At 38.7% G+C, this 563,312-nt stretch overlaps 2 protein-coding genes and 2 long non-coding RNA genes across 8 annotated transcripts; 2 read left to right on the plus strand and 2 right to left on the minus strand.

The window, feature by feature from the left end:
- Positions 1 to 11,066: 11,066 nt before the first annotated feature.
- Positions 11,067 to 430,454, minus strand: LOC311249114. Of its 2 annotated transcripts, none has more exons than XR_014621117.1 (3): positions 430,366 to 430,454; positions 429,320 to 429,372; positions 11,067 to 11,204 (listed from the first exon to the last, which is right to left on the minus strand). It is a non-coding gene; the product is annotated as an uncharacterized lncRNA (long non-coding RNA). The 2 variants fall into 2 exon arrangements; XR_014621118.1 differs by lacking the exon at positions 11,067 to 11,204 and adding an exon at positions 253,774 to 254,219.
- On the plus strand, positions 230,506 to 262,155 carry LOC311249112 (cadherin-10-like). Its single transcript, XM_084339864.1, has 12 exons — positions 230,506 to 230,787; positions 237,673 to 238,014; positions 245,625 to 245,919; positions 248,487 to 248,606; positions 252,105 to 252,272; positions 252,426 to 252,607; positions 253,514 to 253,767; positions 255,109 to 255,245; positions 255,360 to 255,481; positions 256,580 to 256,688; positions 257,651 to 257,902; positions 260,910 to 262,155. The coding sequence occupies exons 2-12, from the start codon at positions 237,805 to 237,807 to the stop codon at positions 261,398 to 261,400; spliced, it is 2,340 nt and encodes a 779-aa protein (XP_084195990.1). The 5' UTR covers positions 230,506 to 230,787; positions 237,673 to 237,804; the 3' UTR covers positions 261,401 to 262,155.
- On the minus strand, positions 237,288 to 237,848 carry LOC311249116. Its single transcript, XR_014621119.1, has 2 exons — positions 237,759 to 237,848; positions 237,288 to 237,676 (listed from the first exon to the last, which is right to left on the minus strand). It is a non-coding gene; the product is annotated as an uncharacterized lncRNA (long non-coding RNA).
- On the plus strand, positions 372,565 to 485,638 carry LOC311249110 (cadherin-12-like). Of its 4 annotated transcripts, XM_084339858.1 has the most exons (12): positions 372,565 to 372,933; positions 412,030 to 412,465; positions 433,654 to 433,948; positions 437,671 to 437,790; positions 440,394 to 440,561; positions 443,902 to 444,089; positions 463,345 to 463,598; positions 468,589 to 468,725; positions 472,149 to 472,270; positions 477,839 to 477,956; positions 480,393 to 480,644; positions 484,299 to 485,638. In XM_084339858.1, exons 2-12 carry the CDS (start codon positions 412,220 to 412,222, stop codon positions 484,808 to 484,810), a joined length of 2,412 nt encoding a protein of 803 aa, XP_084195984.1. In that variant the 5' UTR covers positions 372,565 to 372,933; positions 412,030 to 412,219; the 3' UTR covers positions 484,811 to 485,638. The 4 variants fall into 4 exon arrangements, with proteins under 4 accessions (XP_084195984.1, XP_084195985.1, XP_084195987.1 ...); XM_084339859.1 differs by lacking the exons at positions 372,565 to 372,933; positions 412,030 to 412,465 and adding an exon at positions 430,393 to 430,506; XM_084339861.1 differs by lacking the exons at positions 372,565 to 372,933; positions 412,030 to 412,465 and adding an exon at positions 430,396 to 430,458.
- Positions 485,639 to 563,312: the final 77,674 nt, after the last annotated feature.

Consider the following 563,312-nt stretch of genomic DNA (forward strand, 5'->3'; position numbering starts at 1 on the left):
AAAACAAAGCAAAACAGGTCTTTAAATGAGAAAATAGCTTCAGTGACACAAGAGTCGTAAACAAACCAAACTTCCGAACTGATTTGATCCAACTACAGTTTATTACTGTTTTAACAGGTTTTAACCACTCTTTCAAATCACACGACAACTGTTTTTTAAAAATAATTGTCTATTTTTATCCAAAGAACAAAACAAATAGTGCTTAGACTGTAGCAAATTCGGTCCTTAAACAGCTTTAAAAAAAAAGTTTTATGTTACAAACTATCCGTAAGCGCCATACACATGTGCTTTATTCTGATGGATGGTGTGAACACGTTTCCCCAACCTAGACGTGTTTATATAACTGATGAGAACAAATGCTCCTCGGAAGAAAATCTCAACCTCGCTCTAAGTCCACAATCGACTTTGCACTGAGCGGTGACAAGATCTCCTCCACAATGCACCGGGGCAGGAAGTGAAGTAGGTGTACTGTGACCCCATCAATGTGTTTGTCGTCGCCCTCTGGGAATCTGACTGCGGTTGATTGCGTACACCTGGGAACAATTTAAGTCACAGAGGTTAACTGTGGCTGACCTATTCAACTCGGGGTCAGTGATGGATGTCTTGTTGGTCATTTGTAGAGTCACTTTGTTTTTGTGTCTTGCTTTAATGTCAGAGCTCTGGTGCATCTAAATCTACATTTTAGGCATTTTGTTCACAGCATTAGTGTAGAGGTGCAGTAGAATAAAACAGGAAAAAAATCAGTAACAGACCAAAAAAATGAGAGACATTTTGACAGAAGACACAATCAAGATGCACTGTACGAAACTGAAGATTTAGTGTTTGCAAAGATTGACCCACACTAGAGACTAAATGTCAGGATATGTAACCATTCTGCTTTTATTGTGTGTGTCTCTTACAAGTTCTCCACTTTTAACAAAGTGAAAATGAATAGTCCATGGAGTGTGAAAACAAGGAGACATCAGCTAAAGAGTGTAATTATAACTGACAACACCATTCCTTTTAACAACTATCAAGGAAAAGTCAAGTATGTTCACATTCAACAGTCCGAAAAACATCAAAACAGGTGCCTACAGAATACACTGCTGTTAAAAAGTTTGGAACCACCTGTTATATTGATGTTTTGCTACTTCCTTCGATAAAAGCTGTTTTTATGTCAGTAAGAACAGGATCATTCAGACAACAAATGTTTTATTTGTATCTGAAACATGAATAATTAAATGTCTCCACAGTGCTGGATGACATGAGAGAAAATATTGCTGTAACCATTTTTCCCCCCAAATGCCCCTTCGATCTTGAATTTGCGATCCGGTCCAGAAGAAAGTCAGTGACCCACGATCATATTGAACCACAATTAAATAGTTTTGAGGCTTGCTTTTCTTTGGCCCTCCGCATGGGTTAGATTAAATAGATTTAAACTGTGTTGTTCAGCAGATATTCTTCAAACTAACCTTCAATTCTATTTAAAAGTTTTAAGAATAGTTTTGGTAAAGAATCTGCCTGTTAATTCCAGCTTGTCGTTGACACTGTTGTGCACTGGCACTGAAACAGTCCTGCACAGATTTTGATGTTGAGCTTCCAATTTCTTTTCCCAGTGACTCGTGATTTCTTATATTCTCATTCGACTTTCTTTCTGCCCTTTTGATTGTCTGTCAGTTGAACCCGCTGCACAGCGTTTTGTTCCCCGTGTACAAAACATTACATTTACTTTCTATACCCTTTATACAAAAAAACATCTGTTTGTAAAGAAGACTTCCTACAAGAAAAAAGCGTGAAAGAATCTGAAAATATTGAGTAGTCCTCTCAGCCATCTGACTGTACTGAATCAAGCTTTTGTGGCAAAATTTTGAAGACTCGTGTAGGTGCACCATTATATGTACACAAAGACGACTAACAACCAGGCCCACACAAAATCTGCGCCCACAGAATTCTGACGAAGCCGCTGCAGACCTTGGTGGTGGAGTAACAGGACAGTGACCACTGTTCAAGACTGTGTTTCAACATTTATAAGTGTGAAACCGCTAGATATTTTTTTTTAATGAGGGCCCACAGCCTTTCAACATTTGTAAGACTGAGACCACTGGATATTTATTAGGAGACCCCGGGAAGATTTCCAGCCATGTTTGTGTGGGAAGAAAAAGTTTTTTTTTTACCAAGACCTTTGACAAGACAGTATTTTTAAGCAAAAACTTGATGTTTTCCTAACCCTTACCAAGTAGTTTTTATGCCTGAACATAACCAGATTCTGAGCATAGAGTTGTAACAACATAAAATAGAAAATTGAACCTGAAGAAATGTGAAGTTTCAACATATCCGCGTTTTGGAGAACATACATTGTCCACACTGGGTTGCCGACTGGGTTGGTGTGAATTCTCAGTCGGCTTTGACGCGGATTGAGCATCTAAAGTCCTTCATGTTGATGATGAAATAAAATCTCAAGTTCAGAGGTTTGACTGAAATCTACTAAATATTTATTTCAGCCTGCTTTAAGGTTGTTTTAATGTATTGTGTTTGCTTATTTTTGCTCAAAACCAATCATGTTATCTTGAAGGTACTGGATCCTAAGTACACGCACAGAAAAAAAAAAAGTAATTGTGGATCACCACTGAAAACTGTAAAAAAAAAAAAAAAAAAAAGATAGCAGATTTTGTTATTTATATATATATATATACATATACATATATATTTTTAAGTTTTTTTTTTCCTTTTCTGAACAAGTGTAGCACCACGACAGTACAGATTATAACAAAGCAATTTCCTTTTTTTTTCTTTATCTCCCATTCAACCCTCTCCGTCTCTCTTTCACATCATCTCTCAATATCTGCCTCTTCGTACAGTCTACCAAGGTTACCAAGAAACAGTCATCAAAGCAGTAATTTCATAGAAATCATGGTCATGACTACCTTTAATCAAACACCCAAAACGGAAAATAATCCTGTACAGATCACTACTTTTCACTTGATTAATAAATATACTGTATAGTTTTCTAAGCCTGCCTGTTCTTTAACTGTGGAATAATAATCATTTTTCTAATTATGGATACACTGTATTCTGTACTGTATTTGTTACCTCGCTTTATTTTCCTGTTTGTTCTCTCTTGCGTTGAACAGAGGGGTCATCAGAGACTTTGCTGTCAGTCTCTTAGCATCAGATCTCTGTCATAACATGTCTCTGGCATTCGACGCAGCAGCAGAATTCACAGATGAAACGCTCCTTTGATCAGTGAGTCCTTTGAGTGCGCTCTTTAAACCTCCGCTGCCACTGTGGGCATTCAGGGGGCATCAGCAGCAATGCCACAACACTACCATTGTGTAGGAGTCTCTCGCCTGATAAAACTCACCGAGAGCGTTACAAAAACATGAAGCCAAGCGATCAAATTGCATTGCTCTAATGCCTCGCTGTGCTTAAATCATCCTAAATAATGTTGGACATGTGCAGAATACCGCCTTGTCCGACATCCCCAACATCTTGTTTTGAAGTGCTGCAGTTTGGTACTTGTAATGCATTTCCAGCCTGCTCCTAGCACTTGCATTTTTCATAGACAGCTCCCCCAAAGGAAATACTGTGGCTTTCAATACACATCAACATTTTCACTATGATGCTGATCTGACTGCCTACATCATCGCTGAAAACCCCTTGTACCTGTAAAGACAGCAGCACCACAGTGAAATTGGGACACAGATTGTAGTCAGCCTCGGTAACCTGGACAGAGAAATGCTTCTTACATACAGGAAGCTTCACATTTTCCATTTTAGATCTTTTAAAGTATTATTTTTTTATTGCATGATGTCACACTGTGAAAATGTTATGCTTTTTCGGTTTGACTTTGAACTCCTGCATGTTTCTGTCAAGTGCTTGCTGTATACGCAGTACTGTGTGTGGGTATAATGAATGGAACATTTAAAATTTTGTGCTTCGAATGCTGTCTTTCAAAGAGGTCACTTGCCTCTTAAATTGTAAAGGAATACTGTTTTCATGTTTATATTTAATGAAATGTACTGATACATTATGATTTTCCATGGCTGCTTGGGGAAGCACAATCAGTTCTAAACACCTTTGCTAGCACTTTATAAAGTAGATATGATTATAGTGTTGCTTATTTGTTCATATGTGTTAACTTGGTGAATGCAATCCAGTATTCGTTCTCCCTTTTAGCTTTCTTTTCACTCTAACAGCTCCTGATTTGTCTCTTCAGCTGCAAAATGTTCCACTATGTTGCTTCCCTTTGTCTGTGAACCGCTTGGTGCTCGGCAGGTAATGTACGGTGGACTTTCAAGAGCTTTTTCACAGCCAACAGCCGACTGCTGCGGCTGGAAAAGAGGTTGATGGGATTGGTGTTTAAAGTAGCCAATGGTGCTAAACATGCATTATGCCCTCGCCATGTAGCTAGCGGTCTCTGAGAAGATGGGGGCCAGTTAGATGACAGAGATTACAGTACTGAGGTGGTTTTCTTGCCAGGTTCGGCTCATGGCACCCTGGAGTTGAGCATGAATGTATTATTGACCTGGATACGAGCGCAAGTCAGCCTTGCTTCCAATTTTGCCCAGTATTGCGGGTATTGCAGCAAAACTACAGTCAAGGTCAATCATGACTATTTCTGTTATGTTAAGTGTCTATCCAAAGAGGTTTTATATGCGTACAACATTCCTTGAGCAGAGATAAGAGATTTTAAAAATCTGTGATGTACGCGATCAATTTCTATTGGACCTAACGGCGCCATCTTTGGTTTCACTATCTAGTTCTATTTACAATTTACAGGGCTGAGTCGGTAAATAGGACTGCTAACTAGCTAATAGAAGCTACATTTAGCCTCAGTTAGCAAAGCTAGCAGTATAAGACCATCAGGAAACTCCATAAATCACCTCGGTAGTTACTGGTCTTCATCCATCTCAGAGGCTGGCCCAGGTCCGGAGCAAGAACCAGGACTAAAGCCATCTGTCCAGAGTTGAGGCAGAGCAGCAGGAGAACATCAATAAAGTACTTTTCCCTAAAATATGATATGGTTTGATCCAAATCAGTGAATACAGTTCTATAGTTGTGTTTTGGTACAGTAATCCATGACCCGGTCCACACAAACACTCGCAGCAGTGTCCTTCGAGTGCAGGATGACTCGTCAACATTTTCTATGGTTTTCCCGTAAGTTACAAACTCTAAATTAAACTCAAAAACCAATATAAAAACAACTGGCAAAACATAGAGCAAGACGTTGTGAAGCAAACACTTGACCATTGATTTAGCCTTCATGGGATCTTGCTGCAGTGAGAATTTTATGTGCTTTCATCACTACGGGTGACTCACATAGTCCTTTGAACCAATTTTAATATGAAACTATTGATTAGAGCAGCAAAAAGTCACGGTTTATACTTTCCTATTCTCGTTTTTTATCATTGGATGAGAAAAGTGAGTAAAAAAAGCGCTCAAGTCATTACCAGTTTGAATGGGATGTGTCTGAAATGGTCTATATGCAGTATCACTCACAGGGTAGGACACAGGTTATAAGAGATTCATTATACCCATTCGAACCAATAGGGAAACACAAATCTCTGTGAACTCATGGCAAACATCACCTGCATAGCAAAGATTATTAAAAGTCTAATTATGCATATCAAACACCACAGACGGGACAATTAGAACAGGGAGGCTTCAGGCTGCCTGGAACAGATGGTTTGCCCGTTTAAGGAAACTACAGACATATGTATTATTAACACTTAGCTCAGCATTTTTTGTGCTTTTGTATTCCATTTTTGTAGAAGCTCCCAACAGAAAGAGAAGATTTTATCATAGGACTATTTTTGAACAAATGTTCTTTTAATGGAAATGTTTTCACACATTAAAGCAGCGTATGGGTAAATGATACAGTTTGCAAATATGTGCAGCTTCAGCGATGTTTAGGGGTTTTCTGAGGCATTAAACATTTGCTGTGGACAAAAAAAAAAAAAAAAACCTCACTAAAACACAGGGTATATCAAACATAATTTAACTTTTTTAAAGGATTGGTACTTCTAAAAGAACAAGACAACAAAAACAATGATGGTTGATGGAATTTCCACTCTCGAGGTCCTTTCAAAAAATAAATTACAGACGTGTTTCCAGCCTTTCTACAAACTGTAGATTTGAAATTGGAGGGGAAAAGGCTAGCTAGTGTTTCTTTTTGGAGGGTAGTACAGCTAGATAATCCCAATTATATAATGAGTGGTATTTTTTGTGATTTGATGGCCCTACAGTTTCACATTGCAATTGCCAATTCACTCCAATGTGGTAAACATGGACAGCTTCACACAGAAATGTGTTATGATCGTATCACTAATAATTAAAAACCAGCATTTTGCTAACACAGCCAAGTAGTAAACTGAGTAAATTAGTACATTGAAATTGAAAATTCAAATAAATCACATTAGTTGGGCTGTCTAATTATTTCCTTCCTTGTCTTGTCATGTATACATTGTACTGTGAAAGTATGAAGCTATAAGGCATCCTTACTGACCGATGGTAGGAGACGCAGACACAGATATATAGCGATAAATATACAGGAGCAGACCAAGAGGAGCCCACAGGTGAGCAGTCGCATGGCTAACACTCTCTGACTTGTCTAGGGCTACTGACTCACCTTGCTGCCAGGGTACAACATGTAAATTGTGCAGACATCATTTCACATTCCAGACCCGTAGCCTGGTCCGGCCTGGCACCGGCACAAGGACCACTTTCACATTCAGTAGTTTGCTTCTCCTGTGACTACTTAGCACTACATATTCTCAACACACCGAGAGTAATGACAGCACAGTGGAATGACAACACACACAAGCATGCACACATTCTGTCTCATTCCCTCTTTTTTTCTCCATCACCTTCTCTTTCTACACACATATGCATATATGTATACAAGACACAGACACACACAGACATATATACACACACATGCATGCACACACACACACACACACACACACACACACACACACACACACACACACACACACACACACACACACACACACACACACACACACACACACACACACATACACACACACACACACACAGTGAGACACTGAAGATGCACAGAAAAGAGGTGGGGAGTTTTTTTACCACAGAGACTTGGACTCATTGATCTCCTCAGGAGGGGGTTAGTTCAGATCAATCTCCCTTCACAACAGTGACCCCTGGTGGAAGATCAAAGTTCCCTAACAACAAAGGCTTCTTCCCTCCATTTCCATTTTGATTAAAGACGACTAATGACTATAATAGATCCCAAAAGTTACTTTTTACGTGTTATATAATGTCTACACTGACAGCAGACAGCAGATTTTGAGCGCAGAACAAAAGGCTTTATTAATGGAGCCTGTTCAAAAGGACTGTGGCTATGACAAGACTTTGCTGTGGTATAAAAGCAAATCTAAAAATTGAGTGTCTGATTTTTCTAAACCCCTCAAACACAGCTTCTCATAAAAAGTAGAGAGGTCTGAACTGAGGCAAAAACTGTTTTCATCCCATGCAGTATTGAGTGAGAAAATCATGTTTCTCTCTTCATGCACCTCCCACACCATTTCACCATACTGCAGTTAAGACAAAGCACACTGCTCGTAGTGCACCAGGTACAGTGGGAACAGCTGCAGGAGCATTTCTGACAAGAATAAGTAATGAACAATTTACTGTTGAGAATCCTGAGATAAAAACACATGCTATACATATATATATATATATATATATATATATATATATATATATATATATATATATATATATATATCCTACAAGAGATGCACAGAAAGAGGTTCATTTATGCAACAGAGATACAGAAAATAAAAAGAACTTACAGGATCTCAGTGGATAATATCTATCTGTTTGGTCTACAGTAATTAACAAACTTGTTCTGTACACAAAAACAGAAAGTGACACATCAGCAGTTCATTGTGTAATGCATTGCCAAGAAGTAAGAAATCTCTAAGCTGCATATTTAGTCTGGTTGTATTTGACTGAGCAATAAACACAATCTAAACATCACACTCAGATGAATATGCTAAATATTTTGCTACTTGATTTGTCACTCCTATAAATAGGAGCCCACTAATGATGGCATACCTATTCTTGGGCCTTTCTTTCATCACGTTGCTCTCCCTGTTGTGCAGAGATTTATACAGACCTTATGACCACATGTTTAATGCATGAGCTTGGACTTATAAATATATCAAACAATATCAATAAATAAAATGTAACCCCCCATCCTCTGTAATGTGTGAATTTAACTGCTGACTGGGACTTCTTGGTCAGCCCGAGCATGGCAAATATATATTATATTAGAACGCACACAAGGCAGGAAACAAAGCTTGACTGAAATATGGTCGTACAAAACAGAGCTGTATATGAGCATATAATTCTAAAACAAGGCTTGCCCGTCCTTTACTTTCTTTAATGCAGCCTTTATACATTTTTCATGTTTCCTATCACATTATAAAACATATACAATCACCCATTCCATGCAATTCTATGCAGCATCACCAAAGGATTGCTTCTCCTTCAGAAGGACAATTATGGTTTATTTCAATTTGGATCTTATTATTATAGTTTTGGCCATTGCAACTGTCAGAAATGACAACATTGTACTCACCAAGTTAATTGCTGACATCTAGGAACATGGTTTAACACAACTGTGAAATAGCAAATAGACCATGGTCGTTTGAACTTTGACACCAGATACTGGGGTTCACATGCTGAGTCCCTTGTGCGGTTAGGTTTACACAACAGAGGCACTTTGGTTAAGGTTGGGGAAAGGTCTTGGTTTTCCTAAAATGTTAAAAGGGAACATCAGTGATCTCACACATCAAAGTCTGTTTTAAGGTCTTGAGGAGTGCTACTGGATTGGGGAAAGAAAAAAAAAAAGCATAAAGCTATTTGTGTCTTCAAGTTTCCAAGGAGTAACATGAAGTGATGTTACTTCAGTGTTGGTTGAAGTCTACGAGTTTGAATAACAACAAAAAAATCTGGGGGTGTGAAGCCGAGTGAGTTTACCACGCCTCTGCAGCACTGTGGGTAATGTAGGCACTGGGTATTGACGAAGATGAAGAATGTATCTATGACTCTGCTGCATTCATTTCCATCCTTTTTTGTTTGAAACTGTCCTTTATGAGTCCAACAGCTTTGTAGGAAGGCAATGCCAAATCTGTACATTACTCTTCAATTACAGTGAAAATGTTGTGTCTCGTGCTTCAAGTCACTTTTGAAATTTTCAATATGTACTCAAGACTATATTCTTTCCTTAACATAGAGTTGCTATAAGAGATATTTTTATAACATGGAATGAAATGACAATGTGAAAACACAATGGCGCTATAAAAGGTGTTGTTTGTAGTGATGAACCTACACAGAATTGTTGTTTAAATCTGCAGCTCCCCTCATCTTCATGGAGCTTCAGCTCATTATTCAGCAGTCTCACTGTTCTTATAGTCTTGTTTCCAGCAAAAAAGCCCTAAAACCCCACTGTACAATGGAGAAAGTATAAGTTTAGAAAAACAAAGCAAAACAATAAATAGAAGGGTTTTCTTGTGTGTGTAAAAAAGAGGGAAACTGTCTTTAAAAAAAGGTTCTTGATATTACTGAAATGTACAGAATACTTTTTATGTGATTATGAAGAAGTGATTATGACTGTGTGATCTTGAGTCATTGTAGTGATCATCTGCTCAGCACCAAACGGCAGAACGTTTGGCAACTGAAGAGAGATATTTCCCAGGAGTTGGTGGAGACCGAAATAAAGATGAATGAAGAGTGCATATTGGACTTAATACTCACCAGGTGGCTGGAAGCACGACTCTTAATGAATGATCAAGTTGCTCCAAAAAACGCTAGATGTGTACAAAGGGAACCGTTTGCCAACAAATTCGTCACATCAACAAGATGGTGATGTGTCAGTGTTGTGTCACGACTTGTTCCCCTTGCCCCAAAGTGGCAAAAAACAAACAAACCTGAAACTATTATTGCATGTTTGAATGTCTAAACCTAAGCTTGTAAGATGTTGAACATGCATTAGTTGCAACTCTGATATCCATCACAGTGTACAGATTGACGTCCTGGATCAACTTGCAGTAGCAATATTGCCATTGTCCTTGTTCACAGCAACAAATAGCATCACTGACTGATAGGAACAATGGCCAGAGCTTCACAAATTTGACTCACATTGTCATAAACTGTTTTGTTGCCATGCACTATCAATATTGTGAGAACCATACTGTCTGAGTACTCCCCAGTATCAGCAATACTGGTATCTCTCACATCACAGCACTCCCATACTTGCCTCCCGCTTTACATTTTCAATGCTCGCAGCGTTTTCACACTTTGAGATGCTTGATATCTACTGGCCCATGTATCTCTTCCATTTTAGCCTGCCAGCGGTACAGTATCCATCTCCATTACATGGTCACAGATGGATAACAAGGCCAGGCCTGGCACAGCTCACAGAGTGGTGCTGTTCCTCTGAGAATACACCCCTGCCATCATATTCAAATGGACTTTCTGCTGGCTGTCCCCTCGCTCGCCGTGCTACACAATAGAAGATAGGGAGAGATGTGGGAGGAAGGAGGAGGGGGGGAGGTGCTGAGGTGAGACTGAGGTGGGCTGATGAGAAGAAAAGAGTTGCCATTGTCTCTAGGGGAAACAGGGATGCCAACAGTGAGACGCTCTGCAGACACAGGAATTAGATCATTTAGAAATTCAACCCAGCCCCTTGCACACCAATTGCTCTTCTCCTTCTGCCCCCCCCCCCCTTTCCCCGCTCCCCTCCTCGTTTTATGCCCTTATCGAGGCAGGTTGGAGGAAGCTCTGAGACAGGCTGACACGGACACAGACTACCTCTAAAGTCCTTAAAAGGTAATTGAGCCTTCCAGCCCACACCACTAATTTGTGTGACTCTGCCCACTAGCTAGCAGTGTGACAAAAACAGAGGGAGGGAAACTGGGGAGTGTTGGGAAGAATGACTCCCTCGGACACAATATGTTAATTGGCTCTCTACAACTGACAGCCATAAGAAAGGTTGAGGCTATATGGAGGAGACTTACCAGAAAGGGCATGGTCAGGAAAATGATAATGGTTAGTCCCTGCAGTAAAATATTGCTCTGCGAGAACCACTCTTTCATCCCCCATCTGCAAAACGATAATCTTCTAGTGATTTTGTGCGACAATAGCAGCCGTAACGATGAAATGGACTGCAGTGATTGCTGAAAAAAAGAAGAAATAAAGAAAATGCATTTAATAGTTATGCGGCAGAAACAGTAGGCACTGTTAGAAGCCACCGCTTACAGTGGATTATAGGCGGTGGGTGTTTGTGTGTGGAGGGGAGGTATATTGTGGTGGTAATTGAAAGATAACTGCAGGACCTCACAGGAGTCTGCCAGGTATGCACAAGGTACAGATCCGCCTCCGGCCCTGCTTTAAATTCACCTCAAGGATTTGATTTCTTCAAATGCCAACACTGTTGGAAATGAACTATTTGTCCAGGGTCTGAATTATGTGGAAGACCCTCCCATGAATCACCTTCAGTGCCTCTGTGGCCTTCAGCCTAGTAATATCCATATCTCTTCACTTTCCTCCAATCAATAATGAGATGACGCCCTTGGAAATGCAGGATAGATGACTCAAATGGGATATTATATTTGTTGAGACCACACAGAACAGAGGCTGTCTGAACCGGATTAACATGCCGTGGGATTTAATCAGGTTAATTTTTTTCAGGTGTAAGCAAGTCTCTCTGAATTGTAGGACAGTGCACAGAAGTTTTGTTTGTATTAATAAGTTTTAATTGGAAAGTATAAAAGTAAAACATTTGAGCCAACGAGCAACAAGATAAAATGAACCCATGAGTGTTTCTTGATCACATTTCATTTTCCGACATTGTTTTTCAGAGCCCTTAAAAAATGCTATGGTTATTAGAAAATATATTGACATAGGCATTTTTAATATATGTGTAATAGGGGTGTCACAAATTCAATTCCAAATCAAACATTGCTTTAAATAAGCATTCAGTTTTAATTACTGAAATCAAAAGCTGGATTGGGCATTCTCACAATATTTCTTTTTTTCTCCTCTGGCATGTGTCGAAAGAAAAACAAAAATACTTGCAACCTGTGCTGGAAAGTAATCCTGGTGGGTTTTGTAGTTTAGGAAACTAACTACAAAAGTAGTAAAAGTAAAGTAACTTTCTGCCATCTATGGACTCATGACAGTTGAGATATTGTTGTTATTATGGGTTATATCAGACTAAATATCATGTAGCCTATATTTGTAAAGACTTTACGAAAATACATTGCAGAAAATGTAATTGTCAGGGCACCTAACTCATGATCTGTTGATCATTGCAAGTCAAGATTTGATAGTCTAACAAGTCTAACGGCTTTCAGTGCTGAAAAAAAAGAAATGCTGCAATCGAAAATTGATTTGAATCGTGACTTGAGAACTGAAAGTCAAATGGAGTCCCATTAGGGGCGCCCCTAATGGGTCAGATAAAAATGATAGATATTGCAGAACTTCCTTGCTCATTGGCTATATTGCTCATCGTGGCTACAGGTGAAGTACTATACTGCTGAGCATTGCTTCAGTAGTCAAGCAGTCCCATCTTTTATTTTACAAGGATTCCCTGAACTTCAATGGAGGAGACTTCTCTCAATCTGAAATAATAATAATAAAATAAAAAAATGTTCTCATTACTTTACAGCCTTTTTCCTAAGTTTAAAGGTTTGCTGGATCCACTACCCCTTCCCCGGAGAGTTCATATTTTTAATATTCCTCCCATAACACATTTTCTGAGCTGATCTGTGACTGAGATATCCAAGTTAGGGATGCAATTTTTAAGCAACTTCTTGAACTGATCATCAGCTCCAGTACTTGACGAGACTCAACAATTCACTCACTTTCTCCAAAATCACCTTCCCAACCTTTAACAATCAATTAACAGTTAATTGTATTAATATGTGAAATACGTTGAATATATTTGGTTTAAAAAAGTATTTGTAGCAGGATTTGAGTCCTTCTCTGATTGTCGGTTAATACATTTATAATTGGGTTGAATTCCTGGCGGTGATTAACCAATAAATGATTAATCAATAACATCCCTAATCCAAGTTCTGGGGGATATCTGTGCAGGACCATTGCAAAGTCTAGAATCAGGGCTTATTTTGAAGAGAACACCTTTGATAGGTAGCAGAGGACGTAATTTAAACAGTGGTCTCAAAGGTCAAAATCGGATGCTTTATATGTTTAACCGATTCTATTATTTTGCTGCCGATGACCCCAATTTGAAAAAGAAGAAAGTAATTTGATGATCTCAGGCAGTTTTTCTCTGTTTTCCCTTGCAGCACAACATACAATTATCTCCCTCTCACTCAGGCTTAATCATCAAGTTTTACCGTGGCGCCGACTGCTTCACCTGCTCCACTACATGCGCCAACATTGCTCCAGCCCTGCCTGCTGCAATGATAACAACAATAATGGTGTCTGAAGAAGCTTGTGTAGATGTGGGTCAGACTCTTTCTCTATAAGCCAGAGCCCAGGGCCTAAACTGAACATAATAATGTCGCATTGCTCGAACCGGGTGCTAGTAAGAAGAGCCTCCTCCAGGCCCGTAGTTAATAGAGAGGACTGGGACTCCCCACCCCCCCTCACCCTCTACCCCCACACCATGCTCCCACTCTCTCTCGACCTTCTCTGTCTATCCTCTCCTCAGCATCAATTCATCTCCCTCCGTGCAATCTACAAGCAGGACTCTGTTAAATCAGCCAATAGGTGTCAAAGATTCCCACCCTGTGTTTATTTATTTTTAATTCACTGTGTAATATGTCCGCCTCTTTTGCTAGCTGGCAAGCTTGTATGGATTGGAGTTTCACGAAAATTAGGAGCTTTACAGCAGTGATCATAATCGATTATATAGGCCTACCCTGGATAAATGAAAACCACACAGTATATCTAATTAAACTGATGCATGAATACACACACACATATATGATGTAAAACCAGGATTTATGAATGTCCTTGGAGAATTTTGCCACGTATGTAAATTTTGATGAGATGGAACATCGCTTCCAGCTAAATACCGTCTCAATCATGGCTTCTTAAATCATGTTTGCAGATTCCCATTTTTGCTAATTATTTTCACCGCGTTAAACAAAATAAAGATATAAAGGCTAGTTTTGCTTCTTTATATTTGTGATTGAAACCTCTGTTAATCAATTTACCTGTCTCTCTATGTATGGCTCTATCTAACCGAGGCCGTTTGTCAACATAGACAGCAGCAGCTCAGACAATAATATCTACTATGCCATAAATATTGTACTCAGCTCCATCACTGAATTACTGATTAAAATATATGGCAGCACTACCATCTGAAATCCAAGTGTTTTGTACACACTTTACCCCCTCACTGTCATTCATTATACACTTTTGTCACCCAGTGTGACAAAAGATACAACAGGCATCCGGGGCTGCGCTTCCTGCGTCTCCGCCTGCCATCGATGATTCACACCCAACCAGGGGGAAAACAGAGGGTTACTAACTAGGTCCTCCAAGGCACCAGATGTCAGTGATTAATCTTGATGAAGTTGGGACTCTATGTCTCCCTAGCTGTCTCTCTCTGTCTCCCAACCTGGTGCTTAATGACCCTTTCCCTCTGTTTTCTCAGCCCATTTTTTACCCTTTAGATCATATTCAATATGGCTGTTTCTTTATGCAGATGAGTGGTAGATGGAGCAGTGGCAACTGGGAACAATTTGACACCGACTGTCTGCTGCCACATACAGTAGAAAACCTGCTAATGTAACAAAGAATTGAGGAACGAACAGCCAAGTTGCCTAGATAAAATGTTGGCAGTTTTTGTTTGCTTTTGTATTTCCAAACCACTGATACATTCACATTTGTAGTTACCACATTGGCATTTTTACAATATGTGCCATATCATGTTCATGTACATGTTTATGACATGACTTTCGTATCGGGAGGTGGGCAACAGTCCGTTAAGCCAGTGACCACAGTTCAAGACTTCAACATTTGTAAGTATGAAACCACTGGATGTTTCACAGAGACCTTGGTACAAGTTGCAGCTGTGTCTGTGGCATCAGAAACTAGATATTTTTAAGGGAACATAGGAACGTATTCAGCTGTGTTTGTGTTGACCGAACCAGGTGGCTTTTAGTGCATAAACCTAACCAGAGTGTAAGCAAAGCGTCAGCAGCGATTCAACTTATCTGTGGTTCGCAGAAACGTTGCCAACATTCATCCTGGAGTTTGAATTTGAACAAAACAGAGCAAATTTCTTGGGATATGTTGCCAGTTTTTTTACCCTCACAGATAGAACAGACTTAATTTTTGTGTCTGGAACCTTTCTGTTAATTTTCTCCCAAGGGGCCTTATTAACAGACCCAGACCAAAAGGCCTCTGGACAAAGTTGGACAGACCTACACCCAATCAGAGCAATGAAAGGCAACTCATTCGGAAAATAAACGCAGCAAGAGGTAATCCGAAGCTAAATAGTTATTTAGATATTCTACACTCATAAATACAATCATACATTCATCATTTGATTTTGTTTCTGAATCCATCGAGGGCTAAAGATGACGTTGACTGCCTAACAATAATGGGCAGGAAGGAAGGAAGGAAGATAAACCTCACAAGCTGTGGTGACAGGCTGATACTTCAGGTAAAATGAGATCTTACATAACTGTCAATTTAGGGTCATTAAAAGATGATAATCAGATCCACTGATCTGGGTAAAGCACATAACACAACAACTTCTGAGTTGTATTTTTTTCTGGAAACCTTCCACATATGAACACACAACCAAGCTGAAATCATCATCATTTGTATGCCAAGTCGGTGCGTTGCCCCAGGCAGAAGTTGACCTGGCCAATTAAGTTCTGCAAAATTATACCTGTTGGGTATTGAAAGAGCAGACTTTTACTGTTGAGTATTATGGACTGGTGAATAATTGGTCAACTTATCCTCGAAGGACCGACTCAGAGGATGACCCATCATGCAGTCAGTCTGCACATGTATCAAACAACCTCCAACAGGATGACAGATAGCTTCCTCGCTGCCTTGAAGAAAGACTTCTCATGCTTACAACCTCATCAGCACTAACCCTGCAATGCTGCTTTGGAAGCAGCAGAAGCAGTGATGTGTAATCAGCCGTGTGTATGATTCATATGTACACCTGACACTATTCTTGGCTGGTTAAACTGACATTGATAATTCATGAAAACATTGCTTTTCTGACACTCAGCAAAAACAGAGGTTTATACTGTATGTCAGAGGTTGAATCTTGAAACAAAGTGTGAACCTCATGGCTGTGGACACTGGTTACAATGGAGAGAATCAGGTCAGGGCATTTGCAACTGATCTGAATGTTCACTTTATGTATGTGCTCTCTTATTTAACCCAGCAAGCCATAGAAGAAAGAGGATCTTTTTTTGGACAAGAGGCGAAAACCCCTTGAGTAAGAAGTTGGGAAAAAGATCAGCGAGGCGAGATCAGAACGTTAGAGGGTTGCAGAGGGCAACAGAGAACACAATGAAAACACTTACAAAGTAAGCAAACACCAAGCTGAGCAACTGCTCATATTCTGACTGTGTATGAGGAATGAAAACAGAAAGCAGAAATCATTAAAAATTAATCTGTTTTTTATCAGTTTATCATGACACGAGACAGAACTTATGTGAAGCAGAGTGAGAAGTTATTGTGTTTATTGTGAAAAAGTTGAAATTTCCTTCACGTACAAATATTGCCAGTGGAAGTGCAACACAATGTGGATGTGTGGTTTTTGTTGTGGATTATTTGCCCCCGTCTTTGTCTGTATTACATTCCTATAATTATATCTGAAAACCGGGGCAGCAAAAAGTCATAGCCTGGATCTTAATAACATCCTTCAGAAATCAATTTCAATTTCTCATTCAGCATGACTGCAACACATGGATCGATCATGTTAAACTTATATGACTCTCTGAAATACCAACACAGAGCAAAGCACGTTTCATCACTGTATCAGTGAGTCAGTGGGCTCTTACATCAACTCCACTTTTGATATAATAGCTTGATTTTTTTGTTGTTTCTTTTGCAACCATAGCTCAAGAAAGGACTGGCTGGTCTGAGGTGATATGCTGCCATTTAGTGTGGTAGATGATGATGGATTCAAAGAGGTAGTTCTGTAGCTCAAGGCCGAGTCCATGTGCCACTGTTACTACTGTACATGGAAAAGCACTTTAAGAAGTTGAAGGATGAGCTTTAAGTCAAGCTAGCCAGAGCAGACAAGCTTATCTTAGCTCTGACAAGCCACCGTCAGACAGCTCTTACAAATGCAAACTACCTACACCTGTTACCTCACCCATGCTGACTGGGAGATGCAGTCCAATGTGCTCCAAGTGTGGAAATACAGCGATCAGCCACAACATTTAAACATTTAGACAGTTTAAGTGAAAAACAATGGGTTAGGGTTAATGGGCTTGGGTCAACGCCCCCTCATGGCAACAGCGCTCCAAAATGGCAGTACAAAGACCTCAAGACCTCGACCTGGCCTCCAATCCACCAGATCCCAATTTGATCGAGCATCCATGAGGCACCCTGGAACGCATGGTCCAATGCATGGCAGCCCCATGGGATGAGGCGGTGTACACGATCTGCAGCGGTGCTTAAGTGGGTGCTGCATGTGAAGTGGTTTCCAAATGAATGCCCAGAACCCGTTTCCGAGCAGAATGTTGGCATTGTAACAAGGTTATCAAAGTTATTCACTTCACCTGTCGGTGGTTTTAATGTTGAGTCAATGATGCTCTTGTATTTCATGTCATTTTGCGCTTTTTTTTTCTCCCTGCAATAATTAACGAGCAAGTTACCAGTTAATGGGTGATGGGCTATTAAAAGCTAACTTGACTGAAACTGACATCCCTATGTGGTACAGTTCTACCACAGTTACAGCAGGCAATTGTAGGTCTAAGTGTAAATACATAAAATGGTACAAGCAAGATAAAAATAACACACCATACATAGAAACAATAAAACTGATTGTTTAATGAGACCACTTAGATAACATTATATACAGAATAAACAGCTGAATATAAATTCAATATTTTGTCCCACTGGAGTGAAAATAAAGTAATATTCTGACAGAGACATTCTTTTTGTCAAACGAATATTTGGCTCTTCAGACAGATCTGAGGAAAGCAGCGCTGGTATATACGGCAATCTGCTTTCTATAGCTTCTGACTTGGGGAGCAAATGGAGTGCAATTAGGAGACTAATTGAGATCCATCATTGACTGAAGGTAACCACAGCATGTTGATTTGCCCGTAATCACGGACAGTAGTGACATAAGTGATCCAGTGACTTGATCAACTCAATTACACTCACACGCAGGTGCAGATTGCACTATATGAGAAAACGACATGCTGACATTATCTCATCTGCAAACAATGCACAGAAATGAATACACACATCTGGTGATACTTGGTCTTAATTGTTATTATAACATTATTACATCTTATTTTCTTGTATAAATGGTGACATCTCGATATTTTGAATGCTATGAATGGATTCAAGATGCTTACGGAGTATTATGACTTCATGAGAAAGATATATAAAATCTGTAATATTATTGACAAATCATGTACACATTAGGATTGACTCATTAAAAAAAAGAATATCTATCCAAAAAATACATTTTGGATAGGGTTTGACAATGACGACTGAACTTTTATTACAGGAAAATCATGTCCAGTAAATTCCTTATCCATCCATGCTGTATGGGTGGGATTCAGTTCATAAGAGTCAGACTAGGAGCTGCTGTAAGCATGGGGAGCATTTAAAAAATCCCTGACATTGCAAATTTGGAATTTGGTAATAATTACCCCACCGTCATCTCCCTCTGAAACTAATTCTAACTGAAACAAGCTCCTCTCCCATACTAATAACTTGCAGCAGCAAATGATTTTGAAGGAAACCTAATGGTGCCCAGATTGTGTATTTTACAGTATAATGAAGAAATGTAATAATGAATGTATCTGCCAAGTTTCAAAATGATGATAATGAACAAGTGTGCTTAATGTCTGCTGATGATGTATTTCATTTATTTTAATACTATATACTGCAATGAAATATCTGCTCAAAGCAACCACAACATGATTAGATTCTTTTCATGGATGTGTTTAGACACACACAGCACTTGATTAAGATTAGTAAAAGATAATGGTATTGGACGAAACTTAAACCCTAAACCCATGACTAAACCCTGGACCCAACCTTAACCTGATCCCTCCAACTATACCAACAATGTCCCATTGTATTGGATCACTGGCTCACAATCAAGAGTACAAGACCTGTGAAAAGAGCAAAGCAAGGTTGAGCCAGTCACAACCTGGAAGGGAGACTATATGAAGAAACATACTGAAGAGGAGAGGCTGGGATCATTGTTTCTATTTGTAAGCGTGACAAACCCTGGATATTTTTAAGAAGACCGTGGGACAATTTCCAGTTGTGTTTGTGGAGACAAAAAAAATGATATTTTTGACAAGAAGTCAGGATATCTCCAGCTGTGTTTGTGGTGACTGAAACACATATTTTAAGCCAAAGCATGATCTTTTCCTAACCCTTACCAACAATTGGTTTTTGTGCCTAAACCTAAGCAGACAGTACAGCACTGTCACAACATAAAATAGAAATTAAAGCTAAAGAACGTAAAGTTGCGACATAAAGTAAAGTTATGCTTGCCAATATTCATTTTGGCAATTGGACTGTCTGTTGCCTAAATGTAACCAACAGTCTCTGGTCTCACAGACTTCCATTTTGCTCGCTATCAGCCTAGAGCATTTGTTTTCAACCTGTGAGTCGGGGCCCCAAAGGGGATCACAAGTTTATTTCCGGGTGTTGCCAGATGGTTGATGGATGAAAAAGACAATATAGCATATTTTAGATGGAAGAATGGTTTTTACATCATATTGCCTGTACCAATGAAACATTTTGTCTTCAAATAGTTTCCGAGTGTGTTTGTCTGAGTCAGAGTCTGCGTGCACAAATGCACAAAAAAAAAATCCCTCTTTTTCATGTTGGCACTTTCAGCACTTTCTTTACAGAGAAAAATAATCACATTTTCACAAATGTGTAATATATAATTTCTGGGAGGCAGGGTTGGAATTAGATTTAGCAATATCTTCTTAACAGTGCAACTTCAAGTTTGTCCGCAGGTCAACTGTTTATTACAGAAACATTTACAGATTCAAAATTATATATATGCTTCATTAATGACTATATTACCCTCGTCCACTGAACGGGAGACATTATTCTTTAAAAGAAAATGATACGTTTGTGTTGACTTGCCAAACATGGACTCCTTTCTACTGGCATCTGTTCCAATTTCCTACACCTCACACAAACTTCAAATAATCATTTACCTATTTCCGCCAACACAAATCCAGTCAAATTATGACTCCAGGCAGAGACGCTCAGATGGAGGTGCCAGTGTTTCAGGTTGTTGGAACCGTAGCTGCGATGGGGACTGAAGTATTCAGGCAGTGCATGTGCCCTTAATTTATGGTTTCTCGCTTATGATTGAGGTTTTGTACGACTTGAAAAAATGTTAAAAACCCTCACAGTCCTGTAAACCTTTGTCATCGACTTTATTAAAGTAACTGAAAAGACTGTTTCAATTCAGGCTACCACACAGCCTCAAACACACTGTGGAGAAACATGGTGATTTAAGAAGCTTCCTTTCCATGATGCAATTTACAGCAGAATCTAATAACCCTCGCTATTTCCTCCTCTCTGTTTATTCGTCTCTTTCTCTTTCTGTCTGAGAAGCAGGACACCAGTTACCTTGAAATGCACTCAGTATAGCAGAGTCTGTTCCCGAATTCTGCCGTCTGATCACCACAGAGTCACCGTACTGTCACTGCACTGTCCCCGGCTCTGAGACAGTATCCCAGGGATCATTTTAATAGCGGCTATAATGAATCTCTCTGATCACTGGATATGAAATCCTCTCTCCGTCGTACGAGTCTTCAATCTTTATTCCGTATTTTATCTCTCTGTAAAACATGACATTTTATTGGAATATGTATGTAATGTGGGATGAGACACGGTGCCACAGGAGTCTGTAGAGCCGAGACAGCTGCTCTCTTCTCTCAGCTGTAATTGGTAGACCACTGCAGCACCATTTGACAGATTGTAGCAGATACTTTCTGGAGACATTCTGTTGAGATGTACAACTCGGTCCTGGCTGAATGTGACGTGAACACATTTTACATCACCAAATATAACATCTCCAAAAAGTCTGCAGGTGGCAGCTCCTTCTTCCGAGCCCTTGAATTCTTTATGGCAGAGTCGAGCGAAGGAACAGTCACATTTCTTTAGTGGGAAAAGGCAGAAAGCTTACTTCTTCCGTGTAGACTTTACAATTCTTGGCCCAGCAGCACCGGCAGACACTGAACCCGACCACGTAACCACCTTCTGAGGCCATAAGAGTTTTTTATTCAGCTCCCATTTAAAGCTTGTTGCAGAAGCTCTTATCTAGGCTTTTACAAAGAATACCACCTCTGAATAAAAGAGGGACCTGCCATCTGCAGGCTTTCTGAGGTGTTATATTTGGAAATATAAAATCTGCCATCACACTTTACTCTTAAGAACTATTTCTGTTCTTACTACTCAGTTTAAATGAGTCACATAGTTCATAATGTACCAAATATTGGCTAAAATTGACAAAACGGTTTTATTAGTCATGCGTATATACAGTATCATTATTGACTTATTCATCATCTAATTTATGTGTTGTGCTCTCTGTAACATTGCCTTTTCTGAGTCGGCCTGAGCATTTTATCTGACAGAGATCAATTATGGTCAGCAATCACTCCAATTGTTGACTTTATGAGGTAAGTAGTCCCAAAAACTTAGTGTGAACTTTTTATCTTTTCTTTGGCAAAAGAAAAATAACATGTAGGTAGTGGTTCCCAAACCTTTTCTGCAGGGCCCTCCTTTTGTTAATAACAACATTTTCAGGACCACCACCTCCATCACAAACTGTATATGCCTTTTGCTTGTAAGGTGAGCCTTGCTTAGGTGAGCCACCAACGCACTCCTTTAAAAACTGATTTTAAGCATTGTCTGTAATTTAACTACAATTTCAGAGTGATATCTTGTTGTAAAAATGAAATGAGGAACAACAATTCATGTGTCACTAAATGCCATCTGAATTTCTATGAGTTTTGATGTGCGGGAGAGGATGAAGTCAGGTGACCTTCGCCATCATGGTAACAATAATTAACATTTGTGAAACAGTCGCTGTTTAGGCAACAGAACTAGTTGGTTCGGTTTAGGAGAAGATCATAGCTTGGGTACAAATAAGTTAATTTACAGATCTAAGATCAAATAAGACAATGTTACATGGGACATGAACAGCAGCCTCCTGAGTGAAAGTCTTGGATTTGTGTGACCCATACGTCAACCCCTGACCTCCTCCATATGTGGACTGTCTTGCTTCTTATACTGCATTATATATTGACATTTGACACTTGAAAAGCTTTGCATGGATGGCATTAAATGACAGTCGAAAATGTGCTATGATAACAAGATAAATTACTTAAGACCTCTTCATGTAACATTTGGTGAATCTATGCTGGCAAAAAACGTAAATGTTTACGTTCACCTGCCACCCCGATGAATCTATAGGGACTACAGACATTTCACTCTATACTGTAAATATGATGACACTATAAGAATAGTAATTAATGTTAGTTGGCCATATTTCAAAGGCAGCTGGGAGAAGATCATTAATTTATTATGCTGATAATAGAAACAACAGCCCTAGGTTTCCTCTTGATTACTTAGTCACAGAAAACAGCTGTCATAGTCTGTATCATACACTGAAGTACTGCAATCTTAAAAATGTTATTTCAACTCAGATCAAATTGACAAATATTCACAACAGCAATGTGCCATACTGTTAAGGCTTAAAGAATAGCAGCTTCTCTTTGTTTTGTTTTTTATCTCTTTTTATCAAAATGGACAAAAATCTGTGGTAAATTTACTCAACATACAAATTCACTGGCTCAAGCTGTTGATTGACATGAATAAACATCCCAGATGTTTACTTGCCAACAAAATATGCATCACATTGTGCCATAGCCATCAAATGGGGTGACCCGCTCAATGCATAAACAATGATTCATGTCCACATAGCAGCATTACCAGCCAGTAATAAACAGCTGGCTGGAGAAACACCTGCGCACTATATGTAAAATCCACAGCTTATCACAGAATGTAAATATGTTTTATGCTTTTACATCAGAAAAAAAAGTTCATTTTCCAAGACAGCAACACTCCTGAAAAGGACACAATGACTGACTGACTGACTGACTTATCGCTCATTGGATTTGGCAGCCACTGAGGGTTTGATGTTGAGTAAAAGAATAACCCGCCAGCATTTCTCTGCTTGTTTGTCCAAGCTGGACCAGAAAACACACCGAGGTCATAATTATGATCAACCAGCTGGCATCCTTCTTGATACTGGATGGGCTGCAGCATGAGGGCCACAACTCCTCACATGTTACAAGAATACAAGTGCTGGAAATCCAGTTTGTGCCAGAAATGAGCTGTTGAGCTAATAAATACATCCCAATACACAAATAGATAGTAAAATATTACATATTAGGTGACAAGTTTAATAATGAGCTGTTGATGTTTACACTGCATATGTTTACTCTAATACTGAAGCAATTATGAGAATAATGCGAGAAAAATATGGATCAAGCAAGCATCTTGGTGTATTTTTAATGGAGGTCATGAACAGGGTATTAAAACAATAAAGCACTGTGTTATTTGCCTCATTATTTTAGGGTTGTTTGGTCATGTAAACACCAGACTTGAAGTCAGTCCGAACAACAGGGTTTTCTTTTCTTTCTTTAATTTTTTTTTTTTTTTTTTACAGCCACTATCTCTTTTTATGCACCCTTCAATCCTTTCAGGTCTGTGGAAATCTTATTGGTTACACGGGAGCAACTGAGAAAGCAAAAGGAGCAATGCAAACACAGCGGACACAGGGAGGGAAATGTTAGACGCCAGCTGTAAAATGAAATGGAGCAACAACACAGCACTCTTGAAATTATTCTCATAAGGACAATGATTATTATTACCTGTTATGTACTGTAGTTATAGTTTTATAGCCCTGTACAGTATTAACTTGAGGAGAAATCCCCACCTGTGCATTAATTATGCATCTATTTCATTACAGCGAATTAGTTACAAGACCAAAATTAAAAGATGATGATATGTTAATATGTTCATCTTGATCATGGGCCTAAGCTCTTACTGTGTAGGGCTGGATGATATTGTCTTAACATTATATCAATATATTTCTAGGCTATATCTCGATGCACAATATATCTCGATATTTTTGAATTTCCTAAAAAAGCACTTCATTAATGTTTTGAATGAGAGACACAATCAGACATTACAGTATTGTTGACTAAATAGATCTGATGCCACAAATTGTAGGGATGACTATTGGTCCTTTCACAAAAAATACACAATGACATTTCATCAATAATGTGAATATAATGAATAAAGTGTGTAAAAGCAAGACTTAAAACATGTAGAAGAGTCTGGTAAGTTCAGAAAATGACATCATGTTAATGTAATGCAGCCTTTAAAACCAGGAAAAAACACCATTTATGCCATATCACAATATAATGATATCCAAAATTGTGTACAATTTATGGGCTCATATCTCGTTAACCATATCTTTACACGGCCCAGCTCTACCATGAACAGACACATTTTTAGTGAGATTATGCTTTGGCATATTACACTGTAAATAACAATGCTGGAAATGGAAATTCTCTCGACGCAGAAAAGTCAAGATTTAGGAAACATTGGGGTTCAGGCCAAAGGAACGATGTGACTTATGCATCTTAAAGGGGACATACGTATTATGAAAAGCTCACTTTTTCAGTGTTTGCACACATACATTTGCATATCTTGTACCAACCAACCCTCAAACTGTGACATAAGACATCCCAGTCATTATTTATTTATTTATTTATTATTTTATGTTTTTTGTGGGCTGCCTAGATCAGACAAAATGAATGTTAGCTTTGTTGTTATATGCAGCCTGTTTTGCTCCAGGATCTTAATCCGGTATGTGTGTGTTGCTGCTGTGTGACATTTACTTGATAGACATGCACTGAAGATAGCTTCATAGCTACATGTGAAAAAGAAATGGTCAATATACAGGAGTATATTTGCTTGGCAACTGGGGCTAATACTGAACATATTCTTTCTTGTGCAGTGGTGAAGTTTTTAGTCTAGAAGCGGATCTTGTGCTGATATTCACTGTGGAAATGCAGCTAACTGGAAGCTAAAGACATTGACAGAGCCGACCAGAGAAACAGTGAGCGGCACTTGTTCAGCCGTGTGTGAGCTGACCAATAAGAGCCAACTGGGCTTTTCAGGAGGCAGGCCTCAAAGAGACATAAAAAAGATCATCTCAGAAAGGAGGGGGAACCACAGTGCCAATACACTGGACAGTATGAGACAGATAATGTGATTTTTGAGCATTAGAGCATGCAAACCTATTCTAGTAGTAACCTGAAAATAAGCAAAATATGTCTCCTTTAAATTATGTACATGACCCTGTGTTAACTATGAAGAAATTGCAGAAGCCTACAGTATGTATTAATAACAATGTTTTTTTTGTTCTATTGTTAATGAAACATTTAAAAAATTTAGATTAAAATCAAAAATGACGTTTTTGTTTCACTGCCTAAAAATTCAAAATAAAAGTGCATATTTATCCCCAGAGTTTTGTTCCCTCTCTGATTTTGTTCATACTCTCTAAACTTTCACAGTTAAGAAATAAAAGTAAAATATTGCATCCGCAATTTAACTTGCCCTCCACCTCATCTTGGCTTTTCATAGTCACTGATTTTCTCCGGATCAACAGTCTTTTCTAAGTAACTTGACTTCTAAAACCCACCCCTGAACAGAGTGTAGGATGTGGAGAGAGTTACCCGTTCAGACCAGCAGACAATAAGATTATCCAAAGGCAATTAAACTTGGGGCCTTGTCTTGAGAAGTCTCCATCCAACCCCATCCCTTTTCATCCTTACCTTTCCTTCCCCTTCTCGGCACCCCATTGTTGTGTGATTAACTCCCAAGCACCAGCGGGGGAGTCTGCATTCCCATTACCCAGATCTGTGGCGGGGACAAAACATGTACTAATCACCAATCACAACTAGGAGCAGGGCACTCAAGTCGTTGCCAGCTCTATAATGTGAGTGATGTGCCGCCAGCTTCTTCAGAGACTGTGTTCTCTTTCTGTTAAAGCTGCACTCAACACTTCATAAGGAGGTGCTCAACTGAATTTTTTGCTTCTGTTGCCATGGTGCTCTACCCTACAAACCACAGGTTTATGCCGTGGACATGGATTGTTCATTTTATCTGCACAATATGATTTATTCTGAGAGCTAGGGCGAGAGAACTTCACAACAGACGCAAACTATGTCCACGTCATCACCACGTAAACATTTTACAGTTCTACAGTGTAGGTTGTATTTTATTCCTGCATATGTACTTGTCTTATGAAGCATTTCTTTGTCCTGAACTTTTTCTCCAACAAGGGTCCGGCACAGTTTTGATATCAGACTATTACATATTTCCTATTGACATAATAGGAAATATAATATGGCACCTTATCAGTCTTCACAGCAACAGATATCATCATATAGCCAGCCAATCGCAATGTTATTTTGCACTTCTGGCTAAGAAACAATTTCACTGTCTTTTTATCATGATGTTTTTTCAAAGTGTACACATCCAATTCATCTAAAACATGCATGTTTAATATCTCATTAATAACAACACTTTCATGAACAATAGATTGGAGACCTAATCTCTCTGTTGTGCTACAGACTAAATAAAATGACAGCTTGAGGCTACCAAAAACTAGAAGTTAGTCCTTCGCTGTTGGGTAAGTTTGGTTTACCAAAGCTATACACTCCAAAAATAAACATAGCAGATATGTCAGACAGGTCAGACCACCGTGTTTGACTAAAAAGCTTTAAACGTTAGCGTTATGGCTTAAAATGACAACAGAAATGAAGAAATTTGCTGATTTCACATATCTCTGCAAGGCAAATTAACCACCAGTTGTGGCTGTTGTTTGGAGCACGATACCACAGTGATTTGGTCTTTACAGTTGCATATTTTGCTTATACTATGATATATAAACCCCTTCCTCGTCTCTTTGACATTTGACATTGGATCTTTCTGCTAGAAAGCCTTTGTAACACGTCACTAACGTTGTGAAACAGTCACAGTTTGGGTAGTTTAGGCTCCAAAAATACTTGGTTAGTTGAAAGATAGTTGGCTATTGTCAAAAGTAAAAGTTTTATCACCGACTGTTGAAGAAGTTGATGAAATATTAGCTTTTAGACCATATTTCACCAGAATTTGCCACAATAGGATAATATTTGCACATTGCAGAGGATGAAAAATATCTCTATAGCAAATCCTGCAATAAACTATTAGGAGCTAACTTGAAACACAACCTCCACACATACTTCTATGGTCGGTGTGAATCATCCTACTAATTGGACCTGTTGATGAAGATTCTCAGTCATCCAGGTCATGGTAAATCTAAGTGCTGTAGCTTAGGCAACTGTACTTGTTTCAGTTTCTTGAAACTGTTACAGTTTCTTGAAACTGAAACAAGTCCAGTTGCCTACGATACAGCACATAGATCCTACTAATTCTTCAGCTTGTCCAAAAGTCCCATTTCAGAGCAGTCAGAGCTGTAACTCATGCACTTTGCAGCGGTAAGCGCAATGTCTTATTTTACATTAATGTATAAAACCTCTCCCATCATGATGTCCTGGAAGTTTCTTGTTGGCAGCTCACTGCCTATTTAGCCCGATAACACTGACATTTTATATGAAAAATTAAATGCATTCAAATCATGTATTTTTCATTTCACCTGCCAGTCCGATATGACTTTGGAGAAACACTTTCACACAAATCAATATCGTCCCTTAAAACCTACAACTGCACATCAGTTTTATTTTAGCAAAAGTGACTTACAATAATATTAAGTCCTTCTCCTTGTAAGTTATTTTTGCATGTACAGTACATTTCAGACAATACATCAAAACATGATGGGGAAAAAAAGTCCACTTTTGAGCTAGTCTATAAAGCTTTAACAATAAAATGGTTGGGCACTATATGGGGCAATACTGGCTCATTGTAGGAAATACTGTACTGGCATATGTCAACGAATAAATTGCAAGAAATGTCAGTACAGAAATGCTAAAGATATGTTGGTGATTCTTTCTAGTGCTGCACATGCATAGTCTGTCAATCAGAGAGCACTGACGATACAAACTGTCTGGTTTAGGACACAGCTTGGTCACAATGTATGTACTGAGCGGGACATTGTGTGTCTCTGTTAAGAAAATATCAGTCCGTGTACTCACATCAGATTTTCTGTACGTCTGTGTCAAATCCATTACCAGCCTCCTACTACAGCAGAGTGAAAACGTGAATGTCATGTTGTTTAGTTAATGAAAGTCCTCCCCCCCTTCCTTTTCACCCGACACTGCAGCCCCTGTGCATTTGGCATGTGATAAATCTCAGCTTCTATGATCACTACATGAGTAAATTCCAGTAAGTGACGAGCTCAAGCTGCCGTGACTTGCATTACTCTCTGTTTCAGGGTATTTCAAAACGTGTATTTGTTAATCCAAATAACTGGGTAATGAGAGTTTTAAACTACATCAATTCAGCTCGAGCATTCTTAATTATGATATGTAATGAAAATCATAATTGATGAATTGACTAGTAGCTCAGTAATGAATCACTTTCCATGCACATTTTATGCCAATTTCATTTTGACTTTGAATAAACCCTAATTATCTACATTAGTGGAAGTCAATGCCTTAATATTTAATAAATCCTGGATAATCCCACAGCAATCAATTTAGATCAAAATCGCTTACCACCAAAGGTAGAAATGCTCAGCAAACTCATCCACTGTACCCTATAATGATGCCTATTTATATGCAGGAGCTTTGTCAAACTGCAGGATGGGTAATTACTTTATTTACTTCTAATCATGTCAATGAACCATTGTGCAAGGGTTAGATTGGCTGGGCTCATTATTATTATTATTTTTTTCCTCTTCAGTATCACATTAGGAACCTTAGTCTGACAAAAGCTCAGTTTGAGGGGATTGACCACTGCACAATGTGACAGCTCTGCATTAGATGCACATTGTCAGGGGATCCAGTAACTGACTGTGACATAATTATTTAAATCGCATTTATCTGTGCGTCCCCGCAGACAATTCTAACTAGTTTTGAATGGATTGGTGAAGTCACATCAGCATTTTGGTGGTGCTGTCCAGAGGAAAATATAAAAGGGACAAATGAATTGTTTGCGAGTTTTGCCTACAACAGCAATCCTTGATTAAAATACAAGGAAAATGTCTCTTGTTCCCTGCCACTCAGTGCTTCTCTCTTCGTCCATATCTATGCAGTTAATGTTCGGTTCAATAAGTATTGATCTCAGTTTAAGAAAAATCCCTTGCATTCTCCATTGATTGGTTATTGGCTGGAAGGTCTTGCCAAAATTTTAAAACCAGACAAAAAATACCCCACTGAAATTGTCAAACATCTTACATTTTTTGGGTGATTATTGTACTGAATAATATGAGAATAATGTGTCCAGTGATTTTTTTCCCATCCTCTTCAGAAAAAGGAGTGTCGTTAACCTTTTGCAGGCCTGCTTTGCCGAGTATTATCAAGTTTCTGAGGGGGGGGGGGTCACTGGGGAAACGATTATGGGTTATACTTCTGGTGCTCGTCGGCGCTAATGTAATGCTTGAACATCGTTCAGTCGGCATTGAGTTTGAAAAAGAGACTGAAGAAACGTCAAAGATATTTAAAGCGTAACCACCGTTGTGCTGTCACTGGCTTCCGTTTCATTGTCAGTTGCCTTATCATTACTGCACGTGTCACTCTTTATTGCTTCCATCACCAGGTACGGAAAACAACAATGCGTCTAATCCGTAATGTTACTGATGAAGACTTTTTTAAGTTTAATTTCTTCTGGATGTTGTCTAATGAGGTATATAATCTGCTGCAATCTACTGTTCTCAGTGCATTAGTGATGACGAACGTGATAAAAACAGAAAGGCAAACTTGTCGAAACAAACTTGGTAGTGGAGAAGGAGTCAATAGACTATTTTCAGTGGGTTTACCTATGTTTTTAAAAAAAAACACATAAAGAGGCTAATTCTGATGTAAAAGTGCTATAAGAGGGTGTGTTAGTAGTATTCACATGATACTACTTGACTCCATGAACAAATCATATACTGTACCAACTGCTCTGAGAAAGAGGATTAGCATCCTGTCACTTTAGAAAATGCCAGTTCCTGTCAAGTGCTGGATGTGCTGTAAGTCGTGCAAGGTATCACGGGGGCTTGGAAAAAAGGTGGATGACATGAATTAATCCTATTGTTAAACATCAACATCCATCTTACTCGTGCATCGAACTCTATCCATGAGAAGATCGAATTCTGTGTTGTTTCCCTAAACATGATGTTTTTCCATCAGCGCTGAATCCTGCAGCCATCTGAGTCTCCGACGGGGGTTAAAAGCAGATGTCTTGAAGATCCTCAGCTTCTAACAGCTGACTGTGATTGTGAACAACTTCACATATTTCCCACTTTCATACCATTCTGTGACTGTCTTGCTGTCATTGAAGAATGAGCAGAATGAAAGAGCATTGCTTGAGGTAGCATCTCCATTCAAATGGTAATGCGAAATGTCAAATCCTGCTTTAAAAAAGTCTAAATGCCAGCGACACATAAGAGGGATTTCAGGTGACATACGCTTTGTAACGTCGCCATGTTGGAGGTCCTCATGTGTGAGCCTGCCGGAGCTGTCATGTCAGTGATGGATGACAGTTCTGTACAGAATGACTAACTGCACTGAATAGACACAGTTAAATCATGGGCTTCTGATTATCTTATTTGTGTGTTTTGATAATTAGATGAGGTGAAAGCTGCTGTATGTGCTGTTGCCATTAACATACCTGCCTAAGTGCTAGTTATCTAGCTAGCTAGCTTGCAAGCTAACAAAGCCCAAAGACAGAGGAGGACCAAGTTTTTTTTGATAAACACAATATTGTTAAGTGCTGTTAATGAGGAGGGGAAATGATAACCCAAAACACACAATTTCAGAGAGGTGCTTTATATTTAGAAATCATTTACACACACCCATCTCTCCATGGGGCATGCTGGCACTACCCACTGCTGCTGAGAGATCTGAGATGCAGATGCAAGGTTCCACTTAACGCTATTGAAATGCATCTGGCCAATCAAATTGCTCGGAGGAAACCTGGCCTCTACACTCATTATATTTATTTTATTAAACAGGACACACTCATGAGCCTGGCCTGCCACAGAGCAAGCAGAAAAGAGTGTTAGAAAGCGGGGGGAATATGTTAAATATATGCAGGTAATGAAAATGTATGATTCCTCAGAAAGCGTCAGACAGCTGATTAAGATTACGCTTAAGGAGAGGCGGTAGATTGGCACATATCTGGTACATTGGTACTCTAACGAATGGAATAGCAACCTGAAACCAATTAAGCTTCTCACTAGTATGACTATCTTCCCTCTGGGGGTCTTTGTGCAGCAATAAGTTCCTAATTGCCAGGGCCCCAGTCTTTTTATCTCTCTTTTTATCTCTATATTGCAATGTTAATGTTAATTTGCAAGGAAGTGCAGTTGATTAATGAGTGACTTTAATCAGGGTTGGAAATCATGGGATGCTCTCCCAGACCTTGGTGATCACTGAACTTGTTATTTGGATTTAAATAACTAAAAAAAAACAAACAAAACATATCACAATTAGACAAGCCTTTGCTTTTCCCGAGTGATTTTTCTGGGGGGAAAAAAGGACAACTGAGCCTTCCTTTTAAGGCTAAATCAATGAAAATGTTTCCTTTGTGAAATCAGGGTTTAAAAGACACAGAAATGATGTATAGCAACAGATATTAAATCCCAGTGGTGTCATTATTTGAGGGTACCTAGATAACCAGTGTCTGTGATTCCTGAGCAAGTGGAAATCCTTGGCTATCAGATAGAATAAAAAAGACAGTAGGAAGAGGCAGTTAAGCTCCAGTCTTTGCTTCATGTCATAATCCTTTCCGATCTGAAATCCAAACGGTGATTTCTCCTCACACTCCCAGAATTTCCTCTCAGAAATTACCATTTACCAATTACACGGTGTCAGGAATGATTCATATCTCTTTAATGAGAAATGACAGTAGATAGAGGAGAGCCACCTCGGGTTTGATTTCATTCTCAGTGGGGTGGGATGATCTGTTGACAGAACTACCCAGCAGACAGAAACGACGGCGAAGGAAGCCATCAGCAGTCTTTAAGTCATTTCAGCACCAATACAATGGGGAGCACGAGGACATCCAAAGAAGGAGCAGAGAAGCTTTCAATCAATTACGCCTGAAGGAGCCTGTGTGGAGCTACTGGTAAGGGTAGGTATCGCAGCATACCTTAATTCGATTATCAACATTTTATCTGCGCCTAGTTTTAGCACAGCAGTCATTGTGTACCCAATCACGCTGGCAGGATCAATCTCTTTGTCAAGCCCTTGAAAGGTTCTGTGCTTTTATCCCAAGTTTTTCCATTAAAAGTTTCAGTTTAAGGGTTTTTTGTTTGCTTATTGTTTCTCATGGGGGTTGTTACTGATACTCCTTCACATGGCTGCAACTGAGCAAGAGGACTCTCTAATTTGCTTCTGAATAGAGTGCAGTTCACGCAGAAAAAGCAGCTGCTACGCATGTGGCATTGATCAAATATGTTTTAATGTACAACCCCGGATTCTGAAGATGTTAGGATGAGGTGTAAGACAGAAATAAAAACAGAATGCAGTCATTTGCAAAATTAACTGTGTTTGCCAGCGACGGATCCAAAAAAGGGTAACAGCAACAGAGAAAAACATTGAATATTAATTAAAGATATATACAAAATATACATCATGGAACAAGTAAGCAAAAATGGCAGTGAATACTATCAACAATATGTGTAATAAAAACAGTATGTACTGTATGGATGCTTTATTTTAGAGTATTCAATAAGCCAACGTGAGAGCTATACTGTAGCTTCCCATTAATTACAAACTTTTAAGTGTCGACCGATGCCGTGGCATGTGGCGACCAATGCTCTCCTACAGTGTGACTGAATGCTGTGACTTGTTTCAATCACAAGGCTTATGTTTGATATTCAATACAGCAAACTTTGCTCCCACAGTTCCCAGGGTCAGCAGAAAGTAATACTCGAGGAGCAGGGACTTTTTTGGGGGGGCCATCAGGGAGCAAATACTGGAAATAAGTTCCTGCGATCAAAATTCAGGTGAAGCACATGACCTCCTAAAAAGATTTCTGGATTCCTGGAAAGGTCGCTGTGGTCAGAAAGGGCCATCTGACACCTAATCAGCAAGGTAGCAATCAAAAGGCAAGTGGAGTGTATGTGTAGCGGGGATGGTATTGAGCGTGCAGGTCGATAGAAGGCAATAGAAGAAGTTTAACCCTGATTTAGCCGGGTAAATTGACCAACAACACATTCTTATGTTCAGCATCAGCCAGGGGTGAGAGCTGCAGGGGAGCGGGTTTATGAACACAGGCATTCAACATCATAAAAGTGCTTGATACAACAGCAGTCCACGCTGTTGCCCCCAGTGCAACTCCACGTGAACAGCTCAAAGGCACGTTGTGTGTGTATGTGTGTGTGTGTGTGTGTGTGTACGTGTATAAATTTAAACCAATTCTCCAGAACCTGACTCCTGCCGTGTGGTCTAGCCTTGACTCTTGATTGCTACAATCAGTTTTTTCTGGGGCTAGACGGACGCACAGCTTGCACACTCACATAAACTAGACCTCCCTCCAGTTGGTCCGTGTAAGGAACACACAGTGAAAAAAAGCAAGATATGTTTGAAGGCTGGAGGCGATTATAATTCCCCCAAATGTTTATGTAACGGGTAAAGATAAACAGAACAGTATGGTGACATGTTTGAGCCTTACTGTAAATCATTCTCTTCAGGTCATGTGGTGCTTAACATACTTTGGTTGATCTTGTTTAACAATACAGTGCATGATTACTTATCCTAAATGGCCTTTAAACTACAGGAGGAAAAGCGGTTAATGAGTTTTGCTCCAAGATGAGGTGAAAGAGCTCCAATTAAACCAAAATTAAAGCTATATTTTTGCACAAAAATGGGTTTTAGTATGAACATATCAGTATTCATTTTATGTTCTGACAGTTATTTTTAATTAATCACGAAACCAGCCGATTGTAAAATTTAAATTTAATTTTTAGTCCAAGCTGACGCCCTCAAATGTCTTGTGTTTCCACAACGTATCCTTCATGACAAAATGACTGAATAAGTGGATTGCAAGTCACTCGCAAAACAATATATATCACTCATTCCCAAAACAACATGACTGCTGCAGTGTACCAGCGACAGGAGTACCGGACTTTGGCTTAGACTTTTTTCTTTGGTCAGGTTTAGGCTAGAAAACTACTTAGACTAAGGAAACATTCAGGTTTAGGTTAAAATAACTACATTACTTTTGTAACCTCAGGTCAAACATACGTATGTTACTACTCACAACGTTAGTTATGGACGTTCTGCACTTGTTCAACCCCAAATGTTGACAATGTAAGTGTCTGCAAACTCCGGATATGTTGTAACTTTACATTTCTTGATGTTGCAACTATACATTTCTTTAGGATCAATTTTCAATTCTATGTTGTGACAATGCTGTGCTTGTGGTCTGGTTAGGTTTATGCACAAAAAACACTGGGTTAGGATAAGGGAAAGATCATGTTTTGGATTAAAATACATACTTTGGTCACCACAAACACTTGAACTGTGGTCAATGGTATAGCAGCCTTCTCACCAGTAACTCCACCACCATCCCCTCCACCTCCCGAATTCAAAGGTCGTAAATATGTAATGTGAACGTAATAACACACCTTTTGTAGAAATGTTAATATGGTACGTGGCCCATGACATGTACAAATGTGAACATATTTGAAACATCAACAGCCATTTGCATTGTATCATGGCGACTGGGCTGGAATGATTGGAGATTTTTTCTTGCAAAAATGGCTGAAACAATTATCAAAATGTCATTAAGTTTCCGTTGATCCATTAATCAACAACTAAAGGATTCAATTAAAATATGTTTTGAAATATTTTTACAGACAGGATCATGGAAGAGACGTTAGCACTGTTTTAATAAGTGTGTCAGTTACTGGCTTCTTACTGGATTAGCTGTATTCAAGCTTTGAAATATTTTCATCATAAAATATCAATTGCTCTGTCTATTGTCAGGAAAACACTGTGGAGTATATACTGTGGCGTACTGTGTGTCACTCCAATGCAAAGCTGTACAGGACATATACTTATTGAAAAAAATGGGGCAAGGGATGGAAAAAGGGGGACTGTGACAGCTTCCAGAATGACAGATTTTCTGGGGATCAGGGTGTATTTACTGGCTGAAAACAGTTTGTGCTGCTAGCCAACAGTGTATATCAGCATGGCATCGCTGATTTGTGTCTTGGTGCTGTGAATTCTCGCTGTGGCAGACAGCTATCTAGGCATGTTCTCAAATACTGACTACATCAGTTGCATTCGTCACCATGACAACCATGACCATTTCTTTTTTTTTTTCACCCCCATGCAATGAGATTGAACACTATGCATTAGGCAGTGTCTGATTTGTTCATGAATATTTGAAAATACCTGGAAAAAAGATGTTTCTTTGGGGTGTTTTTGTAGAAAATTGGCCTAATGAGGGTGTTATGAACCTTAATTAGGGGCCAAAATCTTGACAGACGATGTTTTTATTGGAATACATATTTACATGCTTTTACAAAGAAAACTGACAAATTTTATTAATAATTATAAGGTCTCAATGACTGGCCTGCAATTAGCCAGTTAATGACTTACAAATACATTGAGTATGTTAGAAAAACACATCAACACGTTTTTTTTTCTGTTTCCACAAAATTTCATGTCAAGACGTGTGGCAAACATTTAAAATGTTCACTGTGATAAACCATCATCAATAAAAAGTTAATTCATAGTTAGTAAAACTGTAGTTAATGGTTATTTCACTGTTAACGAACCCTAAACCTTACCAAACCATGACAGTTTCACACTCAGTACGTTTCCATGCACACTGAAGTCGAGCTACGGTCATAGCTCGATTAGCCCATTTAATTCTATACTGCCATTAATGTCACACACCAAACAAGTTAAAAGGCGGCAAATGGGCTGCACAGTGAACAGTGGTAACTTGGGCGTCTTCCGGGGCAATGCCCAGCGCGAGGACTGCGGTGCATGCGCAGAACGTCAAGGCCAGTTCTGGTCCGACTAAGGTGTATACACGAAAGAGTAAATCGACTTCCAACCACATTATCAGGGTGTGTTAGTCCAACTTTGAGAAATTCGATTTAGTACGAGTTCAGTCGTACTTACATGTTTACATGGACTTTAAAAGTCTGGTGTGTCGGACTAACACAATAGTCTGACTTTTTCTAACATCATGTAAACGTAGTGAATGTTAATAACAGTCCAAAATGTATTATATGTCGCAACATGTGAACTGTTTGTCAGCAACCTTTATTTTGAAAGTCTAACTGGACATTATTGCTAACTGGACTACAGAGCCCTTCACGTTGTAGGTAGAGCGTCATAATTTGAAGCTTGAGGCCATTGACCAAAGCTGCCGTATTTGATGAGTTGGAGTGAGGACGTGTTTTTTTGGATTAATGGGTTGATAGTCAAACTTTTAAACTTTGACCATTAATTTTATAAATGTATTTCTTTGTGATAATAAAGAAAATGGTTTGAAAAATAAGAATAATTGCAAAAAAATGTCAATCATTGTTTCTCTAGTTTGCAGCATCCCTCCCCTGGCATAATTTAATTTCTGAAACTGAGAATGGACTCAACGAAAAAAACAACAAAGCACAACACTCTTAGAAAGACCTCATTCATTTTTATTTTGCCTCAGGCAACCTTTTGACGGGTCAGAATTTGATTACTTGGGCTGTGTTTGCCGTCTTCTGTGAAATATTGAATAGCTGACTTGAATCTATCTTTCTGTAGGATTTCAGCTGTTTTGTCTCAAAAGGCCTTGCACTATTCATGAAATTATTGAGCATGGAGTGCTGCTTCTAAGTTCAGTACCTATTGACCCAAGTTGACCTTAGTTGACCAGGCAATTTAGCAATCGATGGATGACAGCTGGCCTCCATTTGACAGAAACAACATGTCACAAGTGCCTCACAGAGGATGTCAGAACACAACGGATCTGGTTTATGCTGGTCTATTCAAAGTGTAATGAATCCAGTAGGCTCTTGTCATGTTTTATTTAACCTATTTTTGCTAATATGCTAATCATTATAGATGATGACAGCAAGAAACACAATAAAGTATTTAAACGGGTACACTCAGCTAATTACAAGGATTTCGGTTGTCATTGCCCCACTGGAAATTGTACTGCCTGCTCAAGCATTCACAATGTGTCTGTCTGCTTTTGGACACACAAAGGCAAAGAATATAAATGCTAATTCTAATGTACATTATGTTCTCAAGGATTAAGATGTGGCCCACTGACTGATTTTGGTGCCCTGAGGATTTGTATGACAATATAAACTTCAGAAAACTCCAAGGAGGAGAAATAATCCTTGTCAGCTCGACACACTGAAGAGTAGTGTGCCAATTTTTTAGCTGCAACCAGCAGCCTGCGTGTCACTCTGTGAGCTGGCTGCTTTCCCAAATCATGTAAGAAAAAACAAAAAAGTTAAGTGTAACATTTTGGGATCAGTCGATAAAGCAGAGGTTCGCTGTGTCAGACCCACCGTTTTAATCCTGATTGAGTTGCAGCAAAGAATCACGAAATGACAGAGTCGTTATTTAAGCTCTCACTGAGTCGTAGAGCTGCTCATATTCATGTTCAAAGACATATCAAATTATGAAATGTGGTCTGAGCATTAATCCTAGAGTACCGTTTCATATTGATCCTGACACTTGTCATTAGAAGTTGTCAGAGAAATCGTGATTTTTTTTTTGTGTGTTATATTCAGATTCATTCTTCCAGTGTGTGCCTTCGTCAAGGCCACTCTCAGAAGAGTTGGGACTCTAGTTCCAAGTGATGACAGAGCAAGCTGCACATTATTTATCCAGTGGGTTTCGTTATTTCCAAGGCCACTGTCAAACAAATGGCACCTTTGCTCAACATTTTTTTCCATGTTTGAAGCCTCTGTGTGTGCTGCTGTAGCTAGAAGACCGCATTTTTTTTATTCTGGAAAAGAAAAGCCCTGCGTTTAAAATTTGTGTTGTTTTAACCTTTATGGGCCAGCCAATGTTCTTTAATATACTGCTCTTGCTGATCCCAGTTAATTTTGGAAGATTACATTTCATTTCACATTTCTCTATGATTCAAATTGCTGCCAGGCATGTGTTGCTACCTGGCAGAAGATTAATTAACTCCAAGTTCCTGGATTCCTGAGTGTTTGATTTAGGTTTACCCGTGGTTTTCTTTGCCTTCTCTGGCGACAAAGTGGGCTTAAGGAAAAATCCACCTTTGGATACTCCTAAAGTGTTCGATATCATCATCTAGTGCTGCTGCAGCTTCCTTCTTTGCTGCAGCCACCTGCCTTGTCTACTTAAATTAGCGACTTCCTTCATTTCCCAGGAGGACTTTCTTTTCAGCCCCCATCGAAGGGGTGTGAACTTGTTGCTTTCAATAAACAAGGGATGAATGGGCACATAAATAGCTTGAAAGTGTAATCATTCAACTGAGAGTTATGTATTTATTTGGAGAGAGCAGTAGCGATAGTGATAGAGGAATGTAATGACAAGGTATCTTCCCGCAGCCTTTGAGAGCGAGCCAGCACCAATTATGACTGGGTGTCTCTCCAGCATGATTCTAGCGTGCTGGCCTCAAACCAATCTATGCACAAAAATAATGGAAATTTATATTATACACACATGCTCTCTCAGGCAGAGACTTGTTTAATTTACTTTGCGAATAAACTAGTAAAGCACATTTTAATAGCCAAGAAAAGTGTCTTTACCAGAACACCTGCACTACGTCTTATCAGGCCCCAGTTTTTCATAACTTCCAAAGAATAATATCACATAAATATATCTCTAGAAAACTAAAATCTCATGAATAGCACATAAAACCAACAGTATTTAATTTTTAATCTAATCGTGGGGGTGGAATCTCTGAGCCAGCACATTATTTTAGTATAATAAGACCGAGCAAAATGTGTTGGAAGTTGCATTTTTGCTCAAATCAGTTCCACTTTGTAGAGACAGTAGAGAAACAGGCACATTAAACCAGCCAGGCTTTCTTTCTGTCCCCATTATACCTCTCCGAGTCAAAGAAACATGTCATACTGTATATACCTTGTTTATTTTTGACTTGACACATACTGTCTTTATGTCTGATTCAGGACTCCATGTGTTGCCAAACAATATGCTGGGAACAGCTGTGCATAACAGCTGTAGGAAAATGCAACAGCTTAAGATGTGGTTAAACAGCCCCTAGCACACGTCTGCCCATGTAAATATTTCAGTTGTATTCATTTGTAGTTTTTTGTTGGTAATATTATGATAGTTATTTTTTTTTTATTTTAAGCTTAAATTGTCTTAATGTTTCAAATAATCTTGGTACTTGTTAAAAATACTGAAATTCATAGTTTATCCAAAATAAAGCTATTTCTTCTGTATTTCAACTCGTCTTACCCAAATAAAACCGGGAATTTAGTTCAGATGTAACTTTTGGGTCTATCCTGGTTAAAAGAGCCAGGGTTTGTGTTCCTTTTGTAACCAGCAGCCAATATTGATTTGTTTTAAAGTTATATTAAGTTAATCAAGGAACACAAATGACAAAACCTACGTTACGTGAGTAACATATTTACATCTCTTACATGCCGTGAGCAAGACTGAATGTTACAAGACTGAATGTAGGTTTTTTTAATCCACAGTATGATGTTTTCCTAAACCTAACCAAGTAGTTTTGGAGATTAAACTGAACCAAGTATTTTTGGAGCCTAAACCTGACCAAACCACGACCATTTCACAATGTTAGTAACAATCCAAAAGTCATTACATGTCAAAATATCTGAATTGTTGGACATTGCACATTTGATACTATTGTTGACTAGACCGTGGAGATCTTTATGTGCAAAACTGAGGCTAGTGAGGCAGGTAGACCATCATAACTTGAAGCTTGAGGCCACTGATCAAGCTGCCATATTTGACAGGTTGGGAGTGAGAACATGTTGGACAGTCATGCGTTGCTTTGATTTAATGCCCTGACGTCACAAGTCAGGGTAACATTAGTCATGGCAGGTAGAAGCACGTATAAAACTTTGATGTAAACCTGTGGTTGCTCTACACTGTGGTTCCAAATTATTTACGGGCCATCTGGCTGGTGACCCACATCTATCTTCCCACCAAACCAAAAATGTATCTGCATTTGGCACTCGGCAGGTATTTATTTTGGTGATTTCAGCGAACAAGTGAATGAATGACAACATTGCATATGAACCCCATTCCTCTGCTTCTTCAGTTTTCTTGCTGTTGATCTTCCATCTTGCTCTGGTAAAGCATGGGAGGCATGGACGCATGTTTGGCTTGGCTGTAAATAATGCCACAACACATGCCAAAAAGAAACTCTGACATTTGTCATTTCATTATTACATCCAATCTGTTCTTTTCATATGAGGAGAAAGGCCAGTGTTTGAGCAGAAAAAGATTTTTGCAGCAATAGCAGCCTCATCCCAATCAGCTTCGCTCTTATTAATCATCCACCACGATGAAATGAATTGAAATGCACCATGTTGTATTGATCCCAGCACTGGGGACATCTTATTCTACAAACAGCGATGTTCTGCTAGATGAGTAATTGTAATGTCGGACAATGTGTCAGCAGTGTCACTGTGGAATGACAGGGAGTGAAGTGAAAAAAGTGCCCGGAGGCTTGATATCAGCCATCAGGGAAATGTAAAAAAGTGTGCTCATGCTACATAACAACCAATGTGCCCTTAAAGTCCTTTGCTGTCAGCAAGTACACACAACTTGTCACAAACGCATAGCCAGGTTGTTTTTCTTTCTATGAACATCTCAGGTACTGTAATACAAGAGACCAACCAGGATGTATTGAAGCTGACAGGTTGTCTGGAAGCTATTTTCAAATTTATTTCCATGACAAGCATTTATTTCAAATACATCATGTGCTGTGGCTGCTGTCGGCGTCACATGTTGCACCTTGGAAAACAATCTCAGCGACAGCATGGATTGATACAAACAAGGTGTCCTGGCAGTGGACATTAATCACAATCTGGATAATCAGCCACCATTTTAAGTCGGAGTAAGAAATAGAAGCTTACATCTCGACATGTAATCTGCCACCAGACTTCAGTCATCACGCGCTTGGAGACGACGCAAGAAAAGGCAAAATCTAGTGAATGTGGAATCATCATAGCTATGATTAAACATTGTTCCAATATGACATAACACAACTTTAATCTACCTTGCATCATTTGCGTGTTACTTTAAAGCACAGCCACTGATGATATCTTTTAGAGTGATGCAGAAGTGAAGATCAAAGCAATTTGGATTGATCAAGTATTGTTTGAGCATCCGGAGCGCTTAAATTTTGCATTTTGATGCTGAGCTTGTCTTGCGCAAGTCATATACAATATCAGAATAAATCAAATAGATCAATGCGTGTCATTTGCATTGCTTTGATACTGGGATGATACCAAAAGTATCATTACACTTCCGAGACATAAAAGCCATTGGAGAAGGCTCATTTTGGAAGGAGTCCAATGCTCAATTCTTACATCTGCTGAGATAGTTCAGTCACAAACAATCCCCTCCATACACTATATGAGCTTATGCCTTATTCGCATTTGCATTAATTTACTTTCTGGTATAAATTTGTCAAATGCAATAATCTCTAAATGACTTGGATGGATTAAACCAAATTAAAGACTTGAATAATTGGTTTACATTGCTGAGACATAAGCAAGCTACTGCTCTCTGGAGGTACATAGACTGACGTTATGAGCAAAACAAATTGGTATCATGTTTTCCACCTGGCACAACATCTTCACACCTGGACTTAGGTGGCCTTTTTGACACTAATAAGAGTCCAGGAGGGAAGGACAAAGTGAAATCCAGCTGAAAACTAGCCAGTGGCAGACAGCTGAGGCCTATTTGGCACTGATCTCCTGACTGACTCACTGAGAAGTTCACAGATGGCTCACTTATACAAGGCTTGGGGTGCAAAGTAAACAAAGTGCTGTGGATGTTGCTAATCTGACCCCAGCGGTATACAGTAGGTGCTGATGCAGAATGAGCTTGTGTGATTGCAGGCCACAACGGCATATTCAGATGTGTAGTTGTGGCGGGGAATGGGCCGCGTCCTGCTGTATTTTACACTTTAATGAACTCCTGTGATTCCTGTCATTATTTCAACTAATTGAATTCGTTGTTGCTTTGTGTTGGTTCGGGAATGCCATTTTTATCTACCACCCAGTGCAAATGGCAAGAATGTGGAGCTTATTAAAATGCAACATTTCCTCCAAACCATTTGCATCTAATTTTGTACAATTTTCGCAAAAAATATTCATACAGCACAGCATCCTATGGCTTCCTGTCTCATTTATATTCAACTGCTGTACGGTACTAAATAGCCATGGCTTGATAGACTGATTCACAATATAATGTCAATCAAACATTCTGGACACTACCACCAACAGGCACCAAAGGTATTGGCCATGTTTTATTCATACAACTTTAAATTTTTCATTTTTCTTCCGACTTCCTGCAATGTAGTAGTACAGACATCATTTGAAGAAAAAAAGATGTATAAATGCTGGCCACAACAAACCAGTGGTAAGCTGGATGTGTTTATTCAGTTCTTATCTGTATAATTAGATTCATTAGAATAATTAAACAATCCGTCTACTGAGCATGACGCTTTGAATAGCAAAAGGATGAACCTCGTCCAAGTGTTTAACGGCTTGACTGCTGTCGCTGGGTGGTTTCTGAGGTAAATGCCGTGTGTTGTTCAATGTCATGCTGATGTCTTTGTGATTTAATCCTAGGAAGATGCAAAAATAAAACAGCTAATGAAGAAATTAAAAAAAACCTTCCTTATACTTGGAACACAGCATCGGTTTAAACTTTGGTCTTAAAAATGCCAAGGATATGCGCACCGTTTAGCTCAGTTGGTAGAGCAGGCATCCCATGTACAGAGGTTTTGTCCTCACTGCAGCAGCCCCGGGTTCGAGTCCTGGCCTGGGGCTATTTACTGCATGTCACTCCCCCTCTCTCTCATCCTCCTTCCTGTCTACCTTGAGCTGTACAATCAATAAAGGCAAAAAAAAATGCCAAGGATACATCATGCTTATAACTATATTATCTTTATGCAACCGACACAACAAAATCCTGCTGTTGTGTGGAAACCCAAGGCTTAACAAATACCATTTGAGGTCTGGCATTGCAAGCATGTCAAAACTTTGTACCCTACAAACAAACACACATACAGTAGTTTTATTTTCCCCTTCATTAACAAGCTTACACAGTATTTAGTATGTCCTGTTTTTAAAAAGTTTAGGAGTAACCATTGCACTTTGTAAAAGTTGTCTACCACTGAAAATGTGGAAGCTAGTTAGCCATTTAGTAGCATTTACAATTTTAGCTAGGTGAAAGGAAGCAAGTAAGCCTAGCTTGCTAATGTTAGAACTAATTCACACCAGACTGTACTGTTCAGTCTTGCTCCATCGACACCTGCTGAGTCACTAGCAGCTCCTGCACACACCGTGCTGTGTTCATTTCACTTCATATAATGGAGGCATGTTAGCTAGCTAGCTTGCTTTCATGGGTCATGTTGGGGCAAATGACCAGACTGCCAAAACTTACAGCAATGGATAGTCCTGTGACCTCATCACTCAGTATGTTACCTGCCGATTTAAATCACATACAATGGGTAAAGTCGGAAGTGCTGAAATCACAGAAGGGAGTAGCTTAAACCTTGGCTAATAACCTTGTTTCCCAGCATGTTTTTTGGAACTGAAGTGATGTTATGAACAACCTTTAAGCGAGCAGGCGCGAGCCTGTCCGCCACTTTGGACAGCTAGGTACAGCAACACCACTTCATCTACAACTGCAGTAAAACGGGCAATTTGTTAAGTTGGTTTATGATTACATTCACCAATGATTATTTCAAATGAAAGAGCATTGTTGTATAATTGTTGTGGTATAGCGTTTTTTCATTCCAGTTCAAAGAGGCTTTATTGGCATCGAAGTTTGAAGACAATATTGCCAAAGCATAAAAGTACAATTTGTCCAGATGTTTGGACTGTACACAATAACAACAACATAGAAATTACATCACCAAAGTAATCATTATTAAATGTAGGCCTTATCATATTCTTAACTAAAACAAAAAAAATGTTGCCCATTTTACTGCAGCTCTGCATGTTTGCCATAGCTCGCTGTCCAAGATGGCAGACGCGCTTGGGCATGCACTACTCAGATAAGGTAATGATAAGGACCTTGTTCACGATCACGGTCACGGTTTAAAAAATGAGTGTGTATTCTTGATTGTTGAATTGAGACACGTACAGACAGTCTGTCAGTGGAGACACTGTCTATCCAACCTGTCTCCATAAGACCTTTGATGGTGAAATGTCATGCTACTGCCCGCTTTGCTACTCATGGGCTGTTTGAAGCCATTTCAAAAAGCAACCACTGCTTGTGAAGTGTCAGGGAGACATGGATTTTAAGTGTGTTTTCTATTAATGTCTAAGTATATCCTGATCTTTTGACAATATGGTGAAAAAACAGGTCATAACATTCTCTTTCACCCCTTCGCGCACCTTTCAAGGCAGAGTTCAGAGCCAGCTGCATTGTCTTGTAAACAGACAGCATGGCAGGTGCTTGCAAACACAAGAATTTGAACCGACTTTTGGTCTTTTGGTTTCAGGGCAATCTCTCTACTCCCAACACACCCTGCTGCCTCCAACACTGTTCACTCACATCAGCCAGAAAGCCAATAAGACATATCTTATTTATGGTGGAGGATACAAACGTAAGTATTTCATTCTCACTTAATTTCCCAAAAGAAAAATATTGCAGAAAGACAGTAGCACCTGACAAGTGAACATAGTTTTAAAATGATATGGCTGCGGGCCATAATACTACTTTGACAGATTACATTCATCATATTTTCTAAACTTAAATGAGATGCTGAGAAGTGTTTTTTTTTTTTTTTTTGCCATCATCTACTTTCGGAGACATTAAGTAGAATTCTTCTCCGCAAATATGAATATTCATGTAAAAAGTTTGAAAAGTAATTTCATTTGCAATGGTCTTTCCAGTGTTGACACTTAATTAGCTAAAAGTAGATGATGCCTCGTAATCACATCAGGGAAAGATAAATATTCTTCCTTACATGCAGCGCCGCATGGCACCGAGGTGTACACAACTAAATGAGCTCGACGTAATGAGCGTCACAGATGTTGACATGGACATTCTGGGTGAACCTGTCTTAACATCAAAATGTCAGAGAAACAGACACATTTGACTGGCAACTGGCGCATTTTCTGTAAGAGAACTATAAGGAGAAACTGTAAGGTTTCACATCATTCTGAGTTTGACAGCTCACTTCACCCTATGTCCCTGAATGTTCTAATAATTCTTGTTACAACTTACAAAGGATAATTTTCCATCACACAATTAGCATAATTATATGATGGGATGAAATGAGCTTCAAGAAGCAAATTAACAGATTTGAGGGTAACACAGATAATTACATGTTTGGGGAAAACGTGCTTCAATACTAATGTGGTATTTAAATACATTTTTCTTTTAATTACACTGGCTCCTTTGCTCACAGTAACACCTGGGAAAAATACATCTTTAGAGATAATGAGAAAATAAGGTAGATATACCAAACTGATGCTGATTTTTCATTAATTGTGTGTGGAAAGAATGACTATCATATATCAAAAGTTATGCTTTTAATGAACAGCTGATATTTCAATGCCGTAATGAGCGGCAGACGAAAAACTTCTGTGGTAAACTTTGCTTGTAAAATCTATTCAGAGAAAATGTCATTTTTATGTATTTTTTTTCCCAAACATCAGCCTCGCCCTCCCCAGCAGTGAGCCATTTTCCCACAGAGGCCACAGAGTATGTCATACTGGGTGGGAAATGTACAGGCCACCTAAACCAAGATGCATAATGTATATGTGTCAAAATCATAAATACAGTTATTATTTTACAGATTTTCTCTTGACAACACATCAGATATGATCAGCATTTAATAATGGACTGACATTTTTGATTTGCTTAGCAGCCAGTTAAAAAAAGTATATGAAGAAATGTACTTTATTAAACTAAAATTGATTTAATTTAAAAAACATACCAAAATTCAGATAGGTCTATTTAATAACTGTATCAATTGGAAAAACAAATCAAAGCAACATTAAGTCAGTAGATTACCAATGCCTTCAAAATAATTTTGTCTTGTAATAGGGAAAATGGTGTTTTTTTCATTCCAACATTTCATGCCCAAAATGCCTGTTCTTGCCCTCTGTAACTTCAGTGGGTATGATCTCCTGTGCTAAGTATGTAACACAAGACAGGACATCAACCACCACCATCTATGGGTCATCATGCCAGAGTTGAAGAGACTGAAGAGCACATTGGCCAAGGAAACTAAGAGAAAGAGAGAAATAAAGGGTGACCAAGCCAGCTTGTGGTCACTGTCGCTAAATAAGGGACTGTCAGACAGTCAGACAGCAGTGTGTAGGTGACATCGCAGTGTCTGTGTTTTTCCTAAAACATCATGATTAATGTTGTTCCAGGACTATCAACTTTGGAAACAGCGACAAAGATCACATCTAGAGATAGTCTACATGGCTGAGTGGGTTAAGTAGGATAGGATAATAGGGCTCTCACTCAGGAAATTGAGGTTTGTATCCCACTTAGAAGATTATTATACTGTTCACTTATTATTTTCCATTTCTTCTCAGTTTTCCCTTGCTGATTGGTAAGGTTGAGGAACTTAGTTTTAGGCAACAAAAATACATGGTTTGGGTTAAAATAGACCTTTTTGCAATGTCAAAAAGAAAGGATGAAAGGATGTCTGAAAGGATAACTTCTCACATGATGGTGTGTCTCTGGTCTTTTCACCCAAGTTGCTAAGCTGTGACATTACAAAAATGTGATTGATCAGTTTTAATTATGGTCGTGGTGCAATGTTAATTATGTCCTAGGACCAACAACAATATGTTTATATTAGATCGTCTGCAGGGTGTACATCCCTGCAAATCTTATATAAGAAAGAATGTGCTGTGGACTTGTCCATGTCATCCCTGTCTCACGGTGTCTTGTAGTTTTTCTGGATTCCATTCAACCTCACTTCTGACTTCGGCTAGCACGAAAATAATTTCATAAATTCATCTCATGCCAAAACAATTGGTCAATCTTTGTCAATGTCAAGTCTTAAAGGTTTGCAACCTTGAAAACCAGCTTGTTTGTAATAAATTACACTTTTTAATGTATATTTTCTGCAATTTATTCCATACCATGTTAGAACATTTGGATCACACACATGTACTCCATATTTAAACACATTGCAAACAATGTACACAGAGTCGTATTTGTGTAAAATCTACTCTCTACTACCTTGTCAGTGGCTCTGTGGCTTCTGACGTCATCTTTGCTGGTCTCAAATCCCTCAGCCTGTCAATAAACGAACGTGCAGCTGAACATGGGGGCTATGGGGGTCTAGATGCGGTTTCTATTTACGATGGTCGTGTAAAAATGAATTGCCCTACGAAACTGTATGGGCGCAAAGTCGCAAAAAATACCAATTCTTGCATGACCAGGCTTTAATAGGTAATAAGGTTTTTAAAAAGAGCTATTTTTTTTCCTTTTATTGTGACTTTAATTTGAAGGTCACTGGTTGCTCCTTCCTTTTCCATTAAAAGCAGACATGGGCTACCTGCAGATTATGGACACTTTATTGGGCGGCACACAGTACTCTGAATGACAAGCAGCAAATTCCCCTGACATCTGTCTTAAGTCAAGTGTCCTACATATTTAAAAGACTATTAAAGCCTTAATGAAGTGTTCAGTGATGGGTGATTGAACGCACATAGTCAAATGGAGTGATTATTATTCAGTTTGCCTGGCTAAATTTACACAATACCCTTCATAAACACCTGATGCTGCAGCGTTATTTATTTATTTGTTTAAATTAAATGCCTCCCAAAAGGAATTAAACCAGAATAGATGCAGGCCTCTCATTTCCATAATCTAATGCTATGTTTATGAGCTACCATGGTGCAATTTGAATAAGAATGAATCCTGATAGAGATTCAGAGTCTGACAGTGTGGAAGAGTGCCTCCCCAAGGTTCCTGAGTGCCAATTCAGACACACAGTCAAAGCTCCTGCTGGATCCAAATACTGTACACCTCTTGTTGAAATGTGACTGTTATGCAAATAAAACAAATAAATAAACAATCAAGGATACTGAGTTTACCCAAGACTATTAATCTCTCTCGGGTGGAAAATATTGCTGAGATAGCATTCTACAACTAATGCTAATGTGTCGGAGAAGCCATCCTTAAAATATAGCTCACTGTGAACAGTCACTCCCCTGCAATGGATACAGACAAGTGCCCAATTTTAGTTAGGCCTACAGCAACACGTCCAGTCGCAGCTGTAAAGATTTCCATTGTTCTGTGTTTTCAGTTTTGTGTGGATACCATACATATGGGATGTAAAATATGATTCAAACCAATCGAGGACAGCGCCTTTGAAGGGTCTATTTACCCTGACCATAATTCATTATAATTGCCTTATATATATATATATATATATATATATATATATACACATATATACAGTATGCAGCCATGTAGATGGTGGTTTCAGGCTTTTTTTGTTCTCAGTTTTAGGGTAAAACTTTTCAATTTCATGCAATAAGTATTGAAAGAAAGACAACAACAGGGAACATGTCTCGAGTAACAATGTCTCATTCACCGTGAACAGTTTTGACTGAGAACCTCTGCTGAAGGTTAAGAGATGCTCAAAATAGTGAGCGCTACGGACTGCAGGTGTTAAGAAGCCCTTAACCGCCATGCACGTGTAATCGCTCTCTTTCTCTAGGGCTGTTTTGAGAAACATGTGTGAAGATTTAAGAGCATTCATTGTAACGACTGCCTCCATCAAAACACAAGTGGGGAGCTCTGCCTGATTATTACCTTTTTTATGAAACTCCTCCTGCATACTGGGTCGGTGAAACAGTCTAATTTTAACTAATATGAAGAAATATACTTTTGGACTGACTGGTCAGGATTTGGAAGCAACTGGATGTACTGCTCAGCATTTTTGGACATTGTGTCAGATAGATAGAGGGTAAAAAAGGAGAACAGGTAGACAAAAAAAAAGCCTCAAGAGAGACAGAGGACTTTTTGTGCCCGAGTCTCACTGGTGTGGGCTGCTGTTTGGACACTAAGCCATGTGCATACAATGAAATATTCATCTCAGGGTTTGAGCCTATTATTCTATTGGGTTTTTTCCACTGTCCTTTATTGGGACTGTGAGGCTCTGTGTCCCACATACAGTACTTTAGACAGTGCTGTATGGGTCTCTGGGGCCACACTGAAAAGGGAACCGAGGGCCTTCGGAGACGGGGGGGGGGGCATGCACAGTGTACGAGATAACACAGAGGAACAATGGAAACCAAACCCCAACAGGACTCCCAGTACTGAGCCTACCTCCTACAAACAAGACAGTGCATCAACGAAAGATGTTTGTCCAAATTCTCAAAATGTATTACAGCCCAGAGACTATTTTTATCTGTTCTGTTGCAATACACCAAGGTATGCATTGTCTGCCACTGTTGTAATATTTCCCTTTTCATCTCTGTGTATACATAGTTATAAAACACAGGAGACTCTTTCATTTTGATGTCTATTGCCATGACCACCTGAAATGCTCTGCCTAATTACTGTTGCCATGTCTGGGTGATTGAACTCAACAATTCGTGTGGAGAGAATCATTTCAAGGAAATACTTTCTGACAGGGAGTTTGGCATCCGTGCCAAGGCAAGTCCCGTCTCAGAATACAGAGGAATTCTCACTCAAGGTTAGACATCGGAAGCCATTTCAATATCATCACTTACCTCTCTCCATTTTTAAACATCCTTGTTCAACGTGTCTGCAGTAGTGTACTTAGACATGTTAACTCTTAAGGCCAACATTTCCCCGTGTCAGGGTGATGACTAACCCTTGTCAAAAGCATTAAAAATAGATCCAAATGAGACCTGGAAGTCAAACAGCCTTTGATGATTAATTTAATTTTTATTAACTTTTCAGCCCTTATTCCCTGTTATTGAGAATGTTGTTAGTAGTTGATGCGACCTCACTGCGAAATGGGACTTCTTTTATGAAATATGATTCATATACAAGCACTAGAGAGGGAGAGAAGAGACAGAACCTCCCACCCATCACAAGAAAAAACACAGGCGCGTTACTCTTCAGGCATCCATATTTTCCAAAATATTTAAAAATCAGGGCTGCAGCTATAATATGCAAATTTTCTTATTTTTTGAGAAAATTAATAGGATATTAATTCATGATTGTTTTGTTTAAGGAGAAATTAATGGGCTTAGTAAAATGTCAGAAAATGGTGAAAAATGTTTGTCACAGTTTCCTGGAGCCTGGGTGAAGTCTTTGACTGTAAGGTACTTTTTCACCACATTGTTAAATGGAATATATTAACTTTTAGACATTTATACTGAGTAAACACATCGTGTTAAAATGTGACTTTGGTAAACGTCAAAGTCACACATACAAATAGTACTATAGTTTGTGGCTCCAGAGGAAGCTTCATGTAATCTGATAAATTGCCGCCAGTGATGTCACTCAGTTGCTAAATTTCATCGTGGGTAATGTAGGCAACCAGGTTTTGAAAATGAAGATGAGTGGCATAAAAAAAGGTGATATCTCTGGTTCTGCTGTATCAATGTCCATAATGAGTCGAACAGTGTTATACAGTAGGAGTGCAATTCGGGACAATTGTACTGCTTTTCAAAGCCAAAGCCAGTGCCTTCATCACCCACAATGCAACTTTGCCACTGACTAACATCACAGGGTAATTCCTCTGATAATATGCAGCTTTCGTTGGAGCCACAGAAGACTTTACACTACTTTTTTTACATACTGTATGTAGTAGTACTCCCAAAACAAAATTTAATGTATAAGATTGGCAGAGTTACCCTTTAAAAAGGCTGTTGCAGCATGCAACCTGCAAAGTAACTAGCAGTGGAGAGTGAAGTATAAAGTAGGAGAAAAAGGAAATGCAAAGTAAAGTACAAGTATCTCAATATTTACTTAAGTAGTGAGTACAGTACTTGAGTAAATGTATTTAGTTAGATTCCATTACTACCATTTAGTCACACAAGAGACAACAAGCAAAGTAGTAGAACCATAGTAGGTAATGTTACTTGAAAAATTAGATAATCTGTTACTAAAATATTTAGCACTATTTTTTTTATCAACTACACAAATTATTGACTAGTTTTTCTGTGCCAGATGAAAATAATTTTTATCAGTTATAAAATTAAATTCACAGTACATTATATGGCTTGCAAATGCATACAAGGAATTTCAAAGAAACACATGCCATTATGAAAACACTCAAGAGAGCGCCGCACTATCGAGCGGTCTAAAAACTGATGCTCTTTCAATTGGCAAGCGGTTAGAGGTCAAGTGAGAAATTATGAGCATTTGCATTGCAGGTGTTGGAAAAGCAGACAGCAGCAGGTGGTCTCATCAGGTTGTTGTGCTCTACTGTTGCTTGTAGCAAGTCATGTGGAAAAGTGGAGAGGAGCACTTAGGGTTGTCTGTGCTTGATTAATAAGGACACAGAGAGGCAAATATGTGCACACAGTCACTGGGTAATGAGCCGCAAATGTGATTAGGTCTTTACGCTGCACCTGCTTCCAATTGAGCATACAGCTTAGCAACCCCATGCAAAAACCTGTACATACACACTCCCGGCGATAAACAACATCCAAGTGTTTGTTAGCTGTGAGTGTGTGCATGTGTGTGTGTGCATTCTGATACCTTTGAAACTGTTGACAAGCGAATACTTGATTGCATTGCTGTATTCTCTTTAGACTTAAGATACAGATGTTTCCTCCCTTCGAATAGACGCTTCAAATGTATGATGTCGCACTGCAAAAGTGTTATGACGCTGCATTCAAACACGTTAACATCACACTCTTCAGAATATCTATCTTCATAAAGCCAGAAGGAAAAGGTGCTGCATCCTTTGTGACAATTTCAAATAAGACTTAACATTTGGACATGATAGCAAAAGTAGACTCGCTCAGGGATTACTTCTGCAGCTTTCTTTTCTGAGGGGCACACAGATGTAACTGACACCTGCTGTTGCATGCTAGAAGGTGAAGAAGATGGGGGTCTGGGATTGGAAGGTAAGCATTGAAATAATCAATGCCACAACATGATCTACCTGAATGTGTCAATTAAAGCTCCAGCACCTGATTTAATACATGATGAGACAAACCTCACAGAGTTCCTTGATCCGTGTACTTTCCATCTGGTTTCTAAATATTGCACCAGCAAAAACATGGATGAAGTTCTTCACGTGTCCTTCTGCCTCCAAACTTTGTTGGGTGTTTTTGTAAACCCCAGGTAACAATCATGTTCACTCATTATTTCTCTAATCAATACTCTCATATTAACAATGGATGAATTGACTAAGTGCAAAGTAAAATGGGTCACTCCAGGGCTCCAGGCTAACTTTAAAGGCCAAAAAACAATTTGAACCTCCCAAAGTTAATGTAAAACACTCAAACCAAAATAAAGTTTACTTTACTTTGTTAACTTCTAACCTGGTTGTTTAAAGTTTAAAGTATTTCAACCTCCAAATTGTACTCAGCTTAAGGTCTACAGCACATTGATTCATTGTAAACTTGTCGTGTCGTCACATTAAACTGCCCTTCACTGTTTAATGCTTCACATTCCACTGAACAGAAACTCACAGTCCTGCTGTGTGTTTAGCTCTGTTAGCTATAATAGCTCTGTTAGGTGCAAGCTATTATCACTGTTAGCTGTTGGCTCCATTAGCCAAACACACTGCGGGAATCAGCTGCCCACTGACTGCTAACAGCTAACAGCTTACTAGCTCTCCTCTTGCTGATTTTGACACGGGTTTGTTGTTAATAACATTGAAGCATTATCAGAGGAAAATATAGAGCGTGTCCCCCATTTACTGAGTGTTTACTGTGTCCTTTCGGATTTTAACGCATCAGATTTTTCAGCGATCTCATGCCAAGTAGCTAGCCGGTGATAGTAACTATAGTAACAGCATTAGAAGACACACTGATGTATTTAGCACTTGGTAGGACATATTTATACATACTGTACATACAAAAATCCCTTTGTCTTGGACATGTCCCAGGGATGATACCTGTTCATCCCAAATATACTTTCTATTCATTAATGTTGTCTTTAAACTCATGGTTTTAGTTTTACAGGCCATAACTTTATGTGTTAGTTCAGTGTCAGTTCTCTCATCAATGCATGCTACCTGTCCAACACCAAACTGCAGAAAGACTAAGTAAAGAACAATCTAGTGAACATAGTTAAGCATTTGGTAACTTACCCCAGATATTTAACTCAGGAGTTGGTGGAGACCAAACCAAGCAAGAAGGAGGACTTAGATTCATAAACTGGTCAGAAACACAACCCCACATGAATGCTAACGTTGCTCTGTGCCTGCTCGATCTATTAATAGGGCCCTGCATTTGCTAACACATGCTATATCAACTTCATAAGGTGATAATAATCCAGTAACACATGACAAAAATGCATTGTTAAGATTAGGACAAGTGTCCTTGTTTTGTGTTTTGACAGCACATAGTCATATCCTTCTATGAGTATTAACCCCACTATTTTGACTGGTTGGAAAGTTGGCAGTGTTGTGTTTCTCATGCTATTGTTTGTATTTATCTATTACTATTTAGGTTTTAGAAAAAAGGAAAATGCTCAGTAAGGACTTTCTTTGTAATTAGTGATATTTCTCTTGTTGAGATTCTAAAGCGGATGTCGTGTTCACTAAATAGAGTAGACGCTTCACAGTGAACTGAGAAAAAAAGTCCCTGAACATCTTCCATCTCTGCTCTACTCACACACACAATACAATTTAAAGGGTAGAGAGAGAAAGATGAAATGAGGTTTTGAACAAAAAAGAGTTATTAAATAGGTCCCCTAAATAAGTGGGAACGTTTTTCTTTCTTTCTTTCTTGCATTTGCATATTGTGGTATTAATAAAAAATAATGTAACATCAGAAGCTCCCCATCTGATGACTGGTCTATATCTTTGTCTGCTCTGCCCTTTTGCAAATGTCTTGAAGCCACATTTAGCGAAGACCCCTGTGTGGGAGCACAGAGGACACACACTTTGAGGACAGAAAGTATTCATCCTTTTACAGCAGAGATACACATTTGAGTTAGTGAAAAGGCTTTCACTGAATTCCACTTTTTATTTATTTTCATTGAATTCATCTCAGATGTATGAGTAATAACAGTCATTGAAAGATTGTGTGAGTGTTGACAACACATAGAAGCAAAGTTGTTTTGGTTTTTAGAACCATTCTTCTTTAATCAGCTGCATCAGATTCTGTTTAATTGTACCTCTTATCTTCATGATAACAAATGCGAAGGCTTATTTGTAAGACAAGTTAGCTTGCAGTTATATATAATCAACTTTTCTTGGTTGTTTATTTTAGTCAGCCTATACAGTTTTTTTAAATTGATACTAAAATACCGTTTCATATGATTCAAGAAGAAGAGAAGAAAATATACTGCACCAACACGGTCTGATATTGTAGCTGAATGAAATTTCTACATTTGTAATTTTAAAAGTTTTAACAAAAAGAAAACGTACATACTTACATGAAGGCCGGCTCCGTCAACGACCCACAAGTGGCCCTAACGACTCTGAAACTCAGAGCTCACATGTGCCCTCAACAACTCTGTAAGAACACTACTACACAGAGTTTAAAAGCCTGTAACTCCCCTCCAGTTAGTTAGAACTGAAGAAGCCTCTTGGATGAGAGGTGGAATGTCTTCAGCACTTAGAAATACCATGACCTGGATGACTGAGAACCTTCATCAACATCTTACATACATAAATATACTATATTAAACATAAATAATAAATGATGTTATCATTAATAAATGATTTATAAAGCATGTTACCATTTGTGAAAATGGAATAGCTATCTACTTAAATTTAATTAACTTTAAATGTACCATTTATTAAGGAGATCCTTAGTGAACTTGTATGTTTATTTCACAAAGAATAATTAATCTTTAAAGTAATACATGATCATTTTTGTCATTTTTTAATACATTCGTGCAAATATTCGTTGGTAGTGACATTTCTAAAAGCCACATTCTTGATGTAACCATAACTGATACAGTTCGACTTGAAATCATTGAGATTTGAATTGAGCTTTGAATTGGTAACTTACTGTGTGAACATCTTATGTCCCATTGGAACCAAACTGAAAACGAATCCATAATTAAGTGAAATCCTGAACCTAGAGCTTACCAGTGGATTCTAGTACTCTGAAATGTTTTTTTTTTTTTACACCATCTACTTTCATACTTAAGTGCCAAAACAGCTCTGTAACAGCCAACAATCATAAAAAAATCCAACATCCAAAAGTCCAACTTCCACCTGCAAATGAGCTTCTTGGCTGTCCACAACAAAGTTAGCCTGGTTGACTGTTGCTCATATTGTGTGCGAAAAGTTAAAGCAAAGTCCTAATGTCATTCCCACTGTCAGGGGATTAAGGTTTTTCATTAACACACAGCTCCTTCTCCGTTCAAAGAGCAGCAACTCAGTAGGTTGCAGTGTGAGTGATCTGCTTCCATGATTAACCTGTGACATTCACAAATTGACACTTGCACCACTTTGGTTGTATCCACAAGATGAATGGCACTTTGCTTAAAAAGCTCAGGGCAACTGGAGTTCATAGACACTCTATCTTGAGTCCATACATGTACCATATCATCTTACAGATGCTCTTTTAATGCAATGAGCCAAAAACAACAGATAAATGCTTGTTAAGGTAACTTACAGGACACATCTGGTGATGTTTTCTAGCATTTGTCTGTGTCTGTATTACACTTCCACAATACATTTTAATGTATTGTTAATTGACCTTCCTAAACCTTGATAATTACCTTTAGTCCAGAATATGTTTAATGGATTTTGGTCCTCCTGCTTGTTGCACTATGGCCAGATTACATAGTCTAGAAAAGAGCATAACAAAGATGCAGGGCTTTAAATGGATTTATCAAGCTGTGACGTCTTTCCTTCAGTAGAGGCTAGGTCATAGAAGCCCAATAAACCTGTCTTTATCGAGTTATGGCTGTGTTCACACCCACGCTGAATAAACCAGGCCAGCTGAACCCAGCAGTTGTAATCTCGTGACATCTGACTACTCCTGCTGTAAAACTCTTGCAAAGGAAAATTTAATTTCCACTCAGACATTGATCAGTTCAAAGCTACAAGGATGGTCCATGCTGTAGTTGGGCAGAAAATATGATCAGGTGACTCAGCTGACAATCAAAGAATCTATATTTTTACCAAGGCTATTTTATCACCAGCTTTCTATGTGCACTAAAACGATGGCCTTACTCTGGCTTAAAATGAAAATGACATTTGGTCAAACAAATTTTCATTGCTGTCTTCTATTTGGAGATATCGAGGGCATATACAACTCCCAAATAGATGTGATACAGGCATAGGATTTCACAAACTCATTAACATCTCCCAACTCTCACAGTACACGTTGTGCTAATGGTTAATATATTGAATATGCTACTGTTAGTATGTTATTTTGCACATTTTCCAAAGGAACCCTGAACATGGACTGGGTTTTATAACTGAATTTAATGACTTCACGAGTTAGGGATATTTTTGTAGGAATTCTTCCTGATTCAAGTCCAACATCTAAGGATGATTTTCAATTTTGGGCTACACAAATAAAATCGACTTGACTTGAAAAAGCACAGATCTTGAAGTTTGCCGTATGAACTTCTATCCAATTTTGAGGCCTGTCAGATGAAAGCACAGACAAACTGCTCTGAATCCCTGAATTAACTGGCAAGAAGTGGCATATCTGCTCGATGACTTTGTTTAATCAACTTCTGCTGCTTTGTCTCACACCGGCCACATTTCCACACAAATCAGCAGCTTCGCCCAGCAGGACAGTCTGAGTCAGTGGGCACCATCACATGTCATGCAAGCTAGCGATATCCATGGAGGTTCTTCCTCACCTGGATATCACAAGTGCCTGCCAGTGTGACAGATGGCCATGGTACTAATCAAGGTGATCTAAAACCATACTCGCAGAATATTTTCCAGTCCAAGTGAGGATTTTTTCAGTGACACTTATTCAGGGTTGACAGGTGTTGATTGCAGTGTTGTTTGTCTTCTCAAATAGCTGATATGTCTGTGGGGCTGTTGTTCAAACCTGTCAAAAGTATTAAGTGTGAAGGCTGTGGACTTTTGTAAACACTGGCTGAGGTTTGAGTTTCATATCCTGAGTCAGATTAACACGTACGATTTGGGTGTGAGGAGGTTATTTAAAAGTGTTGTTTCAAAATGAGCTATTCCGCATTTGAATGTCACGACAAAACCAGTACCTTAAAAAATCCCTGACAAAAAATAAACAGAGTTTTAAAGGTTGATCCTTAGAAATACATGTCTTGCATGTTGAATATGTTTGCTTTGCACAATTTGAATTTCAAACTTGGGATATTATCATCTCATAAAATGAAAACTGACCCATTTAACCTTTGATTTAATTGCGCAATGGGTGCACACCACATAAACTCTGGTGTTGTTCCTTCTTATATCATGTCTGAATACAAATATTTTTTTTTTTTTATTTGAACACAATGTAGCACAGATTGTGTACACTCAGTTCTGGCCAATAAAATGGGTATCTTTCACAGTTTGTTTCCTTTTATGTTTTTCTCATATCCAGTAAATAAAGGTTTTATAACAGCTTACTATTAAATTTGAATGCGGAAGCATTAAATTTTAACCAATGTCAGTTCTACAGTGTAGTGCAAGTGGCAGCTTTTAATATAAAACTTAGCACTGTATTCTATTTTTGTAGGCTCACGGCCATAGTCCCTGTGCATAAATCATATTTCTTACTTTCACAGAGTTTAGTTGGAATACAAAATGTGCTACTATGTTAACAAAGCAGCTATTTGGCATTTGAGCATCTGACAGTCAATAGGGAGGCAACAAAAGTTTTGTTAGATTTACAGCAATAATAGCAGTGTGGATCTTTATGAAACCCACATTTCATACTGTAGAATGTGAAAATAGAAATTTCAAAGTCTGCCTGTGTGTGCCTGAGAATGTTTCATTGATCGCAATGAACTGCTTTGAAATTTAGAGAACCATGTGTTAATTCATTTATATGTAATATAATAAAACATTCAAGGCATGATAGAGCACACTAATGAAGGCCTTCAAACTATTGTGCGAATGGCCGTGTAAAGTAAGTAAATTTTATATTTTTCATGTGAGGTTGGGTCGTACATGAGCACCACTTGGAAAATAATTCTTAAGATTCTTACTGCATATTTGCTTAGACTGTGTAGTACACAAACCAATCACCAGAATACATGTTGGCAATGTACTGTAGGTTTCTGCAGACCACAGATATCTTAAAAACTTCACCTTTCTTTATATAGCCACTTCCCATTTCTTTGGGTTCAATTTTCAATTTTATCTTTTGACAATGCTGTGATTATGCTTTTGTTAGGTTTAGGCACAAAAAAACACAGGATTAGGAAAAGAGCATATTTCAGCTGAAAATACCTGTTTTGGTTGCAACAAACACGGCTGGTAATTGTCCCAAGGTGCCATGACACGTATGTTGAAACACAGTCTCTTAACTGCAGCGACGTCCTCTCCACCTCCTGATATGAATCTAAGGTCATAAACATGCAATGTGAATGTTTTGTAGAGATGTTAATAAGGTACATATCCTTCTGTATGACACATACAAATGTGAACTTACAAACGTTAACTGGCAACATTTGATCCTGGCAACTGGGTTGGTGGGAATGTTTTTAGTTATTGACAAAATTCAGATTACTTTTGTTATTTTTTTTTCTACTTTTCTTAAGATAATACCATACTAAATGCACATTTCTAACATGCGCACACTAATGACATGCTAACGTTTCTTAAGGATAATGTTTTCAACATTACCCATCTTAATTTAGAACATTATACTGCTTGCAGTTGCTAATAGGCACTAAACTTAGTACAGTTGAGAAGAATGTTATTAGCTTTGGATTATTGGATGCATTTGGGAAAGAATTGGGAAAGTTAAGGGATCACAATATTTATTCTATTTTTTTTAAAGGAGGACATGAACCACAAGTTGAGACGACTTCATAAATTGGCAAAAAAAAAAGTCTAAATTTCAAGTCAACTGAGATGGTTTATTTCTTTGGAAAAACTTGAAACTTTGATTTCTGAGTTTAAAGTTTCAAGTGAATCATTATTAATAATATCAATCTTCAGTTGCACACAATTTTCAAGCACCCACATAATGAAACACCAGGTTTACAGCTCACTGTGAACTATTGGTGAAGTAGAGATTTTTTTGTTTCCAATACTTGGATTTTTTCTAAGGAAGAAAAGACAATTATAGGTTGGCAGAAGTTTGTTATTATTATAAGTTTGAGCTTGACTTACTAAAGAAAACTTTTGACTGTGTAAGCTATTCAATCAACATGATCCAGAATTGTGTATCATTTTAAGAATTGTTGAAATGATACACAATTATTCTGATGTTAGGCTGTTTTTGGAAAACCATGGATTACTGTTGCTCTGGAGTGTGCTATACACATAGGCATTAATTTTTACCTTTAATTAATAGAGACAATATCTATCAAAAAAAAAAAAAAAAAAAAAACAGATCAGAAAATAACATTGCATATTTGTTTAATCATCACCAAGCATTGGTACACAGTTACAAGAAATGCAGGTTGTGATAAATCCAAAGCACTGTTACTCCATACTAGCCACATTCGAGCAATGCATGCCCCAGAGCTGGTGACTGGCTCACAGGTATGTTCTGCATGGAAAGCACACTTCAGTTTAATCACCAGCGCTGTTCATAATTGATTGACTGAACTTGATTGACTTCTCCTGAAAATGCTGATGTTTCAGACAAATTCCAACAAGGTACCATATGTTTAAATTCAGCACTCGCATAAAAGACGAGGTGCCACAATTCATATTCTCCTCACAGACGCCACATCTCATAATGTCAGTTTTTATGGGCCTCAGTGAAAGAGACACTAATATCCCTCGCATGATGAGTGTAAGCATTACGTGAACATAAAAAAATCACAAATCAGAATGTAAATCTGAATGTTTTGCGGTGTCAGTTGTGCATTAGCGACAGAAGACGGTTGAGTCAGTAATTCTTCTAGTTTAATGACGAGGCCTTGTACAACTGGGGCTGTATGTTTTAAATACTGCATGTGTGGAAGCGAGTAGATGGGATGTTTAAAGATGACGGGAAATTAAAATGTATTAAATGAGACGTGAGCACTGTATAGCTTTGGACAGGAGATTTGTAGCAGTGTTTCATGTGATTAATTGGGCAAAGCTGTTGGAGTGCTGAGAATCTCCGGTCACAAAAGTGGATTTTATTTTTAAATATTAATTCTTGGAGAGTAGCGGTAAGACATTTTCTACATCATGTCAGACTCATTATGTCTCCACACCAAGATCAGTCAGGAGTAAAAACTACTACTTACAGTTACTCTCTACTGTTTCCCCTGTCATTTTGTACTACAATTAAAATCACAGTTATTACCACTGTTGGGATAACACATGTCACTTTTAATGTGTTACTATGAACAGCAAAAAAGTACCATTATGCATTGACTTTTGCTTTTCAGCAAATCTATCACAGCTGCAGCAAGTTTAAAATTGCTCTGCCAAAAAATAAATTATAAAAATTTGTGAAGACCATGTTATTCAAAAGTGTCAGGCCCTGTGCAGAAGGACAGAAGGTAGCAAACCATAAAAATAACAACTCTGAAAGTCTACAGCCATTCTAGCAGTAAGGCATTCATGACTACTGGACTTTAGTAGTCATTGACTTCCTCCCAAAATGTAGTTGATTATTTGCAGGTGATACAACTTATTTTTTTCACCCAATACCAATGATCAATTCTGATCAAAAACATCTCAAATACAACCAGTGAAGGCTCAACGAATCTAGGCGGGACCGAGTTTCAACAACAACTAAAGTTATGTCAATCTTTAGTCATTACTGCTCACTGCAAATAAATCTAAGCTGATGGATGGATAATCTGAAGTATTTTGAATTTTTTTTTACTTAATGATGGTACTTCTTCTCTGCTTGGCCTACTTTAAAGCAAAACCATTGCAGAATGGCTAATTCACCCAATGGTCAAAGTGACATATCATTAATATGACAAAAAATGTCAAACATAAAGTAAGCCTGCTGCTGGCGCAAAAGGAAAAAATCAGGGGAACACCAACTCATTAGTACTCACAATTTAAGCACCGTGCATATACTGTATGCACCAAATTTAATGTCAATCGATCCAATAGCTCTCAAAAACTTCAATCTCAAATGATGATCAAAATCATCCACTGAACACTCATAAAGTCGGTTAAAAATTTAAGCCAATCCAACTGGCAGATCTAGAGATATTTTTCTAAATAAGTCAAAACTTTGACCGGTCTGTGGCACGACATGACAAGTCAGGAATCATCGAAGTCAGCAGGATCAAACCTCAGGGCACCTTGAATGTCTGTACAAAATGTAATAGCAATGAGATATTTAAATCTGGACTATCTACTGTATAAAATATAGACCAAGCTTCTGGGTGTGAAAATAAGTGCCTTAAACCTGAATACTTTCTAATGGCCACCTGCGGGAAACTCCTGTTGATTCAGAAATAAGTCTGATTGTATGTAAGCTTATGAAAAAACAACCCTACTTCTCACTTCAACTATTACCTCAGTAAACAGTTTCCTAATGATTGTATGGCCTCAATCCCCAGTTTCAAGTCTTCCTCAATACAGCATGATGTTCATTTTGTAAATAATAGTCCCATTTAGAGTAAAATGGATGATGAAGCAGGGTGTGCTTTACGGCAAGGCTACCTTCTGATTGAAATGTCGCTACCACGGCGTGTTCCTTGGGTCCTCAGTCACATCCGATCAGCATATCCTTCCCACTTACATTCGGTAGTTGTAGACCAACCGACAAACAACCAACCCCTTGCCACCCCAAGAAACACAATGTAAGTGGTGCTACTAAACAATATCACACTTAAATGAAGAGAATATTGAATTGTAAGAGCAGATCTTGAGGGAAGTCAATTGAAATGAGCAGTCACTGAATGCTTAGCAGATACATTTAGCATGAACGTTTTGCATTGGGCTCATTACCATGTAATTCAGCTGGAATTTATCTTTAAACATGTTCAATGTTGCACATTGTGAGAATTTCTTGGAAACTCAACACTATCCAGCACTTTTAAAAGAAGTTCCTTGTGGACATATTTAATAGCGTCTAGTCTAAACAGGAAGAACTCCGCAGGGAGAATAGACAGTGACCTCCTTCTGCATCAGTTTACCCTTCTGCTATAGCCTACAGTCACTCCCAGGAGGTTTGAGAGTTTCTCAGGCAAACAGGCTCAATCCTGAGTTATCATACCTTTGGATCATGGATAAAGGCAACAATTGATTCATTATCTTTGTGCATCAGCTCCCTGAGGCTGAGATGGATACTTGTCAGAGTGTTGGTAGTTTAATGGGCAAACATTCAAGGTCACAGCCAACAAAGAAGACAAGGAGGGAGATAAAGGGGCAGCCATTTAATTTGTTGCTGATCAAACTAGCAACACGATGAAGGAAAACATTTTTTTATGAGGGATAGAGATGCTTTCAGAGCTAATCCTTGTTAACTGACTGAAGCCATTTAGCTGACTTTGCTTATTGAGCTCTCCCTTTTGATGAAGGGATTCAACATCTTCCTTGAACTTTTATTGCTGCTTGTTTCGCCTCCGTAGTCTATTGAATTGATTGCACTTTTGATGTTATCATTATCCTTATCTTCATTCAGCGCAAGTCAAACACACAAGAGCAAACACCCAGTTTTATTAACAAAGAATGACAACTGTCTCACTCCCCTTCTGATTCCAGCTGCACTGGGAAATGTCCTTAGCCCGGTAATTTTCAGTGGAACTGAATATTCTTTTATGTTGTTAATCAGAATCCCTTTCCGAAAGCGCTTCTTGGATCCCGTTTCACTTCCTCAATAGACAGGGGGAAGATCCATTTTCTAGTTCAAGGGAATTCAAATAAGGGGAGGAAACGAGAGGCTTATCTGATCAGAAGTGAGGCCTTTGAACAGAAATGCTGACATGATCATTAAATTGTAGCGCACTGAGACAGTAATATAGTACAGTACTGATACTTTTGTTCACCTATTGGTAGCATAATAGATTAGAAGACCCCTTTGACTCGACATGCTCGGCTTGCAATTTTTGTTATTTAAAAGCTTGTGATCAGTGTGTTCTCGGGACAGGTTTGATAGAATATTCATGCCGTGAATACTTAACACGCTTCTTACCCCTCTTAACCCCTTATGCAGCAAATGTCTTTGACCGTGCTAAGAGGGTTTCATGCAATCTTGTCTCTTGGCACATCTCCACCTATAACAGTCGCTTTTCTAATCCTTTGTCTGCAGACTGAATGTGCTTACTAAGGGACGAGTAAATGTAGATTTAAGGTAAAACAGCACAGAGACACGTTTTGCATGGCAGCAAAATCGATGCATTACAGACCTCAATCTCGAGGCGGGCAGCAGAAATTTGTTTAGACTTGTGCACTTAATCAGATGTTATTTGCTAATCCCTCCGCGTCTCTCACTAACAACTTCCTGCACTGCCCTGCAATGTTGGCGTGCACACATCACGCGTCACATCTCCTCCTCCTCCATTTCTAGCCAAGTGTCACATCCAGTTAAATGAGTGAAGCTGCCACTGTGCTACGCTGGCCACTGGCATTGTTTATTTCAATCAGCGCCAATAGAAAATCAGTGGCTTGCAAAAAGAGCCCAAGTTAATTAGAGTTACAGTCCAAAGCCCGAAGGTATAAAAACTGCAAGTAATTTGAATGTAGATGCAAAATATGCAATATCCAGGTAAGCCCAACGGACACACACAAACACTCACTCAGCCCAGCCATCACCTCTGTCAACTCATTATGAAATGAAAAGAAGTTTATCAGGTGAAGTAAAACACAAATTACTCTCATAAAAACCAGTAAGACCATGTGCTGGGTGGCAGCAGTATTTCTCTCCACGGTCTGGCCGTCTCACGGAGCAGATCTGAAATACAATGTGGGAGATGATCGAGTCTTAGTGTCAATACATCACCCCAGAAAATTACCTCTTCTCTGCTTGGCCTACTTTAATCTCTAACCCTCTATTGAAAGAATGAACACTCTCTCCTCTGTCCTATTGACAACGTAAAATAGGTTTGCCAGCTTGATTGACAACTTTGTCCACCTGACAAAATGTAATGCAGTAGAGGACAAAAAACAGATCAGGAATTCTTTGGACCCAATCTGGTGCTGCCGATTACATTTTCTCTGCCGTCTTCTTCTTTATTGTATCAGATGGGTCTTTTGAAGTCTTGAAGTAGAGTGGTTTATTGTGTGCTTCTGTATGTGCGCTTCTGTATGTGTGTGCGCATGGTTGCATAAATATTTGGGCCCATGTTAGAGCGGTAAAAGATTCCACAAAGTATGAAAGTCATTAGCATTACATTACACTGACATTTTTGGTGTTTGGCTCTGACTTTCATCGAGAGTGACTCAGAATGACAAACGGGGAAAAATGTATTCACCAAAAATAACATTTCCTACGAGTGTGCTAGAGGTAGAACGGCTCTGATAATATTTCTGTGACTTGGATTTATTTTTGTTGCAGCAATTGAATAATTCAGCGAGCTAAACAACAGACTGCAATTGTACACATCAAAACACATATCCTGCTAAATGCAAATGTTGTGAAAACCAATCAAGAACTAACCAGAGGATATGAACGCAACTATTTATCACTTAAAGCTATTTCACGAGCTGATTGGAGTTTTAGTTATAAAAATGTTTTCTGAAAGGCAGAGTTGCTGTGGAAACATTGTTCTTTGACTTCACTGTATGAGATCTAAACAAAAAAATGTCTGTGTGATGAGAATGAAAATCAGAGTCTCATTTCAACACATAGAAGACGTGTCAAAACCTTCACGTTAACTAACACGATCATCAGCAGCTGGGCTGAATGAAGACGGGTGACAGCACAAATGTCAAAACATTAACACTAATCTTAAATTATTGGAGGAACTGGGTTGATGATGGAGAAAATAAACATGATTAATGAACATGTTTTCTCAGTAGATGAGTGTATCATACTTGTTAAAGGCTTACACGCAGCACTCAAGCCATTTTAGGCACCAAAGCCAAACTAATGTAAAATCAATGTGGAGAGCATTGTACCTAGTGGACTTCTTCAGCAAGATCATCAGGTTTTTTGAGTGTTGATTATATATTCTCTGCTCTAGCTTCTCCAACTTTTTGTACAGATATGGTTATAATAATGGTCCAAAAATATGTTGTGTGCATATTTTTCATTGAAAAAGATACACATTTTTTATGGAGATAATTTCCATACCCCTCAGCTAAATACATGCATCCAAGCCTTCCACCAACCTACGGAACCAATGGTAGTCAATACAAAATGCTCAATGCTGGATGATGAGCGCACATGATGTACTACTCAGACGATCTCGCACCACTGCCAAGGCCCAACAGTCAAAGTAAGTCTAATCCAACATAAAAACTTGATAGTCTTGTATCACTGTACATTTTGAACCACCCATTACTGCTTAACCATACTTTAAGATCATCAGATTTAGGTTCTGTAGCTTCACAGAGAAAGGAGAAAATATTCCTAGATCCGTCCCTTCATCTGGATCCTCGAAAAAGTTAATGGGGTCTATTCTGAGCCAAAATCCATCCTCCATCCAAGTTTTATGGACCACTGATTCACATTTTTCTTGTAATCCTGCTGACCAACCAACAAACCAGCTAACAAACGAATGAACACAGATGAAAACATAACCTCCTTGGCAGAGGTACTTATGAGAAATAAAAGGCATATTGTTTCATTTTACTGCCTTAGGTGAAAAATGTACAGCATGTGTATTTGTTTCCACCAAAGAACAGTTAAACAATTAATTACTGTAAAGCTGATGATGCTATTAATACAGTTGGTGAGAATATACAGTGTGTGTTTATCTTCTTAATAACCTCCATGCAGCACAATCAAAAGCAATACTGTTAATGCTCATTCGGTCAGCTTATATGTTACATCAAATGTATATATTTGCTTCGAACTGTAATAGTCAAATATTTGATCTCAATTCTGAATGACCTTTTTTTGTGTGATATGTCAGTGCAATTACAGCTCCCAACAAGTGTCTCCTTCAAAAGTCTCCCAGACATGCAACATTGTCATCCAAATGTGTCAACATAATTGAATTAGCAGAAGATAATGGTGGCCAGGCTTGGTTGTTGCCAGTAATTACAAGATATCCAGATGTAGATAATGCTGACATACTCCAGCTGTAGAAACTGACCTTGTGTTTTGCATAAGAAGACTAGGATATAGAAAAAAGATGGATGAAAACAAAAGTTCAGTTCGGTGTAGTTCACTGTGCTTGAAAATGTCACTGTAAATTATTAATTTAAAAGACATGAATGCCGGTGAATGGCTCAGTTCTTGAGGCTGGTGGTAACCTCCCATTTTTTTCCAAACATTCAAAGGCAGTAACCTGTGTGAAAATATCTTTTCACTTTCCCCAGGTACCATCATGCTGCAGGCAGCAACAAATCGTTATCTGGACATCAATACCGCCATGTGTCTTACCTTACTGATGGTACAAAACACATCTGCAGAGAAAATGCACTTCATGTAATATTCCTTGATATTATACATTGAAATGAAAAGAAATCAACTAACAACATGATTAAAAAGGCAAGGGGGAAGCAACACCTCTGCCAAGTGCTAAGAATACTGCAAGATAGGGAGCATAAGACAGAGGCAGGGGTTAATGACGCCATTCTTGCACCTTGCCAACATGATCCTTATAGCCATCCCCATTAAGTCATGGTTGAACCTCTTTCATTATTTTATCTGACCTTTACAAAAGGTTAGTTGTAGTGCAGCTCTGCGGTTATCACTGTTCTTCCAACCGAAACATCGGCCGTATCAGTCATAGTTAAACTAATGTATCATAAGAGAAGAACAAAAAGTCAAGTCATGAGTCAAGAGCAAAACGAAGCCCAATGTTTGTGAAACTTCAAATCACATTAATAACACTATACAGTCACTATTCCTTCCTATCTTTAAGTATCCAGCACACCTCTTCTTATACCTCACACCTTCCAGTTGGCTGGCAGCCTGCTTTGTATTTCTAAAATGTTCTGTTCAAATGTAAAGGGGGAAGTGTGTCTCCTAATTTAGTCTGTGCTTGGGATGGAATTTGGGGATCCAATCCTCAGGGGATCAAACTTCTGGAACAGAAACCTTTTGCTATTCCAACAGGGGATTAAGGTAAGGGGATACTCATCTTAAAGGATAGAATTAGGTTAGGGTAGTGAGTTCTCTCAAGGAAAAACTTCTTGTGGAGGTTAGCCAGGCTCTGCCAGCTGGGCTTATGCCTGCAAAAAGGAACAAGAAGCAGAAACAGATGAGGGGCTGCGTTAAGTCTGTTTGCTGTGAATGCCAGTTGTGCTGTGATATTTTATATTGCTGAGGGTATATTTCTGTGTCCACAGGGGGGTCAGTATTTTGATGTAGAGGCTCACGCTTTACTCAAAAGGTGCAGTGTCGAGGTTTTAGGCAGAATCAAATATATTATTTATAATTCTGCTTTCATTAGTGTATAATTACCTGAAACTAAGAATTGCTGTGTTCCTGTAACTTTAGAATGAGCTTTTGTATTGTAAAGAGAGAAGTTGTTTTGGCTTTTTAGCTGCCACCTGCACATTTGGAAGGGGAGTGAGAGATGAGGGGTATTCTGTTGGTTGCAATCTGCAACCTCACCACTAGATGCCACTAAATGCTACACACTGGTCCTTTAAGAAACAGTAGAAATCAACCTGTCCTCGTCCATGAAAAATATATATATTTTTACCGTGAAAGCAGCTTCTTATGTCCCAACTGTTCGTAACATTGGATTAATCTTATTGATGCAACAACACTTAAGCAGCATTGTGATGTCCCAGCTGTTTGAGGTTGATCCAATTCAAACTATTTAGTGGAGTAGTAGAGTAGAAGTATAAAATATAAACTTGAAATATACTAGTACCATTGCATCAAAAATGTACTCTAGTACCTGAGTGCTCCACCGTGACATCGTGGTTACATAAACATATTTTTATGAACAGAAATCTATTCCTATCGGCCCAATCATTCATTAGTATTGAAAGAGCAGCTTGCACAGTAAAGGCAGTAATGGAGACCATCAGGCCTCGCTCTGTCCTTCACCCACTCTACTTAAATCTATTCATATCACACCAAAGAGATCAAGCAATTTTCCTTCAGAAATGACAATTTCAAGTTTGGGGACAATAAGCTGGTCAAGGTTGCTGTCTAATAAATGACTTCTTGTCATGTTTGCAGATGCTCAAGGTCCCCTGACGTCCACCAGCTGGGATGAGGACCGGTCCCCGAAGCTGGTGTCACTATGATCAAGAGCACATAACAGGCAGATGCCTCTGAACTGGCTAACAAAGGCTATTTAGATGTGAGACTGCTCCATTGTTCCCTCCCTTCATCTCTCTCTATCCCCCTGCCATGTTCTTCTTCTTCTCCTACTGTTAAAAACCGGAAGGCATATTCATGAGGGAAGCATAATTAACCAGTCAGAGTTTGGATGACTTCCAGATGGATGAGTTATTATTGCCATTATTGATACTGGCTGGTATGAGCCCTGCTATCTGGGATTAATGCTGTTAGAATTTAGAAGCCCGACACCATCTTACCACTTAGTCCCATGATGAATAGTGTTAGGCAAAGTCGTTTGCACTGACACTCACTTACTTCCCCTCATTTTATGTACTTTGCTTGCCTTATTAAGGCTCTTACCACTGGCTTAATTGCCTATTTAGAATTCTCCTCTTTGTGACCTAGATGTGTTTTATTTGGTGAATGTAATTAAGTTACCTGTAAATATCTCTGCTAGAGCCCCATCCATCTCTGTTACGTGGGAACTCTATTTTTGTTTTAATTAATTTAATGGCTGCTGTGTCTGGACACTATTAACCTCAATGAAACCAGGAGGAGAAATTGGTTTCAGTTGAGCTCAAGTCAAAGCATCTAGGTTGAACTTGCTGCTCAGTAGATTTGTATTGGTGTATTGAACCTATGGGCCAATGGGGCGAGGTGTTCTGACTTTCTAGATTTACATCCCGCTGTTGTCACAAAGTGTATAAATAGCGTAGCGTGAGAAAAACTGTCTCATTAAAAAAAAAAAAAGGTCCATTTTGGTTCGAGCAAATGCCAGTTTCACTATGGGTTTGAATTTTTAAGCTTACAATTTTGTTGGATTGTCCTGCCTGCTACAGACAGGGTTTACTATTTTGCAAATATCTGTGTAAACCATTGTCAAGAAAAAACGAAAAAGAAAATTGGCTAGATAGCTAAGATAGCGAGAAAACTTCTGATGGCTGCAAAGATATAAAAAGACAAAGAAATGTTAACCCCTTTCTGACTAATTTTCTTGGAACAAAATTATATCAACTTGGCTTAAACGCACAGTATGCAATTTCTGCATCATGGGGTTGCTCAATCAAAACAATGAAAAAAAAAAAGGACGTAGTTTGATGAGTTGTGAAGAAACGTGGAAAAATGTGAGTTGGTGTCTATTGTAAAACAACGACTATTGCTGATGAAAATCTATCTGACATGACTCAGGTAGAGACGTAGATGCCGTACGATTTTTTTATGTTTAGTCACCAACTTCTTCCCTCACTCTCTGACTTTCTCCCTGACGTTACAGTTACAAGCAACCAAATGAAACACACTATTAGTTTGCATAACATGTTGTTTATCATGTATATTTTTATGCAGAAATGTTACATATTACAACTTTAAATGTTACTTTTTGTAGCCACAGTAAGGAATGTTGGTTGCACAATCTGGTAACACCATATTGGTGTTGTTCCTGGAACATCATAATTAATGTTGCTCCAGAGCCATCATTGAAACTGACCAGTCACATGTTTGTAATGTCATAGCTTTGCGACTCAGGGAAAATAATGGAAAAATACACAAATGGGAAAACGTTGTCCTTCCAATACATTGCAAAAACGTTGCAAAAGAGTCCAAACCAATCTTTTCCTAAACCTAAGTATCTTAGTTCCCTTAACCTAACCGAACAGTGACAGAAAACTGTAAAGAAATGGGAAATAATAAGTAGATGATATAAAATACATCTGGGTTGGTCCGCAGTGGGTCTAATATTGTGGTCCAGACTGGAATATCTCAACAACTGTTGATGGATTGTCATTTAATTTTGTTCAGATAGCTATGAACCCCAGAGGATTAATACAACTGAATTTGGTAATGCCCTGATATGCCCTATAGTGCCCCCACATTTGTGTTTTTCATCTAAATTTAATCAACCGTTGGATGGACTGTCATGTCAGTTGACCAAATACCTCCTAATTAAAAGCATTCCATGCTTAACTGTTAAGCACGGTAAATATTATACCTGCTAAATACTATCAAGTTAACATTTTCATAGCACAGTCATTCTGAGCAAGTAAGCATCTTGATGTTAGCTTTTAGCTCAAAGCACCACTTTGCTTAATTACAGCCTCACAGAGCTGCTAACATTGATGGAGACTATTAATCTTGTTTTGCCCGTCAATGAGACTTTTATCTCAGTCCTCAGTTTTCTTGCCAGCAATAGATGAACACCACTTATGGTGACAGAACTGACAGCATGAAAGCATCTTCAATATCCACAATGGTTTCTGCCACCATCAGAGCAAAGATCTTTTTAACTGTACCCTGTTCTATTAATGTAAAATCAATTTATCTTTAAATTAGGAAGATACAAAATATTGCCTTTAAAACGTTATGTACTTTTTCCAAGTAAGAACGGTGTACAACACCATCAGCCAAGATTGAAAAAACACATACAAGCCTTCCAGGGAATCCTGATGTGTGGAGTATCCATTAAGATATGGGACATATCCCATCACTATCCCTACCTCCAACCCAAAGAGCATGGCGGACATGGCGGATGCCCTCCAGAAACACTTAAACGACATGAAGGAACAAGCTCTTCCCTTATTAATGTGCTCTTTTACAAAGCGGCACACCACGCACAGTTCCCCCGGGACAAGGGAGTGCAATGAGTGTAGCAAGTTCGCCTGTTCATTTTTTAAAGTTGGGTAACCTGTCCTTAAAGGTACTGTAGTAAATCAGGTTGCTACTTAACTGTTCTGGTTGGCCTTACTCACTAAGTACGTAATGTTTATAATGAATCATGAACAGTCAACCTCTGACAGAAGCCGCTAAAGGAACACAAACCATTTAGTTTCGGCAATTTACACTACGGTGACTGGTTGTAAAGGAACAGACACTTTATACCTGCGGATAAAAACAATTAAGAGCTGCATGGTGACCGTTTACGTGTTTGGATGTAAGGCATATGTTTAAAAAATAAAGGAATGAAGAAAGCCACATCTTTTTCTGCTTTTAATACTACATCAGTGCAGACCGAGCAGGTTGAATAAAGAAAATTTTACAAAATACCTTTTGGAGCCGATTGGCAGGTTTGGCCATGATATGTGTTCACAGTCCAAAGGACAGAGCTGAATGCTTGGGTGGCGTTGTACCTATTAAAGGTGGTGCTTTAGAATGGGGGAAATGCTTACTTTGATTTCCCTCAGGCTTTTTGCTCTCTGAGCAGAATGAAAATGCTCCTTCTCTGGCAGCATAAAAGGTACAACCGAGCACACAAAAACACATGCACACACACACACATATACTTACGAGCAAACTTTATAGGTCCGTGCTCGTGCAGTCCACAAAAATTCGGCAGTTAAAAGATTCCTTCATTACTGAATGACCTTGTGTGCATTATAGAATATGATGGATGCAGAGATGTTGTGCGGCATGACAAGAGGATGAATTGTGTTTCACAAGCAGGCAAGTTTATGCTTGACACACTAATACTCACATTTCAGTGCAGAGCTGAAACATTATACAAGAGGGGCTTCACAGTGACTACATATTTATTGCAAGGTGTGTTTTCAACAGCAAAAAAGCATGTGTGTTGCTTTTACACGCACCCACCCGCTGCCGCTCACTATTTCTTTCTGTGCTGATCAAAACATGGGGGTATATTCATGTGGCATTCTGATCTGAGATCTCTGATCCCTAATTGCACATGAGCAATAGGTGATTCTCAGGGGTAGGGTGAGCAGATGTGCTCTGTGGCCAGAAGCGCTTTGAGTTTGCAATGCAGAGGGGGGGTGCTGGATTAGCCATTGGCAACTAATACGAGCTCACGCACTGCAGGTGGTGCAAGTTGTGGGAGTCCAAAGGTCTTTGTTTTTTTGTGTGTGTATGCCTGTGTGTGTACGTGTGTGTGGAAGAGAAACAGACAGCAGAGAAATTGCCAATAACCATTCCCTCTAGTCTCATCACACATAAAGCTACAGGCTATTATTAATCATTTAGTAGGTTTCATAGTTTGGTTCACTGCTCATGCACAGCACCTGTCAAAGCACGCTGTGGCAGGGAGGGTTCCATTTGATTAAGTCTCTTTAGCCTTCACATCAGCCCATCAAAAGGTCACCGTGCATCCTTGTCTGATGGCTGCTCTTATGCTTGTTTTTCATTTACATTTTGTCGCGCGAGCCTCAAAATCGAGCCCCGTCTCACATCTACACAATGTAATCAATTTTCTTTACCGCTTGTGTGGGAGATTTATATTCAGTGGCAACCTTTGTCAGCAACACTTCATAATAACCAGTATGAGTAAGCGGTAAATTCATATTTAATTTAACTTTAGTTATTGTTTATTCCACTGTTCACAAAAACAATGAAATGCTTTATGAACACTTTACTAAGCATTTGTTTATTGCAAAGTTACAGCTGATGTTTATAATAATTTGTAAATGGTTAATTTACTGTGTAGTTCATCTACAAACATCAATCATTTGGATGGCCATTATAAAGTTGAAACTGATGCGTATAAACCTTTACAATTGCCTAATACATCGTTTATAAAGCATTTTTATTGTTTGTTTACAGAAAAGTCACTTTTAACAAAGTTTAATTAACTACATATTTAACATATATTAATGATGGTTATTATAAAGTGCTACCAAAGAAATAGAAATGGTAAGGTGGTAAATTTGCAGTCAGAGGGTATACAATGTTACCTGGAAGCCCGTAACTAAATAACACCCCTTAAATTTGTCTTCTACTTAGGAATCCATAAGTGCACCATTGAGATTGAGACTGAGAATAACTAATATTTAATTAACTTTGAATTTACCATTTATGAATGATAGACATGTTACCAGAACCATCCTTAGGAATTGCTTAATTTTATCTTCAGTGATATCTTTGGTGCCACTGGTGTTTCAGTACTTGCTGGTGCTATGATGTCTATTTTTTTTTTACAACCACCCACAATCACTTACCGTCCATCAGCTGCTGTTTAGAACATTAAACGTGAAGATCTTTATGAGCTCCCTTTACATTGAACAACCATCATTCTGATTACATTTTCTCAATTGCAATGTGGTTTATTACTTTTGTTTTTTCCTTGTTATTTCATGTCAAAGAGGCGGAGAGACAAAGGAGGGAAATTACAAACTTGAGTGCAATTTACGCAGGATGAGAATTATCTAATCACCTTCCGCAACTAACAGTTTACCACAAAAGCTCTACAGTTGCTGAGATGCATTTGAGACGCATATGCTGCTGATTGATAGACGTCTTGAAAACAGCTGTGTAAAAAAAAAACAACATACTGTTAAATCTTGGCCAATAATGTGTGTGGCGCCTCCTTCCAATTATACCCTGACACTTTACATGACAAGAGGAACATAGAATTGATGTGTCTACAAGATGGAAAATGTGGTGGAAACAAATGACGTCTGAAATTACAGTACAGATAATTGCATTTGTATGGTAATAGTTTTCTCAGGGCACCTCTGTATTTTATTTTTTTTTCTCTTTTAAATCTCACCCTTGAAAATTTACTTCACAAATTACACACTGCCGTTTTTCACAGGATGAAAATCACTAAGTCTGCAATTATTACAAATCATGGCACAGCTGAGATACTACCACTTTAAAACAGGTTTAATAGACCCAGCAGAGATACTCATGCAGGCCCACAGACAGATAGACATATTAAAAAGGTCGTAGAGTATGACTAAGGCACCTGAGTTTCGACAGTGACTTAGATCCACGTGCACAAAAAGGACAGGCCCTTTGTATTCTCTTTGAAATGGGATCAGAGGAACTACTCCATAAATTAATGAATAAACACCACACACAGAGAGAGAGCGATACAGAGCAACCCCTGCATCATACTGATGCAACAACAAAGCAATCTAACACTTGCGTGGCTTCTGGTTATTGTGTTGTGTGAAATTTCATGCACTAATTAACATGTAAGGAAGTGACTATGGTGTCACTTCTTACCTCTGAGGGCTTGAGCTGCCTCAGTGACATTTTGATCCCCGAGCTGCACGAGTTTCCCCTCCCTGTATGAGGCATTGATTGTTTGTTTATTTATTTATTTGTTTGTTTGGAAGGCGGGGTTGTACTCAATCTGACAAATGAGACTCAAGGTGTTTGCTTATGCCAAATTTGTTTTCTATGGCGTTGGGATTGCACATTATCAGGATCACATATTAACATTACTTGCAAAGAAAAACTCCCACTTATAAGTCAATGACTTTAAATGCTTCAATGATTTTTTTTTAGAGCACATTCTCGGAAAATCTTTTGGGAGCAATTTTTTTAATCAAACTGTGGGATTTACTTGCTTACTTCAGCATATTTGAAGAGTTGAAAAAATAGCTCTGTATTCTTGCCATAAAAATAACCACACCAATAAAAACAAAACTGCAAGTCTTTTGCAGAGTATTAGAGGTCATAACAAAATCCAAATTTACAACAGTAGCAGTTTAAGAGTAAAACTGTCAATAACATTAATGACTATCAAGCAAAAATGTGTTTAAAATATGTATTATTTCTTCATGTGGTTTTAACTGATAAGACATCAGAGGTCAGGTGAACCCTTTCACACTGGGTGAAAACCCACTAACAACTTGCTTTTGTCTTTAATGCAAATAGGTGCAATCGGAATTCACTCCCAGGTCAAATGACTCTGCAGTAGTCAAGGGTGTTTGTCGGCCCCGGGTCTGATTGGGTGTGATGGAAACAACACCCGCCCGCTTCTTTTTGTCAGATTTTCAGGCACAATGTGATGATGTGTCATCGTTCAGTCAGCACTGAGTTTGAGGAGATTCTACCGTAAAAAATATCTATAAAGTAACCACCGTTACATTGTCAGTGGCTTCTCTGTCACTACCGGAGCATTGCCAGCTGCCTGATCAGTTCTGCACATGCGCAACTCTTAAAAGGAAGATAAAGAAGCAAGATGTCTCACTCTTTCCTTCATAAGCTCAAGAAAAAAAACAACTACTTTTCAGACTGTTATTAATTAAGACTTTTTAAAACAGGTTTAATATCTTCTGGATGTAGTCTGATGAGGTATATGATCAGCTGCTTTCTACTGTTCCCTGTTTTTTGTGTTTTTTATGTCTCTTAGCAATAGGGAAAGGAGTCAATCGGCTATTTTAACAGGATTTACTTGCATTGAAAAACCTGTATGTACACACTAATTTTGGTGGGAAAATGGTATTGCAGAGAGGAGTGTAGAGAAGGTCATTGAATGGCGTCTCTGGGGAGCTCAGAAAAAAAACGCTGCAAAATGAGAAAACTCAACCAAATACAGAAAAGCTGCAAGTAGCACAGACGACAACGGCAAACTGTTTCCAGGGAACTCCAAAAAGTCATGAACACAGCTTGGACAAGCTTGTTGTTGGATTGTGACTCATGAAGTTATTGAAGTCAGCTCTGCTGAAGTGGTGTTAGAAAATGAGCTGAAATGTTTTTTGGTGGGAGAACAAGTGTTCCTGTGTCCATTAAACTCTCAGGGACACCGTACATCATGCTCAAAGCTTAGGGCACTGCGCATTGTGTGAGCTGTCCCACACAAAAGTGGACAATAGTGAGATAAACTGCAGAGAAAGTGTTCAACGTGACTGTTTTAAGAAAGCAATTGTTCTAAGCAGAGCCAAAGTGTTTTCCTAAACCTAACCAAGTAGTTTTGGTGCCTTTATTTTGAAAGTGTTTGTTACTGCTAACTTGAACACAGAATCAGACCATGTTGTTGTTTTTTTTTAGCGAGGCTAAACGTGACAGTGACACAGTGGACCTGCAAGACTAAACAGTGTAATACCGCGGTGGTCTCAAGGGTCTGAACAAATTTGGGTCCAATTCTTTGATGGGTAAAGTGACACTCACTCTGGGCAGATTAGATTTCACTGCAGCATGGCACTCTTTCTGGAATCATTATGGAAACAACAATTAAGTTTAGTGCAGCCTGCATCAAAGCTTGAATAAATAACATTGGCTGTCATGTTCAAAACGTTCCCACTCCCTCGATAAGTATGGCAGCTTGGTCATTGGCCTTAAGCTTGGAATTATGACACTTCACTAACCCCTCTATTGTACGTTTTGCATGTGAAGGGCTCCATGGTCAAGTTAGTGATAATACATAACATGTAATGTCTGGTAAGACTTTTAAAATAAAATTAGCCAACAGTATTCCACATATTGGGACAAATTATGACTCTTGCACCGTTAAAACCATTAAGTTGTGGTTTGGTCAGGTTTAGGCATGAAGAGTACTTGATAAGGTTTAGGGTAAAGATCATACTTGGGGTTAAAATGACTAAATTTGGTCACTTACAAAACTAATGTTAAGTTTTGTAACATAACTTAAAAACACAGACATTTTCACACTTGGTCACACATGGGAATTGAATCCCAGTCTACTGGAGGAAAGTCCTGTTTATAACCCCTCTAACCCCCAGTTTGGACTTTCCTTGTTCTTCATACACTGCACGGGAGGGGCGCTTCAAGAAGTGACGCTAGAGGGGTGCTGGGTCAACATTTCTAGGGAATTTAAGCTGGCAGGACCTTGCGACACTGCTGTAGAGAGAGGTTTAGTGGGCCTTTTGAGCCCAGGAGGATCCAGCAGAAAAAGAGAACAAAGAGGCAGCTGGAGTTTTGTTAACCTGATCAGGGGTGTCAGACATCCTTACCTATAATAGCTCACAGCTGGTTCTCTGGGCAGGGTTCACACCAAGGTGGGAAACCTGGAGGATTGTGGGGGACGGAGTTCAGTTCAGAGTTCAGTTAAAATCCCACAAACAATGATTTTACCTGTGGATCACAACAGGGGTAACCATGTCGTCAAACTTAGAAGAAACTGACCAGGCAGCTGTATTTGACGCATTGGGAGTGAGAATGGGCTGTCATGTTCTGTGTGTGTTTTTGAGACTGGTGTGTACCAATGGTTTTTAACACAGAACAATTAAACTGCCAGTGAGTCCTTCAATTCATTCAATCTGTTCAAGCTGACATTATGCTAAGCCAACAATAAAATGTTCTTCTGCTGAAACAAACATATCAAAGTGGTCACACACTGGTCTGTCCCTCTACACAGGTGTGGAGAGCAGCTTTACAGTATTTTTTGACATTTTGTGATTTCAGGGCCAATCTGTTCTGACAATAAAAAATGCAACTGTTATTCTGCTGTATTTTCAGACACTTCCCCTGCCATCATCATTCAGCCAAAGCAGTCAAAACGGATGCGTGCTTTTAGTCTGTTTCAGTCCCAAATGAAATGTCACTCCCAAGAGTTCCAGATGCTGGAAATTAGTTCCTTTGTGTTCATCCCTTATCTTCATAAATCACAAAATAGAATTCCACTCAAGGGAATAAGCCCCACAGTGTGTTTTAAATGTAAAACCAATAAATTCCCGACACGGGTATTAAGATTCAGATTTCAGTGAAAATGCAGGGTAAATCAGATGTGGAAATACCACAGAGCAATGAATATTTCATTGTAAAGCGCAGATCAAGCCACATTTGGAGGGAAAGAGGCGCCTGAACAGACACAGTATAGTGAGTGTATTCCTACAAAAGAAAGCTAATGTTGTTATGACTTTTATATATTTAATTTGCACCGCACTAAGTGGAAATCCTTGTTTATGCACCTGGAGGGAATTCCGGATACAGGAATGAATTTTACTGGATAGCTGTCAATATCAAACCTTTCCATTATACAGTAGTTTACCTCCAGTGATCTCTGAAGAATTCATCAACAGTCAATCAAAGGGAGTTTATGCACAGCCCTGATTTGGTTTCCTCTTCCCCTGCAAACACAATTTGAATACCCAAGGCAACAACAGAGTGAAAAAATGCATTATACATTCATGTTGCCCTTACTTTCATACCATGAAGGGGTTGTTCTTCCTCTGTCAGTCAATCAAGGACAACTGGGGATGTTCGTACATCACAGCTCTAGAAAACAGGCTGATCTGACACACAGGAAATAGGATGAGGTTCATCCCGTTGGATGCCAGAGATCTTTATGATCAATTAGCCCATGAGAGATGCTAAAGTGCCCTGTTACTTCTGTCACAGTCACACGACAAAGCTCTGCAATGTTTGAAGCACTACCAGGATACTGGTGCAACTAATTCAATGCCGTCTCCACAGAATCCCACATCCATATGCAGCCGCTATTTATGTTTATTTAGTAATCATTAGCTGTAGGTTCTTACAGTGCAGTGAAAAGTCAAAAAGAAGATGTCAGTGTGGGTGGACAAGAAGATAGAACCTGAGTTAGGACTTTATATCCTGTCTCTTAACCTTAGCTAAGTGCATTCAGTTGCCATGATAGCAACTGAAAAATACCTTTTACATGCTTTATTGCCACACGTGGATATTGTCAGATTAACAGGGAGGATAAATGTTGTTGACAGACAACATTTATAGATGCCTTTAATCTATAAGAACCCTTGGTGTGTTGACAAAAGCATGCGATGTGGGTGGTAGAGCTAGAGAAGTCACTCATTTATTTGTTGATCCTTCTGGGAGGAGTTCAAGGCTCAGTTGACACGTATGACGTCGAGTTTTTTTAGGAAAGTTATGCTAAATGATAAAAAATTAATATCATATTGTTTGTTGCTGATCTCTTTGCATGTCTTCTGTTTTGGATTCGAGTTACATACATGATTGAATTTATTAAGCCATCATGCAAAAATTTAGGTAAAGCAACAATTTAAGGGGAGACACTACAGGTGAAAACACCATTTTGTCATGCACCGACCAATTTAGAGATTTTGGGCTATTTTGCTTCTATAACGCATCTTCTTTCAGACCAGTGCAAAGAAAATCTTTAGTAGAAGGTCAACATTCAACATGTTCAAACTTTAGAAAATTCTGTGGGCTTATTTGCTCAAACAAATTGTAGGAGAAGCATTATGTTTTCGAGAAAGACAACTTCAAGGATTTCTGTATTATTGTATTTCTGTAAATCTTAAACCCGGTGTTCTTGAGGTTTCCAAACATTATTTCCTATTTTACCAGCCTTCGATTTTAGTAGAAGGTCAACATGTTCAAACTTCAGAAAATCTCGGTCCCATATGTTTAAGCAAAATTGTAAGAGAGGAAGCATTATGTTGGTGAGAATGGGGCCTTGGAGGCTACTGTTTGATGAATACATCAAGGATTCATGTTGACCACTGCAAACAAATCGAAAACTGGCTTGACAATAACCACAGTCATTCTAAAGTCATAGATCTGTTGATAAAGTTATCTTGTTAATAAAAAATTATGTTGTTCATGGCTGTTTGTAAAATACGTGTGTTACTTGTTTGATGTGCACACAGCCACAGTAATACATTAGACACCTTGTTGGCATGCAGCAACACAAAGTCTGAAAGCATCAGTGTGGTTTCTGTGCAGTCCTTGACTTGCCAACATATCCAGTCCATCAATGCACAACATTTTTTTGAGACAAACAGACAAGAGAAGAAGTCAGACTCCCCCACATCATGAATCATTTGGAATGAAATTCATTTCTGTTACAAGTGATACAAAGATACTTGTTGAATGCAATATTATAGTTCTGTAGAATTTGTCTGCATATAAAAATAATTGATATATACACAAGCCCTAAATGGGGCTTGAAAATGTCTTCGCATAAAACCTAATGGCACTATAAGCCTAAGTGAATGTGCAATAGATTCCTCTATGACAAGGCTGACTATTTGGTCAGAGAGTCATAAAACAAAGGCTCCAAGTAATTACAACTACACTTAAAGGTTTACAGCTCAGTTCCTATGATAGTGAATGGACAGAGAGACAGCTGAACACAATGAAATTTGTTGAAGGACAAACACAAAATCCTATTTCTAAATCTAATGAAGAAGAGGTTGAGGGTGAAAAAAAATACTATTTACAAAAATGAGAGGGGGTCATATCCTTCTCTATTTATGTGGTCCCTATGCCCTTAATTTGATTTGACCCAAGTTCATTTCTCAACACTTCAAACAAACATGGCCACTTTGGGCTGATGCTCAATGTTAATGGTGTGATTAGTGCTGTATCTTTCCCTTGGTGTGGCAATTTATTTTGCACCATTAAGCCTTTGAAGCTATGCCCTGCTGACTCAGATGCTCTTAGTAACAAACAGTAATATTAAAATGGCTATTACCACCTAAATCTATCATCTGGAATGGCTCATAAGGTCATAACAAAGTGTACCCCCTGTGAAATGCCTGAAAAGGAAAGCAATAAATCTACATGCATGTTCTCTGAGAATAGAAATGCTGGACATTTTTAAAACAGATACTAACTGCAGATTTTGACTATATCCTTCTTTTTGCAAACTACATCAATTGGTCTAATAAAGAGGTAAGTGGATTAAAGTACAATCCAAATCCAAAGGAAAATCCAATCATATAAAGGTTAATAAAGCACACTCAAACCATGGGGGAAACCACAGGTAAGAGGCTGCCTATACTGCCCATCACACATATCATTATATAAAAGAGTGAAAAGTCAATATGCCTATGACTCACAACAGGACCATCGGACAGAAGACTTTGTTGTTAGGTCGTTAACTCCATGGTCAGGTTTAGGAAACGATTTGGGTTGAAATAAGTAAAGTTACTTACAGACAATTAGCTATGTATCTAACCATTCACTTTTGGTTTCACAGGGGTCACAGACAGCAGTCTACTGGGTGAAAGACCTACTGTATGTTTGTTTGACTTTGTCACTCTTACACCACACCATCACCTGGCTTCCTCCCTTGCTCCGATCATAATTACTTTGGCTGTGAGAGGTCGCCGCCTAACAATAAATAACAGTATGGGTCATACGAAGCTGCTTGCACAGATAACCTATATGGCTGTTTTTCAGTGAGGACAAGTTGGCTGGTCAACAGGTCCTCTAAATTACAACAACAAATTGTTTGTAATGCCCTCTGTTTGGCCTGTCCCCATCAGAAATTGTTTGGTGGCAACCTCTACTGACCCTGCTTATCATTATGGCAGCAAAGGAGGCAGTTGGGTGAAGTAGTACAAAGTCCACATAAGGAAGAGGACAGTGGTTTCAGTGTCCAGTGCAAAACCAGAAGTCAACTGTGAGTTATTTCAACTTAGTGAAGTTACGTCATGAACATATTTAAGATACTTACAACTTAAGTTACATACATAACATGCGTAAATTCATAACTTAAGTTGCATAAGTACTGTAGTTATTTAGACCCAAACCACAATGTTTTTCTCAACCTACTGTAACCAAGTAGCTTTCTTTCCTAAACCAACACAGTGACTGTGGTCGCTGCAATGGTCATGTTGTTTTAGAGACAGTGATGTACAGCATTTTTGGAGTCACTGGCAATTGACCTTTTCAGTCGTTCAGGTATGAGGTTGTGTTGCCTCTGTAATTACGCGTACAGTATATCCCGTTTTCTGATCTACCAGCCAGGTGACTTCCAAAACCTGCAGCTTTTGCGGCTCACAACAGAGTCATATCTTCCAGGGCCACTGGAAGAATCTGTGTCTTGAATTTAAGCAAGATTTATTTTTGGCATTTGCTGAAAAGACTATTGCTGCCATTTTTGTGCAAGTACAGTCTTGCTTTCAACTGCTTACCCCTTTGGTGAATATGACAAGCTGTCTGACATCTCATACATTACCCACAATGATTCTTGGCAACAATCACATACTTGTCACATTCAATTTTCTTATACATTAAAGTTTTAAGTAGGATATTCTGCAACAAGGGATCCCCTTAGTGTTTTTCTGTATGGACCTGTGTACGACAGCTGTGTCCATTGCAGTTTTCACTCAATTCATATTTTTGACTCATTTGACTAAGTAGATCAGTTAAAGCTATATCTAAACAGACTATGCTCATCGAAGCAAACATCTCCTGCACTGCAGACTGGAATCACAGTTGCCCTTTCCATTTTCAGACGTTTAATATAATTAGTAAAGACTTTGCGCTCCTGCTCACTGATCTGGCCAATCAGATGGTAAATTTAGAGGCCATAATCGCATTTGATTTGACATCAACACAGCTCTCTGGCATGAGCCCAAATGTTGGCTGAACAGATGAGACATACAGTAACGGTACAAAAGCAGCTTTAAATTAAGCAAGCATCCAATCGATTTTATTTTTGCTTGTTTCTGATCTAGGGTCCAACAGTTTACTCCCATATTTTAGCTGCATTGCAGAGTTTACAAACCATTAAAGCATGCAGGCTGGGGATGTGTTCTTTCTGACTATGATGAATTGCCTGCAGCTTATCAACACGACTTGGCATATGGTCTGAGGACATGGCTTGATGGGATGTCAATCAATCTGTCTATGATTCGAATGTGCTCATACGATTTTCTTTGCCCATGGTGAAGAGTAATCCCAAGATGCATCTTAAGTGAGCATTAATTCAGTGTCAGAATATCTGGAGGTAGATTTACTGGATGCTAGGCTATAGTGAGCTATCTGTGGAGGTTTGACAGATTTAGATTTGTGCCGTTTTAAAGTAAGAGATATTCTTATTCTAGCAAACTGAAAAAAAACATCATTACGACCTTTGAAGTTCTTCTGAGCAGTCTCATTTATTCCATGACCTTTTTCATGTAATATAAAACTAGACCTTTGGAGAACCAGATGCACTTCTACAGATAAAGTACATTAGAATCATTTTGAAATATGAGTAGTGGATGAAAGAGAGCAAAATGATGCATGGCCTGGGTTTTGGTAATGATCAGAGATATAATCCCAAGCAAGCTCATTCACTAACACACAGACACACAGACTCTCTCTCTCTCTCTTACACACACACACACACACACACAAACACACACACACACCCACATATGTATCTTCCAGTAAAAGATCACTAAAATAAGCATGCTACATCTCTATAAATGCCTTGGGATTTGTGAATTATCTCAGATGTTTTCCAGCTGGAGTATATCTCTTGTGAACAAGGCTCGGCTCTGTAGTTTTAGTAATAAGTCTTGTAATTCCTGCCTACACATAGTCAGCATAGTTTGTAACATCGCAGCTCAAAAGGATTTCTTTAAATTCGTCAGTATGACCAGAACAATCCATCACATTAAACATTAAGTCTGAACTATATGAGTTCGCCATATATTTACTTCACTGTGCCAAGTGTTTCATATCAGTGTGTGCATCAGTATATGGGCCCCAATTCAGGAGGATCCACCTTTGAAAATTTAATTTTTGACTAAATATCCATTACAGGCAGAGATCTCAATCCAAAGGTGTGCCTTTTCTGACAAATTTGACAGACACAATTAGTGCATCTTTTTTGTATTCACACGGTCCTCTTCGACTCAGTCATTTTAACTTCATATTAATTCAGCTGTATTTAGATCCTTTAGTTTGCATAGCTCTCAATCTTTCAGTTTCAGTGACAATGTTCCAGCACTGGTATCACTATGAAGCCACTCCTGGTTATTGTTTTAGATAAACAGTGTGAGGGGGTAAAGACTGAATTAATTTCTAACCTTTATTGTGGTCAGCAAAATCTTTGTTATAGTAAAAACAAATGACCATGATTTATCTTCAAGGGTATTAAAGACATACAGGAAGTTCCCATCACATATGTTTTCTTCAAATCATGATATGACAACAAATCCTCAAATCTTAGTGAATGAAAAGGTCAATTGCCATCCACTCCCAAAACGACAGATTTTAATGTTTCCAAGACAACATGACTGTTACAGCGTACCAGCAGCAGTCGGACCTACATCTCTGTACTGGACTTTCTTTTTGTTTGGTTAGGTTTAGGAAAACATTGTGGTTTGTGTTTAAATAACTACGTTGCAAATATAACTTTAGATACGAACATACGTACCTCATGTACATCACTACGCTATGTTAAAATAACAACCTACATTTTTTTCTGTACTTGATGACCCAGCGATCCTTCCATGACCTCCTTCCTCTGTGGACTTTCTCGCTTAATAATTACCATGGCCACGAGGTCGCCACCTGACAAGAAACGTCAGTATTGGTCATAACTTTCAGTGTTGACCTGTTGACCTGTTTTTCTGATCTGAAAAAAGAAGGGTCTTAGGAGAGTTTTAACTGTCAAACAATGCATGCTGGTAAATCTGCTAATATGCTAATCATGTAGCTGGTATGCTGATCAATATGTCGATACACATCATCATTTTAAGTTTAAAGACTTCAAGTTAGAAGCACTTGTGTGAATAAAAAAACTAGAAATTTGAAGATGAATCAACTTGAAATAATTTAATAATATAATAATATTTCTGTCAAGTAAATGGGAATATATAAGTTGATTTCACTCTGTGAATGCAAGAGAATATACCGACTGAACCTTGTTTTCTGTGGGTACATGGGAAACAAGGTTCAGGTGGCCAATAATGACTGGATCAATAAAAAAGCCACTGAATTATGTAAATCCAGACATAAATAGTACTCTGTGTTCTTCTAAGCTGCCTGGATGTTGTTGCTAAGTAGAAAATGTATTTGTATTACTTACCTTTGACCTGTCACATTGTTTCTAGGTGTCAATCTGGCTCTCCAGATAGAATACGACTGATGTTGAGATGACATGTTATGACTATGACAGCTGGATCAAGTGCTTTATGTAAATTCTATTCTTTATATTTTGTCACTGAAGTGGAAATAGTGTTTGTTATTCTCTATCTAAACATAGATTGATAGTTTAATACTGGATTGAGTTGTACTATTTCCGACAGACAAATCACTCTTTTTAAAAACAAAAGTCTATATCATTGAGTGAAACTGCATTATGTATTAGGAGTCATGTATTACTGAAGATATAATAAGGTAATTTAGAGAAACAGAGTCCTGATCTCCAAATAGACATGCAGATAGAGAACAAAATGAGGACAGACTGTAGTATATTGTGAGTTAAAATAGGGGGTTCATTTGATGAAAACCTGTCAACAAATACATTCAGAAGGGGGGAACAAGTACACATCACCGCCCAGTAAATAAGACTATCATTCCGGTCATACAATGTTGCACATTTGTCGGGTGATTGCGTCTTAAATTTCCACCGGGAGCAATTTGACATCAGGTTAGCAGTTTGTGATTCGCTAGTGCTGCATGTTAAATATAATCAGTCAGCATTTACTTGGTAATATGGCATGCCTGTCATATAATATATATTTTCCTGGGTAGCTGTGTTTTTTTCATTCTAAAGGCAAATGCGGGGTGAATACCAATGTCGGTTTTCATCAAATAAGAATGTTGATGTGTGTCAGGGCTGCAATGCATCTGGCTTTCCCAGCACTTAATATTTTCCCAAAGCAACGTCAGATTTTTGTTTTTACTGAAAAAGCATTGTGGTTATAATCAGCATACAAAGTGTGTTTTTGATGTGTTGCTCACATGGCAAACTAATAATGGCTTCTTGGCACAATCCTGCATGTTTTGTACATATGTATGTAGCTGCATGAGATTATAACTTGTTGTTATTTTCTTTATGTTTAGTATTTTTTGAGACCATGTATCTATCATGAAGATTCATATTTGTATATCGTTTCTGTTATTCACTTGTCTCGTCTCTAATTCCAGCTAAGCCTTAGTGCCTTTCAGGGTCGCCTGTATACGAAAATACCTATTTATGTGAACATTTCGTTGTACCTTTATGTGTGTTACTGTATATAGTATTTTGCCTCTCCAGCTCAATGTAATATATGGAATACCAGCACGTTCTCACTCCCAACTCATCAAATATGGCAGCTTGATCATTGGCCTTAAGCTTCAATGCTCTACTCTGACATCAGTGTTGCATATAAAGGGCTCCACGGTCAAGTTTGCAATAATACGTAAAATACAACGTCCAGTTAGACTTTCAAAACAAAGCTTGCTGACAAACAATTCAAATGGTATGACATATTATGACCTTTGGACTGTTGTTAACATCATCAAATGGTCACAGTTTGGTTAGGTTTAGGCACCACAACTATTTGGTCAGGTTTAGGAAAAGAACATACTTTGGGTTAAAATAACTGAACATGACATGACACATTTTGTAGAACTGTTGAGTTGATGCCTACAAATCTGAACATATCTGGTTTGTAGAAACACTAACCTAACCCTCTGCTATGAACCTCGCTCATTAAACAGATGTGGCGAGCATTTTTGAATCAAGGGTTCACCCACAAAATAGCCTAGTCATGGACACGCACTGTTTTGTCATTCCGCAGGTCTGAGGAGAAGAGGACAAAACAACTAATGCTTACCACATTTGGTAAGCTATTGGCAGGGGACAACAATAGAGATAGTCCAAGAGGACTTAAGCTGAGTAGATACTGTGTTTAAGTTTAATGATTTGAACTTCCCAGCTGAATTGTTGTAATTACAACCAAATAAATTGAAAGCAGTGAATGAATGAAAAGTCCTTAAACAGAGTCCATGAAAACATTTGAACAGGGCCAAAAGGAAATCATTGATCTGCTTTCTGTTTATTTTAAAATAAAAGTTATTAGGGCCCCGTCCTTACTTCCATTACACTGATCAATTTTCTTTAGCCTTATGTCTCTACCCCCCTTGCGCACTCTCGCTCTCTCCGTTTATTGCTGCATTTGGCAAGAACAACACTAAAAGGCATTATCAGCCTGTCACTGAAATCGATGCAGCTGATAAAGTTGGTGCTTTGAATGTGGCACTCAGGCACTGCGCGGCGGGGTTGAGAAGACAGTTATAAACATGCAAAACAGGTTATAAAACATATTTAATGAGTTGGCATTAACCTTTTTCGGTATCTGTACATGCCTATCTGCATTTAAATTACTGACCGTTTTAGGTTTGGAAATATAATTCACTAATGCTTTAATGGCAGTGATAGCAATGTTGTACTTTTTCTTTAATTGAGTTCAGAAAATGTGTCCGCAGATAATGAAAGGTGTAGGAGATAATGAAGGTTATGTATTATTTTCTGGTGTAATTAGAAGCGATAGCTGCTATGATTTTAAGTTGTTCAATTCATTAATAATGCAATTCCCAGAACGTATAATCTCGCAGTGAACGACCTGCTAAAGATTTGACAAATGAAAGGAGCTTCCACAGACTATTGTACCAGAATGGAGGATATCAACATCTGACAGATTTTGAAATAACAATTATTCGTTTTAATTATTATTTTTTTTAAATCATAACTTTATAAGGCAGGTCATTTGAGTACAGCCTAGAGAGAGGTTAGCTTAGATCAGAGCAAATTAAACAGACATAGAAACTATGTTTCATAAAGGGAAAGTCAGGTGAAGAGAAATGTGGTGCAAAAAAAACAACTAAAACGGAAACTGATAGCTACTGAATAGTCCTGCTGCTGGAGCTGGATGAGACGGAGAGGAGACACATGTGAGTGAGAGCAGATCATCGACAGAACAAGAGGGCACATAGGGACAGGGCACAGTCCGCTCTGCATGACACTGTTTGAAGAAATTCTGGCGAAAAAAAGGACCAGAAAGGCCAAGAAACACATTTAGTGTTTTGTATCAAACTGTCTCCTGACACCACTGCAGAATTGGACAGTTTCCCCCTGTAGATGAGGCATTCCCCTCTAATGAAAACAGCTCTCATGGCACCGTCTGATTATAGCTCTGATTGGCTCAGGTTTGGTCATTGTCGACAGTTTTGAGCACTGGGATGTTTCTGCTCTTTCAGCCTTATTTACAGTGACATATCTTTCCATTACTTGCTGTGACAGTTGCTGTTTCTGACAGCTGTTTAACAGTGTCTTTAATATGGGGATTCGCCTTAGCTGCAAACGTCTCCTTGTTTTTTGATGGGGATAAATGTTATTAAAATCTGAGCCTACAGTAACTGTAAAGCAGAAAAAAAAGAAAAAGTCAATCTTGTGGGACCTACTTTGGGGACCACTGATCTAGGCAGCATTTACATATCCCTCAAAACATATCCGGCAAAACAAATTAGTAGTGACAGGGTTGCAGAAAAAAGGCACACAGCAGTTGCAGTGGTTTATTCCTCTGCCATCCATACTGGAAGTTTTAAGAACTTCAACAGAGGATGAAGGCAATATTTGCACTTGTGTGTATTTCATGAAACAAAAGATGTTTTATAACAATTCATTTTATAGTTCTGTAATTTTATTATTTTAGGAGATTTCCTGGAAAGAGTCAGGATTCATCACTCACTTCAAGTTAAGACAAAGACAAATCAAACACTCCTCATACATTTCACACAATTAACTAAAATAACTGTCTCAGAACTTAGTACCTGTGAAGTTACCATATGTTACGCTTATTCCAAACTTTTGAATCATTTCTGTATTATAATCAAATCAATGAAAACAAAATATGGGATCATAGGGATTATTGTTAGGACCAAACCCACCACTGCTGATGAAAATCTGTCTGACATATTAGTTTTATTCCAGTTACATTTAGTCACGTTCACTGACTTCCTTCTTCACTCTCTGACACATCACCTGGTCTTTTGCAGGAAATTATAGCGACAGGTGACAAAATGAAACGTACCGTTACCTTGAATAAATTTACAGGTTTCTCTGGGTTTCAACATTATTGGAAACAATTGGGGATAATGTAAGTGCACAAATCAACAACATACGGTCAATTTTTGAGTCTCTTCCTTAATCGTCAAATACTGACACTTACTGACCTACTGACATTGTAGCTATTAATGAGCTGGGAATTTCTTACAAAGTTATACCTTAAATCTTTAAAACAAGAACTTAGTACACTTCCCTGGGAACTTTGAAGAAATGAATAGGAAAGTAAAAGGACATATCTGACATGCAAAATAAAAAAGTACCAAAGGTGTAAATTACGCTTTTTTCACAGTTAATACATAAACACTCTGTGTTAAAAACAGGTTTTCCAGCAAACAAACTGACGGTAAGTTTTCACATACAGTTCTCATTTAATCACTGCAGAATTGACCTGCACCTACACTATCTATTAACTCTTTTACATATTTACTTTTCTCTTTGCCAGTTTGTTATATATTTAGCCACCATCTACAAACAGCCAGTTCAGCAGTACCAGCATTGGTTGCTTGGAAACTTGAAAACTGTGAAACCCATACACATGTTAAAAGAGCGCTGAAAAGAAGTAAAAAACCACATAAAGATAAGAAGACAATTACCAATATTCAAAATGTCTGCTAGTAAAGAGCAGTGGATTCCTGTGGTATCTGCACTATATGAAGAAGGAGACGAGAGCGGTGAGCAGCACAGTTTGTGATAGGAGATATACAGTCCATCTGATAAGAGAATCCAAGGTACAGCAGATTGGGGTTTATGACGTGGAGGCTGATATTAAACCAAGGCCTGAGGTTGCACACTTATTGAACCGTGGCAATTTATTGATCTTTTTCCTGTTTGTACTCTACAGTTGACATAAATTCAGAGTCAGTAACATTGATGGAGAGGATGGATGCTTATTAGATTAAAGGCCTGATCCCAATTACTTGCTTCTGAGACTGTTTGGTCAACAGGCAGATGATAGCAGTGATTCCCAGGCATGGGGAGAGAATCATTCCAAACCGTTTAAAGAAACATGATCTTTTCATAATTATTCATCTAATCATTTGATTAAATGAATAAATGTTTTAATTGAGAAAGCATGTCCTTGTATTTTCCTCCCTTTGTTCAGACCCAGATCATTAAAATTGAAGCATAAAAATGCAAGAAAATGAAATTAATTCTTCATATTTAGATGTTATCATTTAATAAAGAAGTTCTTTTCTTGTCCTTTTTGTGTGAAGAGCAACATTCAAAAGCAAAAGTGCAAAAATGTCACATTTCTTAGGCTTTCTAAGTTAGAATATGTTCTTTTAAGATTGAGTTATTGCTTGCAAAACACTGACCTGATTGAATTTCAAGGTACCGGTTAGCAAAGCAGTCTTTTTCTAATCATACTGCATGCAGTGCATCAGATAAAAAGCTTTACATTGCTCAACCTCTGCAGTGTTTTTTCTTTGAATGTACAGGGGTGTATGCACTGGCAGTCTGTCTCCTCTGATCAGTCAGCTGAATGCACAGGGATACAGCAGCAACACAGGATGTTAGGGAGTCCATGCAGAGTAGAACAAACAGTATCAACACTGCACCCTGAGAATATTCTCTGCTCAGCAACATCAAGATGGCTGAAAAAAAACGGGAGAAGAAACACTTCCTCCTGGAAACTTCTGAGGTGTCTTTCATATCAGAGCAGGATGAGCGCACGGACAGTGACAATAATATGGCTGAATGGATGTCATGTGCTCAGTGCTGTTCGTCTGGTGCAGTTTTTATAGATGTAGTTTGTAAAAATAACCTGGTTTTATTCATGGTTTACTTTATTCAGTTCGATTCTTTGATGCCACGCAGCAGGCGGTCATTGCTGTGATGTTTTTGAATTCATATGTTCCACGGATCACGTGACAGTCCGACTGGGCCTCAACTGTGATGCCTGTTCTCTTATATCTTGTTCATAGTTTGAGTTTCTGTAAGTAGTGCTGTATTATTTTCTACCTTAAAATATGCTGGTATTACAGCTTTTGGTTACCTATATGTTGCATTTATAACAAACTTTTCAAAAAGGTGTTGGAAATTGTACCAGAGCTAAAACAACTGGTCTGTTACTCAAAAAAAAAAATATATTTTTTTTTAATATTTAATTGTTCACATGAACAGTTCAAAGCAGTCCTATATCACTACTGGACTCATTATGGACAGTTAAAAACAAATGATCAAAATCAATACAACAGAACCAGAGATATTGCCTTTTAAATTCCACAATTTTTTCCCCACATTACCCACAATGCAACTTAGCCATTGAGTGACGTCACTGGAGGTAATTTCCTCTGCTGCCCCCGGAGCCACAAAAGGGTTTACACTACATTTTTTTTCACATATGCAGTAGAACTCCCCAAGACTTGTAAACACACTTTAATATGTTAAAGTTGCTCTTTAAGTTCAATGAACTAGGGTTAGGGTTAGGGTTAGCATTATTAACCTTAAGTTTAAGTAACAAGTTAATAAACTCTTTCACATTCAAGCTCTTCCGATGTGAGAATTTGCTGCGTTTATGTACTTTAAAGGTTCAGCGTGTTGGATTTAGTAGCCTCTAATAGTATGGATGCAGATGGCAACCAAATTCCCTAACTTCGCCTTCCCTTATACAGTGACGCTTAAAAATGTGAAAAATGTGCAAGGCCCTCTCCGTTCTGGGCTACTAAACATGGCGTTGCAACTGGTAGACTTCTTTTGGGACCAACTCCCTCTGCATATATATATAAAAGGCTCATTCTGAGGTGACAGAAACACAACAACACTTAATTTCAGGTGATTATGCACTCATGAAAACATGATTATGAATATTACATTTAATTTATGCCATTAGATCCCCCTCAGTCCTACACACAGTTTATATCACTGAAAATTGAGCACTTGAGTTTTGAACTGTTAGCTGGAAACAAAACATTTAAAGACCACATCTTTGACTCTCGGAGCCAGCGATGGGTGGATTTAAACATTTTTTGGACATCTACCAGACCAAACAAATAAAGCTATTGTAAGTGATATTTTTTTTATGTAAATAAGTATTAAATAGCTCTATATTTCAACAGTAATCACTGTTATAATCACTGGTAGTAACCCATGTCTCTTCTCCCCCTGCTCATGAAGTCCAAGAGAAAGTATGTTTTCCAGTATACCTGCCCACTTTATCCAATCAGAACTGATAACTCCATAAAGAGGCGGTCATGTCTGCTTGTGAAAATGTAGAGAGCAGGATCCTCCTGTTCTGGTACTTACAATGGCAATGGCGGAACAGGGAAAGCTACCAATTCCAGCTCTCCCACTGACCGCTTATACTACCAAACAGGCCGAGGGATCAAAAACACTTGGTGCTCGAAGAAAAGAAAAAGGCAAAGAGAGCAAATTGCTAACTGCGAACAGACAGGAAGTTAACTAAAGGGACAATGACAAAGTTTACAGCAGTTTCAAGCAAAGAAATTATCAATAGATAATTATCATGAAAATAATGAAAAACTAAACCTTTATTGACCTGATGAGACTGTTTGCCAACAAGCTGCTATCACATCATAACTGGCAACATAAGAACATTGTAATTAACCGTGTAAATCAATTGTCATAGACGTTATGGCTCAAAATTAAAGCACAGTTATAATTTCTCTAGAGAAATACACCTCAGTTATCATTTGCGGCCACATCATTACAAACACTCTCATGCCGTCCTTTAATTTCGGGAACATACTGTACGAACTAGCGTACTTAATTGTATTTCTTGAAAATAATTTCATTTCCCACTGGGAATAAAAAAAAATCTCTAAAAGGCACATTTGCACATGCTACTGTGTGCAATCCAAGTTTTTGATTTTTTTGAAGCATCAGAATTGGACCACTTCTGAAAGCACATGCAACGTTTCCTGAGGAGCGTCCAACCTTTGAAGAAACCCAAGCTTCTTACAAGCATCTTTGATCTTGAAGGCACCCCGAGGCTCTCTGAAGAACCCCTCGGAACCCTTATTTTGTGCAGTGTTTGGGAGGTTCTATGGTTGGATGGATGATGAGCCCATATTGTGTTACGGGTCCTGCAGGGGGGATTAAAAGTGTATAGGCTCCGCAGGGATTAGTGAGAGGCAAGGAGCAGGGACTGTGAGTGGCCCATTAAAATGGCAGGGAAGGAGGACAAGGTTATCCATCTCATTCGTGTAATAAAGGCGCAATTGATCTGTTCCAATTACAATGAGAGCCAAAGAACATGAGGTATTCAGGTTTGTTTTGGTTAACTCACTATAGGGAATGGGATTTAGCTGTGGATGGCAGTCAGATTCAAACCATGTCCACCCCATATTTCTTGTATTTCTACAGAGTGCTTTTCTGATGTATTGCTTTGGTTATTTTCACATCTTCATGCAACAAATTACTGTATATGGCAGTACAGCCTGATCTTGTCAATTTATAGTAAATACTATGGAAAGGCTGTAGTATTCTGTGAAGCATGTGCGGAGCAGAAATACTCATTCTGAGGCCAAGCATATCCATAAGTGCTTTTGGCGATCAAGGAATGGCAGGCATCAGAGGGTTTCATGTCAACATTCATTTTATTTCAGACATGGGAACACAAACATTTACTTACGTGATTAGATGAATAGGGGCCAAACAATGTGCACTGCCAACACTACGCATGCTGTCAAAAGATCAGCATGGATTAAGAAAAGTTTGAAATATTGCACATCCAAGCTGTTATTGCCAGTCAGTAAAACATTGGACAAATGCATTCTCTCCCATTAACCACACAGAGAAACTGATGTTTTAAAACTAAATGTTTTAGTTTGGAATATATGTCTTTACTAAATGGCTGTATTCTGTTGAAAGTAATTTTTATTATTGACTAATTTGAGGATTTGGATCATAAAGTTGTTTAATAGTTCCCATCACAGTTTTCCATTGCCCAATTTGTCTGATTAAAATATGTTCAGTTTAATGTAATAAAAAAGTAAGAAAACCATTAAATGTGCATATTTGAGAATGTGGAAGAAGTATTTCTGCAAAAAAAAAAGAAGACTTTATTTGTATATTGTTAATATATATTATTTTATGTAATTAAAGAGTTAAAGTTTGGCAGTTAAAGTTTTTGCAAACCACAGATACGTTGACATTTGTATGCGTCATAGGCTATGTACAATTTTGACATTTCTATAAAACGTGACGTATCATGTTCACATTACATATTTATGACCAGACTCTTATATTGGTGAGTGGAGGTGATGGTGGTGTTACAGGTGAGAAGGCTGCCAAGCCAGTGACCACAGTTCACAACTGTGTTTCAACATTTGTAGCATTTGTAACCGTGACACAAGTAGATATTTTTATATCGGAGATATATATAGGAGAGTTTGGGAGAAATTCCAGCCGTGTTTGTGGCAACAAAAAACTTTTGTGGGGAAGTTGAGAAATCTCCAGCTGTGTGTTCATGGTGACAAAACCAGGGTTTTCAACAAGATATCTCCAGCCAGTGTTGGTAAAAGGTATTTCAGGCCAAAACTGAAAAATGATATTTTCATGACATAAACAAAGTATTCAGACCATAAGCACAGCATTGCCACAAGATAAAAGACAAACATTGCCAACATGTATTCTGGCAACTGGGTTGTTCTACCACCGAGATTTTAAGATTAAGATTGTCTTTATTTTGATTCTAATAACATTTTAATACTAGTCCCCTCCAGAGCAACATATATTTAGTGAATGAATTTATACAAAGCTAATTACAGCACGTTAAATTAATTCATCATTCATGTGGCTGATCCAAGTGGGAACTCAGTATCTAATCCTCTAACCATAACAGCAGCTTTACTCTACCTGAGACAAGCATTCAGACAGTGAGGAAAATACATATGAAAACTTAAACCTTTTAAATTGTTAACATTATTGATATTATGCCAGAGGCTCAGCTTATGTTGATACTTCTTTTATGTTTACATGCAAGACATGTCTGCATCAGACTCGTAAACCTTTAAGTAATGCCCTTTGCAGACTGCCAAATCTCTGCCTGCATCAAATTCAAAAGAAGACTGTAGGAGGAAGGCAGCTCTGCATATTTACTTGGTCAGAAAGCAGACTGATTCTTTTTCAAGCTGTTTGAGGAAAGAACAATAAGGTATTCTTTATATAATGTTCACAAGACTAAGCCTACACAAAATCCCTGCTGACACGAGGAGACTACAAGCCTCGCTGTCTGCACAGCACTCCCACCTGGGACTTCCAGTGGCAGCCCTGCACCTCTAACTCTGCAGCACCAGCACTGGGTCAAAGTTTTAACTAAGTGGTGTAACTGTGCAGAAGGATCCAAGTGTGTTCACTGCTTTAGTTAAGTTCAACATGACCTCGATGGAAGAGACCATGCCTTGGAGGGTATCTGCTTGTCTATAAGCAATCAGGCATACTGTTATGTGTACCCATTTTTCATTCCAAAAAATGCTCTGTTTCATTTATTAAACAAGAGGTCAAGAGCCCCTGAAATAACACAATATGAAGTCAATTTGTGTTTCAAATTGTGGTCTGTGGAAAATGAGAACAGATGGTAGGCAGAGGTATGGGTTCATGCTGTAAAGATTAGAAGTGGACTGGGCACATACGCATTATTTGAATAAAAACACATAACTTTAAAGATCTCTAAAATATAAACTATTAAACAGCTGTCTACAATTAGATTAGTTCCCTGTAAGTCTAGCTTCCACTATACCATTTGGTGTGCCACCGGGCCGGATATTTCCCAGAAAAGGTTGAATTACAGCAAAAACAAAAAAAATCTACTATCGGGCAACCAAAACATGAAGAGGTGTTTGTGTTTCCCTGGTTGCTATGCCCATGTAACTGTGAAAAAATCTACCCTGTATAATAAGAAGAACCTCGCTGATGGAGGAGGCAAAGACGGTGAAGAGGAAGAGTGATAGAAACCGAGACAAGTGAACTGACAGGTATTCAGTCAATGGAGAGTGCTCCAGTGTTGCGTCAAAGTTCTTATCACAGGTACTTGAGACACTTCAAAACTGGCATTCTTTAGTAAGTAGTAAGTAAGTAACAAAACCTTGCTACTATTAATACTCTGTCTTTTCATAACGCTGAGATCAGCATGGTAAAGTTGAAAGATTGTGTTGGGCTGAGAGAGTACTTAGGTATCGAGGTATCTGGTACGGATAATGATGCCAATGATCATAATGCCCTTTCTGCGAGTACTTTTTTGATTACCATCCAGGTAAAATGTAACACGCCATACTCCCGATGAAGGAAAATCCTCATTGGGTGGCTGACCTAAGTTTATTCATTTAAGTTTTATCAAAAATGCGTTTTGTGAGCACCACCCACTTCTGTTTTAAGCCCTCGCCATTCAGAGTACGGATATGAATGCAGATATTTAGTCAGTTGAAAAGATACCGATAATGATGTACTCGCTCATCCCTACAAATTACATTAAAAAATAAACTGTGTGGCAGAAAGTTAGAAAAAAACATTAAAATGTCAATTGCAATACATCTCTGTAGCCCCGACTGCTTCATTTCAGTTCCTCTTGCTCCCATTCCCCACAGACTTCCCATCCAATTGGTAGGAGTCATTAGTGCCGAGACAAGGACATGATCTACCCCCCAACTACCAACCATTTTAAGTGAAACACCAAAACAAGCCAGACATACCTCTACCATGAACTAAATTCTGAGTATCTGAGGTCTTGGGACTTAATTTTGCCCCTGCACCGATCATGCTTAAAGTCGCCTTTAGTTCTTGATCTCGTTAGAGATTCAAAGAGAAATCCTGAGGCTAATCATTGAGAAACTCTGTGTGCCCTGATGACAAATGCCCAGCTGTCTTTAGTTTTTCTTAGTTCATTTCCCATCACAGTACAAAGTGCTTTGCTTCAAAACCTTAAGCTATGACCCCTGTCATGCATAGATGAAAGAATTGTAAGAAACAGTCTGGAGCAAAATCAAGAAGCGTTTTATGACGTAACACTTGAAAGTGAAATGCAGGCTCTACAGGAAGCCCAGGTGAGAGATGTGGTAATATTTCTTGGTTTTGCGTAAAAGCCTTGCATGTATGACCTTGTGGCTAAAGGAAAATGCTTTCTTAATTTTTTGAGAGTCAACTTACTGGCATTTTCTCCTCTTCTCACTTGTTATCTTTATCCATTTCCTCAATTTTTAACTTGCATTGTCGGTTCGTGTAACCATGATATCGTCCATGCTGTTTCATAGATCTATGATAAAACAAAGCCACTAGGCAGATTTGAATCAGGGATTTTTAATAACAAGTTTACTCCTTCAAGCGAAAAAGCACCTTACCTCCTATAATTCCACAATAAAATCCTCCATTTTGAGAAGTACTTCATTTCAACTAGTCCAGTCTAGCACCTTTGTGTCATCAAGCTCCAAGGTGACAGTACAGTAGCCCAAAAAGCTCAATGCAATGAACAAAATAAAATAAACTGTATAACTGTGGATTTATTATGTCTAATCTCTGATTTTACCCACAACTGACATGCCTTTGTTTTGTTTCAGTTTTTATAATTCCTACTGGGACCACATGGGCATGCTGTGCAAAATTGGTACCTGTGACATGTGACCTATAAGACTTGACTTGTATTTGAACACTCCAATCAACATTTGATTTTTTTTTTTCTGTGTTGCTGTGACAGTAAGTAAATGTCACAGTGGTCACCTGAGACAATCTCTCATTATGTTGACTCCAGAAGATGACGGAGATAGTGTTGGTGTGGATGACAGTGACACACCAAGGAGTCGGATGACTGACTTGTTTTGACTTTGGGGAGAAACCTCAATTCAGTCAACTCTCAAATAGATGTGTGTTGAGCAACCCGGTTGCAAGGGTAAACTGTTGGGAGTTAACGTTTCTGCAAACCACTTACGCACTTACATTTGTACATGTCATACCTACCGCATTGACATTTCTTAAATACGTGTCATATTACTTTAACATTACATGTTTATGAACAGACTTTCATATCAGGATGTGAAGGGAATGGTGGTGGAGCTATAGAGCCAAGCCAATGACCGCAGTTTCAGAATGGGGTAATGTGTGTGCATCACAACACGTCTGTGGTGACCAGGTGTTTTTAACGAGACCTCAGGGCAATTTCCTGCTTTGTATGAAATGGTAAATTTTGTTGGGAAGTCGGAACATGTCCAACTGTGTCTATGGTGAAAAACTGGGTGTTTTTAACAAGTCTTAGTAAGTAGAAAGTAAGTAACAAAACCTTACAGGGACAATTTCCAGCTGTGTTTGTCGCAACAAAACAGGCATTTTAGCAGGAATGTCAGGACATCTCCAGCCATATTTGTGGTGACAAAAAACAGATATACTGACGAAAAGTCCAGCTGTTATTGTGGAGACCAAAAAAAGGTATCTTAGCCCAAACATGATCTTTTCCTAACCTTAATCAAGTGGTTTTTGTGCCAGAACCTAACCAGACCATAAACACAGCCTTGTCACACCATAAAAATAAGGAGATGGAAAATTGCAACACAAAGAAATGTAAAGTTTCAACATATCCACGGTTTGCAGAAATGTACATTGCAGACATTTCTTATGTATTTTATTTTTGTGCTTACATTGCAGTACATGCATGGACATAACATGAGTTATCAAAATGAAACTACCCACTTCCTGCCACTTCCCTGTTGAAATGTGAGATAGAGATAAGTTCAAGTACAAGAAATATGAGTCTACTATAACATTCCACAAATACAAATAGCCATTGTATTTACTAACTTTACTTTTGCATGTTTAATTGTTGTGTTAAACTCTCCCACTGCTTCCTTTAGATGTAGTGAGATAAACATGTAGCTCGGATGCCATCCAGCTTCTCTTTTACATCTTTCTACATTCTCTTTAATAACAATATGGCATATCATTGCTATTCTTTTTGATTAAAGTTTTATAACCAATACAAACATGAGTGGGAAGGTGCTCAAAATTTAATGCCACATGTCAGTTATTCAAACTAAGCGGACGGATGCATCACGCTGTGCTGGAGAGCAAACTTGATTTAGATAACTGGCAGACATATTTGGCTCTTTTGTAGGTCACACTACTAAGTAATCATTGAGTTATCATATACTTTAACACCTGTTTGCACAGTAAGACTAAAAACAAAGTAACATTATGTAACTTTTTTAACCTTAAAATAACAGCTTCAAAATCGTTTCGATGGTACAGTGTAATAGGGTGAAACGAGTCACAGCAACTCAGCCCCCCTATCATTTGTTTCTGCACTACGTAAAATCAGTGAGAGGGTAGGATCACATTGTTACATACATGTTTACTCCAAGAAACAAGTTTTCAAGACACAACACTGTTATGAAGTTATGAGTTTTGTTTGGAGTTAGAGCCCACATTATGTCTGCCAAATTGTTACAGACCAGGGATTTGTATTTACAACAGTGACATTGCACTCAGCTTGTGTGCATATCCAGGTTTAAATTACTGAAACCTAATAGTGGTTAGATCTGATACATTCCTTTTCATATGTGAAAATCACAATTTCACAACTGATTAGAACATTTTTTGTGCTATTTTCACATGTGAACTGAAACTTAGACATGTGAAAAGAAAATAATGTCACATGCAATTGATTTTTTTCACAAGTGAGTGGCTTTTTGCATTTATGAATAAAAATTGCCACATAATAAATGTATATTTTCACATGCAAATTCCATACGTTCATATGTGATTGGCTTATTTTTAATTCCCCATGTGGAATCAAATACAGTGATATTATTGATACTAATACATGATAAAATAGTGTGGTTGGCACGGCATGATGGAACGATATTCAGAGGACTGTTGTTATTCTGTTTACCTCTATGTGACTATTTATGGAAATAATGATGCATTGATGTAACTTTCTACAAAACGCCCAGTGCGGTGCTATTTGCTCCGGCATTGTTACATGTTTCTTGTAAAATAGGGAGCTAGGCAGGGACTTTAGCAACAAGTATAGCAATCTGTCTAGTATTGCGGCAAGGCAGCCAGAGGACATGAAAGGGAAAACAAAAAAAAGACTTTCTACATTGAATATGATATAATATAATGAATAATTTGGCACAAATCAGGGAATAAAGTTATGCCTTATAAAGTTGTTTTATTGTAAAAGTTTTATTCTGATACTGGCATATAGGTAAGATACAGAGCAAGACATTGGTGATTACAACAATTCCAGTTTTGAGTTTGACTTTGTAGGAACTTTAACCTTGGCAGCTTTAAAACAGACACATTATTGCATAATCTAATAATTATCATTAACTGTCTAGCTTGCTCCTCAAAGCTCTGGCAAATTCACAGGTCATTGTCAGTCTGTCAGATTATCAAGCCGGCGACTCTGCAGAATGTAATATTTGTGGGTTGCATCATACAGCTCTACAAGATTAAAAAAAAAGAAATCCAGACTGAAAGGCTTATATCTGCCCCCATTACAAGGAACGCAACAAAAATAAAGGTAACTCTCTAAAGTGCTGAAGGTGACACCACTTTCCTGTGATAGATTTCACCATTTGGTGTAAAGAGAGGGAATAAGCTGTCGCAAGTGCCACTTCAAACTCCCATAAGAATAGCGTCTGAGTCAGTCCAAGGTGGCCATGGTATTTACACATTTTTTATGCTCACCCAACCATTGAATCACTTAACACCCTGGGGATGAAGGCAAACAGTAGTAATCCTGGAAGAGACCACTCCCATAAGGGTAGAACAGCTTTAGCATGGAATGAAATTGATTGTTATTAATAGCTTTAATTAGCACGTTTGAGTTATGTGTACCATAGTAACAAAAGGGGTGAAGTGGAAATGTATCCACTTAATTTCATAGTTTGCATTGTGTTCTATGTCACCTCCTCTAAACTGTACAGCGGTTTACAGTGTTATGGATAAAGAAATCAACCGTTTTCTGTAAAATATAGCTAATAAAACCTGGTCATACAATGTTAATGAGCCCAGAATGTCAATGCAATTTGCAAGACATTGTTAATTTCACTGGTAACTGTGAAACCTAAACAGTGGAACAGCTCCTGGCATGGCATTAGCAATGTCATGTTTCCACATACTGGCTGCTCAAGCCCTGAAGAAGAACATGTTATCGGCTGACATTTGGATTCTTAATTAAATGTGAGTACACTGGATTAACATCCTCGTGCTATAATTTATTTTACATAAAGCTTTTTTTAAAGCTATGTGCTAATTAAAGAGTCTGTAGCACATATCAACCACATAGGTCACATATCCCAATGCTGCAGTTTCATGTTAACACATTCAAGTTCTATTATTCGTAATGAAATCCTGCCATATCTACTTTTGAAAAAAAAATAAATTGGTACATGGCCCGACCATGGAGCACATGAGGCACTTAACCCCATATCGCAGCCACAGAGAAGTGTTTGTCTATGTGTGAGCAGAAGATGAGAGGGGGCAAAATAACTCTAGTCTCTGTGGGTGGAAAGGCATATTTGTTATGATAAAAATTCACAGCACATCGCCTATCCACTAGAGCTGCATGTAGGACTCCCTTGGTAATGGTATTTCCTCCATCTGGTAAATTATTCCTCTGACAAATTTACTCGGTTTTCATATGTTAACATCTGGCCCAGGCGTGTATTTTGCCCTCTTTATTGTTCTATGAACTTGTAAATATTGCATTATCTATCCTTATTTTTATTCTCTGAGCCAGTGGCTCTGTATTTAAACACACATAGATGCTATTATTGCTCTCTTAAGCATAAAGAATTGTAATTTGCTGGAAACCAATCTAGCAACAGCTGCTATTTTGAGGCAGAGAACTCCTCCCGAGCCAAAAAGATGTGTCTAATATTGAAAAGATTTTCGTCAGATGTCACTTTAAACTTGAGCTTACGTTTTCCAATTACGATACACCTACGGTACTTAGGTGAAGCATATGATGTTCTGTAACACTTCAACCTTTCAGAGACTAAAATAGCTGGCACATTATCATAGGATTTCATCTAAACCTTTTTTAAATAATGACTTGTACAATACATTTCACTTACCACTTTATGATTGTTAATATAATAAAGGGGGAACAAATGATGTATAAATTAATGGAGTTTTGCTAGAATTCCACTATTTACTGTAGTTAAAGCAGTTTAATACTCTGCTCAGAAAGCACTAAAGGATGTTTGTAATTGACTCAGTGCGTCTTCTTAATCACATATAACAGCAGAGCTTTGCAACCACTCCAATTGAGATCGCTCTGTCTTGTCTTTGCACTCATTGGCTTCATTAGTTGATGTCAAAAACTGGAGGCCTAGCCCAAATTGCTTATCGACTGGGCTTTTAACTAAATGTTACAGCTGTGTATGGCATGGATGTCCTCCAAATATCTTTAACAACCATCAGCAGTAATAGGAGTTCGCTCATTCAGTAAATCATAAGCAGCATTCCTCAAAGTATTATTATACTGACAATGGGAGTAATGGTATTGCCTTTAAGATTATTATTCCTATCAGCTCATTCTCTTTTCTCTTCTCTTGCCCAGGCCTTAATTGCGGTATCAATTAGAGATGACAATTTTCAATTAGAATTTTATGAGAGCAAGGACAATGAATGAAAATTAGGTTGCTCATCCAAGAGTAAGTTGAAAGGCTGAGATCGACAGACTGCAGCATTCTTCTTCCCTTTTTGTTCATGTGTAATGCCACACTCCTGAGTTGGTTATAAACTGGGGATGACCTGGTAGGTAGATAAGGACAAACTGTAAACATATAAGGAATCTATTAAGAAAACAACAAAAAACGTAGATGTCATCTCTTCAAGTCGAATGATTAAATCTGTATTATAAAAGACAGAATAGATATAAAAACAATATACATAATACATATCTTCTGGATGCCCAGACATCAGGAGGTTAGGTTGCAAGTTGCAATGTGGTTGCATCAACGTGTCACAAAATACAAACTTGTGTTATCATTTTGATAAATTATAAGTTTTTAGGCTGAAAAAAAGACAAAGTTGATTACTGTGAGGATATTTCTCTGAAGTCATATTGCACTGGTAGACGAAATATGAATATAATATTAGCATAGTATAATATAATGTTAGCAGTTAACGTTTCTGCAAATCACAGATACATCCAAGGTTGACATGTGCACCAAGCGTGGCATATCACGTTCACATTATATGCTTATTAGCTGACTTTCACATCAGGAGGTGGAAGGGATGGTGGTGTCGTTATCTCAAGCCAACAAGGCTGACGGCCGACTGCAGTTTGAGTCACATCAGTGGATATTTTTTAAGGACACCTGCAGTCTTTTCCAGCTGTTTTTGCGGTGACAAAACTAGGTGTTTTATAAGAAGACCTGCAGACATTTCCAGATGTTTCTGATGAGACCAAAACTATTTTCCACGGGAAGTCCGACCATCTCCATCTGCAATTGTGAAGATGTTTTCCTAACCCCAACCAAGAGTTTTTAAGTACAGTGCTGTGACAACAAATAAATAGAAAATTCAAACTAAACAAACAAAAGGTTGAGACATTTAGGGTTCAATTTTAACTCATCTGTAGTTTTGCAGAAACGTGCTAAGGTAACATTTATTCTGGCAATTGGGATGGGTCTAATGAAAAATGTTATGAATATGGAATTGTAGACGGCGTGCTCCCAACAAGAAGCTTCCAGGATATTGTAATGGAGCAATTTAACATAAAATAAGTCGTTAAGCTTACTGCTGTCAGCACACATACTAATACTGGGCGTTACAGCTATGACTACTTCAAAATTGAATTTGTGGAGCAAAGTGCACAAGCTGAAGAAATACATACGAGCTTCTCATCCTAGATCACATCATAGATCATTCATTAATCATAAGGTCGGCAGTTTGATCTCTGACCCCTGCAGTTGAATTTGCTATGAGACCTTGTATCCTCTTCAATGTGCAAATAGTCGTCATTTTAGAGCCTGACATCTAAAAAACATCTAAATTTCTCAGGTGAATGCCAGTGTGCAAATCCTGGTGACATATGGTCAAATTGTGAACATTTAATCAATGTCTTCTAATAGCAGGTAAAAAAACTTTCACTTTTGAAACAGTTTTGAATGAATGTCTTTCACCTGTGACACGTTTTTTAAACGCCTTTTCAGATAAAAATGCTCACAGGGTACACTGATGAAAAATACACTGGACCTTTGAACTTTTGATGGCTTTGGTTTTGGCCCAGGAGTATTGTACATCCTCTCAAAGCAATTGAATTGAATGGAGAATCAAGCAAAATGTCAGACAAAAATATGATATTGAAAAATAAATATTGCCTTGAAAAGACATTTGAAGTAATATGCATATATGTAAATTCTTGAAAGCAAAATATACAACAAGAGAGCACAGAGTCGTACTTGATTAAGTTTGCATAACATCAAAATTTAGTTATCATTTGTCTTTATTTCGATCAAATACTGGCATATTTAAATGGCTGTAACGAGAGACGCACTAAAATGGAAACTTAGCCAGCAGGAATCACATGGATTCAACAGTGTTTTACTGAAGAAAATAAAGATAATTTGTGTCAAAACTGTCGTTTGACCTTAACTGCCTCTTTGTGTGGGTGTAATTGGCACGATGTGGAAAATATCTTTTCCTTTCCAAATCACATGCAGCCTTTGGCATTTCGAAAAGCATAAATATTTTGTGTTCCATATCATACATCAGACACAAATTTTCTCAGCCGTTCAGCTTAACAGAGAACACTGTACTTTGTCCTCAAATGGCATTAAACAGTCAGGTATGTTACCTGTATTTTCATGCCAAAATGCTCTTTAAGTACACACATTCTAACATGATAATGCCACATTTGCAGCATTTGATTGTTGGATTAGTATGCAGGATTTGTCTTTCTAGTTTGTCTAGTATTCTTGGGTCATGTCAGATCTGATCAAACCTAGTTCCAGTGCATACACATGAGGGGATGTAAGACAGAGTTCTCTTTGGGTCAGATCATGTTTTGTAGTGGGATGGGTCTGCTCAAAATCCTCTGAAAACAGTGCATGTCTGATTCAGATTGATACCCAAAGGCTGAGTGATTTCACTGCTGCAGAAACCCAGTCTAACATTGTGCAGGTGCCATAAGAATAAGGATGAGCTTTGTCACTGAATGTTTCATTAAGAGCCTGATTGGGCTTTGAGTTTCTGCTAGTTTGTAAAACTACTCGGGCAGGTACAGGTAAATGTTACCACTGAACTGTATTTGCAAGGCAAAACAGTGGTGAAAAATTAATTAAGTGCACCTATTCTTTTTGACAATACATTAACCATGTGGTTATTCTGGGGGACAGTAGTGTATGCAGCTACAGCGACAGCTGATGCTGCACACCTTGCTGGGCACTGTGGGAATGCATAGCATCTGGACATGTCTGTGTATGTGTTTGCCTTTGAAAAAGTACAGCAAGGCAGTCTTTTTTCTATTTTGGTTGACAACCCTCCTGCACATTTCACACAGAATTAAATCTGACACAAGCATACATTAAATATCACATAATTTACCTATTTATTATGTGAGGAAGTTCATGTTTTATATAATTAACATGACAATAGCGAGAAAGTGACTTAATTATTCTACATATATGGGGTACTACTTTACTTTACTTTATTAAAATATTAGGTATATAATTTGTCATAGCATAATATTAGTTGGTTTCCTACTTTCAGCTTTAAATACTCTGAGATCACAACAAAGGAACAAACTGTTGCCGCGGACTGCAGATGACCCAAATGTGTAGCTCAATCACACATTTTATTCACTTTTCAAACTCCCACTTTTAACCATCTTTAAGAGGCGGCCGTAGAATATTAAGCTTCCCGATAACAATCCCATCCACTCAGTTGCAACCCAATATGGGATTTACAGTTGATTATGTCTTCCTAAGAAGAATATCTGGTTTTAATCTGCTGCCGTTATCATCAAACTTATTAAAAGGATTGTTCTATTAAAACACTAATCCTGTTAGTGGATGATCAAACAACGTCATATTGCCTTTGCTCTATTAATGTTCTTAGAAGAAGCTAGATCAATGACATACACAGACAAAAAAAAAAAAAAAAACATGGCTGACTGGAAACCCGAAGATGATTGCAAATGTTGTGTTTCGTATTTTTGAAAAATCTTCTTTTAGATGTATTTGAATTCAAATGTGGCCTCTGTCTGATGTTGCAGTGGCAATTGGATACAATGAAATAATAATATGAAATGCCATGATTGAGAGTAACAGTTAAATATTAAGGTTTTAGTAATAATTAATACAGATTCTGAATACTTGAAAATGTTATTACAGTAATTAATTAATCTATGTTTGGGATAAATTATACAGGGGCCATGTAAAGAGATTACTGGGTGGTTGATGGATGGTTTGGTTTCAAACACCTATGTAGAGTAAATCCACATTCAGGAAGTGTGTCAGTTGTTTACTAATATTTTGTTCAGTGATTTCTTAGTGCGTTACCACACCTCTTAAGGTTCAGACTTTTAGATTAGAGCTGCAACAAAAGATTATTTCCCTTATCAATGTTTGTGTTTGGTGTTTATATCATGTCAGAAAACTGTGCAATTTCATTAATCATAGGATAACGTCCTCTAATGTCTCACTTTGTTTGACATACATATTAAAACTAAGATTCATTCAAATAGTCTCAACAAAAAGCAGCAAATTGTCACATTTGAGGAGATTAAACGAGGGAATGTTTGGTATTTTTTGCTTAGAAACATATTAATTAATCATCAAAATCATTGCCAATTAATTTCCTGTCCAAAGACTATCTGATTAAATGACTAATCATTTCAGGTCTATTTAAGATTCAACAGTTTCACTTAATTCAATCCGGTTGGGATCCCAACTCAACCACCCATTCATCATCGAAGCTTTAGAGGGAAACTTTTGATGTGAAGGTCATTGGTAGAGCTGGTGTTGACACTTAGATTACGGGGGCAATTAGCTACGAGTTCTAATTCATTTGGGTGAAAATGTTCTGACTATTCATACTCTTATTGGAATAGAGGGTTAGGGCAAAGTGTTAGGGCTACATGGCCCTTCAAAGACGCATTTCAGAGGCACACTTCAAACCGAGGGTTATGAAAGCTCCCTGTCGTTTCAACGTATCATGGTCTTTTTCTTTATTGCAAGCATTAAACAATCACTAACAGTTTGCTGTTGTCTCGGTAGCTAAATAGATGTTACATTGTTATTTCTGATTTGACAGTCCCACATTGTGATGTATTTCAATGTTGAATTCCCCATTTGATGTCATATGATGCCCACAATTTAAGTCAAGCAGCTATGTTGCTGTACTTGGCAACACTCCTCTAACATCAGCGCACACTGAGAGGGTAGATAGCACAGGTTGCTAATGTTAGCCTAAGAAGCACCGCTAGCAGTCATGCAGTTCTCTCTCCATCACATAACTGACAAATGGCGATGTGATAATACCAGGATTGCCACAAAGTTGCAAGAGAAATCACCACAGCTGAAGATGGCACACTGGAAACGTCTATTCACATCTGTTTACATACCATAACACCAATGACAACTACTAATGAGAGTGTCTTGAAGGGTTGTCACATTTCATAGAGGGATTTCAACCACTACCCTTTGTAATTCTGCTATGAGGGGCAGGAGGGCACTCAAAAACATGGGGAAGGGGGAAAAATTGGAATTTGATGGAGCCTTAGTAATAACACAGTGATTTTTCTGTGACTACGGGGTTTATGCAATATATCCAAGTACATTTGGGAACCACTATTTGGGCTCAGTAAATGTTGTTATTTGAAAATATGAATTGAGACAGAGTTTGTAGGACAACCTAATTTATTAAACATTAATAAAAGCAGTATTGCTTACAGGCTTGTTGTCTTTTTAAGTTAAATGGGAAGGTTTTTGCACCGCTTCATATTACAAGGAGGGATTTCTGATCCGTCCACAGGGACTGACAGTGCCAGATTAAATTTAATAATTGCATCATTTTTTTTTCTCTCATTTCCAATTCACTAAGACAAAAAGAAGAGATTTGGTTTGGCTGTACAGTATATCACTGTTGGGTATAGATTCCACAGTGCAGACTAAATTAAATTGTCACTCCAACATAAGCCATTCAAATTATTGTTTTTCATTTAGAAGAAAGAAAAACTGTTTTCTTATCCTCAGCTGTGATAGGTGGCTATGTATGTCACCAGCTGAAAGATTGTCTCTGGATGAAGAGGAGGAGACAAGCGAGGCCTCGGGCACGTGTTTCTGAAAAGTGAAAATAATTGAATTGTGTAAAGGAGAATGTAATTGTTTCTGGAGAGAATAAAAAAGGAAGAGAAATGCAGTGACAGAGGACCGCTGTATGCATCAGAGTCTGGTGTGAGGCGGAAACAAACTGCCTGCAGTCTTTAAAAATACAAAAATGAAAGTGGAAGCAAACTGGCCTCAAAGTATTTTATTTATTTTTTTTAAGAGCTGTATCCATCTACTCTGAACAGGGTCAAATGTATGAAAGACAAACAGTCTCCAACCTTAACATAGCTCAGAATAATGGCAAGAAAGAACTTTTTGTAAAAAGAAGTTCAGGGGTTCAAAGCCTGCAACAGTCATAGCAAGTCCTGAACACATCTGTGTCCAGTAAACCTGTCCCTGCATGATTTTAATGAGTCCTGCACAATTCAAAGACAATGTCTGCCTCATGTACTAAACAGAGTATTTCCAGATATCTATCCAGTGGAAGAGTACATATTGTTTCATCCTGCAGGGGGAAGATGGAACTACAAGCCACTGTATTGAATCCTTTCCTTTTTTTCCAAACAGTAGGGGGTGAACTAACTAAAACAAGTGAGCTCAATCTGAAAGCCAATTCAATATTGCATTTTAATTGAAGATGTGAAAGAGATTTATCTGATATTAGATTAGAAAGTACTGCCCTCAGGTGGAAGGATCAATTACTACAAAAGATTGAATTGTCTCATAGTCTCTTTGCTCTGCGCATAATTAGATAGATGCAGTGTGGGGAAGAGTGCACAGTACAAACGCAGACACGCACACACACACACACACACACACACACACACACACACACACACACACACACACACACACACACACACACACACAGGATGACAGGCAGACATTACAGCAGCAAGCAGAGCACACCCATATGCAATCACATACATTCCTGCATTTGTACAGTACATACATGTATTAAAAGCCTCAAGTATAGTGATGCATACATACCATCGAGTTGTGGACTCTACGAAACCTCAAAATCAGGAATAAAATCTCATTTCAAAGGATGAGATGACTCTGCAAATATAACACTGCAGATCCTAGGCATAGACCGATTATCTGGGCCGATATTCAGCATTTTTCCGATTATCCATGTAGAGATGGGGAAGTATAAAACAACACAAAATGGGAATACTCAAGTAAAGTACCTCAAAATTGTACAGTACTTGAGTAAATTGTACTTTGTTACATTCCATCACTACTTACTTAAAATTTTGACACCAAAATGTTCATGTTTACTGCAAATGCATATCAGTTCCAAATACAGGTTACTGGTTTACTTGATTACTAATAATTGGTATCAGAATCGCCCCTGAAAAAACATATCACACAATCCTAAGTTTATTCAACACTCTTATTTCACATCAAATCAGTTTTAAAAAGCGTAAAAGGTTCATTTAATGGTCATTGTATAACACCACTGTAGTAGCTCCTTTATACAACATAAGAAGACACAAATATTGTGTAAATAATACGGAGGATGAATTAATGCTCTTCGCAGCCTGAAGGAAGATGCTGCTCCGTAGTCTGGTGGTACGGTAGTGGAAACTTCTGTATCTTTTGCAGGGTGAACAGACTGTGGCGGATATTATTTTGCCTGTTAATTTACAATAAATGCACATGACACATAAAATGTGTTGGAAAAGTACACAATGCTATACTGCAGTTGAGTTTTGCTCACGATGAAATTTATCGTGCCTCTCCACCAATCTCCTGTTTCACAACAGAATATCAAAACTGTTCAGGGATGCTTCTCGAACACTGTATTATAAAGTGTAATACCTTTGTGCTGTATGTACAGTACCCTCTGATCTATAGTAGCTGTTGTAACCATACAAAGACCTTCACAAGCTCACATCTTTCATCAAGTCAAAGCATGATTAAATAATGACATTGCAATGCACTTGCTGACCTTTTGTTTTAGCCAGCAATATATTTCAAACTTTTCTGTTATTGATAATGAAAGCTCAGCAGCATCGACTCCAGTCTGGATCAAAGAGTAGCCGACAGCTCACACCGACTAATGCCTATTCGAGTCTGCAGTATACAGCTGTCAGACATACACACAACTTTCATGCACTAGCACATTTCTAATTCATATAGACGATGCTTAATGAAAGATTGTGAAAACAGCTGTGGCTGGGAAACAACATCCTACCTTAACAATGTGCTAACGAGTGGAAGTGATGCTGGCAGTCTTTCAAAGGGTTGCCATAGCGATGGCGGTGGTGCAGTGTTGGAGTCATGACCACACAAGCCTGAATATAAACCCCACACCTCGGCTGAGATGTGGCGTGGCATGACCGGTCTACAGTCCGGCATGCGAGTAACATTCCGGTCAAAGAGAAAAACCTCGCCTCAGTCATTAGCTGGATCACAACACTGCTGGCAGCAGGGAATCTCTGTATAGCAGATGCGATTAAAAGGTTGACCACAGTGAAAACAGATATGTGAGAAACTGCAGTGTCATCACAGCTATGCTTACATCTGATAATTCTAGTTTTATGAACACAGGTGAAGCGCCCTTAAAGGGTTCTGTGGGTTTAAATGCTCATCCTCGCTGATCCACACACTTAAGATTTGAATAATGCATGCTAAGCCAGCCGATCCAATAAAGGCCTTTGCATATGTGAAAAGGGTTGTGCACCAACCACCACTGTCCAATTAAGTTTACCCCCTGGTGGAGCATCAGGGTAGCGGACTAGAGGGATCTGCATGGTTTCTTAGAACTATAATTTTAACACATAATGAATGTATTTTTGATCACAGGCTTTGCCTCTAAAAGGGCTCCACGGACTTAGGGAGTGCAGCTTGATGACAGCATGACAATGATAGCGCACACCCAAGGACCGGCCCAACAAATTTCCCTAAAATTTCCCTATAAATCAAAATAAGCGAAATTGCTTGTCTCAAGGCTCTTGCTCCAGCACGGCAGAGATTTTGAATAAGTTGAACATATCACAACTTCATGGACGCCTTGAATCAACTTGGAGTGCAAGGATGTTATTTTGAAGTTCAGTTAACAATGAATGGCAGCCTTCAGTGTTTGAGTCTGTTTATGTGAACAGGGTCCAAGGTCATGTAAATAAGTCACCACCCAGCCACATATAATATTGGTCTTGTTAGCTGTAGACTAATACAAAATAAAAGTTTGCCCATACTGAAGTTATAATCTCTTGCCTCTCCTGCCAACCTTTTCATTGGTACAAAACGCAGGCTGAATAACAGGCACATGGGCTATGAAAAGTTATGGGATGTTAACAAGAGTCCGAAACAGTACTTTTCCACCAAATCAGCTCTAGTTCTTGAACAGGTTCTGATCAAGATTCTTGGTAACTTATAATCAAGGACACTGCATCAACAAAGGGTGTTGGCATTTGACAAGCCCACTTTGGGTTGCATCTCAGTCAAGGAAAACATGCTTATTTCTGGTTCCAAATTAATTAATTTATGGGTCCCAACTGTTCTAAATCAGGTGCCCAATTGAAATTGAAGTAGTTCTATGTTGATGGTAAAGGGGTGATAGTCAGACACTGCTGAATACAGCTGTCATCACGTTCATAGGGTGCGTCTTCCTTGCCCTATAGTCAGGGCGAAGGTCTGCAGGCGATGCTTGTGACACTTCATCCTGCTAAACCATCTCTCTAAGGGCCTCAGAGACCTACCAGATGGTACTGGATCTCAGTAGCTGTGCCACACGACCAAGAAAGGGGCATTTCAGCACAGTCATCTTGTACTATTGTTGAACTCTGTAAAAGGGTCTCGAACATAGTATGACTCATTTATGCCCCCTTTATGTAAGAAGATAGATTTGTCCATCTCAAACAATGTAACCATAACTTCCCACATACTTCCATGCATCCAAGTTGGCGTGGATGTTAAGCAATACATCCAGTAGAAGGCAGCTCAGGGTCAAGTGTTATTGACAACACAAACATGGCAATTGGTGGAGGAGGTTGTGATGATGTAACCTCTAAGAAAGGGGCAAAAGCAGAGGCAGCGTTGTAAACAGCAGTGATCTATGAGGCTATTCAAACTTCTTTGTCCTGAACTATGGTCTTCTTTCATGAACTTTTGGCTACACAGTCCCAAGGTTTCTGGTAGTTCTGCTCCATTTTGTCCATATCCATAAGCTTTCAGAAAACGTGCACAAATATGGATGAAATTAACGCAGAGTACGATAAGAGGACTCCACGTCCATATTCATATATCCATATTTAATATGAGCATAAATGAGAATAAGCAGAAATATGAACAGTCCGGTGCATTGCAAGATAGAAGCCTCACCCCAATATAGAGGCCTTGTTGGCTGGGATGAGGGACACATGAGATTGTCAAGAAGACCTAAACTCTAACCCTGGTGTCTATGATTTTGGCACCGTGTCCACATGTTTTATGTGAGTGCAGGTTGCCAGTGATTAGGAGGAGAAGCTAATCACCAGAAGGCAAAACAACATAGAGTGTTACAGTTTTCTTCAAAACGCAACAACCTTGAATGGCTGTGGACAGACAATCATCTACACCACCGGAAAGCAGTGGGTTGTGACATCTGAATAATACAGTCCAACAGAGTGTTAGCTGAATGCTTCAGAGGGATAAAATGTGTATAGAATAAATGTACTGCTACTCTTTGCAGTAGGCGCTCCGCACTCTACCCCGAGGCTCGTCAGCAGTCACATTCACATCACGGATTCTCGGAATATTATCATCAGAACAAGCAAACATTTCTCTACCAATCAAAGCATATTTGAACATCAACACAACAGCATCACCACAGTTTTAGAAGCTGGTTGAGCAGACACTACGGAGAGAGACAGAAAGGTAGAGAGAACACTTTCACCACGCTTTCTTGAAGCCCCAGAGGAGATAGCAAGAGGGCAGCCCTCCAGTCTTTCTCAATATGCAGACTGATGTGTAGGGAACACAGTCATTCAGTGTTCTGGATTAAGTCAGTGCTTGCAAGAAAATAGTCTGTTCTGATGCCTCTTTTTTATTGGAAGTAAAAAATGTCAAGTAAAATAAGTTAAGCATAAATATTGCACTTTCATACCACGTTTAAGTGGAACCAGTGGGGTAAATTATGTTCTATTAACGGCATCCACATTTTTTTTCGCTTCATATTGCTACATTGACTGCTTTTATACTTTTTTCATCCCTCTGACTGGTCCCACTTCATACAATCCTGTGCAGAGATAGTGTAAGCATTACTGAGGTGGATGCCAGGGGACCAGCTAGTTTAGTGTGATTTTCTGTATGGCTTGCAAAACTAAGGGATTTCATGAACCTTGGGAGCAGCTAACAGTGTATCAGCAGGCTACCGGGAGACAAGCAGTATTTCCTACTATGACCGAGAACCACCCAGCTGACATACTCTTAGAAGACAACAGTTTGGGCTCTTTATTAGATTTATATTGGAGGCCTGCTGAGCATAGTTGAAAGAGAAATGAAATGGTGCCGGAGCCTGAGTTAACTCCCCATTGAGAGAGTAATTTTCTGTTGAAAGTGCATGAAAAGGGTCAATTTTAGAAGGGTCAAAATTGATTAGAATCGGAAGCATGGATTGCGGAGTGTGTTTGCACTAGTAACGGCCCTGTAAGGAATCATTTCACCCATTCTACAAACAGTATGTCACAAATGCATAATGGTTGATTGATTAGTCCTTTGATATAAAGCAATTATGAAACCACTTCTAAAGGAGGAAAAGTCCCAAAGAGAGTTCTCTTCGCTCAGGACATTTAACCAATTGTGTTTGTACAGATACATAAAAGCAATGCTTACACAAAAGATCCTTCTTGGACAGTGTCTCTCCAAGCGGCCCCCATACAGAAAACCAATATGTTTGGCCAATGAATATTTCATTCCAATCCAAAGTCCAGACAATAAGATTTTCCGGATGCACTTACATCCACATAAATTCTACCTTGATTTTACTCTGTCACCACTGAGACCTAGTAAGTGCTCAATTTCATGGCTGATGGGTTATTGTACTTGTTTAAATCCAATGCAGGTGAGTGTGAAAGCGGAAAAATTTGCTCTTTTTTGTGCAGACTGGAAATGTTAATGACGCCTAAAGTGTGTCCATTGAAAAGGTTAATGGCAATGTGAACTCTTCAGGGGTGACATTTTGGTAATATGTAGGGGTCACTATAGAAAGATTTGCTGACTTGTACATCATTAAGAACTAAGAGACGCTAGCACTTTTCAGCAGATTTTGATGTTTAATTTTACTGTATTTTTACAGTCAACCAAGAACACAATACACTTGAAAAAAAATCTGTGCTGTCTGTATATGTTCAAGCTGAGACTTTGGACTGCTGAACACACAGAGCTGAAGAAGAAAAATAGCTAAAAATGCCCATCATAGTGTACTAGAGCCGAAGGTGATGTCTTCAAAGTGTTGGCTTTGAACCAGAAGGTGTTACTTGTTTGTTTGAAAAGAATAGGAAAACAGTCAATTCTCACATTTAAAAAAGAAGTTGAATTTTGAAATAAACGATTGTTTATCAATTAATGAATCAATGAATCAACCACAACTTAATCTAACCTTTAAGCTAAGCAAATGTAGATTAACCTCACTGAGGAACCTTAATGTGTGCAGTTTAATTGAGGCTGTTAAAAAAAGAAAATTGTTGCATTTTCGTTAGTGCATAAAATATAAATAGTATACAGTAAATGATCAGGCAGGTAGTGGGGGGGGGGGGGGTCACTTGTTGCTGTGGCGTTCTCTATGTTTGGCAGTGTGTACAGTTACTAAGTACATTTACTCTTGTACTATATGAAAGTACAATTTTGATACTTTACATTTGGAGCAAAATATTGTACTTTTTTTCCCTCCACTACATTAATGTGACAGCTGGTGTAACTTCACACATTAAGATTTCACAAACAAAACATGAATAATAGATACAACATGATACAGTCCTGTAGATGAAACTATTCAACAGTATATTTAAAAATGTGCTCGATCTCCCCAGCTGTAACATTAAAAATGCCTCTTATGTGTTACGTGCAACAGTTATAATGTACCAATATTATCCTATATACTGTAAATAATCACTCTTTCTTGAATACGCCATTCTGCCCAACAAGTACTTCTACGTTACCACTTTACATGTTGCTGTTAATACTTTTTTAATAGTTTTATACATGTGACTAAAACGTCCACTGAAGATTCTGCTCCACTTGAAAGACAAAAAATTGTGGCTAACACATCGAATATATGTGGAGTTATATGGACACTTTTGACCGAGGGACCACTGTGTCTCAACAATTGTAAGCATGACACTGACCCATATTCTTAAGGAGACCTCAAGACAATTTTCAGCCTTGTTTGTGTCAACCAACATGGGTATTTTAAGCCATTTCTTCCTTACCCTAACCAAGTGGTGTTTGTGCCTAAACCTAAACGGAGCATAAGCACAGCGTTGTCACAAGATAAAAGATCATCTTGTTTTGCCCTCTTTTTTCACAATAGTTAAGTCACTAAGAGATGCCAGTTGTTTATCTCGATGACCCCAACTCGCAAACTAATTTTCTCTTGCCAATTCTGCCGAATATTATGATGTCCGCACCATACTGTATGTGGTTGGTAATGTACTTGGGGTTGCTGCCAAATCTAATGACTCATCCCTGTACCCTCCAGTGGCTGAGACTGCAATTTGAGAACCATCATGTCCTGTGTGGATGTCACTCATTAGTGGACAGTGGGGACAGTGACTATGTGGAGGCAAAGTAATTTGAGCCTAATTAATGTACAAACACATTGACTGAGAGTAAGGCAGCATTACTGCTCATCTTCTTTATTTATTTAATGATACCTTCACAGACACTAACTGTTCCCATTGTAGGTATAAAGGGCACATTTATCAGAAAACATTATCACCAGCTACAAGGCCAGCCATGCCTTTTCTCCTAGATTTAGAGTACTCTCCATTCCTTACAAATGTTGCTCTCAGCAGCTCACTGAAAAGGTCTAAAGAGGAGATCTTTCGCTCTTAGTGTCAGTTTGGAGGACTCTTATTGGCAAGCTGAAATACTTTTTGAATGGTAGTGTCAGTTTGGAGGACTCCTGTAGGTATGATAGAATACTTTTTTGAAAAGACTTCATGAAGCTTTGACAACTGATAAAGCTAAGATGTGACAACAGTTAAGAAGAGAGATAAGCAAAACCGTATATATTATCTGAGACAAGCCTGTGATGTCAACGAATACCAAAAAATATTTTGAAAAGACACAAACTTTCCTAACATGCCCACCAAATCATGTTAGAAGCTTAAAAAACAGTTTAACAGCTCAGTATTTTGTCTTATTCTGGGGCTTTAAGGGGGCAGCTGTGTGAAATATCAGCTGCAGATGAGGTCGAACACCAGCACCAATAGACAGAGGTTTCCAATTACCCAACAGTGGAGGCAGAAGGAATGCAGAAACAGGTGGCGCCTTTAATTGCTTTTTGCAACCCCAGAAGCATAGCAGGAGAGGGAGCAGAGCTGTGGGAGGTCCTCTGGGAGACGAGACATTCACCAATGTCTTTGTAATTGGTTTTGGTGAAATATAATTCTGCAGCCGAGAATTAGTAACATAGATCATATAAGGTTAGTTTTTCAGACGTAAACTGAAGAAAATGTAAAAGACTGGCCTTGAACAAGTGAGTACTGGATTCCGGCCAATCAACATCGTCACCATTAAAAACGACACATGCTGCTCTCAGCCAAAATAGCCTGTAACCCCCTGTGTTCATCAGTCCATTGTTTAGTAATGACTTGGACCAGTTTCTGATCTGGCAACACAAATCTGTAGGCTGTGTTATCACACACATTTTTCGGATGTTGTTGCAGCAGCTGTGAGTCTCTTAATTTTCAATGAAGTGTGTTTTGGAGAACTCCCCTGAGCACTTAACGATGCCACTGCAAAAATCCCAGTTGAAACGCCTTCACATTTGCCTCATGGACAAGAGCTAGGAGGTGTTAAAGCTACAGATGATTGCAGAGTGGCTGACTTAATCTTTCATGTCTTTCTTCTAATCAGTGTTATCCCCGGTCTTACTCGTGTTAGCTCAGTTAGCTAGCTAGATAACCTTAATTGCTTGAAAGTTGATGTCAAACTCTGTGTTAAACATGATGCAACTCCCTCACCTCTTTTCAGTCTCTGTTTCAACTGAAGTTAACAACTGCTCTTTGCTTTGTAACATGACGGGGGGAAAAAAGCAATCTGATCCTGGCATAACCCTATCTGTTATACTGAGGGGATGAGATCAAGAAAATGCCAGTTCTCTACTCTGCACTACAGTAAAAAGCTCTAACTGCGGAATACGCTTACATTGTGGCAAGTGGAAGTAGTGAGGGAAGGTTATGTTTTGGAATCATGTATCTTAAGCGTTTCATCTTCAAGGCTAGTCGGGACTTGTGGGACTCCTACAGTCATTTTCAATATCAAGGAGATATGATTTGTGGGGATATGCTGATTTCCAAGGTTAGGAACAGATGCATATTCATATGCTGAGTTTACAAAAACAAAGTGGCAAAACAGCAGTTTATATAACCTTTAGAATTTCTCATCAACATTGGCAGAAACGTATTTTGCATTACAATAAGATTGTGTGTTATTGCATTCTGTTTGCAGGCTTGTGTATCCATGTGTACTTGTGCACACGCAGACACATGAGTGCGTGGGCGTGTTTGTCCATATTCTTCTGATGTGAGACTGCTGGCAGCGATTGCCCTGTTTTCCCATTTCCCCTCTGGCTAATCACTAGAGTCCCCGTAAATCCTTGGTATCACCACAGGATCAAGAGAAGGCCTCCAAGCCCCAGGGAGCCTATTTCCTCTGAGAGCAGAACACAAACTGGAAAGCTCCTTGATATATTTGCTGGCCCAGGGATGGTCAAGACTTCGGGGCTGAAAGATGCTCTGTGACATCACCTGCTGTTAGTAGGTCTCCATTTCGCATTTAACTCACCCAAGTGCGCAAACAGAAAACCTAAATCAGATATAAAAATGATGACTGGAGCTCCAGAGAGAGGTTATTATGACAAGAGGAGAGAGAAATATTGTAAGTCGTCTACCTCAGTGGGAATAGCAGGAAGAAGGTCACAGATAGGGATCACATTGTAATGTTTCACTCCAAACCTGTATTTTCCAGCTGCAGTGGCTGTATTCCAGCTGGTGTGGTTACACAGAATAATTAGTTTGGTTGGAGCAGCACCTCAGGGGGCTGGATTAGCTCTTGGAGGGCAGTTTCTCTGGCAGCCCAATGTTCTGATGAGAGCTGAGATATACTGTCATGCACCCAGCACTGAGAAGCTTTTGATGGTTTTAAAAGCCTTGAGCAAGTGACAATTACAGCCTGAATGGCAAACAGTGTCAAAGGGAATGAGATGCTCTGGACTCCAAAGCTGAAGGTCACCAGGGAGGCAGGCTGTTGTAAAGCTGTGCATTACAATGACGAATAATGGTCAATGTCCAGAGAGGAGGAGAAAACGGGAAAACTAAACAAAAAAAATAAATAAAAAAAAAAGTCATTCAGAGAGTAAACGATGCCCCAAGAAACAATCATATAGATGTCTCAGTTGCAGAGATCAGCATGTCTGATGATATTTACAACATGATCACAGAAATAGAGTCAGTAATACACTCTCTAAGTATGTAGAACACAAAGTATGACAGTATCACCGTAGAAGGCATTGCTGGAGTTAATCAGTGTGCAGTGTGCTGTTTCACGTGAAACAGAATTTACCATAAAAGCTATATCACAAATGTTACAGTAATGTCCCACTCATGAAGAGATGGGTAATTGCAAAAGAGACTGCTGTGGTTTGGATCAGCCAATTTACATCTAATGCCAGGGGTCAATGTAGTGGAACATAAGATGAGAGGGTGTGTCGCATGTGTGACTTTCATGCAGGAAATCATAGTTTTGTGTGCCACCACAGACCTACAATTAATGGTTGCCCTTTTCCCTAAACCTAAAGGGGTGTTTTAGTTGCAAAGCAGAGTGGTTCCCAAACCCAATTATATTTATTTATTCTATTTTTTTTGCAGAGGCACCATGGGCCACCACCATTATAATGTGCTTGTCTTTTTCATTTAATAGTATTACATTAAACTGGATTGGAATAGAGTATATCAATATTAAGTTAAATGGTATATGTTCTTTCTCAATTACACACAAAAAATACAAAACAGGTGCTCTGCATTCATCAACCAGGGATGCCTCAAGGTTGGTCCGATCTTGAGGCATCCCTGGATGCCACAGTGCCCTTTTTGGGAATCACTGGCCAAACTACTATACCTTAACCATAGTTACTTGCCATAACCAAAGTCCTTCTGTAATCTTAGCCATATTTTAGTTTCTATGAGCAGATATTGTTAAAAGCGAGAATTTTGAAAAATAGTTACTGTAATAATCTAATGAGTGATATTTAGGAAAACACACATTATTAAGCTGCAGGTATACAGCTTTTGGTTGTTGTTTTGTCAATTTGAGCATTGAGGGACAGCATTACCTGCCAAAATTTTCTCAAAATATGAATAACTAAATAAATAAATAACGTGACTTTATCCAGATTTGAAAAATTCAATTTCCAGATAAACCCATAAAAAAGAAAGGGCAACACTCAATAATAACCATCAATAATAAATGTTAATTCATAGTTAACTCAACTTTAGTAAATAGCTATTTGACTGCTAACAAACAATAAAATGCTTCATGAACCATTGGTAAAGCAATTGTTCACAGTGAAGTTGCAACTCATGTTTATAAACTTTTTACTAAATAATGGTTTACAAGGCACCCAATTGTTTAACTATGAACTAAAGTTTAATTAACTATACATTTATTATTTATTATTATATTAATTTGTTAATACTGGTTATTATAACGTGTTACCAAAGAAATAAAAATGGTAAGGTAGAGGGTGTACTGCTGTTATCTTGAAGTGCAAAACTGCATGACATAAAGAATACACTGAAAAAATATTTCAATTTGCCCCTTAAATTTTTTTATTTCTCAAGAATTCACAAGTGCACCGAGAATGAGCCGAGTCCTTTTTCATGTTTTGTATTTCCTTTTTCAACTTCCTACCAGCAGTCTGTTAAAGTGATGCATCTCCACTCCGTGCATATAGCATGGCTGATGCTTCAGTGTACAATTTTTACAACAAATACTCATCAGAGGAAAACCAATATAGGAGTGGAGAGCTCCACTCATGATATCAGAGATCAAACTTTTTTTTTTTCCTCGAGAGGGAATTGTGTGTTGAGTTCTTCATCCCTCCTGGAGCGGCACGTATGTATGTTTACTTCCATGCCGGAGGTGTCAGGTTTGCCTGTTCTACCGAGAAGCATGTTCACCACACCAGAAAAGCTATGAAAGAACTTCAACCATCAAGAACATCTCCCACTGTTCTAACATTCTCGTGAGCTGACACTGTTTTACAACATCGCAGATGAAACACAGGAGCCACAGCTCACTGGAATGACAGAATAACAGTTAAGATCATGAGGGAAAAGATCTATTTTAAAATTAAAGTTTTTAATCTTCAGTATCTCGAAGCACACTGATACTCAGTGGTTTTAATTTGCATAGCGGACTGCGTATGCCCCATGAGGATAAAGAACTGTTTAAATAAAATCATCATAAATTTTTTTCTTGTAATTTTGCGGACGTGTGTAATGTTTGATGTGATATCAGTGTTGCAGCTGTCAGCAAATCGTTTAAAAGCTCTGATGAAAGAATAAATCAATCACAAAAAAGGCAAAAATATTGATAATATATAGCCCTATTTTACAGTTTATTAACCAGCAAAATACAACGGCACTGACCTTAAAACTACATTACCTGAAACTGTGCTATCAGTATTCTCAGCCCCAGTTCTTGTGTGCGTTTGACAAATATTCTTCCCTAAATAGTCTTGCCAGTGACAGATACTTCTGACAGCTACGGCACAAGGAATACTACATCACTCTTTCACCCAGCTTCCTGCACGGAAATTACAGTTAAATGATTGTTTTTTTCTTTTCCTCAACAGAGCGATGCTAGGGATGACTTTGGCAACAAATAAAAAGGAAGGGGAAGAAACAAACCACAGGGAGTAAATAAGACACTGGGCTGAAGTGTTGGCTCCTGACTGGAAGAAGAAATGCACAGCACAGACAAGACTTGAAGGAGTGAGTGTAAACAGTCAGGTCAAGTGTAGTGAACTAAAAGTGTAAGTCAAGGTTTATTTGGGGACATAACTGTCAATAATTGAGCTGTCAACAGTTTTGCTCATCTCGACAGTCTGAAGGGAAATCCCAACTGGAGGCCCACAAGTAATAATATTACTTCTACTGTGAGGGGGTTCGCAGATGTTTTTGTTTGTTTTATAAGCGGCTGTTGTTTGCAGGGGTTCAGACTAATATGATTTGGTCATACCTCTGTAGGCTTCAGCATCTTGAAGTCAACGTGAAATTAAAAGTCATTTTTGCTTGGAAACCTACAGAAGCTGTGAGAGGCGACGGAGGATAAAAATCAAGCGATCCACTTTCATGTTTTCTTGTTTTTTTTTACTACTGGGAAAACAGGTGAAAAACAATATTTTGGCGGTTTGGTTTTTCAGTTTTCATTTTTGCTAAACACAAGACATGACAATAATGTTAAATAGCTTTCTATCACACAATGTACCTTTTGTTTAGAGTGCATGGAGAACTCACCGGGAAGAAAACATGAATTAAGAGCTTTACAACATTTTGAATTTAGAGTTATTATTAAAGTATATATATTTTTTTTTTCCTGCAGTAAGAAGACACCTCACTTTAGTGTTCTCTAATTAACGTTGAATTTTAGGTTCCGACTGACTGACTGATTGCAATGTCATTTGATTGGTGCATAGTTTGTGATATCACTTTAATTGCAACGACCACAAAGGCTTTGGGACCGATGTTAGCCATTCATCAGTCCCCATCTGTTATTTCAGCACATCCTACATCACTCCATGACTTTATGTCCCTCTGTGCTATGACTGAAATCACAGGTTAACGTACTGAGGTCACGCAAGATATTGTGAGTTATTGCGTTCTGGTCTTGTGCTATCACAGCAACAAATAAAAAAAAAAAGTGACAGTAACTGCAAGCTGGACTTTAATCCATAATGTGGGAAAATGTATAGCACTGAGTGTGTGGGAGCTGTTGTTGCCTGCTAAGCTTCCATTTTGTAAGTGAAATGCAAACTTAACATCATGATGGGCCTAAATGTTGAAAGTTTCAAAGTGACAGTTGACTAAAACTATGTGGGCTTGTTATATAAAGGGAGGAATGTCTTGAATACACTATTAAATCCCCCAAAATGTTTCATGCAATAATAGCTACATGTCATTATCGTTTATTTGCTCGCAAAGCAGGTGAGAAGAATTAAAATTCACTTTGACTCTAACAAGGTCAAATTCAACTGAGGACTATAAAGGCTTCAGAGTGTGAAAGTCAATATTACGATAAATGATGCAACTGACGATTTTGTCTGTTCAGTGCACGTGATGTATGACATGACATCACACAAAAAATGGAAATGATGCATCTTGTCACTGTGATCGACTGTTCTCTAGTGCTCTCCAACTGCCTGCTGTGTTCAAACACATCTATGACATCAGTGATTATTTGATGAAACAACATTGAAATTAGACATGATGACAGTTTTCTCACCCACTGTCTACAAGTTGTCTGTCACAATGCAACTGCATACAACTCAGTAGTACCTCCCAACTACAACTCACCAATCCGTGTCACGTCTCCAATCCCCACCTCTCATTTTATTGCTACATTAGATCACACACATTAACATTTACATGGTTTTACCCACAGCAATGAACCAAGACGTATGGCTACATGCTTTACAGCAGTGAGCTAAATGTACAGTCATCATTTGTGGGTAAAGCTTTGTCAGAAAAAAAAACAACCACAATGTTTCTGTCCCCTGTGAATTCACTTGGGTTCAATTAAATCTGAAAGAATGGCATTTAAAGTCCTACGAGCTCTGAGCCATTTTCAGCCTCACACACATTTTTCTTTGGTAAAGGGGGGTTCACACTGATATTCTACTCATAAATCTCCAGTTCATCTTATGTTCACCGGAACCCAAACAAGGAGCACAGTCCACAACACAAATACTAAAAAGTAACATTAATGCTGAGTGACAATGCAACATAAATAAGGACGCCATAATGGTAAATATATAACATGAAAGGAGCAGAAATACAAGGCCTTCATGGTCAAAAGGGATGAGTGAATTTTTTGGGAAATGGTTACATTTTCGTATAACTGTGAGCTGACTTTCCCATTAATTTTCGTATAACTGTACAATAAAATAACTCCCAGTTATACATGGTTGAAGTCAGCTCATCCTGAACAGGATTCCATTACATTTTTAGAAAACATCTTAAAATTAGGATTGGTATCCTGTAATTTCACTTTAATTTGCTGTAATGGAAATAGTTTTTGAACATTAGAACTTTTTTGCTGATGTCACATTCAACAAAACTTCGCAGAATCATTATATGTAACATAACAAAGGGAACTGCTGTGATGCTAGTCTTTCATTCTCTTTGGTCGCTCCAAGCACCAGTACTGTAACGCCGCACATAGATGCATGTCTGAATCCAAGCGCTAAAGCTTGTAAATGACCACATCTGGTTTCATCATATGAAAAAAGCAGTCCTTTTTACATTTCAGTTTTTCTTGTGATTTTGTTTTTTTCTTCTACAAAATAGAAAATGAAAAGATAACCCCCTTTTTTTTTCGCTCATCTCTTTTGACCATGAAAAACAAAAATGCCTTGTGTTTCAATTTTAATTTTTTTATTCTAAAAATGAAAATCAAATAACCTCTTGGATTTTTTATTTTTTTTTTCATACCCAGAAAATTGGATGACAATGAAAGGATATGAAAATAACAGATGCTGAAAGTTGTTAGAAACAGTGACCCCCGCGTTTTAATGAATACTGGACATTCAGAAGTACTTTTCCTTCCAGTACTGACATTATCATAGCATGGCCTCGCCATACACCAGTCATATGATAATGCAGCCTAGCATCTGAATAAACTTTGCCAAAAAGTAGTGTGTTTGATTTATGGTTACTCAGCTGGCATGTAGATAAGTTCAGCGAACACTGAATTATGACTCGGAAAAAATGAATTTCTAAACAACATCTACTGTATTCCTTAAAAAAAAAAGTCAGCGGGTCTGTGACAAAATAACTGAAGCTGAATAATGGCTTCTCAACTTCAAGCAGCAGAATATACATCTTTGCTTCATGGATTATTCATGTACTCCATACCTGCCACGCTCTTATCAACATGACATACATCTAACAGAAAAATCATCCCCCCTTCCAGGCTAAAAGGAAATGATCAACCTGCCACCCACACAGGGAATCTTCAAAGATCAATACAGATGCTGAATGCTGGACTGTACACACTATTTCAATCAATGAATCAGAATAGCAAAAACAAAATAACAAGGCATGAGAAGAATAATAATATTTCATCTCCATTGGTGCTTTTTTCTAAATTGGTGAAGCACAGACAATAACTGCATTTGCTATCCTATCCTCAAAGAGACTAAAATGAAGTAGCACTTTCTCCCTATAACCTCCCACACTTTGGGTCTAGGGACCGGTGCGGAGAAGGAGTGCTGATCTTATCCAAAAAATATGTGCAGGTAAGCAAAGCCTTGTGGGAAAGCCATACATTAAGTCATGTTGTGTGGATTTTCTTGCTCAGTCACTGCATTCCTCATTGTTATCACCCAAAGCCTCCCGTTGTATAAGCCCTGCCCTGCAGCTTGCACCATACATATATAGTATACAGCTATTAGTCTCCAACAAGTAACACACGAGGAAAAAGCCAGTTATTGTTCAAACAATAACAATTGCATTGATAAAAATTTACATTGGGATTGCAACTTAAGTTATGTGCATACTGACATTATAAATTTAAGCTACTGCAAGAAACTTTCACTTTTTGATTCTTGGACAAAATATGACATGGGCAAACTGTGCACAGGCTGACTGTGTTCTGAGCCAACACAGTGCAGGACTGCAGCTGGATTAGGATTGGCGGAGTCTGTGTTTATGTCATCGATGCTTGGGGCTAACATTCAGTTGTTTCCCAGATGTCAAACATTTGATGTAAAGATGCTGACCGGATTATCATTACCATCTGTTCTGCTGCTTTACATACACCCTGACGCAAAGTCAAAAGACGCACTATGTGTTGCGTAAATGGATATTTGTACATTAATAATTGTATCAAGGTTTTGTGTTTGTGTAACATGAAGGAGTCACACCCTGCATAACCCTGTGTTGTACAATGACCAATACATTACCCTTTACCTTGTGTTACAGTAGTGTACCACCAGACTACAGAGCTGGTTCATATTGTTGATTAATTTATTAGTACATTTACAGCGGACATGAACAGCTGTCTCCTGGCTGAAAGTCCACTGCTTCTTTTCGCCAACTGCCGTCATTATAATAAAAAAGCGTCATCTCTACAAGAGCAAAATAGTCAAAGTAATACATGCTTCTTCCAAAATTGTGTTGTTTCCAACAGTGAAAAAGGGCTACTGGCAATAACAGTAATATCATACAATATAATGCAAACAAATCTAACCGTCTGAAGATATCCTACCTTTGTGAAGATAATAATGTTGAGTTTTTATGTTGTGACAGGTTTTGATTCAGCTATGTGGTCAGTTTTGAGGCTGCAATATATGGTGTTGTTATATTGCTTTATATTGCGGAGTCCTTCTGTTATTTGTCCAGACCCTGTAGAATATGAGGGCTGTTTTTTTTCTGATGACACAGATCCACTGCCCATATTTAATTAAAAGCAAGAATTGGTCATATACACAGCTATATCTGTCTGATCCCTCTGAACCTCTCATTACCTAACAGCAGGCATGTTGGCCTTGTATTTCCTGAGATTGTCCTGTAACCAGATGGCCACAGGTTCAATTTTTGAAACAGCCAACTTGCAATGTCATGGTGTCCTTTAGGAAATAACCAGTCCTTACCTGCACTGCTGCATAAGTTGATGTGGGTAAGAGTGTCAGATGAATGCAGGTGGTGTTAGTATAACAGCAGAGAAGGAAGTGTAAGTAAGATGGGGGGCTTGGCCTTTGAGCGGAGCAACATCCGCTCCACGGGTCTGTCCATGTCCCTGGTTATAGTGTAAATGGGGCCGTGGTTTATTGTGCACCATTACGTGCGACAGCTCATTTGTTAGCACTGAGCAAAACAATTTGAATCAATGCCCCTGTATCTCATAGAACTACATAATGGCCGCTGTTAGTGCCTTGGCAGCTAAAAGTTATTCCCTCGCTTATTCTGTTATGGGAAGGCTTGCATGTCACTAACTGTCGACGCTGCATTCTAGCTGCATTTTACAGCTTAATATGCTACTACAGTGTTTAATTAAATTCATTTATCATGTTACTGCAAGCAAATGAAACATGAGTATTTATTTGCTCTGAAGTACTGGTGTTATCGAAGAATGTTTGTCACTCTGAGGTCTAAAACAGAGGTCTACAGGATCATTTTCATTGTGCTAACACACGGAGAAGGCTATAAATAGATACAATTGCTAAGCACAATGCTGCTGACATAAAAGTGGATATTTTAGCGGGAAGTTGGACATCTCTACCTGTGTCTGTCACAACCGAAGCAGGTATTTTAAGCCAAAACATGGTCTCATTCCCAACTTGTCAAACACCGATGCATTGGGTTGATGGTCAGCTATACCTATCAACCCAAAGTGTCAGTATTTCATGGCCTCGGAAACCAAAAGCATCAATATTGGATGAATTGGGAATGAGACTTGGACCCTTAACATGCCTCTCGGTTGCTGCGATCACAAGTGCTCTAAGTCCATCAGATCACACCTGACATTAACATGCGTCTTGACATACCTCTTGAGCGACCACTTGTGATTGGATCTCACTTCCCTGCTCTATATGTAAATAAACATGTACATGACTGGGACAAAAGGACACAATGTATTTTACACAAAGAAAGAAATATCTTAATGTACAACATTTGCCGAATCAACAAGAAGAATTTGTCAAAGACAACACTTCATGGCATACATAAAGATTCTCCTCCGTATGGAGCAACTTAATGTATTGCATCAAATGCCAAACATTACATTTTAAGAAGTCACAAATGATTGTGAATTTTTGCTGTAGCTGTGGTGCAAAGTTTTGTTGGTTTCCTCTTACTCAACAACTCTCAAAATTGATCATTTCTTTAAGAGAGTCAGGGGTATTATTGCTGTTACCAGTGATATAAAGAAATAAGCTTAAACGGACAGTGTGTTCACAAACATCTGCTGCTTCTTGAGGCAGGTAAGAGAGCTAAAACACATGATTTGCATTACAGTAAACTAAATGGAAATCAGACAGCTTGTAATCTATTCTGTCTGTTGTTGAGGTTTCGTCCTGAGGACTTCAGCTTGCGTCCCGTCACTATAACAACCATCACGCCCTGCACTGATGACGTCCTTGTCAGGGATGCGTCAGTATGCATTAGCATTTACACTACATGTTGTCAAAAGCAGCCGAGACCACCTTGACAAGTGGTTTGAGTGACCGGATCACAATGTGTCTTTGTGGTCGTTTACACTTAGAGCTGTCCACTTGTGGTCAGATCATCCAAGATGCATGTTAATGCCTGATGTAACCAGCCTCTTTTCTGCAGTAAGTTAATGTGCAGACTGGTATCAAAAGAAGAAAATAAGTTATAAAATAAATAAAAATAAATAAAATAAAACTGAAACGTGGATTTGGGGAGTTGTTACAGATTCAATTGGTAGATGTTCCCAATGTTTAATATGGCTCATGTAGCCCGGAGCCTCTAGCCCATAAAGGTTTGCAGAGTGTCATTACTGTATTCATTAGTAATTCCACTGGTTGACATCATTACATTCAGTGAGACTATGAATACATTTACATTTTCCAGGTCTAGTGGAGAGGCGCCACTCTATACTTCATCTACTGTATAAAGAGGACCACTCAGCCAATCACACACGTCATCACATTGCTTTGTGGCAAAGTGATTCGTGGCATTTTAAGAGCCAGAGCATAGCTCTAACACTTACTACTGGTTGCTACAAGTGCCAAGGGGCTACAGCTCAAGGATAGGCGCTATTGAAACTGATCAACAAACTACTTCAAAGTAGAGAGAATCAGGCGTCACTTTCGCCATCACTAAGGCGGATCACTAACATCAAAATGTGATATGAGCAAATATCACACACTTCCAATATGATACTTCCATCATATGCAGTGCAGGATGTTTTGTAGTATTTTCTTTTTCCAGGCCAAGTGCGTGGCTTTGTTGTTTTGTAGGATATGACGGCTTTGTGTTGAGATTTGGTAGGGATTGAGTAGTAATGGGTGGGCAGTGTTGGGGAGCGCTCTGCTATCCCAGGGGATTCATCTGATGAGCCGGGATTGGTTTCATCTGCTCTGTCTATCGATTTGTTTTTGCCACACGGACACCTCACTCCAGTTTTGAGCTCGACTTTTTTTTTTTTTCTTTTTAACTAGTTCTGAAAAACGTAATTCTATTGAACACAATCTCATCCCATCTGCGCCGGCTTTGGACACTTGTTCTTGTTTTGATCAGAGTTGTGAGGTAAAATTGTGCTTATGTCCAGCTAAGAGAGGGGGGGGGGGGGGGGTAAGTATTACAGCTGAGATGAAATCCTTTTTAGAGAGGAACTCATCTTTGGCTTCTTTTTATGACTGTAACAAGGAATTAAGAATGCCATTATTATTTTTTTTCTTTCTACTTCTTCTTGCAAGTGGAAGCCTTGTTAAAAAAAAAAGCATCTTGACAAGAACTGGCACTTAGTACAGCAGCATGTGAATAAAAGTGTGCCAGGATTCAAGAGTACGAGGGGTTTGTGTGTGATATTTGTTAAAATCACATTTTGATTTATAAAAATAGAACGCTTGTTTTTGTGTGCATGTTGTAAAAAGTCCTATCTTAAAAACATATGCCTGTAATTCTTTTCAAAGACAGCTTGTCACTTTAATAATTGAGAGATGTAGATAGATACAAGCCTGATAAAAGGACGGGGGGGTAATTTTGTTTCGTTTTGCCCTGTCAGAGTGTCGAATCCATCTTGGTAATGTTTCAGATATTTTCAGTTGACAGTTTATGGGTTTTTTGGTTTGTTTGTTGTTTTCACATTAATCAAAGATATATATTGATTCAAGAGTTTTGATTTCTTTGAGTTGACTTATCAATCATGCTTTCCACCATTTTTCTGCCCCTACTTTTATCAATGTAGCTTGGTAGCTGTGTGGCCCCACTCTTAATCCCACCTACTAAAATCTGATTGGTGTAACTCTTTCTCTTACCAGAGGATAACTGCCATCAGTGTGCAGAATGCCAGTTCCAATTGGATCGCTGAACAAACCTGGGACATGGGCAGCAATTCAGAGGTCTGGAGCCATGGATCAAAACTGGTATCAAATTCTATAACTGCCATCTTTTCCTTGTAGACTGACATCAAATGAATAACTTTTTGGATCAGATTTGTAGGATATCCTATCTGGCACTTCTTACACTACTATCTGTCTTTGCTGTTTACACAGTTTAGATTGATAACTGGGCTGCTCTTACATGTGTAACAACATACCAACATGTCTTGGTTGCAGCACTTCGCAAGAAGCCAGATGGGGATGTGCACTTCTTCAAACACTTTAAAACAGAATAATTTATTAGGCTGTCACTGAGGAGAAAATAGATGTCCTCCCTAATCAGATCCAGTGTTGGGCAAGTTACTTTCAAAATATTAAGTACTTGTTAGTGTCATTTGAAAGTAATAAGTTCCCTGTCTGTGCAGAGTAATGCGTTACTGATTACACTACTTTCGCATTACTTTCCCAAAATTTACTGCAGAGGTTACACTAGGGGTAATAAAATGGAAGACTGTAATATTTTTTCGCTACTATAGCCTCGGATAACCCAGGTCTAGATTAACTTTAAACCTCATAATATCATTCAAAACATATACTTTATAATTTTCCTATTTTCTCCAGCATTTAAAAAACAGCTGGAACTGACTGGGTCCTAAAGCAGTGTGTGAGGCGGGACTACGCACAATGACACACCTAGGCGTAGTCCACACGTACATTGGTATTTTTGGAGATTGATTTAAAAAAAAAAAAAAAAAAAAGATCTCCATCCAGATGAGATTTAATTTGAAGAAATACCTGTATACATGTGGACAGGGCCTGAATCAGGTTAGCCTGCATGCAACCAAACTACCCACCCATGCTATGTTGGGAAGGGGGGATGATTGGCTTCAATGGTGGGTGATTGATTTATTGATAGCCATTAACAGCTCGTTCTACCATGACAGCAAAATGCCGGTTGGCCTTAATAAGTGGGGGTGCTTGCTGTTGCCTTGAGGGGAAACTAAACAGAAAAAGCTGGGTAAAGGTTCATGTCGCAGGCAGCAAAATAATGGAAAAAAAAACATGCCCAAAAACTCTGGATGGGAAGTATAGAAAATATGTCTGTATAGTATCTTTGTTTGATGAGTGTGGCTGGCAGACAGTGAGTGATGAGAGCTTGAATTAATTGTATAGAAAAACCCTTTTTTTGATCCTTTTGATCAGTGGACCCTTACGCACTTAAGAAAAATAAATTATCAAGGAATGGACACAAATTAGGACTTTATGACCACTTCAAAGATAGGGAGTCCCCACTTGATCCTGTCTCTTTTGCTTACCATGCCAAATAATCTGAATGAATTACTGATCACAGATCAGACCACACTGCAGCTTTGTGCCAAAATAGTACATATGTTTTCAAACAGAATAATATATAAGGATCCTAAAGGCAATACACATGCTTTAGTTTTCAGATAATTCTAAGATGTACAGATAAGAGCCTCATGTGGCGGGGAAGTTCTAACTTTCTGACATGTTGGACAAGTGCTCATCAGTGTATTGCACATCCATCCTGCACTGTCTCTCCAGGGAGGACTCAAACTGCAGCAGAGCCTTGCAGTGTGCTGGACTGTGCTCAACAAAGACAGATCTCCCTCATCCTAGCCAGCGCTGGAGATTTGAGGGGCAGACTAATGACAGGGAGCTTGTTCTCGGAGCATAGCAGTGAACAATTTGGAAAAAAAAGCTGTGTTGACTTCAAGGCCTGCAGGCTTCCAGATTTTCTTGTGCAAATGTAGAGAGGGGAACGGGGCACAGAAGGGGCCCTGACAAACACAATTCTCCACAACATCTGAAGGAGTCCATGAGGAGCCTCTACATTTAAAATTCTCTCCAAATAATGAAAGTCATGATCAGGGGTCCATCCTGACGACAAGAATCTCTTCTTAGGTGATATTCTTACTCAAGGGTAAACTATAATTATGGAAGGTTCAAATTGGCACTGAACAGAAAACAAGTATTTGGCCTGAGGTATGGTAATGCAATGTCTAGATCAATTGGAACAGCAGAAGGTAGCAATTTGTTTTCAGGTACACAGACCAATTTCCTTCTCATTAGGACCGCACGTTGAGCACTGTTTTCAAACCAGCAGAACAACAGAGATGAACAAGTGCTGCTTTCCACACACAGATTATGGGATATGTAAGAAAATTCTCAACGGAGGGCACACAAAAGACGTCCTATCGAGCCTTTGTGCTCACAAGGGAATACTAAGGATCAATTAATGAACTGGCTTGGTCCACTGTTGGCTTGAGTATGCAAAACATGCTTGCCGGAATAAGGTAATTGACAGCTCGGAAGCCCAGTGGGTGATTTGAGTGATGAGTGTGTTGCATTAGCTGGTTTGCGTGTTTGTCCTCTGATTTATATTACTCAGGTAAGAGCATACACATTATGAATTAATTGAAAAAGCATATTTAAAAGAGACGTGGTGGGAGTGGGGCTTAATGACATTTGCGGTGAAGCATGGCCCGGCAGGAATAACCTTAGATATTATAACAGAAAAAAAAAACTGTTATATTCAATAAAAACAATCATTAACCCATGTCGAGTTTATGAAGAATTTACATGTTCTTTCACAAAGGTTTGATTGGGGGGAGATCTTTTGATGGAAATTATTCTCACTGGAAACGTCAGTGTTAATGTATTCAATGAGAACTATGGTGAAAAATCACTTCATTCAGTGATGAAAATGAGACAGAAGTAAATATATAGTCTTTGATGGAAAAAAAATAGTGTTAATTTTGCCAGCTTTTTCCTGTATCAAATGGCCCGTCAGCTTTTATCATATTTAGTCAACCTCATCATGTTATGTCAAGTTTAGTTTAGATCTCTGGCATTTGAGTCTTAAGATAGTTGAAGAAATCTTAAATAACTATTAATGATGACTGTTAATGATAAAGATTATTCAACATCAGATTGTACTGTCAATCCAGTCAAGCCAAAACCTTTTTTTTTTGTCATTCTAGTCAAACATATTTCAAGATTTTATTTGAATGTTTTTCTGATGAATAGTTTGATCTTTGAATGCAGCTCTGCAGAAAGTGTCTGGTTTAGTGGTCCGAGGAGATAAATTTGAAGACATAATATGTAAACTTTCTGCATTACTGGGACTTCCTGGAGAGAGCCAGAGAGTGAGGAAGGAAGGCGGCAAACGTGACTAAGCATTACATGAATAAAACATTCAAATGTTACCTCAACCATGTGCATTTATTTCTGAGTCATGTAGATCAGAATCAGAAACTACTTTATTAGTCCCGCAAACGGGGAAATTTGTGCGTCACAGCAGCAAAAGGACAGTTCAATAGATAGATCTTCATCAGCAATTATAGTTGTTTAACAATGAAGACAACAACTCCAATAATTCCACACTGCTTACACCTTTTGCTTTGAGACCCCTAGCTGCAGAAAGTACATGTGTGTTTAAGGAGTATGCTTGAAACCCTTTTTTGCTTCCCAAATTATATTACCAACTTGCCTTTTAAACAACAAAAATAAAAGTAGTTAGCCAAATGAAATTAATTATAAACTTTAGCTTGCTTTCTGTAAAATAGTTGATGTATGTCACTCTGAATCCTGACTGTGCTAATTATGCATTGCTGGTGTAGATCTGATAAGGCAACACCAATGTATTTGTTTTTAGTCGTCTAAAAAATCTTTTGACTAAAGCTCGACTTAAAGTAATACAGAATTTCATCAAAAAACCTCAACTCAAACTTAAATCAGGTGCTAGAATTACCACTGGGTATGGTAGATTTCTACGAGGACCGATTGTTTTTCATCACATAAACATAAAAAATGGATAACTGTTAGATTAACAGTTCTAACAATTGTTGGAGTGTCTTACTCCATTGGAAGATATATCAGGCTGGAAAGGCAGATGAAGAGAGAAGTGGGGACAATCAGTGTAATGACTCAGCACTGGGCTGCTGACTGAGTACAGTGGCGATAAAGGAGTCTGGGACTGTGCGTCACACTTTCTGATTATGTATTTTGAGGAGAAAGCAAGTCAGTAATTGGACCCTGGAAAACATTAGGGCTATTAATTATTTTTCCTACAAAGGGCTCATACGCTCTGTATATCACAGGAGAAATGAGCTGAAAATGCTAATCACACAGATGCGGACTTGAAATAAGAAATTTTGAATAAATAAAATACTTCTGCTTTAAGATGACTTTGGCACACATTTGCATGGGTATCTGATTTGATTTGCATTCCTGTGATCCATAGAATGTATTATCTCTGGGCAATTCAGCATCCCGTCTTATCTGGAACACACCCAATCAATAGAGAGCAGCTCTGAATATGGATTAAGGATGGATATCTAAGGAGCAAAAACTTACATGAACTGGGAAACACTTATGCATTGAGAAATCTACTTCTTTATTTATACTTGGCCTCATCAGACACCCCACACCCTCAGTATAATTACACTTGCTTTACATTGAACCCTCTTTATCAGCAAATCAGGCAATCAGTCTTCCTATTAACACCCAAATAAGTTTAAAAAGCAAAGACAATTATGCTGGTAATTAGCATACAACAAACTCGTTATGGGGTGACCTTATTTTACCTTCTTGAAATGAAATGCTCCCTCCACTGCTTTTTAAATTCCTCAGACACTGACTTTTAAATGTGTTTAAGCCGCAAAACTATGAGTAACCACCAGAAATCAGTACAGAATACAGTCTCAGGGTGTGACGGTACATGTTTACATCGTAACGGTCACGGTATGTCAAGGTGACTGTCACACAATGGTAGGATCGTATGTCAATGGGCGAGAGTTTACCCATTCTGAAGCATACTCCAATCCTGTAAGGTGCAGTAATGCCCCTCAAAACTGTTTATAACAGCCATTAAACAACAAAAGCAGAAGAAGAAGACATGATAAAGAAAGACGAAGAAGAAGACACTGTGTCTGACTGTGACAACACATCTTTATACCTTAATGGCTGAATAGCTGGATTGGAGCCATTTAAAAAAAAAACATGACCATTGCTGTGTAACAGCAGCAAACGTACCAGACTTCCGTCTTGTAGTCGAGGTTTGGTTAGGATTAGTCACTAAAACTTATTGGTTAGGTTTAGGAAAACATTGTGGTATGGTTAAATCACTAGGTGTCTTCTGTAACTTCCATTTCAAACGCACCTACGTTACATTATGCATGCGACGTCAGAGAGATAAACGAGCTCACGTCGACTTCTGGTTTCACACTGGACATGAAAGTGGTCTCCTTAATGAAAGTCCTGTGCTTGAATCTGACTGTCCATCCCCAGACCACCTCCCTATACAGGCTTTTCACTCTAATACCGCCTCTCCCCTCTTCCTCCTTTGCAGCTGTAATAATTATTACATCTGCTAGAGGTCCCCGCCTAACAAACAAATGTTGATATGGGTTATAGAAGATGCTTTTATTTTCGACTTACAAGGTTGTTTTTCTGATGAGCACGGGCTGTGCATGTTAGACAGCTTCAACCAGATGTGTCAATAACCAGAAGAAGGAGAAAAACACAAGTTCAACTTCTCCCCGCTGTTTTCAAGCAGCCTCTAGATGTGATATAGATGTGTGATAGCTGACAGGGCCAAATACATTACTGAAGAAATTGGCAGTTACATCACATTTACATTTGTCATGCTTTTTTCAGCTTTATATAAACGAATGATATGCGAGAGTGCCTTTTTACTGTTTACTGCATAATGTACTGCAGGCTGTACTAACTCGCAGGTGGAACATCTTGCACAATAGGTGGAACAAACTGAGTTCGGTACAAACCTGTTGTACCGAACTCATAACAAACCTTGAGCCCAAAGCTGAAGTAAGTACCGAACTGTGAGGTGTACCGTTCACCACGACCGTACACGTAACCAGACATAGAGCTTCTGAGAAAAGGCACACATTGTACAGTGGGTGAAAACAGCAGAATATCTCCCTTGCCCACAGTCTCGCAGCAGAACCCACAGCTTGATAAATGAGCCAAAAGTCAGAAGAATCTAAAGCTAGATAGCCTCCATTCTGCACCCAGCCAAAGAGAGGAGTGTCAGCTTTTTCATCCTCTGAGTGATTTAGACTGCCATTGAAGAAAACTGATGAGTGCTTTTTAGATTTATGATGCTTTCCCTTGCACATTAAATATAGACTTTGTAACATGTACTCAGAGACGCTTTGAAAACCTAATCACACAGCAAAGCTGTGCATAAAAAAGGGTAAAAAAGACAGCAATTGAAATGGCACAAAAAAACCTCCAGGTAGCCCTGTATAATTATGAGACTTGAAGCAACACAAGGCCAGATTTTCCCAAAACAGGCAGCTTGAGTTTTAACAGCATACACATGTAGTTTTAAGACTAGATTTTCTATCTCACTTGTCTTTGTTTTCAATAAAGCCAGACAGATGAACTCTAATTTAATCAGGCAACCACTGCGAATTTGAGTATCAGAGGGCAATTTGAAGTAACAGGGCAAATAAGTGTGAAAAAGACACGGGCATTTATTTCAGCGAGGCTGTGCAGTGAGGAGGAGAGTGGGTACGGGAAGGGGGGGGCAGTCCAAAATATTGCCATTTTCAGTCAGCATAAGATAAGCTCATATGAGCCTATTGTCAAATGTATTCATATCATACATTAAAAATGACATTCCATATATCCACATTATTTAAATAGAGCTATTGCTTTACCGAGCATACAGTGACCAGAATAGATCCAACCTGCATTCTAACCAAGGTATTAAAGGGGGGCAAATCCACCATAAAACAGAATTTACATAACATCATTACTGTGACCTTGGGAAAGTCTGATTACATCAGGTATCATGGACAATTATGGGCAAGAACTTTTCGAACATAAATCTAGAAAACTTTATCCAAGGAAAACAATGCAGGGAGATTTCACATTTTAGATTTAATCCCTTTTCAATTTTTGGCTTAATAACTAAAAACAAGAAAAGTAGAACAAAGATGTGTATCGTTTCACAATGCTTTATTATTATTAGATGTAATGTGATTTTCATTAGATCATAAAGTAAATACACTGAACTGTGACTCTGTGGCATCCCCCCCCCCCGCCCTCATACTCATCCACACTCTGGCATCCATTTTTAATCTCCTCACCTTATTGCCTGAAGAAATATTGTCATCACCATCCTCGACTTCTGGCGGGGGCCTAAAATGTAAATCAATACATTCATTACCATGTGCAGAATACAAAACAACTCTGCAAGGGTAAATGGGTCCTGCTGACAATGACATCCCCGTAAAGCAGCAGACAAAGTATAGGGGGGATCCAGGTTATTTGATATCTTTAAACACGTGGACCCAAAACACAAACAGGAAACCAGGACGGATCATTTTGGTCCCACTTGGAATAATTACCATTAAAGGCTCATTTTTCATATGCTAGTGGCGTCTTCATTCTCAATGTCTGTAACATCGAGTCAATAAAAACAACTGCAAGTGATTGTAAGATGAGATGGAGATGACTGTGATGAGTGGGACCTCATAAAGTTTGAACTTAAGCTTTCGCATTCTGCCTCCTGGGCTCAAAATGTTGGCTGCTAACCAATCTGGGCCAAAAGTGTCTAACTTCATACCTTTTGTCAGCGACAATAGGATTTCCTCCCAAAATAACAGAGTGGTAACCTCAGGATATTTCCCCCTATTTATATATTCCTCAAGTTCTACTGCAGCAACCCGATACTGTAAACAGAAATATAAATAATTCTTACTTGTTAACCCTGCGTATTACCCTTCAGGTAAGTATTTAAGTATTTATGCAACATCATGGATATGTTTTGCACCTGTAATGCTGCTGTAAAAGGACTGTTATGGATACAATATACAGTATAAACTCTTATAATGGTGATTTTTTTATAATATAAATTAAGTTTACATGCAAGGCAGTGATATGTGCATGATAGTCTTTAGCATTAGGGATTTGCATAAGCAATTCACAGGCTAGTTAAAGAAGCAACAGCTAGCATTCACAGTATTTTAGAATAAGTTAAATCTGGGGAGACTTCATCGCCTCGAGGCTGAGAAGACAATGACCAAATTTTCATTTTGGGGTGAATTTAAACTTAAATTAGCCAGCAGGAATAAGCAGATAATAGGGTAAGACTGCTGAAGCTAACCACTAAATGCAAGGTTATTAAGGAAGGTGTAATATTATACGTATAACACAGTTATTAAGTGTTTTGGCAAATAGAGTTGTACTCATATAGGCATGAAAATGGTCATTTATGTATGTGTAATGTTACACCAACACATGTTCCTGCTTTTTTCTACAGTGTTTAAATGAAGTAACATGAGATGTTTAGAGGAGAACTCTGGGTTACTATAGCACAGTTTGGGGTCCAGAGCAAGTGCAGAGTTGATGTTCCTTGACTATTGTAACTAACCCCTGTTATTATATGTGTTGCATAGAGCGTGTTCCATCCTGAAACAGGCTTCTTCTCTTTTGGCGATCTTATCTAATATCACACTTCAGAAAGAAGTATCTTAGTACGTGTCATTTATTTAATGGGATGACAAACCATTTCTCTCTGTGGCATTTGTGAGAGCACACAGGGTAAGAGCATAGATTAATATGAATGGAAAATTACAAGGGAGAGTAATGCTAGCTTTGATGTGTAATTGTTTTCAATGAGTAGTTGGATTAGACAGGGAGGAATGAAGAGACATTATTCATGTGCATTATCCCGCACAATCAGTCATTAATTTGTTTGTGCCCCCTTAAAAATCCAGAGTAAGAGTTGGTTTGAGATTAGTGGGCAATGAGATTGGACAGTGCAATTAGAAAAGAGGAGAAGAGGGACATAATGTATTTTCTCTTGTATTTCAGTGGTAATGAATCACTCCACTGCAATAATTACGGTGTTCATATTGTATAATGCGATCTTAAGTCTGCTCACTCTCAGGAAGACATAGACTGTTGTATTGATTGCATTAGGGCAGGATTTTAGTTCAAGTAATGTAAGTAAAAGTCAAACAATTTATGATTTAATATAGATTTATACTCTACAGGTAGCAATAGAGAGTTAGAGATTGTTACATTATCTTCATCAGTCTTTTCTAGCCAGAAAATACTGAGATTTTCTGAAACTCACTTAGTTCCAGTCAGGCAGATTGGCAGAAGTCACCTTGTTGCCATTTTCCCCCAGCTGCACCCAGTTTTTCTTGAGGGAAAGATACCTTGCATTGCTCACGGTGATGAACAGAAAGTTTCCATTAACTTTTATTAAACCCAGATATTCAACCGCATATGACTTTAATTAATTTTATTCTCAGGTTATGAAGTAATTTGATTATATGGGCAAGAGGGAGAGCAGGGATCCGTATCTGTTCTCAATCTTAGGTTAAGCACTTGGGTTCCACTGAATTCATTCATTACACAAAAAGCACGGATACATTAAGGATAATTTTGCTAATAATTGCGCAATTAAATGATCTCATGTGACTTTGATATAATTGAAAAAAAACTGCTGCGACATCAAAGTAGCACCCCTTGTCAAGCTGAACTGGCCTCAGGCGAAATTGTAAATAGGAAAGTCTTCTCTGCGGTTCAGTCCAACAAGCGAATGCTTGGATGCTACATTTACTCAAAGGGGGTCTTTAATGTAATCACAAAGAGCGATGTGACTGGCAAATCCCTATCAAAAACAAAAGGGGGGGGGTTAGGTAGAGGGAGTGAAAGACTGGGAGCAGGCAATCGAGAGGCGTAGACAGACAGGACATGTTAGGTGGTGACGTCAGGCTAATGTATACCTTCTGAGCTTAGTGCCATTATGGCGGGTGTGGAAATAGCTCGCCATCTGCAAGAAATACTATTTGCTTTTGGGCATTTCAGCAAGTCTCTGTGGGGGAGTGGGGCCAGTGTATGGTGTGGTAGGCAGTACAATGCTTTGGATAACAAGAAGCACAGTAAAAAATTGCTTCCATTCCCTTCATCTTTATTATGGTTATTGAATTTGGTTCAAAAGGAGCTGACATCAAAGGGTTGCTCAGAGATTCATAATTCGAGAGGTTCAGTATATTTCATTGTGAACCCAGAAAAGGAATGTCGGAAACAACATTAAAATGAAAGGAATTTTTCACATGTAAAAAAAGCAGGTGTCTGTAGCTGCAGATTCATGTCACTGTGTAGGTTAGAGGTCTTAGCTTATCGGGCAGAATCAGGCAACTAAAATGTGCAGAATAAAAGTTTATATCTTGAGCCCTATGCAGAGTCCAAAACACCGATTAACGGAAAACTTTTTCTTTTAGTGCTTAAAAATCCTTGAAATACAAACAAGAATATATTTCTGCAGTGAATGCTACAGGGAAACCAAAAAAGTTAGCATGTCTAACACAACAAAACAATGCCTAATCTATTCCCACGTCTAGTTAACCTGAAGATTATGAGACAAAATGCACAGTTCAAGGTGGAGTAAAGCAGGCAATTATATCCGTACATCCCTTTGAAAACCCATTATGTCTATACTGTATCTCTCTAGATCTCCAGTATGGTCTAGTTGGGTGCTTGACTTTGATCTTCAAAGCTGACCTCCCCTCTCTCCTGATTGATGGATAGGCCCACCATTGATGCCTGCATATCCATCAAGTAAAGCCACCCGTGATGAATGAATATGTCCTTTATCAACCGTGCATCACCTCATGAAGTATTGTCCTTTTTCACCCAACCAATTTATCCTTCAGCCAAAGATTGATTAACTATGGACGTGATTCAGTCAGCAATTATGACCTCATCGCTAATCAATCTACCTCTCGCCAAGGGAGAGCCCTGCTTACAGTTTGGCCCACGCACACACGTGCAAACACACTCACACCTGCACACGGAGGCAACTGTGTCAGCTATCAGCAAGCACTTTTTTTTTTGATCTCTGGGATCATGGGAAAGTTTTCAGCAACGGCTTCCCTCTGGGGATGGCTGTATTGGTCAGTTGGTTTGTCCACCATCAACACGCTGGTCTAGAATGAAATGTCTCAGTCCAGTTATTGGATGGATCACCATTACATTTGGTGCAAACAATCATAGTTCAGAGTGGATTGTCAAGGGAATGTATTGTCTAAAACGTATATTTCACAACAGCCATATCTGCTCTAACCTCAGGAGACACAATAACACTTTCTTTAGATAAACATACCCTTATTTAAAGAAACAATTCACCCAGAAAATAAAAATTCTGTCATTATCTACTCACACCCATGCTAATAGAAAGTCTGCTGAGGTCTTGTAGTACACAAAAAAACAACAGAATTCTCTGAAACAACTGACGTGGCTGGGAATAAAGCATGAAAAAGCAATCGGAAAATAAATAAATAAAACGGCTCCATACAGCTTGTCCAACATAATCCAAGTCTCCAGAGGCCCCAGGATCCCAAATTGATTAGAAAATACATTATTTACACCCTTGATGTGCGGTCGAGCTCGTGCTTCAGACAGTGTATACGCTAACACTTTTAGCTTCGCAGCTACAGTGAAGATTTCGGCTTATAAATGGTTGTAAATATTGTCTTTTTAAATCAACTGGGGATGAGAAGATAATGACTCAATTTTCATTTTTGGGTAAACCATTCCTTGAAGTGCTTCCTGTGACATGTATCACTGACAATAATCTTTTTTTTAATAGCATTGTTTCAAGCACTTAATTAAAATAAGTAACACTAATTTAAATGAGTTGAAATTGTGCTCCTGTTTCTCAGCCAGTCTTTTTTGTACAAAAGATAAAGACAACTTTAAAACTGCACACAAAGGACTTGAATAGATGGATTTTTTTTCAATTCCATTGTCTCTTACATTTTGTCTTACCACTTTGACAATATCCTTTGCTCCCCTCATGAAAGGTAGCAGACATATTCATCTGGAGATTGATTGCCCCCTCCAAATGACCCTTTAGGGTCATACTATAATGGGCTCTCTTCCTACTCAGTGACCAGGGGCAATCTCCGTCTACAACAGTCGACGCCCCCATGGAAACCAAGAAGCGTTCCCTGGAGCATTGTAAAGAGAAGGACACAATATTACAAGCCGGAAATCAGTGCCAAGCAAGTCAGATGTGAAAATTGGCCGCCTGAGCCACAGAACGTAGGTGTTAATCTGCTGAGAAACCCCTTAGACATATCACAGAAGGACCATATGAACGGCACAGATAGTAGAACAGTTTGTCAGATCACAGAGCTGGTAACAGTTTCATCAAAATGATAGGAAATGTTCTACTTTAAAATGTAAAATAGGATTTTTTTCTTTGTTGCCTGGAAATAAGGGCGCCTGATGACAGATGCCGAAACCAAAGCTGATTCCACCATGATGGTCCAGCTGTATGCATTGAGTCTATACGCATTTCCTTCAGCTGATAAGGCTTCTAGAGGAGGTGGGGTGGCCACATATGTTGCTGCAAATCTTTTCCCTGGGTGTAATTCCAGTTAATTTTGAATCATTTCATTTTCATTATTCTTCTTTGATAACAAACATTGAACTATTGGCAACATTTATTTTCTTCCCTCTGCTCTGACTGACTCTAAAACGTGTATTTTGTCAACTGTTAATTCTCTTGACAGGCATAATTAAATGATTAACTTGTGTGACTTCAAAAGTAACCGTAGCTTGATCATTCCTCTTCCAATGATAGAAATATATTTGGTCATGTAAACCTCACTCAGTTAATTAATGAACCTACTAGAGTGGATTATCGGTCTTCATCTTTGTTGGATTGGATACTTGTCACTAATCCTGAAAGGATAATTAAATCGTGTGTTATGTCAGAGAGTTAAAGTGATCACTCTGTTATATTTTGCGTGTGGAAAATTTTAATTCCAAGTTCTCCTCCTAAATATATTAGATTGGGACAAAGCTTGAATATTAATGCAGATTGTTTCATTCAAGACTTAATTACTATTAAGTGGAATAGGTTTCAGTTAAATCCTTTTGTTGATGATGCATGGAACTTTAATTCATTCTGAGGTAGCAGATGTAATTGATGAACATGCTTCCATGAAAACAGTTAAAGGTAGACAATTACCCTGGATGGGCTCACATCTCATCAGCCTTTTCAAAGAAAGGGATTAAGGCTGGGCCAAATATCAGTCGCCTACTTGAGGAATGAATGTGAGATAAAAAAATAAAATAAAAAATACTATGAAAACAGCTTTTTTCTTGATTTTTATTACCCAGGAAAGTTGTGTTGTAAATTGAATCATATTCTCAATTAAACTAACTGAAATCTTTATCAGATACAAATTAGTAAAGGAATTAATTGTCTTTTTACTCATTTTTCCATGCCTTTAATCATCTCTTCTTTTCCATCTGTAGTTCCTATCCAATTAATTGCAATAGTACGGCTGCTTCCTCGAACTTTATTACGTCTAATGGTTCATTTTCCTTTAAAAAAAATATCTTGCCTATTAAGGTTTTTTATGCTATATGTGAGTTAAAGTAAAAAAAAAAAAAATGTGTTAAACTTGCTTCTGACAGATTTATTTACCTTGTCCCTGTCTACTTAGTTTTAATCGATTATCACAGTCCATCAATAAGTTCAATGTTTTATCTTCATCCTTATCAAGTTTTAGACCTAATTATTCCACCACCATGGCTGTATTTTTGCTTTTACTGATTGTTTGATCTCATCCTTTGATAAAGGCCAACTAACAGGTACGAATTTATTTGATCTTTCCAAGGCTTTTGATATGGATGATTCCTAATTCCTCTTCCTCTCTAATAAAATCTATTCCATTGGTTTATATCAAAATGCTTTCCTCTGGTTTCATGCCTCTCTTCATAAGTCCCACTTTGGGACCACTTCTGTTTTCTAGTTTCTATTCACGACTTACCTCAAATATGTTCAAATTGTCTTGTTCATCTTTACGGTGACACCAATGTTATTTACATTTCTAACTCGTATTACAAATTCAGAACTCTTTACAGTTCAATTTTAATGTTTTGAAACTGGTTTCGAACAAACTAGTATTGAAAAATAAATGGTATTCGGTATGCGACATAGCCATTCATATCCCTTTGATTTGCATGTTGATTATGATAATGAGTCACTTGACTTTTGATTGACTTTGAAGTCTGCTTTAAGCCAAACTGTACATTTATTTCTTTACAAAAATCTCATTGTCGTCTGAGCTCACTATATTGTTTTACATTTCATAGAATTATCAATGTAGGTTTGTTTTGCCGTGTCCATACAGAACACAACATTGATTAATGTTTGGATATAATAAATAATTGGTTGAAGCCTAAATCCAGAAGACATATACATGTAGACATATGCAACATCCCATTGTCTTTGTCGCCAGGATTTTCAAAGAAGTTGGACACAGGCCATTCAATACAAAGCTCCATCCAACTGTAAATCTACCTGTTTCTGGTGCTTCAGGACATCTTATTTTCTCCACTTTTAACAACCTACTTATGCTTTTACTTTGTCTGTACTTATGATCTTTATTTTATTTGTGCTACATAGAAAGTGAAGACAAACTGCTTCTTCTGTGATTTACTCTGATGTATTTGATTTATTAGCTGGGTCATTGTATCCAATTTTTCTTGTACAACAGCTGAGAGCCGGGGGTGTAGAAGGGAGAGCGTATAAGCAAGCTGTCTGTACCTTAGTTTCTGTAGTGTATGTTTGTTGCATTATGCTGTTTTTTTATTTTGTATTTGCATCCCCTACATCTAAAGGGGCTTTTCTTTCAATAAATTAAAATATTGTTCAATAATGTGTACATGTAATCAATGTTTACGGGAAATCAAATATATCAATGATGAAATGTGCAGTTTCTACTCAAAAACAGAATGGAAATGTATCATCGGTTCTGTTGTGACAATCATATTGTACATTACTCAAAAGCTAAGGCCCTACAATTTTGGCTTTCAGACAAATTGCTGTCTCCTTTAAAGTGTCAATATACATAATTCATTCTGTTGTGCTACAATTTGGTCAACACAGAATTCGAGGAAGCTAAAATATAAAAGTAGGCTAGACATGATACAAACATTGCCATTATTCACACAGACACTGGCTTAGCTCAGTGATTCAATTGCTCATCTACTTTGAAATGGAACAAAACATAAAATATATGATTTGAGATTTAGAGTATGTGAAAACCCAAACAAGAAGATATGTGTTAACAACAAGTAATTCATAAACAGTGAGAAAGTTCAATGGAAAATAAATCGTTGGAACAGCTAAATATATAGATAAACGGTTTAAAAGGTTGGCTATAGGTAATGGATAAATGCTTAAAATGGTAAGTAATTGGTAAATTGTTAAAAATAGTTAGTCAAAAAAAATACATGAGAAAACAATTCAAACTCCAATTTTTTTTTTTTTTTAAAGTTCAATTGTTTAAAAATAATATTGAAAAATATTATTTATATATTCAGTTGTATGGCATGTAATGAATACATTTGGCTGATGCCTGTTGTGCTTGATCATCTGACAGGGCTGTGGAATAAATTAGACACGAAAGTTTCAGAGCCACAACCTCAGCAAACACTGTGTGGTAATGCTAAAAAAGAATATGATAATTGCTTCTAGCCGTACTACACAGTGCATTATATTGTTTCGTGACATCTGAAAATTGGATGCGCAGTAGGACCAGCTCTTGTCTTTCTAAATGTCCAACAGGTGTTCCGTTTTATTCACAATATCTCAGCAGGCCAACCTTTTGTCAACTCCAGGCTGCTTCCATCCCAGCAGATACTTTGCTATTAACAATACATGCTCGACCCTGATGCAATAGATCCTCTAGTAAATTGGTAACAATTTCACAGAATTTTTTTCCAGCAGAAAATATTGTTGGAACAATAACACTGCTTTGCCATGGGAATTGAAAGATAATTGTATGAGCCTGTGGCATTGCTGTTTCATAAGCTTCATGCTCCATTTCTGATTCCCACCAGAAAGCTGTTTCTTTTTCCTCCTTTGCACATATTTATTTCTGGCACTTAATTTAAGTCTCTATTTATGCATATCTTAAATCACATGTTCTTCCCTGTCCTTGCAAAATGGAAATAGGCACTGTTGTTATCTCTGCAACAGAAATAAAAACAATGTGCATCTTAGCTATTAAGTGCATAACAACATCTTCAAAAAGGGCAGTTTGAAAAGAGAGGGCACACCAAAGCTTGAACATGCTGTTGAATAAATACATTAATTAAGGGGGAATTACGTGCTTGGGGGCTTGAGTTGGCTTGCTTTCAAGTGCCAGGGGTCCTCATAAATATACATTTAAAAGACATGTGGCAAGATCAAGAAGTAACCTCTTAACAATGAACTTTTGTATCATCATCTCTGTGATAAACACAGAGCACACGCTCGTAGCCTTGTTAAGAAACCAACAGTTTTACTTAATATTAATACATGTAAATTAATGCTTTGTTTATTTGAGTTGAGAACTCTTCCAAGTCATGGGACACAGTCTGTTTAGTTTCAACTCTCAAGATGCAGACGGAAATATCAAATGCCAGTGGTCCCTTGACAGCTCAGACCTATCCCACTTTTGTCCCGCAATCTCATGGGATTCCCACTGCCACAGATTTTCTATTCTGTACATCCTGTTATAGGAATATTACAGCTGTAAAAAAATAGCCTGTAAAGTAATCTACGATGTTTAAGAGGAGAAACATATTCAAGCTGATCAACAGTACAGATGGCGAATTGACGAGCCAGTATTAATGAATAGTTCTCCAAAGTATACAGTAGGGATGGTTTCAACTTCAGCATGTTGCACAGTAACTGTTCTAAAAATGAATACTGTATTTGGACAGCTTTTATGATGAATCACTGTGCTCAATGGAAGTGACATTTTTTATCTTGGTTTGCAAAGCATTTTGAATACAGATCCTTTTAATAAATTGGTCCAGTAATGCTTGACATTATTGATGGATGGCACCAGGGTGAATGTAATGGCATGGAACTGCTACTTTATAAAACAATGTGTAAATACATCTGCTTTGGATATTACTTCTGCAGCATTATTACAGCAGTATGCGTCTGTTTTCACATATGTTTTAGTCAGCAAAATATACATTTTGTCATGATTAAAACTGCAAAGAAAACAAGGAAATATTTGTGAATTATACATGAGTAGTTGACATTTTTCTAACAACAGAATGTCAACATATGCTTGTTTGTTTCATGTGGTTGAATGCTATTACCCTCATCCTCTTGTTGCCATCATCTGGCTAATTTATGCTACTCAAACTAGCCGTTTATTTGTACTTTCTTATTTCCACTGTTTCAGTGGTGAAAAGTAAGTTGGTACATTTATTCAAGTACTGTAAGATTTTGAGGTTCTAAAATATTTTCATTTTCTGCTACTTTATGATCATACCCAACTACATTGCAGAGGGTACAATGTACTATTTCCACTATATTCATTTGACAGCTTTAATTACAGCCCATTCGCCAGATTAATATGTTTCTACCAACCACTGACACATTCACATTTGTATGCGTCATACGTGCCATATTGACATTTCAACAATATGTCACATCATGTCCACATTACAGTATTATGCCCTGACTTTCCTATCTGGAGGTAGCCAAGCCAGCGACCACAGTTCAAGACTGTGTTTCAACATGAATATTTGTGGTGACAAAAAACTGGCATTTTTGACAAGAAGGGGCATTTCTAGCCATGCTTGTGACACAGAAATCTGAATCTTTAAGCCAAATCATGATCATTTCCTGGCCCTAACCAAGAGGTTAATGTTAAAACACAAAAAATTGAAAATTAGACCTAAAAATTTTACCAAATGATGCATTGGGCTACATGACTGTGGGATGGACAGATGGATAGATGGATAGATGAATGGGCGGATGGATGGATGGATGGATGGATGGATGGATGGGTGGATGGGTGGATGGATGGATTGGATTAAATAAGCCCCAACTTTACCAGCTGAAATATCAAAGTGATGTACACAATGATGACTCAATAGTTATTATCCAATAATAAAATATGCATTATTCTTAAAAAGGCCAGGACTTACTCAAGAATCTTATACAAGTACTAACATCAAGTACTTCTCCTACCCCTGCAATTAACTACTTCAGGCATTTTCCCAGTGGAACCACGTCGGTCAGTACACTTGAAGTCAGGTTAGTCAGCTGTTTTTTTTAACGTTTGATTTGACTGTAGCTGAATAAATCAGTAAACAATAAATTCCCACTCAGAGTGTGCAGTGAGTCAGCAAAAACAAATGAAAATATTCAGCTGCTAGCTACCAGCTTAATGTGAGCAGTGGGGTATTGCAAAATGAGGAAAATGATGAGCCAGAAGTAATCTGTACTTTTTTCTTTAAAAACTGTACCTTAAGCGCTGTTTGAGTTTAAGTTGCGTCCTTACACATGACATCTTGAAATGTTTTAAGAGCTTAATGTTTAGCTGTTTCAATGAAATAACCAGGTTATTCCAGTGAGCACTAAGATAAGATTTACCTGTGCGTGTAAACACAGACGTTGAGCCGTGCATCGCGATAGTTCCCTGTTATATCCCTCGTAGCATTCCTGTTTCTGTGTGACAGTCTGTCCTTGCACATGGCGGCTTTACAATGTGGAACCCTATGCCCAGGTGTTTCCTCAACCCCATCTGTTCTTTCTGTGCCTGAGAGCCTCATCATGGAGGTGCTTCTCATCACTGCTTCTATACAGCGTGTATTGATAAGTCTATGAAAAAAAAATCTTAACAGTTTGAGTCAAGAATGAGATATAAAATGGGACCTCTGGTGTTATTTTGACATTAATCTGTAGAGAGGAATAAAAGCTGACTAAATTACTACTTATTATATTCTCAGGGACATGATTTCATTGCTTTTGGCAGTACCACTCAACACTCACTTTCATTGTTTGGTATTAAAATAATATCCTGTGTGATCAGTGTAGTGTTTTTTTATTGTTTTTTTTTTTTTTTTTTTTACAAAGAAATCAAGCCGTGCAATAACACATGAAAGAAAAACACATGAAAGCAGTGTATGACGACTTTATTTACGTTTCTTTTTCTAGTGGCCATAGTAATCCCTATGTCTGATGGTTTGTTCGGTTACACAAGCACACGACCTAACCAAGTAGTTTTCTTGCTTAAACCTAGCATACAACAAATGTACATTACGCCTGTGTCATTTTGGGAGTGATTGGCATTGAACCTATTTGGTAGTTTTCGATATGAGGGTGTGTTGCAAAGAAAAGCCCTTGGACAGCATTTCTGTAAGAATTTAAAAGACTATTATGTGTGCCCTCTTGATCATCAGCCGGGCTGTCAAGGTCAGAACTGAGCAGTAGTGGCACTACTAAATGAGAATAGAAATGGCGATTCAATTTGCTCTAATTTACCAACTGATGTGCCAATATCAGCTGTAGCACACACGGGGTGGCTCATTTCATTGGCTCTCTGCTGCACATTATTTTTGTCTTCCCCCTTCACAGATCAAGGGTACAGATGACTTTTGTCAGCCATCAGATGCTGTGTGGCAGATGTCACAGCATTTATTGTCACCATGATTTATTGGTTCAGAATGACCACAGCCACAGGGAGGAACACATCAAAAAGGCCAGGCCCTGGTGAAGGGGAGCTACTGAATGCCAGCTCCTCCAACAACTTTCATCCCATTCCTCTTAGGACTGCACGTTTTGCTTCTGGTTATTGTTTGGCCATCTGCTGCATCTCGAGCCGCTTTGACTAAACCACTAAGCAAACATGGAGTCTGTGCCAAATGCCGTCACCTTCCTTTTGCCCCTCTAATTCGACCCTACTGGGTTTCTTCGGTTAGATTAAGCGCTAATTCATTTGAGTCACTCGTCTGGCAGAGGTTCACTTCCACATGAAATTCACCTGTTTTTATTTTGCCATTTGTTTATCGCTAATAATTTCTTATTGTTGAAAGACGTTAATAGATGAACTGACTCAGCCACTTGTGAATATGTTATCTTTTTTGTCAGTTTAATCTGTTTTAACCTCCGTTTATCAAAAGGAAAATTAATTTTAGATGTTCTGTTCACAGATTGAGCCGTCTGGTAAAAGTTTAACTCATTATACCACCGGCAGTTTGATTAAACCTACCCTAACCCTAACCCTCATTCATGGAACACAACCCTTTCTGCAATGTTTAACTAAGTAGTTTTATTTGAATACCCTAGTCACTGTTCTTTTTGCTGCCAAAACACAATAACATATGTTGGGTTTTTACCAGCAGTAACTCAGCACAACGCCTGTATGGCTAAAAGCAAACAAGATGAAACATTAAAACCAAGCAGGTGTCTGAAAGTACAAACAGGGACACTGGAGGGAACCTAAACATCAAACCATAGAGATTCAGTTAGAAGCTACAAAAGTAGTGAGAGCTGAACACACGGCAACTTAAAAAAAAAAAAAAAATCCGTCTGGTCTCCTGCACAAGCATCATGAGTCTGTAACGCAACAAACAATTGTTTTAGGGGGAGTTGGGGGCTCGTTATGTGTTGGTCATGGTCGCAAATATCACAGCAACATGGTTTTACTCCCAACTCGTCAAATATGATGCTTGCTCAGTGGCCTTAAGCTTTAAACAATGACACTCTACCTAGCCCTCTAAGATCAGTTTTGCACGTGAGTGGCTCCCTTGTCAAGTTAGTTACAATAGGTAATATGCAAAGTCTGGTTTGACTTTCAAAATCAAGATTGCTGACCAACAGTTCACATATTAGGACATATTATGACTTTTGGACTGTTATTTACTTCAAATGGTCGCAATTTGGTTCAAATAGCTACGTTCTAACTTAAGTATCGTAAGGACAGAACTTAAACGCTTATGTCTGCTGTATTAGACACGTTTGGAGTGAGAATGGGCTGTCTTCACAGCCCAACTGGAGGTGGGGTGGTTGCGCTTTGGCCCCACTCCAAAGACTCTGCATTTTGGGCTCAGTTCGACTCAACTTCGTACCTTTAAGCTGTCAATGGAGAAGCAAATTGGCCACAAGTGCAAATTGAAAAGCCTTATGAGCTTCATCACACGATGGAGATAAAGATGGATATAAGAAATGTCTCTATTAAAAACAGGAAATCGAGGCTGAACAGAAACACAAATAGCTTTTCACTCAGTCATACTTGAAAAACACGTCCAAAACTGTATGAGGTCAACACCAAAAAGCCAGTAATATCCAGCAACACTGCAATGAATATGAACAAAGCCTCTCTGTAACAGTGTTGCCTATAGCTGACACCTTTGTTTCCCTTCCACAGCCGAGTTTGTTGCATCATTCAGCAGAAATGATGAACAAAGCACTCAAATATACCTCTCAGCAAATGTTATTAACAATGAAATTCATTTGAACAAATTGTACCAATGCATTGCTGCCACTTACAGAGCGTCCACTAAATGAATTATGATAGCAAAGCATTCCACTGATGTTTCACCTTCAAGGCTGACCTTGTGATGGCTATTCTCTGCTGATGCTTGCCGGAGATAAAAGCTATGAGCCCTTCTCACCCCCCATGCCAAGGACACACGCATCATCGCTTTACTGGCCTATCTGCCCAGGTGATGCATGGCTCCTATAGACAGTCAGTCTGAGGCAGTATTTATAACAAACTATGTGAGGCAGCAACCAACTCATCACCGCCAAGACCTCAGAATCCTTGGTCTCTTGCTGCACCCACTAAGGTTTTGTTATATGCCCTGAACATATTATAAATATAATGTTTTTTCTTGCTATGGAAATGCCAATGAGATGTCAAGGGGAACAGAATGAGTGAGATTTTAAAGATAATTAGTTTTGCTCAAAGCAATTCACATAACGTATAAAAAAAAAGAAAAAAGAAATGTTTATTTAGTTCAGCTCTTCACTCCCAAATGTGAAATAAATCCTGAAGTCAGACAAATTTTGGTTTACAAAAAACTGACTGATGTTAAGACACAGGAGTCAGACTGAAATAGTTATATCAATAGATCCTTCAAACCAATTTGTGGTAAGTGGTAATGGAGACACAGCACATATTAGCACAAAGAATAAAATCAAATGAACAGAAGGATGAATGCGTCTGAACCAACCTGCAAGTGGCAGAATGCAATTTTAAGAAGAAAGCGAGACAAAATCTGCACTCCGGTGTCAGGAAAGGACATCTTGTGACTGGCGGGGAAGTGAACAGCAAAGAACAGTCATCGCTTGAAATTCATTAGGTATCAGTGGGAGACAAAGCACTGACAGGTGTTTATGCAAATCATCAGCGAATGGATTCATCTCCCTAATGGGGAAAACAGCAGTCTCAGAATAATGCGAAGCATGTGGAAGTAAATGATAGTCCACTTGTGAAGTCTGGAGCATATTGCAAGCCTTACAGTGTGTTGTGGTAGAGAGACACAGCTGGAATTAATAATTATTGAGGGCTATCTCTTGTTTTATTCTGAGAACATATGGCATACTTCTTACAATTTAGTCATTCTGCAAACACATTGTGTTGCAGTTTGGAGAAGTTGATGCACTTTCAATTAATCTTAACAAAAACTTTCCATTTCTTTCAGTTTTTCAAGCATTTATACAGACCAGTGAAAATGATGAAAAATAAGCTGCATCAACAAGATCAATCTGATATTGGTATTGATTGTTTTCTTTTCATGTTGTGACAAGACACAAAGTCTACACCTAGATGCTCTGTGAGGCTGTACAAAGGCAGTGCTTTGAGGTAAATGCTAACATCAGAATGACCACAATAAATGACAGCGTGATAATAATCAAGACATACTCACTTCGAAAACCACTGAATCAGTTGTCATAACTCCCCATTGACTTCTGGTTACACACTGGACAGGTACAGCGCCCTCCTGAATGGAAGCTCTGTGCTTGTTCATCCCGACCGTCCATTCTCGACCTCATCTCAAAGCGGAATTTTCGCTTTATTATACAACTCCTCCCCACTTCCCCCTCTGCAGCTGTAATAAAAACTACAGGTGCTAGATGCTGAGGCCGATCAGTTAGTAACTAAGATTTATGGTGGCGCTAGATGAAAATATACATAAGTTTGATTAATCTTAAGGGGATGTAATGTCTGCATGACATCCATCCATCCAATAACATTTGAGAAATTTCATTCAAAACCACATTTTATTGTAATGGTGGTAGAAATGGGAATAAAGAGCTGGTTCTAAATTGGTGGTTCCCAAAACATTGAAAAGTACGGCTTCATTTTTCAAAGAAAGATGATGACTAGTTGTAATGTCTGTAAAATGATCATTTAAAAGAGGATTGGAAATACCATCAATATACTTGTCACAACACTGGCTTAAATAACAGAGCGGCACACCCTTACCACGGCTAAACATCCTTAGTTATAATAATGATCGCATTACACAGGGAGGCTTAGCAGGTTTTTTTCTCTGACAAAGAAAACCTAAATGAAACCAAATTCTGTACAAATATTCTCTTATTTAATCAATCTTAGATGATGACATTGACTGTAATCACAGCAATTAGAAATCAGTAAGAAAATCAATGAAGAATCAGATCGAAAAGCAGACTTGATTATAGGATTGGTATCAATCAAATCTTATCAATTCCCATCCCTACATGGTAAAGTCAGGAGATCATCAAAGTAAGTGCAGTTCATCTCATTGGGACCATGAATCTCTGTATACAATATCATGTCAATCGGTGGTTGAGTTATTTCAATCTGGACCAAAGTGGTCAACCGACCGACCGACTGACATCACCACTCCTGAAGCATACTGGATGACAAAAACTATTGCCGAAGGTGTAAATTTCATAATGGCACAAATGTACTTCTTACTGATAACAGGTTGGCTTTGCTTGAATGTCAGTTTGACATTGAGAGGATGTTGCATTGTGCAAAAAATAAATAACTTCAAGGACTATGAGGAAGTGATTTCTGATTTTTGGTTATATGAGTAAAATGAAATTAACTTGACAGTGACACGCCATTAAAAAGAATTAGCAACATAATATTGGTTTTAAGACTTTGCTACTTGAGAACTTTCTCACTTTCAACTGGTATTATCCCAGTTATTTCTCATAGTGACATCAATTAACACACAGCCTGATAAATATTCAAAGTTCTTTTCATATCCTGTCATGGGAGAACAAAATGGAGACAGTGCACAAGGCTTACATCTTATTAATGACTCATTTACTTTGATCACAAGCTGTCATTACACTGTTTGTTTCTTTTATTTTGTCCCATTCAACATCTGCCAAGAGACTGTAAAAAATCTCAGAGCATTTAAGAGAAAAATCAAAGTTGCCACAACAATGAACTGTTCAGTTTGATAAGTGCCTGATATACACATGCCTAAAAATGATTTGAATGCGCAAGTGATTTATGAAAGGCTTAATTACATTCTCCAAATTCATGATACTGTATCTGTCACATCCACAGCTGTTCCACGAACTTCAAAACAATGCACACTTTCGGCTTGTTTATGTAACTTGTCTATAGGGGGTAAGTATGTTAATGCTGAGTCCTTGATATGCTAGTGGAGCCTCTCTATTTTTAGTGCGCACAGCATTTCCTTGCAAAATCTCACTCTAATGAATACTTTCTTCGTTTCATGTTTTGCAACCTGGACTACATGGCCTCAAGATACAGATATTGACCAACAATATGGTGTAGTTTCATGGCTGACAACAGCAATCTATAACAAGGCCCCAGTTCCTTTTCCACTTAATGTCTCACCACATTGTTTAATGGGTTTTTTGTACTTGAATTCTTAATTTAAAGGCCACTGAACAGGGAGAATTCAGTCATTGCTTGGATATCATGGTTGGGCATTTTTGGCAAAGTGTTCGACTTTGAGATTGAAACTAATCTAATAGCTGTTCACTGAAACTGAAGCTACACAGGAGACTGTTAGGATAGCATTAAGAGCAGAAACAAACAAAACAAACAAACAAAGAAACAAACAAAATCAAACTTTACATTTCTTTATGTTGCAACTTCCTGTTTGTTTAGGTTAAATTTTCTATTCTATGTTGTGACAATGCTGTACTTATGGTCTGGTTATGTTTAGGCACAAAAAACACTGTCAGTGGATCAAAATACCTGCTATGGTTGCCACAAACACCGCTTGAGATGTCCCGACTTCCCGTCAAAGACAACCCTTTTTTGGTCGACACAAACATGACTGGGTATGTGCTGACCTCGCGTCAAAAACATCTGGTTTGTGTCGCCACAAACAAGGCTGGATATTTAAAACAACAAGGTGATGTGTTACGAGTTCCAGTAAATACACTAGGCTATGCTGAGTTGCAGTTGAATGTTGCTCCATAATTACCAAACAGACTTGGAAGCAGGATCATTTTCTTATCCAACTCTTAGCATGACAGCGTCGCAACAATTCAGTTACAACAAATAGCCAAGATGACTGTTTAAGAAAGCACCAAAAGTAAAATTCTAGAATATTTGCAGCCTCTGGGCATAAAACGGTTTGAGTTATTAAAAATTGACAGAAATATTGGCAGCTTCATTTCACAGTATCAGTCAAATCTGATGAGAACACATCAGGCTGAGAAGGCAATTCCTTCGATGGACCCATTCAGTCAAGTCAGTCTGGGAGGAAAATGTGTTTTTGTCACTGAGTCACTTCACTAATCAAATCAGAATCAGTGATTTCAGAGTGGAGTATAGTCGGTGCTTACCAAATCATTATGGTCAATAAACTGTGGGCATATTTAGCCTGCATTTCAGCCCTCCCCAACACCCATGTACACCCCCCCCAACACACCCACCCTCTCCTTCTTTGCTCTCACTCTCTATGATCTTGTTTGTCTCTCACAGCTCAGCTAATTTTGCACTTGGATGTAACTTTGGCTCACAGGAGAATGCGCCTGTTTTGCATAATCTGGTTTCTAGGGCTACAGTTGTAATACAGCTGCAGTCGGAAATGCCATGAGGAGTCAACCCCCAGAGTGATGCAGTGCAAATGAAGTGTCCGCTGATTCCACAGCCATTCAAATGCAATGAACTCTTTCACCAGATCACTGTACATAAAGGAGAACATCGAGTACAATTCCCTGTGTAGGAAAAATACACACTGGAGGTCATTCAGGGTTGAGAGTAAATATGCAAATCTATTATGATACACCTTAAAGGAACACTGTGCAGCACCACTTATTTAGCATAAGGCCAAACTGAAAAGGCCAAGTCAACACATTGACAGAACAGCAAACCACACTCTGTATAGATTTTAGAAAAGCACAGAGTACAGTGGAACTGGTAAAAGTATCTGAGTCAAGGGGGTTAAAGCAGAAATCAGTAAGTTAAGGAGGAGCACATAGCTGTCAGTTGACCTCTATACTGGCTGGCTGGCATTGCTTTGACCCTGAATCGATCCTGTGTTGGCCAGTTAACTCTTGGCCTCTCAGTCTCACACTCCTCTGCTGCTCCCACAGAAGTGAGGTGATGTGTACGGACAACCCCCGACTTTAACAGTCTTTGGAAAGCACTTCAACCCTCTGCTGAGTGAAATGTCAGCTTTTGTCTGTCTTGAGCATCCAAAGGTTGCTCTTTCATCTTTAGCCCACTGATAGAGTCAATTATGTTTATGCATATGTGTCATCTCATACCCCATTTACATTATAACATATGAACTGGCTGTAGATTTGTCATCCAAATAAAGGCAAAGTTCATTATATAATAGCATATTATACAATTTAAGTGTTAATTGTGATTTGTATCTTTTTGTAATTGCTTATCTCTTTACTTTGGATGCCTGAAAATGAACACTGAATAAAACAACAACAACAAAACAACATTAATTTCCCATACAACATCTAATTCCCCCAGTTTGGCAAATGTTCAACTGCTTCAAATGTTCTTGCATACATAAATTCAAATTTGAAAACGTAAAGCTCACAGCTAATAAATGGCAGAGGCAACATTTGTGTATATTTTATATTTATTTACATTCCTGCAGCACTATACTCTTACAGTGACCTTTTGTCTGTAAACACTAAGCGTTAAAAAACAACAGCTGCACAAATACCAAGCAACAAATTATGCAGTAAACCTTCTCACATACCCTCCACACCTCCTTCTTTAAACAACAAGTGTAATCCTACCATAGTGTTTAACATTTTAAATCCAATGGTATAAACTTCTTTGCTTTTTTGCCATACAGATATGATTTATACCACTCTCATATCAGTCAGCTCATTATGGAGCTTAAGCCAGGAGACTGTTAGCATAGTTTAGCATAAAGACAGGAAACAGCTAGCCTTGCCTCTAGCTCGTCGATAGTATAAAAAAGGGGACGTGCAATTTTAAAAGGGGACGTGCAATTTTAAAAATGTCTTTTGCGACAGCATTGTGCTTGTGGTCTGGTTAGGTTTAGGCACAAAATCCATTCAGTTCAGGTTAGGAAAAGATCACATTTTGGTTGCCACAAACATGGCTGGCCTCCTGACGCTGGAAATTGTTTCAAGGTCTCCTTAAATCCTTAAATATATCCAGTAGTTTCACATGTGTTGAAACACAGCCTCGAACTGCGTTCACTGGCTTGGCAGCAAACACCACCATCCCCTCCACCTCCAGATATGCAAGTCAGCTCAGCAACATATAATGTTACCGTGATATCACACACATTGTTCGTAGCCTAGATGTGAAACATATCAGTATTTTGTGCCATTTTTTTTTTCTTTCTGGTGACTAGACTGCAAAACAGTCCACATACTAGTTAGTAATTTACTCACTTATTAATATGTTAAGTCTTGTTTGTGTATATAACAACAAGTCGCAGGTTTAGAAGGTGTTATGTGCCAGATTTTTTCATTGGAGTCTCTGCTGTTCGCCTGGAAATCACTGTGCCCTGCCAAGAAGTATTCTGGCAAATAACCCCAGTTAAACTTACTTTTAGTCTAATGGGACCAAAGAATTATACTGTACTTAGCAATGGCTATTTCCAGTCTCTATGTGCTGTCTTCTGCCACGTCAGCAACTGGAGACTATCGTCTTCAGAATGACTATGTGCCTCTTGTTGGTCTTAAACTAAAAGCCCTCCTGCCTGGGCACTGCATTTTAGAGGACAGGCCATTGTAGGTGGATTTGGAGTTGAGTCAAATTCTTTCCATTCTCTGTAATAGACTTTAATGGGTCCTCAGGGATATTCAGGATATTTTAATTGTTCTTGCGTCACTCCCTTTTGCTGCATTTACTGTACCTCATGTGTTTGCAATGGTCTGCGCTCCCCTGTAGGTGTTTGGTGGTGTATAATAGGATAAACAGCGGGACCGTCCCAGGTGCAGTAGATTTGAATTTTTAAATCTTTATCAACCTTAAATGCATATAATGTAATATATGCTATAAAGTTATAGCTTTTATACTAGTTGTGTTATCGTGATTTCTAATACTAAAGTCCTGAGCATCTGCTTGTTTTAGCCCAACAGAAAAAAAAAAACATTTAATGTATTTTAATATTAATTTTCACTACTTTACAATCCATTTCAAAAAGAATACATAAGCAGATTGTACATTATACATGTCATTTAATTCCATTTTACTAATTAAATTAATTGATAGTGGACATTGAAGGGATTTCAGTGTCTGGTTAAAGAAATACTCACGGTAATAAAGACTGTAAGAAATAATTGTGATCTTAACAAATATAAATGGTAGTTGTGACACCACAGACTTATTTATGTCCAACAACAGACTGTGAGCTAAAATGAGACGTACCATCTGCATCTAGCTGACAAAAAAAGTTGTCACTTCTACAGTGATAAAAGGAAGAATTGGATGTTATACTGACAAAGGAGGCAGTGAGGAAATAGCCACACCGTATTCTAAGAGGCAAAAATAAATAAATGAATGAATAAATATAGATATACTTTTCAAACAGTGAGTCAGCGGGGTCATCGCATAAGGCAGAATAGAAGGTATTGTTCTGGGAAAACGTTGAAAGACACTGAACCTAACTATACACAACAATCAATCATTCATTTCTTGCGGCCACCTCTAGAGAGGGGAAGCACAAACAACATCCTGGGTCTAATGCTGTAGTTTTACTGATCATTTCAGTGCATGTCTGAGAGTCTTTGGTGTTGCTGATATAGAGAGGCTTTCACAACAGGCAGTTTACCAAGACATGTTCAAAGGCAACCCCCCTATTGGTTTATGTGTTATATTACATTAATAACACCTCTGTCCCGTGGGTGGCAGAAGCTTGACAGCGTTCTGGTCCCCGGTCGTCCACACCAAGCTGCTCCTGTTTTGGGCTGAAAGGCTCAGCGGGAGGAAGTCAGACAGCAGGAGTTATGACTATCACCATGAGCCACACAAAAGTGGGCGGCTTACCTAATGTTGAACCAACTTTGTTTTTTGGAGAGAGCAAAGACATATAAATGTCTCATTCATGATTTAGTTCACCCACAAACCAGCCTTAATATGACAGAGACTAGGAATGATTTTCGTGTCGGCTCATTTTTTTAATTCAACCTATACAATATTTCTGCAATAAAATGTCTAAAAACTAATAGAATTTTTTTTTAATTTTGTTGTTGAGTTGTGTACTTACATAAATCTGAATGTTTCTAACAATGTTTAAACCCAGAGAAGTCCACACATTTACTCAAGGAAATTGTGCTTTTCATTTGGTAGCCTGTCGCTATAACTTGCAGGATAGAGTGAGGAGGTGATTCATGTGACATAACATAACGAATAACTTCATCCATGAGAATTTGTGCCAGGTTCACGTCAGTAATGGTGGTTGTTTAAAGCAAGAAGAGATTTACCGCAGGGTCATTTGAATGGATATTACCCCTCGATTCCACCAGATACGTGTCCGCTGCTTTACGGCTCTGCCACGGCAGCGGAACTGATAGGTTTCACTCTAGTCTATGTGTTAACTTCCACCAGGTCCGCTGCGCTGCGTTTCTGCTGGGTCCCAGCTCCGGCAGTCCGCAGCCCTCCGGAGCAGATACGCAGGACTTCTATTGCTGGCGGATGCCGGAGCACAACGCAGCAATTCAGCCGAATTCAGCACAGAGCAGACAGGAAGTCAGACATGAAACAACAACATGACATCCGCTTAATTTTCAAAATAAAACACTCTGTGTTGATGCCAGCACAAAAACCTCAAAAAAGAGACAAATACAAGCTCTTCTTCTAATTCTTCGGTCGGGAACACTTTGTGTTGTTGTGTTTATAACACATACCTATAACTGCGGTCACGGGTGATTATGTAATTATCGTGGGGACTCCTCGGTCTCATAACTCCAGCTGTTCGGCGGAGCTGCACCGTGGTGGACTCAAAATCCAGCTGGTGGGGGTTGCCCGACGACGGAGCAAAACCGTACCGGAGCTGTAACGCAGCGGACATGCATCCAGTGGAATCTTAGCATTAGATGATCACAACTAGACAATGAGCGTGAGATATTGATGCAGCTTGGAATTGAAAAACTCATCAAGGCCGCGACACAAATGGAAAGGCAGTTTCCTTCATCTGCCTTCATACAACCTGACTGAAAGGGATCCAGTAACACCATTTTTTCAGGACATTATTTTTTATTAGAAATTCATACGATTTTGTTGTACCTAAATCCAAGGTTTATAACAATGAGAACTATACTGTACACTATGTTGTAACATTAAACAAAGACTGGTGTAGCATATACCTTAAGTTCATCCTATTGTCACAAATAAAATTCTCCTCTGGAGATAACCCACGTTAATGATAATTAAACACATTAATCTTGTGTTACCCGTCTGCTCGCTAATCGGTTTGTCAAAGTCAGCCAGGATCTTCATTCCAGATAGAGCAGTGCCTCTAGTATACCGTTTTTGTGTTTATTCTTCTTCTTGGCTTGCAGGACCCTGACCAGAGGCTACTGAGGGGAAGGACCTGCCAAGCTGAGAGGGGATTGGCACGATCCATGGGAGTGAGAGTCATAGTTGTTGAGACACTGCTTGATTGTAGCTGTTCTGGCACCTTCCTCCCCTTTGTAACAGTGCCAAAAGGTGGCATGATGAGATACAAACCTACAGCATTTCATCAATATATAATTGATTAGTCTACAGTTGGATCAGGATTTAGTTCAAGCTCTGGGCAAACAGCCCATCTACTGTGGCTTGTGTTAATTTTCTAAAAGTTCCTTTGTCACAAAAGCACAGTCCATGAAAATGTGCTTCTTCCCACATCCCATGATGTGGTCACGCCTACAGTTTGCTTTGTTTGAGCCAAGCTATAGTGTAAAAGTTACATTTGAAGCATTTCTGCATTTTCACATTTCATATATTAAAGTCCACATTCTTTAATTATGATTTAACTGCGTTGATGTGATTAATAGACAGATTTAGGAAGCTGGCGTCCTGCAAAATCTTGTACAAGCACTGTTCCATACACTGTCTGCGTGATGGTTAGCAATCGACTGCATCCACTACATAACATGTGAAGAAACTGCTAAATATAAGCATCATCTACATCTTGCATTGTAATTTATTTAAATCATAAGTATTATAGTTTACCAGCAAGGGGATGGAGGCAGAGACAGAGACCTGCAATTTAGAATCCCATTGTTTTGCACTTGCTCAGTAAACTAGCATATAATATTGAACAGTTGTGACCTTAACCCCCTATTTACTGATTTTTTTGGCCGCTCGTGGGCAGCGCGAACAAGCTGTAAACATAACACCGACACAGCTTTAAGCTGACATGGGCAAACTTGTTGGCAAACAGTTGCTTATGTACATATCAAGCATGCATGGAGCAAAACTAAACTTAAAGTTAAACAGACAACTTCTGCCCCTTAAGCAAGATGTATAGAAAACCAATTTAAATGCTGATGGTGTCATTATTCTATAGCCATTACACTGTGAAATCAACATTCACTTCATAATAATGAACAAACTGATTACAACAAAAACTTGTCTTTTGCAAGTGTAATTAGATGTGTTTCCAGCTAGTGAATCAAGTCCATATCCAGGTCCTACCAAATCTTAAATATCTGTCTTTCTAGCATTTCTAAATGCTCCACTATGTTTACTGGCTAATCTTTAACTTTCCCCGTCTTTCCCTTGGTGCTCAGGAGGTAGCACACAGTGGGTTTAAAGAGCTTTTTCTCTGAAAACATTTACCTGCTGCTGCTGGAAATGGAGTTTAGCAAGACTGTAAAAAACCCTTGAAATCAAAATAGCTGAAAGACGCAAAAACACTTAGAAAAGCTGAAGGGAGCTTCACAGTTACATTAATTCTCTGTGGGTTGACCCCTATCACACAACTCACATGATGTCATACAACGTAGTCAATATAAAAATACTGATTCCAGCAGCTTTAAATATACTTATCCAAGCATGATTGGTGTGATCACACCTTTTGTGTCGGGAGTGTATACATATTGCTAAAAAAGTTTAAATTGTTGCACTGTGGTGATGAGTAATAGTTAACACGTACATGGAGCAGCAGTAATCACACTGGGGTTTAGCACAATAATACACAATGCAGCCTTGAGATCAGAACAAAAAGAAAAAATACAGTTTAACATTCTCCCCCTTGTTTCAGTTCAAGAATTTAGATGGCATTCCCATCTAAGCAATCTAATCAGGAATTTTATTGTGTGTCTCACTCAAGGACATAGACTGTTGATGGACACATGCTGGCTACTGTGCCTTTCACCTTTTAGTGATGGGAAAGTCTCACTACGAGGTCACCTTGTGTCTGTGTTACCCCCAAAAAGGACTGTTTTATTCCAATAGTACACTTGCTAAAATGGCATCATCACTGCCACAATCAGGGGTTTTATCCCCACTTTCCCACAAAAACACATAACATTGCTTTGGTATGGAGGGCTGAATTATAGAAAACTGAATACCAATAAATCATATGAAGTTTAAAAACCTACAATTTGAAAATTGTAGGAAGCAGAAGGGTGGACTGGGTGCTACCAAAATGACAGATGTTATTGGAACAGTAATATACTGCAGACAGTGTCGGATAAATCAACATTTCAGTATCTATAGGGAATATCATGCAAATTTGAGGAAAATGAGCAGTAGTAGTGCACGGACATGAACACAGGACACACCAAACATGTGACTGAATTTATATTGGTCTGCAGTAAAAAGGGTTTGGTTGTATAGCCATGTATTTCTCTAGAAAACATGGTAATACAACATGAATGTCATGCATGCAGAGAATATGTCAAACAAGCACCACCTATTTAGTTGCATGACATGTTACCATCTAGTTATTCATTGAGTCTGCATTCTAATTCTAAGCAGGGCAGTAAAAAAAAAAAAAAAAAAAAAACCACAAATCTCATTACAGCCACTGCCTTGTATTATAATTTTGGATGTTTACATTGTGTTCATGTTTAAAATCATGTCAGTTACTTGAATTCCTCCTGGTAAATAATCAGTGATGCAGCAAATAGTGAACAATGATTCCTGATGCTGAAAAGACCCAGTGAAGGTACATCTTCAAGAAAGATAAAGTCTGATTTTCATTCCTTGTATTCATGAGCACAGCCATCATGTAATTTAGTGCCAAAGCACGCAAACTGAACAGGAAACAATGAAGTCGGGTATCTCGTTTTTTACTCTATTGGGACAGGTATGTACTAAGTAATGCTTGAGGTTAAAATATGTTTGATTTTTCAGCATAACAACTGGCTCTGAGGGGTCAGGTCAGTTAAAGGGTTTGGATTTTCTCACCCACTGACTTTTAAATTACTCACCCGAAGCACTTTGAATGCTTGATCAATATTTCAGCACAGACTGCCACTCCAGGTTAGATCTTCAGTTGTGAGCAATATATACCGTGGTTATGTGCATGACTGCTCCAAAACTGCCCGCAAACCCCCCATCTCACATGCATAAAACAATCATATGGTTAAGGGCAATTCCACACTTTTCCTCTCTATGTCTGAGTTTGACTATCAATGAAGATAGTCACTAAATTCCACAACTATTTTACGATGTTGGGGAACCTACTTTCCCCTAGAATATCCTCTTTACTTCCAGTTTCCTATTCCAGGATATTCTTTGACATTCCCTAGAAACCATAGTCCTGTAACTAAGTACATTTAGCAAAGTGCTGTACTTAAGTACAAACGTATGGTAGTTGTACTTGAATTTGTTCTTTTAATGCCACTTTCTACTTACATTACAGTGGAAAATATTGGACTTGTTACACCAATGCAGTTATCTGACAGCTGTAGTTACTTGTTACATCACAAAATGGGATTTCCACATACCAAACAAATGAAGAGTTAAACAATCTGATGCTTTGTTAAAAACAAATCTACTCAGTGCCTTATACACTTGACAAGAAGAAGCAGTGGCATTTCTCTGTATTTTCAGAATTGTTACCAACCAAACAATCAATTAATTTATGGAGAATATAGCCTTATGTAACCATAATGGAAAAATTATAATACATTATAATGACTATTGTATTGCAAAATGAGCTTCACCTCAAGTAACTACAACAGTAAAACTCTTTGTCAAAGGGGGTCATTTTTGTTCTTTTACTGTATATAATACACATATATAGAATATAATGTAAGGGAAATACACAATACAGTAGAAAGAATACACCGCTGACCACTATGTTGATGCTGTAGATAATTATACGTTTGATAATGAACAAAAAGGCTGGGACTTGTTTTACAATCTCTTTTTCACTGTTAACTAACTGCATATAGATGTGCTGCTTACAATTGTGCGTGAAAGCAGGGGACAGCTTCTTAAGAAATCAGTGATCAGAGTGATAATCAGTGATAATTAATCTCTTCAGCAGTTGCCCATACAGTGGCAGTCATAATAAGCTTTATAGCTTTATTCCATTTTAAAACTGCAACCGTTCTGCACTTATGCAACAAACAGTGTTGTCTCTTTAATATACTGTGCAGTATATGGTCAATAGAGCAAACAAACAAACTGACACGCAAAATTATAATTTGATAAGATAGTGTATATTTTCTTGACTGGTGAGAGACTCGTGATTTTTTGAGCGAACGTGAAGGTTAACTGCCATGTGTACCAAAGAGAATGAGTAAGTCTTTGGTGGTTGGACGGGGGGAGTTGATTATGGTGAGTAGAACATTGCCACTGGATGAAGAGCTGGAGGAGGAGGGTCGCATGAATGCCTGACATGACAGCAGAAACATGATTGGCTGATAGTGTTTGAGGCAGAATCTGGTTGGTAAAAATGGATGGAGAGTACATAAAGAAACGCCCATGTCAGGTGAATGGAGGGCGGTGAATAAAAAGATAGTCTTCCTGATTGAACTTACGCTGAGCTTCATATATGGTGATAAAATATAATAGATAAAATATGTAAAAACTAAGTAAATATGTCTTCTTTGTAGTGTTCTATGCCCTGCAATGCTTTCATCATTTTAGTTTACCGAGTTTGGAGTGATACTTCAATCGAAACACTGTTTTTAGCAATATTGCAGTTTCAAACTCAATCATCATTAATCCCTCTTTATCTCTGCTGCATATCAGAAACAGCATCAGCCGAGATGAATGGAAGAGATCAGAAGAACTGGTGACAAAAAAGAGAAGGGAAAGATGTGGGAGATGTGGGACACTGGGGGGAGTTTCTTTACATGAGTTACTACAGAGCTGATTTTCCCAGATATACAGTATTCTCTCCTATTGTGGTGGCCAGTGTAGACCCTGCTTAATATCATGTTGCAGCTATCCTGCATCAGAAGTCCATATAGTACCGTACATGGTTGCAAATTTTGAGGCATTTGCACTCTACTTGAGTCCCTCCATTTTCTGCTTGATACTACACTACATTTCAAAGAGCAGTATTTTACGTTTCACTTCATAGCATCTATTTAAGACCTACAGGTACAGGTTACTTTTCAAATCAAAATTTTTCATGCAAATGTATAGTCGGTTAGTAAAATGTAGTCCATTGTTATATGAAGTAGAGCAAATTTGCTCCATTCTGACCAACTACAACATTAAAGAACCACTTTCATATGAATATATCAACACTGATAGTAGCTACTCTGCATTATGACTGTGACTTTTGGTAACATTTTGTTTCAAATACTTCTATTTTTTTACTTAAGTGAAATTTTGAATTGTCGAGTATTTTTGTAATATTATTTAAAGCTGCTACAAGGAGCTTTATTTTTTTTTATGATTCTGGCAGCACCTACGGACAGAAGTGGTATTGCCACCAACAAGGATGAATGGATGACCAACAGTTTGCATATTATGACTTTTTGACTTTTATTAAAGTTGCGGTTTGGTAAGATTTAGGCACCAAAAAAAGGTTATGTTCAGGAAAAGATCATACTTAGTCGGACTATTCTCGCTCCTTATACTACTAAACTAGAGGGGCGCTTAAGTCTGAATCCTGCCCGGTGACAGGCATTAAGGATGAATAAGATCAGTTACATTGCAACTGTTTAAAAGTTCTTTGTTAGTTTAAGCAAATGAGTTAAAATCTTCTTCCGCAACTGCAGTTAGTGTTTTACTATATTGTAAGACAAACTTCTAGACTCTCAGAATAAGATCACACCTACGGCTTCTTTGCAAAGGTCACAGATCAATGACAACTCAAAGTGGTGTGCTCATCTACTGTATCTCCACAAGCTGATGAAATATTGGCATACATCTACACTCACTCCTACAATGCAAGCATATTTATACAGCTCATTCAAACACAACACATGTTGATCCAAGTGCTTTACAGAAAGCTGCCAATTAGATCGAAAGATAGAAACAGAATTAACAAATATGAAAATCAGTCAATAGATAATTATTGAGAGCATTATTAAAACACAAAAGGCATGTTGCACAGAGAATTAATGAATCGTGAAAACATAGCGTGACCAAGCGTGTCTTCATGATCAAAAAGCTGACAGATGGGTTTTAGATGTGTTTTACAGATACCAGTTAAGGGGACAGATGTAACAGTGATGTGCGAACCATTCCACAATTTAGGAGCAATAATGGAAGAAGCTTAACACACATAATAGTGCAGTTGTTTTTTTTTTTGTGTGTGTGATAAACAGTTCTATTTTAACGTTCAAATGGACAAGACATTATAGACAACAACACAGAGTTGTAAACATAAAAGTAAATACTAGCAAACCCTTCTTTTAAGATGGCCCCTAATAGACAGAGCAATGCCTTAAACATACCTGGACAGTAGCAGGTTTGGCTCTATTAAGTCGTGTTACACTCAAGGGACGCTGAAACCTGGTAGGATGCTAACCAATATTCAATCAAGGAAAGTTTGGGACGAAACCACATGGTCAATATGATCTGTTTTGCCCCAGTAAGGCCTGCCAGCAGTAGTCTATGTTGATTTAAAGGTGAGTGAAAGAGAGTGAAAGAAGAAGTTGCTATTAAGCAGGGTAAAAGCAGGGACTGGGTACTATTTTGGATCCTAGGAAATTTGACACCAACAAAAAAACACGGATCCAAAAATCTCATAGTGCAGTTATAGAAAGACGAAAAACAATGTAGAACATGACTTCAGATAATATTCAAAACTCTGGTTGAACAAATCAATCAACAAAAGACAAGATAAAAACACTCTGAGAATGTTTGGCGACAACAAAGTCAAAGGAAAGTACTTTGAGTTGGCTACTAGTGCTGTTTTGATAGTGATCAGAACATCTGATTAACATTTATTTTTGGAAGTCAGCGTGTGACTGTGCACCACTTTATCCCACTTGCATGAAAGCTGTCTGCTGTCCGAGTCCTTTCTAGACAGTGGCCTTACAATAAATAATATAAAAAAGGGACACATACCCTATAAAGAGCCACACAAGCACTGATTTGACATCAGCTAACCCTCTTTTTCTCTCTTCCTGTCTCACATTAAGTTTTAGGCCGTCTCTAAGTCTATGTAATCTGATACGATTCTGTTATTACTTTTCAAATACTGACAGAGAAACTGCACACGTTTATGCACTCTGTCTGTGTGAGGGTAAAAATTGGTTTTCTGTTTGTTTTCTTTGCTGTGTTGTGTATACCTTCCATTCAATATGTATGTTGCACAATATGTGTATGCAACACAATCCGCAGTTTTTTTTCTCTATCTTTGCAGTTTACAAGCTTAAAATCTACAAACCACAGAATCATTAATGACATGTAATGGGAATATAATGCAATGACTGAAATAAGGCAGGCAAAAAGAAGTCAGAGCTGGTTCCTGTTTGATGTTCATAAGCACCTAATCACTGTGTTACAGAAACAAGGTATCTAGGCAACCGAAAATAAAGACAAAAAGAAAATGCCAGTAGTGTTATTATGGTTTAGACAGGCAGGATGTAAGAATATGTTTCAGGTTAATTGGACATAGTGCACAGAGTAATGTTGTGACTAAGGCTTTCGGTTCTACTTTAAGAGTCTACATATTTGTGCGGAATGAACTGTCAGTGAAAAAATGGTGTGTACAAGGTAGGAGTTTAAATTAAATAATACAATGTGTACGGTATATTCAATTTTCAAATATCAAATCTGCAATGAGAAGTTGCCAATCTTGCAAAAATGAAAAATGACCTTCAGTGCGAGAAATGATTGAGGCACTGTTACATAAATTGATGTGAGAAAAATCCTGCAACTAAGCACTTTCTGATACTGAAGTTTACATACACATTAAAGCGGTACTCGCTCTGTGTTTTATCTCATCCAAATCAAATCTGGGAAACTAATTTAACTAAATTTAAATGAAAGTCGGAGATGGTAAACATTAGATTATTGCATTAACGGTATAAGTTGTGGTCTCTGATTCTAATGAAAGCAAGAAAGTGTGACAGTAACTGTTAAAAAACCCACATTTAAAACTTCTTCCTGTGTGCTCAGGAGGTCTGGCCTGGGAGTTATCACACTCGGGCCTCTGTTCAGTCTGAACACCTCCTGGTAGACTGGAAATTTATGCAGGCTTCAGAAATATTCAGGGAAGCTAGTGAAATACGCAAAATAGAACCGGCTCACAGGGGCTGTAAAACACAGAGCTGAATATACTTAAAAAAAGATCATTTCATAATGAAAAAGAAAAAACCACAGTGGTTATCTTTGACATTAGGAGGATTAAATTGTTTAATTTGGTCCAGTTACACTTGGGAGTTATGTGATTAATCAATACATATTGACATTTCCACATTATATTATTGGCTCTGCTATTTCGCACGATTAATACAGCTACAGTGTTATCTTAGTCAATATTACCCTAATCATTAGACCCGAGCACTTCCCAAGTAGTCCTGTGGCGTGTTGAGGATTTAAATTGACCGTTGAGGTCATTATAGAGCAGCGCACACCTCATTCCTAATTCACATCCTTCACACTAACAGGTCCCCAATAATCTATCTGTAATGCCCTGACAATGTCTGAACATAACGGAGGTATATCATTCTTTAATATCAACAGAGCTAACGTATTCCAGAGCTGTGATCCAATGCTCTGTGAAAATATGCAGAGTAAATGTGTTTTTCCCCGATACGTCCACGGCTGAATATGACAAATGACAGTGATTTGCCTCAGGACGTGATCACTCACAATTGCCAGTTCAGAAAATTTTATCTCACTCTAGTGGGAGCATTGACAAAGGACAATTGAGCTATCAGGTATTCTGCCTGACAGCGATATACTTCAACCTGACTCCATATAATTTTGTTGTTCCTGTCTGCGTGGCAAAGGGGAAAATGTATGTTTGCAAGGAACACAAAACAAAGATTTGAATTGTTAGATATATATTTCAGTAAACAAATTCATTGATGTGGAGAAAACTAAAACAATATAAATGAATGCAAGTCTTTTTAGGTTTTGCTAATGATCTTGGCATACATGATCAGAGAAGCTGAGCAAGTGAGCCAGCTAGGTATGATTTAGTCAGCCATTAGTAAATCGAAATTTAGCTCACCTACTGTTGGTATTGGTAAGGGAACAATGCATCATTACATAGGCTTTCTCATCTCGCAGCCTTTGCCGTAACACAATATAATCATCATTAAAAAAAGGTACATTTATAGTTAATTAAACAATTGTAAAGGTTCATAAATATCAGCTGCAACTGGCCATCCAAATGTTAATAAAGGGTTTGTTAAGCATTTCACTGTTGACATTGAAATATCTAGTTAATCAAATATAACTTTACCAGTGATAGTTATAGCAACACACCAACTTTCAGCATAATAACGTATCTATATTTTTACCGTCACCAATACAGGTTTCATCTTTGCTTCAAGATTTAAGAATTTTGCACTTCACGGCCAAATATTTAAGATACAAGTATATACTATAATATTATAATAACCCCACGAGTATTGGTTAGTGCACATTGATCTAGTCTAGATTTATGTGCTCAACCTGCTTGCATGTAGTTGTTTAGGGACACCATGCAGATTATATTTTTCAAAATTGTCCGTCAAAGTATCCTTGGGCAAGATACTGAAACCCAAATTGCTCCGATGGCTGTTTCATCATTAAGTCACTGTTTGTGAAAGGCTGAACATAGAAATAATGTGGGTTGCTTTGTGAAAGCAGCACTGTTTTGCTCCTGACGAGCAGGTGGGAACCTTTGTATGGCAGCCTCTGTCATCAGTGTATGAATGTTTGCGTGAAAGGGTGAATATGACAAGCACTTCGAGTAGCCAGTAGAATAGAAACATGCTATATAAATGCAAATCAATTTACCATTTGCTTTCAGCAATTATAGACAAGGCATCACATATAATTTAGGGAGTGCTTAATCAGGGTTTTAAAACAAATAGGACAGATAAAGTTCACTTTTAAATACTGTGCACCTTTAAAATTGAAAAAGAAAAAGAAAGACTGCTACGTCCGACCTCGTCACCACTGCCCCCGTTCACATTCCTGAAAATACTTGCCAGACATCTGAGGTCAGCCATGCCTCTGACAAGTCTGTAAGCTATCTGGCAGCTGTCAGTCTTGATGTAGCCACTTTCAGAAGCCCCAGCTGGTCAGCTCACCCTTATTTATAGGATGGAATTGAGCTGCTTCCCACTCACCTGTTCCCTTGCTCTCATTGTTATTCGTTAATGTGATTGGATAGATTCAATAATGGAATATGATGTATTATTTATTGGGTTGAGTTGAGCATGACTTATTGAGTGGAGTTTGTCCAGCTTCCTCCAGTACCAATCTGCCATTGATTTTTATATTTTTTTCACCTGTTCCTTCAATTGCATTGTGGTAAAAGTCAAAACTGCTCAGTAACACAAGACGGAACAAAGGAAACAAATGACAGCTTTAAGGTCATCTGCTAACTTTATCTTGGAAATCCTGAGACCCGAGATTATTAGTTTCGCCACATTGGCTGTGACTCCTGAGTGCAATGTCTGGAGGCCCGTACAATTAACATACAGCTCCATCTAGCCTCTGGCCTCAGAATAAGTAGAAGGCAATTATAAAAACGGGAGCCTGGTGAGAGCAAAGAGAATGACAGAGCCATCTTCTACATGATATTGAAGTGGGAAAAACACTGGAGACATTTTAATGAAATTATTGAAAAATGGGCATCACAGAGGAACAGGACAGGAACCTGTACTCAATTTCCTGAAAAACACTGCCAGGCAGTATTATCACAGCACATAAGGCTAGTCTAAAATCACTGATTGTGTCTAACATGATCATTTTTTCCCCTCACAAACTAGAAACCAGAACAATATTATTTTCATGATACTATATGCAACGATGCATCCCATTTATACATTTTTAAATGCTGTATACTAAACACAGGTCTATGGACCAACACTCGAAAAAAACTGCCAACTTATCAAAGTATGAACGTCAAACGTAGCCATGTACAGATTCAAGTGACGTAATTATGCTAAACAGGTATTTAAACTGCTTTTTGCTTTATTCTAATGGATAAAAAAAGGCAGAGATCTTCCACATAATGCCAACGGGTAAATGCAATGTAAATGTAAGTGGTCTCTTGAGTGGTTGGGCTGGTGTAAAATAATAATGTAAGGATTTCTTTTTGTTTTCAGCTTTCATTTACAAGTGGTTAAGTGCTTTGACTCAGTGAATGGTGTTTCAGACGGTAACAGTTTAATTCAAAAGTTGGCTGGCTCAACAACTTGAAAGTTGATGGTCAGCAAACGCATTATATATTGCATTTAACAGATAGCGGACTACCAAGTTTTTTTTTTAGAGCTAGCCAACCAGAGCCAACTATTGGTTGAGCAGTGCACAGGTACAAAATACCTCAGTCAGCTGACATGCTGCATGCATATTTCTCACATAAGAATAGATTTTTCAAACACACACATGAAAACTCTTAAACAAGAGAGGAGGCGGGAGAAGTAAATTTACTTTAACTTTTATCTGCAATCAACAGCTGACTGTAATGGAATGATGTGAAGATATACCCTTTTCCTTTGCCGACACCGACAGACCTCAGCATCTATTTGCAGACATTGTACAAATTGGTGTCTTTCTTCACACAAGCAAGCCTCCATGCCACAGGAAACATGTCAATCTGTGTGCCATCCAACTAGACATCAGGTGAGACCAAAGGCCACTTTGTATGATATTTCAGAACTGAAGCTGAAGTCTGAGGTCATGCTCAAGTTATGTTCAAGTGTGTATTGCAAAACCACCTTGCAAAATGTCTTATTACATAAACTCCAGGTGTCCATATGTACCCACACTACTTTCACAGTCGGAAGGTTAACATCGGACAAAATGTAGTCGTAGGAGTAGGTAATCCTTCAACATTTAATTGGGGTGAAGATACAGCTGGTGCCGACATTATATTTCTTGATAAATCACACTGGAATAATGAACAATTTAACATGACACTTTTTAAAGAAAACTAAGACAATGTAATGGCTATAGAATAATGATACATCTGCGTTTAGGCTCGTTATCTCTCAGGAAATGAAGGCTTGATCTACAGTTCAACGCTGTCTGCTTTAATGCCTCCACTCAATCGATGATTAAACTCACTCTTTTTCTTTCTGAGCAAATTAAAGTTATAATATGTAACATCTCTTCATCAAAACGTTTAAAAATGTCCAAATCATTGTTGTGTATTTTGTTGAGTCGTGCACTTATATTATCCTGATCATTTCCAACAATGTTCAAACCCAAAGAAATCTGGAAGTTCGGTGCATTTCATTTGGTCGCAAGTTCTATGTCGGAAGTTGGCGAACATGACTGAACTTAACCCAAATAAAACTTCAAAACATTACCTCGCACGGGAACACTTGTGCCTCAGTCATGTAGAGATCCCTAGTGGCAGAAAAATACAGATAGTGCATTTCAATATTGACTTATAATAATAATAAAAAATATATATGGGATCGCAAAAATGGTTCCAAATATCCCGAGGGAGATTTTAATGTGTAGCAGTAGTTGTTGTAGTTGTTGAGATATTTTAGTCTTGACTAAAGTGGTAGACCCATTCCATTAATGTGGGCGTGGGGATCTGCTAATGTGTCAAAATAAGTTCACTTGTTTCCAGTGCCAATTGACTTGATGTTCATGGAGTCACTGTGCCAAACTGATAGTGCTTTAAGCATTGAGGAACGAAGCCCAGTGCGTTCGCTCAAGGTTGCCAACACACATTCAGACACAATGTGCTGGATTTCCTGGGGACAATATGCCAGAATTGTTTGACGTCTTATTAGGTCTTAAGATGTCTTGTTTAAGAATGTTGTGAGAGGCTTGGCTAATTAAATTGGCTTTCAAGCAGCGTGTGACTGGTGTGCATTGTGCATTGATGTGTCTGGGAACAAGCTGACAAATATTCAATGCTTGAATGTCTCAATAATTAAAAAGAAAGTTTTAAAGCTGTGGTTGAGCATTCTTTATTGTGCTGGTTTTGATTTACAATAATGTAATGAACTATGACAATAGACTGTGTTCGCACACAGACACTGACACTTGTATCTCTTTTGAACTTTAGTCACATGACAAATGATGGCTGTAAAGGTCATGTTGCAGATTAATTTGAGAGTCAGGCAGTAATAGACAGATGAACATGAGTGAATCCAGATGTGATTTAGGCAACACTTGACAAATGTGTTAAAGTATCTTATCTCTGCACTTCGCAGTTATTTATCATTTTGCTCAAGATTCTCCAATACTTCTTTTCTTTGAGGTATTTGTTGGGTTTTAACGGACCTTTACAATACTATAAATCCTAGCATACTCCCACAGGAAGTGTACAAGAGAGACCAAAGCGTCTTGATAATGTGAGCATGAGGAAATGCTCACAGCAGAGGCGAAGAAAAGGTCACCTTGACAGAAAAGAATTAGAAAATGACAGAAATGTCAGGAGGCATTTTTATTAAAATGCCAATATTTTGCTATATCAGTCCAAGCAGGTCATCAAGATAAGACCTTTATACTGTTTTGCCTTTCTGTCAAATTCTGGCATTTTCTACAAGGGGAATCATCTGGTCTCGTTTCATTTTAAGAGGGAGAAATCTACGCTTTTCACACATATTTACATATTTCTCTAGAGTGCATTTAAACTACTGTGTTTTTGATTCTGTGACGGTCCAGTGCATGCATCCTGCAGAGACACTAATAAGTAGTTAAAACTTCCCAGTGTAAGAGTGGGCAAAATCCTGTGAGAAATACTGTATATAAAATTGGATATTGTGTAGTATCGAGTATGTGTTTTTGCTCCAAATGACAGATCCTATCAAAATTACCCCCCCACACACACACAAATGCCACACACACACACACAGAATGATTTAGCTTCTAGTTTAATGCAATTTTGTGCTGCTATATGAGCTGCTCTGTTTACCGAATGAGTTATTCATACATTTTATTTCCTTGCAGGTACATGGCGAAATTGATGGAATATGTGTCATATCACTCTCTGACATCTGCTCATATTCATCAGCCTCTAAGTCCTTGCATTGGTTCCTTCATTAGAGAGGTGACACAAAACTCCATCAAGACTTGATATCCCCCTAGCACCTGAGCTAAATTGGATTTTAAATAAATGTCAGAGTGAGTTTTATATTAACATCGGAGAGCACAAATGTAAGTTTGCTACCGGGTTTGAGGCAGAAACACACAATATGTGTAAGGTAATGTCACATCAGGTTACTCCGCCGTCATTTGCCTGGCCTGGAGATTGCATAACTTAGTAAATCTAACAGGTTGTGAGTTCAGTCTTATCCATTTCATAGCTGTTTGGTGCCCCCTTAAGTTTTGCTTCGACCGTGTTTTAAACCCCTTTTTTAGTCCTTCAAGTTAAAAGATAATATTGTTCGAGTTCAAACCACTTGTCAAAAGAATACCATCCATTTATGACGCTATTTGAGTTAATAATGGACTCATTTTATTGTGTCTTTTTTTTTATTTTTTTTTTTACATTGAACCAATTTTCTTTTGACAGACTTCACAGCACAGCTCAATGCCAAGTTTAAAGCAGTGGTATCAGAACTTGTGAGATAAGCGTTTGATTTTTTTCCAAATTACTTTCATTTCAATCTTTGTAAACACAGCTTCTTTTGTGGTGGGCTTGGTCTGGGTTAGGGAATGTAGCCTGTTGAGACATTCTCTGGGCTACACAAATCATGACTTGGCTTGGAGCGGTCAAGGACTTTATGTTCCCTTGAACAATTTTCAGGGGCAGACACCTCATATTTTTTTTAACAGAAAGTAATGGAAAAAAAAAAAAGGTACAAAGCACAAAAAGATACTGATTACCCTGAAAACAAAGACGACAGCACATATTAGTAATACTAAAAATAATAGGCTACATGTGGCCTTTTGTTGCTCAACTCGGTTTTCGTCAAACTAAGTTATTTAGGTACCTATATCTGTAAGTAGGGATATTCCTAACAACTCATTTTTTAAACAGATGTTAAAACTATAAGTCAACTACTCTCAAGTAAAAATATTCATAAAACAGTAAGCACAATTTAGTTGGAATTGTAGTTGAAGACATTAAAAAAACAAAAACAAACCCTAAAATAACCAACAGAATGTGAAGAAAAAACTGTTATGAAATTATGACGTCTGTGTACTGTGTTGCAGAGATATCTACTGAAGCTAGCATGCTAACCAGCTGGCCTCAGCCCTTCTTGGTCCTGTGCTAGTGATGTAAACACTAACACTTCCCGTGCACCCAGTCCAGACTGCTAGCTGCACAGCTAACTGAGCTAAGCGACTAACAGCAGCTACAGTTAGCAGTGGTTACTCGAGTATCCCGTAACTGCTTTGAGTAAGAATTTGACAGGCAGACGAGTTTTCCATATTGCACTCTGAATCATCTTGTCGACTAACTGCACACATTCTTATTCCTAACTATCACTGACATTTTACAGAATATGTTTAGCTGAATGACTTTGCAACATTGCTTATTTCCAGTTCTATGAGGTAGATTGCAATAAGGATGAAAATGTGCATCACAATTAATAAAGAGTGTCTGTATAGATAAATACTTAATGAGCTAACACACGTTAAGTCATAAGCAAGCCCTCTGCAAATTTACAGTAATGTCTCCTGTGCTGTCCCAAAAGGTCAAACCAATCACACAATTTTCAATGGTTGTATTTCATGTATAGTTGCCATGGCCAACACAGACTCCCTCTCCTCACTGTAGGTGTAGAGATTGTATGAATTACCTTTTGATGTTTCAGCTCCTCTGATCCAAAAGCAATTACTCTGTAAACCCTGTAATAATTAGAATGAATTAAAGTACAGTAGAGAATGGGCGTGGGGAATTATGGAACACACTAATTACTCTTCTCATAGAGCTGTGTTTTGGAAAAAAAGAAAAACAAGATTGATTTTAAAATGTTATACTATGATATTTCTATTCCTTATTTTCTCAAACAAAATAGGTAACCTTTCTGATCGAAGCCGGCCAAGAGAACGCAACAGTGTGATCAATATCTGAGGGTAGTGACCTGATCAGTTTCTCTCTGCTCTGCTGCGTAAGTATGTTATTTTCCAAGAGAGAACTCATGACCTGGTAGATTGGACAGACGGACCATCCCAGTGATGGCCACCTGCTCTCGAAAAAAACTTTTTCTTTACACTTTTTCACAGCGTAGCAGCAAAGTACAATCAACACAAAAAAAAAGAGAAAAAAAAAAAAAAAAAAAAAAAAAACTCGATTAGGAAAGTTATTATGAGTCTGACCTGAAAAGTCCACACAGGAATACCATATTATACCAGAGAACTGCTGATGAGTTATTGTGCTACAGAAAACAAACAGGGCTGACATCATATTTTGAATGAGCTGTAAAATCAGTAGAACGAGGTAAACAAATTAATGTTATTATGATATTATGGTTCTATGATGATATATGCTCATTATTACATAAATTGCCTGCCATAATATTTTAATTCTTAGTCATTTTGGCTATATTTTAGTAACCTAAGTTGTAATTATCGACACGTAACATTTTTGGCATGGCATCACGATCAACCCCTGATTAAATACTTCTCTCTGTTTTGCATAATGCTGTTAGCACATTTCCACCTCCTCTGTTCATTTACCGTCAAAACAAGTCATCTGTGTTAACCCCTTTATCAGCTCCCCACTCAGCACTGCTACAGATAAATCCCTCAGACTCTTTCACCATGCCGCTTATCACTTACCATGCTGTGGTTCCAGCAAACACAGTAAAAAAAGAAAAAGAAAAAAAAAGAATGAAAAAAAATGAATGTGGATATTGTCAGGTTTACGTCATTGCTCCAGATATGTCTATGTTAATAGTGCTTATTAGATTTACTTTATGTAGTCATTTATTTTTTGGGAAAACATCTTAATACGTGCCCGACTAACTAAACAGCCAAGTGAGTACAGGACTCCAAACTCATTAAGTGTGATCAATCAACAGATGGCATCAATTTGAGGTGAAACCATTAGTTGATTATTGTTTGCAGAACCCAGCTGCTCAAATAAAAAGCCTTTGCTGCTGTTATTTGTCAGAAATTATTGAATGCTCCCAAGCATTCAAAAGTTTTGTGCTGTTGGACGGACAAAACATTAAATTTCAAGAGGTCTCCTTGGGCCCAGAGAAAATGCTTGGTGCATAGCTCACTATCTTCTGACATTTAAGAGACAAAATGCCTACTAATTTAGGGACGCACAATATATATCAGGCGAGAATATTTTCTGCTGTTTTGTTTTATACGATTCCTGAATATATAATTGGCACTTAGTTCCTTAGCTCTATGCTGGCACATAAAGGGAATTACAATTACAGACCAACAGAAATTAGTATTGAGACTGTCAAAATATTATTATCTATTTGTTTAATTTCACATGACATGTCCTCTTACTTGCAGTCGAAAGGTTTGAAAGGATAGTTTTCAAGTGAAGGATATTCATTTAAATGCTCACATTCTACCTTGTGCAGCTTTCAAGGGCTCTATTCACTTTGGGAAAACATATATCTTATATTCTCATGGCACTAGCTCGATGTTTTGTGTTTTTTTTACCACTTTTTTAGGTAGTGTAGGCAATGATCCTGCTGAAATAAGACTGAATGACATGTGATGTGTATTTTTTTTGGAAATATGATTCTGTGTCTCTAGAAGTGTATGACTCTATGAAGAACTGTTCCCATGGTCTAGTGATAAAAAGCAAATACAAATTGTTATAAATCATACAATTAATTTGCAGTACTTAAGAATCATGATACGTTTCAAACCATTTGTCGTGGCTTCAGTATTCTGATTATTTCCTACTGTTAAACTATGTGTTGAAGTTACGCTGCCACAAAAACTTGTTTGGCACACAAATTATCTGAAGCTAAGAAAGGGTGTAATTACATCATACAACCGCCTAACATTGTCTTGCTACATGCTAACTACTCAATCTTCTGCTGATGCAGCTGAACATGCAGAAGCATCACTTCCTGTCCAAAGCATCCATTTCAAGAATGACAGATTGAATAGATAGCATTTACAACTCAAAGGGTATCAATTGCATAAGGCTCTGTGTTATCTTAAGTGTTGTATTGAGCAGCAGCGTGTGTATGTGTCAGTGTTGGTGTGACACAAACAAAAAAAGCTAATGCTTTATTAGCAGTTCCCTCTGTATAATTGCACAAGCCTTGCTGTTGTAAACACACACTATCAACTATTTCAGTGTGAAACATACAAACAAGAAAGAGAAAACCTTTACCTGCACGTTGTTTTCCATCCACATACCTTTATAATGAAGACCAATTAAAGAGTACAGGCTGGAAACCGGCTTGGCAGTGGCGGGATGAATACATTCTGACATGCCTCATAGCACCAGGATAATTAGGTGAGCTGGATGCAAGAAAAGGGCTGTGCACATGTTCGACTGCAAGGAAAGAATTGGCACCGACCTTTTGGAAGTAGGTAGGAGATTGGCAACAGTCACTAGAGAAAACGTTTCCCACAGGGCAAAATAGCTACAGGCATCTAAAGCCAGTGGCAAGACGCTTTTGAAGAGGAATGGTAATACGACTGAAAAAGCGGGGTCGGCCTCGTGGCAGAGTCTCTTACAGTAAATGGGATTGTGGCTAGAGGTTAAAGAATGAACTTTTCCACATTTATCAATACATCACACTTCAGATTCAGGAGGTGAAATCAGTCAAACAAATGGTTAAGACAGAAAATACAGAAGGATTTGAGTTCTATAACAAAAAACAGATATCCAACCAAATGTGATCAAACGTGGTTTCTGCAGGTTTTAAAAAGTAAAATGTAAGAGTTGTTAGGACATTTTTAAGACCATTATTATTGCAATTTTAAAACATCATTCATTCCTGTTGAAAACACACTCCACAGTAACTGCTAACTGCTGCTATCTATAGTTGCCGTAGCTAGTTAGCCCAGTTAGCCATGCAGCTAGCGGTCCTGTTAGCCTACTCGGCCTGAAGTTAATCTAACTTAAAATAAACAAAGTAAAATTAACTTCATAATCCAATAGATTCAATACACGTAAAGGCCTTTAGGGTTATTGAATTTTAGACTTTTTAAAGGACTCTTATAAACCCCGTAATGACTTGTAAAAGTCTGACATTAAAAAAATTGGGACATTTGCTCTACCATTAAAAGGCCCAATTGTGTTTGCCAACATGAGCCAAAACTATTATGAAGACACACTTAGATGCACTATAGACCTACGCACTATTGATTTCCTATTAAGTGTTCTGGACATTGTTTTTGAAGGCATAAATACCACCTACTAAACATTTCACTTAACACTGCAATTAAGAAGAATGATAATAACATTATCTATCCCAAGTACAACTATTAGTCCCATTATGCATTCGAGCAGAAATGGTGAAAAAAAGCCCTTTGGGGAAATATAGTCATCACTAAATCGATTCCTTCATGTCACCAAAGCCCAACAATGTGGCACTCCCTAAAAGAATCATCGTTCAATTCAATGCACAGGAAATGTTCTATTGATTTTAAGTAGTTTACAATATAAAGAGGGAGTGGTGAGGAGACGGAGTGGCTCACTAGACCTCCTTTACCACTGAAATCATTTACAAATACAGGTAGAAGATGTCAACTGACAACAAAAGGACATTCATTCATACGGACTTTGGAGGGTGTACTATGCTTTAAACCCTAAATCTATGTGTTTAACTCCCTTTTCAATTTTTTTATTACAGTTTTGCATTTTCAATATGACTCCAGATGCCAGACAAACCTGTGACTTTTTCGAACTCTGCAGTAAGTTTTGAATGTAGGTGTTGCTGTCATACGAACAAACAGGTATACTGTTGAGACAATACAGCTTTGTTACTGTAAAATGACAGTGTGGGGTCAGGATTGCAATGACTTTGATGAATAGGAAATGTCTGCTTGATTGAGCACTGGAGTTCAGTCATTGTTTCAACTTATGTGAAAGCGGAGACTGCACTCTCCTTCCTTCCCACACATTCTCTGTAAGGCTATGTCTGCTACTTTTAATATAAATTAGGACTGCACAATATGGGCAAAATTGATATTGACATTACTTTGACGGATATTGCTCTTGTGATATTGGTTACCGATTAATGGGAATGATCATGTTTGCATCACAATTTTCATTTACACTAAAAACTATTAAAATCAGGATGATGTGTCACTTTTCTTACATCTGGAGAACAATGTGAATGTGGGTCTGTCTGTGTGTTAGCCCTGTGACAGACTGGCCTCTGTCACAGGATGAAGTGATAAAGATAATGGGCAGATGGATAGATGATACTTCCCCTCCCTCAACACAGGCATTAATATACATTTTTATCAAACCATAAACCAGTCATCTTCTCTTCTTCTTTCCGGTGATGCTGCAGTCTCCTGTCTGGCAGAAGTCAATGGTCATTGAACCCATCATTTTATAACAGGCAACAGTTACTGTTTTAAAGGCTTTTTAAAGCTGTTGTTGTGTTTAATGTTTTTAGTTGTATCTTTTAATTGAGAAACAACCGTTGTTCCTTCAAAGAGATCCATTGGCTTTGAGTGATGACTGTTATAAGTTGTTTTGACAAGAAGGGAGTCTACTTAAAAATCATTTTTTAAAAAAAGGTATTTAGAAATAGAACATTTTGTCATTATAATGTGAACAGATCTTATCATATAGGCACAATAATGTGCACAATATATTGTTAAAATAAAGAAATTCTGATTAAAAAAGAGTTAGTGACTAAATGTGGGTGGATAGATAGATAGATAGATAGATAGATAGATAGATAGATAAGTACTTTTGTCCACTTGACCATGCATGATTAGACCGCATGGCAGGGTCCATAAGATGGATTATACACCATTTCATCACACACCAAATGTGACCCTTTATTATATGCCTTTTCCATATTAAATTTCAAATTACATCCTGTTAATTTGTGGATGGAGCATATTAAATGAAACCTTGAAACCATGAAGTATAGAGGTTGAGACCAAGAGATATCACTGTATTTAATTTGGCGAGCCAGTGGCCTGTCTGTGAAATAAATTAGGACTTTAAGTCAGCGCCGAGTGTGTAATTGTGTTTCCTTGATACATTATCAATCAGCAAACTGAAAAAAAGATCAGCTGATTATTTTTTTATTATAATAAATTATCACTGGGATTGTTGCTGTTGAAATAAGAATATTGTTACCTCTCTGAGCCTGTGTGTTTCATGGGTATTGTTCTGCAGACATAAGATCAAACTTATGTAACATGGCTCTGGACAACAGTTTGAACCACTCTGTGTGTGGAGCTTTGTTTAACAACAGTAACAATACATCTGCTTTGTACCACATTAGCAGTATGCTAATACCCACAGAGAGCACAAAAAAGGAGCGAGCCTCCTCGGAGATGCCGTAAGTCACAAGTTTGTTGCTGCTCAATGCACTAACGTTGTATCTCCATGTCCTGTCATTATTTTCTCATTAAACCTGCTCAGTGAGGCCAACCCAATAATTTTTGTTTTTTTCCAGCTGTGGCTCTATTGTGTCATTGATATTTGCATTTTCTTAGCTTAGCTTCCTAGTATAGCTCACGTAGTCTTGCACCAATACCCATTCTGGTAAAAGGGAAAACATGCATACATACAACACATTTTTTTTTTTTTTTAAACCAGCCAAAGTTGTCTTGGGTGGGACTAAACCTGCTGTAGGATGCACCGAGGATGCCCCTGCGAAAATAGTGTCAGTGTAAACTTCATTTGCACGTGGCAAGGCAAGTCTTTGGATTAAAATCGCTAAAAACCTGCAAAAGAAAAGGTTACAATTGCTAGCTTGTTTAGGTTTGTAGCATTAGCGGCCAGGTGTTTCAGTAACCTGTAATTTTCAGCATGTAGGTTACTAGCTTGGATCCTGTTGTTTCCTGTAGCGGCAGTGATTTAGAAAACATTAACACACAGATGGAAGAAAGGAGGACAACGCAGCCTGAAAGAGGCACCCAATGGCAGGCTTATACCAACAGTCTGTATCTGTTGGGTCAGACTACTAGCCGGCTAACTTTGTTTCAAGCTTCTGAATACAGATGCAGTAAGTTGCGGAAATGTAGCGCAGAAACGAAGACCCTTGTAAACTCCGCATGGGGACGTGTGCCAGCGGTGACAGGAGACAGTTTTCACCGCTGGGTGAAATGTGTCAAATTTAAAAACCGCCAACTTCGGCCTGGACTTTGAAATATGCCATATGCTGATTCGGTAGATATTCGGTAGATATATACCCAGATATCATCTTAAATAAAATACACAAATTATTCAAATTGCAGATATTTGTGGTAACATTAAATATTTTACATGCTGAATATGAAAACACAAAGATAACATGATTTTTAGGGATTTCAAACTCTCTTGTTAAGACTGAAATTGTGGGATTCTGCTACATGACACAGAAGACTAACACTTATTTGGTTTGAGAATAATTAATCAGAAAGGTCCTTGTGCTGCAATTTTTCGTATTTCACATGACAGGACATTTGTTATCGCCACTAAACTGTTTGTGAATTAGGCCCAGCTGGTTGACCATGCTGTTTGGGTGTCTGAGGTTTTTAATTAATGAGGACCTGTTGTACATTAAATAACACTGCGAGCTTATCATATTATGTTTTAGATATTTAGTATTTGTTCCAGCTATGGAGTTACTCAGCCGAGAACCACCACTGGAGAGTGACAGCCACTTTGTCAACTGTTCTCCTCCCCCTGCGGTCAGGGTTGTCTTTTTGCATTGCAGACTTGGCACAAATAGGAAATGGCAGAGCTACTTCAAGCCAGTGAAGAGGGAGAAGGACGGTACAGTAAATGTTAGATTCAGGATGGGACAGGCACTGTTACTGTCAGATAAGGCGAGAGCTGAAATCGTGGCATGCTAGCAATCCATTGGGAATCGCCTGCATGTCAGTGAGGTGAAAACAATTGGGAACAAGGAGGGAGGAAAAGCAGACCCACACCGAGCTTCAACAGAATTATGGGTATGAGCACTGAATGGCAGCTGGGTAACAAAAGGCTTGTCAAATATTGTATTTGATGAAATATGAATATTTCAAAACAGTGAATTGTGCTATAATACAGCTGTGTAATTTCATGTGGAACACTACCATTTCGATTTTCTCCTCATGTCGCCTTTGCCAGTTGCCACAAGAGAGGCAACATGGCGAAGAATAGGCAACATCAAAACAATCTGATTATTCACTGTATGTGCAAAGACTGGTTTGTACAAGTCTGTAGAAGTCTGAAGTCTCTTGACCGCCTTGCAAATGCCCCATTCTTGAGCAGTGGCAGTAAACATCGGCAGCATTATCAAAGGCCTCAGCTTGCCCTGCTCTCCATCAAGTCTCCACTCAGCTAATGCCTGCATCTGTAATGTCCCAGAGGCTGCCTTATCTCCCCCGGCCACTTGGATTCATTGCCAACCTCCAGTTCATGGCAAAGCTCTGATCTGAAGACAAGCTAGTCGTGTGCCAAGGTGGGCAGCAGAAAAAAGTGACGTCCTGCCACCAGTACTCATCTCTTCCACTCACACCCAGCTCGCCAGCAGCTCCCCAGCACACCCCGACTGTGGGAACAAATGCAAGACACTTAGTAGATTACCCTGTGCTTTTCCTGCATGTCGTCTCTCAATTCAGAGTCCGCTAACAACTGTGTTAAGATTAGAGTTTATTACTACCTTGGACAAAAAAAAAACGTATTTCCCATAAAGATTATTACAGTTGTAGTCTGGATTTTTTTTTTTTCAGTTTCAATTTGCAATATTTCATGTGATTTATGTATTCAACTAACATTTTATTTTTTTTTCAACATCGATTATTAACTTGATTAACAAGAGATTAATGGGTTGATCTAAAAAAAAATATATATATATATATATCCCACTACAATTTCCCAAAAATAACAAAATATATTCTGTTTCCAAGGACAGTAAACTGATTCATACTAGCTGATTATTTTTTTTTAACTATAATAAATTATCCCTGTGATTGCTTCTATTGAAATACAATTGTGTCAACATAAGGAATCACAGGGTATTCAGGGACTTCAAAATGTTAAAATTAATTCATATAAATAACATATTGGGATACTGCTGAGATACTAAGCAAATATATATTTGCAAAATGAGGATTTAATTATTTACGTGTGACTGAATTTAGAAAGGTCCTTGTGCTTGAGATGTGTACAATTTTTAGTATAGTTTTAACTGTATGTCTGAGGTTTTTAATCAATGACGACGTGTCGTCCCACCACAATCCAAAGCCCAAAGACATTAACTTTACAAATTGAAACTTGAAACAAAGAATGTTAGGTGATTTTGTTTGAAAAGTTATTTCAATTAAACAATTATCAAAATAACTGCTCCTCTCCTCTCTTTTCTTTTTGCTAAGCTAAGCCAACCGTCTCCTGACTCCAGCTATATATTGAACAGACAGTGTTAAACAGTGGTATCGATGTTCTCATATATCCCAGCAAGAAAGCAAAGAAATTTATCTCTCAAAGTGTTGCACTTATCATTTAAATGTAGGCTTTAAGTGAAACCGTATCTACTGCATTTTTAAGCCAGAGCTATATAGAAATTCATTTAGTTATTGCATTTTTGAGTAGAACTTGCATCAGCTTTGGGAGCAGTCCAATCCTAAACATTTTGAATTGCTCTACGGGTGGGATCGCAGCATCTCTTTCTTTCACATGGAGTTTCTGTTGCAAATAAATAAAAGATTCAGATCAGCTCTGTTGTAAATCTAACCCGTTACTCATTCCATAGTCCTTTGCAATCCTATATACATATTACTCTTCCCAGAGATGTTTCATTTAATGTTAAGACTTTGATAATGTTCAACATAACATATCTTAATCATGCTGAAAACGCCACTGATCTCAGTGCAGTTCAGCCCCGGGTTTCCACTGAGAGAGGACCAGAGATCAACTGAGCTGCTCTTGACTTACAGTGTGTGTTTCACGTTCTAAAATCAAGACAGAAAGAGACTTGATTATTCAACACGTTATGTTTTGGATTGAATTTTATTTGCTAACCCAGATACCGTGAAATGAATAGACAAAAGTAATTGTATAAATAAATAAAAAGACAGGGTAAGACAGACACAGAGAGAGAGAGAGAGAGAGAGAGAGAGAGAGAGAAAGAAAGAGAGAGAGGGGTTGGGGGGAGTCAGAATAAATGCTGAAAATCCTTTACTTTAAATTGCCCTTCTCAAATATTAAATCAATGTGCAATTATTGACTAGCATATGAAATTAATGTCATTCACCATCCAGTATGGTGGTCTTTTGATAGCTACAGGGTTCCATTATTTATTCATATACTTGCATGAATACAGTCATCTGTGCTGCTTTAGGGGCATGTCACAGCATATGAGCAGATTTTCTAGAGAGAGCTCAAGTCATTAGACCTGATGTCATATTTGGCCAAAACAGAATTTATCAGTAACATTAAAAAGAATGAATATTTCAGTGGTGGCAACTCATCGTCATCTTGATTCACCATCCTGTTAAATTAACGTTACAGCCTTCTGTGGTCAGAAAGTCTGGTCTAACTCACTTCATGGATGCAGATAAAAAAGCCTCTCTGCTGAGGTTATGAGTTAACAAGGAGCGTGGTCAGGCTTGCAAAATAGCACAGGATGCCTGATCAAACACACGGTAATTGGCCTCCATCCTCTGAACCATTAACCTTAAAACAGTGTGATGGATACTGCAAAGTCAGATCTACCACTGCTTCATTTGAATGAAAGCTTCGTGAAAGCACAGGAAGGCTGAAAACAAAGCGGACTGACAACTAATACTTACTGAATAATGTACATTCACACCCAAGTGAACCTTACAAGATGTCAATTTCAGTCAAGAGGCAGATGCTACAATATCATCTTAGGCTGATAAAACCTTTTAAGTTTTTTCAAAGAGACATCACCTGTTGAAGACCTTTTTTACCACCCTGTAAAATGTAAAATAGGCTCTTTGAACACAGATATCAATATGTTTAGAGCAAGGCTTCCATAACCAATATAGTTTGGATGTTCAATCTTTCGAACACCAGCAGCTCACTCGTCTGTCCATTTAAAGGCAGGAAGACAGCCACAAATCAAGCACAAATTCCAAGTCGGGAGTGTTTTATAGCCGTTTTAAGGTAGCAGTCAAGTCATTTTTGCAGCCCTACCAAAGAGAGCTGCACCAAAACCTGTCAGTAGCTACAGAAAGTGTCTGATGCCGGTGGAGATTGTTTGGTGGAGAAAACAGTAATTTTTTTCCAGTACCACACGTCGCAAAGTGTCAACTCATGGCGATCACTGTGACATTGCAATTGCAAGTATAGAGTATAGAGAACACCTTTGGGTTGTTAACTGTTTGATTAAGCAGGAAAATAATCTATAGAATAATTGACAATGAAAGTAATTGTTAGGTGCACCCCGAGAAAGATAGCTGATTGCTGAGTCTTATCCCCATGAAGTCCAATACTGAAGCTTTAAGTTGGCAGCTCGGGTCAGACACCAAGCCAAAGCACCAGTATTTAACAGTCTGGGGATGAGACTCAACAATCAACTATCTTCCTCTGGGAAGTTACATTTTGTTACTTTAAGTCAAAATACGTTGACTTTTGGTTTCTAACGGGAATATAAACAGCGGTCTCCTGGGTGAAAGTACCCTACTCCCTTTGAGGACTATGTAACTATTTTTACTATGACTTCCTCCTTTGCTCCCATCCCAATTACTACATCCACTAGACGTTACCACCAAACAATTAACATAAATACAATTTGTAATAACCTACTTGCACGGATGATCTATATAGAGTGAGGACAGGCTCAGAGGAAATAGTCTCATATAATGCTTGACCACATACATCTATCTAGTGCTAAGGAGGTGATTAATGGATGAAATCTGATGCTGAGCTACCAAAATGTAAACCTGCAGCAGGATTCCCTCTTACCCTTGGCCGAAACTACACTTCTGTGCAGATACACATGAATGAGCCAACAGATCTATACACATAATTGCGTAAAAGTAGGTCACAACGACTCACAGAAGGGCTGACGTGTGCACCTGCAAGATTTCATCAATATGTCATGTTTCTTATTCAAGCCAGGTGCCACATGTCATATCGAGCCCTATCATGTCAACATTGTCAAGTCACCCAGTCTATTACAGTCTGGCTTGTCTCACCTGATATGTATTGTTTTATTAAATGAAAAACAAAAATCAATATTGATTTTGCAAATTGTTTCACATACTGTGATATTTACTTGGATAGCTGGATAACTGTATTACTTGGTAGATGTGTCTATTTAACACCTTTAACTCATTGTCAATCCAGTAGTCGTGGTTCCAGCTCACTTAATTCAATGGTCACAAGATTATCTCATAATGTTAATTTCATTGTCGACACCAAGCACAGCCCACACTACCATCTGCTACTGGTAAATACATCATCCTTAGACATACCAAGTCATATGATATATCAATAACGCATCAATCTGAATTTGAGCTGCTTGATGTAGCAGAAATTCATCAAAGTCAGCAAACAGGAGAGGACCCAGACTGTTTTCAAATTGCCAAGGATCTGTTAAATGAGCCATACTCACAAGTGATTTATTCCCTCATTTTTCTAGCAACTGTACATTTTGTAAATGTTCTAACATATTTGGTCAAATTGTCAGATCAGGACAGTGAATACAGTTAATAAATAGAAAATCAAAAATGATAACGGGTACTATTTTCAATAAACTACCATGTGACAATTTTCTTTTTTCAACATTTTCCACCCAATTTAAACTGCGACTAAATGTGTTGGTTTCTTCTCAGGTGTTACCAAATACGTAAGAAGTTAATTAAGTGTCCATGCAAGAACGTGGGTTTTTAAAGAGAGAAACATTACCATCAGGCAATGAAAAATGAAGAAACCATGTTCTCTGCCTATGACAGGAAAAATATAAATAATAGACAAAGGTCAACTCAATTATCTGTGAGGCACAGGCTCACTTAAACGTTTTTATATGCCACATATTTATAAGCACACAAGATCATTTGAATGTCTTCGTTTTAAAGAGATTAATGTACTCAAGAACAGCCTGACATGAATAAAACTGCAAAGAAACATCCAGAATGGCACAAGAACAGTGAACAACTTCAGTTTCCTGAATAACTGGCCATTAAGTATACAAACCAGGCCTTGAAAGTGAAGCTAAATGTCTCCCCTGACGGTCTGCTCTCTAATGGTTTTTGCTTTGTGAATCTTTCTGAATTAAAATAAAGATGTCAGCGCAGCACAATAGAAGCGTTGCGCTGTTCTTTTTGTGTCAGTGTGTGCATACACGTGTGTGCCTGCGTGTGTTCAGAGCAGTGCTTTTAATCAGTGTTATGGATAGTTTTAATTTGGCAATGCTTAATATTCCTGTTCCCATTACACTCAGATAGTGTTTAAACTGCAAAATTGAATTTTTAAAATGAATCATCACAAACTGCACCAGTAGCACAGATGATTCAAGTTGAAAAATAACACTGCTTCCCCCGACCCTCTGCCCAAGGAGGATGGATTAGCTGCTGCAGGAAAGAGTTCACACGTCACATGGACAAAGTGATTACTGAGAACTGTATACCTCAAATACTATAAAAAGAACCATAATGCTCTAAAGAGAGGGATTAATATTACTATTCCAAGAATTACACAGCAAGCCAAGAGATTGTGGTTAATTCAAGCATATCAACTGCCTGCAAAACAAACTATTTAATTTCTAGTATTTTTGAATGTTCATTTATGGTCATCTCATGGAGAACCAATACCTGTAGAACCTCATGTTAGCCATAGTACCACAATACAGGACCGTGGTAAAACAACAGCTTTGGTTCATCTTTTAAAAGTTTAAATCCAATTTACAATTGATGGCTAAAAATCTCCTCAAAGACTTAATCATAAGTGCTCAAGTATTCTCTTTCACCCTGGGAAGAAAGCAACACAAACCTCTTCAAGTATAAATGATGCAAGTTACGTGATCTAAATGCATATCTTCAATGCATATTTGAACCTTCATATCACATGTGTCTTATTTAAGAGCAATAGAATGCTTGCTTGGATGCTTTGGAAGTTGATTTATCCCGTGACCACTGGGCAGAATCAATCAATAAAATAAATCAATAGAAAAATGGGTGCAAGTTATGGTCCAGCCAGCACATCATTTAACTAACCAATGTAGGCAACATCAATCACTGGATTTCATAAAGAGCTTAACATCAAGTACAGTTCAATGTCCTGGTGTTGTGTATGCTTTCTCACTGTCATGGGTTACTAGAAAAAAGCGCATGTAGCCATCCGACTGCCAGACATTTTCTGCAAATCATTGACATGTCAAAACTTTCGGTTTCTTCATGTGCAACTTTTGTGATGTGACAGCCCTGTGTTCGTGGTTTGGTTAGGTTTACAAACAACAACATCTTGGATAGGGTTAGGAAAGATCGTGTTTTGACTTGCCTAGTTCTGCCTCCCTAAACATGGCTCCGAATTGTCCTGACGTTTCATAGTTAGTTTTGTTGCAACTAAAAATAAAGTAAAATGTCTATGTCTTGTTGAAAATATCCAGCTGTTTCGCACTTACGTTGAAAAGCAGTTGTGGACACTGGTCTCTGTCTTGCCAGTTGTTTCGCCAGGACCATCCACTCACCCTCTTGACATGAAAGTCAGCAATTATACATGCAATGTAAACATGCTGCTGTGTAAAATTGTTGATATCATACCTATGCAAAACATAGATTTAATGTATCCATGGTTCAACATAAAATGCTAATATTTATTTATCTATATAATACTAGGTTGAAGATAGAGTGGAAACACTTCGTCAATCACCATTTTGGGTAAATCCTAACCCTAACCCTATAAGTCAAAATGTCTACTGTGAAAAAAGCCTACGCTTGGAAAATTCGGAGCACTGTCGTGTTAGCAAAAATGCTTTAGCCTACTAGCAAAGTGCATGGCAAGCAGCTGTTGCAGTTAAGTTTTCACCGGATGTTGATTGTACTTTTTACCTTTACAGTGGTATTACTGGGGGAGTCTAAAATTGTAACCTGCTTGGTTCAGCTACTAGTATTTGTCTAATGCAATTCTTAATTTTCTTTCAAAATGAAATCGTATTTTTAATAAATGCTGAATCAAAATGTTAAGTCATAAAATGTTTTAATCAATCATTAAGTATCACTGAAATATACTTCAATAAACTTTGCACGAGAGCATCTAAACATTTACTTTCCACCCAGGCTAGGTATGGATATCATGAACTTGCTGTCCTGTCATTGTCAACTGTACAGTATGTGTTGTGTCTATATAATTGAACAAATAATTGGAAGGAGCAGGCCACTGTGTACTGACATGCAATGATGAAGCTAAACATCAGTAGTGGGGACAACAGCAACAGTGTGAATGCTTTGACATGTTTGGCCATACAATCTGACAGCAGATGGATAAAACATTGCAGTGTTGCAGCCCTTCATTAGAGAACCTGTCAGCTGGTGCCTCTCTACCTGTTATGTATGCTGATAGCTGGCACATAATGTTCCTGGTTGCATGTCACCTTTGAAAAATTAAAGCATTTCTCTCATCTGCTTGCTCACCGTCATTTAATTAGCGGAGATGCAGCACCCAAACCCATTACTCGCTCATGCCTTCATCCAAACTAGCCATCATTTGTAACACCATCAAAATATTATTGCTGTGCACAAAATATGAGCCAAATATATCTGCACAGGTACACAGAAACAATGACATAGTGTATGGCAAACATCCACTATGCCCCATGAGTTTTTCAGCTTGGAAGCTATTATTTATTCACAATAGGTAGAGTTTTCATTATAATAACACCTATCAGAGAGTCTGTTACATGCTTTATCCTTAAAAGGAAATTTGTGACTAAACTGGTCTCGTTGATTTAAGCAAAAATCTATCTAACATTTTTCATATGTCTATTTTCATTGTTTCTTACCCTCCAACATTGCAGGATACATTCCACTACCTTGAAAAGATTAAGCACAATGTTAATCTTAAATTAAATTCTTAACATTTCCTAGCATCCATCAAATGAGCCTGAGGGAATAAGGGCATGATATCAGGCTGCATCAGAAGTGTGGGTAAATCTCTTTAAACATCTCCAGGTGGTGTCTAAAATAGGGTTTTTATGACAATACACTTCCACTTTTGGGAGCTGGTAAAAGCAGATCAGGTGCAGGCATGGCTCTGTTTTCTCCTATAATCTAAACTGATTCTGTGAAAGGCTAATAGATGGCATCCGATTTGCATATAAATTATTGTGAAGTCTCTGGTGATCTATGACTCTCAATCTGATTTCATAGTGACGGAGCAGCAGGGGAGGAGCTGGAGATACAGTGGGGGGAGTTTGAGGAAAGATGGAGCAGAGCAGGGAGGATAAATCAACAAATAGGGGCAGTTTTTTTTTTTTTTTTTTTAAGATTGGCAACTACAGAGGCATTTTTAATCATGTATCAGATTTCTTGGCCCTCTTTACCTCCACACGCAGAGCAAGCCCCCTATTCTATTATGGTTTTTTTTTCTTCTTTTTTTTGGCTGAGCTCCCTCTCAACAATTAAAAAATTGGGCTGGGTACAGAGGATGACCTGTACTTGCTTTGCAAATGCCTGAAAACATTATTCATATTCATATATCGTTTGTTTTGCTTTAGGCAGTATAAATAAAAACGGTTTGTCAGAATTATTTTTTTTATTTATGCATTTTTGTATCTTGTTTAATCTGCATCAATATTTACTTCATAGTGATTGTGTGTTTGGTAAGCAAAGTCTTAACTGCTCTTTAACCATTTACTTATTCATTCATTGCACAACAACTGTTTATTTAGGTCTGTCTACTGGCTAGAAGCTACTTCCCTTTTCTTTTCAATTGTGGATATATTTTCACTTTTTCAGATTCTATAATGCAGATATTTTATAATGCTGCTGAACGGGATTGCTACAAACACAGTTTTGTTGTGTTCTTTTTATACAATGACAAAAAAAGTGGCAATTCTATTAAGTAATAAATCATAATATCCATGTAAAACAGTACGAGAATCCACCTCCATTTTTTTGTCTCATCATTGTCTTCTCTCAATGCTGCCCAATGAAGGTTTAGCAAGATCCATAAGTTAATGAAAACGGTGCAAATATCAGTAATTTTTAAGTATTAACATTTAAAAAACAATTTTCTAAGCCAGACACAATTCATTAAAATCTAAGTTTTGGTGTATTCAAAGGAGATGACATTATTTTGCCCGTTTCCACACAGCTCATTTGCCGAGTGCATTGTACTGCATTGTGTGTAATAAGACGTATAATTGAGGCAATCCTGTGAAAATGATGAGTAAGATTGCATGAATCATTGTGCAAGTGTCTGCCAGGCCCGTTGTAATCAACTGGGAGACCCCGGGTTGTTCGCTGCAGAACTAGAGGCATCAGAAGGAGATATTGGAAAATCTTATGCAAATGATGTAATTTTGCATTGAGGTCCACTCTGTAATTGCTGTATGATTGTGCTGTATGTTTTGAAACACAGATTGTCTACAAGTGCCCATGTTTATTAATGCAGCATAAAGTATTCACATCCCACCACTTTAGCCATACTTCATCGTATTGTGGAAATAATTCAAAAGCAATTGTTTCTTTGCCATTTATCTGCACAAGATCATATTACAACATAAGCAAATGCACGGTTTCTTTATATTTTGGCAAATGTATTGAAAACTGAAAGCTTTTTGAAGCACTGCAGACCCTCACGCTAACTTTTACCTGTTTATACAACTGTAGTGGAAAAAACACTGTTGAAAGTTAGAAAATAAATTCTTCTGATACCTTTATCTTTCAAAAATGGAATACAGCTGTCAAAGCTAACTCACCATCTCCATGGCAATATATTACTTCCTGTTTGCATCACCCAAAGCATAAGAGGAACTGCATACCTCAAACAAATGCAACACAAAATGAAATAACATAAAACAATATAAAACAATGCCAGCACATAGTTTGACAGTAAATAATGTTATATCAACAAGGTTCATATATCCCTGACATACTGACAGTCTACCATCCATTACACATATTTGCAGTGAGTTGAAAGCCATTGGACATTCAGGCACATTTTTATATAAACTATTTTTTTAATGAAAATGTTTTTGAAAATGAAACTAAGGCCCAATCTGAGTACACTCCTTGCCCCTACCCCTCCATTTTGCCCATTCACATCAAGTGGTCAGGTCTCCCGATTCTTTTTGGGAATAGAGGGGCGGAGCGAAGTGTTAGGGCTACAAGGCCGGAGGCTTTTTACAAAACCAGATATCCTGCTTCCACTTCAAACTGAGGACTTTGAAAACTCGCTGTCATTTTAATGTATTATTGCCCTTTTTTAATAACAAGCATAACACATTCACTATAAGTTTGCTAATCTCTCTGTAGCTAATGAGCTAGCTGACATTATATTGTCATTGCTGATTTGTGCATAACAATCCTGCATTTTGACATATTTCAGTGTTGCATTCATTCACCAATTTGATGGCATATGTCACCCCAAAATTTAATTTCAATCCAGCAGTGAAGTTGCTGTAATATCAGTGCAGACAGGCAGGGTATGAGCACGGGTTTCTAATGTTAGCCTATAAAGCACCGCTAATGGCCAGGTAATGAAGCGGTGTTCTATTTTATTTGATGACTTGATTGATAGAGAGTGAAGTTGTAAATTAATAGGGAGTCATCCATGCTTTTCTATCTCCACTGGGTAAATAGCAAATTAGGAATTGCCACAGTACGCAGGAGAAATGTCCGGGCGAGTCTATTAACATCAACGCCACAACTGCTGTTGAGGTATGAGGGTTTTGAATTGTGAGATTTCAACCACTACCCCTCATAACTCAAGGGCAAGGGGGCCCTTGAAAACAATGGGTAAGGGTAGAAACTGGTAATGGGATTGGGCCTTAATATATAAAAGTGGTAATGGCTTTTCTGGCTATACATTATCCCCCTGGAAGAAAATATACTGTTTACATGGAATACCTAAAGCATGCCATGTTATATCTGACAAAGCCAGTAGCTATTACCAACAATTAAACCAAGCAAAGACGGATTTAAGTGTCACATTAGATCTATAGCACAGGTAAAGAGGCACATTTATGACACAAGTGGTTGCACATGCATGTATGGTAAACATCCATATTAGCATGTGAAGCATTGGACAATTTAATTTTTGTGTGTACCGGTGCTATAAATAACTAGTAGTTCACATCATGTTTTATGCACCACATCAGCACATATGTTGTCATTAGGAGGACACCTTATTGTACTTCAATGTGTCGTGGATCCAAGCGACTCGACATATATCCAAATGATAATGAATAAAGGGGGCCATCTATCTCCTCTACGAATGGCAGTTACATCTCTAAAAGTGCTGATCAGCTTATTTCCAAAATGATGCACTGTTAATGGTGGGCATATAATGGCTTCCTATAGCGTGTCCATTCATTGCCCTGAGTAGTTTAATATATCATTGTATTTTAAGGTTGTGTGCCGTCGATTTCCTGTTAGCAGCACCTCATTTATGTTTATTTAAATATTGAGGATCTTTCAGGCAAGGGATACATAAGTGGAAGATGCTGCTGAGACTGAGAGCAAATTGTCAATTACTTTGCTGGCTTTCATTAACAGGGAGTCTAACAAAATCAATTACTTCTTCTTTAATCCTCATGTCTAATACTAACCTGACCTGTAATGGCAGGAGGACATTTATATTGTGATTTAGTGAATAAAATGAAGTTTGAATTGGAAAGAAAAGTGAACACCTTTAGAACGACCAGCTAGTAACATATAAATAAATAAATATAATGTACGCAATGTTTTTGTTTTTTTTGTTTTTTTTAATTGTATTGGTTGCAGCAAAGAATTAATGAAAAGACATACCTCAGCCCAAAAACTGACAATGGCTTGGTCTGTGTCATTTTATGAGCCATGTATTTATTCTATGTTTCCCCCTAATTTTTCCATGTAAGGTGCCTCATGCTAAACAAAGGCTCCTCTGTTCCCTGAAAGCTGTGAACAGCATAAAATAATGTTTTATTTGTGTCCGTGCACTCTTCAGACCATTAATTTATGCAATTTATTTCCTAATGAGTCAATTAGATTTAGATTACAAAAGGGCTGGCGAGTTTAATTAATCTATAATGGATAATTGCCCCACATCATTTGAAACTTTCCCCACTGTATTAGAGGAACTCAGACATCACAATGCTGTTATAGACATCTTGCTGTAAATATTTCATACTGAGAAAAAATAACTAAGTGAAAAATTAAACGGGGACTTAAAAAGGAAAATGTGAATATGGTATTGCTGATAGAAAACATCTAGTGCATTCTAGATTATTCTTTTGATACCTTGTTGAAATGCTGACACCAATTAACATGAGATCAACTGTTGCATAACAAGGCAAAATGTACTGTGAATAAAACAGGATAAAATGGGCCTCATGTTTTTGGGCTTCAGGCAACATGTGTGTACACATCTTAGGAGCAGTTTGTGCTGAAGGCAGTACTTATAATTCAGATAAAGCGATAGGAACAGTATTCTCTAATCAGCTGGGTAAGATGTTAAGTAATGCCCTACAGAGGGGTGTAGAAAAATGTAAATAAGTAACAGAAAAAGCAAGTTTGCTTGGGGTTATTAATAATTTTTAAATTCTCTAATTTTTTTAGTGCCAATGCTAATATCAGGGAGTACAAAGTTATGATATCAATCTGTCAGCCAATAACCACACAACTGTTGCAATGATCCCACAGATGCAACAAGTGTATAAAACACTTAGATACGAAGGCAGGATATCATTTGAGTTTAACAATAAACTTTACATCTAACATGACATCAGTGAATTGAAACAGTAAATTACAAAAGGGATTTCATAATTCTAAATCAACCCTTTTTCTGCATTGTCATCTGAAAATAAGAATGTTTTCATATTGGCTCATACGACAACATATAAGCCAAATCTGTGATTGGCCAATAGCGGCCGATAATATTGGCCAACTGATTATGTTGGTCGGGCTGTAGTAAAAATTGTAAAAATATCCTGCATCCAAGCCATACATTCTTGCCATGTTTGACATGAAAGACTAAGAGGTTGGCCCTAACCAATCACAGCTGGCTGACTTTCACGATGTGCGTGATGTCTTCAGGAGGGAGGTGCTAGAGATCGACATCTTGGAACAACAATGTGAACAAACTAAGGCGTTGTGTATGATACTGATTGTCTGTGTTCCAAAAAACCTTAGAGAAAAAAAAAGAAGAGACGGTGAATGTTCCTCTGTATCAGAGATCCCCCTCACAGCACCACCAAAACCCTTCCTCTTCCATGTTGCTGTGTTTACAATGGCACAGGAAAGAGCAGTCTTTGCTCCTATCCATCAACATTTGGAACATCTCATTTGTTTTAGCAGGGACAGAAATTCTAACATGCTTTCTTCCTTTGGTTCTTTATGTTCATCTTTTTGACAAGATGTCTTAAGGTGTCCCAAATGAGGCATTGGGCCAACAGCCTACATCTGTCGGATTGGGCAGGAATTGGGCTGATAATGTGTGGTCTGAATCCACGTTTATTTCTTCTAAAGCCCTGACTCTTTTTTACAGCTTTCCTGCGGAACTAAATGCCTCTTGACACTGTTTGTACTTTAGGATTGCAACAGCAACTTTTCAACATGAACCACAGCTACATAGGGGCAGTGGTGTAGCCTAATCCGCAAAAAAAATGTTGTATTTTTCTTTTTTAGTGTTGAGGACTGTTCGGGTGCAGTGAAGAAAAGATGTTCCTCCATTTTGCTCTGGTGAAATTGTCAAAAGCTAACAGTTCAAGGCTGTTTGTGCTGGGCAGCTCCCAGGAGTGAATATCTTAAAAAATGTTTGCTTAGAAAGACATCGTTTGCTCAAAACCTCCTGAATGAAAGAATGAAAGGCAGAATAAAAGAAAGGCGCATCGATTGTGTTCACATCATGTTTTTATCTTCAAACAAACCTTTTCTGCTTCGTATTTTTTTATTTTCAGTTGTTGGATTATTGATAACTTATTTCAGAACTTCTTTTTTGTTGACTATTAAAGTGATTTTTTGTTGTTGTTGTTGTTGTTGTTCAGGGACATTTACCAATCATTTATTCTTTCAAACCCTAAGTATATCACCTTTTCGATGTAACACTGCAGATTTGAAGGAAAGCAGACTCAGACTGCACACGTCTTATGAACACATTTCACAATTAGTATGGCTGACGTGACCCAGGGTATCACTTAAAGATTCATAAATTCAACATAACCAGGAGTCATGCTACTTGCTTCCTGCCAGCTCTCAGATTGTAGCATTATGTTGTTCACAAATGGAAATGGACAGCTCCTGCTGACTGCATTATTTTTTGACAGATGCTCTTTAGATTATTGAAGTTTTCTATGACAGGGAACATATGGGGTGGTCAGCAATCACTACCTCATTCTTGGACCAATTTCCCATCTGAATTCAATACCCTGACAGAATGTAGATACATGCAAAATGAGATGGATGCTCTGAGGAGGCCATCCTTATGCGTCAACAATATGTCAATAATCTTGTTCTTTTTGTTTATAAAAATCTCTTTAGTTAATACATGTTGGGATACTATAATATGCCTATGTGCTGTATTATTAGCATTTTGCATTTGTGTATTCAAATTTTGTTATGCTGTCATAACTGCTTGCCTGAGAATATTTTGGAGTGATTAATATGGATTCATGTGACACAGTAACACAGTAATACAATTGTTTTTTTCTTTTCTTTTACTCATACCTTTTAAAAATGCAAGATTTGTCCAACTAAGTATTTCTATTTGAGTGAGGCACAGTGCCGGCATTAACACTTCCAAAATAAATGGAGTTACAGGCGAGAAAGCTGCAAAGCCAGTGACCACAGTTCAAGACTGCATTGCAACATTTGTAAGTGTGAAACCACTGGATATTTTTAAGGGGCCTCGAGACAATTTCCATCCATATTTATGGCGACAAAAAGCAGATATTTTTAACATGAAGTTGGGACATCTCTAACTTGGTCTGTGGCGACAAACCCAGGTGTTTTTAATGAGACATTGGGACATTTCCAGCCTTGCTTGTGGTGACCAAAAAATATATTTTAAGCCAAAACATCACCTTTCCCCAACTCTCACCAATTGTTTTTTGTGCCTAAACCTAACCAGAGCACAGCATTGTTACAACAGTAAATTAAGTTAAAACATATAAAAGTTTCAATGCAAACAAACAAACAAATGTTAGCAATATCATTGCTAACATTTAATCTAACAAAACGTTGTCATTGTTGATGAATCATTGATTTGTTAACCAGATAAGTAAAAAAAAAATATATATATATATCTACAGCAACACAATTAATCACCCCAGGTGGGCATGATTTTAATATGATTGGTCACATACTGATATCTAGGATGCATTAGATGGGCTGAGGCCAATCCTTCTGCAGTGACACACGGTGATTGGCAAGGGCAGCTGGAAAGATAACTCCCGCTCCTTATGTAAAATGACCAATCATTAATTATGCATTTACCTTGATAAGATATTTTATTTTTAGATACTTCTGAAATCTCCCAAGTGCGACCTTTTTATGGCACCGAGCAAACAGTGAGCCCTCCATATTTATTACACTCTTAACTCCGAGAATGTGACAACTGGGCAGACAAACAGCTCTGCATTTATTTATCACTGAGTCTCTGTGTTGACTTAATGTGGCTGTAATTGCTGTATATTTAAATGTATAAAGGAATGCTCATATATCTTGTTTTGAGCAGTTATCTACAATGACATTTAGTACTTGAATGAGAAAAAAAAAACAGAGAAAGTGTTTTTATCTGCTGTATTTTTGATGTTGTTGTATGTCAGTATTCCATTTTCCTCAGCTGAATCACTCTACAATTACTTACACAGTGATTCAGTTCACCACATGGATCAATAGAGTTCATCATATTGTACTGAAAAAGCTCAAATACAATGACAATGATTGACACTTCTGTTTTGTTGCACTGATGGTGTGATTATGATGCTCTCAAACTGAACAGAATGAAAAGCAAAAACAAAATCAGCACTTCCATGTCTGGAAATATTTCAAGCAATGGCTGTCTGTCTGCACACAGGAATACTTAACACACCGAGGTTATAAAAAACACTTTCCAGCCGTGACTTTTCAAATCATCCATCATCCAATCACTGGAAGGCATTGAACCTCTGTCTGTGCTGACCTCTCGTTGCCCACAGTTGTAAATCTGCGGTGATGATAATGAGGGCCCATCAAAAAGCAAGGAGCCCACAGATCAAAGATTGACAATTAAATCGGCAATAAAGTCACACACGTGTCCACACACCGACACACAATGTAAGACAGGGAGATAGAGAATGGTATTCAGTTAGAGAACCACCATTTACACAACAACATCTCAATCCAATCTCTACCAATACACCATTTTCCATCATGGATGTTGCCCTTGAATTCTGCCAGCATTCACCTTTTCTGTGCACATTTATGCCTGGCCTTGTATAAAACATTTGAATGACTCTCAAATATTATAGTGAAAGATGCATTGTGAGATCTAATCCACAACACCACGACGCACCCAGCTATACATCCCTTGCTAGCGAAGCTGGACCAGTTCACATACGACCACTTGTCGAATAGGAAAAGGAATATAATAATTTAGTGAATGCACTGGTGTACAGACATTTGGATGAATTTATAGTGAAACAATTAAAGTTGAAATTAAAATGGCTTTATTATGTGACCAATCTTGGAACTTGTCGGCTATTGTTTGACGATGATTTGAATCTTTAGTTTAGTGAGGAGCAGGCTCAATGTCTGGTGGTTTCCAAAAGTTTGAAATTATCACTGGCAGGTAAGTTTAGGAAGTATTCAAAGCCCAAATCTTTGACACAGATTGAGAAATAGTACCACTCTTAGTGAAGACTGATACTGTAGGAGATTAAGAACAACAAATTGTACCTTTAATTAATTGGTTGTACATTAAATATAAAACACTTAACTTTGCTGTTAAGCCATATTGACAGTTGGAGAAAGAGTCAAGTTTAACCCCATAAGCAGCCTAATAGCAGAGAAAATAGAATAATCACCTGTAAACACATTAGGGCCCCTGTGTCATTTTGCTCACTAATGGCTACAGACAGCTTGAATGAGGATAGATATGCCAATCAACCCGGACTGCCTCAGAATGATTGATGACTGTCATTTTTATTTCCTCGCAGGGGAAATCTACCTGAGGGTCAAACCAAGTGGTTGCAGCTTCATACTTCAAAAATGTTGAATCTCTAACAATGCTTCTACTTTAAATAATGTAAATAGTTATGTGGAGATATTTACTCTACGAATTTATTCATAAATACAAATTGGATTCTTAATTTTTCCAATACAGGAAAGAGAAATTGCTTTTAAAATGTTAATAGTTAAATAAATATACAAAAACAAATATGGCTTAAGAGACTTTACCCCGAGATTTATCTGATCTTAGAAATGGCTGTTATTTGTTGTATGTTACGAGGCTTAGATATTGGGTTTAGCTCAAGGTTTCTGCAATATGTTTCACAAGAAGCTGTATTGTTTGCATTGTTTGGTAATTAGTGCTGTTTATCAAACTTTTTTCCCCTTGAAATGGACTGAAATGTGCCTGTATCAGAAGTTTTTGTTTCTGCATATTTCTGATAAAGCTTATTGTTTAGGACGTCATTTAACTTTTCAGAACTTTGATCTCTTTTGTTCCAGTAAACAAAAGAAGAAAAAAAAAGACAAGCTTTGACTTTGTACTTTCCCTGAGGTCTGTCTTGTCAATCACTTGAGGAGATAAACTGTGGTTTGTGTTCGTTTTTTATTTTATCTGTTCCTTAAATATTAACCAAAAAAACCCCACAAAAAAAACAAAACATAAATCAATATTGTGTTTGTTTGCTTTTTTGTTTTACATCACACAACATTCTGAGATCTGGAAAAATGATTCCCTGATAGAACAGTGATGTCTGTGGCCACCTGCTAGACTTAGGCAATACATACTGTGCACAGATTCATGGTGCAAAGATGCAGCCCAGTTTAGCAAACAGCTCAAAGTTTGAATTCCTATAGTCCCCCATTTCTGCATCTTAAAAGTGCCTTTACCTAAAATGCACTGTAATGAGACCAAAGGAGTAATGCCAATGGTGAGAACCCTAGATTTAATGCAAGTGTGGGCACAGAAAGACAGAGGAGCAGCTATTTTAATGCATGTAGATGCACTAGTGCCACTTCACATACGTAAAAGCTCAACATCAGCAAAATGATAAGGTTTACATATATTTTAAGAGGCTTTATTCTTTGGGCTGCCTCTGTTAGGCAGTTTTCTCTCATCGCATCGAGTTAATGAGTCGCAGTGCTCAGATTTGGTCACTTTGCTGAAGCACCAGGGAAAGGGAATATGAAACTTTAGTGAATGAAGGCCTGTTAGTCTTGTGAAATATTTTTTTAAAATGGCACAAGGTTGTTTAGACATGTTGTCTGTTGCAGAGAGTGACACTGCAAACTTTTGGTTATGGCACGGTCATCTGGACAACTAGGTCACCCAGGGATTTTTCCATCCAAGGTTATGTGCGATAAGCCGTGTATGATGGATTAGAAGAACTAGTTAGAAGAACAACTCCTCTGCAATTCCTCCTATCAGTAGGGCTTGTTCAAAGTCTGTATGCTGTGAGGCTGAGCTTATGGGATTACAGTCAGAGTTCAGTGGCAGCTAATCAGAAACAACCAACAGATACTTTTAATATCCCAGTGTGCTTGTTAAAACATTGTTGGGAACTGCCACTGCAAATGTGGATTAAGTAGTGAGTGGGTTTTAAGTTCCGACACAATGCCTTCAAATGTTTTCTTCATCTTTTTTCCACCCAAATATTATGGATGTTTTTCATGCAATCAAACTGACAGAAGGTCTGAAATTCGAAACATTAACATAAAAGACCAGCGAAATACAGATTTCATTTGTTTCACAGTCCTCAAATGTGACTTCCCGTGACCACTGAAAAGAACTGCACTGAAAAGGAAACAAACCGTCATGCTGTTTGCAACAATATGGCCCCAAAACAAAGCAGTGAATTCTTTAGTGTGTAGCAAACTTCAAGGAAAAAATACTTATTGTTTGCAGTGCGGCTTGTGACAGGCTGATAATTGTAGGCTGTTGGCCAGTGGGAGACAAACAAATCTGAATGATGAACACAATGAATGTTCACTATTGTAATATTCTAAGGAAAACTCTTTTTTATGTTGAAAATGTTTAAAATCCATTTTTGAAAGGCATTTCTATCTGTAATATGCTTTTGGAACCAACACCAACCAAAGCACGAGTGAAAACTCAGTTTAATTGACTATATCAATATGTATCTCTTGTGTAGGAATTTCTTATCACCTACAGTTGTAGCAAATAGTCCTAACATTAATTCGATTTTAAGAGGAATATTTGATGAGAATACAGGAACATAAAGCTTTTTGTTGAATTTTTCATGTTCAACATGAACTGCAGCACTGATCCTCAACAGTTGACTCGGTACAATGCCAAGTCTGACAATTGTTTAACCAAACAATGTGCTGAAAACTGAATACAGCTGTATGGGCTGTGTCAATGGGATCAGCAGGCATCATAAGACAATTTTCAAGCAAAAATGCCCAAAAATCTGAGATTCTGGCTCCTTTGATGTGAGGATTAACCAGTTTTCTTCATCTTTTATAATAGTAAACTGAATAACTTCTGGTTTACGAGTCTTGGTTGGACAAAATTACACATTTGGGGTGATCAGCTTGAGCTTTGGAGCTTTTTCCTGTTTTATGGACCAACCACTATCAATTGATAGAGAAAATAATTAGCATGTTAACCAGTAATGACAAAAATGATCAGTTGGAGACCAGCAGGACACATTGTTCTGAACTGGATATTGAAGAATGCAAATGTTAATGGTAAACTGACTACTATTCTGGTGAACCTGCTCGATCACCTGTGTAGCATCCCCAACCTGATTTCTGCAAAACCACAGATACGTTGAAACTTTACATTTCTTTACGTTGCAACTTTATATTTCTTCGGTTTTGTTTATCGTGTGACAGTGCTGTGCTTATGTTCTGGTTAGGTTTAGGCACAAAAACCACTTGGTTAGGGTTAGGAAAACATCATGTTTTGGCTTAAAATACCTGTTTTGGTTACCACAAACATGGCTGGAGATGTCCCAAGGTCTCGTTAAAAACACCTGTCACTGCAAATACTGCATCAAAAATGACTCTTTTTGTTGGCAAAAACAGTGTCACGCTATCGAATTGCTGCGATTCCTTGTGTAAAAATATCCAGTCGTTTCAAACTTACAGATGTTGAAACGGGGGCTTGATCTGCAGTCACAGACTTCGCTACCATCCACAAAGTGAGTCGTTGTGGCTCACTTTTCATTAATTGGCCATATGTGATCAGATGTTACTTCCTGAGACCTTCCCTGACTCTCTTGGTTGTCTATATATCATTTTGTATTTGCATTTGTTTCAGATGTTTAATGCTGCTGGACTGTGGATTTACTTGTGAGGGACAGTCCAAAGATTGTGACTTTATGCAAGTTTGCGTGTCTCGACTCTGAGTCTCTCTCCACTCCACTGACAGAGAGCAACAGTAGCTAGCATTAGTTTAGAAATGGAGTCCGCTAACAGAAACTAACAACCGGCTGACACAGAAGTTCCCAAGAGCCCCCTTAATTAAGCCCCCTGGATTGAGTCAAATTACCTGTTGTTTGGCTGAGAATAAAGCCGGTGCATTCATCGGCCTCAATGGAATATCGCTTTTTTCATGACTTAAGTGATTCAACATCCATGTCAATTTTAGAGGCTGTCTAACGTAACATAACAATGGGGGTTTACTGTAACTGTCTGATTAAATTATGTAAAATATGATTCCTGAGGGGTTCTACTCCTTTATTATTCACTGCACTTAAATACAATAAATTGCTGGAGTCTCTTTGCGCTTACAGGAATTGTCTTAGTCCTCTATTCCAAAGGTCCAAACTGAATTATTCAAAACAGTCCTCTTCAGTATGTATGGTACGGAGCCAGGGAACTGTCATGGAAAAATAATCTTGTGATAATAAATACTCAATAAGTAGTCATTTATGCTCTCAAATCACTAATCCCTGATTATCGATTTAATAATGTGCACTCCTGATTTAATAATTAGTGCTCTCGATTTAATAGCCTGTTGTTTTTTGGTGTGAGACAGCTGCTTTCAAGCTTTGCTCTTGCCACCAAAGCAGAGCCACAAAGCCAAGTCTTAATAAAACAAATAAAAAATAAATAAAAAAGTAGCAGTAGCTGCATCGTTAACAAGGCTGCCTCAGCACACAGGACGATGTCTGAACATCAGGCCCTTTTCCACATTCCAGCTCTGACACATAAGCTGCAATTTGTGTGGACCTCTCCAAAATTGCATGTAGCCTCTAAATAAACAGCTATTAAAGCCACTGAATGAGTGAACTGGGCATACGCTCCAGCTGTGTGGCTGCTAAAGGGCTTGAGCACTGCAATATTTTTCACAGAACCCCAAATTATAAATAACAGCCTAAAAATAACAATTGGCTTTATTAGATCATTAGATCAGATTATGCTGTGGCTTGATATGTAATCAGATATCTAACTAACTATAAAGTTCTCTCTCTCTCTGTCTGTCTGTAAATGCAGCGTAGGCAGGGCTTCAGCACTCTGCCGTCATGGCTCTGTAGCTGGGCTCATACATGAACCCCTCTTACATGATCTCATGGGTAAGCAGACGTAAACAAAATGAAGATTAGCATGGTGCAAGAACTTGGTGTAGTAAAGCATTGCGGTGACAAACACACACAAAAAATTTAAAAATACAAATGTTTGAGATACATATAATGTGGACAGTGTCTCTCGCTCTCTCCCTCCCTCACCCTCTGTTCATGCAATGTGCATTAATAAGATTAATAGCCAAAATAAGTAAAGATATAAAAAAAAAAAAAACATAAAAAAATCACTAATATTTTCATTTGAAAGGCCATGGAAAACTACTTTTTAACGGATTTGAATTGTCTCAAACTATAATAAAGTTGCTTGATACTTTTATACTCATGCTACCGTTCTGTTGCCTCTAGGCTACTGCAAATAGATCTCTCTCTGCTAACCAACGCTATGTGCAAAAAAGTTAACATACAGCCTATATTTTCAAACAGGGAGGGAAACCCTGACTTTTTAATAAAATTGCTTGTGACATCTCAAAGTGACCTTCACACTATTTTGAAAAAGACTTAAAACTAAAGATTGAAACTATAAACCCATTAGGAAACTGTTAACTGAGGTAATACATCAAGTGAAAAGTAGGGTCATGTTCTCATAAGCTTCCATACAATAGGACTTCTATATGCAACCAGTGGGGTAGCCCCCTGTTGATCATTAGAAAAAATGCAGCTTTAAGTCACTTCTACATCGGCTTCACTTTTGAGACCCGGAAGCTACATTCACTATTTATACTGTCTTTCTAAATACCTCCTAAAGTAATACAGATATTTCTAAATGACAAATGTCAGCCATCAAGTCATCAGTCATCCCCTCCGAGAATTAACAGGAACCCTGCTGACCCCAGTCTCTAAAGCATGAGGCCGCTATTGACTGCTTACCTATTGATAGTCTTTAACCTTTATCACAACTGCACATCACTTAACATCAGTTAAGTTTTGAGTTCTTTGTAGGAGTGTTATCCAGAAGCCTGCAGTCACATTAACCTGAAGTGGAAAATAAAAACACTGTTGACATAAGTGGGTGGATATTGTCTTGAAAACAACACACAGCTTTACAGCATTCTGAAAGCTGGAAAGCTGATTTTGCCATTCCTTCACGTAACACTTAAAACCCTTTGTGCCAGGTGTGTGATGCGTACAGATCCGAGCGATGCCTATGCTCATTTGAGGTCAAGCTTCTGTTGATGGAAACAATGTTTCATGTAGAAGATTCACTAAACTGCACATTTTAGATACATTTATCTAAAAATTTGAAAAATGGACTTGTGTCACAGCACTGACTGAGGCCATAGCACCATCAGATACGGAGCAATTCTAACCAATCTATCTAACCAATCCTGCCCTCTGCACATGCGAGTCTCCAAATAGTAAAACGTAATGAGAATTAGATCTGATGGTCTTGTCTGAGATTAGTTGTCTGCCTGTCCGTCATAATTAAACTAATCAGGCTGCATCTTTCAAGGTGCATAACCTGGCTCTGCAGGCACATTAACCAAGTGTGTTATGGAGCAGCAACTGGAGGATCAGAGAGATCTCTCTCCTTCAGATACTGTAGCTGGGACAGAGAAAAAGCTGTAAGTTGTTTGCAACAGATGGGTACCGTTAACATTTGAACTGATACCAAAACTGGTACCAGCAATTCAGTACCTGGACCCACCATTATCTGTACTAACAAAAATGTAAATTCAGTTGCAAAACAAAACTCACCAAAGTCGACTGGTATTTCTTCAAATGAGGAAGCTGCCCAAAGCCCATGAAACAGTTTGGGAATTGGTTTTCAGTCTTTTCTCAATCTGAATAACTGGACTTAAATGTAGAAACTGATGGAATATCATCAGGTACATAAAATTTGCCACAGATTGATTTAACGTGAATTGGTACTCAGTAGTACCATGTAATTTGGTCGGTACCCTTCAGAGTAGCGAGTTTGGTACCCAACCCAAATGGTATGCGACCCTCATATCATTACTGCTGCTAAATGATGGTCATCATCAAGGTGAGTGAGCGTCAATCAACATTGAAACAAAGTTGGCTCTTGATCATGCCGTCCTATTACTCTTAATTGTGTAATTCCATAATTCCGCTTAGGGATTAATTAGTTAATCACTTGATGGTTATTTGACCTATTAAAGCCAATTTCTTAGTAAACCTTATTAAAAAGGCAGTTTAAAAAGGGATTATTTTATAACGACTGTACGTGTTTGGAATCAAAACCAAAAAAACAGCTGATATTCTCACACCTCAGAAGCAACAACTCCTACCTTTGTTATATGCTTTGTGTTCTGCCTAGCATCTGTTTAGGAGGGGGATGTTCATGTTTTCACTCAGAAAGCAACAGCTATCAAGTAATATTCTGCAACATCAATTGAATCTGTAACACGACTTTTCTAGACTGGAATGATCTCTGGTGTATTATGCAAATGAGTCACTGCAGACGCCAAAAGTTGGATAATTCAGCTACTTTATTGAATTAAGAACCGAGTCTGGCCTGCTGAACTTATTTGAAAATCTAACCAAGTAGTCATTCTACAACAATTTAAAACTACTAAATGGTAATTGTTTATTTATAAATGTGTCAGAAATGATTTCAGTTGATTAGAGGCGTGAAGATTGAAAAGGCTGTATGAAGAAAGAGCAAGTAGTTTATCAGCGATGGAGAGAAAGCCTCACCATGTTTGTGAATATACACTGGAAGACTAAGGAGCAGACATAGTCAAGTGCAATATACTGCTGGTGCTACTGTGTTAATTACAGTGGCAAACCAAAGATGGTGTAGTTGTCAAGAAAATAGAAATTAAGAACAATATAAAGGTACATATGTAAATACAAAAGGGGGTGAGGAAGAATGTCCACAGTAGTGCAAAGCACGTCTCTTGTACACTTCACAGCTTTTGATATCCAGTCTTTCCACTTTGGTCTGAACTTGTACGGTACATCACTCAAACTAGAACAAGAACAACCTGAACTGTGACTGGAGCTCGCCGAAAATCATGAAATCACTTCAAATGCAACTGCTGTCAAAATGCTGTCGGAAGAAGGGAAAAAAAAAAAGATCTCATCAAAAGTATGTGGGGAAAAAAACATGCTCGTTGGATATGAAAGGCTTCAAATGTCCAAAGATTGGGCAACTCACTGTCTAAAAGAGCAAATGAACTTAATTCAAGCAAGAAAAATATCCTAAGTGCAATGACATTGCTGTCATGTAGGCAGTGATATGCTGCCAAAATTGTGAAAGTGAAACATTTCTTTACACTTTTGAAATAAAGTCCCTGTTTGTTCCTCTGAACTTAAATTATTAAAAGAATGTCATTGAATGATACAGAAAGCTAGTCGTGTGTACAACACCCTGTCCTATTGGGCAGGTACATAAAAGATTCCACAACAGATTCAATGGCTGAAGGAAAAACAAAAACATCATTCACCCACTGGATGAAAGTGGAGTTCATCCACACATTTTGCACACCAGAGTTGGCTATGTAAGGACTACCTGAGAGACTGGTTGGTGAACTAGTTTTGCTGGTGAGCAACGACTATCACATTAGCAAGCCAGAAACAGTCATGGTGGCTTTCTAAGCTTTGAAGGTTGATTAAAAGTGGTTGAAGCGAGAAAGTGCGTCTTCATCACACAAATGGCCAACAGCATACATCTTTACCTTGTTCTTTGTCACAGGTATACCAAATGCAGTTGTAGGTCTTTAAATCTTGTTTTTTATTTAACTTTGAGCTAACTTGGCTGATTTTCCAAGTCAGTCCAACTAATAAGAAGTCAGGTGTACTTGATCTATCAAGTTAAAGAGTAGACAACTACACAGTTCAATCAGTCTCAGAGCAACAAACATTTCTAGGCATTCTTTAACAGTTGATTCAGCTTGCATATTGCCAGTTTACAATCACAGTTTATTGTGGCTTCTGTTTGGAAAAAGTCCACACTATGTGTGGAGATGATGATCTGAATTTATTTTTCTTCAGAGCTGAAGGCTACACTGAGTACTGTCGACCAACCTTTCATCTGCCCTGTATGAATTGGTTCTGCTAATTCTGCAGATTTTCCAAGCCAGCCAACGCAGCATGTTTAGGTTTTACAAACTAAAACACAGACACTACGGTAGGTCCCACTTGCCTTATATATACACAATGACCCAGACTGAGCCCAGACAAACACAAACAGATTTTGAAATGTCTATTTATGAGTGTAGGAGGAGGATTTCCATGCTTAGGTAAACTGGCACAATGGCATTTCATGTTTAGTTGTATCACATTGCAGCCTTTGGGGTCCTTTTGTCTTCTCCAACATTGGAGTGTAAATGAAGTTTGGTATTGTGAAAGTACATGTTTAAGCTTATGAGGAGGTGGTTATAGAAGGGGGGACATCAGCCGTCTTATTGAGAGAGAGAGAGGAAGATGGAAGCAAGCAAGAGTCTCTGGGAAAAAAAAAAGATTGTCAAAGCTGCTGTCGTACTGGAAGAGCACATGATTCTGTATGACCTACGAGACTATGCCAACGCCTTTGCAAACTGTCTTCTTGACTGCCTTAACATAGACTATCCCCAGGGAATGAAGTACATATCCAAGCTAATACAAAAAAGTTTTCATGGGCATCTGTAGTGGCAATTGTTCAGCTAAAGCTCATGAACTGCCTGAAGGGCAAGTCAATGGCAGCCACAAGCTATCGCCATTTCAGTTGGTCTACTCCAGTTATTTGAATGTTTATACATTACATAACTACCACCATATCCACATACACATTATTGTTGTCAACACTCAAAGCTTATGATAGAAAGAAAAAACAAATGGCCTATATACAGTTGCAATCAAAATTATTCAACCCCCACTACAAATTAGGTTTATTGGCAAAATGTACAAACTAGCAGCTGTTTGCAATAAACAAATCAAACAAGAATGATTTAAACAGCTCAACACAACTAATATTACAAGTGGTTTCTCCAAATTCAACACAGAATTCCACTTTTAATGATTACTGCAGTCTCAAAATTATTCAACCCCTTCATGACAAGCATCTTTAGTACTTAGTAGAGCACCCTTTTGCTGTTATGACCTGTTGCAAACGTGATGCATAGCCAGAAACCAGCTTCTGGCAGCGTTCCTGAGGAATCTTAGCCCATTCCTCATGGGCAAAGGCCAGAGATTTTCAATGGGGTTCAAGTCAGGCGACTATGATGGCCACTTTAGTATCTTCCAGGACTTCTTCTGAAACCAAGCCTTGGTGGACTTTGAGGTATGCTTGGGATCATTGTCCTGTTGGAAGGTCCAATGACACCCAAGCTTCAGCTTCCTTACAGATGGCATGACATTTTCTCCCAGGATTTTCTGATACTTAATTGAATTCATCTTGCCCTCCACACACTGCAGGTTTCCAGTGCCAGAGGAAGCGAAGCAACCCCTGAGCATCACTGAGCCACCGCCATGCTTGTAGGCAGGGTGTTCCAGTTTTGTTTCATCACTCCACAGAACAGAATCCCAAAACCTCTTTGGCTTATTTATATAGTTTTGAGCAAATTGGAGCAGACTTTTCTTGTGCTTTTGGGTCAGTAGAGGTGTACGTCTTGGGGTTCGGGCATGGAGCCCTTCAGTGTTTAGTATGCGCCTCAGTGCCTGCTGCCACCAAGTCTTGCTGCAGGTCTTTTGCAGTCAGTCAAAGGTTTTTGACCACCTGCCTCCTCAGGACTCTGGTGGCAGCCGTTGATACTGTAGCTTCCTCTTTCTGCCAAGTCCAGGTAGTGTAGCCACTGATCCTTTAACTATAAAAGTAGTCATTGAAAGTAGGATTTAGTGTTGAAATTGGATAAAATCCTTGCAATATTAGTTTTATTTAACTATTTAAACTGTTCTTGTGCAATTTGTTTATTGCAAACACCTGAAAAACTTAAAATTTTACCAATGAACCTAAAATGCAATGGGGGTTGAATATTTTTGATTGCAACTGTATGCAAAACTTAATGCACATTTTGGAAAATGTTGTCATGTAGAATGCAAGAATGTATCATTTAAGTTCAAGAGAAAATCATTCCCTCAAGGTTCATGCTCTTTAGTTTAGCTCTTAAACAATACCTTGATTGTTCCTCTTGTTTGGTTGAAGCACAGTATCAAGGCTGTTTTGCATAGCTGAGATAATTGTTACTAGCCGGAGAAACATGTTAAAGGATAACTACCGTTTTTTACAACCTGGACCTTTTTTCTAGCAAAATATATGGTCATTTACTCACCCAGATAACTTTGGTCTGGGGTCTGTAGGTTGCCCTACTACCTCTGACCTGGAAGATGTCGTCTCTGAGCTGCGCCCGCACCCGCGACAGCCGGCTTGTTTACCTGTATCTGCTACTGCTAGTTTGACCCCGGATGTTGATAACGGACGAGCCCGGACTCAGAGGGGAATAGCACGAGCGTATCATGACAAAATATTAGTGAAATTAACTAGTTTCGTGGCAGATAATGCATTATATAGAGGCTGTGTGTCGCTGCCCCGTTACTCGCATTATATGGATATATCGGCGCTATGCTGGATCTAATTTCGTCCGAACGACGCCAAATGACACCAAAGTTATCTGGGTGAGTAAATGACCATATATTTTGCTATAAAAAAGGTCCAGGTTGTAAAAAACGGTAGTTATCCTTTAAGTATGCGGCATTTGCCATGATATTCAGAGGGTCACTGCAAAAAAAGGAAAAAACAATACTTGTTGATGAATGAATGATGGCATGTTTGTGTGGGTAAATTATGCATTGTAATATTCTGAGCTGCATAATTTGCACTAACAGTAAGATTTATGACTCCTGAAAAAATAACCTGACTGCCTTAAGAATTAAGCTTTGTACAATTTGAAATGTTTTGATGGTAACATTAAAAAACTCAAATAAACTCCAAGTATTAATTTGATCAACCTATTGTCAGCTTCTCTTTTGACACCCTAACTTGCTATTTTATGTAGAAGAAACTCTTAATCTTAAATGTGCAAAAAAACAGAAGTGACTTTTCTTGCCTGACTCAGGATTTTAAGACAGTCAGGTTACAATAACTTAGTTGAATCAGCCTGCTCAATGTTACTGTGGGGAGCTAAATTCTACACATCCAAATTCATCTATTTGCCCTTTGAGTTGGAATATTTCTGCCTGCCCAGTGACTTACAATGACATTAAGTGTTATTGTCTTTCCAGTATGTGGTTATCTCAGTTTTGACATCATTTCCATATGGATTCCCATTATGCAGCTGCTCAACCACCAATAGTCTGCTAATGGTATGAATGGAGCCCATGCTCTGCTCTATTTCATGGATGCATTTCAAGCAATATTAAACCTGTTGGAAGGACATTCCAAGGAACAACACTAAATACTTGTGAGATAATCAAAGCGAAACAGACTTGAATGTGCCAGTGTTAAAAATGTAAATTAATCTGTCTCCTTACTCCTTTAATTTTTTTTCACCGATTGTTTTTTTACAACTCAAACAACATAGCAGTGTAGCTTTTCATTACGGTGACACTTTGTAAGAACATCTTTATCTCATGGTGACTTTAGCAGATCATAATCAGAGTATTAGTGTGCATGTAAATGTACATAGATCATTACCAATCTATATCTTGTAGAACAACCTGAACCTGAAATGCAGACAATCCCAGTTGTCATCTTAATTACACTTGAGTGCAACTTCTCTGCATCAGCCTTCTAATGATATGTTTTCTATTTTTGTCTGTTTTCGGCAGCAATTTTTTGTCAGTTTCACACCAGATGTAAATAAATGACAGTCAACACCCCCTTCTTTTTTCTCATGTCTGTAACGTTTCTCCCTTTTTAATCATGAAGTTCTCGAGGGTTTCTTTTTAACTCCACATTATAATGAAATGAATAAATTTTCGCAAAATAACTTCCCCAGACTGTGCATCATAGTGATGAACTGTGATAACACACCAGGCACAATATCACCACCAAATTGCCCTTGAGAATAAGCTATTCTGTAATATATCCTAAACCTAAAAAAAAAAAAAAAGTCTTGTAACACAGGCCTAAATCCCCTGCCTCTAGAGTATCTACCCTAGGAATACCCCTGAGCCAAGACAGCATCTAGTGGAGGAGTTAAATCCATCCTACAGCCACTGTCAGTGTAGGTCCCGATGGGCCATGTAGAAGCAGGTGATATGTCTACAATTTTAAAGCACCAAGGTACTTTGTGCCATTAATCACAAATTTAACCACGCAACAATTCTTATTGATAAAAAAACAAAAACAGGTGATTCAGGGAGCTTATGAGACGAAAGACTTACTCCAGACTATTTTTTTGTGAATTTGAAAGTGTAACTTGTAAAAAAAATGGCCAGAATTTAAAGGTAGCTCAAGACCACATACTGCTGCTCACTATACAGGACTTGCTATTCCTTGCTGTTGCTATCTTTGGCTTTCGCGTTTAGCTCAGGTAGCTTTGGAGCTAAGCGGCTAATTAGCGTGAGTCTGCTCGCATAGCATCCTCAAATGACAGGTTCCCACCAGGCAACCAGAAACAGTCAACAGGCCTCCCAGTGAACACAGCTGAACTAAGGACTGAACACAGCTTCTGAGACTGATATAGGCCGGTTTGAAGTCTTGGGATACAGTAAGGAGGTGATTTACAGCGGCTCTGGCCAGGACTATAACTTCACGGAAAAGAAGACACAGCAGGCAGGGACAGGAGAGTGGTTAAGCGGCAGAGGACTCAGGCATCAGCAGCAGGCAAAACGGTTTGTATAGTACACACTGGTGTACGGTTGTAGTTTTCTGAAAGGAAAAAAGGTGCAAAAATATCTCCTTTCTTGACATGTTTTTAAGTTTATTGTGGCAAACTTGCTGCTTTTATATCTCCCAGCTGAAACTATGGGGGCTATCGGATTACCGCCTCTTGCAATACAAAGTGATATTCGGAGACAGGACGGGCTAGGGCTATTTGGTTAGCATGCTAACTTGAGCAGACATCTTTGCAACACATTATTTGTTCACACTGTGTTGATAATGTTTATTCATTTTATGAATTTTTTTAAACCAAAATTCTGGTCATATCTTACAAATGAGCCCCAGTAAGTAATATGGTGTGCTCAGAGAAAAAAAGTATTAGTACCAGCAGAGATTTATTTAAATTGCAAAATAATGGAAATTTGTCGTGCTTTTGTGGAAACAATGAGCTATAAAAGAATCTCTTGAGTCAGTGCTATTGTTTTTAACTTTTAGTCATGATTTCACACTCAGCTCCCAATTAAAATTCATCTTTCTTGACTTGGATAAAACACAACCACGACACGTCATCCTCAATTTGCCACAAGGCTTGTTGCAGAATACTTTGTCCATTCTGTCATCTGAGGACACAGAATATTTTCTACCAGTTTAATTTGAATTTCTGCATTTGAAATGCAGTCTCCGCTGTCTTGAGTGTCTTTGAAAACACTAAACCAGACAGATGCGTTCTTCTATTTTTTTTTCTTTTTCATTTTGTTGGCATTTTTTAAAAACCTTTAAGCGATGGCCATAAATCTGAAAGCAGTGTAGCAGACTGAGTATTTTTTACACCTGGGCAGCAGCTAGAATGATCTTTTTTTTCTATGCTAAATAACAGCCAGCTACCACAAGTAACAACACACCATGCCAGACATCCAAAGTTGTCTCCAGCGTTGTCAGAGAAGCCACTATTTGAGAACAGTGCTGTTCGATACGTCATGATTTGATTTCTCAGAGTATGGCAAGTTTCAAAGAGAAACACTAAGACAGAAAAGAATTTTGGCAGCCTGCAGCGGAGAAATGTGAAACCTCCTCCTTAATGGGAGAGGAAAGATCGACAGTTACTGTGTCACCACTTGTCAGAAAGAGGAGTGGAGGTATACTGTGGAGCTTGAGTTGTTCTGAAAGTAGTTTTACATGGTACCTTCTGCTTGTGTCGGAGGAATGCTTGGGGAAAACAGGGGTTCAATAAAAGATGTAGACTGCTGGCCACAGCAACTGATAAAGTGAAAAAAATGAGCTGTGGTGGGTGTCAAACCAAAATTAATTATTTCTGAGCAGTACCTCTTTTGTACCCACCAAACATAGAATGGACGGGGCTTGGATTCCATAGTTTTAAGGGTGTAAGGTGAACATTTTGTCATAATTATACATAAGCTTGAGCTTTTGGGTTCCAGTAAGCCCTTTTACAAATTCAAATAATTTTGAATGAAGGGTTTGCAAATATGACAAAGTAATGTATTATGAAAAACACACTGTATTAGAGTCTAACCATAATGTCAACTGAAAGCGCAGGAAGAGACAAAGATACATCTGAGCAACACTTAATGAGAAAATATGAAATAACCAGTCGTTGGTAAAAGAATCCGGAAGGTTATATGCCCGGGTCTTTTTAAAACACACATTTTTGTTGCAACAAGCCAGCTCCACAACTGAATTCCAGCCAAAAATGTCTTTTTTTTTGCTGGAAATTGTCCCATGGTCTTGATGAACATATACAGTTGTGTCATGCTTACATGTTGAAACATAGTCTTGAACTGCAGTCACTGGCATGGAAGCCCCTCCACCTCCTGATATGAAAGTCCGGTCATACACATAAAATGTGAAGGTGAAATAACATGTTTTGTAGAAATGTCAATATGGTACATGTACAGGTAAAATCTGAATATATAACTGGTTTGCAGAAAAAGTTCATTGCCGACATTTTATTCTGGGGACTGGGCTTGACCCACTTAACAGAAGTTTTTAATCGATCAATTATGCATTTTTCGAGGGGCAGAACTATTAACTATTTCAAATGTCAATAATACATTAGGTGTCTGTTAGTATTTGGATGTGAAAGGGATTACAAGCAGTCAGTTCCTTGGAGCTTTACAGTGTTTTTCAGCTCACTGTGTTGGTGTTCCCTCCTACAACTTTAGTGTGTTTTGGTTCACTCTCAATGCTCTCATTAGTATTGTTTCGGTGAAAAGGCTCATCCACCATGTGCTACATGCCCAGCACCAAATGAGAGAGCCCAGGTTAGCGATCACCTGGTATATACTGTATAGTGAAACATTTAACAGCTGGAGTCCAAAAAACAGTGCAAAAAAAAAAAGAAACATGTTTTGTTTGCTTTTGTTAAGTACAGTATCTGCTATACTGCATTTCTTGCAAAAAGACAATTTTCTCCCAGACTTCTATAATGGCAGCAAATGTGTCTGTGGGATAAGTGATTGTGTGCAAACCTTCTATGTAGTTGTGAACAATTTCACACCATGAACATGTGTTTGAAATTCTAACATTACTGTTGCATCTGTTTCTCTGTTCCTTCTTGCGTTTCCTTTTTGCATTATGTCTAAATGTTGCACTTAACTAGATGCATGCCCTACTGTATGAGTCCAAGCTGAATGATGCCGTTTTTCTTCTGCCTCAAACCCAGAGAAATTGTTGAAAAAGAAGACTTGCTCTCATGGCTTCTGAAAGTTTAAAGGTGTCCAGTTAGTGTGTAGTCACCGTCCTTGTATGTTACACTATATTCATAATCCTTTTCTCGGGACATTTCAAAGAAAGGTTCAAAGTAAAAATGCTGTCCATGTTTGAAGTGAGATGTTCTGTAAAACAACGCCCCCTTTTTATTTTGAGCAAATTCCACTATTGTGCCATACTGTATTCATCAATCAGCAATGATAAGATGACCTGCCTATTGAATTATCTGTTTTGTTTTCGTGCTGGTCCTGGCAGAGGGCAAGGTTGTCGAAGAAGTAACATTTTTTGAGTGCTTGGATTTAAGGTCATCATCAATGAAATACCTTGAGCTGCTTCTCTTGTACGTACCATCAAGTAATGTTGGGCTGTAAAGCTTTATTCTTCATTTAAAATGCTTATGTCCTTCAGGCAAAAAGTGGGTTTGCTTGCGTATCTGATGAAGTAGGGTCAATTTTGTAAATAAATTACATTTCTAGCTACGGCATGTGTATATGAATTACATGAGTTAATCTACATGTCGATATGACAGTGGTTATTTGACTGCACAGGTTCTTTTTTCTTTGAAAGACAGGTGGTGAGATAGGATATGCTATCGCTTCTTTTAACGCCTTGCATTTCTTTGTTTTCGACAAAATGCCACGGGAATAAGGTCTTAGAATCCATAATCATCCCATTTCATGTCCTGTAACCTCTCCAAATTGTGCCATGGCAACACTGTTTCCTTGTAATCCTCAAGGGAAAAAAATAGAGCATAAAAAAATGAATAAAAAACAGGTTGGATAGACTTCAATATCAGCCCGGTGGTACTTGTCATACTGAATTTTGGATGTATAGTAACTGAAGGCATTAGCCCCTCATATCGCCATGTGCGTGTGGTGATTGTTGGTTAATCAGCACACTGGTTGTGGAGAATTACAGAATTAATTAGAAAATTAATAACCATGAGAGGGAGAAACGTCTGTTGCATGTCAGTGTCAGAGTCCAGGTCTGTCATTTACCCTCAGACTCTTTAGGATAATTGTTGCAAGGGCAAACAATAGAAAAGAGCAGCACGAATGACGTCAAACTCACTGACTGATGCACACAGACTTCTGTTAAACAAATAATTGTTTGCTAAAAAAAAAGGAAAGATGAATGGTTTTATTTATAAAAGCCTCCCACCACAAATTCTGCATTCAGCCTGTCCATGTGTACAGTACAGTTTTCCACAAAAAAGGGAAGTTACATAATGCAAAATCCACTAGATGAAAAATAACAAATAAACAATATGTGGGTCACCCAACGCACAAAGGAGAGAAAGGGGGAGAACTCAAGTGTCCTCCATATTATATATTCATACATGGACAAGCTAAGGCACAAAACACACATACATAAATGGGTCTCTTGAATCATTTGAGTTGGTTAAGAATAACGGCTGGTTTGCATCATTTCCTTGAGCCATAGAGGAAGAGTGTTTTGTGGTTTGAGTTAATATAAAGATGGACTGAATTAAAATTCAGTATCCCGCTGAACTCGACACAACAGCTCTGTTTATCCATAATGTGTATGTGTTGACATTTACAGTTCAACTCTTGGCTGGGAGAAACAAAAAAAATCCAAAATCATCTGTAGTAAGAAAGCAAATATTATTCAGATCACATTCCACAGTCATTGACATTAACTCTAGACTGACAATATCTGCCTAGGGTGTCCTATTTGAGAAAACCTCACTTGCATTGGCAATATAAATTCCTACATTTTGACACAATAGTTGTTAAATATCACAGTTTAACTGGCTGAACTTTTATACTTATTATTTTATATATATGTGTGTGTGTGTGTATATATATCTATATATCTATATATCTATATATATATATATATATATATATATATATATATATATATATATATCTATATATATATATATATATATATATATATATATATATATATATATATATATTGTCTTTAACAAGACAACGTTGCAGTAAGGGGTTACATAACCGAGGATGAAGAGAAACTTGCTCTGAAGTCTTTCAACCTTATATCGATTCTGCAATAAAACCACAACGCATTACATTATATTATCTACAGGACTCTGGCTGTAGAAAAATTGTGTTTTTCTGTTAATTTCAAACATTAATTGCAGGTCTGTGGTGGGAGGAGAACTCTGGTTTTCCCTATTAAAGTGTGAACTTGTCATGCCAGTCAACCATCTCACTCCAAACCCTCGTTTTCTGCCTTGCAACATAAAAGATTTTTAGTGTAAGCAATAACTGTTAGCAGCGGAGATAAATCACAAGGTACAGAATGATCCAATGTGAATGTAATACCTATACATATTTGACATCCAATGTCATCAAGTATAATACAATATGACTTTTGGGAAGCATGTGGTGTTGAATATTTGGTGAAATGTGTCAGAGTGCTATTGATCCTGTCCATCCGTCCACTTTCCAGCACTTATCCTGGACTGTGCCATTCTTTCTCCCTAGCTACATCCTGCAGCCCTTCTCAGAGATCCTGGTGTATTCCTGGACTATGGGATATTCAATATAATCCATCCAGTCTGTTCTGGGCTTTTTACAGCATGTCTTCCCAGTTGGACATACAGAAATACCTTCAGAGTGAAGGGGCTGTGATTTACTCTTAGTACCTTACAGATCTTCCTTAACATTGCGACAAAACCTCATTGAATGTAAAGTTTTACTTATGACTTCACCTATAAAGTAATTATATTATGTATTTCATTTGATTTACTTAAGCTACTGGTAGCACTGATATACTTGATTTACAATATAATAGATACACTGTTAAGTAAAACAAAGCATCAGGCTTCACGGTGGCATTATTTGAGGTGGTTTTGCAGATAAATTGTACAGTTTTAAATTAGACTATGAAGACCCTCTTGCTCCAATGTGTTAGACCCACTTTGTAAAATTGTAAAATAAGCATGAAATTCTCTTGGTTTGACATGGTGTGAAGGAAGACGAAAAGGCTTGTGACATGAGTTATTAATCACTCCTGTGTATTTAAACCTGTGTTATTCCCTCACTCTTTGTCAGTTTGTCTGTATTGAACTTAAGTCAGTTTTTGCTGACTGCCATTTTATTGCTTGTACTTTTGGATTTTGGAATTTTCCGGCCTCCTTTTCTGTAGCTTCAAAAAAAGTGAAACACTTGGACAAAAAAATAGATTGCAAGAAATGTGTGGGAATCAAACCCATGTCACCAGAGCTGTAGAAAACATTCATACCCATCGATCCACAGATGTTGTTGTAATGCTGATCCTGATGGAAAATTGATTATTCACAGATGTGTTAGAGTGCTCCCTAACTGCGATTGATGCGCTTTAAACAATACAGTAGATGCATGTAGGAGTATTTCTCTCTCTCTCTCTCTAAATATATATATATATATATATATATATATATATATGAATATGAGGAGAGAGAGAGGACAACATACATGGTCCTCGAGCAACATAAAGGTGACAGTTTGTGACTCAAATGCACCTTGTAATAGACACTCTAACCACCCTTCTCTACCACCAACTGATTGGTGATAAAAACCTTTAGGGGCACTTGAGGCTCTGCTGGGACAGTTGGGGTTGTATTTCTTCTGAGTCTACCCCTCAGGGATACATGTTCAGTTGTAATTTGCAGCTTGTATGTTACTTGGATGTCTGTTCTTTTTTATTCTGAACTTGTAACAACATTATGATCTGACAGTGATGCTGGAAAGAAGAGATTTTTTTTTTTTTATTTGCTTTTCCCACTTTCCCGTTACATAATCCAACTTTGGGTAATATGAGATACATTCATGTTTACGATAAGCTAACACAAAAGCATCATGGGTGAACGACAGATCAAGATTTGGCCTGTTCCCCAAAGGAATCACGTCTTTGTGCAAAATTTCAGTAGCAAGAGGTTAACAAACAACAGGTCAGTGAAAAATAATTATCACAATTGAGAAAATTTTTCTCGGTCTCGATGCAGCGTGAATCTCTCTTCAGCCTCTATTTTCAAGGATCACTGGCGCGCAGCTCGCAGCTCAGAGTGCGGTCAAGAGGTGTGTGATATAACATCAGCACAGTTGGAAACAGCGAGTAGGATTATTACAATTACTAGTAGGTATTGTAGAGGCTAGTATCAGTCATCACCAATCAAATCTGCTCCTTCCCTTTCCTTTAAAAGCAGTACTTAGGGCTACAACAATGTGAGTCAATTTTCGGTGGAGAGAATGGTCTGGAGTGGATTCGCCACAAAGGCGTGTCTTCCAAAACGAAAAGGACGTCTGTGGTGTGAGGTGTAAAATCACAATGAATTTTTTGTAAAGCACATGAAATAATGTTGGAGGAGGATAGCACATTTGTTTACCATTGGTCCCAGAGCACAGAACAGTTCAGTTGGAAGTAAGCAGCCATCTGCCAGCAATCGTCATCAGTCCCTCACATCTACAGTATATAGAATGCAGCCGCCTCCATAATCCACACTATGTATGACGCGTGAAGTCCAACACTGCAACGATGCCAGCACACACTGTATACTCAGCTTCAGGATTGATTCGCCAATCTCAAGAATAAACGCTGGCAATGGACGTTTCTGCAAACCACGGATGTTAAAACTTTACGTCTTGTGTTTCAAGTTCACATTTATTTAGGTTAAATTTTCCATTTTATCCTCTGTCAATGCTGTGCTTATCTTCTGGTTAGGGTTCGGCACAAAAAACACTTGGTTAGGGTTAGAAAAACATCATGTTTTGGCTTAAAATACCTCCTTCGGTTGCCTCAAACCCGACCAGAGATCTCCTGACTTTTCATCAAAGATATCCAGTCTTTTTTTTATTTTTTCATGGAAGCAGTAGTTTTTTTTTTTTTTTTCTCTCTGTTCTGAAAAAGTACATCCTTTTGTTTAAGTCACAAAGGTTAACATTTCATACAATTGCTGTAGTGAATGCCATTCCCAGGAACAGGCTTTATTTTTCCAGAAAGGCTATTGAAAGAAACACTCAATAAGACATTGCATTGAGATTGTCCAGATATGATGTCCCAACCATGGCTCTCTAAATATTTCTAAATTCAGAATTGAATTTCCCAAATATTTTTTCAACAAAGCCTAAATCATGACCTCGCATTGTGGGGTTTGAAATAATTCGGCATTTCGGAGGCAGAGAGGGTCTAATGGAAGCTAGTACGAAAAAGGATTTAAGATGTATTTTTACGGGAAGTGATCACAAGCGCATCCCATGGTAGAGCTACCAATACTACACAGAAAATGACCTCACCCTACATCACCAACATCCAACCACGCAGGTGACGCAAGTTCAAATCCTAGACATCCTTGACATTACAATCGACTTAATCAATTGAATTTTATTGAAAATATATTTCATGTTTCATTTATCTATATAATTGTATCTATTTTATTGAAATAACGGCATAATTGCATTGCTCTGTCTTCCCAGGGTACCAGTTGAAAATAAACTGCACATGTACATAATGTACACGAAAAGCCCTGAAAAATAATCTTGTTGAAAAAAGTTCCCTCATACTGTTCTCAAGGTTAATTCACCATGAAGACTCAATCCGTGTTTCCTTTTTGCTGCAGTATATTCACAAAGTAAATTTGTTTTCAAATGCAAACTTTAAGGAAGGCCTTGCAGACTTTAATAAACGGAAAACAAAAATGATTTTTGTTTTTCAACAGGGAGTCATCTCTTTTCATTGGCAGTGGTTTTGGTTCTGTTGTGTTTTGTACCGACTGAGAATGGTAGTTTTATCATTGATTTTCACAGTTGCCAGATACCAACATCTTCATACAGTACAGGATACATTTGTAGTAAGAGAGCTATGGTAATTTTCACATTTTTGTCTATAATTGTTGCCCTTTGCTCTTCTTATTTTTCGAGTGTGAGAAAATATGTTGCACATGAGAAGTGGTGGGAAAATAAAGATATGCAAACGGACACTCAGCGTAATTATTTTTCGAGTAATAAACGCATTATTTCCCCAGCCGAGCACTGCTCTACAAAATCTGGTAAATGCCCACGAGGGGGAAGTGGACTGTGAAATTTTTATGATAGTGGCAATTTAGTCAATAAAAGCAGATGTATCGCCTGCTGAGCACTTCCATAAGTAAGTGTTCACAGACTGAGTGAAGTGTCATCACTTTGGCTGGGACAGGAGCATCCTCAGGGCTTTTCTTGTGAAACTATCATCCAGCACTCCTTCCTACACACCACCTCTCTACACTCTGCCAGTCTACATTAGTGGGGATTTGTGCCCACCGGTAATGGAGGTTTCTTCTGTGTAACATGCACAACATTTTGTGAACTAAAAACAATTGCTGGGATATAATGAAGCGACATTATACAATATATTAACACAATATTTGTTAGTTTCATGGCTTACAAATGCAAACACACTCATTGTGTCACCCACTTTAGTCATCAAAACACTAGAGAAGTATTAACTTAGGTGATGCAGCAGCTGTACAATACAGATACTAGAAAGTAATACAAGTAAAAAGTCATTTTTATTGGCAGCTCACCTTGAGAAAAAAAAAAGAAATGTTTTATTCAATGCAAAAAAAGAAAAGAAAAAAAAAAGAAATACTCACTTCCTAGAGAGCGCTGCAGTGAGCAACAGGGTTCAAAATTAATAGATGCAAATGACTCTGCGTTATTACTATGGAAGCCTACAGACATCCTAAGAAAATGCTGTTTCTGAAAAGCATGAAAAATATTGCAGTGTCTGTGAATACCTGAATTTTAATACATTGGCTCAAATTCATCTTTTCTATCAGAGTAAAGGAGCAAATAAATTAAAATCACAAAGCTTATGTCCTAAATGAAGGTGAATTCTGTGTCTGTGTATCTTTTGGTCATTCAATTGTCTTTTCTGAAACGGCATTATAAAACAAAAAATTGGTTTATGGTTTACAGAATGTATTTTAAAATACAAAAATCAAACTTGAAATGCAAGGCATTTTTCTTTTTCAAGGTCAAAAGGGATGAGCAGAATTTTAAAAAATGGCTTGACTTCCATTTTCTATAACAAAAAAACTTGAAAATAAACATATAGTTACTCCTCGAATATAACTCCAGTTCTGTATGAGCATGTGCATAACCACAGATATAAAACACATGGATGGATTTAAAAAAATAAATAAATAAATAAATAAATAAATAAAAAAAAAAAATAAATAAAAAAATAATATACATATATATATATATATATATATATATATATATATATATATTATATCTGTGTGTAGAACCATGCATTTTCAGGGTCATCTATAATCAGGGTACACAGACTAGCTGTATGGTAACAACTGTGTGACAGACTAACACAAACTCAGTGCAGGTTCGAGTCAGGTTTGGGTGTAAAAAACAGAATGCCTGTCAAGTTCGGGTCAGGCTCAGTTACTAATCCTTGGACTCGGTCGAGCTCGGACAGAACAGAAAAAATGTAGCCATAGCTGTGCTATAAATCTACCCACCACTTAGACTGTGTTGTGCATCTATGTGTGGCTTTACGGTACTGGTGCTTGGAGCGACCAAAGAGGATGAAGAGACTAGCATTGCAGCAATTTCCTTCATTATATTACACATTCAATTTTCATCTAACCCTTCAAGGATTTTTTTTATGGCATTTAAAATACGGGACAATTATTAATCCTACAGATTACAGGCCTTATTTTGCCATATCTGAAATCATATAAAAGTAGGATTTCAAAGATATTTTAGCCTGGGCTAAAGCAACAATGTCTGGCACATGTGCAATCCCAACACTTGGGGCTTTTGTCTTGTAAATAACCACATCCGGTCTCAGAATATGAATACAGGATTTTTTATTTTTTTAAATTTTTTTTTCATTTCTGTTTTGTAGTGATTCTATTTCTTGAAGTGAAAAATAAAAGCCCAACCATTTATCAAACTTTCATCCTACCTTTTAAACACAAAGAAGAAAAAGACCTTGCATTTCAACCTTCATTTCTGCACGTAATTCATACAACCAGTCGTATTTAGTTTTTTCATAGCTGTATATGAAAAGAAAGTTGAATGAACAAAAGATACACTGACTTTTCTGAACAACCTTTGATTTGAAAAAAAAGGGAATCAGTTCCAGTAAGAGCTCACACACTGTATGTCCATTAACAATTAACTGTCAAAATGTCCTTGAGCAAGGACCTGTTTAGTGTACCCACCCACGTGGTGTTAGTTAGTCTTGGTAAAAGCTTCAGCTGCAGTGAATGTATTTCACTGAATTTATAAGCATACTTCCCACTTGAATTCTGCAAATCTTGTGAGGGGAGTTTAATTATTGAATAATTTGAGGGAAATCTTCTGAAGAGAGGGCTACAGGTACTGGTGAATGCCTCATCTATTTGATGCTGACACTAAGAAAAATGAATGACTACTTATTATTCCAGCTCATGATGAGATATGCTTGATTCTTAAGTCAAACATGAGATACAAGAAGTAATGATCAATTATTGTCAAGTTCATCTTTTTGAAGAAAAACTGCAGGGGAATCAACTTCGATCCGGAACTACTCCACTTCTGTGCGCGCTAAATCAAATGACGGTGTAAGGTATTGTGTTTACATCCTCCACAGTTTGTAATCAGAGAGAATGGTTCTGACATTTGCGATATAATAACCCAGCGCTGTACCATCACCAAACTTCTGAAAATGATAGAGAATCATTATGAGTTTATTGCTGTGCCTTCTACTGAGGCAACAGATTTGTTAAGCGTATTGTATCCCTGCAGTTATTAAACTGAAAAAAAAAATGAAACACCCGCTGCACTTAACAAGAATTTGAATCCCATAGAGAGAAAAAAAGAGACAAATGTCACTATATTATACTTAACTGCTTTCTTGCAGATGCTAACCAATGCGGCATTATTTCAGACAGGAGACAGGAAATTATTAGCCCACTCAGTTCTGGCCTTGACAAAACCATTTTTCTGCTGACAGTCAATTTTGTATTTGTTCCAGCAATTCCGACAATACACACATTTTTTTTTTGTTTTGTTTTTTTCTTTCACTGCAAACAATGCTGTCAGAGATGAAGCCAACCCACAAACCACAATGCACAGCTGCACACCTGGCAGCTAAGTATTTCTATACAGGAACACTGACACAAGCTGCACTGGTTTTCTTTAAAGTTTGGATTATTTAGCAAAGTGATTAACCATCCGTTGAAAGGTTGGCATCTCTACATTATGTGATCCATCCTCAACTAACCTGGAGCAGCTTCAGTCATTTAAGTGGTCACAGTATCTTGTTATGGTGCCGATGTGCAACAAGTGGATTTCACCCAGTCCAACACAACACGTTCTTACTCCCAACCCATCAAATTTGCCAGCTTGGTCAGTGGCCAGAAGCTTCAAACTGTGATGTCTACCTACCCCTCTTGCACAATATGCAACATTTGGTTAGACCTTTAAAAATAAGCCTGCTGATAAATATTTCAGCTATTCTAACATCACATTTGGAATGATATCGACATTGTCAAACAGTTGCGGTATGGTTAGTTTCAGGCACAAAAGCTACTTGGTCAGTGTTAATAAAAGTTCATTCTTTGGCTAAACTTATGTTAGTCTCTTAACTAACATAAGTGACTCAAGTTACGTCATTTATTATGATAACTTAGTTACATCACATTAATTAAAGACAAATCAATCTTGACTTCTGATCATGAACAGGATACAAACCATGGTCCACTGAATGACCCACACAACCAGTCCATAAGTCGTACTGGAATGTACAGTATACTGAATCACTGTTACAATACTTTTGCAAAGCTAGATCTGCTCTGGCTGCACTCATTGTCACTGTGCTATAAGGGAAAAAAAAAAAAAAGCTCTGGCCTGTTTGCATTTCTTGAAACCAATCACAATCACCTTGGGCGTCATAAAGCCCAAGGTGCAACAATGGTGCTCCTGTGAAATGGTGTCTTGGGAGGGACTTGTTTCGGTGGAACATTTGCATGTGGAGATGTTTAGCCCTGGCCTTAAAATGGTCAAATCCCTGCAAAATAATAGGTAACAACTGCTAACTTGTTTACAAACTGTTAGTGACCAGGTAAGGGTTGCCATTCTCAGCATGTAGGTTGAGACCTTGTTGTTGTTTCCCATTGGGACAGGTAGAAGAAGGGGAGAAGAATGCCAGATGAAGTACAGTAGTGGACAAATGTCAGACTTACATACATTCTACATCCGGTAAGTGAGACTACTGTTACAGTGAATGCCTGTTGAATAACAAGGGCCATATCAACCTTTGACATGGTTTGCAGTAAAGATTACATAAGGCGACATGGAGTGTCTTTCTTTCCTGATGGAGACTGGATTCTATTATTTAGACGAGAGAACTCAGAAACGCCTACGATCAACTCTTTAAAGTCCTTGTTACGTTAGTATATCTGACATATTTCAAGTGTTTCAGCTCAGCGGTGCATAAGGGCAATTCAAATTATGACCTGAAAGTATGTAAAAGTTGTTTGAAATGAGAAAAAGTCATAATGGTTTGAGTGGAATATGAATGCTGAATAAAAAGGTCAGGGAAATGTAAAAAAAAAAAAGTACGGCATTTCTGTTGAAAGAGGGTTGATTTTATGGCACAGTTGTGCATAGGAACAGGAAAGAAGCTATCCCAAAAACCTGTGATCAGGAAGAGATTCTTCCATAGCTGCGGATGATTTAAAAAAATGTTCTGTTACTTTTTGAGTCAAAGGTTATCGTTTATTGAAAAATGGGAAGGCACAGACGCAGTTGTACCTTGAGCCTACACCTTTTTTAGTTTGTGAAGGATCTTCATGTGCCCACCGAAAGCAACAACAGCAGCAGGATTTGAGTTTTCAGTGCCCACCTAATGCGGTCTTGTCATTGCCATGCAGGGAGCTATATCAATAACCTATCAACAGCTGCAGCTGTTATGCTAGCACAGCAAACAGTGGGTAGACATCCGCACTTGAGCGTTCCTTTGGGAAGGCTGGGGAAATCAGAGAACTAATCAGCAGCAGCTAGGACTGTGGAGGTGAATGCAAGTGCAACAAGCTGGTGACGATGATGGGAGCTGACACAGAGAATTGGGAGAGGATCAGGAGACACCCTTACTTAAGGAAGCTGTTTCCTCAGCCTGGAAAACTTTGATCTAATGTAATGGAGTCCTCATCAGGAGGGGAAGGAGAAACAATGGGAATCTGGAAATTGTTTGCTTGGAAGGCCTGTGAAATTAAGATGAGAAGATTGGAAGGTTTTTTTTTGTTGTTGTTGTTGTTTGTGTGTGGCTCTGAAAGCTTGTTTCTATATTTCCTCAAACAGTTGGGTACAATGCTTGTTCTTGTTCTCTGATGTTTGCACAGACTTGTTTGGGCTCTGTAACAACAGCGTTATTAACGTCCCAGGGGTGTAGATAGCAGGTAAATTAATACTAATTCTATGCAGAGATGTACAAATTAGCCTGTTTTTTTTTTCCAGTGGCTTGTTAGTGAGGAACACCACGCAAACACACATGCGTGCACATGCAACTCACAGAGACACACATTTGTATCCATCGCGTACACACATGGGTATAAGTAAACATGACACACCTCTCCTCCCCCAGTCAGACATACAAATACAGTAGACAAGCCAACATATGCACACATGAACAAATACAAACACACACCTACTTCTTAATCTCCCAGCGCCATACACACAACAAGGGGGAGAATTATGAACTGCGAGGACTTGGCTTGGTATCAGAGGGAGGCTACCTCGCCGCTTGTTTCGGATGTTAATTAGTTTGGCCTGTTTGCATTTTTATTTATCTGGCGCAGGGAGTTTGAGCTGATAATCTATTCACACTGATATTGAGAGATAAAACTTGAGCTCAGATGAGGTTGGCCATCGGAACTGCTGCTTTTCTTAAATTATTCATCGGCAGCGCAGCTCTGAGTGGCGCCCCGCGCATTTCAAAGTCACTTCAACCGAACCGTTTATCTGCTCAAGGTACACGTTGGGGATGGATATCGGCATCTAATAACGTATCGCTCTCCGTCGCTCTCTGTCTCACCCCTTGGCATCAAACAGCTCTGCGATATATTATCCCCCCTTTCCGTTGAATTAAAATGCTATATCACTCTCAAACTGTATGGAGATGTATTGCCGTGCATCCAACATGGGGCATGTAATGAGAAGAGATGACAGAGTGCCCCGGACTGCATGTGCACCTGCCACATACTGGCCGGGCCAAGTCAGCGGGACGAGAGACGAAGATGAAGATGAACAGAGCAAAAAAAAAAAAAAAAAAAGCAGCCCTCTCCACCTCCCTCTGCCCCCTCCCAGCCCTCGCCGCGTGGCTGATTTACAAGTTATGGCCTTTTTCTCCTTCATTCCACTGTCATTGAAAAAGAGATTAGATGGGGCCGATTGCTTTTAGACATCAAACATCATGCAGCCGATCCGTCATAGCGGTGGCTTTCAGCGCAGCCTCTTATGAGGAGAGCTTTCTGGATGCATTCACAGTCAGAAGAAGAAGAAAAAAAAAAAAAAGAAAACACTGTGTGCCTTCCCAGCGTCCACCCCTCTTCTTCAGCCTCTAACCTCCCCTGTTTCTCCATTCCACAGTCAACTGATGCTCACTGGGATGTAAGGGCACTATTTTCTCCCTTACCCCCTTCCAACCCACCCACCCGCCCACTCTTTTCTCCCCTCCCTTTTGCTTCTTCGTCCCGTTTTTCTTTCTCCCTTTTCTTTATCGCTAACTTGTGAATGGCAGCCAATCAGGGGCAGAGTCGCCTCAGCTTCAGCCTCGGTGACATCCACCGCCAGAAGTGATGCACTGCTAGAGAAAGAGAGAGGAGGGGATAGAGAGAGAGAAAAGGGGAGGGGGGAGGAGGAGGAAAGGGGGAGGGAGAGACGGAGACAGAGAAAGAGAGAGAGAGAGAGAGAGAGAGAGAGAGAGAGAGAGAGAGAGAGAGAGAGAGAGAGATGATAGAAGGAAAGTGTAGAGGAGGAAAGGGAGAGAAGCCAGAGAGCGGGGAGGAGAAATGGAGCGAGGGAGGGCAGAGAGAAAGAGAGAAGCATAGAGCGAGGGAGGGAGGCAGGCAGGAGACTCTCTCTCTATTTCTCTCTCTCTCACACACACACACACACAGACACACACACACACACACACTCCCATACACATTCGCACCAGCTGTGCTGTTGTCAGTCTTGGAATGTAAGCACTGCCGTGAGGAGTCAGATTCTCCGCCGCTAAGCACTGCTAAGGAGTAGGAACACAGTCACCGCGCACTCAGTGACACAGATGGATGCTAAGCTGTGAGAAATCAAAAGGTAAGGGCTTTTTTTCTGATTAATGTTTTTAAGGATACATTTATATATTTTTTTGTCTGCCTCCAGACTCCAGGGGATGATCTGCTCCTTGCTCTGTGACAAAGCCAGACTAATGCAGCACTGTGGATATATCTCATGAAAAGTGTTGCAACTTCAAAGAGGTTGATAACAGCCACGCTGACTCAACGAGGGAAATGATTAGATTTGCTGTTCAATAACTCTCGTTTGAATCTTTCTTCATTATTTATTTATGCACAAGGTGTTCTTGAAAATGACATGAATGAAACTGTATGTGGTAGAGCCAGAGGAGATTTTCAGTAATCTTCTACTAATTGGAACTTAAAGATCATTAATGAAACTAAAAATTAGTACAAGTAGGATTTTTTTTTAGCGTATGTCCTTTTCCTTTAAACGCTCTAATAGTCAGCCCATGACACCTGTCACACACTGCATATGTAACTATAAGGAAAAGGCATTGATGTTGTGTTTTTATAGAGAATAGTGCTAACTTTGTCACTCGATCCAAAGTGCCCCGGCGGATGCACATACACCTTATGTGCCTGTCTATATGCACATGTGCTCTATATATATATATATATATATATATATATACACACACACACACACACACACACACATATGAATGTCTGTATGTAAGTATGTGTGCACCTGTTCAACTATCCATGCCAGGCTCTCTCCCTCTCTCTCTGTGCATGCATGTGTGTAGACACATTTGTCAGTCTGCTGAGAGGCAGTTGGGGCAAATCATACTTGTGATGTGCTCTGGGCAGATTTGATGGAGAGGCACTGTACCATTCATATCTCCAAAAACGCATGGAGGTGTTTATCGCGGTGTTCGAGCAGCGCAGCGAGAGCAGCCGACAGTGTTGCCGAGTATGTACATGTGCATATCCTCCACAGCACAAACTTAATCCACCCCTCACTCTCTTTCTCCCCTTCTAACCGCCCCTCTCTCTCTCTCGCTCTCCTCTGTTGTGTGCCGCCTAACACACCGACAGCTTTACGGTCACCAAAGTGATATTTTATGGGTATAGCAGTGTGCACCGGGTCACCCATGTTGGGCCATTATTGTTTAGTGCAAATTAGCCACTAACACGCTCCCTGAATTATTGTCAGATATGGAGTGACCTTTCAGTGTTGAAATGTAAAAGAGGTAGAAATCCATTCTCCCACACAGGCACAGAGGCTCTTAGGAGCATTCACACAGCTAGTTTAGGATTAAGGATTACGCATGAATATTTATATACTATACTGTATAATGTTGGTGAGGAAATGGGGAGGAGGAAATTTGTGTATGTTAAAAAAATAATGGGATTAATAGACATGTTGGTCAGTTTTATTTAATGTCAAACAAAATTCAGTGTGAATTTAGGCACACGTTTCTTAAGCCAGCTGTTCCATCTTTTGCAAGATAGATGTTGTAATCGAATATTATCAGAATACAGCCTTCTGAAAAATCCCAAGGTAAGAAATGCAGCATATTTTTTTAAATATTGTAGTGGAATTGGTGTTAGATTTTCACTGTGAACATACCCTTTTCAAGAAAAGAAGGCCTTCCCTCCCTTTTTCGAGTCGCTTTTCAACAAGGAAGTGTGCACTGTATCACAAAATTGCTTAGAGGATTTCAAAACATGAGTAAAGCTTGCTGAGGTTTGCCAAAGACTGCAGCCAGAGCAGGCAGACTTGGGAAGGTCTAGGGCTCCACCAAGTGGACATTTGCGCGGCTGCTGTGTCTTGGTGCATCAACGCCCCTCATTCCAGATTTACACTCTCAGTGCTTGGCCTGTCAATACCAGCGAGCAATCACTGGAGCTACTCAAGCTGCCAATCACACCACACAACTCTGGTGCATGGTGAGTGTTTGCTGCTACAAAAATACTGCATTTGCCAGCCGTAAATCATGTTACTGGATGAACGGTGGAGGTACAAATGATCACCGAGACTAATCATGACACCCGTTTTATGACCTTGCAACCCCCCCCGTTGCCCTCTCTCCATCTTTGTCTATTCCTTTCCCTGCTAATACACCTCTGTCTGTGTTTATTTATGGTTCTCACACAGTATACAGGAGTCACTTGTTGAATCCATAAGCAGAACAGCATGATGCTACAAATCAAATGGCGTTTGATGCCAGCCATTTCAAATTTGGTTGATTTTTATGCAGTATGTAGGAGGTTCTGGATGATGGATGCTTAATTATGGCGCACTCCCTTTTGTGTGGCTCTGAATTTGTGTATGAATGTGTGTATATGAATGTATGTGTGTGTGTGTGTGTGTATCATCATTTGCCTAATTCAAGAGTTGTTGCTTATACAATACTGTGCAGTAAATCCTAAAAAAAATTGAGATTTTAATGATTATCTAGAACAGAATATGACTTCAGCATGTTAGACATTATTTTGCTTTAGCAGTTAAAGGCAAAACGTGTCATAATTAGGAGGCTTTGGGTGAAAGTGCAGTGTTAAAACGATGCACGCATAGAGGTTTGTTTAATAATCACTGTGCCAAAGGTTGCAGCAACGTACAGATGGTCAATTTAGGTTTTTATACTCTGCCATGTATAGAGGATTATCAATTTATTATGCATGCAAGACCTCTGGAAAGGGTTTACCAGCCAGACTCCTGCTGCACACAGCACCTATAATTATTGTCCTACTAAAGTCAGAGAAGCCATAAAAGTGCTTAGCTGCAGCGCTCGGTTTAATGTTTTGCAGGGGGAGCCTGCAAGTTCAATTTTTTAGGGATGCATGTGCATACAAATTTATACAGACTAATGTGCGAGGCTGTGCTTTTCTAGGAAGCATATCCCGATGAACAGCTAGTTTGTATCTGATCAAAGATATTCTTATTCAGCAAAACAAGAATGTATAATTTTGCAGATTACAGAAATGGAGCACAGCCGAGCTCTTGCCAGAGCGAGTCTTAGCCAAGATTAAGAATAACAGCCCTAGACAACACTTTAAAAGCATATTTAACAATTTCGTCCCTTCGCATCTCTGTTCTTAATGCCGAGCCATATAAGCTGTCTACAACTTAATCTAATCGTAAACAACTTAGTTTTTAATAAACCCACCACTATTTAATAGGCTGTATAAGTTGAGATAATTCAGCTAGAGTCTATAGGATCTGGCATGGAGTCCGCATTGCTCGCTCATCCTTTAATGGAGTGTTTGGAAGAATTCTGAAAAGACACACTGGCCTAATGCTTAATAGGCACGCCACATCAAAGATTAATATCCAGAATGCTATTAAAACTCAAGGACAGGCTGGAATGATAATTAGAAAATGCAATCACAAGCATCAGACTAGATTAATTGCGAGGCGGCGTTTCCTGATTTTGTGAATGCTGGTGTCACACTCATGCCACATTAAGGGCACGCACGAGAAAATAACATAAAAAATGAAGCACTGATCAACAATTTACAGCACTATCTTTATTCTATCTCCTATTATATCAGTACTTTGACTAAATTAAAATCTCCTAACTTTCTGCTTGAGCATCAAAAGAAGAGAATGTTAAAATTCATATTAACAGTATCTGGTTTCAAACAAACGGTTGTTTTAATTGTTGACTGGTTCGTTGATTAGTTTCTTAGTTAACTGATTAGTTGTTTGGTCTATCATGTAGCAGAAAATGATGAAAAATGTCAATCAATGTTTCCCAAAGCCCAAGAAGACATCCTCAAATTTTATATTTCGTCCACAATTGAACAATATTCAGTTAACTGTCATAGAAGATGAATGAAACCAGAAAATATTCACATTTAAGAAGCCGGAATCTGAGAATGTTGTCTTATTTTTCGTACACAGACAAAACAATTAATCAATCGTCAAAATAGTTTGCAATTAATTTACTAGTGGATATATCAATCAATCATTGCGGCTTTATAGATTCTTAAAAGTCTGGTTCAGTTCTACCATGCTGCTTTGACTGGTAGCAAGATACATCCCATAGTTCTGTGTTCTGAGTCTTCGAGCCCTGATGGAAGTGTTCATCCATAATAAACTTTCATCAACTCAGCCAAAAAAGTATTCTGAAGTTGGGTGTTATTTGGAAATTATTGCTGATTAAACACATCCAATTGAGTTAAACTGTCTGAGTGACTAAGAATGAGCACTGTTTTACATTGAGATCGCGTTAGCTCCGTTATTTGATTCCCCATTCAAAGGATTACATTCATTATATTCCGTACTTTCTCTTTCATCAATGGAACCATAATACTAATTTGTTCACAGTGAATGCCTCCACTGACATTACAGTCCTTATTTAAGAGCTCTGAACAAAAGCTGAAGAATTGCTAAACTACAATGTGCCTTTCCCTGAGGTACACTGTGCAATGCTTGTCAAGATAACTCGGGTATTCTTGCCTTCGTGCAGGAAACCTACTAAATGGGCTCTATTAGAAAGAGAGGGGAGATTTATTAGGATTAACTTCCAAATGGCCATAAATTATGCATGCATACCCAAATTACCTATAAGGACGAGTCCTGCTGGGGCCTTATGAAGCATCGGAAGTAGTCTACGAATAACACAAAAAGACCTTATCACAGCAGACAGCAGAAAAGCCTGGCAGATACATGGGGATAATTGCAATGGTTTTAGAAATTCATCACTTGTCACATCATTACATCTTGGGGGGAATTACAATCTAACCATTAGTAATGTAAGAAAATGTGTCAGGGAATGAAAAAAGATGAAAAAAAAAAAAAACACATATCTTCACAAATACAATTCAGCTCTGCATATGCAGGGTCCTCTGTAGCAATGCAACCGAATGAGGGTGAAGCAGGACATTAAAATAAAAACCGAGAGTCAGGAGAGTATTTAACAGTGGTGCTTTTCACTCGCGTCAGAAGCATTTTGCTCCTGGAGATGCTCACATTATGCTTTTCAAACATGCTCACCGGCTGTGAAGCACTGTTTGCGTATCATCAGTAATGCGACTTATAATCAGTGAAGTGCGGCTCACTCCTTCACTGCTCAAACACAGGGAAAGAAGGAGACATGGCAGGGAGTTGTAGCTGCGGGGATTAAACTTTATTTGAATTTCAACATTCACTAAGATGCACTGTGATGATTGCAGTCTTTTGGTGATACATTTACAGCGCAGTGCCTCTTGCATTTCTTTCAGTCATTAATCACTTCCATATGGCGGCTCTATTGACTCCAACTGCATTAGTTTAGCACATTTTCTTTACATTTTATGAAAGAATATACCCAGATCAATTTAAATTGGTGTTGATTAGCTTTAGAATGTAACTTCATGTTACATCCTCTCCACACAAGTATGAAGGCAAACAGAAAATTTGATGTGTGTCTGACATGGTTTTGCAGAAAAGGAAGTATACTTACTACATAGAAATCTTTACAATGTTATCTATTTGTTCTCCCTCATTAAAAATCCAATAATATATGCATATGCAAATATGTTTCATTTTACAAGGTCAACTGCTTAACACAAGATGCCTCCTACTTTGGTCCTATATAGTTTCTTCAGGGCAAATACTGATTTTTAGTAATCAGAATACAAAAAAATCTCAAAATGTAAAATAACCATGATAGAATGTCAGCTGAGTCATTTCCTGACAATTTCAATGAGCCACAAACTACACAGACTAGGTTTTTTTAAAAATTGGGTTAGGGTTACTCAATTTTGTGCTCAAAGTTACCAAATTGAAGATGGCTCTAAAATGGTGTATAATAATGATGTATGAATATAGCAGAATCATGTGTCATCCTCCTAGCTTGGTTTATAGCGGTTATAAGGGTAGTGTGGCTCATTCAAGAAATAGGAGAGTGGGTAGTGTGTGAGTGGTTGAGAAAGAGAAAGTAGGGAAGTTGTCTAGTGGCAGTAAACGTACAGTACAGGTTATAGATTGATCATGAATAAACTCTGCAGCTCCTCAGTACCCAAGAATAACTTCTATTTGAGTGACAGCTATCACTACCCATGCTATAATGTATGTTTTTGCTTATCCATGCTATTATCCGTGCTACCGCTAATCCATTCTAGTGATGTTGAATCTTTCTAGAGCAGCAGTCTGGTTGCATTGGTATGGATCGTGTCTAACTAATAACCACACTCCCATGCTTTGTTTTAGACAGAATGTTAACTGTTTTCTGCTACTTTATACTTCTGCTCCATTATATTTATTTGATTACTTTAGTTACTAATTATTTTAGCGGATTCAGATTCTCCAGTGTTGACAGAGTTTGACAGAGCCAACGTGGCGCATTTTTAAAATGAATGTATTTTATCTGTAACTGGACACAAAAACCACAAATGACATTCAGAAAAATGCTGAAAATCAGCCCAGGCCAATAATCTGTCTATCTCTACTTCATTGTCAAATCCATTCTCAGTGTTTGTGCATGGGAGGTTTTAAGATTCCGCATCAAACTTTTTCATGATGAATATCGGACCAGCATTGATTTTAAAACCATTTGTGATGTCACAAATCATGCTTGTAGGCCTGCCTCTTAAAACCATTTTTTTTAGTGATCAAACAGAAAATGTACACTCTCAGCAGATGAATGTGAAAACAGCCTCCTAGTGTCAAACTCTACACATACTGCACATCATTTTACACAGTGAAGCTCCAACCTTCAACTGTCGGAACAAGAAGAAAAAAACACTTTTTTGACTGATGTGGGAGTTTCAATCAATTTTTGACTTTTCTGATCTTTGTCCATGACTTTTTGTCTCTCTTTTACTCACACAATGCACATAGATACATAGAAATTGGAAGAGAGATGCATGGTACAGAAAGCGTCGCCCTCTTGTAGTCCGTATGTTGTCTCAGTTGCTCGTCTACTTCTGTGTCATACAAGTGCCTGTTGACTAAAGTTTCCTTTCTTCACAGGGATCTAAAGGACATCAAAGAGAGGAATACAATGTCTGTTCTGATGACACTGCCTTCCAGTGTTCATCCAATCAGAAGCTTATTACCATAATTCAGAAGTCAACCAGGACATTTCCCAGCTGATTGGATACCATGATAACCAATCAGGTTCTGCTCCTCCTGGTGCTCTGTATCCCGTGGCCCAGCACTGCCCTGCCTTTCACGCCTGGGAATATTGGGAATCTGTTTGGGATGCCAGAGAGCGATGGGAGGATTCTCCAGCGCTCCAAACGTGGATGGATGTGGAATCAATTCTTTCTGCTCGAGGAATACACAGGAAATGACCATCAATATGTCGGCAAGGTAACGTGTCCAAACACATTGTCTGCGGACTAATTATAGAAAGGTTTAGCTTGTTGAAGTAGTGTTTGATGTAATTGGCTGAAGACAAATGGGCTGACAGAAATCTGGCTGTTACAGGCTCAGTTAACTGGAGCTATCAGATACACAGCAAGAACACATGGGAGTCGCTCTATTTCCCCCCAGTCTTAGACAGTTCTTTCAAACAGCACGTTGTAATCACTTATTATATCTTAAATCTAAGTTCCATTGATTTGTTGTTGGTCAGATGCCAGCTGTAACAAGAACAGCTCATTGCTAAACAAAAACAACAATGCGTGGCTTTTATCAACAGTTATTATGAATTTCATTTTCATCAGACAAGCCTCATAATCACAGCTCAAATCAGTCAATAATACCAAGGGTACATGAGTCATGAGCCAACTGAGCTGTTGGCAAGCCCCACTCAAAAGCAGAGCCATAAAAGAAGTAGACTTTAACTTTCATTCACTCCAAAATGATCCCACTAGGAGGTACGTTAAATGGGCTTGCATTTCTATAGCGCTTTTCCAGTCTACTGCATGTTCAAAGATCTTCAAGACACTTGACACATTCAGCAAGGTATGCCCACTGTGACACATGACAGAAAAATAGAAACAGAAATAACATAAGTTGACCGTAACACCAGCTGCACAGAGCTGCGACCATTAGTTGATTAATCAATCAATGGATTGAAGTAAAGTTGATCGCAAACTGTTTTGATGATCATGTTTGAAGCAAAAAATGTGCAATATTTGTGGGTTCCACCTTCTTAAATGTAAATATTTGCTGTTTGAAGACGTAACTTTGGGCTCATTGATTTTGGATAATAGTAAAAAAAATATATATTATACACAAGTGTATAATATTCACATTTAGTTTAGAAGATAGTCTTCACAAATAAATATACCTTTCTTGAGTAAATTTGTGGCTTAGTACTGCATAGAAATTAAAATTAATGGGACATTTTAAATTGGGGCAAACTGTGTTTTTTAATGTATCTCGAGTTCTTGCTTACTCTATACAAGTTTGAGAGACATACAAAAAGAAAAGGTATACATTTAATAACTGATATCAAGCCAAGGCCTGAACAAGTCAGACTCAGAAACAAGCATGAGACTTAAACCTGACTCAGGCGTCTGGAGAGCGATTTGAGTTTTCAGGACAATGCTCCTCCTCCACACCCACCCAGATCAGAGGGGGTTCTTGTCAGCTCACCCATGCTAGCACTATAAAGACAGGTGTGATGGGGAACGCTACAGTTATCAACTCGAAGGAGGGAAATGAGGTGACTGTCGACAGCCAATTTTCTCAGAGGAAGCTGGCTTTCATCACACACCTCATTCTCCGGAGTAAACAAGTGTCTTGTGCAAGGTTGAGTAGGGGGGATATGACAACTTCTTTTGCAGAAACCATCATACTGATGTGGTGAAGAGAAAGATACTGCAAAAAATAAATGGAATAGGGAAAGGAGGAGGAGGAAGAAGAAGAAAACATATCAATCAAGAAGGCCAATGAAATTCACCTTGTTGTGTTATGTGATGAAGCAGCAAAGCAAATGCTAGTTATAAATGGGGCCATCCCTTGATATGTCACTGACTGGCGCGATGTGGCTTTCTTCTCGACTCTTTGATGCTTTCTGGCACCCAACTTCTGCAGCGTGTCAGCATCACATTCACCAGCTCCCCACTCTTTCCTGTGTCCAATATCATTCACTATTAAAGTGTCAGAATAACACGAGGCTGTAATAAATTACTGAGGGGGAAAATAGGGCAGCCACATGCTGCCACTCTGCTTTACAGAAGAAGCCGTGGCGATCCGTATCACTAATTCTATCAGTTTAACTTTGGAGTTTTAGATAGCGAGAAAGACTGTGAGGCCAACAGAGACAAATACACAGAGAATAAGTTGAAGAGTAGATAAATAGATAGAGAACAAGTTACAGGGTGTAGATAGCAAAAAAAGAGTTGGTTAGGCGATAAATCTGAAACAACTTTGATATTTGATTAATCATTTCTCTAGCAAAAAAGCTTCATACGATCTCTCATTTTGGAAGATTTGCTGTTTTTCCTTGACAGTTAACTGAATATCTAAATGTTTTAGACTGTTGGTCAGACAAAACGAGCCAATTGAAGATTGATTTCTTTGCTTTTTGTTCCATGCACCCAAGTGCCCTTGGTTTACAAAACCACCAGTCAACCAAAATCACCAGAACACATGTTAGCTAAGTGCATTTCTGCAAAACCACAGATAAGTTATAACTTAATGTTTCTTACATATGTTATGCATGTTGTAGCCACAAAAATGGCTGCTAGTTAAGTAAAGTACCTCTAAATTTGACTTCAGTACAGTGCTTCAGTACATCGCAGCTAGTTACATTCCATTAGTAGTTATTCTAAATTTTGTTACTAGAATTTTATTTTTACTGCAAATGTTAAAGGTCCCCATGATAACTAATAATCAGTATTGGTATCTGCCTGGAAAAAACACATTGGTCAATCCTTAATGAAAATAATAAAAAATTACAGCCCCAAAAACAAGCTGTAGGATGGAATGATGGTTGGATGGATGGCTAGCTGGCTGGCTGGCTGGCTGGCTGGCTGGATGTTTTAGCTGCAGGCATAGAAAATATAGAAATCGATAGACGGAACGACCACTAGATAGAATAGCTGAAAAAAGACCAACAGACAGATAGATAGGCACACATATAGCAAGGCAGACTGATAGATACAAGGGAAGAGATAGAACAATAGAATAGGAATAGAAAAGCAGGCAGACAAATAGATTAGAGAGGTAGAGAGAGAGAAAGAGAAAAAAAAAAGGATGGAGAATAAAGACCAAATGCAAAAAGCACTTTCATGCCCAGCACAAAGCCATCAAAGCCTTGATGGTCTTCTTCATAAAGATCATTTAATGGCCTTTGCAGTGCACTGTGGGAGACCTTGTTTATTTCACATTCAATCAAACCTCTCCAATCAGCCCACACACACTCACTGACTGTCACTTGAGGTTGATTTCTCGATTACGGCAATCAAATTTGATGTAAAGAACAGTCACACTCTTGCATAGCTCGCTCCTTAACTAAAAAAAGGGAGGCAGAGAACCACTGTGACTGCAGCAGTGCACTAACTGCGACTGAACTATGTTATAAATGCAGCTTATAAAGCTTATCAAGGTGTTCAAAAGGCACGCTGCTTTGAAGCTGACACACTGAGTGGTGCTGATTGATACCTCAGAAAAAGATAAGAAAAATAACTGCATTAGTAAAAGTAAGGGGTTTGACTCAGTAGCAATTGTCAACACTGAAGAGATGCATAGTATGTGTTATGATTGGAAGTATACCACGCCATGGCCGTGCATGTATCAAGCGTAAAAAACCCTCAAATCTCATTTTAACTGACTTTCACGGGGCCATTAATGAGTGTGAGCACTCACTGTGTGCAGCTGTGGTGCCCTACTTCTTAAGCAGGGCTGTGAAGTGTGAACACTTGCAATGCTGAGCAATACAGCCGCAAACTTTGGATTCTGGAGCATTTGAGTGGCGTGTTTGAAGTGAACAAAATCCTATTAAATTCCTGGTACACTGTATTGTCTTGTAAAGAAAATGGGCCACCCTAAATTAGAATATTCCAAGGTAGCTCACTTTGTTGTGCTAATATTTTTGTTAATATGCATACGGGAGATTTTGCAAGGCCTCGCTCAATTCATTCCTTCATATAACTTATGAGGTATGGAAATACAAAGCGCACCGGAGATACTGTAAGCTGTAACTTTACCAGTATAATATACATTAGAGCTCCAGTAGTAAAGATTTTTTCTGCCTATGTCTTAAGAGACAGAGAGAGAGAGAGAGGAAGAGTAATTATTCTGTATCCGTTCTGCGCTCTATTTTGCTATCTCCTCTTTGCAGCACCAAGCAATGCTTACCAGAGACCTGACGAGAATTGCCAATGATTTTGCTGCTTTACTGACAATTCCTCAGTGTTTGTGCAAGGCGATTTAACTCATCAAGGCTCTCTTCTGTGCTTCTGTTGTAAGGCCTTGAAAAGGCTGTGTTTGTGCTGCAAGGCCTTGAAAGGAGAGCCACTAAATCCCTGCAAATATAGTGTGGTAGTGCTAACATTTGATTTTGTTAAGGCTGTGTGAAAACACTTTGTGCTGCACTTTGTCAAGAGTATCAGTGCCAATTTTTTCCCCTGGCTGTACTGGGTGTTGTTGTGTACAGTCAACATATACAAACTCACCTCTGGCATATGTCAATAAAAATCCATTCAACTTGGTTTTGCACTCAGGCTCACCGGCCTGTACGCCTTTAATATATACGGTTTCTATAGGAAACCTGCAGAAAGAAAAAAACCTTAAACATCCTTGTTGCTGGCACAGTGCCTTGCTGATTTAGATGAACAGAAGCACTATTATTTTTTGATGGTGTGTTATCTGATAATAAGTCTGTACAGCATTGCTTACTTCTGCAAAATGCCTCTTTATGTGCACTACCCCTCAGTAAGAAATCTATAAAACTGTGGGGAGAAGATCTGTTTACCCATACGATTAGGAAGCTGACGTTGTGTAGACAATAATTAGCACAAAAATGCAGGAGGTTAAGGCCTGCATGCGCCCACGCTGGCTAAGGAGAAATATGTAAAATACATACCACCGGGTTCTGCAAAGACTGTACAATTCCTATTATGCTGTAGACAGCTTGGCTGCATAGGGTACTGGCTGCTTTGATGGCTCTTTGTTTGTTGTTTTTGCTTCTCAGGTTCCTTTTTTTGTTACAGGATTAACAACAAAGACTGGAAATATGGTAATAATCAGATGAAAAAACTTGCAGAGAATACAATGAAAAGATTTGAAAATAATGCCATTCCTGTGGTCTGACACGGTCTGAAATTGCATTGGCCTAATTATCACACTGGAAGCATAGATGTTCTGAATATCAGTAATGAAATGTGTTCTTCTTATGTTGCGGAGTAGTTCAGCATTGCTTAGCGAGCATGTCCTAGCGTCTCCTACAGCCAATATACCCCTACATAAATGATGGATTTCAAAGGAGGGAAAGGGTGACAGTGGCACAGCTACAGACTTTTTTTTTTTTTTTCTCTCAGGGAAGTAAATGCGCATAACAAAGATATGAAGCCCATTTGAATGTATAAATTCATACAAACACTCTCCTGCTCGCCAAAATTAGCCTGTCATTCATAGTCAATAGCAGGAGCAGCCTTCACATCCATAACACACCATAAATCCTTGGTTCACTGGTCTACAGCTCAGGAGAGAATTCACATTCACAAACAATGAATTGATTGTCCCCGAACACAAATATATGTGGAAATTCAAGCTGAGTGATATTCCTCTTTAGTAGACTTTGGGTAATGGAGTTCATCTGCATGGAAATATTTTCAAAAGCAGCCCCAAATACTGTGCATATTGTTCATCTGAACTTGACAGTGGCTTGTTTTCACATGCGTCCCTGTTTTTTTTAATTCTGCCTGAGAATAGCTAGCACTCTGGCAATACATTTTCTGATTTCCATTCAGAGTTTTACTGTTGACATCAGTCTTCCAACTGCGGTGAAAAATAATTAGTTTCCTCACAGCACGCAGACATTAATATTAATAAGTTACTGACGTACATTCTGTGTCCCTAACTACATGTCATTTAAAATGTGAACCCATGAGATAGTGCTCTAAATATATCTGCTGACAGATCCAGTACAGTAATGAGCTTGAATCAAGTGTCTGTCACAGTATGCCACCATTACTCCTCCATGACGCTTACACTGTAGAGCCGCTTCAAGGTGATGGATAGGTCAGAGGTGACTAATTTTAGCAGTTGTTGCTGTAGGTCAGGTTCTCATCATTTTTCAAAGGCACAATTTGGAAGAAAAATCTAAGACTAATTTGATCTGAACTAATGGAGTATGTCACACTTGTCACTGTGGGAGCCAAGGCAATGTTCTGTCCTGAGACACAAAGAGATAGTTTCCTCAGTAGGTGTACACCATTATTTCTTCGTTCAAAAGAGTGTCACAACGTTTATGTACATCTATACTATGGTGTAAATGTGTCTGAAGTCCCCATGGCCAAACAGCATACTTATGTATTCATTCCCAATGTACACAAGTGGTATGTGCTGCTTATTTACTGCATTTTCAGTAAATGGATTTGAGAATGTAAAGCATGAAGTCTGGGGTGGCTATAAAGATACCTTTTACTGACTATATTTTATTGTGCTGTAAATATCTTAAGCAAAATACAAGGTCAATTTAGTAATTTATATTTCAGGAACCCCAGCATAAAGGGTCAGCCTAAGAGGTGTCTAAGGTAGGGCTGCAACTAGCAATTATTTCATTAAAGGATAAATTCCCCCCAACATTAATTATCATTGTCATTACTTGCTCCCGTCCACAGTGATGGAAAGTCGGGTGAAGTTATGTAGTCCATAAAACATTTCTGGAGCTTCACAGAAAAACTGAAGAAGTCTACTGAAAAAAAAAAAAAAAAAAAAAAAAAGGAAAGTAAAATGGCTGCATACAATTTCTGTCTCTAGATTATGCCGGACGAGTTGCAGGAGCGCCATTTTATTTATATATATTTTTTAATCTCCAGTTTTGTTGTTTTTGTTTTTTTAACGTCCCTGACCACCAAGAATGTTGCAACGGGGTTTTACTATGTAAACTGATCAATCGTTTAGTCTATAAAATGTAAAAATAAAATCTGAAAAAATGCCCATCACAATTTCCCAGAACCAAAACTCTTCACATTTCTACATTTTGTCCAACCAATAGTTCAAAACCTAAAGACTCTGCATTTACCATCATGAATGACAAAGAAGAGCAACAATTCCTTACATTTAGAAAGCTGAAAGCAGCAAATGTTTGACATTCTTGCTTGGACACTGACTGAAACTATAAAAATAAAATAGATGCCACTTAATTTTCTCTCAATAAACTGATTGATTATTCAACTATTTATAACAGCTTTAGTGTGAGGACAGTAGGGAGTGAAAAGTTCACATACATTACCTGGTACTGGTGCCTGTTATAGCTTCAAAATACCTTTAAAAAAGAGAAATAGAGAAATAAAGAGAAATAAAGTTAATTGGCAACAAAAGCAAAAGAGACATGTGGAGAAAGCACATTATTCATAGTGCCTACAGACAAAATACCCTTGGGAATAATCCCAAATTGGGAGGCCCATGGCTAGATATTTTATTTTATGTTCAAATTTTCAGCCACAGTAAAAAAAAAACAAAAAAAAAAAACAGCACCTCATTTTGTCGACAGGCTTGATGTGAGCTACGAGGTAAGCAAGGATTTGTTTTTCGTATGAAGAGGAGCTCAAGGGCAACGATTAAGACTTGAAAATACTCTGGATAACTTTTCTTTCTTTCTTTCTTGTTTTTCAGTGAAATGTTACTTTTAAGTAGCTCTCAATGTTACCATTGGTTACACAAAATGGCAAGAGTGTGTTTTTTTGTCAGCCTGAAATGCATAACAGAGCAGTATGCAATGCCCCTAATGAGAACCAACAACACCAATGTATTAATAGTTTGACACTATATTTATAAAATGTGTCTTTCTTACTTTTCAGCTGCACTCCAACATGGACAAAGGTGAGGGCAATGTCAAGTACGTTCTGACTGGAGACGGGGCAGGCACCCTGTTCTTGATCGATGAGAAGTCTGGGGACATTCATGCCACCAAGAGACTGGACAGGGAAGAGAAAGCTATGTATACACTCATTGCAAAGGTGTTGGACAGAAACACCAATGCAGAGCTGGAGCCGGACACTGAATTTAACATAAAAATTCACGACATCAACGACAACGCGCCAAAGTTTGCAAAGGAGATCTTCTTCGCCAGTGTCCCTGAGATGTCTGAAGTTGGTAAGTTATGGTTGGTTTTTATTTTACAGCTGAATTGATTAGTCTATTAAAACAACATGTTCTCAACAAATGGCATACGAACTCGTCTGCATTACGTTTTTCTCGTGTCATTTTAGGACCCAATGTCATAAAGAAAAAAAATGTCAGGTGACATAGTATAAAGACTGAGAAAGCTGACCAAATGGAGGAGGCTGGGATGGATGGATCAAACTAAAACAAGATTTTGACCAAGGACACTATTGTTTATTAGTTGTGGTTGACTTATTTGAGCATACGTCTATATGTTAACTGACGTCAGGTATTTAACTCAAGTAAAACTAAACAAGTAATGTTCTTGCCTAAACCTTTCTCATAGGATTTGGTGCCTGAACCTAACCAAACAGTGATGATTTCCCAATGACAACAAATATCACCTCACTTTGTCCTTTCCAGCATGTCCAAACGGGGGTGGGAGATCTCCAAACTTCATATAACCTCACTGAACAGCGGATCCTAGTCAACTGGATGGCTGTGTTGATTGGACGAACGTACTGCAACATTGCAATTATTAGTTCTAACTAACAACGTAGCAAATGAGGAGCTTGTGCCAAAAAAATATTTTTAATGCAATATTTTGTTTCGATGGTGCAAAAGGATAAAAGCATACAAATTATAAGTCTGGCTGTAGTCTACTTGGCATTTCAAAATTGAGAAGATTGAAACAGTAGATAGTGGATCATGATTGTGATTAAAAAGGTCATGATATTATTTCTTGGGCAGATTGGCCAGCCCTATATCCCAAACTCATAAAATGCTGACAGAAATGTCCGACATAACACGCAGAATCCAAACACTGATCGGTGTTAATCAGTCAGGTGAACTGGTCTATTGAGACGCTGTACTCAGCTCTCCAAAGTCATTTTTTTTTTTTGTGATTGTTATTTGTTTGGTCAGGCTCATTGGGCATTCATAACAAGTAATGCCATTTGCCATTTTTAATAGGCAGCAGAAATATTGAAAGTTTAGATTGTCACAGTCTTTCCAATTAAAGACCTGCTTCATTGCACTCCACTTCATTCCATTCAAGTTATATTTATAAACCAGTCGGTATGAATATAAACAAAGCTTATGAAAATAATGCATGCAACTTGAAATCAATCCTCAATTATGCAAGCACAAATTAATACACGGGAGCAATCAAGGGTAAATCAAAAACCCAATTGTCTATTGGTGACAAATAACAATGGCCTGTTTGGAATTCATAATGCACTGCTCTTAGATTTCTCAGCTGCATGAATACTGGCAAAAGGTGGGTCGGGGTCATCACTACTCGTCTCTGGACTAATAAACTGCCTTATATGTTCAGACTGAACACACTGGTTAATCAAGCCAGCCAGCCATGAAAAATCAGCAGCTCCCTTTTATGCTATCAATGCCGGGACTAAGTGGGACAGATGTTCAAGGGTTCATTAGTATGCACGGAGACAGTCGGACCCAAACAGGACACGGCAGAGGTCTCCTGAATGCCAAGGACAGTATTTGCAATGTGGCGTTATTGAAACGCTTGGGTGGATTATGCAGGAGTTAATGTGGAAGTGACTCAATGACAGGATATCTAAGAGGAGTGTCAGAGCTCAGCTCTGCCTACACTTAAATATTTATTTATTTTAACATGTTTATTTATTTAGCACAAATGAGACACATTCAAACACCTATCATTTGATTGTGGAGGTTCTTTTATAATGTGTGTAACCGGATTGATGTGGTTGGATTAAGCTGAAACTCATTCATATTACCAAATAACATGTTTAGAACAGGTTGCTGGGTCTAATGCCAGTTTGGAATATGAAGGCCCCTGAGCACATATAGGGAAATACAGTGCCAAGACCAAACCATGAGCATATACAGACAAATACAGTGACCATGAGCACAGTACATCCCTGCTCCTTGTACAGTATGCACCTTTTGTTGCCATACCTCTGCTCTGCCAAAAGACATCAGATAAAAATGCACATGCCCTTGCTAAGCTAAAGGCAGCAAGTTCAAAAATGATTTCATGTCAAACAACACACCTTTCTGTCCAGCACTCTGCATAAACACTTTCTAACTGTAAACCAAAGGAGAGAGAAATCTTTACTTAAAGCCTTGATGATGGAGAAACTCTCAGTCTCAAGTATTCAAGAGGTCCACTGACTTGGACGGCAGGTTTTAATCAAGGCAATAATTTTCACTAAGGTGCTAGCGGAGTCCTGGCTCCAGCCTGCAAGATGTTTGTTTCAAAACTCAGCCGGATGCAGTAATGACCTTGTTGTTTCTTATAAAAAGGGAAGAATATGTACTAATGCTATTTTCCTGATTGATTTTACTAAGATGCTGTTTTTGCCAATGACTAATTTGCTCTACTCCAGAGCCCTGTTGTTTGAAATGAAAAGATTAGTCAGTATGACTCATTGTACTGCTGAGAACTACTGTTAGATTTACAGCAAATTCTCTGAAATATGATCTGAAATTAAATAAGAATAGGTTTAGTCTCTTGATTGTGACTTGATTGTGTGTATTACACTTGACTCTGAGTGCTCTATTTGCAGGTACATCTGTTGTCACTGTGACTGCCTCTGACGCTGATGATCAAACGTATGGGAACAGTGCCAAGCTTGTATATAGCATTCTACAGGGACAACCTTATTTCTCTGTGGATTCTGAGAATGGTAAGCCAAACCAAGAAGAGTTCTTGGAGGCAGTTTTTAATGTCATGTTAGTCTGTAAACAGATCTCTCGCACTGCTGTTAAGTTTTTTCTGAGAATGAAACAAGCAGAATAAGGATGTATCTGCTTGACAGTGCCGTTAGTCTTACAAAACTAAACATTTCTACTTCACTGAAACTGTAAATTAACTTTAACAACACATTCATGAGCTGGCACGACAGGCTGAAATGTTGATTCTCTAAAATGTGTTTGTTTTCAAACGGTTAGGTCTGGATTGGGTTGCACCAGCTGTTCGCAAATTCTTCATTAGTTTGTGCATGGTGTCTTCTTAGTAACTACAAGCTAGTTTCAAACTAACGAGCTGCTAAAATGGGCTGCACCAGCCAAACATAAGTCATGTCTCAGCTATCAAAGACCTGTGTTAAATCAGATGCTTAATGAAATCTGTGGCAGCATCCAACCTGTGTGTTCTATGTGGGTTGTGGGGACAAACGGAAAATTACCACATTAAAATTCTCTTGAGTGGCATCTACTTTTTCTCCCTCATTAAAAAATCCACAATATACACTAATGCAAGTTTAACTGCTGGATACAAATATCCAGTTGGACCAGGATTAACCTACCAACTTTTTGTGATGTCATAAATCATGCTCATAGGCCCGCCTCTAAATATCAGATTTTCAGTGAGCAAAAACAAAATCTCCACTTTGAGGAATTAATGTGAAAACAGCCTTTTGCTGTCAAGCATAAATCATCATACACAGTGAAGCTCAGACATTCAACTGTAGGAACAAGAGGATAAACACAAAATTTAAATTTAAATAACATTCAAAACTGACTCAAAGGTATTTAAAGACATTTAAGGGCGTGGATGTTTTGTTACTTAAGAAAGTAGCCCAAGTTGTTCAAATTATTTTTTTTCCTCTCTGTTAATTTCACTGGCTGGCTTGTAAAAAAAGGGAACGTTTTTTTTTTTTTGGGTTTGATTTGGATTAAATAGGGAGATTCACTCCTTTCAGCTGAAATAAATGCATACCTTGCTACGGTTAACTATACATCCAAAAAAACACCCAATACCCTTTTTTTTTACATGAGCACTTCAACACCAAGGCCCTTTTTTGATTGCTTTCAACTCACTCACTTCACAACCTTGGACAGCAACTGGCAGACAAGTGCCACACAATCCAAATCTGTCTATTATTCCATCATTGGATTCTAGGCGAGTCTATTTTTGCCATGATTTCACATTAATGACGTGTTTCGTCTTTATATCTGCCCTTTGGCAATTAAAACAGTGCTTATATGTACAGGGTTATTTTGTAAATATGGTGATGAGGGATGTGGAACTGGATCAATCATCGAAAGTACTTTTCATCACAATATCCAACTTAAAAAAATGGCCGGTCAAGAGGTAAATGAAGTTAAGAATTTCTCAAACACATTTTCCTGTATTGCACTTGTAGTTAAACTATCCCTTTCATCATAATGGTAAACTATTTTGCAGGCAAGCCCATTTCCTCTTCGAGACATCAACAGAGCTCAATAGCATTTCTGGTTTTGGTGTGCACAGCATTGTATCACTCCTCAGCATCACTGATTGGGTGCAGAAGAGGTGTCATCAGCCAAAGAGTCTCTCAAGAACATTCTCAATAGTCTACCCTCTTCAACGTCGAGCCAAAGACTGGTCTGGCACAGGAGAAAGCCATCATGTTTCAAGCCAGGCCATCTAACGGCACTTTAGTTATGTGGAGATGGTGATCAAACACAAGCTGAGCTTCAGTTGAGTCTTCCCACATCTGGGAATTAATCTCTTCTAAAAAGTTGTGTCTGACAAGGTGTTGCCTGGATCCCGATGGCAGTTGGACATAGTTGCTGGCATGTCTTATAGTGCATCTCTTCTGTAACTTATGTCAAGAGACTGAATATAGTTATTTTACTCCAAAGTATGATTTTTCCTAACTCTTACCCAAGTACTTTGTGTGCCTAAACCTACCAAATTGTGACCATGTTGTCCTCTATCATTTAGCTTGTCTAGCCACTTTGGGGTTGTAGCAATATACCAGTTTCAAAGTATACTGTGCTATGAAAACTGATGATTATCATACCATGTTCATTTGCTTATACAGTATACTGAATTGAATTCTACAGTGTTGGTGTTATTAAAAAATAAACATATGTTGCGTTTTTAATCCAGTTTCATGTCTGTGAGGACATATTTTCTTAAATGATCATAATAATTTTTTCAACCTTTTGTTTTATTCCTTTAAGGGTCATTGTAACTGATTATAATAATAATAATAATAATAATAATAATAATAATAATAATAATAGTGTAATATTATATACTGTGATACCGTGATACTTCCCGAGATGTTTATTTGACCATGAAAATTGTTATTTGTTATAAATAGTTTTTTGGATTCTCAACGACTAAGAACCTTTAAAAGAGTTGTAAAAGAGTTGTACAAGAGAAATAACTAAAAGAACATCTTTAAGTTAGTTATGCATACTTTTTGATTTCAGTAAAAAAAAAGAAGTTTGCTATAAAGAGTCTAAGTTTGAACAGATGGTGCAACCGGCTTTCACCTTAATGTTTTTTAAGTAGACTGAAGTGCAAAAGCATTTTTTCTTTGTACGGTTTTCATAGAACCATTTATTTTTTCTGTGACTCATAAAAGCTGAAAAGACTAACCTGTTTCAAGCCATTATTTATATTATTTATTTGCAGCTTGTCTAAATTTACACTTGGGTAATATGTGACATTTTGTGAATTGTATTTGCTGTCTCACCAAGAAATGGATGTGATGATCGATGTCTGTTTAAATCTCAGGTCATTGAGTGCACCCTGCAAGGTGTACATTGTTACATAGCCTTGCTCTATCCGTTCCCACAACTGCAAACTTTCTTATTTACAATTGGATGTGTCTATTTAACATGGAGAAAAGTGAAAGGGCAATGCAGTTTAACATACAGCGTAGGCAGTGAATCTGTTCCAACAACAGCTAGGCTCAATTTACATACAGAACCTCAGAAGTCATGTCTTCATCTTGCAGTTGCCAGTTTTACACATACAGTGTAGTGACTGTGAACCTTATAACCAATAACAGACTATATTTATTGCGTCCCTAACAAGATATGCAAATATAATATTTTTATGGACTGAGTATTATCCAAAACCACAGTGTCTCCCTAACCACATGCAGGAGTCAGAATCCACCCTTGTATTATTTGCATGTGGTACATAATGAAACACTTCTGACGCGAGGAAAATGTTGCCAGGGAACATAAGCAAGGTGGCAATTCCATTATCCCTCAAAACATAATTGCCAAACCAAATTAGTAATACATAAATGCAATTTTCTAGGAAACACGCTTGAGAACAGAGATGAAACTGATCTTACTTTTATCTCGCTTTCAGTAAAACAGCAAATCAGTTTCCCAAAAATGAAGTTTTCCTTCAAATTGGCATAAGTGGTGGAACAGATGTTAATTTTTTTCAGGCACCATCAAGACAGCCCTGCCTGGCATGGACAGAGAAGTCAAGGAAAACTACCAGGTTGTGATCCAGGCTAAAGACATGGCCGGGCAGATGGGTGGACTCTCAGGAACCACGACAGTCAGCATCACCCTCTCAGATGTGAATGACAGTCCGCCACGCTTTGCTAACCGTAAGACGTAATTTCTCCCTACACTGTATGGATATGCAATAGATTTTTTAAACATGAATGAACTTGTGTCACAATTCTCTGAAAACAAATGTGACACAAGCACACTCACAAACAAGTCTGTAATGAATTTGTTTAATTTACTGCCCCGAATAGATTCATTCCGTGTGACTGCTGTGGAGTCGACAGAGATTGGAGGCGCCATAGGACGTATTAAGGCTGATGATCCAGATGTCGGCCGCAATGCCGAGATGGAGTACAGTATTGTCGGTGGTCACGACATGTTCAACATCATCACTGACCAAACCACACAGGAGGGAGTCATCATAATCAAAAAGGTAGCTTATTTTTGTTCCTCGTTTCCCTACATAGCCATCTTTTATGTACTTTATGAGTCATGCTTTGTAGCCTGCAACCGGCATCAAACTCAGCCACTGTTCGCAGTCATGTAACCATTACTTGATTGATAATGGCTGTGCAATCAGACAAAACACTTCTCATGACAAGTGACATGTTTTCATACAGCTGCGGTGAACAGCTTTCCTGTCTTCAAGAAAAGTGTTTCTTTAAATAGAAAATATGTTAACTAATGCATTGAGTAACACCCAGCATAGTAATGTTCACATCTGCACGAATAATATGACAACATCAGATGTGTATTCAGTGCACGAATTTAAGGTGCATATTTGTACTGGAGTGAAAATGCTCTTCTTTTGAAAGACAGCCCTGTTAATTCCCAAACAAACCTGCTACCAGTATTTCTTTGAAAAGGCGGTCTAATCCTTGAACCTTTCTCTTGACTCTTCGAGTTTTAGTCTATGTTTTAATTTAAATAAAGAATTGAGCTGTCTTTTAATCTTCTTTAAATGTGTACGTTTAAAGTCAATGGAAAGACAGAGAAGTACATTTGCAGATTAGAGACAGTCCCCCCGATAACGTTTATTCATGTAAGAAAGACATATGACAGAATTCATTTTTGAACTGTGTGTGTGTAGAATCAGATACCCTAAGCCTGTGAAATGAATAATATAAAGCAGTCTTTTGCTCAAAACTCTTTTTAGTTTTCCCCTAGGATCTCCCAGATCAGTATTCCTCACTTGGATTTGTAACCTAGAATTTAGAGAATGAATAAGATAAAGGCAGACAAATGAAATGTAATGAATTGCCTATCAAAATGCTGGAGGGGGACTGTTTTTTTTATGGAAAAGTCTACAGCTTGACTTCTGATGCTCTTTCATCTCCAGGCGCTGGATTACGAAAGTAAGAGGGACTATGAGTTCAGAGTAGAGGTGAGAAACACCTACTTAGACGCAAGGTTCATCCACGGTCTGCAATTCAAAGACTACGCCACAGTCAAGGTAACGGTAGAGGATGTGGACGAGCCACCTGTCTTCACCAGGAACCCTTACATCATCGAGGTGCATGAGGACACGGCTGCTGGCAGCTTCGTCGGCGTGGTGTCGGCCAGGGACCCTGATGCTGACAACAAGCCAGTCAAGTACGCTACAGGGCACGGCGGGAAGTGTTTGGACAGGGCCAGATTGTTAGAGCCACATGCCAAATCCAATCCCCACCTAACAACAAATGCTTCTTTCTTGGGAATAAGTACTCGCAATTGAATAAACTTAGAAAAGAACTTAAGTAAAGATTTCCTCACTGACCAAATGGGTTTAGTGCTTTATTGTGGCAATTTGACTGTTTCAAACTCATTGTTTCAGCTTTAATTAAACTAGTCTAAAATCAATAAGAAAACAAGCATCACATGGTAGAAATGCAAAGTCTCCTCTTATCAGTTTTTTTTTCTTAGCAAGAGGATGGAAATGTGCCCACTTGGCTAAATCTAATCCATCAGCCTAGCCATGTGTCAGTGTGGAGGAGGGGTGGGGGGGAGAAAAGGATATTATTCACGGTTCCCTCTTGGTCATTTCCCTGTGGAAGATGGCGGCGGCCCTGTGAAGTGAATACAGACACTGTTTATTTCCCAGAATTATGTAAGCCCTCTGTGGCACCGCACAAAGTCAAAGTGAAAGAGCCTAATTTGCTGTATCGATTCACACAGCTTAGTGCCGCCACTCCACACATATGGCGCCTGCCCGTCGCTGACACAGAGATATGCCACTCTCAGCGCATGCCACATGGCGCATTGTGTTGCATATTCAAATTTCAGTGGAATATGAAAGTTGACTATGACAAATGAGCAGGCACAAGGGGAGATGTATCATCTTCTGACACGGGAGAGTACGGAATATATTTCCTTTCAGAAACAACGAGTGATGTGCTGTGTAAAACACATTTTTTATGAAGTAGGAAAGTACTTCAATGTGTTTGTCCTATCAAGACAGATCTGTTGCAATAAAATGAACCTTCACTTTATGAGCAATCCTACAATAATAGGTATGCAAATTTTGTAGGGACTGTTGTAGAGAGAGGTAACACATAATGTGCTGTATCTTCACAATCTCAGGAATGTGAAAATGAGCCAACAAAACCAGATATCACAACCTTTTTTTTTGCTAAATACACCTTGATGCTGATATTGTGACAATATTGTTGGGATGCCTCCCTTTCACAGAATATCAACACAATGAGATGTTTGATAATCAATCATCAGTATTGTGGATATGACAAAGTAGGTAAAGGCAAGTATTAGCACAAATAGACAAGTCTATTAAGTTCAGAAATTACTTCAATGTAATGCAGCTTTTGACACCAGGAAGACAGATATGTCATATTATGATATAAAAATATTCCAAATCTAAGAAAATATATTGTCTCATATCACTATACCAAACTAATATCAATATGTTTGTACAAACAATAACCTGTGTTATTCTTTCAGATACTCCATCGATCGGCACACAGATCTAGAGAGGCTGTTCAACATTGATTCTGTGAATGGCACCATCACAACACTGAAAGCACTGGACAGAGAGATGTCCAAATGGCACAACATCTCTGTGGTGGCCACTGAAATAAGTAAGTGCTGTTTCAATTATGTTGCCATTTGAAATCTATGACATCCACTGACTGTTATCGTGATTCATTAAATCTTCCTAAATTAATGTTATTTTATGAATCTGTTTGTTTCAGATAACCCACGTCAGACAACGAGAGTTCCTGTGTTCATCAAGGTGTTAGATGTCAATGACAACGCCCCTGAGTTTGCAATGTCCTATGACACATTTGTCTGTGAGAATGTCAAGGCTGGACAGGTGCTTAAAAATTAATCATCTTATTTTTCTATATTAAGAGAAATATTTAGTATTTGGCCTTTTTAGCATTGATTCAGACTTATTTGGTAGAGCCTGACCAATATATAAATTGATATAGCACTGATATTTTGAGATATCTTCTTTGACTGTCACTCAGAACGTTACTGAATTATCAAAAATAATAGGAATCCTTATACTGTGGGTCTATAGACAGACTGCTGTATAGGCTAGTCAGAATTTTGTGTATAAATTTCAAAATTGCAATTACACAGTAATGAGTAATGTAACTGCAAAGCAATGTTGCATTAATCAATGCAAACCATGCAAAGCAAAGTTAAGAGCATACACACTGAGCACACAGGGTAGGAAAGATGACTTTTGGCAACTTTTAGTCAAAGTCAGATTAGAGTCCAGAGGGGATTTGTCACAAAAGCACCTTTTTAAGAGGAAATTCATCTGTGTGCCTGAGGTGCATAATCACCAGAATATATTTGAATATATATATCCACTCTAATTAAATGAACCTGGAGGCAGGTAACACATGTGGTTATTGCGATGTGGTGGTCTTAGGAGAACCATTTCCTGCGTTATTTAACATTTTTCAGTGTTATTGGGCAAAGAGCCAAACAGAAGTTGGCTGCAAACCAACAGGGGCAGTTTATCTGAGGGAGGAGTCGTCTACCGGTCACCTTCTGACATCTACGGGGGGGGCGTCGGTATCCACAATGCTCACTCCACGTGCGTGGTGCATGCCGACAGATCTGTGTTGGGGGACCTTCAGCCATGTGTTTATAGCTTTAGTTTCAAGCGACAGCAAATCTGTTAATAATCTAAACACTCCTCACTAATTGCAGATGAGTCTAATATGCGTCTGATTAGGCTCAGCTTATTCTCAGTGAATGTTATTTATTTACTTTTTATACAACAGTGAGTTTCAAAACCAATAAAGGCAATTAAAAATGAATGCATTCAAATGTAAGTCTTCAATGTAATCAAAAGTACTGGAGAAAACTGTCGTGTTTAAGTTCAGATACATTTAGAGTTCCTCATTAAGAAGATTTAAACGTGTTTTCTTATACTTGTTTTTGTTCATTACAGCTGATTCAGACAATAAGTGCTGTTGACACAGATGAACCCCTCGTTGGACACAAGTTTGTCTTCACTATAAGTGCCACCAACCCGAACTTCACAATTGTTGACAGGGAAGGTAAGATATGCATTTCTACTGAAAAACAAACATTTGAAAGGTTTCTATATGGGTGTTAAAATAAAACTTGATGGAGAAATGGGTTTTGATAAGATGAAAATCACGAGGGCCATTACTTGAAAGGAAAAGAAATTCCATTGTGTGATTGTAGTCTTATTGTTGAGTTATTGAAACACTTTCAATATCTGGAGCTGATTGGCAAAATTTCATTTACAGAAGAGCCAGCTGTCAAGCAGTCATCCCACATCTATCTTTATTTATGTTACAGACAGATTTGAGTTTACTTGTCACACAATAAAACATATTATCAGAAATACTGTTTACGCTCACTGTTTTTATCCGACCACCCTACTGAGGGAGAGAGAAATGCAGTGGTAGCTCGGCAAGCTTGCAGTAACAGTTTGAACAACTTCAAACATTGGATCTGTCTATTTCCTCTCTACTTAGTATAACTGCCTCTGTATGCCTGGTGCTAGTTTGAGAATTGATTCTGAGTAAATATTTACCAAAGCCCCTCAACTACTGGGATGTATTGCGGCAGACAAAATGAAAAGACTGCAGCAGAAACAGAGTAGGATTTTCACTCTAAGTTTTAACAACCAAACTTTGGATTTTAATTAGTTTAGCAAGAAACTGTAGCCGTGCGTAACCGCCATGCTTTTGTCCTTTTAGATTGTAGACTATTACGTGATTACTTATTAAGCTGTGTTTCAATTTATTTTTTGATGAATAGAATTTTGTAACAAATAGCACAGGTAGTTAATATAATGCTTTGTGTTTGTTGTAATTAATATTTAGACCTCTTATCCCAAGATGCCAGTAGTTCTTAACGGCTGTGCAGTTAGTTATTATGAGCTGTCTGTCGCAGGAAACAAAGAAAAGGAGTCCTTTCCTCCAAGATTATTTAGCAAAGTGAAACATCTCCTCGCTGACAAGCTTCACCCATTTGCATCCGTCCACAGATAACACTGCCAATATCCTGACACGGAGGGGAGGTTTCAGCCGGCGCGAGATGAGCATGTACTTCCTGCCCGTAGTCATCTCCGACAATGACTACCCCATTCAGAGCAGCACCAGTACACTGATCGTGCGCGTGTGTGCTTGTGACAGCCGTGGAAACATGCAGTCCTGCAACCCAGAGGTCCTGCCCTTCTCAGACGGCCTCACAACTGGAGCTCTGGTGGCCATACTGCTCTGTGTCATTATTCTCCTCAGTAAGTCCCCTCGTGTATGAGCATGTGTATGTGCATCTGTGTGACCATGTGCATCTGAACCCTTTTGTCATTCCTGTGATGTTTGTTTCTTTGTTCAGCTGTGGTTGCAGCCGCCTCTCAGTTCTTCAGCTCAAGTCAACTTCTTTATATTGCCCACTCCCAATCACAATTTAGAACTACACTAGGCGATGGAAGGACAAATCCACCATGATGATCCTTTTCTGGCTAACGATAAATAATGTCATCTTCAAAATAACCGATCCTTCTTCAAATTTCTTAAAAGTTACCACAGAAATAAGGACGAAGCAAACCTAGCTGACGTTGGTGATGTGACTTTAGGCCAACTCTTTTTTATGTGAAATTGGCTAACTGTTATACATTAGGTAGTTAGTTAACTTTCTTTTCAACATAGACAAATTGAGCACAGAGCACATTTAAGTTTAATAGTAAACGGGAAGTTATTGGAGCACAGAGTGAAAATGGGAGTGACTTAGGGAGAGTAAATTGGCCTTGCATCTGTCCAATGATGCATGATGTATACTGTACACTCACCGAACAACCCTTTGCCATTTCCCACACTCCTTAGTTAATGTTGCTTTCCTTGAAAAAGTCAACCTCCTCAACAGATATGACAATAATACAAATAAAATGCAATCAACAACATAACCCAGTTTGGATGTTTAGTATTCTACCAATAGTATTATTTTGGTTTCTGGTTTTTGTTTTGAGGACACATGAAACACACAGAAATATGAAAAATTAGCACTCCAGGCTGGTGTTACTTTCATATGTTCCATGCTGCAGCCAATTCTGGGTGCTAAAGCCAATAACATGTCCCAATGTGAGTTGCTTTGCTCAAGTGTGTGCCGCTGAGTGTCCACATGAAGGGGATAAAAAAATATTGAATATTTCTGGTATAACAGGGTCCATCATGACAAGCATGACAGAGATTGAGAGTTCAGAGTCCCGACTCACTACAATAATTCAAATGTTACTGAAAATGTGCAGGTACCATCTCTGGCCGGATGAAGCTTGGAAGGGTGATAACGCCCTTGAAGGGTGCTATCTCACAATAGTAGGAATAATGTACGTAAATGATTCTGTCTTCTTGATAAAAGATTTAAAAAAGCCTGTCATTGCTCTGTGATGATAGCTTTTGACAACCTTTGACACTTAGTACATCCAACCCTACACTGTAATGTCTTCAGAGGCACTATAAACATGGCAGGCAACAGTACTTAGAGTACCACTGTTGCCTCTAAAAGTGGGCCTTCATTATTGAGATGGCCACAAGAGGTCACTTGTCAAGACAACATGAAAATTAGACATTTAAGGGGTTGAACAAACAGCCAAAGTTGTCTGTGTGTCGACCCAGCAGTATTATGGACAAAATAATCATGTTAAAAAAAAATTCTGTAAATGATAAGGCCTGCTGCGGGAGGTTTTGTTAGCTAACATGTCAATGATCTTTACTAATTAAAGCCAGTCCAATTAAGCACAGGTTGCTTTGCATATTCTTTTAAACGGCAGTTCTCTCTCAGAAAGTAGTGTAGCAGTTCATAATAGTAGTTCTAAGCTCCATTCATTAGCAAATAAAACCACTTAACAAAATGGAAAAATGTGTATTTCCCTGGTAAAATGGGTCGCATGTTACTTTCTGACATCCTAAAGCACCACTTCATCCCTCCTTGTGATCTAATGCAGTATGTAACAGCACACTGGGCCCAACAGCAGCACTGCCTATCATTTTACCCAGCAAAAAGCACAAATGTGTAGTCCTCATGGTCGAGGGCATATATATAAGTAATGGGTTTCAACTGCCATTGAACCTCACCTTGCTTGGCCAAGCAGTGAGGAGCATTCTTTGGACTCACTAGACATTGTGAATGTATGAATGTAGAATGTGATTAAAATATCCAACAAAACCATCCTCATGAATGCCTGCATGAGCCTCTTAGCCTTTCAATGTGTTGAATTTGAACCCCCTTCCACCTGTCACCCTCTCTTCTTTTGGAGTTAGATGCGTTATTGATCTGAACCCTGACTAAAACTAGTGCACAAGCAAGTTAGGATTGACCAGCTTTTCTACCATCTGCTTGTTTTAACTCTAATTTAAAAAGTCTGCGCCTGGTGGTGGGCAGATCTTCTCTCACATATCGAGTGTGCTGAAGGTTAAACTCCATGCTCTCCTCTTGAGCAAAATATCATGACATCTGCTCATTATCTGACACTTTTCGCGCTTCAACCCCCCTGACAGACTGTCTCATTCACCTCCGCTTGACTCCGACAGGCAGGCGCTGAGCTGGAACGGCTCGCCCTATCTGGTCTTCCTCATTGCAGCCCTCTGTGCCGTCTAAAAACATGGCACTGGTCAGTCACAAATGTTCGCAAAGAACCTTTATAAACAGCCACCTCCACCCACATACAACCCATGTTGAAGGCACTGTAATTAACACCCAGGTGGGAGGCAAGTAGACAACTAGAGTACCTGCTGATAGGACAAAAAAGGGAAAGAAGGTAAGGAGCACAGGTGAAGCGGGGCTTGTGCTTGTCCTAAATGAGAGATTGCTTCCTGTTTTTTCTGAAGAATTACGGGTTTATTTAAAAACTTGCTACCACAAAGTGCCACTCTCTGGAAACATGCTAACTCTGCATTCTCTGATTGTCTTTTACTGCTGAAAAAGAATGAAGGAGATGAGATATGAGGCTGTGTGCTAGAGAGAGAGAGAGCGAAAAAAAAGAAAAAAAAAAGAAAAGATTCTCCAACCACCGTGCATTTTATACAGTGAATACATTTCAAGGGAAAACGAAAGAAAAGCTTTTTCGCTGAATCTTTAATAATAGGAGGTGAACGCCTGAGGCAGTGTTGGGGATTTATCACTGGTAGCAAATGCGTCTCCCCTCTGCTCTTTTGCTCCCCTGTGCTCTTTAATGCATGACACATGTTAGGAGGCACACATCTTATGCTGAGCTTCCTCTCTCTGTATTTCCCACTGTTTTTGTGTAGTGATCGTGGTGCTGTTTGCTGCCCTGAGGAGACAGAGGAAGAAGGAGCCTCTGATCATCTCCAAAGAGGATGTCAGAGACAACGTCGTCAGCTACAACGATGAAGGGGGTGGAGAGGAGGACACTCAGGCCTTTGATATCGGCACGCTGCGCAACCCAGAGGTGATGGATGCTAACAAGCTACGTAGGGACATCATACCCGAAATGCTGTTTCCCTTTCGGAGGACATCACCTATAAAGGATAACACGGATGTCAGAGACTTCATTAATGGGAGGCTTCAAGAGAACGATACAGATCCAACAGCGCCCCCCTATGACTCCCTGGCCACGTATGCTTACGAGGGCAGTGGGTCACTGGCAGAATCCCTCAGTTCTCTGGAGTCGGCTGCCACTGAGGGGGACCATGATTATGATTATCTCAGCAACTGGGGACCACAATTCAAAAAGCTGGCAGAGATGTACATAGGAAAGAGCCCTGACAGAGAGACCTAGAACGAGCCATGACAGTCTCTCTTTTTTTCAAGCCCATCTTTTTTCTGTCTGTTTATCTAGCTAGCTAGCCAGACAGCTATTTGTCTAGTTAGTTAGCTAGCCAGCTAGTTGACTGTCTGTCTATCTATCTATCAAGCTATCTATCTGTTTATCTGTCTAGTTTGCTAGCTAGCTTGCTAGTTAACTAGTAGTCTATTTGATTCTCATACACGTGAGTGTGCGCACACGCACAAGTATACATTCAAATAAAAGTTCCTGCAGTCCTCTTGCGGATGCTGAAATGGAAATTAAGACCTGAACTGAGTTGGATTTTCTCATTAATGGAGATACAGTATAATTCTCAAAAGTTTTACTGTTTTTGGTCATAATCAGTAAAGATGCCTTTGAATTTTAGGATTTTTTGTGAACAATGGTGTGGACAATGTGTTTTGTAATTGACCTGAGAGATAGTAGTATTGTATACTATCAATGTTTAATGGCACTGGACTGGGTTTGGGTGGGGAAGGGAAGGGAAGGAGTCAAGTGGTTTTTCCAGCCACCTCCATTAAATACTGTAAATGTACAAAGTGTTTTTAATGATGGACATCCTATATACTATTTGCTATCTTTGTTCGACAAGCAATGTTCATGTGAGTGGTTGGTGCAGTTTATTTGTCAAACTGTGAATTCATTTCATCATATAGGTGTAATATGTAATGGAAAGTGTATGTTGTAGGAAAAAACTGTCATACACTGAAGTCATGCCGTCTGAATGCTGAGTCATATTGTTTTATATTTATATTTTTATACTTATTTTCTTAATAAAATTATGTAAAAAAAATATGCTGCTATATTTCCAGTCCATTGCCTTCTTTTGTGGTTACTGAAACGGTGTTGCAGTAGATCTATTAAGGACCTAGACACTGATATTATCCTGAGGGAGTGAGGTACCCAAATTGTATGCAGCTTGCACGTTGGGAGTAGCATTCCACCCACTATTAAAAAACGATGTAGATGTGGTTCATTAAAACTTTAATAACTGCCTGTAAGCAATGCAAAAACAGGAGCCTTTTTGAGATTAATTAAAAGCATATATAAAGCATATCAGACCCAGGTCAGTGTACATAAAAGCATTGCATTTTCAGTTGTTTCTTCTTCAGTGTTGGATTATATTGTTAAATAATATTTTCAGGAATAAAACAACAGGTAAGTATAATGTTTGTGTAGAGACAGAAGAAAGAAGGCGAAAAATTTAAATTAATCTATTCCCTTTAATTTTGCAATAGTTAGCCTTCCTTACCTAAAAAACAAACACAGAAATAAAATTGAAAAATTAGCTGTCTTGTTAGCATAACCGTGTTTAGTCCTGAAGTTGAAAAGCTCCCTGAATTCAGCAGATGCTGACTTGTAGTATGCAGATTCAGATGAATCAAATCTGTTTTTATCAATCAAAATTCAAAGCCAAGGACTCGTTGCATTGTCCTCAACATCTCATCTTGACTTTTAATGAAATTAAGAAAAAAATAACTTCAGTCATCTTTTCTATGGGTGTTTCATTGAGTGTTTGATTTTGTTTAAGTTTTGGCTTTTGAGTGGTGACTCTTTTCTTCAATAACTGACTTTAAAAGTAAAAGTGCTGCTTGCTTGATGTATACTACTCATCTCAACAAATGAAACTTGAAAAGCTACAGCTACTTTTGAGATAGAGCAATGATTTATATATGTACAGTAAAACATAAAACACTATTCTTATTTAGGATGAATCATATTTCCTAAATTACAGTATACCAAACTCTGTGTGGTTAATTACATACTCATCCGCGAATGTTCTGTTATTCAAGACAGTGCTTGCTGATTAGTGGGCAGCTGTGAAGATGACAATACCTCCAATCAATGCCCTCCTCACGTCGCTCCACTTGATTTCAAATCTTAACAGCTGCCAGCTCATTGATGCACTGCTTCACATGTAGCTGCTGTCCTATTTTTTGATGTATGGTTCCTAAAGTACATCAAACATGTTAACCATACCCGGAGGAATTATCTGCAAAGTTAGTCTCGTGGTTCTGTTGTTAAATGTCTTCATTTCTGCACCGTATGTATTTAATGACAATATCTACACAGTCCATGAGAGCTTCTAGTTTCGCTGTTTAACTTGTTATTGTACCATGATAGATATCACAAAAAAAAATAAAAAACAAAAATGAGGATATTCGGACTGGCTTTCCAAAAGAACAAACATCAGCTCTGTAGTATTGCGAAAAAAAGAGGAACTACAAACGTGGCTGACATGTGAAACTCTGCTAACTAGCAAATTTTTGTTTAGAGTTTGGTACAAAAAAAAAGTACAGAAAGTAAATCATCAAACACTTTTCTGTACAAGAAATGTGCCATTGTTGCGAAAAATCTGATTCTTGATTAGCAAAGGTGAATCGGAGCTCTATAAATAACTTTATTTAAATGTATAGAGTTAAATGGTGATTAACTCTTTATACCTCTAATATACTCTAATATACTCTAATACCTGCACAATCACATTATAACAGTGAGTGTGAAATTTCAAGGTTAGCATTTGCGTTGCATTTGTATTGCTTCATTCACCCATTTAATAATCACCTCTGAATATAATACAGTCCAATTCAATACCAACATTCACCAAGGCCCCCAAAACTTTTATCAATACCCATCTGAGATGGTGTTTACAAATTACAAATGAGATTCACAGTGATTTTTTCCTTGTTACAGTGCTGAACTGCGTTAGATTGTACAGGTGTAGATACTTAAGTGTAGAAAAAGCTTTATTATGGTGTTATATTAAATGCGCATTCCAAGACGAGTGCCAACACGAGAAAGCTGTGGCCAAGCTTCTTTCCATGGTGGTGATTATTTGAAAGTGAGAGCCAGCAGGAGAGGCCGGACCTAATTCTGCGAAACCTCTCTCGTCTCTAGAGTTCAAGCCCTGTCCACACTGCAGCATACCTACACATTCTCCGTTTCACACAATTATTATTGACTACCCTGCTTTCTGTCACCTGCCACAGCTTGCAGATTCTACAGAGGAGACATTTTGCATGTTGATCATCTTTCAGCTACCAATAATGATGTAAGCTACGATACCAAAATATCTCAACATGTCATTGTCTCATTATCTAACAGTTAGCTAGTACATTACCCTGATAAAGGATGTTTTGGGGAGATTTTACATTGTAAAATTTGTTGGATAAAGACCAGACTCTGCCAGTAAGTTAGTTAATGTTGCCAAGATTTACTTATATTTTCAGCACAGTTGATCTATTGTTGAGCTACCTTGTTGACTCGTTAGATGGTATAATCCCTCTTATAAATGTATATTTAAAACTTCTGTCAGGGATTTGTTGATATTTTAGTTGATGTAGTGCATTTGCATTGATTTAGATTCCCTGTCACACAATTTAGCCATCCAGCTATATATTTATGTTTATTTATATATACAAACACAGGCATTTTGTGGATTCGGTAGTGGCAATGGTCCTCAACGCATCTTATTAATTAATCGACATTGCAACATTTGTACAAAACTGGATATCATAATTACATTCTTGCATTAGAACAAATCAGTTCAAATTAAAGTACATATATTATGTCTGACCTGCAAAAAGGCAATTTTTAAATCTGCATGACTTTGTTTTGAAACTAGCAACTCAAAGTCCAATAACATAAACTTATGCAACAGTCATAGTTGATGAAAACGTTTTAATGAACGTGAAACATGATTTTGCTTGTCATGAAATAAAAATTTGGTCAACTTTCCAGTGGGATGAATCAAAGGAAATGTTCTGAATTTGACCTGCTATGCAGGGACACATGTGCCCAGTGAGAAGTGATCATTATTCCATTATTTCATTAATGGTGCATCCCAATTATGTTTCATGTCTTGCCACTATTTTTACCACAGTGACCTGTGGTGAGCCTGGAACATGGGGAGAGGGCTTCTGTTCTCATGAAGTCACATGTGACCGCATGATTAGAGCTTAAGTAGAACATATCCTGTTTGATGTAAGAAAGGCATTTGCATGTCACTTGGAATAATACATGACAGAAAGATCCTGATGGTAAACTGGGCTACTGCAGCTTTATTGGTTCAAGTGATGTCCAAGAGAAGAAGAGCTGATATTTTCATCAGCAGCACAATTTACACTAGACTTGTTTGTGTCCTTTTTAAACAGCAATAAAACCAAACACTATGATCTGCTTTGAACTGACCTGATTGATCTGCCATCTCATAAACGGTGAAAAACATTTAGTCTATTCTGTTCACCTTTTCGTGCCCAATAGTGTTTGTGGCATGCCTGTGGAGCATTACTGTATGCACAAGTTACCTGGGCTAAGTGTTACACTGATAAGCAGTACAACTCCAAGCCTTGCTCTGAAAAGTTAAGAGGATTTTAACTTTTATGGAAGACCGAAAGAAAAAAAAACGCTAGAAAAACCATGCAACGTGCTAACGATGTGTGTCTGGCAATGCATTTCAGTGTGACCAACCATCCAGTCAAACTTCCCCTGCCATTCTAGTTTGAGATATATTTTGTTTTTTCGTCTGTTGTCACATCTTTAATTTCTTTTTGTGACACTTTTCTGTGGTCCTGCTAGCCTACAGAACTTTTTGCACCGTAGCTTGTTTTTATGTAATATGCTGCTAATGAATTAATTTATTCAGCATATATCCCACTGGACATTATGCTGGCAAATGTTGGCAAACCTGGCTGCATGATGCGAGGGCAGCAAGGATTACAGGTTCTAAATTGTTTGCATTAAGTTTATTTTTCTGTTTCATTTAGATTGGGCATGTCTTGGAAGTGGCATGAGCAACTCACAGAACATGCTTGTCATGACGCAAAGGCGTTACACCTGTGTGTGGCGGTTTAGCTCTAATTTCCAAAAGCTCTATTCCACATGGTTTGTGCACAGCTGTTCTAAAATTATCACAAATAGACTCCAAACAGCAGGTTGATGCCATAACTTCAAGACATTTAAAGATGTTTTTGTGCCCCCTGCCAGGCTCGTGAGAAAAAAAGGCCTCATGTCAAGATTCATAATGCATAATGTTTCATACGGGTCTATTGTGGCTGGAAAAGACTAAAAGATGCAAAGTACTGCAATCAATAATGCAGGTGAAACATTGGTATGCAGACAAGATGTGACAGCTCTGGCAGACCACCTGAGGCTTTTCTCTTGTCCTGTGCCTGGACTATTTAAAACAGTCCTTTCAAGCACAACATTTCCCTGAAACGAGTTACAAGCAGATGCCCAAGATAGCCTGTTTCTAACATGCCCTGTGAATCAGCTTGATGTGGCTAAAATGTAACTGAAAGGGTGTTATTTTTAACACATATTGATTACATAACTGTCCATTTGGGTTCTTGTAAAGCCTTAACTCCCCAGCTTGAGTGCATAATTGATTTTTCCATTAACTGACCTTTAGAAACTGAAACCCCCATATGCCAATATTGGTAGACTTAGAAATGTGTTGCAAAAATAAAATTGGTTTTAATGAAGAGCATTGTTATTTAAAGCTACTACTGGAAACCTACAGCTATAAGTATAAACAATATGCATCTATATAGATATTAATGTTGTTTTGATGCTATATTAAATATGTTAGTAAGCTCTACTCCTGTTTCTTCCATCCATACCATCCATGCATTTGTCAAATTCTCAGCCTGTCACCATGTTATCTTCGGTCTCACCATTGTGTGCCTGGGTTAGGCATGGCCCGGCCAAATTTAGCCAGGTTGTACACCTTAGGACAGATTGTCACGTGTTTGTGAGCCAGACATGTCACAGCATGGCCAGGCGAGGGCCAGAGAAGAGAACAGAAGAGTGTGAAGCTTAGTTAAATCCTGGGGTCTTGACATGTGGTGACACCTGCTCCGTCTAGTACATCTTCCATAATGACACTTGTTCTGTTTAGACAATAAACAATTTGCAAAACCTGAGGATACAAACATAATACATGATAACCGATGACTGCCTCAGTGCTATACCACTCTGAACTATCATGTTTCACTGATCAAGCTAAACTTTAAGTTGCAATTCAGGGTGCAAAGTTCCTTTATACATTATTGGATCATCTGACCAAAACTATAAATGCTGCATTAATAAACAGATGATGGCCATGTCAGTCCTTAAAGAGGTCATATTATGCAAATTTTCAGGTTTGTTCTTTTATTTGAGAGTCCTAGTAGAATAGGTTTACATACTTTAATTTTCAAGAAACACCTTATTTTTGGTGGTGGTGCATTGCTGCAGCATCCCTTCTCACACTATGTCTTGAACGCTACAGTGTGAGACATCTCACATCTTCGGTGAGAGTTGCATATGTGCAAACGGGCAGGATGTAGCCAATCGGAGGCAGAGTAGGGCGGGTCATGCCAAGCAAGGTAGTGTGATCGAAAATAACACCGCTACAGCAGTAGCAACTGTGTGTCTGCTGACTGACTGGAGTGTATATTTTATAATAAATATATAAAAATATATATTTATATAACGCCTGTTACATAGTGACGCACATTAGTTACGGAAGTAAAGGCTCAACTCTAAACCAGGTGTTTCAGGCAGTGTAGGAGCAGTATTTTCTGTGCGAGAGAGTAACACCCTCTGGCGTGGACTTTGGGCTTTGTCACTTTGCAGACCTTTTAAATGCACAAAAATGCTACATAAGGAAAGGCAAAAACCTCAAAAGCTTAATATGACATAATATAATAATATTAACATTATAGTTAAGAAAAAACAGATAACCAAAACTCCTGACAAAAAACATAAAATAAACTAAAAGGTACATAAAGTATTGCAGAACACTTAAAAAAATGTTAGGTGACATCAACAATATCAAATTTCAAATGCAAGCCTGGTACAAAGTCTATTCATTTCAAAATCCAGGAATCAATTCCTTGAGATGCACCATCTTATTGTCAATTTAAATATTTGTCAAACTTTTGTAAATACGCCACTCGGGATTTGTTTACCAAAATAAAGCAGTTCTCAAGCAATATTTTGTAGAGCATAGATAACACATTTTCAACACTATACTGTATGTGAACTACACAAATCAATTAGTTGATGGAAATAAAATGAATTACCAGTTTCAGTCACTTTTGAAGCAAAAACCGTCAAACAATTGCTGATTAAGGCTTCATAATTCTAAGGATTAGCTGTTTCTATTTGCCACTGATAGTAAATGAGCAGTCTCTGGGTTTATGGTTGGACAAAAGGAACAATTTGAAGATGTCACTTTTGGCTCTATGATCATTTAACACAGTTTCTGCTCATACACAGCAGATTAAACTATAATGAAAATAACAGTTAGCTGCAGCCCTTAGAGACACAAAATGGATTCCAATATTTTAGCCTTTACACAATTTAAAAATAGCATCCTAATCATTTATGATGGTAGCAATTTCAACCTTCTATAATGTAAAAAATCAAAAACAAAAACCACTAACGTAATTGTGCTATACCTCATAACAATCAGAACATCACATGGAATTCAATAGCAAAAATCCTGCTTGGACCATTTTATATTGTAGCAGTTGCAATCTCGTAGCCACTCTTCCAGGTTTAAAGCGATTTCACTGCTCTACTGGCGAGTAGTTATGGACGTGGGCTGAACATTAAAAAACACAAGGCGGCTTTTTTCCCTTAGGAAATGAAAATTACTTCAGAGCACAAAGGGAATGCATCAGTGGCATGGCATGCTGCCGAGTTTTTTATAATTACAAGCAAAGGCAGTTCTGAATAGGCATCTTAATGACCAAACAAATTGTTGCATATTTCAAACCCATCTGGATAATTTTCTTAGGGGAAATGTAATTGCTGTTCAGAAATGGTGAATGCCATCTTTGTTGTGGTGAGTGTGCGCACATACAAACACATCCACGGCACCTGAGATGATGCATAATGCCACTTCTTTTGTTGCCAGTGGAATGTAATTCTGTCAGGCTTCATATAATGCAGGTGCACATGTGTCTGCCTTCTGCCTGTCTGTCAATTAGGGCTGTAATAGTCTATTAAAGCTTGGTTTGAGTGCTAAATTTACTTGTGTGTGGTGGTACATTTTTACAGCAGAGTATCAACAAGGAATCTATCACAAAATGCATGATCCACACAGTTGAACATAATGTGAACCTTGTAGCTTTGCAAACTGCCCACTTTCAACATGTTGTGCCATAGTGTACTTGGATAATAAGGTGCCCTTTCTACTGCACTGGTAGATTTCTTTAATTAGTATTTGGCTCCATCTCCTGGAAGCCTTAAACCACAACATGTGGATGCTGTAATCCATTATTTGTCATCATTCACACAGTATCTAATTAAACCAAGGTTGCTGGATAATGAAAGACATATACGTTTAAGTATATGGACATTTACAGATGACAGTTTTGTTACATTCAGTTTGATTAAAAGCAGAACTACTACTACTATACTCATACAGCAGTTTTATCTGCTGGAAATCATGTTCAAGATAGTCAGGAAAATAGATGGTATTTAATTAACTGGACAGTTAATAAGTAAATTATGCAGTATTAAAGTCTTGCTTCACACCAAGTGTTTAACATAGACACACTGTATATGGGCTGTTTGGTTTGATATGCTTGGTTGGCCATCAACAGAGGGCAGCAGAGATCTTTGAACAGGTAGTGGGATGTTGTACCCAATGTTTTACTGAGACTTAGGCACTAACTTATAGCATCCCCAAAAGATATAAATTATTTCTAAGAGATTGCAGTTTTCATCCAACCTCACAACACGGGAATGAAAGTATCACTGCTAGTGTCTCCTGAGTCATTCATATATTCACAAATGAAATGAAGAGACAATAACAAAAAAAATATGATGTTGTCAAAGGTTTGTTCACATCAGTAATGTGGGTGCAGCTGTAAGTATATTTTAAACTGCAAACAGTTTGTAAGGTTGTAGCTTAGTTTTGAAGTTAAAATGTATATTACTTTATTATTCCAAACTGGGTAAGTTGACCAGGGGTTGTGACTACAGAGCATTTTAGCATCTTTCAGCTAAGTGTTTCAGTTGAACCACTCACATCAAACAAACCCAATGATTGTTGCTACTCTGTGTTTCTTTAAGTTCAGCTTTTAATCCCATGATGTGACAATGTTGTGCTTATGGTCTGGTTAGGTTTAGGCACAAAACCCCTTGGTTAGAGTTAGGAAAAGACCATATTCTGGCTTACCTGGTCGTGTCACCATAAACCAACTGGAAAATACCCCGATGTCTCATCAAAAAAGGGGGTTTCACACAGTTAAAACAGCAACTCAAACAGAGGTGTTTCTCTTCTCAGCTGCATCGCCCGGCAGCTTGCTTTCAAGCCTTAGTGCTAGGATAAGTGAACTGTCCCCTAGGTGCAGATGCATACACTGACTTTACACTGATGTCCTCATCTAGGTTGGGAAGAAAGCTAATAAGCTTAGTCTGTAATTATACCTTTAATGAATGACAGCTGTTTTGTCTCCTTCAGGTGAGTGATGCGTATATAGATATACTGGAATATTAGTGAGTTCTCAATTCATCACTTCTCCAGTTGTGCAGCTGGCAATGATCTTACCTAGACCTCCATGAATTCATGCTCCATTACGAGGAGTGCTTCAGTTATCAAACAAAGATAAAGCATTGCCGATACAACATAAGGTGTTTAAATTACTGCGACAGTCCTAGATGCCTTTTCATTAGCCGAGTCATACAAGTTGCACCATTCAGTGTGGTGTTACAGAGATGAAATGCTGCCAAACGCATACATCCTGTACGGATGATTACATTTCCTGACTTGTCCTTGCTTTCACCCTGCATACAATGAAAATAAACAAGAGGTATGAGCGTCGTCGATCAAAGGATATGTGCATGAAACATTTAAGATGTGTCTACTCTCGTCTTACCTCTCTACATCAGCCTAGAAACCAATCCCTACATCCCATAGAGAAACAAATTAAATGAATTCACGTGGGATCCGTCCATCCATTTCAAACAAAAAATCCCAAAATTTTGTAATTTGACAAATATCCTGAAAATATAGTGGTTCTACATAGAAAAAAAACCTATTAGGAATCGGAATGTGGCGTTTTTCTACATGTATTTTGCGGTGCCAGCATTTGACAGATTACAAAATGTTCATACCACCCCCTTTAGATAATCTCTCTGACTGCAGCCTCTGGCTTTTGTGTATGGAGTGTGTTCCAGAGGTCAGCTCTGATCTCATCTTCTATTTTCTACGTTCGTTAAGCTCCATTCTGCTAAGCGTGTCCAAATAGGGTAATTCTGTGTTCAATTAAGCAGGGCAGACACAGGACATTCAACACAATGTCAATGAGATGCCACTAAGAGTGAGCTATCAATTTGATAGACAGTCAGAGAGGTGGTTAATAAGCTGTTGTATGTCCCCTGATTCTGCACCACCCAAGGCCATCCCTACAATTGAATTACACCGGCGCCTTGGTAAGTCACAGCTGATAGGGCCTCATGCATTGCAAAGAGCCACCTTGCAGTGACTGACTGACTGTGTTGTATAATTGTGTGGTTGTCTGTAGCTATCATGGCACTGTCTTCCTACCAGCCATGGTCATGAAGCCAGTATAAAGAGACCCACTAGGCCACACAAAGCACTGCAGTTGTCCTTAGGCATGCGGCCAGCGAGAGAGAAAGAGAGAGAAGAAGAGAGAGAGAGTGAGAAGTAAAGTAGGGAATTAGGGGGATGGGGTGACTCTGCTATGCACAGCGAGCCAAATATCCCTGGGCCACAAGCCAAGTGGCCAGTCACAAGGATGGCGTGCCAAGAGAATGCCATCCGGCCAGGTTGCACAGCCAGATAAAAAGCTCCGCGGGTTGCCTGTAGCTCAACAGACATCCCATAATAAAACAGCATCTTCTCTTCTCACTAACAAGCGTCTTACCATGGCACAGTTCACAGTGATACACATGTGCTGCAATCACTAAAAAGAAAAAAACCCAACCAAAAACGGAGCATTCTGATGATAATGAGATACCGCTGTCCAGGTGTGAAAATAGTTAGAGTTCAAGCAAAGGTTGGCAAAAAGTTGTTGAGACACAGAGCCCGAGGCTGATGCACTGACATGTCTGATGTTGGGCTCTGCGCTGTAAAAAAACAAGCTCCTTGGGGTGTTCAGAATCAACCTACAGTATCTCAAGATACAAGAGGAGAGAGATGGATGAAATATGTTGGGAAAACTTTCAACAGTGCTGAAGGTTTCCGACACCATAGGCTGGCGACTGCAGACAACAATAATGATCACATACGGCTGCAACTAACTATTATTTTCTCTATCAATCAGTGGTATTTTGTTGATCATTTACATAACACTTTAGTCCATAAAATGTAAAAAAAAAAAAAAAAAAGATAAAGACCTTTCTTTAAGTTGTTCTCTGACCAACTTAAAAATATTTCTACCAAAGCAATGCACACTAACTATAGATTGTACAGGATCCCACAGGTCTGACTCAAGAGCTAATTGATTATTCTTTTCACATTATCAGCAAACCTAAACTACACTAAAAATATGAGTGTTGCAGACTTGAGAAATGCTAAACCTTGCCCCTGGTTTTGTGTTATTAGATAAAGTGAAGCTCTGTAGCAGGTATTTCCAGTGGGCCTTGGATAAACTAAGCACCAATTTCAATGAGACAACAAGTTACACAGTGAAATTAATTACCTAAAGGTAATAAAGTTATACATTTATTTATATTGGGGGTAGTGTTGCTGAAACCAACTTTGTTTCCTGCTTACATGAAGCAATAAGGGAGTACACCTCTTGCATGTTTGTAAGAAAGCTATTAAGCTATTTTAATTAAAACATTGCATCATAATAATTATTCATTCTGTAACATGTTAGGAGTTAACAAACATGTTAAATCCTTTCAATGTGTCTTAAGTACTCTCATTGTTGACAGAAAGCATGTTTGCACTTTGCCAAGGACTTTACCTACTGTCACAAATTCATTTATTGAGTAATACATAATAAAAAAATAAAAAAATAATTGAAATAGCTTTAATTGTAAGCTTTATAATGTTAATGTCACTGAATGTTGGTAAAAATCTTTACTTGTGTTTTTCTTACATAGCATAACATTGAATGCCATTCTTTTGAATTTGTTCATCCACTCACCGTGACATTATGTCCACAGCTTTCACTGCCAAGGTTCACAGGAATAAAATGGAATTAAAAATAAGAAATACAAAAAATAAAAAAAAGAGCAGCGAAAGGTAATCAGCTCCTCTTCCCTATTAAATATGTTTATTTGTATCTTGCGGTTAGACTGTCAAAATGGCAAACACATTTAATCCTTAAATACCGCAGATTTAAAAGGTGGCCTTTAGCTAGGATATTTAGTCAGGCCACTTACAAAAGTGCATTTTCTTTTTCTGTGTTGGGCTTCCCGGGAGTGAGAAAAAGGTGGCAGATGAGTGCCAGGACGATGTCAAAAAGCAGCTTGAGGATTGCAGGGCAGCAGCAGGAGGGTGTAATGACAAAATTGGGGATGGCACAAAAAAGTGACAAAAGCGAGACAGCAGGGTGTTAAAATTGGGAAAAGACTAAAGTAACCTACCTTTTTTAGAAGCACAAAACCACCATGTGCTGCTCATGAGAATGCTCTTCTTGGAAAGTCATGGTGCATGTGCGGATAGGCAGAACAACACGTTTTCTCACTCTGAAAGTATTATGCAAAGGTGATATGAATGGAAACAGGCGAAAGCTGAATCCTGGAAAGTAAGCAGATAGGCGTTTGTATTAGCCTGACTCATACCTTCTGTCACTGAAGTTTTTATTTATTTATTTTTTTTCCCAAAGAGGGCTTTTTCAGTCTAAAGAAGATAGTTACAAAAACCTCTAAAACATCATCAGACATGTAGTGTATAATTTTGACACTCTTGAGAAGAATGTCAGCATCAGTTGTTTAACCAAGTGTCCTTAAACAAATGTACATTCAAGTGACAAAGCTCTATAGCAGAAGTATTCATTTTGATGGAAGCAAAGGAGAAAATGAGATGATGTTAGGATAGGGTGATGAAGGAGTCAGCTTTGTCATTTTTAAGGCATACAAATGTTCTCCAACCTCAAAAAAGGAGCAACAAAGGCCACCAAACGTTAATCAAGGTTGGGATAACGTCATGGTTTGGGTTAAAATTACTACTTCATTAAGCACTCATTTCAACCCAAATGTTGATCTTTTCCTAAACAACAGTAACTGCATTATTAACCAAACCTCAACCATACCATTGTTTGATTTGTAAGGTATAGACAAGTATCATTGTGTCAACCAACCATACCTGAAAAATTCCAACTATATGTTGGCGTAAAAAGGTTAGATTTTAAAGTCAGTAGTAACGAAAAACAGTTGCTGGGGCTGTAATCATCTTAGATACTTAATTTACCAATAAAAAGCAAACAGACTGCGTACACTGGGCTAATGTTGAGACTAAAATTTGGTGTGATCATGATCACAGATATCTTTCTCAATATGTAGTCTCTAAATGCTGGTCCAAACTTAAACATGGTGATTTGTTGTTAAACTAAACTACATTTTGCCCTACCAGACTGAGAATACTGTTGCTCTTTCTTTAACTAATTTCATAGGGGACTATATGTCCATCTGAAGTGGCATGAAAACAAAAGAAATCCTCAAAAAACCCTTAACATTTTAATTAACAATGCAAGCATGGAGTACTATCAGTGCACTAACTTTTTTTAAAGTAGTGGGAGGTTGATGGGTCGATTCATTCACGTCATCATTTTTATTAGTTCCTTAATTTGTGTACTGAATTTAATATCTAATAAGTGATGTCTGTATGTTGTATTCTTCAGAATCCAGTGCCATGCGTTAGATCCTCATTTGAGTTTGTGATGTGTAATTCACAACACTAATTATTAACAGGTTTTTGATTTGTGTGACTGGCTGTTAATTTCTCTCAAGCACTGAGCACTGTAACTAGAGTTGGTTCGTGGACAATTAATCTGGCTTTAGATGAACGCCCATGAGTAAAGGAACTCATTGCTACTGTGACTGGTCAGAAATCATTTGGGCTGACGAATGAAATACCATCGATCCAGGTAACAATTATCTCTCGACGGCAGCTCAAAAATCATGGCAGCTCTTTGAATTAAAATAAAGGGTCCTATTCCCTTTCCAATTAGAAAATATTGAACAAATATCCTTGTATTTATTTATTTATTTATTTATTTCATATTTGCAAGTCAGGATATGATAAAAAATAGTAGCCTGCATTAGGCTGGTGCTTTTGTTCACTATATTAAAAATAGACGCATGGGTATAAACTGTCCAGAGAATGTTATTGCTGAGGGCAGTCAGACATTATGGAGTAGGAATATGAAGCCCATCATTCAATCTGCCCAAAATATATCAAGGTTCTTGTCTTTGCTGGTGTCTTTAATTTCTTGTTGAAGAAAGAAAGACAGAAAGAAAGAAAGAAAGAAAGAAAGACAGAAAGCAAGAAAAAAAGAAAGAAAGAAAGAAAGAAAGAAATCATTTTACAATAATTACGGTAAACTGTATTTGGCAAAGCCCAACATGAGCAGATTTCACCTTCCAAAGATGTGCACACATATGACCTACAAAGGTCCAATGGAGGGCAGAGATGATAAAGGACACTTGTCTGTTGTTTCATTGGAAGCTCTCCTGCCGATGACGGGTGCCAGCTTGGCTAGGCCTTGTCAATACAACTCATATGTTTCATATTTATAACCCTCTCCTTTTTACCCTAAGAGCCTGTAATGCATTATTTATGCTGCCAAGACGGTTTATTGAATTTTGCTCTGACACTTCAATAAGATAAAGTCAGTCAAACTGAAGAGGGCTATGACATGGAATCAAAACATCTGATTAGGATCATCAAACCTATTGTTGTGTTTTAATTTTAGATGAGTGTTCATATGTTAAACTGTTATAAATCTCCATTCTAACACTGACGGACTGACCGGTAATTTCATTAAATGGCTTTACACTGATTTCAAACACATGTGCCTCAAACCTGTATTGTCCCATTGTCCCATTGTCCTTTGTCATGTTTAACATTAAAGGGTCCATGAATTTTTAATAAACAACATGGTAACAGTTGGGATTCTGTATTGGCCAAGTGCTATCTTTAGCGCTCAGCTCAGTCAGAGAGGCAGAAAGGTTGGGGGGAAGTAATATGACCTTAATGTGTCAGACCCAAAGACCTCGCCTGGCTCAGCGCCTGTCAATATTACATCAGGATCAGCACTTTTTCAAACGGCACAGAGCCTCCCGCACCTGAATCTCTGCCGCAGGAGGTGGAGAGCTGTCCTTTTTTACTGTTTACAAGCACAAGGTTGTATTGGCTCCTGATGTGATGCCGCTTCAAGTGTCGCTTTCAAGAATGTGTTTCAGGTCAAACACGATAAGGCCATGTCAATATAAGATTTATTTGAAACAGGATATAAAAAGGTGGTGCGGCAAATGAGTCAGATGATGCAACTTGGCACATGCTATACATCATGTCCCAGTTATCTCTCACCGTACTGAATTGCTTGTTAGATATTAAACTACAGGTACAATATTAAGACCCGCTCTGTGGTGTATATTTAAGGTGTGACCTTGGTTAAGTTTCAGGTATGTTCCTTTAATGCATATGTTATCTCCTAAAGTAATCAGAACATGAGCAATCTGCTCAGCTTTATATTCATGGGAACGAGATGAAGCCAGACCGGTGTATTCATTTCAAGTGACACGCATGGACAGATCATGAATGCTAATGGTCCTACAGTCATGGTCTCAGTAATGGACTGTGTTTTCTCGCACTCCCATCAATCTCATAATATCTTGTTTTTTAGCAAAGCACAAACTCCTAGATGGAAATCTACCAATATGTATGTGTGCACATAATATTTTAAGATGTATACAGCGCCAACAACAATGTTACTTGTGATGAACCTAAAAGATAAGGGTGCAACTGAACAACTGAGCAACAAACTGGCTCAGTTCTGTACTCCCAAAGTCCAGCATAAAAAAACAATAAACAACATACATCTTTTGGCAGATGTAATGTGGTCCTAACATGGGAATTTGAATAAGCAGAGATATATTCAACATATCACGAACATCTAGAGATAACATTGACAAAACACCTTCCAGTTGGGAATACTTTGCTGTATTGGATAATGACAGCCTCCACTTAGAAGATTTAGCTCATTTGACAGCAGCAGTATGTGTTATGAGCCATTCAGAATCCAATAATATGACTGTTGCCTGGGGGGAGGTTAATTCAATAAATATATGTTTACTTATTTATTCTTCAAAACAAATGAAAACAGAATATGGGACCTATAGTTCTATGTAAATTAATACTGTATTTCAACACTGCACCTCAGAATTCCCCACAGCACACACACACACACACACACACACACACACACACACACACAAAGTATTAAAACAAATAACATCTGCTTATGTTAACACCACCTTCGCTGCAGCTGTGTTGATTCCTCATAATCCCCAAAGAATATAAACCAACACCGCTAATGCTTCCACAACTGTCGCAACTGTTTCATCAACACAAAAAGCATTTGTTTCGCTCAGCCCGTCTTTTTTTATTACAAATGGCATCAGCAAGACTTTATAGTCTGCAATGTGGCAACGAGTTTGTTGCCTTTTAAAATTCCTGCAACGCTGTGAAAAACTTCACATGCAGCTGTCATTCAGGACAACGTCCAATAATAACATGTTGTCATCTTTTTTTTTTAAAGTCAGGTACATACAATGTATTATGTTACATAGCTCTGAAGGGATATTGGAGTAGTTAATGAAAGGAGCTCATGCTCTGAAAGTGCAATGTGATCATTTGACTAACACACATGTGATGACCAAGATCATCAATACAGTAAATACAAGTTTTATACATTTCATGGAGGATAAATGACAATAGCTATTCTTACTGTTGTTACGCTATCATGAAAATGGACAGAATGACACTTAATTCTACCTTGAAATGATAAAATTGTAAGCAACCAATCAACCCACTCGCCAGAATAAATGTTGGAAATGTACACTTCTGCAAAACCATGGATTTGTTGAAACTTTACATTTCTTTATGTTGCTATGTTACGTTTGTTTAGGTTCAACTTTCAATTTTATCTTGTGACATTGTTGTGGTTATGGTCTGATTGGGTCTAGGTTCAATAACCACTTGGTTAGGGTTAGAAAAATATGGTTTAAAATACCTGCTTTGGTTACCTGGAGATGTCACATGGTCTCCTAGAAACAGGTGGTTTTGTCATTTGTCATTTGGTGGTTTTTGTTTTGTCAACTCCACCACCATCCCCTCCGTCGGCTGGTATAAGACCTATGACACGAACAAATCTGAATGTATCAGCGGTTTGCAGAAAAGTTACGTTTTATAATTACATGTACTTTTCTAGCTAGAATCAGGGATTAAGTTTGTTTGTGGAGAAAATAAAAAATGATGCTTGTGTCATTTAAAAGATAGGTCGAGAAAGATCACTGCTGTAATAGGTGACTATTCCAAAACTTACTTAACAGGTAGACACAGTTTAATTCTAAAGTGAGGGGGGAAAAAAGTTCATTAAAAGTATTCAAAACAAAAAAGCACCTTCCATTATCATCAAAATGACATCACACAAAATGGCATAGAAATATATTATTTTGCTAAACATATACAATATACATTTTTGAACATAAACTGAATGTACATTTTCAGCATTGGCTACATTTTTTAGTTAACAGGAAAAACATGGGTTTTAGATTATTTACACAACTAAAAGCTCAATCTTGATATATGGTATCCAGGATATGCACCTGTTTTTTTAGTGATTACATTGAAACCATAGGTCTGCATGTGTTCTATAACTTGGAAGGTAAAATTGCAGCTATTATGTGTTATCTGACTGTATCAGGGTTAGCCTCAATCTTGGTTCACTTACCTGAGCCACCAAGGTTACGCGACTCTGACCTCCATTTCAACAATCTCTAAAGCGTCTGGATTTTTCCCCTGCCACCATCAGGCTGAAATAGCTTTCTTTTGAAGTCATAGTCACCCATGTTCAACACTGAAATAATTTAATGTGGCTGAAACTCAGGTAAGGCCAATCTCTGATAAACTTACCTTTTCAACACTGCACTATTAAGTGTAAAACATCCCAGGCATCTGATACGATAGCCCATACTGGCATTCTGCAACACCCAACCTAAGTAAGGTGGAAAATATCGGTGTGATGCGATTCCCCCTGCTGATTGCACCTCACTGAGCATTCACCTCGTATTTGTGATGCACTTCCTTGCCTCAACAAGCAGTGAGATCCCAGAGCACTCTGTAAATTGGACAATCAGTAATGGTATTTGATGGCATTAAGAGTGGAGATGAAAGGAAGGACACTTCAGTTATCAACAGGATAATAGGGCTGCTGCCTTGCACTTTGTGCCCAATGAAATGGGACTCAGTTAATTATCCTTGCCATTAATTAGGCCATCCTGTCAAGGAGACAGGGGTTACTCTTCAGTGACAATATACCGCACTATATTCAATTGTTGGCCTCAAGAATGTTTTTGTGTTTTGTTTTTGCATTTAAATAGGTATATCATTTGAAAGTGTAGTGACCAAATCCCACAGGAGTGACCACACAATTAAAACCAAATGAATATCTGGCTCCCTACTAGCTGAAAAAAAAAAAAAAAGATATACTTCATCGCAACCTTTTTCAACCAATTTGCTTCACATTATAATCATCAAGATTGTTTTATTTTAAACCCAACTTTTGATACAAACCATTTATTTTATTTTGTTTTGTATTTTTTATGTTATTATTATTATTATTATTATTATTATTATTATTATGATTGTTGTTGTTGCTGTTTATTTATGTATTTGTTTTTTATTTTTTTTGCAATAGTCCCTGAATGTTTCTTTAAGGACCCTGGCAAACAAGGCCGACGGTCAATGTTGGGGCTGTCGGTGAGTGTCCTGTACCAGCTGCTGTACCAGGAGGAGCAGAGGTAGGAGAACCAGAATGAGCAGGACCAAAAGGAGTATGACCAGCTACCACTACAGCACACCGGAGTACTCATACACAATCTGGTTTTGATCTGGCACACAATTCAAGCCATGGCTGTACTACACAGCTGACCATGGTGAGTACCACATCAAATACAAGAAGCAGTTAGGTGTCTATGCTCTCAGATGTTTAAACAATCATTACCACCTATTACTGTATTTATTGAGGCTGGGTTTACAGCTTTGTAGTAATGACTACATGGACAAGCATGCTGCCACTCAAGTCTGTCAAATCAAGACAGTGTAAAGGCACACGCTGCACTGGTTCGAGGTAAAATTCACTCATATAGTTTACCTGATATGATATGGCTTGCTAAGAATATGCTTTCATCTCATTATAGCTCGAAATACTTTTAGGAAATGAAGGACACACGCTGGCTGTCGCAAGCCATGGCCATTTCAAACTCAGCAGGCTGTCGAAGGTGTTTCAGAAGGAAAATGTAAACTTCCTGAATCTGGAAGTTCATGTACTTACCTTCCAATATTATATTCTTTAATTATTTAAATCTTTAATTCTTTTAAATTGTCTGAATAACAATGACCTGTTTCCAGGCAATTAAGGATGCTGAGGAACGTCTGTCACCTGGGTCTTTCTTGTCAAAGCTCCATACAGACCTGGACAGTCCTGTAGGATTTGGGGCTTATCATACTGTCCATGAGGAGGAAAGGGACAAAAGAGGTAGGCAGGAAGAGAGGGTGACCAGGGGTGAGCTCTGGGCCCATTTTAGCTGCCATATATGTTTGTTTTAGAAGCCTGTTAAGTGGTTTGTATGTGGACAAGAAGTTTCAGTTCAATAAAAGAGTATCAGATGATGGATCCATATATCGATGGCCCACTGGAGAGCCAGGAGAGGAGGTTCCAGAACCTGGACCTTGGTAGGGGGCCTTCAATGTGCTTTAGCCCTTAGGTAGCAACTGGAGATGAGGCAGGTAATGTGGCCAATTTGCAGCTCCTTGCCGACAATTTTTTTACAGAGCAATGAGGTGCTGCAGGAATGGTCATTCAAGGTATAAATGAAATGAACTGAATTAGAGCGAGTAACGTTATTTTTCACGAGTTCTCTAGTCCAAATTGATGTTGAGTTTAATGTGTTTCAGGACATGTATCAGCAGCATCTGATGCAGGGCCTGGTGTCAGAGGTGGGCGAATGGGGGCAGCTGCACCAGTCACTGAGCAAACTGGCTGCCCCTGGCCTGACCATCCCAGTTTCCAGTGTGAAATGTGACAGGGATTTATCTGCAATGAACAGGGTAGGATACTTTAGCAAGTAATACAATTATTTGACTTAATTCAAATCTAACCCCTATGGGCCCCACAGCCACTCGTCTGTTTATTAATAGTTTTTTGTATTTACAGTTTAAAACTGACCTGAGAAATCGCTTATAGGGGGAACACCTTGCTGCATGTATGCGTTTGAGCATCAATGGGCCTCCCTACAAGAGATTTCCCTTTTGAGAGAGCTATTCTTTCAGAGCCCTTGAAAGATCAAATGCTCTCAGGCAGGATGCCAGCTGTGCCACCACTAAAGCTCTGTTTATGAACCCACCTGGAACCTTGAGAGTTTTTGGAGGAGGGCAGGGTGGATAGGCAGCTTAAAACAGTAGGTTAGATGGAGGTAAGACGGTAGAAATGCTGGAAGGGCCAAAGGTGTGAACGATGGATAGATGGGAGTATTATGATGGGAAAGAAGAGGGAGTAGGAAGATACATGGGTTGGAGGCACAGACCTTTAGTATTTGTGTTACAGTATGTGAAGTTACTGTATATGTTTGTTGATGTATATAATTTATTGAAAAATTGTCATTATTTGTTTTAAAGGTTATACTTTGTAAAGGATATGTTTTATGTTCAGTAAAATAGCATTTTCTTGTATCTTCAGAAACCTTACATGTACATGTTTCCCCACTCTTTACTGTGCAGTAATCTATTTTGGACTCAGGTCTCAATGATGGCAGAGACGTAGAAATGTCCTGGCAGGGTGCACTTGCGGACATACATACTGTAGATGTCTTTGCGCCTGTGTGACACCTCTGCTGCTACCAAGCAATCTTAAGGGAAGCACTGTACAGGTTATTAAACTAAAAGTCCAGTAATAATCCTTATTTCCTCCTGATTGTGCAAAAACATTGGCTAAACTTAGCAAATTATATGCTTTCTTTTCAGTTAAACCAGCAAGGGCTCCACTAAGGCTGAATGTTAAATCTGAGTTGAGTGCATAATGCGATTCATGCTTCAAATTGAAATGTGCATATTTCCCATGTTTAGTCTCATATAGTTGTACAATGTGAGATAATGTTCTTTTGGGAGTATTCATTTGATGGACAGACATGGCAATTATAATAATGAAAGGCTCTTGGAGGACTTCAGCACTCCGGTTCTGAATACACTGACGTGCAGATACGTAGTCCCGAGTGTGCTGCCAAACATGGGAGAATAATTCGTTTTTTTATTATCAGCTACCAAAAGGGGGTACTAAAGGTGTGTGCTTCAAAGACTCCCTTTATGTCTTTATTTTATGAGATAACACCACTGGCACACTGGTATACAGCCTAATGAAGAAAAATGCCAATGAGATGAAAGATAAGTACTGAAGTAACTGTAATTTGGGGCACTGCAGAATAATGCAATACAAAATGAATTATTTGTCAAGTTCAAACCTAAGAGAATTAGCAACACAGTTGCTTCAAACTGTTTCCAATTTAACAGCACAAGAAGTATCCTAGTTTAACTCGAATCTGCCTCAAGAAACATCACAGATCGTGTTTTTAATCTGTTCTGCAACAAGCCATTCTGGAAATCGCAGGTCACGTCATATCTTAATTTGCTGGCACGACAGAAACATGCTATTACTGAGGAAGATAGGGACAGCTACAGGCAAAAATGTCCCACTATATGTCAAGTTTATAATCTCTTTTGCTAGCTAAAAAAATGTCTCAAAGGCCATCACATAATTCACCCATGATTGCATCTGTGTAAATTTACAGGATCTTTTTTTTTTTTTTTTTTATAGCCTGCAGTAATGCTATGATAATAAAGATGGTACATCTGAAGTACCACAATAAACAAATGGTCTTTGTAATTAAATGGAAAAAGCATGACTAAAAACAGATTTGTACGTGTATACTATGGATCCCACAGAGCTTTACAGAGAACCGAAGTATGTGCAAAATTTCAAGGGTAACAACATTTTTGGGAGGCTTTAAGCAAAAAGAGTAGATTCAGTTAACTCACACACCAGTGAAAAGATAAGACATGTGCATTCATCCGAATATATTATGTAATATTGCAGAACAATTACATATACAAATACAACCCAGTCTGTGTTTTTGTGTTGATGTGAGGTGTAAATTAAGATTGAGAAGTAAAGAAAGCATCTATTTCAGAGCGGTAGCCATTGAATGAACAAAGGCTCTCAAAATGTGAAAATAATGTGTTAGTGGGGCTGACATTTTAGCATATTTTGTGAGAACAAATGAACATTTGTAATTTCCTTTTTTAAAAGATGTGTCCTGCACTTTTAAGTTTGTAGTGCTGAAAATTCCCATGTTAAGTGGCATAAAACCAATTAAAACGCAAATACACAACATTAATAATCAGTTGCCAACAGAGGAAGCGCACATTAAAAAAAAGAATAGAGGATAATCTTTCCTGCAATTACTGGTTTAAGATTCAAATTAAACAATGAGGTTATTATCCTTTTCTAACTTTTGTAACTGACAGGAAGAAATGAGCATTCACTGTTTGAAACACGGGCATTGCCATTCCTCATGATAATAATTAATTAGCTCTTTATTTGAAGGTGATCTCAGCTCTCAGGCTCCCTCGTTGATCAGCTGCCTTAATTTGTTCTATGGAGAGTGCAGTTATGTTGGGCTACGTGATTTGCTAGTCAATATTATCCAATCAACCACGAATATAACTTGCTGTAAAAATATAAAACAAAACAAAAAAAAGTGTTGTGTAGTTGATTGCCTGATTGTGTGTCTTTTTTAAAGACAGTTTTATGGTGTCTAAGGAGAGCTGGTTGTCCTCATCACAGGGTTGGCAGTTCAATACCGAGCTCCTCCCGTCCACATGTAAAACTGTCCTTGTGGGAGACTGTGAAACCCAAATTGCTTGAGATGTTCAGGCCTGGCAAATTGCAGCAGTGGATGAAAGTTCTATATAAATGCATAATTTCCCTATTTGTTCATGCTGGAGATGTAGATTGACTGAGTGGACTATGGCCTGTATCTTATATGTCATGTTAAGAAGAATAGTGAAATGCTATTGTGCAGATGTGTCTTAATTTGCAACAATGATTGCAACAATGAATGCAAACTTGCTGACTGACTGAAATCTTCTATCTGAGATGACACTTATTTATATCTGCAGAGAGTTTTGCTGAAGGGCACTTGGAGAGCTTGTGAAAACAGTCTCTGAATGTCTGTATAAAGACTTAAACCTGTGACCTTTCCATTTTAGAACAGTCTATCTAATTATTTAAATCCTCCCATCTGGCATGGGTCACTGTATCTGAATATTCTCGTGGCCCAAACTTTTGCAGCTGCAGACTGCTCACATGGTTTCACATTATCTTCTGGGGCTGAATTCATCCTTGGGGCAACATACCAGTTTTTTTTTATTATTTTTTTGTATACTGGTGCGGGTTAGCCACTTCTAGCATCGTTATGTTACTGCTGCTCTTGTCAAAAGCAGTGGAATGTGGAATACATTTACCACAGCTGACCCCCCGTGTCAGCTCTGCTGCTACATTTATTCCACTAAATAGTGGTGAATGAATGCACCCTATTACATTTTCTCTCTTCTCTGTACTATTTCAGTCTCTTTGTAAGAGCTGGGTGCCGACGGGGTGAAATAGCTGAAAGTGTCCTCGTTGCTCTGTACACTGCGCGCCCTTTCACTCGCTCTTTGTGTATCCCTGAACAACATCTGTCACCGTGTATAAAAAGAATGTCACATTTGACACCTTAAATTCACCACCATTACCCCCAATGTTGTAAAATACAGTATTTGCTCTCTCCCAGGGGCAGGTCTATAGCCATTACATCTGGCATTTGCCAACACCTGACATCCCTATTTTTAGAGTAGTTGAACTTAATGATCTCTGACATAACCCAGATGAAGCTATAGGTGACTGCTAGACCTGTGAGCACGGTGCTAGAAAGTGAGAGTATTAGAGAACTGGGATTTGTCGTGAATTAATCCTACCACCATATCTTCCATCCATCCATCGTTCCATCCATGCCTCCCTCCCTCCATCCAGCCATCCCATCCATCCCTCCCGTTGCGGCCTTGAAAGTGTGTGTGCATGTATGATAAATCTCCCTCCCAGCTGCAACTTGCAAGGCCACTGTCTAGATAAAACCTGAAATGTGTCACCCACAATGAACTACACATCTGATTCAGGCAGGAGTGGAAAAATGAACAGCAGACATTTATTCAGACTTTTTTTGTTCTCTTTATTTGCAACAAGCTATTCTGAAATAAAAGACAAAGGAAGGATGGCATTAGGGATGGGACAATGTAAGATTTTATCACGGACCAGGTTAACAACACTTAATCGAGGGGAATTTCCATTATCGGCATAGTTGTGAATATCTTCACCTGAGAGACTTGAATAAGCTCTCTAAGTCAAACACGTGCAGTCCTGTATAGATTTCCCAATTGATTTTGATCTCCCACAAGGGGGAGCTCGCAACTTTAAAGTCATTCCAAAAACTTAAGCGTGTCGACATGGCTGAAGCCTTGGCTTGCCTTTGTATCTCCCACAAAAATAAAATACTAAATCAGATGTGTAAAAATACTATGGATTCCATAATCAAGAACGACAATGAGATGAGGAGCCTACTATTTAAAAATCTTTTATTTATGCAGGGGGACCTTATGATTTATGACTACCTCACTGAAAGTTGTTGTTTTTAACTAAAAAGGACATTCACCAAAAAAAGATGCGTCTCTTCTGTGATGCTATAAAAATATGTTTTTCTTAACAAAATGTGAAGTGATTCCAGTGTATTTAAGTGCCAGGATAATCGTGACAAGAAATTCTGCTAGACTCCCCTGCCTAGTTGGCAGAGCAGGATGTGAAGTAGTGGAGCTAAATGTGTGAATTAACTTACTTGGCTTTGTGAATGTAATAGTAATTACATGCTATGCTTTATTTATTTAATTTTTTCAGCATTATTTGTATTAATATCTTTCAATATTTTGAATCAATGTCAATTCCTTTTTCAAAGATGCACGGACATGTGATGTCATTAATTGTCTCATTTGCAGGCGTGTGGGCTAAGTTATTTGTAGGATATTTGTAAGCTCTTAATGATGCGTGTTCACCAGAATATTTTGGTTATAGTGGCAAAAAATTCAAAGCAAATACATCTGATGCTTCTATTTGTCACAATGATTAACAACTGCATTACGTTTTTGACTTTCAGTTCTACACACAATGGCAAAACAAGCATCTAGGTGTTAAGCGCCTGTGAATTTGTTTCACCTCATTGTTGTTGATAAGCAGTGAAAAAGCCATTTAACAGAACTGGTACTATGACCATGAATATATTATTTGCTAAACAAATGGCACATGCATTTCACCTCATCACTCCAGAAGGTGATAAACATTGTTCTACTGGCAGAGCTTGTCAGTTAGCTCTACTGACAGTAAAGTAGTGTTTGCGTAAATGTTTAATTGGCGAATTGATAAGACGTCATTGATAGAACTTCATTAGCTCAGCTACGACCCAGTGTGTAAGGGAACATATAGGATGTTTAATTCAAAGCTAATAAACTGCAGAATTTATCAAGTGTTTAAGGAGTTGAGTCGGAGCCAGCTGTCCGTCACCATTTACTTTTCAGCTAGTGAAAATGATAAGTTATGTCTGCTGGTCATTTATATCGAAGGTCATGAGCATGTTTGTTTCTAGAAGAAGAATGAGCATGTTTGGTGCCCAGCATCCACCAGAGTGTAAAGCCTGTACATTCATACATCTAACTCTGATGGACGGCAGCAGAGTTGCCTCAGTGAATTTTGAAAAACCATGAACGTAAGAGGGGGAAAAAAAAGAGCTTGGCAAGAGGGTATACACACATCTGTAGTTACCTTAGCATAGGTGTGATACATAATGCAGACTACCACGATGCACAGGCTGGACTGCTCCAAAAGGCCTCTGAAGGTCATCCAAGAAATCCAAACTTTCGCCTTCCCTTTGCAATGGTCTCTATAGGTTGCATCAGTTTGTTCCTCCTCCTGTGCCATTGATTGAGGAGGACATTTGAGGGAAGGGCATCTTTAATTGTACACAAAATAAAGCTCCCTCGACTGTTTTTTTTCCCCATAGCCCATTGCTGGATGGGAAGGGATTAATTAAGTACATCTACAACAGGCAGAGTTGACTGTGCAAGCAGTCAGTGATTATCTGTGATGGGTCTTGAAACCCAGGAGGGGCGAGGGCTGCTGCGCTGTGCTGCTGACAAAATGTTGGCAACTTTCTTTTAAGGATCACTGCATGTTGATTCCATGTTAATATTTCATTTTATTCCTTTGTTTTGCAAGCTGTGCTTCATTAAAAAAGCTTTTAAAAGAATGTTTCCTGCAAGGACTTGCAAGTGCTGTTGAGTGCATTTATGAATGGCAAGGTATATCTTACATAACTCTGTAATTCCAGATAATTCCATTGGCGATGTTTAATGTATTGCATTAACTGTATGCATACAGCTATGGCATATTAATCAACACAGCAAGTTAGTCACAATTGTATGGCTAACCTGTTAGCCAAAATGACATCTTTACACATCCAGCTGAGATGGGACAACTCTATTATCCCACTGCTTCCTTGACACAGATCCAGCTGTGGTGCGTCACCACCGCTTCACTACATCTGCCAACAAATCATGAATAACACAAATCCATCATTAAAAGCTAGATCTATTCATACATTTCAGAAATAGCACTGGTGTCAGACCAGTTTGACAAGACTGACAGGTAAAGCTTCACAAATGGTTTTAAAGTTGTACTACCACCTACAAACTAATGTTAATTCCTTTCAGACTAGATTTTTTCAATAAACAAGTTTAATGCAAGAAGAATAACAAAAGCCAAAATCATCCTTTATAATTATACTCCTCACCCTGGACTTGTTTTTGATCCAACAGCCTTTGGGCAGTCTACAGAAATCTCCCCCTTTAGCTCACATTACAACAGTCCGATAAGCTCATGGACTCTTGATCTCATAAAGGTTTTTCGGTTACTGTTTTGTTCTTTCTTCTTTTTCTTCCTCTCTTTTATGCACAGGCTTCCAATTATGATTGCATGACAGTAAAGAGTTCCTATACACCCTGTTAGCAAAAACATTTCTCTTTTAAATCCCTCAAAGAGTAGAGTGGTGATGAAATTCTGTGACAGAAAATGTCAAAATACGCTCTACAATGTCTCTGTTAAAGGACCTTATTGGTTGACTAACAATTGTAAAATAAGATAATAACATTTAAAAAAAAGAATTATGTATACATTGTTAAAGCTTGAGCCAAGTTGTTTACAATTAAAATGACTAATTAATTGATTATAAGTAAAAGTCATGTCATGTTTCTAACCAATATCCATCATTCTTTTGACTACGGTCTGGTCTCCATAACTACTGAGAAAAATGTCTCTAGCTCTTTATCTTCCATCTGAAATGTGTTCTGTCTGTCGTTTGATGCTGTGCAGGTAGCGTTCTTAATAAAATCATAATGACTAGTGGGGATTAAAGTTAGAATTAAGCTTAACATTTGTTATATTCATGAGATAAAAAAAAAACAACCGCATTCTGCTGCTTTAAGTGCCAAAGAAAACTTCAATAACTGGATCAATGGTAGTGGTATATACTGGTAGTACAATACTATTCTTTAATTATGTGACAAGTTCTACATCTGTTTTATCTCTCATTTTATTAATATACAGGTTGTAAACTTTCTCTGTCCTTTGATATGATGTTCATGTCATGACAGTCTGTTGGAATAAAACAGACAGAAACCAGACACCACTGCTGAGCGCTGGAGTTAACGTCCCTCCTGCATGATTCATAACAAATCTTTGTATTCCACCAGCTTTGATTCTCTAGGTGCCTGTCAATCTGCATTTCCTCAAAAATATTTCATTCCTCTCATGGTGCTGCAATGATATGGCCTTGAAACTGTTACCCCGCAGTCAAAACGCACGCAGTAATTCGAATCTCAGCATAAACTAATGTTGTTTGACAAGCCACATGATAAGATTCACTTTATTTCATTTTCCGACTTTTTCCCTCTTTTTAATCTCAGAACATTATGCCTGTGGCAATTTCACAAAATTTCACCTTGAGAGAGGCATTCTGAAAAAGACAAAAATGAAATTCCACAAGATGGACGATTTTGGCCTGCGAACCACCTCAAAGTCACATACCTTAACGTGAAAAAATGAGGATGGTAGCCTATCAGAGGCGGATGACTTATTGCTGCAAGGCAGCCTATAGACAATCTGTCCCATGGTATAATATGTGTGTAAATGATAATGTTAAAGGTTATTGTCATGCTTCGCTTGTGACTCAAAATACATTGCCTCTCTGGAAGCTGACTGATCATTAACTCAAGGTGTCAGGAGACACACATTTGCTCAGTGGCATTCTCCAAAGCCAAAACGGTACGTAATGCTTTTCCTCCAGAGAAAGGCACAAAAAAGATGCTCTAGTTGTGTGATGTGTCAGTGCTGAATATCTCAGGACCAACCATTGAATATCTGAAGATTTTGCTTTAACCTTGAGAAGAATGTGTTCTTCTTGTTATTTCTTTATCTACTTCTGACTTCCATTAACACTCATTCTCCAGAGTAGGTTTGAATGTGGTCTTTCACAATGTGCATGCATGAAACTCAATTTCATGTATGCAATACTAATTATTTAATAGTTTTCAAAGTCATAGTTCTATTCTGTATGCACATATTGATCTTAAACTCTAACACGAACACTAATCGACATCCTAACGTAGGAAGCGGACAAGAGTGTATTTGTCAAAATCCAAGGCAATAACAGAACATGGCGGAAGGAACCAGGGACGTGTAATTACTGAACACAATGTAGCTTTGAGCTTGACCTTACAGAGGTGATGAATGGCGCGAGTCCTATCCATGACATACAAGCAGAGAGTCATCAATGTTTGTGGGCAACTGCAAGGTATGAGGTAATTAATCATGCAACATGGGCCCAGTCCTGATTTTAATTAACGGTAAAACACATGTTCTTGTCTGTCTTTAGGGGAGAGAGAAAGGACTGGTCTGAGCCCCACTGTCTCATCCTTTTTGCAGTATTTATGATCTGACTACTGCAGCTTTTCTCCCGTAATCTGTCATACACGACTGAGGGCTGTCGGCACAGTTAAGACACAAAAACTACAAAGACCCTTCCAGTTTTAAACATTACTAGATAGATCACTCATTTAATTTATGTTAGTACTTAAATCGTTTCACATACAAATATTAATTGATTTTAAATATAATGTATAAAGTATAGAAATGCAAGTATTCCCCAGCAGCATAACTACTGTAACAAGTTAGTTTTACACTTGACTCAACACTTCATTTTCACCATCTCTTCTTATGCTAGAATTAAGTCAAGTATGACCAAAACACTGTCACAGAGAGCGATGTTTCACAACTAGTGATAGCTATTTAGAGACTTACAACAGCCTGTATTATTAAAAAAGAGAAGTAATGGGTGAACTAGCTAACAAATAATACATTGTGTTTTGGTCTGCTGCCACATTAATATTTCATATTGATGCACCGATTAATCTACTGAACATTAGCACTGGCAAAAATTTGCCTTATTGACTGACATCAGCAAAAAAGATGACATTCACCGATGGCTGTGGCAGATGTTCATCTGTTGTCTCTCATCAATTTTGCGCTGGATACACATACTGTCCAACCCCGCCTGCCCGCAGACGTTACCCATTACTTTCTCAACAACTATGGCAACGTGCTGTGCGCACATGTTGAGCAATGTGCGTCCGTGCTTTGTTTTCAAATAAAAGTGAATGAAGGTTTGGCCATGCAGGACTATTATGTATACACATGACACAAGTCATCGCAGATGAAACATTCTGCCAAAGTCAACACTGAAACAGTTTGATGTCTTTCACGTGCAACTTATCATTCCCACTTCAATAAAAGCAGCATATAATAGCACTTGCTCTCTTGTTTAATCCAAGTAAAATTAACTGTACAGCACAATACTGGCTGCTGATGTCAGTGTCTTCTAAAAGTAGTCTTTCACAGGCAGGTTTACAGCATAACTCCTCCACAATGTTCAAACTGAACTACAACAGCCTGCAGATCTCTGGCAAAACTCAAGGGTTTGTGGGTGCTGGAGTGATAAAAAAAAAAAAAAAAAGCTCTGTTAATTTTTTGCCAAGTCATTTAAGACTTTGTTTTCCTCTTGGTAAAAAAATAACTTTTGCTGTAATTATTCATGAAAACAGGTTGAAATTTGTTAATCATTAGCACCGTACAATATATAAATGAATGTTTTGAAAGGGCCTGTGCAGCTGCTGTGATGGGACATGATCTATCGTCCAGCAAAACCCTTTGTGCAAAAAGATATGGGCCTATTTAACACATTGATTTATCACAGTGGAGCTCCAGTCGACGGTGCACTTTTCAACCAGAAATACATTACAGTGGGTCAACTCATCACATCTATATAATCATTCATGTCATAGTATTCCGGCACAGACGGTGCGTATTCCTGGAAGCACTGGGATGCCTCCCAGCCATGTTGTAGGTTAAGTTACCGAGCCAGGGGGATAATTGTATCAAGAATGAAGGTGTTTCACATAGCTACTATGACACCTGTCTCAAACACAGGCAGCACGGCAGCTGGAGGAACAGAAGGCCTTGATATGAAGAGAAAGTAGATGCTGCTCGGTTGGATGACCCCAAAGCTTGAGCCAAATTATTTACAATCAAAGCTCCATGTCATATCTGTTTAACATTCAGGATAGGAGTTATCTGCTGCACTGGTGCTGAATGTCAATTGGAAAGACATTCTGTTCAGAGCGTGAGAGCAACGAGAAAAATGCTGGCAAAAGTTGTGTGAAATATGAAAAGTAATAGAAGGCAGCAGATGTAGTCCTTTCACAGGGCACTGAGGTGCCAAAATGAAATGTCTTGACTTTTGTTGTCAAGATGCACCAAATGTTACTTTATCAAATCCTCTGGCAATGATGCAGAGAGTGAACTAATCAACCTTAAAGAGCTGTCTTTATCGGACATTCATCTCAACATGTAAGCGTATACATAAGCAAAAAAAAAAAAAAGCTTGGCATCAAGTTATTTGCTTTAATCACTCAACTATCACATTCATGATTCATGCATATATTCATGGGTAGCCAATATACTGTAGGCAGGGCAAAGAGAGGGAGAGAAGAAGAGAGGGATATTATGTTCCCCTTAGCCAAACAAGTCAGGCAGCACAGCAGAGTCCCATGATAACACCGAGAGTGACGACCTCACAGCTCTAAACTGCTGGTCCACACTCACATAACTTGAATCACACAAAGAGAGGCAGTGAGTTCAGAGAGAAAAACCCAAATACTTCACTCAATTCTGGATTTTACAAGCTAATGTACAGTTGTTGTCATCCAATATCCTGCCACCACATTTTCACTAGCGTCTGTGACTCAATGCAATCTCTTACTGAGCAGAATGTGTCCCTGGGGGTTTGGTGTAAGTATTTCATGGTAACAAAGTTGCACAACGATTGATTTCTTCACTTACTAAAAAAAAAAAATCCTTTCATCATGCTAACTTATTTCCCTCCATATCTAACCCAAAACGCAAGAATAATCATTGCAAAATGTGTCTGTTTGATTTTCTATGTCTCTCGTCACAGAACTTTGCTCATGCCTTGGTTCGATTAAGGGCACAAAAACCACTTAGTTAGGGTAAGGAAAACTTCATGTTTTGGTTTAAAATACCTGTTTTGATTGTCACAAACATGTCTGGAGATGTCCTGAGGTCTTGTTAAAAACATCCGGTATTGTTGCCAAAAACACTGCCACAACTTCCTGTCAAAAACATGTTTTTGTTGTCACAAACATGGCTGGAAATTCTTCCAAGGTCTTCTTAAATATATCCAGCAGTGTCATGCTTACAAATGTTGAAATGTTGTGGCCCCACGTCAAAAATATCCAATGGTTTCATACTTTCCAAATAGCAGACTTTAACTACGGTCACTGGTTTGGCAGCCTTGTTGCCAGTTACTGACCAAATGAAAAGCACTGTCAACTTGTTTTTTTTTTTTTTGTTTGTTTACTTATATTATTTATTATTTACAAATTCCAGTGGTTTTGGAAATTGTCGGAAACTTTAGGGAAATTTAACACAATATGAAACAAGACTCTGATTGTTTTTAGACATTTTATATGATAAGTATTATATCTTCTTATATTCTTGATCTATATCTATCTCAGGTAACCTGTGGAATTTTTAACTACTACTGTGCTGTAGTGCAATGTTTTGACATATGGTCCCCTGTATTGATTGTATTTCATGCTCCAGCAGCTATATGAGAATGCATGTGCATGCTACAAGCACATGTTGTGCCTTTACTTTCTGTTCTTTACTTAAACCCATGAGACTCGAGACGTCTTTTGTGGCTTCCCTTGTTTCGTTCCAGACAGCACAATCTGCTGAGGTTTACATGTACGCAGAAGGAGAATGTACCAGAAAGGTTTCCATTGTTTGGTATGGAGTTGTTTGGCTGTCCTTGTTCTGAGGGCAGCAGATGGTGGACGGAGGAGGTAGAAGAAAGTAACAGCATTAACAAGAGGAGGAAAACATAAAGAATAAAACCTGAGATATAATGTGTAAACATCTGTGAAGCTCGCTCTTGGTGAACAAAACCTGAGTTGAAATGAGGATTTTCTTTTGTTGTCAAGAATACTGGATGTAGAATAGAATAATCGCTGTGCTCCATCTAAAACAAAACATACAATACAATCACAAAAGAAGACCCTAAACCAGGCATTACATGATGTTTCAATTCAGGCTGGAATTACATTGAGTTTGTATTTGTGTTTCACTGCCCAATAATGACATCATGGTGTACTGCTCACACCTCAAAAAAAGAAGGTATAATCTTTTGGAAGGTGTACAGTTACTCTTTAAGTACATCCCGTATTCTGGTGAGCAATGAAAGAAATAACCAAAACAAAAGACAAAAAACAAAAAAAAGGAGGTGGTCCAAAATGACATAAAAATGGTAGTATTTGTATAATGCCAATGCCCCACAATCGGCTAACTCTAACTTCAGTGAAAACTGTTGTGAAACAGCCAAGATTCAGGTTCTGAAAGGCTTCATTTCAACTCACACATAATTCAGAACTTTTAACAGTTCATGTCATGGATTTTCTCAACAACAAAAAAATCATTGAAAAACCTTTTATTACATTCATGGGACCTTGCAAAATCTGCTGTACTCCAAAAACGTGACCTTTGAAGTTTGACCTTATATCGCAAATTAGTTCAGAAAAGCATGAAATTGTGAAAAAAAAATGTGTGTATTGAGCAAAGGAACAAAGATTAATATTTTGTCCAGACACAGGAAACAAGATGACATAGTATGCAACTAACTAAGTTGTTTAAAAGCTGGAACTTTGAAATGAAAAAAACAGGATGAATTGGAAATCACACAAAGACAGAAAACCTTGAGGTCAACACAGCAAAAATATCATACTAAAAAACCCACTTAATGTAATATTGCAGCCTGTGAAATGTATGAAAAATGAGCTATTTTCAATGGAATTATTAAATGATGGAGTAATATAACATATTTGACTTTTATATATATGCAATGAATATCCACACTTTCACATAAAAAAAACTTAAGGGGATTAGAATAATTCTTCTTGGGATAATATACAGTAATAATATCTTATAAAGTGGGTTTTTCAGCTCTGACGCTATATTTCACAAGATCTGTGACACTGAATTTTTTTATGCAGGCCCAAATGACTTCTAGATGTGATAGACCTAAAATATTCATTGTTCAATTCAATGTTCAATAAACGATCGGTGAGGCTTAGAGTACACATAGAAATAACCACAAAAATTATGACATTTAGCTCAGAGGGCCAAATTTCAGAAAGCCATAACTTAAAAACTATTTGGATTCCAACGATTGGATTTCTAAAAAGCTTTCACACACTTTTTTACACGAACATCTTTTACATGAACTGGGAGGGCCTGAATGAATTTGTATGGAATAACCCAAAGGTAAAATAGATTTTATCTTTCAAAATAAATAACAAATCAGAGGTGTGTTTGCGAGTGAATCTGAATTTAAATTAATTGTTGTACTTTTTGAATAGTTTGGCTTAAATTGGTCTGGTGGACGAATGGACCTGTCAGTAATACAATGCAATAAACTAGCTTTAAGAAATTACTATTTATGACTTAGTTTATAACATAAGTTTTGCCACAACAGTCAGAACCAGGATTCAATTAAAACTTAAACAGACCTGGAATCAGAATCAATAAAAACATACTAACCATACTGATACTGATATGAGATCTGGGGTTGCATATTATTTAAATACTGTATTTTCTGAAAATGATTATCTATGATAAAATGGTAATGTGTGCATTGAACCATTAAATATATTTTCATGAGCCATGCCGTCCATAAGATGCTGAAATAGCATTATAAATAAAATGCCACTTACTATGAACTTAAGGCCTGATCCATAGTGTTAGTTTGCTGCAGTTGGATGACTGTATTGGATTTTCCCATTACCCTATGCAAAATTTAGCCATTAGTGCTAACCACAATTCATTCTGCGGAGCATATGAAAGGGGCTGTTGCAGTTCATTAGCATAATATGGACACTCATCGTGCATCAATCTGGACCCATTACCACCCCTCACCCCTTCCCCCTGCCCTAGCCACTTACCCCTCCCACCTCAAAACAGTAAAGTGACCAATTGCGAGGACAAATACGACTGTTCTGCTCATCCAGTTTGAAACCAGGGTGTTATGGCAGATGGCAAAGATGGGAAAATGTGCATGACCCAGCATACTGATGAAACTAAACAGAATGTGCGTACGAGGGAGATACTGGCAAAGAGTTAGAGGTGAAACCAACATTGAAAATCGGTGTGGGGCTCTGTCCAGCAACAATCTACATCAACACATACATCTTAACAGCATTGGCTTTAGTTTACGTTATTCGATTATCTAGATTAAATTTGTTAATCTCTGTCTGCAGTCTCCTACCGTATCAGTTTCATTCCTATCACATCTGGCCGTACACTGGCATTAAGGCCTTGCGAGAGACACAATCGCGCAGATGAAATTCAATAATGCAGTTCTAGGGCTTGAGCAGGATCTAATTTCATGCTAGGCCACTCATAAAATTGTTGTATAAGCTATTGTAATTTCAAAAGTACCATTATCCTTTTTTTTTTTTGACATAGCTTGCAGAAGCATTCTCTGTGAACACCCTTTAAGACTTCCATCACGATTCAATGCAATTTCCATGCAGTGTGGACTGTTAATTACAATGAATCCTAATATGAGTTCCGTTTTGTTCACTTCAAATAATGTGTTTACACAAACAACTCTAACAAAAAAAGTACTTCTGGTATTGAAATTCTACCTCTATGAGCAGAGTGGAGCCTTCTAACAAGATGTAATCCCCCTCTTGACACCTTGTTGCTGTCGTGCTGCTTGTGTGAAAGCAGCATGTCAGCAGCGCCACACCAGCAGCGGTCCTCTGTCAGTGTCTACGCTGGATCGGTTCAGCCACAGTGCTCATATGCACTCAGAAGCATGTTGACAAAGCCCACAGCCCACTACGAAATAATGTATTGAATTTAAGGCTCACTGCTTTAATTAAAAGAACCTGGCCCCCGTCCTACATCAAAAGAGACCAGCCTGCTCCATCCTAAGGCCCCCACTGTTTCCTGAGACAGAAATTCTGAGTCATATCATTAGTCTGGTCTGGCAACGTCTCACAGTTGGGTTTCACATATTCACCTTGTGTGGGAAGGAAAGGTCCCCAGAAGACTCTAACACTTTCCTAATTTGGCACAGCAAATACATAATATTATAATATAGGCCAATGTGGATTTCTGGACTTTTTTCACCTCGATATGACAAGGTTCACAGGAAGCTCTTATAAAGTTTCCCAAAAAAACAACAAAAAAAATTCTGTTGTCATTACAGAAAGTGAGCCACACGTGGAGGAAGCTCGTTGTTAATTATGTATCTGATCAAAACCAACGTGCAACCAACGGCATTGCAACAATCAGGTGCACTTACAAGTTTGCACAAAACAACAGCATATACGTTAAATTACATCAAATGTCAAAATGGGTCGCGCAATATACTTGGGCTGCAGTTAATATACCTGGGCGGACTGCCCAAGTAAAATATATGTGTGGGAAACACTAGTCAACATGTAATGTTTCACCTCTATACCAATACTTCTGGTACACACTGTGCAGTTGATTTTTTTTCATAAAATGTAACAGTAAAAGTAAAACAGTTGTCACATCACATTAGAAATGACCTTGTCTGTGTATAAACAGGAAGCTGACCTCAGAACAGAAAGTGGCACATATTACTACGCCCTCTGGTTTTTGAGTTATGAGCGGTGTGACATTCTCATCCGTGCAACAACATGCCCTGCTGCCACTTCCACTCTTTGTACAACAGGATCCCTAATAGCAGTTAAGTAATTCAGTACTCAGTGAGTTCATAAAGAATACTGTGGAAAACTGCAGTGTATAAAGTTCACGGTTTAGCTTGGGGGCTGAATTCTGGTCAGGGCTGTTTAGAAAATATTTCTAGACAGCACTTTGTCATGAATCATGTTTACTGCAACAAGAAAAATGTCCGTCCACATCAGTGAGTCATGATGAAGTACCCTTAAGCAAGAAACTGAGCGGTTTTACCTCACTCATGTTAGACACTCTGGACAAGGACATCAGCTTAATGCCTGGGAATGCAAATGTGTACAATCCAGATACAGTACGTGCAACCGGAAGAACACTCATTAAGCCAACTAAGGGAAGTTTATTTATAAAGCGCAATTTAAACACAAAGGAAATTCAAAGAGCTAAAATACTGCACACACTGCAGAAAAGTTATTGAAGGAGAACTACAGCATAGACATTAATTCAATGAGCTTGTTCTTGCACTCATAAGCTTTAGCAGTTACATCAAGAAGGAAACAACAAATCTGCACACTTCCTCTTGTTCTTACCCATGTGAAATGTAGGTGAGCTTGAATCTGAGGTTTTTAATTATGAAAGTGCTGCCAGTCTGTACACTAAGCTACTCAACAAGATCAAAGTGAATTCAAGACCCACCTACACACTCATTTCGGATAAGTTAGAGTGAAAATCGCAGCAGTAAGCACTTCCTTTGTTTCAGAGTCGGGATGTGTTTCAGGTAATGTTTTGGCTCCCTCTAAACTTCAGAAACTTTTCAGAAATGTAATAGAGCAAAACGCTTTCATTGAACACATTCCTCGAAACAAACACAAAGGCAATTAAAGACGTATTTATTTGAACAGGTACAACTGTGTCTGGCTCTCAGAATATGCCACACCATGAACATCACTTGAGGCCAAAGGAGGCTGCACGGCGAATACAGAAAAACACCGCCCACCAGATTAAGGCTCTGTTGCAGCATACTAATGGTAACCATAATTAGGAAATTGAAACTCATGATAAGTTGACTGTTAAGTGGACGGACTGGCTAACGGTGAGTCACTTAGCGCTTCGTTAGCGTGACCTTGGGTTGGCAGAATAATGAGGAGCCTAAAAATAACTGGCAAGAAAATTCCTCGAAGATTAATTATCAAAACAACAGAAATACCTAGTGTTTTACACACATTAGACACATCTCCCCTCTAAGGTCCGTCCATCCAATTAATTGACTGTAAGCTGCTGTATCATCTCTAAGGACAGCAGTCTGCACACAATAATGCAATAATAGTGTTTTGTTTGGAAATGTAATTGCTCTATAGATAGCCCAGAACAGAACAGAATGTAATTACACCCTAAAGAGCTGTGTTCACTGTGTTCATCTGGCACATCTGAGCATACTTTCAGCATGGAGATTACTGCACCCATGATGCCTCTGCAAGGCCAGCATTTATGAGGTGGCAGGGGTGAGCCCTTTCTAGCTGCTGTGTGGATCGGGTCTCTGAGGCGTGCAGTTGGGGGATATCTATCTCAGATCTGTCCTATCAGCACATCGCAAACACACAGCAACACTACTGTGTGACAATCACAGCTGGAAAATGAAAAGTGCTGTGAGGCAAACAAACTCCATTAATACATATAGCGGCGTGGAGCACTCGATGGACACAGACGTCAGAAAACATTGATTTAGATGGTCTTTTTTTTTTCTTTTTTAATGCCATGGCTAGGGGACTTAAATTGCTTTTTATAGAAAAAAAATTTAGTTTTTTTTCCTCAGGCTAATTCACTTTGAAAGATAATGGCTTCACTAGATTGAATTGTTTTGTTGATTATTGACAACCAACTGACCACAGCAATGCTAATAAAAACTTTTTCCATGGCTATTATGGTCCTTTCAAGAAGATCCAGAGTAAAAATCATTTACAGTCAAGTCTCCATTTGAAGTTGGGCACATCAACAGAGAATCCATGAAAATGAAACAAACAAACAAAACAAGGATATAAATAAAAGGCCATTGTGTATTCCCAGCACTTTAAAATAACTATGCATCACATTAACCAAGACATTAATTAAGAAATTTGCCAAATTATTCACTGCTACATTTGACAGCATTATTAAGTGTGTGCAAAAAAACACAAGCAAAAACAAAAAACAACTTAAAAAATAATAAAAAAAACACAAAACATAAGAATCTCAATTCTCAAAAGTGATTTATTATATTTTATCTACACCAATAGCATAAAATATTAGCTGTAATACTGTAAATCAACATATACACAAAACCAAGCACTGGGTCACAGGTTGAATAAACTTCTGTCTTTACCTTACTGAAAAAAGTTGGGAATTGAATAGAATGTGATAATTTGCTTAACCTTTTTGACATAAACTCAATTGAAAACTGTAGATAGATTTGATAATTTACCACATCACCTTCATTGTTTTGTTTTGTTTTTTAATATATGCCTGAATTTGATCCCAGCAACACATTTTGAACAAAAAGTTCGGGACAGGGGCAACAAAAGACTCGGAAAGTTGTGGAATACTCCAAAAATAACCTGTTTGGAACACTCCACAGGTAAACGGGTTCATTGGTAACAGGTGATAGTATCATGACTGGGTATGATAGGGGCATCCGCGAAAGGCTCAGTCGCTGACAGGCAAGGATGAGGCTTCATGTTATCAACATCAATTTTACACAGCGTCCCTCTTTTTTTTTTTTAGAAATAGGTCTGTATTTAACTATTTATTTAGTTACTGCCTTACTTGTGTGTTCTCTCTTTAATGAATTATCACAGGAAACTAAAGAATGAATGAAGACACAGATGTGTTATCTTGATTTTTATGCCCAGAATAAAATCTCCTTGTTCCTTTCAGACTTTGTAAATGTTTACCAAAGGACACATCTGAAAATCAAACCACAATAAACTCAAAAGATAAAATTAACACGTTTAGTCTGGGAGGGGATCTTCTCTGTTGTTGCTGTGGTTTTTGTTGCCAGGGAATAACTCTGACACATAGTGTCCTTCTGCTCCAGCTGGCTGGCTGCCCAGAGGGCCACTGTGTCTTCTGTGATTAGTCAAAAGTGAGAAATGCAATTAAAATGGCAGGTAGCTGCTTCTTCTTGTTACGACGACTGAAAAGAGATGTGTGGTGTCACAAGCTCTGGCGCATCCACTGCTGCACGGTGTCCGTCTCCTGAGAGGACAGGCAGTACTTCTGGAGGACTTAACTGTTTATCCCCAATTGGGGGATGTGATTTCCTTGTTATTTAATCTGCAAGTCAACTGAAAAGTTTAACTCTGAAACAATGAGGTTTTCTAGAGTTCACTGAGCGGAGATGTGAGAAGGCGCAGTTAGAGCCTGATACATTGTGTCATAACATAACCCGGTGCTCATACAGTACAGGTGATGTCTGTCACCACCGATTTCTGCCACACAGCTTGAGCCCAGATCAGCCCAAGTGATATTTGGCAGGGACATTAACATCTCATCTTGATCACATCAGCATTATTCATCAACTTTCAACTATCAATTTAATTCAGTTCAGTTATTTAAAAGGCCTATTTTAAGCAGATTTGGTTTTTTTTCTATAGTTGAACTTTTTTTTCCAAGAAAGCAAATTCACCTGTTTCCTAAAGGGTCAGATGGGAGGATTAACACTGCTCTTATATCGGTCTATTAAATATGAAGCTACTGCTAGCAGCTGGTTAGCTTACTTTAGCTTATCATAAAGACTGGAAATAGAGGGACATAGCTATCCTGACCTTGTCCAAAGGTAACAAATCCAACATCTACCAGCACCTCTGCAGCTTAAAACAATAATAATAAAAGACTGGGCTTGATGACATCATGAAGTAGCGTGGGATCATGGGAGTTGCCGGACGAGGCAATATTTATGTTCTTTACATTATGTTAAATCTTGTCCGCTAACTTCCTTACTCATTCTCTGATGTATAATCTGATGTTTGCCTGTATGTTTTAGTGACAAATGAAATGCACTATTACGACTGTTACCTTGCATAACATCACAGGTTTTTAAAGGCTTGAATATTGCTAGAAACATATGGGATACTGTAAGTGCACAACTCAATAAAATCATTTTGGACATTTAAATTAAGAAATGTTACTTATTATGCCTTTAATCAATAGCAAAATGTAAGTGGAAAAACTATCATTTGTGGATTTAAGTGTGGTTTCATGCTGAACAGTTTATTGCCCTGGAGCAGTGATTTTTAGTCGTTATGCTAAGCTAACTGGCTGCTGGTTGTGGTTTCATATCTAACTAACAGATATAAGAGTGATATTGATCCTATCATTTAACTCGTGACAAGAAAGCAATACGCAGATTACCCCAAATCTCAAACTAGTCTATAAATATACTCTTCAACATTTTTTAAAACATTTAAAGCTGTGTCTCTAGATCATCTACTAACACAGACTCATTAACATCAGCTGCAAGCCTTTGCACGTGGTAGATAAACTCGATGTCATGCTAATTTGACAAGACGGCAGCATCAGTCATCATAACCTCGCATCAAATCCCCATTGACAAGGTGGGAAGCGGTGCCATGTTGTTTGAATGTGCTGTCAATGGCGACCTGAATCAATGCAGACACTCTTCAAACAGGGTAAATGACGTGGTGGTTGACAGAGCTGCACTCGGGGGTCTAATATTTATAAGCAGGCGAGGCTGTCATGTCTTATCGGGATGCCATTGTCGTCTATTAAATCTCTCAACCTTTCCCCCAATGTTTGCTTTAAGAGAGAGTGCATTAGGAAGTGGAACATCTCTGTAGCTTCCTTCGTTTCACGCTCGCATGCTGTCTCCATCTCATGCATCCTCACTCGTTCTCTTGCATTGATGTAAGTTGTCTCTGCAGACGATTTATTGGACTAATTCACAAAGTGCTTCTTACATCGCAGAGATGGCTTGACCTCCTGTAAGCCCCAGTGGATGTACTGGTTCTGAGACTTGCCAGCTAACAATAGTGCATTTAACAGTGCCTCTGCTGTTCTGGCAGCCCTGTAAACAGGCTTCCCTATGTGAAGTGATCTGTAGTGGATGTCCACTCCATATGGCAACAGTACATTCCAGTCATAAAATATCAACAACATATATTTCAATGGATTCATTGAGATTTCTGCGTAAACATCATGGAGAGATTTTGTGAGAGAAACAGAGTGTTTTTTCTCTCATCTAATCTTTGAATAACCAACTCTAACCCACTATTTTTTTTTTCTCAAAGATCAATAGTTCATCTTATCTTCTCTTATCTAAAGTAGCATTTTAAACGATAGCAAACACAATTTGCCAACCATGTCTTTTCTCTTAACTACAATGCATTTCTGAGATGCTTTGTATTTTCAAAGCAAATGCCACAAACACAAAAGCCCAGAAATTGCTCTGAAGCTCATCGCATTTTGTAACCTTTCAAAGACCAGTTTCATGCTGTGATCTAAAATGCTCTCAAACAATAATTGCAATTTATGGCAATCATTAAAAGTTTCCAAACTCAAAAAATCAAACAGAGATGTCCAACAATAAACCAACAATCTTTTACCATTAAAAATTGTTGTTGTTCACATTCGAACAGACAGCAAAGCATATGAACACACATTACGACTGACTGCATGTCCAGTTATCCAAAAATGGGCATAGTCTAACTATATATTTCTAATTTGCAGCAATGCACTCACTTTCAAGAAAACAAAGTGACAAGCATCACTAGACTGTGCAAAACACAACAAAATATTAAAGAAAATAAAAACAAAAGAAATAATTTTAAAGAGAAAATTCAGGGGGGAAAATGCAGAAACAAAAGCAAACAAGGTTTATAATTATGATAGTTAAAACAAGTCTTTAAAAAGTAGTAGTATTTTTATATGTAGTGTGTGGGTTCTCTAAACTGGGTTCCCTAACTTGATGGTTTTGCCAAGACTAAACTAACTAAATACTCGACGGCACTCGGTAGAGCACATACCTTCACCAAGGTCCAACAGTCCACTTCAATTCAATCAAGTCTAATCCAACAACGAACTCAATAACCCTGTATCACTTTAAATTTCAAACCAAACCATAACTGCACAACCATAATTTAACTTAACCAGATATAGAATCAGCATTAAATTGTACTCATTCATAGATACCAGCCACCGAAATACACCTGATTTTTTTCATCAAGATCAATGCATTATTCCCTGAGAAATGAGCTAATACAGTATGTCCCTAAAAAACACTCGCTCAATGTTTAACATGGTAAGAAATAATTCCTCAATCTCTTTATGAATCATTTATTTATTTATTTTATATCTTTCCATCCCCCCCCTCACAAAAAAAAATGGCTTCAATTTAAAATCAATAATGTGAACAGAATTCTGTTAAAACTACTGAATGTATTCATACATTTTTTACATTTTTACAAGCAGTTTGCAACTTCTGCTATATGGTTGGTGTACACACACACGCACACACATTTACGCACACACACGCACACACGCGCACACACACACACACACACACACACACACACACTAAAATTAACTGTCTATAAAGGAGACATATGCTCACATCAGCTAAAGCAGCTAAAGGCAGATGAACAGACGCCAGCTTTGTGTCTGCTCCAACACCATAATGGATTCACTTTTATACGAATATATTGGGCTGCTGTGATCTCTTTAGTGTTTATCTCATTGCACTTTGAATATGAATCACTCTTGAGTGACCCACCAACCACCCAATTTAAACTTAAAATCTGCTCTCGTTTCAAAGAAGCTTATCCACCACTCATATGAACTTTGTCCCTGCCTTTTGAATCATTCACAAAGCTCCTACCCCTAAAAATATGCTGTTCATTTGTTGTTTTGCTTTAATTCTGCTTACCTCTTGTGACTCCATTTATATTAGCAGAGCGCTCACTGTACTATCTTGGTATTGCCATGTGACCAAACTGTAATTTCACTTCTAAATTTAATTAGCATTTCAAACGCATAACAATCCCCTCTGCCAATCCATGTCTCATTAGTGGTGTCTATTGAAAAAACTCTGAAGTTGCTTCATTAACATAGGTACGTTCCCTCTGAGCTCCCATGGTTCTTGTTGATGCTGTTTCTCTTCTGGTGTTAAACAGAATTAGAATACCATTAGTTGCTGGATAAGGTTGGAAGATGAAATGCTGTGTTTTTTATCAGTTTCCCTGAGGGACTCTATGTCAGTGGGAGCAATAGTTGCCTGTGACTGCTTAAATACTCTGGCACTGCCGTAGATATCTACAAAACCTTTTGTCTCGTTTCAGAAGGGCTTTTTGTGTCATATTTAAGAAACAATGCATATCTTGACGTAAAGTCATTTCCTTATAGCCTTTGTCAGTGTTTAATTGATTGAATTTTTTTTTTAAAATAAATAATGATTCAAACTGAAACCAGGTCATGGAAGCTCTTACATTATTATCATTCCAACTATATGATACGAAATGAGCTATAGTAGAGGTATGGTACATTTAAGGTAGTAAAACAGTGGATTTAGGGAGGACTAAATGGAAGAGGATGTAAAAGACTTTAGCAAAAAGAAAAAAAAGAGGAGGATTAGAGGAAACATCTGTTTGTAAAAAGAGACAGATGTCCTCGATAAGTTTAATACTCATAATAGTATCTCTCCTCATCTGCTGATTTAGCAGCAGATTAGATTGTCAGTTTGAGGACAGACGAGGGAGTTTAACCCAGAGCAGAGGGTGAAGGAAAAAAAATTCTGCAATAAATATTGTGAGATTTTTAGAGCAGCACTTCACCAGAGCAGCGATGTTGGATTAAGGACAGTTATTTGGTGACTTGAAAAATCACTTCTTATGTAACAAAAAAAAAAATCTTTAAAAAATAATATATGAGATATGTGAAATCATGAATATAAATCCCATCCACTACACCTGTACTGTTACGTTTTATGAGTGTTGAGGTACTTGGTCTTCAAGGAAAAGTTTTAAATCTTCACCCTATCTGATATCTTCAAGTACAGGCTATAGATCAGCACCCCTGGAGAAAAATGTGTCTTTCTTAGGACAGCAGGACAGATCAGTTTGGTAGCATTGGGCACAAAAACAATGTGGATAGGAAAGATCATGGTTTTGGCTAATATAACTAGTTGATTAAAGCTAGGTAAATATTGTGGTTCAGGTTAAATTTATGTCTTCGCTATGGTATGAGGACCTTTTTTGTCATCGTGAAAATGAAAACCGATTGGTTAAGGTGAGGGAATAATCATACATGCCGTCGAAAGAACAATCCATCCACTTCAACCTTCTGTAGACCTTCTTTGCTCCTGATAGGACTTATTTCTGCAACAGGGCTTCATCACTTGTACTTGCAAAGATTGATTTTTTTGGGCACTAAACAAATTCTAATTATTATTATGATTATTTTTCTTGTGAGGACAGACTCCCTTTCAAACATGGTGGTGCTTGGGCCTAGATCAAGATTGCTCACATGTCATGATTAATGGCCTATCAACACTGAAAGACTTTGGACCTGTGGGTTGAAGTTGAGGCAGCAGATATTGCTGAAGTGGCAATAAATATCACAATCCTCCAGAGTTTATTTGCTCAGTATGCTCATCCGATCTGAGAGAACATGTCTTCAGTGAAGTCCCTGCAATTACTAAAAAGAACAGAAGCCGCCAAACCGGAGCACATTAGCTTTCTGCAACTGATTGAAAAGAAGACCCAAACTTCAATACAAATTTAAGTTTTACTCAGTGATTTTGAACTTTTTCACCTTAATAAGAAGTGCTGCTGGGGGTTCCATGCATATTTTTTAAAGATTATTTTGAAAAGTTCTCTTCCGCAGCCTTTAATTAAATACGTGCTTCAAGGCATTTGAACAAAGTTTCATGTTGGAGTTTGTGTTAGTCGAAATTTTGACATCAAGATTTTCGTTTTTACTTCAACTATATATTTGTTGATTACTAATTAACGATATACAACACTAATGGTCAACCCCTACCTCTGACCACAATGTTAACAAAAATAAAGACAAAAAAAAAACACACACAATGAAACTGCTAAGCATGCTGAGACTGAGAATGATGTTTTTTTAGGGCTTTAGGGGAGACTTGTTTCTCTCAAGTATTGAGTGGCCAACATTGTTTACAAATATTAACATTACCTCTGCAAAAAGCAGTCGCGTTCGTTGTTCTGTCCACTAAAAGTTTTGCCTGGATATTTAACACAATGTATTTAAGTTGGGTCTAAAAAAATAAGTGTTTTATGTACCTCTGAGACACACTGCACCATGCAGCTGTCATTCCCTATTTAAAACTTCAGTAAGTTTAACTGAACTGAGGAGTGTGATAAATTGCTAATGTTCCATTTAAATGTCCTTCTGCTTCCATGCTTGTATCTACTTCAAGTGTGAGTGAAGTTCTGACATAAAAGAGATGAGGATTTAGGAAGTTGTATCCCTAGAGCTCCTCAGCCTCTATACTGTCACTCCAGTAGTGTCTGGCTCGTTGCTCTTAAACCTAAGCTCATTATCCCAAAGACTTAAACTGAAATGTAATATCACCACTGGACCTCTTCTTCTACAGGCAGATTTAGAACTCATTCATCGCCTTTTCTCCAGAGAAACCAGTGCCCATGCAGGACCTGTACTGGAAGGTAATTCAATTAAAAACCAGTTCACTTAATGGTATGACTGAACGGTGCCCTTGATAAAAGTTGTCCAGCTAATGACATGAAAGTCAGCAGGCAGCAGATCCACTTTTAGGCATCAATAATGTGGTGAGTTTTTTGTTGAAATTTCTTGCATATCTTCCATCATTTCCACAAATTAAAGCTAATGTCACAAACCTGTAAACATGTTATATTACCGGGAGTGTTACTGACAACTACAACTAACACAATATACAATAATAATGAAAACACATACTCCATACATGGGGAAAAGCGATTATCGGCCTGGCCAATATTCAGCATTTGTCCAATTATTGGTGTCAATATTTTATTCCTCAAATTGCTGATTAATTTAATTAATGTAAAAATGTGCTACTCTGGCTCTGAAATATCTGAACCTGGAAAGTAACTAGTACCTAAAGTTTAAATTTTAACTGCAATAATCGGTCATCTGTCTCCTTGATTACTAATAAACAGTGTGTGTATCGGACCTGCAAAAGCTAAATCAGTCGATCCCTACTTTATACACCAATAGCAGCCAGCCCAAACCTTGATAACTTGATTAGTGAGAGTTGATCTCTTTTTAAAAATTCCACCACAGTACCTGCTCTAAAATAACTTTGCAGGTAAAATGTAACGGTTTAAAGTGTTTGTACTGCCAGGAGAAAATGCTTAGTTGCTAACGGAAGGTGTAGCAAGTAAAAAGTATCTTTGAGACATTATTTCACCTTTGTACAATCCCCTTTTTTTATGAAATAAAGGCCAAATCACGGAAAAATGAAAGCCCCACTTACAGCAATCAGAAGTTATTTATTGACTTCTCATCCCAGTTGAATTATAGACAAAGAAAATAAATAATGCATTATTGATTTTGCCCGCAGTGTGCTGTGCAGCTCAACAGTGCGGAAGCATAGGCACTTTGGCGAGGCATATTACCAGGGAAGAACTGCAGATGGGCCACTCCATTTAAGCATCACCTCTTACTCCAGCTGAGATTCAGCTTTAAACTAGTGTGTAAATTAGCTGAAGCCTATGAAGACTGGATTGAAATTTGCCTTTGGCCTGCTTAAAATAATGAATATACTGAACAGCATTATAAACATGATTGCACAGATTGACAACTGTGGTGTTGGAAATGAGCGATTATCAAAATAGCTCCATGGGTGATGGCCCCTTTTAAAATGTCAAGAGCTTATTACAACACTTGATGGCAGTAAACCATTATAGCAATATAGTCCTTATTTGGCTTGGAAAACACATTATGTTCTTGTTTTTGCCAAACAGTATGCTGCCAGTGTACGCTGAAGTAATTATTTCCCACATGTCTCCATCTCAAGATGACTGAACTGACTTTTTAATAATCTTAGTCATAGTTTCAGCTTGAGTAGAAAAACTCTGATTTGGTGAGGGAGGACTCACATGTTGCTGTGTTACTGGAGAATATGAATTACTTTGCCTCCCAGGCAGAACAGTGTGCCAGGCCTGTTAGCATTTTGACAGTTTTGTGTATTAGACCACATGCTCCTGCCAACAGTTCTGTGTTGTCTGACAGCAGGGTTGCCTTAGATTGAGAGTAAGTCACAAGCTACAACTAACACCCCCACGCTCCCCGCTGGCTACTAATACATTATAGTGCAAGTAGCTTTGGACATTGGCATCTTGTCAGTGGCGGGTGTAAATGACTTTTTGTCATACGGTGCGTGGCATGTGTTATAATTTGGGTTTGTGTTTTTTGTTTTTTTTGTACTTGTTTGCACACATTCAGCTTGCGTAATTGTAATTGAAAACATTTCAAAAATGATAAAGCCACATGTCAATGTATCAGCAAATATAAACAGATCTACTTGTGTTACTGATGGTACAATGTTAATGATGGGATGAAACGATGCAGAGGAACATTGGAGAAGAGGATTAGGACATAGAATTAAAGATAAAACGTGGATTACAGTATGTACTTGAATGGCAAACAAAACAGCTTAAGTTGCCATTAAAGTTGTCATGATGCACTTTGTTTTCATGATTCCTCAAGCAGGGCTTTTGAATTGCAAATTTCTGTACTTTTAGTGTGATTCCAATCAAGGAAAATAAATAATCTTTTAATGCTGGTCTCCAAACAGCACTACTGAAATGCAATTTTTGAATACTCTATCCATGTATGTTGATTGTATTGTCTTATTCATAAGTCTAAAGCTTAGATGGTTTGTTTACAAATTTCCTTGGCTATACTTATTAACATAAAACATGTAGTATTAGATTTCCTTGGAATTTGAATTAATCGGTTATTTCACATTTTTAAGCCTACAGCCTGAAATCATACATTATATAATGTACTCGAGTGTGATTTTACAAGGTTTCCGCATGAGAGCCGGAGGTGCTGGTATTTTCCACCTTTGGCATGTAATTATTTCTCTCCTCATCTCTCACATACATTGCATTTTTCTCAATTCAGCTCCCCCAACACAGAAGGGGGTATCCTAATTGGATACGGAAAAATAATGTAGGTCTATAAATGAATACCCGATAGCTTTCGGGGGTATTGGTATAGTATTCACTCATTAATAGACTGCTGTGAAATTAGCGGTAATTACGCATTCTAATGCCATGACTATGTCTTGCTGGGATCAGCTTTTCTGCTTTCCTTTGGCTCAGGTTTGGTTCTGGTTTATTTGCTTCTTTGTCTAAACAAGTGTAGCCTTTCAGACTTGGGCATGAACGATAAATGACATCATTATTTGTTGCATCTAGCTGAAGCTCTAGCAAAGGGGAAAAGATCAAATGCACCCTCTAATGACATATATTCCTCACAAATAGATCTGGTCTTGGTCTTTACTATTTTATGACATTTGAGATTTGTTCATTTTTTTTAACTCTTTTGATTCAGACTCGTGCTGGCATATTTATTTACACCAAACATGACATTTAATATAATGCCCAAAAGCTCAATTTTGGCCCATCAGACAGTAGCCTCAGATAATAACCTTCTTTCACTTTATTTCAGTCTCACATGCTTTTTGGATAAATACCCTAATCTAAATGTCAGATGAGATTTGATGAAGATCCTTTTTCTGTTTTTTTTGTTTGGTTGATTCTTCTTTTTAACAAAAATAAAGCTGCACTGCCCTAAACTAAAAATAACTTGTCATGCCAGATGATCTTTTTTCAAAGTGGCTGCACGACTCAACATTCTATATCTGTATTTATAAGTGCCGGAATCTAAATGTATGCATATGTTGACAGTATATACACAGTGTTTGTTGTTCATTTGGGTGTTGGTTTTCGGTCATAGTAACCAGCATGTCAAGAGTGCATTCATGTTTCAACAGTTAACACCCACAATCTTCAAATAATCCTATCACAACCCCGTAAAACCCCTCAAAGTGTGAAACTAACTTCAAGGAAATGTATTACTGTGTTTCAGAGCTGCATCGTTTACTTGGTCAGGGGAGGAGAAACACTAGCTTACCCTATGCACAAGATAGTGTTACAAAGTCGACGTTATTGTGGCCCACTTGTGCTAACTAGAAGCCATGTCTCTGGAGTATGTCAGGAGGAGGAATAATCCAGTGGATTTATACATTTCCTAGAGTTTTCCAGAAATAGCCAGTCATGGCGAAGCTTAGGCCAATGCTCAAACCCTGACTGACTACCGACTGACTGACTGAGAGACTGTACCTTGAGTACCCATTAAATTGTAAAGAGTCTTTGTTATTGAACTGCAAATACAGATGCTATTATTTCAAACTTGATTTCCTGATTCGGTTTGGTTTGTGGGGACCTGCTTATTTCTGAGTTGTCTTTATTTATTTATTTTTTTTAACTGGATGGACTGAGCTCTTTGGGGTTGTGGAAAAAACAAAATGTACTCATGATTGACTGGATTGAACTCTGAGTCTGTGGTACTCAGACACACACACCCACTCCAAGATCGCTTGTTTGCTCATTTTACTAGAATTACTGCCTTGTGGTTCTATGCCTGTGCGCACACAAAATGGACAGAACATTTTTTGCAGAATAATATGATGTCACAGTAAAGTTTACTTTTGAGCTTTTGGATATAAAATGGCATAACTTCATAATTTTATCCTAATAGACATTTGTGTAAAAGTTATCATATGGATTGTTGAATAATGGCCAAAAATGTGTTTTGTGAGGTCAAAGTGGCCTTGACCTTTGACCCACCAAAATCTAATTGGTTCATCCTCAAGTCAAAGTGGACATGCGTGCCAAATTGAAGAAATTCGTTCAAAGCGTTCTTGAGATATCATGTTCACAAGAAAGGGACGGACGGACAAACTAATGCCTGCGGCCATGGCTATCACTGGCGCGGAGGCATAAAAACTGAATTGTGATGTTGGTCTTTTTGCTTTGTACTGTTATTTTCTGTTGAGGCATATTTGAATGCTGCTTGCCATTTGCTTTATGGTTTCTGTATGGTTTGACTGAGATGTTGATGAAGGTTCTCAGTCAGGTTTGACTGAGCTATTTTCTTTGTCAGAACTATTATCTGTCAGACAAGACTCCGACTGGCACCCATCTTTTCTCACTTAAAAGTGTCAGACCCACTACAAGGTCAATATGACTCAATTTGCTCTGGTCAAGGCTCAAGTAATCTTTATTTGAGGCCGGTGCAGGACCATAAGTCTTTTCACACACCCGGCCTTACAAAATCCCAGTACTCTGTTTGGGGAGAGGCACTGAAACTGGTGTTCTTGCCGTCTTGTGCAAGATTTTTTATTTTTTATCCTGACCCAAACCCTTGAAAAATTAATTGGAATGGTGAGGAGAGAGGGAGTAATAGAGAGATATTATTAACACAGTCATCCTTGTCATAAAATCAGATTAAATTTGCCACACAGGAAATGGACAGGGCACATGAACCATGGCATTTTTCCAACATGGATATAGATTATATCATTTCATTAAATTGTATTCTGTGCGACTAAACCCATGTATTTTATTGTAAGTGATAAGTGGAACTAAGATGATCCTGTGCCAACTCAAAGCATGCTACAAACCAGTAGCTGACAGAAATAACTTTTCTTTCATAATTCTACTTCATAATACATTTCACATGGATGGATAAACATCCACCCATCCATTTTCTGAAGAGGTTAATTAGTTACTTTCCCTCAATACCTTTTTCCATGACAATTAACTTGTGTTTCCCACATGTGCAAGGCAAAGAAAAAAAATCCATGTTGACATTCTGAGCTCAAACATTTGAATGAGAAAATAATAGGCAGATTAAACGATAACGAAAAGTAATTAAAATGCAGAACAGTGTTTTAGAAGGTTTTTTTTTTTCTTTTTTTTTATGTGTTAACATTGAACAATGGCTCATAAGCAATAATTACCACCAGCAAAGAGGTTATGTGTTCCCCCGTGTTTGTTTGTTTGTTGGTTGGCCTGTTGGTTGGTTGGTTGGTTGGTCGGTCAGCAAGATTACACAAAAACTAATGAAAGGACACAATCTGTCAAATCCACAAACAAAAACTGGTTGAAGAATGGGTGTGGGCCCAGAATGGACCCCATTCATTTTTTGTGTGGATCTAAATAAAGGGACAGATCCAGGAATTTTTCCTCACTTTGCTTAACATTGCCTGATAGGGCATTTTTCGACATTTTTGTTAATTTCTCAGGTTAAAGTGCATGGTTCTTGATGAAAAAAAAATCTGGCGAGTTCAAGTGACTGGTATCTATGAGTGAGTACGATTTGACACAGATCTAGTGGGCTTAAATTTATGGTTAAGCAGTTATATGGGCGGTTTAAAATTTAGAGTCATGTTTGATATTGGATAAGGCTTGACTGAATTAAAGTGGACTGTTGGGCCTTGGCGGAAGTATGTATTCTACTGTGTGACACTCTTTTTCTTATTTTTACATTACAAGCACTGAAAGACTGGCATATTTTAAATAAGAAAAATATATAACAATTGCCTGTACTGAGCCATCAGAAGGCTCTTACCTGTTGAGCTGCTGAGATGTTGTTTGAATGTTGTGGCGTCTATTTATGCCTAATTTCACCCATGAACATGATACTTTGACAGTGATTTGTTGGGTCATCGGGCATACTGAACCGAGGCAGTTGGATGTTGAACTGAACCTATAACAATTCAGAATTAATACATTTACGATTTCACAAGTACTTACCATTCATTTGAACAGTTTGGTTTCCCAGGGCCTATTTCAAAAGGAGACCAATAATAGAGTAGCCTTCTGACAAATGTCAAGTCTTGAACCCCTCCAATTTGTGTGATATGTCATTGAATGATGTGCTCCACTCCCCTTAAATATTGCTGTGCACTTCATATTTAAAGGGCCTTTCTCAGCAAATCATTGTGTGACAGGTTTAGTGTGTATGCCCTGGGAGCAACATCTGAAAACCATGACATGTCTATGGCAAGGCAAAGACTTGAGTGACAGAATAATTCCCCATTAATAGAGCGGGTCACTCAAAGATCCTTTATTCCTCTCGGCTTCACATGAAAATCAATGTAGACTTGAGATATAAAACAGCAGCAACTTACAGTTTAAGGAAAATAAAATTGACACATAACATCTCAGGAGGTAGGAAATAAATCTTTTTTAGTAGTTTATGTATTTAGTGTCTATTTTACAACTTCTGTGGCAGGCAAAGATGGCAATTCAGCTTAACCCAAATTTCTGAAAGAGTGCATCTGCCTTTGTGGTCTCACATTCAGCAGTCAGTCTGTATTCCCTTTTCGGATGAGGCGTTTTGATAGTTTGAGGTAATTGTGTGAGGGATAAGATAGGGCCTTTAATGTCAAATACAGACTATTTCATACTACTGACATAGTTAACATACAGTAATTAAAAAAGCTAGGAAAAGGGGCTAAATTATCATATAAATTGATAATTATCATAGACCTGGCACGCTCTCTGTCCATCTAGCACTAGATTGTTTTGGAAGATGATTTCAATTGATTTGAATGCCCCTTGGTCTTCTGCCTATCACCACTGTCACGTCCAAATTTCTGCTTGCTCAGTGGTTGGGACCTTTCCTGTACCACAACCACCTGTTCAAAATCTCAATTTGCAAGATATTTCATTGGGAATCTCAGCAGCAGTACACTTAGGCTGCTCATGTGTCAGCTATTTTTTTTAATCATCCATTAAAACTATGGCTTTTTGGTGTTTTCATAGTTGAAGAAAGCCAGGAAATGTTTGGCTACTTTTAATTAACAAAAACACTTATTTATTAGTAGAGGTCAAAACCAAGAATGAAAAATAAATGTATTAGTAAAAATGAACCGTCAGAAAATACCTTTTAAATAAAATGTCATCCAGCTTATTTTAGGCTGAAGGAACGGTCCAAAACAGCAACAGACAATCAACACTGTTGATTTAATTCAAACTTGTCAAGTCTTCGTGGCAGTGTTGCTCTAGACTATCATTGTGTTTGTAATAGTTGTACTGTAATAGTACACTACCATTAACGAATAGTTAAGATCAAGAATGTTTGTAATGCTTTTTGCATACAACACAAGAAAAGTACTTGAAAACTGGCTGCAGCCCAACATATTATATTCAAGCTCACCTCAATTCCCATAAAATACTGTTAGGTTTAATACGACTACAGTTTGCTAATATGGAGCCGTTCAGAATCAATAAGACCTGACTATCAAATGTGTGTAGAAGTTATATAATGCTAAAGTGTGCTCATAGCAAAGAGTTATCCAATTGCATAAGTTATTGTAAGTCAAAAAGTTTTATTTTACTAAACATTTTAATGTTGCCTCACTTTCACTGTCTTTTTAGATTTAGCTATTTCATAGCCACAGACATTAACATTAACTAAATACACATTCACTTTTTCTCTCTGCATTATATTTTTTTCATGGGACCAAATGTCAACCCATTTTTTTTCCAACCAAACTCAGCTGTCGCAATCATGTATTCTCCCATCGCCTACTCACATTGTTCAAACTCTTGCAGAAACTGGGTGCAGCTAGCTCCAGGCTGAAGCACTGGCGACAATTTGAGTGCACAGGAGAAGAAATGTGCAGCTATTCAAGGAGATTTGAGTTACATGACGGGGAAAACAATTGTCACATAATTCTCCTATTTGGTTTGTTATGTTTTCTTTTTCATCAGTGGTAACATTTTGTCATTAAAACAATGTCAAACTACTTTAACACTATTTTTTTCTTTTTTCTTTTAGGCCATTCGTGGAGTTATTTGACAGAACAGATTGAGACTGACAGGAAATGGGATGAGATAAAGTGGGAATGACATGCATCAAAGGGCCACTGGTCGGATTCAAACCTTTGGCCGCTGCAGCAAGGACACAGCCTCTGTACCTTATCTACCATGGCACCCAAAGTTAACACTAATTTGAAGATGGCAAGTTTGCTTTGTGTCTGTTTCCAGGAAGATCAGCTAAAACTTACATCTCTAGGTGGTAGTAGAGCTTTGTTTCACCCCCACTTTGTACACTATGAGGTCTGCTGGTGAATTCTGTGTCTTGCAAAAGTGTGTCAGGCCTCTAAAAAAGGCAGAGAACCACAAGTTAGGGGGCGGGAAAATATGGAAATCTTATGGATGCTAGCTGTCAACCAGCATATAGTAAGGAGACTGTTTCTCAGAAAAGGTAAACAAAGGGAAAATTACATGGGACTCTGAATTCTAATTGAGAAAGATTTCCTTTTGATGTAACTTGGGAGATCTGAGAAGTGCTTTTTTGAGCTAATTACGGAGTCATGGCAGAGATCTAATTAGAGTGATGCTAATGAGCCTTGTTTATTCTTATCTGATGTCAAAATGAAATTGGTTGAAATTCAAATATAGGTGCCGGCATCTTAGCATCATGCCAAGTGGGATAAAAAATGTCAGCGATGTTATTGTTTTCAAGTGATGGATTTGTCGAGTTATTGTGCTTCACTTAAATCAGGATGGAGAGATTTCACACGCTGTACTCCGATGATGTCGCCGGAACAACACTACATTTAAGGTGTTGCTTTCCTCTCCTACACTGGCATCTCATTTATTTTAAAGCAGTAGCCTTATTTAAATTATGTACAGTAAACTCGCTATGCAATGAATTCAATGCATCTTATTATCATGAACTGACTTGCATCATGTATTAGTCTATTAAAAAATAAAGAAGGAAGTCACTGCGTCAATCTGCCTGTTCTCTCTCTCTCTCTCTCTCTTTATGGGTGCACCCAGGCATGTATGCGCGTGTCTGTGTGTGTGTGTGTGTGTGTCTACGCATGTATGTGATTGTGGTTTAGTTTTGCAGGGTTTGATTAAAATGCCCTCAGCAATCTGGAAGATGACTGCTGTGGGTTCTCTCAAGGGGTCTGCAGATCAGGCAGAGCACCAACTCCCTGCTCCAGCCCCAGTCAATTTGAACATGACTTCAAAAGGAAAGTTTATATTCGAAATGACCTTGAGCGAAACACGTGCGCCCATCCTGTATAATGAAGGTCCAGCTTTTCATTAAGTAAAAAAAAAATACATGTATATATATATATATATATATATATTGGAGATTCCAAGCTAACACATCGAACTCGCAAGCGAGGCTTTGAAACTAAAGGCATTACACCATTTAAAATTTGATTCAGACAGTAGCTTTATCTATTAAAATACACACAGAAGAGTGTTCTTTTATTCGAAGGATCTCTCTCTATGTATTGTGTAGCTCATGAAAGCTTATTACTTTTCACTAATTACATAGCATTCCTATGTGCTCAACACTGCTACTCTGGAAGAAATCACCGATGGGCTTGTTAAAAAAGTTAACTAAGTAAATGGAAAGGCAATCTTCACCAGACACTGAGACATGACATGAAAAGACTATCATCGAATATACTGTATATAGTAAATAACATATTTTAGCAGAGAGTAAAAAGTGCTTTGCAAACTTCATATCATTTTTTTCACACAAGATCGATCAAAAAAACAAAAAAGAAGAAAAGAAAAGAAAAGAAAAGAAAAGAAAATAAAATAAAGAAACCCTGTCTTGGGTGGCCAAACTGCAGCATGAATATGACTCATCTTCCCCGAGTTGGAGCCAGCCAAAGAGACAAATTGTTGAGATTTAACCATCTAAGTGTTTATTTACAATGTATTTTTCTGTGGGTGGACTTCAGGGTGGACAAAATAATAAATAAAAAATAACAAACCAAACAAACTACAAACTCGGAAGGAAAACAAGTATAACCTGAAGAAATGAAAGAAACCACATTGCATAAATAACCCCACTAACTTACGATAAACAAGAGAAAACAAGGTTAACACAGTGGGCAGCTCAGCCCTATTACCTCCAGCAGAACAAAAGCCATCAGTAAGGCAAAGGCTAGATGGATGGCAGCGTGGCTGGTTGGAAGATGAGGGAGATGAGCAGCTCCTCTGCCTCTAAGCTGAAGCTTTCTTGGCCGCTTATTTCATGAGCCGTCATCTAGGAGGAGCCAATCACATGCGCCTCCTTATGCCAGCATTGATCTATTTGCATACACATACTCAGACCTGATGCACAACATGAATACTTTCTTACTTCAGCTCATTAACATACCAAAATATAACTGTACTAAGACACGTTTTGGTGTCCACATCAGATCAAGTTTAAGCAGGGCTTCGTTTCTCAAATGTGAACAGTTATGTTTTTAAACCAACAGATTTGTGTTTGCTACTGTCAGGCCCATGAGATGGATATTCAGGGTTTGAAACAAAACTTGGTACTTTTAAGCATACTGACCAAATAATGTCAGTAGTGACAAGTACTGATTCATGTTAAATCAATCAGTGCTGAGTTTCAGCAACATAGAGCGCACCTGGGTGAGAGAGGAAGGGATGTCTATGTCACCCTTGAAGTTTGCTACCAGTAACAGTGAGTCAGGGGAATGGCGAACGGATAAGTGTGGGTTGTCGAAACTAAAGCCAGGCAACACTGGCTGCAATATTTTCCAGCCAAGTCAACACGTCTAACCTGAAGAAAACATTTGGTCAAACCCAAATGCATCTAAAAGCTGAAGAGTGTAGTGTCAAGTTGTCAAGTCAAGTTCTGAGTTGATGTTGGCACGCCACTGAAGAAGTTGAACTTTGCATGAACAACAAAACTTTATGTGAGGAATCGATATATTCATGCAATAAGCTATTTGGATAAGTTGTTGGAGATAACAGAGTTGTTGTTGTTTTTTTTTGTTTTTTTTTACTTTAATGGTTGATGTTAGCTTCGCATTATCTCTAGTGTTAGCTAACACATGCTATGCCTTGGAGACATATGGTGACAGGCTGGAGGTTGAAGGAACAGGGAGGTAGGGAGGGATTTTATATTGTGTGGCAGGTAAAATGTTATAAATAACTAAAACAAATGGATATATGGGATCTGTATGGATCTATGTAGATAATACTGTTGAAATTAAGAAGTTCGTTTTTACAGCTAAAATGACATTTTTGTTATTATATAGAGGGTAAAGTACCACAAAAAGGTACCAAATTCCAGGTACCGGTGAAAATCTGAACAGTACCAAACCATGTATGGACAACTAAATATCATTTTTTCTTGACATATTAGCTTGAAGTACCTGTTGAGTCAAAACAGCTAAACAGACGAGAAATTATACAAAATGATCCGATACAGTATGTCTTAGATTTCATAGCCTAACCATTTGATCGTCAGCACACACTACAATGTATTAGGTAAAAAGAAGGGAAGCGTCAAAAGCAACAGTGTCTTAATTGAGTCAAAACTGCCTGTGACTTAATCACAGGTCCATCTAGGCAACAGCCTTAAAAGTAATGACAACACACTACATACATTAAGAAAGAAGAGAAGGTCTCCAAGGGAAACTAAACATGGCATTTACTAAACACACAGTCGCATTAGCAACAGCCACATTAATAAACCAACAGCTGTTTCATAGTCTCAATAACGAGTGAATGTATTGAACTTCCCAGAGCTGGTAGTGATTGCAGTATTGATATTCTGTAGCAGCCTGTAACTGAGCGTAATGCACAGAGACACATATGCCAAAAGGGCCTTGAAAGGTGGAGGGTTAAACTGAAGCTGCAGTCTATGTGTTCATCAACATCCTGACTGAACAAAACATCCAAAGTGTCCTTGACCAATGAAAGCCCGTCTGAAAAAAAAACAAAAAAACACATTGGGCACATATGGTTAACACCACTCCAGATCGATTTTAAGAGCTCTGAGCTTGGAAAGATGGCTTTCTTTATATTGCTCCTGGGTCCTGGAATCAGTTCACATGACATACCTGAAATTGCAGTTTTACAGTGTTTTATATGAGATGTCATAAAGTTTACTTGAAATCAACTGGCTTGTTGTTTTTCAGTTTCCTCCTGACCAAGACTCTCAAAAAAAACATAATCAGTGAATTCACCCGTTTCGATGGAGGATTAAGACAAAAGGTGATTAAGAATAACACAATGTGCATCATCCCAAACAAATACAGATCTGCTGCTAATGAGTCATGCTTTATAAGAGCGTTAAATAGATCAGCTCATTGACTGGTCCTTATCGACTCGGTCAGCAGAGGGTGTTATTCCTGAGGAGGTTCAATGTGTTGCAGTCCTTAAGGGTGTGACAGTGAGTCTAACGTGTACTCATCCCCCCAAAAAAAGAAAAAAAAAATTGGTTTAAGGCAGCTTCTGCTCAGGAAAAAGACAAATTACGTCAGGAAAAACGTTTTGCCAACTAAAAAATGGGGAAATACAGTTGGCGTTCATCTTTGACACAGCATATTTCAAAACTAAATTAAATTATGCTGCTTGTTTTAGTGTTAATAGTTGAACAGCCAGATTTTTTTATTTTTTTATGTGAAGATAACCTTACAACCCTGGCTGCAATGAAGAAGCAGCATGATTTATGGTTTGCATAGAGCTGAGGAGTTGGAAATTCTTGCTATCTATATATTGGAGTAAGATGTGAGCTGCTGTGATTTATACAACAGTTACGCATGCACCTCAATAAATCAAGACATCTAATTTGTACAGGAATGAAATACGTACAGTATACTCAGCCATTTTCTGTAACAGAGCCATGTGGCTTCTATGGCTATAAAGAGATTACAATGACATCCTTTACACTTGGTGACAGCTAACCCGGACACAGCCTTGATGCTCCTCTAAGAAGGTGTCAATGTCGACATAAGAAATACTTTATGAAGGTGAAAACATTACTTGACACCTATTGAGGGAAAAAAATTGCTTCAGGGGGTCGGTGTGATCTCACCAGCATGCTCGATGGTGGTTTGCATACAAGGTTTTGGGTTAAAACCAAGGAAACGGCAGCACTCATATATCACAGTCAGGGATTACAGGCAATAAACATTCATCTTCTTACCCTCTTTAAGCGATATTTTAGAGTCAATGGATTAGGTCAGAGCATGCTTGTAATCACTAGTAGGAGATAAAAAGAGTCACATCTTCAAATGCCTCCAATTAGAGGAGACGTACTACCTGTCAGGCATTAGGTTGCGCTTATCATATCATTTATATTCAAGAGTAAAGAAATCAAAATAAGGGGGGTATTTCATTAAAGTATATGGTGCAACTTTAATAAGTGCTATCCTTGTCCCTGCACAGCTTTTAGCCGAACTGAATTTTTAACAGGTTGACACTTAAAATACGGAATTTAACAAGAATCCCCTGATGACCTGTCAATGTTGAATTCTACAAAACGGTGTGTACACTTTATTCTATGCAGATTGACAAAGAAAAAACAAGAACCAACGTTGCATAACAAATACATGTGGTTTATCATGTCTAAGCAGTTGATGAATATCACACTCTGAGATAAAATCCCCCCATTATCAAGTAAAACCCCCGTGGCGCAGTGCTTACTCGAGGGACAGCATTTCTTCTTATTCCTAACAGCGTTGACTCAAAGCCTTTAAAGATAACAAGCAAGGTCTAGAGCACACATTTCCATTTCAAGTACACAGTTTGACATATAAAAATGCAGGCTGACATCCTTGAATGTGATAAATGGTGAGACTGTGGATTATCATTCACCATCAGTATACTTTGGTGGCACATCTCCAACATTTCTCAATTAAGGTTTGCTGCACAAAAAAAAAAAAATGCAGTTGACATTTATTCTTTAAAGCTTTTACTTAAAGTGGAAGTTTACAGGTACAAAAATGAACAAACCTTCAAATTATGATGTATTACAGTATGTGATGGACGTCTTTATTTGAAACTGCAGGAATCATGCCAGGTGTGGCATTATCATTTCAATGTCACTTTTTGGCTTAGTTCGGTTGATTGATTATAATCATTTAAATTGTGTTTTGAATGTTCAATACTTGGGAAAGACTCTTGCAGCTTGTTCTTTTATTTCTGCGTTTATTTCATACATAGTAAAACAGGGAAACATACTGAATTAAGTCACACTCAAAAATAAACTTGCATTTAAGCCACCTTCCCCGCTTCACATGCCAAACCTCTATGTTTTAAAAGAGATACCTTGGAGGAACTTCCAAACAATTCTTTGAGCAGGTGGAGTAGCCGTCCAGCAATAATGCCTGCATCTGGCATCTGTATGTCGAGCAAACTGCCAGAGTTTCTGTACAGATGGAAGCAATGAGGTGGAAGAGGCATTTCTGCTGACAGCACAATTGTTTTCTGGCATGCAAACAGTGGTGATATAATGTTGTGTGCAATGCATAGAATAAACAAGTGGCAGTCTACAATAATGCATATGTTAAAATACTGATAAATGATAGGTTTCTGGCCTTGTGTTTTTCGGTATGTTTAATTTGAAATGTCTTTTTTTTTAAATCGCATACCACACCATCATGTTAGATTTTTCAATGTTAGACAGACAGGAGCTAATGGATCATACGAACAGCATTTACCTCGATGACAATGAACAAATAATTCAATATAAAATAATGCATATTCTTCCATTTGGGACTCTAAGGAACTGAGGTGTTTAATGATTTATATAGACTTTCTGTCACGCTGATCCGAAACACCCCACTACCCTCAGCACCATTTTCCCTTTTCATTATGGTTTGTTCAAGGCTAAGCCCTAAAGCAGCAAGTAAAGTTTTTAGTGTCCATCTTTTGTTATTTTCTTAGTATTTTGAACACAAACAATAAAAATATAATTTAAGCAGAAAATCACTAATAATATGAATCCAATGACCAAAGCCCAGTGAAACAAACAATAAATGCCATCACTGATGTGCAGTGGAGCTTTTTAAGGTTAAATCCACCAATTTTACACATTAAAGTGTGTTTACAGGTCTTGGAGAGTAACACTACTTATGTGAAAAAAGTAGTATCAAGCCCTTTAGTGGCTCCAGCTGATGCTGCTTGTAATCTGATAAATTGCCTCCAGTGATGTCACTTAGTTGCTAAGTTGCATTGTGGGAAATGTAGGCAACCAGGTCATGAAAAGTAAGAAGAATGTGTGTAATGAAAAATAGGATTGTCTCTGGTTCTGATGTATCAATTTTGATAATTTGTCCATAACAAGTCCAACAGTGTTATAGGAGTGCAATGTTAGACTAGTGGACTGCTTTTTAAATCAACTTTGGTGAAGTTTATTGTTAAACTGTGAAACATCTTCCCTCTGTTACATATATTTGTCGCGTGTGTTTGATAACTACCTTTGAGGAATATCAGCAGGTGTATTGAAATTGGAATTTTTTTACACTAGGTATCAGTACTGGTTGGTCTACCTTTGTTGTACTCATTTACCATATACTCTAATTTTACATAATAGACACCTATTGGTTACGTTGTCCCTGTGTGGTATTACAGCTGAAGTCTTGATTGTTTTGACTAGTTTTTTTAGTGTGGCACATTCAAGGCCTGGCAGTTGTGATGTAAGAGTCCTGGCTGAGCAAGCGCTGTACTTCACCAAGTACTTCCAAATGCATTAGCGAGCAACAAAAATGCAACTTAAGAAGCTTAAAAAACACATTTGTTTTAGTTCTTAAATATAAGTTGAGATTGATAAAGGTCACAAATGCAACTCGACATCATAATCTCTTCAATGTCCAATCATTACTCACTCCAAGCAAAACATAAAATCCTCAGGCAGTTCACAGCATCACGCATACACCATCCCAGTCTTAATGTGCTCGCTTATGAACAAACACATTAGTGGACCAGTCGACAAGCCATTCATATTTGATGTGCTGTCACTGGCTCTCTTCTTTTGGAGAATATTTACACACATATTGGTCTTATTACTGTGGCCTCTTCTCCCCTGGGAGATTGTTTTTGACAGCAAGGCGGCCGACGGGGCCATTAGAGGAACAGCAAGGGGTCTCGAGGTTGGCCACCAGCTGCCGTGCCCACACTCTCAGCTGTTCCTGCAGGCCCTTCCACAGCAGGGGCTCTCAAGTATTCCTAATATAATTGAAGCAAACCTCGAAGGCTAATGGACTTGAGATATCGTTGCAATTGATAGAGGAACTCTGTAAAGGCAAACACTTGAGAGGTTTTGTATCAGAAATTTCCTGGCAACCAGCTACTACCACCACAGAAGCCCATTTGGGTATTGACTTTGCAGCATAATGCTTAGATAAAGAAAAAGATAAAAAAAAACAAAAAAACAAAAACAAAACAGACACGAGAAAAAAAGATATCACTGAAAAAGCTTACTATGTGGGTGTATGTAGGTCATGGCTGCAATGCTGTGAGTAAATGTTTTGGTAGGAATAAGCTCAGACTGTCGAAAGAGCAACAATAAGAAATTGTTACTATTCAGAGCATGTTTGAGTCTGAGGTTGTAAGTGCTGCTATTACATAATACTGGGGTCCATACAAAGGTGTTTTAGTTACGTAGTATGATCATTTGCAATAAATGCATGTCTAGGCTATGACACTATGCACCCAAATGTTATTATATCCATGTATTATTGCTGGTTTCTAACTCAGTCTGACTGCAAAGAGCAGGTCCATTACAATTTAGATACTTCAAATCCAATTTAATAGATATGGGTTAATAATCTAATCTAAGAATCTAAAGGTATCTCCTGACAGGATATTACATATCACGCTGAACAAGTTTTTCATCCCAGACGAGAGCTTTTTGGACTTCTGAATCCCAGAGGGAAGGTTTATTTAGATCCAGGTTACAGTCGAGTTTGACAAAAAGGCAATTCACACAGAGGTATACTCATTCATCACTGAAATGTCCTTCGGCACTTTCCTATTAGAACCTGTCAGGTGGTCTGGGCTCATTATTACATCATCATAATGGTGTCATCCTTGAACTTCATCAGAGTAATTGCTCCAATTTGTCACATTGAGGGAGATGTGCCTGTGGACAAGTATATGGATGCATAAAAACCTCAAAAAGTAAGACAACAAATTTCGAACAAAATAAATTGATATTTCAAACCCTATCTGTCTTTTGTAAAAAAAAATATCAACCTGTGAATGTGAATTTCTATCAGCAATAGCACTGTGCCACAGGGTTATTGCTGTTAAAACTCCATCCGACTAAAAAATCCCACCCACTCCTTTCAGGACTCCCACCAAAGCCATCTCCAAAACACATCAACGCACAATGTCTGACTACACCGGCTGCCCCTTAGCTCTCGCTGGCCAGCTGGGAGATGTGTGCTGGTGGAAGTCTGCTATGTTCAACAAGCTCTCTTAGCTTTTTTAGTCAAATAAATATATAAATAAACAACTCTGTTGAATGCCACAGTCATATAAACACTAGCAAAATAGCTGTCATGAACATACCGAAATGGCTACACTGCATGACAGTTACTGCTCTCCACTGTGTGCTTTGTGCTGCTGGGTTAGCTGCTGAATGACAGTCTGCCTCTGCTGCTCACTCACTGTTATGGCTCAGGGGCTGTGTGCTTTGTGCTAATGGGTTTAGCTCCTGAATGACAGACTCAGGGCTGTGTCAAATGAGTGCAGCCCATCACTGTCATTGCTAATCGTTTCCAGCTACCTCATTCATGTCTCATTCACATATCAGAAAACACTTAACATAATAATAATTAATGTGAACAGCGAACCTGGCTATTGATACTACACAACATTTTGGTAATTTTGGTTGCATTTTTTGATGCTATTTCAGTGCGACCAACTTGCTTAGCTTTAGCAATATATCCACGCCGTGCCGAAGAGAAGAGTCTTTGGCCTAGGCTTATGGGAAACTCTGGTCATGCGTAAGGAGTGTGCAGCACAGTTCACACATGTAGGTAGGCACTTAGGAATGACAAGCAGGTAGACCATCCAAATATGTCATTTGTCATGTCAGCTGCAGATTTTCTTTTTCCTCAGAGCATTTGATATAATCATTGCTATCTGGATGTTAGGAGATTTCTACAAATAAAAGCTTCTAGAATAACTTACCTACCCTAGCTTTAAGGATAGCTTGCTAACGTTCTTGTTTATTTTTTTTGGATCTTTCTTTATTGCCACTTCAGTGTAGAGGAACAATGTTTAAAACACAAATTAATGTGTCAACAAAAATGTTGAAGAACAACATTAGTATTCATTTGGAGTTATGTGTCTAACCAACTGGTGAATTTAAGTCCATTGTTGACTCCTCTTTAAGTTCTGTTGTGATGGCCATCTCCTGAGGGAAATGCTCCACTATGTTTAACAGCTAGCTGCTAACTTTGTGTCTGTTATACAGCAGATTTGCAGCACTTACTTACTACAAACAGATGCCTTCTGTTGGGTGATATTCTCTGTGGTTATGTCATTATGTGCAACATCTTTCAAATTACAAAAAGACAGTTGATCTATTTTTGTTTTCAGAGCTGGTAGTGCAGCGTTTATGTCCCTTTTGAGGTATAGTATTTTTTTAATATGCCAATTACACAACCTAAACTTTTGTTTGTTGTTTTGTTTTGTGGGTGGACTGTGATAACCTTATTGGTGAGATACACATATAGAATAACTAATGAATGCACTGTGTTCACAATGGTTTAGGTTTTAAAGGAATATGTGGAAGCTCTTATTACAGTCAGTTGCTCAGGTTGGAAAAGCTCTGCGTTCAGTGATCTAATAGACTAACAAAGACCAAATGGAGGAAGCAATAATTGTCACAAAGGGACCAATGTGCCTCTTTAAACAAATCGACAGTGACAGGATGCCCTGAAGTGTGCAGAGTGAAAACGGGGGTTAGATGCACTTAAAGAACCCATTTTGATATTGCCCCCTGTCACCAAAAACACTTTTGTGCTCTCAACGAAGAATGAATAATACATGTTTTTGGACACAGACAGATGCTAAGTCTCCCCTTAAAAGGGTGCACAGATTAAATGCACACACCTAATGCAGTTAATGCATTCAAACCCCTCTAACTCCAAAAACATGTCATATAGCCATGTAGTTTGTAAAGAATGTGAAATGTGAAGTCAGGAGAAAAACTAATGCATTAAACTGGGCACAACAGCAACTTTACGATGCACCAGAAGCTATGAAAATACTATAAGCCTGTCAATAAAAATAAATACATTTTGCCTGTTTGAACATAACATGCTTCTGTGTCATGTAATATCAATAAACAGTTTCCTGAAAGAAAAGAAAACACAATAACAATAACATAAGAAAGGCACAACAATAACTTACAACACATGGAAGCTATATATAATTTTCAAGCTGTAATGTATTTTTCTTTTTTTTGCAAATACCAAGTACTTGAAATGGATATGATGATTGTCTGCTAACTTTAGATTCAATGTTATTCCTGGAACAGAAGATCCAGTCTGCAGGACAATAGCACGAACATTTTCCAGATCGCTAAATTTCACTATGCTTGGACAGGTTGATGTAAACTAATCTGACAGCAGGGATGAGACCCAACTGGAGGCGTGTGCTTAAGGTTGCCATTACGCCACTGAGAGGAGCATTTGAAGGGTGTTAGGCTGTCCATTGTGTATTGCCCAGCATGCCCAGAGCAGTAACTGCTGGTCTCATATTCAGCATGGCCAAAAGTCAACACTGAGACAAAGTAATTTGAAGTAGTTCTTTAGGTGTAGCTGACTTTTTGCTTAAAATGAAACCATTTGATGATTAAACGGTTTTGGATGTTAAAAAGTTTACACAAAACTGCACATGATGCTTTACTCTTTATCTGTCCTCATATCTCCAAAGCAAATTACCTGTATTGTTAGCACAGTGTCGTACTCTTTCTATCACACCTAAGTAAAGATGAAAAACCAAGTGAGACAAAAGTTTAAATTGCTTCTCTGGATGAGTCTTTGCGATGTGTAGGAGAGGAGACAGGCAGCAAAGCACCGATTGGCTTGGCTCGCTCAGGCAGCCCATATTGTAAGCGCGCCAGCACATTTACAGCATTAGTCACATCACTGCTCTTGTGTCTGCCTGACGGAGAACCTGCGGAGAAGAATGCAGCCGACCCATTTCTTTTCACTACCCCCTCTATCTCTCGCGCTCGCTATGGCGCTCACCCTTTATAATAAGGTCAGTGGGGATGCAATCATACCAACATCCATTCAGAACAAAAGAAGTAAGTACATGTTTGAGTTTCAGGTAAATGAAAAATCCCCAAGATCCCTCATGTCGCATGTATTGCTGAGACGAACAGGGAGAGGTCGATAATGAGGAGGATCCAGGGAGTCTGTGGGTGGTGAACACAGGATGGGCTGAAAGGTGGGATGATTTTGATGGCTGTGTGTTTTCACTGCAGTCATAAAATCTATTGTTTACCTTGTGCGAGTGTATGTATGACTCACCCTTCTCTATCAAAGGTTTTGATAAAACCTCAATTTCCATCAGAAGCCAATTTATGAGAATTATTTTTACCCTTGGTTGAACACGGAGGCCTTTCACAACAGACTGCATGCCCCCTGTGGTATATCACAGTACCTTTATCTTTCGTACAACACTGTTTATCTGTCAGTCATACATTTTCAGATCCTGTTTGTGTAAAAATGAAAATGGTATTTTTAATAATTAATGCCCATCGTGTCATTGTTTGTCTGCTGTTGGGAGATGTAAAAAGTTTGTTTGTGTGTAAGGTGTTGAGTGAAGGTTGTCGACGTGTTCAAGGTGTTCACAGCTGAATATCCATAATAGTATAGAGAGTGTTGGTCCAAATGACAGTGGTGAAATACTACAACATAGTACGAACCGAATGGAATAGTAAATGAAGAACAATCCACAAGGAAAGGGTCACTTTCATACAGCCAACCTCTTGCTTCACTGCTCAATTTTAGGCCTATTACCTCTCACTGTTTCTAAATACAAGTGCCTCTCTCAGCAAGTTTACCCATGTCATGTACAAAGTCAATTCTCATGGATGAAACCCCCATTAAACACTTATGACATCCGAAGCCAGAAGAGCCCCGAACAATAGAGACAATGTCTGTTCAAGTTGATTGGAATGACTGGTTCAAACACAGCGGTTTAGTTCTCCGATTGTACTACGCTGATGAACAGAAGATCCAGAAAACAAACCGAGCGCACTTAATTAAATCTTTGCTCTGTGGGAATTATCTCATGAAAACATTTGCGTTGACGCATTCACACTTTCAACAGTCAAGAAATTGGCAGAGGGAAAGCCGCTTGTTCAGCAAATGCCTCAAGCAGAAGAAGAGAACACGGCAAACAATAGGAGGAGGAGGAGGAGGACCAAACGGCAAAGTGGGCATATGATTCACAGTTTATCACTGGGTACATTCACACTGCAGCTGACAGATCTCCAAATCCTACCTTCACGTGACACAGCTCTGATGTTTTCTGGTAAGTTTGATACAAGGAAGAGCATTCTATCTTTTCAAGTGTGGTGTGGAAAGAGCCCAAGATAGACAATATCCTGGAATACTGCAAAATCCAAATTTCAAATAATCCAGTTTAGATTCTATGTTACTTTGGAGTAGCGAAAGTGACAAAAACATATATATATTTTTTTTTATTAGAAATGTCGAAAACATTTTAGTGTTTGGCAGTAAAATGAACACAAAAATTATTGTGAAGCCGATGTTTAGTATGTTTATTGACAGGAAATCAGGATTTCCCCTACCATCATAAAGCTTAGAATGGCTTAGGTGCAACACCTAAGCCATTCTACCCAAGTCAGTTTTCCCCAGATTTAATGGGCTTCTTTTTTAAGTGTGATTAAGCTTGTGTATTACTTATCTGCGCCCAGTCTTGAAACCTTGAAACCCTCCAGCAATTATGTGCACCCAAGTCTTCTACAAATGTAGGTAGAATACTGACAATAAGCGCTAAACTACTGGCTACAATAAGATGAATTTCCAGTAACCTGAGCCATCCAAACTATCAAAGAACAAAAAAATTGAACAGAGTTGTGAGCAAGACACTCTCTCATTGTCTCTCAGTCTCTGTCTCTCTCTCTCTCTGTCTGTCTCTCTCTCTAATCACACACACTAAACACAACTTATGTAAAGTCAGTAAACAAATTAAATCATAATTAAAAATTAATTGTAAGTCAACTGTCAATAACTACTAGGGATTTACATATATTCACATGTGAATTCCAAGCTGCAGTGACAAAACAAATTCTGGCAAAAATAGAGCCCACACGATGACAAAAAAGTCAGGGTCATGCGTGGCTTGTGGACCTGGTGGACACACACACTGGCTAGTATGACAGCGGATGGTCTCTGGCAACCACAACAGTGTAATAATGGGATGCAGCCTGAAGCTACAGACACTGGTGTGCAGAGGAAAGCTTGGGTGAGCAGTCATATAGAGAAGGGACATTCAAGGTTTGTCAGATTACACACTGCACTTGTCAGGATTGGCAGATGTAAAAAGGGATGGCAAAGTGATCGGCCCAGAACACACTCGAACTTGACCAACAGAGAAGCAGTAAGAGACAAGGTCTTTATGTACACTGAGAATTACATTCTATGAAAAAAAAATAATTTAACAATGTCCACACTGATCTTAGTGTTGACACTAGGTTTCTGGAAGGAATTTTATATTTTTCAAAACAAAAACACAAGCAATTACACGTCGTCATTTTGGATCAATTTTATGTCTGTGTGCAAATAATTGGAAAACAAAGAGTGGATAACAAAGAACACAAACAAAAAAAGATAAAACTTTCTAATTAACTCCTCTGGGGACTAACTAAAAACATTAGATCACAAAAAAGTGATTAGTTAGTTTTGATGCTCTCTGCATTGATTTTTTCATTCATGTGGCTCAGTCGTTGCCCAAAACAGCATGTGATACTGCACCAAAGCTAATAATGGCAGAAAAACCCCGTATACAATTAGTGTTACATAACATCTGGTTTAAAATCCATTTAAAGGAACACATTTTATACATGATGTTTAGTGACAATGAAGGGGTAGGCCTGCATGAGCTCATCTGATGGGGGTGTGGGTTTATTGAGACAAAAAAGGTTGGACAGTACTTTTTTACACTATAAACTTCAGGAATCTATTACAGAGTATTTTTTGTTGAACAGCTGCAGAAGAGACAGAGACACAGTAATGGAGAGCGAGTTACACAACCGAAAATAAATGCTCAATTTTGCCGAAACCTGTGGGAATATGCTCTTCAATCAGCAAACAGAAAAGGGCCATTAAATAAACATAGAAACATAAAATCTGATAATAGTAACACATGAAAGCATGCTTCAACTAAGAACCATTAAAGGAAGAATAGAGACACCCTCTTTGGCTGTCTGTCTTCAGTCCCTGTGGCAATGTGCAAGAGCACTTAACCTGCCAGCAGGGCGCTCGGCAGGGTTTCCACCTGAACACAGGGCCTGTCACGAGAGGGAGGTCCAGAGGGACTCAAAACAAAAGGCCATGGGCACGCAAGGCCAGGCACAATCTGTCCACCTCTGCACTTACACAAGAAGACAACAGTGACAAGCAAAGGAGGCTCCATGTTCTCAAAGAGTGCTGAGCTACACAAGAGATATGCCAGTGGCACATATAAACATCTGACTTCAGCACCGGCTGGTCTGCACTCACAACTATAACTGTGTGGGTAGCGAGTGATAAAAAAAGGTCAAAGTGAGAAACTCTTGACAGTAGATATGAGAATTATTCTTGTGTCCCTTTTAAGTATGTTAGGGGAGTGCTCAGTGAGGAAATCAGAGCCTAAGACAAAATGTAGAAACTCCTTTTTTGAGATAAAAACACAAAGCGGAGCATTCATGCCTGAGGTGATGATACTAGCAGTGAGACTGTCCTAGAAAGACTTTAATCTCAATATGAATGACTAATTTAATGGAAAGCAGATAATTGTCTTTTTTTGTATGCCAATTTAACATTTTTAGAAAGTACCAACTCTGAACTGCACCGACATTTATTTCAAGTTGCATGTCATGTTACTGTCAATAAAACAATGGGCATAGACATATTTTATAATACAATACATCAAACTTCTACATAAAAGACCACCATCATCCAAATCTGTAAATATGGAGGATCACATCGGGTGAAACAGCAGGGCTGACAATGTTGAGACAATGACTTAACAATCTTGGCCCCCGTAAGTGCTCCGACAAATCCAACCATCTTCTAGGAAATCAATCAACGTGATACAAAAAGGCTGAAGTGCCAGAGTGTCTGAGAGAAAGGCAGAGATAGGCGACGTCAACCGTTCCCCTCCTGCCAAGACTGCTCCGGAGCAGGGGACTCCTCTGGGGAGCCTTGACGAGGCTATTCAATCGCTGAGGCCGACAACTGACAATGGGGATCATGTCCAGAGGATAGAAATAGAAATTAGAACAAAGGAAATGAAGGCAGAGCACAGCAGGCTGTCTGTGGCTCCCTTTTAAGCCAGGATGGTTGAAATGTTGAAATGGCACACTGCCTTAGAAATTATAGCAACCTTATGATTCACTGTACAGTGAAGGTTATAGATACAGTTCCAGACAGAGGGAGCGGTTATATTAAGCCCTTTTCTCTATCTGTCTGTCAGATGTGGTTGTACATATGGCCTCCTGTCCCTGCCATCAAGCCTTCTGCAAAGCATGGTGACTATTACTGACACATACTGTGTAATATGGTATTGCCATTAACTGTGAATTGCTATAAATCAGCACGAATCATTTCAAATTTTAAATCCATATTTCAAGCATGTGTAAGCAAATCAACTGCCTCTACCTTGATGTTGGTGATTACCCATGACCCATTGGGCTGTTTCTATCATTACATGCAACTGAGCAATTTTCTAACTCTTGGAGCTATGTTTTAAATTCAAATGGAGAGTGTTTTTACAGATATGAAATGAATGTGGCAGATAGAATTACAGGGAAGTGTGTATAAAATCACACAGCTGACATTAAAGCTTTTGATCAGATTAGGAGGAAGCAATTAAAATATATTTAATAGTTTGAACATTTGAATGTGTAGCAAGATATAGCTCAACTATATAAAAGAGGTAATTTTATGCTTTTTGGGTTTTTGCCTTTCCTTTATAGTGTTACGTCCACGCCAAAGGGAGTTACTCTCTCCCACAGAAAGCAGTGCCTGTTTGCACTGCCTGAAACGCCTGGTTTAGAGTCGAGCCTTTACTTCCGTAACTTATGTGCGTCAGTATGTAACAGGCATGATAATATATATAGATAATATATACTATATATATAGTTAAATATATATTTTAAGATATATACGGCTGCGCCGCAGCCATGGTACCTGGCTGTAGTGGCATTATTTTCAATCATGCTACTTTGTTGGCATGACCCGCCCTGCTCTGCCTCTGACTGGCTACATCCTGCCTGTTAAGTAATGAGCATGTGTAACTCTCATCGAAGACTTAACAGAGGCAAGATGCCTCAATCCATAGCTAAAACGGAGCGTTCAAGACACAGCGTGTAAAGGGATCCCACAACAATGTGCCATATGAGAAAAATAGTGTTGTTTTGAAAATTAAATTATGTAAACCTATTCTACTAGGACCCCCAAATAACAGTATGACCTTTTTGTGTTTAAAGTGACTAAGGGGGCTCAACTGATCAGCCACCATTGTTGTAGGCAGATATTCCTTCTAAATAGTTCGATCTGTGGTCTCTATAAAAGCTAATCAGATAAGCATGCAAGACATCTGTACTGCAGGACTCGAGACTATTGGCTTACCTTCGTTGAATATGCTTTGGACGAACACACTACTGCTTAGTCAAAAATGTCAAACTGAGGTGACGCATAGTTAACTCTTTCTCCACAACACTGTGTCAGTGCTGGATACGATCACTTTCCAAGTTTATTTTGCGACCCATTTTAGCATTTCAGCATTATTTTTTTACTGGCCATCCATGATCACTTAACTAGTGGACAATCTGCTCTCACTCTTCCCCTCCCATGTACTGCCAATCACAAATGCTTTGCAGAGAAAGAGATGCTTTCTGGTGTTACATATCCTCCTGTTAACGCACTGATTGTGATGCGACCTTCTGTTTAATGTGGGCCTATGTATGCCGTTGTTTTGTACAAACATCTAAGTGTGCCTGGCTGTCACCATATCATTTGGTTTTGGTCAGCTACCTAATTAACAGCAAGCTTCCTCCACACAAGACTCGCTCCCTATTATGACAACTATATCAAGGATGAAAAATTATTCATATGATTAACATGTCAAATGTTGGTTTGTTTTTTGTTTTGTTTTTTAATCATGACACGAATTCTAGCAACTATTGATGACAATAAAGTAAAGAAACGTGATCAGTATCAACCGAAACTGCTTCCAGCTATTGTGAATGGTGAGTAACCACTAAAGAACCCTTACTGTAGATCCAATAGTAGTAACTGTAACACCATCAACAAAACGTGTCTCCTTTAACACCAACCTATGGCACAACTCCCTCCCATCATGTCCCTTGTAGCTCTGGTAGCTGCTAATTGACATAAAAACAATTTTTTCCATAAAAGAGATGACTAAGATGGTTAATTGGACACAAGATCCAACAACAATGTATCAGTATCATATCATGATGCAAAGTACTGTAATAACAATTTTGCTTTTTGAAGTAGTTTTCTTGGCTTGACAAAAATGTGTTGCTCGCTCATTGTGCTATTCTCTTTTACAAATGAAAAGCCAGTAAAATGAAAGGAAGGCAGCTGTACAAGTTTGACCCACTGGCACAATAATAAACTGGAGACATACTGCAGCTCATACAGCTTTAAATGAGGCAAGTGCATCATCCGCTTTACATTAATTAGACAAACCATATGCATATTTTATTTTATGTTATGTTAATGATTTGTCATGTTTCCAACTAGAACAATTAGAAAAATATAAATAAAAAATAAGCATTGTTTTCATAACTTCTGAAAGCTTACCTGAAATATGTCAAGTGTTTGTCATAAATGTGCTATATGCTGCAGTGTCATGCAGTATTTTAATCCAATTATAATGTTAAGAAAGTTCAATAAAATAATGTCTGTTCAGCACGAATACAATGGCATTCATTTAAGGCTATACTATTCATTATTCAGTTATAAAATCCTTCCGGAATACAGTTTCATCCAAGTCTAAAAATATCAACATGTTTTTTCAGTCATATTGCCAAACTCCAACACAATAAATATGCTCTATTGAGCTGGAAAACAGCCACAGTATTAAATACAGTATGCACATAGGAATTGTGGGCCTAGACAGGTTTCTTGATTGCTCGTATACCTTCCAGGGATGGTATAGTCTCTTAGTCCCAGAAAGCCTTGAGATTCCCAACACCCACAGTGCTGTCTATGTTCTTTAAAAGGAATTTTATTGGATTTGATTGGAAAGAGCATAAATATCTCCTTTTGAAACGTGGTCAAGTGATTCAGCACAAATGTATTACCTAATTAATTCACAACTCTCAGGATGAACTGTAATTTCTCTCTGTGGACACTTCCCTTGGCTCATCATTCAGTGTAGCGTAGGTGAGCTGAAAATAAAACCATATGGCACTAAAAGTAACTACTACTGGGAGTACTCCAACTGTTTTTAGCTGAACCAACTGGAAAGGAATTGATGGATGCTACAAATGAAAATCATTCTCAATGGAAAAAGCAATGATGTTTGATTTCATTGAATTTAATGTGAAAATGATTACCGTCTGTCGCTATTTACTGATAGCGACAGACTACATTTTATAGATACAATGGAGAAAAGTGGTATTGGTAGTTGGTGGGGGATATCACCTGACATTTATGTCCACTCCAACATGATTCTACCTCTTTTCACTCTATTGGCAATGTATGATAACATATCTTGGAAGGAAAAAGATTTAAAGACTAAATGTATGTGTTGGCTACTAAGAATAAAAATAATGTATAGGCCTGCACATGTTTTGGGAGGAGTTGCCTGTCGATAATGTAGGTTTATTAATAGATGTCATTGGACAAGGGGTAGGATTAGGGAAATCTCAACAGCACTTGTTTGTAGAAAACCCAAATAATATTTATAAGAGGACTTTTGTTAAAGTACCACGGTACATGTCCATCAAGTACATTTACAGCAGCAACAGACATACATGCTGATGATGAGGGAGTAGGAGGAGCCGTCGCGTAGCGCTAACTACAGAGCCAGATGAGTTTATGCTGCAGGATTAAGTAGGCTAGCACAAAGAGCAACGTGACAAAACAGAATCCAACATCTAACATACTACACTGGTTATTTAATTCAAACAAGGCTTAACATTCACACAATTTCTCAACTGTCCTCAATACTAAATACTTAATTAAGATACTAGCCACATTAGTTGCAGAACCTGATAATGCTGAATTCAACAGACCAACCTGTTAAAGACAAACAGTAACCCACAGCAAAGGCAAACGTACAGGTCTGAAGTTTGAACTCTGTAACTATTAATCAGTGATTCTTTACGTTGCTGGTACTTGTTGTAGAAGAGAAGTTCCAAAGTAAGATCTTTAGCGCAAGGGATTTCCAGTTGTTGTGGTGACATTTTCATCAAAAATAAGATTAATCCACTCTGTCTTTACTTCTTCAGATTGTGGGAGAAAATGAGGACTTTTGTGTTGGTTCTTGCAGACAACAGCAGAGAAATCGGTGTGCTTTGTTTACCATCCACACGTTTGTGTTACCAAGGTCAGCGTTAGCAGGGAAAACAGTAGTTACTGGATGTTACTTTAGTTCTATGAGTATTTGACATCTGTGACGGTGAGGAAACCAGTATACCTCCCGACCCTAATGGCAGATAATGAAATCACCATTCCTTGCAGGCCTAAGAATAATTCAAATTCAGCTGACATGTTGGGGTAAATGCAACAAAGCACAAGCATCCCTTTGAGTATCTGTACACTCGCTTGCACATTATAGCCATTATGAAAAACTGTAGTCTACTGCACAGGCACTATGGAAATGCAATGCAATCTGCATTCTTAGTGACTCATAGGAGGTAGAATTGATCCCTCCATGCGCATTTTGAAGGGTAGCATATTGGAGGGCACTGTGCCCTAATGAGATGGATGAGGCACACAAATGTTGGCCAGGCAACAGACAAAGGAGAGAAGGCTAGAGGGGTCGTAAGTGTGCAGCCAAGTCTGATTCATCAACTTTCACAGTTCAAATAAAAGTGAGTGCAGCTTGCCAGCTTGATTATCAGATGGCTCCTGCTGCATTAGAGAAGATGACATGCTACATTTTCTCTGATGTCTCTGCACTGCCTTGGAACCGCTGTGTGTTTCTTTTTCTTTTTTTTCCTTTTTGAGATGGGGAGCTACCAGGACTATAGTGCACTCTCCGTCAGGGTTTCCAGCTATATAACTATTAACCTGAAAGCGAAGTGCCATTTTCCATAGGCTCCTGATTTGACCTGGAGTTTGTCTGGTCTTTTAAGTGCTTCTAGTGTTTGAGAGAGTAACAGGATTGCTTCTTTTCAAGGCTAGAAAATTAATATCCAAATAACTATCAATCGCTAGTAATTCCATCGTTAATGTGTGAATAAATGTATAAAGTATCCAAAATAACATCTTAAGGTTGAGTTTTTAAACTGATTATTTCAATAAGTCGTTTCATCTTTTAACAGACCAAATACATTTTGGACAAACAATGTGTTAATTTGCATTTAAAAACCGTGTGTGTAAAAACTGAGTGAGTGTGGACTTAGGTGTGTGGAAAAATAGGATTATTATCAAAACCATGGCATTATATTGTGATTATGTAAATCACAAAATCTACATGAGATTTAATACATTATGTCTCAATATGAAAGGTAGAGACAATTTATAATGACACTGTGTAAAAGCCTTGCACCAGCTTAACTAATAATGAGTAAAAGGCAGAAATGTCTGATTATGTTCTCTTTCATCTGAAAGTCTGGTCTATCAATATATATATAGTAAAATAAGTGAAAAATATACATTAACATTTCTTAGAGCCCTAGACAATGTCTTCAAATGTCTTGTTTTGTCCAATCAACAGTCCAACAACAAAATATTCAGTTAACTATCATAGAAGGCTCAGAAGTCAAGGGCATTTTTGCTTCAAGGATTTAAAATCTACTCATCAAAGTAATTATTGAATAATGTTCTGTCAGTTGAGTCACTGATTAATTGGCAAATTGATTTACAACTGTTTGAATTGCTCTCTGAGAAAGATGATGTACAAACACACAGAAAGACGGACACACAAATACTTGTTTTCCATTGAATCAACAACACATTGATGTTTATCTTTAAGCTTTTACCTACTTAGAAAGAACATATTCCATCCAAAGAGTCAGATGAATGCAGCCTACAGGGCATGAGGTAAATATAAGCCTTTTTTAAAATCATACTTTGTGACAGCTTTGCTGCAGCAGCAAAGCCAGCTTGCTGCAGTGACAGCACTTACTGAGACATAAACACATAAACTTGACATGAGACCATTACGAGATCCTTAAGCACATCACTTGGTATGGATCACTGCCATATATTAGCTATTGTGACTGAACATTAACTGGGTGTATTGACTTTGTAAACGACTGTTTATACGTGAGTAAAAAGGCCCGAGAGGCATTTAGGGCAATAAATGGGTCTTAAGGTATGAAGACAAATAATGCACTCATGCGCACACACGCACGCACACACAGACATACAGACACACACACACACACACACACACGGTATTCTCTTCTTTTAGTAAGTGATCTCAATGTTCCTGCCTCTAGTTTTACAACAAATACCTGTGCTTCATAAAATGGCAACCTGAAGATTGTTGAAGTGCCTCTAGAAGGCTGAAGGTTGAATGGAATAGGATTCTTAGCACCTGCTCAGGGTACCATATTAGAGTCCTGCTCTATGGGTTGTATTAGTGTCTCCACAGGCATCCACACCAAACACAGAGGGGACCTGAAAATCACAGCCCTGAAACCAATGCTTGTCCAGTGAAGGTCATGGAGCGAAGAGTGTTTCTGCCCCAAAGGCAGTTTTACTTGAATAGATGAATCACAAATGACCACAGCAAAGTTGTTTTTTTCCCCCTTTGGTGAAACTTTTGTCACAAAACTGTCATAATATACTATCACAGACTATGTTAGGGATGAGACTTATACAAGAACAATAAAGACATACTCATGTAATTAACATGAACACCAAAAGTTCCATGTGGCGTGATGTAACTATAATAAAATATTTTGTTGGTGTGACAGAAAACAAACCTTTTCTGTCCTTCTTAAAAAATTACAGTTAAGCCAATGACAATAGGACAACTTTAAATTATGTTATTGTTTGTCACAAAGTAACAGAAAATTTCCTTTGCGAGGCAATGTTAAAGAAAGTGTGTACAAATTCCTGGATCTGTCCCTGTATCCAAAATTGCACCAAAATGTAATGGGGTCTATTTTGGACTGTGACCAATCCTCCACCCCAGTTTCATTGAAATCCGTTCAGTAGTTTTTGTGTCATCCTGCTGACAAACCAACAAAACACGAACACGGGGGAAACATAGCCACTTTTGCGGAGGTAATAAAAGATTTTTATGTAGAACATTTTCTGGGCCATTGGGACTTTGTAGCATTGACCTCATGGCAGTAACTGAAAGGATTGGTGGAAGGGGTGAGAGGGGTTCTGCTTGATAAGAGTGGCTTTTGTGATTGCTGACCGGGTGAACGGTTTAGATATGGATGTTACTGGAGTAGGAGGGGGTGGGGAAAGTTACTTCATAACATACTAGTAAAAAGCCTGTAAGGATATATAGGGTATATGGAGATATCTTTGGTTTCACCCAGGTGTCAAAGGTGAGAGGATAGTACATAGCCTCTCTGCATGCTATGTAACATATGTGTGGCAGTGAAGGACCCTTTTAAAAGTTTGTGCCTGTGCTAGGTCCGACAATATCACAGCATGATGTTCCATTTGTCATTTGTTTTTATCACATCATATCCATAATGCTACCTACTCTTATGTGCCACAGAGCAAACTTTTGGTAAGCAAGCATATGGAAGAAGGAAATACAGGGAAGATTCAAAGGAAAGAGACGTCAAACTGGTTTGTAATTCAGGATTCAAAACTAACTTGTCACTCCTGTTCATACAGGGCTCAGCAGGTGGGCGTGCAGCTCCGCCAAAAACATCTGGAAATGCAAATTCCGGCACAGATGATTCTTGACCTTATTTTTACAACATTTTAGTTCTGATAGTGAGTTTGTTAAAATCACCTAAATTTGGCATAGGAAAAAACAACCATCTATCATCAGTTTGATCCTTGATATACAATCCAAGCACAAGAGTAGTTTTGTGAACAAATGATGTTGCTGGCCTGATTAGTTATGTGTGCGAGTTTTGTTTTGTGGTTGGTGGTGAGGGTGTACAAGGATGAAATGTTGACTTGAGTACAGATTCAATTAGTGTCCTGTAAACGAGGGTTTAATGTCCTTGCTGACATTAAAAGTCCTGAACTCCCTCAACTGGTGGAGGTGCTGCTGGACTTTCTTGTACACAGAGTCAGTGTGCTGTGAAAAGGACAATCAGCTGTCTATCTCCACCTCAAGGTATTTAAGTGATTGTACTTAGATACTGATGGGTTCGAAAAGTTGTTGTGAGTCTGATTTGTCTCTGCTCCCACAGCACAGCTCCTTGGTCTTGGTGATGTTGAGCTCGAGGGAGCTTTCCTAAAATGTCAAGACCAGATTGTTTACTGTCTGATGCTATTCAGACGGAGCCTTGGTGCCAGTCAGTTGGGCCACTAGGGCCATGTCATCCGCGTACTTTTAAAAGTGTCATTCCTTAACTGCTGCAGGAGATTTTGGAGTAAACAGAGAAGAGATTGCGAGGTCAAACACAACATTGGGAGAGCCCTGTGTTTAAAATTAATTTACGTAAAAATATTTACAGGCTTGTTTTGCAGCCTGTCCTGTTTAAATCTCTATTTGAGAGGGTATTGTATTATAGTTTGTTTGACCCTCCATGTTGTCAGTCTACAAGTTTAGTATTGACTGTGACAGTAAGATAACCTTGATATCTAAGGTGACACTCCAGGACCGACGAAGAGGACAAGGGAAAAAAGCATAGCACTTAGCAGTTTCCCACTTGCTTATTAAAGCTCATCAACATCATGTAAAAGCTCCCATAGTGTTTTGTGTAGGTCAGATAATCCCATTATAGCTATATTTATGTAGTCCGTGTGAACTGAAATCTTTTGACGATTGAGCAAATAAATATAGCACTAATTGAAGTCAAAGCAACTCAATATGAGGCTTACCAATCATAAAACACAACGTGAACAACAGCACATTCTTGCTCAGGCGGTACAGGAGTGCATGTGCTGCCGTCTTGTCACCTTAATAATTGCAGGACAAACGCAATTGGAACCAACACACCAATGGTCCCCAATCTCAGCAGCTCGTTATTAGAAAGAAGCCCAGTGGAGCTCGTTAGAGGATGAGGGAAGACGTGGTAAATAAGGTTAATTGGCTGATCTGTCAGACCCGGGAAGATGCTCACGCTGACACGAAACAACCGGAACATGATTTCATCCTAGGCGCCCGCACCCACCCCTCTCCTGTTTACCTTCATTAGCAATTTAAAGGGGTGTGACATGGTAGCAGTAGTGGTGGAGATTGTAGCCAAGGTGTGCTGTGTTGAAACCACAGGTGACAAGACATCAACGTGGGTGTTTAAACCTTTTGTGTTTGGTAAAATAACAGTCCACTACATGCATTTTAATGATTTTTTGGGGGGAAAATACATATCTTTGTGCTTTTGGACTGGTTAGCACAAGCCATAGAGCCATATTTACTTTAACAGCAATCATGTCTGCAATATAAACTAAATTAGCATCTAATGTTGTTATTAAATTAATATATCAGCGCTCTTACCTGCTTTAGAGAGGTGGCAGAACTCCAAAACAGTTCAGTGGGGGAAAGCACTTGAAAGAAATAGCCTCAATGTTAATGAGAGTGATATGACAATTACTTCCAAGGGTAACTCATTAGTTCTGAGTGAAAAGAGAGAGCAGGATGGTACTGGGCTGGATGGTTTAATATGCATCACATCAGCATGCTCTGCTTTCTTTCTTCTTCATGCTCTCATTTGTTTTTACGTTCACTATTGTACGGGTACCATAGTGTAACGGCTATGGTTTTGGATGTCCTCATAAGCCATCAAGATTTTCGGCTGCTCCTGTTAATGGCAAAAGGCAGTTAATTAAAGGTCTCGTCTTGTGGGAAATGTATCCGTCATTACGTTTACTGAACCAATCAACGCCTTGCAAGGGAAAAGAAATTCCAAAAGGATGCTGTGGCTCATATGTCTTGATTAGCTGAATACTTCTGCACTGAGATGGTGATTGCACAGGAAAAACTGAGAAAATTGCAGACGATGGATTGCTGCTGATAGTAAAAGGGGAAAAAAAACATCACTTGAGATTATCTTCTCTGATACTGAACATGAACGACTCCAATAAAAGTACCTCCTGTGCATTCTTTGGATATACTACTGTTACAGCAGCATGAAAAAAAACAAAAAAAAACAAAAAACGGTTGTTCCTTTGAAAACTTTGATAACTGTGCTCATGTTTTCTCAATATCAATCCATCAGGTACCCTTAAATCCACAGCAGTTACACCTAGACACTGCTCTTAGATTTTGTTGGCCAAAAAAGAAGAGCAAACCCTTGAATTTGAAGTAAAGTTGTAAAGTCTAAGCCAACAAATTGGGTTTTGGTGAGAGAAAATTTGAGAAGAAAATATCCACTGTCAATATTCTATCCTGTGTCCTTGAGCAACAAATTGTGTTCACACTGTTCAAACCAACTCACAATCAAAGCCAGAGAAAGGAAAAAACTCTAAGGCTGGGTTTTCTGTCGTAAAGATTTAAAAGGACATAGCTGTGGGTGCAAGTGGAGGCCAACCAAAGTTCTCAGAGCATAAACAGAGTAGCTGAATAGGGAGAAAACTTTGGCAAAAAAAACAAACAAAATGAGGTAGGAAGCAAGTTATAGTAAATAACTGACTGACTGACTGACTGACTGACTGTAAAGTCTCACAATCCTTATCCTCCTGTATCTACGCATTTATTGTGATTCTTCTGCCAAGGAGGTTATGTTTGGGCCCACGTCCATTCGATAGTTGGTTGTTTGGTTGGTTGTTTGGTTGGTTTGTCAGCAGAATAGACAAAAAACACTGAACGGATTTCCACCAAACTTGGACGGAGGATGGTCTTCGCCCCGAATACATCTCATTAACTTTTGGTCCAGATCCAGATAAACATTGTGAGATAGGGCATTTTTCCACATTTGCATTAATTTGTCAGGGAATAATGCATGGATCTTAGAATTGAGCCAATCCAAATATAAATCCTGATCTAGCTGAATCAAATATGTTTTATTTGACAATGGATAGGCTTGCTTGAATTAAAGAGGGCTGCTGGGTCTTGGTGGAGGTATGTGCTCTACTGAATGCCATTGTAGTTAGATTTTTTTTTTTTTCCCCCCACATGCTGGGCCATTTGCCTGTCGGGGATATAATTCTGTCATGGCACCATCATAGACCAATCCTATAAAATGAGCTATGTTATTCCCTGAAAGCCAAGATCTTGAATATTGCAGGGAACTCTGAAGGGTTTCATTAAATGAGGACTGTACAGTAAGTAACCATGGCCTAGTTATGATAATCAAATTGTAATATATTCTTAAATATATGCTCACATATTGGAATTTAAAGTCAACGGGAGAATCTTAGTTTTGAATCCCTTGATGCCGGGTCGCATATTGCACTGGCTCCATGAGCATTTCTAAACCCCTGGAACTGTTCATACTACATGCTATATAGAAAGCCAAAGTATGTGCTCTGTTTCCAGTAAAGATGATTAATAATCATGTCAAAGCTAAATAATTAAAAAGAATAGAAACATTCACCGAATTTAAGATTGGCTTCAAGCCATGTTCTTAATTCTTGTAGAATAATTAAAACAGGTAGATATTGGTACAGTTATTTTACTTTCTATGGGTATGAGGCTAGTAGACCTTTCCCCATTAGTTGATCTACCTTTGAAGTTAATTTATACTGCTGGATCTCCTGGTCTCCACTGAGCCAAAGTAATGGATTTTGCACTAGCGATCAAAGAAACCTCAAGACTTCTTTCTCTCTCCTGCTAGTGTGAAATCCTTCTGCATTTAACCAGGCCTTGTTGAACAAACCACTTGCACGAATTATAAACTCTGTGGTTTTTTGTTACGACCTCCAGAAACTTGAAACCCATTCGTATATATTCAAGTGTCAGCTTGCTGATAGAAAAGGCTTCTGTTGATTTAATGTCAAACAAGATATTGGGTGACTTGAAGAAGGATGCATGTTGTAGAAAATCTAAGATGGCATGCCTATATTGAACAAAAACACTCTTTCCACTTCAGTAGACACTTTCATAAGATGTCTTATTGTGTTGTGAAATATGCATCCACAAGCAGAAAAGTATACTTTGGCCTGAGCCCCAAAAATGATTAATCTAATCGATGAGGGTTTAAACTATGTAGTTAATTTATGTCTGCACAGCATGTACGGCAAGTCATAACAAATGCATTCACCTCCTATAGGACCTTAATGTTTTAATATCTCCCATTATGTTGTATAGAAATAATGAACCAAGCTAAATGTGTCTCATCCTGGACCCAAATCTAAATCATTTTTTAATCAAGTGAGTGCCCTCCCTAATAAACACTTGGCTAAGAAGTGCTAGATTGTGTGTGACCTTGGATGGTGATGTATCCGCCAATGCTTTTATTTATGCACCCATCTTGTGATCACGCACCAATAAATCCTTGGTTAAACTTTAGAGCCACTCACGATCAAAAGCCTAAGTGTCACCTGACAGGTCATAGGAAGACTTTATGAGCATGAGGAACAAAACCATATAAAATAGCCCCTCATTTAATCTCTAGTGGATCAAGGGGGATGCATCAATGGGGCTATTATGACTCCCCCAAGGCAAGAGCTGCGAGACTGATAATAAATTAATAGTTTTCCCCTAAATCGGTTATACTAACTACCTTGGCATCAGAACTATACACATGACACTGTGAATGTTTTGCCTTAAGCGCTTCGAAAGAAACAGCAAGATGATCTACTTTTCTGATTACTTACGCAAATGTCCTGAGTGTAGATAAACTGCAGCTAAAGCCAGGACAAGTTTCTTGAGAGCAGAGACTTCATGTTCCATGCCCAAAGGCAGCCAATGAGCTCAAAATTTCAACGAAATAACACTTATTTGAGCAACTCAAAGGTGTGACGACATTTAAATAGTACATTTGCATGAGGCTATCAGGTATTGGCTGAGTGTAATGTCTCACTGTTAAAAGAGACAATTCCCTTAACAACGGTTCTGTGCTTTCAAAGCATTATGTCCTGCTGAGTTTAACTGTGAATAAAAATGACAGCATGTAAATCTTTTTAAGTTAAGGATATTGCATTTGGACATGAAAATAGGTGCGTGCAACCGACTTTGTTGTGAACCATAAATATAGTACTTGGGTAACATGTAACATTCAAAAAAAGGTCAGAGTTTAAGGTGTAAAAAGTTCCTGGCTCAGTTAAAACACATGACAAATGCAAGATGGTGAGATTCAGATGTCAGATTTGGCACATAAACAGATGGATCTCACTCATTACTTTCAGAGTTTTTTTTTTTTTTAACCCACATTATGAACTGCTCCAATCAGGTAGACACTACAGGCTTCTAATTAAATGCAGGAAAAGATATCTAATAGGTATAAAAAGTCTTTCATCCCTCTATCAGTAAATCTCCTTAACTCAGAACATAAGGTGGGTGTGAAATGAGGGCCTGTGTTGAATATATTGTACCAAAGTCTACACTTGTCTGTTAAGAGTAAGGATGGGCAAGTAGATGAAGACGTTTGTGTTTGTGCAGACAAGAATGGAGAAATGTAGACCTGTGCTTTGATTACCTTTCACATGTTTGTGCTCACAAAGTCTGCATTGGTGAGGAAAACAGCAGTTACTCAACATAACTTTAGGTCTATGAGTATGTGTTTAGCCCTCGGGCTGCATGTAATCGCAGCCCTAGTAAAGCACATTATATTTAATGTGCTGAAACATTTATGACAGTAATGATGGTACTGCAAAATCCATGTTGCGGCAGAACACGACACCGGTGACAAAACTGGTATACCGCTCTCTTTTTGTATGAATGTACAGGCATATATATATTTTTATGTGGCTTAAATTGATATGTTATCTTGAATAAAATTTTAAGTAAGTACCGACCCAACTGATTACACAATACTGAATGTGAGCCAAGTATCAAATTAATCTGGAAGCCAATTGTTGATCATAAGGCTCAAACCATTCAGTCATCCAAGTCATGGTAATTCTCAGGGCTATATTGTAGGCAGTTGGACTTGTTTCAGTCTCTTGAAGACGTTTCATCTCTAATGCAAGAGGCTTCTTCAGTTCTAACTAACTGGAGGGGAGTTGCAGGCTTTAAACCCTGTGTGGGAGTGTCCTTACAGAGTCATTAGGGCCACTTGTGAGTCGTGACCCAACTAGCTTTCATTGTAAATATACAGTTTATGCTTTACACCACCAAATCACATCCCAGGTTTCACTGTCTACATAAAGTTATTAACAATTCCATAGCTTATGTAATTATAATCATATCTAATTGAAATGTTTTTAATCCCGAAATAATAAGACACTGTATTACACAAACAAATAACTAGACAAGATATATGGGATATGATTCACTATTTTTGTGACACTGGACGTGCAAATGGTAAAAGTGTCTTGTTACTATAGATTCGTATTCCTACCCAAGCACTCACTGTTGCAAATTGTCTTCTGTATTGAGATGTATGGAGCTTGATAGCTGGAAGAAAGCGTGGGCTCATTGCAGATCCTGCTACTGTTTTCCAGTCAGCCTAAAATGGAACATCCTTGTGCTATTCATCATACACTACTCAATAATGAATGTCTGAAAACTTGAACGTGCTGCAGTAATATATTTGCAGGGGATAAGAGGAGAAAGAGCTGTGCTCAGAAAGTCAGAGCGAGTCACGCCACCATTAGAATGCAGAAAGGATACTAGGATTACTAGACTTTGGAAGAAAAATCCTTGTTTTCATTTCTTAAATATGTTTGAATTAACTATAATACAAACCACAGACTCACTACAGTATCTATGTTATTGTTAAACAACCTAAGAAAATTATGGAATTATGCTTAGCCAGTGAATAAAACTAACAATGCATATAAGGCTGATGCATGTTCACGTGCATGTACAGCCCTCTAGTTAATAATCTTTCTGATGGTTTAAAATATGGATAAATAATCAGGGCAGACTTATCATTCTAGTCATTGTCCTCTTGCAGGCCAAACTAATAACAGTGAATCAGCCAAAGCCAATGGGGTTCCCAGACTTAATTACCCAACTCTCTTTGTCTAAAGAAGCTCAATGGAAGATATAAAGCAGCCTTAGATGTGTCCGATCTGATCTTCTAACTGTGATGAGATTTCACTTCCTTTATGGCTCTAATTACTGAAATTAGATCTCCAGCAGGGAAGTCTACTGTATAGAACTGCAATAGGAAGGATCCCTTATGTCTGCAACTATAGCTCTTTGTTCTGCAATTCTAAGCCTTCATTTCTTTGGAACATGCCCTTTCAACAGATGTAAGAAAGACTGATCGTCGGTTGTAATACAGTGCATCAAATTATGAATCACGGTTGAGAAACCTGTTATATTTAAAAAAAAAAAAAAAGAAGTCCATTATTGATACTCCTCTAGTGAGTCGTTTTTCCTCCTTACTGGCTCCACTTTGTCCTACTTTCCAAGATATGAATAATAAGGAGAAGGACACTTGTGTATGGTTGTACGAGTCCTTGACCTGAGGTAGCAAAACCTTGCCATAAGCTCAATCATAGGGTCTCGTTATCTGGTACATACATAATTAAAACCTGAAAACTCCTGCTTCAGAATGGGTTTGTCCTTGGAGGTGTAATATGTTAATAAGATACTCAGAGGGCCAATGAGGGGCTTGCGCCCTGCTGACTTGTATTCAAAAGTGACAGAAGTGTTCATGCCAACATTTAATCAAAAAATGCATTCGCTAAACATTTAAGCTGTTTATCAGTCACTAATATGTGTTTAAAGTTAACTTATCTTGAATATGTAATAACTCCAGGAGCATCGGGAAATATTAAAACATGCTACAACACTGTACATTGAAAATTAATACTTGCCTCAATTATGTAAAATAACTTCTAGTTGTGGTCAGACTTTATGCATTTAAGTGTTAGAAGGGTGAACTGTAGAAATGAACCAGCTGTGTGGAGAAGCTCTCTTTTTTCAGTTCATTTTGCTCCAGCTGAATCAAGAGTTACCTCTAATTGATTAGAATTTCAAATGAAATTTACCACAGGCGTTTGAGAAAACAGCTAGCAGCTTTGCCATCAGCCAACACTATAATTTGTCATACAAATTTGGAAAAGCTATCAGAGAGACTTTTGTTGTCTTTGAGGACCGTCCCTAATTGCAATGACTTCTGCTCTGCAAAACGGCACATGGATAAAATGCAGCACTCTAAGAATAGTTAATAGTAGCCTCCCTGCAAAACACAGTTAAATTGTGTATGTCCTATTCTTAAATGCACAGGGATTCTGAGCGTTTAGACTTCATCTTAAATGGTGATCCATCTTTTTCCAAAAACTGGCTGAGAAACTATTTCATTATTTGATAATTGATTAAATGCTGCTTTCATCGGTTGCCCGGGCTGCAAGACAGAGTTCATTATTCACAGATACACTTGATTCAGCTATAGTGATGCTTGGATGGGAGTCAGTAAAATACACTCAGCATTGATTTAATTTTAGGATTTAAAGGCATTTTGGAGCAATCATGCTTATTCCAGGCCTGGATTGTTTATTCCCTCAGTATGGTTGCTGCTGGCAGGTAAACAATGGCAGTGAGATGCAGGTGAGAGCAAATAAAGACACTGAAACACCTGAAAAAGTGAATCTCTGTTCTCTTCAAAGACACCAGAATTATGCAGCTCATATAGAGCTAGAAAGATAGCAAAGCAGTAAGACCCCAACACTGTGAGGATTTACTGGTAGAACACCACTGCTAGTGGTCTGAAAGCAGTTATGTCTGCTTGGGCCTAGCATAATAGAATCAACTAAGAAGATATTATAACTGCAGACAATCATAACCTTAAGCTATTTCTTTGTGTTCCTTACTTGCATGAAAATCTGATAAGATTGATTAAACCAAAAAGAGTGAAAATGAATCTTGCTCGACAGATCTTCAAAAAGAAGACTTGTGATAACAGTTAAAGATCAAGTCCACAATTCCTTTGCTGTAGTTCAGAGTTGTACAGAATACAATTAAAATATCAGGGAGATATATAACCTCGGATTATTTAAATCAATCTTGTGGCTTGTCAACATGAGACGTCTGGAGACAATTCATTGCTGTTTTCATTTTCCATTTTACCATAGAAAAAAAACAAATACATGATTATTTATTTACCTGTCTATGTTACCATGCAGGATGAGCATCTTTGCAATAAAAACGCGTCACTGAGGTATGCTTACCACAGCTGACATACCATTCTGGATAACAGTAATGCCTTCCACAGTGGAACAATTCAGAAAATTGATGATATCAATATAACAAACCCCACCCCCACTTTTTTTCTTGTACTTTTTCCTCTGGGATTGACTCAATACTGAATTCTCTCTTGAGCATACACTGCAGGTATGAAATGAAAGTGTCCCTGTTGAATAGACAGCAGAGGGAATAACATGTCTCTCCCTCCAAATGGAGCTAAGTTATGCCTCAGTGCTGCTTCTTCCTTGAGCTCTCTTTTTGCCAGCATGGCCAATCACCTGTGACCTGCATGACACCATCCTTCCCGAGATTTTTTTTGCTGAAAGATGTTGGTTGACATTGGAGAGATTAAGTAAGTGATTTGGGTTTTGCTGTTGACATGTTTATAGGATTAATGCCGTTCACTCTCAACAGGCTCTCAAATACAGGTCAACCAAGATGCCACTGCGGTTCTCTATCTGTAAAGAGCAACATATTTCTGGCTTAAACGACTATTTCACCACTGAAAAGATGGCCTTCGCATAGAACCTAGATGCCTATGTAGCATAAAGGCACAAATATTTTTGAAACTGGTGCATGACCAGGCTGTGATATTCGCTTTAGCTCAAAAAGGTAGAAAACCTACAATAAGCAGAATTAACACTAATTGTTTTAAAACAGGAAACAGTAAGGTGGACAGTAACAAAAAATATTGTATTACAGCTAAATAGTACACAGAAATATGTTTCTGAAAACATTTAGGCATGAAATAGAAAATGAACAGGAACGGGGTTCATATTTGATCAGGACTGCCTTGTTTTACAGTCTGATCAGTTTTTTTTTCTTTTTTCAGCCTTCATTTTCACAATACAGGAAGCCAGTGTTTCCCACACAGACTTTACATGGGCAGGCTGCCCAGGTATATGTGGTGACCCATTTAAGCACTCTGTACCTTTATTTAGTTTTTTTTATCCGTCTCCGAGAACAATGCCATTTTGCGAGTTGTTCCTCTCTGTCTCTTAGCACTTACTTCAAAATAACTGCAATAAATCACTTGTTGATGTGAGTGCATATCAAGACTTTAGTAAGTATATATCTAAGTATATATCTAATATTTATATACATACATATATATATATATATATATATATATATAGATAGATAGATAGATAGATAGATAGATAGTAGTTAGTTTGAAGTACTAAGTGCTAAGAGACAGAGAGGAACAACGTGAGACAAGTCACTTGGCAACAATAAGACAACAATAAGTTAACATTTCATCTGAATTACACTACTAGAACAGAGAGTCTAAGGTTGAAAGTAAAGCAGCAGTCATTCCTGATATTGCCAAGGAAACGGTGTTGCATCACACTGTTAAAATGACATTTGAGTTTACCAAATTGTCATGAACTTTTTAAGCAGACACCTTCACCAACGCAACTGTGTCCAAAAATACATGCAACTGTTGATCACAGTTTGATGTATGCATTAACTGTTTGCTGTGTTTCAACATTAGACATGGTGTTCAGACAATTAAGAGAAAAATGCAAAACTAAACTTTGTTAGCGGCTGACTGTTTGTGATGACAGAAATTCATTTGGCAAGGTTGCAGTTAAGTTTCTAGCCAGCAATTAAAAGTCATGTTCTCTCAGAATAAATTGACAAGAGAAAATTCACTACGCTGCTCTCCTGTTTAGTCAGGTGTTTTGTCTGCAACTTCCTGGCACAAGTGGATTCTTTTCAATTTTTATTAGAAAACAGCAAACCACTCAAGAATGTTTGATCTGTTGTTCAGAACTAACAGGGCTCAAAATGCATTCATTGGAGAGACCATGAAAGGCAAGCAATAATAAGCAATGAAAAACAAAGTGAAGTATCACCACCTTTTGCTTTTTGCTTGGCCAAGAAAGAAGCAATCAGAAGCTGTGCGAGGCAGCCAGCACCCTCTGAAACCTCGCCAGCACCAAGTCTCAGAATGCTACATTACTAGCATGATTGACTCATACCCTGACTACAAATAAGTCAAGGAAGAAAAAACATGAGGCAGAGTGACAGCTTGGACAGAATGCCATTTATAAAGAAGTAAACCAGGTAGGTTAACACCACTCACTAGAGAATTAGAGCACTGGAGACTCTAACCTGTGTTTGTTTAGTGATGGGAAACAGTGTTGGTATGTATGGCCTGCCTTCATGCACACATACATTATTATACTGATGATACTGACTTATTTGAGATGTTTAATCGTGAGTATTATTTTGCCGTGTCTTAACTTGGTATATCTTAACTAAGTACATTTACTCAAGCACTGTATTTTAGTACAAATTTAAAGTACTTACTTTGTATTTCTAGTTTATTTCTAAAATATGTCCTGGGGAAATGTTTGTATTTGTGTTTGACTGCAATTATTTGACAGCTTCAGTTATTGGTTACTTTACAAATTTAGATTTTCACATGCAGAACATATGAAGAGTTTATAAAATGTACCGCTGCAACAATTCAAACAATTAACTGATTTTTATGTTGAGGTTTGGACTTTTGAAGGAGTCACAGGTGTGAGGGCTCACAATTTTCTGAATATTTACAATTAATCAATGAGTGCAGTAAATAATCATCAAATTAATCCACATTAAAAGTAATCATCAATAATCTAGTCCTATACAAAATATAGACAATATTAAAATCCTGCTTTTACATTAATGCATGAACAATAATAATAATAATAATCTATTGATATTGTATATAACAGTATATGTCACAGGGGACAGTTTTCTGAATTGAGTAGTTTTGCTTTTAATACTTTGAGTGCACTTTAAAAGGTTGTATATGCAATTTTTTACTTAAGAAATATTTTCAATGCAGTACTTTTACAGTGTGCTACAAGTACTTTTACTTTAAGGGTCAAAAAATTGTTTGTTAGTCCACTAAAGTTACAAGTGGTCTATTCCCAGTGTGCAGACATGCTCTGCTGTTCCGTCTTTGAATCTTGATGTTGTGCACCAAGTCTACATACAATTACTGTTTACTACACTACAGTATAACTTGTCAAACACTGTGATCAGTGTTACATGTTTTTTTTATTTAGCTTTAAGCTTCATTATGTACAATTATTCACTTCTCGTGGTAACTAGTTGGAGCTGGATTTTTTTTTGCCCTCACATAAATATTTGCAGCAGCGAATAAAACCGTGGTCTTGCAGCTAACTAACCTCCAGTCATTCGTTCATTGTGATCATAGTGTACTTTTCATGGGGTTCAAACTTTCTTGGAAGGGTTCTGTGACTTCTGAGTGTCAGTGACACAACAGGGCCACAGATAATGCCCCCTGCACTCCTCTCCCAATATAACTTCACTTTGAAGTCCAGTCAAGGGATCAGGCAGAACATTTTAAGTAGTTAATCCCTCATTTTTAGTCAAATGCACAGTATCCGCTTAATATTTACCGCAGAGGTTTCTAATTGTCGTGCTTACGAGTTCAAACTTAAAGTGCCATACTGATATTTCGTGGGACCACTAGAGAGATATAGGCTGTACGTTGAGAAATTGAGGAAGGGATGGAAAATGCTTTCAAATGATATAATTAGCAAGGATGTGAGAGGGGGGAAAAAAGCAACTCCTTTCTTCCACAAACGCAAGGTCACGGTGTACAAGTATGGTAGTTTAATTAAATTTGCTGTCCATAAAGTTTTTGAGGAACATTATGCAAATAAGATTTTAATTATTGCCGATTGCAAGTGTCATCAAAGTGCTTGTCTAATAGGGAACAGAATGCCTTCACCAGTCCTCTGTGATTTCCTCTTGCTGCTTTATGTGGAAAAATTAAAAAAACACATTTAAAAAAAATATTTAATTGAATTAGTTCCAGTCCATCACTTCTGCATAAACTTTTTCCCACTACCCTTTTTTTCCCCCATTACCATCCTGTCGACTAAAATTAACTCTCAATCACTTTAAGGCAAACTGGTTCACAAAACTGTAAAGACAACCATCCATTTTACTTTGTTCATTAGCATTACACTTGTGTGATTACACTTGTATGATAAGCTCCCAATCTGCCAAGTTCGTAAAATGAGTCACAATTAAATATTTTCAGTCACTGACTGAGTTTTTTTTAACAACGATGGAAAAACCTGAAGGCTGTCCATCACTTTGATGGAGTAGAAAAATGAGAGCGATCTACCAGAATGTTGATAATTTACATGCAACGCTGTCAATAACCACATGTTGACAATCTGTAGCAGAACTCCCTGCTATCCAGGTGCTGACAGCGTGTTGAAGAGCTTGGGAATGGAGGCCTTGGAGCACATCTGTGACCAGTACAGGTCATGGAGGAGTGCAGCCGTGCTCCTGGAGCGGAAGCAGCACATGCTGCAGGATTCCATCCCACTGAAGCAAGGGCTTGCAGGATTACCATTAAAACTCTGCAGCGAGGGCTGCTCAAATAGTCGCATCCGCTGCGAGTGACCTGCTGCTGCTGCTGCTGCTGCCAGTATTTTAGCTTGCTGTGTCTCAAACCCCGGCTGAAGTGGTGCTGATAATTCCATTCTCCAATGTGGCAGCAGAGCCCAGGTTCGGAACAAAATTAAAACAGCCATGATAAGTCGTCCGTCCAAAGAAAAGACGCAAAAACTAATGACAATCACCTCTGTAGCAATCTCCCTTGATGCATTTGATTATGCTCAAGCTAGCACAACCGTTTAATGCTGTACTCCATTGTGCTGTGACCACTGACATGGAAAAGTACAAAGAAACGGTCATCCAAGTTGGAATTCCAAGTCGGAAAACAACTCTAAGCACACCTGACATCACAGCAGTGAGCCTGATTTCAGCTGTTTTAAGCTTGTCAGAAGTCTTTGCGAGCATATGGTACAAGCCTACTCCTCTTGTCTCATTTTAAGTGCCCTAATCTGTTAAATCCACTGCTGTAGTTGCTTGTAAAGTTCACAGACCTGCCATACAAACATCCGTTAGCTGTGGGCGTCCATGTTGTCCCGAGCAAATGCACTGCAACACATTTAGATTGGAGGTCTGGAATAGTCGGTTTAGAAATATAAACTTCAGCATAAGTCTGCTTGGACAAGGAGGAAGGGTTGACTTTAGGCTTAGCTACAGCAGGTCCCTTGAGTTCAGTTTAATTTCTTGTAAATAGTTTGTTCATATTGTGATTGTAATTATTAGCTATGTCAAATTACATCATTCAAATTTGCCTCTTTAGGCACAATGGCTGCTTCATTTGGTGTTAAACATGAAAAATGACCACACAGTATGCTTGTACATGCCCTTATATATTCATAATTTGTAAATTTTAACTGTGGATTCAAGGTCACTGTGATCGAGTGTCACAGTGGAAAAAAAAAAAAATTATATATATAGCCATGGTGTATGTGTGTGTGTGTACAAATATATATATATATACACTATGCTATGTTTTAATAAACACTATGCTATGTTTAAATAAAAATGAATAAAATAAAATAAATTGATGGATAATAACAGATTATGACAGAATTTTTACTACACTGTCCATCAAAATGACCTGCAAAAAGAAAATGAAATGCATCCTCTGTTAAGATCAACTTACTATATGTTTGGATCAATATTGGCAAGCTTATATGACCAAGTGTGCATCTTATTGTTGTTTGCAGGAATTTACTTGACCCGATTTTGTGAAAAGCCACAATGTGATTCAATCAATTTCTCTGAGAAACCTTCTTCATGTGCCAGATGTGTGGGCAGACGCCTTGAATGCATTCATAGACCATAATCTTTGGTCAATTCAACACACATGGAAGCTACTCATGCCTGAAATTATACAGTTCAAAGGGCACTGATTGTGGTTACACACTTAGAAAATCAAATATTGGCAAAAACTGCCATCCCAGTTTAAGGGAATTACAGATGTGGGGTGGGAATTAGAAGTTAAAACGGGGATGCATAGGCTCTGATGACTGGGACCTTGATCAAATATTGATTGTGTGGCACAGTAGGGAAGGTGAAACTGCTGAGAAGTCCTAAATCCATACTGTGGAATTTACGAGACGTGGGCCTCCATTATTTAATTATCTTTTCCTTGTGTGAGATCAGCTCTCCAGTCAAGCCCCAACAGCTCATCTTGAAAAGAATGCTGCCAGAGGAAGTAAGCGGTTTAATTTGCAACTTTTCGCTCTTCTTTCATTTCCGCGTTACTGGTCCAACCTGAAAGCAGAGTCGATTCAATCCCTCCACCATGAGGAACACAGACCTATTCTGGCATGAGTAATGGTGGTGGTATTGGGATTTATCGCAAGAGACAGTGTAAAATGTAAAGAAAATGTCTACTTGTGATTGAAACTCTTCAATCATTTAAGGACATTTGGATTTCAAATAAGAACACTTTACTGTTACTGAATGTCAACACTCCTTCATATCAACAGCATTCCAGTAGTGGGCTGCATGCGTATGTGCAAATTTTGACAACCACAAGAATGAATTTCCTCTCGTGTGGGAATTATTTTGATATGTCAATGTAATATCAACACAGGACTTGTGTATTTTTGTGTGTTTTTATGTGATTGATTTGTTATGCACGGAGCTAAACACAGGGGACCCCCTGAACACACAGCTGAGACTTGCATGCAATTTTACACGTGCAATCTCACAAACTTATTCAGGGTGAACCAATTATGATGTTGCATGAATGTTTGTGTGCAGAAAATGTATTTCTGCTCAACAGATGACGAAGATCTGTGGAAATTAAAAACCAGGTGAGATTTATCTAACCAGGCTTAAGTGAGGGAGCATCATCTGCTGCTCGTTTTCTACAGAAAACAAAACATACTGTGGGCCAACTGTTCATGTTTGTGTTTTACAAAATGGCAGGTGTGAATGAGAAAGGGCAGTTTAGTATGCTTTTGTATTTTAAGTGTGTGTGTGTGTGTGTGTGTGTGTGTGTGTGTGTGCGTATGAATCTATGAATGCATGCATGAGCTTATCAGAGAAATATATCAACAGAAAGTAAGCCTTAAGCCCTGTGTTCTCATGAGACCTTCATTATGTGGGGACCTCAGGTAATTAATGAACTATCAACAACCTCGTAGGTTTGTGTGTGATACGTGGAGCAAATTAAAAAATCACTAAATCCATCCGTGGCTTGGATACAATAATATGACATTTGTCACTGTGTAATTTATTAGAACAAAATGTTGCATTTGTCATGAAAATATATTTAAAACATTCTTGCTTTTTTCTCTCTGGCCTCAATTTTTTATATCAGGATAAACAGAACCAGCACATCTACAACATTTGGGAAGATCCACTGTTTGATGAACAAAACATGTTTGGGGACCAGTTTCATCACCTGCACTTTAACTATATATACCATCATACTTTTATTCATTCAAGTCAAATTTAAATAGGATTAGAAGATGTTGGACCTCCACAATTATACAAAATTATCAATTCTACAGGAAAAGAGCTCATTGACCAATACCATTACGAGATACAAGTCAGCTAATAACATCTTTGTTCTCTTTTGTAGTGGATGGAATCATCAGGGTCAACATGTTAATCACAGCAAAGGTCAGTATTTTTTTTATGTTTTGGCTCGAAGGAAAACTCTCAGTCTGGGAACACACACTAGAAAACTGAACCGTCATTGCATTGTGGGACATGTTTCAGGAACTTTGTCACTTAAGTCATTTCTTCTCTAGTAATATACTTAAAACCAGCTGCCAATCCGAATTCAGTAGGATGGAAAAAGTGACATGCAATTCCCGAATGAGTTCTGATAGTTCTTCAAAGAGAGAGAAGTTACTGCAGGCACACAACACTTATTGCGCTTTATGAAATATCCCTACCCAAAAGGCTCAGATGTCCATCGTGCACTTCCTGTGAACTGAGCCTTAAAAGAGTAAATGCAAGAAACAGATAAATAAGTGAACACACACTCGCCTTTATAGTTTCTCTCTGTGTACACCCACCTCTTTCATATTGTTGGGACCGGCTTCAAAAAAGGTGGAAAGATATACCCTTCAAGACTTCAAAAGTGCATTTGATATCCCAAGCTGGACATTTTGTGCATTAATAATAGATTGCGTGATTTTATTATTTAAAAATGAATGGATGTCTCTTCTTCTTCGAGGACTGTTTCCGTTTCATCATCTTTATCTTCAAGCAGACTGGACACCAAGAAGGTAACACAGGATGTAATAAAGGGGAAACTGTCAGAAAGGCACAAACTGCCCTTTCTTTATTTCTTTTAAAGTCTTCCTCCGCTATATGTGAGAGGTGGTGCAGTGCATTTGTTCCACCACGATGGAAGGGGGAGGTGATCAAAGGGCAGCCATGGTCAATGACTCAAAGCAATATTCTCCTTTCATTGCACATATGTAGCTCACCTGTGATGTCTATAATAAGTACCTATGATCTACTACTTGTTCACATCCAACAATTCCAACTCTCAATGTCCATATGAGACATTGTGTGCCTCTTCAGACCAGTAATCATAGACAACAGGCCATATTCAATGGAGAAAGCAAGTAAAGCCCTTATGTTTAAAGTAGGGGAATTTTCCCGCACGGTTCATAAACTTGGTGTTACCAATTACTCCACTGAACAAGAAATTACGCTCATATGACAACCATGCATTTCCTACTGCTGCAGCTTCACATTAAAAGCAATTAAAGCTAGGGTTGGCAGATTGGAGAAACCAGCCAAGCCAAATTTCCAACTATCCAACTGATTTTTTTCCCATTACATTGTGAGAGACGAGGCTGTAAAACGCTTGGTAATTATTTTTTTGCATCGCAACTCCCATGAAATAACTTGTTTCGCGATCATAATTTGATCCATTTGGTTCCATTACATTTGGAAGGTCTAGTAGAGCCACACTTCTTAAGTTGTATCCTTATTCAAGTTAGTTAATGGCTAAATTGGATGTTAGCCGGCTCGACTGATGGAAGTCTCTGGCTCTATGGGCATTACAAATACAAATGTGATAGAAAATGGTTATCAGACTTGCCAACTCTACGATTCGGGGCAAAACACGACTTTAGATATAAAGTAGTCAGAAGAAATGCAATTGATTCCCAAACTAAGGTTAGCACTTATTGATATTGTTCATCAAAAATGCATCTGCAAAACAAAACAATGGCCATTTTTGGCATTTTCAGACAGTGGATCAGTTGGAAATATTGCAGGGAGTAATGGGACATGAGGGAGCAGCCTCGATTGGCTGTTAGTTAAAGAGCTGCAGGCGACATGATGCACACCAACTTCTCAGTGAGGTAACCAACTCCTTTTTCCTCATTAACATTATCAAGTTCCCATATTTTGACTTTGACAAAAGACCCCGGGGCTTCATCTTGTCGGTCAACTCAAATAACCCCTGTCATGTGATAAGTGAAATGTGAATCCTGCTACTCCAGTATTGATTTAAAAAAATAAATTTAAAAAAAAGACACTATGGTGGGGATGGTGGCCAAGTAATCACTCACTGGTAACATGCTCATCAAGATTGTGTCTAAATATGCTTGTTTAGGCTGTGTTGTTCTGTTTGTCCCGCAGCCTTGTCAAAGTAACACAAAGAAAATGCTATTATTCTAAAGCATTTTTCACATCGTGGTTCATAACTGATCTTCGAAGGCAGCTTCTCATTTTTCTTGTCTGCATTCACCTGGACTTCTGTATTATTGATTTATTTCAATCTGATTACTTGCTCCCTCTGTTTGCCCAAGGATGAAGCAGATTGCTCAGTTTGCAGCTTCCACTCAGAAGCACCACAGAAATTAGACACGTGTGGATTTGTTCTGGTGAGACAAGTAACACAACCAGCCAGGAAGTATGCGAACAGCTGCACAAAAGTCACCAGAAGTTACCACATAACACTGAACTACAGTCCCCACTGTTAGTTGAGCAGAGCGGATTACAAAAGAATTTGAAACTCTCAGACAAAAAGACTCTGGGAACCTTTTTCCCTGCACAAAAAGAACCAGAATAACCCAGCATCATGTTCAGCTTTCCACAATAAAAAAAAAAAAAAACAACTCTTGATCAAGTGTGTGTGTTTTTGTGTGTAATGCTTTGTAGTGAACAAGAGGCTGAAACATGACTGCATTATGTGCCCAAAGTTTGAAATTGCCTATCTTAGGGGATCCTAATGAAGCGTATGTGATGTTTTTATTGGCTTTTTGTTAACAGTCCTGGGTATAATTCTTTTTTATTATTATTTATTTCAATGTGAATATCTGGTCTAAGATCAGAGATTCCCCAAGGTCCTGATGAGAACTGAAATTTCTCAAGATCTAGGTCACAGGTCATCAGAAGCTATTGGGTGCACCTGTGATGTTCTCCCTCGGCTGACTGCATTCGGTCAGCTGGGAAACTGTATAAGGGGGTCGCAGTTCCCCATCTCAGTTGATGGCGTGTCTTCAGGGAGTCAACGTCATCAGTTGGCTTTCTGTGTTTTCTGTTTGAGTGAAAATCTCAGTTGAGTGTGTTTGAGATATTTTCTTTTGGCCAGATTTTGTTTCCCCCCTGTTTAGTGACTCCCACTTCACCTTTGGTTTTTGGGTCCAATCCTTTTGTTAGTCTATCACTTTGATAGAATCAGTGGGTGGCTGTGTGTTTTATTCCCAACGGCACCAGAGCCGTGCAAGTTTTCCTTTTGAATCAAGCAGCATGACATGATATGACTACTGCACATGCACACATTGCGATGTCAATGCTGAAATGATATATTGAGCAGCCCTAGTCACAAATTGCTCTTTCATGGTGCCATTTGGTTAATAAAGTTATTACATGTAAAAAAATAAATTAATTAATTAAAAAAAAAGCTTTGTTGTTGTCATACACTAAAATCATTAATATTCAGTATTGCATCTCCTCACTCATGACACCACTTCTTGTCTCCTTCCTCATGCAATCCACTTCTTGCTCCTTTCATTACCCGAGATCCTCTCTGAGCCTTGAACACTGTTGAACTGACACATTCTGGCCTTCTTGACAGAGAGCAATTAGTGAGCGTAAGGTTGAACAGCTTGAGGCCCAAAGCTGCCAACACTACTCTTTAGTGCCTGTTGGAAGAAACCATTTGATAATGATCCCACACTCAACAGCACCATAAGCGAAGCGCATTAATGGCCAGACCTCTTACCATGCAGGCTGGACCTTTTCATGACATGTCATAGAAAAAGGGCTTTGTGAGATACTGTACAATGACAGCCATTTTTCAAACCAATTTCAAGTTGATGTGTAATGGCACATAATAATAACCCCCTACAGAGGCTGTGACTGCTCACAGCAGAACCAATTTATCGTGTTTACTTCAGAGGTACTGTGTATGCATGTTGTTTCTTTGGAGTTGTCTAAATGGAAAAAAAAAAAACACATGCAGATTAAATCATTCAAGCAGGAACAGCATTATTTGTCCAGTGGAAGCCTGTTGATGATAGAGAAGAATGACTGTGATTTCCCTTGCCGACAAACACATAAAATGCATAACATCTAAAAACTTGATTTCCTTTGGTAAAGAGAGAAAATTGAAAATGCCCTTGCATGTAAGAAGATCACACACTGCATTTCCTCAAAGAGCCAGATTCTAGTGAATATCCAAAGCTTGTTTCCTTCTTACTATGACACACAAATGTGTGTCAGAAAAAGAAGTACTATAAATTACGTTCACAGCCAAGGACCATATCAAATGATATTCCACTATTAGCTTACACATTCAGAGGCAACAGCAAGTCCCAGTAGCCTCTGGCTGGAGATTACTGAAAGAAATGGGGTGGCATTTTTAGCAAGCAGCCACTCCATTTATAGCATTTCCTTTTTTTCAGATTTCCCTGCAGAAATTATACAAACAAGGAATATCCCTTTATTTATTTTAACACACATGTTGACCACTGATAAATGATGTTTGTCTAATGGATTAGACAACTCATTTAGCCAACCTGCTAAATGACAAACAGTGTAAAGTGGACCATATGACACTCTGCCTTTCCATGAATTTGTGGAAAAATGTGTTTTGGGATGCAACAACCTCGAGGATTTTATGGTCACAAGATGTGGCTGGATATAAAACAGAGAAACAGCTGGCAGATTGAGTCGGTGAGAAAACTAGCTGCATGTACTCTGATGTCTTTATGAGTTGTACTAATGAAATACAGCAGGCAATTCAAGTTTATGAAGCCGAGTATTTATTTGCAAAACTTTAGGATCCCTTATTATTCATGGTGAAAACAGCTCCTGAAGGAGAAGGTGAAGGCGGTCATTTGCTTGTACTGGTACCATAATTTTTAAATAATCTGTGTCTCCCGCTCTCTTTATCTGTCTCTCCCTGTGTGTGCATGTGTGTGTGTGTGTGTGTGTGCGTGCATGGCAACCAATCCAGCTGAATATTAATTCAAGCCCTGCCTGCCAAGGATGGCGGATGCAGCAGTGCTACAACAGCATCATTCTGGCTTTAATGACACAGTGCCAAATGAATTAGACTGACAGCAATTTATTGACCCAATTTTGAAAGAGAATTGCTGGAATCATCTTCTGCGGTAACAAATTAGGCTCTGGCTGGTAACTGCTGCAGAGTTACCTTGTTTGTTCATAACAGACAAGACACATGAATTATGTGCAGGGCTCATTATTTAGTCAGAAATTCCCACTATGAAAAAAAAAAAAGTTAAAATATTTCATGGGTCGACTTAAAAATAACAAATCATTTGTTTTCTATCTGTTTTACTCTTCAAAGGTCCTCATGTGTTTGCCTGAAGGGGACCTTATTTACATACTTTAACCAGCTTAACTGGCTGCACAATACAATACAACAACTTTTGGTTTCATGGAGGCTAAGGATTGGCGAATATGTTCTTTTATTATTAGTATAATCAAGGAGACCGATAACAAATATTTAGAGCTCATATACATTTGCAGTAAAAACATAAATTGTAGTTTCCAAAATGAGAAAATAACCAGGGATGGAATGTGGAGTAATAACTTTTAGTTACTATTTACTGTGCAGATTCAGAATATCCGATGTTAGGCTATAAATTGTGCATTCAGTCAGATAGTGTTGTGGGCGGGACACTCTGTGACACCAGAGTGGTAAATACAGACAGAGTACTGCATTCAGAAATTTATTTATCAGCAATCGCACACAAAAAAATGGTGATACCAATAGTTGGAAAAATGCGAAGAACAAACCAGACCCGATAATCGGTCAATAATTGTCTGATGATAGGTCAATCCCTACTCTCTACACTTTATGTCCTCCTTTCAAAATATTCAGGTACATTTTTTCAGGTGACAATCGGGAACAAAACAGAACCAAGAATCACTAATTTATCAAATGGCATCTTAGTAATGTGTCCAATGCACTGTATGCATGGTTGCCACACTGAGATGCTGTTGTTGAGGTTGTTTGTTGCCCAAATAAAAACATGTTGTTTGACTTGTTGCATTTGTTGACATATTCTTTCATTGCACTCATAGCAAATGTAATTTTCCTTTCATTTCCTGAAACAACCCCTCCACTGTGGTTTGAATGTCTTGAGAGCAGCTCTGCGTCAGAAAGACACAAATACTCAGACGTGTGGTTTCGTTATTACAATAGCTTTGATGATTGTTCCAATTGCTGTCTAGTTGGATACCTCATTGTTGGTAAGTCAAAGCTGCGGCTCAAGTATGTTTTAAATTGTAGACTGCAAGCTATCATCAGTTGATAGTTGTCTATAATTTTAAAATTGACAGGTCCCTCGGTGATGTGTTCTATATTATTATCTGTGTAAACACTGAATTATTGCAATTTTTTTGTAATAAAAAAAAAATCGTCAAAAAGTATTAGTATATATTCAATTCCTGCCTGTAGTATATTTAATTTCTTGCCCCAAAACCCTGCACTGGACCTATCAACTGTGTTAAATGTCACAAACCTCAGCCACCACCATGAGGACTGATCACTGCAAAGTGGAGTAAAAGTTTGGATGAATTATTCATATGTTAAACTAATAAAAATGCACTATTTAAAAAAAAACAGTGCTCTTATTTAGTACTGTGTTACCGTTTATTCATATCATTACAACACTAGTAGATGTAGCCTAAAGCTAAATGTTTTAGCTCAATATTTTAGCTGAAGGACGAAGCATTTGCTCAATGTCAGTTATACACACACCTCATTTGCAAACAATACCTTGGCTATCCTGAAAAACATGCCATGTTCTGTTACATGATAGAATATCACTGGTTGTGGGGGAGGCTTATTGGGAGGGAAGACAAATTCTGTTTAAACACATCTGTTGATTGGCCACACCGTGGGAATTCAGAGAATAATAACCCTGTGGAGGCAGTGGGGGAGAGCTGGGATGAAGGGATCTAAATCCGCTGTGGACAAACAGGAAAGCCGTTTCCCTGGCATCATCCCTCCCTCAGAGATTACATGTCTTTCGTTTTCATCATAACATCCAAGTTGGCTTGCTACCATTAATGGGACAGACCTCAGTACTTATCCCATCACATTGCAGTGGCCAGAAAATCAGACCACAGTGGAGCAACTGTGTCATCCGCACACCATCGGGCCTTTACAAACGTAGCATCACATTTGGTTATGTTACTTCTTTCTAAATGAAGAAACAACATAAAATCCTTTTCACAGCAGCAGGCTGGAGGAAGAATTATGCAGCCTGAGTGAAATACTAAAATACTCTCAATAGGTTCATTGTGAGGCAGTGGGCTGCATTCAGGTGGACAGGAAGGGAAGGTAATATACTGTAGCTGCAGAGCACAATTCAGAGCTTGCGGTGAGCTGAGGCAGTCTCTGCACCACAGCCCTCCTGGCTGTTGAGCCCATCCTTGTTCACTCGTTCAATATACCTCCACCTCTGCAGGCTAAAGCCCATACACTGGCCGCTTCATCTCTCCACAGTATTTAATGCGTTTCCTCCTTCCCACTCCTACTCCAAACCTTTGCCAAATGCTTGCCTGACAACACATCCCTCAGCCTTTGCAGCAGACAAGTAATATGGGCTCATTTTGCAGCAGCCCGCGGCTCTGACAGGAGTGGGCTTGTGTCTGCCAGAACTGATTACTAGCGGAAATTGCTGATCAAATTGTCAAATCACCCAAACTTTGAGACAGTTTTCACTCCTACCTGCTGAAAAATGTGACCCCATTTTATTTGTGGGTCAATTTCTCTGACATGCACATTTTGCAGGCAGACAGTGATATGACTCGAAATCAAATTGCATGTGGTTTTTTCTCCCAACAATATTTTTCACACATGATAATGAATTCCGTGTTCAATATCTCAAATCCTGGTTGAGAATAAGTCTCCTAGCATTATTACCTTGCTTTCATCTTCAGCTGGGAGAAGAAAAAACATCATCAGGGAAACACGCGCCGGATTCTCTCAAATAAGCATTTTTAATCTCTTTCATTAGGCTGGCATTACAGCTTTGAGAAACTGATTAGATGTCTCAATCCTAGTGCCTGTACTGATTGTTGTTAATGGCAACCTGTATTGCAGAGGCATTGTCAGACCGAGTGTTTGGCTCACTCAGTCAAGCAACTCTGCGAAACACATGGCTATTTTAATTACCGCTCCATACAGATCGATGCAGCACTAGTATTGAGATCAGTATTCAGAATTTGAGTTTTCCTTAAAAACTCTCTCCTCATTGTGCCGCAGGTCTTGATTGTGAAGAGTCTGTTTATGTGAGCAGGCTTAATCAAAGATACTTCTGCTGTGATTTAACACTCTGGATGTGGATGAGCTCACTGAACCAAATACGACTAGATTAACAATAAAGCTTTTAAAAATCTAACTATTGTTTCTAGTTTCATGATGGTTTCCCGAAACCAGGTCTGTCAAAATAAATACATTATTTATGGTAGAATATGTGGACATGACCTTTATGAATTACATTATTGATTTATCGTATCATTTCTGCTGACCTCAATATTGCCCTCTGTGTTTACATGCTTGTCTTCATGAGAACGTCACCAACATTTTAGCCAGAATAAACAGCAGAGTTTTCCTTCCCACTGCATGAAAAGAAAAGTAAAACTATACTGAGACACGTTTCTTCTTCTCCTCATCTGCTCTCAATGCCAGAATTTGTCCGTGGGCGGGGCTCAGGAAGCTCCTACACACACACACACACACACACACACACACACACACACACACACATACACACAGACACACGTGTAGCATCTGTGACAGTCAACCAGGTGAAGTGAAGATAATGTGGTACTCTAGGCTAAAAGGTGTTTTTCTCGACGACTTCATAGTTCCAGCTAACAAGTTTGGAAGAATAAGCTCAAATGGAGTTGGTTTCATAGCCGAGGTCCACAGCTGCAGTGCGGGAACAGTCTGGGTTCGGCCAAATGAGAGAGGAGAAGACATTAACGTGAATGAGCTAGTATGTCGACTTTGTGTTGAAACGGTGGCAACAGAAAGTGGCGAAAACAGAATTGGCAGTATATTGCCTGTTAGGCAATGATTGACTCAACATCCCTGCATCAAATATTTAGCATTTAAGTTCACTTTCATCGCGCCGCCCCTCCAAAAAAATAGTTATCCTGACAGGCATGCCTTAAAATAAACATTGGCTTGTCTAGCTACAAGTTTTGAAGGCAGCAATAGCCGAAATGTAACACACAATGTAGTAACTCCATGAGTAGCTTCATAATGCGGTACATTATAAATCAACTGGTCATTTTTTTTAATAAGAAAGAGAAACTGTATGTGAAGACTCCGTCAGATACACCGGCTACATGCAATACTGAATCATAATGAACCATAACAAAATAAGAAAAATCCAGCAGTTTCGATTATTTCTGACTTATATATTACATGGATTTATCTTTTGGGCCGTACAAAAACAAGGTGCAACACTACCAGAAATCATGATCCACAGACCTGGTGTATTTGTTACGGGATGATGCCTGTGTCTCTCCTGCTCGTAATTGCAGCCAGTCAGAGAAGAGGAGGCAGACCAGAGCACCAGATGCCCTCTTCTGGGCCTGGCTTCCCTCAGGACAGGCTGCTCTTGTCTTGAGCTGCATGATCTGGAGAGAGGCAGACTGGTGATTCCATTAGCTTAGCCGCTAATAAGAAGTACACCTGGGTCCTTGTTGTCCTGCAACACATCCCTATCCATCCGCCCCAATTTCATCCCAGACATGCTCCAGGAAAGAACGTGAGCAGAAAGGAAAAAAATTGATTTGAGTAAAATGTTTAATCAATATGAGTGTTTCCTTCCTAGAAGCCTCAACTTATGTCTCTACATTATCCCTACATTCTACATTTTAATATTATGAGCTAGCTTAATGTACTGCACTGCTGATCAACACATATTTACACCACCAAAATTACACCAAACAGGAAACATCTTCATTATAAACAATATCCAAAAACCTTCACAAATCTCTGCAGCATGCCCAAACTCTTGCAATTCCTTTACTGGATATCCTTAAATATGCTAACCAGTAGGAATTGTTTGGAAAAGGGCAGGAATACTTGTCACATAATACATAATACTCACTACTACATCTGTCTATCACTGCCTACCATGCTAACGACAACCGGTCAGATAGACAGTCGGAGAGTGTTACCACCAGCAGAGCCAGTTGGTAAATCAACTCCAACTCCACCCGAAGCTAGTCGGTGAAATTCAAAAACATCTTTAACAAGAATAAGAGCCTCAAGTCCATTCTTTGCTCTTCTTTCAATTAAACATACTCTCCAGTTCTGATATAACTGATGCTATTTTAAGCCTAACTCATACAGAGAAAACCTGGGGTTAGGAAATGGGGGTCAAAGATTGAATCTGTAGCACCTTTTTAGCTTCTAAGTCAACATCCACATGAGCAGGACGCACACCTTTCCTCCCTTGTCCTTTCTTATTTGACGTTTCCCAAATAGCACATTTGCACTCCAGTAGCTATAACAGTTGCCAAGTGAAATTTTAAAGAAAAGAAAAATGAGCCATTGCACTCCTCTGGTGGCCAATTAAAATTAACAGACAAATCAGATGCAATTAATTCTGAATTATTACTGTGCATTAGTTTTACAGTGTAAATACTCCCTTAGCTTATTAACAATTCTCAGACATTATAATTCACTCAAGTGTCTTTTAGTATTTGTAAGAAATATTTTAAAATATAATCCGATATGCGGATATGGCAGTCCTGTGAGACCTTTGAGGAAGTCAAGCCAGTATGTTAAGTCATTGTTTATTTTTTTGACCACCACGCTACTCTTCTCCATCATTTATCATTTATCTTTAGACCGCCACAGTACTTTTCTACAACAGTGGACCAGTATATTGATTTCATCCCATTCTGGGAGCTTTGAACTTTCATTGACTCCACTTCTTTCTTTTTTTTAAAAACATGAATGACTACGAGGTGTTTCAAAACATATAAAGTCGGGTGTGATGAAATTCTGAGATTCGGTTTATTTCCTTCTTCTACTTCTTGAAGTGTTGAATTTACATTTGAAGTTCTTTGATCTGCATTTGCATGAAATGCTATGACTCAAATGAAGCTGAACTTTATACAAAAAAACTTCCAAACAGCAAGATGTACGTGATTTTATCTTTTTAATCAGGCCACATGTGCTGTGTGCATCTATGCTACACTGCATTTTACAATTATTTAAACAAATGAGTTGTTGAAATATTTTCTGCATCTGTTCCAGGAGGTTGTTTTCACTGCTAAAACCTCCATCACATCAGCAGTGCACCTACATGACCAGCCAGTAACAATTTATCATGAACTTGCATTAAATGTCACTCAATCCTTTGTATAGTCAGATGCCAATTCATTTCTCCCTCTCTGCCCTGTATGCACACTTGTGCGGGGAGACTTTTGTGTCCCACACGGCAGCGGGCCAGTATGAAATGCCCTGATTGACGTCTGACTCAGAGCATCCGTTCCACCTCTTGCTTAGTGGAGCCTGTGCCAAGAGGATTAAAAATGGAGTCCTCTAGGGCCACGCCATGCCATCTGGACAGGGTTGATCTGGGAGCAGGGTTGTCAGCCAGGACTGCTGAGTGTATAAAACGCTGCACAACTACATTCAAATACTGCCTCAGCTTCTGAGAGTCATATTTTTAAAAAGAGGCTCATTTTCGCTCAGTTCAGTGTTGCTCTTCTCCACATTGCTTTCTCTTTATATTTCTCTCTCTGAGGAGTGGGAATGGATTATTTGTATCCATTAGATTTGTCTCCTTCTGCTGACTTTGATATTCACTGTCTGCTATCAGATTAGAAGATAATGAAAATTGAATGAATGGAAAACTGGAGTAAATGGAGGAATCCACCATGATTTCAAAACTGTTATTTCTTATCTTTAGATAAAGTGGTTCTCACTGTCAAGCACTTTACTATTAATTTTCATTTTCAAGGCCATCTGTCTTGAAAGTTAAACTAAAAGAGAGAATGATGTATTTTTTAAAGGTATTTGAAGAAAATGTGGACATTTTCAACAATGTCAACTGTACTGAATACAAAGTTCAGGTTTGCAGTGTCATTTTAAGCGAATGAAGGGAAAAGAAAGGTTTCACTGTGAGCCCTGTCCATCTTCAAGACAGTCAGAATGAAATATAGAGAGGACTAAATGCTAATGCCTCAATAACCTTTTCCATAGACTGATGCGTGCCACCTCTGATTCCCCGACCGTATCAAGGTGTAATTTTAAAGGTTAAAGCTGGTGGTTGCTCCTCAGTCTGTGAGGGAGAGCCAAGATGACATCTGAGTTCCAAGTAAGGCAAGTAGCAGTGCATCAAATCATGCAAAACATGGAAATAAGAGAATTTAGGTCACCGTCAGCGACAACTGCCAGACTTCAGAGAAACCCGTGAAGTTTTGATGTTTAGATGATGTAATTCTTTCTCTGTGGTGATCTCTGGTGGGAATAGACTGAGGGGTGTTGGGATTCTTTATTAGCCATTTCTCTTTGAGAGGTTATGGGTATTAGCAGAACCCAGCTGATGCCTCCACTTCCAACTGGATTCCCCTGCCCCCCACTGCACCCCAGACCATTTCCCCTACACATGTGCTTTATCAACTCGCTCATAGACAGCACACATTTAATGACGCATTTCGTAACCCAAACAATAGCTGCTTTCACATGCCCACCTCAATCTAGTCTTCATCCTCATACTTAAGACAACAAAGCAGAACCTCCATAAAGTCCAGTCCATAAAATGTAATTATGAGGGTGTTTATATTGAAAATTCAATACATTTAAGCGAGGCCTGAATTCAACCTAAATTAACCATAAAATTCCTCTTGACTAGGGCTGTAACGATTCATCGAGTTACTCGAGTTACTCGATTACAAAAATTGGTCGAGGCAAAAACTCTGCCTCGAAGCGTCGTTAAATTCCTATGACGCGCAGGGATCTTGAATGTTCCACACGGACCGTTGTTACTACTGCGTAAAGTGCCGTACACGGACACAGAGAGCCATCGTCGGAGAGCCTGACGGAGAGCCTCTCCGGGCGCATGAAAGATTTTTTAAGTGTCCGTCACTCCGTCGAGGGGAAACGGAGACGGCAAGGGCTGTGATTGGTCCTCTAAACTCACGTCCTCACGCTGGTTCTCCAGCAGCCCGGGGGAGATTGCATTGCGTATCCGCCACCACGACGGAGAACTGCGAAGGCTCGAGATGACATGCCAGAGCAGAATCAGTTTGTGCGCGTTTAAAAAACGTAGATATGATATCTGCTTTACAGACAGTTGAGACCGACGTGACATGTTCTCTCTCTCTGTCTGTCTGTAAGTGTGTGTGCACGTGTGTTTGTTTACGTCGGTCCGGAGCTCCTCCCTTCGTAAAACAGAGCGGAGGAGAATTGTAGATGCGCGACGATGAAGAAATTATTAATTAAACGAACACGGTCCGGACCGGTTCTATAGGAAAAGTGACCTTAAATGACTTCTGTTGTGATTTGGTGCTATGTATAACATAAAATTATATATAACACAGCATGCGTGCACACACATAGGTTGCTAGGTTACCATAGCAAATAGGCCTATCCCAGAGATTATATATTATTTGTTAGTAGGTGGTTAGAAGGTGCAATCCCTTTTTGTAATGTTGTATAAGACAACACTAAGGCAAAATGGCCGTTACTATTTAAGTTTGTATTGATTCATAGTGTTACATGTTATACATGTTTTACAGTAAGTTGAAACTGTTTTGTTATTTAATTGTTTGCACTTGCACTAAATGGGTAAATTGCAATAAAGTTTTGGAGCCAAATGTTTGAGTTGTAAGAAATACCTCTGTTTTTTTAAGAAATAAAAGCCAAATGGTTGATCATTTTACAGCCACATCATTTTCGTCATGCATTATTTGTTTTGGTTGTTTAAAAATGCAAAAAAAAAAATATATATATATATACGATTAATCGATTAATCGATCGATAAAGTGCTAGATTAATCGATTCCAAAAAGAATCGATAGCTACAGCCCTACTCTTGACCTCTGGACATTGTAGAGATTTAACATCATTTCCTGTACACTGACTGATTATTTCATTTCAATAACCGTAACAATCTACCCTTAGCCTAACAACTTTGCCACTAACCCCAACTCAAATTTTTACTTTATAGAGTACTCCTTACAGATGTGAACACTGGGAGGGGGGGAATCATCACAATGGGTGATTTTCCTGGAATGTGTCTCTCATACACCATCTCCCCACTATCACACTACCATTTAAATCGGGCTGAAACTAAAATGGGTTTCTTCTCCACTTCAATATCTATTCTGTGTAAATGACATACCTTGAGGCCTCCCTTCAAGGAAAAAAAAAATGATGTCAAAGTTGGTACCCAAAAGCGACAAATTATCTTTTTTTTTTTTCCCCTAAAAGAGGCAACCCCTGTGTTCATCTAGCCAGTAGCAATGCCACTGGATATTTACCTACATAAACGGAGGAACAATTTGCATAAACACTGGCCAATAAAATCATCTTATATAAATTGTATTAGCATTAAGCAGTAATTGTCAGTTGCCCATTGTGGCGTGTCGGTAACACTAACAGCCAGCTGTTCAGCAGCCAATGACATGGAATCTAAAGATATTCTGAAAACTGCATTTTTTTTTTTTTCTGCTGCAATGAGTCTACTTTGTCAACAAACATGAAAACTGTCATGAAAAACGTCTCACAACTTGGCTAGCAGAGCCTTAAAGCAAAATACATGTCCCCGTGGTAAACATGCACTTGTCAATGTCATTAGATTGGCTACATAGCTAGCAGCAAGTCAACTGTAGCAGCTTAAACAGCTTTAAAACTTGCTGGCAAATTTCCAGTTGCAAAACGCTCAACAACCACAACCTTCCACAGAGCCTTAATGGACTTGTTCTCTTTCTAAAAAAAAAGAGAAGATGAATTTACTCCCTTCTGACTGCAAGAGAGCGAGGAGGTCTCTGGTTTCAGCTGGACCTTTTAGAAGGATCTGCAAACACATGAGCTCTGGACAAAAGACGCATCGCCAAGTGTCTCTCTGATTAGAATATCCCCGGTGACCACAGCACACACCACCGGCTCTGTGTGTGTATGTGTGTGTGCCATTGGGGGGTTTGGGGGTAGGGTGCTTGCTAGTTGGCTTTAATCTGCTTGATGATGAAGATCCCCCAGTGCTCTGGGGACCTGACGAAAGAGGAAGGGGGGGGGGTTTGCGCTACTGCCTGCCTTACGCCAATGCAATCACGACTGTCGCCCGCCACTGAGCCAGCAGCGCTCACAAACCTGCTCTCTCTCTCTCTCTCTCTCTCTCTCCTTCACACACACTTCCTCTCTCACTCTCTCACCCTCTGATGCATGCACACACACAAGCTTCTTTCTCTCACTTCACCGCTCACTCACTAGCTCTCCCTCTCGGTCGTCATTCTGCACAGACACGCTCCACTTTGGTACAGCTCCCGTGTATTCTCCAGCTATTCTGAAGCTGTTGTCTCTGTAACTCGCGCGGCGCATTCACTCACAAGCATCCGTTCTGTTTCGGCGTGGGCTCAAACTGTAAACAGCGAGCGGGATAATGAAAGAGAGGCACCAAAGAGGAAAGCAGGGTGAGAGAGGGAATTAAAAGAGGAGTAAAAGCAGCAAAGGAAAAAGGTGGGAGGACAGTTTGATTCAGTGAATATTTTGGATTAAAGTGGCTGCGTCTCTGCTCCAAAGTGTCCCACTAAAGGTAAGTGTGTCTTCTCCTTCTGCCTGTATGCCTTTCAAGTACTTTTCACCTTTATAGAATTTAAACTGTTTTCCAGCAAATACTAGTTTTGTGCAGTTGAAGTGCATTTTATTGTTGACCAAAGATGCTTTATCCGATGATGTTATAGGCATCACTGCCTCAGCAGACACAGTTGAGACACTTCTATCTAACAGCTGGTTAAGTGTGATGAAATGTGCTTCAGCTGTGCCCTTGACAATGTTTCAACCGGAGGAGTTGCTGTTCAAGTCCGACGACCGGGAGACACTTGAGCAGTTGTGTGTCTCTTGTGCTTTCTGTCGCGGCTCGTAGAATGAAATGAGAATCCACCAAGTGTCAATTAAAGCAGATTGGTTCACATGTCAGGCAACACTTCACTATGAATGACCCCATTTGTAGGTCTGAGTTATTTTAATTCATCTGCATATGAAAGGCTGTGTAGCTTTTCAACTCTGTGTTGGAAAGTGTTCAACACTGATTATCACACCATGGCACGTCAAGTGGTTTTGGCAAGTTGATCTAAGCCGTGCGCAAATAAGCCACCAAACTACAAACCGTTTTCAACTGCATTGCATTTCTGTTTATCTAGGATAAATATGTGATAACATGTGAATCATATAAATTAATAGTCTAGTCTACATGGAAATGACAGTCTCAAGGACAACCATATATATATTCAGTTTAAATGTAGCACAGACAGTGTTGTATCTATGGACAGCGCAATGCTAATAAAACTGTTTTCAGTTGAGAATAAGAGCACATTGGGGTCTGATGGCTCAATCACAGCCTTGAGATTATTCCTATTGTTTGCACACAGTGTACATGAGCAATATTATTAGTGGGTAAGACCCTTCTTGTGTTGTGGAAAGGGATTAGAGAGAACAATCTGAGAGGATATCAAAGAGGCTTGACAGAGTGTGATTTGCAGAGAAACATGGGATCACAGATGCAACCTTGCCCCCATTCCGCAGTAACAGATGCTTATTCGGATGAGCCTGAAAGAAAATATAAGGACACAAAACATAGAAATGTACCCTAGAGCACTGCCGCGCTACATCTGCTGTGAACTTATACATTTGATTGTTACATCAGCAGTCCCACTGCAAGTTGTTACACCATCAACTTTGCATCTCAATTCTGCCAAGGCACAATTATCTCAAGTACTGAGCTGCATCGAATGCATGTAGCGTCTGAGCATCTGGCAGCCACATGGACAAAGACATAATCCAATGACTACTGCCTTTTGTGGACTTTAGAAAACCAGTGTACCTCACTATTAATACACCAATGATAATGCAGATTACTCCCTTACCATTCCCAGTATGTGTGTAACATTAGTTTAGACTAACTGTAGAAATGCCTCGTGGATTCTAGCACCGGTTTTCAAAGTCAATCCCATCTCCTCTTACAGATAAGATAAAAAAATAAATAAAAATAAGCTCCTGCCTTCCTCTACTTTAAGCACATCTAATGTAACTCACTTCAGTGTCAAAGGCACCGAGTCTTCTTATCAGCAAGCAGCTGAAAACACCTGCTTTGGAATAATCAAATTACGCTCCAAGGAGTCCACTTCCAGAGGAAAAGAGGAGCTGGACCCTTTGAGTACACAGAGGCTACTGTGCAGAAAATGAGCATTCAGGGCATGCAGCCACCAACCACTCAGGTATTATAACTGCATTAGAGGGGATGAATGAAGAGACACGCAATATACTTGTGGTATATTAAGCGATGACAGTGACACTACCTGGCTCAGGTGCATATCTTTGGGAAATAAAAACACATATTTACTGACAGAGTGAAGTGGAAGGAAATGTATATAGTTGCATTAGTTAAACTGTTGACAAACTTTTTATATGAATGCTAAAATTCTGTATTTTTTGTTAATTAACATTTCTACCGTCCACTCAGTTTTTTTGTCTGCCACTTAATACCTGACTGTTCTTTAGAACTGACTTCTAAATATATTTTTTAATATATATGGTGGCAGCTTACCTGTAATTTCTACCTGCCAAGTCAACAATCACCATGTATTTGGCAGGTGGCAGGTGCTAATTTAACTCCCTGAACGGAAATACTGCACACTTTCAGCACTGCCCTTGACAGGTGAAACCTTGCAGCAAGGACAGGAGGCAGCATCCTATCATATTGTGTTATAGTGAGTAGCGCTACATCAGATCTCCTTGTAACACGCTGTACCACACTGCCTTCGATTTGCACAGTTTAAATCCAACCACAATTCCTGCGGGTGGAAGAAATCATTTGAGTGTGTCCATACAAGTTTTTAACACATTTAACGATAGCTCTCTTCAATCAAGTTTGATTAGTTTTTAGAACGTATGATTAATTTAACTCAAGACTTTTTTTGTGTGAGTTCATAGATTACTGTAGTGGTGATATATGGTTCACTGTGTGTGATCAATGCAGAGCGGAAAAAATATGTTGATTAATTGAATAGTCGATTGAGAGAAGATTAATCGCCAACTATTTTGATGATCGATTAATAATTTCATCGTCATCATTTAATTGTTTCAGACAAGCACAACTGTTTTTAGGATTTGCTGCATTTCTTTGTCAGTTATGATGTTTGAAATCTGAAAACATCACTCTCAAAATTGTGATTACGGTTGTAGCAATGTGCCATTTTCAAGGTTGACATTTGGTTATCTACGATATTATATTCTACCCTATTAGAGTCGTAAAAAGAATAATTAACATTTATATCAAGTTTCATTTCCGTTAGGACATAATATTTTTTAAAATTAGTAAAGGGTCACCGCAACTGCTAATAATTATCGTTTAATGTACTGTGAAAATCTCATACCGTTGCTACCCTAACTGTAATGAGCCTTTTTTCAAGTTTTTTGTCTAAATGATTAATCCATTGTGAAAATTATTGACAGGTTAATTGCTAATGAAGTTTAGTTGCAGCCCTAGACCTGTGTAAATCATATCATATTTTTTTTTTGGCTCATCAAATACATCCAAGTGTTTTAAATACTCATGTAGGACCAGAAAACCTCTGAAATAGCCAAAACAAAAACATGTTATTATCAACTGCCTTCATGGCCTAACAGATATGCATCTGCCGCAGCAAGACAGGCCACTTGTCAGGGTGATTGTGAAGGCAGCCCGGTCCTTATGCCTTACTCTACTCTGACTGTGTCCATGTAAATCTAATGGAAAGACTGAGTGCTGGGCCGTAAATTAAAGCTCATGTCCACTAAGCTGTCATCATATCTTTGCATCCGCTGCGCTGTTTGATCAGGGTGAGCTGTTATTTATGGAGGGTCCGCAGCCTTTACCGTAAGCAGAACTACAGCGATCAGTCACCCTGATATGCCACCTATCACTGCATTTTGAAGTAAGTGTCCATCAAGAGCCTTGGTCTTAAATAGAATCAATACTTGAGATTATTTGGAGTCTCCAGACTCTCTTTACCTTGGGCTCTTCAATCTCCGCCCCCACTCGATGGACTCATTTTGACATCATTCCGCTCTAAATGAGGTGTGTCTGAGTGTGAATACGTGAATCTATGTGTGCGTCTGTGGATGTGTGTGCGTTTCTGTAGCACCAGATGACGTAAGAAGCTCACTGTCAGAAACTAGCTTGCACAGTTTAAAGCATCTGAATGCTAATCAGATGGATTTGGTTGTTCTGTCTGCAGACTCAAGGCCAATCTCAGATGAAACTATTATACTTGTATGAGCGTGCTTTGTGTCAGGCAGCAATTTCTCCCACAGCGAGCTACACTCTGCCAAGACCCCTACAGACCTCTAAGACGGGGCTCTCCCTGGCTCTCAGACAATCATCAGCAAGAGTCCTAAACATCTCAAATTAAAGTCTTGCAGTGATGGATGACTCTCAATCTCCAGGAGATATTGCGCAGGCTTCTGCTCTGAATGATGGGCAACTCCTCTTCACTCCACTTAGCAATTATTTATATAGATTTGTCTCTGTTCGTTTGTCAGCTTTTTGGACATGCTGTTTCTTCCTCTCTATGGCACAAAAACTCTGCAGAGGTAAAAAACCTCAGTTTCTGCAGCCTAGTGATGCTGAGGCTTTTTCTGGAAAGCAAACAAATATATCCTTCCCTGTGGTATAGGCATGTTGTTTGAAGTAGTGGTGAAAATAGAAGGAAGGAAGGAAGGATGCAGTTACGTGGAGATACCATTTCATATCGAGGACAACTGTTTGGCCCTACAAACATACGAACAAGTGAACTCAGTGTGGTGCGCTACATACGAAACATTTCTTCTGATGCTTTTTTCTGTGCAGATTCTGAATATTGATCATGTAAGAATGGCAAGAGTTGGAGAAGTCAATGAAAATGACTTTTTTTTCAAAAAACCCGCATTGACATTACTGAGCTGCTTTTCTTAGCATTTTTACAACTCCGCAGAAATGCATTTCCATTCAAAACCATTTCCTTAGAAAGTGTTTTGAGGAAACTCCAAAGTGAGGTTAGTTCTTTGTCTCTCCTTTTGTCAGAGTACTTCATTTATGAACTTTCACCGATACATGTTTTGAATACTGCAGAACAAAGTCTTAAAATAGCCCAAAGAACCCCTAGGGCATCCGTGCCTTTGAATACATTTGTGCCATCCCTTTGAGAAATCCACCACAGATTCTCAGTAAATAGTGGGCAGGAACAGTTGTGGTCATAAAAATCACTGGAGGCCATGCACAGGCACGAGTACAAGTGGATGATGGAGGGTGTTTCTTTGCCAATGCCTTTACTCTACTAAATAAAGTTGCTCTCTGTTGTGTCTCCATATTTGGCAAGCACTGAATAGCAGGTTTTCATTGCTTGCCAGTATCAGCAAGACAGGCAATTAGCAGGTTATATACGTAATCCCCACGCTTTGCATTTGTGATGAAATGCTTTCGATCCAACACACATTTAATCACCAGGATCCATCCAAACAATAAACAATCATCTCTGGCTGGACTCGACTCTATAACCTTAAACACAACCTCACCGGCCCCCAATGGCAACTTGCGAAAGATTTTCTGTCACACAGGTGAATGACTATTAGTTTACTGACCCTAGAGGTAGAGGGAGATTGTAATGATTTCTAGAGAGGGTGCTGGGGGCCCTTTCATTACAGCAGCGAGGCAGCACTCCTGCAGCAAAGTGTGAGGTGGAAATAGATATGGAATACTCCATTCCGGTGAATTGATTAAATCTTGCTGATGACTTCAATGCTATTAGCATATTCCCTTTTAAAGATATTGGCTTTGAGGAATCAAAGAAATTCCTACATGTTTATTTTCACTTGTTTTGATGTTCAAAAAATGGGATTTCTATGGTTGCCATCCATCAGGTTTCCTTTGGGTATGATGAAACCGAACACTAAGATGCAATGCTATTTTCTGAACTTTTGCATTAGGGCTGTTACTAAGCATGGGATGATATGAAAATTTTAAATCATGATTATTGTGGCCGAAAAAATTGTGATTCACAATATTATCCCAATAACAATCAAAATATTCAGAAAACTGGCACTAAAACAACCTGGATAAGTTCCCCCAAAATTAAAATTGACTCATTATTAATTACTAATAAGTTTATAATATAAAAAATTAAGTTTTGTAGTCCAAAAAACTTTCCTGGAGCTTCACAGCAAAACAGCTTTTTCCTTAACAACTAAAGTAGATGAGGACTTTGACTTAAAATGTACAAAAAAAAAAAAAAGCATGAAATGGCTCCATACCGATTTTCTGGCGTAATCCAAGTCTCCAAAAGACCCAAGATTCCAAATTGACTTGAAAAGATGTTGCTACAACGCTAACAGCGTAAGCACGCACCTCTTCTGAGCAAATACTGTCTTTTCAAATCAGATTGGGATGTCAGGCCTTCGGAAAACTTGGATAATGCCAGATTTCATCTTCATTTTTTCATGATTTTTTTAGTTTTTTGTTTTAAAACAAGTTCTCATCTACTTCAGTTGTTCATGAGAATGTCCGTTGCTGTTTTGCTGTGAACTTCCAGCATGAGTAAATAGTGACTTGAATTTAAATTTTTGGGGGAGCTTATCCTTTAAGTTTGGGATTCACTGTATTTGCACACACCTAATTTAGCCTTTTTTGCGGGGGATAAAATAGACAAGCTGTGCCCTCAGCCATGGTGATGGCAGCCTGCATTTATAGAAAGCTTTGACCCAAGTTGACATCTTCAGTCGCCGGCTTTGATGAACTGACAGTTTACAACCCAAAGTTTCTAATGTTTTCAATCAATAGAAAATGAGAGATTCCCAAATGATCTAGAATAAGAAAATGCCTTTTTTTGCATTTGTTACTTGAGTAGTCTGTGATTTAAATCATCTGAAGTGTAAATACATCATTTTGTCGTTTCTCCCACGTGTAAGAGGTCTCTAGCTTGTCAATACAGCAACAGTGTTTCCCTTTTCCTCTTTCCAAGAAGCCTCCGCAATTAATTCTGTCCTCTACTGTATGCCACATAAAATTTTCACTTTTATTCATCCACGTCAAAACTCATCTTCATTTCATTAAAAGAAAATTTGCTCCTTAAATCACATCATTTCCCAGTGCAGCAGACACCACCTTCCTCTGAAGTACCTCTCACAAAATATAACATTTCACATTTTGCTTAACACACTCGAGCAAGTTATCCTCCCCAGCATATAGGCTACTTGAAATGCAACCAGCGCAGCATAAATGTTTTAGTCTATTTCCCATCTGTTCAGTAATTCTATCACAGTCTCTTACACCAAATTCATGTATCATTTCAGTCTCTGTGCATATTGTAGAGGGCAAAATATTCAATATAGACATTTTAAGAGGAGCGGAAACTCCACAAAATGACAGTTGAGACTATACACCGACAGAACAAAAAGGATATATACATTAGGAAACTGCTTCGTATGATTTACAATATCTAAGGTGTAATTCAAAGTCTGTGTGCACAGAATGGCTTCCGAAGGTACAGAAGTTTAATTTTAAATATTTACCCATAGAAACCGCTTCTTCTGGTATCTCCTCCTCTTATCGCTATCATGCCAGAGAGGAAAATTACATCATAACTTACTGGAGTAGAACAGAGGCTGAGCTAGCACAGCAGCAGGCAGCTGTTTGATATGAGAGGATGGGAGTTAACTGCAAAAAGCCAGTTGCACCTACCCATGAAATATCAGCCTGCTCATTTATATTATTATCAGGTTCTGAGTGTATATACTAAGGTTAGACTGTGAGTCTTGTCACCCACGGCTGATATGATGGAGGTTCCACTCTGTAACCACTGCTACCTTCAAGTCTGTTCAACATGCCATGGAACTTCACTTCCTTTTCACTGATTCACGTAGTTTTCATTAATAATAACTATGCTTTTTGCACTAACCATTATTTCACTGTTCTGCTTATGATTTAAAAGCCGCAAATGTAATATAAACTTTGAGCTACAGAGATCAGAGAGCATTTGCACATTTCATCCCATTGGGTATAATGTAATTAATTACACATATCTTTGTCAATTCTAAACATTGTTTTGTCAAAAAACTATTGACATATAAGACTGAAAATGTAAATGAGAAAGACTACACACCCAATAGTCACAGTAAGTGACATTGTCTCATTTAGCACCCATCAAAACCCAGAACTGGAACCTTGCAAAGTCAGTCCCACAAATTAGCTAGGTCACGAAACTGACTAACTTGTTGTTTGCATAACTCATTTGTTGTGATTTTCACTGTTTTTAATTCTTTTTCTATGCCAACACAACAGCCATGTTGGTGTTGTTGACATCTATTGTGTGAGATGATTTAATTAACTGGGTGGTTTGCACAAAAAAAAGGTACTTTCCTATCTTCGTGACAAACTACGATTTCTTTAAATTGACAAACATGTACAGTGTATATAATTCATGGCACACCTCAAACAATATCAAAACATTTTCTCTCGCCATGAACCACCAAGTATATATTTTACAAAATAAGTTTCAATGAGGCAAAACCAGAAGGATCAAGTCGTCACTCTATAGCTACAGGAGAGATGGGTGAATCTCTGGGGCTGGCTGCCACAAAATTTCGTAGATCTGGCATAAAATGCCAGATATCAGAACAATACACATGGTAATGGAATGTAGCTCCTGTTGTTAACATTACCTTGCAAAAAAGCAGAAATTTGAAACCAATCCAAAACGTTTGTTGGAGCCACACAATCTGAAGTGTTGCTGAACTGTGGTCGTAGATGAGAGCGTAAGGACAAAGAAACACTTCCCTCTGTGTTCATTCATGCTTATCTTCCAACAAATGCCTTAGTGGGAAATGTCATCGAGGAGATAGGGGGACATTGTCATCCGTTTCTTAGTTTATAATTCAGAAGAGTGCCGATTTTACATAAAATTACCCATTCACCCCCCCTTGCACCTAAATCATTGTGACTCGTAAGGACATCTTTTTTTGTGTACTGGGTTTTTTACTTAACAGCTTACCATTTCAAACAGGGTCGGCCCTTATGCCTTATATAAACCATGAACCTGGGGAGTGATAAAGCATTGCACTTCTTCCATTAAATAGAATAAGAAATCATCTTGACAGACCCTAGATCTTGGCCTGGGTGTGTCTTCTTATGAGCGAGACTTCCTCAAGGTCAGCATGATCGTACTTTCCTCAGTGTGTGCAGTGTCTGTGATGAATAGGACGCGATGTGAGAGGGAGAGGAAGTGAGGGCTGGGGAGTAGGGTGAGGCTGAAGATTCGGGGGGGCTTAATGTATTGCGTTTACCTGTAAATAGAGGCCGCAGAGTGTTGTGTGTTTCCAAGTTTGGACCAAGATTGAAGAGACAGTGCAGGGCCCTTTTAATTGTTAATGTCACAAATTCCAGAGGAAGACATAAAACTTTAGTTAATCCACATCTAAAATAAAACAAGTCACATGACTTTATCAAAAAACACTCTATAATATGCTTATTTGTTTTGACGTCAAATATGTTTAAATAACCTTTTAAGGACAACAAAACAATTCAGTTGGCTTATGTTCTTTAAAAAAATAAGTTGTCATGTGAAATACATACTTGAAATTGTCCTTTGTCAACAAAGTGCCCATCATCTGAGAATACATTTGTTTTGTCTAGCTAAGACAAGACAAGGAGTGGACATTTTTATCTCAACCTTGAACTAGTTATGCAGCAACCAGACAAAACAAAGTATGAGAATAATCAATCTAGCACACCAGGTGAGGGAGTGTTTTTGTTATTTTGTATGAAGACAGATGGGGAATGTTGGAACACAGAACAACTCAGAAACTGTTTCACTTGAAAAGTCCTCTCTTGTGTATGCAAGAGAGTTTTTTTTCTATTCACAGAGACGTTAATTTAAGTTTTATTAAAGAGCCTTAATAAAAGTAGACTGGATTTTTCCATAACAGGTTTCTTTAAAATATTGAATTACATTTCAGAACTTAAACTAAAAAATATCACATAGGGCAGGGAGGGGGGCTTCTGTAGAAGTGCAGGTGGGAATACGAAAGAAAGTTTACCGAGTTTGAGATGACATAAGACCATCTCATCTGAAAGTGAGTTGAGTACTAACACGGGACAATTCAAAATTGTCCAGTGTTGGTACAAGATGACAAGAAGGCAGCCTTACTGTGGAGGGCAGAATCATGTTTCAAGAGTGCTTCAAAGAAAATAAGAAGAAGAAAACGGCATTTGAAAAGGAGAGGACTGGAATCGAGAGAGTCTGGATTTTGACAATCAAATGCTTTGGTCAGTGCTACAGAGAGATGAAAATGTGGCAACAGCATCAAACAGTCCCTCTTGCCTTGAACAAAATCTAAACTGGTTGGCATTACTGGTGCCAGGGCCCCGATATGGAACTGAACAGAATCAAAAAATGGACAGCACAAACTGAATGAGAAATATGTTTTAGTCATCTTTCAGTCATGTTACTGTTGTTGGCCATGATACCATAGTGGTAGTGAATGTTGATGTGAAACATGTGGTTTACATGTTAAAAAAAAAAAGAAAAAAAATATAGATGGATGTGTGTTGTGTCTGCCTTTGTATTTTGTGTGCTTTTGTGTCTGCATACTTGCTGTGTCAGCATCTATTTGTTAACACATGCAGATCGTGGTGCTTACGCAGGTGCTGCACGTGCTTTATCCCTTTATGTAAAATTAAATTATTATATATGTATGCATTGCAAAATTCCTTAAACAACTGTTTGTTGTTTATATAAGGTATGACACTGTATGTCATTGCCATAGGCTCCGACATAATACAGGATCATACATCATTAGACCTTGTGCTCAAAGTTATAGTCATAAAAAGCACTGAAGGGACCGAATCTTCAAGATGCCTTTAAAAAGTGTTGGATCCATCACTGCCTGGAAAATGTCTACTAACTACAACTGGAAAGTTTTGGATGCGATATGGCTTGTGATATGTGCATTTCTGTCTTTATTAATGGAGGAATTGGTGCCGTTTTGATTGGCAGAATATATGTGTATATATGTGTTCATGCACATGATATGAAGGATCGACGTTGTAGTCTTCAACAGATTGGCTGGGTTTCTCAAATCTAAATGCATATAAAGAGCATACATGAACACAGGAGTGGCCATCGTTCTTACTAAACCTCCAAGGTTCATTTTTACTTTTCTTCATCTGAGCAGAACGATGAGTCAGGAGAAGCAAAATTCAAGACTAAACCCCTGAGGCACTCTGCTCTGTATTTGACAGCTGTGACCTAGCCTGCTGAGTTCTGCTGATGAGCAAGGGTCCTTTGACTTCATTGTGTAGAGCATAAACAATGTGCACAGTACCCTTGTGAAAGCAAGGCCTCCGCCAGCCCCATCTCCGTCTGTCTACACAATCCACTGGACTGACAGATCCATCATCTTTCTCATATAGAGCCATAAATCACTCGGGTTATGTTTTGAGAAACATCTTAACTTTAAATTGGATAAGTTTTGGATTCAATAACTTGCAGTGACATCAGCTGCATGGTGTTATCTAAAATGTGTACAGGAGCCTTACCTTAATTACCGGTATGTGTGGGAGGTTTGATCCAAAATGAACTGAGCACCTGCAGTAACCTGCACCTGAGTAAGCACTGACGAAGGTACAGTATCAGATGTAGAAATGTAATTTTAGGTCTTCTATTTTTAGAAACAAATCCTCAGGAACACCTAACTTGCCTACACAATGCTATTCCCCATTAGTCACTCTTTTGTTGTGGTGATCACACAAATACAATTTGTCACCCACGGCAAATTATACTCGTATATACCCACGGTATAATAAAGTTTCGAGTTTCCGTTACATTTGACTCATTCTCCAAAAAGTTTGATGAAGATGGGTGCTGTATTACATTGTTTAAGTACTAATACTCAACACGTTTACAGTTTTTAATAATATTAAACTTTGGTCAGTACAACCTGGACATCTGCCACCTAATCAGGAATTTGTCTGCAGTGAAAACAGTATTTATAATTTCAGAAGTTAAGGTACCCCGTGGAGTTCTCTTGTAAACAAACAGAAGTTTAATGCAAAAGCATCTTTGAGGTCTTCCCGTCATTCCTGCGTTTTTGTGGCAGTACCACCACCTGTTGAAGTTAAGGAGTTGAGAGATCTGTTGTCACAATTTTGGGTGCACTGCACTCGATTGATTCAAAACAGAATGGAACAAATGAGATGCAGGAGTAAAACTGTCAGTGTGCATTTGTTTCACAGTGCTTCAAAACTTTCAGCACGACAAGAAAAGTTACTTTTAATTCACTCCAAACCAAAATTTTGGGCAACATTCTTTGATTACTTTTTTGGAAGATCATAGTTTTGCCTCTAACTAAAACTGTCTGTGAAGAAAGCGTTGCTTCCTGTTTTATTATGCAGAACTCTGCTGGCTTCTGGCTAATGCATTCTGCCATGTGGCACATTTACTTTTAATCCATAATGCATTCGCTGTACATGTCTAATAAGAGCACTCTGGCGAATTGATATTTTGAGATCATAATAAGCCAAGGTCGGTGTTCATGGTTTAAATAAAAGAAAGGAATACATGCTCTTAACTTATATACACTAAAAAAAGCAAAACGATCACATGTATTTCGATTAAGAAAAGCCCTTGCATATATAAAGTGATCTTTCACCAGCCGTTTTACATTCAGTATCTGTTTATTTCACTCCTGTGGAAAACCATTTACACCTCAAAGAAATATTCAAACACACTGCAGATGTTTTTGTGTGTGTGATAATTAAGCCTCCACATGGTGATGCATGCGAGTGCCTGACATTTGTACATTTAGATGCACAAATCATGCGTGATAACTGTGTAGAATAAAATAAAAAAAGATAAATAACTGGGATGCGACTCGCTCAAGGAACACATGGATGATCTGTTATCTTATCACATGAGCATGAATTACATAATTAACAACTGCTCTGGGGAAATCATGATTTCAGGCTTGAAGCTGCTGGAATAGCACATAGTGTCATCGCTTCAGACAGATGATGTCTCACAGTAGCTGCTCATCAACCCGTAATCAATTCCTTTCCTCACTTTAGTAATTCACACATTTTTTTTTTCACTTATACAGCAGACTGTTACTGAGACAGACCAGTTTGCTACAATTGACTTAATTTCCACAATTTTTATGGCAGCATTTTCTAAAACCATAGCAAAATACTTACCTTTACACATGTGGAGATCGGGGCTGAGGTCAAACTTATTCAACCATTCTTACTTGAAACAAGTAGTGAAATATTGTTCCCTATGTCATCACAGTATCAGATTACCTGTGCATATTTTACAGTCTAAAAAAAAGAGTTGGCTTTGAAAAAAACTATAGAATAGGTTTTATATTCACTTCAGCTCACAGAATTATGGATAAATAACTTCTTTTTTCTGGGAAGGATTTACCTCTTTTTGAGGAATTCACATGAACCTGCTCCAGTTTGAATACGTGAAAATAGCTTTTCAAAGTTTACTTGCTAACTGGGACTGAATAATGTAGGGGGGAAAAAAATGCAGAATGTGAAGTTATTCATAAGCCTTTTACAGCCATTGTCAGCATTAGACTCCATCTATTCAATATTTCAATGCAGCTTGAAAAGAATAAAGTACAAATGGAGAGGGAGAGAGCGAGAAAGTTCCTCCCTGTGGGACTTTTAGGGCCAGTGTTGTTGCCACACAGACCGAAGATACCGCATACTATCTGAAGTAGAGCATAATCCTTTCTGAAACTCAGCCAGTACAGTATGCGAGAGGTGTTTCAATTTCTAAGATGTAATAAAAGCATTTCTGTAAATATTTTGCTATCTCAAATCCGGCAGTGAATATTCTTACTGTTAAATACAGGAGTTTCTATTGTGAGACACGGTCATGAATTTTTAACGAGTGGCTGTCACTTCTTCTCAACTTAATGTGACAACACGCACACACAGACAATGACAAATAAAGTTTTTAACACTGAGGAAACTAAGTGGCACCGACAGACCATCAGACAAAGGACACAGTTGAGTTTCTAAGTAGACAAAACATTAACTCCTGTACTCATGCATGGGAAAAAGTGTTTCTATTTTGCTTCTATCAGTGTGAGTCATGAAACTCAAGTGTACTCCAATTGTGTATGCCACACCATTATACAGCATTGACCCAGTGAGACAGAGCCATTGCAGAAAAGACTAATTCTTAATCTCGGATATTGCTTTCTCATTATTCTCTCTCCCTCTGGCCTCTTGCATGATAACTGTTTGATTAAGGCAGTTATGTCACTTGAGAGCCTGAAAGAGCCCACCTTTTAATATTACCTGGCTGACTGATTATACCAGCACTGCTTGAGGCTAATAATGTTGAACTGTGATGCACGATTATGAATGCTGATGGGTCCTGTGTGACAAAGTAGCCTTCATAACTCTCAAACATTAATCAATAAACAATGCAAATTAATTTTCCCAAACACCACCAACTGGATCTGACTGCCAATTCATTTTTAAGGGTGAGGATTTTGACCATTCATTTGGGATGGGTATAGTCAGGATTTTATTGGTACTACTGCTTTTATTGATACTCAGTTTGGTTCTTTTTCAATACTCTTCTCAATTCTTTATCATAATGACATCAATTTCTTAATGTATAATTTCGGAAAACACTAAATTTAGAACAGGAATACAACTGAATTGTTTAATTAAATCGTATCTATATTGATTCTGGAGCAGAGACAGCAGTGTTTGCAACAGCAACACTTCAACAGACCTATTAAACAACCTGAACTGTCAATAAAATAAAGAATATTCCTGACATCATAATACTGAGTGAAGTTTAGAAAGAATGAAGAACACAGATATCAATCAATATCATCAGTCCTCCTCCCTTTGCTGATGTTATTTACTCCCTGCAGGTATCACTGGTAGAGGGAGGAGGAGCTGGTTTGTCTCAGCTGGCAACAAAGTTTCTAAGAATTTGCCTAATTCTAAGATACCACTTTGTGGCAATCTAAGCTAAACAGAGAACATACAGACAGCTTTCATTTTAGTATACCGATAGCTACCGGTAGGATGTGGAACTAGTGTTCTTTGCAAGTGTATAACATAGCAGCGGTGTATGTAAAACAGACAGAGCAGATTTAAAATATCACTTTCTACATGTTTATGCTTGTTGAACAAGTGTATTGATAAACTATGGGCTTTTCCTCACAAAGGTTTAATTGTAGAAACATTGGAGCTGATCAAAACTACAGTATTCACAATTTTGCCCTGGGACCCGTCTAATAGTGGGTTTCAGTACCCATTCCTACCATTTACCTTTCTTGTTTAATTCCAAAGTAGGCTGTGTAGCAAGAGACATTATTGCAGCTGCCTTTCAAAACTAAAAGTTAAATATTGCATCATTCATCGGCACTGAAAACTGGAATGAGTACAGAAAAAGCAGTATTACACTTCAGTGAAATAAAGAGACTACCTTCAAGAATGCAATGCTTTGATTAAACACTCTGGGAATACCGCTCATGTCACTTTAATTAAGTGCTGAAAAACACAAGTGCTCAAGTAGCTTTCTGAATGCCTTTGAGGTCAGATCACTCCACTTTAATAGTGAGGCTCAGTCGAGGGTCCTTTAGATTATCTGTGATTTGAGATGGGGGCTTGACAGCCTGAAAAAGGACTCTCAGGAAGGAGGAAGGCCTTGCCAGTCAAACTGTGCTCAGAGATGGAAAATTCTCAAAGGGATAGGTTATCAGACAATAAATAAAGACGACTGTTGTAGCTTGTTATTTGTTTATAGTCTGTCTTTGCCGGCAGACGAGCATCAGATTTATAAGCAGTATGTTCCAGTGTGCTGAATATATAAAAAATAATACTTCCCTTTTAATTGAAAGCCTGTCACCCTTGCTACCCCTAATGCTCGCTGTCAGCTTTGTGCCTCATATTGTTTTCAGTAATCAGAGCCAGATGACAGCAGGCAGTGGAAGTGGCAAATAAATGAGATCACAACCGTTTCAAAGCGATAATCCCGTAGAACATCCACCTCAAAGTCACTCACTCTCAAAGTGGCTCCTCTTCTATTTGCACAAAAGGTATCACAGGTTAAAGTGGACCTTTTTTCGCTGGCACTTATCTGAGAGTAATATCACCCAGCAGCACGGAGCGCATTGCTGCAAACATCAATAGCTCGCAGTGCCCATTGCTAAAGGGGAGGAAGATGAGATTCCACGAGGCGTATCGTTTATATCGCATACTGCGGACACTGAGGGCTGCCTGAGGCAAAATCCTAAACACTTTCCCTTCTCTCTTTTCTTTTGATCTGTGTTAATTAATTAGATAATTTTTACACTAGATTCTAATGTGTGCGATGCGCATAATGGTCCATTAGTTTGAGATTATACTATCGGACGACTGAGTTTAACACTCACAAAGTCAAAAAAAAACTACGAGAAAACGTTTACTGCTTTGTTTGTCAGTCCTTTTACATGAACACTCTTCCCACTGCGATGTTCCTCATTCACTCTGAAACTCTCATAGGCATATAAAAATCATGCACACTGTTCACAGATGCACACGTTGATGAACACGGCCATTAGGATAGCACACACACACACACACACAGAAAACACAGAGAAGCATTAGCATAACCAATGTGATGATCATAGCTATACATCAGTGAGTTCCAACCCTAATGCCTTTTGAGTTTATCTTTGCCCTGATAATGAGGCTCAGCTTAATGTGACTCTGTGTGCCTAATAACCCATAACACCATGAAAAAAATATTTGTTTTTGTCTCTCTTTCCAGTTTTATTTTGCGGCACAGCTGAGCAGAAAATGGACAGCATGTAGGAGAAAGAGTAGGAGACATTGAAAGCAAGGTTAAAATAGAGCAAGCTGAGGAGGAGTTGAGGTTGACTGGAGGCCAGAGCGTGGTTACCTGTCTTAGGTTGGCTCACTCCCACCCCGACCCCCCTTGACAGAGACTGGAGACCAGAGAGTTCAACTGCATCATTTTAGGTTCACTGACTTGGCAAAATCCAGCGTTTAATGAAATTAGGTCCAGAGTGCTTCGTCGGAGGGTTTCATTTCAAGGACATAACTCCAATAAAGGAGAAATCAGCTCGGCTGCATTACGGATGTGATATTTTTGTTCAAGCTTCCACCACATACTTGGCACTTATTTTTTCCATTTTAAAAATAGAAGATTTTATGTCTGGCTTCTCTGCATCCAGATGATACATAACACACAAGAGTAAATACCCAATGAGCATTTTCCCATTGAACAGGCATTTAAAAAAAACAGCTTTGGTCACCAATGAAAAGACATTCAGTTGCTTCAAAAGTAGCCTCAGAAGTGAAAGTTTTGTCACAGACTATTAAAGACTTTGATTAATTGTTCAGATTTAGACTAGATGTCACTGACATTTACAGTACTGACATTCAACTGAAAGATTTGGATGTGGTTTCTTAGTCAGGCTCCAAAATGACAATAGGCTATTAACTGCACATTGTTGAGGATAAGGCATTTTTGTAGCAATTCCTGCTTGTCATTAGTATCGAAATATCGATACATGTCGATACTAGATGATGACATGTTTTTCAATACCCTTTTTTCAGTATTAATACTCCAGTGCTAGCTCGTTTAGATACCCCCCTCTCTAACAGCTAGTTGACAGCTTCACCGCTACCGCTGTAGGGGCCATGCAGTCCCACCTCCTCCAGAGGTAAATTAACTTAGATGCTGCTTAACATAGAGTACACAAACCTTGTCGTATTAACCTTTTATAAAAAGTTAGAAATGTTGTGCCCCCAGTGCTGTGTTAATTTTCCCCATGATACTGAATATCAATATTTTACAAGGTATTGTATCAAAGTTAGAAATTCCAGTATCATGACAACACTAAATCCTGCAATATTATATTATATATATCGCTGGGATTGAATCTCTTGGTCTCCTGCGTCGCCCCCGCTTAGTGCACAGGGCCTCCAGACTCAAGTTTATTATTGTCTATTCTTTGTTTTGTATGTTCCTCTTTGTTAAGCGTCCTTGGGTACACTGAAAGGTGATATATAAATTAAATGTATTATCATTATTATTATTAATATTGATTTAAACTGCCAAGGTCAAAAATGGAACCGCCAACCCTTTGACTCTGTTGGGCCACAACAACCACATGTACACATGTATCATGACTGTTCGATTTCTTAAGCTTGTGCACTTTGCTCCACAAGTTACTCCAATACTCCAGTTTGTATTAGTCAAAGCTCTAAAACACTTGCACATGTGCTTTACAGCAGTAAATGTAATGTCTTATTATACATGAATGTATAAGACTGCTCCCATTACAATGTCCTGGAAGCTTTTTGTTGGCAGCTTACAACTTACATTGTTGATATGTTTGACATTTTATATGAAACATTAAATGCGTTGAAATTGCGTTTTCATAACATCCATTTATCTATTTCAACCTACAAATCAGCAAATTATCAAATTATTAAACATCTTTTTGTTTGACATAATTATGTTGCAATCACATTTAGCTGGTTGAAAAGAGGGCAAAAAGACATCTTAGATGTTCAGACCAAATATCTCCCAGTTTTTAAAGAGAAATCATGTTGAAATCCCAGTTTGTGCTCACTGGGTAGTATAGTAAAGAGATCAAATCGATGTAAATCAGATTTGTGTTCTTCAAGTCAAAGAGTCATGGCCAATAGAGGAATACTTTAAAAAGCCGATTTACACCACATATGTTCTAACAGTGCTTTTCATCCATTCGTGTCTCAGAAAAAGACATGGCTCTTATTTAAATCAATTGTTCTGTCAACATCAATTCAAGCGGGTGACTCAGCTCTGTCATATTTTTATTACTTCAAATAGCACCATCTGTTTTTGCATTTGAAGTTTGCTTTTTTGTTTTTTGTTTTTTTTCCCCACATAAGTTCCAAACATGCGATTGTTGCACAACACTAAGGCCATGGCTCCACAGTGACAGATGCCAAGTTGACCCAAGCAAACAGATCTGAATCAATGTCAACAAGTATGTGCGATACGGGGAATCTGCTCGCAGCCAAATTCCCTGTTGTTATTGGAACAAATTATGCATCGCCTGTGGTGGAATCTTCCAGCTGGACAAATAAGTAGACAGACTTTCTGATGATATGACAGCCAAATAAGACAACAAAAGTAGTGAAAATTTCATTAAAGCTTGGAAGGTAAAGTAGGGCTGACAGATAAAAAATACAACAAAGCAAAGAGCATCACAGCAGTTGCACAATGGACACCGCACTTTAGAAAACAAAAACAAGGAATCAGACTCCTGGCAATTTACGAGCGTGGAGCCCTTTCAAGTCTTTGCTCTGATCTTAGCCCCTCTCTAACACAACTGACATTTCAAAAAATTTGATCACTCTTGCAGAGGGAACTTCAATAGATTACCTGGCAAATATGGCAAAAAAAAGTCATATTGTTATTATTTTGACAGTTTTGTGATTGCGATATGATTCACTGTGAGTATGAATGAAAAAAATAATAAAAATCATGACATTTATTGGGTTCTGTAGCAAACAAACATGTTTTCTTACATCTGGTGAAAAAGATTTTTAGGCCAGGATATCTCTGCAGCACGTCGGCACTTCATTAAAATGCCGTTTGGTCACACATTTTTATCTTTATCAAAACATTGCTGCTTCTTGCTATTTAGATATTGCACTTCAGTTTATATGTTGGTTAATTGTGCAGCCCGAATGGAATCTTAACTTAGTAAGTATATGCAACTCTATTGGGAGTATTTCCAATGATGAGTTGAGAGACCTATTTATATTGAGAGACAGTGGGTTGTAGAATCTTTAGCCATTGTTGATGACTTTCCTAACTGCTGAAACTCAAGCTTTGATTACACAGAACCATTAAACATGTATCTCCACTCGCAAATTATTGTAATATAGCAACCACTGAGTTGTCATTGGCAACCAGTAATAGATGTCTGAATGCCAGACATCTAATTGACTACTCAGTACGCTGTGCATTATAGGTAAGGCTTGTCATGATAAAACAAGGTCTGAACAGTCTGTAGGCTTTGCATTGACCATATCATGGGCTAAAAATACAAAATGTTGACAGGCAGAATCTTTGATTTCGACTGAATTTACATGTCAGTGATATTTTCTGTGAATGACACTGTTTACTGCATGAATGTGACACCTTTCCATTTAGAATTGGTTATTGTTTCTGTATCAGCCTCGATTTAAGCTCTGTTGCTCATAGATGTATCAAAATTAGAAGTGATCAGCTGGCATCTGTACTCCATTGAATATCGACACTGAAACACTGGCAGGATTGGAGCTGCTCACTGGTTCATTCAGATTCCTGCCATTAAAGATCAGAGGTGTGGTTAATGGTGTATGATGCTAACATTGTACTGTGCCTCATTCCAGCAAGTTTGTCTGTTTATTGACCTCCAGAAAAGTTGTTTAAGAGCACAATAACACTCTTGAAAATTCCCCTAATTTCTCTAATGCAGTCTTGTAAAGACCTTTTCATCTCTCTTGTGACTACGCTGTTCCCTCCACATTTATGCTGTGACTCAGATCCAAAATGAGATGGGCACTCTTTTGAAAGGGTGAAGGGAACACAAAAAAATTTGAAAATTGGTACAAAAGACTTGTAGAAGAACAAAAACGCTGTAACGCATGGGTCTTCTGTTGATTTTGATGATTTAATTTGATTCCTCGCAGACACAAATTTGTTTGCTGACATTCTGACACTTTACGAGGGAAATATCGATTTGTAGACTCAAGGGACATTTGTTTAACTTCCCGCAGAGCAACCTCCACACAAAATCTGAAATCTATCAAAATTTTGAGTGCAGAAAATGTATCTATTTCTCAATCACCTAATTAGAGCAAGACCAGCAAAGCGGCATACTTCTCGTTGAAATTGGCCCTTTATCACTCATCCGTCCTTTATCTTATCCCCATCAAATTAGCCAGCCATATAGAAATGCCTGTTAAACCTGCACACTATATTTTCATTAAACTGGCCTGTGATGTTTATTTTTATTAACTGTTCATTAATGCCCATAATGTATCCCCGAGCTCTCACTGCTCCAGAGACGTGCCATGTGCCCCCTGTGCCTCGCAGGAATTTTTCTTTTCATGTCCTACAGCCTATATTCTCTGTTTCAGCCATTGCTTGTATTAATTAGTGTCACGTAGGGCGAGCAACAGGAGCAGTCAGATAACGAGATAGGTTTTATTTAAAACCTTAGTTAAACATTAATTATCTGAAAACCCTCATTTGGAAGAGTGACTCAAAAGGAAGGTACTGAAATGTCTGTTAAAACCGTTCAATGTATTCTATGAGTGGATGAATGCATAACTACTCCAAGTTAAGTGCTTGGATTGAGTGAGATAGTACCACTGCAAGATCTACTGGTCATTTACGACATTGTTACCAATATTAAGCAGTTCAGATCATGAAACCTTTTTTGAGTCCTATAAATGTTTCGGATGCAAATGTGAAGATATTTGATTTTAATACAAACACTAACTATTGGCAGGTTTAGTCCAAAACAAGAAAACTTGAAAAACCCAATATGTTGAATGGTACTGTACAAGCAGTCCCACCATCACTGGGTTTTGATCACATGTGCCACGTGATTAATGAACAGGAAAGGTGAGCAAAATCACCTGATCAGAGAGTGACATGTTGGACAGCTTGTATACCAATTTGTTCCACACTCTTCTTTATTTTTCACAGCAATCCATCATGGCTTTATGAGTAGAGATCATCTGATAGGACGTTTTAAAAACTTTCGTTATTAGCATAACTTTTCTTCAATAGTAGCCGATGGCAGTGCAGCCGCCAATAGTCACATAGTGCTGCAGAGATGCCATGGCTACAAATCCTGTTCTCCTGATGTAAGAAAACATGTTTGTTTGGCCCCAGCAAAAGTCATCATCATCATGATTGAATAGTTTGTACAGTAAAAATACAAATATTAATGCAAAATTACGATTCCAACGAATCATGAATTGTATCAATCACAATTTCTGTCAAAATAATCACTTTTTTTTAAAACATATTGTGTGTGTGAAGCCTGAAAAGCTTGAACTAGAATCAGAAAAGCAAGGTTTTATTCAAACAGCAATGTAAGAACACAACAGCGGTATCATTTTTCCCCATATTGAAATGCAACTTGAATCATTCATGTAGATTTTAATGGATACGGAACAGAAAAATGTGAACAAAACATAGCACATAGCCATATTGAGGAGGGGGGTTGTTATCGGCCAGTAATCAGCGAACGTCTCTTTCCTGCTCCAAACTATTGTTATTATATTGGCCTTTAAAAATCCACCATCAGTTTGCCTCTAGTTATAGGTCATGGTCATATATTTTTTCCATATGCTGCAGGTACCAAGTTACCCTGCAACACAATCCTGAACATTTGATCCATGCAACACCAATCAGTAGTACCAATAGTTTAGTCCTGTGCCACACAGGTTAATTAACACACACATCAATCCTTCATACACACTGGTTAATGTTTATGTACAAAAAAATCTAATGTTAATAGGCTGCTCTCTGTAGCAGGATTCTAGTGGACTCCCTGCAGCTACTCTGCCTCTGTCATTATTTCTTGCAACAGATGAAGTCCAGCAACAGCAATACCTGTGGAGTTTGTTTACCCTGAATCCGATAAATACAGCTTGTTATAGTTTACCCATGTATGCATGTATTATTTTGGTCAGCACACCATTCCCATTACCCTTACAGTTGCAACATGAATAATACGGTACAAATATTAGAAAACATGGCATGAAATCCTGTATTTCATTATCTAACGTGCAACTATTTTCTGTAACTATTGTTTGACTGTGATTCCAGAAGTGTGCACTTCGATATTCAAAGAAAATAGATCATTGATAACAGATGTAAGAAAAGAAAGTCTTAAATGTGTTTGTTTTTTTTCTGATGGAGTGCATGAGTCAAAAAGGTGTTTTCTGTCTACGGAGTTTAGTGGATTCAGCTGAGTTTAATGTAGAGTGGAGGGGAAGTTCTGTGATGGAATAATTGTGATCTCCTTATCCTCCTTTTGATGTTCATTCAATTGATGTAGACTACTGAATCCATTTGAGGCATTAAATAATTAAGCAGACCTTTCTCAGAGTTAAAAATGTCCTCATTATTTATTCTAAATGCTTACTAGAGGACAGCAGATGTGCCCTAAAACATCATCAGAAATGATTAAAACGTTTTTGGAAACCAACTTTTTTACAAAAAGCTCAACATGGGTATGCTAATATAGATAATTGGAATATTGTCAAATGCTGACAAAACCTACATTTACACATTTGATGTTAGAAGTTTAGACAGTACTTAGAAAATATGCATTTGTTCTATTAATTCACTGTTTCTACACATTGCTTTTAGAGTTGTTCCGATTCCGATGCCAGTATTGGAAATGCCTCCGATACTGCCGAAAATGCCGGCATCGGTATCGGCGAGTACTGGAGTCCAGGCACCGATCCGATACCACGTAATTTATTAGCCTAGAAATAGGAATCTATTTACCGGTTAGCTCCGTTAGCTAGCTCCTTTAGCTCCGAGATTCCACTGGATATGTGTCCGCTGCGTTACGGCTCCGGTACGGTTTGGCTCCGTCGTCCTCGTCCGGCAACCCCCACCAGCTGTGTTTTGAGTCTGCCACAGCGCGGCTCCGCCGAACAGCTGGAGTTACGAAACCGAGGAATTCCCGCGATAATTACATAATCACGCACGACCGCAGTTATATGTATGTGTTATAAACAACACAACACGAAGTGTTCCCGACTGAAGGATTAGAAGAAGAGCGCGTATTTGTCTCTTATTTGAGGTTTTTGTGCTTGTATCAACATGGAGTGTTTTATTTTGAAAATTAACCGGATGTCATGTTATTATTTTGTGTCTGACTTCCTGTTTGCTCTGTGCTGAATTCGGCTTTATACTGTTCTATTTAAAAATAAATGGCTTTCATTTGCTGTATTCATTCAGGTTTTACAAAGGGTTTAACCTGAGCCAGGCCTTACCACAATGATAATCATATCACAGTCATGCAGTCGTAGTATGATGTATATATTTTTTTATAACACACTGGTATCGGTACTCGTATCGGCCGATACCCACAGCATAAGTATCGGAATCGGTATCGGGAGGGAAAAAATAGTACCGGAACGTCTCTAATTGCTTTGATAATTACCAAAACAATGATCATACTGTATATAACTCTATAACACATGTTGCATTAATGCCAAACAATCCAATTTTTTTTAATGAAGAATTTATACCATCATATGGATGAGACTCCATCCAGCCTGTTCTTTTTCTGCCTCTGAATTATCTAGAGTTCATTAGGCTTCTGACAGCAACTGCCAGTTCACCTTTAAGTGTGCTATGCTATTTCTGTGGTGCAATGCAGTCCTATCATCAGTAACGTAATGTGTTTTCAAGAGAATTCAATTTACACTCTAGTTACCTGCCCAACATAAGCTGCATACCCTCAACTCAGTTACACACCTCTACGTCCACACAATCTGGCAACTATAAAATACATGTTTTTATTTTAATGCTTGTATTTTTTTGTTAGTTTTAGTTTTGCATGTATTACTTAAGTTCTTGCTACTTTAAATCTCTCTGTGTTTTGATCTTTGTTCCCTCTACTTCTGAATTATTCCTGAGCTGTTCCGAGTTGGCACCAAATGCCAAATGTTAACTGAAACATTAAATCCACTTGACAACTCACACAGACAGCCCTGTTTGTCAGCAGAAACTGTAAAATGTATAATTAGCCTCAATTCCACTCATCAGTCTCTTATCAGGTACTTCTACCGGCATTGATAGCACCCACGGTGTTGGCATTAGTCTTTGACTTTCGTCTTTGTTTTAAATGAAAATGTCAAGATGTTTTGAAAGCTGCCCTACTCACACAGACTTGAGGAGCTTTGAAAAGACTATAATTTGACAGCGTAACCAAGTGTACAACTAGACTCACACAAAAGATTTGTTTTTTGTTTTTGTCACATACTGTGTAACTTCTAATGTTATTATTTTGCAGGAGACTTTTAACTCCTGGTGACAACACAAAAAACAATTCTATTACATTCTAGTAAAGTAAGCAGGATTGAACATGTAATACTGGGCAAAAAAAGGTTTACACTGGCAGTTAACTCGCACAAAAGAAAATTAATAATTTTTCATGAAAGGATATAATTTGACACCTAAAACTTTTTTTAAATCTGCACCAGACAAGCTGAAATATTTGAATTTATTATCGTTTTCTTTACCCAGAAAGTGTAAACCTTGAATATATCTGATAAGTTATTGTTGTGGCCTTCAAACAGCCTTCAAAGAAGAGACCAGCTTCTTGACGTGTTGAAAAACATGTTTGTACAAACATTAAAAGCTGTGATGCAGTCATTAATCGGTACTGTACATGATTTCTATCTTGCAGGCCAACTTTGTGATTTAGGCTCATGAGGAGGATGAGTTTCACTTCAGATAAATGTTGCCTAGCTCCAAGAGACACTGAAGGAATGACTGATGTGGATCCAGATTTTTCTCAGCCTTCACTCCTCTAATGAATAGCAGATGATAAAAAAGGCCAGAGCAGGCATCCCTGACCACAATGATGGAGTACAATTGAGTGGCAATGCCAAAGTAGCAACGTGCAGAGGAAGATTATTGGTATCAGACCACCAACACGTGGGTTTAAAGTTACACGAGGACAGGCACGTTCAGCTCCTGCGCTATGGATGTATTTACAGTGCTGGGGAAGGGCCTAGATGGGAGAAAGCAAGGTGTCACTCAGGACTATATCCATGCAGGGAAAATTGATGGCAGGGGCAAGAAGGAAGGCAGGAATGATGAAGCCTTTCACTGCTACCAATCCATATCAGTGTGTCCAGGATAGCTGTGGCATCACACTGTGTGTAGACAGTGTGTATACCGTGCATCTCCCCTTCCCCCTGTGCAATGAAAGTAACTAGGCTGATACCTTCAGTGAGAGAAAACTCTGTAAAGCCTCTATTTAAATCCAGATGGTAAACGCAGCATAACCCCCAGGGATTAGATTTCTGTTTTTTTTTTATTTTTTATTTGAAAGGACTGGATGTTGTAACTTTATTTTGATTAGATTCAAAATTAACATTTGGTCATCACAAAGTACCACCACGAACCTATAACTCAACTACTGATTGCTTCTCATAATACGATATTTATTTTAGTAGTGATATTTTCCTCTTTATTCATCCCTGTGGAATGGTACAAAGACTTCTCCTTAGAAAGCTCTCAGCTTTACACAGCTGACTCTGCATAGCTCTGTAGATGCAGGTAAATTGTCAGAATTCAACAGCAAGGCTTTATTTTTAGTTCAATTAGTGGCATCTTTTCTTTTACAGTATTTCAACATGATAAGCAGCCTTCATTCAAGATTAGGTAAGAGAGGTAGAACAGAAGGGGAAAAACACATCTCAATTCTTGTGCACATGCTGTGCCAGGAGCATCATCCTGGTGGAAAAAGGGACAGTTAAAATTTGCATTTAGATTACTGTGGTAATAGAAAAACCACGGTGATGAATCTTGTTCTAAAAAAGAGACTAATGTGGTTGTATTTTGAATAAAACTGTACAGTCAAAGACTCCGGGTGAGTCTGTATGAAAGATGTGTAATGGAATCGTCATAATCAATTCATCATACTTAAACAATAACAGTTAATCCATAGTTAACAGGTGGACAACAATATTATGCAAAAATAAACAAAGATTCTGATAATTACTGAGACTGTACACACTGTCCATACTGTACAGTTACTGTTAGGGGGTATATTATGTCCTCATCGGCTGACAAATCAGTCGGCCAATATTATTGGTAAACATAAGCCTAGTCAAAGATATAGTATATATCAGTATGAGCGTATATGTGGTCCGATATGCGGCAATATGAAACCTGTTTTGTTTTTTTTTCTTTTCAAGAAGATAATGTAGAGTACCATGCCTGGGGTAATTCCTAATTATTAAATTCTCAGTGAAGTTTACCATTTTGTTATTTTGGACAGTAAAGTTTATCATTGAACTGTCGAATATCTTGCCTCCATCACGTACATACAAGTGATTGATAACTACATTTGAAGGGTTATTGCAAAAAGTCGGTAATTATGTAGATATTCTATGAATATTGTCATACATATTAATGTTGGATTTTTTTTTTAACCCCTAATATAGGCACTGGTATAGATAGTAGTTCTAGATCTTAGATTGCGAAAACTTTCCTTGTTTAAAAAGTTAGCATTACTGATAAACATTTGATGAACTTATCAGACTGCTCTACGTGTTCCAATACTTGCCACTAGTCATCAAATCCATCAAGAATCTCGATAGTTTAGTACCAATAGTCACCCCAAAAATGGCATTGCAATATCAATATCAAGGTATTTGGTATTTGAAAAAATTGTGTATATGATATAGCCTAAAAATATATATATTTTAAGGCCCTGTCGCCTACCCCTAACTCATTATATCTGCTTCCTTCCTTCTGTACGTGTAATCTCTACAGAAGAAAAACACCATATCTGTACCTTATATCTTAGAGACAATAGAAATGGTAAATCTACTGTATTTCCATCAGGCATTTGCTGCAAATCACGTCAAACACTGATTTCCATATTCATTAGCACAGTATGTCAATAGTGCATACCAAAAGGGCTTCATTTGTTTTCAGTTCTCCCCAGTCCTCCAATCGCAAAAGTGACGGCTCCACAGCATCGGAGCATCTTAATTAAGCATCGCCAAGCCTGTTCTCATCCACACTTTTAAGAGCTGTCTCAAATAATCAAAAAATAAGGCGTTCATCGCGTGAGAATTCCCCCGTCGACTGAAGTCATTACTGTGGTGGGGAAAATGCAAACAAGAGGAAGGAATCACAATTGAAAACAAGTTGGAGAAAATGTATTCAGCATTAGCTTATTCTGTATTTACTTCTCAAGTTGAGAAAGAACTCAATACTGCAGCTCAGCATGGCAACAAGCTGGCTGTTACTCTTCACCACCTGCATTATCAACTGCGACGCAAATAGAAGTAGGAGGAGTTTTTAATTTCTGTATAGGTTGCCTCAGGCAGACTTGTTGTGACAGAGATCGCATAAATTGCAAACCCTGAGGAGTCCATGCCATTAGCATTCAGTTGACTGCAGAGGTGAAAATGTTAGCTCTATTTAAGCTTCGGTGAATAACAATGTTGAGGAGCTTTCCATTTACATACAGTAGCTGTGTGTATTCAAAACGAACTGTTGAGCGATTCCATTGAACACATGCATTACAGCTTTAATTATAAGTATATAACCATGACACCGAATGATAAACACAATAGTGTGGGATAGTGGGAGGGCAGTGGGACAGCTCATAATGCAAGTCCAACAACTGTTGATTAGAATAGAGACTGGCAACTTCAAAAATGCCACAAAAGCAAACATGGCAGGTTCTTTTTCTGCGATCATTAAACAGTAATTCAGAAATTGTTCAAGCCACTGCCCATTTTCTCTCTCTCTCTCTCTCTATCTCTCCCTCTCTCTCTGTCTCCTGTTCTCTCTCTCATATCTAATTTATTGCCATCTGCTCAGCCTGGGTGTAAATCTGAACGCAGACTGACTTGCTCGCCCAGGCTTTATCTGTTAACATTTAGCAATGTCTAATTAAGCGAAAATGGGAAGCGCGTTGGCTGAAAAATGCTGCGGCCGGATAATGACAGTCATAATAGTTTGGGATATATGTCTGTCACAGCAAGCAAATGCACTTATTAGATCAGGGTAATTAGAAGAAGACAACAGCTGTAATAGGCAAAAGCTGTTCAACTGTGATTAAAGAGGCTAACTTGCAGTACATCAATTGTTTTCAGCTGTGCGAAGGTGTGATGAAGGTCACAGCAGGCAGAATACCAAAGAATCCTCCATTCATCGTACCCACTGAAAGTTTGATGAAAAACTTACAAATACTGAAAATGCTCTTTGGATAATCAGATAAAGAAAACATAATTAACTTCAGAATCAGCTCCAATATTGATATTAAGTTGGCTCAATAAAAGGCTTCAAGATGATGTTACATCTGCCAGCAGATAGAATTGAGCAATAACAGCTGAGCAGCTGATTGCTGTTCTATATCTAACCTCACACAGAAATGAATAAACAAGATGCTGTTACTGTATGCTTGCTGAATGAACATTTTGTCACATACTATAATCAGGTTTCTATTTCAAATAACACTTTAACCGCCAAATAGCAGCATTATCTGGTCAGTTCTCACTGTTGCCATGACATACCGGTGGCTTTGCATGTTTTAATCTATTAACTATAAGCAGGGCTTAACAATAAGTATTGCCCAATTGCCTGGAGCAATTAAAATACCACTTTGGGCTAGTTAATCTAGCGACTCAAATTTGCCCGATAAGACAAGTGGTAAAGAGTTAACACCTTGTTTTTCTCTGGAGATGGAAGTAGCTAAGGCGTGAGTTATCTTAAATCCTTCTCACCTCTGTTGAGAGATGCACATGCCCCGCACCGATCAGGCACGCAGAAAGAAAATGGCACCCATTAACGACGTTTATGAGCTGAAGCGCAAGCAAACATTGTAATTATCCTTGAGACAGGAGTTAACTTTTTCGATATGTTTGCTGCTTTGCATCTATGACACACTGTGTCCCTGTTCTGATTATTCTATTTAAAACAAGATTGCCACTCAGTAGAGCACATACCTCTGCCAAGGCCCAAGTACATTTTTGTGCTCACTCATAAATACCAGACACCTAAATGAACAGACACAGGTGAAAACATAACCTCTTTGGAGGAGGTAAAAAGGATTATGAGCAAGTGGGAAAAAAAAACATTGACATTGAACCCTGCTCGAAGTTGCACCTATGTTACATTACCATTACCAAAGCATATCATAAGCTTGTAAATCGATCTTCAGCCTTCTTTTTATTCAAGTATGAAACTAAAGGTGAGTAGACATGAAATTCTCTTGAAAACCACAATCCATAAAGTATGCTTTTTTTGGTCAGCATTAGTAGTTAGTATTGGCCTTGTAGTAATTATTGTTGCTGTGAACAGGGACCAGGCAGTGATTTCAAAGGTCCTCAGAAAACAACTTTTTCCTGGGTATAAGACATTCTTCATATGTTGCTAAATCGATATTTAATGATAGTGTGGTGGGTGTTGTCTAAAGGAGTCCATTGAGCTTATAAAATGATTAAGTTGAAATTCTCACAATGAATAATTCAAGCAGGAAAACAGTTAAATGATACTTAACAGACCAAAGGCAATGTCTTAATGATTTTCCCCTTTTTTAAAGAGTTTAACACATGACTAACTTTAATGTACAAATCTAAGGGGCCCATCCTCTACCTCACGAAGTATGGGGACAAGTGATGCATTTAGTTCAGCAATTTAAGGGAACAGATTTAGATGGGATGAGGGATGATCATGAGAGCATTTTAAACCAGGTTTAAAATAACATTCGCCCTCTATCAACTGCAGTATCTCCTGAACTTTGGGACCATTAAATGACCTTCATTATGGCAGCAAGAGATTTGCGGTTTAACTGACTGTATCATTAAGCGTTTGACAAGAATCATCTATTTAGTGGGACATCAAAGTGCGTCTGCAAAACTTGTTGGAGCAAAAAAGTGAAATTATTACTGTCACCAACAAAAACTCCAATCCAATGACTGTTATATAATGGGGTTTTTCATGGATAAAAAAATAAGCTACATTTACACAGCTGTAAGTCTATCCTTTTAGTGAGAAAGAGAAATATTTTCTAACAAGAATGTTTTGGAGGATTTTGATTTCCTCTTTCTTTCCCCTTCTGGACATGTTACTGGACTATGAAATAGCAATTTTATCCTGGAGTAGCACTTTAGTCTCAGACTGTAACTGTGTTTTATTATTTTATTTCAGCATATTACAGAAATGGCTTGGATCTAAATGTCTCACATTGCTGTTAGTCTTTCTGTATTGACATTTAGAAAGCTGTTGAATGAGTCACTATCTTTCACATATTATACCTCTTACTAGTGATCTAGCAATTATGTCAAACACCCAAATTTCATGTGTTTGGAGAACAATGGAGCCCATTAATAGTTTTTGCTTTACAGTGACCAGGTGTTTTGATTGTACATGGTTTTCTGCAACTCTACAATTAATTTTCCTTTTCCACCTCCAAAATAACAGGTGCTTGACCACTTGCCCAATGCTATCTGTCTTGTTATAATCTGACTTGCCTTCTATAACCTCCTCTGTCAATATTTGGCATTGCCTTCAGCAGAATTTAATGACACACTCTCTCACAAAACAACAGGGTTCACAATTCAGCCTCAGAGTCTGTCTTTTCTTAGTTCAAACTGAGGCAGCGGGGGCTATCCAAGTTTACGTGGTACTCCCAGGTAAAGCAAGATCCCCCCTATTGTCAATTTGGCTTGTGGGCTCGTACTCAAGCTGAGGGCTGACAGGTCTCCACATTCACACCTTTTATTTTAATGTACATTCATCCGGTTCAGATCATAAAAAAACAAGTGGCAGCTCCGACTCAAACAACAGGAACCAGGCATCGGTTTTGAGCTGCTCCACCTGTGAGGGTACTTTATTTATCTTATTTGTATGTGTGCGTGTTTGTGTGTGTGTGTGTGTATGCAGGCATTGTGTCACAGATTATCCATAGAAAAATAGAAAAATCCATTATTTAGATCCAAGGAGCCTATCTGAATTTTTATCTATGGTTTCTTTTAAATCATAACCTTTCATTTGAGCCATATCTGTTGCATCACAGACTTTGTTGGCAGGGGATCCAGACATGTTCACGCTGGGGAGAGCTGACTCAGAGTGGTGCTTCTTTATTGCCTCAGGCCGGTTTTGTCTCTATAGCTAAGCCTTCCATATCTTCAGGGGGGAAAAGTTCAGTTTTGACAGAGAGGCAACCTTCGTTCAGTAGGACACGCGGCTAATTTATTTTTCATCATCACTGAAATATACTCAAGGTGATATACCATCTCAGGGAGTTCGTGTACTTAATGATTTGAAGAGTTCCGAAAAGAACAAAATTCAACTGGTGGAGCCATTTCTGGTCAGTGTATAATCAAGCGTGTTTTTCCTGAATTACAGTATTATGGAAAACATTAAGAGAAGGGGTAATTCAGGATTACAACATCCTAACAAAGGTTTTTTTTTTTCCTCTGCAAGAAAAATCCATCTTAATAAAGAACCAACATACTGACTTTACAAAGCTGAAAATATGCTTTTGAGTAGCAAACTGACTGAACTGAAATGTTAAGGTCACAAGTTAGACAACAACTGTAATACATTTGTCCATGAGCTGCAGTGAAAAGATCTGTCTGAACAGATTGTGTACACCAGACGCATTTTAGCTTTGGTTTTCAGTCGTTCATCAGACAAGTGTTAAGAAACGAATACACTTTTGATTTAAGTTAATGCTGGTGTCTACACTGGTCACATAACAAGTTCTGTTTCACTCCTACTTGACATGCATAGCTACAACCAGAAGCATATTTTCTGCTAGCACCAACAGTGATTATGTATTGGGCTATGAGGAACTGACAGTCCCTGACTACGAGAGGAGTCCCTACAAAACTGTTTTCTGGCAGTCATATGTCACAGGGTCAAACATTTGTTGCAGCCCTACATGGTTGAAAACTGTCTGCCTGGATGACAGCAGTTGCCTGTGAACCAATGGTGCTCCAGAGCTGCCTTGGGGCAAAAGGGCTGCTTCATTTCATCTCTGTAGCTGTCTGTCTTTCACTGCTCCAGAATAAGATCAGGCATGTCTCCTAACTGAGACCTGAATATTTGTATCTGTCAAAGCTTCCGATGTCAAAGACATGATAAAAGATAGCTGAGCACTGGATTATCAGGAAACAGAATTTAAGGGGAAAAAAAAGATTGATTTGATTCTTTATCATTTGTGGTTTAATAGCAAAAATACTATAAATTCTCTGCATTAACAAGGATTAAATCTCAGTAAACTAGTTGTTTAAATGTGTTTTTGAAAATAAAATTTGACGTGTTACCAAACTAGTTCACTAATCACTTTCTGCTATTTGATGTATAAATATTACTTAGGACAAAGAGGGGACTGGACTGGAGTGTCTAAACACATTCCTATTCTTTTTTTTATTTTTATGGAAGAGTAGTTAATATTCCTCCCTCCGTTGATTTCTGCAGCGGAATGAGCACTCAATTGATTTGGGTAAGGCTGACACTATTGTGTCTGGCAGGAAGGCGTCAAAGTGAAAATGTAGGAGTGATAGAGTGACACATTTCATATAAAAAAAAAACAAGTTGACATCTGTTGTACCTTGACAAACCTTACTTTGTCTTATTTGGTTCTCTTGCCACACCCTGCTTTCTGACAGTCACTCGTCATAGTTTCCATTAAAAAAACACATTGTATATTCCCCAAACTAGGGATGTCCCAGGCCAAGTTTCATTAGAGGAATCTGGCCCAGAAATGACATTAAGTAATCAACTGGAGAGAAGATATACAACTATACCGGAGTTGTTGCAACATGAAGGGTTGTACTGTGGTGTTACAGAATAAGGTCCTTCCCTCACAAAAGGTCTTTGGCTGACTACAGATACCAACTTGAAGGGAGCACTTTAACCAGACAACAAACCAATTTCTATTTTGGCCTTTTCATCAGGTTACTAACCGCATTAATTATTTCAATCAGCTTCATTTTAGACAGTGCTGATCCTTTGATTTATGTTCAGATCCAACTCAATAATGACCCTTATGATCAGCAAAGAACATCTTTACCTGAACATTATTTCATTTACTGTACTTTTTGATAAGATAGTCAGAGGTGGTAATTAAGTTTCTTTAAGTAACATTTTCAAAACAAAAAAATGAGTCCTTAAGGTTAGCATTTCTGTAGTCCCAACATTTCCCAATATTAAATAATTGGCACCATGTAAAACTATATTTCCCAAGCAGCATCTCCCACAACCAAAACCTCCCGCAAAGTCTCTTTCCAGTCTTGGTTCTGCTGACAAAGCACTTTACTAAAGTAAACATCAAGGCACATTTATCACAGAAATGGCCTTGGCAATGGGAGTAGTTGCCATTTGTCACTATTAAAAGAAAGTGTTTTGGCTTACTGTCTTAGTGCTCTAATGAACTCCATGAAAAATAGAGTTGTTCTTCAACAGGGCAAATCTGTGGTCGACAAACTTAGTGTGGCACTCAATACTACTGTTATCACCGCTTTCAAATCACCATAGTTATTTATCGCTGAATCCGTTTTTCAACAAGATAACTATTAAGTGTTTTGCTGATGGTCAAAACCCCTGTTATCTGTAAAGTAAGTTAAGGGAGAGGATAGAGAGTACTGTTCTTATAAGAGAGAACTTATTAACGCACTCTAACAAACCCAAATATTTACAAAAAGGCTTCGTTCTTTATAAGGTATGGTCGGGAGTTACAATGGGTGGGAACATCATTGTTATATTTAAGATGGAACCACATCGCTGACATACTGACGGTGACTCAGGCTAAGTAAAAACTCATCATATTCCTGGTGTGAGGGCCCACAGCATTTCATATCCAACACAAACTTTAACAACCGCACAGACATAATGTGAATGGAAGGCATTCTTTGGCTCGCCCCAAACAAAATGTGTGTGGGATGTAAGAAAAAGTGGGGAGGGCGACTCATCACATCATATTAATGTTTCCATTGTTCAGGGGACCAAGTTGTGTGCTCTTCATAGCTTATTGCATGCAAGCAGTCCTCCGATGAATATTACATAAAGAAAAATGTATAAATGAAAAATCTCCTTAAAGGGCAGCATATTTCTCCTCCCAACACAGCAACAACAGTGTGGGGCCTCGCATCAAACAGCTTGAAGAGTCATTGTCTCACACACAGACATGAATAAAGCACTTGGTTTTTGCCAAGCCGACAGAATGGCTGAAGCCAAACTGCGTCCTCAATGAGTAAACATATCTGAGAAACAAACAAAGCCATTTTATCCACTATTCATTACCTCGGTCATGTCATAACCTACGCATGAGGTGTTCTTTGATAATTTAACTTGACTGGCCAGCTGTGTTGTTACTCCCATTTTCATTACATTGCTTCCACCTACACTTCTCTCCGCCCACTCTTCCCCTGAAGGCTTTCAATGATATTACAGTCTTCTTTGGCCTTAGCCGTGCAAAAACAATGTCCTCACAGTGATTTCCCTGACTAACACTCGTTCACTTCATCTCCTCAGCCTTAGAGCACATATTTTCTCATCAGTCAGGGAGGGAGTTCAATTGAGGTCACTGTTTTGATCAGTGTGGTGACAGTGCGGAATCACAACATTACTGTGAGAGGGGCCATCACTTCATTAAAACAAGATGATTAAAACAATAAGGGCCTGTACTAGTACGCTTGTGTTTCATTTATTTGTAGAGACACAAGTACAGAGTGTTTTGCCAGTCAGTTTTTTTCCCCTTCCTATTAACTGCTGAGAATTGTTGATGGTAATGTTTTTACTCGGACAGCTGAATGCACAAACATTCACATTGTCCTTTTTCCTGAAATCATTTACTTAAAAAAAAATTCCCCAAATCTACTGTTAAAAGATTCACATTAAAACATATTAATAATTTAATAATAATCTCAAAACGTACTAAATCATTAACCTCTACCTGTGTCTGGTTTATTATGCAATTACAATCCCTCAACAAGTATATTAAACAGCTCTGCAGTGCATTATTCAATATTGATTCAGTGATTATGTTAGCTTCATTAGATGTTTGTGTAACACTTGAGGATACTAATCACCTTTGTATTTTCTAATCGCTACGTCACACGTTACTAATCTCAGTTTCTGTTACTTTTAATGTTATTACTTTGTCGATGGTAAAACTGTTGGATGAGCACTTCTGCATAAACAATTACAGGCAAGAAAGGGGATTCTGGAGAAAGAGATAGTTGATTTTGTTGAGTCTCATTCCCAGGTCGTGAAATACCGACACTTTGGGTTGGTATTATGCCTGAAATTCTAACAGAAAAGTGGTATCTCACGACCAGGGAATGAGACTCAACAATCCCCACACCTCAACACATCCTATATTCACATCCATCAACTCATATCCATACAATCAACTTCAACCTTCAATCGATCATTAAATGTAAATTGTTTAAGCCAGTGACAGGGTTTATGGAAAAGGATTTTATTAGATATTTAAATATCTATAATCTAAGTTATATCCCTGGTTGCACCACTTCTGCCACTTTGTTCATGTACAACTATAAACTCCTGGTGATTAAGTCCACTCTGAATCATGAGTAGGCAGGTACACAAAACAACTGTCTCTTATATACGTCTCTGAATGACGTGTCAGTCTACAATGCAAAACACTGCAGTAATTAAAGAAGGGGGATGAAAGAAAGTATCCCTGCCCACATTATGTATCAGGATATGAAGTAAATGCAAAACAAGAACTTCATCCAGATGACGAATCTCTCCCCTCCATTGCAGAATTAGATGCCTACTTATTTGTTTGTCATGTTTATGGCAGCCTTGAAGACTAATAACTTTCTGCCCGAGTCTCTTGTGGGTGGTAATCTGCACTAGCAGATCGGCTAGCCATATGTTCTTTGATTATTGAAGGTGATGTGTGAGAACGCTGTCAGCCCACTGCGTCGTGTTATCTGAAGTAGACACACAGGTCAAGGCTCACAACCGAAGCCCGACACATGCTAATGAACTTATCTCATAAAATATGCATCAAGCCCTCCCTGGGCCGTACAGTGGCAGAGGCGTGATTTTGCAGGAATTATGGGAACAGTCATTTTCCATTATGTCAATGCTAAATGAGGAGTGACCTGCGGGAGAAGCATGTCTGACCCGTGTCAAGATAGTTCCTGCCAATTTTGCACGGAGAACTTTGCAGATCAGTTTTGACTTTTAAGATAGTGTGGTGACAGAGAGAATAAATGGATCTGGGTGCACGGCATAACCTTGTTGAAGTAATCTCCCTCAGAAGCCGATGTTCGAAGTCTGTATAATTAATCAAAGACAATGATGTCAATGAGGGCTCCGGTTATGAAATTAGAGGCACGCTGTCTTCCATTACTGTACAGCTTATAAGTGCATTAGGAGGGAGAGAGGAACAATAAACCAGGTGTGGAAACCATTAGCTCAATCCTTCATTCCAACCATTTGTGGTTCCCGTCTCTTGTTTTCAGGGCAATTAAGTGTCTTGTAACAAGGCCAGAGCTGAATGCTTGAGTGTTGATTTGGTAGTCAGGATTGCAAACAAGGTGTGAACAGCAACAGTGCAATAGCTGTTTGCTCAATAATGAATGAGGCTTCACAAATTAGGTTGGTTCCATAATATTTCTTTTTCTTCTATGCTTTAGGCGGTGTGATGAATGATTGTTCAATTACATAATCAGGTTTTAGTCCCCTGAATGTGCTACCTGTCCAAACACAACTCACTGACATCACATCTACACTCAGAGCTTTCATAAGTCACAAAGTGCAGAGTGACCTAATTGTGTTATATGGACTTTTGTAATCATGTTTCATTTTATAATGATTTTATGAAAGCGCTTATGCATTCAAGTTATTCAGTGACTGCACCAGCTTTCATTTGTATTCAAGCAAAATGGATAAATTGTATTAGACCACTACTCATACATGCAGCATACAGTCTGTTTGAGTGAGAAATCAAATCTCCTTGTAGTTTTATAACTAGAATTACGGTTGTATGCCTCGCAGTTGTATGCCTCCGTGCACCAGTCAAGTTGCTTTTCCTGAGCTGTAGCGTTGAATAATTACCGGGAGAATTTTATGAAAAACTATTCTGATGCCAAGGTGAAGTTGACCTTTGGGATGTATTTGACCTTGAACTTTAGCCTTTGCCCACCGAAATCGAAGCAGTTCATCCTTGAGTGAAGTGAATGTTTTTGCAAAATTTAAAAAATTTCCCTCAAGGCATTCTTGAGATATCACGTTCACAAGAATGGGAGGGACGGACAGACGGACAACCCGAAAACATACTGTAATGCCATGAAGGAACACAACTGCATAAACAAGTGATTGAGTTGTTTTAAAATTGTCTAAAATATGTGCTGAAAAATACTTTCACAATACAATTATTTTTTTTACTCACTACACACAGCATCAATGGCATGACATGACGATGCTGTGACAAGATGCATTCTGCCTATGTATACAGCTCACTGGTTCTTCCACTGATCTATGTGAAGACATAAAAATGTATTGGAAGGAAGAACAAATTAAACATTCAATTGCATGTCAGTGAGCTGGATTATATATTGTTAATCTTCTGTGCGAGTTGCTTCTTTCATAGAACGCATGCCTGTCAAATGACATGCCGCGGCAAGCAGAACAATCTCATGCGGCCGTTGGTTGTCAAATCAGTTGTGCTCCTCACAGAAGTGATGTCTGAGAGAAAGCAAAGTACCTTAAAGAAATCATTGTGAGCGTGCTGCTTCACACTGACACCTCACACAGTGCACGAGTCAATTTGATGAACTTCCAATGCATCATGCTACAGCCTCAGATGGTTGCCTGCTGCAACTGATGTAACAACTGCACAGTTTTTCAGCAGCTTTCTGATTCATCTGACTGCATTTACTGAGACAAGGCTTGTGAAGCAAAGCATAAAAGCTCATCAGCACCCACTCATTAAAGTGTCATTAAATAATACATGACTTTCAACCTCTATGGGCAATCAAGGAACTGTAGTAACTCTGACAAGTCGGTGGCCTAAAATTGACAGCGAAAATAGAGTCACGGTTTTCACTACAGAGACAAGTAATCTAGCTAATTAGAGCATACATCCAAGAGAACTGTTGAGTACAGAGGAAGTCTATTGCCAGGCAAATAATTATCTCTTACTTTTTTGCTTGAAAATGCCAGTAACATCACTCATCATTAAGCAGTTTAAAACTAAAGCAGAAAGGAGGTGGAGTAATGACTTTTGGCCACCAAGTCATATGTATTCATGCACAACAGCTGTTAACAAGCTGTTAACCCTATACCTAGTCGGGATCAACCCATATGGTTTTGTCAGGGGCAATACCGATATCAATTACGAGTAATCAAGGAGAGCGATAACCAATATTTGGAATCACAGACACTTGAAGTAAAAGTGAGGATCTTAGTATCACACTTTAGAATAGCTATTAATGGAATGCAATTAAGTACAATTTACTCAAGTAGTGGTCAATTTTGAGGTATTTGTGCTTGATTACAATTTATTTTACTATGTATTTCCACGTCAGGCATTGGAGTTTTTACTCAATACATTTATTTGATTACATTAGTTTCTTGTTATTTTGCAGATTCAGATTTTTTAAACTGGCATCAAAGCCAAAGTAGCATATTTATAAATACATTTATTTTATCCGCAGTCTGTCCCTAATACCTACTGTATGATGACCACTTGTTATAGGGCATTCCTGGACTGCCTCTAATCGAGTATGAACACTGCATCATGAATGGTAATGCAGGTTATGAGGATTGAGAGAGAAAAGCAAACCTTTGAAACTATGTATCTGTCGACTTTCCTTTAGGTGATGAGCGCCATAAATCTCTGAGTGGGATCCTGACAGGCCCAGGAAAACAGCTTTTTTGGGTTTGCCACACCTGGCACAGCCCCCCCGCCTCACCCATTCCCCATAACCACCTCCACAAGTTGTTTCAGTGTGGCTCAGCTCTCGTCACTGGACTTTAACTTGGGGACCTGACCCTCACAGATCGCCAATGCTAACAAGGAACTGCCTGCTGCTGTTCCTTTGGATTCTCGTCGACGAAGGCTCAGTCTTTTCTTTACGCCCACCTTTACCGCCACTGGGACGGAGCAGGACAGGGAGGGAGCACGCCAGGAGCTCGGTGGGCCCAATGAGGAATGGGGCGGCTGGATTTCAACGGGTCAAAAGGGGCTGGGTGTGGAACCAGTTCTTTGTACTGGAGGAGTACATGGGGTCAGATCCGCAGTACGTGGGCAAGGTAAGAAGCCTTATTTTTTCAGGTTTTTATGGTGCGCCAGAAGTCATAAATCACATAGTAAGGAGCTTGGGAGAAATTGAATTGGTGGTAAATGGAGGGAGCAGTAGAACGTGAGGGAGATAAAATAGGGGAAAGGAACAGAAGGAAAAGAAAGATCACCAATGTAGAGTAAGTTTAAAACTACTACTTTCAGCTGGCCAATATCAGCAAAATAAATTATTACAATGTGTTCATTTATTATTGATACATTCACAAACAACGTGACAGTCTATTGGGTGAGGTTGTCCTTTTTAGCAAAACAATTGGAACATGTACAAACAGATAATTGCCAACTCTGATGGCAACTGCCACAAATAACCCATTTACATTTTGCCTCTGGAACTAAGCCTCACCATTTTAATCTAATGCTCTCATTGTAAAACTGTCCCTTTTTGCTAGTGTTTTAAGATATAAATGGTCTCAGGCATAGGAAGAAAATCCATACATGCTAATGGAGCTGTGCCAACATTTCTATGTTAGACTAGCCAGACACACATGACATTGAAGTGGTGAAAGAATCGATGGAACGGTTGAAATAGATTTAAATTACAGTCCCTGTAAAGCTGTCAGAACATCATAGTTATGAGCCAGGCAAGAGGCTGACGGCAATAAAAAGACAGCAGAAGACCAAACAGCCTCAACTGAATCTAGATAGATATATATACACACGCATGACCCCAGAGACACACTTCTTTTTGTCCCTCCTTAAACCTTGGCCATCTCTTTTTAGTATTGAGTTTTTTATTCTCTGCTCAGCTTAAGACATTCGTAAGTAAACTCTGTGGGGGTTTAAAGCTAAAGTTGTAATTTGGCACTCCTAGCTTACATAGGATAATAGTAAGACTGACTTATCTGCCCCAGTGCCGCTGCAATCAGCCCTGACAAGCCATGCTGTTTGTGGAAGTCTCTGAGGCTAGAGGCAGGGGGAGGGAGGCTGCTGTCTGCTGCACTCGTAAGTCACTTAATCCTGGACTGCTGCACTGCTTCAAAATAATTGACTGATTCTTTGACATATGAAAAGTATTTGGAGATGAGATCCTCTGACTTTTGTCAGGACAATCTTAAGAGAAAGTCAATTGCTTCAGAACGATTGTAGCTGTAATAGGATAAAAGGTAAAACACAGAATACCTGAAGACTGGGAGGACATGGGTGTTAGTGACTTGTCTTCCAAGGCATTATCAAGTAAGATCACAGAGGCCAAGAAAGGTAACAGTTTTGTTTTTCAAGGCACATAGATTAACTCTAATGGACCATGCATCTTAGTGCAATAAATGCTTGTTCCATAATACATCAATTCCTAATTGTGGTAATGTATTCACTCTTGAGTGCAAACATGATTTCCATTCAGTGACCTGCAGACTATCAGGGCTATAGCAGCTCAAGCGACTGCTGCTTTCCCCTCAGTGGCAGAAGTCCCCTTTCGGACCAAATTAAGTAATTGTGAAGAATATTTCTGGTATGAATTTTTTGGGATGTCAGCATTCATTTATTTCAATGACAGAGCTCTTTTTCTCTCTATACGTTTATTTCTTTGAGCATTGATCAGCTTCAGTTCATCTTCATCAGTTAATTATCACAAGCCACATCGCAAGGAGGCTGTTGTGCTTGTTTGTGCTGTCTGTCATGTCTGTTTATCCTTGATCACTTCTAACGTGTATTAAAATTTGAGAAATTTCTTAGCGCAATACAATTTCTTTATAATTGTCAATGGAAACGGTTTATTGCTGATTTCATTACCATAATTGGGTATTTGTTCGTTAAGGCTACGTAAGGTAAGGTAATGTAGCTTTATAAACCATGCTTTATGTCGGATTTTGTATGTTGTATGGTAATGCCAACAGTTCCCTCCAAAGGAAGACAAGAGACATGGAGGGAACTAGAATTACCATCTTGTGGTTGTATGCCTCTGCGCACCAATCAACTTGCTGTTCCCAAATGACACTGAATAATGGCCATAACATTTTTGCAGAACATTATGATGTCGCAGTGAAGCTGACCACTACCTTTTGGATGTAAAATGTCATCACCTCATCATTTTATACTATCAGACATTTGCATAAAATGCTGTCATAATTATCAAATTAATTGATGAGTAAAGGCCAACAATTGGTTTTGTGAGGTCACAGTGACCTTGACCTTTGACCAAAATCTAATCAGTTCATCCTTGAACCTCAAGGCATCCCTCAGATGGATTGATGGACAGCTGAAAACATACTGCCTCTGGCCATGGCTATCAAAAGTGCAGAGGCATAAAAAGTTGATGCAGCCATAGGGCATTAGTTTTGCAATTTTGGTTTCAAAACAGAAAACGTGTGATTGAGAGAAATGATATATGCATGTTACAACATGCTCTTTTAGGTGATGTAGTGGGCCACTTCCTCTCTGTGAACAGTGCTGTTTTTTGTTGTTTGTTTTCTCCAATTGTTTTCCTTAAATATATCATGGAAATTAGATATACTTTTAACTTTATGTTAAGAGCTCTACTTATACAGAAAGCACAGTGCTTTGTTTTAACAGATCTGTAAATATACATTAACAATCAAACAGCATTTTCCTCCTCCTATTTGTTTGATGCATTTGCATTAATACACAATTAACTTATCCTTAGGAATGCTCCGTAAATGTTGATTAGTCGAATCATCAAGCAGTGAGAAGTGAGTGAGGCTGCAAACAGGGCACACATACAAGGTCTCATAATAATCAAGGTCCCATAAAACAGAGACAATTTTGATTTGGCTACTTATCTAGCTTGCAATAGGAAACATGATTTTTGTAAAGTATTTAAGGTGTGAGGTTGCTCTTTGTGATTATTTGTTGGGAATTCTTATTTATGTTTTATGTAGCAATAGTACTTTTAAGATTAAGAAGCAGAAGAAAAACAAAATAAATGTTGTGGTAGTAAAACAGGTGTATATAAAAGATTGAAAATTGACAAATTAGGTGAAAAAGTAAGTCCTTATTTATCTGAGGCTTCAAGGCCTTGTTAACTGCTATTTAACTCTGAGGTCTCTCGATCAATATGAGGCGTTTCGTCAAGCTTTTAGGTTGGATTCCATTCAGCTTCACAGTACAGTTAAACTAACAAAGGACAATATCATTAAGAAATTTATAATTCTTCCAAGGATGTGAAAACCTTGCTGGAATGACGTGTCATTTTTGTGTTGCTTGTTTTTTGCAAAAACCTGAACATGTCAGCAGTAGCGCAATCTATTTCAAGAGTGTCGGATTAAAGGCATCACTGCCAACTGTAATTGCAAGAGCCAAATCACTACTAATTAGAACTGGCTATTGAAATTCATATAATTCACATTACTAACAAGATGCGGTAATTTTGTCAGTTCTGACGGCACACAAAATGCAAGACAACCACTGGAATAGGATGGGCAGTGGGAGGCGGGCGGGGGACAACTACTGGTGGTGGAGTGGAGAATCAGAGTGCCAGTGTTACGGATCACCTAGTTTCCCTATTAACTGGTGACGTTCGCCTGAGTGCACCAGTGGATGCTTGTAGTGACAGCAGATGTTTGGAAACAACATGATAACATTTAGTCGTCCTTGTGAATGCCTTGTTGTTGTCCTTTTCATTCAAATTTCAAAGCATATTCTACTCATCTGAGTCTGAGACTCCACTGAACCTATATCAACTGCAGGAAGTATCCAGGCACATTTATGAGATCCTTCACCATACCACAAAAATAATTACCTGATGCTACTTGATACTCATCCATTCCACCATTAAATGACTGTGCAAGTCTTGAAGAGACTGTCTGGTATAAATAATATAGCCAGATCAGCAGTGGAGCACTCTATCTTTATATTATTATTATATTTGGGCGTCTCAGCACTCTCCTACTTCTACTAATTTATTGCACATGGTGGGCAAAATTTTAAAAAACCATATTTTTAGTACAGAGAAACCAAACAAAACACTACCTCAGGCTACATCTTCCAAATTGAACATGCACTCTCTCACAGTCACAACAAAGTGTTACTATGGTAAGCTTAATCGGGGTCAGATTTACTTTGTACATTTTTTAAGCTGATACTGATATAGATATTTTGGAGACAAAAAAAATGTACAGCTAGAGCTGCAACGATTACAGAAAATGAATCCCTATTTTTTTTAAATGACAATAATCTTTAGTTGCAGTCCTACACAGACCATAACAAACAATCTGAGATAAGGGTCCTTTGTTTTGTAAATTGTGAACAGCATATAAAAACATAGAGATTTCAGGTTTGAAAAATCAAACTGTCAGGACAAGCTATGTGATGTTGACAGTTTTCTAAGATGTTCTCAAAAAAGGGTTGGCATTTCTGTACTGCAAAGTCATGTTACTTGATGGCTGACGCATACTTAGACGCTCATCAGTCTGCAATGAGCCAATATTGGCTGAAATATCTTGCCGATTTGATCTAAATTCATTAGCTGACTGCCTCTGTAATTAAGTTAAAACATATTTTAAACACTAAACTTCAGTCATCAAATTAAAGGTTATCCAAACCTTTGATAAATCTTTGGTAGAGCTTCCTGGTCAGATAGGGCCTTGCTTAAGACCCAGTGCATGTCTGACTTCAATGTTTAAATTGAAATTATGATCATTACATACATTTTTATAAACATATATCTGATAGCAGTTGCACAATTTACTTTTCCATAAGCACATGCCTCATATGTTGCAATCATATGAGGCATAGTTAAAGGTTAGTGTTGTGCAGGGAATCATAGGGGGAAGGGGAAAATACAAATCATTATTCATGTTGCTGTTTGGTCTATTTTGGAGCAATGAGTGCAAGTAGAGCAAAATTTCTTCTGTTTTGCAACACAAGTAAAATAAAATGCTATCTTCGCATTTACACTTATTTTGGTGGTTTACTATGATGAGACAATAAAGAAGGAGAATGGAATCAGACTAAAGCTCTTATAACATTTAATGCATGCAACCTAATTTGAAGGCAAAACTGTGAAAAACAAAATGTACACCAATATATTCATATTGATTCTACACATAAAATACTACATCTCAGTATTTATGCCAGATATTCTGCCTTGACAGCTTCTTGTCAGGCAAGCCGAGGTGGCAGACACCTAACATTGAGGAATATAAGAAAACTTACAGTCACAACTGGAAGCTGCAACTTACACTATTCACTTAATTGTCCTCTTTCCACCCTGAGGTACAAATACAATCATGACGAGATTCAGCATGGTCTTCAGCAACACTGCTGGCCCCTACTGCTAGCATTAATAAGGGAGCCACCACTCTGGAGCCTTGCTCAAGGGTCAACTGAATGCAGCTGTATAAAAAAGTGGTTATTACATTTTTCACATAGAGGCACAATGTCTCAAGAGTCTCTGGTCCACTAAGATTCCTCTGTGGAAACCGCTACTTAAAGTGAATCAAATTTACTTTTGTGATAGTACAATGGAGGTATTAAAACCACAATGGACCTGTACCATAAATAAAGAAAAGACAGACTGCCATGAATATTTTTAAAAAAAGGTTTTATACCTGTTCAGAATTATTACAAGGCTGATTTTCTGAGTGAATATGTGTGACTCCCAAGTTCCAATGCCATTAACAAACAATTAACAGAGACAAATAATGACAATTATAAGTTTATGACTGCCTTCCTCCATGGTTTTAAAAAGACAATTACTCTGTCACTTAAGAAACAAAAGCACCACAAGAATATATTGATTAGAAATCACTTTGAGTAACAACATTTCATACAAGCACTTACGCTGAGAAAATTCTGACAATCGTCTTTTGACAACCACATTATTGCAGATTAGCAATTAAAGCCCAGAGGGCTTAAGAGGGTTGATGCAACAACCCTGTGCACTCACAATTAGATAATGTTAAAGGCTTTCCTATGCTGAGCAGTGATTATCTGCAAGAAAAATCTGCCATTAGTGGTGTGGCTGTAAATCAAGCCAAGCTGCTTCCTCTCACTCTCTGCTAAACTCTCTGCTGAGTTTAGCAGCTATTTTGCAATATTTCTTGGTAGCATCATGACACCTTCCATTTGAACATTGGTCATGCATTGCTGTTTGACATATTTTACCCTGAATTATAATAATGTGGCAACTCAGAATCCACTGAAAGGAATTGTGCTTGTCATTTTGGAGCAGGATAAATATAATGACCCCTTACTGTCGCTGGAGGTTTAATCAAAAGCAACACCTCTGTCAGGCAATGCATCACTTACAATGCTGGGATTTTCTGACCAGGTGCTACTATTTTATATTAACAACATAGCGTACAATGTGTCACTGTGATGCAAGTAGTTTTTTGTCTGAACTTTACTTTTTCACTCACTAGCCAAGTTGACTCGTAGATGAAAAAATCCACTAGCCAAGCATATTTTGTAACGCCCAAAACAATAAATTGCTTTTTTGTGTGAGTGAAAAAAGTATATGTTGCCAGCATTGCAATAAACACTATAATACATGGATCTATATCTATGATGGCAAGCTTGCCCAGTTACCCTATGACAACACTGAAAATTCCCCAAGTCCCAGCCTACGGGATTCCACCCTATGGAGGTGAAAGCGACAGCTTTAGAGTCAGTCACTCTTCCTTAACTGAATCACTGCGCTTATCAGAGTAAAACAGCATGCATCTATCTTGCCTTGTCACTGCAACTCTGCATTCAGATTTAGGGGATCATTTCCTACAAACATTCACCCGCCAGTGTGACGGGCAGCCTAAAGAAATGTACGTGCCAAACAGAAACTCAACCCACATTTGGTGCTTGGGGGTTGTTAACTTTGGAACCTGGTTCGTAGAATGGCAAAGGGGGAAAAAAAGAAAAAAAAGAGAAAACTTGCACACTGGTGTTTTACAGTTCAGTGTTGTCAAATAATTATCCTGACTTTAACTTGTGATAGCACAATGCACATAAAAAAATTTAAATACAGTATAAGTACGAGAAAAGAGCAAGTTTTGTATATGAGAAAGATAGAGATATAGGAGGGAACAGGGATATTGAAAAGAGAGCAAGGAAGTTGGGAAAGACTACACAAAGAGCCCTATCCTTTGCAATCTCATTGATGAATAATTTGACCCTTGTAGGCACAACCTGGTCTCTAGATTCACAGGGTAGCTAAAAAAAATATCTTTACCCGTCAAAGACTCTGCTGTGTTACCACCCACAGAGAGCAACACAACCATGTTTTCTTTTACTATACAGTAAGTCAAGGGAACATCAGAGCATGGTAATGTGTGAGAATCTTTCAAAGGGAACTAAACAAATTATACACTTGGCAAGAAAATGAAGCAAGGGAATCAGTTTCATAAAAAGAAAAAGTGCAGCCATTAAGTTCAGAAACATCACACCCCCCAATGCACTGAAGGTTAAAGAGAAATCCAATCAATTTAGATAGAGTCACACTGAGGACCTATAAAAGGAAAGGGGAAAAACCTCTCCCTGTACCCTTTACAGAGCATGTGATGGCATGCAGTGGCATGCTCCAATGCCCAGTTTCTCACACTTGCAGACAAAAGGTCGCTCATTTAAATACAAGTCAATAAACCACTTTCTCCAGAAAGGGCAGCCCTGTTTGTCCTATAACTTGTTTATTCCCTCGCTTCCTGCCTGACAAGGAATGACCATCCTTCCTTTTATTGATAGCTCTTCCTCCCAGTCCCACCCCACACCTGGCTGAGATTTATTACTGATGTGGAGCCTGCAATTTAATCTTTCAATGAGGACCTATAAGAAGGACATAAAAACCTTTTCAACAAGACTTATGTACCAGGCACAACAAAGAGAGATTCCATCATCTGACCATATGAAATTTACCAGCCTTACTAGCGATAACGCGTTCCACGTTGTTAAATATGGTTCAGTTTAAATGCTTTGGAATTTAGCTGTAAAATGCTTGAAAACCTGAGAAGGCCCATATAAAAGCAGCAAACCTGTTTACACACTATGATGATGATAGCCATTGTTGTAAAATACTTCAATGGGACTTGCTGCAAGCCAGCAGTTAATTAACATCCGACTCAAAAATCACAGGCTTCATTACTTGATTGCTTTGCACTGTTCTATGCAGAGGTCTATTCATTGACCTACAGCTAAGCAAGGCAAAGTGCCACACAATAATCTTGTTGACCTATCCATGAGCATGTCTAATGCAGTAACTCATTGTTTGACACTACAATAATGCAATCAGTGATATGATGAACATAACACACAAGTACATATATTAGCAAATATGTGACCCCAGACTCTAGTGTTAATAGAATGATTTAATAATATGAATTACACTAACAGATATGTTTAAATGACAGTTAAGATAATAAATGCTATGCTATACGAAATGCTCACACATGATCTTATCCCTGAATGAATCTCGGAATTTGTTGCCCAAGTAATTCAATGTCGAATGCAAAGTAATTTGAAAGGATTGCTCTCTTGAAGGTTATGCATGAGGTGTGCCAGTGATTCAGTTCCTCGTTAGAACATATTAAGAGGTTGAGGGCATTTACAATTGTAATGTATGTTGATGATGAATGTTGCGAGAAATTCTGAAAAGAACAGCTGAAATAAAAGCTAATGATGCCATTCATCTGTCCTGCCAAAGAAATATATCTCATATATTTTGCCCTCATGGGTAATGGACTTTTCCCCTGAATTGCCTGGATCATATTTCCAAACGGTGTGCTAATGCCCCAATCAGTATCACTTACTACCCTGGTCAACGGTTTCAATTTGTTCTGTGACATTGATGGGCAATATTGTTGTGATTCTGGGTAGAAAATTGCATTCTGTATGTTGTATCAATATCACTGCATTGTTTAATCAAGTGTGATATGAGAAAAGGGAATCAAGCCCTAACCCCAGTCTCTAAGATCAATAACAATCATGTACATTAATGTGATGTGTCAAAAATCATTCTTACACCATGTTATTTGCTATGCAAAATATAGCATAACATATATGAAAATGCATTTTTGGAAACCTTTAGTGATGTATGATAGAGCTGCTATCCTCTTCATCCTATTAGCTCACAGCCTAAAGTTGTATCAACGACCGCAGTTACAAAGTTCATCCAAACAAACAGTGAATGCAGTTGTGTCAGTTTTGATGTTACAACTGACGGTGAGATGTACGGATCACTGAATTGCGCTAATACAGCTTCAGATGTGAATACAACTCAACAGCTTCTATCTGCTTTTACACACCCAAGGCTGTATCTGTCAATTTATCCCATTTTGCCGTCCCTCCACCTTCCTTCTCTCTCTCTCTCGACCTTCCTTCTCTCTCCCTCTCTCACACACACACACACACACACACACATACATATCTATATATGTTTTCTGTATATCTACAAGTATACTCCCCTGTGTGTCTATGTGTGCATTTTTTCCTTCCATCCCTATTACCTGACTGAGGCATGACACAACCCAGATAGCAAGCTCCAAGCTGTCAGCGGCAAAGAAATGGTTCGCAAGCCAATATCGATCAGCTATAATAAGCTTGCAGCATTTGACATACTGCTTTCTTTCCATCAGCACCTCACCAGTACACCGACTACCTGTGAAAACTCACCACACAACCAGCGGACATGAGTCGGTATGTCATGGCACTGGCACTGACAATGCACAAACTTGGAGCCACCTACAACATGCCACCACGCAAACATGGTGCCAGTATGTCATCTCACTACTCTGCTGGGAGGACAGTGTTTGAATGGTTGTTGTACTGAAGGGTAGTGTCAGACCTAATAATGAATAGCATCATAAAAATAAATTCAATACAGCGGCAGTTCGGGGATGCATACAAAGCACCAACAAATACAGAATGATTTACACTGATTAACAGCACGTAGTATGAATTCTGATAGGAGATATATACACTACGTCTTGCATAAAGCATAACCCACCGTTAAATATAAATTAGAATCAATTTATTCACAAACTATGATAAATTTACAATAAATGGCCTTGTGACACCAGTGTGGGGACGGGTCTATAATAGATACTGGGATATTTTGCTCATTCAACAATCTAAGAAGCAGGGAAAGATGTGCGTTCATGTTTGTTCGCAGGATAAGACAGAAAGGTAATGTGGGTTTTTATTCAAAGTTCTTGGGTCTTGCGTTGTGTAGTAGGCTGCTGTCTGGCTCAGTGTGACCGTCTCTTGAAGTTTCTGCTTTAATTAAGATTTGACTGATTATATCAAAACAAGGGCTTCCTCCATGCAGACAAATAGCAAAACAGCAATCCACCAAATGAATGCAAAAGAAGGGTGCATCATAATGAAAGCAAAAAAAAGGAAATATAAACCTGTGGCACAAAAAGAAAAATGCAATTTAATATCAGTTGGACTTTAAATTGTATAATTTGCATGGATAATTAATTGCATATAAAGCTGAGAGGAACAAGTGGGTACCAACCCCTTTCAGGGTATTTACTGAGTTGTAAATGTACTTGATGGTGCAGGGTTGCTGGGCCGTTCAAGGAACAATGTTGGCCCGCTATCAGCAAAGTGTTGTGGCTTCCATATGCATTCCTGAGAGGAGCTCCACATAATCCTGGTTGCAGAAATCCAATTACAGCATTTTCTACAGAGGTTGGTTACATTCTCCTCTGAAATCACTCAAATTAATCAATATGCGGGTTTACTGCATAGCCAATGAGGGACCATGTGCTGCAAATCCTGAAGGTAACAGGGAAGACTGTCCTCTCTCAGAGCCCAGAATTCCTTTTAAAGCATTATCAGGCGAAGTATGTAGGATAGATATTCCACATATGCCAGTACAGATGGAACACATTTTTTCCCAATTTGTACCAGTAATTGAGTAGCTTCAGTCAATAGCAGTGTTTTATCCTGATAGGACATGAGTAATGTGACTGCCGATATTTGTTTTGACAACAATGCTGATGCACTGACAGGCCATCTGCATTGCCTCAACTGTGCCGGACATGGAAAGATTGCCTAATGGTTAGGGAGAGCATTGTGGAAATTACAGGTCACATCTTCTAACCCTGCAATATCTAATGCATGTCCATAAAAGGCTATAAATATGAATCCTGTCAAAATGAGGTTAAGTAAGACTGACCTGCTTTATGATAAGTGAAACACCACTTTGACAACAGCATAAACTGTCTAAAATGTAAATCTAAAGGTGGTAAACAGTACTTCTCTACATATTAAATTGTTGTTAACACTGAGCAATCATCCGAGAGAAAAGAGAAAATGGAGAATGCAAACATAATTACTCAAACAGATGGTGAGTTTGGACGGTAACAGGAATTGTTTTTCAGTTCCTCGCGCAACCTTTTTCTTTTTATAGTATCCATGTCAACTGGTACCCTGAGCACAGCTTTTTGCTAATTATGCTAATCATGAAAAATGGGGAGTGTAAAGACACCCTCACCATTATATGTGTTCATATCATCACGCTGTCTCTACGAGCCAGCTCTCATTCAGTCTTTGAGCACATGCTTTATGTTAAATCAAATGTATTTGCTTCTCTGGATTTACATAAGGTTATCGGTAATGCCATCATTCAAATTCTCCGAGCATAGACTCTGTTTTGTTGGTTCATGTGTTATAAATTGGAAACAACCGCTACAAGAAAGGAATGGAAAATTGGCCCCTCTTTTTAGTGAAATCACTTATTTTCTTTTGACAAACTGTTGAGAAGGTTGTGGTCGTGATTCTGCCTCTTGTCTATTTAGCCCGATGAGTCGATGTTTTGTAGTTTAAAAGAAGCCCTTGTCAGCCTCCCTATTAATGAATCTTTTTATATAATTGATAACCATTGTTAGAGTAATGGAATTTTTAATTAATATCAGTCAACATTCACTTATAATTAATGGAGCATCGTGCCTATTCTGTTCATATTCGCATTTGCATTTCTTTTTCATCTTTAATTGTGCGGTCTGAATCGATTTGCAGGTGCCTCTCCTGGGTGCTTGTATTGAATAAACTGCAAATGTGAAAAATATGCTTCAAGTTTGTTTTTCTTCTCTTGTCAGTGAAGGGACAAGAAAATCTAAACTCCCCATTAATCATAAATACAAAAAGTGATTATTTATTCAATACAACACACACATGTGAATTCTGCCCAAAGAGTATACTAATGCCCAATCCAGCTTTTGATGATAGATGATTAATGTTGATGATTATTAAAAACTGGACAGGCTGTTGACTGACAGGCTAGTGAGCTTTCTAAATTAGTGAGTTTTATAATCTGTCCATCTGCCTGTGTGCAGTGCAGTAGTGCTTACGATGAAAACTATCATCAGAGTTCCCCATTAATCACCTAGACTTAGGCTCGAATGTTAAGTTGATGTGCTAGCTCGCGATCCAATTCTCTCTCAACTGTCTTATTATCTAGCTATCATAACTGGGAATTGTATTTCTTGTTCTGTCGGTCTGTTTTATTAGTCAACCGCTGTGTTGTGTGACTTTGTGTCTGACAAACTGAAATAGAAGTTATGTTTCTTATTACGTTTGATAAAGGGCAACGGGCAGGGGTGTTTATGAACCGCAGCTCAGAAAAGATAACCGGTGAAAAAAAGTTTCATTTTGAAAAACATAACACTTTCCAGCTATGGCATGGAGCTGCAGGCTTTCTTCAGTTCCTCCTCCACCTGTTGGAATTCCGCCATTTTTTCTTTTTACCGCTTCCTTAGCGTGTTTGATTTGGTGATGAGCTGTGCCATCAGGGTGCCAGCCTTTCCCTCAGCTTGTGTGGCGAGCTGATCAGCATCATCAAGCAGAACCTTTGCCACCTCAGACAGAGATTTTTTCTTCTTCTTAAGTTCCTGGATGTGCTCCGCTGCTGCCCTTTGGTTCTGTCTTGCAATTTCAGTAATTTTCTTTTGCGTTTCCTCATCTAGGTACATCCTGTACCTTGACCTAGCTGACGCAAATGAGGACAGCAGCTCCTTGGTAATGGGGACCTTGAGGACACCCCCACAAACGGTGACATAGTCACAGATCAGTCGCTCCTTCTCTCCCCGGTGGGTTGGTATCTGTGTCATCCTAAAGCTCGGGTCCTCTACCAGAGGCCTGGGAGTTTGAGGGTTCTGCGCAGTATCTTGGCTGTTCCTAGAACTGCACTCTTCTGGACTGAGGCTTCAGATGTTGTTCCTGGGATCTGTTGGAGCCACTCTCCCAGTTTGGGGGTTACTGCCCCGAGTGCCCCCACTACGACAGGGACCATGCTAGCCTTGACCTTCCACATCTGTTCCAGCTGCTCTTTCAACCCTTGGTACTTCTCAAGTTTCTCGGGTTCCTTCGTCCTGATGCTGGTGTCAGCTGGGATCGCCACATCTATCACCACCACCCTGTTCTGCTCTTTGTCCTCCACCACGACTATGTTCGGTTGGTTAGCCAGGAGCTGTTTGTCAGTCTGGAAGCTGAAGTCCCACAGAACCTTGGCCCTGCTGTTCTCAGCCACCTTCTGTGGTATGGCCCATTGGGATTTGGGTACTTCTATTCCATACTGGTTGCAGATGTTCCTGTGTACTATCCCAGCCACTTGGTTGTGCACCTCCATGTACGCTGATCCAGCTAGCATCTTACACCCTGCTACTATGTCCTGGACTGTCTCAGGGGCTTCTTTGCACAGTCTGCAACTTGGGTCTGATCTACTCTGGTAGATCCTGGCCTCTATGGCTCTTGTGCTTATGGCCTGTTCTTGTGCTGCCATGATTAGTGCCTCTGTGCTGTCTGTCAGTCCAGCATTTTCCAGCCACTGGTAGGATTTCTTGATATCAGCCACTTCCTCTATCTGACGGTGGTACATACCATGTAGGGGCTTGTCCCTCCAGGTTGTCTGCTCCTCCTCCTCTGCACTCTCTTCAGGGTTCTGCTGCCTGAGGCATTCCTGGGCTGTTCCATGTCCCATGAACTGCAATCCAGCATATCTGGACTGGACGTGATCTTCGCACCAACAGCGGACATGCAGATCCAGTTGTTTTGTTTTCATGGTCTGGTTGAGGCTCTCATCAAACATTAAAACAAACGCGTCCTTGTTGGCATCCGCAACAAGCTGCTCTGAAATGTACGGGGCTATTCCAAACTTGCTGATGTAGGCCGTCTTGTCGGAACCGTCCATGCAAATGAGTGGGCAATATCAGAGTCTGGAAACACTGCACGGAATAAGTCTTCAATTCCCTCATTTGATTTGTATGATCGGTGTTTTGTCACTGTGTTCAGACAACACAGTACCTCTGCTTTCAGTGTAGGCGTTAGGGATGGGTACCTTTCACATTTGAACCGATACGGTACCGATACTCGGTACCTGCGAATCGGTACCGGTATATATCGGTACCTGTTTTTGGTACTTTTTTGCGTATATGTGTGGTAATTAGTTATTTTGTATATAAAAAAAATTGTCAAAACTTCTGAATTTTTAATATTTACTGTTTTGTTGGTTCCGCTCTCGTGATTGCGTGACGTTACTGCTATTGGGCAAATTATTTTAAAAAAATAAATGTTACCTATTATTTTTAGATTTGAGACTAAATACAATCATAAAATCCTACTCACCAGGTAGGTCATTTTTAAGACTTTAGAAAGACTGATTTAAGACATTTTAATGCCAATTAAGGCCTTATTTTTAGATTAATGAATTCAATGCTTTTTAAGACTTTTTAAGGATCCGCGGGAACCCTGATAATATGGTGAGGACTGGACTATTTACCAGTTAGAAGTGCCAAAGCTCTGTGTTGTATTTATCATTTTCAACACTTTATATTTTTCTATTATTTCGTATTTATGTTCATGCTATTTGTGATATAGCCTCTTAATTTGGCTCTCAAAGTGCACCAGATTGATGCATTGAACTTTAAGACATATTATATTTTCTTCAGGTGGAGCATGCCCAGCACAGTCTTATGACATCCTATAGGGAGCACTGATCATGAGCACCTAAAAAAATATATTATGCAATCTAAAACAATACCCCCATAACAGACACTGCTGTAAAACTCATGATGCTTAATTTTCTTTCAGTGTGTCAGAAAGATTGATTCAGCTCTGCAAGGTATAGACTTCATTATGAAGTGTTTGTTATGTCCACACAGAATGGGTGACAAGATGTTCATCTTATAACAAAATGCAATCACAAACTGTATGTCAATGAAAGGTTGTCAAAAAAAGAAACATTATATTTTAACAACAGTGTTGCAGTCGTTTTGTACAATATTGCACAAGTCTGGACCGCACGTCTGTATGCTGTTTTGTGCACCCCAGTATGTTTTCTGTCAGGAATGTTTGTTTTTTTTGTTTGTTTTTTCTTGGCTGGGTCTAACTAGTAAAACACTGCAGACCCTACTATGACTACATGGTTGCAACAGTCTATCTGCCACTCTGATGTCTGTGATATGCCACATATAAAAGAAGTAACAGCTTTCATCATGCCAAAGAATGTGACTGTTGTTCTCTGGCATTGTCATTTCATCTGTTTAACAGCACAAAACTGTTTGAAAAAAGTCTGCAACACTAACATCTTGAGATAATCTTGTACAAGTGATACTGTGTGAGATTATGGGATTACACAACAAAAGGAAACACAATGGATTATAAATGAACAGCTACACAAAACACTACTCTTGTTGCAGCAGGATCCCCTGTTACTATCTGACTAAAACAAAGGGAACAGGAATACACAGTGTTTTATTAAAGACTGGCAAAACCTGGAAGCACAAGTTTCTGGGGAGCACCTGAGGGCAACAACACTTAAACCATACTGCTGACAGCCGAAAGACCCAGAAGAAGAAATAGTTTGGCTCAAATGAAAATGCAACTGTTTGATGATGCATTTTGTTTGCATTATCTACAGCTTTTTAAACCAATCTGCACCATAGTGTTTTCACATTTTGCGAGTTAAAGTTCATAAATGTTTCAGATAAAAACACAAAAACTCATACCCCTCCAGCTCACGTTTGTTGAAAACCCCAGTGGTGTTGTTCTAGTAATTATCGCTCTACAGCATCAACTACAAACATGCCAGACGTGCAATTTCACACAATCACAAAATGATGGATAACCATGATCATTAGTGCTCAAATAAGTACTTCCCAATTTTTCTGATGGGGGCACTCTAATTAAAGAGGGGGCTTTCTGCCTGATTGATTTTACAGGAGACTGAAACCATTCTCCAATAAAACCAGATACAACAAACACCATGATTATACAACCATTGCCAGCAACACTGTGATAGGTAAAAGGAAGCATGACATGCACATACACACAGGCAAGATAGAGGTTCACTGACAGAGGTAATGGCACGGCGGCCGAAACCCACCCAGTACTGAAAGAGACAGAAAAGAGAAGATTAGAAAATAATAGAATTAAGTCTATCTCTTAGTTCAGATAGCGATGGATACTGTGGTAGTCTAAACTTTCCATCAAAGGGTTAGGGTTCACTAAAGTCAATATCCTTGCACTACAAGACAACAATAAAAATCCAAAATAAACCTCAAGTTGCTTCAACAGCTGTTTCAACCCATAAAGTTGAAACTGAAACCCTGCTGGCTTTGTGCTAATTAGTCATTATTGAACCACTCCTACAGTTTAACAACATGCCATGTCTCACAATGATAAATTAATGCAACCTACAGCTCAAGGTATTTCCCCAATGTGTCTTAACAAATAGATGTCCATAACTAATGAGAGACAAAATTACTGATCCACAAAAATTGACCACGCCAACACCCCCACAGCAGGTGGGACAACACCATGACACGAATACATGCATCCACACATGCACAAAGGCGACCAACAATTGTAGAATGGCACGGCGGCCAAGCAGCACAGAAGAGAAGTGAATATTGTCCAACCTTTTGAAGTCAAAACAATCTCAACCAAGTGTGCAGAATCTCCCATCCTCCATCTGTGGGGAAAATCATCAAAGTATCATTTCAATATGTTTCTTACAAATGTTTTTTTGTTTGTACAACGTGATTTATAAGATTCGCTGTGATCAGAAAATTCAGTTTAAACAAAAGTACACGGAGGCAAAGTGAACAAACAAGAGCATAATGGCTCAGCAGCCAGCAAACAAACAGCATCACATAGCATAACATAGAAAGAGAATAATATGTAACTTCTCCACCAAACACGTGCCTCCCCTTGGCAATATGTTTGGAATAAATACCCCAATATTAATGAGAATATTTTTCCAATTGTTATACCTTATGTCATATATCATATATATACATATATATATATACATATAAAATGTATTTGATAGGACTGCACGATATTGTAAAAAAATCATACTGAAATTATTTATGCAGATATTGTGATACGATTCACGATTACTACAAGATTTGTAGTCCTTGGCGTCTCTGCAGCACTAAAGTAATTTATAATAATGCAGTTTATCACACATTTTACCCATATAAAAAAAATGGCAGCGTCTTGCGATCTGTAGATTGCATTTGGCCATTTTGAGATTACAATTATATTCCAATAAATCATGCAGCCCTAGTAGTTCAAAGTACATAACAATAACCAATACATTTTATTAAAATAGATGTCTTGGTTAACAAAATGCACTGTATTTTCCAATGCACTACATCAGATGGAACATGAAATATAAAAAAAACTCCAATTTTGTTTTTGTTTCTAAGTTGATTACATCTTTGACAATATAATTTAGCATGATAATTACTTGATTTGGATCAAATTATCGACATATAATTACCCTGAACGTCGATCAGTTGTGATTAATTGTCACTCAGCCCTCACAAACTCGCACAGAAAACTAATGATACACAGCAGGCAACAGCAGAATAATGAATAATGGAGGATAAAGCTGCGGAAAAAAGGGGGGGAAAGCAGCCTCCAAGCCCTTCACACCAGTGAAACAGTTATATCCTACCTTGACAAGACGAAGCCATGGAGTCCATCTCTTTCCAAAATCCAAGTTGACATCGGGAATACCTGCAGAGGTCGACTCAAGTTCAACTCGCAGGTGAAGTCCTTCAAAAAAGTTCAGGTGGAGAGCAGGCCATTGTTCAAGGTAACGGTTTATATTGTTCCCGGATGTGATGGTGGGCACCCGGACACGTCTGTGATGAAGGCTCCGTTATCATCTGCGCAGATGTTTTATTTGTTTGCTAATCTTCTTTTGTGGCCTTTAAACTTTACTTCACGTTTCAAAGTAAGTTTTTTAAACGCTTGAATATCGGTAACATAACCTCCAGGCCTCTTCAAAACGTCGTCCAGTGCTCTGTACTTGGATCCAAGTTACATAAGGTAACGTTCAGCACATCTTTTGTCTTGCTAGCATCGAGCAGGATGTCAGTGGGAGCTGCTCACCTTCGTTTAGCTAGGCGCTTTGATTGACCCGCGTCCTCCTGTTGCGCAGTTTAAATTTAAAAGTGAAAACGCCGACTTCACAGCCTCGAAACACCTGAAGAAATATCTTTTTTTTTACCGTTTCTTCGCAGTTGAGTAGGGAATTTCGTCCACTTTCCGTCGAAATGCTTGTCTTCACCTAGAAATGAGTACGTGAAGTGGCAACTTTCACCACAGAAAACATGGCTGCCAGATTCCTTCTAATCAGTGTTGCCAGATTGGTATGCTTTCCAGCCCAATAGTTGCTCAATATCCGCCAGAATCGATTTAAAAAACGCCCAAAATATTATCTTTAATAAGCAATATAAATGCATTCATGAACAACAGCAACAGTATTGTGGTTCATCACAATTTTCAATATGACTTTATAGCTAATTCAAGTGTTCACAGGTGCGCTGGAAAATGCAGAAAGGCAACATCATAGCTACAATGCAGCTAACTATTCTCCATATTTCTGCCCTCTGCCTTGAAAATAGAGAAAATATAAAGGGATGATGAAATTAAGAAATTAATAAGAAAAGGAGGACAAAAGGCCAAAGAAATAAGGATGTTGTAATGTTGCATAAGGTTTCTATAGATTTGCAAAAACACTACAGCTCATGAAAATGCCACAGGTTGAAGATACAAATTCAAAATGGTGGCTGCCATTGCATATATTTGGCCTCAACTATGAAAATGTAAATTTGTCTCCTTCACCGAATATTTAATGTTCCACAAACATACGCACAACAGCCCACCTGCCAAAACTTAACAAAAAGTAAACCTATCTATTGCAGAGTATGAAAAAATGGAGAATTTAGTTTCTAATCTACTTTGTTTTGTTATCATATCTATTTCCCAGAGGAGTAGCATATTCACATTATACACACGGACAATGCATAATCTAAATTTCAGATTTTGTGCTCATTCCATAAAATGTTATGGGACCTAGTTGTCACCAAACAAGGGTTAATGTCAGCCTTCTGAAATTAATTCTCATTCGTTTGAAAATCCATGAATAAAACACCAGGGGTGAGATCATTATAATGCCACACTTTTCTTGTGTGAACTGGGCGATTTGCACTGAATCCACAATTACACCCAGTGTGCTATGTCTGTGTGTCTTGAGTTGTTTTGAACCGTAATACATGGCAGCTAGGTTAGAGAAAATCATGGGTATTGTTCATTAAGACTAGGAGTCTGAGTATATTTTTTAGAAGAAAAAAAATAGTCATATTCTTTGATTCCAGGTTCTTAAATATGAATATTTCTGGGTTACTTGAATACCCTACAACATTAAACTGAATGGCTTTAGTTTGTGGACAAACCAAGACATTGAAGGACATTATAATGGGCTTGACAACACTGATAATTTTCCACCATTTCCTGACATTTCAAAGACCGAACAACACATTGATTAAACAAGAAAATAACCAACAGATGGATCACCAGTTAGAGGTAGAGACGGCAATTCTGCAGAAAGACAGTTGATTGTCGAGTCTCATTCCCAGGTCGTCAAATACTGATGCCTTGGGTAAGAATACTGACCCAAAACATCTGTATTTGACAACCTTACCTAGCTTTTAAAATGTGGATAGGCTTCAGCAAGTAAAATGTTAGGATGAGGACACAGAAAGATCATGGCAGTGGTAATAAAAATGTAAACATTAATTTCATTTCTGTGACTGGAGGCAACCTGTGATCACCAACATGAAAGTAGGACACGCTGCACCCCATTTACCTCCTCATCCTCACACAATTTCCTGTGTTGGACATGAATCCTGAATCATAAATCATCCAATATGGACACAAATCCTCAGAAAAATCTGAATGTGATTACGGGACGGTAATGGTTGCTAAACTCGTTATTTCATTACATTATTACAATTTGAGAGTTTCCATCAAAAAGCAACCAAAGCAGTGTTTGAGAAGGAATCATTAAGTTAGAGTTAGAGGTATTTCAGTGCAAGTTATGGAGGATTTCTTGACAGAGAAAAAGTAATCCATGTTGCCAAGAGCGAGCAGCTCCTCCAGTTACCTGGCTTCACTGCATGCTTCTGCTCTAGTGCTTAGAATATCTGTTAACACTACTGTTCTACACCGTTGGTGGAAATTTCATACAATTGATAAGAATGCAAAAATCCACATCCATGTATGATAAAGATCACATTGCATTAGAGCCTTAAATATTTAAAAGGCTTTGAATTGTACAACTGATCTCTCCAGGGAGGTAAACATAACTGTGTCAATAAGCTTTCTGCCACCAGCCCAGAATGTGTTTGTCTTGTACAAAGAGAGCCGCCGCCACTCTGGATCTATATTAACAAAGATGTTCTTTGGCTGGAGTAGTGATGTTTTGCAACTGTGCTGAGAGTCATCTGGTCACAGATCTCTGCTGTCAGGTGAAGGCGTTTAAAATGGTTTAGTATTTATCCCTGGTTTTTACAAGCTGGTCTTTGCCAATTTTAGAAAAACTCCTATCTCTCATAGGAGAAGATTTTTGAGTCATGCTTGAATAGCAACGGGTCCATGATGTTGAAGAGCTATCATTGCAGCGTAATTGCACTGAGAGAATGCATTATTTATGAGAGATTTAGCCTCATTAATCTGTGAAACGCTCTGAAAGTACGATCCTTTTATTTTTCTCATGACTTCGTGTTTTGCAGATCTTTGCAGAGACATGAATTTGCTCTTTGATGCGCAGTCAGTTTCCTTGACTGTCTTTGTGAAATGGTGTTCTTTGACAGCTCTTCCCCAGTGCTTTCAATGAATCATTATCTGTGCCAATGTTTGCACTCAACCTGTCTTTTTTCCCTCTTTTGTCTTTCAGCTGCACACTGACCTCGATCAGGGGGACAGTGCGGTGAAGTACACTCTCTCTGGGGACGGGGCTGGCTCCATTTTCACAATTGACCAAACAACGGGAGACATCCATGCCTTAAGGAGCCTTGACAGAGAAGAGAAGCCTTACTACACCCTACGAGCCCAGGCTGTTGACATCATCTCCAATAGGCCCTTAGAGCCTGAATCAGAATTTGTAATCAAGGTTCAAGACATCAACGACAATGAGCCAAAGTTTCTGGAGGGACCATACAGGGCCAGTGTCCCTGAGATGTCACCAGTAGGTAAGTTATCATCTGCAGTGACTTGTTATGTCAATAAAGATAGAGAAGTCAGTACTTTATTTATTTGATTAGAATTCTTTGCACCTTCTTTGCAATTCTTTCCTTCAACTTGGAATACAAAAGTTAAGTTTCTGGAGCATCACAGGTACAACCAGAGGGGCAAAGCTGCTCCACAACAGGTTCTGACATTTCACAGAACCAGTTATTCTTGGTGTGCCCTGAGTATATTTCACCGTTTTGTCTTTATACACCCCACCACCCCCAGGGGGAACAGATCAAGTAAATTCGCTGGCAGAATGGTTCCTCTTGATCTGAATGGCAATGAAGCCCTCAAAACTCCAAAATCAGCAATCTCTAGAGGACGTGTAGAAAGCGGGAACAACACAGCCTAGCCCCAGTGAACACTCTCAATCATAAGCTGCTCGGCGACTGTTTACTGGAGAATCAGAGTGGCTTTCAAGTTTATCAAAAAAAAAACATCTTGTGACCAGGGAAGCAGAGCAGAGAGATCAGCTTTAAACTAGCATTGAAAACAGCCCATACAGAATTAAGTAGATGATCAATTAGATAACTGGCAAAACTAATTACCGTGTTCATTATCATTTTTTGAATTTACCAAACAATTTAAAAATGTCACTTGGCAAAATTCATTTGAAATCATCACTTTGATAGTTGCTATTAATGGATATCCATCATTATCTGCGACACTTTAAAGGGGTACAATTTAGCAATGCTTTCCTAAAGTTGTTTGACTTGTGAGAGACAGATTCAAAAATAGTGGCCAAAATTGAAGCAGCAGTTAGAAAGATGGCATGACATTAAGTCCCTGTTATGCCCCCAAAAGTCTAAATCCTCTTCAGATCATCAGAAAATAACCATAATCACATTTTCAGGGATTTTTTTCCTCAGACATGTCACACCTGTTTTCACAGGCTGAGTTTCACTCCTTGTGATGTGTGAAGCTAACTCCATGTGTAATTTGGTGGAGTATTTTTTGTATTGTGTTTGTTCAGCCCTTTCTCACTCACAGCGTTTTTTTAATACAGCAGCCTGGTCAGTGGCCCAGCACATCTAAGTTTGATGCTGTATGTACCCTTTATTGTCACAGCGGTCAGGGTGGTTGGATGGGTCATACATTGAACTTTACTTAGGAAACTGGGGTTTGCATCCCGTGTGCCACCAACTTAATTAGTTTTTAAGTTATGTTACGTAGGTCAGTTAGAATATGTTTAATGTAACTTACATAGCATAATTTACATAACCAAACCTAACCAAATAGTTTCTGGTGCAGAAACATAATCAATTGTTTTGTTGCCAAAACCTAACCAAGCAGGTTTGTGCCGAAACCTAACCAAACCGCGACTGTTTGACAAACTTCACAACAGTCCAAAAGTCATAATATATCATAATATGGGAACTGTTTGTCCGCAAGCTTTATTTTGAAAGTCTAACTGCACTTGGAATATTGCGTATTATGGCTGTTATCGTCCAAAACATTTGTGAGTGGGGTAGGTAGAGCGTCGTCTTAAGGAGCATGACCGAGTGGCCGTATTTGATGAGTTGGGAGTGAGAACGTGTTGATATGTTATATTAATAATAGTAAATTGAAATGAAATTTTAAAAAAACAAGTGATTCATTCTAATTTGTCATAAAACAAGACTTAATAAACAGTCGGTGCAGAAATAATCTTCAGGACCACTCATTGTAGTTGAAGCCATGATAATCATCAGTTAAACTACTAATTGTTGCTAAATTATGCAGAGTGATACCACTATCAAAAATATCTTATCTGAGAATTTAGTTGAGAGTTTACACACACACACCCTGCAATTTGTGTCAGAAGTTACCTCTACTGCCAGTGCAAAAAATATTTCAGACAATAATCACAACGTGGGAGCTGTTACCACTCTATAAACATCTAACCAAATAAAGTCTATAGCAATATTTATACCATGTTCTCATGTTAGCAGGGCAAAAGAAATGCTATAAGATAGATATTCTAAATAAAAATATGCAATAATGGCTGTTAATGAAAACTTACCAAAGGAGAAACATTATTATATCACTGAAATAAACTGCATACTCCTGTTTGTTGCCAATTAGCTTGTTCTTAACTTGTTTGGAGGAAGTGACAGATTTGAGAGAGGTATTTCAGAGAGTTGCCTGGAAAACATGTAATTACCACAAAATATCTTAGGCTTGATAAGTTTCTGTACTTGTCTATAAATATTTCAAATCGTTAATATAGCACAGTCCTCACTCCTGAGCAGATCAGTTTTTTTAATTGCACTAAATCTTCTCTTTTTTTCTTCATATTGGAATATTAAAGTTGTGTACGTATATCTGTGTCCTCTGCATGAGTGTATCATTATTGTAATTTATCCAATATTGTAATCTCAAGAACAAATAATGAAGTCAGATAGATAATCTATATTTTGCAAAACTGGTCTGCATTCTCCTCCTGTGTTTACCAGCAATGACCTTTGAAGCCATTCTGTCCGCCTACTTCTTCATCGCACACCTAAATTTCCATAATTGTGTGAATAGAATTTATTCCCCACGTTTATGTGTTTTTGTGTCACACCGAGGGTAAAGGCTGTTGCCTGTGTCTCCTGGAACCGCGTAGGTGTCATCCGTACTTAAAGGCTTTTAAACTTTCACTACATCTGAGCGGTTGGAGCTGCGGATTTCCTCTCTTTCTGTATTATCTCATCTGTTGTACATTTGTGTTGAACATGATGCAGTCCTTTTCCGGTACGTCTAATCAGGCATGTGTAGCTTTGTTAGGGAGGACTGAGACACTAATCTCTCTCACCTAATGTTTTAATACCATTGTTGCCATCTGCTCAGACGACAAAGCCTATTTAATATACGACAAGTTCTTTACAGCCAACTAGGAGCTTACCAGAATCTAAAATGGCCGTGTAAATGACACCCCTCTGGTCAGAGTCTCCTGCCCGACAGATCCTGTGGTTGAAAATATTTTGCACAGCATGCTTTTAAGCTAGCCAGATGTAGGTGTGTGATTGATACGTGAACATACAAGCACAGAGCTGTCAGCCCGTAAAGGCATCCGTGTCAACCTGTCTGCAAGTCGTCTTTTATAAGAATCTGCCCATCTGTCCACACCAGGCTTACGCCTTGGAGTTATAAACAAGTCAGACTGACAAGGCATTTTTGTTTGACATTCTTCTCCAACTGGAAACTTTTGATTGAATCTGTTGGATTTAAATACATTGTAAATAAGGACACTGTTAATGGAATAGTGTTTCCAATGCCAGCTAGTTAAGGGGGATGAGCCAAACCTCCAACAAGTAATTATTCTGTCCCTCTTACTGCAGGAGTTTGGACGACTGCCATCCTAATACTATTCCTGCCACAGCCCTTTGTGTTCTTAATGGTAGCATTGTTTAATGAATGGCTACACAAGAGCTTTTTTCGACCTTGCCCACTTAGTAATCCTACAAATGTGCAAATCAAAACATTCAACAGAAAACATTCATCCCGACACGTCCTTTTCCACCACACTCCTCCTCGTTGCACTCCATCAGGGACTCTGACTGTTCAGCACTAGCTGTAGCTTTCTCTGCCGTGATTCATCATTCATTGTGTCAGGTGAGATTGGTCAGTAAACTGATGAACTTCAAAGAGTTTGGATTTCAGTCTCACGAGGAAACAAATAAAGTCTAAGTCAATATGTCTTCCCACTCTTTTCCCACAGGGACGTATGTGACGCAGGTGACAGCCACAGATGCAGATGACCCCACCTACGGAAACAGTGCTAGAGTGGTGTACAGCATCCTCCATGGCCAGCCGTATTTCTCAGTTGACCCTAAAACAGGTACTTACCTTGTGAAGATTTATAGGACAAAATCCTGTTTCAGTCGGTGTGAAGTTCATAAACTTCTTTGCATTTTTACTTCATCATTTGAAATGTTTGATTTAAAAGAAAATAAGCACCTCTGTTTAAAGTGCACCTGGAAAATGCAGTAAGGCAGGGAAATAAGGTGAAAGTGTGGACCAGTGCAATCATATATCATGAGAAGAAAACAGGCTCCAGAAATGACCCCTGGGGCACTCCACAAATCAGTGGGCCACAAAAGGAAACACGCTCTCCAATAAAGCCTGTGAATTATTTATTTGACAGGTATGAAATAAAGGGTCAGTTATACCAAACAGCTGTTCAGTCAATCATTAAATATTTTCAAAACATTGAAAATACAATAACGATAATAATGATAAAATAATAATAATGATAATAATAATAATAATAATAATAATAATAATAATAATAATGATGATTGAAAAGGGATCCATATGTGAAAACATGCATACACTCACACCCAACTCTTGATTTCAAGTGCAGTAATAATAATATTGTATATTTGTTTATTAAAGGTGCAATATGTATGAATTGGCCACCTGTCGATTTCATACTCCAAACAAATAGGGGTACGCATATCACCGTTGTAACTGCTAACTGCTGCTAAGTGTAGCTATCGTTTTCTAGTTAGCTCAGATAGCAGTGCAGCTGGCGGTCAGACTGTTTGTCCGCAGGCAACATAGGAGCGTTCGACCACCAGAAGGAGGAGGCTTCCAGGTCCGGGACGGGAGGGGGCACTGTGTTTAGGACTAGCCAGTTAGTTAGTTTGCATCTTCATCACTAATTATAGTTTTGTTTTTTAAAAAAAACAAAATTCCTACACATTGCACCTTTTAAGGTGAGAGTAATCATTTGTGCCATACATACCTTTCCTTCCCCAAATATTGTGCAAACCGATAAGTTGAAGATTACAAATATATATTTTACTGATTAAAGATCAATAACAGAACCAAAAAAAAACATTGCAGCTATTTACACAGAATTATAGTAGGTCCTTATACACAGTGTTGTCTGTTATTCCCTCCTCATTTCCTTCAATAATACCATGTCAAAAAACATTTGTCAAACAGCATGGCTAATCAACATTGTCAGGAAATGACTAGGAAATATTAGATAGCATAGAAATGCCAAAATACACTGGAGTAGGGCTTTAAAAGTGGATAATGAGCTCGACGGGTCTGATCTGATCACTCTGGTATGAGATAAACATCCAGGAGATCGGCTCCAGAGAAAGCTAGATAGAAAACATTTAAAATTTACAACTCTTTTTAACTACAGTAGCTCTAAATATGATAGTTTCTAGCTTGCTGGGGTGGAGGGAATGCCATCACATTTTGCAGCATATCAAACTGTCAGTTGAATCCATAAACTGACAGTTTCAGCATCAGGGAAAAAAAATTGCGATCTGAAAATCACTGGTGACTCTCTGCTGCAGGGTTACTGTGGAGTCTTCCAGCAAACTGCTAAAGGTAGCTTCAATCAAAAGACAAATGACACTTTATGCCTACTGTTGTTATTTAGTTATTTCCACATTATTTATACCTGCACTTTGCCTGGTGTAGGCAGATGGTGTCATAGGAGGAAAATTGCAGTAAAATGGTTGCAGAGCGACAGCAGGGTGGGATATGGCAAATGACTGCTCTAAATCTGCAATACCTTCACACCAGCAGTGTTTGCCGGTAGTGGGCTGCTGTTGGCTTACTATCTGGGACAGTTCAAAGCATATGAAAATAGGTTCATACATATCACACAGGCAGATACGGTGGAATCTGTTGCTGATTATGCTGCTCATCCCAGAGCTTTACAGAGCACACACTGAGACTGTATTTCAAACCGGTGCTGGAAAAAATCAAACTGTTAAAGAAAATGTTTGCCCCCGCTGGGCCTGCAACTATCTCCAAACGCACATCAACAAGGGGAACAAACACTAGGAGGAAAAAGGGGAGCAGTGGGAGGGGAACAACAACAACATATGTAGCATCACGCATGTCACAGAATTATCCCTCGTGCAGACGGACATCCACCCTTCTCCCCACAAAAAAAAAAAGACAGAACCTTCAAAAATAAACACGATCTTTGATTTTGGCTTCTTACATGTGAGGGGGTTTGCGGATCAAATGGTGCATCCTCACCATGTTAAATGAAATACGAGGGAGGAAAGAGTGAAGACCCACCTATGCTGCCTGCTGCGCTTTAGCCTGCCAACCTCCTACTGACCTCGCTATTAATCTGCAGTACAAACGCTCTCTGATCTCAGGGTCTCTGATCCTCAAGTGAATCATTATATGGCTTCACCATAGTTCCCCTATTGAATGTCAAGTGTCTCCAGTTTGTGAAATGACCTCTATTTCAGCCGTGGTCAGAGCCACACGTGTAACTTCTTCCTGCAGAGTGGGCTCCATAGGTGAAAATATACAGTAGTAAAGTGAGCATGTGGCGTTACAAAATATTTCCCTTGTCTTCTTTCATTTCACTGTGTCTGTATCTCAGTATCCTCTCTTCTTCCTCTGTTTCTCACTGCTTTATTATCTGCATTTCTCATCCATCTTGCTGTACACCAGGGGTTATAAAGACAGCCTTGCCCAATATGGACAGAGAGGTGAAGGAACAGTACCAGGTATTAATCCAGGCCAAGGACATGGGGGGCCAGCTGGGAGGGCTGGCCGGGACCACCACCGTCAATATCACCCTCAGCGATGTCAACGATAATCCACCCCGGTTCTCCAAAAGTGAGTACCATTAGTAGATGATAGACATTAAAATATAATGGCTGTTTAACAACATCCACTGTACAGTAATAATGCAGATGACCAGACGCAGGTACACACATTTGTGATGACAAAATAAACACCCTGCAATTACAACAGGGCAGGGGGTATTCATCATGCCATCCCTTTGTAATTGGTTTTCATTATTTGTCATTATATGCTGTCATAAGCAAAGGCCTGTTTATTTAGCATGATTGCATCTCCAGCTACTACTCCTGGCAAATAAAACCAGGATTGGGGTTATTTCGCTCATGGGGCATCCTTCTATATTTAGATCAGGGTTGAGCTGATGATGGTGCTGCACCAGGGATTGAGTCAGTGTATTTAAACACTGTATTTTATCCAGTATTTTGCATAAGCTGCTAAACCAGATTAATTTGATTGTAGCGTTCACCAGGTCATGTAAAAAGCCAAGCTGGGGAAAAAAAAAAATACTCATTGGTGTAAACACATTGATCTCTGAAAGCTTCTCTACAGATCCTGAGCATTAATATTAAACTGTGTGCAGAATGTATTCTATTCCAAAACAGCAAGGGTACGACAGGAAAGCAGAAATGCTGCTCTGTATGGATGCAGTTTCTTCAGGTATTGTGCTGTGACACCAAATGTTCTCCTCTGAATGTAAATACAGGCACTCAGACGGTCAAGCTCCTTTGGCTGTGAGGAAAAAGATGATATTTCCATAATGCTGTCACAGCACCGAGGTTTGGGCCAAGTATGGCGGCTCCTCTGCCCTGTCCCAAATCCTCCCTTTGTCTTCCCCCCGTTTCCCTCTGTAGAAGGCTTACAGGTCAAAAAAATGTGTGGTGGCTATATTGGACATGGAGGACCACATCAGATGGTTCAGTTTATTTATGATATTGCTGCTGGATCCATCCCACATCTGTCTTTCCTTAAACCCCCTTTTTCCTCCCTAGTTATTATGGATTCAGTGTTTTTAAACCATCAATCCACTGATTGAACCTCTCTGCTGCTGATGGTACCAGATGTGGTCATTGCTAATAGCAGTGTGTAGACCTCCATGTGGCTTTGCTGAATAATCATAGAAGCTTGTTAATGCACTGTACTGAGAGTGCCACGTAACAGCTGTTTGTTAACTTCCCCTAACCTTCAACTCATGCTGTTTTGGCACTGGAGCGAGCCAACAAAAAGAGACGTCCTTGTCCGATCCTTGAAAAGACATGAACCTTGAAGGTGTCCTTGAAAGTACTTGATTATTTATTGAAATTATAGCACCAAAATTCATTCATATTCCTTGGCTCCCCTCTCTCAATCCTGGGATCAACACTGAGGAAAAGGCTAAGATCCACAGTAAAATTGAGGAATAACAAATGAGAGAGAGTGCTATAACATATACATCACGGCAGTGTCAGTATCTCACAACCCACTCGCCAGAATAAATGTTTGCAAAGTATGTTTTTGCAAAACCACCCATATATCTTTATGTTGCAACATTACATTTCTTGAGTTTCAATTTTCCTTTTGTCACAATGCTTTGCTTATTCTCTGGTTAGGTTAAGGCACAAAAACCACTTGGTTAGGACGAGGAACAGATAATGTTTTGGCTTAAAATACCTGTTTTGGTCACCACAAACATGGCTGCCCCGAGGTCTCACTAAAAAACACCCAATTTTGTTGCCACAAACATGGTTGGAGATACCCCGAGGTCCCATTATAAAACCCTGGTTTTGCTGCCACAAGCACAGCTGCAAAAAGCTCAACTTCCCGTAAAAAATATTCGCTCTTTGTTGACACAAACACAGATGGAAATTGAGTTCTCCTTCAATCTTCCAGTGGCCTCTTGCTTACAAATGTTAAAATGCCATGGTCCTGCATCAAAAATATCCTGTGGTTTAACTCTCACAAATGTTGCAACGCAGACTCAGACTCCCCTCCACCCCCTGGCATGAAAGTCAGGTAATAAACATGTATGTGCACGTGATATGGCACGTTTTGTAGACATGTCAATATGGTATTTAGCCTATGACATACACAAATTTGAATTTATCTGTGGTACCACCAACATTTAATGCTTGCAACTGTACTGTATCTCATGATGTGGAGCAACTTTGAATATAGGACTGATCAGCTAAGATTTACATGGAAAAAAATACAATAACATTTTTCAATGCTCGAAGAAGAGGCTTGTATTTTGATTCAGTTTCAGTACGTTTACTTTGGTCTTACACCCAGTAAAAAGAAATATCCTCTCTGCCAAGCAGCATTCCTTTTGGCCCATCTAGTGCCCGACACTCCTGTCTGGCTTATTGTAGACATTTATGTGCAAGTGCATCCATCTCCAGGTTTGATGCCATTGTGTGTCAAGTAGCACTATCCTCAGAAGGACTATCTAAGACACTCAGATTCCTCTCTGGCACATCGTTTTACTGGTGAATGGATCCATTCTGAAGCTCAAGTTCAAGTTGGGTACAAGTTCAAATTTGGTCTTGTGTGATTCTTTGTTGTAGCAGAGAAACTTGTCAGGAATTGCTTTAATCAAATGTTGGAATGTGTTCAGAGGCTACACTGTTTTTGGGCAGTGCGCACTCACTCATTCTCTTACAATGAATATTCCAAATAAATGTTGTCTAACCTTTGACAAAACGCCAGTTTTAAAATGAATGTCATATTTTCTGACATTTTTTTTTTAATTGACACAGTTGTGAGCATAGAATGGGATGCTTAATTCCCCCTAAAAATATTCCAAGTGCTCAGAATAATTTTTACATTATCGTAGTGTTGCTGAATTGCCCATGGCAGCTCCATGATGCCACCAGGTGTTCGCACTAGATTTGTATTGCCACTGTAAAGTTTGAATTTCTCTGGCACAAGCAGATGCTTTTGTTCAAACAGCAAGCCATCTCAGAGAGTGAAGGGAAGCACTGAGAAAGATAAATTCCCACCTATTGTCAAGCGTAAGTGACAATCAATCAACACAAACTGTTGTTTCCTATTTTTCTACCCAAGTCCTCAGCAGTGATTTCTGCTGTTGGGAGTATCAAAGCCTCAGAGCTCTTGTGTTTGTTGATCGCACAGGTTATGCGAGCCAATTACAAGATGCCGAGCAGCCTTGATGTCCAAACACGTCAAAATTGAATAATGTCATGCTCATAGCTACAGGACTGACTTCAGACAGAAGCATATCAGCTGCTTGCCTGTGGGTGGATAAGACATCCTTGGGCGGGTGCGGGACTACATGAAGGACAGAGGATGTGAAGAAGCTCAGTGTTTGCCATCGGATGTCAAGTGATGATAATAAATGAGCCAGTCTGAGTCGACTCTGATGTTTGTTTGTTGACAGGCTTCTTTCACTTAAGAGTTCCCGAGTCCTCTGCAGTGGGATCAGCTGTCGGAAGGATCAAAGCCCACGACTTGGACATTGGGAAAAATGCCGAAGTAGAGTACACCATCGTGCCAGGTGACGGAGGTGCAATGTTTGACATCACAACCAACGAACACAACCAAGAGGGAATCATCATTCTCAAAAGGGTACGAGTCTCAGACACTAAGACACAATGTGACACATATACTGTGAATTCTTCTATAAAAGCCAGTATTCAGTATCATGGCTGGAATTAATGCTGTGGAAATGCCAAAAGATAAAAAAAGGTTTTGAGTTTGCATAACTGAGTTATTTAAGTAAAGTAGACAAATCATTTTAAGTTGTCAAAACTTTTAAGCTTGTACAACTTAAGATAATAGTCTACTTTGCTAGGTAATTCTGAGGTAATCAGTTTTCCTGACATTTTAAAAGTAAAGTCAACTACAGTATTTGCTTCTGAAGAACAACAGATCATTTGAAAGTTTATGTTTGTTTATGTTTAATTTTCAATTTTTCTCTCATCACAATGCTTTGGTTACGTTTAGGCACAAAAACACTTGGTTGTTTGTTGTTGTTCATTTTTTGGCTCAGAAAAGCTGTTTTGGTTGCCACGAACGCGACTGGAGATGTCTAGAGAGCTTGTCAAAAACACCCGGTTTTGTCGCCACGAGCATGGCTGGAAGTTGTCCAGACGTCTCCTTAAAAATATGTTGTGGTGTCAGGCCTACAAATGTTTAAATGCTGTGGTCCCTCCTATAAAAAAATCGTCGTTTCGTACTTACAAATACTGAAACACAGACTGAAACAGTGGCCACTGGCTTAGCTCCATCACCACCCCTTCCACCTTCCAACATGAAAGTCAGGTAATAAGCATGTAATGTGCACATGATATTACACTTTTTTGTAAAAGTAAATGGTACAAAGCCTATGATAAGTACAAATTTGACCATATCTGTGGTTTGCAGAAATGTCACTAACACTGCTAACACTTTAAACTTGCTGCGAAAAATTTATTTGTAAAACGGTGCCCTAGGGGGTTCAGACAACATCCTATCCTGACAGTACCATAACATGTTATGTAAGCTAAACAATCTGACATTGTGAACAGCCGGGGTTTTTATAAAGAACTTATAACGAGGCCATGCACAGAGTTGTCACTCGGGACTTCTGAAGTGCAGCTCTGGCTTGAAAACTGCATTGTAACTTCAGTTTTTTCTTTCATGCTGGAGAGGCTGTCGGAACCTGTCCAAACCTTCCCTGACACAAGAGATCAACACATAAAAGAAATACTATAGGAACCATCAGGAACACTTGCTTTACTCAAGGAAATTTAAAAAATGAAAAGAAATCATAGGTGACAGGGAGATTCAAGGTAACACAACAGAAAGACAAAAACACATCCTCAACTCACACAAACATACTGCATAGTACATATATATATACCCTCCCTCAGCAACTTGGAGGTCGGGTTGTTGCAGCACCCCTAGAGCCACTGCTTCCCGCAGGATATGTCACTCTGTGTGTTATATTAAGCCCCAAAGCTTCCAAGTGCTACTTTTCCAAAGGTGAGGTCCTTACCTTTGCAGTATATTAAACATGTGCATGCACTTATTCCAGTGAAAGAAACGAGTAACAAGTAACCATTAACTATGAATATATAAAAAAAAAATCAAATAAGATATGGTGTCGAAACAAGATGTAGCAGCAGGACACTTGGCAGATGCTAGGGCTGAACCTGTGATCTCTCAGCTGTGTGATGTTGCTCTCAAACTGTTTGTCTCCTTCCTGTCCATGCCCTAAAGCACAGCTCAGAGCAATGGCATAACTCTCTCTGAGCTCCTGTGCTATATAAAGCATTCACTCAGCATGCCAGGGCTCATTTAGTATGCCATATGTTCTTTTTGCTAAATGGATTAATACATCGGATGCACGGTGACCCACAGCAAGAGGTCTCAGCCTTTGGTTGCACTTTCCGTGAACCACGGAGGAAAAGTATCTAATTTAATACGAAGTTTTACCACATATAGCATTGGTGGGGCTGTGATATCTCTCCACTAAATGGCAAGTGGCACAAAAGCACCAGTGATATTAGAGAAATTTATTACTCCTAGGATAAACCCTTTGAGGTCTATCATCTCATTTTCAAGGGGGACCCACAACTGCCAGAGGTGAAAGGAAAAGGACATTACAGCCACAGACTAAAATTAGAGGGAGAAATAGAGTGATCCAGCCAGTGCAATGAGTACTAACCCACCAAATAGCTTGGCTATAATAAGACTTATTATGCAATCAATTATTAATTTTAGCCTATGTATAAAAAATTTAAAAAGCTCTGTTCCAAGATTCAGTTCATTCATACTTCAAAAAAATAGCATGACCTTATATCCCAAGGAGTGAATTAGCAAATGATGGATATTTAATTTCATTTGAAGTACGCCACAGTGCAGCTTTCTCCAAATAATTTTGTGAATAATAGGACATTCAATAATAGAGCTTTACAAGTACTCCATGGCGGGGCGTGCGTCCCATGTACAGAGGCTTTGTCCTCGCTGCAGCGGCCCCTGGTTCGAGTCCCTGCCTGGGGCCCCTTGCTGCGTATCACCCCCCCTCTCTCATCCTGTTTCCTGTCATCGGAAGTTGTCCTAACAATAAAACCATACCAAAGGCCAAAAAAATAATAAAAAACAAAACAAAAAAGCAAGTGCTCCATGGTAAAACCTATCAAAGTATTCCTCTTTGATGGTAACATCAGGTTTGTTTTATTCAGAGGTGACACTACAGGTGAATAGGGTGAAATGTTTAACCAATAACGTGAAACTTCTCCAGTTAATTACTTACATTAAGACAATTATTTTTTGAAGGGTTTTTGAAAATGTATGTTTAGATACGCAATTAAATCAGAAAATGTTATGGCTGTCAATATCCATAAAAAGATTCATTTTTCGCCATGTTTAGAAAATAAAATGTAATATAAATCAGACTGTGAATGATATATGACCAAACCCCTTCTGTGAAAACCTTGAGAATATAAATAAGAATACAACTGGAAAGGTTTGGTGAATGTAAGTGCTACTGAAGTGGAGATTTCCTGCTCAGAGTATGAGAAAATTTAAAAAAATGCATTTTGAGGAAATAGCCTTCATAGATATGTATTGTAAAATCACATACATTTTTAGGCAAATAAGATGGTGAATAATAATTTCATCCGATAGATATCACCATGAACCTTAAAGTGAAAATTTGCATAAATGTCCAGAACAGAAATCTGAACTAAACACAAACAGAAGCAAAACAGTAACACGATACGAAGGTGGTAATTACCAATTCACATATTTAAAATTAATTTATTACCTCAATGCTATTACCTCAATAATCACCTCAAAATTGATTGAAAATCACCCAAACGTGGCATTTTCCAGCGAGCAGTTAATACAAAGCTGGTAATTTCTTTAACACATTTCCAGGAAACTTCTAACTGGTTTATGCTTAACTCCTGCAGAACATTGCCAACAGAGCCATTTTAAATTCAAATCATTTCTGTCTTACTTCCCTCAGCAGGCCACTTAATAGACGTGAATTGTTCCAGTTTAATTTCAGACTCGTTAATACTAACATCTGCTGATCATGCCAGCTTACCACCAAGCTAGTTTATGCCCAGCTTCTGAAGGTTGGTAAATTAAAAGTACCTTTTTTTTTTTATCAGTTACATTTTCATAATTTTTGCATTCCAGTCTTAGAAAAAGAAATTGGCATTTGGGAAAATTGTTCCATAGTTTACAACAACTCACTTCATTTAAGTGGCCTGCTGATGGTAGACGGTAAGTTAGATAGAAACTAATTTTGAATTAAAATGGCATGATCAGTAGAAGCTAAAGTTGTTGGTAAATACCACATAACAATTTTTGGACCATAAATGTTTGTTTTGGACATTTTCTTCCCGCTAGTCTGACAGAAGACATGATATGTGGGCAGAATAGGCCAAAATCACAAAACTGACCAGTGCATGAAAAAAACAATGTTGTAGCCTGTTGTGTCTCCCCTTAAGTCAACCCCTCATTTGTGTCCATTCTCTGTTGTGACACTCTCCTTCGGACATGCCTAGTTAAAGAAGATCCATCAAGTCCAGGCACAGTAAATAGAAATAATATCATCCTTCTACCCACAGGCTTGACTGTGGAGAGCAACAGCATGATATTACTTCCCCTTTGGACACTGAAAGCATTCAACTCTGTGACAGTGGGTGTGTAATATGCATTTATGTGTGCTGCATGAGTGGAGAATGAAAGAGTCTCAGTATGGCCTCATCACAGATTCAGCAACCAACTCTTTAAAGGTACACCTTCTTTTAAACATGTGGCGAGCATGAATGCATCATCAAGGGCGTTAATAGAAGCATGTACATGAGTGAAGACTTCATTAGACTCAGCCGTTTGCCCTGAATGTAAGAGCTATGCACAGAGGAATCTGGGCCTGCAGATGTTGGTTTGTTTGCCTCGCTAATCTGTCTGGTATGCTATGGCATCAAGTATCGCAGGCTCGCCAGGGTTAGTAAACAAGACTGTGCAATGTGCAGTTTTCATATTTGGAGCCAGGACTGAATAACAGAGCTGCTCACGCTTCCACACCTCTGCCAGCACGCTATTAAAATACATCATGTCAGTATCACTTGAGCAGCTGGCGAAAGTTTGCCTCAGCGTCTCACTGAGAGTGTGATGTAACAGTTAAGAAGAATATAATTTGAATGTGTTAAAGTTAGAAGGTCTCACCCACACATCAAATTCCAGGTGCACACATATGCAATTTCTTGTCTATTTGTTTGCCTATACACGCAGGCACAGTTTTCATCCTGCTATGTTGTTACACACACACACAGACACACACAGTAAGACATGGCTCACAAGCCCTTGCAACACACTCCTTCATAGTCTGTATTGCATTTCCCTTTGGCAGGATGCACTAGACCCCTGTGGTGAGTTTAAATGTCATTTGTTGTTAGCGCTACTGACTTTCAAAAGAAAAAAAGGAGCTGCAGAGCAATGCTAAGATTGCATAAAATGTAAGAAATGGAGCATAATGTAAATGTCAGAGAGTCATTTCTTTTTTGGTAAGAAATGCTCTGATGCATGAATGAGATGGATTCATTTTCTGTGCTGAGTTCTCTTGTTGAATGCTTGAGTTTTTGGTAGATATTGGACTTATCTCAACAATTCTGAAGCAAGTTAAATACAGATATTTTGTAAGGAGAGGTCACACATGGATCACAGCTTTACAGACAACTCGTTCTGCTTTACAATAATGTCAGCAATAATCTTGTTAGAGCAATCTGTATTATTTACATAAAAATGGATATCTCATTTTGATTTGATGAATCGCATAGCACTATTGATAGACTTGCTTATGCCATCACCTCTGACATCAGTGCAATAGACAATAGAGGAAGGAATCACAGTGTAACTCATGATACGATACAAGATACGATACGACACAGTTCGTGATAGGTTGCCCACGATAACCGATAACACGATAATTCTGCAATAGTCGATACATTGCAAGACAATCATTCAACAATACAGGAATTCTGTCTAAGTGAAGAATACAAAATTGTAAAACTTGTAAAACTGCAACTTGTCCACGTCCGTGTGTGTCATCAATGTAAAATAGCCATAAACTGGCATAACGCTGAACTGAGAAAAAGCAGAACAGTTTTGGAGTTTGAAGGATACAACTTTGCCTCACTAAAATCTGTAAAAACTAAATCTTTTGTAAATTTAGTTTACAGAAGTGAGCTCAAGTCAGGTAAGTCAGGGGAATCTGTTTTGTGCGGCTGCATGTTTTAACAAAAATATCAGTCTTTGGCACCAGTGTACCAGTAATTTTATCGCAAAAGGAAGCGATACGATATGTTGCCGTATCGATATTTTGTCCCGGCCCTAATAGACAAGCTGAAGTTAAATCAAAGTTTTAGTCACAAACAGTCTGTCCGTCCTCCAAAACCTTGCCACTTTACACAGAAATTCACTTGTGGAAGATAAAAAAAAAGTGTGTCTCATTAAATCCTGTCTTTTCCATGCAAATTCCCCCTCAACGAAATCCTTGAGTTGTAAAACATCTGTTTTTTTTTTTCTGTCTCTTGTTTCATTTCATGGATACAGCACATATTTCATCTGATTGCAAAGGTAATGGGCAAAAAAAGTGCAGCCAATTCTGTCTGTCTTTGTGCCTTTCAGGGTATTTCTGATGTAAGTGTCTAAAATGTTCTTTGGGGGAATGCAAATCTGCATTTGTTTTCCTGATGTATCAGGCTGAGGTATTCGTTAACTGGTACATTTTTAGTACATGCCCCAGCACACAAGCACACAAAGGTGTGCCATGCTTTGATCCCCAAAAATATGCAGCTGAGTGAGTAATTGATTCCCTGCTCAGTGTAAGAGCTCCCTCAGTATTCTCTGTGCATGTGTTTGAACATATGCAAATCTGGGAGTGTTAATCATGCATGTGTGCTCACATACCCTAAATATACTGAATGAGTGAATTGTGCAAACAGTCGTTGTTATAGATCACAGTATAGTGACCTTCTCATAGACAGTAATGGAATAACAGAATGAGACAAGAGGCAATTATGATGTAAATGAAGACAGTTATTTGTTTACATCGTGTATACCCTGGATGGATGGTGAGGATGCATCATTCCTCCTATTGTTTTACTTGCAGCGTTTGATATGCTGCCATATAACAATGAGCCAGTGTGATGTATTCCCTCCAGTGGTAGGCTACCGCACAAAGGCATTGTTGATAGGGGACATTCTGATCGTCTTTAACTGACCAAACCCCCCCTCACAGTGTAATTTACTAAACAGCATGTGCTTCTGCCCGTGTGGGATTGTGATATTAGCAGGACACGGACCAGAAGAGAACGAATGAGCTGTGCCATGGAAAGGTGTGGGGAGTAGGTAGCTGGAGACGAAGCCTTTATGAGTTGTTCACTGTGTTCCCAGAATACTGACCCGCCCACAGACTTGTCTTATTTTCAGATTGGTGGAATATCCCCAGAGACAGGTGTGCAAATGTGTGCAGACAATCTCTCTCTCAACCCCTCTCCCTCGCTCTATCCGTCTCCTTCTCTTTTGACTACCCTCCCTCGCACCAGCGTCGGAAAAAACCCAGCAGGACAGAGACGAAAAGCCACATTGTACACACAGAGCAGAGTTTGGCAGACCCCAAATTAGAGACTCAGGAAGGTTGGTTATGATAAGAGGATCAGGCTGAGTAATGGGTTCAAAGGATGATCGTCTGTTTCCCAGTCTGCCGATACAGAGGGAGAGGAAAAAAGAGGCACAGAGGCATGGAGGGGGTTTGCACATCCCATCTGCAAAACATAGGATTATGGGAGACAATAGATCAATCCACCAATGAAATTCCCAGGGAAACGTGCAGACAAATGTGTGCAGACAAATGTGAGCACACAGAGCGACATACTGTACATGAAGAAGCACCTGGAAGGACACAGCCAAGCTCTTAACACAGGTACACATACAGCATGCGGAGAGCAATAGCGCTCCCACACATGAGGAGCAGCGTCTTGATAACCTTGGGTGGCGTTAGCAGACATCATTTTAAGTTAGATTAAATGTCGTTTGTCCATTTGCATGTTTATTTACCTCCTCCTGGGAGAAAAAAAGATGGCAGATATGCGTAATTGAAATTTGCTGTTGTAAGCCTGGAGGAGCGGCATTGTTTAATGACAGCATGTGTGGCACAATATTTGCTGGCTCACATTCAGGGAATCCATTTTAATACAGGACTATCTCCTCACTGTACAAACCGAATGCCCCCGGCGGCCACAGTGCATTGAATAAAGAGCATTTGCTGCAGACCTCTGGCGCTGCCTCTAAATCCATTGCCCCAGAGTGTCAGAGGATTTCACAAACACATTGTAGAGAAGTGCAGGTGACTTGTGTCCTGCCAACTGCTGCATGTGCACCGCAAACACTGGTTTACTCTTGTATTAACAGGCAAAATATGTAGTAGAAGTTCATTATGAACATAGAAAATAACTAGGAAAGATTTTTTTTATTACAGAAACGTTCTCATACTCAGTTGTTTCTTGGTTCTTTGGGTTGTAACTAAGGTGTTATCGGGTTATTTTTAATGTGTTGTTTGGTGTTTTGTTGATGCATTTCTTTCAGCTGGTTACCAGGGTGATCAGGGTGGTGTAGCGTAGTTGATGTTGATGGGGTAGCTTCGGCTCTGAAGATAGCGCTGGTCCATCAGATGCGGGGTTAGTGGTTTGATCTCGTCCACATGTCCTTGGGCAAGACACTGAACCCCAGTTGCTCTCAGCAGAGATGGGAAGTCAAAGACTTTATGACTTGACCTGAGACATGAAGACTCAGGACTCAGACTTGTTAGGTATTTTTAAGGTATTTTTTTATTCTGGCTGTCAGAATTTCACTGTTTAACAGTGATTGGGAGAGAATGTGTTTGGGATTGAAAATAAGAAATTAAGAAATAAATAAGCTTTATGAAGACTTTTTTTGCTTGATTACATTTATTTCACTGAATATCAATAATCATATTAAATACAAATTCAATTCAGGTTAAATTGCAATGTGGACATTAGTGTCTGTGTGTTTGTTGGTTGGTTGGTTTGTCAGCAAAATAATACAAAAACTTCTGAAAGGATTTCCTCTAAACTTTAATGGAGGATGGGTCTTGGCCCAGAATAAACCCCATTAACTTTTGGTTTGTGAATCTGGATTGAAGGACAGATCCAGGCATTTTTTTCTCACTTTCTTCAACATTGTGAGATAGTCGACATTTGCGTTAATTTCTCAGGGAATACTGCACGGATGATGAAAAAAATCAGGTGGCTGGTAACTGTGAGTGAGTACGAAAGAGGTCTGTTGGGCTTTGGCGGAGGTGTGCCATTTTAGTTTATTTCTGTTGGCATTTTGAGCCACAACTGTGACATTTCAAGACACACAGTTTAACTGGGTGATACATGCTTATTTTATGTGCTGTGTTGCTTTGCAAGTGTCTGACAAAACAAATCTACCCAACAGCGACATCCCAGTGGGGGTTGGACTACCTGCTAGTTTTGGGAAAACTCGAGCTGTCATTTTCTTCAGTCTGTGGGCCAACAGGTAAATTAAGTCTCCAGCCTAAGGTTAGTTTAGATTTGTTACTAATGACATAGAATTAGATGTATACAGGTTTCAGAGAGTTCTGCACTGTACGATATCCTCAAAAAGTATGTGTCGTGAGGTGAGGTGAGGTGAGGTGAGGTGGGGTGTCCATGACGTGCACTGCTTCTTGTAACAATCCCATAATGTGTTGTGTTGCACCCTGTACTTATCTGTGATGACACAAAATGAGTTTGAGTCTCTCTGTTTACCTCTCACTATGAAGTAAATGATATGGTGTATGTTGTTTAGGGGATACAAAATGAGTGAACAGCAGAGGGATTTCTGACACAACCAGAAACTGTGTTTTAATGTTTCAGCACCACGGACAGAGACGGAGAGAGGAAGGAGGGAGACAGATTGCTGAACTGCAGTATATGCTGGATCACTGACTCTCTCTCTCGTTCTAGAGCACTGATTTCAGACCCGCTAGATGTTTTGAGGTATAATACAAGTGTATAATTGATCCACCCCTGAGGTTTTAATCAGGTAACAGTCTAAAAAAAAAATGGCCAGTGATTCACCCGGCTTGCATAAGGTGACATTTTTTTTCCCCCACTTCTACATTCAAGTGATTAATGTCATGGTGTTGCGTGACATTTAAGAAAAAAGCTTGTCACCAACAGAGTGCAAAACTGATAAACATGTGCATACACAACAAATGCCATTAATTGCCTGGATTGCAGTGGCTCGAACGTGGCCCCATTTAGACTTCCCTGAAGTCAAAGCCATTGGCACTACTGAGGCAAGAAGCCTTTTTCATCCTTCCTGCCATCAATTAAGGACTTAATTTCACTAAAGCCAGACAGTGACTGCAGTCTAATTTCTCTATCAGAAATGTCATTACTGGGCCGTTTGAACAGTAAATCATTTCAGAGAATGGGGGCTGTTACTGCCTTTCAGTCTTGATGAGATACTACCACGCAGTAAAAAAAGTAATGGTCAAATGACAAAGGTAATGAACACTCTGCTAATTTGACTGAAGGCAGGACAACAGTGTGTAATGTTAGCTGAATACTAAGGAACACAATGGACCGTGGTCTAATAAAGTTTTCAATCTATCCAAAGACACATCTTTGCATTTTTAAAATGACAAAATGTCCTTGTGACAGTGTCTGAAACATAATCTCTATATTGCCATGGGGTGACTGCAGTATATTATAGCTTAAAACTGATAGCATTAGTATCTGAGAGCTCATCCAGTGGCATGATAGCAACTGAGCCTTGCTCACGGACAGGAGTTGAAACTAATCTATTGATTATAGTGCTGAATGTTCCAGTGGGAGGTGAAATGAGTTATTTTAGGCCCTGGTGTGAAAGGAGTCGAAAGGAGGAGAAAAGAAGGAAACAATACCTCGGAACAACAGGAGATCCAGGTGCCCGGCACAGATGAATAACGCCTCACCGAGCAACCAAGCGGGGAGCGATGTGTGTGCGCATATGTCTCTGTGTATGTCTGGTTATGCATGTGCTGCGTGCGAGTGAATGAGTACAAAGAGAAAAGAAGAAGAAGAAGAGGGAGAATGACAAAGAGGCGGCTGAGGTGGTGCTTTGAGTCGATGAAGTGCCTTCTCTCTGGTGGCCTGGGGAGGCGTGGGTGTAATAGATTAAACTAGTGTCTCGGGGCTCATCCCATGGCTAACCCTGTCCTATTAAGAGTGGCAGTGCGAGTCTTTCACAGTCACTCCTCTCCTCTGCAGTGTGGACAGGGCTGCTGGCGAGGCTCTCAGATGGCACTCCACTGTTGTGAGCACTGGGGGGATGGAGATGCTCCAAGGCAGCCAAGGACACAAACTGATGTGACTGATGGCAGCACAATAAAGTGAGCATCTCCTCTCCACAGTGTTAGGACCCCCCGGTATTCAGAGGGACATCAAATGGCTCTCTGGGGCATGTAAGCGTTTCTCTACTGATGATAAGCTCATTGTGCTTTGTGGTCAGTTGACTGCTTATGGTGGCTGGAGGTCTTTAGCATTGTTCTGCATGGCAGAGTCTCGCTGAACTGTCACTCAGTGACTGCAATGACCTTATAAAGAAGTCACTCATACTCAACAGATATATCAGGCCGGACTCCAACCACTGAGTCATAAATGCTTAACGCTAAATCTCAGCTGAATTTCTCACCCTGAGGTAGCTTTGCATCCCAGAAATAATGTGTTAAGCTTATTGGGCATTGTTAGAGCGTACTGCAACCCCACGGGAGAATCTCAAGCTTTTAGTTGAGGGGCTCTGTCATGTGGGATCAGGAGGTTATGGCCTCGCTAGAAATAACCATCCAGACATGTTCTCATGTTGCTGTTTGGAGTAATATGCTGGCTCGCACAGCTGCTATTAGAATTGTGTGAGATTCTAGTTATGTTTGGCTTGGCTTTGATTCCCTCTCAGAGGATGAATCGTGTGAGGGGGGTGTTAATGATTCATAAATTGTATTGTAAATATATAATACTGTGTTTAATTGGATTTAAGACTGCTCTGCATATCAGAGATTAAACAGTATTTTTCCAACCTATTTAATCTTCAGCCTCCTCGAGTAATACCTGTGTTCAGCACAAACAAATGACATCAGCCTGCTGATGACTTGCTGTGCTGCGATAGTGATTCTTCAAGGAGGAAAGGCGAGATTCCCCCATGGGTGTTGGCAGAAGACCGTCCCACTTATTATTGAGTGAGCGTAGCTGAGGATTGAGAAGATCATTGAACTCTGCTATTGTGATACTGAACGGAAGATGAGAACCTATTCAACATGCATATCGTCCTGCTCCTCCCATCCCCAAAATAACCCGCAAGCTGGAGAAAAAAAAAAAACAGCTGCAACTAACACTTTTGACTGCGCACAGAACGTGCTGTGGGGGAGGGACCAGAAACAGACCCAAGTATCAAGTGAGACACAGATTTAAGTTGAAGGATTTTCTCTTGTTATACCGTCAGCAAGCACACCCGTTGTTCAGTATCCACACAGGTGTATCTGACTATTTAGGTCTAATACTGTACCTGTGAGATGCCTTGATTAGTCCCCTGTTGTAAATGAGCAAATTCCCCTGGAACATAACACGTTCAATTGGCAAGAAAAAAAAAAAGTTCCTTCATTCAGTATCACTGCCAGTGCAATGAAGGTGCACATTTACATATCAAAGGGCGCAGCGCCATGTCTAGAATTTCAAGTGTGTTCTGTTGTGATGTTGAAGAGCAGCAGCACTGACATGAGAGGAACTCGGTCTGTCCTCCTTACAAATTCCTCCGTTGATACACTTCCTTGTTGTGTCCGCAGTAACCCATAAAAGCTGCATAACAACTGACGCTGTAATGAGACACTTCAAACGAGTAATTGAACATGCATAGGTGGGTGCAAGTTGTTTAAGGATAATATATGTGTGGATATGGGTAATAGTCACTCACGCTGCGCCGGTTCTGAGTGCATAAGTAGGTCATCTTCGAGGAAGGGGGAAAAAACGCAAAATGATACATGCAGTCTGAGAATGAATGGCCGTCTTTCTCTTCCTGGGAAATTTCCCCTATGGCCTCCCGATCTGATTTGATTCTCCCTAAGTCAAGCGTTGACACATTAGCACGTCTTCTCATTAACTCAGAGTTTCTCATTACCCCCTCCTGGCCCCATTTTATTCCTATTTAACAACAGATATCCCAGAAATACTCGGAACATCGTGTGTCTCAGACACATTAAAAACGCAGTGAAGCTCTGAACATAATTTTTTTTTTTCTTTTTTGCACCAAACCAGAATATGTAAATTAATCTGTGGGATTTGCTAGACACTTAATCATATGGCTGTCCATGCATTGTTCCATGGGTGTCAGACAGGCTTCTCACTCCTCCAGCTGCTGAGGAAATGAGCTGCATTTGTTCCTCTCATGTCACCTCTTCTTCTTGCCACTACTTAATGAGTACCTTTACTAGCAAAACCCATCAAGCCTGATTAAATACTTTCATGCATAAAGAAGTGATTAAACGTGTCATATCGACTGAGTAAAGTTTTTAAAGTGTCAACTATTGTTATGATTTATTTTACAATATCACCTGACATACATATCATTCAGGGGAGAGAGTTTTATTTTATGTAACACGCCCTCTGGTGGCTATATTGCAAGCACCAAACTCTTTGAGAAATAGAGGACGCAATAACGAGTAATAATAGTTTAAAACAAATGATAAATTGTTGATATATTGTTAGCTTATTAACTGGCTAATCGGAGCATCTAAGAATTACTCTCACAAGTAAAACTATTGTCAGATAGAGTGCATCTGATTCTACAGCAGTTACAGCATCTCATAAAGGTGATTAACTGCTTGCAGATGCATGTTAACATTAAGATAATTATCATTTGTAAATGTTGGCTTCTAAAATCAATGAGCGGTAACTACAGAAGCAGTTAAGTCTTGAATGAAATGGTTTAATTTAGCAGGCTGGCAGACAAACTGTGTAGCAGATTTAGGCTAATTATTTGACCCCCAAAACACTGACAGAGAACCATGATAATATTCAAAAAATGTTTGCCACGAATAAAATGTGTAATTTTGGTTTTTTTGTATATTTGAATTAGTTGTTCAAGAAAATAAACCTCATTTTGAGCGTTGAGCTGATTTTTCTCCTCAGTGAGTGGATTTCACTACTGTCTTATTAAATTACATGGAATAACAAACTAAATTACCATGATGTTGGTTTATCAAAATGTATTTTTGATATGATATTTTTCAATTGCAGAAAATAAGATGTGAATTTCATTGTAGTGAGCAGATGCTAGCTGTTGCTATCTTACCAGCTAGCCTTAACACGAGTTCGCTCTCTAGCTTTAGCTATCTATTTGGTTGTCTGTCTGTGACAGAGAGTTTTGCAAATGTGACAACAGCTTCCCTTCTAGAGTATACCAAACCAGCATTAACTTAGTTTTCACAAAATGTGTTAGCCCTAGTTGTTTGGCTTTGTAATGCTGAATTACCCTGCTGACAATTTAGAGTTATAGCAAAGTAACTGTGAGTCTGACGCGGTGCTTTTGAATGTCTAACTGCTTCTTTAGCCAGAGCTCCAAAGCCGGGAAGATCTCAGCTATAAATAGCTACATTCTTAAAATAGCTCATTAAACCAGTCACTTTTACCTTCACTGAGTCCAACTGCACCTTAATGATATTTCTCATGCTCAACTGTCTTAAATTTAGACATTATTTACGCACATCATTTGTGAAATGGAACTACTGGATGCCAGCTGTGCTTGCTAGGAGATTTGTGTCACGAGTGCGAAGTGGGAGCGTGAAGCGAGCATTTCCCCATCACACTCCGTGAGTTTCTGTCTTCTGCTAGTAGAGGATTACATGAAAATTAGACAGTTATAAAGGGTGAGAGTTTGGGCCTCTATCCTAATTGTGGTGATGCAGCATGTTGAGATGGAAAGCAGGGCTTCTCCTCATCCCTAGTGAGAGTCTGGCTAATGAGGCCTGGTGTACACCTCCTGCTGTCCACCTCCCCAGCATCTCCTTCCCTCCTCCTCCACCTGTGCACGTATTTCAGCTGAGCTTTGCATGCCTGTCTAGATGTGCTGGTAAAGGACACAATGTGATATTCAGTGCAATAGGGCCTTTTTTTGTTTGGTATTTAGCTTGCCTTTCTATACAGGTTTTTAAACACATCCAAGTCCAATTCATTCAGTCATTTTATTTTCAATTCATCGAGGTTACACACTTCAAAAAGAAATGCACAGAAGACAAATAAAAGACCCAGACAATGAACAGACAAAGACCAACAAAAACATAAATAATCCTCCTCCGTATTGTAACTAAAATAACAATGATATGCTAATGAGAATAGGGACTAAACCCTTTGGGGATCAATTATCTCAAAGTTGCAAAACCTTTTGATATAATTTCAGCATAGTCATCTCCAATAACAGCTATAACAGGGCTCCAGACAGAGAAAAACCCATGCAAGACTCCTCTGAGAACACTTCTAAGCCTTTCCAATGGGAGTAGTTGTGGAATATTATCAAGCCAACCCGAAACAGATGGTTTTGTCATCGTCTAGCCATTGCTTTAAGAGTGCTAAACAGGCACAGTACCATAGAAGATTATGATTAAGCTCAATGGGACAGCGTAATATGGATGATACAACAACATTTATGAATCAGTGATCACAGTTTTACAATCATCAGAATAAAGGTTGGAAAAGTACGTCTCAGCAAAACCACATTTAGGTTAAAACTTTACGTGTCTTTTGGTTTAATTTTCAACTCTATGCTTATGGTCTGGTTAGGTTTAGGAGGGAATAACAGTCGGTTAGGGTGAGGAGAACACCATCTTCTGACTTAAAATACCTGTGTTGGTCACAACAATCATGGCAGGAGATGGCCCGAGGTCTTGTTAAAAACACCTGGTTTTGTTGCAACAAACATGGCTTGATATGTCCAAAGCTTTCAGTAAAAACACCCCCGGTTTGGATGCCAAAAACATAGCTGGAGATGTCACCTAAGTCCCATGAATTCCAATGACTGCTTGCTGCTGAGAATACTGATAATACCTAGCAGTTTATTGTCAATGTTGGTATTTTTATTTTCCTCCTCAGCAGGTAAACCTGGTGAATGGGTGCCTCAATCTGCTGCAGACCATGACCTTCCTTTATAAAGGGATAACGTGTTTAAACAACTTTTGTTTGTGTAAAAATCTGAAGAAGTGTATATGAGGCAGCGTGCCTTCCTCTTAAAGTTGGCTGAATTATTTTGCCTTCATAGAGATTCCTGCTGTCTTCCACTCACTGCACAGGGGTCAACTCAAGAAGAAATAAAGTGAATATTATCAACAAGGTGCAGAAAAGAATAACTGCTGCTGATAGAAAACACCTTTTGTTAACTATTCCACTTACTCACAATAAAGTTATCCCTATTATCTGAGTGTTTATGTTCACATTATTCAAAAATGGTACGCTTGGTAGTGAAAGTGATTTGAGACTTGCTACTTAAGATTCAAGGTCTAACCATACTGATTCAAGGTCTTGTGCCACCCATTGTGATAGATTTTTCATGTGTGTTTTTTCTTTTTTTTTTCTCCCTGCAGGAAATTGGTGATACATTGTTTTGTAATTTAATTTATTTTATGTATTTATTATCGGATGTCATGTGGATGACATTTGTAAAACCAGAAGATGACATTGTGCTGTATTGCGATGTTGCTTTGTAATCCCATGTGGGATTGGCCAGACAACTAACTTTAAAACTAACTAACTAACCTTGAAAGTTTGGTCCTGCAGGACCTCAGGCATAAACTCCAAATAATGAGAATGTTTTGATTGCATCAATGATTCCTTTTTACCGCGCCGACACAACTCGCTCTTTAAGAAGCAAAGTGCTTTGAGTTCCTTTTGAGGCTGATTTCTAGCAATCTGCAGGAGGGCCAGTAAATTGTAATAATGACAGCTTGTAAATTGTAGGCCCACTTTGTAGATGTAACTTAGCACAAAATCTTTTAGTTTGATTGTAGGGATCAGCATTTGAACGATACCCGCAGTGAATTCCATTTTTTATACGGGACTATTGCTTCAGGGAGCTCGGTCTTCGCTCAATGTTGTCACTTCTTGAAAGAGATTGAAAGGGACAGAGTGTATTTCCTGTTGAAGGATCTTATAGCTGTGCCTAGCCAGTTGCATCTGGCGCACTGTAATCAAACCAATCATGGTGGTTGATGGTCAATGATTGCTTTCAGATTGGCTTGCCTTCACATAGCTCTCTCTCTTTTCTTTTTTTTTTTCTTTTACGGACACCTGCTGTAGCTGCAAGACTGTGAAACCATGGAGATGGAGGAGAGACACAGGGCTGGAGAAGCATCTGCTATCACTGTGAAATCATGATTGCACAGCCCTGGGTCATTTCTAGTGGTTGGACTGTAATTAGTTCACTAATTCATGTGCATTTAATTTGGACAGATGACTGGTCATATTTATCTCTCATCTCAAAAATCTGCTTTTTTCATAAAAAAACGTCCTCCAGTGCACCTCCCCTCTCACATTCCCTGTTTCTTCTCAGTTGCACACTTTGCTGTGCTATTACCAGCTGTTTCCACCTGTAGTCCTTTTAAAAACAACATTCCAGGAGAAGTCCTGGGGCTGGCAGATAGCATTGGTGCCATAGTGGTTACATGTTAGTCAATTTGAAATACACAGAAAGGAATGTCTCTCATGTGACTCCAGGCCAGCAGAGCGTGAACGACTGCAAGCCCGCCAAGTATGGTTGGTCACACATGAGAGAGCAGGAGACAGGCAGAAGTACGAACACGGGTGTCACCACTGTCTGATGTTTACACCTCAGCAGCAGACATACCGAGGATGCAGATTCCTCCCTTCGCTTCTGACTAATTGACTCCAGGCTGATATGTCAGAGGCTTGAGGAGATAGAACATGGACCCCTGAGCTGTTGTTTGGAGATGTCTTGTAAAGGGGCGTAGTTCTGCTGAACCAAGTAACTGTAGCTTGACTTATTCACACTGAGAGGGCAAGACGTTAACCTGGTCATGACCCAATGTCAGCCTCTTGTGAATTACTGTAGGTGCCACTGTACTATTGGGCTGACATTTAAGCAACAAAATATGTACACAGAGCACAGCACAGGGATCATTTTAAATGTCTGAAATATTTTTAGTTTCTTTTGCTTTGCGCTTCATTTGTTTTCAGTCCAGTCACCGGTTAAAATGTGGGGGCAATTTGTTGAGTGTAACCCAAACCACCAATCCAAAGATTCACTTCTATAGATCAGTGTTGACTACAAGTTTAGTAAACAAGCTAAGTAACAGTGTTTAATTCAAATTCAGTGTTTGTTGGTGTTCATTTGGTGTAAGATTTTAATTTTGTCTAATTATTGTCTATCCAAGATGTTCATCTTTGTCAATGTTTTAGTTCATTTTGTATAGGAAAAGGAAAAAAGATTTCCTGTTTTATGTTCAAGTTTATCCTGATGTGTCATGTTCTACTTTGCCCATCCTTTGTCTGTTTCCTCACCTTTTTTCCTGCTCACACTCTTCCATTAGTTAATTCCTCCCTGTGTATTTAAGCCTATGTTCTCCACTCACTTTTGTTGGTAGGTCTGTTTTCATCCTGCTTCAGTTTTTGGAAAATCAAAGTACATAACATCCAAAATCCCAAAAAAACGGGCAAGCAAAAAGGCTTGCAGCAATTCAGGAGTAATCCACAAGCAAAAAGCTAAACTAAGTACAGACCAAAAACAAAGTACAAACCAGTATAACACAGGCAGTGAAAGCAGGTAAAGCATGGTGGGAAGACAGGACCAGGGAACAGACAAGACACACAGAGACTTGGGATAAAAACAGAGGAACCAAAAAGAGTTTAGGGAAAACACAGACTTAAATACACACAGTGATAAACTAATGGAAGACAGTTTGAGCTTGTAAAAGGGTGAGAAACAGACAATGACAGAAAGTGGAGAGTAAAGCATGACACATGACTATAAACTTTCAACCTAAAACAGGAAATCACACAACTAAAGCTCGGGACCATGACAGTTGGACTCATTATGGATAGTTTGAAAACAAAAGATCAAAATCGATACAACAGAACCAGAGATATCACCTTTTTAATTCCTTTTCAAAACCTGGCTTCTACATTACCCACAATGCAACTTACAGTAGCATCTGAGTGACATCACTCGAGGCAATTTATAAAATTACATGCAGCTTCCCCTGGAGCCAACAAAAAGCGTTATAATGCTTTTTTCACATATGCAGTCATACTCCCCAAGACCTGTTAAACACACCTGTTAAAATTGGTGGAGTTACCCTTTAAATAAGGTAAAAACAAAACTCCAAAGTATGGTTTGCACTTTGTAATACCATGTCATTTGCAAGTGTTCAGTGTAAATACACTTTGAAATAGACTTTTAAGTTCTTCTTTTCAGGTGAGAACAATGCGACAGAAACTAAACATTCAAATCTCTGAAATACTGAACTGTGTTGGATGTACGGAGGTTGCTGTTGGCATTTACCAGGAGTTACTCATCCTTGAAAAAGCTCGAGTGAAATAAAGATGAACTGAGGGCAAACTTGGTGTCAACACTGATGCTCATGTTCAGTTACTGCATCTCTTCAAGTGCTCTTAGCTCGTTCTGACGAACACCACAGAGGGAGTAAATTACAGCTGACACGTTTTAGATCATGACACCATGACAGGATCACGATCTGTAAATAAAGTGCAGCTCTTAAAGTAACTTTAACTGTACTCTTCTCTGTTTTCCATAGCCGCTGGACTTTGAAACCAAGAAAGCTTACACCTTCAAGGTAGATGCCTCCAACGCTCATCTGGACCCACGATTTCAAAGCTTTGGGGCTTTCAAAGACACGGCAACAGTGAAGATTAACGTTTTGGATGTGGACGAGCCCCCGGTGTTCAATAAGCCCTCCTATGTGATGGATGTGTATGAGGACACGCCTGCAGGCACCATCATTGGAGCGGTGACGGCACAGGATTTAGATGCCAGCAGCAGCCCAGTCAGGTAAAGTTCAACTCTTAACTCTTCTGTCTGAAACAATTTGCACTTTCCAGCAAGTTTCAGAACATTGTGTTGCACTTTGGTGTTGTATCGAAATGGACGTTTTTAAAAAATGATCGAAAGTAGCTGCAAATTTCACCAGAAATGATGATCGGTCAGTATTTTAGTTATATTTGTTCAAATTCCCAAACTTCATGGTCCTTAAAGGGACATCAAACTACTTTCACAGATTTTCGATCAAATTTGAAGATATGGACTGACTGCAATCCATGAATGAACCATACCTTCAAGTATTCAGAAGATAACATATGGTGTAGAGAGACCAACTCATGTCTGACATTGTCTTTATTAAATTGCTGCACAGATAGTAAAACAACATTACTGTAGATACTGGCCATTATAAAAGTAAAGAAAGACACTGCATGTCAGTCTGACCCAGTTTGGAAATTCTTACCATTCAAAGAAGTCTAATGTAGGTCATTTTTAGATTATTCAGAATGTCAAAATCTAAGTGAATGTGAATAAAGTAGCCCTGGATCTAAATGCACATCTTCATCTTGAAAGGCTTTAGCATTGAAACCAAATATCCCTCGTAACTCCCGCGGGGATAAAAGAGCTAAAGGCAGAAGTACTGTGATCCTGCAGCCAGTAATTGAAGGTTTTAGAACTCTAATCCATTCATCAATGTCTCAAGTCTCCATTCATCAATGTCATCATGGCTTTAATCTTGAGAGTATTGTCAGTTTTACTCATCAGTTTGAGGACTAATCAATCTATGTAGAACATTTGACATTGTCATGTAAAATCATGCGAGCATCTTCTCTTCAGTGCGTGTTGGTGATGTGACAGAAACAATATTATAACATCACTGGAGGTCCCATATTTCAATATCTGAACACGTTAATAGTATTATTATTATTAATTTTATTATTTGATCTGATAAAACCGAACAATTGAGACAAGACAAGACACAACTAAGCGTATTACAAGACATGACAGGATAAGCACATTAACATGTAACATGTATATATTAACATAACATAAACACCTTCACACACAGGACCTCCACAAAACTTAAATTTAAATACTTTTATTCTAAATTCACTGGACTACTGCTACTGTTCTGCAGCTGGACATTAATCTCACTAATGTCCAGTTTATTTTTCTATTGTATATGTACTCACTCCAATGTGAGTAGTCCTCATAATAAGCATTCATTTATCAGTAATAAGGCCCTCATAAGTCCTTAATAGCTGCTTATTAACATTAGCTAACATCTGCTAATGAACTCATAATAAAGCACATATTAATCTTTTAAAGAAGAAAAAGGCTTAAAAAGGTTTAACAATGACATAATAGGTAATTATTAAGTATTTAAGTTTTAGTTAAACTTAATAAATGTGTTTGTAGTGCTATAAAAAGCAATTATAAGAAACTCATAAGGCTTTTATTAATGTTCTTAAGCATCTATAAACTGTCAACAAGTTTCTTATTGGTGTTAATATTTTTTATCATCCAACAATAAACTTTATGATGCTATTATTTACACTGTTATGATATCATTAATGTCAATAAGTATCTTATAAAGGACTTACAAGGGCCTGATCAACCATTAAGTAATGCTTATTACAAGGACATAAATATAAAAGATCACCCTTATGGCACCTTCTTTTGACCATTACAGAGCATCACCATTTTAAAATGTTTTTTCTGAGTAGAGTGGCCATGGGTTTCTATGCAGTTGGATGCAGTTGTTGGAAGCTATTGTTAGATACTTCTAGGGAGAGGTCTTTCATAGATCATATTATTTGACTGTATTTATTGAATTAATTGCCATAATTTCACTGACGCCACTTCTATGAATTCTATGGTTGTCCTTATTCTTGTGTTGATGGCGATAAACATAACAATGTGCAGATGTTTGATGGATTGATATTGAGAGGAAAAAGAAGAGGATGTGTTAAGTGTATGTCAGCGTTCCTTTCGCACAACTTTCAGGGCTGTAATTAAAATGGGCTCCGTTACACAGAGGAGGCTGTCCTCTTTTATCTTTACCGACATCCTAAATTAGCCGTACTTCAGTATTTAATTAATGCTGAGAGTAACAAGTGTTACGATACCTAGCAGTTTTGGGTCGGATCAGAACAAATGAGCAGGTCTTTGGACAATACAGAGGCAGTTTGCAGTTACAGATCAATCACTGACAAACAGAAACAAACAAAAACATTTTTGAACATGACAGCTGATAAAACATGTACGCAGTGTATCAGTTTAGCCTCACAGAAGCACAACATGAATATTAATTCAACCTTTTTCTGTATTGAATTAAATCAAAACAATGAATTCCTTATATTTCACTTTCCCTTGGTTATAAAACAAAAACATAATCCTTGTCAAACTAAATTTACTGCATATATTTTTTTCCCCAAAACTACAGGATACTAAATAATTTTATAATTTTCATTTTTTACGGTAGACTGCCAGTCTCTCCTCTGTAATTATCAGGTGGGACATTAAACCATCACTGCTCAGTTTTATAGCTCTGACAGGCGAGTCTTTCCCTTTTCTGTCAGTCTCTCAGTTTTTCTATGCACCCACCATCACACATACACACTATCCTGCGTCCTAACATAGAACTTGAGTGCTAGATAACAATAGATCGTAACTGGCAAAGACAAAAGAAGTGCATCCTTAAAAATGTATGAGAACCATTTTCTTAAAAATCTATTACAGTGGCTTCTTTTTGGCTCGAGCATATTGCTTTGTGGTAATGGTTCTCGGAAGATGTATCGCTTGAGTGCGACACAAACGGCAAAAACACCTGTTGCATGTGAAGAAATTGTTTTATTATGAATATTTTATTCCAGAAACAACAAAAAAAAAAAAAAAAGCTGAGATTTATACAACAAAAAGCTTATGCCCTCTATTCTAAGGATCTCCACTTTGTCTCCGGCACTTTAAATATTCATCGATACCACAGCTGACATTGTTCATTTGTGTGTCTTCAGAGAGCAGCCTTGCGTTCTTCACTTCAAAACAATAGACCCAATGACCCATCATGCATAGGGAATAATGCTTTTAGACTTTAGACTCAACTGTTTCTGCTGTTTAGCAGTATGGAGCTGAGTTATCTGTAGCTGGGGAAACAAATGGGCATCATAAATTCTTCATTGTCGGTCGATTCTAAAGAACTGCCTAAAGTTAGAATGAGTTCGAAAGAGTCCGCTTTTGGCTTCTGTTTAAAATGGTAATACCGCAAATCACAAGACGCTGATGAGTCACGTTGCTCATGAACTTTAGAGTGTGAAACTGTAAACTCTTAAAAAAAAATCAATCCCTGTGGAGAATAAACACAAATGTGCCTCTTTCTTAAATTACCTTGTGTTTGGTGTGTGATGTTCGGCCGGATTGAGTTAACATCACAGCAGTTCAAAGTCGGAGATAACGGCCGTAATTAATTTTCATATCTACACCTCTCAGCACCAAGTCGAGCTTAAGTAGACTCTTTAGATCCGTCTTTTCTTTCTCACAGCTGTTGATGAGCTCCATTCTCCTTAATGATAACGCAGAGATTGGAGCAATTACAAGTCATGTTTGATGTTTTCTATCTCACATGAATACAAAAAAGAAAATGTACTTTTGAAGCATTTTTTTGCCATTTATCTTGACAGATTGCAAGATATGCGCTGGCGGGGGGGGGGGGTTTGTTGGTTTGGTCAAGAGAATTTCAAAACGCTCATAATATTCTGGTGATGAGCCGTTTTCTCTCACCTCTGGGCCACACTGAATGTGAAACGTATGCTTTAGCTTGACTCAAATGATACCCCACCCCAAAAAAAAACCCAAAAAAAAGAAGAAGAAAAAAAAAAAAACGTTTTGCCCTGAGGGAAAAATTGCAACCCATTGATCTTTTGAACTCTTGATGGGGGTTTGGCTGTAATATTTATCAAAGAGACTCACTCTAAACTATTTTGACACGATCATGTTCACTTCAAGGCTGCGTGCAACACACAGTTAAAGAGAGGACGTGGACAAATCAAAACTGAAACTGAAAATTTGAAGGAACCAAAGCTTGTAAAAAAAAAAGACAAACTACACTGAAATGGTTCTGTTATTATTCTCATTACAGTGAAAGACTTCGGGGTTTGAATGAACGATAGGCCCATTTCTCCTAATGAGTGAGTCGAGTCCAGTTTGAGGCTCTACAGTGTAGAAAAACAAGCATGATAAATATTAATGAGAAACACCCTTTTAAGATCAAATAGATTGCCATGGAAGAGAAAAAAAAGCAGAATGGTGGCCCAGAGAAGCTGTCCTTCATGTGGCAAGTCCAAGATCAAGCCCAAGAGAAATTAAGCATCTCTCCTGCGGAAGTGCCTGCGAGCAAGGCACTGAACCCCTGACCTTTGACCTCCCTGTGAAGCGGGGGGGGGGGGGGGAATGAAAGACAGCAACATATTTGCTCCTGTGGGAACTGCTCCGACGATCACAAAATTATTAATGAAAAATAGCCTTTTAAGATCAAATAGCATGGCATGATGAATGGCGCTGTCAGTGGCATGCCGTTTGGTTTCAGATCTCTTTTGTGTTTCATAGTTTGCATTCAGAGCGTCTGAGCAAGACCAGAGATGTATTTCTCAGAGAGGACGCCGTATCCTCTGTTCTCAGACACCAGACCAACATTTCATGCCTTTGTTGTTCATCGGCCGGGAGAGATTGATACGGTTTCAACTGTGCCTAAAATTCATTTATGCTCACAAGAAAAGCGTTTGCTCAGCATGGCCGAAGTACATGTGCCCCATTACGAGATTGGAAAGTATATGCGATCCTCAGCACATTTTCTGGAAATGACCATTCAGAATGAGTAATGAAGGCTACGCCAACATTATATTACACCTAACTCATATACATGAGCCCAGAGGGGAAATCAGTGGGGTTTAATTCTCTGGTTTATGTTGGAAATGGATGCCATTAAACAAACATTTTCTTTCAGGTATTCCATTGACTGGAAGAGTGACTTGGACAGCTACTTTGACATTGATCCAGTAGAGGGGACCATTTCCACGAACGAACTCCTCGACAGGGAGAGCATCGCCCAGCACAATATCTCCATCGTGGCGACCAAACTTAGTAAGTATGACAACGAGATCGATCGTGATTCATGCAGGTGCCGTTGTCCTTCCCCCGCCATAATCTGTGTGAAGGATTTAACACGCTTTTACTCAAGTCAATACTCAATCCCATTTTGCTGGAAAGGTTTATAGGTGACTATAAACCATGATGGCTCTCCCGGCGGGATGTATCTCCAGGACATTGTCTCCTCCAGCATACTCGCTTTAACTCTGTTTTCATTTTTAACTGTCCTTTTTTTCACACGTTTGATGACATTGGCATTGGAAGGGAGCTCTTCTTGCCAGAGTCAACTTTTACTTACACCGCAGTAAAATGTGAACCCTCTGGAGTTTTTACAGCAAGCAGATGCAGCGAGAAAAGGGTGAAGTAATGCGTGGCTGTGGCTTTAAGACATGTCATCAAGCTAATTATGTTTTTATGAAGGAAGTGGAGCAAATTTCCGGATAAATAAGCAAATCCATCGTCATCAAGTCATCAAATCTGCTAAGAACCGTCAAAGTCATTATCCCAGAGGCAGGCTGGTGCTCAATCAAAATTACCCACGCTGTATATTCATTAGGACAGACTGTGAAATATGGGCTGTTAAAACTTGAGTCATTGTCGCCTTGGAAACTGATATTACTCACTTCCCCTCAAGGTCATGGCAGTGACATGCTAATTCTGTTTTCAATGTGTGTGCGTGCGTTTCTTTGTGTGGCTTTTGTGCAGAAGTGTCAAGGAACTGGAGGATGAGGAGGACTGAAAGGGTATACGCTGGTGGGAGGAGGGAGTAGGAGGAAGATGGGAGTTTTTACAAGCGCGGTACATGTTCAGTGCGACGATACAGGATTGGAGCAGCATTTTCCTGCACATCTTACCATCGCCCACTTGCCTTTCATTCCTTTCCTATCAGCCTCTGATCCAGCCCTCTGCCCTCTCTGGCTTCCCCGATGCTCCTTTGGAGACTATTTTCACCGTGAGAGAGAGAGAAGAGACAAAAATTCAGCTCCAGAAAACAACGTCTAAAATAAATGATGGGGACGGTTGTACTGGTGCAGAAGGGAAAGAGATAAACCCAGCACCCCGGAGTTTGTGTCCCCACTCGTGAGTTCAAATGTGTTTGTGACCTTGAGTGAGATTTGGCAGAACTTTGTGTTCTGGGTATTGGATAGCTGTTATGGCTCCTCTGCGATGCATTCCATTATCATCAGCGGGATGTTGTCTGTCTCTTATTCGGGTTTTAAACCATGAAGAACAGCGATAAATTCTGAAGCAAGATACCTTCAATGCCCATAGAAATAATGTATTGTATGAGGTCATGCACAGAAAAAAAAGTGCTCTGACTCTCTTGAGAAGCCTCACAGCAGTTTTCAATAAACACTAAATTATTGCAGACCTTCCTATTTGACCCGTTTGTGCTTCTACTGTGTGTCCTTCCTGCTAATACGTTTCTCGCATTTGTCCACCCACACCTTTTATTCCCCGTTACAATAACTCTGAGCAAAATATCCAACATTTTGAGTTGTTGAATGACATCCCTTTTGAATAAAAGGTGCTTTTCCGCTGCAACGATTAGCACAACACCTGAGTTGGAGACTTTTCACGTCACAAAGCCTGGGAGATTTGTCCGGTCATTGCCAGACACCGCAGTCATGCAGCAAAATGAGAGCAGTGTCTGCTGCTCTCCTGAGACACAGTACACAGCAGAAGGCGTGCTAAATAAGAGCCGGGGCTAGATTAACGTTTGCTTTTTGGCATTTAAGCCCAGTAGCAATTTTTTAGGAGTCAAAGAAAGGGGAAGATCTATTAAATGCAATAATAACCTTGGCAGGAAGCGGTGAGGAGGCACACTTTCTATCCGTTTACAGCAATAAAGTGTACAACCATGATGCAGTTTTGAGTTTGCTTACTTTAATTCTGTCCACAGTTGCACTTTCTACATAACTATCCACAGGGAATGTTTCTGTCTCTGTTTTGTAGCCCATTTTTTTTTATAGATTTGTGGTTGATTGCTTGCAAAGATTGAGCTTTTTTTTTTTTTTTTTTATTAGTAAAATGAGCTTAATTAAAAAAAGTAATATGCAGTAGAAAAGCAGTATAAAGCAGACAACTTTATGGCTGACTGCCCAAGCATTCTGTAGCAATACAGGATTCTGCTTCAGTAAAATAAATAGAGCATTTTGTTACTGGGCTGAAATGCTGACACTAGACAGATTTCAATATAACCACTGTACCATTGCTCCATCTAGTGGGCTGTAAGATATATCACTGATGACATGCTGAGAGTCAGTCAACAGTTATGGTGATGAGTTTTTTTTAGGAAGAGATGAAGAGGAAATTATGCTGTTTTGTTACCAGAAGAAGTTTTGAAAGCAGATTTTCATCGATGCAGACGATTCGAGGTTCTTCAAACTTTTAGAGGCCAAAGAATTGAGCAACCCGATGACCAAAAAGATCAGTATTTTTGCTGGGTGAGCATCAATGTTAGTAGTTCAGACAGTGCACGGCAGCAAATCCCACTCTTGGTGTCATTTTTACCTTGGTTGGAAGATTGCTTTTTCCATCAAGGTCAGAGACAGGTTACTAACTGAGCTGTGGCTGCGTCTCCAATCCCCTTGAGACCACTCTACAGATCCCCCCCCCCCTCTTGCATCCTTCTAAACCACCTACCTACACACAAGCCTACGCACCTACGCGCCCCTGCACAGGCACTCACACAAACAAGCACACACTAAGCCCCCCTACTGCAGAGCAAAGCCTATTCCCGCATCAAATCCATAAAGTTTACCTTACTTGGGCTTTCACACAAAAAGAACATTTCCCCGTGGTGCCCCTGCAGCGAGGAAACATTGTAACAAACAACCCTGGATTCAAGTTAGTCCCTCTCAAGGGGGCTTTCACACTATAATTAATATGAGCCGCACATCTTATAGCTAAAACCCATAACAGAATCTGAGCCTGCAATGGAAATATTCTCTCCATAGAGCCGTATTGCATGAGGCGAGGCGTGCTTTATTTGTAGGCAGCGTATGGGATGCTTTTAACTGTGTGTTTTTATTTAATTCTCCTTTTCATCATCAATCAAAAGCGTCATAAAATAGCAGCGTCCGGGCGCAATTTATGCACCAGCATGCTCCAGACACATGAATGGTTCTCCAGCAGAGGTATTTAAGCAGTGGGCGAGCAGCTAGGCGGTTTCGCATCTGCTCAAGGACACTCAGACTGGACATTTGCACCACTTGGTGGTCTTTAACCACTTGGCCATCACACAGCAACAGTGAGAAACCTTTATGCTTCTGGCACAAAATATGATGGTAGTACTGTAGGTATCCACATGATGTCAGTGCTGTGAAATAAAAACTCCCAGTGTATTTTATCCAGTCCTGAGTTCACATGTCTGCTCTATTTAAACACTTTGTTTCATTGTGTTTTCCTCTCCAGACAGTCCAGTTCTGACCAGCCGGGTGGCCGTCACTGTCCACGTGTTGGACATCAACGAGTTCCCCCCTGAGCTCGCCAGCCCTTATGAGACCTTTGTGTGCGAAAATGCCAAAGTGGGGCAGGTACGTTCACATTTTCCTCCCTTCCCTGCCTCATTATGTGCACATGTGATGAGCTCCTGGCACCGAACGCAGCAAATGTTGTGGTGTTGAGAAGTGTTGATCTTTCAGTGAGTCGACAGCTGTTCATTGGGGTGTTGCTTTTCCTGATAATGGCTTTTAGGTGTTTGCTGAAAACCATCTCAAGGTGATAAATTGAATATGAAATGAGAGAGTTGCTGTTTAAACTTAGTCAGAAAAAAAACTGTGATTTTACGGCACATGGATGATAAAATTTAGTGCCACTGTTTGCCTTTTCGAGCTGCATATCGCTGTGGTAAATACACTTATTTAACTCTCACAGTGATATAAGACAGTAGGTCGATTTCCAGTATTTTACTCAAGGTCACTTGGATAAAACCCTTTTATTTCAAGGGAGTTTGCAGAGAACCCTTCAGCACAGTGTGTGAATCTAAATCTCGAACTGATTGTGTCATAGAGTTCGATTCAGCTCGAGAGGCAATCATAAAGCGCAGCAGTGCTTTGCATATCAGCAACCTAGAGTACATTTCAGATGATGTATTTGAGATGCAGTGGAGAATTTGCCTGTGCGCATTGTAAACCACCTGTGCCTGTAAATTAGCCCATTAACCAGCATCTATATGCGGTTAGCGTTCGGAGGGAACAGCGTCTTTGGCAGTCTATCAAATTGCCGTAGACTCCTCATCACGCTGAGGATGTTTTCCCGGGTCCTTAGGCCTGTTGCAATCAAAATAACGGCTGTGCCCTGCATTCGAAGGCATCACTGTCTTGCTAACATGAAGTTGCCAGTGATTTTTGCCATGTTTTCAGCCTTCAAGATTGAGTCTAAACACTTTGAAAAAGGAGCCCTGACAACCTTTTCTTTCAGTCGGCTGCTGACTACGAGGGCATCCGACATGAATGCAAAATGTTCTGCCAATATTTAGATTATTTCACTTGAGAGATCTCAGATTCTGTCTGTGCTCTTCTCTTCTAGTGAAAGGCTAGGTTTGATTTCATGTACGTACAGTAAATTCAACCCCTGTGGTATTCAATAATTTTTCGAATAAAAATTCAATAACAGCGTATTCCTTTTAGTTTACGAGGGCACTGTCAATCAAATCTGCTCAAACCACGTCCACTCAGTCCTGATGAAACAGTAGCTGGGTACACGCTTGATAAATAATAAATACAGATGCTTTCCAAACTTTTACTGTATGCGTTGGCTACAGTTTTTTAATCATAAATATTTTAAAGCTACATAGAAGTACTTAGTATTTGAGACCACGTTTTCAGGGGCTTTAAGGATCAACAGATCTTTACACTCACTTGCACAGCTTCTGCCCTGGAATCCACACCGTTCTTTACCATTTGTGATACTCTCACAAATTAAACCATAAAGGATTGCGATCCTTTACTTGCTATACCTATAATCCAATCAGCATATTGCTCTTCTGAGGATAAATTAAAATCTTGTGCAACAGTTGCAGAGAAATACATTGAAAAAAACAGGTGTAACAAGCTGGCCTGAGGAGAAAGCCGGGCGCATCATGAAAATAAGACTCCCTTCCTCCCAACTCTTGAGAACCACCAGCAACAAAGAGTTTAAAAGACACAGAAATAGAAATGCTGGCAGCTGGCTGGAAGTGGAGAGAGGAGAGACCACAGGTGCTGGGAGAAGCCTTTAAACTGCAGCTTGGAGGTCCAGGTCCTTTGGTTACTTGAACCAAATGAGAGCATTTTTCTTATTCTTATTTTCAGCAATCAGATAACAGAAAATAATTATTCTGATAGTCAAAAAAATGCTGACTTTTGGATCCGATATCGGCCAGGCCAATAATTGGTCAACCCATAATATACAGTATATACCAGGGCTCCAGACTAACTTTCTACACTGGCTGTACTGGTGTGCCTAACGTTTTCATTAAGGTGCACCAGCACATTACTTAGGTGCAGCCAATTATACATTTTCATTCAGAACAGGAATAAAGGTGCAGATGTTTTTCTTTATTTAAATCACAGCACATGCAATAGGAGATTGCAATAAGCTCAGATGTTTTAAAAGTTATGTTAAAGTTCTGCTGTTTAAAGTGCGTCACGGATATGAAAATAGGAGCAGAACGCAAACACGCAGAGGCGGGCAGAACAAAAGGGGAGCTTTAATAAAGTGAGCTGTAATCCAAGTGAGTCCAAAATACAAGAATGAAAGAAGGCAGGCAGCAAAAAACAACAAACATTGCAAATTGAAGAGGCAGAAAGTGAAATATGACACATGAGGGTATAATCACCTAAATAAAACAGGACTGGAAAAAATGACAAATGACAAAAAACCCAAACCATGGCAGCTTGACAGACTGAATACATCAACCCAAAATATTATTGAGGTATTATACAAACCATTGATTGATATAAACAATCTAATCTACAGAAAATATTTTTACATAGTAATATTTGTTCAAAGGCAACTGTCTACACAGTTGCACCCTGGAGCCCTGTATACATACATGTAAATACAGTATATGTTTAATTTACTTTACTTGTACTTTTGATACTTAAGTAGATTTACTGCCAGAAAAGTAATCCAGTACATTTAATACTAGATACTTTGATTCAGTACTATTTGTGCTTATGACTTAGACGTAATATTTTCGCATGGTATCTTAACAAAAGTATGACTTTCGGGTACTTTTTACAACACTGGATTGATATTCAGATCAGCTGCAAACATTATGGCTTACCCTCTTCCCTCCTCTTCTTTACTCCCTGACTTTTATCTCCTGCTTTTAATCTTCCCTTTTCCCACCTATTCTCCTCCCCGCCTGCGTTGCCCTCCAGTGCAGTATATACACTCTCCTCCACTGTTTCCACAGCGTGATTCCACCAGGTGCTGTGCACAGCTGGTGGATGATAAAGAATTGCAGATCCTCTCTTGTAAAATCCATCACACGTCTCTCTTGATGATTATCTGCGCTCACACAGCTGAAAAACATACAAACTGCTCGTTTTGGAGTGCTTCACACTGTGGCACAGCCTCCCATGTGAAATAATCAGTAAGCAGGATGTAGCTGAGCAAGAGAAGCGACTGTCTATTTTCATGTAAATGTGTGGCCTCGGACCTTAAACTTAGATTTGCAAATAAAACTGGTCAGGGCAGTGGCAAAGTAATGGACTAGTAGTTTCCTTATTTTAATATTAACTATTCTCAGAGACCTGATCAGTCAACTGGTGGAGTGTGAAATGAGAAAAAGCGACCACAAAGGAATCATAAAACAAGCTTATTTACTACTGCAGAGTTTGACTTACTTAGATATACTTAAGACAGCCAGTGCTATTATGTGTCCCTCTCTCTTCAATGTATTTCCTTTGCTCTTTTATAATGCCACATTGAAATGCTATCCTCTTACTCAGTTTGTTATGCCGGAATAATTACATTTACATTTACAGCATTTAGCCGACACTCTTATCTAGCTCGACTTACAATGCAGCTGAGTGCAAAAGCAGAATACACTTAAAGCCATTTAACATATACAATAGGATGCGGTAATAAGCAGTTACAGCAGCTCACACAGCTCCACTTATGATAGAGGGGGGTGGGAGGCACTCAAGTCCAAGAAAAGGAGCATTTTGTACACGAGAGATTAGAATAAAGGGTGTAATTAGGAAATAAAACCAACCTTTTTCAAAGCTGGTGACAAATATGGATGTTTTACCATTAAGCTAAGGACAGCCAGTTTAATATACTATATACTATATATTATATAAATGCAGTATTTTCACTCATTCAGTATTGTTTGTTGCTGATGAACAGCATTTAAAGAATCGTCACAGATCATGTTACATACAAAAATCACGCAACACATCAAGCAAAACTTTTGAGATGAAACAAACGGCTGAATAATCATTGGGTCAATCTACAGATAATTAGTTATTGATAGTTATTGATAGTTCTGATACTTCGTCATTTAAGTTAGAGGAGCAATTTGTGAGATATCGCCAGAAGTTTAGTTGAAAACAGTGGTGGATGTTTGAGGGGCAGGGGCGAAAAACAATAAAAAGGGCACAAGTATGCGGTGTATACGGTGCGGCACCAGTGCGCAGAAATGAGTGATATATTTATAGTGAAGAGAGGGCACTTCACCATGTTTTCTCTACTGAAAGGGCATTTTATATGTTTTATCTACCATAAGGGTATCCAAGGGGGCACTTTGCAGCCTTTAATTTGAACATGGGGATGCCGAGGGGGCGATTGGCTATTGAGACTATTTTTCAATAACATAACAATTTGGGGTTTTACTGCCCTTTTAAGGACAGTTGTAATTGCCCAGGAAATGCAAGGAGAGACAGACATGCAACAGAGGTCTGTGGCTTGAATCAAACCAGTGACACTGCAGCTTAATTTTATGCGACTTTACTGATCTTCCACCAGGACACCCTGCAAAACATAAATCACTCTGGGCTGTGTTTAGGTTTGATGGACATAAGTAATTATTTCTGACAATAATGGGAAAAAAGATTGATAGATTGCATGCAAGTGAAAGTGATTGTTGGTTGCAGCTTTAGATTTATTCATCACTGAGCTAATTTGGTTGCTGGGAATCAATAGTGTGAAGTGTACAGCTGCTGTGGGGAGCACAACAGAGCTCTCATCACACCTGGTGTCAGGTTTACTCCCCTGGAGGGAATCTTATTCAAATAGTGAGAGAGGGGAAGCAACACATTTGAGCTGATATAACAGGGCAGGAGGGCTGATTAGTGGTTTCTCCGTGTGGGTGAGCCGAGGCTGAAGCATCAGGTCTGCTTCAGGTCAAGCCCTGTGGGTGGTGGGGGAGAGCAGACCAGGTAGTGCAGCTGGGCTGGCAGGACAGCCGCTTTCAGACGAAGCTCAGAGACGTTCGGGGGAATTGAAGAAAGTATAAAGTCGTCAGCAGTCTGGTACAGAGGTGGCTGAGTCAGCAGTCTGTGTCTAGCAGAGTGGAAATACAGAGAAGTTAGTGGCTGCTTGGCTTGGATGTTGTTCAGTAAACACATTTTCACATATTCACATAAGTCATTGAAGTGGAGCAAGAGGTGTTGGATTGTTCAAAATGATGCCTGTGTCTTGTTTCATTGCAGGGTTTTTTGGTCCTGTGCTCTTGGAATATGTTCTGTAATATAAATACACTACACTGCAAAATCACTGTTTTCACTTCATGAACATTGAACAAGCTCCGGCATTATGAATGAACTTAATCCATCACACTATATGAGGTGAGCTGAGCTAGAAATGTCAGTTATCAATCAAGTGTTCAGCGACTGTATCCAAAACTTCTAGAGAGAACAAATCACTGCCTTGTTAAAAGACTGACAGGTCTGACACTTCTGCTCAATGCTGAATAATTTCACATTTTCTGCCAGAACAATCCGACCTGTAGGAGTTTAATTTCCATTAAAGACGGAACATAACTACTCAAAACAAAACCCTCAGTCTGGGGAAATCCACATTTCCACACAGAAAGGGTAAAACGTTAGCTAAAACCTATTAGTACACTTTGATTTCTGTCAGATTTTTATTTTTGTTTCCTTTTTCAACAGGTGATTCAAACCTTTAGTGCAAGAGACCAGGATCTACCCACTTCTGGACAACAGTTCTCCTTCAAATCGCCAAAGGAAGACGTAAAAAACAAAAACTTCACCATCCGGGACTTTGGAAGTAAGTGTTCTTGTATCCTGACAACCCCCTCTGTTCTGTGGCATGATAAATCAGTACAAGTGAGACACAGCAGAGTGATTTCTGACTATACAGCCTGAGGAGGTATCGCCTATGATCACAGTTTATGCAGCTCCGTCTTTTAAACTATGGATACTCGCAGCATTCACTCTCGGCATTTACACCTTGACAAATGATTACAGTTTAGCAATATGAATGATGATGAAATGGCGCCTGCGATCAATTAGACTTCCCTAGAAAGAAAGCAGATGGTAAATTGATCACTTCAAAGGAAGAAAGAGAAGTCATTTGTGAGATTACACAAACAGTTTTAAAAGATTGGTAAATGATATGGAAAGTGGCCTTGATAGTGATAAGAAAATCAATTTATAGTATAATAATGACAGCAGCTGAATTTGGGGGCAAACAATCCAACAAATAGAACCATTATTAATTACATTTCAGAATCAGAAATACGTTATTGATTGAGAGTGGATGTGCCACAAATATAGAAATAATAACAATATGAAATAGAGAATAAGAGCTGAGAGCAATATTGAACAGTTACCCCAAAAATCTTACTTGAGTAAATGTAAAGACATTTTGGTGAAAGTGAAAGTCACCCTTACAAAAAGTACTTGAGCAGAAGTCTGATCTGATATTAAATGTACTTAAGTATCAAAAATACAAGTAAAAGTAATTTATATGGATATTAACATCATATGTACTGGTGGGTCGACCGATTATAAGATCCAATATTCAGCAGCTGATGCAGCATGCAGTCTGCAAAGTAACTAGTTACTCAAGTAAAAGTCCAATATTTACCTCCAAAATGTAGCGGAACAAGTATCTCACAATTGTACTATGTTAAGTGCTTGAGTACATGTGCATTTCATCACTGAATAAAAATATGTAAAACATGAAAATATAGAGTAAATATATGTGAATTAAACTATGACACATGAAAACTGAAGATGTGTGCCTCATGCTACACTATAACAGCAATGTAGATGATATTGAATGATATTGAAATGTTTTAAAATGTATTTTAAATGAAATATTACCCCCAATCCAACTGTTACGTATATCTTAACAACAATAATAATAATAATAATAATAATAATATATCTCAGTAGCTTCCCTCCAATCTCTAGATGCAACTAGTTTGTTTGGAATTAGGACAACCACCTCCTCAAGATCAGTTATTATTTACTTTAAGAGTGTCATGTCTCACTGCTAAAAATAACTTAAGTACATGCAGCGAGACGTTGTCTTACGATAAGGGAGTATATGACACTGCAGTGTGCACCGGCCGAGCCCTTTGAAGTCTAACCAGAAAGACGGGTAATGAAAAGTGGGACGTGGCAGGATGAGGCCAGGGAAACGAATGCATTCACTATCCTTGACAAGCCCAGGTCTGAACCTCTGATCCAGTTTTACCTTTTGGACACAGCGTCTTGCAGTTTCCTGGCTGCCAGAGGCCCTGCGAGCGAGCTCTCCAGACACAGAGTGAGATCTGATAGGCAGGGACAGAAAAATACAAGCACCACGGGCACCTCGGACAGCTTCAGCAAGAGAGGGAGAGGGGGCACAAACAGAATCACGGTTGTGCACAACATGCAAGGTGTGCTAAAATGCCTGACCTCCTGTCAGGAAAAAGTGCCGGGCTCCGTCAGCGGAACAAACCCAGCTTGACAGGGGTCAGACAGTCTGGCTGTAGCAGACAGAACCAGGCAGGTCCAACCTGACACGTTCCCTCTCCCTCGTATACATTGTCGACCTCTATTCCACTCGCCGGCCTCACACCTCCGGCTGTCTCCCCAAGTTGTTCCCTTTGTGTGTTTTTATTTTTTTCTCACGCATTATCTCTCGTTGCTAATCTGCTGTTTCTCCAGAGTGATGCTGCCTGCACAAAGAGATAACAAAATAACAACAGATCCCAACAGTTCTCACAGCGAAGGTAGACAGGAAACGCTTTGCAATGTTTCAGGGAATGATGTAGTGGGTGTGGTTAGGCTCTATCAGCTTCTAAAGTAAGCGGTGTAAAATGGCGAGGGCTTTGATAAGACGAACTCTTTGATACATTGTAGCTTCTCATCACATTCAGAGAGGATTTGATATCAAACGTAAAGAGTTATCAGACATTGAAAAGTTTTATCTATCTTCTCATACTTGGACCTCCAGACTTGTAATGTAGCTCCAAGGATTGTCTGATTGATGCCGGGTGGAATATTTTCTTCTGCTTTGGTCCGAACACTGTCTAACCTGCACAGATCAAGGCATGAGCACTGTCTCCACTACTTCAGGCCCTTCTGTTCACATTTGGAAGATTCTTTTAATCTACGAGCACACACTCTTTCAAAAAAAGTCAACGGCTGTTTTGAAGATTTCTTCTCGGTCGATTGCAAAACTTCTCCTTTTTTTCCCCCCTTCTTCCAGACAACACAGCCGGCATTGTGACAAAGCGGGGTGGCTTCAGACGACGCTTGCAGGAGATTTACTTCCTTCCTGTGGTGATTGAAGATAATGGCTATCCACCCAAAAGCAGCACAGGCACCCTGACCATCCGTGTATGCGGCTGTGAATCAGATGGTTCCCTGCTAACTTGCAGTGCAGAGGCCATCTTTCTCCCCGTGGGTCTCAGCACAGGAGCTCTAATCGCCATCCTTCTATGTATCATCATCCTGTTAGGTGAGACCTGTTGTCTTCTGGCTTGTAAACAGTCTTCATTTTAGCACAGAGTCATTGATAACAATAAAGGAAACAGGGGGATTTGTTGTGTGTGCTGCCATATTGCTACAGCCCTAATTTAAAAAAAAAAAACCTCAGCACAAGGTAACCTCACATTTTGGCAGCTCCCTGACAGGAAAGATAGTGATTTTTAAGACTTTAAATGTATCTTTTGGTGGTGTTGGTGGAAAATATGACAATTGTTTTAACCACTGTAAGTAATTTGGTCTTTCTTCTCAAGGGTAACTTGGGTATTTTTCAACCTGGACCCTATTTTCCCATGCCTTTGTGTCTAAGTGACTAATGGGGACAACAATTTTTGAAATTGGTCCAGTATTGAGCGAGACGGCTGCAGCCGGCAGCCGCAAAACGGGCTGCATTGTAATCTCTCTCCATTCTCTCCAATCTCTCCAATTTCACACCTTCAAAGTTCCTAAAATGCTTGTTTTGCAACTGACAGGCTCAAATTGTTATTCTAAGTGTCCGACAACATTACGGAAAGGATTCCTACGGAGATAGATCTTTTTGTTAAAGCATTAAATCCTTTTTGTTTTCACCAGAAACGGTCCCTATCGCTCTCGCCAAAGCCACCAGACTCCATTCGCAGGAACAGTAATTTTATGAACGTTAAACACACTTTTTTAAAACACGACAGGACAAAAAAACTCAGCAAAAACCTACAGTATGTGGTTCATCTTTCCATTGTTCCAACGATCACCATCTCTGGTTTGGCTGGTATAAACCCCTTTATTCATCACATTAAATTTGGGAAATATCGGGAGAGGAGCGAGAGGGAGTGTCAACATCAGAGAAGCAGCGGGGAATCGGCGTGTAGAGCCAGAATATTTTCACATCTAACATCAGCGGTTTCTGTCAGTACTGGACCAATTAAAAAACTTGTTGTCCCCATTTGTCACTTGGATACAAAAACATGGGAAAGTATCTCCCAGGCTGAAAACTACTGAAGTTTGGAATAAAACTCATTAACTTTCATCCAAATGTCGATACGTCAATCCCAACCTTACTTAGTCCAGCAAATCTGCAGTGTCTCATTTAGATTTAAATCGCCAGGGCAGTAGTAGTTTTACCTTTAAAATATTTCCTGGTGAAGTTTTAAATATGATTAGCTTCAAATGTCAAAGTTAGAGATTATTGTAAGACTCTAAGCTTCACACCTAGAATACAAATGTGCCCCCAAACCTCCAGATCTGTTTAAATTATTTGCCATTTTTCAACATCACCTGGCTCCAAACATGCTGAGCTGACCCTCAGACTTAGCCTGGCCTCACTCCAGGAGTGTCCGCAGTTAATTATAGAACCCCATATGAATTTGGTCATTCAATGAGACGTTCAAGATTGCGGGGAGGGAAGCTTAGCTCTATAAACTAAATCCAATCTCGCTGCCCTGTGGCTGCTTCCCAGGCTACAGCTTTTACATTTCACACAAGGTCATGGTTGTAAAACTCCCCCTTAATTCTCTGCTATTAATCCCCAAACTCATCTAGATAGTGGGGAGGAAGTAAATGTAGGTTTATGGCATCATTTTCTGAATTATGAATATGGGATGGTGGGTTGTTAAGGAAGTTCCTATTTTACAGTGGAAGTCGAGGGTAGCCGTGACCTCTGAATTGAGCTGTATTTACGTTTTGCTATATCTCTCTAATACCCTGTCAAACAAGGAATCCGCTGTCAAATTCCTGCTATGACTCATCATAAATCCCTTTTTATTACCTTCATGAATGTATTCATGTGGAATATCGGCTCGAGTTTCATTGTTTCATATGTGAGGGAACAGTCGTTTCTAGTGGTGTGCTGCAGAGCTGTGTCTCCGTGTTCACTTCATCTGAGAAGAATGGCTTCAAAGCTCCGAGTCCACTAGCCCCCAAGGCTGAGGCTGACGCCAAGCTGTCATGCTGTCCCTGAGAAGGAAAGTGGCAGAGAGAATCAGAACTCACACTGAGAGCATTTCCATAGAGCCACTTAGCTCCTGTGCAGGATTTGCTAGGATGACCTAGTTGTCCTGTGAAGAGAAATGATGAGGTAAATTTAAAAGACCAGCACAGAGACTTTCATCTGCATTGCTGTTTACCTCTCAAACTGATGTGGATTGTCTGCGCACACAGTGACAAGGCTGTGTTCAACCAGTGTGTCCTATAATGACCGACTGTTGTTGAAGTCTGCGTAGGCGCCACTGGGGGGAGCTGGCACACTATAACACAGGCAGATAGAAATCGCTCGGGAGTGAAGGGGGGCAGAAAGGAAGTGAGCTATAACGAGGATGAAAGGAAGAGACCTACTTAAGGCTTCCTTTTCACTCTGAATGTATTTATTGGACTCTTTTACATGAATGATTTCAGTTTTATTCTGCCCATCGCTCTTCCTCCTATATGCAACTGTATATTGAAGACCCAGGAGGAAAAAAACATATTTTACTGCATTTTTCACTGAGTAGACAGAGAGAGGGACACAGAAGGAGACAGATTGCACTGACAGGAGAAAGAGAGAGAAGGAAATTTATTGTAACATGTTGAAAATCACACTGCAGCACCGAAGTGTCTGAACGTGCAGAAGCTCATCCAACCTCTTAAGGGTTGCGTGCTACAACAGTAAACCTCTGCTCTGGGTGTATTCTCCACGGTACAGTTTCACCCAACAGTGTTTGCTGCCAGCACGCATTATTTGCTTTAAGCCGCAAAGGCAATTGTCATTACAGGCATGGAATTGGAGGTCACAATACAACTCGACATTTGGGTTGAAACTGGGCCACATTTGAATGGAAACTGTTTTAAATGTCTGTGTTTCTCCGTAGTTCCAATGGGATTTAATTTACTTTATCTCAGTGTGAGGCAGGTTTTACCTACATCATTTAAATGCACTGCAAAAACTCAGAATGTTGCCAAGTCAATTTGGCTCATTTCTTGTCAAAAATAGCTAATTACACAACTCTGCCAATGAAACAAGCAAGAATTGTCTATTTATCTCAGTGAAATGGGACTTTGTTGTGCTGCTGAAAAAAGGTTACGTTTAAATGTTTAATATTTCAACATCTGCATCGCAAAATACTAACAATAACAATGCAAAAAAAAATACATTTTTATGTTCAACATCTTAGTTTACTGTGCAAGCATGCTAACATTTGCTAATTAGCACTAAACAAGTAAAGAAGCTTTCTGTAATATCATTACTTTTGAAGACATGAGCCAAAAAAAAAACAAAGAGTTTTTGAAATTAAAATGTTGATTTGCTTGAGAAGCAAATTATCACAACGAATGTAGTGCAAAAACTCAAGATCTAACCAAGTGTTACAATCTTGGCACACTGGTTAGGGGTACATGACTTCCAGTTCAAAGGTTGTGGGTTGAAATCCCTTCCAGGAAACAAGCTGATCGAATTTGAGCATATTTGTTCTGAGATTGTGCAAAAATTAAGAATGATATTCAGTGTATTTTACATATATCTGTGCTGTAGCGAGTAATTTGTCCTAAAAAGCAGCATTTTCTACTGTTCAAAACCATAGGAACCAACTAATTACAAGATTTCTTTTAAGGTAAGAATCAAATAATCTGACTTGTGTTTAGTCAAAAGTGAAAAGTTTTTCTTGGTTTGTTCCCCCAGTGATCGTTGTCCTCTACGTGGGCTTGAGACGGCAGAAGAAGAAGGAAACCCTCATGTCATCCAAAGAGGACATCCGGGATAATGTCATCCACTACGACGATGAAGGAGGCGGGGAGGAGGACACGCATGCGTTCGACATGGGGACGCTCCGCAATCCCAAGGTTGTCAAAGAAAACCTCTTCCGCAGGGACGTCAAACCTGAGCTGAAGAGAGGTCCAAGGCCGCCTGTCTCTCAGGACAGCGCCGACATCCGAGATTTCATCAACCAGCGTCTGAAAGAGCACGACATGGACAACTCAGCCCCACCCTACGACTCCCTTGCCACGTACGCTTACGAGGGCAACGGCTCTGTGGCCGAGTCGCTCAGCTCCATCGACTCCCTCGCCATGGACCTTGAGGAGGACTATGATTACCTCAACGAGTGGGGGCCCCGCTTTAAGACACTGGCAGGGATATTTGGGGAGCAGTCAGAGACTCGGTCGGACTCAACCACCACGGAGAACACACATTGATGTTATTCACAGACTCAAAAAGCAAATATGTAACAATGTTCTTTTGGTTGGCGACACACAATGTTTTACCATTGTTTTCTTTCCATGTTATCTGTTTTCATCTTTTTCCAGCTCACTGTTTTCTATTTTATGTGGTACTTTTTACCATGCTCAGTCCCAAAATTGTAAAAAAAAAAAAAAAAAAAAGGGAGGGAATCTATGATAACATGACTAGATGAGCAGAGCAGCCATTCAATTACCTTTCAATTGAATGTTGTTTCTTGTCTTACATTTTGTTTCCTCTTGGGGAATACGCATACACATGGAAATGTTGTCATTTCCTAGAACATCCTTAAAAGTGCCTCAATATAATTGTTCTTTCACTTGCTATTTCATGCCACATATCCAGTGTTGTTTCTTAGGTCCCCATGGGTTACGCTATTTCAGTCAGCATATTGTGCTCTGACTGGCTGAGGCATCTACCATCTACCAAGACCAATGTCAACTCTGTGGGGACAATGAAGTGGCCCGAGTTTGGCCAAAGATGTTTTGAATGTTATTTATTGTTCTATTTATTTATTGGCTGATTGAGTTGGATTAGATTTTTTGTGTATTTATCTATTTATCTCTCAGTCATCAATCTGTATTTTTTATTTTTGGAGACACTCGAGGAATTTTGTAATTAATGAAGGCCCACATGAAAATGTATGTTTCTGTTAGGTGGGTCCTGTGAATAGACTTGTACTAGAGTTGTAAAAAAAAAAAAAAGATAAATTTAGGGCTAAATACTGCAGTTCAGTCATGTAATAAACACAGTTTTCTTAAATAAACCACACTTGGACAAATGCCCTCCATGACTTATTTGTCTTACATTACTGTACTCCATTATCTCAATTATTCATATGTAAGGCCATGCATCAAGATGAGAAAATGTCAATGGCTTGCCAGAAACTAGCTGCAACAACGCACTTCAATTTAGTAGCCTGCTGATGGGAAGTTAGACGGAAACTAGTTGGAAATTAAAATGGCATGATTAGCAGGAGTTAAGTCGAAACCAATTGGAAGTTTCCTGAAAAAGAATAAATGCAATTACCAGCTACTCATTAACAGCTTGTTGGAAAATGCAGAATGTTGTTATGAAATGACATTGGAGTTATTTTTTCAATACATTAAGAGGTAATGATTGTGGTTATTTGTTGGTAATTTCAAAGAAATTTCAAATATGTTGCCTTGTAATCACCACCGACTGGCATGATGTGAAATGTCATGTCAGTGGTGAGCTACAAATGGCAATGGTGGTTAATCAGTCTGCTACTGATATAATAAATATCTCAACAAAAACACTGACAACTAGACTTGAACTGAAAACGTTGGCATTGAAACACAATGAAAAAAAAAACTGAGGGCGTTAAGAAGTGTCATTGAAAATAGACAGACAAAAAAAAACTAAAGGTTTTCAGTGAAAACACATCAGAATACAAAAAAAAGAGAAAAAAATAATGCCTGTGTTTTCAGTGCCAATACGACTTTTTCAGATATATTTTTCAATGCTAGTGTTTCCTTTTTCAGTTCAAGTGATGCTTTCAATGCCGGATATTCATTTCCATTTTCTAAGCCAATGAACAAATATGCTATTGACGGCTAAGCAATCGTGCACATTCATTTATGGTTCCAAGGGCATGAAGTTTGGCTGACTCTGATGACTTTTCCTCCTGTGCCAGAATCAGGCTTTCTGAAATGGATAGCTTTGCATTAAATCTGGTACAGTTGTTCATGGTGTCCCGCAGATGAACCTTAAAGGGGCACTGTGTAGTTTTAGAGAAGAAATACAAACGCTACTGCAAACATATTTACAATATTAATGAGGTAATAACACAAAGTCAGAAAAATCTATTTTAACCAAGCTGTTCTCAGAGGAAAATAAGGTCCTCACAACACTGTTGTGTTGTTCTTTGAGGTCAGTTTGTTTATTCAGTTTATTCAGTCATAAAAACAAAGACAGTTTGTTTGTTTATGCATATAAAAATATTATATTATATTTCTCTTCCTTAAAACTACATAGTGCACCTTTAATGATCTTGCTGATCTAATTCACATCCCATCAAATACCGACGCTTTGAGATGGTGACCAACCCGACCTACAATCCAATAAGCGTCAGTATTTGATGAGTTGGGAATGAGACTCAAAAATCTACTTTCTAACAAAGTGCACCTTTAACATCCCCCAGATGGACTGACACTGTCACAGTTCTTTGACAATGCTCCTGTATAACCCACCATTTTTAATACAGTTTTTCATTTTCTTCACTGGATGAATGACACCCTCACATTTAATCTTCCTTGTCAGGTCAACATTTCAAGCTGGCCAATCTTTTTGAACCCTATTTTTATATACCTTGTGTTCAGAGCATAAGGCTCTTAGTCCTGTTCAGTGAACATCTGAGAACAATGACCATTTATATGGACACCTAACAATCTCTTTAGTCCCTATCATCAAATGATGTATTGTTTTAACTGCACATGTCGTCTCCTGTCCCATTTCCACCAACAGGACAGCACAACCTCCCCAGAAGAGACAAATAACTTTACAGTTGATCTGGTTTCCTCGGACAAATCAACAAATAAGTGCTTTTAAAGAGAGTGTTTCCGGATTCGGCTAAACATCCCACAAGCTGAGGAAAGGCAATCACGATCTAAGAATTGCAAATCACACTGAGGCTTCAGTATGGTATCGAAATGGCCCTATTTCCCCGGTCATTGAATAGAGTGGCTCAGACCTTTCCTGCCATGGTCTGGTGACGACATAATGGAAGGTCTGGATGAAAGCCAAAGCAGTCCGTGACATACAAAGCAGAGCCTCTACCAGTGGATGTGAAGTGATTCCCCTTTCTGTCTCTCTCGATCACCTCCAACAGGTATACCTCAAGGCTGAGCTTCAGTAAATGTGCGGCGATGTGTTTGAATGGACATTAAGCAATCTATGACCCTTACAGGAAGCTGGAATTGCAACAACAGTGACACGAGTTAACTTCTACACCCTTGTCATCCTTTTGAGTTATTGCGGTCTGTAATTGACAGCTACATAGTCACATTTCTTAAAGAGAGATGAGTGAATGAGCTAGTAAAGTCAAAGGAATAATGTCAGAAAGAGGTGAAGTATCACTCTGAAACGACCTGTGTTATAGCTTTGAAGTGTTGCTCCTCAGTTTCACTTATGGGGATGAAAAGGTGGAAGCAGTGTGATATTGTTGTGTCACAAAACCTCTCATCGGCAAGATGTTGAGTTGGATGGTATCTAAATGCTTGCAAAGTATGTTTCTGCAAAACCACAGATAAGTTAAATGCTTACGTTTCTTTACATTGCAATATTCTGTAAACATTTGATTAGGGTTAGGAAAAGATGATATTTTGGCTTTGAAATACCTGTTTTGGTCGCCGCAAACAGGGCTGGAGATGTCCTGAGGTCTCGTTAAAAAACAATATGGTTGCAAATGGCCTGACTTCCTGTCAAAACTATTTGGTTTTTATCACCACACTGCTGGAAATTGTCCTGAGGTCTCCCAAAAAATATATACAGTGGTTTCACACTTACCGTATAAATGCTGAAATATATGCTCACTGTGAGCATATTATTATACTGTTGTTAGCATTTAGCTTTACACAGTGCTTAAGAAAAGCCTCACAGACTTGCTCGCACAGCTGTAGACTATATAACTATACAGCACGCTGGGCTCTGGACTTGTCGGCATAAATTAATATTTATATTTATCGATTAAATGAATCACTGTCTATAAATAATTGCTAGTTGCAGCCCTATGTGACTGGTCAGTTTGGTGAAAGCAATCTTTGAGTTGAGGCAGCAGGCAACTGTGATCACGAAACACTACACTCCCACTGCCCTGAGTGGCTTTTCCCAAAACACACCGTATCCATGCCACTTATGACTCACCCTGTCTAGTGGCACTAGGCAGTGTAGACAGACCAAACAGAGACATCAGCACGACTAGGGAGGAGTGGTGGGCGGGTGTGGGAATGAGGGGGGGCCCTCATCGTATGCATAAACATGAGAGAACTGGCACGATCTATGCAATAGCTCAGGGGAGAGGAACCATTACCACAAGCCAAAGCAAAAAGAAGTGATGGCAGTGATACTGTTTATGTTGGATGGGGTTCAACCCTCTGTCCCCCAGTGAACAGCACTGTCCAGGCTCATTGTTCACTCTCCTCTGCAGCCTTTATACCACCAGTGCCGCAGCATGAGTAGAGTGACTCCGTAAAATCAAAAACATCCTTTGCCTTGCAAGTCATTTATCGATAATTTCATCACAGTAACAAGCTCTATTTGCCACAGGAAAGATGCGAGGAAACATCAATTTACAGGGGCTTTCAAATAATGGGAACATTGTTTTGTTGTGAACCAAGGTGTTTACAGCATTCAATTTCTGAGTCACAAGAATTTGTGAGAGCATAGCTGTCATGATTCAACAAAGACGAGTTGTCATAGTGCCTTTTGAATAAACTCTTCTATTGTTGAAGGCGCCAAACAATTTGCCTAGGCTGAAATAAATGAATACACAACATCACCAAGACCACTGCGTTATTACTTTTCGGTTTGCTATGGAAACATGCCTCCGTTTCTAATGAACCTCTGTACTGCGCACTGCTGCGGTTAGGGATTATGGTGCTGATACATGTGGCTACTTTAATTAATACCAGTCACTTTGTATTATTCTGCATCTAGGAGTATTTTCTGAGAGCGTTTAATGCATATGGAAATTAAGCTGTCACCACTGCTGCCGAGCGCTCTCTAAGCTGACAGGTTAGCTTTACACGAAATGTGCTGATCTTTGTGCGCATATATTTGTGGCCACTAACCTTTGTTAACCCCCTTAATTATGCAGCAGCAGCGGTGACTCACCTTGAGACGGTGGCATGTAAGTAAACAGGGCAGTCATTATCACTCTCTAAGAACATATTGTGTTAAGCATTAACTGACGGAGAAACAACAGTAATCATTTCCATTGGCAAATTAACTACAGCTGGCAGATTTTTGGAACACCTAAGCAATTTAAATCTAATTCATTTAGATAGAAACACGACAATTATATCTTTGACTTTTCGTTGGTGTTTTAGCATATTGCATTGTATTGGTGTCAAATCCCAAAGGGGGTTAAGAGTTAAACCCTTATTTTCATTGTGATTCAGAAGCGATTGCTGCACCGTCAGTGACACCATAAAGTCTAAATACATGTCCAGCTTATTTATTCAGAATCCTTTTAGAAGTCTCGGCTACCGACACTTTCTCCGGTGTTACACTGCAGACAGGGTTGAAAGGAACGGGGTGAAAAAGTCAGCCGGCAGCATAAAAAAAGCATTGTGGTTTCCCTTTGAAGGTATTACATGAAAATTAAGCCTCTGAGTAACTTTTTAAACCCATCTGAAAAAAATCGTATGCATGTGTGGAAAAATTCTAAATTCTTTTGTTTCTGACTTGTCGCTGTTTTTTCCGAAGGCGCTGTGATCCCAAACAAGTCAGAAAAATAATCACTGTATTGTTTTTTTTTTCTCTCACAGCAGGAACTGCAAAAGAACAAAGCCACTCTGACACTCAAACTTCAAAACTGAGCGACTGAACACTCGAGCTGAATGTTAAATCTTCCATGAGCCAGATTGCGTAGTTTTAGTTAGCACAGAACATTTCCTACAATTTAGTTCCTCTCCTTATAGCACTTATCATTTACTTAGCCGGAAAAGCACATCATATAAGACAAGTCTTTAATGAAAGAAATGTTTGCTGAGACAAAGAGGAGACACCCGGTACACTAAGAAGGCAAGGCCAGTTTATTTCTATCACTTCTCTCAAATACAGAGGCAAGATAAAGCACCTTATATCAGTAACAAGATATATTGAAAGAAACGTGTAGAAGTAGTAGCTTTATTCTATTCAGTCAACACAAATTATACAGTATAAGTATAAACTGAAAACAAGTCAGCAGTCTGAAAATAAAGCTGCGAGTTAATTGAAATTGTAATCTCACATCTTCCATATGAAGAAAAAAAAATAACATAAAAATTAACATAAGAAGTACTATAGTATGTATTCTAAGCCAATCAACCCTCAATGACTCAGGTGTCGTTTTGAAGGTCCTGAATATTACTACTCCAGGCGATAAACAGCAAGAGTGGAAATGGATGCATTAAACATTGAATGTGTCAATTAGTCAGCTTTCAGCTTGAACCACACTCCGGGCCTAGCACATCCTCCAACCCACTCGCCGGGATAAATGTTGGCAATGTACATTTCGGCAAAACCATGTATATGTTGAAACTTAAAATTTCTTTTACATTATGTTCTCAATCACAACTCCTCAAATACAGCAGCTTGGTCAGCGTCCTTACGCTTCAACTCAAGATGGTCTACCTGCCCTCCAGCGTCAGTTTTGCATGTGAAGATCGGTTTACATATTATGACATATTATGACTTTTATGTTATTAAGATTGTCAACTGCATGCAGCTTGGTTAGATTTAGGCACAAAAAATACTGTGCACTGTGAGGTTTAGGGAAAAGATCATGTGTTGGGTTAAAACAAATATGTTCACTCTCATAACTTCGTTAGCATAAATTACTTGAGTGGCGTAACTCACGTAATGTAACTTGATGTTAGGTAAGTGATGGGCTACAACTTTTCTATCCTCTGGTTGGGTTAAGGCACAAAAACCACTCGGATAGGGTTGGAAAAAGATAATGTTTTAGTCACCACAAACCCGGCTACAGATGTTCCAACTTCCTCTCAATAATATCTTTTTTTTTTTCAGACTAGTCAACTAGTTTCACTCTTACAAATGTTGAAACGCAGCCTCGCACTCCTCCTCCACCAGCTCTCGATATAAAAGTCAGGTCATAAACATTCAATGTGAATGTGATGTGACAAGTAGACATATCAAAATGGTATGTAGCCCATGACACATTTTATTCCTGCGACTGGGTTGATTCTGTCATGCTTCAATATGGCCATGACACAAAAGAAAAGAAAAGAAAAGAGAAAAAAAAAGAAAAGAAAAGAAAATTCACCTGTTCACTCATGCTTGGCTCAGAATCAGAGAGCCACGACTGGTAGTTAAGCCCTCTTCGAATTTCAGAAGTATCATTGAGATTGTCAAGGGTTAGCCATTTACGACAATTTGACGAAATCTGATTACAGATCCAGTCATTCTTATAAATGACTGATGACTAATGACTCACTGAAAGTGCTTGCAATGTCTTCTACTTCTGTAGGAAATGACGTTGCACACAATGTTGCAGAAATTTTTTTCTGTCGTTGAGGGATAAAAGAGCACTACTCAGTTTATGATTTCACATGATTTTTTTATGGTCGGACACAATGCCAGACAGACACCGGCTTTATCACCTTCCCTCATGTTTTGAAGCAGAAACACAATCCTTGCACCGCAAATCCCAAAATAGCCGTCTTTTACACGTCTGTGCCAGTTCATTAAGTACGGAGAAACAGCCTCTCTGTTCACGACTGAATTAGTCAAGGGCCATATGTTCGGTGCTCTGTTTAGACTTAACATGTAGAGTACACATGGTTTGAACTCATTCCTCTTACTTATCCAAGCGGCTGCTGGTGTGCTTTACAAACAACAACAGACACAGACCATTTCCTTCCTGTCCCAGGGGATTGTGTGCATGCATGTTATTTTTAAAGCCAGTACAAAAACAAGTTGAGCTGCCTGGTGAGATACAAACGTGCATGCTGTTAGGGTACAAAGCCCGCTACTCTTACTATAGGGTCTTATCTAAAGAATATTTGACAGGGATTCTCTGTCTGCAGTCTTCTTCTTCTAAGGCTTCTTTCAATATATTTATGAATTTATGAATACATTTGTACCTTTAATTTTGCTAGAGGGATGGTTTACAAGTCTCTAATACCCTGAAATGTCTTGATGAACTAGGATTAAACTAAGGATATACACATTTTGTGCACGCTTGAAGCAGTTTCTTCCAATATCTTTTCGCTAGTCTGTTCCATACCATTCCTAAGAACCACCGGCTACAAAAAGGTCAGCGTTAATATACACATGGCAGCTCCTGCTCATGCCTGGAAAATAAACTTTCTAGACTTTTTTAGTGCTGTGAACACCAGTTTGTTTTATCATCTGTGTCAGGGCTTTGTGTGTGGATTCACTTTGTTACTGTGGCACCCAATTTGGATCTGGGTCTGCTGAGAGTGAGAGCTTCAAGAGGATTGAATTTAGCGGAGCATCCCTGCCTCAAGCTTTCCTCTGTGCACCGCCGGTACAGTAAATGATCCAGCGTGGAAGTCGACCCTGATTCCTTGAAGAGATTTGACCACCGATCTGTGAAACTGAACAAATTACTGATTAACACCAGAAAGCTCTCAGAGAGTGTATGTGACACATGGGCGGTACAATAAATGGGTTATTTCTAGAAATCTGTCAGGGAACATTAGGATTTGGACATCTGACACCACTGAGTACTTCTTGTTTTCCAGTGATAGTTGGTTCCTTTTGCTGATGACCACAATTATTCTCTAAGCATAATCAATTAGTTATTTTAACCCAAAACTATGATATTTCCTTCATCAGGTCATTTTTGTGAATAAACCTTACCAAACCTTTAACATAGTGATGAGCAGATACTCTTGTTTGTGTTTTGCAACAGTGAGATTTAACATAAGAGAAGTAAAAACTTTAATGTTTCCCTCTGGAGAGAAACTACACTCAATGTATTCTGTTGTTGTTGACGATTGTACGTGCAATTCTGTGTCAAAGTATGCAGGATGTGTGTCAGGAGAGCGTGTGAGTGGGTACTGTATGGGCAGGGAAGAGGAGATGATTGGTGCACCAGCCCCATGACTCGAGTCAGTGATTGGCTTCCCTCTGGATGAGGTCCCACTATATCAGGAGCCAAGATGGTGGTGGTGCTGTGTGGGGAGAAAAACTAATCGCCTTCGTGTTCCAACTAGACACACTTGTTTCTGTGCAAATCTGTGCATCAGTCGGTCGGATCTCTGCCAGGCTGCTGGCTGTTGTCCTCCAGGAGCTGCTGATTCTGTTGACACTTGTTTTCTCCTGTATATAGCGAGGGAGGTCAACTATCTCCTTTGGTTTTCTTAGATCATATCTGTTATACGTTCATGTTTATTTTTTTTCTGTCCTTTGTCTGAATTAAAAAGTGTTTTATTACAATACAATACAATATTTTTTAGTCATATATATTGCAACTATATATTTAATAATGTACTTGCAATGTATTGTTGATTATATCAAATTATATATTCTCCACATATTGACATTTATATCGATTAATGCTATTTTCATATATTGTAAAAATATTACCATATCTTTTCCCCTAAAAATGATTCATGAATATATGCAAAATATATATTTAATATATTTTTAAATACATATCATTATTTATTGCCAATTTATTATCAAAATGTACAATAATTATATTTTGTAATATATTTTTGAAGCAAAATGACAATTTATTGGCATGTTCCATCAAACATATGGACTCCTTCTAGAATTATATTATATAATCATATATATGTATATATATCAATATATGCTTGTTCTGTAAGGGAAGCATATTGTAAATGCACACTTCAATTGTTAAATGTTAACTATCTGTCTCTGTGGCCACTCGCGACTTGAGGATGATCAGTCTGAACCACCTCCAAACAGCAACTTGTGTCACAAGTGGCGAAGACATGTAGGTAAACAATCAGGAACACAGTTAAGTTATTATGAGCAAAAACATAAATAAATAATGAAATAATTCCCAGAAGCAGCCATTATAACTTCATTAAGAATCTAACATGTTTTGGAGTGCATGATAACATTATTTATAATTTATAAAAAATATTACTCCTGACTGGCACTGCTGTCACTGCAAGGCAGGAAATCTCAGTCCAAACTCTCCTGTGGGCTCACTGGGTTGTTACCAAACTTGATTCTGTCAGCAGCGTCTCCGTCTGTCTTCAAAAATTGATTGAAGATCTATCATACCTCTCCCCAGAACACTCACTCACCTAAGATGTTCTTTCTTTCTTTCTTTCTTTCTTTCTTTCTTTCTTTCTTGTTATTCATGTGTAACCTCATGCTTCTGCAGCCTTGTGACACTTGTGTCTGGTGGACCTGTAGCTGAGTGTTAAGACGCTTATTCTCAAAAGCTTCTCCTTAATCAGCTCTACATCATCATATAAAAACAACTCCGTCTAATGTGTTAGAAAATGTTGTTGTTGATACTGTTATCCTGTTCTTTATTAGACAAACGTGCTTTCTTACACGTTTGACAGTTGTCTTTGTGTTGATTAGCATTCACGTTTTTCACATCATCGCTTGATACAAGCAAACATGAATCTGATGTTGAGCTGAGTAAATATTCAAACTGAATCTCTCCAGAGGATTCAAAGTAACAACACCTTCATTTAATTTAACACACAGTTACGTGTAGGTGTGGCTGCCCTTAATGATAAGCAGTCTATTTAAAGGCTGGACCAATTGAAAGAAAACTGACTGTAATTATCAAAGTGATAACCATCAGCAAAACAGTTCACACGTGGAGCAAATGTTGCCTGTAACAACCTACCACCAATTTGCTAATCCCATGCCACATCCAGTGGGACCAATGCGCAAAATGCAAAAGCACCGCAATCTATTGAAAAACCACCGAAATAATATCTGAACCATATAATACGGAGAAACAACGCCTGTGATTATCCCTGTGCTCTGTGAAATGGCACCTTTGCCACCTCTATTCAACTCTGGGGTGAAACAGAGGCGTTCAGTCCAAAGCTCCAAGCTAATGTATTTTTACAGCTCAGCCTGCGAATATAAACAAGCTGGGATGACTGCTTATGATGGGTTTCTGTGGGAGAAAAGGAAAAAAGAAATACAGCAGGAGTAGGCTGTAAATTGCAATTCTTGTGCAAGGGCTACACAATACATTTATTCACATCATACATCAAGTGTATATCAAATAATCTTATTAATGTGTTTGGCAGGTCACCAGTGATGGTGTATTATCTAAATACATTTATCAATCTAAGTAAAAACCACTGGTATGTTTACATTAATACGTGTCATACGTACCATATTGATGTTTTGACAGGAAGTTTGAAGATCTTCAGCAGCATTTTTGGTGACCAATGTAGGTATTTCAAGCCAAAACATGATCTCTAAAGAAACATAAAATTGCAACAACGAGAAATGTAAGGTATCAGCATATCTGTGGTTTGCAGAAGCGTCTTCTGCCAACATTTTTTCTAGCGATTGAGTTGCATTTAGTGGCGGTTTTGAGGTACCTGTCCTTGGTGCAGGAAGAAGTATTCAGATTTTATTTTACTGAACTAAAAGTAACAATGCTACAGTGTAAAAATGCCCTATTACAAGCAAAAGCCTGCATCCAAAATCATATTAAACTGGTAATAGACAAGTTTTCTGCTTCAATGGGTTATTATGAAGTAAGTGTTGATTGTACAAAGTAATGGATATAGAATAATGAAACCATCATTGTTTAAGTTGGTTCCCTATACGCCTTGTTTTCACTTTACAATTTTATCTGCCACTGGGCACACAGTCACCCGGGACAAGACGGTTTAATTGGCGATCCATTTCCATTATAGTCAAAATGATTGAATAAACTCACATTTTGTCCTGCGTTGTTGTTATTTCCGACTCTGAGGAAAACGGAAAACAATCCAGTTGTGTTTGCAACGGAGCAACCAACAATAGTACCACTTGGAACTGTAAGGGGGGAAGGTAGTCTGTGGCTATTTTAAGTGAAAGAATGGTAGCATCAAAATATACTAAAAGTATAAGTTGTCATTATTATTTAGTCTACATTTCTCTCGGTGCTCTCTATTATACCCAATATTAGTTTACCTCACTGCTACAGACCACATCTACATGTCTTTTACAAGCCATATTTAAATAAATAATGAAAATGGTAATGAAAAGAAACTAAGTGATGCCAATTCGCCCTGTTGCATTATGTCGCTAATGGCTGCCTTTCTCAGTATGCACACAAAGACGTGACAGATTCGCTTTTATGCGGTGGCTGCTTAACTTGCTGAAGTGACATAAGATGTCCATGTTATTCAGACAGTTTGATAATAGTAATTATGTCCTCATCATTCAATGCATCTGCATGTGTAATGAGCAGATTTCATTTTTTCCCCCCCAACACATTGAGAGTGTTAGATTTTTACCATTTAGTAAATATTATTGATTTGCTCTTTTAAATAAGTCAAAAAAGTGGGATTGTGAGGCTGATATTTGAATTTAGATATATCCAAAATTAATTAACATTGGCTTACAATTACATTTCTTTTACAGTAAAACTTTATTTATTGATGTTGTACTTTTCCTCAATGTGCTTCTATTTGATTTAATGGCCTCGAGGAGATTGCAACAGATTTTCTGTATCTTCACTATTCATGTCAAATACTCTCTAAAAAGGTACCTTACACATTTATTCACTTCTGTCTGTTCTCTCAGAGTTGAGCCAGTCCTGAGGTGAGAGTGCTGCTGATTTTGATCTGCATGGCTCCATCTTCGTACTGCGCGGTTGTAATACCTATTTGACCTTCAAAAAGATGGACGCCATGAAAGTCTTGAAAGATTTGTGCTTTAAGATTCGTGTTGCCTCAGTCTGTGTTCGCCGTAACAAGATTCAACCACGCGGCTCTCTTAATCCTGTTCGCCAAAGAGGAATATCTTTAAGGGCGGCTGCTGCAGCCGAGTGTTATTCATTTAATCTTTGTTTCACTTTTATGCATCTGTTATGGTTCTTAATGATGTTTCGTTCCCTTGTCATGGAGCTTAATCCTCCTATTTTGTCTCTTTATCATGATTTTGTTGTTTATCATTCCAGTTTAATCTGCCCCCCTCTTTTTTTTTTTTTTTAACGCCTCTCCTATTTACGTCTTTGTCCAACATAAATACACACTTGGGAGTCATTACACTTTGGAAACCTTTGCAACACCTGAGATTTGAGACTCCACTAGCGGAAATCCTTGCTACCTTTTTAATGACAGGGCAGTTCACCACCTTTGCCAGGAGAGATAACAGTTTTTCTTTGTCTCTGGCATCACTGCTCCACTAATACTTGAATAATTACTGTAGCTCCTTGCAGAAGCCACGAGTGCTTCACAAGTGTTTTGTTTTTTTTGAAGAGTAGGGCTTACAGCGTTATTGGGGTAACGCTCGAAAATGAAAGTGTATAAATGTCTCACAAGGGAGAAGGTGTTAACTACATGTGAGGAAATACTTTTATATTGATTGTTGCTAGTAAGAATATAATAAAACACAGCGCACAAAGCTTTAATACTTGCAGATTATAGTAGGTAGAGAAATTGATACTTTCACCAGGGTTTATCAGTTAACTATTTGAAATCAGTGTCTAAGTTAGAATGGTAGAAAATTTGTCTGAGCGAACTCCTCGGAGACTTCACAAAAACTGGTGCAGAAAATACCAGCAGACAGTGGCACAAGTTCAACCCTAATGACTTTGCCAAAAGCACCTACATTGCTGAAATAGAAACTCGCCAAGAGAAAATGAGGAAACTCATTACCCATGTCAGTTTTGTTCACTGATGAGAAGCACACGACTCTAACTCAAAAACTGCCAAGGGGGAAGAGGGAATAGAAGAAAGAACATAGTACCCTGAAAATTGGCCACTTCATTCAGGTGTAAGTGCAGACGTTTACAGTCTAATTCTGTTCTGCATGATGAAACTCTCATCATCGCTCCGGCAAAAAAAGGAAGACTTTAATTTTTGGTGCCTAACCAAGATGGTAATCAAACCCAGCAAACAGTGTGTGCTCTGCAAACTACCTGGCTCCGGAAGCTAGATCGAAAAAGCAAATGTTAATGCAGTGATTGTGGTTTCATTGCAGAGCTGTTTTTAAGACTGTCAAACCCAAAGCAACCCCATAAAGTGACATTCCACCCAATATCAAAACACTCACTGTACGATGGCTTTAAAAGAATGTGCTTGCTTCTTGAAAAAACATCATGTAAAGTACAGTAGTTTTGTTATTATTGCCACGGTTTCTCTAATTACTTGTATGATAATTATTGTGACAAAGCGGCAGCTCAGTGAAGCTCTCATGAAGTGATCGTCGTCGAATCTCTGTGTTTTTTCCTTCAAAGCCTTCTTCATTTTCTGTCTGTCTGCACGAATGAACACATGTTGATTCTTATCATTATGCAAAGAAGGGAAGATTATATGATTGTTTTGTTCTTAATTGGCTCTAATTAATGCTTATCTGTGTCATATCCTGACAGGATATAGACATTGCACTCTATATAAGGAACATCCATGCAGTCACAAATATGACTTTTTAAAAATGTCACAGTATTTTGCTCGACAATCACAATCTTCGGTGTAAATATACTTTCAATTTTCAGATTTGGTGTATATAATAATGAAAGAATAACACTGTCCATGCTTTTCCTTGTGAATGTCTTATCCACGTGTGAATTCAAACGACAGCGCACATTAATATGAAAAGTTCAGATCAGACAATAGAGAATTGAAATTATTCCAGACTGAAATGTCATACGTCCCATTTATTAGAATGATAGACTACAAAACTCTTAAAAAGTGGAATTTTTATATTCATGTTTCAAAAGAAAATGCTCTTTTGAGCATTGGAAATGCAAATGGAGACTTCTGAGCTTTTGGCATCAAAAAATAAAATTTGGCATTGAAAACAAAACTGAGCCCAACGGGCACTGAAACGAGTGTTGGCACTGAAAAAGTTTCGCCGGAAAAATAAAACACAGACTTAAAAAATGATTTATTTTTTATTTGAAGTGTTTTCTTGTTGTTTTTTAAAAAAAAATATTCAAATTTTTCTTCGTGTCTGTCTTTTTAGGGACAGTTTCTTTTAATGTTGTCAGTGTCGGAAGTTTTCAGTTTCAATATTCTGTCACCGTTTTGGCGTGGACGTGAGGGGTTTGATGGGAGGGGGCATTGGAGAGTGTGATTTACATATAATCTGCATACTAATGAATAAAAAATGGCACTCATCTGGACACGAGGTCTGCTCAGAAGCCTCTGATATGACCACACAGTCGTGGCTTCCTGTTCACCTGAAAATGCCAAACAGCAAGTAAGTGAAGTCTGTCTCTCTCTGCCAGTGTTGTTAGTACGCAGAACACTTACAGACCAGAATATAATCTGTTAAAATTTAACTTTAACCCTCAGTTCTATGTAAAAATAACAAGACTGTCATTAAAAAGAAACACATCTAAACAATAATAATAAAATCATTTTTATTGCCTGTGTTTCTTTTTTTCATCAGAACTTAAATGCTACTAGAACTTAATTCAATGTCAGTGTCCCCTTTGTCAGTTCAGGTGTTGTTTTCAATGCCAAATTATATCTTTCAATGCGCTAATTAAAAGTCCCTGTTCAGTCATCTGAACGAGTGCAAAAGTTTGATTTTTAAAAGATAAAATAAAAACATCAGCTCATGACTGGAGCTGATGTACTGTGCCTTTCTTACTCCTCTCCAGTTAATGAAGGAGCTGAAGGAAACAGGCACAGAACACCTTTCTAATGTGAAGATGCTCAAATGAGTATCAGCGATGATGCATACATTTTCTTGCTGTTAGTGGTTCATCGGCTGCTCCTGAACGTCGACTTCAAAATAAAATCTCCTCTTTGATGTGACCGAGACAGGTCAGAGAGAGCGTGGCGAGTTTAGTTTGTGGGTGAGATCAGCCATTCCCTGTTTCTAGGCAACATAAATGAAATGATTCCCTGGATTGCTGATTCTGAATCTGAGGAGAAGGTGGTAACAAGAGAGGCCAAAGTGTGAACTTGTGATACATCAAGTGATCTAATTGTGGTAATGATGTCATGCAGTCATATTGAAACGGAGGAAATGTTAAAGCTTTTTTTAACATTGTATTATATCGTTCATATATTCTGCATGACTGTATATGACGGAGATTTGCGAAAAAAATCATGAGATGAGTGAGGAAATACTTTTCCTGTGTGTCTCAGCTTCCCTCAATCCAATTAAACTCTTAGTTAAACACATATGCGCCGAAAGTGAAAAAAACAAATCTGAAACACAAAGTGCTCTTATTTCCTGCAGGAACAGGGCTGAAAGAAAGTTGATTTGATCAGTGCCGAGGAAACACAAGACTGACGAGTGTCATCGAAGTGACATACAGAGTGAAAGTGCGCGCACACACACACACACACACACACACACACACACACACACACACACACACACACACACACACACACACACACCAATCTCAGAAAAGACAAAATATAGAGACACATTCTCTGTCCTTGAATGTTGAGTGAGCTCAAGTGAAAGAACTGAAAAAGACAAAAAATAAGGTTGTGCAACTTGCCTCTACCCTGGAGATGCACTTTCAGAGACATAAAGTATCTTTTAAAGTCTTCCGGATAGACACTAGTTATCATTTAATATGCACCGATCACAAGTTTGTGAACGCGGTTTTATGATATTTAGGCCAGCAAAGAGTGATTTAACAGTCTGAAATGAGGTAGGCTCCACTGTCCCTTTGTTTACGTCGCTTAAATCTCTGAAGACATGCAAACAAGGCACAAGGCACAATGCTCTCGACTCTGGTAAAACATCTGTGAATTGTGTCTTTAAAACTGTCTTATTCTTAAGTCTGTACACCCAAAAGGCAAAATAGGTTACTGTCCCCAAAAATGACCCATATCCAAAAACAACTTAGATGAGGATGTTATGCCACAACTTTGCTAAAGGTCTTTTTTTTAAGTTTGGGCACTTAGAAGCTACTGCTTTTATTCCACAAAAGTCTGTGGTATGTGGAGAAAAACAGTTGTTCCAGAGGAGGCCCGTCCCTTGCCTCCAGTGATGTTACGTGGGTAGCAAGTTTGAAAATCTGGAGGTGTGAAGAAAGAAAGTAGATTTTACGAGACCTCTGCAGCCTGCTCCTCATCTCTGCCTGAGGCCAGCAGCTCAAGGCTACATTAGCCACTTCGAGCCAACCCAATCGCCAGAAAAAATGTTGTAAACCCACAGGTAATTAAAACTTTACTTTTCATTATTTTGTGACTTTAGATTTCTTTAGGTTCTGTGACAACGCTGTGCTTATGCTCTGGTTAGGTTTAGGCACAAAAACTTGGTTATGGTAAGGAAAATGGTTTGGCTTAAAATACCTGTTTTGTTTGCCATAAACACAGCTGCAAATGTCTCCTTAAAAACTTCCAGTGGTGTCAGGCTTACAAATGTTGAAACGCTGTGGTCCCTCATCAAAAACATCAGGTAGTTTCACAGTCTTTTTTGGCCAAGGTACCACTGAGTCAGATCAGATCAGTTCATTAGGGAAGCATCAAGAGTCAAATCAAAATGTATTCAGTCATGTTGTTAATTCTTCGATGAATTAAATCATTTCAGGGTTGAGGAAGAATTGCTCAGAGACTGTGCATCTGCATCAGTCAATGACTAACTGAGAGCTGTGTGAAGGAGCACGTGTTGGATGAACTCAGTGTTTCCCACAGGTTGTCAGTATGACAGAGTGTGTGGTTCACAAGGATAATGTGATGACAAAATGCAGAATATTTGCATCTGGCGGTGCACTAATACCTAAATCTTAATCATTTTTATCTTACAAACACATTAAAGACATCTTAATCTGAAAGTATTTGGCGATTGTAGTAAACTAAATAGAAACAGACTTATAGAGAGAAGCCACAGTCAACAAACTCAACCATTGACAAAGCAGAAAACATGACTGGTGTTTTCCTTTGCCATTTGAGTTGCGGGCAAATTTTGAGTCAACCCACACTGACAGGAGAAACTAAAAAAGAAATATCTGATGTTTTTTGAACCTGTATTAGACTGGCTGTCTGACTCAATACACTTGTGTGTACTGTGTGTGGGGGGGCTATAAATTCTTTATCTCTTGAGTTCACCATTCTTCCGTCTGCCAGGTTTACTTTGGTAAATTCCCTTTCATAAGGCGAGCTTACACTGGTAGACCGACCAAATGACTGCACGGCTGAGTCAAGCGAACAGCCATGGGGAAAGTTAAAAATCTCCAGTGATCCTTAAACATAAAATATGTAAGCATTCTGCATTAAAATGTCAAAAAATGACGAGCCTTTCTAATATATTTTGTTGAGTTGTGTACTTACATTATCCCAAATGTTTCCAAAAATGTCCAAGTCTGGCATCGGGAACTTTAAATAAAACTTTAATCATTACCTCATCTGTTAACATTTGCACCTGAGTCACATCAGATACAATAGTGGCTATTAAATGTTGCATTCACCACTAGAAAGTGTGTTTGACGATGGGATCATATTTATTTATGTGATGTTTCATTCTGGACCAAAGTGGTGGACTGATCATGACTCGCCAAAGTTATTGTAATCCATTCCTCAGGGACTGTGAATGTGTCTGCAAAAACGCAATGACACACGTCCAATAACTGTTGAGACATGTCACTAAAAAATGTCACTCTAGAATTCATCCATATTAGGACACATTGTCAAGCAACCATAAATGTTTGAAGCAAATATTAGGGGAAATATAGGGGAAACTTTGTATAGAAACAAAGAGATCAAAGTCATTTTGAATCATCCTCAGGGGATCCTGAATGTCCGTAGGAAACTTAGGCAGGAGACCTTTACAGCTCGCATGCCTAAAAATAGTTGTTTCCAAAAAAGATACAATGGAGAATAAGCACAACACATGCTTTCGAAACAGGTGCAGAGGAAGGGGAATGAATTTAACCCTCATCAACCATCATCAAAATAACCGTATTGGTACCGTGACTACGTTTGCATCAGAGATTCAAAAGAAAATCTGTTTGTTCCTCATAGAAACAGGTTTCAAAGGGTCCTAAGAGAATATTTGCAAACCAACAGATCCTCCCTTGGTAATACATATGCCTTCTGGCGTGAGAGCCTTTTTGACAAAAATATCCTGTTTTTGTCATAGATTCAAAAGTTTTTGGTTGATTGGACTTTTTGTAGAAATCTTTAAATTCAACAATCTTCATTTCACTACATGCTTTTGCAGCTGCTTAATGAAGCACTCCATGCTCAGTAAAAATGATTCTCTGTAATGTGCTTTAATTGGAATTAAATCGCTTGTGTGCCGGAGGTTTACAGGCTACCTAATCTTCTCCTGAGTACATGCCGTCAACAATGCTCAAGCACACTAACTTGTGTTCTCGAGCTTCAGCAGTGTGTTTACCTGTAAAACAAGTTCCCATTTGCAAAGCTCATTCTGGTAAGATTTGTGTTGGTTTATGCTAAACCACTTTGTAAACCAGTAAATAAAAATGATGCTCAATTATAATCCATATTGTTAGATTCTCTCTTCTCCGAGGCCTCATGCAAATCATTTCATTGTAAGACAACAAGCGATTTCGGCTTTATCTGCGCGCATCCCCCATGTGCTTAGCTTGCCACCTGGGTGTTATAGGTGTGGATCAGCACGAGAGCACAGGCGTTGCTGGCGTAACTCAAGCTTTGTGTGTCTGTAAGCCTGTGTTTTTTAGAGCACGGGAGTAAATGGCGGATTATGCATGAAGCCCCTTGCAGCAAAGCAGTCAGACAAGGTGACCCCAGAGAACAAGGCTGTGTTTGGAAGATATGGAGATCAGCGTGGTCATCCATGACCGCCAGTCTCTTACTTTAAACACCACCTTTTTTTCCATTTCCAATCAAACTGCTCAATTCAAGATAGGCTGCACTGCATCCCCCACAAAGCACTCACACATTTACAAATTTATCTCCACTATTGCTAAGTGGCATTTTATTCATACACAGATGCTTATTTGCCTAATAAACAGGGACTCATTCAGGATTATAATCATGGTTTAAATCCCAGAGAGAATGTCACTTTCACCAAGAAGCTCATAAAGGAAGTTTATTAAAGACCTGTCTGCCCTAGAATTATTATAACTTTATATTAGTCATATTGCAGTAGGAGTTCTGTGAGTCAGACACACTCGGGGAAGATCATAACGTCCAAGACTTTAGACCCCTGCTGCCAATAAATTAAGGTCCACCTTGTGCATATGGCACAACGAATAATACAGAATTCAGTATTACCATTCTGTTCATTGTGCTCAATAGACCAGTGACAGCTGGCTTTTGCATTTCAAACTGTAGGAATTACTTACTAGGTCACTATTCTTAAGACACAGGTGGACACAAACCTGAAATGTGTGAGTGTGTTAATATACAAGACCACAAACACGTTCAGTGTCATGTACTTTAAACCGTAGATTACCTTAGAGTGAGCCTTTTATCTGTATCTACAGAGAGAGTGGGTCCTCTTCCACATAGTCTACCATGTTGCAACATCATGTTTCTACACAGCCTGTTCTGTCAACGCTTCAAATACAGCAGCCTGGTTAGGTGCCCAATGCTTCAAAGTATGATGCTGTAGTTACCCATCTAGCATTACTTCTTGAAGTGCCCAGTTGTGCAGTATAAAAAGCAAGAGATGTCTAAGTATGTCTAAGGATGGGCCTTACATCAGATTCTCCCCCAGGAGAGCAGGGTATGACTCCAGTGTGTGACCAAATATCAAGGTTTTGTTAATGGTAACCTACTTTAAGTATGTAAGTCATGTAAGTGACGTGGCTGAACTTATGTAAGTACAGTAGTTACTGTAAATCCAAAGCGTGATCTTTCCCCAAACCTAACCAAGCAGTGACCATTTCACAACATTAATATCAATCCAAAAAGTCATGTGAAATGTTTGTTAGGCAGCTTTATTTTGAAAGTCTAGTCTTATTTTGAAAAAGCTGCCATATTTGACAAGATTGGAGTGGGAACGTGTTGTGTCTACATTAGCCCAGAAAGGACACACTATGCACTGGCTCAAGAGAGGCCCTTTTACATTTTGCTTGTTTTAAGCAATTCAATTAGAAATTAGGAAAAAATCCGTTAGGGTCAGCTACTAAGATTATTCGTTTTCCTGTTTGCATGAACATGATGGTATTTATGTTTTGTATAGAGACCACGTGACTTTTCATGTTTCATTATGTTGTCATTTAAATGCACAGTATACATATAGGGTTTAATAATTCTCAACACAACACTACAAAATGGCAAACCCAGTATACAGTGAATGATTCATAAAATGAACTGTAAAATGGAGGATTTGCCATGTTGATTCAAACCTACTACTACTTTGGCAAGCATGTAGGTCGGGGAAGGTGATAAGAACCCTTCACAGACTGACAGTGATATGATCTTGTGGTCACTTTTTAAGATGACATGCAGTATCTGTCTATAATGGCATCTGTGGGCAGGTCTGTATATCTCAGTTAACTATTGACAACTGTCAACTGCTGTGCAGCTGAAAATAGTTAGGATGGCTCCAGAGCAATAAACTTTAACAACCCTCAACTTTTTTGCTTTTGTTCCAACACCTTTGAGAGATCGTTTCTTATATTTCTGTTCCCTTAAGATGCCTCCTGAAATCATGTCAGAGTGTTCAAAGCAACTCAGGCTGATGCTGCCCTATTTCAGTGACAAGACTGGCAAGGGAGCAGTATTCTTCTCAAAAACAATGATCCGCTGTGGAGATACTCTCAATACTGTCTTTTGGCGGGTTGTGAGTGTGCGAGAGTGGATTCATACTCGGTGCTACAAAGCTGAGCCTCAATAAAGTTTAGACGTCAAGACAGGATCCCCTCACCCAACTGACAATCTTTGAAAGTGAGGTTCTTATCCTTCTCCAACGGTGGCTACTTAAACGGCAATATCATCCAGTCAGTCTCTGCCAAACAGTCACACATAGTGCTGGAAACACAAGAAAGGCTTTGGAAGGTATTTGAAAGCAAGCAAAGCTGACTTAGCCGACTGTAAAGCCAATTTCTGATGTGTCATCACTGTCCTCTCCAGACCTTCACCCTGCCCAACCCCATATTAGTCTTGTCTGAAGATCACCTTATCACAGTGAAATTCACCACAGGCCACCCACTGACACTCTTCTCATGCAGGATAAAATTAACACCAGTCCGCTCACTTTGCTTTCCAAAAGGAAGTTTTAAAGCCAAGTAATTATTGATGGAGGTGCGAGCCAAGGGCAGCGGGCTCTCTCTGTGAAGTCTGCTCAGGCTACAGTACAAAGCATGGTGACCTCGCTGGGTCCCTCTTATGCAACAAAACGCAAAAAAAATGATGGCAATGTGCTGCAGTGGTCTCTGCTTCATAATTTAATGAGAGACACAGAGCCCCTGAAGACTGTAATTTTTCATTTTGAAGCGCTTGCTTTGTGCTTTTTTTTAAGCTCTTGGGCAACTCGGGGACTGGGGAACTTTCCCTGCCCCCCCGCAACCTGGCACATTATCGCCTCAGAAACTTGAATTTTGCTCAACCCAGTCGTCAGAATAAATGTTAGCAGTGTGTGTTTCTGCTTACCACAGATGTGTTGCAACTTCATGTTTGTTGCCACATGTTTAGGGTGAGAAAAAGACCATGTTAAAGTGAAATAGTTATCATGTTATTCTCGCGATTGGGCGAGAATTTCTTTAGGAGCTTGGCGCAAACTGTCTAATTGATGTTAAGCAGACAGCATACGGTGGGTTTATCTGAGCTTTTCTTAATGCTTCTGCCGGAAATGTTGTGATGAGAGTTGATCTCACCAAACATACAGTAAATGTCCTGTAAAACAAATTAAAAAGCTGCACTGTCAAATCTGAAGAAAGAAAGACTGACCCTTTCCAAAGTATCTATTGAATTCATTTGTTTGTCCGTATAAAAAGATCATATACTAGAATAGTTTTATTTTAATGTGTAAATTAGATCAAGAACAAGACCGTAAGAAAGTCTTAAAAAAAACAATAACGCCCCTTACGTTTTTTTTCTTCATGTGGAGTAAGTCAGGATTCGTCATTAAAATTAATTGGTGTTTAACCAGCGAATTGTTGAATGTCAGATCAAAGGTGTTTCTAAGATTTGAAAGGATCTGAGACTAATTGAGACAAATAAAATAATAAGAAAAGATTTGTTTTACTTTTCAAATAACAAGTTGGCTTTTACATTCAGTATGAACACAACCTGCCCTGTCAGAGTCAGCCTGATGCAATTAGTTGTTAAATGCTGTAGGGAAACAGAGTCCGTCACTGCAACATGGTATAATAACTTTTTGTTGTGACATTATTTTAGAAACAGTTTACAGATTGTGTTTAAAGGAATTGTTTGCCATTTTGATAAACTTATTTTCTTTCTAGCCCAGAGTGAGATCCGAAGATTAATACCATTTTACTTGTAATATTAAAATGTAGCAGGAGCTACCGACTGGCTGCCTTAGCTTCGCACAAAGACTGTAAGCAGGGGGTAGAGCTAGTCGGGCTCTCTTGAGGAACATTCGATTCAATTAACATGTATTATCTTCTTTGTGTGAGTCGGTAAATTATTTTCTATTCAATAAGATCAAATCATTTCCGCTTGTTTTCTTAAATATCTAAGCGTTTTACGTCATTACTTTGGAGCCTGCGATTTTGTTAAACAAATAAATGACATAAATTTGAGCACCATTACAGCCAGTATAACGAAATTATCCAGACAGACCCCAAAAAACTCTTTTCAATCCAATTTGGCAAAATTATATTTACCTTCCATGCTGTTGATATTCCAGGGAAGAAGTTGCTACATTAGTAAAGCAATTCATAAACTAGAATGAAGAAGGAATTAGTGGTCATAAACCATTCAATGTGTACGAGTAAATGTCAGCCCGTACATGATATTAGTTGCAAATCATTAGACGTTTGCTGTCTCAAAGCAGAAAAATAATCATGTCACAGTGTATAATGTTTGTCAGTTGATAAGGCTGTTGATCTGTGTAATCACCTCACGATTTTCCAGCTGCAGAGTCTTCAGGCTTTTAAAGCTCTCTTGAAAATGTGCCAATTATATGTTGCACCCTACACCGAGATCTGTCAGGGTTTTAAAATTCCATAGTTGCCATTACAGAAAGAAAAGTCTCATTTTGACCCACATAAACCCATATATATATATATATATCACAAGGTATCACAAGGTTAAGTATATTTTCCAGCACATATTTACTAAACTGGCAGCATGTTCCTGTGACCCTTTATGTTATTTCCTTGAGAACATTTACATCATACCTTTGACTATCTTTAAGTTGAATGTGTGTCCAACTAACACTTACGAATAACTGAATAAAACAGAAAACAAACAAATACCCAAGAACAAAATAGGCAACCAAACAAAAAAAGGAATGCATCAGCATGCGCACAATGTTTTTATCATAACAGGCATCTTAGTTCGCATGTTTTTCAATTTGCTAATCGGCACAAAAGCTGAGGCTAAAGGAAATGCCAGTTGGGCTTGTATGTGGTGATAAACCAAAGTGTTGGACAAGATTAACTTTTGACCTGTTGATCCCTAAAGTTATGACAGTTCATCCTGAGGAGAACATGTGTTTACTGCATTTCATGGCAATCTATCCAATTGTTAGGGAAACTTGATGGCAACAAAAGGAAAGTCAAGAGATCACTATTTGTAAAGATTCATCCTGGAGTAGACGTTGAACATATCCATCCAATAGTTGTCAAGACCTTTCACTCTGAACCACAAATTGATTAATCCTCAAGGGGGTCATTAATGTTCTGTGCAAACTACTGAACCCGTCTAATAGTTGTTGAAATATTTCCACCTGGACCAAAACGGTAGACAAACTGACCCAGCGACCTTATCTGCAAACATAGATTGCGATCCATAGTGGGGGACGCACAATAAGACAAGCCATCGTTAATGTCTGATAAAGGCTTTTTAATGAAATATCCCCATCAGCCCAAAGTGAATCATCTGCAATCAAGCATCTGCCAGTGGGCCATCACCATAATAGCAGGCATAATAACTCCACTACAGGAGGGACTTAATGTTCACCATAATTACGTGGAAAAAAATCTACACCATCGGCCAAAATGGGTTTGCAAATATTGTCATATTAGATAACGTAATCTAATATTGTGCATCCCTAATCCAGAGAGCCTTACCACTCGAGTGGGTAAACATTTAAAAAATGTAAACAGAGATTTAAAGAGAACGTGGTCAATTTACTACCAGCATGGATCAAAAAGCCGACGTTTTCTTACAAAAACATACATCAGCCAAGTTCTTCTGGAAACTCCACGTATAGCCACATCTCTCTGATCATAAGGCAACCTCGATTTTGATGCAATTTTTACTTAAAAAAAGGAATAGCAGCAGCAGCCTCTAAGGCAAGTCTCCTTTCAATCCTCATTCTGGGAAGATGCGAGAGAAGAAAAGCTCAGTTAAGCTCAATCGTCTACCTCACTGGACATACTAGAGGAGTTTATTGCAAACAATGAATAATTAAAATGAAACTTTGGTAGCACGCATCATTTCAGTGCCATGCCAACTTGCAGTGCTAGTAGCTAATGAGATTTCGGTAATGGGCTCAATTCTCCCACAGGTGCAGTAATAGCTGTGTCTTCAACAGTTTTGGTGGAGCCAGGAAATTGCTTTGCTCTGAGCCTTTTACCCTGATGAGCTTTGATTTCTTCAAAGGATGTGCAGCACCTTTACGATCTCCTGGAAGATTGTTGCATGTTTGCGGAGATGCAGCGCTTGTCACTCCTTTCGTGTGCTGCACAGACATACATTTCTATTTTGGTGTCTAGATGTCAAGAATAGGAAGGTGTTTTTAGGAGTGTTTAAGCTCAAAGTGATGTTTCATGTCCTTTTATAATGCATCACACTCACATTAGAAAGATTGTTGTGGGAGTATGAAATATAGTGCGTGTCTGTATATTGCATCTGTCATTCCTTATCTACATACTTTTGGAATATATTTTAAATGGAAAATCCACAAAACACCACGTGTGAAGTTTTTTTTTAGACTTTAGTCAATTTGCTACCTTTTAATCATCAGATATCGTTTGATTTGATGTCTTTACACTTTAATAGTGAATTCTCTTGGTCCTTCAAGAGCAATTCACAGGCCTGGATCACATGACAAGATAAAAAAAAAAACCCACACAGAAAACATGACAGCTGTGACATCAATGTCAAATCCATCATGTGTATAGCAGCAACATGACCGCTGTAGAAGTAGGCCAGGAAAACGAGGAGGAAATGATCAGTGTGCTCAAGAGCTCAACGATCTATAAAATCAAGTTTCTGTCTTTTCCTCCTTTACATTTTCCACAGGAAACCTGCTCCTATATCCTGTCTGCAGCATAAAGCACACCATGATTCTGAAATGTTTCTTTTACAATTCAGTTCCCTCGTTACCCAAACATTTCCTTTTATTTGAGATGTGTGAAATATCTAATTGAACAGTGAAACTCTCTGTAGAGCTGTTTTTGCAAAGCGAACAAAATTAAAATTCGCCTCACTAAGGACAATAATTATTCACTGAGGGGCTTATTCACTGCATATGCGGCCTGAATTCAAGTCGAATCAAATGAAATTCCCAAATGAAACCAATATGCTGTGTTTATGTGAATGTGCCCAAGAACATCTGTGACATATATACAAAAGTACATCTTACTGTAAGCTGGAAAACAGGCTTAACATTTTGAGTAAAGCTTAAAATATTCAAGCACAATAAAGCAACATAGGGGGTGTACATAGTAGCATGTACAAGTGTCACCATGTCATAAAGATATGATAATTTTCGTGGCTATAGATTATGCTGTATTGGATTGCATTATATTGCAACTTCCTGTTATGTTGTCCATGCTCTGTAGGTGGACATGGCTGCCAATCTTGAGTCCTGCACAACTCCCACAGAATACCTCAGGGAACGCGGTCGCGAGTGTTTTTTAAGATCCACAAAACATATCTGGACTGGATTTGTAAATTCCCCTGACGTGAGCACTGGAAACTGGTCCAATTGTCGAACACTTAAGTGTTTAATCGTACAGTAAATCCCATTATTTGTTCTTTTTCATATGGACCAAAATGGCATCAAGTGAATAAAATAAAGAGATGCAGCCTTTGACCGTGTCGCGGCAGAGTGTGGGTTCCAGCAACCTCTTCATCCGCATGTCAGGAAGCTTAATTGTCATTCAGACATAATAGCCTGTGCTGCAGCATATGGGTCCTGCAGAATCGTGTGCAGAAGGTGCCAACACATGGCCACGCCGTGAGCCTAACGAACAGTAAATCTCTGAGGAACTTGGAAATTGTGAGTGGCACTAAAACCGACAGCTCTGTTAAAAAAAAAAAAAGTTGCCTGTTCGTGCACCTGCTTGACCAAAGATTATACCATGTAACCTCCTTTTACATTTAACACATCGGAAGAAATAAGACATAATGAAGTGTAGACAAGTTGTGGGCATTTGTATTGAGGTGTCAACCTTTTAAACTTTAAAAAAAAAAAAAACGCATTTGACACTAGAGGTACTCTTGAAATATGATTCAGGATGATTGTTATTATCAGCACAGTTCAGTTGTTGGAGAGACTGAGCTGTGACCAGGAGGACACAGGTTCAAGGCTCACTGCTCAGGTTTGCAGCAACATAATCCCCACATATTCACACTGTGGAAGTCTGAGTAAAACTACCCTACCAAACAAAAAAATATTTTTCTACATTTCACAGGTTATGAATATGAGTTTTGGCTCGGTAGCAATAATCATTTAATTTCAGTAAAATTAAATAGGAGAAAACTGGAATTCTAGAAAGCATTAATTTTACTGGAAAGAGATTATTTCACAATATTCTTAAACCTTAAAAGATAGTTTGTATGCAATTAATATAAATGGCCAATAAGTGAAGAAAACTGGTTGATGTGTTTTAAGTTGCAGTGGTTATCCTCGTGTAGGAATTGGTGTCTGGGGAGGAGCGCACACACAACTAATGAGATCTTACCTGCATCGCCGTAGGGTTTACAGCTCCGTGAGACTCTCTGCTACTCTCTGAATTATGCGTGTATGCACAGACACGCTGACACACCACATGTGAATATGCACTCTATTGAACCCATATGTTGGTCATCATAATTAGAATTTTTAATTGGAGCTGCAGCATGTTGCAGGAGGGATCCATGAGGTCCAGCAGCAGATTCAAATTAACTCCATAAATCATTTTTTACTCTGGAAGTGAATCGCAAAATACTCATAACTTAGTGCACTCAGTGTAGCAAGTCAGATTTGCAAATATAAACACATCACATAGATCACAGAGATGGCATATAAATTATGGGGAAAACAAACATAAAACCCTGGATAGGCACTGCTCTGCTGTAGAAGAGCGTCTGTCTCAATTGCTGTTTAGGTAATTTCTATAATCAGACCTGTTTATGAATGCAGAATCTGCAGGCAAGGGAAAAGATTTGGATATTGAAGCTTTCTGCTCTCTCTGTTTGTAGTTGAGTAGTATTGGACCTTTGAGCAGGCTTCAGTTGCTTGCAGGTAAACATTTCATGTGGAGGTAAAAAGAGCCTGAAAGTGTCGGCGGAAATGCAATCTCTGAAACCATCAGGTATCATCTCACATGTTTAGCTTATTCAATTTATCTGTATATATATATGCAGATATCTGCTTAGAATAGAATGAAGAGAAGATTGAATGAAGATTGGCCAGCCAATGCGTTGTTTGTACAGTGGAAGTCCCAAAACCCCTGACTGGTTCTGAGATTGGTGTTTTGGTAATAGTGGTGGCTCTCTCTAGCATTAGGCTAATGCTTTTCAGCCTAGTTAAATGTTGGCAGTCAACGTTTCTTGAACACACTGATAACATTAGCATTAGTATGTGTCATAGGTTACGTACCATATTGACATTTCTACCATATGTGTTCACATTTTAAGTTAATGACCTGACTTCGCGTTGGGAGGAGGGGGGGAAGGTGGTGGAGCCACAGGTGAGAAAGCTGGTAAGCCAGTGACTGTAGCTCAAGACTGCTTTTGAACATTTGTGAGCATGACACCACTGAATATTTTTTAATTTTTTAAGGAGATCTTGGGGACAATTTCCAGACACCAAAAGACAGATATGATGTTTTCCGAACCCTAACCAAGTTTTTTTTGTGCCTAAACCTAATAAAACCATAAGCACAGCATTGTTTCATAATACAGTTAAAAATTGAAACTAAAGAAACATAAAGTTGTTTCATAACAGAAATGTAGAAATTCAACATATCTGTGGTGTTTTGGTTGAATATTTGCACGGTAGGAGACGGATTCATATAATTCAAAATCACAGACTGGATCTCTTCAGTCTCATGAACCCAACTCTGCAAACACCATCGCTCGTTTTCCCATCAGCATATTCCTGTGTACAATACGGCAGTGAGTGTCTCAAAGATCACTGCAACACTGAAGTCTTTCCCATGGATCTAAATCCGGATGTCAAAGGTTCCTACTGAAATACCAGCAAGATGAAAGTTTTTCACTGAAGATTCTTCCATCTGTGCCCTGAAAGTAAACCCACCTCAAAGTCGCTTAGATTTCCGGTTCAAGATGGTAAGAAGATAAGATCTAAATCACCTCGGTCTGCTCAGCATTTTTATCCATGTAAATGAACATAATAAATTTGGACATTTTCTAAACATTAAAGCTGTATGTAATCTAATGGGATGAAGGTCTCAGTGAGTCAGGGGCAGATTCAGGGCCAGAAACTCTGGTCTGTTTAGGCTCTATTGTGTTTTCTTGGCTGCCCCACGTCAAGAGAGAACCTGTGTTCATTCTTGAAACCCAAGCCCAAATACACCTTCGGTTTTAACATTTTATTTCACTGGGGCTTGTAGGCGCACATTTCAGTTTGGTTATACCCTGAAGAGGCATTTATTTGTTGGTTTATTGTCCTCTAGATTTACGTTTTTTGTCTATATTTTTGTGTAGGTTGGGCTGACTTGTAAGCATTTTGCTGCCAGTACCGCCACAATCTGAATGAAATGTTCAAACTCGGGTCAAAGTCGTCATCATCAGCCCAGATTATCTATTCATGAGTTTGGTCTTTTAAATGTTAGAAACACTATAAATCATAGACAATACTCAAAACATCAAGTTATTCAGTGTCGACAGATACCATCAGTCTGTTGATCTGAGAGCTAATGGGCATCATTAAAGGGCTTGGAGGAAAAAAGGAAGAACGATGCTTTGATCTTCTTTTTGGACAGACAGTAGAAGAGGCCCAAGAGGAAGTTTGTATTTGGACTCGGATACAACAAACTAGCATTGCTCACTTTGAAATAAACGGTTATTTCAGGACAAATTTGAATGATATTTCCAATGCACTACGTAGACAGAAAAACATTCCATGTCTTGTTGGGACTTGTTTTTAAATGTCATGAGAAAAAAAATGCTATAACAAATTAGATTTTTGTCAGAGCAGACCAGGACATGACTTCATGTGTCCCTCATTTAGACTTGGTAATTCTTCATTTCAAAGAGCAAACCCTCGAGATCTTTAATAATGAAGGACCTCTCACTATTTCAAAGGGGCTTTTCACGGTTAATCTCGCTGAGATGCGTCTGTCAGGGAGGCGGCACTATGTCAAAGACTTACATTTTTTATGAACTTTCATTAATTTGACTGAATAATTCAGCGATCGCTTTGATGAGAGCGTCATCATTCTTGTTGCTCTCATGGCTGTCAGTTTTTACACTTTATCTAAACAAGATTACCCAAGTGCATTATGCAATCTGTATGTGCCGCATGGGACAAACCAGGTTTTTCCATCAAATTGTGTTTGTCCTATTTTTGTTACGTGTTTCATTCATCGTTCAAAAGGCCAACATTCGATATGTCCATCAAACTTAGAGAAAACTTCAGACGATTATGTAGACAAATTGCACTTCATAATGTATAATTATATGTCCTTGATGCCTGTGTATGTTAGGTGTTGTTTTCTAGCTTCAGAGAGATTCCTCAGAATAGTTGAGCGTGCAGAGAAATTAACTCCTCTTGTGAAAGGTGAATATATATTCCTTTATATTTTCACATTTTCACTCTTTGAGTTGGTCATTATAATACAAATCTGCAAACATTTTTTCACGGGAATAAAGGATAGTTTCAAACACAACTGTTGTAACTTTTGCTAATTATAATCTTGTTTAAACAGTGCAGAATAATGAGCTGTGACGGTGTAGAGAGTTTTTCTCTCCATATTTTGTCGTCTGACTACTTTTCCAACAAACTGATCCAGCATTATTGATGCTGGTGCAGTGCTGGTTTAACACATGCTGTTCAACACAGGTAATCTAGTGCTTTGAGGTGTTTACACATCCAGTTTTAAGCCTCCTTAACTGCTCACAGACTCACCGATTTAAAATCTGGATGAGCCAAGCAACGGGAAACATTTTAGGCCTTGAGGATAACGTTAGCCAGCATACTACTGTTGACAAAAACTTACAAATCTTACCTCCAGTTCTCACTGAACAATAGAAAGCCTGTGTTGAAAAGGTCTCCCACCTCATTCAGGCTCGTTTACCCTTCTGCTTTTGTTTTTTTCCTCTGTAAAGTGTTGCTACAGCAAGTTGTTGCACCACACTAATCTCCATTTTGTTTAAGTCTGCTTACCCAAAAGATCACATGACAGGGATTACGTGAGAGACCAGCTTCAGTCTGCAGAGCCATGAAGCCAAAGCCCTGCTGAACAGAGCGCTGTTGGCTGTTTATTCAAAAGTATGTATATTGAAAGTGGTGCGTGTCCAGATTGCACTGAATTCGATGAATGGTTCTGGAGATGTAAGAATAACAGAATGATATTATTACAGATTTCTTGGTAAACCAAACTTTTACCTGCTTGTTTGCAGCAATACATCTGAGTGTGATAACGTGATATGCGCTGCGTTGTATCTGCTGTAACAAGCAAACTACAGGCGAAACAGAAGCCATACTTGATTCAAAGTTTTAACCTGCTTTCTCATTTTTGAGTCACATTGGTAGGCTGTGTTCGGTCCTATAGATTGCATTTAATAATTGAGAGCTCACCCTGTCTACTCCAATAAACAAACCAAAGGAGCCTCTTCTGTGGGTGTGAGAAACTTTCCCTCCAACTTGCGACCAATCCAATTGCAACCTTGTGCCTCGCACAGCCCACCTATTCAGGGGTCTCTAACTTGATTTTCTCCAGACCTCTTGGAATGAGCCGGTGTTGTGGCTACGTCAGTTTACTGCCGCTGTGATAGATGGCCGAGCTGCTGATTGAACTGATTCAAAAGTGCATTTTTGAAGGGGACAAATGCTTGTGCTCGGACCACAGTAGTAAGTTAAAATGTTCTCCAAAGCTTTTGCTTGTTTTTTTTTTTCTTTTTTCTTACATAGTTTTATGAAATAAACACAAAATACACCTTTCACAATGCCATATTTTACGTATATTCCTCTAACGACTGCAGCCACTCCTACCTACTGTATGGACGAATCAAAAATGCCTGAGTGCGTAATGAAGAAGAAAGGGTAGGCTGAGAAATGAAATGCACTTTTAATTATTTAGCAAACTGCTGAATGGAGCTAAAGCACTGTTCTCATCATCAAACAGAGTGATGCACAGAGAGCGAGGATCTACTGCAGTCAGTCACGAGCCGAGACTCTGTGCTCTCCGAGCTGTCTGCCTAACGAACTGCCTGCCTGGTCCCTGGGAAGTTGCAGGGAAATGCTTCTGTTTTTAATGGATCTTTAATTCACAGCCACAGCCCTGCCCATAACCTCCTATCCCCCAATGCTATCAACATTACACCTCGGCAGAGTCTCTGTTTGTTTTGGGTAGATGCTGTGTAGATGAGACACAATTAGGGCTTAGTTTTAGAACCTTTTTAAAAAGAAAGTGTTAACAAGCAGCCCATTTTCATTTTTAATGATTGACTTGAGGGCTCCAGGGATCATTACTCTGTTGGACCAGCAGATGATTAGAGATCAAAGTTTTTTTTAAGTGAACATTAATGAAGCGTGTAAAAGCCCTTCTTACAGCCAAAGTGAAAGACCTCCACCATGTGCAGAAGGCACTGTGAATATGCCGACTGCCGTGCCACATTCCTAAAATTTCTGATGAAGCTCTTTTTGCAAACTAAATGATAGTTTTTCTACTATTTTCTCCCAAATATGACACACACAGCGTGAGCGTTTTCTCAACTAACAGGTTAAGATGACATTGATTGTAGGTGTTTGTTAGTGCTTTTCAAAACTCATCTGAGAGATTGTTAGGTTTCAGTACAAATCAACTTTATTAAGGAAAGGAGTGATTATAGTCACTTTTAGAAGAAACCGCAGCGCTTTGAAAGAAACGGGATGCAAACAGTGATCTCTGCTTTCAAAGTGAGAGGCTTTTAAGGCAGAATGATCAACTCTGCTGTGATTCATCCCTGAAAGGCTTTGGGGAAGTAGAACTGTCATTGTTTTCCACTTTGGATCCGAGTTTTAACAATTAGAATTGGCAAGGCAAAAGGGGGGTTGTTGGTTACGTCCTTGTGAAAACGGTGTCCATTCCTAACTGATACAACTTCAGCTTTTTAGGGACTGTCAAGGTCATAATGTTTCTATTCTCCTGGACACACACTACATTAATGCTATCTAGAATTGTGGCTAATGTCAGCATTAGTGTCCGTTAGTGAAATACTGACATAATGTAATCCATAGGATTTGTGTGCATGGCGACAAATTGACTATTTCTTTCTCTACACTGAGCGTGAGTATAACATGAAATAAAAAAAATGTCCATAAAACCAGATCCAATTTTGTTTTTCATTCACAGAAAACTGAATTTGCAATCTTGTCCGTATCCTTAACCAAAGTGAGTTTTAAAGATGAATTTTTGTGACAAACTGAAACTACTTTTCCAGCTTGTCTTCATCAGAAAAACAACCATATACTAGGGAACATAGATACGTTTTGTAAATCAAGTTTCAGAAGCAAAACAGTTATTCGACCCGAACCACAATGTTTTCCTAAACCTAACCAATGCCCAATCCTAACCAAACAACGACCTCTACTAGTGACTCCAGCACTTGTTCCAAACAGTCATAGACACATGACGCAGTCACGAAAGATATTTGTGCTGAAAGTCCTGAAAAAGATTTCAAATTTGTGGCCATGTACGCAAATCCTATATATTTCTTGACAATTCCAAGGAGCTGCAGCGATATTATATTAGAGCCAGCTATTTTTGAAAGAGACGGTCTCCTGAAAGCTGCATTTTGAAATCTCTCATCACACCATTCACTTACTAAACTAAATTGACCTCCGCCCACACCACATATTTCTGTCTCACTTTCTTTTTCATTTTCTGGTTCCTATAGTGCCTGTACTGTGTATATATAGAGCGGTTGCTAGGAGATTTTGCAATGCAAGTGCAAAGCCTCTTTTAGTAGAGTATGGATTATAGAGCGAATATATGAATGTATGCTGTAAAACAAACATGTATCTTTTGCATACATGCATGTAACATGTATGCAGACTTTGTTTTTTCTTTGCTTTGGATGCTGTGTATTTTGATCAAAATCAAAGAAAATTCTATGCGTATGTTCAAAGACAATAGCCTGAGCCTTTAAAATGGGCAAGCGGGTTCAATAATTGATTAGTGAATCACTCGAGTGAACCAGGTGCCTATTTTTATGCCTCTAAGCGAATTTCATTAAAAATAAAAAGGAGTATGAAAGATGTGTATCGACTGTATCTGATGCCCAGAAGCAGCCAGACTTACCAGAAACATTCTTAAGACATTTAAAATCAAGGCTCAGTCATCGCTCATTAAAAGCACATCTCTTGAATAAAGAATGGAGAAGGGAAAGACAACGGCCTCAGGCTGAACTTTTACCTCGGCGTGACATCATCCGTGAGCATCCCCATTTGCCTGAAGATGTTTATATCCCCGAGAGCTTCTAGGAAACGCTGCTGATTCTTATTTGTACATGTGGGAGTGTTTCCCCAAACAGATTCTGTTTTTTTATTATTTGATTATTTAATTTTCTGATTCCTATCTCGGCACAGAAAAGATGTTCTTAATCCCAAGTAGAGCTGGCACAAATTCTTGTGTAGCAGAGGTGTTCTCTTAGAAAAAAGGTATTTATATTTCAGCAACGTATCTCTACTATTACTTTGCAAATGTCACTCCCTTGACAACTCCTAATAAGTAGTGAAAAAGATTATTTTTATTGCCTTGAGCAGATTTATTTTAGCAGAGAATCAATTCAACAAGAGGTTGGTGAAAGTGTTCTTTTTATTAATATCCTCACCACCTTATTGAGTTGGCGTAGCAGGGTGGCTCCTCCAGATTTTTATGATGCACCAGCTTGTTTTTGTCAGAAATACTGAGATAGAAAGAAGAGCCTCAAACGCAGGCAGTTAATGGCGTGAAGACACATGAAGTCATGCATCGAGGCAGTCATGCGAACATGTCTCTAGAAACAAAGAAAAAGTGAAGTGTTAATTACATTATTACCACAAAACTGTTTTTATTGTTATTAGTTAAGAGTATCAAATGCCAGATACTATTAAAATTATTTTATAAATATTCATTATATGTCATATGTTCAGACCAGGACCCCAACAAAACATTTATTATTCATCGTTCTGCATCCTGGAGACTGTTGACTCTCTTCAACAGCTCAATAACAGACTTCACACTGTTTTACCACATTTAAACTCAATTACTTTTTCTCATTTAATGAGACTGTCTGCTGTAAAACAATATAAAACATTTTTTGTTGTTGGGAGTTGACAGGACAAAGCACTATCAGGCATCATGAATCTGTTTGGATTTATGGAGTATTTTAATGGTCTAACAAGAAATTAATCATGATAGGGAAACATAAGTAATGTCATGATGTAGGATTCAGCACATTCTCATGTAAAAGCATGTAAAAGACCCTAGAGGGCAGCTTGTATTGTCTTGGCAAGGCGTGAAAAGTAAACACCTGTATGAAGGTGGCGCTCCAGGGGCTGATAATAGAGAGCGCAAAGGACGAATGTTGTATAAAGAGCCAGAGAGTCTGCATCAGGAGGAGGTCAGGGTTCATAGGACTTTCACTCAGCGAAGCTAATAGTCCATAGTGACTGTTTGAAGGAAGCAGCTATTTTGAAGAAAACATGATAATTTCCCTAAACCTAACCAGGTAATGGTGATTGTTTTTAAGGAAGTAGTTACTTAAAGCCAAAGCATAATATTTCCAGAAGCTAACAAAGTAGTTTGTTGCCTTTATTTTGAAAGTATTGCCAGACATTGCATGTTTTCTTATATGCAGTGATGAAATGTAAGTACATTTACTCAGGTACTGTACTGAAGTACTCCAAACAATGAGGACGTAAAGCCGATGTCGCCATCATCAGAGACATCATCTGATCAGTCTGACCAGGTGAAAACACACAGTATACAGAAGTGTATACATTTAGGTACAGTATGTACCAAGTGACACGGTCAACAACTCAGCCGTGCATCTCCAAGACTCAATCTCCATCTCATCACTCCAGACTGCTTAACACACAGCTGACTACATGTAGGCACATGTTTCCTGTGTCTATGTAGGACAAACGTCATGTTGTTGGTTGCATGCACTGTATCGGCTCTGTCCTTGCACAGTGAGACAAGGAGGGGGAGGTCACACGCAACTCCCAGGTGAGACCATCAGTGGCTGGATGCATTTGTGCAATAGAGTGATGAGGCGAGAGGGAGGGAGAAGTCTGAAGGAATTGAGGAGGTAACAGGAAGATGGAGGGAGGAAGGGAGGGTTGGGGGGTTGCTGGGGTGACCTCTCCTGTCCCTGTAAAGCTGCAGTTTACTTTTGTAATCCCCCACAGAACAGCTAAGGGGGATATTCACACTGTGCTTCCCTCGAGGAAATAAAGGTGACAGTGGAAATGATACATTTTGTGCTTGCCGGGTTAAAATGTGAGACTGCTGCTCATACAATGATTCCTGTAACCATTGCAGGAAATTTACAACCGACTAAACTTGTTAGGAATGACTGGTGGTCGGATGAAACTTGAAACGGCACAATGAAACAATCAAATCTTCAAAGTGAGCTGAAGGTAGCATACAGAGAAGTACAGGCTGCTTACTTAGCATTTACAGCGGGACGTACCAGGTAATTGTCTTTCGATTTGTTCTGTGTGTCTGTTATTATTCTTGTTTAGTAGGACCTTAACGCTGAGGCACAGGCTAATGGAAATCTCCTCAAGCTTGCCTGTAGCTAAAGATGCCCCGCCAACAATTCAGTGTGCATTTGAGCTTGAATTTATTCAGCTACTTTATTAATGTAAGAGATTATCATCTGCATAATTGCTTAGAAACAGCACTGCTTTGGATTTGTGTTTCAAATTTTCCCGTGCTCGTTCCTAAATAGAGTATCACATCCTAACTGCCCATTTATAATTGGAATTCACTTGAGTTTAGTCCCGTCACGCTTTAATCACTGTCATCCCTAAAACGAACCATAGCGAGGTTTTGTTCGCAATCTCTTCTGCACTTGTAGCCACTCGTCTATTCACTGCCCCCTTCCTGTTGACCCGGCAAGGGATGCGGCAAAACAATTTTGCAGACAACTGCAGGGAAGGCGGTGGAGTTCAGCAACATCAAGGTGTTGCAACGAGATATCAGAAAACTCAGCGAGGTTGATATGCTGTAGTGGGAAGAAATAAGAGAAATCTCTGGGAGCAGATCAGATCGGTCTCAAGCTGCATAACCCCGAGAATCAGCTTAAAGAAAGAAAGAATGTCAGAGCTGGCAACTTGACATCAAAGTAGATTCTCCCCCTCAGATGTTTTTCTCCTTTTACCTGAAAGGCCACAAGATGTTCCTCCTGTCGGAATGAAAAGAAAGTTGGCGAAAGCTTGCTCGACTATTGCAAGAAAAGAAACAGAATGCACACGGTTAAATTAAACCTGATCACTCTCCATGAGATTAGATATCGATTTGTCTTCCAAATGACTATAAAGAGATCTCTCCCTAGATGATTAGGTATTTATACTTCATACCGTTATTTCCTTTCCCCCCTGTGCCCACCATGGATTCAATAATCTGAAATGATTGCAGGGCTTATGGTGCGGAAATCTGCATTAATAATAAACAATAAAAAAAGAATACTCCTTTTTTTTTAGCATTCTGAGATGTGTTCACGCACCATAAGCTTTTAGCCACTGTATGTAGTTTCACTGAATTCAGCCGGAAACTGATTTCCTTTGGTTCTGCAGTTACGTTCCCTTTGACAGAGTCTGATGGAGGAGTTTAGCACGGCGCTGTGACCCTGGAGCTCTCTGCTGTTTAAATCTCATTTCTCCTGCCTGGTAGAGAAGGGCTTACTCTGGAGAAAGCAGTAATAACCACAGAGTATGTTGAGTCACGTGGCCGGAGCACTTCATGGACAGTCCTTCGTATAAAGATGCGAGGGCACATGCACTTGTGCTGAGGATCCCAAACTCCCGAACTGGATGGCGCTACAGCGGGAGCACAAGAGCATGCTGATGACGCAGGGGTGGGAGATAAGAGGCTGAAGGATGTTCAGAGACTTCCTGCAAGAGAAAACACAGCACTGACACGTAACTGCACCTCAGTGATTGATCGACTGGCTGACTGACGGATCAACAAATATTTGTTTTCTTGCATTATTTGAGCTACTATATGCAAAGAAGCAACCCAACGCTGAATATACCTACCCTTCAGCTGTTTGCATATTATGAGTCATGAAACATTTTGGCAGGTAATTCTAAGAGACCTAAGGTCCATACATTTTTCATATGATTCATTTTTCCTGCAGCTGCATGGTGTCTAAACAAAACAAATTACTCTCCCTCAAAAGAACTTTTTTTTCATGTGCCTCAGTTTGTGAAATCAAAGCAGGCTCCGGTCTGGTTTCCTGTTCCCATTGGATAAAAAGGTGAAAATAACGAACACGGCTACATTTTTGTACATTCATGAGAAAAGGTTTAATTGGCCGGTGGCGTTAAGGTTTGGACTAATTTCAGTGCGCTGACGAGGAGTACACTCCCTGTTCCATGTAGAAGGGATCAATAAATTGTATTTCAAAGTGTGAACAGGTGTTGACCTGTGCTCTTGTATTTACATGAGAGCATTCACCCAGAGGCAATGAGTGTTCCCACTGCCATCTCTTCGAATTTGGACTAACCTGTGCATTCATAATTTTTTGTCCCAGAAATCAAACAGTTTGTCTTTGTCTACTGTCATGTATGAAATTCAGTGGTGTAGACCAAGTGTAAACCTACCCCAACGTAACTTTATGGGTTTGCAATCACAAGGTAGCTGCACACTAGACACCCTTTATTGTTGATAGAGCTTTTCATTACCAAAAACACAATATATAAACAAGTCTTTAAAAGAACATGTTAAAGAAAATCTAATTTCCCAAATATTAGTAGAAGAGAACGACACAAATCCTTTCAGTGTAAATTACAAGGTTATTCTAATGGACTATAAATAACTGTGGGATGAACAGCTGCTCTATAAAAGCAGTATAAACTTCCAGGGATGCAGCAGTAACTCTTTGCGTGCGTTGTTCAAACTGTACTTTTCAGAATATGAATGTGTAACTTAACATGAGGTTAAAAAAGAGAAGAACAAGATGTTCTATAGCGTGACTTCAGAGGGTTAACCCTCACACCCCTGTCGAGGTATATTCCCCATGTTACTTTATTATACTGAGGGGAAGGTGGCAACAGAGGCATTGTCCTTCACACGAGCCTGATCTCATTTCACAGTGAGTGTCAAACTGATGCTATGTGCTTGTCTCGCTGCACACTCTACAATTGCAGAGAAAGTCAGAGGTGCAGATTTTTCAATTCACAGGGAGAAAAAACATATATTTCAAGTGTAAATCACAGTGTGACATCCTGTCTGTTCGATGTACCCGCGGTGCATTTTCAGGCCTTGTTGCGCTGAGGCAAGTATAGCTGCTGTGGCAGAGAGACAGGATTTGAAAATAAACACTCAGTGCTGAGTGACTGCCTCTCAATTAACCTGAAAAATTAGCAGAAGGAACACTCTTGATTATTTCATTTATTGCAGCTGGTTAGGTGTGAAAAGCATTAAAAAAAACCAAAATTACACCTGTCAACACGTCTGGGGGCTGAGCCTTTGTTTCTCTTTGCTGTCTTCAATTATGTCAGGAAATTTCCCCCATCACTCACTGGCACAGTTTGAGCACACACACATTGATGAATATCCTCGAGCTATTTTTGTAATTTTCTTTGCTTACTTATTTACGTAAAAGCAGATGCGGAGATACAGTGTGTGGGTTTGAATGGCAGATGGTAAAGAGGAGTGTATCCACAAAAAGTGAGCAGATTATTATTTTCTCCCCCCTTTTTTTTGGAAAGGAACCACAGTCATGTTGTCGGCTTTTTAGTGATTGGGAAAACAATTTTCTCCGAAACTTGGGTAGTTTACAGAATAAGTGCAGGGGAGCGTAATAAAAGCCATTTATCCAGGTGGCTTTCCACATCTCTGTGCTCTTGGAAAAGAATAAAGAGGAGAAAAATGCCAAAATGCAGTTACTTATTGAGTTATTTCTGAGTGGAAAATTGAATAGTTTATCAAAGGAAGGATACATCAGTGTTTGCAAAGTTTAAAATCTAATGAAAATTGTGTAATTTGTTTAACCTACACATTAAACACTTGATTTACGTGAGGCAGACTAAAGAACTGCCAAAGAAAAAACACAAATTCTTGGATGAATTTCAAAGTCTTGGAGAAAACAATATTCCCCTCTGAAACTGAATAAATTTACATACAGCTGCATGTTGTGAATAAGCAGTTTTCTCGCTACCATGTTCAGTCTTGGCATGAAAATGGAAAGATGCTCCCGTGGTTCCTGCAGGGTCAGCTACTAAATGAGAGGGCAAGGTCATTGAGGAGAAAGGTAAAAGGGAGGTGGGTAGAAATGTGCATGGCAGGCAAGAAGAGGCCCTACCACGGACTTACTTTCACTTCTGACCTTTAACACCTGCTGGGAGAAGCTCACTGGAGAAGCACATCCCCCTTAGCTTATCATGATTTACTTGTATAGCACATACCCTTACAAATACCTGTTTTTTCCGGAGAAAAACAGGTTTAGAATTGCTCATTGGTACCAATCGAGAAACCCCAGCATCAGATATCATACGAAACCCTGAATAAAACTATATCAGATACCGGTGATGAATAAATAGACTAGGCGCTCCTTAGTAGAGGTGCAGTATTCACTCCAGGCGTTATCTTACATAGTGGACGGGCAGTGCAGAGCATGGATTTGCAGCGTGACTGGGGCTGCTTCAGAGGACATCCCTGTCACACAGCAATCTGAAGAGGGATCCCAGGGAATATCATCCAAGCAGAATGTGGATTTGAAGGAAGGAGCCGGGGGATGTATCTGACTTTCCAGCTGTATCCGATAGCCCTGATGAATAAATATGTACTGTGGGTGCTCACGAGAAAGTGCACATCTCACTGAGGGGGTTTTGTTGTGTACAAACCAGGAGAGTTGTTGGCAACAAATGTAAAAATTAGTGTAATTCTCTTGAAGTTCTTACTGGATCTTTGATTTAAGTTGCCATAGTTAATGATGCAGCATCTGGAGGTCTTTTTGCGTCTGTGGTTTTAGCAATCAGCGGTGCATTTTAGATTCTACAGTTAAAAACACATATATGATGGGTATTTTTTGAGCGGATTGAAGCATTTTTAGGTCCACAATGATCCAAAATTGCACTACTTATTGTTGATTTTGGTGTAAATGAGGAGGGCTCAAATCGTAGACACAGAGGCGGGCAGGTAAAATAACAAAAAAGTGGGCTTTCACTAAAAGCTGAAATCCAAAGTCCAAAAATGTCAAAATCCAAAAAAGCAAGCAACAAAAGGCAGGCAAGTCCAAGAAACTAAATAAATAAAGAGAATCACAAAACTGTGGACAAACAAGAAGCCACAGGGAACAGAATGGGAACACAGAGGACACAAGAGGACTTGGAAACAGGCACAGGAGAAGCAGGAGACAGAATGAAAAAAGACAAACTGACAAAGACTGAGGGGAAGACACAGGCTTAAATACACAGGAATGATTTACACTCAGGTTTACACGGACAAAGGTCTTGAAAAAGACAAAGACAGGAAAGTCACAACAAGACAGATGAGGATAAAACTGCAAAATGATTAAACCAAAAACCCAAACCATGACACTTTCCAGTCAAATGAATAGATAAAGGTCAGAGACTGTTTATATCTAGTTGTGTAGAGAAGGCTATGAAACATCAGTTAGGTCTACATATAGAGACTTAAAATGTATCGCAGAAAACTGAAAACTGAATGAAAGACTCTTCTTCGTCTTCGTGTCACTTGTTGACTGTTGTAGGCCACGGGGCGGGTATAGACGCTCCAAACTTGTCACATGAGGTGTCAACCAATAGGTCAGAACTCGACAGTTGTCTTAGGTAACTCTGCTTTTGCAGTTTACAGTGTAAATGTGTTTTGCGTCAAATAGTGTCGTTTTTTGACAGACGGCAGAAAAAAGCAAGAAAAAGCATCCGTGATCGCAGGTCGTATTTCAAACTAAAAAAGCTTGTGATCACCTCTGCCTGGTTTTATTAACTGAATATTTCGTGTGCTCTGGGTCCAAACCTCGTCTTGCTTACCTGCCTGCTGCTAAACACCTCGCAGCCTTTGCCTCACCTGCCGACAGCTTCTCAGTCCTCATTACCTGTACAATAAATCCTCTTCAACTTGCTCAACCGCAGTCTGCGTTGTGCTTCTGGGTCCAAACAGTCACTGATTATAACATTCTAGTGTTATTTTTGTAGTTCTCGCAAACTTTTCCACGAACAGCCACTTCAAGTAAATCCCAGTCTTCACCTCCTGGCAACTGCTTCACTGTGAAGGATGCTATGAGTGCTTCAGTATCAAAGAGGATTTTATTCTCAAGGTAATACGGGAAATTACAAAGCAGCTTTATTGTTTTAGTATTTTAATGATGTATTGCCTCTTTACTCAATTCACTATGTCCCCTCTACTATATGCAATTTTCAGATCAATTAAGCTTAAGGACATGATTGCAGTGGAGGGGTTGCGCAGGAGATTTGTGAAAGATATATATGCATATGTTTATGTGCATATGTTGTGTTATTTAAGATAAATTATCCACTACTTTAACACAGGAACATGGATATAATGGTAAACACTACGACATACAACCACACTGCTGGTGTGACTCTTCCTGTTGGGAGACTGCGTGACTCATTTAAGTATGAAGCTGTGAACAGCAAGTTTCTCTCTGTGTTATGACACTTTTAAATAGGTGATAGAGAAGCATCTGCCCTGTTTTTACCTTTTTAAAAATGCTGTAATTTCTGAAAGTAAAATGTCGCAACATTATTTTTCAAACAGGGGCACAAAAGTATTTGTACAAAGGAACACAATAAACCACCTGTTCCCCCCATGTCTGATTTTAATTGGCATAATAACTTTCATTTCCGTCACATGAATTCAACAAAATAAGCAGTAATTGATGTACAGCCCTTGGGCTATTTTGCAAATAAAAGGTTTGCCTAAAACTGACTTTCCAGCACAAAGACACACCTAAATGGATGGTTAGATGTACAAATGGAGAGATAGAAAGATAAATGTTTGACTGATGAATGTTGTGATTAATTATCCCACTGGCACAAAGTTGCACCTCTTGATTTTAAACTAGGTACAGTCCAGCCAAGAGCTGACTTTTCAATATCCTTTGAGCAGGAGAGATAGTCAAGAACAGTCTCATCTGGCCAAAGCATATTGATCTCTTGAAAAGTGATCCTCTGGACCAAAACAGCCCACAATTCTTTGTTTGATTCATTAGTCTAGATGACAAAAGATAAGATAAAAATAAGAGTTAGGATTGAGGAAGCATCTTTTCAAATAAGGTCAGTCAGGGGTCAGCTTTTACACAACTGGTATCAAACACTTATAACAGACTATCGCTGCTTCATCCATTTTTTGGAATTAGGCCCTGAACACATGGCACCTACTTAATGAACTGATAACTGCTCCAATTTACCAAGTTTAGTGGTAACCCAACCACATTTGTTGTAACTTTTCACTTTGCCGACAGCATGGTGGGCCAATGAACCGACATCGCCATCCCTCGAGCAACGCCGCAAGCATGGCAAGTCTTACAATATTTAATACATTCCCCAAAGTATTTGCAATGAATCTTGGTCAGCTAGACTCTCATTTGGGATTTTGACCTGGAGGATGATATGAAACAGTTGCTGAGCAACAGCTTGTGGCAGACATCCAGCAGCATTTCTACAGGATATAGTATGTTGCATAATCAGCCGTGACCAGCACAAAGCAATATCTCCACACCAGAGTCTCATGTGTTCCATGCTAATTCTGTTAAAGGTGGTATCAACTGAAGATAGGATGGTAACTCACTTTTGGGAGTTTAAGCCAGGTAGTGAGTTGCCAAGAACAAAACAGGCAGGAAATATTGAAATACCAACAATGTTGGGAAGGTTACTTTAAGAATTAACATAAACAAAACCAACCAAATTAGACTTTTCCCAAACCTAACCCAGTAGTTTAAGTGCGTAAACCTAACCAAACTGCAAGCAGCGACGGTCCAGTACAACTGTCACTGGTAACCTTGCAACAGTCATTTTATTTTGGGAATGGTCGGTATGTCGTTTTGGGAGTCACTAGCAATCGTCTTATTCAGTCATTTGGGTATGAGATTACAGATTACTCATCACCATCAAAGTATGAAACTGAAATCTGAAAATAATGAAACTCATTATTTGATTTTTGACCTCCTTTCTAACGAATGTTTTAAACTGCTAAATTCTCTTGATCACATGTATCATACCAAATTAATCTGCCAATGAATGGAGCCTGTAGATATATACAGCTCCTAATTCATCCTAACCTCAACGGTGTTGCACCTGAACTTGTCACATCGGTTTTGCTGACCTATGTTGCTTTTTTCACTGAATTTAATAATTTGATGTTACCCCTTTGTAATTAACAAAGTATTTGTAAAGTATTTTACACAGTATTTTGATGGGTAACTGAAATTGTATTACATATTGTTTCTCAATAACCGTAACAGATTTCAATTACATTTATTTAGTAATTAAAATTATGTGTAACTAGTCTCATGTAACCGGTTACTACCACACTGAACACCAGAACCAGATATACTGCATCACAAAGCGTCGTCAACGTTTCACTGTTGGGATTTTCTCCATATGCCAATTGGGTGGGTTTTTTTTTTAAAAGAAACATTAAACCATATATTGTCAATAGAGCACCAGTCATCCTTTATCATATGTCATCGTGAGACTGCTGCCAGAACCAAACCTCCCTCCTGGGAGAGGTGCACCTGCATCTTAACCTGTTCCTCGCCATCAATCTTGGACGACAGAGCATCACAACAAATCACCACCCTGCCTGTCAAAGCCACACACATGCATTTTGTCATCAACGTCCTAAGCTCAGGACAGGCAGGCCAACAAAAACGAGCAAAAGTTAGGAGCAGACCACATTTTTATTCTTTTGTTCAAATGTTGTTTGTGAGACTGAGAGCATCCTCAGTGCAACAGATCCTCATTTGAACCTTTAATACACACTCTTTCAGGCACATCCCCACTGTATAAGGAGAACTAGCCCAGAGGCAACTTTCATTAATTAGCAGTTGTCACAAAATGACCCAGTGCCACACTTTGGTCCAGACCAGCAAGTGGTCTCTGAAGAGCCAGTACAAGACATAGACAGGAAGCGGGAGAGACTAAATTAAAATATCCTATGAGGTTTGGCAAAGAAGTAAGCAGGATCAAGGGACAGGACCATAGATTGGTTTGAGGTCATTGATGGCTCGAGGTGCAGATGGATGTCTGCTCGGATCCTGGCTGCAATGAAGGTGAATATCCAGTGGACCAGTCAACCGTTGCTTTCCGGGGGCTCCGGTACCACCTGCTTCATGATCGCTTCCATGTTGGAAATTCCCAGCTGCAGCCACCACCTGCCCACTAAGAGAAGCTGCAGTGCATAATAGATGAAGCGACCCACAGCCACATAGGCAATGCCATGAATCGTAACCTGGACTATTTTCTTTCTTCAGAAAAGTGATGAAAAAAACAACCTGCTTTTCAAAAAGGTTATCATGGGCTTGAGGCAATAAAAGAAAAACTGCACTTACAGTGGAATAAAAGATTGCAGCTGAGGCTCATCTCTCATTCTCTTGAATTTATGAATGTAAAATTACAGTGCACAGCGCAAGAAAAAATTGTTAAACATTTGCTTTACACGGCTTTCATTTAAAAACACATCTGTCTCATCAGATTAAATCAGAAAGTCGGGCCATCTTTACATTTTGGGACCCTGTGTATATATTGACCCTGTTATGATCACTCAAGAACTTGAAACTGAACTTCACTTTCAAATCAGCTGTAACACATCACAGTTGTGATGAAGATATTACAAGGAACTTTCATTTTTCGTTGATTCTGGTGGCCCCTTTTGGAAAATAGATGGCGTAAACTTGGTTTGTGCCGTACCACCAGACAAAATACAAGCTTCTGTTTCTCAGACTGAGGCCCCTCTAATAATCTTCAGCACTTTGCAATAAAAAATAGTTTAAACACTATGACTTCTCAGAACAGGATGGGTCGTAATTACAACCGGTGATATAATTAGAGGTGCAATGTTGTGATCCTACCCTCTCACTGAGGTTACATAGTGCAAAAACAAGAGATAAGGGGGGCAGAGTGGTTGAGACACCATTCACCCTATTAAAAGACACTGTACCATCAAAATGATTTTGAAGCCGTTTTTTTTAGGTAAAAAAGTTACATATTGTTGCTTTAAAGCGTTATTTATCAGTTCATTGGATCCATTTTCACTCTCGGTGTCTCAGACTTCTGCACCAGCTAAAGATATCCTTCTGATATCTCACCCTGCTCGGATAGTTGTATGCTGCCATTGTTTGCAGGTGGAAAGGAGAAAAACATTGGCAATAAGCAGTGGAAAGTTGATATCACACAGCTGTGCTGGATTGTATTGAGAATTTGTTATTGTGGAAAAATTGGTGTGTCAGTGGCTATATTCTCTATGCTATTAGCTTGATTTAGGAATGGGTCTAGAAATTGCAGTTAGCATTAGGGCAATACATTTGTTTTGCATGTACTACCGTCTGCAATAATAACGTTTTTTTTCCATTTTTGAGAGCAACATCAAAACTAGACACAAAACAAGATCTAAGATTTTTTTTTTCTGCCAGGGAAGCCCAGCTGTGCATGAAATGTTTCAATCTCAGTAAAGAAAAAAAATCACTAACTAACAGCAAAATGGTTAGAATATAAAGTGTGTCCACAGCTTTCACAACATCTAAGAAAACGTGACCATTTAAGCTTTCCAGTTTCAGCAGTGAAGCATGAAATGTGAAGTTCATCATCAACCCTTCCTTTCCTTCATTTTCCAATCTGCTGTTTATCATCACATGGCTGAACTGTCAAATGGTGCAAACGCTGTATGATATTCGCAGCATAATAAAGTGGTGGCAGAATGGATGCAGGCATACGGTATACAGATGTTGCATCTGTGTCTGGCAGTGGAGGCTCAGCTCGTGGCCTGTTCTGCTGCGATAAAGGAGATAAAGATACAGACCAGCTTCACAAAGACTCACAGTTCTGGCTTGAGCACAAAGATTAACACACAGCCTCACCAGTCTTTACGATGCCGCCCAAAATCCTGATTCGCACATCTGAACAGTCTCCTCTGTGTTGGTATGGAAAAATGAACACAGGTTTCAGTCAAATGTTTTTATTTGTTTGCATCGCAGTGACGCAGGTGAGCTCTTTCATGGTGGATGTGCACCTTATCTGAAAACTCATCACGCTTGAATGTTTTTTACTTTTGGTAAAGCCTCTTTGGGTCTCTAATGCTGTTATGAGAGGGGGGATTTAAAATGTTAATGGTGGTTTTGATGGTGGAATAAAATGATGTGGACCAAAAGGAACTACAGGTCCTTTGTTCTCCAGAGACACCTTGACAGGTTTATGTTTATTTGATGAAGCTGAACTGGAAAAGAGAAAAAAAAGGGGCTCTGAACCTGAGCTGGACATCCAGAATGGGTGACCATTTGATAAAATATGGTGAAGTCTGACACCTTCAAAGATCATGACATTGTTGATAAGTTACCAAGAACAGAAATGGTGTGTTGTTTGTAGTATGTATATATATTGTAAATGTATGTAGTATGAATGCACATCTAGAAAAAAAGTGGGTAAAACTCTATATTAGGGAACATATATTAACCATGAAGTGAGAGTTTTCCCTCAATAACTTCCTAATCACTGCTTATTGATAGTGAGTTAGGGAGTTGTTGTAAACCCCTTAATACGAATAAGCTAATAAGAAACTAGTTCATGGTTAATATGTGTTCCCTAATCTAAAAAGGGTTGTCTTGACATTGTTGAGTGCCAGGAAACAATCCCAGAGATGATGGAGACATTTTGAAGGTTTTAGAATATTTAGGTGGTAAATGTGAAGATAAATAATTGATGAGTCACGACACAGTTGCTGCCTTTGTAGAATTTTAGCTTGCTGGCTTAACATCTTCAAGAGAGTGAGCTCAAGGTTAAATATAACCTGCAAAGTACTATTAAAGAACCAAATCTATAAAAGCTTAAGGGCAAGATGCACCTGTGTATTATAATGTACAACCATAAATTTTGAACTATAGATCTTAAGTTTGCAACTTATTAATCACAAATTTTGGGGACATCCAAACTATTATGCTAGTTCAAACTTTTAGTTATACAATTAGCATTTTATCAATAATGAGTAAGTGTTAATTAAACTTTAAGAAATACAGTTATTAAAGATTCACAACTGAATAATTACATGAAAGTTTCATTTTGCTGCGAGGAGTTCATTACTTGCATTTTTCTTGCTGCCAGCACCACTTTCGGCAGACATGAGAAATGGGACTCACGTGGCGGGTAAAATGTCTTAAATGCAGTTTGATTTTATGTATCGCTGTTATAGAAACCAGTATGTTCAGCCCGTTCCCAGTCCCAACATGTCAAATAGAGCAGCCTGGTCAGTGGCCCTCGGCTTCAAAGTTTGACGCTGTAGGCAACCCATTCTTGAAGTGCCCCTCTCATGCAGTAAGGGTGAGAAAAGGCCAAGGTGGATGTGGATTTGGGTGGTTGGATGTGTCATTCACAGGAATTTCCCTTCTCTAGTGACCAAGAATCAAGAGTTATTTCTTTTCCAATTATATTACGTAAGTACGTTAACATATGTTACTCTTACACTTTATGTCACTAAATGTAAGTGACGTGAGGCAGGCAACTTACATTATGAGACTGAATGTAGTTTTGAAAACCCAAAGTAAGATGTTTTCCTAAACCTAACCAAGTATTTTTGTTACAAAACCTAACTACATTGTGACTGTTTTACAATATCTGTAACAGTCCAAAAGTCATACTATGTCATTATATGTGAAATGTTTGTCAGCAAGCTTTATTTTGAAAGTCTGACTGGACATTGCATGTTATGGATTATTGCTAACTTCACGAACATTCACGCTCAAATCTTAATGAATCATAGTTTGAGGCCACTGGGCAAGCTATTTGACATGTTAATTTTAAAAAAAAAAAAAGTACTATTATACTGACATTTAGCTATGTAGTGTTAGTACTTTTATGTTTTCCATGAATTTGTCTTAACAGAACAGTGTTTTTTTTTTCTCGTAAGGTCATGGTATTTTGAATAATAATCATCAAACAAGGTTGTTGCTTTGAATCTGTTATTCTGTATTCTGATGTGATTTCTTGTTGTACCACAAGGACAATAAAAAAAGGTAGTGAATAACTTTGAAAGAAGCAGCTTCTCTTCTTTTTCTGCATGCAGGTCAAGCCTTACGGCAGATGTTTCTTTAATGAGCCCTTCCATAACCCAAACTACATCTTTATACCCAGTGACACAATAAGAGGCACACTGATGAACAAAAAAAAGAAATACTACTCGAAATTAGAGCAACCATCCTTCACCCAGACGGCCCAGATTCAAGCACCCATGACAGCAAAGTCCCTGCTGGAGTGTCCTTGAGCAGGACACTAAATCCCTTTGAGGAGCGATCAATGAGTTTGGTTCTGTAGGGTCTCTTCTCTCAGAAGAAAATTGACCTTTTTAAAAAGGTTAATTTCCCTCTTGGGGCATCACAATATGAATCACATATTTAAGTTTTAAAGCTGTAATTCTGCTGCTCTGTTTTGATGTTAGACTGTATGCATTCAGATCAAACTATTTCACAATGTAGTATGACAATGCAATAACATTTTCTGATTCAATGGCAACAAAAAATTAGATTATGAGCTGCACAAAAAGAAGGAATTTTAGTTCATGCTATTGTCTGTAGTGCAATGTTCTGTTATTTTGTCCGCCCCCTGCAGACTTTCCAGCCATCAATCTTGTTTTCTCCCACAGTAGGTGTCACCACATCTTTTTAAACGGTTGTTTTGTCTTGTGGGGGTGAAAATTGTTCATGTGTTGTATCGACGTGGGAAAACGCTACCTGGCCATTTCATTGTCATTCTGTCATTCAATTGAAAAAACATGTTTCAACTGAAAGGATGACCCGCTGTCATCTCTGTCACTCACAGTTAGAGGCTCCATCCAGCAGGAATCACAGAGCTCTTATTATTTTTTTAAAGGAAGGAATGTACTGTAGCATGTTCCCTGTGATGCTGTAAGGAAGAAAAATCACTACACAAGCTGATTGCACAAATTAGTTCTTATACCTGTGCTAATTACAATCTGCTGGGTTAGAGCACGTCGGTAGATTAATGCTTCCAGTCTCGGAAAAAGGTTTATCCGCCTCTGAATACAAGAAAACAAATTATTTGTTACCGAGCTGTCACACAAGAAACATGTCACGATGGGTAGAGGCCAAGAGCTTTCTTAAGACCTTTTGAAACAACTGTGTTAAACATCATCACAAATGTGACCAATGGATTCCTCAACTCCTAAAAGTTTCTGTAAGTACCAAAGGGTCATATATGTAAGCACCATTGAGGCCATCGACCAACAACACACAAAAGCTACTCGAAAGATTTCCTCCAAGCAGTCAGACAATGAGCACGAAGAGCAGCCCAAGAGCCAAGGACGACTCGAGATAAGCTCCAGAAAGACCTGCACAAAGCAGGTACAATACGCACTATGCAATGCACTATCCACCCTTAACCATATTCTCATGGTGGCCACTTACTTCTGATGTTACAGTCCTTACCTTTCCAATTGTATATTGTAACACTATCAAATGGTAATGTCAGCTAGGAAGTGGCTATCGGGTTCTCAAATATGTTGTTTTACCTTAAAATATGTCCTGATGTATTGCTATTCGTTGGATTGTCAGATTCTCTTGGTTTATACGGCTCGCAGCGCATGGCATTATTTTTTTTGATTGGAGCTTTTGAGTTTCCTACCCCGAGTGTGATGGCCAGCATTTGAATATGGTCTATGCATGATCACCCCAGAAGAATCCATTACTGGAGAAATGGCATGTTGTTACATAACATTTGGAGAAGCCTGTAGATTACTGTGAGAATGCAATGTGGTCAGATGGGACAACTTTTTGTCAACTATAAAGTACACCATGTTTTGAGGAAAAATTGCTCTGCATGTGACCCTAAAAGTACCAGCCCTACAATAAAGTCAGGAGGGAAAGGCATCATGGTATGTGGCTGTTTCCCTTCTCATGGTACCTGCAGAATTTAAATTATTGAAGGAAAAATGAATGGGACCATGTATTGCGCAATTTTCAAGAATCGATTGCAATCCACCAAGACGATGAGGATGAGACAAGGGTGGACCAGCACATCGAAACATACTGCAAAGGACACTGTGAATTGGTTCTAGCGGTAGAAAATAAAGGATTTAAAATGTCCCAGAAGAACGTTTATGAAATGAACTGAAGATCAAAATTCTCCAGCAGGGCTCACTGGAATCTCCAAGATTTGAAGACAGTCTGTGTGGAAGAATGGGCCAAAATCCCATCTAGTCTTTTTTGTAGAGGAAGTGACTTGAAGCTATCAAAAAAAAGCTCCTAAACCACGTATTAAATACATTTCAGTAAGCTTGTTCAGTATGCTTTTTTCCCTGTGTCATTCCACTTCATTGCACATAACATTTCCATATAATGGAATGAATAGCTGCATTGTAAACACGGATAATGAAAAATGTTGAAATGTTGAATACTTACATCTCCCTCTGTATATTCCCAACAAGAAAACAACCACAACCCTCATTTCTCTTACACATTGGCTTAGGGCTGGTATCTCAACCACACAGGCTTGCGTTGCATTGCACTGACAGCTGGAAGTCAGACGTACACAGATGGTACATACAGCCTCTGTGCATTACAGTGATCCAACTTGGAAAAGTCAGGAGAAAATCATGGATGCCCTTGAGTTTTCTCCCCCAGATATAATCCGCTAATTCCAAGGCAGGGTTGAGTCTTCGTGCAGTTGCTCCACCCAGCCAAAATTAATTCCCATAGGGAAACTCAGGTAGAATTCAGTTACCATTTAAATTGGCGTCTCCCCAAAATTGTCCCGAAATAATAGAATAATACAAGAATAGACTGTTTTACAAGCCAGAAAACTACATTTCTCATGCGACAATGCTGTGATTTGTAGACAACTCTAATGCCTAATTTCCATTTAAAAACTGCAACAAAAAAGTTTTATCTGCCAGAGTAGCTTAATATTTGTACCCTGACAATTATTGCTGCCAAAAAACGCATTAACCACGCCACCAAACACAAGCTCTCATTAACTGTTAAATAGAACCATTCAGGAATATAACACTCTTCTGCACTTAGTTTCAGCAAAAAGAGAATACAGTAATAGTTTAATATATCAACAGCTTATACCTGTTCATTTACAGACCATTAGAGGCAAGTGAATAGGGCAAAATTCAGTCATTTTAGTCACTGAAAGAAATGTGTTCAAATAGGTTTTCTTCGACTTTTTAGAAGCGAAAACCAATTTTTGTCAATAATGTATTCGATTTTATTTACTGATTTGATCGGTTTGCAGCAGCTTGAGCGACTTTAAACTTTGTGCTTGCTTGTTTAGCTTAGTTAAAGTGATGAACCCCTAGAATCCCACCTACATTGACAGTGTAAAGCCAATTTCACACTGGATTAATATTACATGGGGACCTCCAGTACTTTGTAACAATCCAAAAACGACGGTGTCTGCCGTGAGATCGCTATATTGATGCTTGAGAGTGAAGAGCAACAAAAGGTTGTCATATTTTTTTACATCATACTTGATCTAAATGAGCTGCAAATATGTATTTATGCTTTTGATACATACAGAAAGTGGGTAAAACAACCTAATCCATTTTTATTAATTTGGCTGCTGAGGAACAGACGCTCTGAACCACTAACATAACGCAGAGCCTTGACATCGAATCAGAGGGATAATGTCAGTAAATCGAATGAAATAGCGAGTCTGTTATCCCCTGCGAATGTGCCGCGTGAAACACACAGGAGGGTAATTCACATCACATGAGGTCGTCTGGTGGTACTAGTCCCATATGAATAGTGCCTAGCGTGCAAAATACCATACTATCAAAGTATTCCCTTTTCAGGACATGAATGGAGTTCACGTCAGGGAACTCTTACAAACACTTACAGGTCCTTTTCTAGACGGTTAAGAGCATCGTTCGTTAGCATCACTGAGGAAAGCTTCATGATCTGGCAAATGTCTGTCACTGTACAACTAATGCTGTTTAACTGCCCTGTTGCCGTCACTGTTGTCCTGCTTCTCATATCCGTCTCTGCTTTTATAAATGCTTGCTTAGTTGTAACCTAATTTACTTGGAAGGTCTGCGTTTGCTTGTGTTGCTTGTTTTGGCTTTGATGCACCACCACTTGCTCAGATCATGTCTTGTATTCAGCTTCTATCTGTTCTCATCTTTTGTCCATGCCTTACATCCTGATAGTAGTTTTAAACTTGCTTCTTGATTTTTTTTCAGCTCACATTTGGATGCCAACTTCACACCTGAGCAGGGACTACAGATGAAAACTAGCCTCTTTTGTAATTCTGGCATGTTTCCAGTAGTGTTTATTAATATGTACTGTCTTTGAGAGAGACACTGGATACAATTAAAATAAAAGAATTTAAAAAATCTGTGAATGTCACTTGCACAAAAAGATTTTGAAACTAAAAAGGGTAGATTGAAAAGATGCAGGTGCAAAAACAGATGTCACTTTTCAATTAGATTGCTGGTGATTTGACAGCTGAGTTCCCTAAATATTATTGTAAATGACTTGAGCTGCGTGGCTTGGCTTCCTACTTGAATGTAGTCTCAAAATATCTTGATTATGAATATCCCATCTTTTTAAAAATACAACTACACTACAGCTCAGTATTTGGCAGCAACACTGCTGATAATGTGCTGGTTTCTAAGCCCTACAGGAATGATTGATTTACATGGCAAGCAGTGTATTCAGAGCGTGTCTGTCCCCATAGCCAGATTTATGATGGAGCAAACACACGTAGAGGTCAAATAAATAAATGAATAAATAAATAAATAACACAAACACACACACACACACACACACACACACACACACACACACACACACACACACACAGTCAACACTGGATCCAAAAAACGTAGGGATACTGAGATCAGTTTTTTGGAGCTGTATAAAAATGTGGATAGAAGGGAGAAAATATCTGGAATCTCTTTGCATTTATATTTCAGGCGTTTGGCTCACTGCTTGTAAAGAAATATGGAATTATTAATCAGGAGTTGGTGTCCCTCTGAAAGGAAACGCGGTTGATGAAGAATACTTAAAATATGGATCAGCAGCAGAGCATTAAATTTTAACGCTCAACATCACCTGACTAGAACCTGAGTTCTGCAGTTGCTGTTTTATAGGTTGTTTAGTAAATGTTTCAAATGTTGTTGAGAGATGAGTTTGGAGTACAGTGTTCCTGATTAGAAGATTCTGCAGTAAACGTTTAACACCCAATGCAAAACACAGTACCAGAGATGTGTTTATATTGTGGTAAAACCTAAGACTGTCGAGTTAACCCCTAACATAGCCACCTTCAGCACTCCATCTACAAGCAACATCTTTTTAAAAACATAATTAACCATGGAAACGTTCTTTTCTGAGAAACAGGTTTAGTATTGCATGGGCGTTGCATAAATAGTTATTTAAGTGGCAGTTAACCTTAAGAAAGACTTATTACAATTAAGGTGGTGTTACGCAAAATTGTTTAATGTGTATTGTGGTACGTGGGTGATTTCTGTCATGACCAGCTTGTAGGTCATGGCAAATAATGTGAGAGCAATTATTATTTGCAAAACATATCACATTCAGGCATTGAAATACATAAAAAATAAGACATAAAGGCAATTTGAAACTTGCATTTAAAGGGACTATATGTTTTTACATGTATTAATCACCTTTTTTAATTTTATATGTAAGTGGATTGTAACACAACGTGAAAAATAAGACCTTCCCCGTCTCTCTGGGTTGCCTTTTAAAAGCCTGTGGACTATTTGTTTAAGTTGTTTTCATGCTGCTGGACTGTGGATTTCTTTGTGAGGCACTCGGCTCTGATTTTCCACGACAGTCCAAAGGATGTAGTGACTTTAATATGCATCCCAATGCCTCGTCTCAGTGCCTCTCACTGCTCTGCTAACAGAGAGAAACAGTAGCTAACGTTAGCTTACAAATGGAGTCTGCTAACATTAACTAACGACCAGCTTCCAGCACAGAACAGAAGTTACACAGAGCCCCTTAAAAGACAATGACACAAAAAGTAATAAATAAATCAAATAAATATTTACTGTAATAAATAACATTACTGTATTAAGCCCTGATTTAAATGTGTTCACAGCTTCAGCAGTTCTCAGATATTCAGAATCTTGTTCCACATGTGGGGAGAAAAAAAAACTAAAAGCTGCTTCACTTTGCTTGTTTTCGAATCTAGGAACAGTGAGTTAACCTTTCCCAGATTACCTGAGTGGTCTGGATGCTGCGCACAAGTACATCAGAAATGAATTTAAATAAATGTGAAAAGAGAATTGTGGGAATCAGTGAAAGCAGCAAACATAGATAGATACAAAGGCACTGCATGGTGAGAGCCTCCTAAAGGAGACTAATGTGGCAGCTTTTATAGTGGTAAGGAGCATTGGGTCCAAGGACTCCCTGATCCTCTGACTTGAAAGCCCTGCCTGCTTGTTATGTGTAAAAGTGCAGCAATAAAGGATTAAGCTTCCCATTCATTTGAGTGAGGACTGGGGCAAATCAATTCTTTTTCTGGTCCTGAACTGACCCCACCTTGTTCATGTCACAAAGAGTTCAATCTGCTCTGACATATGAAATTGCAATATGCTCAATGCCTAGCCATTGAAGTGCAGAGGCGGGAGCGATTTCACTTTTAAAAATAATAAATATTACAGGCCTGCTTGGCTGCAGTGAGTGCAGAAGCTGTATAATTTGTGGACATCTGTTATTAGCCCGCAAGCCATGCTGTAGCGGCTGCTGTTTATGCGTACAACCTAGCCCATGCCATTTCCTCTCCCACCTGTTTTTTGGCACCCTACACAAAGAAATTTGGCTAAGCAAAATCCATACCTTAAGGCAGCAAGAGCAAATCAATGGGCGCACACGAACAGGCCAAAGTGGCATCACAAGGCTCACATTAACAGGTTCTCATTAGCTGCTGTTAACAGCTGTGCTACCCATTATGTTAAGCTTACTTTATCTGCAATTATAATTTCATCTGGTTAGGAAAATTATGTTTTTATATTTTGTGTTAAAATCTGGAAAAAGGAAACTTGTTGAACAAATTAAAAAGTATGTCTTTTGTTTTTGTCTCCACAATTAAAAATGGGAGGATGGAGCTCCTGGTTTGGTTGATTTCCATAAAACCTGTAGCAATTCTGGCAGCAGTGGGTGCCAATATATATACATATATATGTATATATGTATATATATATATATATGTATATATGTATATATATATATATATATGTATATATGTGTATATATATATATGTATATATGTATGTGTGTGTGTGTGTGTGTGTGTGTGTGTGTGTTATGAAAAATCACATTTATGCAATATTCAACCCACTCATAAACATTTGATTTACTATTTTAAATATCTCAAAACGATGCTGTATATCTGGTAAGCAGATGTTATTACAACATTGTGTTGGAATTCGTCTTAGTTACAATTTAACTTTAACTTACTTTTATTTAACACCAGTACATCTGAATCAGCGTCTGTGTTTTCAAGTAGCAATTTAAGCCATTACCAATATGAGCTATGATGTTCTGCACAGACACATTACACCAGTAAGTAAGCAAGTAACATTTGCATTTTGGATCATGACAGCAAACTTGAACTGCTCAGCACAATGTTTGATGGGAAAAGTGGGCCGTCTTCGATTGCAATTTGATTGTTGTCACAATTATTATTTTTTTTTTTAGATAAAAATGTAATTACAGTTTAAACCTTGACGTTAAGGTTTTAAAAAAAAAAATTAAAGTACTTTTATGTGGGACAAAGTTACAGATTTTTCCTGGTACTTTGTATTCGACATGTAAATTCAAGACACATTTTATGGAAAAAATACAGATTTATTTATTTATGTTTTAAAGTGTATGGTTTTAAATGTTGTGTACAGTTTTAATGAGTACATGAAACCATATTTAACTATAATCCCCACATGATTTCCTCAGGGATACTCTCTTACACTATTTAGAGATATGCATATGCTAATTATTTGGTTAGTGAGTTACAAAGAAAGTCTCACTTTATTATGCTGCATGTAAAAATGAGGAATCAATCTTACTGTGATCAAGAAACAGGACAGGGAGCCCACAGATGGGGCAGGGAAGCCAAAAAGTGAATAATTCAGGCCTATGCACAGCTACTATTAGCATCATCTGGCTTATAAAACTCAACTAATAAGCTGTTAATATTTATTTATTCCTCACCTGAGGCATACGCTGAACTATGCTCATTCTGCCCTATGACCTGTCCAACAATAACAATCCCACATTAATAAAATAACACTTGTAATTTCACTTTTTTGAGCTAATTTCGAGAAATACCACTGTCTAACCACCCATAACATCACATTACATAAGTGTGTTTCTCCCAAAAGCCACTTCTTGTGACAGCAGCGGGCAACTACCCATGCTGGCAGCTTTTTAAATGCATCCAGTGGTAATTGTTTGAAAATGTAACCTCGCTTCACAGAAGTCATGTCACTTGATGTCGGCAAACTGCACACAGCGCACTCATGTTTGCCCCTTTGATCACTTTTATAGCAGAGAGAAGAAACAGACTTGGAACAAATGGAGTGACTACACCCAATAAAAACTATTCATTTGGGCAAATAGGGGACACTAACATGGCCTCATTTAGAAGAGATGGGATGCCTTTGGATCCACTGTAGCTCACAGGTAAAGAGCAAATAGCAAAAGAATGTATGAACATGGCACATAATGCACAGGCCCACTACATATGCATTACTGATGTAGTATTATTTTACATAAGAAAATCTGCCTACTGCAGCTTCAAAGACATTATATAGTCAATTTGATTTATCACAATATGAAATACATCTAAAAAATATGCTGATCTGACCACTTTAAAATAACAGCAGAGTGATTTATATACAGTATGAGCAAGCCAACTTTGCACACTGCTAAATTAATTATCCCTTCTTGATTGTACAATAAAGAGAAAATTGAAACCAGCACCAAAAACGTGCAGGATGATTCATCACTAGAATGTCCATTTTTTTTTTTTTAGTGCTGCGAGAGATACATTAGCTACAGTGCTGCAGGATAAAATCCCTTTTAAATTTATTGAAACATCAAGCTGCTGAAACTGTATGGCTAAGTGCAGTGCTTGCACTGCGAGAAACTGATGTGACAGTTAATTTATATGGCTTATATATTAAAAGCTGGCTCCCATTATGCTTTGGATGTGTAATGGTGGGTAGCCTGTGTTCCGCTCTGTGGTATTAATGTGTACAAGTAAAGTCAAGGTCAACTTAACCTGCTGGTTTTCTTTTTTGGGACGAAATGATACACATAGTGCAGACCGTGCTGAGTTCATGGTTGCTCATTTGTACTCACTGTGCTCTCATTCACATCAAACACACTCAGAATCTCTGAGGAGTTTTCAATGTATTTATTCTGTTTCTTCTTTGTTTTAATATCCATTAATTATTTACCTTTTTTTCCCCAAGCATTCCTGTCTTTTGTTTCCTTTAAATCACCTCTTGACAAATCTTTTCAAAGTGCTTTGGGAATTGATTTGACCTAATTTGACTTGACTGCTGGATATGTAGCTCCCCAGGCTGCATTAAGCTCAGCAAATTAGAGTGAAACAGTTCATTGAAGGATAATAGCGCAAAAGGATAAACTCTGTTGTGAAATTACATTCATCACTCACTGCAATGTCTGGTTCTCTTCGACAGAACACTATGAATATTCCAACGAGAGAATTTAAGCACTGATTTCCACACTTTGTGAATTTCTACTCGGCCCTGAATGTTTTCACATCCAACAAAAAAAATAATCAGCTCAAGGGACGACAGTGAGCTTGTATAGTACACAGTCTGTTGTGCGAGAATGAACTATGGCTTGTAATACCTGTTAGCAGCAGAAGGAGGGATCAGGTCAGGTTCTTATAGATTTGTTACACTTGAAGGAGGATTCTACTGCTTCAAGGCCAAATCATAAAGGAAAGTTTCATTTCAGGCCAGGACATTTTAGTTAAGAGAATGAGTTGTGGATTAAAGCATGTACATAGTACTCAAACCACCCTGAGTCATGGTTATGTAATACTGTATAATTAACAACTTATCATATTTCTAGTAGCTAGTAGCAACTTGGGATAGTGATGCTTTGACTCTTCATCCAGCTATTCTGACAACTACTCAACATTAGGGGTCAGTATGGAACCTCTTTTTACTACTTACCAAAATGTGGAGGTAATGACTTAAAAAAGCAGCTAAGGCAGTGGCACCGACTTGGGTTCAACAGGAGGCCGACAAAAATGTAGGTAATTCTTGATGACAGGATGGTGTGAAAAAGAGTTTTTGCTCTAAATTTCTACAGGTGCAATGAAAGGTATCCAGTGTTTCTCCTGGTGATGCTGCTTTTTTCCAGGCATTCTGACAACTTGCTATGGAACCTTATTTTCTTTTGCTAGTTACCAAACTCTGCATGCGGTGACTGCTGCTGCTTCTGTTTAAATTTGGCTGAGAGGCAAAGATAAATAAACTTAAATGTTCCAAAAAAAAAAAGTGTGAAACCACAAGGATTGGCATGAGGTGCTGTGGGAAAACTGTATGATTCTTTCACACAGCAACATCAACATGGTTGGAGGTTTAAATGAAAATGAAAACTATCATAATGCCAAAACTTTAATGTAGTTACAGTACAGACCAAGGAAGTCCCTGAGTGCCTATGTCCAAATCCACAAATCCTTGGATAAGTCTGCAAGGTGGTACATGAGACGATGCAGAATTAAGACTTCATTGACTGAATAACCCACAAATCATTGCAATACAGATGCAATGCTGTATTTTTGGTCTTATCACAGACTCAAGGAAAACATAAAACATCTAAATGCCACCCCAAAAAATAATGCTAAACATTACTGAAACATAAACAATGGGACATTATAACATCCCTGAGGTGCAGGTCCTGTCGTCAGGGGTTCAGGTAACACTCTCGTGTCCATGCATAATTGATGTGACGATGGTGAGTATTCCACAGTCAAAACATTCCCTCCAGCATCTGTTGTTTTAAAGTAAAGGGCTCAGCAGTAAGTAAGTATTTGCAATAACACATATGCAACGTCCAGTTAGACTTCAAAATAAAGCTTGGAGGCAAAAATTTCACGTCGCATGTTAGAACTTTTGGACTGTTATTAACATTATGAAACAGTCCTGGTTTTGTTAGGTTTAGGCCAAAAAAAGAACTTGGTTAGGTTTAGGAAAAGATCATATGCTGGGCTCTAATAACCTTGTACATCATGACACTTATTTTTAAAAACACATCAGACTCAACCCTCTGTAACACAGGGGCCTTTTGTCACTCTTGTCTACAACTGCGCTGAAGGGATGCTTCCAGAAATGATGCAAGAGGGGTAACTACAGCGTCAAAGCGTAGGGCCACTGGCCAGGCTGCCATATTTGGTGCACTGGGAGTGAGAACTGGCTGTCACAGTGGATTCATACGGGCCAAGTCTGCAAGGGTAAACATTTGGATACAGCCAAGTTAAACCACAAGCCACAGTTATGAATTTTGGTATCACTACTAATGGTGCCCAGAGGAGGATTAATGATTCTGATGACCCCTGAATTTCCCTCTAATGCTACTTTTAGGTCATTGGTTCACAGTTTTTCAAAAAATACCTACTTCTTTTAGAAGCACAAGATGGATAAAAATACTTTCTAATACTGTGAATCTAGAGCGATTTCAGTGTATCAAAAATGATTGAGCTTTGTTCTCAGAAGATTGGGAATGTATCGTGATATCAAATCGTGCTTTCAGGTGGGCACATTGTGTGTGTAACTGTGAACAATTACGTGTCCAATTATAGCACCGGTTCAGTTCCATCTTTGTCACCACTAATAAGTCATAAGCAACTGGCTCACAAAGTCACATCTAATTTTCCTCTGTGAAAAGTCGCCTGCTGTGCAGAAGAATTGCTGCTTTAAAGGTGGATGTGGATTCCGCAGTGGAGCTCTAAAAATGACAACCTGCTCGAAAATGAAAGCTTATTCGTCTCTTGACTCTTTGATGCTCGGCTCAAACAAGACTGTCATAAATCGGCTCTGTGAGATAAAATGGGAAGCAACTGAAATCACAATGTAAATACCAAAGAATTATACGGAGGATGCAAGTTTCACCTCTTACATCCCGCAGGGAGAGTGGGAGGACAACCACCTGCTCTTAGCCTGTAAATGTAACAGCAATTTATGAGAAAACTGCAGCAAAAATAAAAACCTGAGACTTTGAGGGTCAGTTTAGTGTCAATTTTTAAATGCAAGCCAAGAACCTTTCTGCAAAACCACAAATAAGTTAAAACTGGACGTTTCTTTATGTTGCAACTCTCCGTTTGTTTTGATTTTCTATTTCTCTTTTGTCAACACAGTGCTTATGCTCTGGTTAGGTTTAGGCACAAAACCCTGGTTGGTTAGTGGTAGGAAAAGATCATAGTTTTGATTGCCACACCCACAGATGGAGATGGTCCAACATCCCGTGAAAAATAGCCGGTTCTGGTCGCCATGAAATGCCCCCACTGCTCCTCAAAAAAAAACCCCAAAAACACACGGTATTGTCGCAAGAAACATCGCTGGAAATGTCCCCAGCTCTGTGGATGGAAACATCTCCATGTGTTTTAAAAATTTCCAAATTTCCATTGACTTGAACTCCCGTTGTCTGTCCAGCAGCTTTGTTATCTGTGGTTTGCACTGCTAACATTATATCCTGGGGACTGGGCTGTTTACGCACCTGTGAATTCGAAATAGGTATTTTTCTAGAAAGAAGTGAGTCGGATGAATTCAACTTCTTGGAAATGAATTTGGAGTTCACGCCTGCTCATTAAATTTTCTTTTCCCTAGTTTCTATTTTGCAACTTTTCCTTTTGAAAGAAGAATTAATTGGATCAAAACCATTACGAATAGGTTCAGCGAAAGGAATAGTTTGGGCAATTTAAATTACTTTGGAAAAGGTTAGGGTTTTTTTTTTTCACCCATTCTCTTGTCTGCTCTTTCCTGCCTCATACCCACTCTCCTGTCATTGCAGATCAGCCGCTCTTGCTGCCCAGCAATAGCCCCTTTCCTGCCATCCCCCCCTCACCTGTTCCCACTCTCCCGCATCAGCCCTGAAGTATTAATACCTGCCCATTTCCACTCACTTGCCAGATAGTCTATTGTGCTTACGCCTTAGTGGTCCGGCCTTTTGTTCTGCCTTCCTGGTCATCGTGCTTCTGCCCCTCAGCCTAACCCCTGTCTGGGTACATTTGCCTGTTTTGATCTGCTTGCCTGGTTTTGACTTTTTCCTGTTTTTGACCAGAGGAAATGTGAACTTTTATACCATACTCAAACTTGGTTATTTACTGAGCCTTTACAGACACCTGTGCTTTATTATAGAAGTTTAAAATAGTTGAAAAGAGTGGCACGTAGTCATCATTCACTGACGCATGTACAATGACTTTGACAGGAGCAATTTTGCATTACAAGGCCCTGGTTCTATGCAAGCCGCAGACATTCAGCTTAAGGTAGTTTTTCAGCTGTGGAGTTGCTAAAATTAATAAAAACAATTATGGTACAAACTTTATTTGCATGGGTTTGGAGTCACTGCTGTATTTAAACTCAGTTGTCATTTTGTTTTATTTCACTGGCAGATTACTTTTTGTTTTATTTCATCCATTTAATTATTTCTCCAACTTTCCAAGGCCGTGACATCCTTCCAATTGCTGGCTGTTACTGTTGTAGTTATCATTTCAGAACAGAGGAAGAAGCTAAATGTCTGTAAAGTAAATGTGAGACTCTGTACAACTTCAGTCTGCTTTCTTGTGGCTAAATCAACTTTTAATTTCCCCCGATGAACAACTCATAAAAAAACAACCAAGAAAAATAAATTAAACTATGGACTGTGTAAATCTAATCTTCTAGTCCCATTGCATCCCCAAAAATATTCAAAGTAATGATTCATTTAATTTCCTAAAACATTAAATTGCCATCAGTTAGTGTTGAAAACTTAAGGAAAATGTTCTCATTTAGGTTATTCCCAAACCGAACACCTACTCCCATAACTATACCAAAGAAATTCTTTAAAAAATGGGACTTTTAGAATAAAATAAAACTTGAGTTCTATTCTCTTGAGTTTTCACACCTTTTTGCACAGTACGTGCTTGGTATGAAAAATAAAAGTGCCTACCTGTTGGAGGACTTAGCAATTCAGTCTGCAGAATAAAATGTGGGCAGTTAACGTTTTTGCAAATTACTCATATTGACACATTTGTACTTGCCATATGTACCATATTAACATTTCTACAATACCTGTCACATCACATTCACATTACATGTTTATGACTTGACTTTCCAATGAGGAAATGTGTTGTTACAAATGAAGGCTGCCAAGCCAGTGACCGAAGTTCAAACTGTGTGTGAAACCACTGTATATTTTTGATGAGGGACCATAGCGTTTCAATATATATAAGCATCACAACACTGGATATTTTCCAGCTGTTTGTGAATACCATAAGCACAGTGTTGTCACAACATAAAATAGAAAATTGTTAGTAAAGAAAAATACAGTTGCAACATAAAGAAATGTAAAGTTTCAGCACATCCATGGTTTGCATAAAGGTACATTGCCCACACGTACTCTGTCAGTGTTGGGATTTAGACATGCATTTATTCTGCATATAAAAGAAGAGAAGGAGATACAAGCTAATAGTTTTGAACAATTCAATTTTATGCCACTGAAACAAACCAGCAGATGAATATAGTACATAGTGCAGAGAGGTAATGTAGTATTAAAACTGAAATTCAACAGCTTCACTGAATGCTCGGTGAATGAAGGGGAGCTCATTATGGTTGTCAGGTTTGGAGAACCAAATCCTGCGAGCTAATTGGTGTGAGCTGTGAGAGTAAAAGAGTGCCATCTTTCAATGTTGGCTTCGTACATAATGAAATAAAAGCAAACACGGCAGCATGTAAATGGGTAAAGCATAATATTCATTATGGAAGTAATTATAAAAGTGCAATTCAGTCAGCTGGCTCCCTCGGATGGGATTGTTCTGATGATAGCTTTGTGCGTGGTGCACACTGCATTTGAGGAGTTCTTTACAAAATGTATGCCCAATTTGAAAGAAGCAGTCTTTCAACTATTCCTCCAATAACTATTGATTTTTTTAACATTTTGTGACACTCCTAAGAGTGGACACCATGTTTTGTGTGCAGACTTCTAAATAAGATATTTGTCTGGGAAGCAGCCACAGCAGATGTCAGTCAGTTTCCTGCAGCCTCTCCTTGCAGCCTCGCAGTGCCTCGGTGGAACAACAGGCTTAGTGCAACGCTTTCCATGCCATTTTCAATTACAGTCATCCTCATCAAATCTGGCCTGCCGAATTCTTTTTGCTCAATATCATGGTGCCTTGAAGCGCTCTTGTGTTAAAAAGCATAGCACCCCTGCTAAGCTGCGGCAATTTTTAAAAAAATGTCTGTACATGTGCGGTTTCTTTGCCGTGAAACGGGTGACAAGAACAGAAAAAGGGGGAAGGAAAGACTGTAAATTTCTGCTTTTAGTGTGGAAAAATAATTACTGATCCGTCACGTTGTTATGTACCCAGTCTAGTGGGAACATAGAAATAACATGTTGTGTGGCTCTTGAATGCCAGCTGCGTGGTATAAATCGAAGTTTAAAGTAGCACTTTATTATAACGCAACTTAAAAACAAGTCAACTTTAATTTCTGGTTGGACAGGGGACTCAAACTTGGGACTTCTGAGGGGAAAGACCTGTGTTTGACCCACTGAGCCACCCCAACCTCCTCCTGATGTGGACTTTCCAAGCTCTTTGTTATGGACAGAGATCAGAGATTCCCCAAGGTCTTTATGTGAACAGATTTCTAAAGATCTCGGTCACAGGTCATCAGAAGCTATTGGGTGCACCAGTGATGTTCTCCCTCAGCTCGCTGCAATCAGTCAGCTGGGAGACTATATAAGGGGGTTGCAGTTCAGTTGGTTGTGTGTCTTCAGGGAGTCAACACCTTTCTGTGTTTTCTGTTTAAGTGAAAATCTGAGTTGAGTGTGTTTGAGATATTTTCTTCTGGACAATTTCCATACATTTTGTTTCCCCCCTTGTTCAGTGACTCCCACTTCACCTTTGGGTTTTTGGGTCCAATCCTTTTGTTCGTCTATCATTTTGATAGAATCAGTGTGTGGCTGTGTGTTTTATTCCCACCTCCACCTTTTAGACACCGAGGGACCAGTTTGCTTTGACCCTTTTTGTGATTTGTGCAGTGCTTTGTTAGATTCCCAATATGCAACCCCTGTCCTTCAGGTTTTGTTTTCTGGGGAAACATAACATATTTTATATTACTATACTAGAGGGGCACCTCGAGAAATGACCCTGATCTGATGCCTTTTTTTGAATTTTTACTCTGGAAGTGAGAATGGTCTGGAACTAAATGCTGGTGTCAACTGTAGAAAGTGCCAGAAGTGGCACCTAAAGCTGTCAGCTGGGGTTTAAATGGAAGCAGTCATCAGCTAGTCTAATCTGTATGAAGCAATCCCGTCAAATGGACCAAATATGGGGCACCACCTGTTGCTCATTACCCACACACATGCACACGGTATAAGCAAAAGGGAGTAGAGAGAGAAAGAAATGTCAATCAAATATCAAAACAAATATGGTCCAGGGTAACAACAAGGTTTATTATAAAATAATAAAGAGACTTAAGACTTAGCAGGTCCCTGATAGTGCATATGCTAACAACGACACTTTATTTAGCTGCATGTAATTCTGTTTGAATGATTTGTTTTAAATTTCATCCTCATGCAAGACTGTGAGCCTCAAAAGCTACATGTACAAGTCTCAGTCACATCAACAAAACTCTCAGAGAAATAGAGCTGCGACAAATGTTTTTTTTTTTGCTCACAAGTCTAATTTTGCCCATTTCTGCTGTCAGATATAATACAAGTCATACAGTGGGATGCAAATGGAACCCTGCCAGTATAAATAAAACGGCCATTAGTCTTGCAGGCTTGACAAGCCGAACATGTAAAGAGAAAAGTTCAATTACCTTGTTAACAAGTGAATGGATCTGGCCCACTGTTGCATGTGATGTATTCACTTTTCTGCGAGTACATCGCAAACCAAATTTCTCTTCAGTAAACAATGATTTCAGTTTATTCCTTTTTACAATCTGACAACAAAGGCGAGGCAGAATATTCCATATCAAAAAGAACGAGGCCGAATGGTCGAAAAAAGACAAGAAATGGTCAATCCTCCATTATACAGCTAATTCAGATGAAGCAGAAGTCAAAGTTTTCACAGGAGGAAAAGAAATGTGTTTCATTCATGTGATTTTTGAAGTATCGAGTCTTCTTCTCACAGCAGTAGTTCAGCATTTGGTTGCCAAAAGCTGTATTTTCTCAAGACATACAGATTTCAACTTAACAGCTCGGTGAGAAACCACTCATTATAAACTTAAAACTGCAATGGCTTCCTTATTGCAGCACAAATCCAAATTGTATTAATTTGAGGAGGCTGAAAGCACAAAAAACAACTACCACCCTTCACACCGAGAGGGATTACACAACACAGAGCAGTGCACACACACACTTTCCAGGTGATAATTCTGACAAACACACTTAACAGGTAAACTAATGATTCAAGAGCGTGCATTTCTAATTATGAGTCCACATGGATCCAGAAGCCTGCTGGTTTACATTCCGTCTAATCAGCGACTGATTTACACCAGGGGTGTAAGGTGAATGCAATTATCTATAATCAGCTACCTGGTAGGATGCAAAATTAGCTTTACGCAGCAACATATGGTGTGATCATTTACGAGCCTGTTTGTGCCTCCTTATTTGGTACACACATGATTCAGAAACAAGTTAATCATACAAACCATCAGTCCTTTTTGGGTATCCAATATCCATTTGATTTGATGTGGCCAAGTGTGAAGAGGGCAACATGAGTTTTAAACATTAGTCACACTGACTGAGGGGGGGTAATTCAGATGTTTCATAACACAGGGTCACAAGTTCCCAACTTCTAAATAACAAAAAGTAATAATACATACTGTAATTATGTTAGTTTTTTGACATCATGTGTAAAATGCTCTCATTCTGTGGTGGCTGATGGCACCAGAGCTTCATTTGGCGAATTCAAATCTTAAACAAAACAGAACAGAGAGACTAAAAATGATTTGGTGACTCTGCTAAGAACACAAATATAATATGTGAGCATTCTGCAGTAAGGTGACTAAAAAAGACTGACCTTTGTTAACTATTTATTATCCCAAATGTTTCCAACAATGTTCAAACCCACAAGTTTACTCAAGGTAATGATACTTGGATAAAGTGAAGACGGAAGTCCAAGATTGCAACTAAATGTGCTGTGAATAAAACTAAAAAACTACTTCACCACCAGCGAAGCTAGTTTGACTGCTGATAGCAAGCAATGGCACACAGAGGGTAAACACCTGACAATGGAGTTCACCTCTGTGGATCGCTGCTGCAGTCAGGCTGATAAAGTAAAGATAAATCCTGCTTTTAATCCCAAAAGTTATGAAGTAATCTCTGAGCTCTCCTCGCTCCGTAAGCAGCTCCGAATCAGAGCAGAATCCAATATGATTCCAGGTGTTTATTCCTCCAGAAGGTCTGGCTCTGCATCCGACGCTCTACTCCAGAGCTGGTATACTTGCACGCTATATGCTGTCACATCTCTGTTATAGACTGAATGAATGAAGTCAGTGTTTATTGGCTGTTGCTAGCCTGAAGAACACCAACATGTGTTTCCACTAGTTTTGGTTTTTATTTCAGATATGATACCATTATAACCTCAATGAGCTCTAAGGTAAATCATTCATTTTTGTTTTTGATGATAAAATAATTCAGATATCACTGCTGATGATGGTTTCCAGGTACTTGTGATGGATTTTTGATCAAATGGGTGCTATAAATAGATACAAGCTCATGTAGGGCAGCTGGTGGTAGAGTCAGTCATGAAATCAATCACAGGGTTCGTGGTTTAATCTCTGGTTCTGGCTGTCCACATGTTGAAGTGCACTCGAGGAAAGCACTTCCTTAATTGCATCGTATGTTTGTATGTGCAATGGTGTATGCACCTGTGGCTGTTTTGTGTTGAACAAAGAGTCCAGCAGTCTTATTTGCAATGTAAAAAACAAGCTAATAGAGATCAAAATAACTACTCATTCTGTTTTGCTGAGAGCTTTTTTTAGCATGAGAACAAAATGACTTCCTCTATCTTTTGTTAAGTTTGAATCACAAAGACGGTGCGGCAGCTCAGTGACCCCAACTCCAAGGGAGGCAGGGAGCAGGTGCAGTTCACGAGCCACCAGTTGCCCATTCCTGAAGTGAGACAAGGGTCACAGGGGAAGCAGGAAACGTCCAAGAGCTCACCACTCGCTATCATTACAGCCAGATCAGTCTCAGTGGGCTGATATGAGGCCAACAGCTGAGACAGAGCTCTGACCCTTCCCTGTGGTGACTAATGGTTCCAGTGTTGCTCGCTATATCTCCTGGGCAGAAGTGTGTCACCCATTTCAAAAGACCTCTGGGTGTGCGAGCTGGAGGCGCCCATGGCATATGTTACCCCACATTGTTCGGTACATTATGAAAATACAGTAAATCCCACATTTGCCTTTGGCATCTGTGTAGATAAGATTTTCATTTGTAATTTATAAATCAACCAAATTCAGGAGCCTGCCTTATATAACTAGTGCTCTTACTGAGCTGCATTTCCCAGTGTTGGATGTTTTTTCCGGGGCTGTTTTTGTCTGTTATACCACTGTGCTTTTCATTGCTAATGTTAACAACCCAATTCACTGATGTGGCTGAAGGTAAAATGCATAATTCTCTTCTCCAATCACTCCTATCCAAAAGTAGAACACCAAAATGGGAGTGGAAGACAAAGGGGAGTAAAGGAAAGTGAATAACATTTGGGACACTTGTGTGGCAAAGCCTGAATACTAATTCTTATCTGCAAATTCCTGTTATTATATTTAGCTCTGCTAGTGGCCTGGTTTTAGGGAGGACTACATTTGTCCAGAGTGAAATACTGGATATAATACTGGATCCATTGTAAAAAGAATTCTGAATTAAAGAAAAAGCACATTAATGGTTTCAAGAGGATTAATCCTAATACTTAATACTATCCTCTGACCATGGAATTGACATTTTTGGTCCAGAGTTTAAGATACAATATGTAAGAATTCAAATGTCTAAGAATGACTAACCTCTTGTTATATATTTTGTTGAGCTGTGTACTTACATAATCCCCAATGTTTCCAACAATGTTCAAACCCAGAGAAATCCAAGTTTCCTCAAGGTAAGAGCGTATTTCATTTGGCCGCCTTTTATATAATAAATAAAGCATTACTACTTCTGTGAGCTTGTGTGCCTGAATCACTACAGATAGATTTCTATCAGCAATGGTGGTTGTGTACTGGTGTGTTCACCACCGAAAAGCAAGTTTTACCGCAGCATGATTTGTGATTATTTGTGATACTCTCGCAAGCATTTATTTCCCCCAAAAAGCCAGATTAGCTGCTTTACTTTGCATTAGCTGTAAGCTAGCCCGTTGAGGTTAACTCTCACTAAAATCAGCACTCACCAGAGAGCGATATCGCCATCAGGCTCAGCTGTACTTTGTATTAAGTTCAAAAAGCAAATGTTTCCATCTTCGTCACTGGACTATCTGACTATCTTATATGAAGTAGACAGATTTACATGTACACCCACACATCCTCTGCAGAGGAAGACTTCAAGAGACAATTTTCTCATTTTACTTGTAAGCTGTTGGCAAAACATGCAACATTACATGACCAACAAGGTCACGCAGCAAAAGATGCTGCAATGACCTTTTAGAAGCCGACATGGTGATAAGAGCAGGAAACTTAAAAGGCTTTCCAGAATGGGCTGAGGTTGCCTCCCTATTGTATTATAATATGAATATGTTGATAAGAGTGGGGAAAAATGCAATAATGAAATGTATTCATATGAAAATGTCATGAAAATCAATTAACTATGAAGCTTAAAGTTCAGGTTCTGCATACCCAGGTTTTCCTGTTCACATCTAGCTGTGATCTCAGAGCTATAGAAAATGATTTCCTCCTGGCGAAGTGGCACATTCTTGCAGGGATTCACCAGCTCAGATAAACACAGACACATACGCACACACACGTATATAAAAATGTTTATGGATGATACAATCTTGGCATGATTGAGCCATAGGTAAGGAGGGGAGGATTTAGAAAACCTCAATTAGGTGCAGGTGTAGTGCGGGAGGATTCTGCAGGGAGGCTTGCATTCGGAGTGGAAGGATAATGCTTTTTACAATGGGTCACAAATGGAGGAGAGGGGAGAGCAAAGAGGTGGGCCCTGATGCCACTGATTGGCTTCAATCATCGTGGGTGATTGGGAGACAGGATGATGGAGGGTCCTGCTCCTGCCTCGCTCATCATTGCTCCAACTCGTATGGATTCATTTATTTGTGTCAGGGACATTTAGTGGGCCGAGTAGAGTGAGTGGATCTATGGACGCAGGCATACAAAAAGCAATTTAGGTTGCCTTTTGTAGTATTAGCACGGTGTGGTATAAATGTACTGTCCTGTCAATACCAAGAGGAGCAATAAAGCAGACAAGAGAGGGGAGAATGTACTGTGCACGGCAACCTCAATAAGAGCCACATTTCAGTCATTATGTTTGAACTGTTCCGTAATGATCGGCTAATTTCGTAGAACAAGGTGGTCGAATGCCTGATGGAATACAAGCAGTACACGAAATGTTGCTAACAGAGCACAACTAGTGCAGACAGTGACCTTGATATTGTCCAGGGACAGAGCGGCGGCGAGCGGAATACACAACACACCCAGTCACTCTGCAGCTAATGAGCGAGTGCATTGCTCAGCTTTATCTTCCTAATTAATGATTGAGACGTGACTCTTCCAGTTCCTCCTGGATATATGCCCATCAGCTCTGCTGGGGATGTAACAGTAGCGACTCGCACGGGACTATAATTTGGAATCAAAAAGCAATTATCAGGTGAGTTGGCAGGTTATCGGCATGTGAAGTGTAAAAATAAAAAGTAAACATGTTTTCCCCATTGAAGTGTAAATTTGTGATTTGATTATGTTTTTGTTTTTTTTGTGCGCCGTTGCAAAATTTGCATCTTTGTGTTTAGTTCATTAAGGTTCATGTATCCCAATTAAACGGGAAGCAGTGCTTGTAAACAAAAGTCGCAAGGATCTTATTTATTAACAACTTTCACTGTGGAATGAGGTTTGAGCAACCAGGGGAGGCAGAGCAAAACCAGGTCTAATTGTTTACTAATGATAAGAATTTATAACTGTTGTTGCGTTTGTGTTCTCAAGAAAAGAAAGTAAGGTACGCTGTCTCCTGACCTGTTGCTGTAAAAAGCAACACTTCGGAAGCTGTGTGGATGCAGGCCAGACTTCCTGTACCGTGCCAAGCAATACTGCCACACTTGTGTCTGCTTCAGCACTTAAGGTCGCTTTCACTCAACTGAGTAAGTTCAGTGTCAGCACCTCTGACTGTTCACTTTTTAAAGAAGACACTCTTATTTTCCAGTTCCATACCACATGGTGAATTTGGCTGGGTTTTGAGTTCTTGGAAACGAAAAACGAAAAATCCAAATTAAACAGTTCACAGAATTTGGACACTCTTTCTCTTAATGTAATGCACAATTAAGGAGCCACCTACAGCTGAGAAAAATTAGTTAAACTGTCAAAACTTTAGAAATATCTTCTTAAATAGTCTGTAAAAAGGCCAATTTCAGAGAGGACTAACAGTTTCTCTTACTATGTTTTCTATTTTCTTCACACATGCAATGTATAGTATGCCTTCCCGACATTTCTTCCATTTCTTTCCCCACATAATGGCTTTGAAGGAGTTTTTCCTTCCTCGAATCAAGTTGCTAAGGAATAGAAAATGTCATATTCTGTAGAGATTGTAAAAAAAACAAATCATAAATGAAGCTTATTATTTTTTGTTTCCATTGTCAGTGTTTGTCACCTTCTGTTAGTACCGAATGATAAATCAAATTCATTTCTTGGAAACCAATCAACATTCAAATTTATATTGTACCACGTTTCTAATATCCTAGATGGCACTATTATTTGGCATGAAAAGAGACAGTCTCTGGGAACAAGAGTGGGTCATAAATAGAAACAATATGAAAACAGAATTAAATTCAAAACAGTGTTTCTGCAAGGGAAATAAGTGCTGAATTGCAGTCCTTAATTTTAGATCACTGAGGCTCCAAAATAAACGAGAGCGAGAAATTCGGTGAGAAACAGCGAAGAGGGGAAAGAGCCAACAAACAGAGTGAGGGAGTTACTTGTCTCGAGAATTTTCTTTTATCTTAATATAGCTGCTGAGCTGAAGATTTACTCTAAACCTGTAAACAAACTGTTCTGTGTCCTCTCAACAATACTTTTAAATGTATGATAATGTTTGTGTTTGATTGTTTATTGCAATGGGCACAATTATGGGTTAGGGTTTCACAATATATGGGAGACGATGAGAGGGACAGTGTATTTTTCCACAGTTTACAAGGAGCTGTAAAGCAAATAAATTACAGTTTTATTCAGATAAGCTAAATATTTCACTTCCCACAAACTCTAACAAGTTCCCGGCGATTGCAGTTACAGTGCGTCAGTGTTACCAGAGAAATATTCCCCGCTCCGAAAGTCGTGTAGAGTTGGCAGCCAGACTTTCACAAAGCAAATGTCAGTCAGCTCACAACCTGTATTGATGATTGGCACAGACTCACTGTCAGATATGTTGTCTTTATTTTGTTACGAAATAACGAGGCGAGACTGCGTGGAGTGAAAAATCATTTCAAAACAAGTCATCAGCTTAATGTTATTTCACATGATTGCATTATTTAAAATCGATGTTGAAAGTGAGGGGGGGCAGGGGGGCATTGATTGATCATTAAATTGCTGTAAGGATAGATGAACATTAACTGCTCTTTATCTAACTTTAAATGTTTACAGATTAAACGTTCTGAAACACAGCCTGCCGGTTCTTTGGATTTTCTGGACACCTCACAAAAAAGGCAAACACATGTCACAACACATCACAACATGTTTTTCTTGAATGCAAGGAGAATTTGTGTATTTGTGACATCAGAGGCATACGGTCTTCCAGCCCAGTGGCCAGGATAAAATGTCGGCACTTAAAGTTTCTGCAAACCAAAGAAAAATAAAAGTGAAAACTGGAAGAAACAAAGTCGCAACATGAAGAAATGTCAAATTCCGACAGGTCCTTTTTTTGTTTTGTTTTTCAGAAACGTACATTCCCAGCATTTAGTCCAGCGACCGAGTTGGGTCTTCTTCTTCCTCACTCTCCATTAATACAAAGAGATGGCAAAAAGACTGGAAATAGACAGTCATTATGAATTGAACTCCAAAACACATACTTATATCAGCCAGCCACAGAGACTCAAGATTAAAAGTCACCTAGCAGTATAAGCTGGGGTAGCAGCAAATGTAAAATGTTCATGCAAATGTTCTATGATTTATGGCAGTGGATAGCAATAGTGTTACTTTTATGCCCAGGGGAAACAGAAGCACACAGAAATTGTTTTCTTTTCCGCTTCACTTTATTCCACGAAGGAGGTCGAATGAGAAGCAGGAAATGATGATCATAAGGGTTTCTAGCTTCCTTCAACTTCAAGATTGGGAAATGATTTACTCAGTCAATACAAGTAAACAACTCTCCAACTGGAGGAGAGTATGAGAGCTATGTGTTCAACACAGAACATGCCCGAAAGCTACAAACTTCAGGCGAGAGACGCTCTGCCACTTCCATGTGTGTGACAGTAGCAGTCCAGTCAAGACTGAAAACCAGGTCACCTTTCCTCTCATTGCAAAGGGAAGGACTGTTTTCAGTCTGACGTTGTATATTACCATATACCTCTTATGTCTCCGTTGTTTACACAGCTGAAGTGGCTGTTGGTAGTTGTTGTCTTTGTTTCGACGGCATTTCCGAGACCTTTTTGTGAAATTAATTTGGCTCCGAGTTGATCATTTCCCAGATGGATTGAACGCTTGTTTTATCAACCCTTAACCCTGCATTATAAGCCAGTGGATCATCAGAGTGAGAGCTGTGCTTCTCACAAGGTAATATTCAGCTCTAACATAGGTACTACATTATGCAAATGGTACGAGAGAACATCATCAGTGTAAGACTTGTTTTTTTTCCTGAAACAACCTCAGGGGTTGTTTTACAAGGGCTGCAAAACGAGAACACGTGCCTGTGTCACAGTGCCGGAGCGTGTATCCCTGCTAGCTGTGCATTATCCATTCTGCGGCTGGATTAATGGGGCAATTGATCAACGGCAGACTTGTGTATCCCAGAGAAAGGCTGATCACTCACCTACAGCAGGGCCCGACACAGGAGCACCAATCAGCACTGCAACAGCCAGAATGATTACAGACGCATGGCTGGGCTGAGCAGCAGAGGAGCCGTCGCCGACTCCCACCTCCTCTGACAGCCTGACATTGATAGGCGAAGGAGCTGTGGCGGGGAGCACAGGAGAAGCTGAGGAACGGTTCAACAAGGCAGAAACCTAACAGGGATGAAAACACAGGTGTAAAGCTCAATCACAGAGCCGAGGGCATGCTCGGAGGGAGACAAACGCTCCTCAGAGCTGTCGATGTAATGATGTACACTTGAAGAGGCATCGCAGTTGATCGTATAGATTGAGTTAAAGATAGAACCGTTTGCGTCAATTCCAGCCTTCTGCAGGAATGGAGCGTGGATTCACGACTGTTTGCACTTATTGGTATTCGAAGGGGACATGTCCAACTATTTAAACTGTCAATCAGCTCAATCACCTACCTTTCACGGTACATAATAGAAAACAGATTGAGAACTTTGAAAAGTGACTTGGATTTGGCAAGGACCACAGGTATGTGGAAGGTAGTCGGCAAAGAAAAATAAAAAAATACTACAACTTTTTAATAACACAAAGTTCCTAGTTTAGTGACATCTCAGCATTCTTGTATACCTCTACATATGAAATTCTGGACAAAAAAATAATAATAAAAAGAAACAAAAAACTAAGGAGATACTTAAAAAAAGAGAACAAAAGACGGATGACACATTGCAATTTTTATTAATCAACATAAGTAACTGTCCAAAAGTCATAATATGTCATCCCTTTGTCAGCAAGCTTTATTTTGAAAGTCTAACTGGACATTGTCATGGTATTAGTTTTCAGTTTAGATGTTTCCTGTTTGAATTTGTACGGCTCATTCTTATGTGTCTTGTTGTGACTTTCCACTTCCTGTCTTTGTCGTTTTCCCGCCGTTTTTCTGTGTTTCATTTGTTCATTATCCCTTGTGTAATTTAGTTAGTTAGTGAGCTAGTTTTTTGGATTTGCCCCAGCCTGTTTTTGTCAGTTGTGTTGCCTGCCTTTGATTTTGGAGTACAGCTTCTTATCATTCAAGGTGCTACCTGTGAGAAAAGTAGATTTGAGTGTCCCAAATCAACAAAATATTACGCTTTGGGATTGGATGACTGTTTGGCTGCCGTCCTGGAGTTGGGAATGAGACTCAAACAACAAATTTTCTTACAAATAACACCTTTTTAAAGCTTGCTTTTTGTTTTTGTACCTTTGTGCCTCTCTCTGTCTATGTGTCTATGATGTATTATTGCTAATTTGACCTTGGTGGAGCCTTTCACATGCAAAACTGACACTCGAGGGGCGGGTAAAGCGTCATGGCTTGAAGCGTCAATTTGAGGGAGAGAGCTTGTTGGTTTTCAGCTCCTTGTGTTTGACATGGCTGATATCCATGGTGACCATCTATCAAAAAAACTGCCAGAAACATTACTTTTAATTGTTAATGAATTATTAAGGGGCACTTCCAAACATATCAACTCAGACTCTAAGCCACAACAGACCAGTAAAATGTATTACTTCAATGTTATGGGTAATAGACACTTAAAAAACATCTTAAGTAACACAGATGCACTAAAAATGGAATTCAGGTGGTCACAGCATCAAGATTTTCCATTTTGTCTCCATCCTCGCTCCTCAGTAGTCATTGCTGTGGTGTCCTTGTACTGCACTTCCCAGCGATCACTTGTCCATCACCCGTAAAATATTGTGCTCTCAGAGCTGAATATTGCTGTGAGATGGAAGACTGAGAGCTGTAGCCCTCACAATGCACTGCTATAATGCAGCGTTGAGTTTGTTGAAACACTCAATCAATGCAGGAAATGACCGCTTGAACTGGTTTATTTTATCCAGCTGTATATTATAGCTTTCACACTGAGCACAATGGAGGCAGTGAAGCTGTATGATAATGCAATGTGATGCAATGAGCACTGCAATGGAAGAAGAGAGTGGTTTCCAGTTGCAAACCACATGAGCTTTTGTCTGGGCTGGGCAGCAGTGGAGATTCATTTGTCTTGGATTTTGTGCTGATGGAAGTTTGAGTTGTGGTGGATGCTGCTAAACAAAGGGGAATTTGTCTCAAACACGTCCAGATCCAAACCAGTTTTCTAAGAGAGGCTCAGCTGAGTTTTCAAGACTGTAGATCCAGACAGAGCCAGATGATGTTTGAGTAGGTTTTAATAGGAATTTACCCAGGGTTGTTGAGGGACTGATATTTATCAGATGGGGAGCAGAGGGGGGAGGGACTGAGGAATAAGGACCACGCCAGGAACTGGCACAGCTACGTTCCTTTGTGCACTGTTTGCAAATATAGGCAGCATCACAAGCTGTTCAGTAAATATGCTAGCCTGCTAACATAAAGCTACACTAATCAATATGTGGGGTCAAATGACTATGTGTACTGTGAAAGAGGTTGCCTGTAATGATAAACCCACAAGGGATGATCCCCCAACTCTGCAATTTCCCCTCAGCTCAACAAAGCATTTTATCTTCTTTCAGCTCATTGTTTTCGTTTACAGGCTGCCACATCCATTTTGGTTTACCCTTACCAACTGCCCAGCACTAAACAGCAGACATACAAAATTGACCCCATGAGTTAGTACAGAACACAATAGAGCTATAATAATGGACAATAAAAATGAATGAAAGCTAATCTTACTCCTTGTTGGCTGTGTATGCAACCAATCACTCATCAAGAATAATAGTTGGCAAGTATATTTCTGCAATACCACAGATAAGTTAAAACTTTACATTTCTTTATATTGCGAGTTTACGTTTCTTTCAGTTCAATTTATCTCGTCACAATGCTGTGCTTATGCTCTGGTTAGGTTTAGACACAGAAACCACTTGGTTAGGGTTAGGAAAACATCCTGTTTTGGCTTAAAATACCCATTTTGGTCACCACAAACACAGCTAGAGCTGTCCTGAGGTCTGATTAAAAACACCCGGTTTTGTCGCAGTGGTGCAGCTTACAAATGTTGAAACACTGCGGTCACTCGTCAAAACTATCCAGTGGCTTTACACAAATGCTTGGCAGCCTTATTGCCTCTAGCTCCACCGACCGTCTTCCAACTCCAGAATTGCAATTTAGGTAATAAACATGTGCTGTGAGTGTGAAATGACACAATTTGTCATTGACATGTCAACGTAGTATGCAGCCCATGACGAGTACAAATTTGAACGTTCCTGTGTAATGTTTACTGCTAGCCTTCTGTCCTGGCAACTGGCAGCTAAATAATGTTTACAGCACCTGCAAGCACCCCTCCAAAAGTATAAACAAGTCATACATCATGACATGATCATCCACCATACCACAGATCTCTTTCAGGATGAATC

Source organism: Pagrus pagrus (genome assembly GCF_965226575.1).
Source record: "Pagrus pagrus genome assembly, chromosome: 20".
Classification (NCBI taxonomy): domain Eukaryota; kingdom Metazoa; phylum Chordata; class Actinopteri; order Spariformes; family Sparidae; genus Pagrus; species Pagrus pagrus.

Excerpts from the sequence above, each read along its gene's own strand:
- LOC311249112 (XM_084339864.1), top strand. The coding sequence starts at position 237,805 with ATGATAACCAATCAGGTTCTGCTCCTCCTGGTGCTCTGTATCCCGTGG. Across the intron at positions 245,920-248,486 it reads CCCTGAGATGTCTGAAGTTG|GTACATCTGTTGTCACTGTG; the intron begins GTAAGTTATGGT and ends CTCTATTTGCAG. Across the intron at positions 255,482-256,579 it reads AGAATGTCAAGGCTGGACAG|CTGATTCAGACAATAAGTGC; the intron begins GTGCTTAAAAAT and ends TGTTCATTACAG.
- LOC311249110 (XM_084339858.1), top strand. The coding sequence starts at position 412,220 with ATGCTAACAAGGAACTGCCTGCTGCTGTTCCTTTGGATTCTCGTCGAC. Across the intron at positions 412,466-433,653 it reads ATCCGCAGTACGTGGGCAAG|CTGCACACTGACCTCGATCA; the intron begins GTAAGAAGCCTT and ends TTTGTCTTTCAG. Across the intron at positions 480,645-484,298 it reads ATGTATCATCATCCTGTTAG|TGATCGTTGTCCTCTACGTG; the intron begins GTGAGACCTGTT and ends TTGTTCCCCCAG.